General features: G+C 51.6%; 4 protein-coding genes across 8 annotated transcripts; all 4 read right to left on the bottom strand.

Moving 5' to 3' along the window:
• Positions 1-912: 912 nt before the first annotated feature.
• On the bottom strand, positions 913-48,423 carry TESC (tescalcin). Of its 2 annotated transcripts, none has more exons than XM_059676682.1 (8): positions 48,278-48,423; positions 18,414-18,483; positions 9,930-10,010; positions 7,579-7,718; positions 6,441-6,502; positions 6,239-6,346; positions 2,910-2,957; positions 913-1,158 (listed from the first exon to the last, which is right to left on the bottom strand). In XM_059676682.1, exons 1-8 carry the CDS (start codon positions 48,351-48,353, stop codon positions 1,081-1,083), a joined length of 663 nt encoding a protein of 220 aa, XP_059532665.1. In that variant the 5' UTR covers positions 48,354-48,423; the 3' UTR covers positions 913-1,080. The 2 variants fall into 2 exon arrangements, with proteins under 2 accessions (XP_059532665.1, XP_059532666.1); XM_059676683.1 differs by lacking the exon at positions 48,278-48,423 and adding an exon at positions 47,797-48,001.
• Positions 48,424-65,123: 16,700 nt separating this feature from the next.
• On the bottom strand, positions 65,124-104,343 carry FBXO21 (F-box protein 21). Of its 2 annotated transcripts, none has more exons than XM_059676565.1 (12): positions 104,071-104,343; positions 103,125-103,260; positions 101,115-101,209; positions 95,900-96,021; positions 93,267-93,413; positions 92,876-93,012; positions 91,590-91,726; positions 87,690-87,869; positions 86,502-86,634; positions 79,492-79,703; positions 77,870-78,027; positions 65,124-69,104 (listed from the first exon to the last, which is right to left on the bottom strand). In XM_059676565.1, the coding sequence occupies exons 1-12, from the start codon at positions 104,304-104,306 to the stop codon at positions 68,917-68,919; spliced, it is 1,881 nt and encodes a 626-aa protein (XP_059532548.1). In that variant the 5' UTR covers positions 104,307-104,343; the 3' UTR covers positions 65,124-68,916. The 2 variants fall into 2 exon arrangements, with proteins under 2 accessions (XP_059532548.1, XP_059532549.1); XM_059676566.1 differs by having other exon boundaries at positions 79,492-79,682.
• Positions 104,344-114,198: 9,855 nt separating this feature from the next.
• Positions 114,199-270,424, bottom strand: NOS1 (nitric oxide synthase 1). Of its 3 annotated transcripts, none has more exons than XM_059677244.1 (30): positions 270,181-270,424; positions 196,417-197,526; positions 188,215-188,341; positions 171,199-171,327; positions 170,454-170,599; positions 169,210-169,372; positions 168,422-168,513; positions 164,353-164,494; positions 162,244-162,383; positions 160,475-160,649; positions 157,222-157,323; positions 156,374-156,568; positions 155,632-155,717; positions 152,777-152,921; positions 151,726-151,830; positions 150,870-150,928; positions 149,814-149,915; positions 148,027-148,143; positions 143,551-143,725; positions 140,453-140,591; positions 139,840-139,918; positions 133,496-133,689; positions 131,716-131,885; positions 126,274-126,484; positions 125,569-125,656; positions 123,729-123,850; positions 122,416-122,564; positions 121,179-121,373; positions 120,630-120,751; positions 114,199-114,708 (listed from the first exon to the last, which is right to left on the bottom strand). In XM_059677244.1, the coding sequence occupies exons 2-30, from the start codon at positions 197,118-197,120 to the stop codon at positions 114,555-114,557; spliced, it is 4,527 nt and encodes a 1,508-aa protein (XP_059533227.1). In that variant the 5' UTR covers positions 197,121-197,526; positions 270,181-270,424; the 3' UTR covers positions 114,199-114,554. The 3 variants fall into 3 exon arrangements, with proteins under 3 accessions (XP_059533227.1, XP_059533229.1, XP_059533230.1); XM_059677247.1 differs by lacking the exons at positions 114,199-114,708; positions 270,181-270,424 and adding exons at positions 117,674-119,723; positions 218,899-219,106; XM_059677246.1 differs by lacking the exons at positions 149,814-149,915; positions 270,181-270,424 and adding an exon at positions 218,899-219,106.
• A 22,100-nt stretch (positions 270,425-292,524) lies between these two features.
• Positions 292,525-563,773, bottom strand: KSR2 (kinase suppressor of ras 2). The gene is made up of 19 exons (XM_059676311.1): positions 562,762-563,773; positions 504,700-504,840; positions 501,142-501,292; positions 460,606-461,119; positions 414,811-414,995; positions 366,222-366,291; positions 363,286-363,369; positions 352,486-352,559; positions 350,512-350,630; positions 345,423-345,591; positions 341,124-341,165; positions 340,534-340,606; positions 337,612-337,660; positions 336,788-337,155; positions 306,231-306,327; positions 305,027-305,160; positions 300,588-300,719; positions 295,431-295,560; positions 292,525-292,662 (listed from the first exon to the last, which is right to left on the bottom strand). The coding sequence occupies exons 1-19, from the start codon at positions 562,939-562,941 to the stop codon at positions 292,525-292,527; spliced, it is 2,850 nt and encodes a 949-aa protein (XP_059532294.1). The 5' UTR covers positions 562,942-563,773.
• Positions 563,774-575,588: the final 11,815 nt, after the last annotated feature.

Below are 575,588 nucleotides of genomic sequence, written 5' to 3'. Positions count from 1 at the left end.
AACTGGGAGGTCACAGTTTGATTCCAGGTCAGGGCATATACCCAGGTTGCAGGCTTTGATCCCCGATCATGCAGGAGGCAGCCCATCAATGGTTCTCTCTCATCACTGATGTTTCTATCTTTCCTCCCTTCCTCTCTGAAATCAATAAAGACATATTTTTTAAAAATTAGAGAATGCAAGTAACAGCTGTTGCCAGTTCGCAGGAGAACTTTAAGGTGGAAACGGCGCTGCCCAGCGAGTGTCAGTAAAAGAGCTGAGCGTCTCCTTAATGTGATGCCGGGAGGACACCTGGAGTGCAAACAGCTACAGCTCCCACCACCCGGTGCTGTGCCAGGGCGTCAGTACTGCTGGGCGAGGCGCAGGGCGTCTTGGCTCCCCAAGTTTGACTCACAGGCCACAGCCCCACCTGCGATGCACACCCGTGCTTCCTCACCCCCGCCCACAGCCCATCCCGATCAGGTGAGCGTTGGGAGATGCTTACCTGGGGCAGTCACATCCCCCCGCGTGCCAGGTCTACATCGCTGCCACGGACGCTGGGGACCAAGTGCTGGGCCCTGCCGCTGCCCCATCCTGCCAGGAGGGGCCACAGCACCCCAGCCTGAGCCCTGGCATCGGGGCCCAGCACCATGAGGCCAGCTCGGGCCCCTGCGGCCGCACAGGCTCCAAATGTGCGGCCACGACGCTGAGGAAGCCCACAGCCAAGTCCCCAGTCCCGGGAGCAAGGAGCTGCCTCCTGACTTAATTCCCAGCACTTCTGCAGGGAAAACAGCAGACACATTACCAAAATGAACCCAACAAGGAGAAAAATCCCCTTGACCCAGCCTTCGACCATGACTCAGCTGCTTGCGCCTCCATCTCCGCTGTGCCAGCCAATGGCTGGCCACTCGTGTGGGCAAGGGACAGACAGGAGCCTTGTTCATTAACAAACCCTGTTCCTTTTTTATTGGAGATAAAAACAGTAAAGTCCCACACACCGTGCCCTGTCCTGGGGGCGGGATGAGCTGCGGGGCGCAGGCCCCTGCCCGGCTGCTCAGGCCTCGGGGGCTGCCCGCTGCGAAGTGCGGTCTCCGCGGGGAGCGCTCAGTGGCAGAGGGCCATGGTCTCCATGTTAAGGAAGCGGACGTGCATCTTGGTCTCGATGTCGATTCCCTGCCAGATCTGAAATGCACGGAGCAGCATGAGGGCCTCACACCGACCCAGGCAAGTCCTGAACCATCCCCCCACCCCACCTCCCTCTGCGGGCATCAGAGACGTGCCCGCGGGACAGCCAGCTGAGCCACCACAGGGAGCTGCCGCTCTGCTGGGGAGCTGCCTCTGGTGTCACCGCAGGTGGTGACTGAGTCCCAAACCCACACTCCGATCCTCCGCCGCCCCAGGTTCTGAGTCCCCAGTAAAATGCCAAGACCACCCCCGTCCCCCACGGCACAGAAGACTGGGGTGTGGGGTGTCGAGTCATCAGAAGCGTTTTATAAACTTTAGGGCTCTGCAGTTGTGAGGTTTCAGTAAGCCTTCTTCATTAAAAGGTGACAACAGTCTGGTCTTTATAACCGTCCATGTTCTACACAGACAAGCTCAAAGGAAACGTCATTTCCACCCAAAGACCAGGGCCCTGGCCACAAACCTGGTGCTGGAGACGCTGTCCCAGGGCGGCCTGGCCGGGCTCTGCCAGACCCTACCCCCCCCCCCCCAAGAGTCCCACACCAGCTGGGTGCTCACCAGCTCCTCAGCCACACAGCCCCCCCCTCCCCCCGCTCCCCCAAGAGGGCCCCAAACGGAGCGAGGGCGGGAGGGATGTGGTGGGCGGTGACTTCTCATGGGCTCCCTGCTTATGTAAGAACCTCAAGCTGTCACCACAGCGTCTCCAGGGACAGCCGGGGGCTGGAAACGGGGAAGCCAAAGCCACAGGGAGGCCTTGGCGCGTTTCTGGCCACTGTCACATGCACGATGCCACGTGCTTCCCGGGCCCTGCAGCTGCCCTGTGTGGGGTGAGGACCAGAGGAAACACCTGGGCCCACGGGAGGCTCTGGCCCTCGCTGGGTGAGCAGGACGTTCCCGGGAAAGTTACCTGGGCACCCGGACGGTTCCTGCTAAAGGCAGGTGGCAGTGGGGTCACCAAGGAAGCTGTGGAGCTCAGGGTGGGGAGGCGCTAGCCGAGCAGGAAAGGCCCACCCGGCTGGAGGCATGGCGGTGGCCAGCCTTCGGGGAGGAAGCTGGCTTCTCAGGCAAAAAGGAAGGTATCCCACCTTCGCCTGCCCAGCCCCGGCCGGTGCCCTGGGCCTCCTCGCAGCCTTTGGGCCAGGCATGGGCTGGTGACGGGCCAGGTCAGGACTGCAGACGGGAGCAGGGCCGGCCCCACTCCATGCACAGTCCCCCCGACTTCCTCAACTCCCAGAAAGGCCTTGGCAACCCCGATGCTGGGGTGCTTGGGGCCAAAGAGCCAGTCAGAGGGCGGGGGCCTCATCTCCCTGCAACGGGGTATCTCCTGCCAGAGCAGCGAGGGGCCCCAGCTCCCAACTGGGAGTCCTGTGTAGCAGGAAGGATGAGCAAGGCCTGAGTGTCCGCTAGGGGGAGCGGGGAGCCGCCCCAGGCGCAGGCGGGAAAGCCAGGGCAGAACCACACTCGGGTGGGCACAGACACCCCGAGCCCTGCTTCCCGCTGCGCACTGGCACGGCTTCTGAGAAGGGCGAGGGGCACTGTGCACCCTTTGTACCCTCCAAATGTCCTGGCGACGCGGGAATATTACTTTTCCAATAGAAAGCAAGTAGAACCAGTTTAAATTGTCTGAACGCCACGCCCAGGCTCGACCCTTTCCACGGAGATGCCAGTCTCCTGACCAGCTGGCTCCCCCTCAAGTCCCACCTCGGCCACACCCAGGACTCTCCCCCCACACCCCTCCCCCAGACACGCACCTTCAGGAAGTCGTCGAAGGTGATGCCCTCATACACCTGGTCAGGCTCCTGGGGACAGAGCACAGGCAGGGTGAGTGGCTTCCACAGGAAGCTCGGGGGGCTCTGCCCTTCCCCCCTGCTTGCACACATGCACGCGCACACACACACACACACACACACACACACACACACACACAATGGTTGGGCCTGTTTAGGTCAAGTCACAAGAGGGTCATTCTGCATTATTTGTCTCCGGCTCAAGGCCAGTCACCCTGAATCCGACGGCCCCTTCACTGGCTGGAGGGTGGGAGGGTAGGCGGTTGGGGACCCTGTGGACGAGGGTGGAAAAGGAGACGGGGTGGGCACAGAGGCACGGGCCCTCCTTCCCCACCCGGCCCCCTCTGCCAGGCCCCAGCACTTCCTGGCACACACTTCCTGGTCCTGCCTCAGCGCCCCAGCATCGATAAGAACCAGTTCTAGGCGGATCTGAGCCCAGGCCACTGGGGAAAGGAGCAGGGGGGCGAAGGGCTGGCCTGTGTGCCCAGTGAGTCACCATGATAGCGCCTGGCGGCGACCTCACCTGCCCCGTCACTGGCGGTGCTGGCCTCCCGCTGTGACCCTGCTGGGGGCACAGACGCCTCCTGCCCTTCCGCTGCTGCTCTCAGCTCTGGCTCAAGGGCCCCCAGACACCCCCCAGCCCCTGAGGGACAGGACAGCCCGGCCAGCATCCCAGATGCCCAGCCACACAAACGTCACTTGTCCACGGGACTGACCACCGTGCGGCCATTAGAAAAGGGCGACCTATACCCGCCGACAGGGAAACGGCGCCAAGGCACGTACACAATGGAGCAGACCACAAGCAGGAGCAGCAGGGTGTCTGCGGACCCTCTGCCCAGCTCAGCGGCCCCCTGCTGCCACGTGGGGGCGGCACAGAGAGAAGCCGGGCAGTCAACTCCGCAGAGGGACGCAGAAAGCCGGCCAGCAGGGGGCATGGCGTGGACCTGCCTTGTTCCCTCGGCGAGCAGGACGGGCTGGAGGGAGAAGGCCAAGGAAAGAGATTCTCCCGGGACCTCCCTGGAGGCCGTCCCGTGTCTTTAAGGAAGTCTGCAACGTGCCAGGCACTGCCCGGAGCGCTCACCACGGCTGTTCCGCCAACACTGACTGTGCAGCCTCCCAGCAGCCTCCCAGGCAGGCCTGCCCGCACCCCTTAGAGGGAAGGCCCCGGGCAGGGGCCAGGCCGCTAGTCCCGCGGACAGGGCTCTCCCTCTGGTTTCTTCATGGCACTTGGTATACATTTTTTAAAATGTTATAAATGCAACCAGTTATAAATGTTATAAATGGGCCCAGCGAGAAGTGGCTGTCCTGTCCCTGCGGGCAAGCCCAGTGCCCGGGGCAGCGAGGAGAGCCAAGTACAGACAAGGCCCCCCTGGCCCGGGCCCGGGGCTGCAGGGCACCCTTGGAAGGAAGGAGAGAGAGGGGCTCGGAGAAACACCCCAGGCCGAGCCCCCAGCCAAGCAGCGCCCCTCTGGAGCCACAAGAAGCCTCTCCAGAGAGAGCGCTCCAGAACGAAGCCGTTGCCGTCAGTGACAGGCCTTGACGTCCATTAAAGGGCGCTGGATCCTCAGTGTGGGTGGCGGCATGGCCACCCTCAGAGGCCGGCGGCTCGTCTGCTTCTCCGGCCCACGCCGCCACGAAAATGTGACGAGCACACGGAGGATCCTAAGTAGACGGCGCTCGGGACACGGCCGGGAGGCCGCGGCTCCACGTGCCCGCCTCGGAGGTTGTGCGGGTTGGTGCCCGTCAGCAGCTGCGAGCCGCCACGTTTACTGCAGCCAGTGGAGAAAGCTCGCCAGCTGGGGCCGGAGGCCGGGAGCGGCTTACAGGCGGCGCGTGTGGTTACATCACATGGGAATCGGGCCGACAGCCGGTGGGCATCCCTGCGCTCCCCGCCGAGGTCACCAGCCTCTGTGGCAGTTAAGTTGCTGAGTGGGGTGGTTTCTCGGAAGCCAGCGCCTGCCCTGCGCCCAAGCAGCAGGCAGATACAGTACAGGCCAATAAATCCCCCAGCCCCACCCCCGGAGCCGGCCTGGCCTGCTGTGGCCCCTGGGCTCGGGCTTGGGGCACAAACAGCAGATCCAGCAGGAAAACAGCGCCCCCTCCACCCACCCCCCCACACACGCGCACACACACACGGGCACGCACACACGCGCACACACAGGCTGTGAACCCTCAGCCACAGGCGTGCACAGCGGAGCTGACATAAACACAGGAGCAGGGCGGGGACGGCCCAGCGGGACCCCGACACCCAGGAAACAGAGTCCATGGACACGGCCTCGCGCCTGCCATGAGGTCCCCGGGGCTTGAGCCACAGGGTCAGGCTGGCCCGCCGGCCCCAGGCCCCCCCCCCCACCCCCCCGAGTGAGCCTGCTAAGCACAGCCAAGATCATGGCCCCAAATTCCGGGAGCTCCGTGTCCCTGAGCCTCTGTCCCCACCAGTAAAAACGAGGCTAAGAATCAATACAACGGCGTATGCGAAGGGCCTCGCACAGTGGCCGCACATGCTGTGGGCGCCCTCGGAGAGGGGCCTCCACACCCAGGCAGCAGCGTGAACGCGGGCAGTGGCCGTTCCTACGGGCACATGCGGTGACAGTGTCACTGAGCATGTATCCCTGTGGCCCTCAGATCCACTGGCTCTTCCCTGGGGACGATTCCTCCCCTCTCCCCACAGCACCACTCCCCAAGGGCATTGGGCAACGTCTGGAGACATTTTGGTTGTCATAACTGGGAAGGTGCGGCTGGCACCCGAGTGCGTGGAGGCCCAGGAGACCGCCGCCCGGGCTACGTGTCAAACGCGGGGTGGGGAGCCGGCTCCAACCCGCCCAGCTCATCACAGGCTGACCTGCAGCCCTGAGAAGTGGCCCGGCCTGGCTACACCAGTGTGACCCGGCCAAGCTCAGGTGTCTCCTGCTCTGTGCTCGTGCCCGTGGGTCCTCCCCGACCCCACTCTGCCCGCCCTGCCTGAGCAATGGAGGCCTGCCCACCCCCCCCCCCGCTCCCCGCCCACCTGCAGCCGCAAGCTCTGAAGGCAGGGCCCTCTCCTACGTTTCAGGTACCCCCCCGCCCCCCCCCCAGCTCCTCAGGGCCCCAGACCAGACCAGGTGGCCCAAGAGGGCTCCCTGTGAGCCCTGCCTCAGGGCCTCAAATCCCCTCCGAGCCACGCAGGCAGACACAGTAAAGCGAGCCTGCTCCGCACCACCCCGCCCTGCCACGGTGCCAGGTGCTGCCGGTCACTCCAGAGGCTACCAGCTGGTCCGCAGGCCCCACAGCCGCAGCCCTGGCAGATCACTCACCATCTGCCCCATGCAGACGCTGGCCGCCTCCATCATGGCCCCGTCGGCGATGGAGCGGGCCGAGTCCTTCTCGATGTGCGGGTTCCCGGAGAGCAGCTCCTCCACCACCTGCCGGCGGGCAGAGACGTGACCCAGGGCCTCCGTGCCCGCTGGGCGGGAGGCGCCAGGAGCCCTGGCCGGGCGGGCGAGGAGCATACTTTACATTTCGATATTCCTCCAGGGTGATGCGGCCGTCGCTGTCCGAGTCATACATGTGGAACAGAACTGGGGCAGCAGTGGGGAGGCTCAGTCAGGGAGGCGGAGGGAGCCCGGGGCCCTGCCCCCTCATCTTCCCAGCTCCTCACCTGCCTCACACTGAGCAAAAGACCCCCACAGTGAAGCCTCAATGCCAGAGCCATAGGGGTCAAGGGCAAAGGCCAGGGGGCAAACTGGCCACTTCCTAGTGGGTGACCTTGGGCAGGTGACCCAACCTCTCTGAGCCTCAGTTTCCCCATCTATGACATGGGAATAGCAAACGTCTCCCTCATGGTGCTGCCAGGGCTCGATGAGCGACAGCAGGCGGTTAGGGCCCAGGACTGCCTGGCACACGCACGTGGGTGATGTGGCAGCATCGTTGGCATGGAGACAAAGCAGTGTTAGCTCATGGCTCTGTCCCTGGCAGGTCCCAGGCTGGGGCCCTGGCTGACGAAAGCTTCCCGCTGTGGGCATGAGGGGCGTTAGCGCCTCCTCCTGGTGACATCCACTCGTTCCTTTGCTGCCACCACTGGCGCCCACAGCCACAGAGGCAGCGGCTGAGAGGCACCTCGGCCTCAGCCCTCGGGGCTCGGCCCCAGCGAGCCCCAAGCTCAGGAGTCCTTTGCCGGCATCTGTCCAGCGCTGGCCAGGGCCCCGGTCAAACACCCTCTCCCCTCGTCCTCACGCTCCCCATGAGGCTCAGACGGGCAGCTGAAGCTCATGGAAGTTAAGGTGCTTGCCCTCGGCCACCCTGTCAGGGCCGGGGAACCAGGGGTTTGGACCCGGGTTCATCGATTTCACGGCCGTGTCATCCCATCAGCCTCCGAGCCAGCCTGGGCGCACAGATCCCCACGTGCAGGCCAAGGTCCCACGGCCGCCCGGGGGAAGGGCCAGAGGGAACCAGGTCTGTCTGAGCCCAGGGCCTTGCTTTCGCATCACCGACAACCCCTTCTATTCCCGGGACGGCCGCGGCTGAGGGTGCTCACGGGGAGGCCGCCACGGGGCCATTTCGGAGGTGGGAGAGCCACTCTGTGATGGGGTCATCCCCCCCCCATGCTTGTCACCCCCCCCCCACCCCGCCCACGCAGAACGGGGAGGGTGCGCACATCGCAGCTTCTCTTTCCGGCACAGCTGCACCTGCTCCTCGTCCATGGTGATGTCGATGGGCTGGAAGTAGGCCATGATGGTGAGGAAGTCCTCAAAGTTGATCTCGTCGGCCAGGCCACTGGGCCCCTTGCGCAGGTTCCTGCAGGGGTGGCAAGGCAGGTTGGAAAGGAGTTGAGAACTCCCCACAGCGCAGAGAACTCAGCCCTTGGGGACACGTACTTTGCCCTCCGGGGCCGTCCGAGCTTGCGTTCTGTTTCCCAACAACCTGCTCGGGGGCCCAGGGCCTGGGAGGCTCAGCACGGCCCCAGGAGGTCCTCGGAGACCTGGCGCCCGGGCCTGGGACGCAGGGCGGCCTGGCTGTGCTGCGGGCACACAGGTGGGACTCGCACTGGGGGAACCGAGGCTCCGGGCAGTGCAGCAGCTCACCCGGTCCATCTGACACTTTCCTTGGCATCGGGGGTGGCACTGCAGCCCGGGGCCGCCGTGTTTGCGCAGCTCAGGGACCCAGGAGGGTCTTCATGTTTTGAAATGGTGGAAAGAATGTTTGGGGGCAAAACCCAAAAGGATGGCATTTCATGACAAGTGAAAATTACATGAAATTCACATTTCAGTGTCCGCAAATACAGTGTTACTGGCTCACAGCCACGCCCGTTCCTTCACTGTCGCTGTGGCTGCGTTCAGGCTACCGGGGGCTGGGGAGCAGCTGGGACAGACCCGGGCCGGCCGCCGGGCCTGCAGTGCCTGTTCTTTGGCAGCGTCCCAGCAGCCCAGGCAGCGCTAGGAGCCTGTCACTCCCAGGGCAGGTCACGTGGCTCCAGGTGCTTTAGTGAATCCGGGCAGTTTGCCGTCCCTGTCTGTGTGCCCTCCTGAGGGGCAAGAAAGGGCACTGCCCGGGCGGGGCTCAGGGAGCACACAGCAGGTGTGGTCACGGCCACCAGGCGGGTCCCGGTGACAACAGCTCTGGAGAGGCCTCCGCCAGGGACCCCAGCGGCCACAGTCTGGCGGCCCCGGAGGGAGGGGCCCTCAGAATGGCAGGCGGGGGTCCCGCCCTTACTGTGCATCCCAGCAAAGGGCCACTTTCCAGCTGGCCTGGGACAACTAGCTGTCGAAGGCAGTGCTTCGAATTCACTGGGCCTTTGCACGAGCAGTTATCCTGCGTTGTCTTCTCTCCCGCGTTGCCTGGTGAACTCTCGGTCGCTCTCTCCTCAGGTCTTGCCCCATGAGCCCTGGAGGGAGGACTCCCTACTCCCCCTGTGAGCAGGCGAGGCTCCGAGGGGCTCAGCATCTTGCTCGGGCCTCGCAGCCCCCGTCCAACCAGAGCTGAGCCGTCCAGGCTCACGCTACTTGGAATGGGCCAGGGAAGTCCTGATGGCCCAATCCCTTCCTTCCTCTTTCTGCTGGTTCTTCCTGTGTCAGCGATCTCTGCGGACAGAGGGGTCAGGCCTGGAGCTCACACCCCAGGAGCCTCCATCCAGGCATGTGAGTCTTTCAACGCCAACAACACGGCATTTGGCGGAGGAGCTCTGGCCGGAGCCTCAGCTCTGGGACTCAGGCAGCCAAGTGCACCATCTCCCTGAAGCTCAGTTTTGCCGTCTGTAGTCCAGAGCAACAAGCAGGATAGCCCTTAGCGCTTTAGCGCATCATCTCTGCTCCCTCTCAGCGACCCCGCAAGGCAGAGGCTGTGATTACCTCCATTTAACAGATGAGAAAACTGAGGCAGCCTCCCGAGTGGCCCCCAAGGATCCCACGCCCCTGTTCAGTCCCTTTTCCAAGTGTGCGGTGACCTGTGCCTTGAGAGGTGGGGTTACCAAAACTGGTGGCTTCTATCGGGGTGCCTAGTCAGTCCCCCTCCTTGTCATGGGGACATCTCAGCGGGGGGAGCCAGCAGCTGCCACGTGTGAGTAGCCCTGTGGAGAGGTCCTGAGAGGCCGCCTGCCAACAGGGAGCTCAGGAACACAGCCTCCCCAGTCGAGCCTTCAGATGACTGTAGCCCCAGCGGACCCTGAACCCGAGGACTCAGCTTGTTTGCACCCAGATGCCTGATCCACACAAACGGTGAGAGCATAAATACTCATTGTTTTAAATTGCTAAGTGTTGGGGTAATTTGTTACACAGCCAAAGCTGACTGATACGGAGGCCTAGAGGGACTGAGTGAGCCACCCAACGTACCCAGCTACGACCCCAGAACGGTGTGACCCAAACCTGTGCTCACAGCTCCTACCCAAACAGCTCTCTCCTCTTCCCTGCGCCAGCTCAAGGGCTGTTCTGAGCACCGAGGGCTGTGAGACGTTAGTTACAGGGGCAAACTGCTCCCCGAGGACGCAGCCCCCCTACGCGGGACAAGGCCCACCGGTTATCGAAGAAGGCACGGATGATTTTGGATCGGATCGGGTTGAGCTCCAGGTCAGGGACGTTGTTGAAGTGCTCCTTGCTGGTTCCGGAAGGACGAGCACCAGGAAGGAGAGAAAAGAAAACAGATGTCATAACACTTCACCATGTACCAGGCTGTATTTTTTTAAAATCCTCTACTGATTCTAGAGAGAGAGGAAGAGAAACAAAACATCGATGTGAGAGAGAAACATCAACTGGTTGCTTCCCGTATGTGCCCCAACTGGGGATCGAACCCGAAATGCGTTTGATGTACGGGACGAGGCTCCAACCGACGGAGACACTGGGCCAGGGCCAGGCTGTCCCTTTCATCCTGAGAGGGGCCCATGAGAGCAGGTCAGAGCAGGACAGCGTACGGCACTGACCCAACCCTGGACTGGCAGGAACGGGGTCTGGAGGCTCAGGGAGGCTTTGGGGAATCCACTAAGTGTGCCGGACATTCCCCTCCAGAAAGTTAAAGGGAGACAAGGATGGCACCCATTCGGGGCGGTCAGAGACCACTTGGCCCGTCACATCCCCGGGTGGGGGACCCGCTCCGGCCACTGTGGCGTCGCACGGCGGGAAGCTGGCCTGGAGACGTGGCAAACAGTCCGGCCGGTCCAAAGGCGTGAGCTGTAAAGCTACCGCCTGACCCAGCGATTCGCTCGTAGGTGTGTACCCAGGAGAAATGACACATGCAGACGTGAGAAGGTGCACGGAGCGGAAACACCCTACATGTCCAAGTGATAACTGGATAAACAAAATGGGGTCTCCCCACAGGGGAATATTATTCAGCCACAAAAAATAAATGAACTCTGGATGCATCCTGCAGCACAGATGAACCTTGAACGCATGATGCTGAAGAAACCAGACCTAAAAGGCCACACAGGGTCTGATTTCATTTATGTAAAATGTCCAGCGTAGGCAAACCACAGGCACGGGAAGGAGAGGCGTGGCTTCGGGGCTGAGGGGGCTGGAGCCAGGGGCGTGATGGCTGAGGATACGGGTTTCTTCGGCGGAACAGAATGTCTAAAACATGACTGGTGCTTGCTGTGCAACAGCTCTGGGAACAGACTGAAGCCAGTGACTTGTACGTTTTACTATGTGAGCAGAAGGGTATATGGATTATATTTCAGTAAAAAAAAAAAAAAGATGCTGACGTGGGACAGAGGGTGACCATCAAAGGCAGCGGCCCCGTCGCTGGGCCCAGGCCCACTGGGCCCTCGAGGCTGTGGACTTGCGGGCACCGCGGTGAGGCTGTGGGAAGGTCCTCACCTCCCTGACCTTCCCACACAGCCCAGCCTTTGTTCTCGGAATCTGCTTCCTGCTCACCTTTCTCCCTGCTCAGCAACTGCAATGGGCAGTGGCATTGGAAGAGACCCGGGGCACAGGCGGGAATCCAGGGAACAGGGAGGCACGCCCGGCAGGAGGAAGAAACCACCTCTTCAAACAAGAAAGGCCAGGGAGCCACAGGCAGCCCACCCAGGACTGGGCCTGGAGGGCCGTGCTGGGAGGACGAACTGCCACGGACGCAGAGACTTAAACGCGGTTTCAGCTGCAAGTTTCCCTAAACACACGCTGGCCCCTCTGTGCAGAGAGAACTGGCCCCAGACCTGGACAGCCTCTGCTCGCTGCCCGTGCCCGTTCCTGTGCCCTCCTGGCGCTCCCAGCTTGGCCCTAAGAGCCCAGCCCAGACCCTGAGGCTGTAGCCAGTCCCGGAGGGCGGAGCCTAGTCCCAAAGGGCCAACCCCAGGAGCCCAGCTCGCCCCTAAGCAAGCCCCCCACAGGCCCCTGGGAGCCAGCCTCAGTGTGTCCCCGTGACTTCCACGGGCACCTCCCCCTGGAGAGTCAGCAGCCCTTTCAACCCCTGGCTCCCAGGCCAAGTGCGCTCACTGAAGGGTCCTTGCCTCTGAGGCCGTGGTTCTCAACCTTCCTAATGCCGTGACCCTTTAATACAGTTCCTCATGTTGTGGTGACCCCCAACCATAAAATTATTTTCATTGCTACTTCATAACTGTAATTTGGCTACTGTTATGAATCATAATGTAAATATCTGATATGCAGGATGTATTTAGGCGACCCCTGTGAAAGGGTCATTCGACCCCCAAAGGGGTCGTGACCCACAGGTTGAGAACCGCTGCTCTAAGGCAATTGTATGGAGACCCGGGCTTCCCCAGGACCCAGGTCAATTGGATTCTAATGGACTTAGCCCAGGATGGCCCCGCTAAGGCCTAAGAGCCCAACCTAGTCCCTCACAGCCAACGCGAGTTCACATGGAGGAGCCGCGCCTGGACTCCAACAGCTGGAGCCAGTCCCCAAGGGCGGAGCCCAGCCCTGAAGAGCCGAAATGTGCAAGCTGCAGGCTCTACGGGGCTGGGAGAAAGCCAGTGCCCACGCTGTGCACGCGGCCAGAGGGACCACCAGCAGCCCTGGTCACCATGAGATCCCATAAAGGGTCGTGGGGCCCTGGGGCTGACCAGAGAGGGAGGACAGGCAGCAGCGTCCTGGGAGGGGAGGGGAGGCGGAAGAGGAGTGAGGGAGGAACAACCCGCAGGGCCAGGCATCCCCCAGAGCCAAACTACACGTCTGGAAAAGAAAGTAACACAAGAGGCCTGCTCTCCTGACAGCAGAGGTGAGGCGGAGCCGGGATCAGCAGGGGCAGGACGATGTCTTGGAAGCCCAGCTGCCTTCGCTCCCTTCTCAGAGGTCGCTGCTGGGTCCACAGGCTGGCAGAACCTCCTCCTCCCTACAGGCACCTTCCTGACTCTTGGAGCCTCCATTTCCTCATCTGTGAATTGGGTGCAAAACTCGCACCTCCCATATCCGCGGGGGGCGGTCCAGGCTCCAGCTGGCCAGTCACCTGGTCTGGGGGGAGCCCCAGGCAGGTGTCAGAGCCCCGGATTTCTCATCTGAGAAATGGGATCGTGGGAATAACCAGGGAATATCGTGGGGCTAACGAGACGACTAAACAAGATAAAGGCACGTCAGGCGTAAAGCACACTGCCTGGCACTCAGTGAGCCCTCAACTTGAAATAATGACGATGACGACGACAGCAGCTAACCTCCTACATCCTCCCTAAGCGCCATCGTTATCCTACACGGTAGGAACTCATCTCCGTCTTAAAGGCGGGGAAACCGAGGCAGAGAGGTGAAGAAACTTCCTACCACGGCTAAGGATGGCACCGCGGACGCGGGCCGCACAGCCTGGCCGGAGCAGCCCTCTGAGAGCCCGCGGGGCTGTCTGGCTCTCGGGGACACTCCCAATTATTTGCCAACCTCTCTTTTCAACAAGTTGGACTCAGGCCTGTGCCCAGAACCTGGGAAAGGCTCACCACAGCTCCACGCCCAAAATGCTGGTTTCGGTCTTATTTCCCTCCCTCCCCACTGGCCCCCAGGTGCCCACTGGGCTGGTCGGACCGGCTGGGCTGATGGTATCTGAGCCGTGGGAACAGGCCCTGCCTCACCTGGGACAGGGCACTGCTCTGGGGCCAGAGCGTGACCAGGGTGTGTGTGTGTGGGGTGGCCCACGAGGCCTGCAGGGCACACGGCCTCCCGCCCCTCCAGGAGGGCTCCCACGGTGTCCGGCTGTGCTAAGTGCCGCCCCATTTCACAGGCAACGACAGGAGGCCCAGGCGGGGGCAGGACTGAGCCACAGCCACACGGCGGGTGGAAAGGCTGCGATGGGCTCTGACCGCCCCGTGCATTTCCTCACTCGCTACCTCCTCCGCCTGAGCGTTTTTACTTCAGAGAGAAAGAGCAGAGACCTGTATGGGGCCCTGCTCCCACCAGCCCGAGAGCCGCAACCAGGACCCAGGAAGAGGGCAAGTGTCTGGCCCACAGGGAAGGACACGATGAAACAAACCACGAGGACGGGCCGGGACCTTCCTTCCGCAGCCCGTGGTGTGGGCTGGTTTCCGGTGGCTTTGAGGCTCAGCTTAGCTCAGAGGCCAAGTTCTCTGCAGCTTTGGGTCTGGCTGCCCCCAGCCTCCCCAGACTTCCTGAGCCCCAGCTGAGGGTGCAGGAGGCCCAGATCCTCAGCCCGGACCCCCAGCCCCGCCATCAGATCCCCGCGCCCAGGGCCCCCAGCACTTTCCTCCTCCCGCCTCCCTGCACTCACTGCTCAGCCTCTGCCCTGCTCACGCTGGGCCACCAGATACTGGGGCCCCTGGGCCGTGGAGGAGGGACCGCATCTCATTAGCAAGTGTCCTCCCCCCCCCCCCCCCCCCGCCCGCCTAGGGCAGTGGCCAGCTCCTCCGAGCGCGCAGCCCGACCAGCAGAACCGCCCAGGCCCTGGAGCAGGCAGAGCCCCCGCCGGCCCAGACCCCTGCCTCACCCGCCTGTTAGCCCATCCTGGAGGGAGGGGGGGCAGCTTCTGCTTGAGGCGCTGGCCCGATGGCCCAGTGCTGGGGACCCCTGACGGCCCGGGCTCGCCCCGCCACACGCTGCGCACAGACTCGCAGACTCGCTGGCAGGGAAAGGCCACGCTCTTCCCACGCTTCCTCCTCTCCCGCCACTGCTGCGCCTGCCCCGCTGTCCCCCCAGCGCCCGGCAGAGTCTGACCTGGGAGTGACACCTGCCCCGGCACAGGCTTCCCAGGACGGACGGACAGACGGACGCAGACAGAAAGCTGTGTGCCGCAGGGAGCTGGTGGCGAGGGTGGCACCGGAGCAGAGACCCGGAGAAGGCGCGTCCTCCCGTTTGGGGGCCGCTGGCCCTGTGGCCGGCCTTCCTCACTGTCCTGGGAGGGGCGTGCTGTGGGCATGGGGGGCTGGCGGCCAGGGGCGCTGCTCAGCACCCTACAATGTGCATGACGCCCCCCCACAAGGCTGCCCAGCCCCAAGTGCTGGCGGGGGGGCCACTCCAGAAGGGGGACCGTGGCTGCTGCCCACGTGGCTGGAGCCAGAGGAGGCGGCGGAGGGGTGGGCCCATCGCACAGGGGCTGGGACAGGCAGCGGCCTGGGGGCTCGCACTTCATTTTCCCGGGAGGATGGACCGATGGGGCAGAGAAGCGCCATTTCAATAGGATCCCGCTCATTCCTGCGTGTCTGTGGGCGGGGCCGTCGGACAGAGCAGGGGTCCAGGGAGGAGGCCGCTGCCACCCCAGGAGGGCGGTGCAGGCAGCCTGACGGGGCCTGGGGGAGAGGCGCTGGCGGGGCAGGTACCTCTGAGATGGGGACGGGGTGGAGGGGCCGCTGCGGTGTCAGGGGTCCCGCGCAGGGGCAGGCGTGGGTGTGGGCGTCACCCTCGGGTGCCCAGGCTTTCACACCGGAAAGAAGCACCCACTCCCAGTCCTTGCGCCTGCCCTCCCGGCCCTGCCTCTCCGCCCACAGCCCCCTCCTCCACGCGGCTCCTCCCCAAGCTGCTCCCAGCTCCCCGCCCCCCCCAACCCCCCCCCCCACACACACACACACCGGCGGCTGTTTCCAGGGCAGCTTTACAAATGACTGCGGGGTTTTCTTTTTAAATAAATGTGCATCGTCCTAGCGCATCGTCCTAGCGCATCGTCCTAGCGCATCGTCCTAGCGCATCGTCCTAGCGCATCGTCCTAGCGGCGGCTTTAACGGGAAGGCTCGTTAACTCCTGGGATAGATCAGATCCTGACAGTGAAACAGCCGGGCGACCCAGGCCTGGCCTCACCCCGTGCGCATGGCGCTAGTTCTAAGAACCTGGTAAATGTCCAGCTACCTGACAGGTAAAAGCAGTGACTCGGTTAACCTGTGACCATGGCAGATGGAGCTCCTCACAGCCCGCTCTGCTGGGAGACCTAAGCTCGGGGCCTCCGTTTCTTAACCTGCAAAACGGGGTGATGATGTGGACTTCAGAGGGCTCCGGTGCCTGGCACAGTCAGCACTCCGCTGATGGCGCTGGGGCTCCCAGGGATGGGGTTCGCCCTGCGGGAACCTCTGACTCAGTGCAGCGGGCGGGGACGGCCACCAGGCGGGGAGGGTGCCGTGGGCTGTGCGGGGTGTGGGCCTGCTCAGTGCACACCACCCCCTGCCCCGGGCGCCTGGGCCTTTATCCCAGGAGCCACCCCCTTCGGTGGCCTCATGAGCCTAAAAGTATGCCTGTAACTCGCTCTATCTAATCGGCCTCCGGCCGCTCCGCCTGAATGCAGTACCCACTGCGGCTATTTCTGGATGTTGGGGAGCCTGCCAGGGCGCTACCAGGAAGTGAAAAGTCGCTGTTGAAGGCAGTCGCCGGTTAAAGGGCTCAAGGAAAGAGAAAAGTGCGAGAGGCCATGACTGCGTTCTCTTCGGGCCTGCGGCTACATCTCGCGGAGCGCCACTGCGGAGGGTCCTCCCAGGAGAGAGGGCGGCTCAGCAGGTGCTGCAGAAATGTCAGAGGACCCTTACTCCTCGCACCCACCAGGAGGCTCAGCACTCAGCCTTCCGCATTTAGATCTGGGGGTCCTGACGATCATTTGGGGGCCCTCTTAAGAAAAAGAATGCAACACGATGAACTTTTTAAAAATGAGGTGCTGGCTGTGTAAGGAACCGGGGGAGGGGCCCTGACATCCCAGCTCTAAAGGCCTCAGGGTCACCCCTGCCCCCCATGTCCTTACCTGACGCCCAGAGACTTATCCCACTAAACACGGGTAGGACACAAGTGGGTTAAAGTTAAAACCAATTTTGGCAGTTTTACCTTATTTGTTTTTTAAAGCTCTATTCAATTTATTAAAGTCACAAATTGCAAAGCCCGACTCTTCGTTAAACTTTTAAAAACGCAGCTTGCAGATCTTACCTGTCTGTGCACAAAGCCTGCAGGTTTGAACGGTCACCTTTAAGAGACCTTCTGCACTCGAGGTGTTCGAATATCCCCTGTGGGAGGGCACAGGGCACTGCTCCCCACACCCTCACAGACGGGGTGCCGGGGGCCACGCTCGGGGATCCCCAGCCAACGCCTTTCTCATGATCTGGAATGTCCCCACAGCCTGGCCAGCTTCCACCCAGTTTTCCAAACACTGAAGAGACGAATCCTCGCCCTGCCCCACCCCGGCACAACCCCGGGCCCCTGACAGCCTGTGGGTGTCCCAGGGACCAGAGAGGGTGAAGGCCTGGACTGAGGACACGCAGGAGACCTTGGCAGCGTGGGAACAGCTCTGGAGACCAGACCACAGCCCGCGGCTCGCTACTCGGTCCTTCTGCCCTGGGCAGACAGACGGGAAAGCCCAGGGAACCGAAAAGCTGCCCGTCTCCCCTCTCCGGACCCTGGAGGGGGGCGATCAGGAAAGGGCAGAGCAGTTCCGAGAGCCTGAGAGCCAGGGAGGGAGGAGGCCTCCTGCAGGCGGTTTGCACAAGACGCTGTGGTCAGCCCCCCTCCTTCCTGCAGGAGTGCAACCGACTCAGCGCCCAGCACAGACGGGACACGGCGCAGGGGCTGCGTGAGCTGCAGGCCCAGGACATTGAGGGTGGTGGTCCCAGAGGGCAGAGCAGGGAGGCCACTTCCTTACGCAAGATCTCAGCACTGGGTTCCAATCCCCGCTCCTCCACCCGAGGGGCCGCATGACCCAGGCCAGAGCACGGGCTCCTCGGCCGTCTGTGGTGTGTATGTGGGGGGGGGGGGGGGGCGGGGGGGTGCACACAGGACTGGCACAGGCTCCAGCTGGGCAGCACATGGACACGCTCACGTAACATCTGTGAGCAGTGCCCACGTCAGGGCCCCGGGACGTCCTTTAGCTGGGCCCACCCTCTGAGGGAAACACCATGGCCTGCTGCTGCGGCCCCTCACGGACCTCGTTCTAGGGACTCAACCACCACCCGAGTGAACGCACTCGCCCAGGGGGCGCGCCGGGCAAAGCCTGTCCATAAAAACGTCACCTGCCCGCTTCTGGAAGGGGAACTGGCCGCCACCTGCCACCTTTTTATTTTTAAAACATGTGTTTAATGATTCAGACAGAGAAAGGGAGAGGAGAGAAAGATAGAAACATCAATGATGCGAGAGAACCCTCCATCGGAATCCAACCGAGACCTCCTGGGTCATAGGTTGATGCTCAACCACTGAGCACACTGGCCGGGCCGTCACCGGCATCTTAACCAAAGTCAGCACTAACCGCCGGAGGGAGGGAGTCAGAGACGGGGCCTCTGACATCTGAGCCGTCCCGGCTGCACCCCGCAGCGGGCAGGACCGGCATTCACACATTCCACACATTTTACACGGCCTCCACGTGTGCCGTCGCCGGAGTCCGGCAGCTCGGTCCACCTGAGGAGGTCAGGTGAGGTGGGCGGCTGGCTAGCTCTGCACGCCCCCCACCACCACCGTCCGTCTTATCTTCACTCCAGTTAGAGGGTTCTCATCCGAAAGAAACAGGATGGCTCCTCCTCCCCTCAGGGAGGGCATCCCGTCCTGCAGGCGCCCGGAGAGTGAAAACAGCTGCCGCAGACAAGCACCCCTGGGGCATGGAGAGAAACTCCCTAGCTGCCGGGACCTGCCAGCGCCCCCCATCCCCGCCCCCAGCTGCCCGTCTCACCGAATGGTGGGCTGGTCTCCGCTCAGCTGCTTAAACCTCCGGCGGAGCTGCTCGATCTGGTCCGATGAGACTGCGAAGTAAGAGAAGGAAAGAAAATGAGACCGAAAGACACGGGGCTGCTGACCTCGGAGCCACCAGAGGGAGGCTGGGGCCACTGCCTCCCCCCTCCCCTCGTCCATTCATTCTCAGGCCACCTCCCCCCCTGCAAGCAGGTGAGGCAGCCAGGACAGGGCTTCCCACTCTTCCCGGTAACGCAGCTCAGGGTCCTTAGCTCTGACCCCGTAGCAATAATACAGCTGTTACTGCAGCTGCTGGGACAGGGCCCAGGCTCTCCCTCCTTCTCCCGGCCTCTGAGACCAGACCTCCGGCCGCTCTGAAGACGGCTCTTTCCCAGCTGAGAAAGGGGCTCAGTGTGGTCACATATGAAGAGAAATACATCAGACAAAGACAACTACCATTGCTTTCACTTAGATGCGGAGTCTTCAAAACAAAACACACAAACAAAACAGACTCACAGACTCATAGAGAACAGACTGAGGGTTGCCAGATAGGAGGGGAGCTGGGGGGCTGGTGAAAAAGGTGAAGGGATTAAATATAAATTTCCAGGTATAAAGACAGCCACGGGGAGGTGAGCACAGCACACGGAATATAGGCAATAATATTGTAATAACTACGTATGGTGTCAGACTTATCGAAGTGATCACTTTCTAAGTTACATTAATGTCTAACCACGATGCTGTAGACCTGAACCTAATATAATATTGAATGTCAACGGGATTAGCTATTTTTTCAATCCTTTTTTATGGCCAAGTAGTATTCCGTTGTGTACATGTACCACAGCTTTTTTATCCACTCATCTACTGGCGGGCACTTGGGCTGCTTCCAAGTCTTGGCGATTGTGAATACCTCTGCAATGAACATAAGGGTGCATATATTCTTCCAAATTAGTGTTCTGGGTTACTTCAGGTAAAATCCCAGAAGTGGAACTGCTGGGTCATTTTTAATTTATTGAGGAAACTCCATCCTGCTTTCCACAGTGGCTGCCCCCGTCTGCACTCCCACCAGCAGTGCACAAGCAGGCTCACTTGTCTCCACATCCTCGCCAGCACCTGTTTGTGGGTTTATTGATGATAGTCTGACAACTCACCCAAGTTCTTGCACATCTTGTTTGTTCGTGTTCCCTGCTGTATATTATTCCATGTTTGAAGAGAGGATGCTTTATCTATTCTGCTACTGCTGGGCGTTTGGACATTTTCCAGATTAGGGCTACTCAAATCATACAGCCACAAACATCCTGTATACATCTTCTGGTGAATGGAATTGTTCATTTCTGTTGGGTACAGACCTAGGAGCGGAATTGCTGGCCGATCAAGTATCCAAATGTTCTTTCTAACATACATGTGATATCAATGGCCACATTTACTCCAGAAAGGTGGCCGTTGCCCTCAGTGGTTACCTAACAAACCTTTCCAAGGATCAGTTTCTACATCTGTAACATGGGGATACAACCCCCTCCTAGGGTGTCCAGAGGAAGAGAGGCTAATGCGTGGAGATAGGCACCCAGAACAGAGCGGGCCCTTAGGACCAGCTGACAGTCCTAATGACTATTTTCTAGCAAACAGCAGCTCCTAGGAAGACTTGAGAATGCTGAGCTGTAGGTATTTTTTTTAATCCTCACCCGAGAAAAGTATTTTTATTGACTTTTAAAGAGAGAGGAAGGGAGAGGAGGAGAGAGAGAAGCATTGATGTGAGAGAGACACTGATTGGCTGCCTCCCATACATGCCCCCACTGGGCACTGAACACGCAACCTATGTATGTGCCCTGACTGGGAATCAAACCCACACCTTTTGGTGCACAGGATGACACTCCAACCAACTGAACCACTCAGCTAGCACGAGCTGAGCCAGGGGCCAACAAAAATGAACAGGACGTAGGGTCAGATGCCTCTTGAACAAGAGGAGAAAGGTGGTTAAGGGATGGGGAATGCTGAGCGGACGGTGGTGGGAGAGAGCCCATCTCCAGCTCACCCACTATTTGGGGAAGTTTTGCGTGTAGTCCCCAGGAACCAGACCTACAGGCTCGGAACACCTGGATATTCTGGTCAAACAGGCAATCTGTATAGCAATTAAGGGCAGGCTTTGGGTTGGGCAGACTTGGAACCAAGTCCCAGCTCCACCACTTAGCAATTGTGTACGTTTTCAAACTATAAGACAGAGGGAAAAGCAGCTTCTCGTTCACAGGGCAGCTCTCAGGCCGAAGCGAGAAGGTGCATGTACGTGTTTAATACTGTGTTTCATCACACAAGCACTCACGTGTGGCCAGAACCGTCATAAAGCCTGGAGCCTACAAGGCCGGCTTAGAGGTGGGTAAACAGGGCCCATCAGCCAAAAATGGTGATTTAAAAAAAGTAAATCTCCTGTACTGAGGTTTTCTAAATTTTAGGTTATTGGGGAAATCGAAATACATTGTCCACAGCAGCAGTTATTAAAATTTTCTTTCGTTTTCCTCCCCTTCCCTTGCCCTACCCACCATATTCCCTGTACGTTTCTCGCTACAAGTCTCCCAAGGAACTGCCAGCACCAGCCTGAATCACCTTCCCCCTCCCTAATCCTCTCTTAAAATACTAATTGAATTTATTGGGGTGACAGTGGTTAACAAAATTAGACAGGTTTCAGGTGCACAATTCTACAACACATCATCTGTACACGGTACTGTGAGTTCACCACCCCAAGTCAAGTCTCCATCCTTCACCATTTATCCCCCTGTACCTTCCTCCACGCTGCTGTCTGTGGCAGTCACCACACTGTTGTCTGTGTCCATGAGGGGTTTTTTTTTGTTTTTGCTCAATCCATCCATCCCCAGAGCTGTCAGCCTGTTCTCTATTATGAGTCTGTCACTGTTTTGCTTCTTAGTTCATTTTGTTCATTAGATTCCACATATAAACTGACTGGCTTATTTCACTTAGCATCAAGCTCTCCAGGTCATCCATGCTGTCACAAAGGGTAAGATTTCGTTCTTTCAGAGCAGGAATAAACAAAATAGAGTCTTTAAAAACCCAGTACAAAAAAATGAATGAAACCAAGAGCTGGTTCTTTGAAAAGATAAACAAGATTAAGAAACCTTTAACCAAACTCATCAAGAAAAAAAAGAGAGAGGACCCAAACAAAATCAGAAGTGAAAGAGAAATAACAACTGACACCAAAGAAATACAAAAGATTGTAAGAAAATATTACAGACAACGAGATGCTAACAAATTGGACAACGGGGACGAAATGGGTAAATTCCTAGAAACTCACAGTCTGCCAACACCAGGTCAGGAAGAATCAGAGAATCTGACCAGACAGATTACGAGTGAAACTGAAGTAATAATTCAAAAACGCCCAACAAACAAAAGTCCTGGACTGGATGGCTTCCCAGGTGGATATTACTAAACATTCAAAGAAGAACTAACACAAATTCTCCTCCAGCTATTCCAAAAACTTCAAGAGGAGGGAAGCCCCCAAGCTCATTTTATGAGGCCAGCACTATCCTAACCCCCAAATCAGATAAAGACACTGCAAAGAAAGAAAGTTATAGGCCAATATCCCTGATGAACATAAGGCACTAAAATCCTCAACAAAATATTAGGATACTAGATTCAGCAATACAATAAAAAGATCATACACCATGACCAAGTAGGATTTGTTCCGGGGATGAAAGGGCGGTACAATATCTGCAGATGAATAAACACGATACATCACACAAACAAAATGAAGGATGAAAACCACATGATCATATCAACAGATGCAGACAAAGCATTCAGCAAAATCTATCACCCATTTATGATAAAAACTCTCAGCAAAGTGGGAATAGAGGGAACATACCTCAACATAATTAAGGCCACATATGACAAACCCACAGCCAACATCATACTCAATGGGCAAAAACTAAAACCATTTCCCCTAAGAACAGGAACAAGACAGGGATGCGTGCTTTCACCACTCCTGTTCAACATAGTACTGGAAGTCCTAGTCATAGCAATCAGATAACAAGAAGAAATAAAAGCCATCCAAATTGGAAAGGCAGAAGTAAAACTGTTACAGATGACATGATACTGTCTATAGAGAATCCTAAAGAGTCCACCAAAAAAACTATTAGAGCTGATACATTAATTCAGTAAAGTAGCAGGACACAAAACAAATATCCAGAAATTAGTTGCATTTTTATATACCAACTAGAGGCCCAGTGCACAAAAATTTGTGCACTGGTTGGGGGGGGTGTCCCTCAGCCCCACTTGTGCCCTCTCACAGTCTGGGACCCCTCGGGAGATAACGACCTGCTGGCTTAGGCCCGCTCCCGGGTGGCAGAGGGCAGGCCCAATCCCTAGGTGCAGCCCCTGGTCGGGCTCAGAGCAGGGCCGATTGGGGAGTTGGGGCGCCACCCCCTGTCGTGCACAGAGCAGGGCGAATCGGGAGGTTGCAATGCCACCCCCAGTCACGCTCAGGGTAGAGCCGATTGGGGGTTGGGGCAACGGCCCCTGTCACACTCAAGGCAGGGTCGATGGGGAGGTTGTGGCGCCACCCCATCACGCACAGAGCAGGGCCGATCAGGGGGTTGGGACGCTGCCCCCTGTCACGCACAGAGCAGGGCCCATTAAGGGGGTTGGGCTCCGTACCCTGTCACGCATAGAGCAGGGCCGATCAGGGGGTTGGGGAGCTCCCCCCTCTCACGCACAGAGTAGGGCCGATAGGGGAGTTGTAGCCCCGGCCCCTGTCACACACAGAGCCGCAGGGTGATCAGGGGGTTTGGGTGCTACCCCCTGTCACACTGCTCCAGGGACCAGGAGGCCTCGTGGCTCCGCTGATCCCAGTGCTGGGAGGCCTCGCTGCTCCACTGATCCCAGTGCTGGGAGGCTCCGCTGATCCCAGGCCGGGAGGCCTTGCGGCTCGGCTGATCCCGGTGCTGGGAGGTATATTACCCTTTTACTATATAGGATAGAGGCCTGGTGCACGGGTGGGGGCCGGCTGGTTTGCCCTGAAGGGTGTCCCGGATCAGGTTGGGGGTCCTGCTTGGGTGCCTGGCCAGCCTGGATGAGGGGCTGATGGCTGTTTGCAGCTGGTCACACCCCCTTCAGGGTGGGAGTCCCCACTGGGGTGCCTGGACAGCCTGGATGAGGGGATGATGGCTGTTTGCAGCTGGTCACACCCCCTTCAGGGTGGGGGTCCCCACTGGGGCACCTGGCCAGCCTGGATGAGGGGATGATGGCTGTTTGCAGCTGGTTACACCCCCTTCAGGGTGGGGGTCCCCACTGGGGTGCCTGGCCAGTCTGGGTGAGGGGCTGAGGGCCGTTTTCAGGCTGGTGGGTGACTGAAGCTCCCAACCTCTCCTTTTTTTCTTTTTTCTTTTTTTTATTCTGGGATTTATTTACCTTCTATAGCTGTCACTGGAACTGAGAGCTGGCTTTAGCTCTGAGGCTTGGCTCCAGCTCTGAGACCTTGGCTGCTGATCTGGGTTTGTTTGGGTTCTATAATTGTAACACTGTTTCAGCTCCAGCTCTGAGATCCCGGCTGGCTGAAAGCAGGTTTCTGGGGATGGTTTAGCTTCTATAATTGCAACATTGTTTCTTAGACTGCAGCTCAGAGGCCAGCAGCGGCAGGCAGGGAACCTTGGCTTCCTCCATCACTGGAGCAAGCAAGCCTCCTGTTCACTTTAGCTGCCTGGCTGCCGGCTGCCATCTTAGTTGGCAGTTAACTTGCATATCTCGCTGATTAGCCAATGGGAAGGGTAGTGAAGTTATGGTTAATTACCATGTTTCTCTATTATTAGATAGGATAATGAACTATCAGAAAAAGAAAGTAAGAAAATAATCTCATTCACAATTGCTTCAAAAAGAATAAAATACCTAGAAATAAATTTAACCAAGGATATAAAAGATCTGTACTTGGAAAATTAAAAGACACTGAAGAAAGAAATTGAAGAAGATACAAGTGGAAGCATATACCCTATTCATGGGCAAGAAGAAGAAACATCATTAAAATGTCTATGCTACCGAAAGCAATCTGTAGATTCAATGCAATTCCTATCAAGATACCAATGACATATTGCACAGAACTAGAATAACTATTCAAAAAATATATATGGAGTGGGGTTAAAGGGACTGGGTGAAAAGGGTGAAGGGATAAAGAAGTACAAATTGGTAGTTACAAAACAGTCACAGGGATGTACAGTACAGCACAGGGAATACAGTCCATAGCAGTGCACTCGCTATTCTGGTGTCAGGTGGGTACTAGACTTATGGGGGTCACTTTGTAAATTATACATATATATATATAATCACTGTAAATTACATATTATATATATATAATCACTGTGATGTACATCTAAAACTAACAGAAAACAATATTGACCGTCAACTGCAATTGAAAAAATTTAGAAAATCAATTGTATATTTGATGTGGAAATGTGTTGCACTTACAGTGTCTAAAAACAGCTTGCTACAAAAGCAGCATGTTGGGGAAATATATAAATATTTACAAATGTACATAAGTATTGAAAGAAATCTAGGCTTGTTTCTCCAAAATAATAGCAATTATTAATACTAGGATTAAAGACTGTTTTGCTTTAATTCATCTATATTTTCCAATTTTTTTCTTATACACAATGTATATTTATTTGTTATGTAATGAATATTTTAAGCACACAACATGGCCCCATATAGGACAGCCAACAGATCTCAAAAATATTGTTACTGATGAATCATCCACTGGCTACAGACCATGTTTCGGGCACACATGGTCTTCTTTAACCCTTTCTATGAACCTATGACAGACTGTTGCATTTTACAGAAGAGCAAACTGAGGCTCAGAGGGGATGGGTAACTTGCTCAAGGTCACTAAACTTGAAAGAGGCAGACCCAGGATTTGAACTCAATTTGTGGTTTTGCTTTTATTTTTCTGTTTTTTTTATGACACCCCACACTGCTTCCTTTTGAGTGGTCAGATTAGATTCACTGATGAAAGAGTCCCCGGGTGTAACCTGAGAAATTATGATTAGAAATTACAGCAACACATGCTCCTAAACAACCGCTATTAAAGATGAATTATCTTGAACACATCACGCTAAATGAGAGGCCACACACTGCACAATTCCATTTTTATGAAATGTGCAGAGACAAATGCATAGACAAGGGAGGGAGACCAGTGGTGGCTGGGGAAGGAGAAGAGGGGGTCACTGCTAATAGTCACCCCATTTCTTTGGGGGGGTGAAAATATTTTACAATTAGATTGTGGCAATGGGAACACGATACACGTGAGCCCGAGTCACACCCCACAACGTGAAAGGTCTTCTCTTGCCCTGGAGGGTTCCTGGGAAGGAAACTTTCCAGCTTCCCTGCTCCTAGCTCAGCCCTTTCTCCAGGCCCCCATGAGGTCACAGTTGCCATGGGAACGGGTGACAGCGACACTGCTGCTCCAGTGCCTGGCATGCCAACCTCCTTATCTTGGTTTTAGATTTCACCCTGAGGAAAATGCACCCTTCCAGGTGGCTGGGGGGAGTTTAATTGGCCCAATCTTTGATATGGGGGTGTGGGGGGTGACATCGCTCTGTATCCAAAGCGTAAACAAAGAGTTATATGCCTGCACCGCCCATCAGGGAGCGACCAGCCACATGTGGCCACTAAGCCCTTGAAAGGTGGCACGTGCGAACTGAGATGTGCCCAGTGTCAACTACACACAGGCTTCCAGGCTTGATACAAATGAATGTACACTGTGTCAATGCTTCTGGTATTGATTATACGTGGAAATAATATTTTAGACAGAATGGCTTAAAATACAGGATGCAAACTCATTTCACTTTTTTATGTGGCTCCTAGACAACTTAGGATGGTGGCACCTCGCGCTGTATCTGCAGTGGGCAGTGCCAATCTGTGTGCTTCAAACAGAAACTTAACCCCTCGTAACGAGTCCCGAGGACCGAGACAGGGGAACAAAGGAAAACAGGCAAGAGGAACCCTCGCCGTCTATTTAGAACAGTAAAAAGTAAAGAAACGCTGAGCCTCAGGAAACGGGTTAAATAAACCCCGGTGCACCCTGAAGACAGAATACCACATGGTGGGGAATAAATGTTTAAATATTGTGGGACAGAGAAAATGTCCGTGGTATAGCACCATGTGGAAACTTAACAGGCTACAAGCTCTCATGTATATGAAAGTTCGTATTGATATACAAGTTCGTGCTGGTTTATAACAAAACAGTAAATTGTTTCCAGATGTTACAATTATAGGACATGTCTCCCCTCACCCCTTGTTTTTATTTATCTGCCCTTTAACTTTCTTACAATTGACAGGGGTTACTTGTGCAATCTTATTTAAATGAACATTTTTAAACCTTGATGAGTATCATAGGACATAAAATAAGTGTGGATACGGCTGTGTGGACCTGGAACCCACGTACATTGCTGGTGGGAGATGGCATGGTGCAGCCACTGGGAAACAGTTTGGTGGTTTTTCAATGCACTACACATAGATTTACCATACGATCCAGAAACCCCACTCCTAAGCATACACCCAAGAGAAACAAAAACATATGTCCACACAGAAACCTGAACAAATGTTCACAGCAGCGCTGGTCACAACAGCCAAAGGGTAGAAACAACCCTGATGTCCATGACGGATGCACAAAATGTGGGCTCTCCACACAGTGGAATATTATTTGGCCATGAAACGGAATAAAGCACTGACACATGCTACAACATGGATGAACCTTAAACACGCTGGGCCAAGGGGAAAAGAAGCCAGACACATGAGGCCAGGCAAATCGACAGATGCAGAAAGTAGACGGTGGTTGCCAGGGGCTGGGGTGGGGAGGAGGGCGGAGTGCCTGCTAATAGACACAGAGCTTCTGTCTGGCCCTGGCCTCTCACCTGTAAGGCCATGGGGGCCAGCTTGCAGCCTTCTATGCTAAGCAAGGGGTCATGGGGGTTGGGCGGGTGGAGGAGAGTTGCATAGACAGGGAGTCAGAGACCACCCTCAGGGAGGCAGTGGGAGGAGAGTGGGGGCAGAGAGCTGGGCCTGATGCCCTCAGTGGGGTCCAGCCTCTGCAGGAAGAGGAACCTGAGCATCACCCACATCCAGGACTGGAGGAGGAGGGGGTTAGGAATGCTCAAGCCCTACCCCAGGGGCCCAAGTCTGATGTAAGGGTCACAGAAAATGCCCCTTGCTCCTTCCAGAACCCATATTGGCTCACAGGGATTTGGGGGGCCTGGTGGACTCCCCTATGGCCCACTGTGTCCACTCACCCTCACCATTCATTAAGAGGCATTTACTGAGGGGAGAGGAGGGGGACAGAAAATGGCAGCCGAATAGGCAGCAGTGTCGTGCATCTCCTCCTAGGGCCAGGCCAGAAAAGCAACGAAATCGCAAAACATCCACCCTGAATTAAGGAATCAGACACAGCCGAGGAGACAATTTTCAATAAGGAAGGACAGAGGACGCCTAGAGAACGCCGCTTGCCAGCCATACCCCGCATGGAACCACCACCATGCCCTGGCAGTGAGCAGTGCAGTACCTCCCAGCAGGCTCCCAGACATCTGCAGGGAGTGCATGCTGCCAGAGTGAGCTCCCACACCAGGCCTCCTCACCAGCCTGCTGGGACCCAGTGTCATAGGATCCAGCTCCAAGACCCTACAGTGCGTGCAAGCCAGGGAAAACCCTGTGCCCCGCCCCTCCTCCCGCAGACTCCAGAACCAGGCTGCTAGCCTGACCTAGAGCCACCTGGCACCAGGTCCACCTCCAGACCTGGGACCTGCTGCTGGGGTGACCCAGAGCAACCCAGAGCATGCCCCAGTCCAGGCCACAGGGAAGCTCTGACTGTGCAAACCAGAGCAACCCACGCCCACTCCACCCTGAGCCCAGGGTTTTGCTGCCAGGGCAATTTGGAGTAACCCAGTGTGTGCCCCACTCAGGCCACAGGGAAGCTCTGACTGTGCAACCCAGAGCAACTCTCAAACACTTGCAGGGGCTACTGGAGCAATCCAGCACACAGCTCACTTGGGCCATAGGAAAGCACTGCTGGGGCGATCTGGAGAAAGCCAGTGTGCCCAGCCAGGGGCCATGGGACCACGCCACAGGTGTGCTACCAGAGGGACCTAGGGTGCCACCCTGCCACAGCAAATTGCATGCCAGAGGGCTCTGGGTCCTCACAGGGAGTTGCACAACAGAGGAACTGTGCACATGCTCCCGCCACCCCGAGCATCTGAAGCAGACAACTGAGGGACCAGATCCATGGGAGAAGGGGATACAACTCAGAGCAGAAACAATAAAGGCGTGTGACTCAAGACAGACCCAGCCTCTGGGCTAATGATTTCCGGACCATTGCCCTGATATGGTCTTTAACCCCTCAAACCCTAAGTGGGTGCCCAGGGCCAGAAAGAGACAGAAAATAGGGAGACAAAGAACCAACCCCCAAGGAATGAAAAGGAGAAATTGTCAGAAAAGGAACTAAATGAAACGGAGGCATGCAATATGTCAGAAAAAGAATTCAGAGTAAGGATCATACAATTCATAAACCAGATGGATGAGAAAATCAACCTACTAGTATGTAAGAATCAAGAGGAAATAAAAAATGATATAGCTACAATAAAAAACACAATGGAAGGTTTCAACAGTAGACTAGAAGAAGCAGAGGACCAAATTAGTGAATTAGAAGATAGGGAAGAAAAACATACTCAACCTGAACAGACAGCAATTGGAGAAAAAAAATTAAAAAGCAGGAGGAGAACCTAAGGGAGCTTTGGGACAACATGAAACGAAGTAACATACATATAATAGTGGTGCCAGAAGGGCAAGAAGAGGAGCAAGGATTAGAAAACCTATTTGAAGAAATAATGACAGAAAACTTCCCTGATTTGGGGGAGGGGGGATTCACATGAACACAGAGAGTCCCAAACAAGGTGAACAAATAGACACACACCAAGACACATTGTAATTACAATGGCAAATTTTAACGACAAAGAGAATCTTAAAGGCTGCAAGTGAGAGACACAGAGTTACCTACAAAGGATCTCCCATTAAATTATCAAATGATTTCTCAACAGAAACACGTCAGGCCAGAAGGAAATGGAATGAAGTATACAAAGTGATGCAAAGCAAGGGACTGAATCCAAGAATACTCTATCCAGCAAGGCTATCATTCAAAATTGAAGGGGAAATCGGGAGCTTTGCAGACAAAAAAATGGCTAAGGGAGTTTATTACTATAAGCCAGCAATGCAAAAAATGCTAATGGGACTGTTGTAAAGAGAAGAAAAAGAATAGAAAGAAGGAATACAGGCATAAAGAATAAAAATGGCTACAAACAAGTACCTATCTATACTAATAAAAGGGTAATATGCTAATTAGACCAGGAGACTTTCTGGGAGACCTTCCAGACATCCTTCCTGACAAAGCCATGGTGGCTGGGCTGAGGCAGAGGCAGTTAGGGGCAATCAGGCTAGGAGGGGAGGGCAGTAGGGAGTGAGCAGGCTGGTGGGGGGGGCCAGTTGGGGGCAAGCAGACTGGCGGGCGGGTGCAGTTGGGGGAGAGCATGCCAGCAGGGGGGACAGTTGGGGATGAGCAGGCTGGCAGGGAGGGGCAGTAGGGGGAGAGCAGGCCAGCAGGGGGGGGCAGTTGGGAGCGAGCATGCCAGCAGGGGAGGCAGTTGAGGACGAGCAGGCCAGCAGACAGAGTGTTTAGGGGCGAACAGGCAGGCAGGCAGGTGAGCAGTTAAGAGCCAGTGGTCCTGGATTGCGAGAGGGATGTCCGACTGCCGGTTTAGGCCCGATCCCACAGGCAGTCAGACATCCCCCGAGGGGTCCCAGATTGGAGAGGGTGCAGGCCGGGCTGAGGGACACCCCGCCTCATGCACAGATTTTGTGCACTGGGCCACTAGTCAATAATAACCTTTAACATAAATGGACTAAATGCTCCAATCAAAAGACACTGGGTGGCTGAATGGATCAGAAAACATGACACATGTATATGCTGTCTACAAGAGACCCACCTCAGAATAAGGGACTCACACAGACTGAAAGTGAAGGGATGGAAAAATACTTTTAGGCAAATGGAAATTAAAAAAAAGCTGGGGTAGCAATACTTATCTCTGACAAAATAGACCTCAAAGTGAAGTCCATAACAAGAGATAAGGAAGGCCATTTCATAATACTAAAGGGATCGATACACATAACTCTGGTAAACATATATGCAGCCAATGCAGAAGCACCCAAATACATTAAAAAAAAAAAAACTTCTGGAAGATATAAAGGGAGAGATCAACAACAATACAATCATAGTAGGGGACTTTAATACCCCACTGACATCACTGGATAAATCCTCTAGACAAAAAATCAGCAAAGAAACAGCAATCCTAAACAACTCACTAGATCAGATGAACTTAATCGACATCTTCAGAACATTTCACCCAAAGCTACAGAACATATATTCTTCTCAAGTGCACATGGGACATTTTCAAAGATAGACCACATATTGGGACACAGGCAAAGTCTCTTCAAATTCAAGAAGATTGAAATCATATCAAGCATCTTCTCAGATCACAATGGCATAATATTAGAAATAAACTACAATAAAAACAATCAAAAAAATTTAAACACTTGGAGGCTAAACAGCATGTTATTAAACAACTAGTGACCCAGTGCACAAAATTCGCATTAAAAGGGAATTAGAGAAAATATTTTAATATTGCTATTTGCCCTTTCTCTATATAGAAGTGTCAGAGATGAAAATTAGTAAAATGTATATGAAAATCTTCCTCCTGTCAGAGTCAGGGGCGTGCCACAGGAACCAGAGTCAAGTCCCCACCCACCCACATGTGCCTTGAAATCGCATGAGACCCAGACCTGGCCGGCCCCACCCCCATTGGGCTAGATCCAGACCCGGCCAGCCCCACCCCCGTCAAGCCCCGCCGGGTAGGGGGCGCGACTTCAGTTCGCCTGGCCCGGCACCGGGGCAGGGGGCGCGCCTTGAGGTCACCTGGCCTGGCGCAGGGGGCGTGCCCTGAGGTCCCCCATCAAGCTCCACCAGGCAGGGAGCACAGCCTCAGGTCCCCCGGCCCAGAGCTGCGGGCATGGCCTGAGGTCCCCAGTCAAACCCCGCCGGGCGAGGGGTGCTCCCTGAGGTCCCAGGCCTGGCACCAGGGCGGGGGGCATGGCCTGAGGTCCCCTGGCCTGGCGCTGGGCGGGGGTGTGTGGCCAGAGGTCCCCCGTCAAGCTCCGCTAGGCTGGGGACACAGCCTGAGGTTGCCCGTCAAGCCCTGCTGGGTGGGGGGCACAGCCTGAGGTCCTCCAGCCCAGTGCTGGGGCAGGGGGCATGGCCTGAGGTCCTTCTCAGACTATTCCAAAAAGTTCAAGAGGAAAGAACACTTTCAAGGTCTTTCTATGAAGCCAGCATTATCCTAATCCCCAACCAGATAAAGACACTACAATGAAAGAGAATTACAGGCCAATATCTCTGATGAACATAAATGCTAAAATCCTCAACAAAATCCTAGCAAATTCGATCCAGCATTACATTAGAAAGACCATACACCATGACCAAGTGGGATTTATTCCAGGGATGCAAGGATGGTACAAAATCCACGAATCAATAAACGTGATACATCACATAAACAAACAGAGATAAAAATCACACAACCATATCAATGGATGCAGAAAAAGAATTTGACAAAATCCATCACCCTTTCTTGATAAAAACTCTCAGTAAGGTGGGAATAGAGGAATCATACCTCAACATAATAAAAGCATTATATGACAAACCTACAGCCAACATCATACTCAATGGGCAAAAAGTAAAACCATTTCCCCTAAGAACAGGAACAAGAGAGGGATGCCCACTCTCACCACTCCTATTTGACATAGTACTGGAAGTGCTTGCCACAGTGATCAGACAAGAAGAAGAAATAAAAGGAAAAGAAGTAAAACTGTCATTATTCACAGATGATATGATATTGTATATAGAAAGCCCTAAAGACTCCATCAAAAAACTACTAGATTTAATAAATGAATTTGGCAATGTAGCAGGATACAAAATTAACACAGAGAAATCTATGGCTTTTTTGTACACCAATAATGAACTCACAGAAAGAGAAACACACAAACAAACAAAATCCCATTTACCATTGCACCAAAAAACTAAGATACCTAGGAATAAACTTAACTAAGGAGGTAAAAGGCCTATACTCAGAAAACTACAGGACACTGAAAAAAGAGATAGAGGAAGACAAACAAATGGAAGACTATACGGTGTTCATGGATTGGTAGAATCAACATCATTAAAATGTCCATACTACCCAAAGCAATCTATAGATTCAATGCACTCTCCATTAAAATACCAATGGCATATTTCACAGAGCTAGAACAAACGCTCCAAAAATTCATCTGGAATAAAAAAAGACCCCAAATAGCCACAGCAATCCTGAGAAAGAAGAACAAAGTTGGAGGGATCATAATACAGTGGGGCCTTGACTTACGAGTTTAATTCGTTCCGTTAAGGAGCTCGTTAACTCAAATTACTCTGTCAACTCAAAGCAAAAAATCGGCCAAGAGACGGCTCATATCTCGGAAAAACTCGTTAGTCGGGACACTCATAAGTCAAGGCCCCACTGTACCAGATATGAAGCTATACTACAAAGCCATTATTCTCAAAACTGCCTGGTACTGGCACAAGAACAGACATATAGACCAATGGAACAGAACAGAGAACCCAGAGATTGACCCAAGCCATTATGCTCATTTAATATTATACAAAGGAAGCAAGAGCATACAATGGAGTCAAGACAGTCTCTTCAATAAATGTTGTTGGGAAAATTGGACAGATACATGCAAAAAACAAACAAACCAAAAACCCAAAAAAAGTAGACCACTAACTTACACCATACACAAAAACAAACTCAAAATGGCTAAAGGACTTTATTGCAAGATGGGAAACCATAAAAATCTTAGAAGAATCCATAGGCAGCAAAATATTAGACATACATAATAGCAAAAATCTTTAGCGATACAGCACCTAGGGTAATGGAGACTAAGGAGAAAATATACAAATGGGACTACATCAAAATAACAAGCTTCTGCACAGCAAAAGAAACCATCAACAAAACAACAAGAAAGCCCACTGCATGGGAGAACATATTTGCCAATGTTATATCTGATAAGGCCCTAATCTCCAAAATTTATAGGAAACTCAGACATCTTAACAAGATAAACAATCCAAGCAAAAAATAGGCAAAGGATTTAAATAGACACTTTTCGGAAGTGGACATACAGAAGGCCAAAAGACATATGAAAACATGCTCAAAGTCACTAATCATCCAAGAGACGCAAATCAAAATGACAATGAGGTACCATCTCACACCTGTCAGAATGCCTATCATCAACAAATCGACAAATGATAAGTGCTGACAAGGATGTGGATAAAAAGGAACCCTCATGCACTGCTGGTGGGAATGCAGACTGGTGCAGCCACTGTGGAAAACAGTATGGAGTTTCCTAAGCAAATTAAAAATGGAACTCCCATTTGACCAAGTGATCCCACTTCTAGGACTATATCCCAAGAAATCAGAAACACTTATCAGAAAGGACATATGCACCCCTATGTTCATACCAGCACAATTTACAATAGCTAAGATCTGGAAACAGCCTAAGTGCCCATCAGCAGATGAGTGGATTAAAAAACTATGGTACATCTACACAATGGAATACTATGCTGCTATAAAAAAGAAAGAACTCTCACCATTTGCAACAGCATGGATGAACTGGAGAGCATTGTGCTAAGTGAAATAAGCCAGTCAGAGAAAGATAAATATCACATGATCTCACTCATCTGTGGAATATAATGAACAACATAAACTGATGAACAAAAATAGATCCAGAGACAGAGAAGCATCTAACAGACCGTCAAACTTCAGAGGGAAGGCAGTGGAGGGGGCAGGGGTAAGAGATCAACCAAAGGACTTGTATGCATGCATATAAGCATAACCAATGGACACAGACACTAGGGGGGTGAGGGTATGTGCTAGGGGTGGCCAAGGAGAGGTCAATGGGGGGAAAAGGAAACATGTAATACTATATGTAACTAGAGGCCTGATGCACGAAATTCATGCAAGGGTAGGCCTTTGCAGCCCCAGCTACCTCGGGGCCCCGCAGCCCCGCCCTCCACCCACTTTGTCCTTGCAGAAGGTCGCTCCACTGTCCGGTCTAATTAGCATATTAGCTCTTTATTATATAGGATACTTTAAACAATAAAGAATTTTAACAAACAAAACAACAAACTGCTTTAAATAAAAAAAAGAAAAAGAGACATTTACTGAGTGCCTCTGATCTGCCAGGCACCCGCTAGATGCTGGGGGTGCAGATGTAAAGATGCGTGTCACCTGGCCTGGACCCAGGATAACAATTGCAGAGTCAGCTGCCAGGAGCACCCAGGTTGCAATGGGGCTTCCAGTCCATGGGATAGGGGGAGACGATGCCCGATGGGGGCCAGGAGGGGAGGGCAGGGCTCACAGAGGCAGAGTGGGGAGCACTGAGGGAGCTCCAATTCTTCAGCAGAGGTGGAAGGCAGGCGGGGAGTAGGGAATGGGGGCAGGGGCACAGGTTGGGCTAAGACATTTAGATTTTGCCCTGAGTTTATGGAGGATGCTAAGGCAGGGAACAAGATCCCGTGTGTCTGGGGGCAGAATGGAGGGTGGATGCACATGATGGGGCTGGGAACTCGGGAGATGCGGGCAGGTGGAGCAGTCCAGGTGCTGGGGTGGGGGGTGGGGAGTGGGGGGATGGTGGAGTGCGGGGGCTCAAGACACAGCTGAAAGGAGCAAGGGCATGAGAGCATGCGCCTGCTCTCTCCAGGGGTGCCCAGGTCGCAGTGGCTTTCAAGGCCAAGCTCTCCTGCTGCAAGTGTCCCGACAGACTGGCCAGGACTCGGCCCAGATACAGCCAACGTCCCCGAGTCCAGAGGTGAGGCAGGCCAGACAGAGAGGCGAGCCCACCCCCTGCCCAGAGCTGCTGTTCGCTCCCCAGCCGCGTCCTACTCCGCTGTCTTCCTGGGCTGCCACCCCCTTCCCCGCAGACGCGGATAATAATAGCACCGCCTTCGCGAAGCTGCTCCCCCATGAAAAACAACCAAGAGCGCATCTCACAACGCACAATCACCAAAACGTGGAAACACCCAAATGTCCGTCAACTGGTGAAGGGTCACAGAATGTGGTCCCTCCGTGCACTGGAATGATTCCACCCCCACACACATATACTGTGATGACACATGTCACAACGTGCGTGAACCTGGAAAACATGCTAAGAGAAAGAAGCCAGTTGCCAAAGTCCACGATTCTATGCTCCACATATGTGAAATGTCCGGAATAAACAAACCCATGGAGACAGGAAGTGGTTGCCAGGTGCTACAGTTTGGGGGGTAGGACTGCCAATGGGCAAGAAGTTTCTTTTGGGGGTGATGAAGACGTTCTGGAAATCTATATAATAAAAGCCTAAGCAACCCTTACAGCAGAACGACCAGAATGACCAGTTGCTATGATGCGCACGGACCACCAGGGGGCAGACGCTCAATGCAGGAGCTGCCCCTGGTGGTCAGTGTGTTCCCACAGGGGAGCAGTGAGCTGAGCGATAAGGAGCAGCGAGCAGGCAGGTGGTACGGAGCGAGGGGTCACGGACTGTGAGAAGGCTCAGGCCGGGCTGCGGGACCCCCACCCCCCAGTGCACAATTTTTGTGCCCCGGGCCTCTAGTATTGGTAATGTTTGCATGACACTTTGAAGGCACTTCATGCCATCGCCTTAGACGCTTTAAAATGGCAAAGATGGTACATTTGATGTTACGTGAATTTTGCCCCAACTTAACAACAAACCTCTGGCACACTGGGCACTGGACCTGGCAGGAGGAGTCTGAGACACGGGAGCTGCCTCGAGGCTGGTCATTATGCCTGTAAAGCAAGAATCCCCTGGTGCCTCTGAGGTTCTTTGGTGGCTCCAGGCTCAGGAGGGAAGAGGCCACTTGCTGTGTGCCGCCTGGAGCTACAGCCAAAGCAGTGACTCACCTGGGCCTCCCAGCCAGCGGGACCCGCCCTTGCAGGCCTGGCACCCAAGATGCTTCACAGTGCTGGCTGTCTGGCTCCTCTCCTTCACCTGCCTCCCCCTGGAAGCCATGTGCCCAATGTGTCCACGTTAGAGACCACGCCTTGAGGCCAGGATTCTAAAATGAACCGAAGATGCACCTGGTGCACCTGGCCTTGAGGAGGAGGTCGTCACACCCAGTGCTGTTCCCGAGCAGAAGCAGCAACTAGAAGATGGGTTGCTGGCTTTGATCCCGCACTTCACACCCTTTTCATGCACACTCCCACCCACTCTGTAGTGCAAAAGCCCAGGGATTCCTGGTGTGAGCGGCCTGGGCCCAGGCCAGCGTGGTGTCGGCATTTATTTTAATCTCCGGCACTGCGGGTCTCGTTTCTGGATCTCTGTGGCTCTCCCTACACAGAAGGGACCCTTTGATTCTCGGGCTGGAGGGGAAGCTGGGACGGAGTGAGGAGACTTGACTTTCTTCTCACAAGCGAGGAGACGACTTGGAAAGCTGTCAGAGTGGGTGTGCATGACTCGACACCACACAGCCTGCGCTTTCCTCATCCTCGCTCAGCTCCCTACAGCTATGCTGTGTTCTTTGCCATTTGCTTTGCAAAGTAATAATAACTACCATGTGTTAGCATTTACTCAGCGGCGGGAACTAAGCCAGGTGCTGGGCAGACCTGATCATATGTGGCCTTCCGAACAGTGCCTGCCTCCGAGGGGGAGCATCCACCCATTTTACAGATAAGGAAGCGGAGTCCCAGGGGGTGAAGTCACCGACTGAAGGTCACACAGCTAGAGATGGCAGGTCTGTGACTCCGGGATTGCTTCTCATAACCATTTACTATGCTGTGTGCCCGAACCGAGAAGTGACTGGAATAATGAAGACATGACATTTATGTCACCGAAGAGACAAAGACATCTCTATTTTAATAAAAAGACTAAAGATGATAAAGGGGAGGGGAAGCAACAGAGAATCAGAGATTTAGAGAGTGGGCGTTGTTCAGCGCATCTGAGGAACTGGTTTTCACAGCCTTCCAGAACTATCTTCAGCTCCAGAATGATGCTGAGGCCACACCAAGTGGAGAAGGGCTTATGGAAGGTATGAGGGCTTCTTAGGCAAGGACAATTGGATAAAGAACTCCATTCCTGCTAACAGACTCTCCATTCCACTGCAAACACATAAATCACTGGATAAATTAAGAAAAACATGAAATAAACCATTAAGCTGAGAAGAAAGGGAAACCCCCAGGTGCCAGAAGCAAGGAGGGAACTCAGGCTCAGCAGGATTGGGGTTCCGATGCTGCCAAGGTGGTCGGAGGGGACCACGATGGTACAGGCTCTGACCCCGACTGCCTGACATAAGTGGTCTCGGCTCTGCATGAGCTAGGAGTGAGACTCCCAGCAGAAGCTGAAGCACAAAAGGCTGCTTCCCCATGTAAGGTGGGCCAGGAAAACTGTTCCCCACTGGCCCAGGGAGTCAGCAAGATGAACCTGCAGAGGAGGCGGCAGGGCGCAGCTGAGAGAGCTGGGCCTCGGTGACGAGTCAAACCAGCCTGTGCCGTGCGCGGGTGAAAACCCAAACCTCTGCGGTGCAGGAAAGGCAGCTTGAGAATTCACGTAAACAGTGTTTCCAGGCCGTGGAAGCCCCAGGTGCCGAGCACATGAATGCATCGCACTGTGTGAGGTGCTTCTGTGACCCAGGGGACACGGGAGTCTCATGGGAGTGGAACTTTCAGTCAGCTCACCTCCACTGGTTCGGCTCCAGCATAAATGTGGAGCTGAAGATAGTTCTGGAAGGATGGGGAAGCCAGAGGGAGACAGCACAGTCGAAGATGAGCTCATAATCAAAAATCAAACCACACAGGCAAATAAACCGCCCTATGGGAGAATCAGCAGACACAACTAACAAAAAGGACCAGCACCTCAAGAAGAGACTATGTCGTAAGCTTTAAGTAATTACAAAAATAAAAAGCAGTAAGTATCCTATGGTCAAAGTGGTGAATTTGAAAACCATATAGAACTTTTACAATGTTTTTAAAAAGTCACTGAGGAGAAAAAAAAGTCACTGGAATTAAAAAAACTTAATAGTTAGGTTAAAGCAGCAAAGTTGTAATAGCTAAAGAGAGAATCGGTGAACTGCAAGACAGATCTAAGGAACTAAGCCAGATAGCATCCTATATAATAAAGAGGTAATATGCAAATTAACCCTCACACCCTAACAAGATGGCTGCCTACGACCAGGCCAGAGGGGGGTTAGTGAGGGATGACCAAACGACTGAACAAGCAGGCTGCGTGGGGTGACCAGGCTGGGCGGGGGGGAGGGGGGGAGGGAAGGGGTGGATGTGAGGGGCAACCAGGCTGGCAGGTGGGGCAGTTGGGGGTGACCAGGCCAGTAGGGGGAGTGCAGTTGGGGGCGACCAGGCCAGCAGGGAGGGTAGTTGGGGGTGATTAGTCTGGCAGGGGGAGAAGTGAGGGGCGACTAGGCCGGTGGGGGGGTTAGTTGGGGGCAACCAGGCCAGCAGGGTGGCAGTTAGGGGCAACCAAGCTGGCAGGGGAGGCAATAAGGGGTGACCAGGCTGGTGGAGGGGGGCAGTTAGGAGTGACCAGGCCAGCAGGGGGTGGGGGGCAGTTGGGGGCGACCTGGCTAGCAGCAGGGGTAAGTTAGGAGCAACCAGGCCGGCAGTGGAGGCAGTTTGGGGTGACCAGGCAGGCAAGCAGGTGAGCGATTAGGAGCCAGCGGTCCAGGATTGTAAGAGGGATGTCCGACTGCCGGATTGGAGAGGGTGCAGGGTGGGTTGAGGGTACCCCCCCCATGCATGAATTTCATGCACCGGGCCTCTAGTAGAGCAATACAAAGAAAATATGAAAAAAAGGTGAAGAAGCATTCAGGACAGAATGACATGGTCCTACATATTTCTTATAAGAATGATTGAGGAAGATGATAAAGAGAAAGGAGAGAGATAATATTTTTGTGATGGAAGACATGAGTTGCCTTTAGAATAAAACAGCATAAACCATTCTCAGACAGGATAAATAAAATAAATCCACACCTAAGACACAGTATAGTTAAAAAAAAATAAAACAAGTAAAAAAAAAAAAAAAAAAAAGCAGGCTTCCACAAAGCAATATCAATTAGACAACAGAGCTGACTTCTCAAGAGACCATAAAGTGCTGAAAGAAAATATGAAACAACCCCGAATTTTATACCCAGCTAAATGATCATTTGTGTATGCTGGCAAATAACCACATTTTCAGACAAAACTGACAACACACAGAGACTCATAGAAAAAAAATCTATGAAAGGTATGTTACATAAGAAGAAAACAAAATCTATACAGAACACTTGCAATAATTAATAGAATCTGCATAAAACAATAAAACCAATAGGTTTTATAAATAAAGAAAATATGCTACATGGTGTTACAACTTAAAGCATGTTAAGGTCTCTGATCATCAGCACAAGGACAAGGTAATGACTAATTTCAGGGATGTCACAGATGGCAGACAAGTCAAGAATAGAATGACTCGCCCTGACCGGTTTGGCTCAGTGGATAGAGCGTCTGCCTGCGGAATGAAGAGTCGCGGGTTCGATTCCAGTCAAGGGCATGTACTTTAGTTGCGGGCACATCCCCAGTAGGGGTGTGCAGGAGGCAGCTGATCAATGTTTCTCTCCCATGGATGTTTCTAACTCTAGCCCTCTCCTTTCCTCTCTGTAAAAAAAGCAATAAAAATTAAAAAAAAAAAAAGAATAGAATTACTGAAGAAAGTTGACAATGGCCTTAAAAAGGAGAACTGTAGCCAGCTTCTGAAAGGCTTATAAGCAAAATGATTAGTAGCTACCAACCACCACTGACCACTTACAATGTGTCAAGAGCTTTACTTATTCGCATTTAATTCTAACAACAACTCTGTGACATTCCCATTTTACAGATGCGGAAACTGAGATTTGGAGGCAACGTTACTTGCCTAGACAGTGAATCAGGCACCGTGAATCGAACCCACGTCTGTCTGCTGGTCAAGGCCCAGGTGGTGGGAGGCCAATGTGTGACCCAAGTGGGGCTCTGGCTGAGCTCTCAGGGAAGCAGGTGATGACAAGACAAAAGAACTCCTTAGAGTCACCACCTGGGTGAGGCCTGTGCTGGGCACTCACAAGGGGTTCTTTGATCACTGGGACCCTGGCCTGGGTGCCAGGAGGAAGGAGAGGGACACCCTCTAACCTCAGCGCACAGGGGAGTCATTCACGGGAGCCACCTTCTCTTCCCATCGCTGTCTAAGACTCGTCAACAGTGCTGATGCCTCCTGCCTGGCCACCTGCCCGCTCTCCAGGAGGTGCTGCGGCCTTTAGACCTGACTGCTCCTGCTCATCTCCCAGGGAGCCGTGCCCAGAACGGAAGACCCACTGCTGACAGCCTGCCAGTCCCCAAAGGTCACACGGCTGGGAAGACAAAGGGTCTTTTTGTCCTAGTGCTGAAGGTGACCGCCACCAGCGGAAACCACCCACTCAACCTTCTGGCTTTATGAATTAGTAATACCATTAGAGCAGGAGACAGGATGGCTGGCAGGACCCGGGTGCCAGGCTCCTCCCTGTCACCTTGCTCAGTGCCACCAGCATGGGCAGGAGGAGGCCCTGCCGTATCTTCCCAGAGCACTGGGCACTTCTGAGCCAAAAACGCCTTGTTCCCTCAGCGTGAGATACGAGATACCAAAGTGCTTTGAGAAGTAAACGCATCTTATCAACGCCCGAGGCAGTCTGTCTGTGTGACGGGGCGTATGGTGCATCTCAGCGTTGATTAAATTCACGCTGCATTCTGGGGACCATTAACTCACAGACAAATGTCCTGCCAGCGTGGGGGTGGGAGCGGCAAGAAAGAGGCATAAGGGATCTAACTGCTACCAACTGTGGAGCTGAAGAGTCTTCATGTGGATTCCACGCTGAGAAAACGAACCCTCCTGAAACACGTGAGCCACAGTGAGGCACCAGAAACGGACGAGGTGGCGGATTGCAGCCTCGTCCTCCCAGGGCTCCTCACTCCGCTCACACTGCTCACCGCGGAGCCTGCCCTCCCCAGGGGTAGCCCACGATTCTAGAACTTTCCCCATCACCCAGAACCTCTCTGCCTCAAGGTCCAATTCTCCCCTTGCCAACTTGGTAAGCGAGCATGGGGGACGCTGTTAACAAGGTCCAGGGGCAGCAGTTGGACAGGCCTGCAGACCCGGGCCTCCGTCTTATCAGGAGGGGTTTGGGTCATGTGGGAGAGGCCGTTTCTCCTTGAACTTACTGAAAAGGAGGCAGCCCCTCAAAGGGGCTGGTTTGGAACCTGGGCTCCGCACTCAGCATCTGAACAACATTGAGCAGCCCCCGAGCCTCAGTGACCTCATGTGTAAACTGGCAGCCACGGTGGTCCTGCCCTCCTTGGGCTCCTGGGAGGCTCAGGAGATGATTGACATGAAGTGCCTCAGTCACATCACGGCGGCTGGTCCACCGCCCCCTTTTCCACGGGGTGGACCCGGTGGCTCAGGGAGGGCCGTGGCCCTGCCCAGGCATCTCAGCAAGACGGCCCGGGGCCAACCCGAGGAACGCCAGCTCCAGGCCGGGCTCCACAGTGCTACTGGGGCGGGGACGGCCCAGCCGAACAGAGTACAAATATCAGCATGGGCCGGAGCAGGGTGCGTTCCCAGGAGGTAAAAGCACTTGCTCCCCAGCCCTTTGGAAAGCTTCCAAACCAGCCCACCCGGTTCCACAGGCAGCGCCCAGGGAGGGGGCGGGGAGGCCTGGATACCCACCCCCCACCCCGCCCTTACCAACATGGAGCGGGCTCCAAAGGGCTGGGCCACGTGCCTCCTCCCACCGTCTGGACCACTGTGCCCTGGCTGCCAGGCCGCTAGCCTCCCGGCGACCTGCCCTGAGAGCTCAGCCTGTGGGGACTGGCCCTCCCTGACAGCGAGCCAGGCTCTTTCTAATTAACTAAGAGCTTCCATGGTTTTCCTGCTGAGGTGTGAGTTCTGCCATGGAATACATTCCACGTTTCTGAGAGCCTGAGTGCTGGGGGGCCACGTCCCTCCTCCCCGAGTCACACAACATAATCCTGCACCCTGGTTCGTGGGTTGCAGAGACTCCCCGAGGACCCCAAGTTAAATGCCACTGTCCTCTCCAGAGGACCTGGAGAGGCAGCTGGATGGGTTCTGCTGGTCTTGGCGACAGGGCAGGAGCACGTGGCACCCGGCCAGCCTGTCCCCTCCCTCCAGCCCCTGAGCATCTGGTCCCCCGGGGGACCCAGCGCCTGGAGCACAGTGGGAACATGGCAGGTGGTGGCGGGGCGAGGTCATGGTCCAGGGCCACTTGGAGACATTCTGACCTGGAAGTACGGCCAGTGGTGAGAATCCAGGGGAAAACTGCACCCCGCCGGCCGGCCAGGCCCCCGCATCTCTGGTCCCCCGCCCCAAATGTCGCGGTCTGGGGCTTGGACTCAGTAGTCCATGGCCTTGGGCAAGTCACATCATCTCCTGAGCTCGATGTCCTGGTCTCTACAGTGGGAACTGCAGTGCTGCTGGGAGGGGCCAGGGCGAATATGGAGGAGCGACCGGCTCGGGCGGCACTGGCAGATGACGGCAGTGGGAAAACATGAGCCGTTACCATGAGAGGTCTGCTCTCAAGATCTGGGAGAACGTTTTTTCTTCTTCCTCTGGCAGCTTCTTGGCATCTACACAGACGTGCCTCTGGAGCTGTTTGGGAGCCTGAAGGAAAAAACAGACCCTTCACCTTTCCCAGCAGCCTCCTCTGATTATTTCCTTCCCAAGGCCCGGAGCAGGCCCAGCCTGGGGGAACAGGAAGTGTGGGGCGACCTCCAGGCCGGCTCGAGGTGGCGAAGGGCAGGACTCGGAGCCGTGCTTCCTGTCCAGGGACCATTTCACACCTCGGGACCCACGCCCGGCTGGATCAGGAGGCAGCGCACCACCCGGCACAACCAGGACGCGTTCGCTGGAGTTTTTAACGAGTTGTAACCATCCAGCTAATCAGCTTTCTTGGCTCAGAAGTGATGGCTGGGAATGCTTGTTTATGCTTTAAATCAATCAATGAGGCTCCACCAGGAGAGGAGGTGGGCACGCAGCCCCGGCGATGCCCTGCGTGGGCGAGCGAGTGCTCGGGCCTATTTTTGGTGAAGCTGGTTCAGTGCTGGAGCCAATGGGATGCAGGGCGCAAGGAGGGAACCAGAGAGGCCGGGGGGGGGGGGTGGGGGGTGGTCAGCGTGGCCAATGCCAGCTGGTGGGTGGGGGGAGGACTAGGTTTTCCACTGGACACACGCTCCTCGGGTTATCAAGTCCTCAGAGTCATCACCCCTTTGTGCACCCTGGGGTTCTCCGTGTACAGAGCTGAGAGCGCCTTCATTCCCATCTGAGGGAGCTCCAGGTTTCCAGGGGTGACAGGCGACAACACCAGCAATGACAGCAGGCTGTCACGTGGCTGCTATGGGAGGGGACGCGGGGCTGCAGCGGCGTCCTGAGGACAGCCTTTCACCCGCACAAGGTGGACGGGGAGAAAGTAGCCAGGGGTGGCTTTCTGGACGGAACCACAGCTCAGCTGAGCCCTGAATGGTGGGGAGCAGGGGTGAGGGCCGTGTAAGGCCCTCGAAAGCATTCGGGCTGGCCCTGCCGAGGCATTGGGGTGAGTTAATTAAATGCTTGACCAAATACAGCTGGCTGATGTTTAAGTAGACAATGGTGTCTGGCCTGCGAGTGATGTTACAGATACCCACGTGGCCCGTGGTGGAAAAAGGTCCCCCCCCCCCCCCCCCGCAGAGCATGAGCTCGTGAAGAGGCCGAGTGAAGAGGACACGTGAGCAGCCTTAACCTGGGTGGTGGTCACAGAGGCATCCCCAAGGCCAATCCCGAGTCGTGCACAGTAAAACGAAAGCGTGCTCCAGGCAGAGGGCATGGCCTGTGCAAAGGCCCAGAGGTGAGGAGAATAGACGGGCAGGCGTTCCCCCTCTGAGAGGCAGCTACACACGGGGAAGCAGCGGCGCGGGGCCGTGCACTTGGGGATCCTGTGGCCCACCCCCTCCTCCGCTTACAGGCTGTGGGACTACAGGCAAGTTTACCCTCTGAGCCTCAGTTTCCCTGTCTGCACATCTGCCTTCCCTGGAGGAGGAGGATGAAGAGTCCCCCCGAGTGCACGCAGAGAGCTCAGACAGAGCCCGGTGCTCCGGGAACCATGTCTGCCAGCACCGGCCTCTGCTCGCCCTTCTCATGGTTTCCAGACGCGAGTCTGCAGAAAGGGCCCACCCTGATCCTCAGAGAGGATCCAGGATCCAGGTGGGGGTGCTGGTGCTCAGAGAGGGAACGTGACTTGCCAAAGGTCCCGGCCTGGGAAGAAGTGAGACCAAGATTTAACCCTGAGCTGTGGCTCAGTGACCAGACATGCGGCTGTGCCTAAAGCAGGGCCAACCACACTGACCACCAAGCCGCATCCCCACCAGGACCCTTACGTGAGGCGCTTGCCCAAGCTGAGCCCTGGCTGTGCTGGTCCCCACCTCACGGCGCTCGCTCACGGTCCTCAGCAGGGCCTTGCAGTTGCTGTTCCTTCCACGGATCATGTGACCGGCTCCTCCTCATTTGGGTTTCCGTTCCATTACCACCTCCCTCCTGAGAGAGGCCTCCTGTCCACCCTAAGAAGTGCGCCCCTGCCCCTCCTCTGACCCCCACGCTCCCAGAGTGCCTTGTTCACAGCGCGCGGGACTTGGGGGTTGATTTGATTGTACTGTGTGTCTCCCCTCAGGAATAGCAGCCTCTCTGGGTCACGTCTAACTCCCCCATCCCTGATCCATAAAGCCTGGCTGACCAGGTGGAAGTGCTCAGACTGTGTGGGCCCTTCAGAGGACTGGGGGCAACTTTCTATTTACTTCCAGCTCAGAGAACGGAAAGCACTCATCCTCCCCTCAGACCGCAGAACCCGTTCCGGACCCACCATCTGCCTTCCTCCCCCGGGCGGTGGAATCCCAGTTCCGGCCAGCAAGGGGGGACGCTGCTTCAGCCACGCCAGGGGAGCCGGGGAGCAGGAACACTCAGCATGTCACCCCTCCCCCACCAAGAGCATCCCCAGGAAACTGACAAGATTCCCAGCATGCTCTGCGGCTCCACCACCTGTCAAACCCACAACCAGCCGAATTCCCCCAGCTTGCCTGCCTGCCTGCCGCTGCCGGAGAGATGGGGCCACTGGTGGCCAGCCCACCCTTCTGGGAAAGCTGCTGCCACAAAGAACCCCACTTCCACCATCCAGATACAAGACAGTGAGGGGCGACGAGAGGGCACTAAAATCGGAGGAAAGCCAAGCAAGGCCAAGGGGAATCCTACCTCCTCTCCCTCGTTACCCTGGGGGTTGACCTGGACTTTATAAAACATTTTGAAGGACTGAAATATTCACACGTGGTTCAAAATGAAAATATAACTAAGTTTACAGTGAAAAGCTCACTCCCCCTTATCCTTTCCACCCAATGCCCCATAAATGTTCATTATTCTTACTGCCTATCGGTCCTTCCAAAGTCCTTGGTGCAAATTAAGCATTTACAAATATATATACTCTTATTCCCCCCTTTTTTACAAAGGGGTTCCATATTATACATCCTATATAATAAAAGGCTACCACGCAAATCGACCAACCGGCAGAACAACCAGTCGCTATGACATGCACTGACCACCAGGGGGCAGATGCTCAATACAGGAGCTGCCCCCTGGTAGTCAGAGTGCTCCCATAGGGGGAGCACCACTCAGCCAGAGCCCTGAGCCAGGCTAATGACTGGCTGTCGAGCGAGGGGGCAGCGGTGGTGGTGGTGGTGGTGGTGGTGGTGGTGGTGGTGGGAGCCTGTCCCACCTCCATGGCAGTTGGACATCCCCTGACAGCTCCCAGACTGCTAGAGGGCGCAGGCCCGGCTGAGGGACTCCCCCGCCTCCCCCCCCCCCCCCCACCGCTGCATGAATTTTATGCACTGGGCCTCTAGTATATATATATATATATATATATATATATATATATATATATATATATATATATATATATCACCACATCTTTTTTTCCTATAGATAGTTCTGTATTTGCGCACTGAAGATGTATACATATGTATGTGTATGTGGACGTGTGTGTACACACACACACACACTCCAATTGTTAAGGGGTTTCTGTCATTTCCATTCAATTATCGTGAAAGAGGTGTTCAGACTGAGGGTCAGGAGTCGTCTTTCAGCCCACACACAAACGGGTGGCTTCCTCCCATGACTGACTACGGACACGGGCTGTCCGCACCGGACGCAAAGCAGGTGCCAGGAGCCAGCTCCTTAGAACTAACACCTGCAGCTCCGGCTCCTGGAGCATCTAGAATTGGATTCTAAGCAGGTACGGGCAGACATCCCGCTCCAAAGAGCAGGAAACCGCGGCTCGGCGAGGTAAAATGACTCGCCCAAGGTCACACCGCCAGGAAGGAAGTGGTGCAGGCAGCGTTGCTCCCATCTGTCCACCTCCAAAGCCAATCTGAGGCTTACCCGGCCTCCCTGGGCTCCGGCTCACACGCCTCTTCACAGCCGGTGGCGGACCCCGGCCCCGCGAGCCCGCGGTCAAGTCTGCAGCCCGGCTGGGCTGGGGCCGGCAGACGCTTCCGCCCCGCAGGTCCCTGCGGTCACCTCGGCCGCCGGCTCCCCCTGCGCCCCGCCTCTGCGGGTCCCGGAGTCCCCGCGACTCGAGGAAGGTCGCCGGGCTCCGCCAAGTGCTCTGTGGACGCGGCCTCGCTGACACCTGCCAGCTGCCCCGGGGCGTGCGCCCACCTGAACCCACTTCCCAGCGAGGAGAACGAGGCCAGGGCCCGGGTCCCACCCAGCTGTGGCCGATTTCAAAACTTTCCGCCCCTGCGCAACGCGGCCAGAGGACTTTCTGGTACCTGCGCGCCAGCTGGGCGTAGCCGGGCGCTCGCTCTCCCCGCCCGGGCGCCCGCCCCGCGCAGGGGATCCCCGCCCTGCCCCCCGCCCCCGGCCCGCAGCCCCCAGGCCCGGGGTGACCCGCCAACTTGCGGCCAGGATGCGCGCCGCGCACTTCTCAGCATCCCCGCCGGGCTCCCCGCCGCAGCCGGCGCGTGGCGGCCGGAACCCCTCGGAAGGCAGCGGAGGCTGAGCGCAGAGAGGGCCGGCCACCAGCCCAAGGTCACACAGCAGCGGCGCGAGGCCGGCCGGCGGCGGTGGGCTGGGGTTCCCCGCGCGAACCCGCCGGCGGCCCCCGCCCGTGTCCCCGCGCCCACGCCCCGCGCGACACTCACAGCCGGTCTTGCCCATGAGCTCCCGGATCTCCTCGGACGCGGACTGGGCAGCGCCCATGGTGCCCACGGCGGGGGCTCCGGGGCGCGCGTCCCTCACAGGCCCTGGGCGGCGTCGGTGGCGCAGCGGCCGGTCCGGCCTCGGGTTCCAGGCGAGTCGGGACGCCGGGGCCGGTCTGAGCCGCGGGTTCCGCGTGGGGCGCGAGCGCGGCCTCTTATAGCGGCGGAGGGCGGTGCGCCGCGGTCCTAGCGCGCGCCGGCTACGCGCACAGCGGGGAGCGGGGAGTGGGGAGTGGGGAGCGCCCCGCCCCGGGGCCGGGAGGGCGGGGAGGGACAGCGGAGCCCACCTACCAGGTCCTTCCGTCCCCGCAGCCGCCGCCCTGCAAGTGGAGCCTCGCCCCTTCCTCGCGGCTGCGGTCTCTGGCCAGATGCAGGTGTGAGCCGGGCCGGTCAGACCCCCGGAGGCTTCCGTGCTCACTCCCACCGGGTGCTGCCACACAGCCTCCCGGTGTCGGAGCGGAAACTCGCCTAGATCGGCGAGGGAGGCCGGCAGCGTCCATTCGCTCAGTGGCAAGCAGCTACAGGTCCAACAGCAGCAGCCACCTTGAATGCACCAGGTGCCAAGCGTGGCTTGTTCCAGGAAAGCCCCTCCCCGCTCCCAGCACCTAATGAAGTGGACACGCCCGCCGGCTAGCCCGCCCACCCCAGCCACACCGCACCGCAGCTTGGCGTTGGGGGTGCCCCAAACTTTAGGAGCAGGAGATCTGCCCCCCCCCCCCCGCCGCCCCCATTCTGACTCCTGCGGGCCGCATTTCAGACAAACTGCCAGAGCTGACATGGTGTGGTTCCCAGCTCAGCGGGGGTTCTGTGTTAAGATGCTCAGAGGGGTGGGGTTCTGTGGTCAGTCTGGGCCATGCGGGCTCATCCTGCCACCTGTCTCACCAGGGATCCTTCTGAAAACGGGGATAATCTAGGTAGAGAGGCCCGTCAGAGGGGCCGCATGAGACGCAGCTCCACCAGGTCTCAGTGGAGTCCTGTCCACTTTGTAATCGAGACACTGTTTCTCAGAGAGGTGACACAGGAGAGCTGCCAATCAAAGTCCAGACTTCCAGGTTCTCAAGCTCAGGGCTCCGGGGCGCTGGGTGATGGACAGGGCCATCACTGGTGGGCATGTGTGCAGTCCTGGGTGCCAGGCTGTGCGGTGGTGCTGGGGGGGCAGGGTCCCCCAGTGCTCACAGGGATTTGGGTGGTGCTGAGGAGGGGGTGCCCTCGCTGCAGGCCACAGGCCCAAGCCAGGGGTCACAGTCCTTTCCAGGGAAAGGTGCCTTTCAGAGCCACCAGGAGCTCCTGAAACCTGCCCGAGCAGCTGCCCATTACTCTGTTGAACCTGGAATGTGCATTTTCATTTTTTGTTTTTTAATGTATTTTTATTGATTTCAGAGAAGAAGGGAGAAGGGGGAGAGAGAGATAGAAACATCAAAGATGAGAGAGATTCATTGACTGGCTGCCTCCTGCACACGCCCCCGCTGTGGATGGAGCCTGAAACCCAGGCGTGTGCCCTTGACTGGAATCCAACCCAGGACCCTTTGGTCCGCGGGCCGATGTTCTATCCACTGAGCCAAACCAGCTAAGGCTGGGACATGCATTTTTAAAACACCCGCAGGTGGTGCTGAGACCTAGCCTGGCTGGGACATGTTGGCTGTTAGACGCCAGCTGGTCTCAGTGGCCCAGGAAGCTGGCCTGGAGACTGCATGTTGGGTCAGAAGGAATCTAGAAGCCGAGACCGGCATTCAGTTAGAAAGGGGGATCCCAGGCCCCTTGGGAATGACCCACAACTGCTGGGAACTATTTTATTCTGACTTAAAACATCAGTTCCTGGAATGTTATGGTATTAAATTATTCAAGGGGTCAGTGATGAGCTTTCTGCTGGGGCATAGAAAACGCGTCCTCAGACTGCACCTCCTCCCCTTGGCAGGCTGCTCCCGGAGCTAAAGACAGTGCACGTGGCTGGGGACGAGGCCCTGCGATGGTGCTGGGGACAGGATGGCTCCGCTCTGCCCTTCAGCTGATCGGAGAGCCCCCACACCCCCGTCTATGCCGTCAGCTTCGCCTCAAGGCCCACTGGCCGCTGTCAGCTCCCAGAAAGCACTTGCCCTGGTTCCTCTGCCCGGAACTCCCTTCCCCTCCCTCTTCCTATGGCCAGGGCTTCCTCTTCAGATCTCAGGGTGATCACTTCCTCCCAGAGGCCTCCCAGGGTGCCCACCCGCTCTCCTGGGTCTGCTGCCGCACAAGCCACCTTAGCCAAGGGAAGGCTGGGTGTGAGGACCGAGGGGGACTGACTCCTGATGGCGGGGCCTCCTTGTGGCGGCGGGAAGGGAAGGTGCCAGCACCAAGGCACAGCTGTGGGCTCCTTCCTGCCTCCCCTCATTGGCTCCCTGCACATTCGTGGGGGGCCTGATGTGTGTGCTCAGGCACGGCCTGGGTCCAGGCGCCACTTCTAAGGAACTCCCGGAGGAGTGGGGACGCTGACACCCTGCAGGTGACCGCCCCGCGGGGTAAACGGGCCCCTGGAGACCTGTTAGCCCTGAAGCTGAGCTTTGGGGAGTCCATGACTGTCCCCAACTGTGGCAAACACTGGGTGGGCGGACGTCTCCATGAGTTTGGGGGGCCCTGCGGAGACACCCAGCCCTCCCTGGGCTTTGCCCCTCCTCTGGCACAGATGCACACGGGCAGCGGGCGTGGCACACCAAGCCCTTGGCACCGTGCCAGGCCGTCACGGCTCTAATTCAGTCTCACCGGTGGCTCTGCTGGCGTCACGGAGGAAGGAGGTCTGAGCGTCCCTGGGCTCTGGCTGGGCTGATTGGATCTGCTGTCTGCCGCCCCGCGTGGGGGGCACCCCGTGTGGAGGTCTTTATCCTGCGCCACAGCATGACCTTCTGAGGGCTGGGACATGCTTTGGTCACCAGGCAACTAACCGCGTCTCTTGGTCCGGAGGAGCTGATTAAAAACCGCGGCCGTGATGATGAGAACGGCTGGAGCCCGTGGGGCCACAATGGGCAGCTGAGCCAGATGGCGAGAACAGTCTGCGCTCGCTCTCTCGCCTTCCTGTCAGGGAAGGCCACTGAACCACACGCCCGCCAGTGGCTTCACCTGTTCCCCATCTGCAAAACGGCAGTAATCATGGTGGTTGTCAAGGTCAAATGTAAATTCCTGTACTAGTATGTAAAGTGCTAAAACAGTGCCTGACCGGCTAAGAGCTCCCCATGGTGTGCTGGGAAACAGGCCCTGAAGGCGGGGGAGAAGGCCGACGTGTAGCATTTACTGACTTATTTCCTGGTATAAACATGCTCACTGTGGTCAGTTTCACGCGACCAGTCATGTAACAATTTGGGCTTGCGATGCTCCTGCACGTTTAACACTTTGCTCTTACAAGCTTCTGAGACAACTGCGGGAGACTGTTGTCCTCATTCACTCATTCATTCGTTCATTCATTCATTCATTCACACACTCACTCACGACTCAGTGCTGGGAATTCAGACTGCAGTGAGCCGTCAGTCCCTGACCTCAGGGACCCCAGAGGCTGGAAGGAGAGAGACATGAACAGACCATCACTAAGGGGCACAGCAATGGGTCCCAGCTGCTGTGGGAGCCTGGAGGAGGACGACCCAGCACACACCCATGTTATGGATGGGAAGACCAAGGTGTTTCCGAATGGGCCGTAAACCAGACTCCGAGTGCAGAAGTGAAGCTGGGTAAATGGCAGTTCCTAGCATCCTCCCGGCTCACTCCCTGGTCCCTCTAATCACCAGGCTTGGGGGTGTTTCTAGGGCTGGGCAGCAAGACACCTTTAATCTTGAGGCCACTGATCCAGGGGATTTACGGGGCGCTAAGTGCTATCTTGCCCAGCCTCTGATTTAGAGAGGCCCGCACCCAAACCACTTCACACAGTGAGGATGAGTGATGCTCTCGTGAAATACACCCAGGGAGGGGAATGCCACAGGTGCCTCACCTCTGTCTCAACTCCAACACGGACAGCTTTTCTCTCACCCTCCTTCAGGCTCTGATGCTGGTCTCATATGTCCCGGTCTCTTGGTTTTAATGTGAATTCGACCAGAGAAGCAGCACCCCCAATTTGCATGTTGAATTGAAGTTATATTTTTAAGGACGCTTTCTCACCCACGGCACCTGGGGGGCAGCGTTGGCAGGAGACAGATTCTGACCTGAGTTGGATCGGCTCCGCCATTCCTGGTTGTGTCCTTGGGTCGGTCAGTTTGCCCCTCTGAGCCTTGGCATCCTCATCTGTATAATGGGTCCACAATCCCATCCCTGTAAAGAGGATTCAGCGAGGGTTCCGTGGCTGGCAGAGCACAGCCTCCACACTGTCCATCCCCTCCTCGGAGGAAAAGATCCAGGACTTCCCAGCCAGGCTCTCTCCTCTCTCTGCGAGCCCTCTCTTCCCACGATACCGGGTGGGACAGAACCCACCCTCGACCTGTCCAGCCCCTGCTGCTTAGGAAACCACTTTGTCTTAGGAGAGTGATTTCTGCCGTGAGGTTTTAGAATTGCCCCCTCCCACTGCAGCCCAGCATCTCGTCTCCGCCCAATTGCAGAGGGAGAGAGAGATCCCCAGGGAGCCGGGGGGGGGGGGGGGGAGAAAGGGGGGGGCCGGCCGCCTAAAATAGGAGACCAGGTCCCTGGGGAGTGCGGCCTGCGCGTGTTTTCCTATTATTTCTTTAATTATAAACAGGGAATTATTACGGGAACTTGCAGGGGCAGATAGAAGGGCATCTCTGAATGGGCTTCAAACTGCATGACTGTCCGGGCAGCAGACTCGCCAGGGCAGCAGGAGGAGGTGGCAGGAGCCCCAGAGCTATTTTGACTTCGCCATCGCTTTACACGGAGCGGCCGCGGCAGGCTCTGCAGAGGGCGGGGCCGTGGAAGGGGCCGTGGAAGGGGCTGGTCGTAAGCAGTGTTCGTAGGGTTTGCTGGAGCCTCTTTTCAGACCCAAATGCAACCGCCCGGGGCGGGGCGCCAGGCGGGGACACTTGATTTACTCAGCAGCTGTGATGTGGGGAGAGGCGTCCCGCACCATGGAGCAGCAGGACTACGTTTCGTCACATGGAAGACAGAGTCAAGGTTGCAAAGCAGCTGACCGTGAGGTGGGGCGGTCACCTGGGTCATCCGGTGGGCCCAGGGTCAGCCCAAGGGTCCTTCGACGTCAGAGTCAAGAGTGATGTGAGGGGACATGGGAAGTGCCCACCGGCCACGCTGGCTTTGGATGGGAGGAACGCGGGCAGCTTCTGGGAGCTGGAGAACGCCAGGGGGTGGATTCTCCCGGGAGCCTCCAGAAGGACGCGGCCTGTGCCTCCCTGACATTAGCCCAGGGAGACCCGCTTCAGGCGTCTCACCCCAAACTGTGACATCATATATTTGCTTTAAGCCACCAAGTTGTGGCCATTTGTCCAGCAGCCCTCGGGACTGATACGGGCTGGGTTTGTGCTTGTCAAACCCCAGCGCTAAGGAAAAGTTGCTGACAGACTATCTCCCTAGGGGAGGTCTGGCTCTTTATGATCTGTGTGCGTGCAAACCTCCTGGAGTTCTGACTCAATTCCGACTCCTGGGCCTGGGCAGGTTCGGACTCAGGAGGCCCAGGACTGTCTCTCCAGCTGTTTCGAATGTAGGTGGTCCTTTGGGGAGGGGGTGCATACTGAGATATAATTCACATATCATACAGCTCCCCCGTTTAGCGGGTACGACTCAGTGGCTCTCAATATCCTCACGGAGTTTGCGACCATCACTACAGTCAATTTTAGAACATGTTCATCATCACAGAAAAGAAACGTGACACCCTTTACCCGACACCCCCCCGCCCCCCCGCCCCCCTTCTATCGGGCCCCGAAAACCGCTCGTCTGCTTTCTCCCTCTGGGATCTGCCTGTTCTGGACATTTCACATAGATGGAATCACACAGTACGTGGCCTTTGGGGCTGGCTTCTTCCCTTTCGTGTGATTCCTCCAAGGATCATCCGTGCGGGAGCCGGAGCAGCGCTTCCTCACTGTTTACGCCTGAGTAATAGTCCACGGTCTGGAGGGACCACGTTTGTTCATCCAGGCACCCGGCTGGGCTGTGGGTTGTTTCTGCCCTCGGGCTGTTGTGAGTAGCGCTGCTAACGCCCTGGCGGCCGAGCCCCCGTGAAGGCCATGCCGGGGCGGAGGGCACGGGCCCCGGCGCCATCCTCCCTTCTCTACATTTTGCCTCCAAAGCAGGGGTTGGGGCGGTGAGCGAGGGAGCCCCCAGAGGGGAGGGTGTCTGTGCAACCACACGCTGTCCTGACAGCGTCTCACTGAGCCGTCACAGCCACACGGCAGCTGACGGGCAAATTAGGGCTCCCATTTCACAGATGTGGAAGCTGAGGCTCACAGGGGCTCAAGTCACATGATCAAGCTCACCGTTAAGAGGCAACAGAGCCCCAAGCCCCGAACCAGCGATGCCTCCTGTAAGCGTCTGTCTCCACAGAAGGTTACATGGCTGGCAAAGAAAGAGAGAGAGAGAGAGAGAGAGAGAGAGAGAGAGAGAGAGAGAGAGAGAGAGAGAGAGAGAGCGCAAACGGAAAATCCACTTCTTCCATCTGCTGAGCGTGTTTGCCACCATTCTGCCTGCTGCCGGGTAGTGACCTGGGTGTGAGCACTGGCTGTGTTAACGCCCCCCCCCCCCCCCCCGCGGAGTCCCAGAGCACTGTGGGTGCGCCCTTCACACCCCATTGTAAGAACAAGGAGCTGAGCGCCCAGGAATGTGCGCTGGTGACAGGGATCCAAATCGTTTCTGATGCAGGTCGCCTGAGGACCCCACACGAAGAAACGGCGCCACCCCAAAAGTCTGGGGCAGAGGAGGGGGGCTGGGTGTGCTCACATGACACCCCTTCAGCAAGTCCCCCAAACCCTCTGGTGAACGGTGCGGCGGGCTGGCGTCCAGGACTGTGCGGGGTGTTAGAGGCCCTTTGGACGGCGTCGCTGGCTTCTCATAGCCCCGGCACCTGTGGTGACGGAGTCCACACCTGGGAGAGCCCTCCCCAAGGGCCACCTCTGTGGCCACAAAGGAGCGCGGTCCCTGAGGAAGGCCAGGTTCTGGCTCATTCTCTGCTGTCACTCACTGTCCCTGGCTGCCTGGCCTGCGGGAGGCCGCCTCCAGTGTGCAGCAGGTGACTCAGGGACCCCCGGGCAGCTGCCTGGCCTGCAGGAGGCCCCCTCCGTGTGCAGCAGGTGACTCAGGGACCCCCAGGCAGTTGCCTGGCCTGCGGGAGGCCGCCTCCAGGGTGCAGCAGGTGACCTCAGGGACCCCCGGGCAGCTGCCTGGCCTGCGGGAGGCCGCCTCCAGGGTGCAGCAGGTGACCTCAGGGACCCCCGGGCAGCTGTCAGCAGGGCAGTGCCACTGGCCTGGCTCAGCTCAGCACCCCAGCCAGAGGGTGAGGATGGGGGCGGGCACAGCCATGTCCCCCTCTCCCGTCTCCCTTCACGCCTGGGACGCCTGCGGTAGGGCGAGACCCGGCCAAGTGCCTGCGAGGCAGGATAAATATATGTTGGGGTTCAGAACTGGCGCAGTCAATAATTTGGGGCTTACCTGGGAGAGGAGGCAGCAGGCACCCACCGTTTGGGCCAGCTCGGGCAGACTGCGGCGGGTGGGCGGGGCAGGCCTGGGGGCCCTGGGTAAGAGGCAGAGGTGGCAGCTGGCAGTGCTGACTCCGCAGAGCCCAGGCCCGCGCCTGCTGACGGTGCACTTCCAGCCACTCAGCGGCCTGAGCGCTCTCCTGGGGCGGCTGAGACAGGGTGGGCCGGCCAGCTCTGCCCTTCATGAAGGAAGAAGCAGGTGTGCAGGCAAAGGCAGGAGGCCGAGGGCAGAGGAAGCCCCTGCCAGCGACTCCAGGGCGGTCGGGGATGCTTTGGGGGCTTCGGGGCGACGGCATGTAGCGGCAGGTGAAAATCCAGGGCAGAGGTCACTGACGGGGGGGGGGGGCCTGCTGGGGGAGAAGCCCTCCCCCTCCCCGCATTGCATTGGGTGGGAGCCAAGGGGGGGGACTCAAGGCACAATGAAGAACCCCTCAGAACTGGCTGGCTCTACCCTCATTTTCACCCAGGAAGCAGTTCAGAGGGCAAGGGCATGCAGCAAGGACAGCCTGGCTGGGCTGAGGCGACCAGGTCCTGAGCCTCTGAGCAGGTGGGAACTGGGGGAGCGGGGGGGACTCGCCAAGGCTGACCCCCAGCCATTGATGTCGGGGTCTTTTGCGTTCTCGTATAAAAATGCAGGCTCCTGGGGCCCACAGAGGTAGACTCGCTGGGGTGCTTTTATGTCTCCGATTTGAGAACCTCTGCTGCAGAGGTTGGGGGTGAAGTTGGAGGTCTGGGTTCAGACCCTGTCTCTGGCTTTAGGCTATGACCTTCCCCCTAGAATCCTGGGTCTCCATCTGAGAAATGGGTCCATGAGGCTTCACATGAAGTGCCTACTTACACGGAGCTGGCCCACGGAGGGGGCTGTCACCAGCAACCCAGACACTGGTCACAGACCAGCTCAGGGACAGTCGCATGTTCTGGCCACGTCTTGGTGGGTGGAGGGCAGGTCCCGGCAGCAGCTGACGTGCCGGGGGGACGGTCTGCAGGGGGGGCTGTGCTCAGCTTGTCACGAGAACTGTTTGGTGCCTGTCCCTCGGCCGGCCAGAGCGTAGACGGGCCCTGAGAGCCCAGGCCTCAAGCCTTCATGAAACCTGGTCTCAAGCCCAGCCACCGATGTCACAGGGTGCAGACGGCCTGTGGTTTCTGGGGAGAGGGAGGCGGCGCAGGGAGGAGTGAACTCGGGCACGTAGGCCCCTGTGGGCTTGCGGGTCAGAGTGAACAGGAGACCACAGGCTGGGGGGCGGGGAACAGGAGCTGGGCGCCAGGAAGGAGGCATCCCTCAGGGGACCTCAGTCACCAGGTGACCGGGGCAGAGTGTGAGGGCACCGGGAGCCGCCCTGGGCTGTCCTGGAACGCCTAGGGGGACTCTGGGCTCAGATCCTGCAGTGAGCATCCTGAGTGGCCAGGATTGGGGCTGGTGACAGACGGCAGTCCCCTGTCCTGTCTACCAAGCGGCAGAAGGGGGTGCCTCCGTGCCACTCACACTGAGCTTTTATTTGCTAGTCAGGAAGGTGGGGACAGGAGACTCATTGCTTTGGGTTCAGAAAGTCGAGAGCAGAATGTTCCCTGGAGATGCATATGCAGAGTTAGAAGCAGCTCCGTGGGCTGAAGTCTCTCTAGTGCTCGGACCCCAGGCCCCACTTTAGTGGCACCAGTGTCCCCCCGCGGGGATTCCAATACACTGGCAGGTTGGAGGCCACAGCCCCGCAGCTGCGTGCGAATGAGGCCCCCGGCGCCCTCGGTGTGGACCTGGGAGGCTGGTGGGGGGAGAAGGCCCAGGTGTTTGCGGACAGGTGCCTCCTGGGTGGAGAACCAACGGTCACGGTCACGTCAGGGCGAGGGGACTCCCCTGCCACCTGGTGTCACGTGCCTGGGCCGGAGAGTGCCTGCAGCGTGACCTTGAGCTGAGCCCAGGCTCTTGGCAGCTGCACCGAAAGTCATAGCTCATTAACCCCGTGCCCGAGGCAAGGGCCACATCGGCCCTGAGGGCGCGGAGCCAGAGGGACGGCTCACAGGCGGGCACCCGAGCTGCTTCTGGGCCGCCAGGCGCCTCCCCTCCACCTCGTTGGATCACAGGGCATTTGCGGCCTCTCAGTGCAGGGACAATCCTGGTGCAGGGAACACCAGGGTCTGCAGAGATGTCGCCGTGACCCTGGGCAAGTGGTCTCTCTCCTCTGGCCTTTGTCCTTCCTTGAAGACAGTGCGTGGCCAGCACCTGGGCTCTGCAAGTCGGTTGTGATGTCTCCAAGATGACTTGTCAGGCTCCTCCTAGATGTGAGAAGGTAAAACCACGCCGCAGGAAGGGGGAAACTGAGGCCGAGGGGGCTAAGTTTCGTGGAGCCAGGGTGCAAGGTCAAAATCTCGTGCAGCCAGTTACCCTCAAGCTCCCCCCAGCGGCAGTAAAGCATGGTGCCCGCTTCATGCACACAGGACTGTGCATAAACCCGAGCAGCACAGAAACGCAAACGCCCAGGAACATGCCAGGAGCACACCCAAACTGCTCCCCGGCCGTTTCCTCCCTCCCTCCCCGGCCCCTCTGACACCGTGACTGAAGCTGCCAGCTCCTGGCAGGAACCACAGTCCAACTTCCGTTACACGCAGTCTTTATTCTCCGCCCAGAACTTACCTTCACTCAGTCAGGGGAACCCCAGTGGGTGGGGTGCAGTGGCAGAGTGGGGGCTGGTTCACACTTGTTAACGATGAGGTGACGATGAGGCAGGGCTGACCAGGACAGAGGCACCCATGTCTTCCACTGCTGGGGAAAGTGCAGTCCCTGGGCTGGCCAGGGACCTGCCCCATCCTCCCCCTGCTGACATCTGCCCTTCGTCCGGGGCCCCGCTGGCGAGGCCGGATGGCCAGCATTCGGCAAACAGTGGGTGGTAGTGAAGGGGAGACGTACAGATGAGAGACTCCAGACTGAAGATAAAGCCCGCTCACCTTGGGGGTCCCCCGGCCCGGCCCTACACCTCCATCAAGGCCCCAGGCTCAGGGCAGCCTTCCAGGGGGGCCTGGAGCCTGCAGTGACGGTTGTTGCTAAGCCGGTAAAAGCCCCTCTCCGGGCTGTGAGCGAGGGGGCGGCTGCTCTGATGTCACCAGAAAGCGGCTCCCGTCAGGCCTCAGTCAGAGAGCACCCCTCCCCTGGTAGAGTGTCTCGGCTGCAGCAGGCGTTTTGTAAATGACAGAACTGTCACCTGCCGGCAGCCGGGGGAGTCCTCGGTGGGGGCCACCCTCCCTCCCTGGTGAGCCTTGTCAACAGCCTTATGCTAACAGTAGTGCCCATAGCCCACGAACTGCCCTGCCCTGCCACCGAAACGACAGACAGCAGTGGGTGCGTCCTGTCCAGCTGCCACCGAGTCCCAGGCCATTTCGGAGGCAGTTCTGCGGCAGCTGGACGACTGGGCTCCGGTCCCGCCCGGCCGCTTACTGGCCATGGGGCCTGGGGAATGCCCGTTGCTCCTCTTGGCCTCTGGGTGGACTTCCATGAAACCAGGACGACGGCAAAAGGACCGACACCTGAGTGCTCAGAGCAGCACAGGTGGCCCCAGGCGCGGTGCTGCCCATGATGCAGTCAGAGGCGCTCTCTGAAGATGTCCTGTTCTTCCAACTCGCCCACAAGCAACGAGACCCATCTCCAGGTGGAAGGGCTCCCGTGCTCGCTCAGGAACAGAAGCAGCATTCCAGCCACCATCTGGTCCACTGAGAAGTGCACGGTCAGTTCTGGAGCTCTGCTGCCCCCTAGGGTTTGGGGCGGGAATCAGACCCAATGCAGGTCAGTGGGGCTCCCCACCTGGGAACCTGGCACCCACCTGGGAAACCAGCCTGGCACCATCCCACTGGGGAGCCAGCCTCCACCATCTGTTTCTTTCCGTGTCTTTTCCTTGAGGCCTTGGGCAAGTCGGTGCAGCCTCGCTGAGCCTCAGTTCCTGCATCTGTCAAATGGGTTACCAGGCATACCATCCACTCTGCAGAGTAGCACGAGGGTTACATGATGTGTTTTTTGTTTTGTTTGTTTGTTTTTAATATAATTTATTGATTTTTTACAGAGAGGAAGGGAGAGGGATAGAGAGTTAGAAACATTGATGAGAGAGAAACATTGATCAGCTGCCTCCTGCACACCCCCTACTAGGGATGTGCCCGCAACCAAGGTACATGCCCCTGACTGGAATCGAACCCAGGACCCTTCAGTCTGTAGGCCGATGCTCTAACCACTGAGCAAAACCAGTCAGGGCATGATGTGTTTTATTAAAGGCATCGACCCCACCACCAGGTTGGGTGCCATCTTCACCTCCTGGATGAGGCAGCCCCTCCAGGAGCAAGGACTTCCAAGGGGGCCCAGGCCAGATGTTCTGGTCTTCCTCCGGGTCTCCCCACAGACCCCCCCGAGCTTCATCTCGGCACAGGTCCTCTGGGGACTTGCCTTGGCTGATCGTGTGAAAAGGTCCCTCGGTGGATTCTGAGGCTCTGCTGATGCCCTGGCTGGGAGCAGGTACCGGGGGAACCGGGGATGCTCCCCCCTCCCCATTATGGAGTGACTCTGCACGGTGACGCACCGGCTGGGGACCTGATCCCGGCGTTTCCCATGTGTTTCTCACTGTGATGGACACCACACTCGGCGGACCTCACCGCAGGACCAGGGCCTCTTGCCGGCTCCAGGAGGGGTGACGTGACCCCTAAGGTGCAGCCTTGCCCTGTCCCCAGGCACTTGGGTGCAGGGAGGGGGGCCTGGCGCCCTCCAGTCTGATGGCTCTCAGTTAACACAGGGCTGCCCACTCCATTTCTGGCCCCATCACCTCCCTGCTGGACCCCCCTCAGGTGATGCAAGGGGAGGAGTCCCAAAACGATTCACCGAAGGGGAAGCTTGCTGGGGGCTGGGGGGCAGAGGAGACAGTGCGCAGCTAGTTTCATTGAAAGGAAGGCCTCCAATGAACGCCCCTCACACGTTTTCCCTTCTCTGCCGGCTCAGCCTCCTTTCTGCAACATCCTTCTCCGCTGTCTGGACGCCCAGCAGCCTCTCCCGTGTCTGACATGCAGTCGGGGGAGCAGGAGCAGGAGCGGGTGCAGCTCCAGCGGGGCACTGAGTGCTCTGAGCCATGCCCCAGGGAAAGCCGGGGAAGCCGTGCAGGCAGCTGAGGAGCAGGGGCCGGAGACCCCAACTGGGGCATGTTAGGCCATCCTATCGGTCATCGGACCAGGGAACCCGGGCATGGAGGCCACACCCGCCTGCAGGGAGAAGGGACCTGGAATCTTCCACCAGCAGTAGCTGTAATTAGGGTTCGGCTGAGGTCTCTGGACAAATGGGTTCAGTCTTCCTGGCCAAGGAGCAGTCTGCAGTGTTCTGCGCTTGGCCGGAGCGCGGGCCTGCCTGAGCGGTGTCTTTAGTCCCGGAGAATCGGTGTCTCGTATGCAGACGATGAATGGTAACAAAACCTCGCTGTTAGTATGGGCACCGCGGTATATCGGAAAGCAATCCATGTACGAGTACATTTCGTATGTTAGGTGTTTGAAACGTTGAAGAGAGTCCGACATCATCTAACAGGAAGACTGACGGGAGGAGACAGATGGCTCTCCCCACGGGGGCTCCTCTGGCCTCCGGTTCCCTGGAATCTACGCTTTCACCACAAAACTTCTCCTCAAGGATTCCGCATATTTGATTGGAAAGTAGACAGGGAAAGGATTCCAGACGGGCAGTCACGGCAGGAGGACATGTGCTAAGCTCTCTCTGTGCGCAGGAGCACTTATGTTTGCGATGGTAGAGTCACAGAGCATGATTTAGGTTCAGTATCTGCGCACGAAGAATGCTTGGTGTAAACATCACAGACGGCATCAGCCCTCTTATCAAGAAGTTGGAGGGGGGCGTTCCTAGGACTGGCACACAAATTCAGCCAGTGGGGGCTGCAGGCTGGCATTTCTGAAATTCTTGGGGCCTTCCCCTCATGGCTGCAGTGTGGCTGCAGCAGCACCAGACATCACATTGTCTCTTGATAATATTCACATCAGGAAGGAGGCAAAGAGAAAATGTTCTCTTCCTTCATCAGGGGCCAAATCTTACCACACTGTTTCTGCAGTGTATGGCAGACTCGTTAGCCATGCCTGCTTCAACCTCTCATAGTTAGTTTATATCCTGGAGCTAGGAACCGGCTGCCAGAACAGACTCCGGTTCTACTCGTAAGAATGAAGGCGAAAGGGCTGTTAAGCAGGCACCCCAGGTGCAAGCTGCCCTGGCGATGGGGTGAGCCCATTTCCTCGGGGAAGGAGGAGCTTCATCGGCAATCCTCATTGGCAGGCCCTCTGGAGAGGGCGGGCCCTGCTTCTCGGAGCTGCACTTTCCAAGCGCAGGGTGAGGCCACTTAACGGATTCCCTCCTAAGACCCCTCCGGTTTATTTACCCAGTGAGTCCCCCCCCTCCATGTGCCCAAAACAGCCACGGTGGGGAAATGGCAAGTCCTTCCCAACTCGGACGGTTCTAGGCCTTAAGTGAGAGACAGTGGGTCCTGGCCACGGGGGATGACAAGAGAGGAGCTGTGTCCGTTTTCTCTGAGTCACTTACAGGAACTGAGGGGTCCACGCTGATACGCATATGATTCCCAAAGACAGCGTTTTGGAAGGCGTGGCCCCCCTCGCGGGCCCTTCCCCGCCTGCTGTGTTCTTGTGGATTTGTGGCACATCCACAGGCAGCAATGCGTGACCAAAACCTCGTGCCCAAGTCTCCTGACCCCCCTCGACATCGGGCCACCAAGGGGCAGCGGCATGTTCATGTAAAACAGAATGACAACAGAGAGATGGCATTTCCAGGCAACTGCGGGCCTGGGCAGATGCCAGGCTTTGGAGATGCAAAGGGTAGCAGGTTGTGAGAACGTGGGACCAGGCAAGGGTGCGGGGCAGACAAACCTCTCCCAGCCTTTGCTCTTCTCGGCTCAGCGAGAGAAATGACAGAAGTAATAGAACAAGCTTGGAACAGGCTTTGCTCTCTTCTGAGTCACCCGGGGACGGAGGATGGAAAATTCCCACTCTCCCTCTCCCTCGTTCCCAAATGGGAACACGGGCTGCTCGGAGAGGACAGCACAGCCTGGGGTCCGCGACCAGCTGGCAGGACACCTGGGCCATCTTGTGTGGTGGCTCGGTCCCTCCGGCTCTGGGTGCTCCCTGCCCAGCACAGCCTTCTCTTGGCAGGCCGCGGAGTGCCGAAGCTAGTGAGCCTTTAAGGCTGGTGGGGGCGTCCGCTTGGGGCTGCTGTGCAATCTAGACCGCGGGGCGGCTCGTCCCAAACGAACCTGGCTGCGCTGTGCACTCAGCAGAGTCTATCACCACCAGATAAAACTGCAGAACACCGGCCCCAGGCCCATCACCCTCCCCCCTCCGGAACCATCTGTGTGTCTCTCTCACTGCGGCCAATGCTGTGCCAGGGGACTGCTGCCTCCCTCCCTCCGGGCTCACAGCTCCACAGGTCACAGACCCGCGCACCTCGGACCCGGAACCCGCCTCTGCTCAGCAGCAGCTTGTCCACCCCCAGCCCCCGGCGGAGGGCGAAGCCCAGCTCCGGTGACTAACACAGGGCAAATGGTGCTCAGATTTCGGGGAGTGATGAAGAAACAAGGGAGGTGGGAGTCCTAGCACACACGGGGGACATCTTAGCTGCTGCTAAATAACACACTCCTATCAGTACATGATTGAGAAACCAGGAAACCAACACAAACCCTCCGTCTATGTCCTCTGAACAGCTCTGCCTGGCAGCTACTGATCCCTGGAAAGGCAAAATGCCGACGTGCACACGAGGAAGTCGTGCTCTGGCCAAAGGTCACAAAGTGTGTGCCCCGAGTGCCCCTTTCTGGGGCTCACTAACTCAACCGAACCGCACTCGCTGAACCTGCCTCAGCACGATCCCTGGACACTGTCCACACCTCTGTAAGGGAGAGCTGCCGTCCGTATTCTAGACGTTTCCAGGAGGAAAGAAGCTGAACTCTGCCCAGGAAGTGGTTATCTTAATCTGCTCAGGCTGCTGCAGCCAAAGTCCCATAGGCTGCGGCTTAGACGCATGGGTGACTCACCGTCCTGGAGCCTGGGAAGCCCATGAAGGCGCTGGCAGATTTGGGGTGTGCTGAGGGCCCGCTTCCTGGCTCCTAGGCGGCAGCCTCTGCTGTCCTCACGGCGGGGGTGGGGGCCTCTGGGGCCCCTTTATAAGCGCACGAATCCCATGGGGAGGGCGCCGCCTCAGGACCTCATCACCTCCCAGAGGCCCCCCCTCCAAGAACCACCGCCTTGAGGGGAGGTTTCCATGTCTGACTTGCAGGAGGACAGGGGCACTGCGTGCCCAGCTGGAAAGAGCAGCTGGGTTTGCAGCCAGCGGAGCTGGTGGGGATCTGGGCCCTGTTCCTCAGCTGCTGTGCCATCTTGGGCAAACCACTCAGCTTCTCTGAGCTTCCGTTTCCTCGCGTGTCCAATTGGGGTCATTTCAGGTGGATCCAGGGCTGGCACAGAACAAAGGCCCGGGAGACAGTGAGCTCTGACACAGGGTGACATGTTTGTGCTTTTGGCAAGGAGTGTTTTGCTCACGGGACGGTAAATGACTTCACCTCACATTCTAGAAGCGTCTGCCCACCTCTTATGTGTCAGCCGCTGTGGACACAGATGGGAGGAAGTGTGAATGCTGACCCCCCGAGCTCACTTTCCATCCCACCGAGGTCTACAAGAAAGAAAAGCCCCCCCGCCCCCAGCTCCAAAAACAAGCACAAGGAAAGCCTGTTTCATTGAACACGATGCCAACCACTGTGGGGGATGAGCACCTGCTTGCCAGCCCCTGTGGCTGCCTCAAGTCTAACCACTCCCCACCTCCCCCCGCAACACACACACACACACACACACACACACACACACACACACACACACACACTCCAGGCTCTGCTCACTGTGTTTCCACACGATGAGGTCCAGGTCCCACAGCAGAGCGTGAGCAGACATATTCCAATGCAGAACTGTGGCCCCGCCCAGCGACCCACACCAAGCAGATCACTGGCCCGTGAGCAGAGCTGAAGTTTCCGGGGACAGTGTCAGCTAAGGCCAGGGGACCTTAGGGAGGTCCAGCACAGTCTCTCCGGCCATTAAAGACTTCCGGCTGGGCCTCCAAGTCGAATGCTTGGATGTCTCTGAAAACTGACAGCTCTCGGAGAGAGACACGGACCAGCATGTTTCTATTCTCCACAGCCCGGAAGCAGAGAGGTGCCTGACAGATGGAAGATGGGATCATGGGAGAGGGAAGAGGGGCTTGCTTACAGGAAATATAAGCAAGCTGGTATGCAACCTGGATGGACCGCGAAAGGTCAACTTTAAAGCACAGGAGGGGTAAGGCTGCCTCCCCGGGAAGCAGGGCGGGTCCCGCCCGGGAGGAGCACACCCAGGCAGGAGACGTGGGCAGCCGCTGCTAGCCACATTGCTCTTCTAGATGCCCAGCCCCTGGGGAGGGTGAGTGGAAGTGGCAAGCTCCCAGAACCCCCTCAGGCAAGTCCCCCCCCCCCCCCCGCTTGATCCCCTGCAGGCTGGATGGAGATGGGCTCAGGGGCTCCTGCAAGCACACAGGCAGTGGCTCTGTGACTGCCCCAGGGCCGCCCCACCCACCCACTCCCTTGCCCCGTTACTTCAGCAAGAAAGTTCTTTGGTGTGTGAGCCATCGAATATTTTTAGGTCTATTTATTACAGAAGTAGCATTACCCTAATACAATCATTGCTAAGTGGCCATAGTACATTTATGCTATAATTGCACATCATTTGAATCACTGCAGGAATGTCCTTTTCTCTTGATTCTAAATTTCAGAAGTGAAAGGTAAGAAGTTAAAGTTGCTGCAAGGCAAAGGATAAAAACATTGCGAGGTAGTCGGTAGTGTGGCTGTCAAATGCCAGGCTTCCCACCTACAAACAAGCAGGGTGCGCGATTCCCCGTCTGCACAGCGAGCGGAGTGCCAGGCAGGCCCACCCCTCGGCCGGGGTCAGCGGACGATGGCCCGGGGCCGCATCCGGCCTGCACCTGCTTCTGTACAGCCCTCGAGCTCAGGATGTTTGTACGTTTTTAAAGACAGAGAAGAATATGGGACTGAGACCATGTGCAGGCCGGACAAGTCGTCACCCGCCGGCCCTGCCTTACAGGGCTGCTGTGAGGGCCACCACAGTGCAGGCCAGTGCCTGGCTCAAAGGAAGCAAGCAAGACAGAGTGATGCATGCACACAGCCATTAGTATTTTCAACAATCAACTGCCACGTGACGGGTTCATTTCCTCTGTGAACAGCCTCCCCTTCCCTCCCAGAAACAACAGACAAACATCTTGATGATTATTATGGACACAAGATCTTTCAAATGAAAAGTTGCTGGCAGTTCAAGTTCATGACCGAGAGAAAGGAGTAGCTCCCTTGATAGCAAAGGGACCTGCTGGCAGCAGAACACGGAGGCGCGACTCCGTCTAACGCGTCGGGGAAGACCGCGACATTTGACGTTGTTAGACATTAAGTAGGTATGGAAAGAGAGTAAACTGACTCGGCGACAGGACTGGGCGCTGGCTGTCGCGAGGGAACACTGTTGCTGGGTAAATGCACTTGCAATGGAGATCTACGACAGGGTTCAGGCAGAGACAACAGAAGCCGGCCTTTCAGAATCCGGCTGGGTGGCTGATGCTTTCAAACATGAGCTCGGCAAAACTGGCCTCACAACGACACGGTAGAGATTAGTGTTGGGCGTGACTGGTGTCTCACACGGGACCCTGGGACACCACGGGCACGTGTGCCTGTCCAGGGGGACGTCCCAAGCTGGGACGTCAGGAAGGCAGGCGCAGCACACACTCCTGGAGTCACAACGCGCCGCAGCCCTGCAGGGCCCGCTGACCGTCTAGCCCACGAGTTTCCTCCCACATGGCGCGGTGACATCGCGCAGCACTGGCAGGGCATTCTGGTCGGGCGGCATGTCGCGCAGCTTTCGGGTCCACATTAACGACACACCGAGAACCTGGGCTTCCCTCAAAGCTTTTGAAGCTCTCGTTTTACAAACACACACTTTTAACAGAATTGAAAAGCTGCAGTCTTTCCATTATAACCAGAGACTCGCAAGATTCCTCACGAGCTTATAAAACTCAGGTTTGGCAGGAAAATCAGTTTAAAGATACCCTGTCCACTCACCAATGTCAGAGGTTTCAGCAGAGCAAATTTTTGCCTATTTTGATCAGAAGAGACGGGAGACATTCTGCGACAGGGCCTTGCAGGGCCTCTGTCCTGGGACGAACTGGGCCAGGCCATTCGTGTGGTGTCCCTGGAGGAGTTCCATTTATTAATCATTGTATAAAAAAAAAAATCTTGGCTTTCATTGGAAGAGGAAAGAAGTTACTATATCCAAATATTTAATATTTTAACATTGCAAAAGTTCTACTTTTATAACAGGGTTTTTCTTAAATGGAGAAAACTTTGGAAAAATTTTAAAAAGAAACTTATGATTTATTAGAGTACAGGTTCCAAAACCACATTTTTAGAAAAATATAAAGTGCCCAAATACCACTTACACAGGTGACAGAGGCCTCCTGGAGCCAGATGAAGCATCCGTGAAGAAACATTTAAAAACAGTCTAGATACATATTTACACGGGTCACTAAAGGGAAAACCATCTGATCTTTCTTGGCTTCGATGTTACTCCATGAGAAAAGAAGTCAAACCGGAAAACCAACAAGCATGATTCTCAGCATGCTCCGCGGTTCCTTTGTAATGCATCTGGTTAACATCTACTCCACACTGTCATTTCCACCTTTAAATGTGAGTAGTGTGAAAGCCCCCGCCTCAGGCAGGCGGGTGCTGTGAGTGGTCACAATTTCAAATGCAAGTCCTAATCGTCTGACTGGGGATTTGATGAGGACCATGGATACCGGGCTGGAAGGGGCCGGCTGGCCAAATCGCCATCTTTTTCTAATAAATGCCGTCATTTGCTAGAGTCTCGGGTAGCGTCTCCAAACCTCAGTCACCTCAGGGCTTAAGGACCAATGGAAGGCAGTCATCCAACATGGTATGAAAATCCTGCACTCAAATGAGCACAGGCAGCAAGAGCGACTGGATCCCTGCCCTCTAGAGCCTCAGGCATTGGATCAACTGGGTTCTCAAACTCAGAGAGTGATGTCCGTCATGAGGCCCTAACTCCAGACACCAGCCTCGACTGGTGAACCACAAGACTAGCTGGCAGGGGACCGGGCGGTTGTGGTGGGAGTTCCAGAGCTGCACAGAGTGGAACTGTCAGTGCTCGGTTACTAAGAACATGGCGGGGGTGGGGAGGGGGAGGGGGTTCGGGCTGAGTGAGCGGTCAGATTCCCCAGGGGACTCGAGTGCAGGCTTCCCCCGGTGCTGTCACGGCCATGGCGTCGAGAGAGCAGACGACACTCGTTTCTTTTGCCGTGGACCAGACGCTCTTAAGATGAAAGATGTGTTGCTTGCTCTACCCTGCCACACTCAGAAAGGTCTCCATGTGACTCTCAGAAATGACGGGGGCATGGGACCTCCTCTTTTCATTTTTGAGGTTCATTTTTCTTCTGGTTATAGAAGTGAAGTCTCATTTTTAGGTCTTTGAAGACCTCGAAGTATAATTTCTAAAAGCAAACATTTTAACATCAGATTGTACTTCCTACTATGAAGAGAAGCCATCACTGATTTAAGACCTACTCATGCTACTGGAGAGTATTAACATAAAAAAAGTTACTTTAAAGGGAGGAATAGTAGATGAACATGGAAAAATCCATCACCAAGGCCATTATTATGCATTTCCTCAAAGAATTCCATGTAACAAAGTGGAAAACTAATGGTTCATAGCGACAGGAGCGTAAATCCAAGAGGGAAAACTGTTATTCTTCTAATTCAAATACAGACAAAGACAAGTGCCTGAAATCGGTTTCACCCATTAGAAGAAATAAACGCAAACGATTCTGATTAGCACTACATTGCTCATCGCCAAGAGGCTGCCAAGCTCACTTAGCGTCACCTCTGAATAAGCAGCTAAATTCAGGCTGAAAAGACCAATGACCCTGACTCAGGACTGCGCCCGGGCCACAGAGAAATCAGGGAGGAATCGTTGCAAACTTATGAGCCCGTCGCCAGCAAATGAAATGTCCGAGGTAAGTGCGAGACAGACAATGAGAGGGAGCTAAGGAACGATTAGACGAGTGTCGACTGTGAGCCCTCATGAAGACAGAACGTCACAGACTGTCACCACAGACAAGCAGACAAGCCATGCCACCGAACAGGCCTTCCCAAGGATTCACTAGTGGAAGCGGAGAGCGACATTGTCTTTGCAGCTGAGGAGAGCACGGGCCACTTCACCTGGGGGGAGGCAACCAGCACTCCGGGCCAAGTGGCTGCCTGGTGGTCACGTCCAAAGGGACCCAGGGACTCCTGGAGTCCTGTTCTCCTGGAAGTAGCAGCAGCAGCAAAGGCACAATGTCCTCTACTGGCCTTTACTCTGCGTTCTCCTTCTTCGCACTGTAAATGTTCTGCACCGTTTCGTAGACAGACTCCAGATCCTCCGGGTAGCGGAGCTCCAGCTCTGCGTTCGGGATGTAGTGGGTACCAGTAAACTCTGAGAAATAGCGTCCGACATCGGGGTGCGAGATTTCTTGAGGCTCCACATTATATTCCAAGTTTTCTGTTGGTAAAGAGGCACATTCTCGTTAAAATGGATTTTCTGCGGCACCTCTTATCCAGAGTACTTCCTAGCAACCGTTTCCCAGTAGCATTTTGAGGTGGAGGGAAAGGAAAGACAGAGCTGTTTATGGAATGTACAGGAGCGAACGGGAAAAAGGCAGCGAGTGGCCATGGGGGAAGGAGGAATGGTGGCCTGGGGTCCCCACAGCGCCACACGGAAGACAGTACTTCCCCAGTCTCTGGGCAAGGCGTCTGGCTCCAGCCACGCTCCGCAGTCTCCTGGGGACGGGCAAGCAGAGACTCCCCACGTTCCTCTGACTTGATTGACACAAATGTGAGGACAAGGGAACCCTCGAAGCGTCGGGAGCCCCACATCATCTGGTGACCACTCGTGGGCCTGCGTCCATCCCGTCTACTAGTGTGAGCCCCTCCACACGCCCACAGCTCCGTCCCAGCTCCGTCCTCTCCACACCGCGTGCGCCTCTGAAGGCGAGCGCTGCACAGGGGGCAGGAGGCCGGGCGGGAGGAAGGCAGTGTGACCTTCCACAGACGGTGCGGTTATGACATCTGCATACGCTCCTGAAATCCACGCTCTCTCCACACCCTGCTCTTTATTCACTACCAGACAAAGAAATAAAAATAAGACCCCTTTAAAATGGAAGGATAACAGAACAACGATGACAATGCAGGTGAGGTTTTTGTTTTTTTAAAATATATTTTTATTGATTTCAAAGAGGAAGGGAGAGGGAGAGAGAGATAGAAACATCAATGATGAGAATCATTGATCAGCCGCCTCCCACAGGCCGCACACTGAGGATCGAGACTGCAACCCGGGCATGTGCCCTGACCGAGAATCGAACTGTGACCTCCTGGTTCACAGGTCGATGCTCAATCACTGCACCACGACGGCCGGGCCAGACGAGGTATTTTAAAGGCTGAAATCTTTTTAGGTGGTTTCTCCCCAAAACATGACTTGAAAAACAGCTCTGCATGGGCCCCCACCTGGGAGAAGCAAAGCCTCACCCCCCATGACCGGCACCAGAAAGGAGCTGGCCAGGCTGCTCTGACTGTGTTCCAGGCAGTCTCGGTTCCCTGCAGCACGCAGCCACACTTTGCACAGTTTGTCACTGGAATTAATGCAAGTTAGTCTCTGCACAGGCCTGGCCAATGGGCTCACTCACCCACAGTGCAGCACCTCACCCCAAAATGTCCTGAAATGCACTCAGGACACTTGGTCCCCCCACCCAGGACAAACACCAGGTTACCTCAGCATTACTCTTTTTTTAAAAAAAAAAAAAAATTTTTTTTGTTAATTTCAGAGAGGAAGGGAGAAGGAGAGAGAGATGGAAACATCAATGATGAGAGAGAATCATTGATCGGCTGCCTCCTGCACACCCCCTACTGGGGATCAAGCCTGCAACCCAGGCATGTGCCCTTGGCCGGAATCGAACCTGGGACCTCTCAGTCCGCAGGCTGACGCGCTATCCACTGAGCCAAGTCGGCTAGGGCTCAGCATTACTCTTGACAGCACCCACGGCAGGTCGTGTAAATACATGATGGCACATTAACTCAGCGAAACGCGGGCAGCCAGGACAATGAGCAATGTGCTGTCGAGATCCGATGGAGGAACCCGGAGTACAAACATATGCTACTTAGAAAGTGCCTGGAAGGACACACAGCTAGGCTGCCACACCACAAGGCATAGCTAAGGTGTTTTATTTTCTTATTTTTAAATGTATTTTTGATTTCAGAGAGGAAGGGAGAGAAAGAAACAACTGGTTTATTTAACTGGAGCTTAGTATTCCTTAGTTTGGATGTACCCCAATTTCCCAGGAAGTCCTTGCAAATGACACTGTTTTGCGATAAGAAGGGGCGACAGGCCCCCTGGCGAGCGTGTCCCGAGAGGAGGGACTGAGGACGGACCTGACAGGTCAGAGGAGGGTGACACTTGAGATTTTCACAATTTAAAAGAGAGCACCAAACGGCCCTTGGAAACGGCTGAAATTTTACACCCCCGTCTGATGTAGGGTCCTCACACAAGTGCCAGCGTGTGCAGACGGCCACGGACTGTGTGTGGGGTGTGGGTAGGGGAGGGTGTTGCAGACACTTTAGTTTGGAAATGCAGGACGGCTCATGGAAACAGAACTAACGCTTGTAGCGGGTGCACACGCACCAAGCACGCTGAACTAGAGGTTCACGCCCCACTTCAATTCCTGACCTTCCAATACGGGCAGTGACTGAAGTTCCGAGCACCTGGATATTCGTTTCCCACAGTTCCTGGGAAGTCCTGGTGGGGAGGGGTGGGGGAGGGAGAGGGGGCTGAGACAGTCAGCATGCCTGCCCCTAGTGGGGGAAATGATAAACATGCCAGGTGTGGTATATCCCTCCTTTAGGATTTAGGGTAACACTAACACATTGTTGGGAAAATTCCCTTGATTGTGCAAAATAAAACTATTTGAAAATATTGTGCATGCATGTGGTCTATAATCTACCCTTCAACTCTGTGGAGAACTAATAATTAGAAGAGTATTCATTAATGGATTTTACCCAGGTTACTAGGATCATGGAGAAAAAGTTTGAAAATTTAGATTAAAAAAAAAAAAGTTGTAAAACAAAATAACTTACTATAAGCCCAGCCGGTGTTGCTCAGTGGTTGAGCATCAACCTATGAACCAGGAGGTCACGGGTTTGATTCCCAGTCAGGGCACATGCCTGGGTTGCAGACTTGATCCCCAGTGGGGGGTGTGCAGGTAGCAGCCGATCAATGATTCTCTCTCATCATTGATGTTTCTCTCTCCCTCTCCCTTCCTCTCTGAAATCAATAAAAATATAATTTAAAAAGTAACTTAATGCAAATAAAAGAAATGTTAAAAACATCCTATATAATCCTCCTATATAATAAAGAGGTAATATGCAAATTAACCCTCACATCCTCACAAGATGGCTGCCTATGACCAAGCAGGGGGTTAGTGAGGGACGACCAAACGAGACTGAACAAGCAGGCTGTGTGGGGCAACCAGGTCGGCGGGGAGGCCATGAGGGGTGACCAGGCTGGCGGGGGGGGGGGGGGCAGTTAGGGGCAACCAAGCTGGCAGAGGGGGACAGTTAGGGGCAACCAGGAAAGCAGGGAGGCAGTGAGGGGTGACCAAGCTAGCAGGGAGGGAGGGGCAGTTAGGGGCGACCAGGCCAGCAGAGGGAGCAGTTGGGGGCAACCAGGCTGGCAGGGAGGGGGCAGCTGTGGGTGACCTGGCCAGCAGGGGGGGCAGTTATGGGCGATCAGGCTGGCACTCAGAGGCAGTAAGGGGCAATCAGGCCGGCAGGGGGGCACAGTTAGGGGTGACCAAGCAGCAGGCGAGTGAATTAGGAGCCAGCAGTCCAGGATTGTGAGAGGGATGTCCAACTGCTGGTTTAGACCCGATCTCTGGGATGGGGCCTAAACTGGCAGTCAGACATCCCCCAAGGGGTCCTGGATTGAAGAGGGTGCAGGCTGGGCTGAGGGTACCCCCGCCCCCCCATGCATGAATTTCGTGTACCGGGCCTCTAGTATTTAAATAAGTATTTTTAAAATTTAGCCTCTCAGGTCTCCCATTGGCTAAATATGGTATAATTTGAGCAGAAAAAGAAAACTGTTCCAAATGATTAGAACACATTGACTAAATAAAAGTCCAGGAAGCTATGAGAGGAGGGAAGTACTGGAAATGGAGGTAGAGGGAGGGTTGGGGGAAGGGAGGGAGAGAAGGGGTCGGAGGGGGAGGGGGAGAGGTGGATGGTGAGGGAGGAAAGTTCTTGTTTACAGGAGTGGAGGGAACAATAGTGGTAGGAAACCATCATTCTGCGATTCTCATATGATAACTTAGGCAGCGAGATGCAAGAGGCACTAACATAACCAGGATAAAGGTTACTGCGAAAGATGACATACACAGGATGTCACGGCAGGACTCCATGGGTTTCATGTTAATTGCAAAGGGAAAACTGTCCCTTAGAGTGAGTCACTATCTTAGTCAAGTGACCAAAATCCGCTTCACTGACAGCAGGACAGCGGACACCATGGCCCTCCGGAGGAGAGGCAACGTGACACACAGCGTTGACAGTAAATATTCCAGCCGAATATAGTAACAGCCCGATCTCATCACGCCTCAGACTTAGCTTCCAGTCCACAGACAACACACAGATGAGCAAACAGTATGACAAATCCAGAAAGTTAGACATTTTACAAGATAACTGGCCTGGACTCTTCAAAAAGTCAAAGTCTTGTGGAAAAGGATGAAAGAAAAAAAAAAAAGGAAGAATGAGGAACTGGTTTTTTCTAGAGACCCAGGAGACACCACCAAACGCAGTGCATAAATCCTGGTCAGATCGTGATTGAAAAATGAACACGCACACACGCCTACAAAGGCCATTCTGTGACCACGGGGACGTCGGAGTAGTGACTGACATGAGAGCCTATGAAACGGGTTCTCTGCGAGGTGTGATGCTGTAACTGTGCTCACGCAGTGAGGTGGCTTTCCTCTTACAGCAGGCACGGGGAGGGTTTAGGTTGTGATGTCTGCTGTGTTCTTTCAAACAGTTCAGCAGAAACTGACAACCTCCATCTGCAGGTCAAACCAATACTGTCAAAATGCTAACTGTTGACTCCAGTGGAGGGTGCAGGGGTATTCACGTCTGAAATGCTCTTCACCCAAAGTTGTTAAAAACCACACCTGTCAGCGGCTTGATCACGCACTACGCACACCATCTCCTTGTCTGCTCTTCTGTTTGCAAATGTCTTGCTCTGTGACAAGGACCCACAATCACTTAGTGGGATCTCAGTTCTAGAGGGTCAAACTGACAGCCAGAGGGTGAACTTTCTTATAAAGTCATTCCATGCTACGACTTTAAACCCTGCACTGCATGTTTACTGAGGATATGCTGAGATGAATTCCTGAGACACTGAACAATTTCAGAACACCTAAAGCCAGATGCCGTTTTACTACTCCAAAAAGCCCCTTTTTAAAGTTGACATAGATGTTTCTAGAAACTCATCCTATCGAATAATAGAGAAACATGGTAATTACCCGTACCTCCGCTACCCTTCCCATTGGCTAATCAGGGTGATATGCAAATTAGCTGCCAACCAAGATGGCGGCCGGCAGCCAGGCAGCTTGAAGCGAACAGGAGGCTTGCTTGCTTCAGTGACGGAGGAAGCTAACGTTCCCCACCTGCCTTGCCGGACTCTGAGCTTGCAGTTTAAGAAACATTGTTACAAATATAGAAGCTAAACAAAACCCCAGAAACCTGCTTCAGCCAGCAGGACCGCAACATTGTTTCAATTATAGAACAAACACAGATCCCTGCTTTCAGCCAGCTGGGATCTCAGAGCTGGAGTGAGCAGGACCGCAACAGTGTTACAATTATAGAACCCAAACAAACCAGATACCTGCTTTCAGCAGCTGAGGCCTCAGAGCTGGAGCCAAGCCTCAGAGCTAAAGCTGGCCCAGAATAAAAAAAAAAAAAGAAAAAAAGGACAGGTTGGGAGCTTCAGTCACCTGCCAGTCTGAAAACGGCCCTCAGCCCCTCACCCAGACTGGCCAGGCACCCCAGTGGGGATCCCCACCCTGAAGGGGGTGTGACCAGCTGCAAACAGCCATCATCCTCTCATCCAGGCTGGCCAGGCACCCCAGTGGGGACCCCCACCCTGATCCAGGACACCCTTCAGGGCAAACCAGCCGGCCCCCACCCGTGCACCAGGCCTCTACCCTATATAGTAAAAGGGTAATATGCCTCCCAGCACCGGGATCAGCGTGACAGGGGGCAGCGACCAAATCCCCTGATCGCCCTGCAGCTCTGTGTGTGACAGGGGGCGGGGCCACAACCTCCCTATCTGCCCTGCTCTGTTCATGACAGGGGAAGGTGCCCCAACCCCCTGATCAGCCCTGCTCTGTGCCTGATAGGGGGGAGCTCCCCAACCCCCTGATCGGCCTGCGGCTCTGTGTGTGACAGGGTGCGGCGCCCCAACCGCCCCCACGGGCCCTGCTCTGTGTGTGACGGGATAGAGCCATAACCTCCCCATCGGACCTGCTCTGAATGTGACAGTGGCGGCGCTCCAACCCCCTGATTGGCCCTGCTCTGTGGGTGATAGAGGGCGGCGCCCCAACCCCCTTATCCGCCCTGCTGTGTGTGTGACAGGGAGCGGTGCCCCAACTCCCCTATCGGCCCTACTCTGTGCGTGACAGGGGGGAGCTCCTCAACCCCCTGATCGGCCCTGCTCTGTGCATGACAGGGGGGAGCTTCCCAACCCCCTGATGGGCCCTGCTCTGTGCTTGACAGGGGGCAGCGCCCCAACCCCCTGATCGGCCCTGCTCTGTGCGTGACGGGGATGGTGCCGCAACCTCCCTATCAACCCTGCCTTGAGTGTGACAGTGGGCGGTGCCCCAACCTCCAATAGGCCCTACCCTGAGCGTGACTAGGGGTGGCATCGCAACCTCCCAATCCGCCCTGTTCTGTGCATGACGGGGCGGCACCCCAATTCCCCAATTGGCCCTGCTCTGAGCCCGACCAGGGGCTGCACCTAGGGATTGGGCCTGCCCTCTGCCACCCGGGAGCAGGCCTAAGCCAGCAGGTCATTATCTCCCGAGGGGTCCCAGACTGCGAGAGGGCACAGGCCGGGCTGAGGGACCCACCTCCCCCGCCGAGTGCACAAATTTTTGTGCACCGGGCCTCTAGTATCTACACTAATAAAAGAGAAAAATGGTAATTGGCGTATGACGCTACCCTTTTCATTGGCTAATCAGGGCTATATGCAAATTAACTGCCAACAAGATGGCGGTTAATTTGCATATGTAGGCACAATAAAGGGAGGCGAAAGGGAAAGCAGGAAGAAGCCCCCTGCCACTGACAGTGATCGGAAACCCAGGGGGGAGCTAAGAGCTGGGGGGCAGGGCAAAGGCGGCCCTGGGGCCACCTTTGCCCTGCCCCCCAGCCATGATCAGAGAATCAGGTGCCTTTGCCGCCCTGGCCAGTGATAGCAGGAAGTAGGGGTGGAGCCAGCGATGGGAGCTGGGCACGGTCAAAGCTGGCAGTCCCGGGAGCTAGGGGTCCCTTGCCTGGGCCTAAAGCGGAGCCCACGATTGCGGGGCCGCTGCATCTGCGGGTCCCCGCTGCCCGGGCCAGACGCCTCAGCCAGAGGCATCCTGCAGGGGCAGGGGCGGAGCCTGCAACTGCGGGGAGCTGGGGGTCCCCTGCCCAGGCCTGACGCCTCTGTCAGAGGCGTCCGGCCTGGGCAAGGGGCCGATCCTGCGATTGGAGGGTGATGGGGGTCAACGCCTGAGGGCTCCCAGTATGTGACAGGGGGCAGGCTGGGCTGAGGGACACTCCCCCCCCCCCCCAACCCAGTGCACGAATTTCGTGCACCGGGCCCCTAGTATCATATAATAGGCACTGAAGGCATGAGGCAAAGCCACAGGCGCTGGCCAAGTGGCGGTCACAAGACAATACCTTTATTCTCGTGACACGCTCCATGATGTACAGTGTGAAATGCTTAACAAGTGACTACTGGGGGTACAAAGAGTCCACAGATCGCTCAACAATTTTCAAATCATGTTGAGTTTTTGAAATAGAGTGATTTTTTTTGTCACAGTTTCTAAAGTTAAATAAAATCATCGTCAGCGCCTTTGGCTGACATGGGTGACATTAAACCCCACTCACAGCTCCGTCACTATACTGACAGGTTAGTCTCAAGAAACAGAATTTCTTTTGTTTCATGTTATCGTCTCAGTTTCTGATGAATTACTAACAATTAATAAGAAACCTTTTCTACTCTTTGATACTTCTGAGATTTTTATACATCCAGTATTTCTATTAAAGTGTTTACCAGAACATAATGCTGACTGAGGTCAAACATGCTTTAGGCCAGACACAAAAAGCTGTAACATGATGGTTACGGATAGGGCTTTGCCAAGCTGCCTGGGTTCAAATTCATGCTCTGTAAGTTAATATTTAAATGACTGCGTGCCTCAGTTTCATGTACAAAATGAGCATGAGGAGGATGGAAATGAGTTTCAAATGGAGTTAACAGACACTGCATTAGCATCTGTGTTCATTTTCATTAATAAAACGGACGCTGTAAATGCCGCCACAGGCAGGCCTGCAGTAACTTCGTCCCATTAAGTGGAGGAACAAAGAAAAGGGAGCCGCACAGCGAAGGCATTTTGGTCTCTAACCTGCCTCCATTTGTCTGTCCTGGAGTGCCCCGGGCTAGCACCTGCCAGTCCTGGCAGATGCCCCATTTACCCAGCCCCACGCTCTCAGAGCTGGTGCAATGGACTGCAGTTCCCACAGTGGTGTCTCCAGGGGAGCACAGGAGGCTGCCAGTCTCAGGAGGCCAGAGGGTGCTAGGGTGGCTCCCCAAAGTGTCCATTCAATAGCCTCCAGTTCAAGCAGGCAGTATTGGGCAGGGCACAAGATGACCCTCCTTACCTGGAGGGAGCCAATGGCAATGCCTAGGAAGCAGGCACTGGAGATTTGATTGGCAAAGGCAATGACCAATCAGAACAGAAGTCAGCAGCAGCACTGGAATAGTGTCCCAGCCGTGGTGATGGAGGGGGAGATTTTGTAACCTGTGGTATGACTGTACCAGGGCATACCAGCCATGTTTATTAGCTAAATATCAGCCCTAGGAGGTGAGCTATTGGAAATTCATGACTGTACCCACAGTATCTGAGTGCTCAAATGTGTGCTTAAGATATGCCCCGGTGTTATTAAAGGTGCAGACAGGAACTAGCCACTTACCTTGGGCTGCATAGCGGCAAGAACCATCCTCCACCAGAACATTGTAGAAAGGCTGGTGATGGCCATGAGGCAGGCTGTGGACGTTCATGTTTCGAATCCACTCGTGTCCCATCATGCAGGTGGGGTCCCAGCCGTAGATGACACAGTTATAGCCATACCTAAGCACAGGAGCACGGAGTCAGTGCCCTGGATCCCGGCACCTATGAGATGGTGAGCGAGGGCTTGGCTTCTCTTAACCTCCCTTTCCTACACACTGACCTGCTTTTGCTCCCCGCTGAGTCATTTTTCAGAACACTCCTGTCTCTTTTATAACCCTCTCTTATTATCAACCTAGCACTTCAGTTAGAAAATAAACTTTTTGACAAAGAGAGATGGGGCAACAACTGGTCATTAAGATGGAAAAAGGTATCAGGACCAGGCCTGCCAACAACGCACAATACTGCTTCTGGAGAACAGAGACCTAGAGGTAAAATGCAGAGCTTCCCAACTGTCTTCACGCCTCGGGATGGCGAATGATTTTCTAAACAAGGTCCTGAAAATAAACCTATAAAGGAAGAGATGGATCAATGTGCCTGCCATAAAGGACTGATTCAAACAGACGACCTACCTGCTAGGGAACTATTTCTTTTTTTCTTAATAGGACAACAGGGTGGCAAATGTATTTTTAACAAAAGAGAGAGCCCTTACCTTCCAGACACACTGAAATAGCTCCAGATGAAATGACATCTGGGATTTGCTTCCAGGGAGGAGGGAAGGGCGGGTGGAGACAGACCCTATTATGATAACCAGTGGAGCTGATACGGGACATCACCTGGTTTGTTATACGCAAATCTTTTTACTGTTAGGTATTTGAAATATCTATAATAATAATAAATTAAAAAAACAGAATGCAATAAAAGAATGAGAACACTAACCAAAACCTGGAAAAAGATATTTGGCACTTATGTGTACACAGAGACTAAATCTACAGAGAAAGAATCACTATAAATCAGAAGCACAATATTGACAAGGCACTAACGAAAGGAAACGTGAATGACCAGTAAGCCTGTGAAAAGAGCCTCAATCGGTGTGGTTATCAGGGAAATGCAAATTAAAACCACAATGAAACACCTTGTGCCACTGAGGACCTGAGTGTGATTTCAGAAGTCTGGCCATGGCGCATGCTGGTGAGGAAAGGAGCTCTCAGCTCCCGGCAGCTGGGGGGATGTACATCAGTGCCATCGCTGTGGACAGTTTCATTTTGTCCAGTAAACTGGCCATGTGTGTACCCTGCGACCCAGCAGGCCTGCCTACAACCTGAATTCAGGAGAGCGAGAGGAGAGCCCGAGGACAATACGGAAAGAAGAGAAAAACTCTGTTTACAGCAGCTGCTCCATCTTCCCACCGAGAAGGGTCAGGCCTCTGGAGGTCACTAAAAACATTAGACCTCCCAGTCAGGACCACAAATCCCTTCTTAAAAAAACAAAACAGTTAAAGACACGGTTCAGCCTGCGGGCCTTCCTGCGGTGGGACCCAGGTGGCGCTGCTGGGCGTCGGGTCCCCTTCAAGCACGTCCCTGCGGCAGCTCACGGGTCCTCGGTGTCCTCTGCGGCCACGCGTGGGCGGACGCCGTGGGCACTCACCTCTTGTGCTTCATAATGAGCCCAATGGAGTAGCAGACATCCCTGTGCTTCTCGTGGGAACGGAGCTTCACCTCCACGCCCACGTCCTCCTTCTTGCGCTCAATGTGTTCTAGCGTGTGCTGCACCAGGTAACCCACGGCCCCGTGCTGCCCGGGGTCCAGGGTCTGAATGTGCTGGAGGATGTCAAGCACCTTCAAGACAAGACAGAAAGACTGGGTGATAATATTTTTATTAAGGCCTTTTCCCTGTTACTGCACTGGATTCAGCCCTACCTAGCCTGACAAAGGACAGCAAGATGGGCCCTGAGGGCGGCCCAGGTCCCCGCGGCTGCTCGAGGCTGGCACACTCACTTCTGATCCTGGGCACTGGCCCAGGCACCAAGTGCAACCAGCGTCAATGTCAGAAATTGCTGAGAAACACGGTGGATTGGTGCCGGGAGCCGGTCCATCCTTGCTGTTTCAAGGGACCTGGCATATATGGCATACGGTTCTTAATATGTTTGCTCACCTTCTTGGTGCTGTGTTTTAACCAAGGTCACCTCTCCGAGAAAGGTTGAATCCCCAGGTAGGGATTTTCCCCTGAAGTTAGGGAGGGAATAAAACCCCTCAACTAAGTGCCAGGCGGGTAATTAATCCCTTTAACTATGAACAATCATGCTTAAACTACATAATCTTTTCTCCCTGGAATGGAGATAAGAAACGCCCTAACCTTTGGAATAGAGATTGATAGGATTGAATCAACTGGTATAAATACAGTTGTAACAAGACAGAAACACTCAGAACTTAGAACAGAATCAAGAAGACAGAACCTACACGGAGCCTAGAGACAGAAGAACTTTGCTGGAGAGAGCATGCCGGAGGATCCTGGAGAGGGACTGGCCTCGGAGCCTAGAGACAGAGCCTAGCGGGAGAACATGGCAAGGGATCCTGGACTGAACCTGACTACAGAAATACGGCAAGAGAACCTGACTAGAACCTGGTGACCGAACCTGGCTGGAGATCTCAGACAGAACCTGGCTGGAGAACCTAGCGAGGGAACATGGCTACAGAACCTGGCTGGAGATCCTAAGCAGAAGAACCTCTCTGGAGATCCAGACCAGAACTTGGCTGGAGATCCGGGCTAGAGATCCTGGCTAGGCTGCTGGTCAACTGAACGCTGTCTCCGTGTCATTCCTTCTTCGCCGACTCCGTCCACACCTTTGGGGACCTGGATCTGCTGGGGTTGGACCCCGGCAGATTGGAGTCAGCGTGGGGGAAGGAGGGTCTGCCACTGACAGGCACATCTGGGTACAGTGAGTTCTCAAAGGGTCTTACGTTCTTGGTCAATGTGGGCTTCAGTTAAAAAAAATGTTATTTCCTGGTTTTAGAGAGAGGAAAGGAGAGAGAGAAAGAAACACCGGTCCATGTTCCATCCTCATGCACTGCACATCGGCTTCACTTTGACACACAGAAAGGAAACGATTTTAAGTTGCCTGCACTCATGAACTGGTTGGAAAAACAAAGGCTACGTGCCTCAATCAAGAAAGAGGAGGTTGGACAGAACTGCCTCGGGACCACGAAGATGAAGAACCACAGAGAAGCCACCGAAGGGCTGCACATTGGTTTCGGACCTTACACCTGCAGAACGGGGTTCTGGAGTCCTACCGGGCATTGCCATGACGTTAACTCGGGACGCAATATCGTATTCAAGTGGGCAGGGAGAAACTACATCTACGTGGGGCTTATGTAACAGCTGGGAGCAGCAGAACTTAAGGTTATATTCTCTCTACTGTCCCAGTGGCTCCAAGGAAAACACAAATTCTGTTAAAGTTCCTACCCACACACGCAGGCGCACACAGACACATGCACACAATGACAAAGGACGGCAAGGTGGGCTCTGCACTGGCAGGTCTCTGACAGTTTCCCTTATGAACAGGATCTTCCCCTGGGACGGAGTCCTGGGACCCAGCAACCTGGACTCTAGTCCCTGGGCTGTCAAACTCGCAGCTTCTGATTCACAAAGGCCCTGTCTTCCTGATATATGTCATGTTGTGAAAACGAACATTTTACGTAATATAAGGTATCATTATTCCGATACCCAACCTTGCCTTCCAGACTGAGATCTTCTGGTCTCAGTATTGACTAAACACTTACTTCTTGCTGGTCACTGTGCCAACTCCATCACTTTTTTATTTCATTTAATCATCCCAACTTGCAGGTCAGCCGGAAGAGACGGCAGGCCTAGTGAAGGCAAGGAACTGGCCTGAGGTCACAGGTTATGAGACTGGAGTGAGGATGAGACCGGCTAACTCTAGATTCTAGTCTCACCACCATCACACCAAAGCAGGAGTAGGAGTATTTTAGGTAATGTTATGCTCGTTCTCAAACACATTAAAAAGGGCAGAATGGTATGACCGTGTACCCCCAACCCAGCTTCACCCACTGTCAGCTGAGAGCCCACCCCCTCCAAGAGGCCTTTAACTTGGGAGACACTGACAATCTTTATCCTCTGCAGCGGACAGCATGGGCTTTAACAGCAAGTCCTGCTTAGTGGGCTTGCGTAATGCGTTCCTCGTGCGCCCCTCTGCAGTTCCCACCAGTCCTGCGGACCAGACTTCTGCTCCATCCTGGCACAGCTCCCCTGCCCAGCAGCCCCCTCACCCAGAGCAGGGAAGCAGGCCTCACTCGGAATCTTCAGTGCACGAAGGAATTCTGACGCAGAGTCTCAGAGATGAGGCTCAGGGATGGGACGGTGCCCCCGCCCTTCCCTTGGCGTGTGGCTGACAGGGTGAGGGGAGAGGGCCTGGTGACCCGGGCCTTGTATGTCCCCAAAGGACAGTGCTGACACCTGGGTGCCGGGCTGCGTCCAACCAATGTCTAGGCCTAGCATCCGCAGTCCACAGCTTCTGGGGTAGAGATCTCGGAAGAGGGGACCTATCACGCATGACTGAGACACTTTTCATGGGAAGGGCCAGAGAGTAAGGATTTTAGGCTTCGCAGTCCATTTGGTGTCTGACTCTAGCAGTCCCCTAGGTGGCTGGATTGGCCAGAGACAAATAGCAAGTGGGCGTGGCTGTGGACGAATAAAACAGATCCATAAAAGCAGGCTGCTGCGGGCCCACAGGCTGTGGGTGCTGGCCGGCTGGTCCACTGACTGCAGCTTCCCCCGAGGCTCTCTCTGGAGCTCCTGGCTCCATCCTCTGACGGCCACTGTCCGTGAGCTCTTCTATTTTGGGGGCTTCCACTACCAGATGCTGACACGTGGCCCCGGGTCCTATCATATTCAACACGCCCCAAACTCAACCCCTTCCCATACATGAAACAGGCCTGCTCTCCAACACCCACTGTGCACGTGGCCACGAGCAGTTGGGAAATGTGGCCCTGCTCTGAGTCTCCCCCTCACGCGGAGCACATGGAGACCTGGCATTTCTTACTCATTCGGGTGAAAAATCTGAGCACCTGCCACGGGCAAACTGCTGAGAGCGAGGGGAACAGCTCCGGTGAAGGCAGCAGCTCTGGCCCCCGTCCTGACAGAACGCCTAGCGGAGCAGCACAACACACTCCAGCACTTTGTGAAAGGGCCGCGGGGCCCATGCTGAGGGCCTGCGGAGGGGTTTCGGAGGCAAAAGTGAAGCAGGTGGAGTTGAGGGGCAAGAAAGGTGCTCCAGGCAGAGGTGCAGCAAATGCAAGGCCTGACGCAAACAGGGCCGAGCGGAGGATGTGGCTGTGGCAGCGGGGTACAAAAGGGGCCAGTGGGAGAGACGAGAGCTTGGGCGGGCTGGTCAGGCCACCAAGATCCCAGTGGGCCACCCTCAAGAGAATGAGCCTGGTCTTCAAGACAGCGGGGAGCCACCCAGAGGGTCCTGAGATTTTACTGAGGTTGCTCTGGCTACAGCTTACAGACAGGTTGCAGGGTGTAAGCGCAGAGGAAGGAGAGCACGCAGGGGGCCTATGCTACCCCCTAGGGACGGAGCCGTGTACAGGCGTGGAGGGACACCTGGGTAGGCTGCTGGAGCCCAAGGTCCGGGCAGGCGGCAGGCTCGGGAGCCAGCAGCCCGCAGATGGGGCCTGGAGCAAGGAGAGCGGGTGCATCACCTGGGCAAGTGCAGAGGGAAAGGAAGCCTAGAAACTACCAGAGGGCACGGAACCGGCAGGAGCCCGAGAGCCAAGGTCGAAGGCACAGGGTGTCCTGGGCGGGGAGTGGCCCCCAGCGAACACAAAAGATAAAGGAAAACAAGTATCTGCTGGATTTGGCTACAAGAAGAACGATTTATCAGAAAGGGGTCATTGGCTTCGCTGGCAAGCGCGGTTCCCAAGGTGGAGGGTGGGAACGGATCCCCGTGTTCTGAGGAGTGTGTGGGAGGCGAGGCAGGTGGCCGGCACGGCCAGCGAGCAGGCTTCAGCCATGCAGAGGAGAGCGAGATAAGGACACAGCTGCAGGGAAATGCCAGCAGGGCTGTCATGGGAGTGCTTTTATGTTTTCTTTTTCCAAAGATGAGAGAGATCTGAGTATGTTTCATGCTGACGGCAGGTAATAGAAACAGGCAGCTGAAGGAAGACTGAGGCCTGGCTGGTGTGGCTCAGTGGCTGAGTGGTGACCTATGAACCAGGAGGTCACCAACTGATTCCCAGTCTGGGCACATGGCCAGGTTGTGGGCTCGATCCCCAGCAGGGGGCGTGCAGGAGGCAGCTGATCGATAATTCTCTCTCATCGTTCATGTTTCTGTCTCTCCTCTCTTCCTCTCTAAAATCAATAAAAATATATTTTTTTAAAAATGTATTTTTAAGAGAATATAGGAAAACTTAGTGATCCAAGAAAAGGCAGGGAAGTTGGACCCAGAGCACAGCAGGTTTCCTTAGAAAACTGGAGGGATATCTTTTCCACCGGGATAACTATGGATCAAAGTAGGGAAGCAGGTCTGGCAGCAGGGAGGACGGCGTGCCCGTCTGTCGGCTTCTCTGGACAGTAGGCTCGGGCGCCATCCATGCCTGAGCAAGAGGCTTCAGCAAGCTCCCAGCTCCTCAGTTTTATTATTTGTAAAACAGAAAAAACAGTGCAGCCATAGGGTTGGGAGATGTGTGGTAAGTGCTAGTAGCTTTAAAAGCTGGCCAGCCTACACTCTTTCCATCACAGCCACAACACCCCTGGACTACTATGACGGGGACCAGAGGACATGTATTTTGCTCTTCCTGGTTTAATCCAATTGAAATCACGCAGACCTTCTGGTCTCTCCAGCTTAGGAATGTTTGCCTTTCATCCGATAAGGTCAAGCAGATTCCAAGCCCTGCACCAACTGATAGAAGGCCCGGAAACTATTTCACAGACACACTACACGCACATGCACATGCACACGTACAGGGACCCTTGCGAAACTGACCTCTGCACACACCAAGCTCTCTACCTCCGTGCTGTGCACACACCGATCAGTGTGCACAGCAGCAACCCACTTTCCTGCCTTCTGAAATGGCTGGCCATCCTCCAACGCTTCTTCCGGAGAGGAGCACTTTCTCATCACCTCAGCATCCCCCATCCTTCCTCTTGGGGAGCCCACAGGATTGCTGGCTAGAGTGCACGTTTACAAGGGGGAGTCCTCACTCACTGGGAATGAGCCACTGTTCATTCCTGCTCTCTGAACGGGGGGACACCTTCCCCAGCAGCAAATGAAGGGTCATCAGGAGGACGAGTGCTGTCCGGGTAAGGACTCGGGAACTTGTTTCAGTGACCGTGACCCTTGCTTGGCAGGAAGGCAGTCGTGGCCTCCCGAGGACTCGAGGTGGTTCCCGGGAAGCAGCGTGCGAGCACAAAGCAGAGCCAGGTGGGTGTTGCGGGTGAAGCCAGAGCCCTGCAGACTTCCCCACAGAGGAGACGGTAACCTCACTCCTCGGAGACGGAGACAGGATTTATTTATAAAGAAGCCCTGCTGTGAAAGGATCACTGTACTTCCCAGATTATCACAAAATTCCTTAACTAATCTACAGCAAAACGTCACAGGAATTATATATATCCTACTATCAAAACTAAGTAAAATAAGCGACTGAACCCTGGCCAGCAGGATTATTTAGGCTCTGGGAAGTGGTGGGGACTTTGGCAGAGTCTAGATTTCCCGGAACTCTTCGACCAGATCAGGTGACTCTGCTCCTTGGGCCACACATGACATCTCCACTTAGGATAGAAGTCTAGGGACTTCCTTACAGATGTGTCGTTTCTTAGAAATACTTTACAACTTTGAAGTTGTGAGTAACTGAGACAACGTAAATCTAAGCAAAGTCAAATTATTTAGATGCTTTATCTCCTCAAGCAAAGGTTTGACTCTAACAGCACAGCCGACGGCCCTCTGACGACGTCTCTGTGAGAGCTCAGAGCTTAGCGCCCTCACCAGACTGCTCTAAACGAACAAATGGATCACTACATACTTCCCTGGGAGACAGGCAGGGCCTGATGCACGCGTGCAGCTACTCCTGCTCTGATGCTCGGCTGGCCTTGAGCATCGCCACCCACGGCCGTCTCAAAGTGCTTGCTGCGGGCCACAGGGGCCGTGGCAAAACTGGGAGCTCCCTGCGGAACAGTATCCAATTCAGGGCCTGAACTAGTCCAGCAGCGGGACGTGTGCACATCTGGGAAGTAACTCTGCTGTCACACAGGGCAGTTGGTGTGCACCCACTGCAGCTGCTAACAGCACGGCTGGAGGCTGAGCATCCCAGGCTGGCCTCCGGCCAAGTCAGGGTGACGTGGGGAAATCTTCCTTAGGGGCAGCAACGGGGAGTGGCAGGGCAGAGGCCTGTGGTTCTAGACATTTAAGGCGCTGACCACAAAGAGAATGGGCAACTCTGGGCAATACAACCAGTTTTTTTTTTTTCTTTTTCCAGAATGAAAGAAGAGCCCCCAAAATTTGAATGATGGGTCAAGACTGGGAGACTGAATAGATTAGTGTTTATCTCCATGTTGATATAAGGGCAAATCTGTAAGAGCCGCCTTTCAAGCTATGACTCCCTTTCTAAGGCAAGCGCAAAGCATCAAAGTCAAATAATTACCTTCTCTGGCCAGATGCCCAGGTGGAAGTAGAGCCTGGCTTGGAGGAGGAGGAGCTGCACTTGGTCGGGGTACATCGCCAGGTACAGGTCCAGTGAGTCTCGCAGGAGCTGGTACGACTGGTCGATGCCTTCCCTATGGGAGAGAAACCTTCGTCTTAGCCCGCGTGCTTCTAAGACCCTCTTTGCAAGGCTCAGGTTTTAGAAATAATTGACACAAATCCCATACATTTTCTGATTCTGATACTTCCTCTCTATTCAGCAAATAGTTACAATGGTCTTAATAAAAACACACACACAAAAGAAATATAAATTTTACACCCCACTGCGGTGATGGACACTAAACAAAAAGTCGTGTTTCATTACGTAGTTACCTCAGGAGCATTACATATAATTAAAATAGAATTCTGAAAAGGCGGAGCAGGACTTTTAGGGCAGAAGCTGTTCTGTGTGACACTATAATGGCAGACATGTCATTAAACATTTACTAAGACCCGCAGAGGGTACAATACCGAGACGGAACCTGGACGTATGACTGCAACTCTGGACTTTGGGTGATTACATGTCAATGCAGATTCATCAATCATAACACACGTACCACTCCGGTGCTGGATGCTGACCTGAGGAGGCTGTGTGTGCTGGGAGGCAGGGGTATATGGGGAGTTGCTGTACTTTCTGCTCAGTTGCACAGTGAACCTAAAACTGCTCTAAAAATAAAGCTTATTTTAAAAAAAATTCTGCCACAGCGTACAGCTTCCTACTTTCTCCACAGCACACTTTCCCCTGGACTCCGACGCAAGCTTCTGCTTGTTTCTTATCTAAGTGATAGGAAGGGTTATGTTACAAGATGACGAGGCATGTGGGCATGAGAACTCCCTGCTCCTGAAGAGCAGCTTGGCCGTCTGAGACACTCCTGTCGCTGAAGGGGCTTCCGACATTTGTAGAGAGAAGCTGCCCAAGCCCACCGAGACCTCCAGGGAAAACCACTGGGCATGCCTGAAGCCTGACAGCATGTCGTCACGGGAACCCGCTTCTCTGTGGAGTGACAGCTGTAGATATCCCAGCTGTGCCACCTCGTCCACTGCTCTGCTGTGTCCCAGGGAGGCTCGTGAAAGAAAAGTCTCCACAAGGCACCTCAGGCCCCCGGGGTCTCACCGCTGCAGCCGCACTGGAGAGCCGAGAAAACCTTACCGCTTTCCCAGGCTCAGGAGGTTCCCCACCATTCGCTGCAGCACCTTCTTCACGTTGACCACCCCATACAGCGCTGCAGTCACATGCTGGCCGATCAAGTATTCACACTCCTTCACCGTCAGCTGCCTGCCTTTCCCGAAAGCATCAATGTAGATGTAGTCGAAGATGTCCAGGTTGGCCCTGTACGAAGAGCACATGGAGTCACCACATCTCGCCTCCGAGCTGACCAAGTCAATACTTCAACCCCTAAATGTAGCTCACATCAGAGACTGAATGTTAACACAGTAGCATTTCTACTTAAAACAATAAGGCCCTGTCCAAAGCTGAGAATCTGAGCCGTTATCCGTGCTGCTGAGCTCAGGGCGCTGGTATTTAGGATGAAGAGTACTTCTGCATGCCATCTAATACAGTTCTTCAGGGAGACTAATCCCAGAACCCAGTGCCAGGAGCACCTGTCAGAAGTCTGATGGCTCCTCACACAGATCAGCATGTGAATGTCTGTGGACCCTGGGCCCTCGAGGCTACGCAGAAAGGTGTGGCCCCTGCCACCAGGAGGATCCTGCCCTCGGCTCTGCAGACATTCAGGGGGTCACAGACCTGCTGAGCCTATCAGGGCCTCAGGCTGGACGCGTGCTCCCGACTCAAGCCCATTGCCCTCCATGACCCTGCTCTGGCACGTGGTGGTGGCCACCCTGCAGAGCGCTCCACGAGGGCTCCTGAGGCACGGAGGTGGGTCTCTGTCCCAGGGACAGCTGTATTTGACCCTGAGCAACTGCTTCAGATTTCTTCCCTATGGGAGAGAGGCCATATGAACAGCCCTCCTTTGGCAAGACATCTGTCAATGTCATAGAAACAAGGAATGTTTTGCAACCCTTTTTATGAATCTAGGAGAACCGCATACACACACACACACACAAACACGAGCAAATCGAACACAGCAATGTATTTAAAAGAACCCATAGGATTACATTAGATATACCCTGAGAATGACGAGTTAACATTAAAACACCTATTTCAAGCATATATAAAGAAAAACCATATGATCTTATCAGTAGACACAAAAAGATATTTCAGAAAAGAGATCTACTGCGTAGTTATTAATACAACTCTTAGCGAAATCGGAACTTAGAAGGCAGCTTTGATAATCCTGAAGAAGACACTGTCCCCAACCATCATGCTTGAGGAGAGATTTCACAAGGATTCTATTTACAGCCAAACTCAGGCGAGGGGTTTGCTATCACTGACTGTTTCTATTCCACTTGGCTCCAGAAGACTTGGCCAGCACAATTAGATAAGCAAAAGAAACAAAAACAGATCAAGGCTAGGGAGAAAAACAAAACCATTCACAGAGAAAAGCCGAGAGCTGACAAGTGATTAGCACCCATCATTTATTCAGCAATACCAGGCCTATATCTAAATATTAACCCTATCCCTATACAATGCCAACCCTAAAAAACGTAATTTTAAAAACTTACCATTTACAATAGCAAGAAAAATTTAAAGTGCTAGGAACAAGTCTAACAAGATGTCAAAGGGCTCGAAGAAAACATTAAAATCATTTTAAGAACATTAAGGATGAGTTAGAGTACATGTATGGGAGATATGTTCACAGACAGACTCAGAGTGGAACACTGGCAATATTTCTTGTATTAATGGATGGCTGCAATTCAAGTAAGCATTGGTGCCAATCAATATGGGGGTTTTATTAGAGCAAAAGACTAAGAACAGCCAAGGCAATTGGAAGAACTTGATGGAGGTCTCACCTGCCCGTTATTAGGACTAATGAGAGGGTACAAGTACAGTGAATAAGTATGGTCTTGGTGAAGGAAGGAAGGAAGGAAGGAAGGAAGGAAGGAAGGAAGGAAGGAAGGAAGGAAGGAAGGAAGGAAGGAAGGGGAGGAAGAGCCTGCAGCCAGCTGCTGGTGAGAGACCTGGGCACTCGCCCTGCCCACTCTTCTCTGCCTTTCCCTGAGGGCCCAGCCCAGCCCTTGATGGGTCTCAATGTCTGTTTTTGGCCAGGAGACCTGGGATGCTAACAAATTATTTAATTGCTCATTTACACTGTTCATTGTAGCCTAAGAAGGCAAAATTATACTGCTACCATAACTGTACTCAGTAATGTTATTGTGGTAAGTAATATGGTAGTTGGTGTTTTAAATGCTTTATATCATGCAGAAATCGGGGTGGATTATTATACAGGCATTTAAGAATATTTTAGAGGTACTTGGGGAGATTGGTTGGGTTATTCAGGGAATGGAAATGGGCTGAAAAAAATTTTCCCCATTAATAATGGAAAATGGGTGCCTGCTATCTAAAAAAGGAACATGTTCCTAAATACATATTTAGGAACAGACCATATTTGGGAAAAAAGGAACACAGTACGTATTACTTAAGGAAAAGTACATATGTATTAAACTATTAAAATTTGCATGAAAATAATAAGTATTATTTTCTGGTGGTTATCTCTGGAGAGGAGAGGAAGAAGAAAAGGATAAGGAAGAATACCCAGGAAGCTCCAACTATACAAGTTTTCTTTCTTCACCTAAAACAGTGATGGCGAACCTATGACACGCGTGTCAGAGGTGACACGCAAACTCATTTTTTTGGTTGATTTTTCTTTGTTAAATGGCATTTAAATATATAAAATAAATATCAAAAATACAAATCTTTGTTTTACTATGGTTGCAAATATCAAAAATTTCTATATGTGACACGGCACCAGAGTTAAGTTAGGGTTTTTCAAAATGCTGACACGCCGAGCTCAAAAGGTTCGCCATCACTGACCTAGGAGGTAGAAATAGAGACCAGTTATAGTTCTTTTCTATGTATGTCAGGAACTCTGCTATGTGTGCAAAGCACTATCCTCCAAGATGCTTCATGAGAAACTATAGTCCCATTTTACAGAAGAAGACACAGGCTCAGGAAGCAAATGTTTGAACCCAGTCTGACTTCAAATCTCAGGCCCTTTCTATTATACTGCTCATCACTTTACCAAAGGATGTCACAACTAGTCATTTGAAAGTCGTTTCAAAGAACAGGATGTAATTAAATAACTTTGTTTCTTTTTCCTCTAAATGGCACATTTAATGAGAAGATATTCTACCTATTTGATGAACGATTTCTTGCAGAAAAGTCAGACAATAGCTGAAAGGAGCTTTATGCCAATAGAACACCAAGTTTAAGAGAGAACAATTCATTAACCTGGACTCCACAATGCATTTCAGTCACTAACCTTGCCCAAGAGGTCTGAGATAACACGAATATTTACTCTGCACATCAATGAAGGACTTGGCTAATCTGTTCCCTCTCCCCCTCTCTTGTGTGGGGAGGGAAGGGAGGTTTCACGGAACACTGGAACTTATGTTTCTTTAAGAGACTTTGTATCTGATCTGCTTTGGAACAAAGAGACTCTGAGAGTCACATAAGCCCCGAACCCCTAGTCCTATTCTTTAAAATGAAACTTTTGAGACAATTGTGTATTCACATGTAGCCGTCAGAACAAATACAGATAGATCCAGAGCACCTTCTCCCATCCAATTACTGAGAAATGCAGTCAAAAAAGGAGACAGGCCAAAACCGGTTTGGCTCAGTGGATAGAGCGTCGGCCTGCGGACTGAAAGGTCCCAGGTTCGATTCCGGTCAAGGGCATATACCTGGGTTGCGGGCATATCCCCAGTAGGAGATGTGCAGGGGGCAGCTGATCGATGTTCCTCTCTCATCGATGTTTCTAACTCTCTACCTTTCTCCCTTCCTCTCTGTGGAAAATCAATAAAATATATTTAAAAAAAAAAGGGGAGACAGTCCCATCACCTCCTAGCCCTCTCTTAACCTGCCTCGTTACATTCCTCTCCGCACCGTGGGAATGATGCTCAGGACCACCCACCGCGTCAGATGGCTCACCCTTCCGCGCCTTGGCACCACCTCAGTAAGAAGTGACTTGGGAAGTTGACAGGTTCCAGAGGGACCCCCAACTGCCGGGCAATGGTCATGTAGAGCAGAGACATGCTGATTGGGATCCCTGTTCTGCGGATCAGAACCTGGAGGAGAGAAAAACGCTTTAGCTCACTGGAAAGCAACGTGTTCTCATTCCTTCGATGCACATTTCTGTCCCAGGCAGGAGGCTAGGTTTTGAGGCTTAAGTGGAAGATTAGGTTATTTATTGCGACCAGAGGTTTGCAAACTGCAGTCCATGGACCAGATCTGGCCCGTCACCCGCTCCTGCATGGACTGTGTAAGAACACTTTTAATAGTTTGTAATGTTTAAAAAAAAGTCAGGAAAATACTATTTCATGACACACGAAAATGCTGACATTCAGAGTTCCACGTGTACATATAAAGTTTTATTGGAACGCAGCAGTCACTTGTTTCATGCTGCCTGTGCCCCTTTCCAGCTGTGATGGAGAACTGAGCAGGTAGGACACGAGCTCATGGCGCCAAGAGCTGCAGCAGTTCACTGTTGGCCCTTTACAGATAAAGCCCGCAGACCTGCGACTTAAGCCCTCTTCTTCCAGAAGGAACTCAAGGCCACTTTGAGGAAAGACTGCAAGACGTGAAAAAAGAAGATACAAGTAGCATGGAGAGCAACAGAGGAGATATGAAGAGGGAGCCAATAAAAAAGAAACACCCGTGACGTAGCTGGCCACAGACTTCCTCCCACCTCCCCCCAGGCCAGGACAAGAGGAAAGGCCGGGGTAGTTCCACAGTTTAGGGTTCACAAGATACACATGGAGGCACAGAGCCCATCTCGAAGGCTTTCCGACAACGGACACCTTATGGATGAAACAACCAATGTACAGTGGTTTCCTCAGAGTAAAGGCAAAACGAGTTGATAGGCGCTGAGTGAGGAAGATGGAGCACTTGCCCTCAAAAAACGTAGGAATGGCCAGAACCGGTTTGGCTCAGTGGATGGGGCGTCGGCCTGCGGACTGGAGGGTCCCTGGTTCGATTCCGGTCGGGGGCATGTGCCTGGGTTGCGGGCACATCCCCAGTGGGGGATGTGCAGGGGGCAGCTGATCGATGTTTCTCTCTCATCGATGTTTCTGACTCTCATCGATGTTTCTGACTCTATCCCTCTCCCTTCCTCTCTGTGAAAAATCAATAAAATATATTTAAAAAACAAAACAAAAAAAACACACGTAGGAATGGTCAGAGATGAGCGGAATTCTTTTTTATAGACCCACACTTACCTGGTGCATATATAAGTTGAGGGCGTTATAGTAGTCCATGCGGTTCCCCTTGAACTTCAGCTGGTCATACAGGACATAGTTCATGGCGTCCAGCACCTGGCTCTGGAGCTCTATCTCCATCACCATGGAGGACTCACCTGAAACACAGAGTCTACCCTGAGGACACAAGCACACCTGCAACCTGCAGACACTGGCCCGGCCTAACGGTATCGGTCAGGTGTTACTACTCCAGGCTGGAGAAGGGGATGGGTATTTAAATCCTTTACGTTATCCAGGTGAACACGTTGTGTCAGTGTTTTTGTGACACCAGGGGGAACACACTGCAGAATTTCCAAGGAACCAATGACTCTAGGTGTCCCTGTGCACGGAGGGGTCCAAAGCAATGCCACACCTGCCTTGAAGGCCAAACTGGGGTGGCGGCTGTTGATGCCCCGCAGGCTCTTGCGCACGAGCTCCACGATGCTGCCGATCTGGGCCTGGATGTCTCCGAGGCTGATTTCGGAGAGAGGGTTGCAGTACTGGTCGATGAACACAGCACCTGAACATGAACAAGAATTAGTGAATACATTCCTATTTGTACCCTTTTCTTATTAGTTTGTCATTTGCCACCCCAGATACCTGAGGCCACAGCACCTGACAACATCCCACCAGACAAGCAGCTTCGTATCCTGGATGTGAGGCTGGCCGCTAAGACACTGAGAGGGCCAAGGACACTCTCACCACAAAGGGGCTCACACGTCACTATGCTGCTGTTTGTAAATACACCGAACCTCTTTCAGAGGTCTGAACTCTGAGTGATACATGGCGTATTTCCATGTTCTATCATGAGAAATAAAGGCTAAAAGGAGATCTTTCAAACGACTTCTCTCTTCTTCTAATTCCCTTACAGTTTAAAACCCAACAACTCTGAACACAATGCTGTAAAACAGTCCTTTAACTTAAAAAAATAGTTGTAAGTTCTCAGCAACAGATATGCCATTTCAACAAACTGTCCCTCCCCAAGGTGAGCCAGTTAATGGACTTTGGAGATAATCTTACTTCAAAGCAGGCGACCAGCTACCCTCAAGGACCCTGCAGCGAAGCAGCTGCACCGCGTGCACTGCACACGGTCCCTGCCAGTCCCCTCTGCACTGCCCTCGGTCACTTCTTAACCAGAGCCCTATGGACTCTCGTGATCATGTGACTGTAGGACATGCTGAGTTGGGAAATCACTTTAAATTCAAGCAGCTTCAAACCAGCTGGGAATCCTGGCCCCTTACCCACACCCTAAGGAACTGAAAGCAGGTGAACGGCGTGGAGAGATCAGGTCCGTTTGCCACCAGCGGGGGTGTGGCTCCCGGGCCTCCTTGGAACTCAGCTCTCTACCTGCACGTAGAAGGAACTTCTGCCGAACTCCCAAGTCCATTCCATCCCAGCGCTGATTCCCAGACGGTGCCAGTGGCATCGGATTATCTAGTCAGTGGACGAGGACCAAATCCTGGAGCCCACTTCCATTCCCTCAACTACTTCAAACCTCCAATGGCTACCCAATGCCTACAGCACTGATTTGGATGGGTTACTTGAAAATGGTAACATTACTTTATGACTGAAAGATGAAGTACTCAGTTTCATAAGTACTAGTAAGCCATGGAAAAAAGCTTGTCAAAGTATTCGACTGTGGAATAAACAAGACAGGATGACTCGCAATGCCAGCATGCTCATCAGCAGAGAGCGGGTGGCGAGGATATTTCAATGGGCTGCAACAGACTTTTCATTTCATTCTGGATGACAGAAGACATCCATACAACCCAGCGTCTGCCCCAGGCATTGTGGCGTAGACAGTGATGGCAGCACAAAGACAAGGGACACAAGAAAACGAGTGACTACTTGGGAGAAACGACTTGTACACACACAAGACAGAGATGATGCAACAGAATTTGGTTGCCAACGCTCCTGCATTAGCTCCGAGGTGAGAAAAATCTGTATTGCAGGAGCCAGAAAAACTCGAAGGGGAACCCGAAATGAACGTTCAGAGGGTGAGTAGGATTTAAGAGGAATCGGAGGAAAAGGGATACCATGAATGAGGATGTGAAGCCAGGGGCACCTGTAGGGTGAAGTGAGGACAATGGCCTGGCTGGAGCAGATGGGACACTCTGGAGAGCCTGGGGCAGGGAAGGCCTGGATTATGGAGGCACTGGAAAGCAGGCCGAGGGGGGATGAGAAGCAGGACATCAGCTGGCCGCACTGCTGGTTCGCATGTCGTGGGGACAAGGCTGGACTGACTGGTCAGGTGGCTGGCTGGAGGGCAGAAGGGGGTGATGCTCATGAAAGAAGTGATACTTAGAAAGCTGGGCTGGGAGAGGAGAGAGCCGGCACGAGAAGGGACGGGAACGGAGATGTGACGGAGAGAAACACTGACGGGAGCAACTGGGTAAAACCCTGGGAAGAGGGAATATATGTATTTCACAACCACAGCGTCTGGGAGTGTTTGCGTAATGTGCTAGGAATTGAACATCATTTGGAAAAACAGTCACATGTTGTTCTTGTTCGAGTTGGTAGGAGCAGAAAGTTACTGCCTTTCTCGCTCCTGTCCACTCGGCTTCTCTCCCCTCATTTCTCAGGAGGGCCAGGCACACTCACTGATGCGCAAGAACATTTCGTCCTCATTAAACTCTAACCAGAGGGCAAGGGATTTGCTCCAGTCACATTGAGACAAAAGTGGACCAACTGATTTCTGATTTGGAAGTGAGGCTTCAAAGCTTAGGAAAAGAGGGAATTATTTCATGATCTGAAATATCAGCCTCTCATGCTTTGAACCGAAGGAGCATCTTGAGAGAAGACTGTCTCTTCAGCTGACAGCTAAAGGTTTTATCAAAATTTCAGCTCTCCGTTTAATAGTTCTGCCCACCTACACGACCGGACCACACACTCCAGCTCCAGAAGCCCACGGGGCTGAGCTGACTTTTCCACTGCGGGCTCTTCAGTTTCCACCCCTGCTCCAAGCACAGCTTAGCTGCCCACGGAGACGCGCTGCTAAAGTCTCACCTTCGAGATACGATTCATAGTCATCCGAATGCTGAAGAAAAGCCTTAAGATTATTTAAAATTTTCTGTTGTCGTAGGTAGTAAAGGATTTTTTTGGCGTAGTACTTCCAAGTCAAAGCTTTCCTGGAAAAAACAAACAAACTATAAGTCAATAAGGATTAAGATATTACAACTTTGAATGATTAGTTTTTTACTTCACCACACTAGTCATACCATGTAAAGAGTCTACTCAACAAGACAGCTATAACTGGTTCATGATCACATAGTACTTATTATCACAGAAGCAGACAACACAATTCAGGACTTTATTGTGCATTTGTAATATACAATTCAGGATGTGCATTTGTTATTACACTATCGTGGCTGAAATTCAAGAAAGTTATCTGTTTGGTTTCAGAGTTACTGAAAGTTACTAAGAGAAACCTGAAAAGTGAGGGGAGTGGGGTGGGCCTGGGTGGGGGGGTGTTTGTGTGTCTGGAATCCTTGGCTGGGCCCTCTGCACCTGGCAGAGGGAGCTCAGGCCTTGAGCTGCTGCTTCCCTCCTACGCTCAACGCCAAGGTGATCTCACCCAGTCTCATGGTTTCAAGTATTATCCACAAGGACAGTCCCCAACTTATTTTCCAGAACAGATTTCCTCTCTGTACTCCAGACCTATATATCCAACTGCTACTCCACTGCCCCACCTGGGGATCTGGTGAGCCCCTTAACACGTTAAGCGCCCAGTCAGTCACCAATGACTGTCACTATACTTTCCGTCCAGAAGACAAAACAGGCTGGGCACTTAACATGTTCAAGTTCTTCTGCTCCTAGAGTCATCCCCATCCTATATAATAAATCCTATATAATAAAACCAAAGCATAATATGCTAATGATATGCTAAGACCACTCAAGCGCTCGCTATGACATGCACTGACCACCAGGGGGCAGACAGTCGACTGGTCGACCAGTCGCTATGACATACATGGACCACCAGGGGGGCAGATGCTCTGACTGGTAGGTTAGCTTGCTGCTGGAGTCCGGACCATCAGGACTGAGCAAGACAGGCTGGACAAGCCCTAGAGCCCTCCTGCGTTCCTCCCCGGCCCCAACTGTGCACTGGTGGGGTCCCTCAGCCTGGCCTGTACCCTCTCACAATCCGGGCTGAGGAACCTGCCCCCTCCAAGTGCACAAATTTCGTCCACCCAGCCTCTAGTCTCAGATAAAGGCAACTCCATCACTCCAGTTAGGCCTCAAACCTTGAACCATCCTTGACTCCTGGCTTTCTCTCATTAGCCACATTCAACCCATCCACCAATGCTGTCAGTTCTGTCAGGAAAGTGAGCACTTCCCACTAACTCACCGAAGCCACTGTCACCCTTTGTCTGTATCACAGTGGCATCCTCCCTAATGAGCGTCCTGCTTCAAACCTTGGCCCTCACAGTCTCCAGGGAACGCATCAAATCACAGCACAAAAGCTCTCCGTCCCAAATTCTCCAGCGTTTCCCACCTTGCTCAAAGTAACAGCCCAACTGAACTGTGAAGGTCATTTGAAAAAAAATCCGCATATCAGCAGAACTGACCTGCAGATTTCAAACCCAAGTTGTACAAGGGTCAAATGTGATACTCATTTGCTTTACTTCGCATCTCTCTCTCTCTCTCTCACAGACTCTCCAATATTCTCATCACCTTGATGATTACTGAAAAACTGCTAAATATTTTGCTTATGTTTCCCCCCATTCTCTGCTGTTTAAACAGCGGCATTATATCCACACTGTCAAGGCTTATGACCACTACATACAATACTGACTACCCTACTGCCATTTGAATTTAATTCTATAAGTACATACATATTCTTTAAAGTAAGTACATATTTAATGTATTAATCCTTGTCAAGGCCTTTTTTCAAGTTCATTTTCTAGCATATTTCTCAGGAATGGTTCAAAAGCCCCTAAGTCCTTGCAATTTGGTAATTCTGTCTGCAGCTTTATACTTGGAAGTCAGTTTGGCTGGATATCAAAATCCTTGGCTGACACTTTTGATCCCTGAGTATCTTAAGTATGCTACTCTCTTTTCTTCTGGCACTGAACATAATATTCTGATTTTCTTTTCCTTAGAAGTGACTTTGCTTTTTTGTGGTTGTTGTTTTGTTTGTTTGCTTGGATGACCAAATGACTTATCCGTCTTTAATATCCAGTAGTTTTACTGAAATATGTCTCAATGTTGGTCATTCTAGGTCCATTTTCTCAAGTACCGTGCACCCTTTTAATATGTTGTTTCAAATCTTTATTGCAGGATATGCTCCTTTTAAAAACCACACAGAACACTATAAATGCAAATTGTTTTCAAATATCCAGAGAGTGGTGCTTTAGCATTTACAGAAACACCCTTGCTCCTTCCTATGTTTTCCATATTCAAACAACAAGCATTTGGCAGGAATAAATACAAATAGGGTCCTTCATAAAAACTGACATTCCAAAGTACTTAATAAATGTGATTATCCCTTGTTACCTAAAAACAAGTTTTTTATTATTTTTTAAATCCTCACTTGAGAATATATATATACATATATTTTTTAGTTGATTTTAGAAATAGAGGAAGGGAGAGAGAAACACCAATGTGAGAGAGAAACATCGACTGGTTGCCTCCCATGTTTGCCCTGACCAGAATCGAACCCACAACCTAAGTATGTGCCCTGACAAGGAATCATACCGAAATCTTTTGGCGTACAGGGTGATACTCCAACTAACTGAGCCACCCAGCCAGGGCTAAAAACAGTCCTGTTTTAAGATCAAAATCTATGTCAGATCAAGGGGTAACAAATCTATGTTATTTATTTCTAAAAAGACTATAATAATGTATGTTTTTACTGGTTGTGCATATTCAGTCTTTCCCCCAATCTGATAAGTAAAAAAAAAAGCAATATTTCACAATTCTTTGACATGTCTTTGAAAAGTGAATTTAAAGGTCTTTGTACTTAATTGCCAGCCACCTGGATTTGCTCTTCTGTAAATGTCATCCTCCTATCCATTTTTCAATTTCTTCTTGGAAATTTAAAGAATTATATTGACTTTACGGTTTCTTTGGTCATACAGAAGTTTATTTTTTTTTTGGTTAAGGAGGTCTCCATGGATTATACATAAAATCTCCCATTTCCTTGAAGGTTTTTCACTGTGATAAAATGTAAGTTGTTTAATTTTAGAATTTTGTTTTTATATATGATGCAAGTTTTACTTCCAGATGGATAATCAGTTATGCCTAAAAGCATTCATTAAATAGTCCAACTTTTTTCCTCTGAGTTTAAATTTATCATCTTTCATGCTGGGACATGTTTCTGAATTACCCTTTGCCACAGACGTGACTATTGATTTTTACTTAAACACTGTATTATTTTCATTACAGGTAGCTTTATAATGTGCTCTAATATCTGTGATGCAAGTTTCCCATTATGAGTATTTAAAAATTGGGAGTTTTTTGGTTCTTCTTATGAATTTATTCTTTTTTGACAATATTATCCAATTAAAACACAAAAACACTCCCCAAACTTTCCTTGGTTCCTAATTAAAATGGCAATAGTTTTATGTATTAATTTTGGAAGAACTGACTTTTTTTGTGATGGTAAGTCTTCCTATTCAAGGGCATGCTCTTATTTTGTGTTTTGCAATAACTTTCTATAGTCTGACCTAGGAAATCCGGTCCCAGGAATCTTTCACTGAGAAGTAAAACCACCAAAACATCACCCTCCACAGTCACATAAAAATGGAGAAGTGGTTACCCATCAATAGGGGAATGGTTAAACACGTAAATTATAGTGTACACTACAAAACAGTAGGCAGCCATTAAAAAAAAGTGAGTTAGTGCCCTACCTGGTTTGGCTCAGTGGATAGAGCATCGACCTATGGACTGAAGGGTCCCAGGTTAGATTCTGGCCAAGGGCACATGCCTGGGTTGCAGGCTCGATCCCCAGTAGGGGGCATGCAGGAGGCAGCCAATCAATGATTCTCTCTCATCACTGATGTTTCTATCTCTCTCTCCCTCTCCCTTCCTCTCTAAAATCAATAAAATATATTTTTTTTAAAAAAAAAGTGAATTAGATTTTTTACCAGTTGATTAGAATCCATTTCAGTAAGGTAATATTGAATGAGAAAAAAGATACAGAAAAGTACCTATTTTATATATATGGTTCCCATATATATAGGTGCATATCAGCATGGAAGAATGCAACCTAGTGTGTCATCATGAATTACAGGATGGGGACAGGGAAGGCCATACAAATGGGGTCAGGAGGGAGAGAGAACCAGCATAAATAAGAAAAAAACAAAGTCTGCACTAAAGATCATATCAAAGCGAAATAAACTCAGTATATATGATCTTACATGTATGTGTGTAAAAGTATATGTATATAAATGTAAAAAGGACAAGTCAGCTTTTATTTTTAAGGCTGCACAATACTGGCTATCAGATCATACTTCAATTCATTTATAGAAAAACCAAAATAGAAATGGAAAAATGACCTCTGGATCTGAACTCATCCAAGGCCTAGAATAGTGACACATCTTACCTCTCCCCTACAGTTGCTCCACTAACAGATATTTATCTCTCTTACACCACCTTAAAAACAGCAAGGAAAACATCTTAATGCCTTGTTTGTGAGGTATTGCACAATGATCTCTCTTAAGGAATATGCTAAACTAACATTCTTATCTCCCATCACCAATAAAGTTTCCAGAACTCATAGGTAAGTTAGGCTGGAAGCCAAGTCACCTTTCAGGCAAGCTGGTAATTAACCCTCACAGTGGAAAATATGAATCATAAAAATTTTTAAGCAACAACCAAGAGATAATGGATTCTTCTTGATCAGGGGAGATAAAAGAAGGGTCCAACCAAATATCCATAATGTTTAAGACCAAAGTAAGATTATTTCTTACCCGAATGACATGATAGATACAAGTGCCCAAAGCAGTGTTTGACCTGTAATAGGACTAAACATGTATCAATTCTCTTTTCTTTCCAAAAGGATTGTTTGCATTTTTTTTTTTTAGTATCAATTGTCTTGGTATACTTACCTTACTTACACAGGATTTTTCAAAAATGTTAACTGTAGCAACATATAAGATATTTGAAAATACATGTCCATGGTTCAGCCACACACCAACTACAGCAACTAATTCTGGGGTTATTATGAAAACAAACAAACAAACAAACAAACAGAAACATCCCTGCTATAACTATGGCTTACCTTCCTTCCATATTTAGGATACACACCAGTTCATCCTCAAAAAATATCTCTGGTCCCTCGAGATTCTCAATGTCACTAAAACCGTTACAAGGGACCTATGAAGAAGACATATACAAACAGGCCTCAGTAACGAGTACTAAAGTCCTTGTCACTCTCATACACAAATCTGAGTTGCAAAGAAAGATGGTCATTTTTCTCTAAGTGGTAACACCTATCCCATACTATCCTGTACCACCTGCCATGGGTGGAAAGTAATAATACTTTGTTCTGATCTTGTTGTTAGTTGCAAATTAATTATATTTTCATATAATTTCATGAAATTTCTGAAGCTGATAACTCGAGAATTCTAATGTGAAGAAAAACAGCTCTGTAACAAGAAGTGGAAATGCAAAATCGAATTCACAATCACAATCTCATGCATTCTGTGTTGCATTTAACTAGGAGGAAAGGGCCAGAGAGAGATGTCCAGTGCTTCGGGCTACTCAACCCCCTGGGCATGCTTTCTCCTCTGCAAACTGAGGCAATGGTCCCAGTGAGCTTTAAGAATCCCTCAGTTTAAAATTCCATTACTTCTCCCACTTTTTTTGAAGGTAACCAGGAAACTTCATGTCGACCTGTGTGCATGCGGAGAACACAGGAATACAAGGGTCCCGAGCCACAGTCATCACCCACCCACAGACCAATCTTAACGATACTCCTGCCATGTTCAAAGTCCTCGACGTGATTCTAATTAAGCAGCAGTACAGGGAAAGAGGGAGCTAAAGAAAAAACACAACAGTTCATCCTTGTTAGACAAAGGCACAGGCTGTTAAAAATGCACACAAAATCAGCTAGGCTAGCAGCAGAGGTCGCAAATTAGCTGCCCATGACCAAGCGCATGAAATACATGTGTGTGCAAACACTTCTTTTAAACAAGCACCTAAAATCTGTGATTCTAAATCCGTTTAGCCAGGGCATGCCTTATCCAAAATGGAACATGAATTATGTCCATTCTAAAATTAATAATCATTTATTTATAGAAATGAATGACATTAGGGAATATCCAGTTGTATTCCCCATAGGAGAATAAGTTCAAAATTTGAACTTTCCTTTTCAAAACCTAAAGAGCCTTGAAAACATTTCAAATGTATGAACTCCATTAAGTAGCAGTAGTTAAAATTAGAAAATAGGAATTCATCTGCAGGAAACCAGGATAGTAAAACAAATCAGATTGGCTGTATCTCTAGCCCTCCCACCCCCATCCCACCAGCAGTACATGTAAAGGATTAGTGCGGACTATTTCCCAGAGTGACAAAAAGTTAAGAATCAGGACCTGATACAGAAACTTCTAGGAATGCTTTATGGAAGGAAAAACAAAAGCAACAACAACAAAAAATGCATTTCAGCAAGATATAAGAGAAAACTTTTCAGAGATAATGATGCAAGACAATTTACTTGAGGGAGTAGTCATTCTGATTTACAGATAGCTTTTAATCCTGTTGGCTTAAAAAAACAATCAGTTCACTATTGGTTAGAACCTGCAAAGCCAGAGAGAAGAACCGTATTCATTTCGCCCACCCTTTTGGACAAACAATTGGGTAAAATTTGTAGTGCTCAATTTTTGATGATTCCCCCAAGTCAGGTAGACGTTGCAAAAACAACAACAACAAACAAAAACAACTCCCCCTGTCTCACCCCCGCCCCCCCCACACACACACACAAAACATGGTTAACCCACTGGTAGAGAACTAAGGCTGATCTGCATTCCCTCATTGTGCTGCTTGCCGGTCCCTCCCTCCTCTCTCTGGCTATGGAAAAGTAAAGGGGCAGGACAAATGGCTGCATGCTGCTGGACGGGAGGCAGAGGACACAATGCCCCTTGCAGCCTTCTCAGAGAGCAAGGGACAGCGAGAGCACTGGAAAGGGAGATAGCAGGAAGGCGGGATGAGCTAATGCCTGCAGAGCCACACACACACACAACCCTCACCCCCCACCCCCAGGCGGAAGCTCTCGGCGTCCCCAGATCCTTACGTGCTCGGAAAAGAACCTCTTGGAGAAGGAGGCCACAATCTTCCGGGCCTCTAACCCGGCTTTTTGCCGAACTTTATACTCTTCCAACCAATTGACGTAGTCGGTGGGGCTGTAGTGTTTCATAAGGGAAGGCCACCTACAGACAAGGAGACAAACACCCGCTCAGCGTGCCCGAGGCTCAGAGGCAGGAATGAAAGGCAGCCTTGGAACACAGGGGGCGCGGGTGGTTCAGTGGTCAGAGGAGTGGGGGGGACGGACGGACCTCGATCAAACCCCCGAGCGGCAGGCGTGACCTTGGCCCCCCAGGATGAATGCTGCCCCCCGCTCCCCATCTATAAAGTGGGGGCGGTGGTAGCGGGAGGAGCAGCGGTGACAGTTAACGGGGATGGGGCGCCTCGGAAGAGCAGGGCCCTTGCGTATTGGACATGTCGTCTCCGTTACTAACCACCGTCAAAGGCGGGTCTAACGAGCACCGCAGCCGATGAATGAGGCTCAAAACCCCTCGGGACGTCTACCCCAAGGTCATCCGGCGAGTGCGCCGGGGCCGGATCGGATCCCGATCGGATCCCGGGTCCCCCCCGCCATCCGCGCGCTCGGCACCCGCCCGGCGCTGCTCGGATGACAGCATCCCGGACCCACGTCAACGTTTCCGCGGAGCCGGGCACAAAAGCCGCTGCGCTGCGGCCGCCGCCCTCCACGGCGAGGGCCCCGCCGCTGGGCGCTCCCGGATGCGCCATCGGGGCACCCGAGGGTCCGCGCGGCGTGGCCCCGCCGGGCCGGCGGCCTGGCGGCCTTTGTCTGTCGGTCCATGGGAATGGCTCAGGGGGTGGCATCCGGGGTGGGGTCCGCGCGCGCGTGCGAGGACGGAGGCGGCGGCGCAGGCCGGCCGGGCCGGGGGCCCCGGGGGCGCAGCACGGGCGCGGGCGGCGGCGGGCTGCGGGCTCACCTCACCCGGAACTGCTCCTTCCACACCTTCCCGCTACTCTGGCAGAGTTCGCGCAGCCGCCGGCAGGTGCTGGCGACGCGGCTGACGTCCGTGGCCGTCAGCGAGCCGCAGCACAGGATGTACTCCAGCACTTCGCCCGGCAGGTTGACCAGGCAGCTGAGGCCCGCCGCCTCGGGCGCGGCCTCCTCCGGCAGCGCCTGCACCACCTCCATCGGGCTGTCGACCGCCGCCGCCATCTTGTCCGAGGACCTGGGGCCACTGTGCGCTCGCGCGTGCGCTCTGGGGAAACCCCATGTCGCCCCGCCCACCTGCCTGCCTCCGGGGGCGGGGCAAGGGCTCGCCCCGCCCACGCCTGTAGCCACACCCCCTGTGCCCGTGCCTCTGGGGGGTGATGCGGCCCCTCAAAAGGGAAAGAAACGCGTTTTTGGAAAATAACTGGGCTGTGGGCCTTGGCGCCGCGAACCAGCGAATCACAATGCCCATCTTTCCTATACGTGCGTCCTCGAATGTTTCCTGTGAATTATTTCCCCCAAGTTTCAGCTGGGGAAACAGGTTCAGGGAGATAAAGAAGGGTCCCTTGTCCTCCCTAGATTCTAATCCGGATCTGCTGGACTTCGGCTTGACCGTGCTCTAAATGAGTGTGCTGTAATCATATCAAACTTGATATTCCTGCGTGGATCCTGTGCCAGGCACTTTACTTATGGTTTTCTCACCTATAAAAGGAGGATAACAATAGCTCTCCCTATTACATTAAATAGGATAGATATTACTATTACTGCATTTTTTTCAACCCCCACACACAGGTCCCGCAGGGCCTGGAAGACGGCTGGGATTTTATCTTACATGTGCTCAGAGGCATTATCCAAGTTCAAGTGCCCAACAGAGGTTAAGTTCTCTGGGCTTCAGTTCGGGGAACAGAGAAGCGCTTTTCTTTTCTAAAAGATCACTCCTAATATTTCTCAGATCTGGCTCCTTCTCTCTGTCTCCTCGGCCACCGTCCCAGTCCACGTCTGCCGGGTGGCTCCTAACTGTTCTCCGAGCTCCGCCCTGGCCCTGAGAATGTGAACATCAGCTCCCATGACACTCAGACCTTGACGGACAGTTTCCCACATGTTAGGTGGAAGGCAGACCCCACAGCTGCACAGAGGATTGGTGCCGTTCTTATGAATGACTATTGCTTTCTTATCAATGACATCCCAGGCCTTCTGTTTTTCTTTCTCCTGATCAAAGATGATTAAGATGTTGTGTGTGTGTGTGTGGGGGGGGGGGGGTGGGTCAGAATTAAAAGCTCCTGCCAACCCAGTAAGTCCTCACCACAACTCTACCAAAGAAGAACATTTTTATTATGAACAAGCATTAAACTAGACTGTGGTGTACATCACAGGCGATCTGCTAGCGAGATGACAAAGGCAGAGAGAAATCCTACCCTTTTTAACACAGCCAAGCATTGCATTACACACATGCTCTAGAGATTCATGATAACTTGCCTAGCTCAGCCTACGCTGACTTGGTAGTTGGGATACCCACTGTGCTATGTAATTGCTCTTGTCTCGAGGGATAATATAGCTTCTCATTTTTATGACAAGCAGGTGATTACAGTTCGGAACAGGGCACTCGGGCTGCACTCCCACATACAGGGACATAGAGACACTACCTGCCTAGAAATTTCATTTCAAGGAGCTGGATCCCAGGACCTTAAAAAAAAAAAAAAATTCCTGCCCAGCCTGCATGGCTCAGTGGTTGAATGTCAACCTGTGAACCAGGAGGTCACAGCTTGACTCCCAGTCAGGGCACATGCCCGGGTTGCAGGCTCAATCCCCAGTGTGGGGTGTGCAGGAGGCAGCTGATCAATGATTCTCCCTCATCATTTTTTTTTCTTTTTTTTTTTTTTATTGCTTAAAGTATTACAAAGGGTATTACATATGTATCCATTTTATCCCCCCGCCCTAGACAGTCCCCTAGCCTCCCCTATCACCCAGTGTCTTATGTCCATTGGTTATGCTTATATGCATGCATACAAGTCCTTTAGTTGATCTCTTACCCCCCTACCTCCTGAACCCCAACCCTCCCCGGCCTTCCCGCTGCAGTTTGACAATCTGTTTGAGGCAGCTCTGCCTCTGTATCTATTATTGTTCAAAAGTTTATAATGGTCTCTATTGTCCATGAATGAGTGAGATCATGTGGTATTTTTCCTTTATTGACTGGCTTATTTCACTTAGCATAATGCTCTCCAGTTTCTCCCTCATCATTGATGTTTCTCTCTCTCTCTCTCTCTCTCTCTCTCTCTCTCTCTCTCTCTCTGATCAATAAAAATATATTTCAAAAAGAAACTTCCTGGGTTGTCACTCTGGCAAGAGGCTTAATCATTTATTTATTTATTTATTTAAGATTTGTAAATTGTAGTATATTCATACAATGGGATATTATTCAGCCATAAAAAGGAATGGAGCACTGATATAGGCTACAATGTAGCTGAACCTTGAAAACATGATGCTGAGTGAAAGGAGCCAAACAGGAAAGGATAAATATTGCATGATTCCATTTTCATGAAATATCTAGAATAGGAAATAGAGACAGTGTAGATTCTAGGTTGTCAGAGGCTGGGGGGGGGGGGCGGTAAGAATGGGGAGTTATTGCTTAATAGGGACACAGTTCCTGTTTAGGAAGGTGGAGAAGGTCTGGAGAGAGATTGCTAGTCAACGCTGTGAATGTCCTTAATGCCGTTCCATTGTATTCTTTTGTGGTTAGTCCTCAACCCAGGCTATCTTTCCATTGATTTTTAGAGAGAGTGGAAGGGATGGGGAGAGACACAGAGAGAGAAACATCGATTGGTCGCCTCCTGCATGAGCCCCGGCCAGGGCCTGAGATTGAGCCTGCAACGGAGGTGTCTGCAACAGAGGCACCTGCCCCCAGCCGGAATCGAACCCGGGACCTTTCAGTCCGCAGGCCTGAGCCAAACTGACCGGGGCTTCAATTGTATTCCTAAAAATAGTCAAGTAGAAAATGTTCTGTTATATCTGTTTTACCAACATTTAAAATAACAGCACACACAAAATAGGTTTGCACACCCATCAAAGACAGGAATGACTCTCACACAATTTCTCCAGGAGGTGCTCTAAGAACGAGAGGAGGGATGGCCGTCTTTCCCCTGTGGCCACAGGGAAAGTTCTGTTTTAAAATTTACCCCACAGTACCCTCTTGCTGAACAGCCAGCTGTATTCAGCTGTTCACTACCCTAGCACTTGCTGAAATCAGCTAACCCAGCCAGAACCCTAGAGCAGGGGCCGGCAAACGGCGGCTCGGCAAACCGGGGCTCGCGAGCCACATGCGGCTCTTTGGCCCCTTCAGTGTGGCTCTTCCACAATATACCGATTTCTGTGCATGGGCCACGAAGTTTCAATTGCACCGTACATGCGGGCCCACACATGGTATTTTGTGGAAGAGCCACACTGAAGGGGCCAAAGAGCCGCATGTGGCTCGTGAGCCGCGGTTTGCCGACCATGGCCCTCCACAGTGTCGCCCGCGGCGGCAAGCCCAGAAACCTACCCTCGAGGATGGTGGCGTGTCTCCGATGATCTTTGACTGGAGTTTAAACATTCGTGCCCCATAAGGTCTCCACAATCCAGCCAGAGAGACCATTCAACTCCCTCAGGATCCTCCCTAGCTTTCCTTAGTTTCCAAATAAACAAAAACATCCTCTCTCCTCTGGTCCATCTTCCCAGGCTCTTCCTCCACCCCACCCCGAGGGACTTTGGGGGTCCATGGCGTTCCCCTGGAGGCTGGCTTCCCAGCTCCTTTAGGGCTCAGCTCACACCCCTGCCTGCAGAAACACACGTCCGCTGACCACAGGCCCTGCCCCGCGCCCTCCCAGGACCCCTTCCTTTCATCCAGTCCACACGCCCAAGTTGCCGTAATATGCGTTCACCCACCAGCACGGCCAGGCCTAGGTGCTGAGGGTCCTAAGTCAACGGGAGAGCGTTTGTGCAGGATGAGAACAGAGGGCGCCTGGGGTGGGGTCTTGCAAGGGAGGGGCCTGAAGTTTAGCCTCCTTAGCTGCAGGGTCCGTGGGTCTCTGTCTATAAAATGCTAACCCCGTGAAAGCGGGGCCTCTGTCCGATTTTGCTCAGATACGGTATTTATTGCATGTCCTGGCCATGTGAGAGGGTCTCCTATGGAGACAGTCTGCAGCCCAACCAAGCCCCCGCCAGCGCCTTCAGGGACGCGGCTTGCGGCTCGCTCCCACCTTCCCCAAGTCTCCCGAGAGTCACCTCATTAATGAGGCCTTCCCTGACCACCCTCCTTACTCTGTCACTCTGCCCTGCTTTGTTTTCTCCAAAAATACTCATCACCATCTAACATCCTCCTTAAAAAAAAAAAAAAAAACAACCAGCTGATGGTTTCTCTCCTTCCAGGAGAGTGCGAAGGAATCCTGGCTGATCTCCAGTGCCCACAAAAGGGCCTCCTTACATTTCCATTGAATGTGTGAATTAATCCTCTAAATGCAGATCAATTGAGCCAAAGTGCCTTGCATGTGAGTTGTGGACAAGAATCTCAGAGGGCCAGAGGGCAGGCGAAGAGTGCCTGAATAATGGCCCCTAAGCATGTTCATATTCTAATCCCTAAAACCTGTGAATCGAACCCGGAACCGGGGTGGGCAAAAGAAGGTTTACAGTTGTGAGTACTCAAAACAGAAGACTTTATTCTTCTACTGTTACTAGACTAGAGGCCCCATGCACGAAATTCGTGCATGGGGGGGGGGAAGGGGCCCCCTCAGCCCAGCCTGTGCCCTCTTGCAGTCCGGAAGCCCTCGGGGGATGTCCAACTGCCTGCTTAGTCAGATATCCTTAGCGCTGCCACAGAGGTGGGAGAGGCCGTGAGCCCAACTCCAGGGTTCTGGCTAAGCAGTGCTCCCCCTGTGGGATTGCTGACCAGTCTGCCCCCTGGTGGTCAGTGTGTGTCATAGTGACCAGTTGTTCTGTTCAGTCAATTTGCATATTAGCCTTTCATTATATAGGATTTATAGGATTATTTATTACTGGTTGTATTATTTATTTGTATTACAGCTTAAACCTATTTTTTTTTAAAAAAATATGTTTTTATTGATTTCAGAGGGAGGAAGGGAGAGGGAGAGATAGAAACATCAATGATGAGAGAGAGTCATTGATCAGCTGCCTCCTGCATGGGCTCCCACTGGAGATTAAGCTGGCAACGTGGGCATGTGCCCTGACCGGATTGCACCGTGACCTCCTGGTTCATAGGTCAATGCCACACTAGCTGAGCAACTGTAAACATACTTTTGTCTGGTGTTACTATTATGTGGGGGGTTTTCCTGACACCACCAAGCAATTCTTTGACACTGCCTAGGTGTCCTGCAACTCAACCCCATTCTGACACGGTCCACCTGACACTATGACCTGGAGACAGGCCCCAGAGGTTAAGGGATCAGTCCTACAGGACTGCCCACCCCCTTCAGTAGCCAATAGCAAGTCCTCGTTGTCCCCTGTGCTTCCAATGGACCAGCTACGGGTTGGAGGCACCCACAATCTCTTCCTCCTGTTCAGCTAATTTGCGGGAGCGACTCACAGAACTCAGAGAAACATCTGACTTACCAGATTATGGGTTTATAATAAGAGGACATATTTCAGGAAGAGCCGGATGGAAGAGATGCACAGGGCGGGGCCTGGGGAACGGGCCCAGAGCTTCCACGCCCTCTCCAGGGGCCCTACTCTCTCCGTCCCTTCCCACCGCCACCAACTCGGATGCTCTCTGAACACTCTTCCTTCTTTCATGGAGGCCTCGTGATAAAGGCATGAGTGATGAATCACCGGCCACTGAGGATGCAACCTCCAGCCCCTCTGCCGGCCCCAAGGTCAAGGGGCAGGACCAAAGAGTTCAACCCTCTAATCACCTGGTCGGTTCCCTGGCAACTCACCCCCATGGCCAGGTGCTGTCCATAAGTCACTCATTAAAATAAACTCAGGAGTGCCTGAAAGGGTTTGTTAAGAATAACAAGGCACCTTTATTGCTCTGGTCACTTAGGGAATTAGGAGCTCTTTACCAGAAGTGGGGGGAAGACCAAATAGATACTCCTTCTTATAGATCACAATATCATGGTAGCCCCTTATAGCAAAAGTAACGGCGGATGTGATGAAGTTAAGAATCTTGGGTGGGCCCAGCGCGATCACCAGAGTTCTTACAAGCACGGGACAGACAGGTCAGCGGTCAGAGAGGGGAGCTGTGACGTTGGAAACAGGCTGCAATGGTGCTGAGCCATAAACCAGGACACGCTGCAGCTTCTATGTTGGGCAACATAAGGAAATGGATTCTTCCCTGGAACATGGCAATCAGAAGCGAATACAGGTTTTAGTTTCCTGTTGTTGCTTGCAGGAATCACCCCAACCTAATGGCTTACGATCACACACCTTTAGTACCTAGCTGCTGTGGATGTCAGAAGTCACAAGAGGGTCTTGCGTGGCTGAAATAAAGGTGTCGGCAGAGCTGTGCTCCGTCCGGAGGCTCCAGGCTGCCTACATTCCTTGGCTCACAGCCGCATGACTCCAACCTGCGCCGCATGACGCCCTAAGCCAGGGAGATGGCTCGATTGCTGCTCACCATTATTGTGGCCAATAGGTAATGGCCCCAGAGGCAGGTCACAGGGCACACGCACATCACTGCTGCATAGCAAGACTTCGAGGTGCCCGGCGACTGGTGCAGACAGAAAGTATCGTTGGAGAGAGCCCCGAAAGACAGGGTTTGGGTCAGAACGTCACCATAGACATGGGCTCGGCTGAGGCGAGGGAGGAGGTGGGCCTTGCAGGGAGGGGGAGCGGCGGGAGCAAAGGCCAGGCCGGCGGAGGATGAAAGCCGTGATTAGAACTAGCTACTGGGGCAAATCTGGAGCAGGGTGGTTTGTGTGACACGCGGAAGGAGAGAAATAGAGAAGCTGCTGGTGGCCAGAGCCGGCACTGAATCTTGGCTGGGGGCAGGGGGAGGGGGCGGGGAGTTGGTCCTCCTCTTCTGACCCCGTGACACCGGCTGCCTTCGAGCAAAGGCATGACCGGATGAGAGAGATGTTTCTGGAAGGGCAACGGGAGGGCAGTGTGTGTTTTTCAAGGAAGGCGATGGGTGGCCTCTTGGAGGGAAGAGAAGCAGGTGTCTCTCTCCCCGCAGACTTTGCCGGCAGCTCTTCTGCGAATAACTGCACTTCCATGAGCGACTCTTTAAAGCCCTAACGCAACCGATTCAATTTCTCAGTGCCGAGGCTTAACTAAGGCCACAGACACAACAGCTTGAGTTCACAGGCTGTCTCCGAGGCTCTCTTGCGTTGGTTTCTTTACTGGTCACGGCCCTCCCAGACCAGGAAGGGAGCGGAGTGGAGAGCAGAATGCATCACCCTGGAAGATCTCAAAATTCTTGGAGACAGTCAAGGAGGGAGCAACTGGGTCAGGCTTCAGACAGCGGCCCCCACACTCACCTGAGTTCCAGCGGAGAAAAGGGTTACAGAGAAGCCAGGAAACCACCCACCCATCCCTCCCCAGCCCCCAGGTCTAGTGTAAAGATTTAAGATTTTTTAAAAATCACCTTATTCATTCCTCTGGCTTCTGTTACTTGGCTACCAATCTTATTTTCCTCCAGAGGCCCTTGTCAAAGTCATTTCCTTTTGGGGTGTGGGTTAGGCTCTGTCTATAGCCACACACCTGACTGTAAACACGTCCCCTGATTTTGCCAAGAGCACAAAGAAAAAAAAAAAGTCCGTTTTTACTACGTAACTGACTGTGAAGCTGAGTATATTCTCTACTGATCCTTTGTCCCTCCATGTTGTCACAAATGGCAGTTTCCTTTTTTCTATGGCTGAGCAGTATTCCATGTGTATGTATCGTATCTCCTTTATCCAATCATCTACGGAAGGACACTTTGGTTGTTTGGACCTTGAGAACAGGATGCTAAGTGAAAAAAGTCAGACAGGGAAGTCTGAGGACCATCTAATTCAGCGGTTCTCAACCTGTGGGTCGCGACCCCTTTGGCGGTCGAACGACCCTTTCACAGGGGTCACCTAAGACCACCCTGCATATCAGATATTCACATTACGGTTCATAACAGTAGCAACATGACAGTTATGAAGTAGCAACGAAATAATTTTATGGTTGGGTCACAACATGAGGAACTGTATTTGAAGGGCCAGAAGGTTGAGAACCACTGATCTAATTCCATCCACGTGGTATATAAAACTGAAACTCACCGACACGGACAACCGTGTGGTGGTTACAGAAGGAAGGAGGGTAGTACAGGGAACCAAATACATGGTGGTGGAAGCTGATCTGACTGTGGGTGGTGGGGACACAATGCTATATACAGATCACGTATCATGGAACTCTACCAATGTCACCCCAATAAGTTAAATTTAAAAATCCTTTGTTTACCGCCCAACTCCCCCCCCCCCCTTGTTTCCCACCCCCTTCTCTTTTGGATTGGTGGTTGGGAAGGTTCTGTTTTGGTGTAAACTTGGATTTTTCACATGGTTGCCAGGCAACAGACGCCACCCCAGGCAGGATGCATGTCAATGTTAAATTGTCCCCAGCCACCTCTGCGATGAATCACACAGGGGAGATGGCTAAAAATGTAAGCAGGTGTGAGACCTTATTCCCAGCGAAAGCTAATGGGTAGGTGGGCCAGGTGGCTCCTCTGGGGGCAGGTGGGCTGAGGAGGCCCGAGAAACCCAGCGCCCAAGTATCAAATGGCGAAAGACATCAAGATGGGGCTGCTTGGGGTTCAATAAGAGACAAGGGCTGAGGAAGCTGGGAGGAACCAGACACGATCTTAGTTTATTTACTTGTGTGTATGAAACCAAGGCTCCTTAAGACTTTGACTACACTTAGCTTTAAATCCTAGCTCTGGGTACCATCTCTCTCTCTGTGTGTCTCTCCATTGGAGACCTAGCCTTTCCCCTGGATGACCAGCAGCCCCCAGGCAGCAGGAGCCCTGAGCCCGGCCCTGACGGAAGATCACAAGGCCCCAGCCTCCCGCAGGCTCCAGATAACATCTTGACCTGAGGTATCTTTCAGCTTCTGAGCCCCAAGGTGGAACAACCCCCTGGCTACTTTCTGATGAAACCAGACAGAGGGACGCCAGAGCAGACCTCAGAGCTGTGCCCCGGACTGAAGAAATGATTTACTACCCTCCCACCTCCGACCCATCAGCTCCCAACACAGCCCTCACCCCCTCACTCACAGTGTCTTGAGGTGTTGCCCTGTAGCCTCCATGCCAGGGGGGAGTTCGGGCTCTTGAGTACTTGCTTCCCATTTGTAGTAAAATAGCCAATCTTCCTGTGTTTAGTGTTTGGCTCTGCTAGCCCCAATGGGTGAACTCCTTTTGTTCTGTAACATATGGCTGTTCTGTTCTGTTCCATTCCATCCCAGGTTGTGCTGCATATATTACCGCATTTAATCTTATCTCAATGCAGTGAATTTGGAACAGTCATCTTTATTTTACAGTAAAGAAATGAAGGTGCAGAGAGGTTGTTAACTTATCCAAAGTCACACAGCTAGGAAGCGGGGGAGCTGGGATTTGCACCTGGATAGTCTGGGTCTCTGAGCAGCAAAATGGTGGTTAAGAATGCGGATTCTAGCATGGAACAGTCTGGGTTCTAACTCCGCCTGTGACATTTACTGTCTATGCTGACCTTGCTCAAGCTGGCCGACCCCCTTCTGCCTCAGTTTCCCAAGTTTTAAACTGGGGAGAGCAACGATAACATGTCTGAGTGTCGTGGTGAAGGGTAGGACTTAATAACTGTTGGCCATTATTTTAATCAACGAAGCACTCTGCAGGGGCCAGGCGTGCCTCTTGCTCCACCTCCGACCTGCGTCTCACCCTGAAGGTCACCTTCAGAGTTCCCTGCCGGGCTGGCAGAAGTTTTGGTTGAGGCAATGCCGCACCCCCCACTTTTCCTCTAACTTGTTGGTCTGTGTCGCCCCCTCCGCACCCCTCTTTTCCCTTCGCCAAGACCGTTCCCCAATCAGCCTCCCGACTCCTCTGTCTCAGGGTGGGCTTCCGGGGGACCCCGGTCTGTGACAGTGAGCGAAGGCATGAGAAATTCCAGGCAAACCACACAAAAGACAGCAGTCAGCCAAGTCAGGGCCACTTTTTAATGTTTTAACCATAATGCAAACAGGCGTAAGTAGATTTTTGCTTGAATTCCATCCAATTAGAAGATGAGAACTATACAGAGGAAGAGCATGCGGTGAACACAGCCTGGACGGCCTTGCAAAGAGCGGGAGGCGGGCGTCGGTCCTCTGAGGAAGGTGCCGGAGCGCACGGGACACGTGGCGGAGATAGCAGCATCGAGAGCTCAGAGGTAGGGGGAGTCCGCGTTCCTGATGGGGTGTGTGGTCAGATGAGACACCGCTCTGCCCACCCGCCCAGTTCCCAACCCCGGAATGGAATCCCACGGGGACAGACCGACCGACCGACCGACCGACCGCTCTCGCTCAGCCTTCCGGGAAATCACTGCCGAACCCAGAGTGGGTCTTACAATCACAAGGACAACACAGCAACATGGAGAACAGGGTGGAGGCAGGATGCCGGGCACGGAGGGCACTGGGCCTCTGAGTGTCTTCATCGGCACGATGCCCAGCACACAGCCTGTTATGGAAACGGAACTGTCATCCTTCTGACTTGGGAGGGAGTTTGTGAAACCCTATCTTTTCATTCCCCCTCCACATCCTTCCAGTCTCGGTGGGGCAGCAGGCAATAGAAACAAACCACCGGCCGAGGAACGCTCTGCTGGCCCTGGGACATCGGGTAATGTCCGAAGACGTCTGCGCTCGTCACGGTGAGGGCGCGGCTACTGGCTCAACATCCTCCAATGCCCAGGACAGCCCCCCACGAAGAACCCTCCAGCCCCAAAGGCCCACAGGGCCGAGGCTGACAGACCCCGCGTCTCCCAGAGCCCAGGAGCCCCACCTGGGCACTCTGGTGCCCTGGAGTCTTTTTCTAGAAAACTATGCAGGGCAGCACCTCCGGGCAGATTTGCTGCTGCCTGACGGGGCCACCTGGTGGAGAGTGGGCTCGTCCTGGACCAGACAGGCCCGGCCTCCCCATTCAGAGCCGCCCCGCGATTCCAGGACAAAACAGACCCACGAACACGAACACACGGAGGACCGTGTGCTCCCGACCCCTCCCCAGCCCGCGCTCTGCCCGGAGCAGACACCAGGACGCATCGCTTCCCAGGCGTGGGCGCTCACTAGGTCCTCACACCTGAGACGCAACAGTGCGTGGGGAGGGGCAGCCTTTCCTCCTGGGCCACGTTGCCACCAGCGGGGACTGGAGAGCCGGGCAGGGGTCAGCTGCCAAGTTCGTCGGAACCGTCTGGGCTGCGTCCTTGGGAGGCAGGGCCCCTCCCTCAGACGGTCAGAGCGCGGTTTCCGCCATCCCTGCTGCTGGCCTGTCATTCTTGAGCCCAACAGGGCATTTGGATGGAGGAACCGTGGCAGGGGCTGGGGAGAAGGCAGGAGTCTGGACAGGTCAGGTCGTATGGGACGCTCAGGTTAGTGCTTCTTTCTTCTGGTCCCCTGCAGGCGTCTCATTAACGGGCGGATTCAGACAGAGGCTTTGTGGACAAGGTGGCACCATGACATGCTGGAGACAGAGGCAGTGGGGGTGACATGCTGGAGACAGGCAGTGGGGGTGGAAATATACAAGTAAACACGACCGTCTGAAAACGGCGGAGCTGCAGGGTGAAGGGGCCAGACGTCTGGGTTGCCCGTTCTGGCAGGACCCGTGTGCCCCATGATCTTGGTCAGAAAATCTCACAGTTTTGGACTAAGGGCAAATCTGACCTCTTTTTTGGAGCCCCAAGCAGATGGCCGCTGAGAGCGTGTCTGGCAGGAAAGCTCTCTGTTCGGAGGCCATGGTCTCCTGGCTGGGGGTGGGGGCAGCTCTCTCCGTGCGGCCGAGCCCGGCTGACCCTGGGGAGGAGTGACCCTGTGGACTCAGGGAGAAGCTGGCTGTCACGTCCGCATCGCGAACTCATCTTTCTCCGGGGCCTGTGTTATCTCCCGAGCCCGTCTCAGCCGAGAGGCCAGAATCTCGGCTTTCTTGTTTTCATCTTTCAGGACAGACGGGTATCCAGTCCTGTTGATTCAGCCCCTGGGACCTCTTGTATCGCCATATCTGTTTCTTTCCTCGTTCCAGCCTTTGTTCCTGCAATCACCTGCCCAGAGGTCAACCGGCCGGCCCTCCGTGCTGCAGCCAGAACATTCTTTTCCAGGCTTAACTCCAATCACCACCTTATTCTTCCCTTTGAAAAACAATCTTAAGGACTCCCCGTCGCCTACCAAATAAAGTCAAAATTCCTTAACATGCCACTCACCCCTCCCCACCGCCTGGTCCCTGCCCATCTTCCCAGCGTCTCTCTTGCCATTCCGACCCTCTGCAGCCTTCCAAAGCTGGGTACCTCTGACACCATCCCCCACGCACCCTCCATGCCCCACCCCGGTCCTTGGCTTTGCTCTCACCCTTCCTACTCTGTGGCACCGTGTCTCCCAGACCTGCTGGTGGAATCCACGCACTTCTGGAACCCCAGATTCTACCCGCCTATCAAAGGGGAACTGTGCTTTGCTCTGTATACCATACCATGCCTTCTGCATTCTGGAGAAGCAAGAATGCTATAGATTAAGTGAAAAAATAAAAGGTGATCGCTCCCAGTGGGTCAGGTACTGTAACTGGGCATCTCAGGGGCAGTATCTCATGTAATCCACCTTGTCCTACAGGTGACGATGCAGCCTCAGAAAGGTGAGGAATCCGCCAGCCCACAGCCGTCTGCAGGAGCAGGGGCTCATGTGGCGATGAAATCTACAAGTAAACACTGCCAGCTAAAAACAAGAGGCCAAGCTCTACCTGGCCGCATGAACTCGGGCCAGCTTCCAAAACTCCATGTTGGTGGGTCTGAAGCCTTCTCCCCCAAAAGAAAGCTACTTGGGGTCTCACTCCATAGAAACCAAGGTGCAGGAATTGGATTCTGAGTCATGACTCAGAGCATGACTGTGCAGGGATGACCCATCCCTACCGCCAAACTCACTTCTGTTTAGAGCTTTTGTTTAAATGGGGTTGCAGTGGCTGCAGGCCAACTCAATGGGGAGAGGGAAATCAAAGGTCCGTAAACTGGGTGACCCCCAAGTGCCCAGCCGACCCTACTTTGGCTCACCTCTTGCTAAACCAAATATTTGATTACTGGGACCAAGCTAAAACCCGCCACAAGAGGGCAGGACTTACACACCCTGGATCAGAGCTAAACCCTCTAGGACTCCCTCTCCATCCCCTGAAAGGCTCATTACAGCCAGGCTTTTGGCGTCAGGGATTCTGACAAAGGAGAGAAACACATCAGTCTAGTCTCCCGTCTGCGAGCCAGGAGCTGGGAAGCAGCTGTGTTGCGGCGGAAAGGCGTTTACTTAAAAAGGAAAAAATCCTTCCGGGAAGAAAGATGAATCCTGGCTATGTAATCCTTTCTTTGGCCTCCCTGATAAAACGAGAGGACGTTTCCCTCTGCCTGCCTGCTTCTCCACGGACGCGGCGCGGACAGAGAGAGGAGGAAGGAAGGCGCCTGGCACAGAGGGCTCACAGGTCTTTATTCGGCGACGGAAAAGCATTCGTGCATAAAGCTTGATGTGACGGAGGTTGGACACATTCCCCGGGGGGCTAGTGACATCGCAGGCGGTGCCTCCAAAAAGCTCAAGGGGTTGGAAAGAAAGCTGCTAGGAGACAGGATCATGTTTGCAGGAGAGCCGGGCTTTACGAGGGGCTCCCCTCCAGGTTCGAGAGGGTCGGGGAGCATGCTGAGCGTTTGGTCTCTATGCCCTGGGCAGTCTGAGCAGGAGCAAACAGGACTCAGGGAAGGCGGGGAGGTCACAGCTCTGTCCCAGGGGACGGGGCACCAGGGGGAGCTCCCAGGGAGGGTGGACAAAGACGAGATATAATTTGCCCTTTGACTTATAGAGTCTTGGAGGGTGTCCTCCCCAACACCTCTTTGGCACCCCCATCCTAAGGCCTTTCCAAAGAGGCCAGGGCACTTTCTCTTTGGTACCCCCACCCTCCCCCAACACACACGGAGCATCGAGAAAGAAATGCCCATTGGGCTGTCTTTCTGTGACCAAACCCAACAGAAGGATGGGCCTGGCCGAATGCTTCCCTCCCGTCCCTGGGGGCCCAGCCCAGAGCAGGCCCGGAGCCAGGCCCTGGGGGGTGAGCACTGGGACTTTCCGGCTCTCTGGTGGGTGCTGCCTGCGTTGATCTGTAGCGCTTCCCTGCCTCCCATGCCGTTGACTGTGAGAGGGTCAACGCCGCGGCTTGCCTGCCAGGGAGAACTTGTTCCAGCTCTGATTCCTGCTAACGTCTCTGCTGCCCATTTAAAGAGAAATCTGTCAGGACAATTTATTTGTCGCCGTTATTTTAGCAGGTTAAACACGTGGGGGATGCCTTGTAGAAGGCCTACAGCTTGGAGGCCAGGCCCTTCCCACCCTGGGCTGTGGGCCTGCAGAGGAAGCTCTGCCCAATCTGATCCGACCCGACTGGCTTCCGGGATTTTCCCGCCGAGGGTGCAGCAGCAGCCCTATTTGGGGGAATAAACGAAAAACGATGACACTGTTCCTTAATATTGTTTCCAGTCTTCACAACTTCAAAGTTGCATCCGTTCATACTTCTTAGCTTTATAACATTACGACGAGGGGAACCCAAGGACCAGAGACTTGTCCAAAGTCAGGGGTGGCCGAGATGAGAAGATTCCTATTTGCAGCCGTTCCTTTGGACAGCATCACTTCTGGCCTCGTGGGTGGGGTTGCTCTGGGAGGGTCTCGAGTGGGCGGGCTGGGGGAGGGTTGCCCATTCCAATAGATGGGTGGGTTTCCCAGCCAGGGCTCCTGCCTGGTGCAAGAACCTAAATGCATCTCGTTCTCTGACTCCCCTTTCCTTGGAGATTTCCCCCTAAATCCTCACATGTCCTCTCCGTGCCCAGACCCTTTATTTCCGGGACCATTAGGGTGCTCCCAAGTGTTACAGGGACCTGGGCGCAGTCCCTCAGTGCAGGACGCGTGAGCAGCCAACGCAGGCTGGGCCGTGGTTCTTGGGCCCCGGGGTCTGCAGGCAACGCGCTCACATAGGCAAGAGGCCTGACGGAGACCCATGCCCATCACACGCACGACCAGACATCATCCTGTACAAGGTAATAAGGTGGGGCTTCGGCGCTGGGAGACTGGCTCAGAAGACTCTTCCGTGTGATCCCTGTGCCTCTCCCAGGGGAACCCCCGAAAACAAGCCCGCTGCGAGCACCCCACGTCCCAGGGCCTCCACGAGCGTGGACTCGTCCTTGTCAGGAGAGGGGGCAGTGCTGTCAGAACCGCTGAGGAGCATAAAGGCATCGCATCGCAGCAGGAAGACTCAGGAGGAAACCCCAGGAGGCCAAGGACGCACGGAGAGGCGAGGACCCGGGAGAGGAAAGCCAGGACAGGCGGCGACAGGACGAGGCAGAGCGGGGCCGCACGGGTCCCGTGGGAAAGGTTCATTGGTGTCCACGCTTAGGGAGCCTGCCACCACCCCTGCCGCAGCGCATGGGCGGACCCCTGCCGTCCGTCGGGGCAAGAGCATCCGGTTAGGAGCTAAAGACCCTGTGGGAGAAGAAGTGAGGAGGAGTTAGCGCCGCCGCGCCAGGCTGCTGTGAGCTTAGGGACACGGGGACGGCCACCTACACTCTGATGGGCCTTCCTTGCTCTCTCTGCCTGCACCTGGCACCCAGCTGGGACCTGCAAGGGATGACCGAACGAACGAATGGGTGAGCGCTGGCTCCCAACACACCGGCCAGGAGGAGGGGCATTTAAGGGGCCCAGGGACAGCCCAAGGAGGGCGATGGTCACAGCAGTAACGTGAGCCTCCTGGACACACGAGTGTGTTTTCGAGACGGCCGGGTGGTCAGGGGAAGTCCGCGAGGGTATGTGAGACCGGAGCGTGTGCCCTCTGCCACTCTAAACGCGACGGCTCCACTGCCACCGAAGTCCCAGGGCCCGGGGTGGGGAAGGGGGGCGTGAGGTTACACTCAGGCTGGCGTGTCCTGGCACTGCGGTCAGCCGCAAACAGTGAGGCTCAATCCCGGCCTCGTGGTGCCCAGACTGTTCCCAGCCATTTCTAAGGGAGGTTGAAGCTGTCAACATAATGCCACTTGTAATCTGCATCAATGAGAGTGTTCCCAGCCATTCTGGGGGGTGAGAGATGTGGTGGGAACCCCAAGACAACGTTGCAGAGCCCTGAGCCGTCGTTCCACTAGGGGGCGCCCCAGGAGGAAGCTGGGGTTCCCACACTTGAGGGCACAGAGTCTCCCAGAGGGACCACTGCACCCCGAGGCCTAGGCTCTGCAGGCCTGGGCCTGGAGGGTGCGTTTCTAACTGCTCCCCGGCGCCGCTGCCGCGTCTCAGGGACCCCTTGGGGGGAAGGCCCCGTTGCTGAGGTCAGACGCCCCTGCCCACCAGGGCCAGAGGGAGGGCGCTGCCACCCCTCGCCCGCGGGACGGGCCAGCTTACTCGTCGGTGTCCTTTTTGCTCTCCTCAATGAAGGCGATCGAGGATTCGGACCTAAGGCGGTTGGTCACTTCATACGTTCGCAGCGTGACCCCGAAGATGTCCTCATGGTAGCGGTTGTCATCCTGGGGACGGAAACAGTCAGGGAACGGCCCTCAGAGCCAGCCCCGGGCACGGAGAGGGCAGGCACGCGGACAGTGCCCTTGGTCTCCCCGGCCCGGACGACAGTGAGCTCCCTGGGTCCGTCCAGGAACAGGCTGCTGCCCTGTGGATCCCGAGGACAGGACGGGGGGTCAAACGGGAGCCTGGGCACCCCCTGCCCTCTCCCGGCGACCTGCCCGCTGCCGCCGCCACACCACAGCCCCAGCCACACTCCACCCGCTCCCCTGCACGCCGCCCTACTTCCTCCTCTCTCCGCGGGGGGCTGGGACACCCCCATCCTCTACCCTAGCCAGGGAGGGCCAAGCGGGAGCAGGGATGTCGTGATGGCTCCCCAGGCATCGAGACGGCCCGGATGCCGGGAAAGGGAAGCGGAGGCCAGCCGCCACTCACCCTCAGCCGGCTGATGAACACGCCCGCGTCCTCCACCGAGAGCTTCCCCTGCTGCGCCATGATGCGCTGGATGGCCTTGAGGACGTCGGCGGCCATGGTGACGTCCCCGCACACATAGATGTGGCCCCCCTGCTCCTTCAGGGCCTGGTACAGGGGTTCCGCCAGCTTCTCCTGCAGGATGTCCTGCACGTACTTCTGTGGGGAGCAGGGGCCGCGTGAGCCCCGGGGAGCAGAGCCGAGGTGGGGGTTGCGGGCAGGGGGTGATCTCTGGGGTCTCGGGAGTGAAGCGGGGAGGAGGACAGCCCCCCCGAGGCTGTGGGAAGGAGCGGCTCCCCACTTTGCACTTCGCTCTGCGGAGGCCCCCAGAACTCCTCCTGGAGCGGCATTCAAGGGGAGCACTGTCTACCTGCTCCTCTCTCCAACCATCAGGGGTCCCCCATGAGGTGTGGACGCCATATACTTGCCCGAGCAGGTTTTTTTTTAAAAAAAGTATATATATATATTGTTTATTGATTTTAGAGAGGAAGGCAGAGAGATAGAAACATCAATGATGAGAGAATCATTGATCGGCTGGCTGCCTCCTGCATGCCCCCTACTGGGGATCGAGCCCGCAACCCGGGCATGTGCCCTGACTGGGAATTGAACCGTGACCTCCTGGTTCACAGGTCGATGCTCAACCACTGAGCCACACTGGCCTGGCAGGAGTGGGGTTCTTACAGGTGTCCTATGCTGACGTGGCAGAGCAGCCCCAGGCAGACAGCAAGAGGCGGGGATAGGTGAGGGCGGCCAGGCCGCACCTGTGCAAAGCCAGCTGCTGTAGCCGGAGCAGGAAGTGGGCTAAGGGAATTGCGGGTGGGGGGTGGGGGGTGGAGGGTGGGGGGCGGGGGTTTGCTGCAGGCTGTTCCGATGCCTCTGGCCCAGGAAACTCCCCTCGGCCGAGGCTGACATCCAGCTGTTCCCCTGGCTTGGCTGTCCTGATGTTGATGCACTTCTGCAGCAGCTGTCAAGTGGCCACGCCCAGACTCTCTGAGTTTCCCCCTCACCCCAGCTGTCCTGGCCTCCTTCCCGGGACCCCTCGCCCCCAGGCCTACCCCAGACCCTGCAGGGGCATGCTCCAGGCCTGTGGCCCTTTCCATTTGGACTGGTAGGGTCTCTTATGGGCCATCAAATATTTTTTTTAAATTCACATCAAAACGTTTTTCCCGGCCGGGGTGGGGCCGGGACGGAGCAGGGTCACCTTTGGTCTGTCGGGCTCCCGGGAGTAGGCCGTGTACAGTTCTCTGAAGACCCCCGCGTTCCGGGCCTGCAGGGTCTCCTCCCTGTAGATGTGGTCCACCTTGGACTGCCGGCACCCGAAGACCAGGATCATGGGGCAGGGACTCATTCCTGGGATCAGAAGACCTCATGTCACCCACCGCCCTGGTGCCTGGTTGTGGGGGGGTGGCTGGTGGTGCTGGGAGTGGGTACTGGGAACCCCAGCGGGTGCCATGGAGCTAGAGCAGTGGTTCTCAACCTTCCCAATGCTGCGGCCCATTAATACAGTTCCTCATGTTGTGGTGACCCCCACTTTCATTGTTACACATCGAACATAATGAAAGCATAGTGATGAATCACAAAACAATATGTAATTATATATGTGTTTTCTGATGGTCTTAGGCGACCCCTGTGAATGGGTCGTTCGACCCCCAAAGAGGTCGCGACCCACAGGTTGAGAACCGCTGAGCTAGAGGGACATGAACACAGAGGCAGGACACACACACACACACACACACACACACACACACACACACACGGAGGTAGGTGAAGTGTGCTCAGACTTTGGCAAGCCTCCCTTCTCTGAGTCTCGATCTTCCCTCCTGACCCCGTGGGAGGAGCTAAGACCCCAGACTTTGGAGCGACACAGCCTGGGTTTGAACCCCAGCTCTGACAACAAGCAACTTGCTTCGCTTTCTCTGTCTCCATTCCCCCAGGCACAGAACAGGAACAGCAGCTGCCTGATAGGGTTATTGTTAGAAATGAATGTCAGACCCCAGAACGGTGCCTGGTGGAAAGCGAATACAGTACAAACGTTAGCTCTTCTACCTGAGCGACAGTTCCACAGGCGCGGGTGTTTTTTCTAGGTTGCTTCTGTCTTGGTCACTGGTATGCCTCCAGCGCCCACCGCAGTGCTTGGCACTTACTAGATGCTCATTAAATCCCTGTCTGACGCCAACACTGTGGCTCTCTCCTCCCAAAGCCGCTCTGAGGGTATCCCACACAGCACAGCCTGCCCTTGAATACGAGCCTCTGAGGAATCCCGTCAACACGCCACTTGAGAAGGCTTCACCTTTACCCTCCAGGGCTGAACTGTAAGGAGGGTCCAATCTTCACCGCCCAAGAGATGGGGCTTTCGGGCCCAAGCATAAGCCCAGGGGAAGATTCGTTCGGGCAGGTCCTGGGAATGGCACCAGGGGTCGGGTCGGAGCGATGCTCCCCAGCCCTCCCCCCGACCCCCGGCGGTGAGGCTCTGGAGAGATAACGGTCACGCCGTGGCTACTGGGCAGGACCCACCTTTGTGTTGGATATCAAACTGCCGCTGCTGCCAGAAGCTTCGGAAAGGGGCGATGCCGGTGCCCGGGCCGATCAGGATGCAGGGCACTTGGGGGTTTTGGGGCAGGTGGAAGCCCGGCGCTCTGGACAAGGAAGTGGAGGTCAGAAGGCTTGCTGGGTCAACTGTGACTAAGAATAGCTGGGTCACCCTGGCCAGTGTGCTCAGTGGTTAGAGCGCCGGCACGCACACCGAAGGATCATGGGTTCAAGTCCTGGTCAAGTACCTGGGTTGCAGGTTTGGTCCCTGACCCTGGTCGTGGCGAGTGTGGGAGGCAGCCAATCAGTGTGTGTGTGTGTGTGTGTGTGTGTGTGTGTGTGTGTGTGTGTCTCTCCCCTCTCCCTTTCACTCTCTTAAAAATCGATGGAAAAAAATATCCTTGGGCGAGGATTAGCAACACAGAACAGCTGGGTTTTAGGGAGACCAGGGCCGTCTTGGGTAGAATACAGCAGGACCTGCAGCTCTTCAGCCTGGCCAGGTGCCCCCGTCAGGGTGGGAGGTCCCACAGATTGGGGGAGTCCCCCGTCTGCCTATCCCTCCACTTCCCAATGAGCCCCGTGCTGAGCCACAGAGGGCAGTGGGGTTTCCTACCTCTGCTCTACTGACATTCGGGGGTGCATACTTCCCTGCGGTGGGGCCCGTCCTGTACAGGGTGGGCTATTGAGCAGCTCCCTGGCCGCCACCTCTAAATTCCAGGAACACCCCCCAGCAGTGACAACCGAAGACACCTCCAGAATCGCCAAATATAACGCCCCCCCCCCCCCACACTGAGAACCGCTGATTTCACCTCCCATGAGAGCTCCTACTACCAGGGAGCCACCCACTCCAGGGGACAAAAGCTTCACCTGGGGGTGTTAAAGGGGGTGCAGGTTTCTGAGGGGTCAGTCAGTCTGGGCTAGGATTCTATTCCTCTCTCTCTCTCTCTCTCACCTGAGGATATTTTCCCATTGATTTTTAGAGGGAGTGTAAGCAAGTGGTGGAGGCGGGGAGAGACAGAAACACATCGATTGGTTGCCTCCTGCATAGGCCCGACCAGGGCCAGGGATGGAATCTGCGAACGAGGTTCGTGCCCTTGACTGGAATCGAGTCCGCAGGCCGACGCTCCATCCACTGAGCCAAACCGGCCAGGGCTGGGACTCTATTTCTGAAGCACCCTGAAGGTCCGGGGACCATCCCATCAACAGTCCAGCAAAGTGGCGGGCCAGGGCCACTGTTCAGGGAGAGACGTTGTTGACTGAAAAAGCAGACACTTACAGTGGACCTAAGCTCAGGCATGGCCTTTGTTTGTAATTTTTTAAGTAATATTTTTAATTTGGTTGACTGATTGTGATAAGGACACTTAACATGAAATCTACCCTCTTAACAGATTTTTAAGTGCACACAGCGGTACAGGAATCACAGGCAGGAATGTCCTTTACAAGGGAGTTGGGAGAAGGCTCTGATGGATGGTGGTGAGATGCTTGGATCTCCCGTTTCTAAGAAACTGGGGACAGCGGGGTGTCCTCTAGAATTTGGACAGAGCCCCCCCGGTCTGCAAACGCCGTGGAGGCCGAGCCTGCGTCACGGCTCTCCGGCAGCCGCCGCAGTGAGCTGAGGACATGCACTGGGCACACGGCCCTGGCTGACTTGCCCTCGGCGAGAGGGCTTTCTCAGCTTCTGCGGGTCCTGTCTCATGATCCCGCTGCCTTAACACCTGGGAGGGACGCGGAATGCCGAACCCTTTGGGCTGGTCCACCCACCCCAGCTCGGGAGAGCAGTGTGCAGACTGGGGGTGGCTGCTCACTGCTCTTCCTTCGCACTCACCCTCTCACGAAACAGGGGACCACTTCGTCGGACTGTATCTGGTTGAGCCAGGAGGAGCACACGCCATGGTGAACTGGTCCTTCTCCATCTAGCAGAACAAACAAGGCGGCTGGCTCACCTCCTGTCCCCGAGCTTCCGGTCATTGGTACCCCCTCCCTTCAGTCCAGAAGGCCCCCGCCCCAATGCCGAGCGTCTGCCTTGCAGCCCTGGTCTGGATCCCTTCCTCTGACGGGGAAGAGGAAGTGGTACAGCTGGGGCAGCCTGTGAGCTGTGAAAGTGCCAGGGTGCTGCTGGGGAGGGGTGAGTCGGATTCAAATCCTGCCACTGAAAGGGCTTTGGTCAGTGTGTGGGCTGTGCCGGGATCCCAGCCTCAGAAAACTCTCCAGCACTGTGCATTCTGATTGCTTGATCAAGGAGGGAAAGTACGGGAGAAAAATGTCCAGTTATCTTACCTGACTGACCTAGGACCAGCGGGGACACCTGCAGCAGGGAACGCCCCCCCCCCCCATGCATCGCCCCCCTCTTCCCAGCTCTGAGGAAAGGCATTGTTCTAGCTGCCGCATGGAGCTGGCTCTGCCGAAGGGGACAGTGTGCCTGCTCTGCCATGGGCACGGGCCTCCAGCCAGGGACTTGGGGTTTGGCAGAGCCGCCGGGCCCCTGGGGGGAGAACGCAGACCCGGAGGCTCCCCCAGCACCTCTGCCCACCTCCAGTGCGGTAGGAGACGATGGCCACGGTGAGGTGCACCTCCTCGGGGTACATGTCCGGGGAGGAGCTGATGGAGTAGTAACGAGGCTGCAGGAGGGACAGCTGGGTCAGGAGCAGGGTGGCGGGCATCTGGATGGACTGGAACTCCTCCAGCACCTCCACGATGGTGGGGTTCTTGCTCCATTTCCATTCCTCATACTCCTGCAAGCCCTGCGCCAAGGAGAGGGGCAGAGGAGAACTCGCACTCAGCTCCAGGTACAGACTTCCACGGGGGCTCCAGGGGCCAGGGAGAAAGGCAAATAAAAATAATAATAGCTAACACTTCACGTTTCAATACTCTGTGTCAGGTTTTCACTCTCGCTCGGACCTGATGAAATAGGTATGATTGTTAAACCCATTTTACAGATGAGGAAACTAAGGGACATAGAGGTGCCATGGCTGACGAGGTGGTGATTCTGGGTTTTGAATCTAGGTCGGGGGTGGCAAACTTCAGCCTGCGAACCAAATCTGGCTAATCCCTTGTTTTGTCTGTTTAAATGGTTTGAGGGAAACATCTGTTATGACCTAAGAATCCTATCTAATAAAAGAGAAACATGGTAATTGGTGTACGACCGCTACCCTTCCCATTGGCTAATCAGGGCGATATGCAAATTAACTGCCAGCCAAGATGGCGGCCAGCAGTTAGGCAGCTTGAAACTAACATGAGGCTTGCTTGCTTCAGTGATGGAGGAAGCCAACGTTCCCCGCCTGCCTTGCCAGCCTCTGAGCTTGCAGTTTAAGAAACATTGTAACAAATATAGAAGCTAAACAAAACCCCAGAAACCTGCTTTCAGCGAGCCAGGATCTCAGAGCTGGAGTTATACATTGTTTCGATTATAGAACCCAAACAAACCAGATACCTTCTTTCAGCAGCAGAGGCCTCAGAGCTGGAGCCAGAGCTAAAGCTGGCCCAGAATAAAAAATGAAAAGAAAAAAAGGAGCAGTTGGGAGCTTCAGCCCTCATCCCCTCACTCAGACTGGCCAGGCACCCCAGTGGGGACCCCCACCCTGAAGGGTGTGTGACCAGCTGCAAACAGCCATCATCCCCTCACCCAGGCTGGCCAGGCACCCCAGTGGGGACCCCCACCCTGATCCAGGACACCCTTCAGGGCAAACCAGCCAGCCCCACCCATGCACCAGGCCTCTATCCTATATAGTAAAATGGTAGTATGCCTCCCAGCACTGGGATCAGCATGACAGGGGGCAGCGCCCAAACCCCCTGATCGGTCCTGCTCTATGTGTGACAGGGTGTGGCGCCCCAACCCCCCCCCCCCCACGGGCCCTGCTCTGTGTGTTACGGGGTAGAGCCATAACCTCCCCATCGGCCCTGCCCTGAGTGTGAGAGTGGCGGCGCCTCAACCCCTGATCGGCCCTGCTCTGTGGGTGATAGAGGGCAGCGCCCCAACCCCCTGATCCGCCTTGCTCAGTGCCTGATAGGGGGGAGCTCCACAACCCCCTGATCGTCCTGTGGCTCTGTATGTGACAGGGTGCGGCACCTCAACCCCTGATTGGCCCTGCTCTGTGTGTGACAGGGTGTGGCGCCCCAACACCCCCCCTCCCCACGGGCCCTGCTCTGTGTGTGACGGGGTAGAGCCATAACCTCCCCATCAGCCCTGCCCTGAGTGTGACAGTGGCGGCACCCCAACCACCTGATCGGCCCTGCTCTGTGGGTGATAGAGGGTGGTGCCCCAACCCCCCACCCCCCCACGGGCCCTGCTCTGTGTGTGATGGGGTAGAGCTATAACCTCCCCATCGGCCCTGCCCTGAGTGTGACAGTGGCGGCCCCCCAACCCCCTGATCAGCCCTGCTCTGTGGGTGATAGAGGGCAGCGCCCCAACCCCCTGATCCACCCTGCCCTGAGTGTGACAGGGGGCGGTGCCCCAACTCCCCTATCGGCCCTACTCTGTGAGTGACAGGGGGGAGCTCCCCAACCCCCTGATCGGCCCTGCTCTGTGCATGACAGGGGGGAGATCCCCAACCCCCTGATTGACCCTGCTCTGTGCGTGACAGGGTACGGAGCCCCAACCCCCGTGATGGGCCCTGCTCTGTGTGTGACAGGGGGCAGCGCCCCAAGCCCCTGATTGGCTCTGCTCTGTGCATGACAGGGTATGGAGCCCCAACCCCTCCTGATGGGCCTGCTCTGTGCGTGACAGGGGGTGGCACCACAACCTCCCCATAGACCCTGCCTTGAGTGTGACAGGGGGTGGTGCCCCAACCCTCCCAATCGGCCCTACCCTGAGCGTGACTGAGGGTGGCATCACAACCTCCCAATCTGCCCTGCTCTGTGCATGACAGGGGAAGGCGCCCCAACTCTCCAATCGGCCCTGCTCTGAGCCCGACCAGGGGCTGCACCTAGGAATTGGGCCTGCCCTCTGCCACCCGGGAGCAGGCCTAAGCCAGCAGGTCGTTATTTCCCGAGGGGTGCCAGACTGCGAGAGGGCACAGGCCGGGCTGAGGGACACCCCCTCCCCCCTGAGTGCACAAATTTTTGTTCACCGGGCCTCTAGTCCTATGTAATAAAAAACTAATATGCAAATCAACCAAATGGCAGAAGGACTGGTCGCTATGACACACACTCACCACCAGGGGGCAGACGCTCAATGCAGGAGCTGCCCCTTGGTGGCCAGTGAGCTCCCACAGGGGGAGTGCTGCTCAGCCAGAAGCCAGCCTCACGGCTGGCGAGCACAGTGGCAGTGGCGGGCGCCCCTGTGGCAGCGCTAAGGATGTCCGACTGACAGCTTAGACCCGCTCCCCCAAGGGCTCCCGGACTGCCAGAGGGCCAGGCTGGGTTGAGGGATCTCCCTCCCCAAGTGCACGAATCTCATGCACCGGGCCTCAAGTGTGATATAATATTCAAAATAGAATACTATTTTATGACCTAAAATATGATATAAAAATCAAATTTCAAGTTCAAAATCCATTAATAAAGTGAGATTGGAACCCAGTCACACCCACTCACTGACGTATTATCTAGGCCCGTGGTCGGCAAACTGCGGCTCACGAGCCACATGCGGCTCTTTGGCCCCTTGAGTGTGGCTCTTCCACAAAATACCACGTGCGGGCGCGCACGTACAGTGCGATTGAAGCTTCGTGGCCCACGCGCAGAAGTCGGTATTTTGTGGAAGAGCCACACTCAGTTTGCCGACCACGGGTCTAGGCTGTTGTACTACAATAGCAGAGCCGAGTGGTTGCCAGAGACGGAAAGGACCGGGAGCCTCAATCATTTACTACCTGGCCCCCTTTCCGGAGAAAATGCGGGGAGCCGTACCCGAGGCAGCCCGGCCCCAGAATCTGGGCTCCTGACCTTCACACTGGCCTGCAGTATGTGAAGGTCAAAAGAGCGGCACCGTGGAGGGAGTCATGACTCCCAGGTACAGAATGCCAACGTGCAATCTGTGGGTTTGCAAGGGTGCAGGTGCCTCTGCAGAGAGCGTGCTCAGACGGTAAATGACAGTCCCCAAAGGACAGGTCAGGGGGCGGGGGGCCGTGCTCGGGGCATGTTGACAGTAAAGCCCAGGTGTGACTAGGGAACCGAGGGGTCTCCTGGGGCTCCGGAGAGATTCTTCCTACATCTCAGAAGCTGCCCCGGGCAGTCCTTTTTGGGTTTGGGAGGCTCAGGTTTGAGGAGGGGAAAGGCCATGACAGTGCATTGGACAAGAACACCTTTTCCCAAGTCTCTAGAGACGACCCTTGGGTTAGTGACAGGGTGCGGCATCGCTGAGGATGTGCCTCCCAGACCTTCAGTGACCTTCAGCTGCAGGAGCCCAACTGGCCGAGAGCCCCAGCAGCTGCTCTCTGAGTGACATCCACCCGACACCAACACGATCACCTGTGCTGGCCTTGCCTGAGAATGCCTGTGCGACCCGGGACCCGTCCGTTCCACCTCCTCCCCTCCCCTTCACTTGGGGTCAGACTTGTTTTGACGTCTCATGGTTCTCCCCGACTTATCTGACTCCCTTCCCATTTTCTCTCACCTAGGTCTTTCCCCTAATAAAAATCCTTGTTCACTCAATCTTGTAGTTTATGCTCTTTGGAAAGAAATAAAAATACAGTTACATCCAATTCTACTTTAAATAATCCTATTGCCTGGCCGGCGTGGCTAGGGGTTGAACATCAACCTATGAACCAGGAGGTCACAGTTCGATTCCCAGGTTTTGGGCTCGATCCCCAGGGTGGGGCGTGCAGGAGGCAGCCGATCAATGATTCTCTCTCACCATTGATGTTTCTCTCTTTCTCTCTCCCTCCCCCTTCTGCTCTGAAATTAATAAAAATATATTTAAAAAAATATTTTTTAAATCCCGTGGAAGCAGAGCAAGTTCTGGTTCCTCTTACTAGTCACACTTCCCATTAACTTAAAAATTTTAATCAAACTTATACACGGACAGTTTAAAAAGTTAAATAATTCTGCAAACGTATGAGGAAAAGGATGCCCTTCTGTTCCACCTCTCCCATCGGTTTCCACTCCCCCAGAGGCGTTTCTTCTCGGTTTACACATCTGTCTCTAAGTCACATGCACGCCTTGCATGGCCCCTGCCTTGCGGACCACCATCCAATCCCCTCTCTGGCAGCAGAAGAAAGCTAAACCACCTTTGCTGGTGGCTTGCGTGCCAGGGAAGAGCCCCACTGGGTGAGATTCCTACTGCGCAAGGCTCGGCAGCAGCTGGAGCAGACGGGCCCTCGGTTTCTAAGCAAGAGCGGGAGCAGCTGTGTTCGCTGGCTTCACCTTTCCACCAGAGCCCTCCTTTACCTTGAACCTTTACGGACAGCTGCTCTGCACCGGCAGAGGCTTCGCTGTGAGACAGGGCACTGTGAGGTTCCCCATTTCTTTTTCTTCTAAGCACCGGCTAAGAAGTTTCCACTGTGGTCCAAGAACTTTGAGATTCAATGAGGTCACTCGTGTCCTATCAGGGCTCAGAGCCAGGCGAGATGGTCTGGACCAGCGGTTCTCAACCTTCCTAATGCCACGACCCTTTAATACAGCTCCTCATGTTGTGGGGACCCCCAACCATGAAATTATTTTCATTGCTACTTCCTAACTGTAATGTCGCTACTGTTATGAATCGTCATGTAAATATCTGATATGCAGGATGTATTTTCATTGTTAGAAATTGAACATAATGAAAGCATCGTGATGAATCACAAAACAATATGTAATTATATATGTGTTTTCCGATGGTCTTAGGCGACCCCTGTGAAAGGGTCGTTCGACCCCCAAAGGGGTCGCGACCCACAGGTTGAGAACCACTGGTCTGGACTCACCCTGATGGACTTTCTGGGAACTAGAAAACGGCAATGTCTGCTCAAGACTGCCATCTGCTGGACGTGTGCTGTAATACCAGACAACTCGGCCAGGCCGAGCAGGTGGAAGGCGAGCCCTGGGGTTGCAGGGCGCCAGGACCCACCTTGCTGAGGACCAGCAGCTGCTGCTTCTCTTTCTCGCTGGTGGCCAGGGAGGCGAACTGCTGCAGCTGCAGGGGCGTGGGCGGCGTGGTGATGTCCAGGTAGTACTTGAAGGCCTGGAAGATGGTGCAGGGCGGGAGGCGGCGCTCATCCGTCCAGTTGCGGATGACTCCTGTGGAGGCAGTGGTGGTCGGGGCGGGTGGGCAGGAGAGCGGGAGCTCTGAGGGCTTGGGTCCCCCCGTCAGGATGGGGCTGGCTGAGCCCAGCAACCCCTCGCCTCTCCACCTTCCGTATCCCACCTCTACACCCCATGTGCGAGGAGCGTATCCCAAATCCATTGTAGGCAAACTAGTCCAAAAATTAAAAAGCAAGTGTTCAAGTAGCATGAGACAGTCCCCAGGCATTCCACGCGGCGAGCCACCAACTGAGCGCGAGTCATGCCTGCCCCCTGGCGGGATCGGCCTCTCCCTCCTCTGAGCGGGAACCAGTGTTTACAATGGCGAACGTGCTTAACACTGACCTAGTATATTCTATGTGGCAAGTCCTGGGCTCAGCACTTTATATGAACTCCCAGAATCCTTCTCATCTCCCAGACTCACCACCATCCTAGGCGGCACGTGCTATTATTCTCTCCCTTTTGCAGCTGAGATCAATGGGAGCCCAGAGAGGTTAAGGAATTTGCCCAGGGTCACACAGCTCGTAAGTGTGAAGTCAGCGGTCTGTCTTGTAACTATCACACTGTATTGCTTCTGTGTACGTTTCATTCACTATAACCCCCAAACACAAGCCTCTCCTTCAGCAGGGACTCAGCCCAAGAGAAACAGGCGCAGTTCCAACACTAACACCGGCTGCCTGGGACTGATTCCGAGGTGTGTCTCTCCACGTGGTGCCCTCCCAGGGCCGCGGTCGGCAAACTGCGGCTCGAGAGCCACATGTGGCTCTTTGGCCCCTTGAGTGTGGCTCTTCCTAAGCCTTAGGAGTCCCCTAATTAAGTTAATAACAATGTACCTACCTAGATAGTTTACGTTGAAAGAATTTAGCTCTCAAAAGAAATTTCAATCGTCGTCCTGTTGACATTTGGCTCTGTGGACTAATGAGTTTGCCGGCCACTGTCCTAGGGGATCTGCAACAGGGCTGTGCCTACATGCTGTGCTCACGTGCTGCCCTGACCGTACCCCGAGCTCCTCTGTAGGGGCGATACGCCACTGTATTACCGGCGGCCTGGCCCGCAAGGCCACTGCTGCGCCTCGTCCTGAGCCCTGCGCTCACCTGCACCTACTGAGGTGACGCACTGACTCCTCTGCCTTTGCAAGCTCTTCCGTGGGAGCAACGTCAAGAATGGCTGAGGAAGCAGGTGGGGGCGTGAACAATGAGGTCTGATACGCGGCCTCATGCCTAGTGGGCGTGGGGCTGCATACAGCGCCTTTGGACCCTCAGAGGAGGCAGGGTCAGATTCCAGCTGCCGTTTACTCTGTGGGCACGGGGGCGGTGGTGACACAAAAGGAAGCAGGGGGTGCCCAGCTCCAACCAGTCTCCCCATCGGTGTCCTGGCATCACAGACAATAGAGCAGCCAGCGGGGCCAAGGCTGTTCAGCCAAGAGAAATGGGGAGTGAGCGTTCCGTCTCATAAGCTGGAGGCAACAGAGACCCACCCTCCTACGTGGGTTGGTGATGGGGGCCAAGAGGGGGTCTTCTCTTCCCCGGACGCCCACTGCCTCTGGGACTCCCTGAGAAGGGGAGGGCCTAGGAGTGGGGGGGGGGTGCCCGCGTGGCCGTCCTTACCCAGAGCCGTGCTCCGCTCTTCCAGCAGCTCCACTTTCACCAGCTGGTTGATAGGGGGCGCGTCCTCCAGCCGCTCGATCAGGGCATTCACCAGGTCCTCCTGGTTGCCAGGGAAGACGCCCAGGTGGTCCCCAGGCTGGTACTGCAGCTCCTGATGCCCATTGGTGTGGAGACGCACGAAGATGGTTGACCGGCTGGAGGGAAGGACCGGGGACAATGAGCTAAGGCATCACCAGCCACTGCCCCCTTTCTTTGCTCCTTTGGGGGTCCCGTGGCTGCAGTTTCCCTCCTTCCATGCTCCTCGGGGTCCAGGCCAGCCAGACTCCTGTCCCCCTCGTTTCCACACTCCAGCGTTAAGCAGGGTCACCTGGGAGCTCGCGAATCCAACAGCCAGTTCTAGTGCCCATGCTGGTCAGGGCACAGCACAGGGCACAGCCCCTCTGTCTTCCTTCTCGCGGGTCCTGGCCCCCCCTCTGGCTGCCCTCGCTCAGTCTCCTTGGCTGGTTCCTTCTCATCTCCCCAAACTCGGGACCTTGGCGCTCCCAGGGCTCAGATCGCTTTGTTTTACCATCTCCTGCCCCAGCTTTTCTCTTCTCCATCGCAGTGGCCATCCCCTTACCCACAGTAGCATTTACTTGGTTATCCAGTCTGTGGTCTGTCCCCCTGCCCATCCTCTGGCCCCCACAGCACCGTAAACTCTAGAGGACAGGGGTTGGTGTGTCTGTTTTGTTCAGGGCTCTATTCCTGGCACCGAGGACAGTGCATGGCACACAGTAGGTGCTCAAGAAATATTTTGTTGGTTGAAGGGCCCTCAGTCTCCCAGCTGCCAGGACAAGTTTTGGCTCAGTCGCAATGGAGGTCCTCTCGACACCTGGAGCGAAGGCAGTGGTGTCCCCCCAGAATCCTAAACTTCACACCTTTTGCAACTGCACGTCCTCACATTGTCATGGAAAAGTGAAAAGGACATGGCCTGAAGCTTGGGTTGTTGTTAACATATACCCACCCGATGCTATAAAAATGGAGAGATCTAAGGAGAAGCCCAGAGAGAACCTTGTTCCCACCTGCTGGGCACCCCTTCTCGTGGATTCTTGTAGGTGCAGGGAGGCCTGTATCAGGGGGATGGGGGCCTCAGGAAAGACTTCTCAGACTTTGGTTATTCTGGTTGGTGTCAAGTTTTAGCACAGACACTACGTTTTCCACAATATTTGAAAGCCTGGGGATTGATCACACGCTGGTCCATCAAATCCCTCGTACACCTCGGGTTATGGTCGCATTTCCGCTCTGCTCCCTCTTCTTTGACAACTGGTTTTCAGTTGATAGAGAACTTGGCATTCAACAGGAAGTTTCCCTTCTCCCTTGAATAATCATCACTTGAGTAAACCAATGGGGCTTGCTATTTAAAGGAGCTTTTGGCAGAACCAGAGCCCTTTTGTGCTGCAAATAGCCACCATTATTAAAAATAGCTGTGCTGGCACACTTGCTTTTTGGGGTGTCAAGTATTTTTTTGAAGAGGGGACCTTGGCGACTGAAATTGTGAATGGCGGTGTGAGGGTCTGGGTCCCTTTCCCCACCCCTGGGCAGATTTTGCCTTCTCTGGGGCACTGATTTTACGCACAATTGATTCTGCTTTGAGCTCACACCCATCTTGGTTCCCAGAGCCAGGACATTACCCACTGCTAGCTCCAGGGAGGGACTTAGCAGAGGCTGACGGCCAGCAGGTGGCGCTGTGGGGCTGCTAATTTGGGAGCCTCCTGAGACCCACAGGAACCCTTGGAAAGGCCTGAGAATCAATTCCACGTTCTCCCAGATCATCACGATTTCTTTCAGAAGTGTATTTGCCTCTGTTCCTTTGGCTGGGACAAAATACAAATGCAGAGGACACGAACTTGCTGAGCTGGCTCACGTTCACAGCCACTGGCCCCAAGTCCTCTTGAACGTAGCAGAAGGTGGCCAGGCAGATAAGGGGCAGGATGGGGGTGGAGCTGGCAGGGGAGCTAGGAGGCCGGCCAGCCGGCCAAGGCTCTGACCGGGCTGGGCTTGCTGACAACCCCAGCACAGAGTGTCCGCATGGTCCCAGGGCACCTTGATGGGCTGGGCCTTGAAGCTTCGCAGGAAGCTGACCCTGGTGGGCAACACTAGCCTGGAGACCGAATGTCTTCAATCTCAGTCCGGTTGGAGGTTTCTAAGTGTAGTATTTTCTAGGCCTTCTTAAACACACACACACACACACACACACACACACACACACACACACACACACGTTGGGGCACCTATGGACCATTGAAAAGTATTAGGGGAGAAAGAAGGGAAGTACTGGGGAGGTAGCAGCCATTTGGGCCTTCACCTCCTCCCCCAGAGTAGCCCCTGCCTGTGCTGTATTTATATCCACGTACAGAAGCATAACACACACGCACAGACACACACACACACCCGCGTTCATGTGCTTGGCAGTGGTTCAATGCCAGGTTCCCAGATAAAACAATAGTCTGCTAATGCCCAGCATTAAATGAGAAAAAACAAAACAAAAACTACTGTTCAATTTTTCAAGAAAAGGGTAAACACTGTCTGTCAAGAGCAGTTTGAGTTAAAATAGGTTCATTCCACAAGTTTATACTGAGTGTCAGGCACTGTACTAGGCACTGGGGAGACAGTGGCAGACACGGCTAATTCCCTCCCTGGAGCTAGCACAAAGTACCCTGACTTCATTGGGAGGTGACTTAAAAAGATCTCAGATGGAGTTGCTGATGTGGATGGTGGGTGGTGATGGGTTGGGGGCAGTGGGCTGAGGCCACCAGATAAAAGTGGTCAGGGAGGCCTCTCTGGAAATTTGACATCTGAGCAGAGACCTGAACAATGAGAAGGGGTAGACACGCAAAGATGTAGGGGGAGAGTGTTTCTGAGAGGAGGAGCAGCACGTGCCAAGGCCCTGAGATAGGAAATAGTGTGGTGTGGCCGAGGAAGGGAAAGGAGGCTGGAGCATTTGGAGAGTGATGGAGACAGGCTGCGTGGAGGAGGAGGTCAGGGAGCTGGGCGGAGGTCACGACCTGCTACCACCAATAGACCAGAGGTTTTGTACGTTCAGTGGGTGTGCAGCTGTGGAGGGGTAGGTGTCAATGTGCATTTGGAAAAGATTCCTCTGGCTGCCGTTTGGAGATTGGATCTTTGAGGGAAAAGCCAAGAAACAAAGAGACAGGGTAGGTGCCTACTGCAGCCACTCAGACCTTGAGCCATGGCTTGGCTCAAGGTGGCACCTGGGACCCGGATGTGCAGTGTGAGAGGAGGTGAGGAGACTGGAGTTTTGGCTTCAGCCAAATGTTGATGTTTTCTGTTGCTATGGTGAAGGCTGGAGAGAGGCAATGTATCCGAGGGGACATGGAAATCAAGAGCCCAGCCATCTGAGCGTTGACCCTTGAACCAAGAGGTCACTGGTTCGATTCCTGGTCAGGGCACATGCCGGGGGTTGTGGGCTCGATCCTCAGCAGGGGGTGTGCAGGAGGCAGCCAATCAATGTATCTTTCCCATCGATGTTTCTACTTCTCTATCCCTCTCCCTTCCTCTCTCTCTAAAATCAATAAAAACACATTTTAAAAAAGCAGTTATAGGAAAAATAAAATTTCAACCATCAAGACCTCTCCTTTGTATGGTCCCGCCAGTCTCTAAGGCCACCGAGTGCTCAGGCCCTTGTGTACCTCAGTTCTCTTCTGCCAGGTCCCTCCGCCGCTCTTGCCGGCCTGGCTCAGCCCGGCCTGCGTTTCCCTCCTCCTCCTGCTCCAGGACTCCAGGCACACCCCACCCCTTAGTGCTCCCGTATACACTCTCCTGCACTCTTTGCTAATGGGTGCTCAGACATTAGAAAATGTATGTTCTGGCCAGGCAGTAACTGCGATCACTTTTCTCTTTAGATTTGCAAGGACCACCCTTGAAAGGCTGTTTACTTCCTCTTAAGCACTTTGCTTGCAATTAAGGGTCTCCAGTGGGGTCGCTGCTGATAGCTTGCTTATGGTCTCCTGGGTCCAACTGCCCGACTTGGGCCGTGGGCAGGGAAAAGCAGGAGAGAGTCATGCTTTTTCACTCAATTAACCCTTCAAAAACCTTATAAAGCTGGAACTCGTAGTAAGCCCCCAAACAGGTAGTGACACAGAACATGCTTTTAAAGAGAGAAACCCTGGACACAATCTGATCCTTGGTGCGAATCCACGCTGCCGCCCCGCTCCCGACCTTGTCGAAGTGCTCCTGGAGCAGCCCCTCGGCACGGAGTCAGCTGCCCTTGGCAGAGGTGGGAGGGGGGCTGTTCTGGGACTTCGGTCCAACTTCGCATCAGAACATTTGCCAATTACCTTGCTTGTTGGGTGCTATGGTATAGGGAGTGATTTTTATGATCTGGTCTTTTCTAGTAGGTTCTTAAGTCTCTTCTCTTATAATGCTGCTTAAGTCACACCTTTGCACAGGACAGAAAGGGGAAGTAAGATGTGCAGTATTTCAAATGCAGGGTCCTCCTCTAGATCAGAGGTTGTGACGTTGTGCATATTGCATTTAACTAGCTATTCAGAAGGACCAATTTCCCAATCTATTTCTTTAATGTCTGAAGATCTGAGAGGCCTGAGATTCCATCCTGTTGGTCAAAGTCTTAAAGACCACGTAAGAAAGCAGGCGTACTAACTCTGCAGGTGCATGAGGCTGGGATGGATGCCGACTAGCCATGGGAAAGGAGGATATAACGGTTGCTCTGCGTACGTGTCTATAATACAGCAGCCTTGCAATGCGGTGGAGGCCATACGGATAGGCATTCAGTGTCTTGACCTTGGAGTTAGGGAAACCAAGTCTGTGTGACCTTGAAAAAGTCACTTGCATTTCTAATGGTCATTTCTCCTATTTAAAATGTGGATGACGATGGTATCTCCTTCCTGAGCTGGTCAGAATTATGGGAGATCCTGCAGAGAACGGATCAGAATGGTGCGTGGAGCACAAAGTGCTAGATAAATGTCAGCTATCCTTGTCGTCCTCACTGTCATCTGAGATAAGGGGACAGGGGCTCCGAGGACCCGAAGGCCTTGCCCAAGGTCACACAGCTGCTGCATGGCAGAGCTGGGGTCACCACCCGGGGCTGTCCAGCTCAGGAGGCCACTCTTTGTCCTACGCCACGCACGCAAAGAATCGAGGTTTAAAAAGATCTTCATGTGCTATAACTGCAAAGTGAAAAGGATGCCAGCCGATGGGGATCAATGCAAAGATATTCACGGGTGCTAAGAAGTTTACTTACGGGAGTGGAGGGATGGACAGACCTGGACGGATCATTCTGAAAAGATCGGAAAGCTAAGTCGCCCTGGCCAGGTGGCTCCGTTGGTTGGAGCATAGGCCTGTACACCAAAAGGTTGTGGGTTTGATTCCCGGTCAAGGCAACTGATTGATGTTTGTCTCTCGCATTGATGTTTTTCTCCCCCCCACCCCCTAAAAATCAATAAAAACATACCCCCGGGTGAGGATTAAAAGGTGAAGACCTGATAGCTAAGAGCAGCAAATCCCTAAGCTTATGCGGGAGCTCAGCATGGCTGCTAGAACGGGGCCTGCAACCTCGGGGCCTCGGGTGTCCTGTTCCCATCAGGGATGGTAACAATAGCCTCGGCGCACTTGGCAGCGGTCACAGGACCTGCACTGCACTGTGACCAGGTCTGCAATGACACTTCCAGCAGGACAGAGCGTGTCCTTCTACTAAAGCGAAAGGCGTGGGAAACCAGGTCTTAGGAAGAGCAATTGGAAGGAATCAGGGCCCAGGAGAGATTGGCCAAGGTCTTGACTCCTTGCAGGTGTTTCATCTGGAAGAAGCAAACATTTTCGTAGGTGTCCCCGGAGGGTGTCACTGGGATCAACATGAAGTGCTAGGGAGAGATGCTTTGTCCTAAGCTACAGTCAGGTGATTCCTAACACTCAGGACTTCAAACAGACAGTGGCTGTTTTGTGCAGTAATGAGCCCCCCGTCATTCTAACAGCCTGTAAGCAGGACTCTAGAGAAGCCTTACCCTCCAGGGGACGATGCCTGGACTAAGTGATTTTGACTGAGGTGCTATGGCACAATTAGCAGTTCTGCAAGGGAGAGGTCTACATGGCAAACTTTTCATAGAGCTGTTCTCTTTCCACAGTGATCACCACCACCTCCTTCTCCTGTCCCTCCAGGTGGGAGCTTGGAAAGGAAAAGCAGGAAACCAACATGCTACAAAGCAGCAACGGGGTCTCCATGGCACTCGGGATGGTGACGGGAAACCGGTGTGTGGAGTCAGCGGGGACTCCCGCCTCCCTGCGGGGGCTTCTGGAGCAGCGGGTGGTACCTGGGTGAATAAGGTTCCCACCTGGATTTAGGGCTCTGAAGGTTCTGACGGCTGAGAAGACGAGCGGCTGAGACCCGCTTCTTGTGCACGTTGGATAGACCTGCGGGGAGAAAATCAAAGTCCTCCTGAAATGGGTTAAACAGGTGTCAGTAGAACATCTTCAGCTTCTACTGACCCTCTACTCACACTCCCACTGTCCTCTGGAGCAGCGGTCGCTAAACCTTCGGACCTCACGGACCACCAGTGGTTGGCGGGCCATCAGTGGCCGACCGCTGCTCGGGAGTGAAGCGAAGGGAAAAGGAGGAAGAGGTCAGGCGGCTGTGGGTGGGGTGGGTGGGGTGGTTGCGGAAATGCAGGACACAGAGCAAGTCTGGTTGGACTGATTGAAAAGAGGAGGGTTCGGGGTAACACCCCATCCTCCGGGAGAGAGCGATGTCCATGTGCATGTTCCACTGAGCGCGGGGCAGCAGCCGTGTCTGCATTGGGAGGACTGAACGGAAGGGCCTAAGCGAGGACGCCCACTTCCTCTCAGCACCTCTCCCATGTGACAGCTCCAGACTCTCCTTTGCCCCACCGACCTGAGCGCCCCCCCCCCCCCCCCCCCCCCCCGGCCACGGAGCCTGGCAAGAGGTACCTTGTGTGAGCTCTGGAGCTTCGGCCACATAGGTGAGGCGGAACTTGTTCCTCTTCCAGCTGCGGTCATTGCTGATGAGGGAGTTGTTCGCCTTCTCAATGTTGACATCATCTCCCACGCAGAACACGTCACAGGCTGTCTGTGGCACACACAGGGCTTTCAGTGGCCTCCGTCAGCCAGGAAGAACTCCTCTCCAAGAGCTCTGAGTCATGGCATGTATCCCACCATCCAACCATCCATCCATCTACCCACCTACCCACCCATCCCTCAACCCCTCCATCTATCAACCCCTCCAACTTCCACCCATCCACACAGGCACCCATCCACCCACCAGTCTGTTGGTCCATCCATCCATCTACTAATCCATCTATATTTTTTGAGTGCCTTTGATGTGCTGGACATATCACATTTACTATTGTCTTTAGGACCTCACATCTATCTTGTATGTAACTCTATGTACTTATTTATAAAACCAACATGTGTAGAGGTCTATTATTAAACAATAAAGGAAACACGTTAGAATTTCCTATCCATCTTCCTCTACAGATTTTAAAAAGTTACATTAAAGGCAGAATATATTGAATGTCTGTATACCTGCACATACATTTATTTTTCATTTGCTAAGTTTATAAGTTCTCTAACTCTAGTGATCCTAAGAATTACTGTTCAGAATTATTTTTAGAGATAAAAGCCACGGATAACTCCAAAGGTTCTCAAGGATAGCTTTTCACCAATTTTTGGGCTCGTGTTGATTTTTAGATGATTCCAATGCCCATCAACTGATGAATGGATAAACGAAATACGGTATATCCATAGAATGGAATATTTGGCCATGAAAAGGAATGTGCCTTCATCGAGTGATCATGGTTAACATCTCTAAAATAAGTCATGTTGACCCCAGGGATCCTGGCATGAGGTGATGAGGACACCTCTCTTCTGGGATATTCTTCCCCAAACCTATCACCCCACTCTAATCTTGAAAAAAAGATGAGACAAGGTCAAATTGAGGGACACGCTACAAAATGCCTCACCAGTACTCTTAGAGACTCTTAAGATCATGAAAGGGAAGACTGAGAAACACAGCTGGAGAGATGAAGAGATGTTTTGACAATGCGATATGGTAGCCTGGATTTGATCTTGAAACAGAAAAAGGGCATCGGTGGGAAAACGGGTGAAACCTGAAGAAAGCCTATATCACCGTATCACTGTTCCTAGTTTTGACACGTGTACCATGAGTATGTTAACAGTGAGGCACGGTGGGTGAAGGGAACTCTTTGTACATCCTTGTTACTTTTCTGTAATCTCAATGTATTATCAAATAAAAAATGTTAAAAAAGAAAGGAATGAAGTACTGACACATGCTACAACATGGATGAACCTCGAGAATATTATGCTAAAGTGAAGGAAGCCAGGCATGAAAGACCACATTCGTATGAAATGTGCAGCATAGGCACATCCCTAGAGACAGAAAGCAGATTAGTGGTTGCCAGGGCTGGGGTTGGAGTGTGAGGATAGGGGGGTAACAGCTCAAGGACAGAGTGGCTTGTAACAGACCCTGCTTCTGGGATGCTCAAAGTTGGCCGATTGAAGTCAACAACCACACAGTTATCTTGAGGTGTGAGAAAAGCCAAGTTATCTCCACTCTCCCCATCCAGGAAGAAAGCAGGAACAGGCTATTGACAGCCTCCCACACAGGTTTCTTTATAGCTCAGAGGCCTCAGTTTCCCACTTGCTCTACACCTGCATTTGCTTTCAGAATGAAAAGTATCAACTGGATGACAGAAGGTTGTGTAGCCCCTTTTCTCCAGGGGCTGCTGGTAAGAAGGTTCTCCAGGGCTGAGGAAAGAGCAGGTAAAGGTGGGTCTATAGTTATTGCTTTTTCGTTCTCCCCTAGGGGCAACTAAATCATGCCCCACACGCAGATAGGAGGCCAGTAGTCCTTTATCCTCCTGTGGCCTCATGTCTAGAGTAGGATGTCCTAGCAGGATGGAATGGCTCTGTGCTGTCTGACAGGGTGACCACCAGCCACTTGTGGTTTTTGAGCACACGAAACATGGCTGGTGCTACCGAGAAATGGATGTTTTAATCCAATGTAATGTATACATAGAAAATTAATATAGAATAACCTATTAATATAGAATGAATATATATAGAATGAGATAAATGAACTATATATAAATGAACTATATTTTATATAGTTACATATTCTCATAAAGAGTGAGAAGGGATAATTCATATCATATAAAATTCACCATTTAAAAATGTACAAGTCAGTGGTTTTTAGTATATTTACAAGGATGTGCCGCTGCCACTACCACCATTCACTTTCAGAACATTTTTGTGACCCCAAAGACACTCTGAACCATCATTAACAGTAACTTCCATTTCTGCTTTTTTCAAAATCTTGGCAACCACTAATCTACTTTCTGTCTCTACAGATTTGCCTATTCCAGACATTTCACATCAATGGAATCATATAATACGTGGCCTTTCGTGTCTGGCTTCTTTCACTGAGATCATGTTTTCAAGGTTCATCCATGTTGTAGCATGTGTCAGGACTTAATTCCTTTTTATGGCTGAAGAGTATTCTTTTGCATAAGCATACTGAATTTTATTTATCCGCTCATCATATTTAGATTTAAACAGCCACATGTGGCTAGTGGCTCCCACAGTGGCCAGTGGATATTTAGCATAAGAGGAATATGCTTCTTGAAGTAGACAAGTTGGTGAGACCTGAGTTCCAGGTCAAGGCATGGCCCTTGGTTTAGTTAATCAATTCTATGTGTTTTGTCTACTTGTCGACCAAATGTGAGTGAGGGCTGGATTCCTCCCTGAAATTCCAAGACTCTGCAATTTCTTTGTAGACCAACTCCTTAGCCACATGCAGGAGTTTGGGTTCAGGGTGGAGAATGTGTGTTGTAAGGTCACCCAAGCTCATCCGAGTTGTTTAAAGCTGCCTCCTGGGTGGATACCTGGGGGAAGTTCCCGGGGTCCTCCCAAGTTTCTTCTCTTTCTGATGGTTTAGGCAGTCTGTCTTTGGGGGCCAAGGGGAGCATGACCTTTCCCCCTGGGTCTCTGAGATCTGGGGGGATGGTTACCTTGAAGACCTTCTTGGCCCAGGTCCTGAACGCCTCCTCCTGCCCACAGAGCTCATCCCCTTCCTTCATCTTCAGGATCCTCTCTCCTCCCAGCTCTTCCAGGAGGGTGTCCACAGCGTGGCCAAAGGCGCAGAAGTGCGGGTACGCCCTCGAGCCAAGGCCAAACACTGAGAACCTGCCAACGAGATAAGAGAAAGCTCATGTGAGGTTGGGCTGCGGGGGTGCCTGGTGCTATGAATAGAACCATGCCTCCTCAAATTCATATGTGGAAGCCCTACCCCCAGTGTAACTACTTGTATTCAGAGATGGTGCCTCCAAGGTGGTGACTGAGATGAAATGAGGTCATCACGTGAGGGCCCTAATCTAATGGAACTGGTGTCCTCATTAGAAGAGGACGGGACACCTGAGTCCCCCTCTCTCTGCTTGCGCACAGTGGGAAGGCCAGGTGAGGACACACAAGCAGGTGGCTGTCTGCAAGCCAGGAAGAGAGGCCTCACCAGAAACCAGTCCTACTAGCACCTTGATCTTGTACTTCCAGCCTCCACAACTGTGAGAAAATAAACTTCAAGTGTTGGAGCTACTTGGTCCGTGGTGTTTTGTTAAGGCCACCCAAGCAGGCCAAGACACCTGCTTGTTTTTTCTCTCCCAGAAGGACTGTGGTTAGCCATGATGGTCAGGCAAGCCCAAGCCTATTGGAGAAGGCTAGCATTCAAATAGCCCTTAGGGGGCTTCTCCCTTCCTCTGGAATCTACTAGGCCAGTGGTTCTCAACCTTATGACCCTTTTTTTTTTTTTAAATATATTTTATTGATTTTCCACAGAGAGGAAGGGAGAGAGACAGAGAGTCAGAAACATCGATGAGAGAGAAACATCGATCAGCCGCCTCCTGCACACCCCCCAACGGGGATGTGCCCGCAACCCAGGTACATGCCCTTGACCGGAATCGAACCTGGGACCCTTCAGTCCGCAGGCCGACGCTCTATCCATTGAGCCAAACCGGTCTCGGCCCTTCTGGCCCTTTAAATACAGAACCTCATGTTGTGACCCAGCCATAAAATTATTTCCGTTGCTACTTCATAACTGTCATGTTGCTACTGTTATGAATCATAATGTAAATATCTGATATGCAAGATGGTCTTAGGCGACCCCTGTGAAAGGGTCGTTCAACCCCCAAAGGGGTTGCGACTCACAGGTTGAGAACCGCTGTACTAGGCAATCCTGTCCTCAGGAGAAAATTCCCCATTTGTCCTAAGGACGATGAGTCGGGGGTAGTGATCATCCAGAATCATTGGCTGTTCCCTGTGTGTCCCTTTCTAAGTTGTACTAATTGGGAATATTTGTCTACATTAATGGGAAGCTTAAATTCTACAAGTTTTGTAATTCTACAAACCAGAGCAGTTTTAAGTACAAAGACAATGGGAATTATAACACAGAGGTCCTCAGGGGCCTGTATCAATGAGGAGACCAAGAGGACTTGTCGCTGACACGTCACATGTGGGTGTGGACAGGCCCTTCTGAAAGGGGAGGAGGGGTCTGTGAATGTGCTGGCTCCGCCCCTTGCAATGTCTATGAAATTAATTGGTCTCACAGACCCTCCTTGCATAGCCACCACCAAGATGCTGCTCTCTGAATAGATGGGAGTCAAGTTAGTGAGATTTCGGTCGAAGTGGAGATGGGGGCTGGCTGCTTTCCGGTATGGGAAGTGGGGGGCTGGGCCTCAGGTGGCCCCTCTTCCTAGCTTGGTGTGTCCTACAGACACTTGATGTCACACTTCCAGGGCTTGGTCCCGGCTGTAGGTCTTGACCTCTTTGGGACTGGAGTGACAGGTTCCCAGCGGGACAAGCATGCCCCATCCCACTTCTTCCCCAGGTCGGAGTGTTCTGCTGCAGACCGTCATGGCAGACACACCAAGGAGTGGAGCTGTCTGAACTACTCCATCCAGGGTCTGGTGCTGTCCCCAAATGTCATTTTTAGGACAAGGGGTCCAGGATGGTGAGATGGGGGGTCAGGGGCGGAGGCAGGAGACGCTGGGAAGCAATTCCATCATGGAGAATGAACTTGAGATAGGTCCAGGTGTCTCACAGGTCAAATGAAAGTTATCCCCTCCTTTCTCATCTCATTCTCCTCCTCTTTCCTGCCCTCCATTCCTCCTGGTTCCAGAGCCTTTCCACGGAAAGTGGATGAGAGTAGGCGGTGCTTTCCCCCATCCCTACGATCTTCCTGGACCTGGATTCCTCCCCCTTTCCTCGCAGGGCAGCAGCCTGCTGGGTAGAGAGCTGGTGACCAGGAGTGGACTGGTTGGAGGGCCGCCCTCAGCCTGAGCAGATCTGGGACCCCCAGCACCAGCCTGCCGTGTGGTTAAGGGGTTGCTCCACAAATCTGCAATCTGAATGTTGGTGACATCCACCACACTTGACTGTCACCAACGCTGCTCCTCATTAGCGCTGTTGAACCTGCATTTTGTTTGTGCTGACTAGCTCCTCCAGCCCACGTGTTCACAGCAGATGGTCCAAGGGGTGAGTTCCTGAATACGCTTCCCGATGCACCTGAAGACCTGCATCAGCGTCACTTCCCAGACTCACGTTTCCATCACCGTCTTCACCTCCTGGCTTCAGAGTTCCTATTTTAAGCCTCTACACCAGGAGTTGGCCAGCTTATTGTACAGGGGGCCAGAGAGTAAATATTTTTAGGCGAAGAAACAAAATGGAAATGATTATATAGCTACTTATATTAACAAGAAAGAACAAATCCCCACACATTTTTTTTTACGACGAAGTTAAAAATGTGCTACTAATAATGATAATAATTATAGCTCAGTATAATTTTTTAGTAACATATGTACTCATGAGAACGTAATTCTTTTTCATGGGAGATAGCATTTTGCTTAATTGGGGCTCAAAGGTAGTGTTTTTTTTTTAAAAAAATCATTAAATGAATTGCAAGTGTTCAGGTGTGAAAACCACTCTGAGCTCATGGGTTGTACACAGACAGACAGTGGCCAGGCTGTATCTGGACCACGGCTGTCACTTGCCATCACCCGCTGTAAGCCATGGTGGATTTAATAAGGGAAAAATGGGTCTGACTGTCAAACTATGCAGCTGACATTACATTGTCAAACTAAAAAAAAGGTACAGATTTCAAAACCTATACAGAATGGACAGCACCAAGGGGGAGCCCTACTGTAAACCACGGACTTGGTGAGTTCATGACGTGTCAATGCAGGTTCATCAGCTGTACGAATGTACCCTCTGGTGGGAATGCTGATGGCGGAGGAGGCTGTGTATGGATGCGTCGTGGGGCAGAAAGTATATGGGGAGTCTCTGTACATCCCCCTGAATTTTTCTATGAACCTACGACGGCTTTAAAAACGAAGTCTATTGCAGAGTGGACGGATGGCCACAATGCTTCACTATCGAGGAGCCCTGTGAGCTGAGTCATCTGCTCTGAGCATCTGTGAAGAAGCTTCAGTTAGCGGCCAGCTTTAGTTAGAGGTTCCCGGCCAGGCCTGGACACTGTGCTTGTATCAGCCTCGTCTTGACCGATGATCTGTGAAACCAAGGGTCTGGCATGACATCCAGTTTTCTTTCTTTCCAAATACCCATTAAACTGAAGACACAACTATTGAAGTACAAAATATATGTCCGTGTACTACCTAAAGTTACCTCCTGGCATGTGACGATGCTTTTGAAAATAAAGGAGTTAGGCCAGTATCTTTTGAATCTGACTACACATTGGAGTCCATTGGGGAAATATTTTCTCAGTTTTTAAACATTTGTTGATTGATTTGAGAGAGAGAGAGCGATTTGTTGTTCCACTTATTGATGTATTCGTTGGTTAATTCTTGTATGTGTCCTGACTGGGGATTGAACCCACAACCCTGGTGTATTGGATGACACTAAACAACAGACATACCCGGCCGGGGGAGGGGAGAAGTAGGCTTTTTTTTTTTTTTTTGAAAAGCAATGCTTGGTCCCAATCGTAGGCCGATTACACCAGAATCTCTGGAGGTGGGCGTGGTTATGGGTGCATTGTAAACACCTCCAGGTGCTTTTAATGCACGACTAGCTTTGAGAACCACTGGGTTATGGCAGTTTGTCTCCAGAAGCTTCTATCATATCACTTGGGAAGGACAGGTCATTGAGTAATTTCTAGGGGTCAACGTTCTCCATCACCAGTGACGTGCTGATGAGGGGGTGAAATGTGTGAGATGGGGTGAAAGGTGGGTGATGGGGTAAAGGTGTGAGGTGGGGTGAAAGGTGGGTGACGGGGTAAAGGTGTGTGTGTGGAAAAACGGGATTGAGGGGAAATGAGGCTGTGCATTTACGAAGAGGAGTCAGGTGCAGCCAGGGTGCAACTGGTTGTTCCAGGGATGAAGAGGCGTGGAAGGAAGACACCCCACAGCAAAGAGCCCACCTTGCAGCTGAGTCCAGTTCCCCAAGAGCCATTGCCATCCCTGATGCCCGAGCCCCTTGCTCACCTCACATTTGCCAGGGGGCCGGTGCTCTCAAAGTTGTCTCTGTGGTTCGGCCCATTGCCTGATGATTTGTGGAAGTCGGAATAGGAGGAAACACTATTGAACCTGACCTTGTAGCTCCTGCCAAAAGGAGAGAGAGCCATGAGCTCTGGCTTGAGCCCTCGCCTGAGGTCACCACCCCGGATCTTCAAAGGACCAGTCCTGGTTCTAGGACCCTCTCGGGTGTGATGAGTGAGACCACAGCACCCTCAGGCCTCCTCCACAATGGATCAACTCACCCTCGCCCACCACCGTGCCAGCCAGCCATCTGTCCTTGATGCCGTGTGTATTAAAGGGTTTCTTTCTGACCACACTCAGCTCAGGAAATTGAAAGCCAAACACTCAAAATGATTGACTAGGCAAGAAGGCAGGAAGGAGTGGAACAGACCACCCCTAACCATCAGACCATGCTTCCTTGCTACCCAAATTGTAACGTGTGTAAGGATCAGCCTGGGACTGTGTTAGGCAGATCCTGATTCTGAAGTCTTGGGGCTGGGCCTGAGAGTCTGCATTTCTAATAAACTCCCAGGAGATGCCGCTGCCGCTGCCGCGGGTCCCCAGACCTCACTTTGCGTAGCCGGACCTGGACTTGTACCGTCCACTGTGGTGGCCATTGGCTACCTGTGGCTATTTGAATGTAAAGCCAAATTCATTCACACCAAATACAATGAAAAATTCCGTTTCTCACTTGCACTAGCCACACGTCAGTTGCTCACTCAACAACCACGTGCGGCAGAAATACAGACCACGTTCGTCACCCTAGGAAGTTCGACTGGACGTGGCTCTTTCTGTCCAGTTGTGGTCCTTAGACACTTCCGGGGTCTGTCACATCCCGCCTTCCACGTCAGCATGGAAAGCGCTCAGCCCTGACTCGTGGCAGGAGAGGAGGCTGGCGTTCTCATTAAAGTGTTGGAAGGGGAAGGGAGATGTCACTGGGACTCAGACCTCAGCACTAGGGGCTCAGGAGCCTGAAGCCTCAAGAAAACACAGCTGGTTTTCCAGTTTTTCTCTAACAGTAAGTTTTGACCTCAGACAGGGCAGAAACAAAACGTAAAACAAAACAAAACAAAAAATGTCTCCAGGACAACCCCCCCAAAACCAAACCAAACCAAGAAATCCAAGCCTCCAAACAGAAGAAACAAAGCAAAGCGAAACACAAAAACTCAAGACATCAATCTGAGCGCAAAAGACAGAAAAAGAAACTGCGCCTTCTGGCAGCAGGGGTCCTAGGCGGGATCCTCAGTTCTTGCTCCAGGATCGGGAAAGGTCTAAATGCACGTAAGCGTAGTTTCTGCCCTAAAATAGTCACACATGGAGTCACTTCCCCAAATAAGGCATGCGACACACCAGGGGGTGGCCGTGGTGTTAGTGGGAGGGATGGGGGGTGGTTGTGGGGTGAGAATAGCAGCGCGTGTTTTTGTATGAGGGTCACGGTTTCCCGAATGCTTTCCTCTCTGTTGTTATCCTTTGGCCCGCACAACAGCCAGCTCCCAGGCGAAGTCAGGACAGAGAGAGCTTCTCCCCATTTGGTGGACGAGAAAGACTGAGGCCCAGAGAGGTCAAGGGACTGGCTCCAGGTCGCTTAATGAGTTAGTGGCACAGCCTGGGTTAGAACCTCAGGTTTCCTTGGCACCTGGATGTGGCCTTGGAGGTTCGAGCATTGGGCATGCATGCGCACGCGTGCAGACACACATCTCCCTGCACACATGCATGCACACAGGTGCATGTATGCACACGCACACCCGCTCTACCTGTGCTGGCTGTCACGGGCTGCAGCCAGACCATGGACTTCTGTGTCACCTCGGGGGAGGGGAGGCCCTTTACGGGAAAAGAAACGCAAGGGTTCCGGGTACCTAGAGGGGAGAATGGATGGTGCCCTATCTCTCCCTGAAGGAGGGGACCCGCTGGAGACCACCCAGGCTGGCATGGGCCGGAGAGGGGCGGGGACAGTGAGTGCTGGAGCTGGGCACAGAACGAGGGCTGAGTGCAAGGGACTCAGCCACCCCCTGGACATGGAAGGCATGCGAGTTTGGCCACACGTGCTCGGCTACAAGAAAACCAAGAGGGATTTTCTGCGAACCACGGCCAGCGGCGGCATTTGGTGCCCAACTGCAGACACGGGTCTGCTCTGAGCTGGAGGCGGCGCTGTGCCGGCCTCGCTGACAGGCAGCTCCGTCTGCACCTGCCACACGCTCTCCACTTGGTGGGCGATTTAAGGGCTTTTCAAGGGTAACGTTGATTCCAGGTGTTTCTCAGATCACGGAATCTCTTCAGAACCCAGCCCCACGTTGGATGCGCTTTCACGTGAACATCGTTTGACCGCAGGCCACTCTCTGCCTTCTTTCGAATGCAACCCCCACCCAAGCTGCAACGCCGCCCTGAGCATCAGGTGGCACAGCGCCAGGGCAAGCAGTGCATTTCACTGGTTCCGCACGCCGGGTCCCGGTGGCGGGAGAGAACTGGCGTCTGCACAGGGCCCCCAGTTTCTCACAGGACACACACCTCTAGTTCCTAATTCACGTCTTACAAATGGGAGCGCTCAGGCAGGTGCAATAAACACCATTTGATAGGAAAAGAAACCGAGGTGCAGGGCCCCGAGGTGACCAACCCAGGACCCTATAATTAGAGACCAGAGCATCAGCGCTGGTGGGGCGGGCGCACGCACCCAGCGGCTGAAATCGGCCACAGCTGGACTGTCGGTCACAACCGCCATCCACCCAGACCTCAAGCGTGAACCCCAGGTGCCAAAAGACAATTTCCAGTCCCCCCCAGGGGGGTCATGCGGCCGTGGAGGGCCGTCCACTTACTTCCTTTCCTCCTGCACAGAGTTGGGGTGCCTCATTTCCATCAAAGCACAGCCGAATTTCTGCAGACCAAAAGAGGTGAGTGACATGTCAAGAGTGTATTGTTAAAGCTGGAATATGCTCAGGCGCCGAGGGGCCGGGGTCCTGGCTGGAAAAGGAGGAGTCTGATGCCAGGGGGCCCGGATGTCCGAGATGGTGAGATGGCGAGGGGCTCAGCAGGGCAGCAATGCTTGCGCTGCAGACGCACACGGGAGGGTCAGCTGCTTAAAGAACTGCAGAAGTGGACTCCCGACCCCAGCACACCAAGCCCCTTGTGGAGGCTTTCTCTCTATAAAAATATTGTCCCTGCCGAAACCGGTTTGGCTCAGTGGATAGAGCGTCGGCCTGCGGACTGAAAGGTCCCAGGTTCGATCCCGGTCAAGGGCATGTACCTGGGTTGCGGGCACATCCCCAGTAGGCGGTGTGCAGGAGGCAGCTGATCGATGTTTCTCTCATCATCGATGTTTCTAACTCTCTATCTCTCTTCCTTCCTCTCTATAAAAAATCAATAAAATATATTTAAAAAAAAATATTGTCCCCACTTTTCTCACGTGGAGCATCAAGCTCCAGGGGACACCCAGCTCTTGGTTTGAGCATCCATTCCAAAGAAGCAGCCATTTCACTAGGAACCAGCCAGGCCCTGGGTGCCAATAGACAGAGGACTTGGAATTGTCCACTCTTGGCCGAGCTTAGATCCACATTGAAACCACTGTCTTTGAGGCCCTGGGAGGATGTGCTACTGGACAGCGGGTGCAACGGTAGCCCCTCTTTCTTCCTGCTGATGGAAACACGTGCTAGAACAGGCGAACACTCATCTTACCTCCCCATTTTCAGGGGGGTCTCCATTGCCAAAGGTGCTGGTGACCACCAGGACCAGCGTTTCATGTTCCAGGTGCACAATGTCATAGTCTTCCATGGATATCACCTAGGTGGGAGAGCGGGGCGGGGGGGGGACGCGGCAAAGAGGGGGGAAGGAGGAGGAGGAGGAGAAGCAGAAGATGAGTCATCTTGAGCCCTCTCCTTTGGAAGAACCAAATGTGTGGGGAGTCGCTATTTCATGGGTAGACCTGCAAGCCTCTGGCAGGGTGGGACCTCCTATGGTCCCTGTGGCCTGGAGGCCGTAGGGAATCTGGGGAAATGGTGGAAGGGGGTGACTGCCGGTAGAGACAGGTCCTAATGGAGACCCTTCAGCTTTTTAAAACCAACTGATCTTGGAATCTCCTTGACCACATCTAGGCTGGGAGTGACCTGGCTGACTGGATCTGACCACCGGCTGCTCAGCCCCCTTTCTAGCCTCCCTCCAGCAGGGTGGATGGCCTGGGCCAAACAAGTCTGAGAGACCTGTTTTGGGGAAAGAGTGTTGCCCTGTCTCCTCGTGTCACTCGAGAAAGATTTTTCAACGGCAGTTCTAGGGAAGCCCAATCTCTGGAGGTGTTTCCCAAAACAAGTGAGCCGCAAACAGACATGCCTGGGGAGCATTCACATTCTCTGCCCTCCCCTTTTGGAGGTGACAACACAGACTTGCAGACTAAAGGCTCTGACAAGTCCTGCAGCAAAGAAACCCACTGAACTGCATTTAACGCAGAGCTTCTTCAACGGACTCCAGAACGGATTTTCATAAAACCCTCTCACAGTTTCCTCTAGATCTGGGGGTTTCATTTTGTGATTCCTGGACTCCTGGGGGGAGGTTCGCAGAGAGAGGGACATCACCGTCCCCTGAAACTTATGAAAATGTGAGCGTGTATGCTGACGGGCAACTTGGGATGTGCTTTCATCCATTCTCAAAGGGTTCTACTCTGCGGACGTCCCCCTCTCCCCTCCCCACTTTAATCACCACGAGGGGCTGGAGAGCTGGCAGTGCCGCTACCCACCTTGGCATCGAAGGCGTGCTTGAAGATCTCACACAGTGTTTTGGCATAGGCCTGCGATTTCCCCGTCTCTGTGCCATACAGGATGGTCGCCTTGACCCTCTTGGCCATTGCCTGCCCCATCAGCTTGGCCGAGAACTTGACGGCTCTGGGAGGAAGGGGAGGGAGAGGACCGTGGGAAATGCCAGGCTGGGACTATTGGGCGGAAGCGTGATCCATGACATTAACCCGAGAGAACGTACTCTCCTGATCTTTGATGGCCTCCGGGAACTCAAAGCCTGAGTTTAGGCACCATTTGACCCCTTTAAGTCCCTCCAGAGCAACGAGTCATGAGCTGAAATGGTTGGTTAACTGTGTTGGGTTGTTCATGGATCAACCCCAGTCTTGAGGACCTTGCTGTGTCAAGCACTGTCCCCAAAAGATGATCATTCATTCATGCACTCATTTGTTCATCCATCAAATGTGTGTTAACCACTTACGTGCCAGGAATTGTGATAGAAGCTGAAGAACATAGAGAATGTAGCTGTGGACAAGCAGCTGTGATGGGGCTTACATTAGTGTGTGTGTGTGTATGTGTGTGTGTGTATGTGTGTGTGTGTATGTGTGTGTGTGTATGTGTGTGTATGTGTGTGTGTGTGTGTGTGTGTGTGTGTGTGTGAGAGAGAGAGAGAGAGAGAGAGAGAGAGAGAGAGAGAGAGAGAGAGAGAAATCACTAACAAATCACTAGGTATTGAGCTCAAAGGGATTTCAGAAGTGAAGGAACAGGTCTGGTTTAGTCAGCTATGCATGCATATCCGGGGTCTTGCACAGCTGATGCCTAATAGGCACTAAATACATCTCTAGCAAAGCAATGAATTTTAAAGGTGCTGCTACCACTGAAGACGTGGGGAGTTCAAATGTCAAGTCTAGGCCCTTTGTAGTTAAATGGAGGATTCAGAACCACTGTTCTTCCTTCCCGTCCATGAGGGCCTGGGCGAGGCAGCCAGGCCAGAGGCCCAGGAATGCCTGGGCTCCCCTCGGAGCGAGCATCCCTGCTCTAACTAGGCATCTCTGAGCAGACAACTTGCTAATTCCTCCTACTGGGGGATTATTGGTGGTAAATTCATCATTTTTTAGAATCAGGGAAACCACCCACGCTGCAGGAGCACTTGGGCTAAGGGGGAGAAACAGAGAGAAATAAAAGGTGCCTGGAGGGTTCCCTTTGAATGATGGGAGCATAAAAAAGCAGCTATAATTAACTTCCATTGTTTCTAGCTCCATCTTAATAGTGCAGTTAATGTTTTAGATTCCCCTCTTCCTCCCCCGCTAGACAGCTGAACTGAAGGGAAGCCAGGGGCTGCCTTCCCTGAGAATATTTGTGATCGCTCATTAGCGAAAGAATGGCTGCTGAGGTGCCCTTGCTTGGCTGGAAGACGGGGTTAGGTGGAAGGAGAGAGGAGGGGAGAAAGGGAGAGAGATGCCATGGACCATATTAACAGAGCCAGCGCCCAGGGTTGAGTCCCTGCAAGACCCACCAGTGTCTCGCTTCTGGGGTCTGTGGCATGGATGGCACCAATTGTTTTACTTTTATTTTTTGCAACTACCCCCCATGCAGAGAGTTCTGGACCCGAGGGCGCTCAGGAAAGAGAGTGAGGAGCTCAGTGCATACTAGCTCCTCTGCCAAAAAGTAAGTTAGTTCTGAACAGGGGTGTCTCCGAGAGAGCCGGCGGAACTCTTTCTTAGGAGAAGCCTGGCATCCCCATTAGAGCATCTCAGGTGGCTCCACCCCACTTGTCAGCTGCCCCCTTGGCTGGCTACATGCTCTTTTTTCTTTTTTAAAATGTTTTTATTGATTTTTAGAGAGAGGGAGAGGGGTAGAAAGACAGAAACATCGAAAAGAGAGAAACAGCATTGATCAGCTGCCTCCTGTGCACCCTCTACTGGGGATCAAGCCTACAATTCAGGCATGTGCCCTGCCTGGGAATTGAACTGGTGACCTCTTGGTTCATGGGCTGACACTCAACCACTGAGCCAGCTGCAGCAGCTGGGCTGGCTATACGTCAGGACAGTTATTCTTTGGTGGCCTTGGTCCATAACCCCCTTCCCGCCCTTCTGTGCTCAGTTAGGACTTATTCATCTTATTCTTCAGCTCCATTGTCACCTCCTGAAGGAAGCCCTCTTTGACCTCCTAAACTCGGTTAAGTCTGTTCTTTGGCACCATGGATCACTCCTCGAGGGCACTCGAAGTGCTGACTGTATTTGTGTGGTTCTCTGACAGATGAATGGCTGTGAGCTTCAAGAGGGCAGGGGCCACATTTGCCTGGCTCATGATGGCTTCCCGAGAGCCTAGTACAGTGCCTGGCAGGGAACAGGCTCTCAGTATCCATTTGTGGGCCAAATGAATGAATGAATGAATGAATGAAATTAGAGTTCAGCCCTGGACAAGAGCACTGTTGGCAGTGCTGTTCTGGACCCAGCTCATCCCAGCTCCTCTCTACGACGGGCTCAGTGACTTCCTGTTGGTAGCTTAAAACTGGCCGTAATGGGAGTATTTACACAATGGCAATTGGCCAACATTACAAATCTACTATTATTTTTACTTTTAATATTATTATCAGGAAAGCTGCTTAGCAACATACCACTGCCTCTGGGAAAAGAATTTAGGAAACTGGGTGAGGAAAGTAAAGTCGGGAGGGAGAAGAACTGTGGTGACATTTACATCCCAGACTCTGAGGCAAAGAAGGCACGAGGGGGCGAATGCAAGTAGAGAAATCTCATCGCACTAGAGGTCAGAGGCATGACTAGCTGCCTGGCTTCCTTTTGGGGGGCTCTCCAGGTTTCGGGGCACATCCACCCCCCACCTACTGCAGGAGACTTACTCTGCCAGCTTCTTGAAGCCGATGGCTCGCCGCTTGGTGGGGGTCCCGTTGGTGCCTTTCCAGAGGTGGGTGTTCCAAGGGTCCGGCTGGGAAGAAAGGACTGGGGTTACTATGGTTACTGGGGTGGGGGAGCCTGGCTCCCCTGGGAGATGCTCAGGATCCTGGGGGCTGTGGCTGCCCAGCCATGCCCAACCTGCAGCCTTGAAGGGAGTGATTCTGAGAGTGATGACCACAGGGGTCCTGGCACAGAGCGGCTGGCCCAGCCGTTCTGCACTGTCCTGCTAGACCAGCGGTTCTCAACCTGTGGGTCGTGACCCCTTTCGCGGTTGAGCAACCCTTTCACAGGGGTCGCCTAAGACCATCCTGCATATCAGATATTTACATGACGATTCATAACAGTGGCAACATGACAGTCATGAAGTAGCCACGAAAATAATTTTATGGTTGGGTCACACCATGAGGAAGTGTATTTAAAGGGCCAGAAGGTTGAGAACCACTGTGCTAGACCTTCCCACTCAGCCCTCAGTCCCTCCCAAGGACTTTCCTTGAGACCCCAGACGACTCATTTAGTCTCCAGGCATCTTTCTGCTAGAGCTGCCTTGTCCAATATGGTAGCCACTAACCAAGCATGGCTACTGAGCACCTGAGCGTCCAAAGTGCTCATCTGAACTGAGCCGTGCTCTCAGCACCACACACACAGGCTACCGAAGACTCGGCACGAAGAGGCAGGGAGGGGCAGGACCTGGTATTCGAAGGAGGGGGTGAGCCGGTAGTTGAGCATCTCCTGGTGGAAGACAGGGGTGATGCTGCCAGACATGGGGGGCACGATCCACACCCAGTCTGCCGGGCAGCCCCCCCGGCAGCGGTATTCATTCTCCATGTGCTTAATGAAGGACTCGGTGGCCGAGTGGTGGTCGACGATGGTCACTTTGTCACTCTGTGGGTGAGAGGGGACGGGGGTCAGGTGGTAAGAGCTGGGGCGTTTCAGGATTCTCCCCCAGAGTGGCGCTTCCCGAAGGACAGGTCCTGGAGATGGTTTGGTGCCCAGTACTGGTCTGCATCTCTCCTTCTGACTGTACCTGGGAGGAAGTCTCCGTTTGCTGCTAACAGGCCTCTCTAGCGAGTCTTCCTCTCTCCTCCCTCGCCCTTTTTCAAACGAACCTCTTACGTAGCTAGAATGGAACAACTCCGTTTTGTTAGTCCTTGTATTTGTTTACTTATTTAAACTAGCAATTCTCTTCCATTTAAGGCAACTGATCTTGGCTCTCCATTTATGGTGGTGATACAAAATCCTGTCTGTCAGCTGATGGTCTGCGTCCCTACGCAAGACAGGGACGATACCTGACATCTCAATTCTGAAAAATCACAGGTGACAAGTCACAACCCCCCCTACTGGTCATCTCTTCCTCAAAAGTCCACCCTCAAGATCAACACGGAGAGGCAGGCATGCCCGATGGGCGGTAGACCTAGCTGGTGGACAGATCTCCCCAAAGGTGGCTCCTGGCAGCGAGGGCTCTTGGACTTTTGGCTCCAAGGCTCTGAAAGGTGCAGTTCCTCCCTGAGGCTTGACGGCCGGGACCCCAGCACTACCTGGAAGCTGTAGAGAACTGCAATGTTGATCTCCACCAGCGCCTGGTCCTTCCACAGGGAGGATGTCTTTCTCGTGTCCAAGTTCATCTTCTTGGCCACTTCCTGCAAGAAGAAGGGAACACAGATTCTCAGGCTGGGACGCTTCAGACCAAGGAGGGGCATGAACGTCCGTGAATGAACGTCTGAACTATCAGTCAGCTCACTGGCAGAGCGAGTCGCTCCCTCTGAAGGTATCTTACCGAGGACCTACCGGTGGTGGGAAACTAGAGACGTGGCTGGCCACTTATTACTGAGCGGAACTTGTAGTGGGAGAGAGCAGTTTATACTGTGACCAGTGCTAATTCCTACGGAGAAAATAAGACGAGGCTATGGGATGAGGAGGGATATGGGGCAGGGTTCCCTGAACCACGATAGTCAGGAAAGGCCCACGTGGAGGGGGCACACCCGGTGAGACCCAAACGGGGAGGAAAAGCGAGGCATGTGCAGACGGAGGGAGGCGAGCGTCTCGGCAGAGAGACAGCACGTGCAGAGCCCCCGAGGAGGGTTCAGACTCGCAGCATCTGAGATACAGAAAGAAGGGCAGCGCACGCCGAGGGTGGGGAGCCAGCGGGAGTTAGTGAGAAGGGCAGGATCGTGAAGGATGTGCCACGGAGCCGGGATTTTTATTCCAAATGTAACGAGGGGGGTCTTCGCAGGGTTTTAATCAGAGATGTGGGCCTGGGAGTGGCATCGCCTACTTCCTAGTGGGAAAAGCTCTCCACCCAACCGGCTCCACCCCTGGAGTGGCCGCTACTTGTAACCTAGACCATGGACGTTTTGAGCTTGACTGACTCCATCTGACAGATGAGGAAACTGAGGCTCAGAGAGGTGCCTGGATTTGCTCGACTTCAGTAGAGCCAGTTGGCCTCAGAGCTGGGGCCCAGGGAGATGCGTACTGCCCAGAACCTGGGAGCTGCTCCCCAACCAGCCGGCGTCTCTGGCAAAAACAACCCCTGATGTTTGTTACAGCTGAAGCAGGAGCTGATGTCAAAGGTGAGGAAGACCCAGTAGCAAATGCACTAATTAGAGCCTCGCTTTTCTCTTACTCTGTCAATTCTAGTCACTCGTGGGAACCCGGGTCTCATTATGGGGCTAGAATGCGACAATTTCTCAGCTTTGGGTAAATTGCTTCCCAGCCTCAGCTGTCAACATTTGTACAGAGTGGCAGCTGGAACTGGAGGCAGGGGTGGGAGGGAGTCTCATTTAAGTTACCCAGTGACTCCTCGATGCAGTCGAAATGCAAGCAAGATCATGGAGGCGGACTTATTGATTCACTCTTTGGGGCTGAAGCGTTAGGTTCTGCTTGGGGCCTTTGGGCAGCGACACAAATGCAGGAAGTAACGAATTTGCTGCTTTACATAAGTACATATAAAGCTCGAGTTATTATATAAAAGAGGAGCGGTGTCTAGCCAGTCATGCTGCTACTGTTACTTCTACAGCATTATTTTGGTTAACAAAAGAGAAATTAGTTGCAGGAAAAAAACACACCTATACAACTTAAAAAAAAATCCCCAAATGTGACTCAAGGCATCTCTATGAACATTAACTAAACTGTCTTTTCCTTTCTTGCCAGAAGTCTGTACAGATCGGTGGCTGCCCCAGTAGAATCTTCTAGGGCAGTGGTCGGCAAACTGTGGCTCACGAGCCACATGCGGCTCTTTGGCCCCTTGAGTGTGGCTCTTCCACAAAATACCACGTTCGGGCGTGCACATACAGTGCGATTGAAACTTTGTGGCCCATGCGCAGAAGTCGGTATTTTGTGGAAGAGCCACACTCAAGGGGCCAAAGAGCCGCATGTGGCTCGCGAGCCGCAGTCTGCCGACCACTGTTCTAGGGAGATGTGAAAAATGCTGATGCCCACCTCCCCCTGTAGAGCAATTCCATCCAAATCCTGGGGGGTGGTCTCAGGCATCGCTGTGCTACCCTGGTAGTTGCAGTGGATGGCAAGGCTGAGGACTTGGTTTCTGTCTTCCAGGCTAACAACCATGGAGTTTGTTTTTAAAAGTGAGATAGAACTGACACATGGTGTTGTGAACATTCAAGGTGTACAAAGTTCAAGGTGTTGGTTGAGTACAGTTATATATTGCAATATGATTACCACTGTAGCATTAGTTAACATCTGTAGGTAATTATTGTGGTGAGAACAATTAAGATCTAGTCTCTTAGAAACTTTGAAGTTTATACTAGAGTGTTGTTGATTATAATCTCGATGCTGTGCTTTAGATTTCCAGAAATTATTTACCTGTACGACGAAAACATCTCCCCGATTCCCATGCATCCCACCCCCACAGCCACCATTCTAACTCTCTGATTTCACCAGAGAGCAGAATCCACATTAAGCAAGATCACACCGGCTTTGTCGTTGTCTGTCTGCCTGAGCTCACGTGGCCTAATGCCCTCAAGGGCCATCCATGTGAACACCTATGGGTGTCAGCCACAGACACCCAATGCTTGGTTCTGAAGTCTAATCCTGACTCCACCTTAGTTACTGTGTGACACAGGCCAGCGCTTCAGCTCTCTGCTTCTCAGGGGCCGATTTTGAAACAAGGCCAGCGACAGCAGACAGTTGTCAGGAACAACGTTTGCTGACAAAACCACGGCAATCCTGAGCTCTCACCAGAGCTGGGCCCCAGGAAGCTCTCTGCCCGGCACGTTTCGGCAGATGAGGGTGACTCAGCCAGGGAGGAAATCAGACATCCACCGAGAAATGTGTTTAGTGGAAAACCACGGACTCTCCTCCAGCCTGGTTTTCCAGAAAAGAGACAAAAAAATGTCCCAAGTTCATCGGTCATTCTCCAACCCTTCTGACAGAGTTTGACACCGAGAGGCAGTGTAGCAGCGTGGTGATGAACTTGGACCACAAAACCCGACTGGGGTTGCATCCCAGCTCTGCCACTTCCTGGTGGCACAACCTTGAGCTCGTCATTTCATCCCTGCAAAGGCCTTGGTTTTCTCATCGGTGAGAGGGGGTTTTCCTTTAACCTGGAGGTTGTGGTGAGGATTAAATGAGCATGTTATACATGCAATGCGCTTTGAACACCCATCCCATGGATGGGCCTAGCACCCAGTCCATACAGGGTTAGTGCCACGGATGCCGCACTGGGATTGCAGGTTCTGTTGTCACCCGTTTCCAGTTTCTCAGCCCCAAAGCCTGGCTGTGGGGAAGCACTGCTGAGCCCCCCGCTTCTGCCTGGTGACTAAGGAGGGCCCTCACCTCCAGGATGTTGTACCGAGAGTTGTCACAGTAGTCGCGGACGCCGATCTCCGTGCCCATGTACCAGCCGCTGAAGGGACAGGCGCTGAACTCCAGGCCGCCAATCTCCAGCAGCATGTTGGACACAGCGGGGAGGCCGTACCACTTCAGCCCCAGGTCCTTGAACCACTCAAACCTGCGGAGAAGGACACAGCCCAGCTCACCAGGGGGCGGGAGTCTCGGGCAGACAGAGGGTGGGACAGCCCGAGTCTGGGGATGCTGCAATGCCAGCGACTGACGGGGGCCATGTCAGAACCAGATTCCTGGGCTCTGGGCTCTGCTTCCGAGCTGGAGAATCACAGGCTCCAGAGCAGGGGCCCGAGGATATGCATCTTACCATGTTTCCCAGTGATGTGCAGGGATATCCAGGCCTGGAAACCACTGCTCGGGCTGCTGTTTATCTGCTAAGCCCAGTCTGCAAGTCAGTCCTGGAGGAAGCGAGTTCCCTCCTACCCAGGGCCTTTGCACGGCCCTCTTTCCTCCTGGGATCTCTCCTCCTCTGTGTCTGTCCAGCTCTTGTTTGCACTTTAATTCTCAGCTAAAATGTTGTTTACTCTTTTAGGAAGTCTTCCCTGATGCCCAATCTGGGTAGGGTGAGGTGATTTCATGCCTCTAGGTGCCATACAATTTCTACTGCAGCAAGTTATTGGAATGAAGTTATTTGGGTAAGATCAAAACTTTAAATAAAGACAGGATTCCAGCCCTAGCTGTTTTGGCTCAGTAGATAGACTGTCGGCTTGTGGACTGAAAGGTCCCGGGTTCGATTCTGGTCAAGGGTTGCAGAAATGTTATATATATCTATATATATCTATATCTATCTATCTATATCTATCTATCTATCTATCTATCTATCTATCTATCTATCTATCTATATAGAGAGAGACAGGATTCCACGCTGCACTCACATGACTCACCTGGTTTGCCTCCCTCTAGTCTTAGCCCTGAACTGGATCCTGTATTTATTTAAAATGCTGACACACTGTACAGCACAGAATTTTTTTAAATTATTTTTTAGTTTTCTTTCTTTTTAAAAATATATTTATTTAATATATTTATTGATTTCAGAGAGGAAGGGAGAGGGAGAGAGAGATAGAAACATCAATGATGAGAATCACTGATCTGCTTCATCTTGCATGCCCCACACTGGGGATCGGGCCTGCAACCCAGGCATGTGCCCTGACCGGGAATCGAACCAGTTCATAGTTCATAGGTTGACGCTCAACCACTGAGCCATGCCAGCCGGGCTATTTTTGATTTTTAAGAAATACTGCATTAAAATACTATTTATCTTGATTATTGAGTCTTTTGGTGCCGCCTCCATTCTGCCCCCAAGGCCCCTGTGGATTTCCTTCGCTCCAAATTCCTTTCGGACATGACTCCCCTCAAGTCACAGGGTTTAAACAGCTCCCTCTGTCTAACATCTGAGCCCCCAACAGGAGAGCAGGTGCTCCTGCTTTCTGATCCTCCGGGCTGGGAAAGGGCAGGTCCGGGTCGGTAGCTTAGGAGTGCAGTAAGAAGGGAGATCATGATTCAGAAAAGGTGGCAGTTCCCCGGCTGGTCAAGGAGGAATTACTGATTCTGAGCCCAGGTCCCAGGGAGAGGAGTGAAATCAAGAGCCCCTTTCAGCCTGTGTCTGGGCTGGAGAGGGCGAGCCAGGGGGTCCAGGAATGGGCAGAGGGGCACTGGGGAAACCCACCCGCCCTCACCCACTCCATGCCCGGCCCTCTTACTTGGGGTGCCTGATGGGCACTTCCAGCACCAGCTCTGGGGGGATCTGGAAGAGCTCGGGGTCATTGCCGTTGGCCTGGAGCAGGAGTGGCAGGACGTCGAAGCGGCCTCTCGGGGGCTTCCAGCCCTGCAGGATGCAGATCTGCAAGCAGACCAGCCGGTCAGGCCCCAGCTCAGGCCCCAGACCCTCCCAACATTGGGGAGGGGCAGAGCCCAGGCGCTACCCCCCAGCAGCCCGTTCCTCCGGGGGGACTGGGCCATTCCCCTCCTTTGCCAAGGTCTCCCCGACATCACCACGTAACCGGCACCGCTTCTCGTGGGCCCACAGACAGAGGGTAAAACTGTGCCCAGCACCAGGCTTTGAGCACTCGAAATGTGGAGGGTTCGAACCGAGACCCTAAGTGCCATAAGTGTAAACTACCAGGCCACAGAGGCAGAAACCATGTTTTATGTTTTCCGGGTCTTTCCTGCCCACTGGGGAGGGAGTCTATAACATGTAGTATATAACATGTAATCAAACGTATTAGATATAATTTATTTGTTAACTAGAGGCCTGATGCATGAGATTCGTGCAAGGGGCTTGGCCCTCGCAGCCCTGGCTTCGTCTGGAAGGTCGTCCGGAAGGTCGTTTGGCTGTCCGGTCTAATTAGCATATTACGCTTTTATTATTATAGATAATAAATTTTAAATAAATTATTAACATTTAAAGCTATTTAACACAATTATATATATTAACTCAATAAGTATATTACTTTATTAATAAGTATAATAAATAGGTTAGCCCGATATTACCCACTATAACGTTTTCAATACATAATCGAGATAAGAACTTATTAATAAGATATTCTCCACTCTCCCTCTTTGGTTTCTGTCTTGGTGATCTGCTGTGTATGCAGACTATGTGCTCACGAGCCATTGTGACCAGCAGCTGCTGTATTGGACAGCTCAGGGCGAGAGGGTTTCAAAAGATACAGCTCCGTGGTTATGTTTGGGTGATTCTTTCTGCCCTGTTAGTACCAAGAAGGAGCGTGAAATTATGCACTTAAAAGAACATGTCCTGTCAGCGAGGATTCTGGAAACAGAAGAAGAGGAAGAGGCCCTGGCGTCTGTGTTCTGGCGGCCACGGGGACAAGGTCAGCCAACTCCACACTCAGCTCGCAGCCAAGTGGAGCAGAGAGTCTGGCTGGGTCTACATCGGCACAGGTGCCTCTCCTGGTCGCCCTGGTTACTGCCCCTTCCTTAGGAGAGTAGCGTTTCATCAGGAAAGCCGGACGCAAAGGCCGTCAGCAAGCAACTGAGGGAGTTCAGTGGCCCTGCCTGGCCAGCTCCTCCTGGGGGAGGTACTGGGTGGAGTTTGAGGGGGGTTTGAGGAAAGGACAAGATGACTGGGTGATTAAGAAAAGGGGGTACCAGGCCTGTGGGCCTGAGGTCACGGCAGGCATGGCATCTGCCTGTGGTGTCTGCTATGGGCACAGACGCTGTAAGCCTCCGTGCCTCAGCTGTGCTGTCTGCATCACCTGGAGGGAGCCTTGGATGGTGGTGTTTGTGTTTCTGGTGGCTTTTATGAGTTGACTTGGCTGTCAGCAATAGTGTCTGTGCTGGTACCATGGAGAGTCCAGCCCATCCAACGAGGGTTGTGTGGGTTGAATAGTTGTCAAATGAATGAATGAAGGAATGATATGAATTTGACTTATTACCCAACTCAGAAAAGGTAGATGCAGGCATGGTTTCCATATGTCAGCTCCTCTCCTCCAGGTGGGAGGGAGGAGACTTGGACTGTATTTCTAGCTTTCTCTCTGTTCACTTATTGCCTTGGATAGTTCATTTGGCCTTGGTGAGACTCAGTCTACCCACCTGTGAAATGGGACTATGGTTACCACCATGAGAGTCAGGCAAGGTAATGGCATGGAAATGACCAACTGACTACCTGTAAGAGAACCAGCTGGTTCTCTCTGGGGGCAGCCACAGAGAGAAGGAGGTTTGGGAAAGAATAAGTGGCAGTTCATTTGCTGCTCTCCATATGAGGATCACATCAAAATCAGAAAAGTCTGTCGATAGAAACAGTCTGGGGAGATGAGAGCCCAGGTGAGCATGGACTGGGGGGCACGCACCTCTGTAAACTCCACATTGGCTGGGTCCCCCAGGATGGAGCCATCAGGCTGCTTGTAGCCAGCATAGCGGATAAGCTGGGAGTTCCAGACTCGGAAATCGTGCTTGCTGTCGATCCTCTGGGGAAATATGGTGATGGCGGACCTGTGGGCGACAGAGGGGGACACCTGGTGTCAGGGTGGGGCTTGCACTTTGGGGACACCCTGGAAAAGGTGTCACCCAGGTCGATGAGTGCATGAGGCTCAGGGTGGATTCCATCTGTGCCCAGGTCCCCAGGCCCATGGAGAGCTGCCGGGAGGAAGGGGCCTTGCCCTGTCCCTCCCGTGTCTGAGGAAGTGTGGAACGGAGGCCCCGTGCCGGCTTGCTGAAGGAAAAGGAATGCTTCTCAAATGGCACTTTCAAACCATCTTGAAGTGGGCCAGTTTCCCAGGGAGCCCTTTAGCAGCAGGTAATCTCCAGGGAAAGAGCATCAGGCCCCATTTCCCCTTAAGAATGCACAATCAGCTCTGGCTGGTTTGGCTCAGGGGATAGAGTGTTGGCCTGTGGACTGAAGGGTCCCAGGTTCAGTTCCAGTCAGGGGCACATGCCCGGGTTGAGGGCTCAATCCCCAGTAGGGGGCATGCAGGAGGCAGCCGATCAATGATTTTCTCTCATCGTTGATGTTTCTATCTCTCTCTCCCTCTCCCTTCCTCTCTGAAATAAATAAAAATATATTAACCTTACCTAATAATAGACAAACATGTAAACTGACCGTACCTTCGCTATGCTAACCAGCCAATCAGGGGAGTATGCAAATTAACCCAACAAAGATGGTGTTTAATTTGCATATGTAGGCTCCAAGTGGCAGAGCCAAGCCGGACAGCCCCAGGGCCGGAGCAGCGAAGCCGGATGGCCCCGGGGCCAGCTCCGCCTGGAGCCCGGCCAGAGCGAAGGCCTGGGTCCCGGGTGCCAGAGGCAAACCGGTGCCAGCAGCCAAGGGAAGGGAAGGCCTATTGCATGAATCTCTTTGTGCAACAGGCCTCTAGTAATAATAATAAAAAGAATGAACCATCGCCCGGCCGGCGTGGCTCAGTGGTTGAGCTTCTATCTATGAACCAGAAGGTCAAGGTTCGATTCCCAGTCAGGGCACATGCCTGGGTGTGGGCTTAATCCCTGGTGTGGGGTGTGCAGAGGGCAGCCTGTCAGTGATTCTTTCTCATCATTGATGTTTCTATCTCTCTCTCCCTCTCCCTCTCTAAAATAAATAAAAAATATATATTAAAAAAAGAACACAATCTTAAAAAAAAATGCATTATCAATGTCTACTTCTAGTCTTTCTCCTACCGTAATTAATGCCATGGTTAATTCTCGCCCAACCCATTCCAGGCCAAAGTCTGCAGACTTATGACTAAAAAAGATTCCAACTTCCATTTGTGTTCCATGTATTTACTCCGAAACGATAGATTGCCACTGGCCTCGCCTACCTAGCTAGCCAACGATGAGACTGTATGGTTACTGAGTGTAGTTGTTGCCTGCTGAAGCACCCAGCTGGAGCCCCGCTCTTTGTTAAAAGCGGTGTTAGAGGGGCATTAACGATGGGTTAGCACAAAACTGAGACTTTCCCCTTAGCAGCAGCAGAGGGATTCATAAACATCAAAAGGAGATTAACTTTTCACGATGTGGTTCAATGTTGTCTCACGCCAGTTCCTGCCACCTGGATCCATTGGTCCCATCACTGGACGGATCCCAAGCGATGGCTTGTGCTGGCATGGGAGTCGCACAGTGGGTCCAACCCATCGCTCATAGCCCTTCTCCCATCCACATCCTGCTCCTGGAACTCCGCCCCCTCGGCTGGAACCCCTCTCTGCTGTCATGCTTCCAAATCCAAACCCTGACTCAAATCCGCCCCATCTGGCTCCCAAGGCCTCTACCTGAGCCAATGTAGGTCTGACTGTCCGCACAGGACAACACTACCTTTAACCCTGCAGCGATGGTGCAATGCACCTGGCGGTGAGTCCAGGTTGGGGGGGGGGGGCAGCTGAAAGTGAAAGTCACAGAGAACCACAGGCACTCTTAAAAATCCCTTAGCAAAGGCGCCATACTGGGGAATCAACACAGGATAAGTCAGTCCACCCGTTGGCCCTCCAGCAGTAACACACACTGCCGTTCCTTTGGTTGAGCACGTTACAGGGTGTTTGTGTAATTTATATATTTAAACAGTGTGTTTAGAGATAGCAGAGTCACACACAGTGGGAGGAGACCCTGTGTGCAGGCACCGAGACCAACAGCGGAAATAGAACACATTTCTCTCTCTCAGACCCCACCTCTTCTAAGTCTAATCGTAATCAGTGGCAGGTCGAAAACCCCTCGCTGTGTAAGTTACCCCTCTCTCTCCTCCCTCCTGTTACCTCGCTTGCCTTTCTTTCCTACCTTTAGGTGATTTCTATACACAGCATACATGCTCTTAGGTATGTGCTCAGATGTGTGGTTTTAAAACGTATTAAAAAAAGAATCAGCTGAATATTTTCTTTAATAGAAGATGTCATAAAGACTGCCCAAAGTGCAGGTGCGCTGCCTGGTCTGTGACACCCCCACCCCCACCCCCTGCCCCATAGTCACGGCATCATTTGAAAACTACCAGAACAGCCCACAAGCTCCGTGAGGCTGAGATCTCAACCAAGCCCTCCTTCAACGCTCAGGATGTGCCGGATTTTCTCTGAAGGGGGAGGTCTTTTAGTCAAAAGATACACAGTTGACCCTTGAACAATGCAGGGTTCAGGGACAGTGAGCCCCCAATAGAGCTGAAAATCCACAGCTAACTTCTGACATCCCCCCAAAACTAGCCTACCGTTACTGGAAGCCTTACCGTTAACATAAATAGCCAGTTAACACATTTTTGTTGGTTACATGTATGATATACTGTATTTTTTAAAAATATATTTTTATTCATTTCAGAGAGGAAGGGAGAGGGAGAGAGAGATAGAAACATTAATGATGAGAGAGAATCATTGATCGGCTGCCTCCTGCACGCCCCCTACTGGGGATGGAGCCAACCACCCAGGCATGTGTCCTGAGTGGGAATCGAACCATGACCTCCTGGTTCATAGATGAGCATTCAACCCCTGAGCCACACTGGCTGGGCTACATACTGTATTCTTACAGTTAGCTAGAGAAGAGCAAATGTGATTAAGGAAATTAAAAGAGAAAATACATTTACTGCATTTCTTGAAAAAAATCTGCATCTAAGTGGGCCTGTGCAGTGAAACCCGTACTGGTTCAACGGTCAACTGTACTACCTCCTACCTCCCCATGCAGGACCGCGTACAGGCCTTCCCCGACGGTAGGCTCAGCTGGCAAGCACTTTCCTTCTCAAGGAAGGGACACATGCAAGGAAACCCATGCTTCATGCCAACAGGCCACTTTGGGGATGAGCTCAGTGCCACCCAGATGCTTAAGGGAATATCCCTGCAGCAGCTTTGAGATGGGCTGGTCCTCAGGAGCTGGGAACAGATGCCAGGGAAGGACTGAGTGGGCAGGACGAACAAGTATAGCCGCCCATCTGCGGGGCCCCAGCTGCTCCCTTCCAGCTGCTCCTTCCCAGCTGCAACCTGCCAGCCCACACAGGTGCTGCTGGTGGCTTTGTTCCTCATACAGGGCAAGAGGAGCTGGCTTAGTGGAACCTGACGGAGTCGTCCCCACAGCAGTGGGAAGACACATTAGTTGCCTTTCCAACCAAAGGGGGATTCTCAGGGTGCCCCAGACAAAAGCAGGAGCCGGCAGAAGCAGTCACCACAAACAATGGGATTTTCCTATTCCTGGGAAAGAGAAACATCCCTTCCTGCCCCCGCCATGGTGACACGGAACGGTGGGTTGAAAGTGATTTTGGCTGCTGTAGCTTTGGAAACCACTTGGAATTCTATTTTTCCCAGAAGGGAAGGGACATGGCGGTGGAACAAGGATGCCAGGCCACCGCTCCCAGCCTGGTGCATCTCCCCGAGAGGTGGCGGGGAGGATTTCCCTGGCAGGTGAGCCAACGCCAGACCCAGGGGTCAGCGCTGGGGGGACTCCCCTTCCCCAGGCTGGTCAGCTCACCTGAGGTTCCCTTTGTTGGTGGCGTACTTGATGTGGTTGCAAATGTAGTTGAACATCCCATGAGCCGTGGTGCAGTCGCGGGCATCAAACACCTGGAAGAGGTGCATTGTGGGACGGATGGCCTCTTCCTTTCCTCCTCAGCTCCCCCAGGGCAGCCTTCCCATTGGAGGAGAGCCCAGAGCCCACTCCAGCGGCTACCCCATTGGAGTAGTGAGCACCTCACCACCCATCAAACCAGAAAAATCCCCTAAAAGGAGGCATGGAGTGTAAGTGATGTGGGAAAGGGATGGTGAGGAGAGGAGAGACTTTTAGTTGGCTGGTTATATTTCCTGTTAGGTTATTAGGGATCAAAAACAAAACAAAACAAACAAACAAACAAAACAAAGAAGAAACCCCTGAGCTCGAAAACTAATCTCCTTCCAACTTGAAACTATTCCCCAGAGAAAAGTCATACCAAGGGACACGGAATCTGATGTTTTTGGTGAGCAGGCAGATAACATCAATAAGCAAAGAGAGGAGGTGCAAGACAAAAGGGAGCGGAGGGGTCTGCGGTCAACTGGAGTGCATAAGCCTTAACAAGAGATACGCAAATTCATTTTAAACACTGCGATGGCTACCGTCATGAGACATGGCTAGATCTGGCCATGATCTGAGGATCTGGGACCCCATGACGACCATCTGGTGGTACATCACCTTGGCCTCCAGCTGAGCCATTGTAAAGCTCACCCCTGCACCTGCCACCCTCTCCACCAAAGGGCTCCTCAAGGTAGCGAAGCCTCACCACCTACCTGCAGCTTGGACCACTGGATCCTGCCGACGCAGCGGGAGGCATTCCTCCAGGCGTGCTTGGCCCCATAGATGAGCTCTGTGTCTTTGAGCTGGTAGGTGCTGGTGGTTTCAATCTCCTTGTTCACCTCGTCCAGCCTCTCCATGTGGGCTTTGGAGCCAAATCTGAGTAAGGAGGGGAGGGAGGGAGGAGCGTCACCTTCTCGCCAACATCAGAGGTTGGTGAAAGGAGGGAGCTGTGACAGGAGGCCAGAAGCCACAGAAAGTCAGAGTTGTTTTCTGGACACAATAGTTCAAGCACAAAGTAGAGGCTGCAAACGAAAGTGCCCACAAAGGTCTAGCAGTGACTGAACTGGCTGAGGGGGGCCCATGCCTGGCCCGAAGGGGACAGCTACTGCCCTGCTCCAGCCAGCTGTCATCCTGAGAGCGGGGGGGGGGGGGGGGCGCGGGGGGGCGGGCACGGCTGCAGATCTTTCGAAGAAACTGGAGATCTGAGTTTTAAAGAAAACTCTTCTCATTTTAAATGATGGCAGTGAATGAAATTTTAGAAAGTACAAAAAATTTATTATGAAAATTGCCAGACTTATGAAAAGGTATAGAGAATACTACAATGAACACCCACACCCCAAGCCTAAGAATTAATAAATAAATAAGGACTAATATCATCGATCCTTGGGGACTACTTCCCCATAATGGCCCACCTTCTTCCCAGAAGTGACTGCTATTTTGCATCTACCTTCTCATGCTTTTGCTTATACTTCTGTCTACGTATACAGAGAGCCCCTGAATCATGTGCAGTATTGTTCTGCGAGTTTAAAATGTTTATATAAACGGTGATGACCTGAATGTACCCTTTTACACCTGTCCTTTCCTTCTTTCACTCCAAGTTGCTCATTCCCATGAGCAAACAGAGTGCTAACCCATTCATTTTTTCCGCCGTGTAGTATTTCATTATGGAAAACAGCGCCTTTTATTTATAGATTCTCCTGTCAATGGTGTTGAGGTGGTTTCCAGTTGGTTCTTTAATTTTAATTTTTTCTCTATTCGAACAGTGTTTCGGTAAACATTTTTATGGATGCCTTCTGTGCAAAAGTGTGAGAGCTCCTTTAGGCTACATATCCAGCCAGGGAATTGCTTGGAATGTTTCAAGTGTAAGCAGCACTTTGCAGGCCAAATAAAAACATTTCTGGGGGCTAGATTTGGCTCTTGGGCCACCAAATCCCGACCTCTGTGTAGGTGAACTTGCCTTTTAATGGACGAGTAGTACTGATCAATGAACTCCTTGGCGAGAGGGAAGAGCTGCTCTTTAGTGCGGACGTCTTCAGGCCTCCGTATCTGCTGAGAAGGCTGCATGACGGAGCCCATACAGATGCGCTCGCTGCATCCCGTTTCCTGGATGGAAAAGAGAGATTGGGGCTATCACTCGGTTCTGCCCAGGGGTGGCAGGTACTGGGCTGCAGACCCGCATGGGATACTCATGGTGGTGTTGACCTGGCCTTTAATTTCCCAGGGGGGTGTCTCGAGCACCAGCTTGAGATCACTGTTGGATGTGGTCATCAGCCAAGGCAAGGGATGGTAAGCAGCATTTTAAGGTTCTGAAAATGTCCGCTCAACTCAACAAGGATAAGAGGAGCTTTGTGACTGGCCTTCCCTTGGTACTGACTCCCAAGCAGCCACTGTGGCTTATTTGAACACGTGTATGGTGTGTTGATTGCAGGAAATGGCCCGGACAGTTCCCCTCCCTATAGTCACACCCCTTGCAATAGGCCTTTATGGCCACGCCCCATGAGGAGGGGGAGCCTCTTCCATCACCTCGTGAGTGGCCTGCAATACACCAGATGCCGGCAGCCTCTGAGGCTGTGACAACCAAAAGTGTCTTCGGATATTGCCAGGTACACAGGGCAGTCCCCGCCACAGAGAAGTATCCGGTCCCAGATGTGGCCAGTGCCGAGGTGGATCGATCCCGGACCACACCCTCCTGCGCTACTCACCAACGTGCTCTTAAGGTGGAGGGTGTCCGTGAGAACCACGTCGGTCTCCCAGTTCTTGACCTTGAGGAAGCGGGGGCACTTGGAGGGGCTGCCGTTCTTTGGGGGGGACTGTCTTCCCGAGGCAGGGGCCTGAGGAGAGAGTGAAGATGGGACGTCAGGCAGGAGGGCGCTGGAACATGGTCTCTGCTGGGACGGAGCGGCGCTGCTCCTCCCGGAACCTGCTCCGGGTTACCAACTGTCTGCACAGAGAAGGGGTTCGACTCCCCCTGGCTGACACGTGAGAGGTGGCTGGGAACCTGGCGCCTCCACCTTTGCAGAAGGAGGTGCCTCAGACGAGCCTTTCGGGTTCTGCTCTGGGGAGGAGAGACAGGAACCCAAAGGTGGGCAGGAGCCCCCTGGTGCCTAGCACAGGGTTTGGCTTTGAGCAGGGCCTCCCTGAAAGTTTGCTGAAAGGACACCATCAGTTTCTCCGAAGGATAAAGCCCTCAGGGCTGAGGAGTGAAATCGGAGGCTGGGTCACGTTACTTTTCCGGGCCTTCCTGCTACAGCCCGGACTCACCATTTCCAGCAGGTACTGGGGAAACAGAAGGTTTAAATTAGAAAGGTTTGCAGCATAGGACGTTTCCCCCAAATTTCAGGTTCCTGCCTCTCGAAGATAGATGCCCAGCATGTCCCTGTCCCGGGGCCTTTGCACTTCCCGTTCCCCATCTTGAACACCTTCAGTTCTCCATTTGTCTTCACCTCTGCAGTAAAACTGCCCAGTAGGTGAGGACGGGTAAGTCCTGGGCCGACCAATGTTGGCCCCTCCATTTCAGACCCACGTACAAGGATCACATTCTGTCTCGGGCGTTTCTGAGCAGTTGTCTACCTGCCGGGAGAGGTGTGCCCGTGCATCGACAAGCATCGGGCACTCGCAAGTGTCAGGGAGAGGCAACAGGCACGCCCTGATGCGACAGCTGAGCAGGGGAGGGGAGGAGAAGAGGCGGCGTTCAGTGATGTTCATGCCAAAGAGTAGAGCAATGGGCCGTGACCTTGAGGCAGGGCCCCGTCGATGTGCTAGGTGCTGCCCTGGGACACCTTGCTCAAAGAGTCAGACAGGTTCCTTGACCTGGAGCACTGTTGTGGGAGAATGGAGATAGTAAGTAAGTGAGTACACACATAGTATAATTTCAGGTGGTGTTAAGAGTATAAAATAGAAGGAGGTGATGACGACTAAGTGGAGGGGAGAAAGGCAAGTGCAAAGGTCCTGAGGTAGGGATGAGTACGCTAAATTCCAAGGACCAGCAAAGAGGCCAGTGTGCCTGGAGCATGTGCGTCATGTCGAGGACGAGGATACGAAGTCAGAAAGAAGGCAGGGTGCACGTTACATCAGCTTGGAGGACCCGAGTTGGGCGAAGGAGCTATGAATTACCATTAAACAGGCTAGGTCCAGGACAGAGATCGCAGAGAACTCTGAACGACTATTACTGAAAACTACCATTCAATGAGCACTTAATATGTGCCAAGCAATAACCTTATCATCCCCATTTCACAGATGAGAAAAGTGAGGCAAAGAGTGGTTAACCAAGTTGTCCAAGGTCACAGAGCTAGTAAGCGGGGGCCAGGAGTCAAATCCAGGTAGTATGACTCTCAAACCTTGCTCCTGTTTGACAATCCTGCTTCTTGGCCATTATGCATAATTCATTCATGAATTCATTCATCATTCATTCATTCAACACACAGTTATTGAGTGAGTATCTCCTATGTGCCAGGCAAGGCAGCAAGGGCCAGGGCTACTGTGACAAACTAGACAGATGTGATCTCTGCCCCCATGGAGTTCACAGCCAGTGGGAGGGGCATCACAACTGAAGGAGCCACTATAATTGAGAGCAATGGGTACAGTAACGTGGGGCAGTGAGAGTATCCAGGGGTCTGTGCAAGCACATAGAAGAGGCATCCCACCCAGAGCATTTGGCTTCTAAGTAAGACCTGATGGACAAATAGGTGTTAACCAGACAAAGAAGGGGGAGAAGCAGGGCCTTGCAGGCAGAGAGAACAGCTGTGCAAAGGTGGTGAGGCGAGTGGCCTATCATGGCCACCTTTCTGGCCACTGGCCACTGGCCACCTCTGTGCTAAAGCATCCATGCTGTCATGTTAGAGTGCGAAACAGGAGGCAGGTGAACCGATAGCTCCAGAACAGAGCAGGGGACGGTAGCAGAGAAGCAACAGAAGCTGCCGTGACTCATGAGCTCCCACTCCTCCCTGCCCTGGCCAGATCTGGTCATCCCCAGTGGTTCCCATCTCAGCGCCGGACACCACCATCCATCCATCCATCCATCCATCCATCCATCCATCCATCTGCGCCAGCCACAGCGGGGAGCTGTCCTGGGCATCATCCTCTTTATCTCCCATACTTACCTCACCTCCCACTCTCGCCCGCTGTCGTTTTCTAAGTAGCTCTAGAGTCCATCCGCTCCTCTGTCCAACCACCATCATCTCTCACTTGCATGACGGCGCTCACCTCCTAAGTGTTAGCCATTACCTACTACCATCGGCGTTGTTATTCTGCTAACACAGTGCAACGTCTGGCATGACGACTGTAACTACACCACTGCCCGGCTAGGGGCAGGAGAGGGATCTGGATGACTTCTTCCCTCGTTCCCCTTTGGCACTTTCCATCCTGCCAAACTTTAAGTCCTTTTACCTGCGTCCCCTTGTGAAGCTACATACAAACAACCGCCCGGAAAGACATGCTCACACCCCTCTAGGACTGTCTCCACTGCTCCCTTCCAGCAGACGAACAGGTGGTGGAAGTCACACCTGGGCGAGCCTTTGTCGCGACAAAATCCTCTGATGGTGCCGACAACCGGTGCCCGTGAGAAGGAGCGGTCCTCCCCTGCCCCGTGCGGGAGGCACCGGACATCCTCCCTAGATGCCAGGCGTCATTAGGCCAGTTTAGAAACTCCCTGGACCATCACAGTAATGCCCCGGAGGCTGAGGAGCAGCTGGAATCCGGGGGGAGGAGGGAAAACAGAGGTGGTGCTGGTGTGGGGGTGGGACCCAGGACCCGGGGAGAGGGGGGGAGGGCAGAGGGTGGGAGCCCAGGAAGGCAGGAGGAAGAGGTGTGGCAGGAGCAGAGCTAACGGGACGAATAGAAGAGGCCATCTGTGGAGGTGCCAGATGTGTGAGGGGTGGTCATCAGGAGCCGAGTAATTGGGGCCCGAGCGCCAGGCGTGCCGAGTACACACTTGAAACCCAGCATTAGGAGGCCTCTGGCAGGGCTGCCGTATCGGGGCTTTGATGTTTTAATTAGCCAGCAGTCATATTAGATGACTCAAGAGGGGACAAGTGGGAGATTACTAGAGCAGTCAGGGGCCCTGCGTGGGGGATGCAAATGACTTTTCTGAGTGGGGACCCAGGTTCAGGTTAGAAATGCAATTAGTGGGCCTGTGAGTCATCATGCTGGAACAGGGCATGAGTGGGCTTTGGGCGGCGGCTCTGTGCGTCCTTTTCCGAGTTGGTGTCTGCGGTGGGTAACGGAGTGTTCCAGGTGGCGGGGGACACAGATTTGATCGAGTGGGTCCTGGGGGCTGCCTGCTCCCAGCTTTGGAAAGAAGGCTCTGAGCTCCGGGGCATTTCAGAGGCTGGGTCCGCACCTCTTAGCAGAGGCCCTGAGGAAGTGGAGGGAAAGGGCCTTGCAGCCCAAGGGGAGACAGCTAGGCAAGGTCACTGCCAGCCTGGGGCTCCAAGCCAGGAATTCATGCTTGTAGGACTTCTGACACCCTGATTGCTTCTCCTGTCCTTCCCTCTTTTCCTTCTCTCCTTCAACAAGTACATACAGAGCACCTACTGTGTGCCAGGCCTGGTGTTCTAGGCTCACAGTGGTCACCACTGTCATCCCACAACTGGGAGAAGCACCTTCCGGCTGCATGTCCTAAAGTCGGGGTGGGGAAACTGGGGCCCGCGAGCCAAATCTGCTTTGCTCCCTGTTTTGGCACAGCCTATAAGCTAAGAATGGCGTTTCCATTTTTAGTGTGTTAAGTGAAAAAAATCCAAAGACTAATATTTCATGATGCATGTGAGTTACATGATGTTCAGATTTCAGGGTCCACCAATAAAGTTTTATTGGTACACAGCTACACGCACTCGTTTCCGTATTGTCTATGGCTGCTTTTGCAATACAATGATAGAGTAGCTGTGATGAAGACCAAGACTGTAGGGCCCACGAAGCCAAAACTCTTCCCCTCCTTGTTCTTTTATAGGAAAAGTTTGCAGACTCTGGAGCAAAAGCATTGGATTCCACTGGCTGAACTGTAAGCAATTCTACTGTCTCCATCTGCTTAAATGTCACTACATTAGAGATCTTTTCCGATCATTTGTTAAAACAACGCTTTACTTGTCACTCCGTGCTGCCTCCCACCCTTACTATGCTTTATTTTCCTTCACAGCACTTCCCCCTGCTTGCAATTCTTGTGGGAGTGCATGTATTTGCACGTGCACATAAATATTTGTATCTTACACATTTATGTATGTGTCTCTAGATACAGTTTTTGGCCTACCCACTGTTCACTTTGTTCTATCTCTAGCCCCGTGACCAGTGCCCAGCATGTAGAACATGTTCAGCCAGTATTTGAGGTCGGCTATAAACTGAATTGTGACCTCCGGGATTCATACATTGAAGCCATAACCCCCAGTGTGACTGCATTTGGAGATGGGGTAGTTAGGAGGTACTTAAGGTTAAATGAGGTCATGAGGGTGGGACCCTCATCTGATAGGATTGATGCCCTTACAGGAAGAGGAAGACACACCTCTACTTCCATGCACACACGCAGAAAGGCTATGTAAGGGCACAGCAGAGGGGCTGTCTGCAAGCCGGGAGGCGAGCCCTCACCAAATGTGACCACGCTGGCCCCTTGGCCTTGGACATCTGCCTCCAGAACTGTGAGAAGTAACTTTGTGTTGTGTAAGCCGCCCAGTCTGTGGAATTCTGTTACGGCAGCTCGAGCTGACTCATATAAGATCAAACGCATGTCAAAACTGAGAGTCTGCTCGACCGGCATGACTCAGTGGTTGAGCATCAACCTGTGAACCAGGAGGTCCTGCTCAATCAGGTCAGGGCACATGCCTGGGTTCCGGGCTTGACCCCAGTAGGGGATGTGCAGGAGGCAGATGATCAATGTTTCTCTCTCATCATTGATGTTTCTCTCTCTCTCTCCCTCTCCCTCCTTCTCTGAAGTCAATAAAATATATATATATATATATATATATTTAAATTTCGAAGTCCCTTAAATGCTTAGCCAGAGACTAAAGAACCCCTGAAGCTACCTGACTGAGGGGGTGACCTTATCAAAGCCGAGTGTTGAAAAACATGTGACTGCAGGGCCTGCAGGCCAGGAAGGGAAGAGATGGAGACTGGGGTGCCAGGAGAGAGCCCTGAGGTGTGAGAGGGCGGGAAGGAAAAGGACCAAGTCAACACTGACTCAGAAGCTTCCGGCCTGAGTGGGTGGGAGCCAGTGAGCCTTAGAGCAGGAGTTCGGGGTGATGAGAAGGTGGAGGGAGGGAGGGAGGGTTTTCAGGCAGGAAGGTAGACACCAGGCACAGGAATCTGGAAGATCTCGAAACAGAAGCCAGGCCCCTGCCCTTCCCCAGTTATATAGGAGCCTCTCAGTGACACAGGGACAGGAGCATGACAGCGGGCCCCTGGGAGACACAGAGCACCTCAGGAACTGCCATGAGTTGAACCGTCCCTCCCAAATTCATATGGTAACGCTCTACCCCCAGGAGCTCAGAATAGGACCTCATGTGGAGTTGCTAATGAAGGGATTCTGTTACAATGAGGTCATCCCGGCAGTCCTAATCCAACAGGACTGATGTCTCATAAAAGGGAAATTTGCCCTAGCTGGTGTGGCTCAGTGGATGGAGGGTCGGCCCCTGGACTGAAGGGTCCTGTGTTCGATTCCAGTCAAGGGCATGTACCTCAGTTGTAGGCTCGATCCCCAGCCCCAGTTGGGGCATATGTGGGAGGCAACCAATTGATGTGTCTCTCTCACATCAATGTTTCTCTCTCTGTCTCTCCCTCTCCCTCCCACTCTCTTTAAGAATGAGTGGAAAAATACCCTCAGGTGAGGATTAACACACACACAAAAATAATAAATAAAAAGGGGACATTTGGAGACAGACAAGCGCCCAGGGAGAATGCCACGCAACCTGCCCGCTTTGCTTCTGCGCAAATGAGGGCAGACACTGGGCTGAGCTGGACAGCAGGCCATCCCCACCAGGGGCCAGACGCCCCGCACCGTGCCCTTCGCTGCAGCGCCCCGCAGCACGCTCCACCCTGCGGGCACCACCTCCCCCAGGCAGCCAGTGTTACCCGGTTACGAGCTGTGGCAGCTCAGGGCTCAGGACCACAGACCTGCAAACCAGCAAGTACCCACCCATCCGTGCAATTAAAAAATTGCTACTTAACAAACTTAACCAACTGTGTTTAATGCCTCGGAGTATAATTTCCTCGTAGTGTATTCAAAGCATTATTTCGCAAGTGATTCATTCTTTATAATAACTCTGTGGAAGCTTGACATCGCTGCTTCTTCTCCCCCTACTTTGATTTAACAGTCCATGGTCTATACTCTGGAGGGGGGTGGAAAAGGAGGTGCCTGGGAGGCAGTCCCATCACAGGGGGGTCCACGGATGAGGGCCTCTGGCGATAAGGGGTCTTTAAGTCAGACTGTGGATACTTTATCCAAGTGGGTTTATGCTAATCGTTGCAATGAAATCACAAGATAACCAGATAGACAATTTGCAACTTGGTCCCATTACCACACGAGAATGTACATGTGCGTTATGAATTAATTTTATTTATTTTTATTTTATTTTTCTAATCCCTAAGTGCTGACACTAGCTCCAAACAGCTGAAGCCAGTCCGGAAGGGCAGAACCTCGCTCCAAAGCCTCGCCCTAAGCAAGCCCCCCTCTCCCACAGGCCCCCGGGAGCCAGCCTCAGTGTGTCCCCGTGACTTCCACAGGCACCTCCCCCTGGAGAGTCAGCAGCCCTTTCCACCTCGGGCTCCCAGGCCAGTGTGCTCACTGAAGGGTCCTGTCCTCTAGGGCCGTCTTGTGGGGACCGGGGCTCCCCCAGGGCCCGGCTCAACCTGATTGTAATGGACTTAGCCCGGGATGGCCCAGCCAAGGTGCTGACACTCATTCCAAAGAGCCAAGCCTAGGCCCTAAGACCCCAACCTAGTCCCAAACAGCTGTAGCCAGTCCCTAAGGGCAGAGCCCAGCCCTAAAGAGGGGAGCCCAGACCAGGTCAGCTGAACCCAGTCCTGAAGGGCGGAGCCTAGCCCCGGAGAGCAGAACCCATACCGGAACAGTGGAACCCAGTCCCAAATGGCGGAATCTAGTCCTGAAAGGTCGAGCTTAGGCCCGAATAGCCCAGCCAAGGCCTAAGAGCCGAATCCAGTCCCTAAGTGCGGACACTAGTATTGAAGAGTCGCGCCTCCACCCGAAGAGGCAGCCTACCCCCAAGAGCTGAACCTTGTCCTCAATAGTTGAGCCCAGTCCCCAAGGGCGGAGCCTAGCCCTGAGGAGCCGAACCTATTCCCCTATGAATTAATTTAAAAGAAATCCTGTAATTGTCTTGCGGCCTGCCTCCCTTATATTACATTGGACTGTGTGTGTGTGTTTACTAAAGAATTAAATTGCCAAATGTATATAGTTAGAGTGCACACGCTTTGTGATTATGTTTCTACCTTTTAAGATAACCTGGGACCCTCAGAAAATGGACGTGGGTTGGGTCTCTACTGGCCTCTGAGAATCTCTGCTTGGGTTTTGGCCACTGATACTGATTTGCAAAGAGAGGAAGCAAAAATGACTTTGACCCGACGTGGCCTCTCTGGGTAGAACCGGAGTGTGGCTGGGGTTGGAGGGGATGAATGAATGTGCAGAGCTGTGCCGCTGGTCCCGAACCAGAACGTCATTGTCCCACTCGGACAACATCCAGCATTGAATATACTCACTATTAAAATAAATAGTTAGCAAAATAAGTGGAAATTCCAGCAGGGCTGAACCCAAACACCCGACAATTCAGGCCCCACTTCCTGGCTCCATCCTGGCTCTGACCGCCCAGGGAGGCTGGTCTCATGGCTGAGTGACCTACAGAGATCCTGGGGTCACCGAGTAGGTGACGACTCAGGTGAAGGGCAGCGAAAGGTCAGCAAGGTTTGGGTTCGGGCCCTGGCTGGGTGTCGGCCTGGGGACTGAAGGGTCCCAGTTCTATTCCGGTCAAGGGCATGTACCTGGGTTGCAGGCACATCCCCAGTGGGGGGTGTGTGGGAGGCAGGTGATTGATGTTTCTCTCTCATTGATGTTTCTAACTCTCTATTCCTCTCCCTTCCTCTCTGTAAAAATCAATAAAATATATTAAAAAAAAAAAAGATTTGGGTTCGGCTCCCACCAAGGCCTGAGGGCATCCATATAAATTCCTGGAACGCATCTTTGCTGAGGGTCCTTGTCCTGTGTTTGAGGGCACCTGGGTAACCTGGGAAAGGGCGGGGACTGAAGATGCTGTTGGGAAAATCCAGGCTGGTGTCTAACTCTGGTCATGAGCCAGAGCAAGAGAAGGGAGAGCCAGCCTGATGGAGCTGGGGGCAAAAATGAGTTGCATAACCACTCGTAACTAGGGAGTTGGGGCACCCTCCCACAGAGAGAAATGAATCTCAAAACACAGGAGGTTCCTCAAGCTTCTAAGAGGCTTAGGGAAGGGAGTCATCAACCGGAACCCTGAGATGTCAACCTGATTGGGGCCCAAAGAGTCTGCTGAAGGCAGCCAGGTGGGGAATACCTGGGCACGATCCTACAAAACCCCAACCATCACAGTGACTGCTGTGTGTGTGTCTATGTCTGTAGCTTGTCTTGGATGTGGAAGTTTCTGGAGGTTGAGGCCACTATTTGATGAAAAGCTGACACTTTGGTTGTGAACTCCGCCAGAGCAGCGATCAAGGTCACGTTTTGTAAATGCCTGTTTTGCGCCCAACTTGGGTGAGGCCATTGCACATTTGCTGGTTCATTGCATCTTCATGGAAACCCATTTTTTCAGACGTGAAAACAGAAGTTCTGAGAGGTCAGGGGACGATCGCAAATTAACAACCAACAGGCAACCGGGCAGGGCATGGGATCAGGGCTTCGGAGCTCCTAGCTGTCCACTCCAGGCCTCACTGCGTTCCCCTCTGCGCATTCCCAGAGCCTGGCCCCAGGAGGCATGAATGACATATGCTACAGTGACTTTAATGATCGACAAGGATGATGATGTGGTCGTGATGGGACAGAGGTGCAGCCCTGTCACCAAGACTCCCTTTCCCTTTCTGGGCCACAAGGGTGCCATCTGTAAAATGGGAATAGTGCTTCTTGCCCTGTCTGCCTCTCATTAGCAAAATAAGAATCAGTAATATATCTTTACCTCAGTTAGTGACATAATAATTAGCCTCATTATAATGACAATAACAATACACATTTTTTTGAGCACTTACTCTATGCCAGGCTCTATAGAGTTAAGAGTGGACTGTGGCTCCATGGCCTGGGTTCAAGTCACATCTCCCCCAGTCACTAGTCATGTGACCTTTATCAAGCTACTAAACACTTTCTTTGTGCCTCAGTTTTCTCATCTATAAAGTGGGAACAATAATAATACATCATTGGGTTGGGCTGGAGATGAAGTGAGACTGCAGACCTCAAGGGCTTAGCACAGTGCCTGACCTGGCTCAAGAAACATTAGTTATGCCCTGGCCGGTGTGGCTCAGTTGGGTGGTGCATTGTCCAATTCACCAAAAAAGTCGAAGATTCAATTCCTGCTTAGGACACATACCCAGGTTGCAGGCTCGACCCCCTGTCGGGGCATGTGCCGGAGGCAACTCATTAATGTTTATCTCTCATATTGATATTTCTCTCTCTCTCTCTCCCCCTCTCCTTTCCTCTCTCTCTAAAATCAAAGAAACATTTTTTTAAAGAAACTTAGCTATTATCCTATCTACACTAATAAAAGAGAAACATGGTAATTGGCATATGACTGCTACCCTTTTCATTGGCTAATCAGGGCGATATGCAAATTAACTGCCAACTAAGATGGCGGTTAACCGCCAACAAAGATGGCGGTTAATTTGCATATGTAGGCACAATGCAGGGAGGTGAAAGGGAAAGCAGGAAGAAGCCCCCTGCCACTGACAGTAATCGGAAACCCAGGGGGGAGGTAAGAGCCGGGGGGCAGGGCAAAGGCGGCTTGGGGGGCTGCCTTTGCCCTGCCCCCCAGCCATGATCAGAGAATCGGGTGCCTTTGCCACCCTGGCCAGTGATAGCAGGAAGTAGGGGTGGAGCCAGCGATGGGAGCTGGGCACGGTCAAAGCTGGCAGTCCCGGGAGCTAGGGGTCCCTTGCCTGGGCCTAAAGCGGAGCCCGTGATCGTGGCGCCGCTGCCGCTGCGGGGTCCCGCTGCCCGGGCCAGACGCCTCAGCCAGAGGCGTTAGGCCTGGGCAGGGGCAGAGCCTGCAACCGCGGGGAGCTGGGGGTCCCCTGCCCAGGCCTAATGCCTCGGCCAGAGGCGTTAGGCCTGGGCAGGGGCAGAGCGGGAGATCGCAGGGAGCTGGTGATCCCCGCTGCCCAGGCCTAATGCCTTGGCCAGAGACGTTAGGCCTGGGCAGGGGCGGAACCTACAACCGCGGGGAGCTGGGGGTGCCCTGCCCAGGCCTAATGCCTTGGCCAGAGGTGTTAGGCCTGGGCAGGGGCGGAGCCTGCAACCGCAGGGAGCTGGGGGTCCCCTGCCCAGGCCTGACACCTCTGCCGGAGGCCTCAGGCCTGGGCAAGGGGCCCATCCGGTGATCGGTGATCGGAGGGTGGTGAAGGTCAACTCCTCTGGCCGAGGCATCAGGCCTGGGTGGGGGGCGGAGCCAGCAATCGGAGGGGCTGGGGGCAGAACCAGTGATGGGGGGAAATGAGGGTCCCTTGCCCAGGCCTGACGCCTCTGGCAGAGGCATCAGGCCTGGGCAAGGGGCCGATCCTGCGATTGGAGGGTGATGGGGGTCAACGCCTGAGGGCTCCCCGTATGTGAGAGGGGGCAGGCTGGGCTGAGGGACACTCCCACCCCACCCAGTGCACGAATTTCGTGCACCGGGCCCCTAGTCCTATATAATAAAAGGCTAATATGCAAATCAATGGCACGTTGGAACGACCAGTTGCTATGATGCATACTGACCACCAGGGGGCAGAGGCTCAACACAGAAGCTGCCCCCTGGTGGTCAGTGCGCTCCCACAGGGTGAGCGTTGCTCGGCCAGAAGCCAGGCTCACGGCTGGCGAACACAGCGGTGGTGGCAGGAGCCTCTCCCGCCTCTGCAGCAGTGCTAAGGATGTCTGAATGCCAGGGAGCAGGCCTAAACCATCAGTCGGACATCCCCCGAGGGCTTCCAGACTGCAAGAGAGTGTAGGCCGGGCTGAGGGCCCCCGCCCCCGCCAGTGCACGAATTTTGCGCACCAGGCCTCTAGTATACGTATAAAAGGCGAATATGTTAAGTGTCCCTCCTTCTGACTGGTCACTATGATGTGCACTGACCACCAGGGGGCAGACGCTCAACACAGGAGCCAAGCTGCAGTGATGTGGCAGCAGCGGTTCTCGGGTGACACACCCTGAAACCAGAGAGGAGGGAGCCCGATTCCTCACGGGGCCGCGCGATTCCACCTTCGGCCGTGGGTTATGTTGTTGCTGGGGCACTGTTGGCCCTGAACCTGGTTTACTGCACACTTGCTTTTGTGTTCCACACCCTGTATGACAGTTACTTTGCAGAGTGCCCTCTTGCACTCTGGGACCCCTTGGGGGATGTTGTAGAGCTGTTTTCGGCTGATCCCCACAGGCCAGGCTGAGGGACCCCACCTACCAGAGGGACCCCGCTCACTCCACAGATGCCTTTTGAGCCATGGGCCACCCCAGGTGCAGCCAGCTAGGGAGGGACGGAGGAAGGTTGGCTCCAGGGTGTGTCTGGCCTGTCTCACCCAGTCCTGCCCCTTTCAATTGATTTCCTTTCAATGTGCAAGAATCCGTGCACCAGGTCACTAGTTATTATAGGTAATGCTATCATCCCACACAGGACCTCATTTCATCCTCCCCACAACCCCATGAGCCGATCAGACCCACTGAGAAATGAAGGCTCAGTGCAGATGCTCGCTGTCTGCCCAAGGTCACCATCAGGAAGAGGCTGACTCTGGGCTGACCCCCGTGCTGTGTGCCTGGCCCAGGGCTGTGGGTAAAGGAGTAGGAGGGTGGGGATGGCCACACGCCCACAAGGTGGTATTGCTATCAGTATTATTGTTATTTTTATCCCAACATCATTAATGCGCAGTGAGTCAGAGCTGACTTAGAAGGTTTCAGGGCTGTCACTGAGAGCAGAGTGTTCGCTGGTTTGTCTTCATTTGCACACAATTGAGCTGGCTCCAGCTGCCCCCTTTTTGGTTTTCAGCAAAGCCAGCACTCGCTAGCCAGTTGGGGTGCAAAAAAGGACCCTCACGAGGCCTGGTCTTTTGAAGATTGGGGACCCACAAGCACTCCCCAATTGCCTCATCATTCAGAGCTCTCCAGAGTGGGGTGATGCTGACACTTACTTGGAAGCAGAGAATAGCTTCTCAACAGATTTTGACATTTGGAAAACATCCAGAAACCCCATGTCCCCAGGGGTGAGGGAGTGCCAGGCTCCTGATGAGGTGGAGGAAGTGGAGAGGGGGTTTCAATAGAAGCCATCTCTCTGACCACCTCACTGCCTCTGTCAGCCAGAGGCTGGGGAGAGGAGCAGCCGGCTGAATAAGAGGGGAGAGCGCCAAATGGAAATCTCATTTCCCTCGGTCCTGAGACCCCCTTTGCACCCACTAAGGACTGGACTGATGCTTAATTAGTATGTGAAAATAGACGTTCTGCCTTCAAGCAGGGCACGGTGCCACCCCTTGCCCCTTAGGAGAGCAAATCAGGTAGGCAAGGGACTAGGTGCTTAATCAGAAGGGAAAGCAAGAGGGCTTGATTCCATGCTAAGGATTTGCAGGGAGAATGGACAAACAAGCAGTTTCTCCTTGCCATCTGATCTTGCACTTCCCAGCTTCCAGGACAGTGAGAAAGAAAGTTCTGTTGTTTATGAGCCACCCAGGCCATGGTATTCTCTTCTGGCAGCCTGGATGGACTGAGGCACTGATCATTTCACCATGATATCCTGCAAAGGCGGCCAGTGGTGCTAGTCATCATGCCTGCTCTGTTCCCAGCACTGAGCCCCACCCCCCAGGCTTTAAGTTCAGGGCTATGTTCAGGGTTAACACTGTCTAACTGAGGTTGACGGCATGAAAGGAAATGGCCAGAGTCCTGCTGCTCAGATTTCAGTAGGACCTTAAGGGTCCTTCTGGTGGGGGCAAGGCCTCCTCTGCTTCTTCCCTGTACCCCAAATCTCACCGAGAGAGACACAATAGGGAGTGGTGGCAAACCAGAGAGCCCTGTCTAGACAGGGCAGCTGCTACTCAGTCCAGGAGATTATCCATATCTATCTATATCTATATCTATATCTATATCTACATCTACATCTATATCTATATCTATATCTATCTATCTATCTATCTCAGGCTAATATGCAAAGTGTCCCTGTGGGAGTTCGACCAGGAGTTCTATCACTCGCTATGATGTGCGCTGACCACCAGGGGGCTCTGTGGAATGAAGGGAGGCCCCGGCCAGCAGCTGGCAGCCAGGGAAGGGAGGCCCTGGCCAGCAGCTGGAAGGCCCTGATTGGCCCTGATCACTGGCCAGGCCTGGGGGCTCTACCTGTGCATGAATTTCGTGCACTGGGCCTTTAGTTTCATCATAAGAATAGAGATCAATGTGGTCAGGTTGTCCACATTTTTAAGAGAAGTTGTAAATATATTTACATAAAATTTTGAAATATTGGCAATAAATTCAAAGTTCAAATAGAGCCCTAGCTCGTTTGGCTTACTGGATAGCGTGTCGGCCTGCGGACTGAAGGGTCCTGGGTTTGATTATGGTCAAGGGCACATGCCCAGGTTGTGGGCTCGATCCCCAGTAGGGGGCATGCAGGAGGCAGCCAATCAATGATTCCCTCTCATCATTGATGTTTCTATCTTTCTCCCCTCTCCCTTCCTCTCTGAAATTAATAAAAAATATATTTTTTACAAAAGTTCAAATAGAAATTGTCTCTTAGGACAGCGGTCACCAACCTTTTGGACCTCATGGACCACTGGTTGGTGACCGCTGTCTTAGGATAAGACAGTGTAGCTCCAACAAAACATGTCTATAGTCCAAATCTTGCCCGAAGCTGCTTCTTTCTGTCCTTAGACTTAGGAAGGTTTTCATTATGGCAACACTTCTTTATTTCAATTAAGAAAGAAAATATAACTCGGCCGGCATGGTTCAGTGGTTGAATGTTGACCTATGAACCAGGAGATCACGGTTGGATACCGGGTCAGGGCACATGCCCAAGCTGCACACTTGATCCCCAGTAGGGGGCATGCAGGAGGCAGCCAATCAATGATTCTCTCTCATTATTTATTTACTAGAGGCCGGGTGCACAAATTCATGCACTGGTGGGGTCCAGCTGGCCCGCCCCTGATGGAGATCATCGGGGGCAGGCTGGCTGGGGTGGGGGCCAATTAGGGTTGGGGCTGGCTGGGGCGAGGGGCCACAGGCATTCTAGTCGTTCTGCCATTCGGTCTATTTGCATATTACCCTTTTATTATATAGGATTTATTTTAAAAATATATTCTTATTGATTTCAGAGAGGAAGGGAGAGGGTGAGAGAGATAGAAACATCAATGAGAGAGAATCATTGATCGGCTGCCTCCTGTATGTCCCACACTGGGGACTGAGCCCACAACCTGGACATATATCCTGACTGGGAATCAAACCGTGACCTCCTGGTCCATAGGTCAATGCTCAACCACTGAGCCATGCCAGCTGGGCCTCTCTCATTGATGTTTTTTTTCTCTCTCTCTCTCTCTCTCTCTCTCTCTCTCTCTCTCTCCATCTCTGAAATCAAAAATGCATTTTTTTAAAAGAAAGAAAATATATAGACTATTCTAACTTTATCTGCTCATTTCTGCATTAATGGATAATAGTCTCCTCACGCTCACAATGTGACCTTGATTTTTCCACTCACTTATGCATTCATAGGTTGCTTCTTGCATGTGCCCTGCCTAGAAATCAAACCCACAACCTTGGCATATACAGACAACACTCCAACCAACTGAGCTACCCGGCCAGGGCACGACCTTGATTTCTGAGGCAGCATAAGAAGCTACAATTGTGCTTGTCCTCCGAACATTCCCAGAAGTCACTGCGAGAGGTAGAGGGAGTGGCCAGTGGGACCCTGGGTCTGACCTACCGCAGAATCCCTCCTGTTCCTATCTTCCTGGCTAAGGACGCAGTCCCCACGGAGGCTCTGCGGCGTCCCATCCTCCCGTGAAGCTATGCAGAGAGGCTCTGAGTCCTTGCTCAGATGAGCTGGTGGAGAAAGTGCCATAGAAGCTGCACCAGAAGAAAGAGCTTGGCAACCCGGCGCCCGGGGCTTGGGGCAGGTGTTGGGCCAGAAGAAGGTGACTCGCTGAGTGACCTGGACCATGTCCACCTAGACGTCGCTGCAGGCAGAGCTGGGGCGGCAGCTTCACATGCCTCCCTCGGGCTGCTGGCCCGTTAGCTGCCTGGGCCGGGGAGGAAGAGCTGCGGCTGTTCTCTAGCCAAATCGAGCGGCTCTCAGGAACCGTATCTGCCCAGCGGCCGAACTACCTCTGGGCAAATTGGCAAAGAGGCAGCTGGTGAGGCTGCGGGGAAACAACCCGCCCCTACTCAGCCCGTTGGGTTGGCACGACCTTCATGATGAGCAATTGCTCAATTTCTGCTGAATAACAAGTGAATATGACCTTTGACCCAATAATTCCACTTCTAGGAATTTATTTTATTGAAAAGCCTGCCCGTATGCCAAATAAGGTGTTTATACGATATCATTCTTTACAGCAATGTCATCGCAAAATATTGGCAATGACCCAAGAGCGTTCATTTTGGAGGATGGGCTCAATGAATATGGCAGAGGCATGCAATGGAAAATTATGCAGCTGTCACAAAGAATGAGGACTCTCTTTATCTACTAGTTGCTGGTGGTACTAATTTCTAGTTATGCTGGTAAGTGAAAAAGCAGGGTGCAAAACTGTATAATGCACTCTTGTTTGTGTAAAAAATGTGTGCCTACTTGTCCCTCTATGCTAAAAGGACCACAAAAAATTATAACTATTCCTTACGGTAGGGAGGGAAACTTTGTGGCTGGGATTAGGGGAGGGAGAAACACTTTCCATCATGCATATTTTATAGCTTTTTAAAAAATATATTTTTATTGATTCCAGAGAGGAAGGGAGAGGGAGAGAGAGATAGAAACATCAATGATGAGAGATAATCATTGATCAACTGCCTCCTGCATGCCCCACACTGGGGACCGAGCCTGCAACCTGGGCCTGTGCCCTGACTGGGAATCAAACCATGACCTCCTGGTTCATAGGTCAATGCTCAACCACTGAGCCATGCCGGCCTGACATATTTTTATATATATATTTTAAATCCTCATCCAAGGATATTTTTTCCATTGATTTTTTAGAGTGAAAAGGAGAGAGGAGCAGGGGGGAGAGAAAGAAACATCGATGTGAGAAAGACACAGCGACTGGCTACTTCCTAGATGTGCCCCAACTGGGTGCAGGGTGCGAACACGCAACGGAGGTACTTGCCCTTGACCAGGAATCGAACCCACTATTTGGTCTGCAGGCTGATGCTCTAACCACTGTGAAAAACTGGCCAGGGCTCTATTTTATCTTTTAAATCCTGAACCATGTGAGTGCCGTTAATGTAGAAACAGAATGAACATGTGAAAAATGGTAAGCTCACAAAGAAAAAAACACACCAAAGCAAAACCCATATCCCAGCATCGGTGCTCCTGGCCTCAGCCCCAGCACCCTCCCGGCGGGCACCGCCCCTTACCTGCTCCTTCTCTGAATACGGGTTGTTGAGGACCACAGGCACGTTGCCCTTCCCCCACAGGTCATTGAAGACACGGTCATTCTCCACGCCGAGGGGCAGAGGTCTGTGTGACTTGGCATCCAGGTCTCTGGAAGGCAAGGGGGTGGCGTGAGGAAAGCAGGACGTGAGGGGTGGCCAGCGAGCTGGTGGCCCTGGGCTGAGATTCCCGAGTCAGTCCAGAGCCTCCACGGTCCACCCACATGACTACGTGGAGCCAGAGAGCACTGGGTGCCCAGCCTGCTGCCTCGTAGGATTGACAGCGCCCCACTGTCAAACACAAAGGTGAGCTCACCCAAGTTGGCACCCATGGCTGGCATCCATCCGTCTTCATGGACATCATTTCCGGATGGCCATGACACGGACTGTGCTCCTTACCCCCTCCCTCATTTCTAAGATCTACAAACAGAGGAAGCCCACCTCCTAGCAGAACCCCAGGCAGAATCCCTGGACACAGTGATGCCCATCGGCCTTAATTATGTAGGAAGTAGGAGGCAGGAGGGATAGGGAAGGAAACCAGTCCCGTGGGCCAGGGTGGTAGGTCATGCCAACGCTAGGCACTGACAGCAAGGCTAATGACACCAGCCCAGGGTAAACAGGAATGATCTGAAGGAAGGGGAACAGAGCAGGCAAAAATAATACTATTAAAATGATGCCTGGTGTTTGTTGTGCACTTTACATACGTCTTGGTTAATTTAATCTTTGTGACAACCTTCTTAGATAGGAATATCCACCATTTTACAGAAGGTGGAGGTGAGACAAGAGCTAAATTGCTGAAGGTCACAGGATCCCAGCCTACTCTCCACATCCTTCTGACGTGGAGGCTCTCATTATCATTTTTCATCATCATCACCGCCATCACACTACCATCACCACCACCATCGCCTCCACCATCTCAGGATCATCACCGCCATCACACTGCCATCACCACCACCATCGCCTCCACCATCTCAGGATCATCACCATCATCACTATCACAATCAACACCACCAACTTCTCTTCATCAGCCTAACTATCATCATCACCATCATCGCCAGTGTTAGCACTGTCCATATCACCATCACCACTGCCATAATCACTCTCATCATTACCATCACCACCATCCCCATCCTCCTTCATCATGACCTTCACCACCACTATTATCAGCCTCACAGTCATGATCAGATGAGGAAACAGGCTCAGAGAGGTTAAGTCACTAGCCTCAGGAACACAGCTAGTGATGGTGGAGTTGGGATTCAAACCCAGGCTTGTTCCTGACTCTCTAGAGCTTGACCTCTGAACCAGAGCTCTCCTCGCTCCCAGGCTCTGACCTTGAGTAGGTTCAGGAGGAGGCTCTTGGCAGGTTCCACAGCTGGCCATCCTCTGAGACGGAGGGAAAGCATGGCTGGGGTGGAACTGAGACTGCGTTAAAATCCAGACCTGCTCTTCCTCCCTCCGAATGCTGCCCTCTGCTTCCTGACAACCTGTTCTTTTCAACCCTCACCCCAGGGTTACCCTGACTAGGGCATATGTCTGCTCCCCAACCTTGGGCCTCTAGGCTGGCCCTTGTCTAGCCTTCTGTTCTATGTTTCCAGCTTTGAGCACTCTGGTCTTGGCTCCAGAATTTCCCCTGATCCCCCATCTGGTGCTGACAGCTGTTTGGGATGGATCAGAAGCGTGGCCCTGGGCAGCCAGCTGCTCCAGCTGCTACTGGGGTCCAGCCAGACCCCCTCTGCGCTGTGTTTTGCAGAGTTCTGGTGGCCCTCATCAAAGCCACTTCTGCTCTTTTGCTTGGAGAGCTCTGCAACTGTCAGAGGGAACATACTGTTTTACCCTCTTTACTAGTAAAATGTCACCAAAACACACCGGGAGTCGTTCTTGATTACAGAACCCAAGGCAATAGTTTACCTACGTGGTGAAAAACAGAGGAAGCGTCTGTTGAGAGGGCTCCTCTAAATGTCACTCAGCTCCCTCTCAGCTCCTGACTCTGTGAGATCACACGACCATAAACCCGGATTCAGCAGAGAAGGGAGGAGGCTAATACTGTTTGAGCATCTGTAATGTACCAGGTCCTTGCACAGAAATGATTTCATTTAATTGCAACAGATATTAAAAGCCCAATTTTACAGATGCGAAAACTGAGCACCAAGAGGTTAGGTTAGTTTCCCAAGGTTCCACAGTAAGCACACAGCACGGCTGGGATTTGAAACTAGGTCTGACAGATGCTCGGCCCAGATCCTTCCTTTAAAAAATAAACAAACGGAAAAACAAAAACAAAAACCAGAGACAGAAAAAAACTAGTCAGGATGCTCATGCTAAGCCAGAGGCTAAAGAGCAAGCAACCCAACATCGCTCTCAGAAGGAGGCCCGTTTACAAAAATTACAGGGTCCAATTACCTAGGCAACTCTGAAATGGCTCCCGGGGCTCGTCTGTGTGAATCGACAGGGAGCGAGCCACTTTCACCATCATCCTTTTTAAAAAGCCTTTAACAACTTTGTTTAAATAATGCTTGTGAAGTGTTCTGTCAACATGCACTTCTTTACGAGTCCCGTGTGATTAGTAGGAGAAGAATACTTTGAATATGGCACCAGGGAGAACAAGCAAGTTGAGTTATTTGGCTCCCATTCCCCCAGGGGCCAGATTAGAAGTAGATTTAGGTAGATGCCCACCTCCCAGTCTGTCAGTGGTAAGCGGGTCTGCGGGAAACGATCAGGCTTATTGCTGCAAATGCACTCGCCCTGGGACCTAGCTGCCTGATGGGCATGTAAGGGCAGTGCAGCCTGTGTAAGGACACGGGCTATGGAATGGGTTCAACGCTTAGCGTTGATGTGTCTAAGCCAGGGGTGGACAAACTTTTTGACTCGAGGGCCACAGTGGGTTCTTAAACTGGACCGGAGGGCCGGAACAAAAGCATGGATGGAGTGTTTGTGTGAACTAATATAAATTCAAAGAAAACATCATTACATAAAAGGGTACGGTCTTTTTTTTTTTTTTTTAGTTTTATTCATTTCAAATGGGCCGGATCCGGCCCGCGGGCCGTAGTTTGCCCACAGCTGGTCTAAGCTGTGCAACTTGGGGTATTCAGGACACTTGTCTTTCCTAATTCTCCGTTTGTTCATCTCTAAAATAGGGTTGATCATACTACCGCCTCATTGCAATGGTTAAATGAGGTCACGCTCACAGCCCTTACACCTACCATCACCGCTCTTACTACTCATTTGCTTATGGGTCGATCAGACGGAAGCAGAGAAAGGAAAGTGTACTTCTGTGTAAGACAGTCCAGATTCCTCCAAGCCGGCGTGGGCTAGCGGGACCTGCCACGACGGACACACTCTACCTCTGTGCTGTCCAGGAGTAGGGCCACTAGCACATGAGGCAACCGAGCACTTGAAACACGGCTACTGTCAGTGAGGAACTGAATGTTTCACGTTTCTCCCCTGAGGATATTTTCCCACTGATTTTTAGAGAGAGTGGAAGGGAGGAGGAGAGACAGAGAGAGAAACATAGATGTGAGAGAGACACAAGGATTGGTTGCCTCCCGCATGCGTTGACCAGGGCTGGGGATTGAACCTGCAACCGAGGTATGTGCCCTTGACAGGAATCCAACCCAGGACCCTTTGGTCCACCTGTGGGCCGACACTCTATCTACTGAGCCAAACCAGCCAGGGCCTGAATGTGTAATTCTAACTGTAACTGGGTGTAGACAGCTACTAGTATATGTGGCTAGTGGCTATAGCATTGGACAGTGGTGCTGAAAATCGTAACGTCTCTGAAGACTGGGAAATGAAGGCATCCATGGGTCCTACCTGGGACGGGGGTGCCTTCCCTGGGGGTCGGGGGACAGAGGCAGGGATGTCGCCCTCAGACCCTTTTTTGGACCATCACATCTTGTTCTCGGAGCCCAGGAATTTGGGAATTCTCTGCTTCCCTTCCAGACTCCCCCCTCCCACCATGCTCAGCCCTCACATTCACTCTGTCTCCCACCTGGAGCATTTTTCTGTGCTTTCTGGCAATGTCTAAACCAAAGCCATTTTTCTTCCACTTTGCTAGCTGGGTGATCAGACCTGAGCCAAGAGCCGGTCTAGCATCTCTACACCTTCTGGGAACCTTTGCCAGATCCTTCCAACCGAGGCTCCCTGCGAGCCAGGATGCTCTTACTGCGCACACAGTGGGGATGGGGATGTGTGGGGGGTCTGGGCCTGACTCCACAGAGAGTTCTTGCAAGTGTTGATCAGCCCAGTGCTGACCGCTAACCAACCCCGAGGACCCAGGAGGGGGAACAGGTGGGCCAGGCCTGTGTGCAGGGCACAGCCTGCAGGTGGGGGCTGCCAGCTCTGGCCCAGCCAGGCTAGGGGCCGCTGAGGAGCAGCTGGTCCTGGCAGGAAGCCCTGCTGGCATCTCTCAGCAGACAACCCCCCCTCTCTGACCCCCCTTCTCGCCCACCCCACGCCAATAGCCTTGGGTTTCTGCCTCCACCTGGTTGTGGGTTCTGGAGGCTGAATTCTAGCAGGAAGATGTGGGGACTGTGGAAACCAGGCCTGTGGTATGGGCAAAGCTTTTCTCCAAGATTTCAGCATGCTAGAAAGGAAAACGGTCTCCATAAAGAGAAAAGTATGCCCGTGAGAGTCAGAATTCTACGGCAAATGCTGTAGCTGAGAATGGGGTGAGGGCCTCTGGGTTCGGGACTCGTCATGACTGTAACACCTCATATCCCAAACGCTGGGCAGGATTCTCGTGTCTCCAGGGCCCAGGCTGGGCGGATTGGGCTGAGTTTGGATCCTGGGAAACTGGAGAGCCCGCAACAGCCCCTCCCCGCCGCCCCCCGAGGCATCTCAGGGCCTCAGTTTCCCTTTTAGACTCTGAGAAAATATTCTGACGACCTCTGAAACTTGGTCAAGTGATCTGTGGCCAACACTGCAATCTACAGAGTCAGCTGTGTGACTTGGGACAAGTAACAGGAAAACAGGGTGCTCTGAGGAGCAAACGGAGTCCTCGGTGTAGAGACCTTCGCACGGGGCCAGGCCCTCCCGCAGTGCTCGGTAGCGGCTGAACATAACGATAATAACGCCCAGGCCATTTGTGATGATGTAGATGGACCTGGAGGGCATTCTGCAAAGTGAAATAAGTCAGAGGAAGAAAGACAACTACGGCATGATTTCACGTGAAATATAAAAACCAAACAAAAGCAAACTCATGGGTCCAGAGAACAGGTTGGTGGTTACCGGAGGTAATGGGGTTTGGAGGAAGGGGATCAATTCTATGGTGAAGGATGGTAACTAGATTTACGATAGTGAACACTATGTAGTGTATACAGATATTATAATGTTATTCGCCTCAAATATATATAACCTTGTATACCAATTTTACCACAATAAAAAGAACCTGCCAAAAAAAACCCCAAACCGAAACTCATGCTTGTCACAGAAGGCTCCCCTGCCCCAGAGTTAAGCTAATACTCTAGGGTCAAAATTGACGTCTGTTCCTCCAGCCACATTCTATTGCCTGGTTTCTCTTTAACTCTGGGCACTCCCTGTGAGATTTCTAGGTAGAACCAGGACAGTGCTGTGTGTCCCCGGGCAAGTTGCTTAACCTCTCTGAGCTTCAGTTCTATAAAAGGGGGCTAAAACCACATGTCCTACTTAGGGAGCCTAACTCCTGCAGGGAGGTAATCTGTAAGTAACCCCAAGTGGCAAAGAAGTTATCAGAGCCCAGGGCGAGGCTGACCACCTGGTCCAGATGGAGGCTGGACTGGGGACCTTGGCCTCTTTAGAACCCTCCTTCAGGGCAGCAAGCTGACAACCTGGATTTCCTCTGCTAGGCAGCATTTTAAAGTGATCGCTCCCAAGTGCAGGAGGACTTGGAAGCCCCGAGTTTCTCTTCCTTGCAACCCCTCACACACTGCCACCAGCTGCCAGGGCCACCCGCCAGCCTGGGATGAAGGGATGAGGCTGTGTCTAGACTAAGCATCACTTCTACCCCCAGGTAAGGGCCAGCACCCCCAAACAACAGGGCCAGGGATGCCCCAGGAGGGAGAGGGACTAGATGGAGCAGAATAAGTCTGTCCAAAGGAAAGAGGGATGGAAGGAAGGGAATGAGGCCGAGAGAGCAGGAGGTCAGGGGCACCGCTGAGAACCAGCCTCTGCTCAGGCCCAGAAGTCACAGACCAGTAAACAAACCTGGGTGTGGGGCTCAGGGCCTGGCGGGCTGCCCGCCTCATGGTCACCTGTTCATGCAGCATCTGGGGTGCCAGTTCCGATCCTACCCCCACATGCAGCTTGGGTGGAGAGGCTCCTGGGAGGGTGCATCATTCCAGGCAGCCACATGCTCCAGGGGCCTGGACTGTGCCCGGCCTGCCAGCCCCGAGAGTGACCCCAAAGACACTGTCCCTGCGTTTCCCTTTCCTGACCGGGGACACGGATTCTTAGTGAGGCTCTTATTTCAGCGGCTAGGAGGCCGTTTGGCAATTTGTGGGGGCACCGGTGGTTGTCACAGTGGGAGGGAGGTGGCTTCTGGGGTCGCGGACATCCTGCAACGCCAGGAACACTCCCCACACGAGCACCAAGGGTCCTGACTGCCACACCACCTTGGGACATTCACACAGATTTTTAAAAAATGCCTAAGTTGCTGAGCCATGATCCCAATTTGTTATTATGTATATATAGGCTTTAAAATAGACTGAATTTCCCAGGCATGCCACTGTTGCAACTAAGTCAGAGGAATGGCATCGTTTTATTGGGAGCCGTTCACCATTTCAGGAAATCACGTCACCAAGGCGACGACACTGCTGGTGGCATTCGAGGTACCGAAACGACACACGTGTGTCGATCTGCATCTGACTCCGCTGTGTTGGCGGCAATTCTATGTTTAGGTGCAAACAGCTGACCATTCCAGTGGAGTCGGGCCTGAGCACTAACATGTGAACTTGTAGGTTCTTTTATCATCAATTACTTTTTTGCTCTGTCTCCTTTATTTTGTAGTTAGGGCATTAAATCGATTTTAAAAATGTCAAGTGTGGGTAGGTTATATGATCCATGAATTAGCTGCTGGTTAGTAAAGGGACATTTAAAAAGATCTGTTAAGCCCAGCCAGTGTGGGTCAGTGGTTGAGTGTCAACCCATGAACCAGGCGATCATGGTTCGATTCCTGGTCAGGGCACGTACTGGGTTGCAGGCTCAATCCTCAGGTAGGGGGCGTGTGGGAGGCAGCCGATCGAGGTTTCTCTCCCATCATTGATGTTTTGATCTCTCTCTCCCTCTCCCTTCCTCTATGAAATCAATACAAAAATATTTAAATAAAAGGTTTGTTAAAGGGGGGGGGTTGCTTTGAGTCCAGCACGGGTATAAACCATTGAGCTTGGGGCACACGTGCTATTATTAAATATCCCTCATCCTTACCATTTATGTTAGTGGTTTCATGGAGCCCTGGACTTGCCCTGCAGTGCTTTCTCCCAAATCTTACCTCCTGCAAAACAAGTTTTTTTTCTGCTGCTTTCAGTCAAACAATTGCACGACGTGCAAGGTTGGCCGGCTGCTGCTTCCTCCCCAGAGAAGGAGCTGGAAGAACCCACTGGGTTGCCAGCTTTCCTCACCACAGAATCAGAAAACGCCGGCCTGGGTCACACAGAGGGGCTGGCACCCACGTCTTCAAGTTCTAGCCTCGGCTCCCACCTAATCCGAGCAGGAGCCCTGTTTTGGGGAGTTGGGGCCAATTCTCTACCTTGATTCCTCCCCCTCTGTTAGAGCCTTTGTTGCCCTTGACAGGCTGCCCAAGGAGAGAACCGGCTGAGCCTGAGGTTTCCCAGCGCTCAGCTCTCTCCTCTCTTCCCAAGGCCTTGACACCCACCTCACCTCCTGGGTGGCCTCGGGAAAGCCCCTCCTCTCTGAGCCTCAATCTTCTCACCCGGGACATGTGGGCTGCAAACATACCCATCGCCGGGGGTGGCTGGAGGGTTACATGGGATCAAGATCAGAAAACATGACAGCGGCTACCATGACTGACAGCTCTGGGCTTCCTGGCAAGGGATACATCCTAGCTGCTACGCCCATTCTGCTCTTGCAATTTTAAAGGGAAGAGGCAAGGGTGAGAGAGAGGCCGTGCCCAGCAGATGTCGGGGGCAGCTCAGGCTGGCTCCCGGGCTGAGAGGCTGAGCTGCAGCACATGCGCGCATGCACAGCTGTGGGGCTTACCTGTCCACCTGAACTTCTGCATCTTTTGTCTCCGCCTTGGCAGGTCCCCCTCCGTTGATCCCTCTGTCAGCCGAGGTGAGAAGGTTCAGCACAGGCTTGATCTCTTTGAGCAACTCATTGTGCTCCTCACTGCACTGACGGGCGGCCCCGGCATTTTTCTTGGCAGGGTCCAGGCCGTTGGTGTGGGACAGCGAGCCAGCTTCTGGCCCGTTGTCCTGGGCGTGCTGGGGCCCGTTGCTGGGGCCCGTGGCCCCGTCCACCGCCAGCGGCTGCTCTTTGCAGGCTGACGACTGGTGTGACAGATCGACAGCCGTGGTGGGGGGGCCCAGGGGCCGTGTCACCCGGATGGTCTTGGGGGTCCCGTCCCCAGTAAAGGTGGTCTCCAGGTGCGTGGTGAAGCCCTCCGGGCCCCTCAGAATGAGGACCACGTGGGTCTCGGAGGCGATGCCCCTGAGCACCTCCAGGGCGCTGGCGTAGCTCATGTCCACCAACGGCTGGCCGTTGACCGCGAGGATGATGTCTCCGGCCTGGATGAGGCCGCTCTGCTCGGCGGCACCCCCTCGAATCAGGTCGGAGACGATCACGGGGGGCTTGCTCACCCGCTCCTTCACCAGGAACCCCAAGCCCCCCACTCTGCGCTTGAAGAGGCGGACAGAAATCACGTTGGGTTGGATTTGCTGGACACTGAACATGTGATTCTCCATGGTGTCCAGGGTCCGAGGGTCGGAAGACCACAGACTGGGTCGGGCCGAGGTGGCTTCGCCAGGAGGAGCCCCGCTCAGGCTGTGCGGAGGAGGGAGGAGCCGGGGCTGCGGAGAGTCTCTTGGGCTTGTCTGACTTTGACGTCAACTCGGTATCACCCACTCATTGCTGCTCGGCGGTCGGTGGCATGATTTCGCGCGCCTGCCTCCCTCCTTGTTCTCTGAGGGAGTGATGGCTGACCGGGCAGACGTCAGGAGAAGCGGTGGGACGCGTCCCTAAGCAACAGGTCGGGCGGACTGTGAGGGGAAGGATCTGGTGGGTGTGTCTAGAGGCCACGCAGGCTCTTGGGGGCTATTCCCTGGGCATCGCCAGCCCGTGGGACGCAGACGAGATCCAGAGCTTCCTGAGCTGAAGAGAAGGAGCAAGGGACAGAATGGAGAGAGTTTAAAAAGAGGTCGAGGTGGGAGCGCCCAGCACCACCTTCAACACGAAGCCGGCACACGGAGACGTCAGCCACCAGACGCTCCGGAGGGACCAACCCAGAAACAAAATCCCTTTTCTTCGAGGAGGGTTCTTTCCCAGTTGGCTGCAAACTGCCTGGGTTCATCTCCATGACCAAAGCCCTGGGTAACACTCACAGTCCTCTCAGCCCCAGGAAGCAGAAGGCAAGGCTCAGAGGACCTCTCTTATTTTTTTTTTTCCTACCGCCAGAAGCCACCCCTCCCACTTGTCACACCCGTGGCCTTTGTCTCTCTGATTCACATGTTCCATCCCCGGGCCAGGAGCTCAGCCAGCACGGAGCTGTGGGCTCTCCGATCCGGCTGCTCCCAAAGCCCCCGCCACGACCCCCGGAAGGGGACACTGCCTTCCGCGGAGCCACCGGTTACAGATGTCAATTGGCTTTTATGACCGTTTTTATAATTATTGACTCGTTCCAGATTCAAAAGGGCAGACTTGGCCACCATCACAACCCCAATTGGGTATAAGTACCAGACGCAGGTCCCTATAACGCGTTGGGGGACACAGTACTTCACAGGCCACCTGAAACCCCAACGGAGAAACCCCAGGAGAGTGGACTGAGCACGCCCAGGTGAACAGAAGCACCGAGCAGGTGCTCAGCGAGTGCTCGTTGAACAAAGGAGAAAAATCCCCAAAGACTAAACAGAGCGGACAGTTACTGAGCACAGACACTCTTAACAGGAAGTTTCTTCTTTGATTCGCACAGTAACCCTTCCATAGACAAGAAGACCAAAGCTTGGGAAGGGTCAGTGACCTGTCCAAGGCCAAGCAGAGAATGATGGCGGAGGGAAGATTTGAACTCCGACTGGTCCCACTCTTGAGCCTAAGCTTTAAACTTACAGTCTAGGTTTAAAACATTTATATTCTAGTTACTTTTACAACTCCCACCAGCTCCTCCAGGCTCAGGGGAGCCGAGTGGTGAGCTTGGAGAACTGAAGGCCAATAGGCCGCCGTGGATCAGGTGAGGAGTGGGCGCCTGTGGCATGTACACAGCGGGCAGGGATGCCGGTGTGTCTCATGTGTCCGGGCTGGGGCTGGTGGGTTGGGGACAGGTGGGGGGCAGTGGAGAACCTGTACAGCCCTTTCCTTACCCCCAGATCCATCTCCACCCCTCTGTGGGCATTCACCATGCCTTAGTGCAGGGACGGAGCTCCCATCTGCCACTGCTAACAACTCCCTCCCTCCTTTCCCTTCTAGCAGCTTCCCGGGGTCAGCCCGGGGCTGGGCTGAGGCAGATGACAGGCTCCTGCTACCTCTGAGAGCAGGACGTGGATGCAGACACCCCCATGAGCAGGAGGTACCCCCTCCTGGGTCCCCTACGGGGCTGGTTAGGAAGTTAAGGCCCCCCCACCCCCATTTTACAGCTTGCTTTACGTAACTCCGCCAGTCCCTCCGTGTGGGTGAGGGAATAATGACTAGCCGGCCCAGCCCAGGCTGTGTTCTCCATCTGGTGTTGCTGTGTGTGTGTCTCTCTGTGTATTCATGCATCGCCTTGCGCGGTGTCATTTCTCTGCTGTGTGAGTGTGCATGTGTGGCCCGTGGAGACGGGCTGAGTGTCTTCCAGCATCCTGCTGCTGGGGTTCTGGAACCACCGTGCTCTCCTCGCCTGGGAGAGGATCGGTCTGCCCTGCCCGCTGCTTCCTTAGCTCTCCGTGAGCCCACTTCTCCCCGGTACCAAACCCAGCATGTTCACTGGGTTTGTACACGGCGGATGGAGCCAGAAGCAGAGCCAGCGGGGACCTCCCGACCGCTCTTGAGTGGGCACTCGGCTGAGGTCTTTAATTAAAGAAGAGACTTGAAGGGGAGCTCCTGGTGGGCGAGGCCCCCATGCTCGCTTCCTCCACACGCTGGCCTGGGCCAGACCTGCGCAAAGGACATAGGCTGGGCTTGGCTCAAGAAAAAGCAATAAAGCGACCCACAACGTCCCCCACCCCCCAACAGCCCCGCCTCTCTCTTTCTTAGCTGTTTTCAAATCAGACAGGGCTGTTGGCAGGTGCTTGGGAAAGTGGGGTGCTGTTTCTCAGACTTTGGCTCTAGAAAGGCAACTTGAAATTTGGAAGGAATTGGAAAGGGGCTGGGCTCGAGCGGCAGGAAGAAGTCTGAGTCCGAGAGACAGAATGAGAGTGAGCGGCAGAGAACACAGCCCTGGGACCAGGTGAGTGGATTCTGAGTCCTCACTGTGGCCAATCCTCACCCTAAAAGCACCCCCACAATATGAGGTGTCTCTCTTTTTCCTTCCCAAAGCACACCCTCCTCTGCTGTCATATTTTTTATTCTCACCCGGACCAGTGGCAGGGTTGACTCTGCCCATTTTACCGATGAATAAATTAAGCAACTACAGGGAGAGCCCCTTGTCCCAGCTTGCAAATGCCTGGTGTCCAGTGGGCTCCTCAGTCCTGGGCCAAGCTGGAGCGCTGGCCACCCTTCTGCTCCAGGGAAGATGTTAAAGGCCCCTTCCGGCCCTATCTGTGTGTTTCTGGGTGAGTTCTTTATTTTCTTGGAGCCTCAGTTTTCTCATCTGTAAAATGGGGTCATCATGTAATGACCACCTCCCTGGGGAACTGGGAGGATTCAATGGACCAGTGAGGGCAGGGTGCTCCGCAAGGTCACAGGGCGAAGGCTCAGGAAGACACGGCGTCCTGTCATTGTTGCACAGTGTCACCCCTCAGGCTCTCTGGCTGACCACTGAGCTCACTTTCTCCTCTACTGCAGTCTCGCCAACGGTGCATCGCGTGCCACCTAGAAGGAGGCCCTTGGTTTGAAATCACACCGAGGACTCTCACGTCAGTCACGGTGCGGCGCACTGACTACAACCGGCCTCTGCCCTGTGGAGCCGCGACTTTACACGAACCCTGTGTGCGTGCCCGCCCCAGCAAGTGCCAGGGAAACGCTTCTTGGACCGGGCCTCTTCAAGTAGCTCAGTGGTCTCGGTGTATTTGTCTCCGTTCTCTGGCTGCGTGGAAACGGGCGGCTGGCTTTCAGGATGACTGCCTGCCAGAGAGGAGCAGGGAGCCAAAACGGGCCAGCGTCTGCCGCCACCCCGTCTCGCTGCTGTGTGACCTTGGGAAAACGGCTCCCCACCCTGGGCCGCGTTTCTGCGATCGGAGGAATGGTGACAGTCACAGTCCCGAGTGACTGAGTTTACTGTGTGCCAAGCAGGGTGCTGCTGACAAGGTGCTCGAGGCTGAGAGAGGTGACGGGGAGGCAGCCCTGGGTCTAAGGGAGTGGACCCTGAGGCCTCGCCAAGGTGAATCCCAATCCTAACAATAATCCCACAAAATCAGGCCTCCCTCCTTTTCCTCCCGAAGCACATCCTCCTCTGCAGCGACCTGACCAAGGTCACGTCCGACCGTCCCCATTTCACAGATGCAGAGATTCAGCTGAGCAGGGAGACCGGCCTGCCTTGGCTGCCGTGGCTTTCTGATTCTGCACTGAGGTCGGAGGATTCAGGAATCAGCGACAGCTGAGGGGCCAAGAGCTGTGCCTCCGATACAGCAGCCACTGGCCACAGGTGGCCACGGAACTCCTGAGCCGTGGCTGGTTCCGCTGAGATAAGCTGTATGAGTAAAATGAACACTGGATTTCAAAGACCAGCAGGACATAAAGAACATAAAATATTTCTGATTTTCCAGTATCTATCACTCACGTCGAGCTGATAATGTCTTGGATACATCGGGTCAAGCACAATGATTAGAAAATGTATCACCTGTGGCTTTTGACTCTTGAGAATGAGACCACTACACAGTTCAAGATCACGCCTGTGGCTCACACTGCATTGCCGCTGGGCAGCGCGGTCTGGAGTCTGGTTCTAGCGTCTGGCTCCTGGACCAGAGCTCTTCCTTGTGTCCCCCAGTCCCGTATGTCCCCTCAGGCATCTACTTAGCCAGGCAGTAGATACTTCCGTCTAAAGATACCGGAAAATTGACACAGAAGGTTAGCAAACATCTCACCGCTGCGAATGAGGCTGACGGGGTTAGAACGGGGAAGGAGAAAACCCAGGGCGAACCCTGCAGAGAGCCAGGTGACAGGAGGGTGTCCCCTGGGGTAAAGGCCCAGTACTCAGCATCCTGCCACCCAAACGGCCTTTAAAATCTCACCTGAGGATCCAATAAATGTCTCACTGAAGAGAATAAAGCAGTTCCCCATTTGCAGGTAGAAAATGAGCTCCAAGATCTACCATTAGGTAAAAGAAAGAAAGAAAAGGAAAGGAAAGAAACCAGGGCATACGTGCAGAGACCATTCTGGAAGGGAGCAGCACCCCTGGCTGCATCCGACAAGGAGTGCTGGAATGCAGAAGTAGGAGGAAGCACTGAATCGCCTTCTTCTGCCAATCTGAATATCATTTAAATTATTTTTATCACGTGTGTGACCTTTAAATGAGCAATATTAAAGAACAGAACAGCCGCCTGTCAACGCCTCGGTGTTTTCAGTGCGCGCACCCACAAAATCGCTAATGGATCACAGCCCTGCATCCCGTCTCCCTCCAATCTCATGTAAAAACAAACTCAAGTCCTCCACGTCTTAAAGCGAAACAAAAGCTGCTGCCTCCAACACAAACAAAAGACCCAAAATGTAACCCAACTGCGCTCTCAAAAAACCCTTAAGAAAGCCACCAACGTCCTCCCATCGCTCAAGCAGCTCATTTGCAGCCTTTCCCCAGAGAGCACACCCCGGGAAGGAAGCTGGCGAGCCTCCTCCCACGCCGAGTCACCCACAAACCCGCCAAGCCCTGCAAATCGGGGGATGAGTTGTTGTTCCATGTTTTGGGGAGGCCACAGACAGACACCCTGGTCCCATGGGATCATCCCAGACACCTCCTTCCCCCAGATTCCCGGCTACGGTTGGCCTGTGATGACTCTGATACCCCCTGCCAAATGGCCACACCTCAGAGGCGGGAATGAGCGTGGTTTAGAGTCAGGAGGAGGAGGATGGACAGTTATTTAAAGCCTGACAGTACACCTTGCACCTGAGGGTTTGGGAAATCCACTCTCCCATACATCGTGGCTTCGTACGGTCTCTCTGTGTGGTGGTGTGACAATATCTACTCCCTCGTTGAAAACACACAGATCTTTGACCTGGCTGACAATTTTTTGACCTGGTGATTCAATTTTTAAAACTTGCCCCTGCAGCCCTAGCTGGTTTGGCTCAGTGGATAGAGCATCGGCCTGCAGACTGAAGGGTCCCAGGTTCGATTCTGGTCAAGGGCATGTACCTTGGTTGCAGGCACATCCCCAGTGAGGAGTGTGCAGGAGGCGGCTGAATCAATGTTTCTCTCTCATCGATGTTTCTAACTCTCTATCCCTCTCCCTTCCTCTCTGTAAAAAATCAATAAAATATTTAAAAAAACAAAACAAACTTGCCCCTGCAGATGAAACACACACACATTTCTCTCTCTCTCTCTCTCTCTCTCTCTCTCTCTCTCTCTCTCTCTCTCTCTCTCTCTCTCTCTTCTCCCCCCCCCCCTTGCAGGGTTGTTCAGAATATCAAGATATTGGGAAAATCTGAATACCCACCGTGTGGGTGGCACATCCCACAATGGAATCCTGCGCAGGCACGAACCACAGGGGAATAAGATCTAAAAGGGTCAGCGGGGGATGATCTTGAGGATACATTACTGAACTTAAAGAGCGAGTCAGAGAACATGGCATAGGAATGTATTTCTACATGCACCCTATGTAGTTATCCATTCTCCCATAGAAGCTCGAAGGTGCACTGAAAATCGCTGGGGAAAAACACCCAAGATATTAGTAACAGAGGCTGCTCCGGGGAAAGGGGGCAGGGAAAGGGGGTCGGTGGGAGGAAAGCCTGCTTCTTGTTGTAAACTGTTTTGCTTACTGTCTGTTGGGAATGCCCCGAGAGGAGGATCTGGTGTGTGGGGACATGGAACTCATGTGAGGACATGGAACTCAGGAGAGGCAGCCGCAAGCGCAGGCCCTGGACCTTGGTGTTGAGTCACTCCCACTGGGTGGGCCGGGGCGCTACTGGTCGCTGGTCCAGACATCACAGGAGAGAGCTGCAGGGCGGGCGTCTCCGTGTTGGAACAGACCCAGGGGATTATGGAGCCTTCATTTCATCTTCATTTTGCAAAGCTCGTTTTTATGAGCTAGTTCAGCGGCTGTAGAGCACAATATCCATCAGACAGACAAAAAATTCCAAGGCGTAAGGCTGAGATTCTTTTTTTTTTTAATCCGCACCTGAGGATATGTTTCCATTGATTTTTTTTTTTTTTTAAGAGAGAGAGTGGAAGAGAGAGGGTAAGACAGAGAGAAACATCGATGTGAGAGAAACACATCAATTGGTTGCCTCCTGCACGAGCCCAACCAGAGCCTGGGCCGGGGAGGAGTGTCGGGACGGAGCCCGCAACCACGGTACATGCCCTTGGCCGGAACCGAACCCGGGACCCTTCAGTCTGCAGGCGGAGGCTCTATCCACGGAGCCAAGCCGGCCAGGGCAGGACTGAGATTCTTAAATTGCTTGCATCCAGGGACCCCTCCACGGCACCCAAATCCCCAGAGACGTCTCTCTCCTCGCCTCCGCCAGACCTCACGGCTGGCAGTGTCACGTGTGGTCCAAGGCCTGGGCCGTGGGGCCTGGAAGACAAGGGTTCGGGACTCCCCCGTACCCCCTCTTAGGTTCAGATCCCTAATCTGTAATATGGAAACAAATCACATGGGACAATTAAACGGGAAAGCATTTGGTGGAATGATACCCATAATGTACATGGCACTGTTAACTACTCTTTTTTGAGTCAATTTAGATCACACCTCAAGGAAAATGAACTATTTCAGCTAGATATGCAAACATAACCACACCCAGAGGATGGCCTTGTTACTATTCAAAGGAAACATATTACCAGTGGTCTCTGAGACGTCCCTTAAGAACCATTAAAAACAGATGGCACATTTTCTACCTCCAATAAACCTCACCCTCTTCTACTTTCTTTTTCTTCCTCTCCTTCCCTTACTCTCTCTCTCTTCCTTTTCTTTCATCCAAGCCATCCCCTCATTAACTAACTCTTACATTCCCCCCACCTGGGTCAGTGAGGATCTTGGCACTGGGGATGTAAGGATGGGCAGGACAGACAGCATCCCTGCCCTCAGAGGAGGCAGAGGTGGGTGCAGAGAGACTTAGCAACAAGTATAGTGACTGGAACAAAATAGAAATGCAGTGTGCTAACAGGGCATGGACAGGATAGCTAACCGTCTTGGGGGTGGTCAGGGAAGGCTTCCTGGAGGAAGAGTCACGCTACAGAGTTGGCCAGATGAAGGAGTGGGTGTTGGGAGTGAGGAGAGACTGTATTGAGGTGGGAGGGGAGCAGGCATTGGAGGCACCAGATAGAGTCCACTGTGGCCGGAGAATAACATCAATGTCTTCTGAAGCTGGAGAGGTCTTTAGGAGCTGGAGCACGCAGGTCTTCTAGAACCACGTTAAAGGTTTTGGACTGTATTCTTAGGGTGATGGCAAGCCGGGGAGGGTTTTGAGAAGAGAAGTTCTGGGGTCAGATTTGGATTTTGTAAACATCACTCTGGCTGCTGGATGGAGACTGGGTGGGAAGACAAGGCTGGCTACAGGGAGTCCGTTAGGAGGCGGCTGCAGGCCAGGAACGAGAGAGGAGGCTGGTCAGGATTAGGGTGGCGAGGGGAGGAAGTGGGTGGATTAAGGAGATATTTAGGAGGTTGTGCCAACAAGGTTTGGTGACTGACTGGATGGAAGGGGTAAGAGAGGAGGCGGTGTCCGAGGTGACATTCCAGTCTGGCTTCCCCGACAGACAGAACGTGAGGGTGAGTAAAATCGGGGTGAAAGAAAAGATAAGAATAATCCTTCCATAGAATTAGTCTTCCCGAGGAGTGATAACTAATTCAACGGTGGTCCAGCATCTTGCAAGAGTCAACGTCTCCTTATTCTTTACCCAATTCTGAAAATGAAGGGAGGATTACAGAAAAATACACTTGACTTGGCTCACTCCCCAGCTGTGCCCTTGACTGGCCATTGGATGCCGGGCAAGTCCTCTATCTAACTTTTTGAATCTCCAGTTCCTTCTGGGAAGCTGAAAAAGTAGAAATAATGACCCCCCAGGTTTTTGTGAAGATTACGTAAAGTCAGCTCTGTAAGGAGCCCTTTGCAAACTGTCAATGTCTGTAGTGGCCCTTGTCTGAGGTAGGACATCAAGAACTGTATCTTCCAAATCACAGCTCGGTGTTGAGGTTCAACCAAGTCGCTTGTCAAGGTAAATTTTTAAAAGAACAATCTCATGAGAGTAAAAAGCTGATTATCGGTATTTAGGGTTTATTGAGAGAGCCATAAATAACAACTCCTTCATTTTTCAGCCTTTATGGAGTAACTACTTTGTTCTAAAAACAGATCATCCTAGTCAACTAGGAGACTATACGCTCCTGAAGGACAAAGATCAGGGTTTCCTGGTTTCCTGGGATACCCTCAGCGCACAGCAAAGTGCTTGGCACATAGCAGTTGCTCAATAAACCAGAGTCTCAATCTCCAAGGCTACAGCCATTGGATGAAGTAGCCCAGGTGGGAGGCAAGAGGGAGTGGTGGAGACTACAGACAACTGGAGAGCCCATGTCATGTCTAGAGCACCGTTCCAGATGGTGGTTGCTATGCAGGAAGGCAGCCCTGGTATCCGTTCACTTCCTGCCAAGCAGCTGCACGGAGGTGGTCACATGGCCCATGACAAAAGGAAGAATGAATTAATGAGTCTTCACATACTTGGGTGACAACACTGGATTCAGAAAAGAGAGAGCTCAAGAGGAGGGTCTTGATGAAGTTCGTACAGTGACCGGTGATGAACGTGGTCGAATGCCCTGTGGGCATCACCTGAGAGCTGTTTAAAATGCCGTCTCAGGGGCCACCGCAGACCTAGTCACCAGACTCTGCATTTTAAGAAGACCCCGGGGATGGGTGTGCATACTGTAGTTTGAGAAACCAGCTGGCCTCTAAATGCCTGTTACTTTTTTGCTGTCCCGCAATGCTTCAAGCAGAACACGTCAGCCTGGGCGGTTCTCAACCTGTGGGTCGCGAACAATGAAAATACATCCTGCATATCAGATATTTACATGACGATTCATAACAGTAGCAAAATTAGTTATGAAGTAGCCACGAAAATAATGTTATGGTTGGGGGTCACCACAACATGAGGAGCTGTGTTAGAGGGTCGCGGCCTCAGGAAGGTTGAGAACCACTGGGAGTGTGATGGATGATTTTAGGTTGAACCTTGTAAAACTGCAGAGAGACAAGTCTTTTGTGACCGACAAAAACGGCAATTTCGAATGAGATTTCAATTTCGACCCAAACTGTAAACTGTTCTGCACAAAAGTGCTGCAGACCCGGGTGATCGCGCGCCTGGGTCTACAAACCCCCACAGGCACACAGATGAGTTCCTTTTGGTTGACACAGTTAAAAACTGGGAGTTTCACAGGAAATGTAAATTTCTGGTTTTCTTAGAACATTGCAAGGTGTGCCACACTGCCTCCGCCTGCCTGAATGTCAACAAACGGCTGGAGTGTGGGGGGGTGCCCCTTTGACAGGGCATGAGCTCCCCCGTTCCTCTCAGCCCCAGGTGACCCCCTCGCTCACTCGTTTCTTGCCAGGACCCTGCAAGGTATTTGACGGTGGGACCCCTGTTGGATGGTGAGGTTTAAAGGGAAGCAAGACAGGTCAGAAGCTGCTCAATGAAGGGGCAGGTGTGCTTGGTGATTTGGGTCCTGTCATGGGTGCCCCTATCCACACGGTGGCATTTCATTCAGCCATAAAAAGGAATGAAGCGCTGACACCTGCTACCGGTGATCCAGGCCCCCACCCTCCCGAGAGCTCTCTGCATCTGTCCCAGCTTGTGCCCCGTGGCTGCCGCCCAGCTGACCTTTTGCCCTGGGCTAAAGCTACTGAGGGCGGTACAGCCTTTCACATACTCGTCATCCTAAGTCCACAGTCTGCTGCTTCTCTCCCCTTGGGGTGGTCACAAAGATCCTTCTTGGAGTGACACCTTCCTCTGGAAATAGAGCTTTTGCTTTTTTTAAAAAAATATATATTTTATTGACTTTTTACAGAGAGGAAGGGAGAGAGATAGAGTTAGAAACATTGATCAGCTGCCTCCTGCACGCCCCCTACTGGGGATGTGCCTGCAACCAAGGTACATGCCCTTGACCAGAATCGAACCTGGGACCCTCCAGTCTGCAGGCCGATGCTCTATCCACTGGGCCAAACTGGTTAGGGCTAGAGCTTTTGCTTTTGATGTCAAACCAGCCCATGCCTACTCATTCCACAAGAGCTGAAGGGGAGCCAGCCTCCTTCCTCCATCCACAGGGAGCACAAAGGCCCAGGCCCCAGACATTGTCCTGAGTGTGTGCCTTGGGGTTACCTGAATGGGCCGGGTGTTTACCTCCCGTTGCACCCGGTCAGCCCCTAGAAGACAGCCCTTCCTCTGCACTGAGAGACACATTCCCACCTGATTCAGCCTCACCCGGCAAAACTCTGCAAATTTCCCCCGAAATAAAAACCACGGAAAAAAGAGAATGACGTCACTTTGGAAAGAGAGTGATGTCAGTATCTAAGCTGACATCGCAGGTGGGAAGGAAGGCTTATGGGGAATCTATAGTAATAAAAGCGTAATATGCTAATTAGATGTCCTTCCGGATGAGGCCGCAGCAGCGGGGTTGAGGCAGAGACAGCCATGGTGGCAGTGGGGGCCAAGCCCCTTGCATGAATTTCGTGCATTGGGCCTCTAGTGCAGTGGATAAGATGGCATAGGTCCTGGGTTCCAATCCCGACTCTGCCATTTACTGACTACATAGCTTTGGGCCAACATTGATCTCTGTGCCTGTTTCCTCGGCTGCAAAATGGTGAATAATAACGGGATCCACTTTGTAGGGCTCCTGTGAGGGCTTCATGAAATAATGCCGTATATCCCTACGCCACTTATGACTTGCCTATGACTCATTTACCATCTTTCCTTTGTTGGCTCACTTTTTACATTTAATATTTACTATAACTGTGTCATAAGGAATAATATCCATGAATCATGGCACGAAGTTGCTAGCTACCTTTTTTTTTTATTATCTATCCAAAGGAATCCTGAGTAAATTTAAAAAACAGATACCCCCTCGCTCCAATCAGGAGAAGACACTGAACCACCTCGAACTGGGGGTCATTCTACAGAACGACCGACAAGTGCTCTCTGAAAGCGTCAAACCCACCGGAGGCGAGGAACAACAGACAGACTGTCACGGATCCGAGGAGACGGAGAGAAATAAGCACTATAAATGGTGTGGCCTCCTGGATCCGGTCCTGGAACAGAAGGAGGCCATTCGTGGAAAAAGTGGTGAAATTCAAATAAGGCCTGTAGCCTGGTTAATAATATGATATCACCGTCAGTTTCCTGTTCTCGATCACTAACTATGGCTGGGAATGGTGTTTACATTAGAGGATGCTGGAGAAGGAGTGTAAAGAATCTCACTGCACTGTTTTGCAACTTTTCTGCAAGTCTAAAATTACTTCACAATAAAAAGTTCTTAAAAAATGGGTGCAAGGCAAACAGTCCTTTACTTCTGCCCCACCCCGTCTTCAGCACCTGCAGAGTTAGTTGCCCGTGAGTCCCTACTCCTTCACTTCACAGAACAGAACATTGGGGCTGAGTGAGTGCAAGGGGCGCGGCCCCCACCAGCTGGCTAACTAAACAGGTCTCTCCTTCTTGCATTCCTTTTTAAAAAATGTTTTTATATGTTTTTATCGATTTCAGGGAAAGGAAGGGAGCGGGAGAGAGAGAAACACCAGTGATGAAAGAGAATCATCAATCAGTTATCATCACTAAACACGGCCATGCCAAGATCCACGCCCACTGTATCCTGTTCCCTCTACTTTTATTGGGGGCTTAGGGGGACTTTCCGCTGGCAGATCGTTTCGTCTCAATGGATCTGCCTGTTCCGGCGGTTTCCCTGGAAGCCCACAGCGCGCGGCTCTTGTGTCTGGTCTTTTCAAGGATCCTCGGTGCTGGAGCACAGAGCAGCACGCCCTCCTCTTCACGGCTGAGTAACATTCCCGGGTGTGGGCAGACCATTCATCCGTCGATGGACATCGGGTTGTTTCCGCCTTTGGACTGTTGTGAATAACGCAGCTAAGAACACGCATGTACACGTTTTTGTTTAAACGCTTGTTTTCATTTCTTCCTGGGTAGGGGTTTTCCCATTGGGAGGATGGCAATGTTCTGGAACTAGGTAGATGCGATGGTTGTAACACATCATGGATGTACTAAATGCCACTAACGCATCCTTCAAATTTTATGTTATGTGAGTTTGATCTCAACACAAAACAGGGGTACCACCCGTGGAGTATCCACCACATTTTGGAAAACCTGTGCTGATGTGAGCCCAGCACTTACCGCAGCGCCAGCCCCTGGGCGAGTGTGCCGAGAACACTGGCCAGTGTCATTATCGTTGCCAAAGCCACGCCAGACTCCCAGCTCCCACTCCAAGGCTCTTTCCACAATGCCACGCTGCTTTCACCGTGAAAGTTCCTCCGATTTAATCTCCTTGAAGGTCGGCAATAAAATCCCAGGGCCGCTGGGGAACCGCCACAAGAATGCTTTGCTTTGTCACCCAAGAGCTGCTTTCACAAGACGCACACCTGGCTGGCACGACACAGCTGGCATCGCCCCCGATGTGCGCTCGGAACAACACAGAGTGAACAGTCGACAGACACCACGCTGGTTACTTGTTGACAGAACACAAAACCTATTTCAGCAGCTTATTCAACAATCCTTGCCTCCTGGACAGAGTGCATGCCTTATTTCCCCTGAACTCTACCCTACAGTTTGCTGGTTAAGTCGCGATGCCCTGGCCCCGTTCAATGGAGTTTAGAATGCCCACTCCCCGGTACCTGGAGACATGTTTTGGCATTTGGAATGGAAGGAAATGCCTGGTTTGTTGCCAGGATCCCATGAGGACCCTGCAGAACACTGGGCACATCCCAGCACCCCCCAGCGCGGGGAAGCACCCTTCTGCTGGGCTCTGGTGAGGTGAGGGTAGTTTATCGCCAATGATCAGGGACCTCTTCCTCTTCCCTCTGCCTCCAGATCTGTTCTCCACCTTCTCAAAACGTACCTGGGCCCCAGGAAGAGGCTGGCCTTTATGGCTTTTGATTGGGTTTGGCCGATGGGAGGCACAAGGGAGATGAGAGGGAGGCAGGGAGGAGAGAGAGGTCACCCTCGCTTCCCCTGCTCACTCCTGTCTGAGGGCTGTGGTCTGGAGAACTTTGCCTTCCTCTCTGAGCACAGCTGCCCTATTCCTGGGCCCAAAGGGTTTTGGTCATACTGGTCCCTACCCTGCTCATCAGGCTGGGTGGTCACCGCCCCTGTTGCTAGCCCCGGGCACTTCGCCCTCCCTTGTCAGCACTTTAAACTGTGTCCTTAAATGATTCTTCCATTACATCATCTTGGAAATCCCAGCTGCAGGTCTTCTGTATCCTAGTTTGACCCTGACTGACAAATCTACATATCTACCTACCTACCTACCTACCTACCTGCCTTTAACATAGAACCATTTGAAAATAAGATACTTCAGCCCCAAATTCTTCAATCCCCATTGCACCTCGGGTCTAGAGATGAGGACTATCAGAAGCAACCCTAATGGTCAAGGCATGTCTAAGTGGAATTACCCAAATGGCCATCCTCACCCCTCACCCTTACTAATAACCTGACAGAGCACCCAATATGTGCCAACAATTTTTTAACTTAAAACATATATACATATACATATACATATTTATTTATTTATTTCAGAGAGGAAGGAAGAGGGAGAGATAGAAACATCAATGATGAGAGAGAATCATGGATCAGCTGCTTTCTGCACGCCCCACACTGGGGATCGAGCCCACATGTGCCCTGACTAGGAATCTAACCATGACCTCCTGGTTCTTAGGTTGACACTCAACCACTGAGCTACACTGGCTGGGCTGTACCAACCATTTAATGGCCCCACTAACCCAGTGAGGTGGAGTTACCCTCCTGTTTACAGAAGAGAAAAAGGTTTAGAGAGAGACTGAGTAACCTGCCCAAGATTACAGGGTGAGTAAGTGGCAGGGGGGGGACTCAAATCCAGCCCGGATGGGCTCCAGCATCCTGCCCCCCTCCCCGCCCCTCCCATCCAGAGCCCACGTCACGGCAAGCCAGACCCCTGTGCCCGGGAGAAAAGCTTGCTGACCCCGAGAGGATGTCTAAGCTGCAGTTCTGAATCACCCTTCAGAATTCATATGCGTTCGGGCACGCCAAGGCTAGGAAGCCGGCGGTGGAAGAGGCAACCTGAGACGGTATTGCAGGGACGAACCTCAAGCTCATCCCTGAATTCCTCAAGAGCCTGGGAGCCTGCTCTGCCTCTGACAGAGGGAACTGTCGCCTGCTCAGTGCCCGAGATGCAATGCACCGCGGAAGAGGGCTCGATTGGGATGCTAAACAGCCGTAAATGACATTGTCACCAGCCTTCATAAAGCACAGTGACTCACAGCCCTAATTAAAATGCAGAGGGGAAAACGTAAAAAAGCTGCCACGGAGAACAGTGGCCTTCTGCAAAATGCAGGCTGATTTCTTCCAGGAAAAGAGGTGCCCATGAGTGTGTTTGCGTGTGCAGGTGTGTCTGTGTGTGTGTGTGTGTGGGGGGCCTAGAGTTGGGAGGGTGAATATTATTCTCCTAAGAAATGTGGGGAAATTTAACACAGAGGAAAGTCTCACTAAAGCTATTCTGGCTGCCCAACTTTTATTATGAAATATTTCGACGCAGAAAACTAAAGAGCACAGCACTTACAAACTTCCAACCAGATTCAATGACTATTAGCATTTGCTGTATTTGCCCTGTCTGTCTGCCATATCTATCAACCGACTGATTGATCCATCCTTCTATCAATCCATCCATCATTTATCTATCGATCTATCATCTATCTCCCTGCCTCCCTCCATTCCCCACTTTCTTCCTACCTACCCTCCTTCCTGCCTGCCTACCTACCCATCTACCTGCCTACCTACCTATCTTTTACAATGAACCATTTGAAAATAGGATGCTTCAGCCCTAAATTCTAAAGCAAACATAGTCTAAGAATAACTACAATCTCCCATAAAATTCATAGTTCCATTATTACGCCCAAGAAAGTTAACTATACTGGGAAAATCGTACCACATCCCCAGCTAAGGTTTTTGACACGATGGTAACCTGAGTAGTGAATCTGGCCCCGCCGCTTTGGAGAGAAGCTCATCTACCGCCAGCGCCAGCAGTGGGCTGCTGAGGGCGCTGGGGGCGGCGGCGGGGGTGTCGGGGGGTGGGGGTGGGGGGTGGGGGGGCAGCTCTTTGGCCTCCTTGGAGCTGGCTCTGGCCGTCAGTCTCAAGATGGAGTGTCCAGGGTTCACGGCTTGACCTGGACACCAGTTTGGGACCAGACAAGATATCCTGTTTGGTTACACCAAGTGGTTTTAAAAAGAGCCCCCCTGCCCCTCAAAACTAAATCTCATCCAAGACTATCACCCGTTTTAACCGCAAGACATGGCTCCTGATGACTTCTTGCCGTTTCTGAAATATAAACTGATAAGGCCTCGCCACTCAAAAAGAAATATCTTCATGTCTGAGGGCAAGTCTTGAAGAAGGTTCCCCCCCCGCCTCCCCCACCCCCCCTACCCCCCCGCCAAGAAATCCTGGGCAGGGAAGGCCGCAGTGAAGGAAGCCACATATATCTACACGTAGGGGTTCATGCATGTTTGTTAAAAAATAATAAAAAACAACAAAAATATCAAGCCGAAAACATCCATCCAGCCTCATCATTTTATATCATGCCTTGCAACAAACAAAGTTATTTCATTTCGGTGACTATCATACAGGGTGAAACGACAACGGAGGTCTTTCCAGCTAAGACTGATCTTAATAAACTAACACCCAGGTGTTATTGACTCCTTTCATTACCTGAATTCTGGTACATGAACATTACTAACTGGCTTTCATTTTCCTTACTGAGTGTTTTAGAAATAAGAGACTGCTTCAAAAATTAAAGAGAAAAACATGCCAAAGCTTGTCAGTTGCTATCCAGTATGACGCTGATTTAACCCGGTAGGTTACACTGTTCTGCTTAAAATTCTTGGGATGAAATACCGCACCAATGTGATCCGCATGGCCCTTTAAATGACCAGAGAGGATGGACGGACCACACTGTTTGTCTCCTTGCGTCCTAGTTACTGGCAAGTTGACCCCTGCCTCGGGCACTGGGAGCACTTGAGGGTCTTCCACTCCCCCGGCCTCAGCCTCTCGCATGGGGCCTGGCACGGGCTGGGGGTCAGAGCTTGCTTGTTCGACGCAGAAGCGGCTTCCCTGACTTGCTGAGAAACACGGGGTGCTCAGCAGTGTTATCTGATGCCGGAGCAAGCTCCTTTCTTCATTTCTACCTGGAGACAGGTTCCAGAGAGGCCCGCCTTTTCCGTCCCCGCGGCAGCCACTTAGCTGCAGGTTTTGCATAAGGAGATTCCCGGGTGTTAGCTAATGCTGGTGGGCAAAGGTCCCCGCAGAAGCTGGGACACTCTGCAGGACACCCCTGAAAATCTGTGGGATTTCTCTCAGGTGCCTTTAGACCAAAGCTCCCAAAGCATCCTGGATCGCCCCAAACAAGGCCTCTGTTTTCTGGGCAAACCCCAACTGAGAAGTGGTGATCTTATAATGAGAGGTGACGGTGTTCAGAAGTCAGAGGTGGGGAGAGAAAACGCCGCCCAGGCTGGAAATGGGACCTGGCCCCGTGCTCCCGTCCCAGCAGGGCGGTCTTCCTCTTAGGACCTGTCAGCAGAAATCACGGAGGCAACGGATGGATGAGGACCGGGCAAACGTTTGTCTCGGGCAAGACACAGAACGTTATGATAAACATGTCTGAGGGAAGCTCGTCTCAGGGCTGTAAACTGAAATGTCTTGAAGGGCCAGGCAAGACATAAACAATATTTAATGTTGCGGCCTGTGACTCAAAGGCAACAACAACAAAAAAGACAAAACCAAACCAAACCAACCAAAATGCGAACTCAAACACACCTGCACAGTTAGTTGCCCGTGAGTCCCTGCTCCTTCATTTCACAGAGCAGAACATTGGGGCTGAGTGAGCGCAAGGGGCGCGGCCCCCATCAGCTGCCTAACTAAACGGGTCTCTCCTTCTTGCATTCCTTTTCAAAAAATATTTTCATATGTTTTTATCGATTTCAGGGAAAGGAAGGGAGAGGGAGAGAGAGAAACACCAATGATGAAAGAAAATCATCGATCGGTTTATCATCACTAAACACGGCCATGCCCACTGTATCCTGTTGCCTCTACTTTTATTGGGGACTTAGGGGCATTTTCTGTTGACAGATCATTTTCCTTAAATAAGGTCAAGTGGACTCAGTTTCCCAGACTTACAGGATGCTGCTCACGATTCTTCCTAGAACAGGTGTGTGACCAACATCAGCCTGAGCAGGACTTGCAAAGGTTCCGTGTGTATTTGCGGGAGAGGGGGAGGGAGACTCAGCTGTCCAAATAAGCTCAAACCAGTGGCTTTGCTGAAACCAGTGGTAATTAGACAGGGTTTATTAGCTCCTGTGTTACTTGGTTCATAAAGGTCACTTTTAAAAAATATATATATTTATTGATTTTAGAGAGGAAGGGAGAGGGAGAAAGAGAGGGAAACATCAATGATGAGAGAGAATCCCTGACTGGCTGCCTTCTGCATGCCCCACACTGAGGATCGAGCCCGCAACCCAGGCGTGTGCCTTGACCGGAACCGAACCGTGACCTCCTGGTTCAGAGGTCGATGCTCAACCACTGAGCCACTTTAAAAAGAAATTTCCTCTTTGAAAGGGCAGATGCGTCAACCGATGGGGCTAAATGTGATGTTATCACAAGTAAGCACTTTACAAAGAGTTAAGACACTGAGGTTCTATCCTGGCTTTGTCAATACTGTGCTGTGTGACCTTCAGCCAGTAACATACCTTTTCCGGGCCTCAGTTTCTCCACCTGTAAAATGGGGCTGATGGACAAGAGCTGAGGGCATTACAGTGTCCTGGAGAAGTCTCATTAACAGCATGGAAACTTCAATTTCCCCTGCGGACGCTGAGTCGTTAGATGGGGGTGGGGTCTCTCTTCTTCTAACCAGGACCTTGTGGAGTCTGATGCTGAGGGTCCCCTGGCTGTTGTAGCGCTTGTGCTAGATCAGATGACGACTCGATGCTATCATATATTAGAATGAGAAGAATGGCCACATCTACCATCACCGCAGCCTTCGTATTGTTAACCACACAAACCCAACTGACCCTCAGTGGCAAGCATGCCCCTTGGTTCACAATGAAAACTGGCCCTGGAACACCAAACTCAAAATTCTAACAGGAAAAAGCGCCAGTTCTAAAGAGTACAGATGGTGGCCTGTGGCTCTCAACTGCGATCAGACCCACAGAAACTGAGTGAAGGCAGCACACGGAGTTTTGTCCTAAGACACCCCAAGACATACCCTCCAAAAGGCAGCACAGCCACACCTATGCGTGCTCATAACACCCAGGTGAATCAACACTCAATCTTCCTGCATCCTTGAACATCAGAATCTGCAAGGAAATTTTTTGACAGCTGTCTGGGTGGTACCTTGGACAGCGCCTCTCAGTTCAGCTCCAGAGACCCTCCGAAAGCAGCCTACCCCACCCGTCCACTCCTAGCCTCTTACCTTTCCCAGGGGTGGTCCTTCCCTAATGAAAAATTCAAACTGGGGGGGTGGGGGGTTGCTTTGGCCATGTGGGGAAAATGAAGAAGAGGCAGGAAGAGCCAAGGGCAGGCTAGTCTGGAAACCATATCCACACTATTGGTTGCTACAGAAGGCTTCTTCTGGGATTCCCTATTTTGTACAACCACCAATCTTGGCATAAAGCTATTGTTTCCAGAACAACTTATCACAAAATCTTCAACACAACCCCTGGTGGGCGTTATTGTTCCCATTTTGCAGATAATGGAACTGAGGCTCAGAGAGGTTAAGTAACCAGCCGAGGCCACACAGCCATGCAGTGAACTAAGGCTGGTTTCAAGTAGAGATCCTTACCGGATCCTTTACTGTGCTGCTTGCTCTTTCTCTACAAGGTCTGGGACTCTGAGGGAATCACAATTTCTGGAGACAAAGTCCGCCCCTGATTTTGGGGTAGCCTCTGGCTGAACAGATGTATCAGGAAATGAGGCTGTGGTTGCTATGGGAGGAGCACACATAAACATCTTACATGCTCAGGGAGGTGTAAAAAATTCCCCAAATAGGAAGCCCGAAACCAGGACGGAGGTCTCCAGCTGTGCCACTTACCAGGAAGGTGACTGTGGGCAGGCTGCTTGGCTTGCCCAGCCTCAGTTTTCATATCTGCAAAATGGGATTCAGAACACTGTGAACCTGGGGGGAGTATTCCTGAGGATGTTCCAGGAACGCCTTGCATGTGGCAGGGCCTTGGAGGTGGCACAAAGCTGTTCATCCTTTGGGCTTCTGAAACTGGGCTGGTAGAAAGGACGGGGGTGGGGGTGGCAGACAAGGAGGGTCAGAACGTCTCCCTTCAGAGACCTGCCAAGGCTTCTCAAATCTGTCTGCTGAGGCGCCTGAGGGCAGAGGAGAATGGATGCCGCTCCCATAGGCTGGGCAGGAGGCTTCTACCCTGTTGTATCCAAGTTCTAAGTAACGATGGGGAGAGTCAACGCTACTCTGCTTTGTGAACCCCTAGTGCTTGCCAACCCCTATTGGAGTCTTTCCTTCCTTTCCCGCCCTCCTGGGCCATCGAGGAGGCCAGACAACGTGCCTGCGCCCACTGGCCAGCCCTGCACCTCTGCCTGGGGATGCCCTAGGGCCTGGCTTCTGTGGTTCCTGCTTGTGCATTCTTCAGGGGCCTGAGCGGGGCTGTAAGGGTTTCATCTGCGGGAAAGAAACTATGCTCATCCCCCGGGCCGCCTGGGCACCACGGCGCGTACAACCTGCTGTAGCCTGGGCGACGGTCCCCCCGTTTCTTTGGGCAGGAAACCACTGACCATCAGATCCCCTGGATCTGGATTGTAAAATAATAAAATACCAGCAGTTTCCTGTGAATGGAGCACTCACTAGGCTTCACTTTCACATCCATGAGCGCAATGAGGATGCTCCCAACAGCGCCGCGATCAAGGTTTGCACTGTTGCCCCATTTCACAGGCAGAGTGCTGGCTGGGGAGGCGAAGGGACTCGCCTAAGACCACACAAGCACAGGGTACCTCTAGGGTCAGACTCAGGGGCAGCCGGCGGAAGCTTCCTGCCCTAGCTCTCCTGCCTTCCCCTGGAGCTCGCCTCCGCACGCTGGGTGCCCCCCCCCCCCCCCACACACACACACCCGGACCGCACGGAGAACCTCCGAGCACCCGTCACCGTGCCCTGGGGGCCAGGGCAAAGGTTTGCAGTCTCTAGGGGGCTCGGTCTGGGGAGCCTCCTGCGACCCTCAGACCCAAGGCCCCCACCCGTTCCTGGAATTTGGATCCCGCAGGGACCCTGCTCCAACCCTTGGCCACCGGGAAGCGAACACATCGCGCGCAGTGCACCCTGTCCGGCTTCTAATCCCGGAGGAGCGCAACCCTCGCCCGTCAGGGAGGCGCACGGGGAGCCCAGAGCCTCTTTCCAGCCGGAAGCACAACTTTCCCGGGTCCTGGGAAGCCGCGCTCCGACACCCCAGTCCCGCCCGGACAGAAGGAAGGGGTGCGGGCGGCCCTGCCATCACTGCGGCGCGCACGGAGGATCCTCTCAAAGTTGGAAGCTAGGCAGGAGCGACGTTCCCAGGAGCAGAGCCCGCCCAGCCTCGGCCCCCCACCGAGGGCGGCTGGCGATGCTAACGAGGCCGCCATTACCGGGCTCGCAGGTGCCGTGCCTCCGAGGAGCCGGGCGTGAAGGAGAGCTGAAAGTTCAGGCTGGGCAGGTGCCCAGGCGCCAGGGCTGGCGTCCCCGGCCCCGGCTGCCCGCTGTGGGGAGCCAGCGGTGCCAAGGTTCCGCCATTAACGTCGGCGCACGGCTCCGAGCCGAGCGCGCGGTTGGAGGGAGACGGGGACCCCGCAAAGTTGGAGCAGGGGGGGCGTGAGGACCCCCGGACCAGAGCCCCCGGCCCGGGGGCGCCCGCGGGGAGGGAACGAGGCTGCCCGAGCCAAGTTGGGACGCGGCAGACCCCGCGCCTCTCGCGCGCACCGGGGGCTCCCGGGGAGCAGGTGCCAGAGGGACCGGGAGGGGGGAGCCGGGCCGAGGACTCACCTGCCGCCGGGCCGGGCAGCACGGAGGCCGCCTCTTCGGGCTGCGCACCCGCCTGCCCGCGGGTCGGCGCGCCAGCCGCCGCTCCTCCTTCCCCTCCGGCTGCTCTGCCTCCGGGTCCGAAGCCTCGTCCCCCGCCCTGCGCGGCCGGAGGACGCCAGTCGCACCCACTCGCGCCCGGTAGGAGCTGCGCGCGTCCTTCCCCCGTCTGCTCCGCTTTGTTTCTCCGATCCCTCCCCACCCCCTCTGGCCTAGCCCCCACCCCTCCCCTCCCCTCCGCTCCCCTCCCCTCCCTCCGCCTCAGCGATCCCAAGTTCGGGACGGAGGCTGCGGGTCCCCCTCGCAGTGACGGGCGCCCTGTGCGCGCCCCTGGCTCACCCGGTCCGGACGCCCGGCCGCCCCTCGGAGGAGCCGCGGCTTGGAGATGCCACACAGCTAAGTAGCTCCTAGCCCGGCGGCTGGCAGCGTGGCAGAGACATGTAGGGACTGAGCCACGCGCTCAGTGAGGGTCCTGAGGGGGAATTTATTTCTTAATGTCCCTCCTTTATCCTATCATCGCTGAAACGAATTAGCGGTGACGTCCAACCCGGCTGGTTTATGGGTGTGGGGAGGGAGACGTCGCAACCCTCATTAAAAGAGCCGCTCTGGGCTCCAAAGCATACATCTTTTATATAACCTAATTTCCATTTTTTTTTCTATCAGGAAACACACACACACACACACACACACACACACACACACACACACACACACACGCCAGGGCAATTTCTGGGAGCCTGGAGGGGGCTGAATGTAGTAGCCACAAGGGCAGTTCTCTGAGGCAGAGAGGACCAGACTGGAGGCAGGGAGGGTTATTTCTGTTTCTACATCAGCCTTAGGATAACATTCCTTAATGGGACAGTGGGGTGCACAGCCTCCCGGGCTGGGTAGGGCTGGGGGCCCCCAGGAGCCCCCAGGAGATTGCTGCCGGAGTTCTGGCCCTGGCTCCTGGTGGGCAGGCAGGAAGACTGGCAGCCAGGACTGGTCTTCCCGGGAGCAGGACGTAGGCCGGGCAGCTGGGGAGGCGGCAGGGCAGGGACAGGCTCACCTGTGGCCTGGTGCACCTGCAGGTGGGTTAAGGCGGAGGGCTGGGCTGGGGGAGGGGAAGACGCCGAGAACCCAGCTCTCCTTCCTTTCTTAGGGACCCTAACATATGGGTAACCATATAAACCCTTCTCAAAGCTGTCTTTTCCTGGGCAGATTGCACAGAATTTTGCATTTCACTGTTGCGGCTGCTCACACACTCTTGGGGAAGTGGGGGAAATCCAGCAAAGGGGAGAATGCAGACACACACACTCACCATGTGGCTCGGGGTGGCTGGACCCTGCCCCCTCCCCAGCCCCAGCCAGCGGAGCCAGCCCACTCAGGCTGGGAGCTGTGCAGAGAGGGAAAGAGGAAACACCAGCCCCCTTTGTCACTAATAAATGCTTTTCACGCTGTCTTGCACATCGAGCCTGGGAGAAGGGGTGTGACTTTGGGGGCAGGAGGAGGGTGTGGGGGATGAACAGGGGAGGAGGGAATAAAGAGTAAGCTGGCAGCGGTGCGTGGAGGTCTGTGTTGGCTTCAGCACGCTGGGAGGAAGACATGAGACATTCCCTCTTGGCCTCGGGGCCATGCCACTTCCTGACTGTGGCAAGTTCCGGAGCCTCAGTGTCCCCAGCGGTGAAATGGGCCTGGGTTCGTGGTGAAGATGCACGCAGTGAGATGGCAGTGGTGAAGCGCTTGGCAGAGTGCCGGGCGTATAGTAAATGCTCAGTAAACAGGAGCCAAGAATAACAGTAACAACGATGAGAATAAGAACAGTGACATCAAGGCTGGATGGGGCATCCCAGGGAAGCCGGGCTGAAGCCGAGTCCTTCCCGCCGGAGCCCCACTTCCCCTGCCGGCGTCATTTCAAAGTTGAGTGCTGGGCTTCAGTGGTGTCAGACTCAGAACACTGCTCCCCTTAATTACCATGGCAACTGGGGAAAATCAGGAAGCCAGGGGGAAGGGAAGCTGCTCTTCCACTGGGCTGGTGGTTCACCTGCTCAGAACGGGGACCATGCCTGCAGGGGTTCAGGTGGGGCCAGCAGGGGCCCGAGCTGGGGACATCTCCTGTTTTGAAACTGGGGAGAAGGGTGGTTGGGGCACAATGGGCAGCTACGAGATGGTGGAGTCAGGGCCAAGGCTGGGCTGGGCCTGAAAAAGACAGAGTTGGCCTGGATTCAGGGAGTTGGGGGGGGGCAGACACCCCATTCCCTGAATTCTGTCCTCACTGTCAGGGGTCCTGGTGCAATTGAGAGCAAAGCACCAGTAGATCATTCAGCTCTTGAGGCAGATTTGGAAAGACAGGCTTCCCAGCTAAGGTGGGAGCTGGTCATCGCAAGGGTGTGTGTGTGTAGGGGGCGGGGGAGAGAGAGAGGGGGGAAGACTCCCTCACTCTGGTTATTTCTGTGGGGTTAGGGGACTTGTAACAAAACCAGCTTAGCAGTAGAAGAAACAATGGTGAGCCTGTGTGAGCACTTAGTATTTCACTAGCCTGGAACCAAGCATTTTATAGGAACATCTCATTGACTCATCATAAACATCGCAAGTGATGATTCCTTTTCTTGTTCCCATTTTACAGAGGGGAAAGCGGAGGCTCTGAGAAGTGGTGACTTGCTCCAGGTCACCCAGTGAATTGGTGGTAAAGGAGCTATTAGGGCTCTGGTCCTACTGACCCCAAATCGGGCCTCCTCCCCCCCCCCCGCACCACCACCGTGTGAAGGCGGGGGGAGTGGCGATTCAGAGCTGTCTTTGGGGTGGCAGGGGAGTGTCTGGCTTTTGGGCCATGACCCTCGAGGGCTTCAACAACTGGTGCTGAAAGACCAGGGACTCGCAGCCGTATGGTGGCCCTTGGACCAGGCAGAGTGACAGTGTCCCCAAAGCTCCTGGGCGTGGGGGCCCTTTAAGTCTTTCCCCTGGGCATTCACTCCAACCTGACTCCACCAGGACCCCCTTGGTCTTCAGAGGAAGATGTTGATAATATCACCCTCTCCCAGGTTCAGGAAGCGGAGACACAGCCAGAGCTCAGCTCCGAGCAAGCTCTCCCTGAACGGTCACCATGATAACAATGATTCTTGGATCTCCTCTCGGGCTCGTGGCCTCCGTCCGCGTGGATGGCAGGTGGATAAAAGGCCTCTCGCAACTGAAGAAAGGCTCCCCCTCCCCCCACTCCTTGCCACCTAGACCCTAACCGGTCCCCACCCAGCAGCACAGAGGTGGCCCCTGTGTGGGGGGGGGGGGGCAAGGGGAGGAGGGGGTAGAAGGTTTGTCAGTGCGGCTGCCACTGAGGGGGTAATACATTATCCAGGGCTAATGAAAACATAATTATCTTCTTTTGGCTGCAGAGAAGGGCTAATTTAATAGGCTGCGATCGAAAAGCATCTGCTGAATTCACCCAGCAGTGAAAACACTTGAAGGCCTTGAGCGGCAGGGGCAGCGGGCACACTGGCTGGCCGTGCCCTGAAGCTGTATCAAGCTGGCAGCTGCCCCCGGGGAGGGGGCGGTGGGGGTGCAGGGCAGAAGCGGCAGAGGGGGGTGCGGCAGCTGACAGGTGTCCTATGAGCAGACAGACTGGACTACTTTCCTGCTATGTGATCTCGGTCCACTTCTTTGCTTCTCTGAGCCTCAGCTATCTCATCTGTAAAATGGGATGGATCCTCCCTCCCTCCCATTGTCTGGGAAGAACAGATGAGAAATGTGAGCGGTGTTCTGGGACTTTCTTAGTATTTAGCAAAGCCCTCCCCTCTGTCGCATTGTGGGCCAGTTCTACTGGGAGGTCTTAGCGTAGACATCCCCTCTTTGGAGAGGCCCCCATTCTGAGCCCCCGCAGCGCCTTTCATAACACATCACACTCTAGAATACGCACTTCTTTAGTGCTGGGCCACGAAGAGCTCCACAAAGGCGGGGGGCGGGGGGGGGGGGACGGTCTGTCCCATGTCTCCCTCCAAGCCAGTGTTTCCCAAAGCATGTTCCCTGGAAATGCCAGTTCTTCAGACGGATGGCTGCCAGAGGGGAGGGGGACGGGGACAGGGGGAGAAGGTGAAGGGATGGAGAAGTACGGACTGGTAGTTACAAGACAGTCATGTGCAGCCTGGGGAACAGAGTCCATCATATTGTTAGGACTACGTGTGGTACCAGGTGGGGACGGGAGATACCAGGGGGATCACTTTGTACAGCATACGATTGTCTAGCCACTATGTTGTGCCCCTGAAACGAATACAAACTAATCTTGAGTGAAAGAGAAGGGAATGCCCGCTCTTGGGCCCCGCCCAGACCTGCTGAACCACACGCACACCGGGGCCCAGCGACCTGTTTTACACAAGCTCTCCGGAAATCCCAGCCCTGTTCAGGTCTGAGAACCGCTGCTCCAACCCAAAACCGCATTGGTGTTTGTTGAACAAATGAGGGATCCAGCTATGTGACAAGAGCTCTCTCTTTTTAGCCATCGGCGTTATGCCAAACCCAGTGTGCGATGTCAGCCAGCCTCTTAGGCATCCCGCACCGTCCTGCACACTCTTCCGGCCTCTGACCTGAGCTGAAGGCCCACTGCGCGCCCTGAAAGACCCAGCGGGTGCCTACTGTGTCCCCTGCTCCCAGGGCACATAGATCCCCTCCCTTAAGTAGAACCGCCCTTCCCCACCCACCCAGGCCCCCTGATTCTGGAAAAGAATCCAGCGTTCGACCCTGTCACTAGGCACCTGGCTAGGGAAGTGGCTCAGACGTGCTTATGCGGGATATGTCTGCGGTCAGTCCAGCAGTTCGGGAGGGAGGGGCAGCACCACGGAAGGGCCCTTGGAGACGGCTGTCCCCGCCTCGGGCATTTTATATGTGGGGCGGCCAAGGTCCGGGGAGGTTCGGTGATTTCTCCGAGGGCAACAGCCTGTCGGTGCCCATCAGATCCCTGTCCTGGCTTCCAGCTCAGGATGCTGATTCTGGGGTCCCTAGGCCAGGGGTCTCCACGGCGCCCTGGGGTCCCTAGGCCAGGGGTCTCCACGGCGCCCTGGGGTCCTCGGGGAAGGCAGGCCAGCAGGGCCAGGGAGCGGGCTTGTCTGAGAATCTAGAAATGTCAGGATGGGTGCAGGCGACACAGTAGCTGCTGCTGGTCAACGTCTCCCCCAACTACCCCAGAATATTTGCAAAACTCTGACAAGGAAGAAAGAGAGAGGAGCCCCTTTAAGACTTAAAGAGGCAGCCTGGGTATACGAAAGACATTCTATTTGAAGCTGGGACCTCCGGCCTCCAGACCCGGCTCTGCCACCCATGGGCTGTGGGAAAACCCCTTGGCATCTCCGGCTTAACGGGAGGAGCCTGAACTCCCTGGAATTATACGCAAAATCAAGTACCCGTGTGCTTTTCTGTGGCCGAGGGCTCACAGTGCTCAGTGGCTCATGGGAGGGTCTGAGATCTTGAAGAGGGTCAGGGCGTCTGAACCAGACAGTCTCTCAAGGTGCTTTAATGGGCAAAATGCAGGCAACTTCCGGCCCGAGAAACCCCCGCTGGCTAGTTTGCGGGAGGTGCCCTCTGCTCCACGCAGCCCAGCCAGGCAGAGAGGCAGTTCCCCGAGTGCCCGACAGATGGCGCTGAACCTTCACTGTAGCCTCTCTGTTTCCCAACACCTGCCACGTACGTCCGACCTTCTGTTCACTCAGCTCTGGAGACCTCCCAACTGGGTCTCCACAGCTGAGCGGACCCGAGTAGGATGTGAGCGCTGGGCACCCCTGGGACGGCCTGTATCTTCCGATTGCCACCCCGTCTGGTTGCATCTGTCCGCAGAGGAGGCAGGTGAGGGTGGGGGCATTCGGATGTGGGTGAGAGGAGGGGTGGGGGCCTGGGGCACCCCAGGGGACCAACTGAAAATAGGATGGAGCCCTACGCCTGCTGTTCACACCCCGAAATCAGTCCTTTTGTCCTCTCCTACACTCCCTACCTGTGCTTCCCACCTCAATTCAAGGCACCGTATCTCCGAATCCCTAAACCTGGAGTGACGGATGGCCCGTCTCACTGGGGTGCGAAGGGTCACAGGATTTGCATTGTGAAGCCCATGGCAGGGAGAAGCAGCCAGTGCTTCCAGGGAACACAGGAATGGGCTGGGTCTGAGACATTAGGGAGCAGTGAGGCCTGCGGCTAACTGGAGGGCATGCCCCTCTAAAGGCATTCGCATTCAAATGTTTTCAGAGCAACGTCTACCAAACTAGACCGCTTTGGCTGCCGGCGTGAGAAGTCAGACCGAGGTCTTAATCAGAACACAAAGTGGTGGTCCTTACACTGGCAGGTGCATACGCACCGCCTGAGAAAGAGAACGCCAGCTCCTGGAGGCTGCTCCCAAAGACGCTGAGTCCGTGGGTCTCAAGTGGGACCCGAGAGGTGGAACTTTTAGCGAGCTTCTTAGGGGAAACTGAGGCAGGAGGCCTTCTGGCTCCGAGTCAGCTACCCTGTGCTAGTAGAGCACCCCAGGGAGCTGGCTGGGTCCTCCTCCTCAGCTTGCAGAGACGCAGCATCAGCAACACCAACATCCCTCACCCCCGTCCAAGCAGAGACCGCTTACACCACTGGCCCTCCCTGTCACACCACAGGCCTGCAGAGAAAAGATGGCACACCTGGGCTTATTTCTGAGAATCAGGGAAACCCCGAGACCAGGCCCTGGAAGAGGGTAATGGGGAGGTGGGAGAGAGGGGGGCAGGTAAAATTCCATCTCGGTGTTCTGGAAAGCCACCAAAGCTGGGGCCAAGGTGTTCGACTTCTTATCCTCCATCTACCCTGGGTCTCTGCTTCCCCGTCCACAAAATTGAGGGGGTTGGATGGAGCATAACCTCCTCCTCTGTCCTAGCACCCCCTTGGGCTCGGCGGCAGTATCTTGGGGGGTAAGGCTGGGGGTCTAGGGGACTCCTCCCCTAGTCTCTCCCTCCATTCGGAGCGGACCTGTTTTTACCTACGTATCTGCTTCCTCATTCAGCTTCCACTTGAAAATCCAACTTGAGAGCAACTGGTCTGGGAGCTCTCCGTGGCATCTCCCACTGTCCATCTAATCATTCCGCTTTGGTGGGCCACGTGCCTGACACCGTGCCAGGGGTGGGGGACCTGCGACCCACAGGCAGGATCTCTGCCTCCCGGAGCCCTCAGTCTAATAGGGGAGCCAGGCGAGCTCTCGGTCATGAGCCGTGACAACCCAGCCTGCTGGTGTGCTGACACTTTGGAGCGGATACTGCCCCAAACCCTGAAAGGGATCCTGCTGGCCTCACCATGGCTTGTAAACATTAATGACAGAACCCCCTTCCCTCTCCCCAGCGGACAGCCCAGAGCTCTGTGAGCTTCATACGTCTTGGCATTTGATTTATTCAAACTGACACTCGAGCAAACTGTCTCACACTCTTCTCTAATTGTGTGGAAGAGGGGAGTGTGCAAGTATACGGTGTGATTCAAAAGCTTTGGAGTCAGCCCTGGGTTTTGCCACTTCTAGCGGTGTGACCTTAGGCAGGATAATTACCGTTTCTGAGCGTTCTCATCTGTCAAAATTGGGGATGATGACCTCCCTGCCTGATAGGATTGTGATGATTCACAGAGGTAATGTATGTGGAGCCCTCGGCACAATCTGGCACATAATACATGCTCAACAAATCCAGGCTCTGCCTCTTGCTTGCTGTGTGACCTTGGGCAAGTTACTTAACCTTTCTGAGCAGTATCTACCTGCCTTTCAAAAGCTTTGAAAATCGTATTAACAAACAGCTCTAAAGCACCTGGTATTAGTAGGCATTCGACCAAGGTCCATTCATTCATTGATTCATTCAATAAATATTTACTGTAGCACCTCCTGGCAGGGGCCCACTTACATCCCCTGGCACCTACCATTCCCAGACATGCGGCTCCAACTTCCAGCTGGCAGCACCCACAACTCTTTCGCAGACGAGCTGTCAGGGAATTAGCATAGCCCCCTACAAGTCCCTCAACCAAGGCTGACAGGCACTGAGCTGTGTGGTCTACACTGGCTCCCAGGACTGCCCTGCAGGATTCTACTCCCACTATCCACAGTGGTAACTTGCCAGCTAACACACCCTTTCTTGGCTCCTTCCTTTCCCTGTCCTTCCCCCCACCCCCACCCCCTTTCCTTCTGGTGTTTTCTGGAATCACCTCCCAAAGAAATTCCTTGCACACCAACCCTTGTCTGAATCCATCTGCTTCTGGGAGACAGAAACAAAAATTAAACTAAGACATTGACTGAACTCCTACTATGTGCCACACACCGGACTCCATCCTGGGCCTAGATTAATGATTAACTGGACAGACAAGGTCCCGGTCCCGCCATCAGAGGAAACAGACAGAAAACAAAAAAGTCCATAAAAATTCATTGCAGTTGGTAGAGGCCCCTTCTTCTCCCCTTGCCCTCAGAGACTTTCCTTAGCACACACCCAATTCTTTCCAGAATTGTAATAATTTTTCCTTAACCATCCAACGCATAAGCATTGGCTAGAATCCACTTCTTACCAATCATGTATTTTTCCCCCTACAAATGCCTGGCCCAGTGCTTTGCACTCGTTCCCCTGATCAATATTCAGTGAACATCCAGTGTATGTTCTAGGCTGTGGGGACACAGCAGTGCGCAAATCAGACCTAGTCCTGGCCCTCGTGGAGCTGAAAGTCTGGTCGGGGAGGCTGACCATAAAGATAATAAAGACATCCATAACAAAAATAATCTACAAGTAAACAAACAATATGATGTCCAATTGTGGTAAATACTATGACAAAAATAGCAAAGTAATGGAGCAGAGAAGGGGACTGGGCTGGGGGTGATGTTAGATAATGTGGCAGAGAGGGCCGGTTGGAGGATGTACATACAGTCGGTGCTCAATAAAGGAATTTTCAATACAGGAAGGAAAATCTTTAGGTATCCAGCCAATGAATAATAGCACGGATGAGGACAGCACCTTCAATATGAAAAAAAATAGGGATTTCCTAGCACTTCAAGGAACCCTGCCCCCTCTCTGAGTTGATGCCACAGGAAAGGTATCAATGATTCCATTCAGAGATCGGTTGGGTATTGGTTGATATACCGTTCTTTAGCTAAACACCCCCGAGAGGAAGCGGCCTTGGTGTTCAATTAATACCAGTAGGAGAGCTGCCAGGATCAATGAGGGACCTTCTGAGGTCTCGGGAAGTCACGTGGCACTGGAAAAACAAGGGCTGTAGCGGATTCTGCAGGAAGTTTCATGACCGAGAAGTGGCCACGGCCCGTAGCTGCTAAGACCTACCGCCTGCCTCTGCTCTGGCCAGATGCTCGGTGCATCGCAAGGACCACACTGCCTAAGGCTCCCAAAGCCCCTGCGGCTACGGCTATGACTCCATTTTCTAGGGGAGGAAACTGAGGCTCAGGGAAGGCTCGGGATCTTGCTCAAGTTCATGCAAGGACAGTGCAGTGTGTTGAGGGCGGGATGAGAGGAGGAGGTGGTGGGAGCCCAGAGGAGGTAATGCCTCCCCAGCTGGCGCCAAGGAAACTCCTTCCCCAGGGGCGTCCGACCTCCAGGCTGAGGTCTGGAGGAGACTGGAGCTTGCCCAGCGAAGGTGGGCAGGGAGGAGGGGGAGAAGCTCATTCCAGAAATATACAAGGACCAGGAAGTGATGGCAAATCCAGAAACCCTGGGAGGCTGCATTTGCCAACAGGGAGAGTCACCCCTTGCTTAATTCTGTGTGGCTCAAGGTTTATCTAGCTGAATGCATTTCTGGAGCCGTGGTTAAATTCTAGGCTGCCCACTACTCCCCAGAAATGCGGGGTGGAGGCTGTGGGCGTCTCTGGATGGTTCTGGGCCATCAACAGCTGTGATGGGTTCCGGGTGATCGCAGCTTCTGACAAGTTTGCCCGCACCCGCTGCTGCTGCTGGCACCCAGAGCACCTCGTCCCCTTGCCCCCACCCAGGCCCAGCGATGGAGCTCTAAGCTTTTGAGCAGTTTGATCAAGTGTCTCTGACGGTGCCTTCAACTCCCAAATGGATTGACGTAACCCAGTCTTTCCTTCTCTACGACCACCTCGCTGTCTGCACCGCCATCTTCCTGGGTCACGCCATCAGCCTGCACCCTGCAATCCTGCCTCCCTCCCAACGGAGAGACACCTTTCCAAAATGCAAATCTGACCTCATCACCTCCCGGGCGTGGAGCCCTTCAACGCCTCCTGCGTCCTCTGGACGAAGCCCAGATTCCTTCGCCTTCCGTGGTTCATTTACTCTTCCAACCACAACAGTCAACTGAGCACCAATGGATGGTCCTTCTGAGGGTTGATGAGGCATTCGCTTCTCAGCGGACTTGGATTTATTTCCGTTTGGTAGGAGTGGGTCCTGTGAGGACACCTCTTGTTTTTGTGGGCTCAGCATCCACATCCCTACTCGGGCCAGAGCACCTCACTTTCCTATGGGAGCCCCCCTCCCTCTTCACATGCAGTCCCGGGGCTCTGGTTCCTGCCCCTTAGTTGTCCAGCTTTTCCTTGAAATCATACAGCTACCCTGAATCCCTTCAACACATTCCTCACTTTGCTGGAGTTTTGTTCGTCAGCTCACAGCTCTTGAAACCTCTCACCTTGCAGCCTGAACGGCTAGGGCAGGGGTGGGCAAACTTTTTGACTCGAGGGCCACAATGGGTTCTTAAACTGGACCGGAGGCCGGAACAAAAGCATGGATGGAGTGTTTGTGTGAACTAATATAAATTCAAAGTAAACATCATTACATAAAAGGATACGGTCTTTTTTTTTTTAGTTTTATTCATTTCAAACGGGCTGTAGTTTGCCCACGGCTGGGCTATGGGCTGGCTGTCATCTGTTTGCATCCTCCCCCAGGTCCACTTGCCCCCCTTCTGTTCCCTGCTTGGTGCCCTCGGAGGCTGACTCAGCCAGCAGAGTCCCGTGCCTCTGGCTTACGGTTGGATGCAGCCAATGGAAAGCATCAGCACAGCAACGGAGGCCAGAGGACAGTGAGGTTGGGTTTACTTCCCCAAGGTCCGCCCTGTGGGCTGGAGAAGCAGGGATGTTCCTCTTTTAACGGTCGTCCTTTGGACACAGCTGATCCCCGGCTTCTGCTAGCTCTCCCTCCTCTTGCTCTTTGAGGCATCCCATGGTTCTGGGCTCTGCACTACCCCTTGTGGTTCCCCTTGACCCTGGCCACACGTTTACAAACAGACCCTTCGTTAGTCTCTCCACCATCACACAGTCTGAGTGGGCCTCCCTTGTCGTCGGGGCTCTGAGACAGGGGAGGTGTCGACCAGGATCTGTGCCTGCTTAGGATCAAGATGAGATGGGAAGCAGTGGTGAGTCTCCCAGGGTCCTGGGAGATGGGAGGGGGACAGAAGATCTGGGGAAAGACGAAGAGACATCTCCCCAGGTATGCATCCCCAAATAGGAGTGCTGAGACGAGACCCAGCTAGAAAGAGCTCTGAGCTGCAGGTCCACTACTTCCTTGCTGTGTGACCTTGGGAAACACTATTTCCTGTCTCTGAGCCTCATCTTCTGGTCTGTAAAATGGGAATAATAGGACCTCCCACATCAGGTTGTTCTGGGGTGTCAATGACATCACTCATTCACTCAACAAGTAAGTACTGAGCCCCTACTGTGTGAGGCTTTTCCTGCCTTCTCTTTTCCTGTCCACTGGTTGGAAGCAGAGGCTCTAGCGCAGCGGTTCTCAACCTGTGGGTCGCGACCCCTTTGGCGGTCGAACGACCCTTTCACAGGGGTCGCCTAAGACCATCCTGCATATCAGATATTTACATGACGATTCATAACAGTAGCAACATGACAGTGAGGAAGTAGCAACGAAAATAATTTTATGGTTGGGGGTCACACCATGAGGAGCTGTATTTCAAGGGCCGGAAGGTTGAGAACCGCTGCCCTAGGGGATAGTGGAGTCATGAGAGCTCTCTGGGTCCCTGGATCACCACTCCATTAGCCGTTATTTGACCTAAGTATACATGTTTATTCCTCTGAGCCACTGAGATTGTAAGGTCTCTCTGTTACAGCAGCTGCTGCTCTCTTAACTCACCATTGGGACAAGTAATTAGGAGAAAGAACCAGCAGGACTTGGTGATGGAGTGGCTGTTGTGAATGAGTGAGAAGGGGTCAAAAAGGACTTCTAAGCTTTATCTTGAACAACTGTGGAGATGAAGTTGATGTTTCCTGAGCTGGAGAATATGTGAGAGTTATTTTTTTTTCCTGTGGGAGTAAAGAGTTGAGTTTAGAACAGGATGTCTGGGAGACATTTGAATGGAGGTATCGAGTAGAAAGTCAGAGAGGACTCAGAAGAGGTCTGAGCTAGGACAGTTCAGGAGCTTGTTGCCTTGTAGGTGGAGTCTGAAGTGCACAGTAGGCACTCACCGTTCTCTGAGTCAGGATGTGAATCCTGTCTTCCTCACTTCCCCTCAGCGTTTGGAAGTTGGTGGGCACAAATCGTCCAAACGCGATTCAAGAGCCTCCCCCACTCAAACCCGACAGCCGAAGAACCATCCATTCCTTGCGACGCTCTTGTATACCCATTGCAGAAGCTCTTGGAGCTCAGAGAAGCCTGGAAATGAAGCTATTCAAAGGCTGAATGAAGGTAATTCTGATGGCGCTTAATACCGCCTTCCTGCCGTGTTGGGTAAAACACTCACTCATCTTTGATGCAATGAAAACCACTTGAATCTCTGCCTTTTATTCCTTCAAGCAGCTTCACCTAACAGGCAGGGGCGTGAAAGCGGAGTGTGGAAAAGGCAAGGCCCTGCTCCACCTGTCTCTCCCCCGGGCTACAATCTTTTATTCCAGGGGGTGGGAGGGGGCTTCCTGGGCAGGCTGAGGAGGCAGCTTGGCCAGGAAGAGATCCTTGGCAATGCTGAGACTTTCACCCAATGGCCTCTAATCCCAGGGTAGAAAACTCAATGGCCTGCAGGAGTCAGCCAGTTAATGACACAGGGAAATGAGCCGCATGAGGGACCTTGGAGAACTGGAGAGCACCGGTCCTGTTAGGGCAGCGGTTCTCAACCTTCCGGCCCTTGAAATACAGTTCCTCATTTGTGACCCAACCATAAAATTATTTTCGTTGCTACCTCATAACTGTCATGTTGCTACTGTTATGAATTGTCATGTAAATATCTGATATGCAGGATGGTCTTAGGCGACCCCTGTGAAAGGGTCGTTCGACCGCCAAAGGGGTCGCGACCCACATGTTGAGAACCGCTGTGTTAGGGGGTAGACCTAGGACCTAGGTGACTCCAGCTGACTGCTGCCATGGGGAACGAAAGTCCAGGATTACTAGGTCCTTTGGCTTCTCAAGAAAAGCTTCAAATTCAGATTTCCTATGAAACCTTCTGAGTTTTAACTGATGGCAACTAATTAAATTTAAACAGCGCGCTGTGGGCCAACAAGGAACGGGTGCATGGTGCATGTGATACCTACACTCAAACCCAGCGTGAACCCTCGGGGAGTTATGGCACGGACATGTGTCTCCTTCCTAAGAAACGGCCCAAGGGGAAATATGTAATCATTCTGGAATTGTTAATGAACCCACACAAGTTCACTGACTCAGCTACATAAATTGTAAACCATAATTTACGATTCTTTTTCTCCCTCCTTTGGTGAGATAAACATTTTAAGTTTTTCAACAGTTGAGGGAAAAAATGTAAAGATAGATTGTGACTGAGAGCGAGCTGGGCTCTGAGTGAGGGCTGTGTGGGTCTTGTTCACGGATGAATCCTCAGGCCTGAGTAGATACAAAAATATATTTTTTAATAAAGTAATGAATCAAAGGGAATGGGCAAACGAACAACCATAGAACCAAGTCTGCATGCTTCAGGGTCCAGTGGTTCCCCACGCCCATGTTTTAGTTCTGCTACCTTTAAATTATTCTCTAAAGGGGACACCCTTAGGATGGTGGTGCAATATGTGATGGTCCCCACGGAGGCATTGACACGGTCTGTGTAGCTGGTCTGGGATTCTCTTTTTACCTCTTCTCTCACCACTAGAATCTTTTAAGCCCTTACGCTGCAGCTGGATCCTTCTCTACAAACAAAGCTGTCAGTGACCTATAGACAATAGCACCAACATTCCCATTTAATGAGCAGCTACTACAAGCCTGTATAGCATGTTACTGCACTGAATACTGTAGCCCACTGTACCACAATGGGTAAGTATTTGGGTGTCTGAACATATCCACATATAGAAAACACACAGTAAAAACACAGTGTAAGTTGCAGGTTTGATCCCTGGCCCTGGTGGGGCATGTGTGGGAGGAACCAGTCGATGTGTCTCTCTCACATCAATGCTTCTCATTCTCTTTCTCTCTCCCCACTCCCTCCCACATCCTCGGGTAAGGCTTAACAAAAATGAAGTAAAAAGAAGACACAGTCTCATGTCCACACTAGCTTCACCCCCCCATCCAATGCATTCTCCTCACAGGAGCGAGCGATATTCTAAAATACACGTACAATCCTGTCGCCCCCTTGCTTCACGCTCATCAGTGGCCTTCTGTTGGCCTGGGGATGGAATGAGTTTCACACCCCCATCGGATTGGTCTCCGTCCGCCTCCCAGCCTGCCTCCCCCTTCCTTCATGCCATGACCTAGACCAGGGGTCCTCAAGCTTTTTAAACAGGGGGCCAGTTCACTGTCCCTCAGACCGTTGGAGGGCCGGACTATAGTTTAAAAAAAAACTATGAACAAATTCCTATGCACACTGCACATATCTTATTTTGAAGTAAAAAAACAAAACGGGAACAAATACAATATTTGTATTTGCATGTGGCCCGCGGGCCGTAGTTTGAGGACCCCTGACCTACACTTCAGCCCAAAACTGCAACTCACAGGTGAGCCCTTGTCTGCCGCCGCGCGCCTGCTGGAATACCTTTCCACCCCTCTTTACCTGGTTACGTCCAACCTACCCTTCAGGTCTCAGGGGAGCGCTGCGCTCCCCCAGGAGGAAGCCTCTCCTACCTCCTGAGACGGGCCCAGTGCCCCCTCTGTTCCTGAGTCCTGGGGCACCTCCAACCTGGCAGGGTTCCCTGCTCTTGGCTGCCTGGCAGCTTGTCTGTCTCTGTGTCCTGGTCATGACTGGCTGGCTCTCCAGTGCCTTACAGAGTCGCAATAAAAAGTTTTGCATGAATTATGATCGCTCCTTTCACCTCTGCCTCCTGTCCCCTGCTGGGATCCCTTCGGGCTCTGTGAATTATAAAGAGTCACCGGTTCTCCACAAGGTAGGGCTGGGGGCGTCTGGGAGGGGCCCCTGGCTGCCTTAATTCTGACACACCACGGAGCCCGAAATGCCACCATTAGCAAGTCAGTATTAAGGGAAGCACTGCCCCGCTCTGGGGGTCCTCAGGGGGAGACCCCACAATAAGCACGCTACCCTTCCCTGTGGATGCGTCCCATGCTATGGTATGGCCAATAGCAACGCCACCAGGGGCCAGAGAAGAGGCGGTTTCTGTGAGGCGTGTGGCACAATGGTTACCGTCTCTGCCTGGGTTGGAATCCTGCCTCTGCCGTTTCCCAGCGGGGTGCTTATCTTTGCCTCAGTTTCCCCCTCTGTAAAAGGGTCTGGATAAGAAAGGCACTCAGTTTTGGGGTCGGAATAGGCATGCAGTGCTATGAAGCTAGTGATGTGTTCAGTACAGGACTGGGGTGTAGTAGGAGTTTGAGAAACCTAAGTTATTATATCACTAGTGGCCTGGTGCACGAAATTCGTGCGGGGGCGGGGGGGGGGGGAGGTTCCCTCAGCCCAGCCTGCACCCTCTCCAATTGGGGACCCATTGGGGTATGTGCAACTGCCGGCTTAGGCTCGATCCCACAACCTGCAGTCGGACATCCCTCTCGTAATCTGAGACCACTGGCTCCTAACCTCTCACCTGCCTACCTGCCTGATCACCCTAACTGCCTCTGCCTGCCTGCCTGATTGCCCCTAATCCCTCTGCCTTGCCTGCATGATCGCCCCTAACTGCTCTCCCCTGCCAACCTGATTTCACTCCCAACTGCTCTCCCCTGTCAGCCTGGTTGCCCCCAACCGCCTCTGCCTCGACCCCCTCCACCATGGCTTTGTCCAGAAGGAAGTCAGACATCTGGAAGATGGCAAGTTGACCTGGTCTAAGTAGCACATTACCCTTTTATTAGTATAGACCAGCCGTGGGCAAACTACGGCCCGCGGGCCGGATCCGGCCCGTTTGAAATGAATAAAACTAAAAAAAAAAAAGACCGTACCCTTTTATGTAATGATGTTTTCTTTGAATTTATATTAGTTCACACAAACATCCATCCATGCTTTTGTTCTGGCCCTCCGGTCCAGTTTAAAAACCCATTGTGGCCCTCGAGTCAAAAAGTTTGCCCACCCCTGGTATAGACTGTTCTCCGTTAAACTGGAACTGAAATTATGTTGCTCTCCAGAAGACCCGGCCGTAGGTCCCAGCCTGCTGCTGACTCTCTGGGTGGCCCTGAGTAAGTCCCTTTCCTTCTCTGGGACTCCCCAGCTGTTCTCCCTTCTCCCGCCTGGGTAGGCGGGCTCTGCCCAGCAGCTGGGAAACAGCTGTCGGATCCCCAGCCGCAACCTGGCCCTCGGAGGAGGGGTTGGAAGGCTGGCTGAGTGGGAAGCGGGTCTGGGTCACCCCAGGGCTGATCTGCCTCCAGGAGCCCTGGATGGCATGGCTGAGGGCTGGCAAACTGTTCTTTTTCTGTTGCCGCTACCGTTCCTATTGCTGTCACCGCAGGTACGGTGACCGCCTGTGATGGTTTTCCTAGGACCATCTGGTGTTAGCCTGGAACGGCCCATGTCCTGTCGTGGGCAGCCGGGACCATCTAACACCGCCAACGTGCCCTGAGCAGCATCCTACCATTTCCGGGGACAACAAGGTTGATAACGGGACAGATGTGGCTACTGGCGGCTCCGAGGGGCTGCCCCAGCCGCCTGGCATAGCTGGCCTTGGGCAGGGGAGGAGGAGGAGGGGCTGCTGCTGTGCCCTCTCTGCACCCTTCCCACAGAATATCGGCTGCCCGATGAAGTGGAAGCCGAGTCCTTTCCAGCTGTGGGGCCTTGTGCCCTGCCTGGACCTCCCTCCCTCCCTCCCTTCCTTTCCTTAAAAGAAATTCCATCACTGACTCAAGATCCAGTTCCAACATCAGCCCCACCTCCTGACGCTGGGGCAGCAGACGCCCTCCCCTCAGCTACTGCCAGTGCCCACAGCACGTTCCCACCCCCCACCCCCACCTCCCAGTCTGCACAGCAGGGGTGATCAGAGAGGCCATCTCTCAGGGCGAGCAGGACGGTCACATGAGATAAGATGCTTCAAGTTCTTAGACTGATGCCTGGGGCAGAGTAAATGGTCAATAACTGTCAGTGACCGGGAAAGGGGTGGCCGCAGCGACAGGAAAAGAACGAGTGATGGCGATGATAGTGGCTGTGTTTCGGCGTCCCCCTCTCTCCCCTGGTCCCTTTCCCTCACCTACTCAAGAACCGGCCCACATCTGTGTCCACCCCGGACTGGCCTACACATACTCTCCACACATGTCTGATGGACAATGTGAGGTTCTAGGTTTCAAAAGCTCCTTTTAAAGGTCCTTCGGCAAGACGACGAGGACAAGAACAGCTGGCCTCTGTCAGCAGTGGCCCCGTGCCCAGCAGTGTGCTAAGGGCCCGGTGGCCCTGTGGCCGCTTTGAACTCAGTGAAGGCTGCTGGCCTGCTGTGGCCTCTATCAAGTGTTCCCCGCGTGCCGGGCACACCACCATACCCTCCACACTGGTGGTTCTCAGCGGGGGTGGGGTGGGGGGGGTACTGACCCCCAGGGGACACGTGGCCATGTCTGGAGACGTTTTGGTTGTCACAGCTGGGGGTGGGGTGCTCCTGGTATCTAGAGGGCGGAGGTCAAGGATGGTGCTGAACATCCCACAAAGCGCAGGGCAGCCCCTCACCACAGAGAGTACGCAGACCAGCACATCAGCAGTGCCGGGTGAGAGACGCTGCCGTGTGTGATCTCCTATTTCATCCCCCGAGGCCTGGGGCGTGAGGATCAGAGAGGAGGAAGCCGAAGCTCAGCAAGGTCCGGGCGATGTCACGTGGAGCCGGGACACGATCCGGTGGGTCTGATGCCAGAACCTCTGCTCTTTCCGCCTCTGCTCTGGGTGCGGACTTGGACTCTGTGCAGAGCCCAGCCAGCCACCCCGGCGGGAGGGGGACCCTGCGGGTTAGCTGAGCAGGGCCCCGTCTGAGGGTCACCGGAGGGTCGTGCCAGGCCAGAATGGCTTTTCCAGAGCCCACGGCGGGCCCACGGGAATTCTCCCGGCCAGCCAGAGCACCACCAGATGGGAGACCGGGTAGAATTTAATATCTGAGCATCTGCAGCCGGCAGCCCCCGGGCTCGGCAGGCCGCCCTCCGGCAGATGAGGAGGCTCTTCTGGCAACACTGCCACCCTGCGTGCTCGATTCGCGGCTGGGCCTGGAAGACCTCACTGCTGAAGACAGTGTCTCACGTACCATAGACCCATGCACACATGGGTGCACATGCACATGCACGCACACACACATGGCCGCTGTCCCCGGGTGCCAGGCGCTCTGATGGGCCCTGACACCATCCCTCTCTGCCACAGGCCTGCTCCTCTCCCAATGAAACTGGTGGCTACTGAGCTACCATGGAGGGGATCTGTTCTCTACACCAAGATTCTGTGAGGGGCGGCAAGATACTTCCAGGAGGACATTTAGCCCACCCTGCGCCTTTAGAGTCCCGGTGGCCTCTCCCTCAGGCCCCCTGCCACCTCCAATCTGCTCCCAGAGAAATACAACCAGCTTCACCCCTTGGGAGTCAAGGGGGTGTGTAGGAGCTGAGAATCATTCTAAAGAAGTGCCTCTCTCGAGAGCTGTGGGAACCCCAGGAGTTGAGGATTTATATCCGGCACCAGGCACTGTGATGCATGTGTCACCCTCAGATCCTTATGACAGCTCTGTAGGTGCTGATAGAAACCCCACTTTTGGAGCCCAGAGAGGTGAAGTTTTTCTCCCAAGGTCACAGAGCAAGTGCACTACTTCAGGGTTTTCTAGGACGCCGAGCATTGCCAGAGGTCATGCAGAAGGTCAGCATAGGGCTGGCACATGGCCGGCGGCCCAGACCAATCCTTGTCCCCGTGGGGTCTTAGGGAGCCCTCGCCAATCAGAGACAAGCGCTGCGCCTACCCAGTCTCGCATGTGGCTACCTCTCAGGTGTGTGTGTGTGTGTGTGTGTGTGTGTGTGTGTGTGTGTGTGTGAGGGGGTGGCACTCTGTTCTTTTGAGGTGGTTGAAACACACCTGGTCGCCAGGCAGGGAGTTAATATCACTGACTCGTTCGGCCAAAGCTTCCTTTGGAAATAAGGCCATGGCCCATTTCACATCGACTCCTTGTCTGACAATGGTTCCAACTCCTGAATTTGCATCTCCTGAGCCTCCACCTGGTTTGGAAGCTGCAGTCTTCCTTAATTAATTGATTAGCCCAATGTGGCTACGGGGCACGTGTGTGCCAGGCACGAGGAAGACAGCATGGCGCTGGCATAGCTCTGCCTGGCGTGTCCGGCACAGAGAACAGCCACTGTTTGCTCAGCTCCGACTCTGCACGGGGCGCTCTGCGGGCCCGACACTGCCTCCTATTCAAGGCTGGACTATCATCACTTTTTGGGGGCTTAGAGGCGCCTGAGCTTGCTCAGGGTCCTAAGATTGGATGGTGGCAGAGGCAGGACAAGGAGCCAGGCCTGACTAGGGCTAAGTCCCCATCCCTTCTGGGTAGCAGCTCTGCCCACACCTGGAAGGCTGCCTTGCCCCGGGCTTGTGGGGGCTATGAGAGACAGACAGACCCATTCCATTTGCTTCCGGGTTATACCACCGCACTCTGCCCCCGGAGGGGTCCAAGGCAATGATCCACAGAGCAGCTCTGCTCCCCTGACTTCGACCTGAGCGGACAGTGCCACTGGCTCTCTCCCCGAGGCGCTGGCTCCCGCTGGCCCGGAACACCCGGTCAGCCCCGGGAAGGAGACCGCATTACCCAATTACGGTTCGATTGCAAGGCTCCCCTGGCCGGCCAGGAGGCTGGCTTCCTGACCCCATTCATCAGACATTCAAATCCCCACGTCAGGGCAGCCCGGGCCGTCTGTGGCTGGATCCCAACGGACAGCGGCCTGACCTCAGCGGAACGAGGTGCCAAGGACCAACACGGCGCCCATTCCAGCAGCTCCTCCTGCTCCCGTGACCCCACTCCTCGGAGCCTCAGCTCTCGCCTGGAAATTAGGGGCAGGAGCCGCATTCGGAAGACTTCTGTATCCGTGTTCCTTGCCTACCAGCACCCCTATTTCTAAGGAGGCACTTTACTCTTCTCTGTTGGATTCTATTTGTTCTGCTCGTGCCTAGCCGGAGGGGGGTGGGGGGGGCTGGCACTGGGCCCCAGGGTCGCAGTGGGGATTCAACAGGGTGAAGCCAGCAAAGCGCTCAACCCTCCCGACACCGGGAGGACCCAAGCTGTCCCTCTCCAGGGGGCCCTGCTGACCCCTGCTGACCCTGCCTCCAGGGAGCCGCACCTGCGCCCTCTGAAACCTCCCCTTTTAGTGGGGCTGGGACCTGGTGGCACTTCTAATGCAGAGAAAACAGCCAACATGACAGGCCGTCACCTCTGAGATGAGGTTCCAAGACACACAGGCGCCTGTCGTCTGGCCGCCCCTGGCCCTTGCCCGGGCGAGGATTAACTACCATGATGCCCGGGGTGAACCCTGTGCCCGCGGTCTGAGCCCTCCCCGGGGAGCTGCCCAGTGCAGAGGCCGCTGGAGGGATTCGTGGTCCGAGCACCAGCCTGCGAGGCCGGGGAGGGACCAGGGAGTGGGTCCCCCCCAGGGGTGCCTTGAGGTGACGGGTCTGCCCCCCAGGCCTTTAGGGTTGTCCAGGGGGCTGAAGTGTCGGTGCCCTGTAAGCTCTGAGGCCTCGAAAGAACCACCGTCACCCTTATCCACCGGGGGCACCTTCTGAGACCCCAGGGGCTGCCTGGAGCCGCCATAGGCCCGAACCTGTGGGTGCGATGTCCCCCCACACTCAGTGTCATGTGCACCAGGCACAGAAGGAGGCTCACAATGTCCCCCCACACTCAGTGTCATGTGCACCAGGCACAGGAGGAGACTCACAATGTCCCCCCACACTCAGTGTCATGTGCACCGGGCACAGGGGGAGACTCGATGTCCCCCCCAGCCTCAGTGTCATGTGCACCGGGCACAGGGGGAGACTCACAATGTCTCCCCAACACTCAGTGTCATGTGCACCGGGCACAGGGGGAGACTCACAATGTCCCCCACACTCAGTGTCATGTGCACCAGGCACAGGGGGAGACTCACAATGTCCCCCACACTCAGTGTCATGTGCACCGGGCACAGGGGGAGACTCACAATGTCCCCCACACTCAGTGTCATGTGCACCGGGCACAGGGGGAGACTCACAATGTCCCCCCACACTCAGTGTCGTGTGCACCGGGCACAGGGGAGACTCGCAGGTCCACTGAGACCCAGGCCATGAGGAAAGCGAACGACGCGGCCTCTCACGGGCTCACCTTCTGCAAAGGCGGCTTCCGCTTCTCCTGGGCGGGTCCGACCGCCCGCGACGTGACTGTGGGGCCCGGAAGGGGCTAAACAAGGGCGACGTGGGCCCGGCTGGGCCCGGACTGGACCGGAGCCGCCGACCGACCGAGCTGGCGACCGGGCGTCTCACGGCAGCGGACACGCAGGCTCGGGGCAGAGCCACGCCCGGGCGGGGCGCAAACAACGCGAGATTTCATCACTGCTCGGCGCCACCTGTCAAAACTTAGGAGTAATTTCTGGAATTTTTTGAAATTAACTTTTATTTATTAACTTTAGAAAGAGGAAGAGGCGGAGAGAGAGACATTGCTTGGCATGGCTTTGCTGTCCCACTCGCTATTGACATATTATTGGTTGATTCCTGCCCGTGTCCTGACCGGGATCGAACCTTGGACGATGCTTCAATCAAACAAACGCGGCCAGGGCTGGCGTTTCCTATCTAATATGTCTGGACGGCGGTGGTTGGCAGGTGACTAAGTATGGAGGCTACACCGGGGCTAAGAGGACTGCTCCCGCCTGGCCTGGGAGCTCAGTGGGTAGAGCACTGTCCCGTAGCCAAGCTGCAGGTTTGATTCCTGGTCAGGGCACTTACAAGAAGCAACCAGTGAATGAAACAAGTGGAACAATAAATCAATGTTTCTCTCTCTCTTTCTCTCTCTCTTCCCCTTTCTTTGTCTCTCTAAAAATCAATTAAAGATGCCTAGCGCCCTAACCGGTTTGGCTCAGTGGATAGAGCGTCGGCCTGCGGACTGAAGGGCCCCAGGTTCAATTCCAGTCAAGGGCATGTACCTTGGTTGCGGGCACATCCCCAGTAGGGGGTGTGCAGGAGGCAGCTGATCGATGTTTCTCTCTCATCGATGTTTCTAACTCTCTATCCCTCTCCCTTCCTCCCTGTAAAAAAGCAATATATATATATATATATATATATATATATATATATATATATATATATGATGCCTAGCATTTTTTAAAAAAAAGAAGGTAAAAGAAGGGACTACTGCATTTGGTATTTTTCTGTTAACTATTATTACTCTGGCAACTGCCAACAGATCCCTCCCCCACCCCTGATCAAGTTCTTTCTCTGTGCGAGGCACTTTATTAAACCTATTTATCTACTTGCTTAAAAAATACCCATTTCATAGGTGTGAAAACTGAGGCTCAGAGAGGTTAAGAGACCTACACATGGTCACACAGCCAGTAAGTGGCCAACCTGGGATTCAAACCAGGGTCAGACTGGCCACTAAGCATGTGCTTCTCGACAGATTTCGGTGGGGCCTTCTGAGACAGCCTCCTCGGAGCCCTTTGCTCGCTCCAGGAAGCACCCCAGCCTGTGCTGGGGTCAGTGAATGGCATCACTCAAAGCTGAGACTGGTCCCCGGAGACCCAGAGATTAGTGGGTGTGTGGCATCTTCCCCTCAGTCAAGAGGAGTTTTGGGGCGGCCTGCATGGACAAGGGGGCCCAGGTGGCCTATCTGAGCGCCAGACAACCGGGTTCCTCCCACACCCTCTTGGATCTGAGCGCAGAGGCCCTGGTCTCGGGCTCTGGCTGTGGGTCCCTGGAGGCCCCTGGTGGAGTGTGGCCCCACTGGTGTAACTGCAGGGTAAGGACCCCCTGTCGGCCCTCCCTCCCTGGAGAATCTCATCTGACCCAGTGGTTCCAGTTGCCGTGACCTCACCCCAGCCCCCCATAATGTGTGCTCACGTCCGCGTTAGTTGACGTTGCAGAGGCCATGAGCTGGGCTAATTGTTTGCAGATAGCGAATTGTGAGGCTTCTTGGCTGATTACGGGCCATTAGCGTGGGAAGCAGCAAGGTTCTGCTGTGTGATGGTCACTAATGAAGGACCCCGGGGATGCCATCTGCCCGGATGGCATTCAGGGGCCTCCGCGTGGCCTGGCCACCCAGCGGCCTCAGACGGCCTGCAGCCCGAGACCACAGAAGGGCATGGCCCCGGCACAGAGCAGAAGGAATTCCCCTCGGTGGAGAGCCCGTAGACATCCCCCATTTTCATGTGGTGATGATGTTACCGAAAGGAAGGGCCTCATGGTGGACTTTCTGGCCACAGAGGGAGCAGGCTATGGTAACAGGAGCTGTTATCACTACTATCATTACAGCGCTCTGGGCCAGGGCCGGCACCCGTGGTTTCCATAGATCTCCTTCAATTAATGCATCAGCCGTGTGAGGAGGGCACTCTCGCCACTCCCATTTTACAGATGAGAAAACTGAGACAGACATGGAGTGGTGACCTCACTCAGCCAGCAGGAGACAGAGCTGGGCTTTCACCCCACGTGGCCTGGCTCTAAAACGCATGCCTGTAACCAGCACTCCCAAGGAGGGAGGGGGCCAACAGAACGAGGAGATCCGGGGAGGGGTTTGAGAAGTTCTCTATGTGCGGGCCCGCACGGCTCACTCTGATAAGGATCTTGTAGCTGGTCCAGTGACGGTCTGGTGTGCATCACCCTGGTCTTCGTCATCCAGCTTCTATGATTGAAGGTCAGCAGGCCTCCTGGAGCTGGGATGACGGACGGACATCACAAGAAGTGGGCCGATTTGAGATCAGAGGTCTGGCTGGGTTTACCGAGGCCTTCTCCTGGCACCGGCTCTTTAGAATCATTCCCGTGGCTCTGCTAGGGGGGCCCCAACCCCCAGTCCGGCCTGAGACAGTCATTTCCAGTCACGGCCTTCCAGGATCCTTCCCTCACCGGCTTCTCTCTCTGTTTGTGAAGCTCTTCATCCTTCCTAATTGTCCTGATTTCAGTTCTTTCTTGTTCTTGTCAAACACCAATTTAAAAAATGAGTCATCATTAACTTCACGCCACTCTTCTATTATAATTAGGCCTATTCCCCCTGCCCCCCCCCCCTTCTTCCACTTCGAAACACCAGAGGAGAAAAATATTATCCTTTTCTGACATTTAAAAAAAAACCTCTTGCTCGCACAAGTGTTCTTGGCTGCTCAGTTGGGTCCCCGGTCGTTCCCAAGCAGCCCGTGCTTCTGGCTGGTTTAAATGCCACGTGAGGACCACAGCTGGGGACAGTGAGCGGCTCCGGGTGCCTCAGAGAGGCGGTGTGGCTGCCAGGAGCTTTGATAGCTCCCGGGGGCATTGATCCCTGAGCCCAGCCTCCAGGTCTCATGGCTCAGCCTCCCAAACCGGCCAGCTCAGGCGTGAGTCAAAGCTGAGGCTGCACCACTGGGGACATGAGCCTCCCGGGAGGTTCACCCCACAGGCAAGGCTGGCCTGGCTTTGGGTCAGCCCCCGGCGATAGTCCCAGGTGCCCCCAATGGAGCACCTCCAAGGACCAGCGAGACGGCTGCTTGGAGGGGTTCCGTTCATTCAGTCACCAAACCTGGGCGGCATGTCTACCAGGTCTCAAGGCTCCATTGGGAGGGAGGGAGGCAGGACTGCCCAGTGGTTAAGGGCAGGCTCTGGATTCAGAGTGCCTGAGGCTGCTTCTTACAGGCTGTGGGACTTGGGGCAAACATCTTAACCTCTCTGAACCTCAGTTTTCTCATCTGTGAGATGGCAGGAATACGAGCCCCATCCTTACAAGGCTGTTTCAAGACTTGAAACGGATGATGCAAAAACTCCGGACTGGCCGAGGGCAGTCAGAGGACTTAAGGAAAACACACCTCCCACAGAGGGGGAGGTGCAGGGACCAGCAGTGCCGATGGATCCAGCCACTCGGACTTTCTGGACTGAGTGTTTGGAGTCAGAAGTAAAAAATAAACTTGGCCAACCAACTATGAAGAGGGGCCGATGGCACACAGAGAACAGCACCGTCTGAAGTTGAAGAGGACGGCGGCTGATGTCCCCTCCAGGGGCAGCTATTGATTAGGGGGCACGTGAGGGAGATTGCAAGATGCCCTGGAAATTTTGTTCTTATTGATCTCAGGAAGGGAGAGGGAGAGAGAGATAGAAACATCAATGATGAGAGAGAATCACTGATCAGCTGCCTCCTGCACGCCCCACACTGGGGATTGAGCCCACAACCCCGGCATCTGCCTGCCTGGGAACCGAACTGGGACCTCCTGGTTCATAGGTTGACGCTCAACCACTGAGTCATGCTGGCCGGGCTGGGAAATTTTGTTCTTCATCTCAATCCAGATGGTGATATATTCGTGTTAAATTCCACCTTGCATGTACCTTTAAGATAAATGTACTTTATTGAGGGTGTGTTATAAATCAACTCAAAAAGAGAGCAATACATAAAGGAGGGTTTGGGAGAATTTGCAGAAAGGGCCGGGCGAGGGGAAAAGGAAGAACAGAAGCTCAGCGGCCAGGCGGACACCGCGAACCAGCCAGCGAATGCTCCGTCCTCTGAAGGCCACCTCTGACGTGTGGCTCCGAGTGTGGTCCCTGGACCAGCTGCTTGGGCGTCAAGTGGGAACTTGTTAGAAATGCAAATTCCTGGGCCCCACCCTAGACGGGACTCGGGGATGGGGGGGGAGGGAGGAAGATGGGGACACGTGGCTTTAGAGGTGCCTTGTAGACAGTCCAAATGGAGAGGTCGCTGAAGATGTGTTCTAGGAACGAGTGATGGAGAGGGGATCGGTGTTTGCTAAGACAAGGAAGGGGGAGGGGCTTGTATTCCAGGTGGGAGGAACAGCATGTGCAAAGGCACGGAGGAATGAAGCAGCAATTCAAGTTCTAGGACCTGCCCACCGGCCTGGTCTGCGTATGAGAATGTGTGGAGGTCTTTGGGTTTTGAGTTGGTTGCAGGCTGTGTCTGGGGCGTCCTGGGTGGGAGCCAGTGGCCCTTGTGCTGAGGAAGGGAGGGAACTGTCTCAGAGGCAGGGGCAGCCCATTCATAGGGCTCCCCTCTTTCATAAGCCACGGGGACTTCAGAAGGCCTCTTCCCCCTTCTCCACCCCTGCAGGCGCCTCGGTCTGGCAGTGACACAGGCCCCGGGCCGTGATGAAACAGCCCGAGTGCACTTGGTTACATGTCCCATTTAGATTTAATCAGAGGGCTCCGGGACTGCGTAATAAAGTTCAAGGAGCGTGTTATCAGGTGAGGCCTGGTCGGGATTTAATTAGACGCCAGCATCACAGGGCTTTGGGGAGCGGCCACGGGACATGCGGGCCGGATGAGGACCTGGCAGCGGGCCTGTCCACGTTGCTCTCCGGGACTGAGCAGCCGCTGAAAGCACCGTGGGAACCAGGAAGTGGGCATCCGCATCGTCCCAAACACAGTGCACATGGGGTTGGAGGGGAGGGAGATCCGAACAGACCCATGGAGTCCCGTGCGAAGGAACAGATCCCTGTCAGGTGAGTGGGAGATCCCCCCTGAGGAGCAGGCCATTGTCAGGAACGGGGAGGGACAAACTGGTTCATTCAAATCCAGCTGACGCCTCAGGGAAGGGGGTCGTGTGGGCCGCCATGTTGTGGGGAACCCCAAGCAGAAGCTGGTTGTCTGGGGTCATGCCCATGGCGGCTGCCACCGAGGGAAGCCAGGCTTGGCAAGGCGTGAAGGGCATCGCCTAGCTGGTCCCCTGATTTTCCACAAATTCCGAGAAAAGACACGACTTGACCCAAAGCCCAGCTCCCTGAAGAGCTTGCCCGGCGTTGATACAAGCCTCCACCCTGCTCCCCAGGGGCTGGCATCCCAAATCAGAAATGTCCCCTGGAGCAACCTCAGCTTCTCCTTCCCCCAGCACTGGGCCCACGGGACCAGCGGGATGCAGAGTCCTAGAAAACCCAACTCCATCCCCTCCACTGACCCAGCAGAGAGCTCCCTGGGGAAGAGTGAGCAAACAGAGCAAAACTATTAAACAGAAGAACAGATGATACGTTCGAGAGAAGGGGCACTGCTGCCTTATGGGACGGAGGGATTAAAAGAAATCAGAGAAAACTTTGCCAAATTCCCAATCCCTGTTTTTGATACAATCCTAAGGGACGCTACATCTAAGAAGCTACGGGAGGCATCCACGGAACAGGCGGATCTGGGATTAGGGGCGGCTGTGAGATGAAAACATAATCACTCAATTAAAAACGACACTGGAAGCAGGGACACAAGACGAAGCATTGCAGAAAAGTAAGCCAGAGAAGAAGGAAAAAGCTGGAGGAATTCACTCCGAACTCAGAAGGAAAGTTAAGGAGATTGTCGACGTAAGAAACGTCCAGACCGGTTGAGAATTTTTTAGTTTATTTGAGCCAAACTGACGGCAATTGCCGGGAAGCAAAATCTCTGCGGACTGAGAAAACGCTCCGGCAAATGGCAGTTTTGCAGCTTATCCTATACAATCAGAGGAGGAGACGTAAGGAGGAAGGGGCGGGGGCGTCCACGGGTAGTTGAATAGGGAGGTGGGAGAAAGAAAAGTGGGGAAACATTTTCTGAAAACCTCTTAACACCTCTGGCCTCAGTTTCCCCAGGCTGCTGGGGTGCTGGCTGGCTGGCCTCTGGGGGCCCTGGAAGGAGGGCCCCTGTGCACTGAGCCAGCCTGGCCCCTCCGGAAGGACACAGCTCTTTCCCGTCTCAGAACCGGTGGCCTGTGGGACACCTCAGGGCACGGAGGCTGTGTCTATTGCATGAAGCCACATCTTTGCCAGTGAAGGGGGTTAATTGAGACCAGCTCAGGCCAAGGAATCTCAGAGATTGCTTTTAGAGCAAATTAAAAAATCATAGAAGGGGCTCTTGGCCAATGCTTAGTGTTTGAACTTGAGTGAGAAAGGTCCTGAGAGTTTTGGGCGAAACCACTGGGGCTTTCCCCGGGAAAGCAGACGGGGGGGGGGGGGGTGATGCAGCGTCCCCGGGCTTGCCAGGCTCTGGCTTCTGATGAATGACAGCGACTTCGGCTCCAGGGGAGGGAGGCACGTGCCCAGTGTGAGCAGCCGGCCTCCTGCTTCAAGGACAAGTGGTAGAATAATAGCCCCTTCTCCCTCCACTATCTTATTTGAGCTTCGTGCCAGCCTGTGAGGCGGGCGGGCTGGGTCTATGCTGCCTTTACTATCACGGAGGAAATGAGGCCCAGAGATGTGAAGCAACTGGCCAAGGCCACAGAGCTAAGCCTCCGACGGCAGCTCAGAGGCAGGAGAAGGGCTGGTGCCACCAACCATGGAGACGCTACGTGAATTGCTGACCTCGACCTGCATGTAAACTGTCCTTGCGGTTGATTGCAAGAATGGCAAGGATACTAGGGGTGGACTCGATTTCCCCACCCCCTGGATCTGGGCTGAGCATGTAACTTGCTTTGACGAACAGAATGCAACAGAAGTGACATTTCCCAGACCCCAGTGTAGGCTCCCAGAGGACTTGTAGCTACTCTCAGGCACGTAGAGCTCTGCCATCGTCACCTAGGTGAGCTCGGATGAGCCTGTTGGAGGATGAGACACCAGGTGGAGCAGAGGCAGTCATCCCAGGTAAAGGCTTTTAGATCAGCCAGCCTGGTAGCTGAACGCAGATCCAAACTGCCAACTTGCAGAATTATGAAGTAGTGACTTAGAATAACAAGCATTTACATTTTGGGGTGGATTGTTACTCGGCAAAAGCTGACTGATACATCACAAGGAGAGAGAGTTTCAAAAGCCATCACTGACCTGGCCTCAGTAAGACTTGGAGCTTCCATAGAAAGAGGACCTTAGCCCCTCATGAGGCCAGAGCCGCAGTCTGTGCTGTCTCGGGGTCAGTCCTCTTGGGGACCCACCCAACCTGCTTCCAAAGTCGGGACCACAGATGCTTCTTGCACCGTGAACAGATGCACCTGCATCCTTCTGAAGGGACCATTTTATAGGCCATTGGTGGGTTCACTAAGCCCAGCACAGTGTTTAAGAGCCTGACAGACAGACAAATCCAGGCCAACTGTAACACTCAACAGTCATTCTACCCTTCCAGGCCTCAGTTTCTTCATCTGCAAAATGGGGAGTATTAAGAGTCCCCACCTTCTCGGATTGCTGTGAGGCAGAAATCACCTAATAACACAAACGGCAGGTACAGGTGTAGCACAGAGTAAACATCACCGTGTGTTAGGCATTATCACTCTGGGCTGCTCTGTGGCGGCAAACTCCAAACTTCAGGCCACATCGCGTTCTGATGGCTCTTGTATTTCCCAGAGGATGCGACATCCTCACACTGTAATAAAAAACTAAAAGACGCGGAGAAACACACAGCCCAGGGTTCTCGACCTCCGCACTCCTGACATTTGGAACCAGGTCGTTCTTTGTGTGGTCGGTGAGGGGGCCTGTCCTGCGCATAGTAGGATGTTTAGCAGCATCCCCGGTCTCCACCCGCTAGATGCCATCATCAATTTCCTCCCCAGGGTGACAGCCAAAAATGTCCCCAGCATGCCCAATGTCCCCTGGGGGACAACGTTGTCTCCAGTTCAAAACCACTGACATGGCCACCCTCAGATGCCCCAGAAACAGGGCGGGACTTCCTCCAGCTCTGAGGACAGCAAACGGCGGAGAGGCAGCTAAAAATAACGGCTACCAATCGAGGGTCATACATCACCGCCAAGGCAGCTCTCTCAGCCAGGTGATGCCATCTGCTTCCCAGGTAGGGAGGGGAGGCGGGGCAGGGGGGAGAGACGGCGAGAGCGAGAGCGAGGAAGAAACGGGACCGTGTGGGAAGGAGGGGGTCCGGAAGGCTGAGGTGAAGAGAAGACGCTGTCTTTGTCTGGGTTCCCGGAAGCAGACCCTGCGGTGAGGATTGGTGTGGTGGTGACTTATGGGGAAATGTCTCCAGGAAAAATGGTGGGGAGCCAGGAAAGGGAAGGTGACCCATGAGGGGTGAGCATCAAGTCCCCTGAGGCCCAGTCCTACGGAGCAGGACTGTCTGCACCCAGGCAGCACCCCAGGGCGGTCCCCTTTAGGACACGAGGGAGCTGCACCCCCCAGTCTCTGGTGGGGGGTCACCCCCAGGAAGAAGCACATCCCAGGTCCTCGGGTTCTGGCTGATGGGCCCACGCGTGGGGAGGAACCTTTTTTCTTTTTTCTTTTTATTGATTTCAGAGAGGAAGGGAGAGAGAGAAATAGAAACATCAATGATGAGAGAGAATCACTGGTTGGCTGCCTCCTGCACACCCCCCACTGGGGAATGGAGATGGGCCCTGACTGGGAATCGGAACGTGACCTCCAGGTTCATGGGTCAATGCTCAACCACCGAGCAACACCAGCTGGTCAGGAAGAGTATTAATATGCACAGAACCTGGGTATGCACAGGGCACTGACCGTGTCCACCACACACACCAGATTGAAGAAACAAACCCCCCCCAAGTGCCAGGCACGGTGCCCACAGCTTCACGTGTCTGACCCCCCTCATCCCCACAGTAAGCCCGGGATGTGGGTGTCGTTGTTCTCATTAAAGGGGAAACAACTGTCCAAGTCACACTCCTGTGAGTGTCAGAGCAGAATCTGAACTCAGCTCTTCCTGGCACCAAGTTCTGAGCCGTGACTACTAGACTGTGGGAAAGTAGGAGAGAGATAGAAATAAGGGGACCCCATTCTCTTTCCCTTGCTTCCCCCTGTCTGGCCAAGTCAGAGCTTCCTTGACCCCGATTCACCAGTCTTGCCCCTGGAGGGCAGCCCGGGTCAGCCCCTCTGGGTGTGGGGGCTGGAAGGGTTGCTCAGGGGTTAGAGCCCTCCGGATGACCACTGTTGATGCCCCGTTACCCAGGGGATGCTGGACAAGCTTCGGGGTGGCAGGAAATGGGGTGTAGAGTCCCGACGTGGAGGGTCCCAAGGCAGGGCCTCAGCTCCATTGCCTCCCCGGGCCAGGCTGGGTGTGTATAAAAGAGGAAGCGGGCTGGGGCGGGGGCTGGAGTGGCCTGAGGAGCCCTTGCCCCACCCCCTGGAGCCCCTGTCTGGACCCTCAGCGGGGCAGACTGTCGCGGGGGCAGGTGGAGACAGGCTCCAGTGTGGCCGGGTTATCTGATCTTTGACAAGAAGCTGGAAATCTGGAGTATTTTTTTAATGTAAAATCTCCCGAATTTTAAATTTGGCAACGAACCTCAAAAAGCAAGCGAACCCAATTAAGATACGACACCGCAGTCTAAACAGGACGTGCCCCCCTGAGTGCCCGTGAGTGATGATTGTACGTAATGCAAGAGACATAAAGCCTCCGTAGACACAGTCCTCCTGAGCCTGACCCCCAGCCACCTGGCTCAGCCGTTCTTTAAGATTTGGGGTGGGAAGGACACGCCACAGGCTGCCCCTGTATTTCCCACTCCCGGGCATTGCTGCACTCCTGGTGACAAAGACCCCTGATCAGTTTGCTTTTCTGCATTTTCCCATTTGCCTACAAAGAACATAGATGTATGCAATTTTTAAAAACCACCTTGGCAGTATCTCTAAGTAAAGCAAGTCTGGCTGAGCTGACTTCACGGATTCCAGTTCCAGCTCCCAGATACACCCGAGTGGCCTTGCGTCTCCGCATCTGCCTACCCACCTCGCCATCCTCAGTTCGCATACCACAGGCTCCAGTCTTCTCTGGCTCGTGCCTGCTATTCCTTCCTCCTGAGACGCCCTTCTTTTTAACATTAAAATTTAGGGTGGGGAGACCTCACCTCGCTCATGCTTATTCATCCTTCAGGTCCCAGGTTAGAGCTGCCTCCTCCAGGAAGCCCCCCGGGTTTCCCCAGGTTAAATGAGATGCTTCCACCAAGCTCACTGCCTCATCCAGCTACATGTCCCAGGTTCCCTCACCAGCAGGCTCCCCTAATGACCTGCCCATGGGTCTTGCTTGCTCTGCAGGGAGCAGGAGCCCCAAACCCAGACACCTGACGTTATCTCTGAATACGGTCATTCACATGGACACCAAGATACAGCGATCGGCCCTCAGGCAGATGACCCTCATCAAACGCTTAACTTCTGCCCCCAGCCCCGGCCATGAGCCTGTGGTGCACTCTGAGTCAACAGTTAAAACAGGTCCTGTCGCTTCCTCATGACACATACTCGCAGGCCCCGTCGTGGGTGGGTGTTAAACGCAGCCTCACTCGTTCATTGCCAGCATGAAAAACACAGCAGTGAGTTTTGTAAACTCTGAGTGTCCTTCCCATGAGCCTCAGGGAATGAGGGTCTGGATCTCTCCTGGCACAGGGGCCCCAGTGCCCAGGACCGCCTTTCCAACCCTCTCTGCCCATTCAAACCTGCCCTGCCCCCCCCCCCAACCCTCCGGGGCTCACAATGGTGATTCCCTTAATGAACCAGACTCTGCCCAGGACTGTCAGGGTGGGTGGTACCAGGGCGGGGCCTCACCTGCACAGTCTTGGCAGAAGGACCTTCCTGCCGGGCAGAATGGCTGGGCTCCTGCCAGCCCAGGCCTCCTACCTGCGGAGGCTGCTGAGACCCTTCAAGGCTCCTCCTCCTCCTGGGAAGCCCAGGGAATCCAGGGCACCTCTCCCCGCCGGCTCCTGGAAGCCTGGCACCGAGCTGGTCTGACCCCGGCCTCAGTGAGCCCGCCCCCAGGGCCCTGGGCCGTGAGAAACAGCCCAGGTGTGTCCGGGGCCCTGACACCCAGGCCCAGCTGTGCCCGTGATCCCGGGGCTGCACATGAGGCTTCAGGGCTGCAGCTGAGGGTGGGGGAGAAGGTGGAGCTGAGACACGGCTCCCTCACCCCTGGGCAGCCCCTGCTGCTTGTCTGCCCAGATGGGGAGCCTGTTAGACACGCAGGTTCCATGAGGACCTCCAGGAGGGTTCTAGAAATCTGCCGTGTGTTTTTGTAACAGGTGCACCAGTCATTCTCACAGTTGGGCAAGTGGAGGATATTTCTGGGAAGGAGCCTCTGGTGGAACGGGAGCCTGGGGGCTGGTCCAGGCAGGTAGCAGAACGGACCGGGAAGTGCAAGGAGAAGCAGGAAGACTAGCAGACGGTGGTCAGCCAGACGGACAGACGAGCAGCAAGCCTGGTTGTCTCCCCCCGAGTCTTCACCCACCTTGTGATTACACATTTGCCTATTTGTCCGTTTGTTGTTGCTGTGTAGCCCACTGGAAGGTCAGCCTCAGGAGGGCAGCGACTGTGTCTGTCCTGCTCCCAGCAATGTCCCAGGCCTAACACAGTACCTGGCACACAGCAGGTGCTCAATAAATATTCGTGGAATAAATGGATGAATGAAATAGATGCATGAGAGGAGGGCTAGACAGACCAGCAAATAGATGAATATATGGATGAGTGGGATAGATAAACGGATGGATGGATGGGTGGGTGTGTGGGTGGGTGGGTGGATGGGTGAATGGGTCAGTGGATGGATGGATGGATGGATGGATGGATGGATGGATGGATGAGTGGGTGGATGTGTGGATGGATGGATGGGTGGGTGGGTGGATGGATGGGTGAATGGGTCAGTGGATGGATGGATGGATAGATGGATGGATGGATGGATGGATGGATGGATGGATGGATGAGTGGGTAGATGGGTGGATAAATGGATGGGTGGGTGGGTGGATGAGTGGATGGGTGGGTGGGTGGATGGATGGGTGAATGGGTCAGTGGATGGATGGCTGGCTGGCTGGCTGGCTGGATGGATGGATGGATGAGTGGGTGGGTAGATGAATAGGTGGATGTGTGGGTGGGTGGGTGGATGGATGGATGGATGGGTGGATGGATGGATGGATGGATGGATGGATGAGTGGGTGGGTAGATGAATAGGTGGATGTGTGGGTGGGTGGGTGGATGGATGGATGGATGGGTGGATGGATGATGGATGGGTGGATGGATGGATGGATGGGTGGGTGGATGAGTGGATGGGTGGGTGGGTAGATGAATAGGTGGATGTGTGGGTGGGTGGGTGGATGGGTCAGTGGATGGATAGATGGGTGGGTGGGTGGATGGATGGGTAGATGGATGGATAAATGGATGGGTGGATGGATGGGTGGGTGGATGGATGCATGGATGGGTGGATGGATGAATGGGTGGTGGATAGACAACAGGCAGAGGAATAGAGAGGTGGATGGACAGGTAGGTGAACAGGCACTAGGGTTGGCATTCCAGGAGCCTCCTGTGCAATCTCCTGACCTATCATTCCATCCCAAGAGACTCAGCTCCCCACGACTGTTTTGAAAATTCAAAAGTGCATAATGGCCTAGAATTGTTCAAAGTCACTTTGGCTCAGTGTGTGTCTCCAGCCTCTGGTTTAATACACGCTCTAATGTTTAAATAGTAGATTCAAAATAAACAGGAGTATAGACACGAAGAAACGGCACTTTTGTTACTTCTCTCCTTTGCCTCCACGTGGAGTGGCATTTCCAATGTATTTATATTTAAAAGCGTGAAACAGGGTGTAAACGGCTAGGAAAATATTTTGTTTTTTGTTAAGCACAAATTTTTAGTTCATTTCTTATCTATTTTACTGAATTTGAAGACGGCTTTAAAACTGAAATTTATCCTTTTAAAATGATTGGTTTAAAATCAAAGAATCAACCATGAAAATAATACTTCTATGACGGCCTTGTTACTGAAAATAATTCTGTCATATAGGGGAGGGGAGGGGAGTGTTAAAATAAAAAAGACCAAATATCCTCGAATCTTACTGCTTCCCAAAGGCACTCTCCACTGAATTCTTTTCAATCTTGCTTTATATTGACCCATCCTATCTAATAAAGAGGGAATATGCTAATTGACTGCCCCGCCCTCAAAGATGGCAGCACCCACAGTCACAAGATGGCTGGCAGGGGAGGGCAGTTGTGGGCCATCAGGCCAGCAGGGGAGGGCAGTTGGGGTGATTGGGCTGGCAGGGGAGCAGTTAGGCGTTGATCAGGCTGGCAGGGGAGTGGTTAGGGGGTGATCAGGCTGGCAGATAGAAGCAGTTAGGGGCAATCAGGCAGGCAGGCGAGCAGTTGGGAGCCAGCAGTCCCGGATTGTGAGAGGGGTGTCTGACTTGTCCATCCTGATCAGGCCTAAACTGGCAGTCGGACATCCCCCAAGGGGTCCCAGATTGGAGAGGGTGCAGGCAGGCTGAGGGACATGAATTCCGTGCACCAGGCCTCTACTATAAGTATCGACGGAGTAAATAGAGCACTACTTTGCATATGTACAAATGTTAAATACCTATTAATATTACCTTTTACACCTCGTTCTGTAACTTTCTCACCCTACAGGATGTGCTTAGACCTCATCATCTGAATGCATGTAGGCTAGAGCTGTGTCTGAAGCAGCGATGGCCATTGAAGAGGCTGCGTTTTGCTTATTTGCTCCTGTCCTGAGAGGCTGCCTCCAGCTTCTGCTATATAAATACTGTGCCCTGAGCAGGCGCTCCTCTGGCCGTGGCAAGGTCGGGGCAGGCGGAGCTCTCAGTCGAAAGGTCCATCATGTGCCTCCTGAAGGCCGCTCGCCTGCAGCTCCTGACGGGCCAGGGCTATTTTCACCCCTGCCCTTTAGCGACGGCCCCGGGCCAGGCCAGGCCCCGTGTACCTCTCTCATCTCAGCTGGCACCTCCCACATGATCCCATGACCCTGTGGCCATCCCAAACCCAGCACCACAAGCCTTGTGATCTGGGCTATTTAGGCAAGCTCCCCAACCCCATACACACACACACACACACACACGCACGCACGCACGCACGCACGCACACACACACGCACATGCACACGCGCGCTCACAGCCCTTGGTCTCTCCATGCCAAGGAGAGATTTCCAGGCCTGATCATGTTACTCGGCTCCGTGTTTCTGGCTGGCAGGTGGGGCCGGGGATCCCCGGCGGTTCTCATCGTCCACACCGTAGCTTTTCCATCTCCCCACAAACATTCCCCTGGCCACTGTCCATGCCTGTGAGGGACACCAGGCACACCCCAGTTCAAATCCTGGCCAGGAGGAACTTGCTGTGTGACCTTGGGCAACACGCTTAAGCTCTCCCTTTATATACCCATCTGCCTCCCCAGCTCGCCTGTGACACCCTGAGGGTAGGGACAGCATCTTGCTCACTGGGTCCCCAGGACATGGCATGAAGTAGGTGCTGGGTCATTGAAGAATTAACAGTTGATAATGAAATAATTACAGCTACTCTTTGTTGAGTCCTTACTCTGTTGGGCACCATTCTTTTTTCTTCTTTTTTTAGAAAAAATATATTTGTATTGATTTGAGAGAGGAAGGGAGAGGGAGAGATAGAAACATCACTGATGAGAGAATCATGGATCAGCTGCCTCCTGCATGCCCCACACTGGGGATTGAGCCCACAACCTGGGCATGTGCCCTGACCAGGAATCAAACCATGACCTCCTGGTTCATAGGTCACCGCTCAACCACTGAGCCACACTGGCCGGGCTGGGCACCATTCTTTATGTGCATTTTCTCACTTAATCCTGCAGGCTCTCCTTGACCCAGACCTGCCTTCGTCTCCAGGCTCTTCTCTCTTTACCATCCCTGCCTCCCAGCCTCCAGTCCCTGGTGGGTCAGATTTATGCTGAAACCTAAGATCCACAGCTCTAGGGAACCTAGGGGTGTGTGTGTGTGTGTGTGTGTGTGTGTGTGTGTGTGAGAGAGAGAGAGAGAGAGAGAGAGAGAGAGAGAGAGAGAGAGAAGGAAAGCAGTAAGTGAATACTCTGATTTTAAAAGGTGTGGCTCAGTCGACTGAGTGTCATCCCTACACCAAAAGGTGCAGGTTCGCTCCCCAGTGAGGGCACATTCCCAGGACGTGGGTTTTTACCCCTGGTCAGGGCATTTGTGGGAGGCAACCAACTGATGTTTCTCTTTCTCTCTCCCTTCCTCTCTCTCTATAAAAATAAAATAAAATAGCAAAATACATTGAACACGGTTTTCTAAACTCCCAACAGCTTCCCTTGCCCACTGGGTCCTGCTACTCAACTCCCTTGTCTGTAGGGATGCATTCTTTCATATAAAGGAATCATCTTCAAAATGCCCAAGTACCTCACTGTTCACTTATTTGAAGGAGACGGGGAAGGTGGGGGAGGAAGAGGAGGAGAGAGATGAGGGGGGAAAGAGAGGAGAAGAGAAAACAGAGGAGGAGGAGGAGATGAAGAGGGAGAGGAGAGGAGAAAGAGGGATGAGGAGGAAGAGGGGGAGGAGGGGGAAGAATCAGACTGTCCTGTACACTCTGGTCCCAACCACTCACTTGTAGCCACCTTCTCTCTCCCTCTCCTCTCACCGTCCTTCTTTTTGTCTCTGTCCGTTGACCCCTTATAGAAGGGGTCATACTTGCACGTTTCTAAGTTGCTACGAAGTCCCCTTCTTACTACGGGTTGACTTGGGCTCCCCCTGCCCCACCTCCAATCCCTATATCGAAGTCCTCACCCCAGGACCCGGGAATGCGACTTTATTTGGAAGTAGGGCTGTAGCAGATGTAATTAGCTAAGATGAGGTCATGCCGGAGTGGGAGAGGGAATCTGATAGGACTCGTGTCCTTATAAAGAGAACACCACGTGAAGAGAGACAGACAGGCAGAGAGGGAGGACAGTGTGAGGACAGGGAGAAGGCCACTGAGAAGTCCAGGAGGGCTCAGGCCCAGAGTGAGAGGCAGGGAGCAGCTTCTCGCCCCCAGCCCTCAGAGGAACCGCCCCAGCCGACTCCGTGATCTTGGGCTTCCAGCCTCCAGGCTGTGAGATGATGCATTTCCATTGCCCAAGCCGCCCAGGGCACGGGGTGCGTGTGGCAGCCCCAGCAAGCTGGCATGCCTCTTGTTCAAGATGGTGAATACCCACAGCCCAGCCACAAAGAGGATTGCCACGGCCTGTCACACTTCACACGTGGGGCCATGGCGCCCAGAGGGGTCACTAGTGCGCCTGGTCCCCAGCACTTCCGGGGCTGAGCAAGGGGCGGCCTTGGCACAGCTGCAGGCTGCTCTCCCCTCCTTTCTGCTTGAATGCATCTCTGACATCCTGTGGGTGTGATGACGCGGGAAACAGTGTCCATGGTAAGGGCGCTAATTGGCATGAGCTGGTCACTCAGGCGAAGCCCCGTGGATGGCAGCCAGAGGGCGGGGACTGAAGCTGCCCACTTCAGTGGGTCTTGCGGCCTGGGTGTGGGAGGACGTTGCCACTGGCCGTCAGGCTGCTGTTTCCCTGCCCATCAAAGTCGGGGGGCGGCGGTGGGGGGGACATTCCTTCCAGGAGACAGAGCCGCTGTCTCGGGGCCCACTGGCTTCTCCTGTCATTAGATAGTCTCAGAATTCTAGGAACGAGACCCCCCATCCAATTAAAGAGCGCCCCGAACTGTCGTTAGCAGTGTTGTCCCGCCTGCTCTGCCACTGCGAGCACAGCCCACATGCAGCCGGCCAGGGGGGTCCTGCCCCGGAAACCTGGGGGGCTTTGGGAGTGAGGGGCTCAGGGAGGCTCCGCCCAGCACGCAGCCCACACAGTGCACCCCAAGGCGGGGAGCAGAGGACACCTGGTCAGGGTCATTCGGGCCAGCCACCCCACTGCGTCCCCTCTGCCACTGGCCTAGCCCCGTGAGCTCTGGTTCAACAAAGACACCATCCCGCGCACTTCTCTGTGGGTGTGAGCAACAGCTGGCCCTGGTCACAGGGATGCTCTCGCATGAGGACAACGGCTGTTAGAATGGATGCCCCAGGTTGACATCCTGGCTCTGCCACTTCCTGAATGCCTTCGTGTGAGTGACGTCACCTCTCTGAGCCTCAGTGTCTTCATCTGCAGAATGGGGTTTATGGGCGGGATTGCTTTGTTCGTTCAAGAATGCTAATGTAGCCGTGGCCGGTTTGGCTCAGTGGATGGAGCTTCGGCCTGGGGACTGGAGGGTCCCGGGTTCGATTCCGGTCAGGGGCATGTGCCTTGGTTGCGGGCACGTCTCCAGTGGGGGGTGTGCAGGAGGCAGCTGGTCGATGTTTCTCTCTCATCAATGTTTCTGGCTGTCTCTTTCCCTTCCTCTCTGTAGGGAATCAATAGAATGTGTTTTGAAAAAAAAAATGCTAATGTAGCCCTAGCTGGTTTGGGACAGTGGATAGAGCATCAGCCTGCGGACTGAAAGGTCCCGGGTTCGATTCCGGTCAAGGGGACACACTTGGTTTGAGGGCTCGTTCCCCAGTAGGGGACGTGCAGGAGGCAGCCGATCAATGATTTTCTCTCATCATTGATGTTTCTCTCTCTCTCCCTCTCCCTTCCTCTCTGAAATCAATAAAAATAAAATTAAAAATTGCTAATGTATGTAAGAGGCTTCGTGCAAGGCTTAGGACGAGGGAGATCTCTGAGCCGTGGTGAGGGTTGCCTTGATCAACTCCCAAATGCTTGAGAGCCCGTCCTTGTCCACACAGACTTGGAAACCTGGCCATCTGTGGTCACGTGGGTTTCCAACGTCCAAGGTCACTGAAATGCCGATGTGGGTAACTGCCCGGCTTTCACCTTGGAGGGCGGAGCCCGAGCCCGCAGTGGGGTGCCCCCTCCTGAGGGGCTCCCCAGCTTAGGGTGTGTGTGCATTTCTCTTTAGGAACATGCAGCCCACCTTCAAGGAATTCGCATTCCACTGGGGGAAACAAGTCAGTGAACAGGTCATCTCGACTCAGGGATGACAAGAGCTACGATGGCGGTGAGTACGGAGGCTGTGGGAGGGTGCAAGACCTCGGAGGGTCAGGCGCACTTCTGGGCGAAGCGGGAGGACCGGTAGGGGATGCTGTGAGGGGAGAAGAGCCGTCCAGGGGGAAGGAATGGCACGTGCAAAGGCACACAGGACCTTAAAGAGGAAGAGCCCTGAGCTGGGGACCAGCTGTGCTGCCGTAACGCGGGAAGGAATGAGCATTGGCTAGAACCCGGGGCTCTGGGTGGAGCTGAGTTTGGGCTCTGTCCCAGGAGAGTGGGGAGCCTCGGATGGCTGCTCAGGAGACCTGAGTGAAGAGAGACAGCTCTAGAAAGATCTTTCTTGCAGGAGAGCTCTCTCCCAGAAAACGGGTTCATTTTCTGAACAGGAACGGCACGTGGCCGCACCTGGGAATGGCATGAAGAGCCTTCTGACATCCTGTGCCGTCTCCTCGCCCCGAACCATCTCCTGCCGGCTGAAAGCTGGCGATGCTGCCCGGAGGGAAGCTGACCACGCAGGCGGTCACTAGTCCCTGGAGCGCTGGGGGCTCTCAGCCCCAGGCCAGGAGAGACCGATGTGCACAATCATGGGCCCCGGAGCCCCTCGGCCGGGTGGTAGGAATGGACTGCACTGGACCCTCCACTCCCTCCCCTGGTGCTGGTGGGGGCTGGAGGCTCCTTGCCCAGGAGGCAGCCAGGTGAGGGGGTACATGTGACAGCCCCCGGGAGACAAGAGAAAACTCCACCAGACCCCTGCTTTCCAGAGCTTATCATTGTCGTAGGGACTCAGGGCCTCACATACAAGAGCGAGTTATCAACATGGAAAATGCAGGGAAGGCGGAGAGGAAAGGAAGGTGGAGGACCAGCATCTCATCTGAAATCGCGAGGAGTCAAAATATAGCGCCCATAGTGGATGGAATAAGAAATAAAGGAGCAAAGGCAGGTCGTAAAGTTGCCACGGTAACCGGAGTGGATCTAAAAATAGTGGTGGACCTCCACTGGGAGGACAGGGCAGGCATGTCAACAGATAAGGTCTAAGGTGGGAACATCGACAAATACCAATGATGAGCACGGGCCTGAGAGGTTTGGAGACAACCACAGGCAAACAGAAGACAGCGGACAGGAAGCCCTGGGAAGCGGCCTAGAGGAGGGGGGGCGGGGCGGGGACGGCTGACAGATACAAGGCTTTCTCTCCGATTTGATTATTTCTTTAACCATGTGTATGGTCTGAAGGATCCTGCGCATTCACATAGAGATACCCCAGAGCTAACAGAGTCAGGGCGAAAGGCCAACACACGGCAATTAACACTGTCGACTTTGGAGCCAGGGGCCTGTGGATACAACTGGGAGGGGCCGCGAACCTGGACCGGAAAAATAATTCCCTCTTCACTTTCCCATCCTCTCCCTGAAGTGCAGCCTCGGCCTTCCTTACGAACACAGGCAAAAGCCACGTGGGTGTTACCGGACCTGTGGCTTCGTCACGGGTAGAGATCATAGGCATGTGCATGTCACCGTGCAGCTGTTGCAAATATCTCAAACATTTGTGCTCCTCACCACCTGGAAAGCACAGCTTTTGTTTCGACGGACTCCAAGCTACTCTGGTTCGTTAGTCCATTCACAGAGAACACACATGTTCCCGTATCATGCTTGCTTCTTTAACATACATGTTTGCCACGACATTTCAATATAATCGGCTCCCTTGCAGCCCCGTGTGTAATTTTTTACGCATTGAAAACATACTTCTGAGGAGGGGTGTGGAGGCTGCGTGAGACGCCAAGGGGTCTCGGAACGAGGCTGAGAGCCGGCTGTGGGGAAGAGAGTGGCTGGGGGGGGGGGGTGCTCAGGTGGTTGGTGAAGGCTTCACAGGGAGCAGGAGCCACAGGTTGAGGCAGCTGGGACCCAGGTGGATGGGGAGGGACACAGAGATGGATGTGCAGGTGCTGAGGAAGGGGTGCAGCTGGTGGGCCAGTCACATAGCAACAGGGGCAGAGCTACAGGCTGCTGGGCTCACAAGTTCCAGACGCTGGCCCCAGCCCTTTGCAGACACAACTGCATTCGACCTTGACAATAACCGTAGGAAGGTCCGAACGCTATTTCTCCTTCACAGCCTAGGAAACACAGCCCCAGCTGGTAAGTCAGAGAGCTGGAATTCAGACGGGTCTGCCCGACGCCCGGTCCACACTGCCAAGTATGGCGGGAGGGCTTATTCTCACGGAACCGACAAAGAAACCCAGGGGAGACGCAGCGAGGGAAGCCAGGCCCAGGGCGCCGGCGCCTGGGAAAACCCAGCCGAGGCCTGTCCCTGCCCAGCGGCCCCCACAGCACCTGGGGCTGGGGAAGTTCAAGGAGCCCCATGCCAGCGGTCTGGGCATCACCACCCAGGCTCAGATCCCGCCTGGCCTCCCGCCAGAACCTCATCCAGATCTTCCTCCCCACCTGAGCCCTGGGAGCCCTCCTGGCATCCACTGGTAATGCCACCATAACCTCCCAACGGGCTCCCCAACTTTAGCGCCTGCTCCCGCTATTACTGGATGCACGTGAAATTAGGTTCCTGATATTGGGCTCCCTGTGGGACAGGGGGGCTCATAAAATGCTGGGGTGGTATTGCAAGCGATATCATTGTGTATTTACCTATAGGACATTACCATCGGATTCGCTGGTATCTATCCTATCACTAAGAATGGCCACACGGCCCAACCAGCCTGGCTCAGTGGTTGAGCCTCGACCAAGAGGTCACGGTTGGATTCCCGGTCAGGGCACATGCCCCGGTTGCGGGTTCGATCCCCAGTGTGGGGCGTGCAGGTGGCAGCCGGTCAATGATTCTCTCTCATCATTGATGTTTCTCTCTCTCCCTCTCCCTTCCTCCCTGAAATCAATACAAATATATGTATATATATTTTTAAAAAGAATGGCGACACATTTCCAGGGACTGTTCTGTGATGAAGGGGACTGGGCCGAGCTGTCCTGCTTTAATTGCAGCTGGATAATGAGAACAGGCCGGGGCCCCAACACGGAATGAGCCGCTGCGGCTGGGGAAGGCCAAGTCCGGGGCACCACGAGCACGGACGGAATTCCAGCCGTGTGAGGAGGGGAGACAGTGAAGCCATCACAGGACCCTGGGGGCCGAGGCCAGCGGACACCCAGGGAGCGGGCCCCGCGCCCGCGCTGCGAGCACGCCCACTCTGCCCACCGCAGACATGCTTTGAATCCAACCTTGATGTGTTTTGCAGTTGTGATTGCATTTAATTTGTGGGTTTGTTTGGGCTTTATATATTGTAAGGGGATCATATTGCCTCAGTCCACATTTAAGCAGCAGCAACATAAAAGTATTTCCTGGCGACGCGGGGAGGGAGGTGCCTGTGAAAATATGTGCCCTTTAAAAGCAGCTCGTGTTTGAAAGACGCTGAGCCACGTGCCATTTTGCAGGCCACGCTCACAGCTCAAAGACCGTTGCCCATTTGGAGTTAATGTTCTAAATGCGTAGCTTCTCTCCTGCCTGTCTATGGATAGGCCCTCCACTCCGGCCGGCCAGTCAATGTTATGTCCTTAAATGTGTCTGCGCCTATTTCCAGCAATGGTTCATAAGGATGGGGTGTGCCCACCCCTTAAATTAGCACCTAAAATACTCACTAGCCCTGGCTGGTGTGGCTCAGTTGGTTGGACATCGTCCCATGCATTGAAAGATTACTGGTTCGACTCCCGGTCAGGGCACATGCCCGGGTTGCGGACTCGATCCCTGCTGGGGGTTGTGCAGGAAGCAGCTGATCAATGTTTCTCTCTGTCTCTCCCTCTCCATTCCTCTCTCTCTAAAAATTAATTTAAAAAATACATAAACACTGACTAGTACCTGCTAAGTGGTAACCGCTACTAACACTGCTATCTTGTGGGGCTGAGGGAAGAGACGCCCAATGGTACAAAAACACCCACTCCTGATGTTCCTGTCTCCGTAGCTCACAGCCCAGTCAAGAGAACACAAGGGAATCTGAGGCCAAGAGTGGAGAAACGCCTGGGAAGGAGGCAGGGAGCCTCCATGCCGTCGTGGGAAAGAACCCTCTGGACTGGAAAACAGTCTTGGGGGGTAAGGCCCGGCTCTGTGTGATCTCGGAGAAGCCACTTGACCTCTCGGAGCCCCTGGCTCCTGGAATGTTAGATGAGATCACCCCAGCCTTGCCCAGGTTACAGAGGGGATGGGGCCGTCCATGAGGTCAGGGATGGGGAAGGTGTGACAGCAGTATTACCGCTAGAGTGGCAGTGAGGAGGCAGGCAGAGATGCTCAGAGAGCGGTGAGGGAGGGAGAGGCAGAGACCGAGAGACGGAGAAGGGGCGTACCTTCCTGCTTTACTTTCTGTCCCTGTCCCAGAGCAACACAGGCACAGTCCCCAGGACGTTTCCCTCCCAGCTCCTCCCTGGTCCAAGCTGGGATGCTGGAGGGGGGTCGTGGCTGGAAGAGGGGCGAGGCCCTGGGCTGGAGGGGATGCCCAAGGCTGGGTGTGCAAAGCTCAGACCCCGCCGGCCTCCATGGGGGCCTGTATCCCCGCATTGACCCTCCGTCCTGCAGGACGTCTTGGTCAGCCCTTCTCAAATATTCAGCGGGCGCGGAGGCCCAGAGTGTGTGCCCGGACGAAGAGGAAGGTCGGGGGGCACAGCTCAGTGTGCAGGGCCAAGTGGCCAGAACGCACTTCCTCCCCCAAACCGCTGGGAACCAGGCCAACAGCCCTGCCGCTTCCTAAGACAGAACTTGTTTTCTCTGCTTTGGGCTTTGACCTGAAAATATTTGGTTTTTATTTGAGGTCGTTGGTTTTCCTCTGTGAGCACTAAACGCCTCTTTATAACGCATTGTTCCGAGGGAGGCACGGCGAGCATTGCGAAAGGGTTTCCCCCAGCCGTGTTTTCTTGAATAATGAACTCTACTCTGGTGTAAACATTTGTATAAGAATCTCCCTCTGAATTCAAAAGTGATTTTTAAAATGCGTCTGGCAGAGGGGGCTGAGGGATGTGTTCAAGCTATAGCCTCATTTATTCCTAATGAAGCGGAACGGAAGTGGAACCAGGGGAGAAATAGAAGAAAGAAAGAAATAGAATCAAAGGACAAAAGAATTAATACAATGAACTGTGTGGGCTTTGAAGAGGCACCTTGTGCTGTGCATAAGCCGTTGAGTTAGAAGAGCTATGGGAATAAGGAGTCGGAGCCCATTTCTGGCCAGAGACCAATTCCTGCGACTGGGGCACGGCCACTGTCTCCCTCCGGGCCCGTGGGCCTCAGTGCCCACATCTGCCCAATGGGAGGAAGCACTGAGGGGCTGTAGAGGCTGTGACGGCTGTAGAGGCTGTGACGGCTGTAGAGGCTGTGACGGCTGTAGAGGCTGTGATGGCTGTAGAGGCTGTGACGGCTGTAGAGGCTGTGATGGCTGTAGAGGCTGTGATGACTGTAGAGGCTGTGACGACTGTAGAGGCTGTGACGACTGTAGAGGGCTGTGCATATGTGAGGTGGGGTTGTTATTCAGGCAAGTGGGGGAGGGAGAGGGAGGAATGAGCTTCTCATGCTAAGGATCTGGAATTTGAGAAAAAATACAGGACATACATACTCACAGGTATACATGTTCACAGATGCAGACATGGACACATATACACCTGTTCACACTCTCACACAGACACACATGCGCCTCATGCAATCCTTCATACACTGTCTCACACGCTCATTCTCACAATGCTCACATATAGATAGCACACGTGTGCAAGCTCATTCGTACACACCCTTCCACACCATGTATACACCATTCGGTACACAGTCTCACACATAGACTCCCCACAACTCCACATACACGCACCCCCTCACAGATGCTGCTTCCCAGACCTACATGCTTATACACACTCAACACTCTCACATACATGCCCTCAAATACATCCCTGCACGCATACAAACCATCACACACGCCCCTCACACACATGCTGTGTCCTTCCAATTAGCCATTCCTGCTGGGGCCCACGCCGCCGCCCCTCCCAGCAGGACTCTGGGGAAAGCAGAGCGGACGCTCTGTCCACTGCCCAGCTCACGCCCTCATAGCCCCGCCTCCAGGCCTCCGTCCCCGCGCCCAGGAACTGCTCCAAGCTCCCGTCCACCTGACCCCTTGGCGATGTCCCTCTTTTTGTCCCCTGTCCTTGGTGTCTGATGGCCACAGCAGGAACTTGGAGCTCCATGAGTAGAGGGGTCCCTTCTGTCTCATTCACACATGCATCCTCTGAGCCAGGCATAGCTGGTGTTCCAGGGTCGTTTGTTGAATGAGTGAGTGAGTGAGTGAGTGAGTGAATGAGTGAGTGAGTGACTGAGTGAGTGAGTGAATGAGTGACTGAGTGAGTGAATGAGTGAGTGAGTGACTGAGTGAGTGAGTGACTGAGTGACTGAGTGAGTGAGTGAATGAGTGAGTGAGTGAGTGAGTGACTGAGTGAGTGAGTGACTGAGTGAGTGAGTGAGTGAGTGAGTGAGTGAGTGACTGAGTGAGTGAGTGAATGAATGAGTGAGTGACTGAGTGAGTGAGTGAATGAGTGACTGAGTGAGTGAATGAGTGAGTGAGTGACTGAGTGAGTGAGTGACTGAGTGACTGAGTGAGTGAGTGAATGAGTGACTGAGTGAGTGAATGAGTGAGTGACTGAGTGAGTGAGTGACTGAGTGAGTGAGTGAGTAAGTAAGTGAGTGAATGAGTGAGTGAGTGAGTGAGTGAGTGAATGAGTGAGTGAATGAGTGAGTGACTGAGTGAGTGAGTGAGTGAATGGATGAGTGAGTGACTGAGTGAGTGAATGAGTGACTGAGTGAGTGAATGAGTGAGTGAGTGACTGAGTGAGTGAGTGAGTGAATGGATGAGTGAGTGACTGAGTGAGTGAATGAGTGACTGAGTGAGTGAATGAGTGAGTGAGTGACTGAGTGAGTGAGTGAGTGAATGGATGAGTGAGTGACTGAGTGAGTGAATGAGTGACTGAGTGAGTGAATGAGTGAGTGAGTGACTGAGTGAGTGAGTGAGTGAGTGAGTGAGTGAGTAAGTAAGTGAGTGAATGAGTGAGTGAGTGAATGAGTGAGTGAGTGAGTGAATGAGTGAGTGAATGAGTGAGTGACTGAGTGAGTGAATGGATGAATGAATGAGGATGTGAGAAATGGAGGAGGAGAGGGTCTGCTCAGACCAGGCCTCTGGGCTTTGAGACTGAGGTGTGGGAGAGGATGGGGGGCTGGCCCCACTCCAGCTCTCAGCCCTTCCTGAGCCAACTCTGCCCAGCTCCCCCCACCCCCCCACCCACCGTTTCCCCCTCCTGCAGGGCCCGCAGGACTGCTCCTCTCCGGGACCTGCCACTGCAGCCACCGCCGGCGCACCCCCTGGAGCCTCTGGAGTTTGCAGGAAAGGGCGGCTTGCCGCAGGGACACAGGCTTTAGTCTGACCAGCCTCCACACCAAGTTCTCAACCTTCTGGCCCTTTAAATACAGTTCCTCATGTTGTGACACAACCATAAAATTATTTCATTGCTACTTCATAACTGTCATGTTGCTACTGTTATGAATCGTCATGTAAATATCTGATATGCAGGATTGTCCTTAGGCGACCCCTGTGAAAGGGTCGTTGGACCGCCAAAGGGGTCGCGACCCACAGGTTGAGAACCGCTGCTCCATACCAACACTGCCATCGGCACCATCGCAGTAGCAACCGCGTGCCAGGAACTAGGCTGCGCGATTAACACCAAATCCTACCGACTGTTCTAGAAGGGAGACCCAAGTAACATCTCCGTCCTAGAACTGAGCAGAGGCTCCGGGAGAGAAGTGATTGGCCGGAGGGGGCGGGGAGGGGATGAAGGGGGCAGCATCTGGCAGCTGGCGGAGCTAGGATTTGAACCCAGGACCCAAACTCTCAACCCCTCGTTTCCCCGACTTCCCACATTCGGTGTGGCACCCCTCAGCCCTGTGCTTCTCCCCTGGGGCAGCTCGCCCTCTCTCTTGTCCTCACCTGCCCGCCCTCTCTCCCGGCTGGACCAGCCGCTACTCCGCAGCAGCAGGGGAGACGACGCTGGTCCCTTGCCCAGGGTGTGCCAGGCCAATACCCCATTCACCAGCTGCTGACCTATTTTTTTCTGGAGAATTGCCTTACGATGTAAGGACATTGGCTTACCGAGAAAATCATCACAGCCTCACCCCACTGAGGACAGCCTGCCACAGCACGGAGGCCGCCCGCCGTGGCAGGTGGGATCCACGCTGCAATGCGGCTCCTGCTCCCCAGGCCCCCACGCAATCGGCCCGGCACCTCCAGTGTGGCCCAGCCTCGCTCAGCCCCTCGGCTGCCGTTCTACAAAGCACCGCGTCCAGACACACGCGCAGCACGTCACATCTCAGGCTCCGCGTCCAGGGAACCCGGCCTGCCCTGCCTGCTGTGTGACCCAGGCCAGCGGCCAGTGGGCGCTTCACGTGCACGTACTGGATGACAAGCCCTTTCTCTGCCCCACTCCGCGGGCCTCCTGGGTCGGGCCGTGCAGGGACCCGGGTCCGGCCAGGGCAGGAGCGTGCTTTTCCGTAGTCACCACAGTACCCTGGTGCCTGGACCAGTGCCTGACACACAGGAGGCGCTCAGTGAATACTTATCGAATGCGTGAACGAGTGAGTGAATGAATGAATGAATGAATGAATGAATGAATGAGTGGTTCATCCTCCCCCTACCCAGGTGTCTGCCGTCTCAATTCCTATCCAGCTCCCTCTGAACCTCCAAGGCCACCTCAGCCATCACCTGCTGGGGGCCCTCCCCTGTCCCGTTCACCCTGGCTGGTGTTGACTCCACACCAAAGTGCTTTGTCAGCTGCCCGCACACCCCAGGGGTTCACCGAGGGACCTCAGAGGCCCTCAAGAGCAGGGGATCAGAGGGCCCTGGGCTGTTCAGGACCCCTCCCTAGGGTCACCCAGAACTCTTAATCCATTTCCAGGAGGTTTATTTGAACAAAAGTCTCCGTGGCCAGTAAGACTAAACATCCCTCTGCTGTCTTGCAACTTTTATCCCCCCACCCCCACCCCCTGGATGCTGCCCATCCAAATTTTGTGTGTAGATGTCCTGCTTAAGTCTCCATCTAACTGGCAACTCCTTGAAGGTTCTAGCCTAGAGGTTAAAAGCATGGGCTTTGGCATCAGAAAGGTCTTGGCCACATGATGAGCCCCTCTTAGCCTCAGTTTCTGCAGCTGTAAAATGGGCAAGTAACAGAGGTTCCATCTGAGAGTTCAGTAAAGTGAATCTATAAAGTGCTAAGCACAGAGCCTGGCTCCTAGCACATAATAAACGGTACCTTCTAGTATTTATTGATCACCCCGCAAGTGCTTTGGACACAATTGATAATTAATCATCAAAGTTATCACACTGTCCTTTGCAAAGGGAAGTTACACATGGATGTGAGTGCAGCTCACCTTATTCTGCTGTGGGTGTGTCCCAGGGACCTCGGGTCATGACCCCTGGCTCTAGTGGGAGCCTCTAATTCCGGGTGGACAGGCAGCTGCGGGGCCAAAGAGGGCCCCATCCCTTGCTGCAAAGGGACCGGGGAGGGACCCCGATGTCCCTCTGCTTCTGCAAGCACCTGGCTCTCTCCCAAGTCCAGGCTGGCGGTCACAGACAGCAGGGAAAGTTGGAAGAGAGAGTTGGTTCTCATTTCTCAGGTTCGCGGGCGTATCTGCAGCCGACAGAGCTGGGGGCACAGTGAGAGCTTGACAAACACGGTGGAGGGGACGCAGGAATACAGGACGGAGCGGATTTAAGGTCCACCGTGGAACTGCTGCCCCGGGAGAGGCAGCCCTCCACCAGTGCTCTTGAGTGACGGAAGGAATTTCAGCTTTGCTATCACATTCCCAGTTCCAGGCCCAAGTCCTAGCCCACAGGAGGCCTGGGAGGAATGTTTATGACGAAAATGAGCTACACACACCATTTCCCAGAAAGCAGCTGGGCCTCAGCTGGGCAAGCGTTTGCCCGCCGCCTTGCACTGGCCCCGGAGTCACGGGCACGGGTTCCAGGCACCAAGCCCTCGAGGTCAACCAGCAGCCTGGCTAGGCTCAGCCATGTGGGGGGGACGGGGTCTGGGAAACAGAGCCAGGGCCCCGAGGGCAGCACTGAAGACCCTTGGCTGGCCTGCGGGCAGCTCCTGGGTGCTGCCCTGGGCCAACACTCACCCAGATGGACTGAGCTCGCAGGAGCAGACCGCAGTGACCAGGGACGGCCAGGGAGCCTCGTCCGCACGGCGCTGGCAGCAGTACAACCTCACACAGACGGGGCACGTGGCTGCGCTTCCTCCTGGGCAAGCTCTGCCGGGACCCGGCTCCTCCCCAGTCGGCACCTGGGGGTCCTGCTCATCTCCCAGAGGCGCCCCATGTGGCACAGACATGTGGCCACGCACCCAGCTTCGCTCCGCGTCCCTGGCCCTGTATCCCTCCCCAGCACCCCTGGCCTCTGTGCCGAGCAGATGGCACCACGGACCACCTGGTGTGCCCCCAAGAGATGAGACACAGGGACCCCTTTCCTGAACGGTGGAACCTCTATCAGCCCGGAGCTGAGGCTGAGTCCACAGCGCAAGCCCCGACACAAGCCACGGCGCCTCCCTGCTCGGGGGTGCGGAGCTGTCCCTCCTTCTCTGACACCCCCCCGCCCACCCTCCGTGCTGTGAGCAGGCAGGGGCCCCCTCCTTTGCCACTGGGGGACTGACCCCCCTGGGAACCAGGAGGTGCTCAGACCCTGCAGCGCTGCCCCGCCTGCAGGCTGGACCAGTGGCCCAGAGCATCCGTGCTCCTGGGCAGCCCTCCGTGGCCTGGCCACGCGCCGGGACGTGGCCTCCTCCTGAGCCTCCGGCGCAGGCAGCAGCCGCCCAGGCCGTGTCCGGCCCAGCCCCCTAAACGGCCACCCCTGGGCGCAGCGGGCGGGTGGGAGGAATGGGGCCGGGGATGCTTAGACAGGCGGCGCAAGGCCCAGCTCCACTGGGGCGACGAGGAGAGAGTCGGGGCCCTGAAGCCTTCCTTCACCCATCAGGCCCCCTTTGGCACGGCCTGGGGGTGGCCCTGCTGCCGTCCGACCCTGGGAGAAGGACACTGGCCTGGCGTGTGGTCCCCGTGGGTTCCCTTCAAGTCAGGCCGAGGCGAAGGGGGTCGCAGATGCTGGGAGGCCCCTCACGCCCCCGGAGAGCAAACTGCACACAGGAGACACCCCCTCCCCGGACGCCCAGGCTGGGCGCGCCAGGCCCCGCCGCTGGGGAGCAGGGCCCCCGCCCGTACTCACTGGGTCCTGGGCCTGCGTGGCGTGGTGGCAGCCGCCCCCTCAGGCAGCGCTCCCATCTGGAGAAGCCGGCGGCACTAATCAGCCGCCTGGTACGGGGCGGCCTGGTGGCTGGGCTTTAATTGACACCAGGTGGCCCCTCCCCAGGGGCAGGCTGGGAGGCGGCTCTGCTGGCTGGGAGGCCAAGCCCTGAGCGCCCAGGCCTGGCCGGTTCAGGCTCCTGGGGAGGAGCGAGGGCAGGCAGGTAGCGGCCGACCCTCCTCCCCGCCTGCCACCACCGCCATTGCACACCCAGCCCTGCTTCCCCCGGCTCTGACCTTTCTTTCATTTCAGAGGCAGCAGTAGTGCGAGCTTCCACCCGGGAGCGTGGCTCAGGTTTCCCCGGGCTGGCTGGGGACAGCCTGGAGCGTGCGTGCTGGGTCTGCAGTGGCCCGGCTGGCCTCGCTGGATCTGGAGGGGCCAGTCTCCTTCTGTGGACCTCGGCACATTGAAGGACCCCCAGACCATCTTTTATCGAACACCTACTATAACCCAGGCCCTGCACGATGCCCACGCGTCTCCCGTTAAACTCTCGTGCCCGGAGAGGTGGGTATTTTTTAACCCCGTTTTGCAGATGAAGAAACGTAGGCTCAGAGAAGTGAAGCTTCTTCCCTCAGATCACACAGCAGGAGGGATGCCAAGTCAGGGATCTTAGCTGCCGCCTGCGCAGTAGGCCATGGTTTTTCAGGTAAGAAATCGAGTCTCAGAGAGAGAAAGCCATTCTCCGGGCCACACAGTGAAGTGAGGAGTTTGGATTTGCCCAGCTGTGTCGGGCCTGGCTGCCAGGAAGAGAAGTCCACTCCTGAAACCACAGCGTCTCTCCTGGCCCTGCTTCTGTTCGGGCTCCACGTGTGAATCACAGCTGGGGTTTAGGGGAAAAGCATTGGATGTGGAGTCAGAAGACCTCTGCCGAATTTGCTGTGTGACCTTAAGCCAGTTACTCTACCTCTCTGGGCTTCACTGCAGTGACCACCAAACGGGACGCCATGTTGAAAGGGTGTGACTGGGACTCACCAGGCGGGATTGGGGCGTGCCTAAGTGGTCCTTCTTCAGGCCCAGTAGCCCTTCTGAGGGACCCCACCCCTGCCTTCTCCACTCTCAAGAGCACAGCCAGACTCTGCAGGAACAGACCTGAGTGTGAATCCTGCCTCTGCGCCTCACCAATGCCCTGAGGGTCAGAGGTCACGTCACTTCCCCAGGTCTCAATTTCTCATCTCCCCAACCTGCTCGAGGGCACTGCCTCCCTGCCTGGGCCGTGAGGACAAAGGAGAAATGGCCCAGCGGCCGCCTTTTTACTCAACAACAGCGACTGAGCACCTGCCCTGTGAGAGCCACCGTGCTGGGGTTTCCGGTGGACACAATCATCAGTCAATGAACGGACAGACAATAAATGGAAAGACACACAAATAAAAACGTCATTCCACAGATGAACTCCTTGACACATCGAAGTGACTATCGCTGTTTCTGTACTTGGTCGACAACAGAACTGGAGCACTGCTATGCGCCTGGGACTTACAGCGCTGGGCACGCAGCCGTGAGCAGTGCGGACGGCCAGGTCCCTGTGCACAGGTGACCGGCATTTTCTAACGATTAGCCACGATCATGTGCAGCCATAATCACTCAATGGCCGTTCTCCGGCAGGACAGCCCGCGCCTGCTGCATGCTTGGTTCCCTCACCGGTCGAATTAACATGCCTGCCTGCTGGGTCTGCCCCTCGGAGAGCTCCAAGGTGGAATGAGGGATTCCAGAATGTTCTCAGGTCTAATCCTCAGTGAGGCTCATGGTCTCCTTTTGGCCTGACGGACGGGCAGCCTGGCAGGCAGCTCATCCCCCTGGCGCAGACCCAGGCCCCACGTGGGCTGGGAGAGCCGAGCCCGTGACTCAGCCGGCCGGGCGTGTCAAGCCGAGAAGGGAGCGGGCAGCTGGCTGGGCCATCAGCCATGGGGCCTCCTCAGCCAGACGCGGGGCAGGTGACTGGGCACAGATTGGAGCTTCGGGCTGACAAGGGAAGGGCCTGAGGTCAGCTGACTGCAGGCTGGCTCCTGGCAGGGAGTAAATGTCACTAGGAAAGAAGATATTCTTGGAAGAAGCAGGGAGAAGTCAGAGTGGGCTGCCTTGTGAGGTAATGAGCTCCCCGTCAGTCAAAGGACCCCTCTGGATGCTGGAGAGGGGTCTCCAGAAACTGGGAGAGAGTTCTAGAAAAGCCAGTTGGTTTCTATCCCTCCTCCTGGCATCATTATGAACATCACCTTTTCCTGGGAGCTTCTTCTGAGTCCATCTCCCACCCCAGGCAGGTGGCTCCCCTGAGCTCCCCGGGCCCCAGGCTGACCCCGGCCCAGGACTGACCTCAGGGCACCAGATTTGCCTGATTGTCCAACGTGCCCCCAAGACTGAGCTCCACCTTCTGTCTCATTCACACCACTGCCCTCACCCCCAGTGCCTGCGCACGGAAACCGTCTCACAGTAACGGTGTTAATCAATGCGCAGGTCGGGAGATGACCTTTGACCATCGGAGGCTTCGACAGCTGGCAGCCCTGCCAATTCACTCACGCGTTTGAAATATAAGAACCATTCTCCTGCATGCGGAACACAACTAGGCTCCGATCGTGGGGGCCGGGGCTGTCGTGTATGTAGCGGAGCAGCCACAAACCGGGCGCAGGGAGTGGTGTGGTCCAGCCGCCTCCTGCCCAGCCCAGCCCAGCATCCAGGACATCGCTCAGCTGCAGGTCACGCCTGCCTCCTGGGCAACTTCTTCTATAATTTCCCGCTGTTGCTCTTTAAGTGGGATCTGATATCCCCCTCCATCCTTTTATGTATTTATTTTAAGACAATCCCATTGGGATTGGAAAATGCCACGTAGGAAAAGAATCAGGATGGTGCGAGAACGCAGTGGAAACGCTGTCCGCCAGCACACTCCCAGACCTACCCCACAGGCCGGCTGCGGTATGGAACCGGATGTCGAATAAATCATAAGGAGTCAGCGCTGGCGGGGACCCAGTGCAGGCAGGGGTGGGGCGGGGGGAGGCTGGGTCCACGGAGCCGGGCGAGGCCGTCACAGGTGCGGTGACTCCACAGCCAGCCTTTCTGGTAGGAAACCCGGCTCTCGGGTTTGTGAGCCAGAGAGAGCTGCCCCGAAGCCGCCACGTCGGCTCCAATCACAACCCGATAAGGATGGCAAACCAGCCTTCCCTGAATGATGAGTGAGGGAGGCTCCACACCAAATGGCTCTCGTCCGTCTTCTCCTGACGACTTCTCCTCCAGCTAAGATGGTGGGTGTGGGGATTATCCTACCTGAGGCCTGAGGACATGGAGGCTGAGAGATTTGCTTAAGGCCACAGACTCTGAGAGGAGGAGCCACAGGCAAGCCCTTTATTAGGGAAGCGACCCCAGGAGAGATGGGTAAGGGTGGGGAGTAGGGGGGAGGCAGGCGAGGAGCAGTTTCAGCCTGACCCTGCTGAGGGCTCTGGGGTGTGAGGTCCACCTTGGAGGTCACAGCAGTCACTGCTAAGGGCTGCCCTGGGGGCTTCTGGAAAACAGTCACTCTTTCTAAGGGATCCCAGCAGCAGCTGTCAGAAGCCAAAGCACACAGAGGAGGGGGAGGGGCTCTGACCAGGAATCGAACCGGCAACCTTTCTGATGCATGAGACGATGCCCAACCAACTGAGCCACACTGGCCAGGGTTAGCTTGCCTTTCGTTTATAAAATAATGGTGACAGTGAGTTGGAGAAATCTTGTCTGGGTTTTGCTTTGTTTTTTGATGTCTTTACTTTGCAAAATAAAAAGCTGAGCCTATATATGTTTCCCCTAAGGTTCCCCCCACCCTTTCATTTAATGGTTCAGAAAACAGATTATCAGGCTACATGGTCTGTAAAGGACCCAAAGATGTACTCTGAGTTGTTCCCATGGCTGACAGCCGTGTTTCTCAAAGAACTACATGGAACACACATCCTCCGAGATAGTGACAAAGGGGCCAAAGAGTTGGGAAAACCACCCTCTCTAGGCCTCTCCGGGAGGCTTACAGGCACATGAGCACACTAAAGGCTCTGACAAGTCCTGCAGCAAAGAGACACACTTAGCTGCACCCAGGCCCTTGGACCACACTCACTAGTTTGCCGTGAACGTATTTCAGGGAAACGCTGGCGCTGGCTGAAGCCACTGTTCTCAGCGCCCAAGAGTGTGTTTTCCCTTATTTGCCTTGTTGGTGGCGAGAGGTTATTTCACATGCGGGTAACCCCCGGGAGCTCCCTGAGCTGCAAACGGTGCAGGGGCAACAATGGCCCAATCGTCAAATGCGGTGGCCACTGAGAGCCCTTGGGAGGGCAGGGCCTGGCATGGATGTGCCTGGGCGGAGCGGGAGTCCCCCGCTTGTCCACGGGCGGCCCCCGAAACAATGACCCACCCAGGAGCAATAATCCTGGATTATTCAAACAGTGATTGCAGGGCATGTTTTGGAAACACAAATGCAAATGTCATGTAAGGCCTCAGGGACCCAGCCCAACCCGCAGGAAGGGGTGGGGTGGGCGAGTGTGGGACCAGGGTGTGTGTGGAGCGGGAGGGGGCCGGTGGGGAGCCGTGGGAACTGAGTATTTTGAAAATGGGCAGGCGTGGGTGCGTGTGGGTGGATGTGGCGGGGTGAGCACGCAGAAGTCCGCTCCTGGAAGGTCGGGGTGGGGCCACCTCTGGAACCTGGAGGCCTGAGAGAAGAGGGTCTGAGCCAGGAGCCAGGACCCGCCTTGTCCGGCCCCACTCCTTCCTGGAGCTCAAGCCGCCTTCCCAGGCCACACCTGCTCCCTCCAGCGCGGCCGGCCTGGGCCTCCCGGGGCCTCTGGGGAAGTAGGAGAAACACATCTAAGTGTCGTGTGGGGACCCCATGTCTGCCCACTTCTCATCAACTGACTGGTGACCCCCGGACTCCCACTGCCTGTCAGGCCGAGCCCCCTGGCATTCAACGCTCTCGACAAACGTCCCCATTCCAGTCCTAACCCTGTTCCCCAGGTGCCCCAGTCTGAACACGAAGCATTTTCCGCCATGTCGCTGAGTGTTCATCACACAGGAACGAGGTACTATTACCATCGTTACAGGTGAGCAGTCGAAGGTCGGAGACACAGAGCGACTTACCCAGGTCGCAGAGCTGCCCAGTGGTTTGCAGCCAAGCCTCGGGCCGGCTCAGGGGCCCCCTGCCTGCCCATGCACACAGACGCTCTCTGCTGAGGCAGACCGGGTCAGGGGAAGGAGAGACCCCTGAGGCTAGTGTCTTGCATTTGTTCTTCTCTAAGTGCGCAGACCCAGGTGCAAGGTCAGCGGCGCCCTTTCTAGCTGCAACTTGGAGCGTGCATCACCTCAGTGAGCGTCTGTGGCTCCCACACGGGATGGCCATCCCCACCCCCCGGGGCTGGGCTGTAAGCCAGGCGATGCATAAATGGGCGCCTGTTGGATGCAGGAAGGGTGGCATCGCGGGCGCCCTGCCAGCCCCCTAGGTGTTTAGTAATTCTTACAGAGTTGGAGTCTGTCCCTTTGAAACTCACATGATTTCTCGCTGCATTTGCACAGTGAAGGTGGACGAATCACTTTCTTCTTCTGGGAGAGCTTTTCTAATTGCTCCCCCTGCAAACCTGCCAGCACCCCCTCCCTGCCCTGTACTTAGCTACTTTCCAACAGGGGCTCTGACCTTTGGGCTGGACAATTCTTTGTGGTGGGGGTCTGCCCTGTGCGTTGTGGGGGCAGCATCGCGCCTGGTTGAGAACCGTCGAGGCACTGCGACCTCTTGAATTCATTGCCATCTGCCTTTGGGGGAGGCCGCCCAGAACTGCAGCTCAGAGCACGGGCCCCAGATTCTAATTGTCTGGGTTTGGGTCCTGGCTCCACACTGTGTAACTCTGGGCAAGTCACTGACCCTTTCTGAGCCTCAGTTGCTCCATCTGTACAATGGAGACTTTGCATCCACGGGACTCTAGCGAGGATTAAATGACACACGTAATGTGCTCAGCACTGTACAGCCCTGGAAGAGGCTGATGAGAGGCGGGGGGCGAGGGTGGGCTCTGCAGGGTCTCGACCTGGGCAACGGTGAAGAGGAGCCCAGGGACCAGAAGGGTCTGAGGCCATGTCCCTGCCACCCTGGCAGCCGGGGGCCCTCATCCACGCCTTGTTTCTGGCTCCCAGGCACTTCCCCTGCAGCCTGTGCATGGAGGTTAATGAGCTGTTCAGTTTCCGTGACTTGCAAGGCCTGCCTCCTTCCCTCCCTTCCCCCCTCCATCCCCCCCTCCCTCCCTCCCTCAGCTCAACACCTTCTGTGCCTGATGGATGGTGGCCCTGGGGCCACAGAGGACCACAAGCCAGAACCAGGTCGATGTATCAGCTCCAGGCCCGGGGAAGACTGCCCCCTTCTCTTCTGCTGGCAATATGAGATGAGGATGGAAGGTTCTGGTCTCGTCTCACCCTCCTCCCATCCACTGTCTGAGCTAAATGCAGATCTGAGCTTGAAATACCTCACGTTTATTGGTTGTATGTGCCAGGAACGGTGCTAAGTTTTTACCTGCTCCTCATTCTGACCGTAGTTCTCTAAGTGAGAGTCATTATCATCATCTCAATTTCACGGGCAGAGGGACTGAGGCTCAGAGGACGTCACTGCCCAGCCCGGTCACACCGCTGGTCTAAGGGGGACAGCCCAGGACTGAAACGCAGAAGCTTCAGGAGACTGTGACTCCTTGGACTCTCCGTTTCCCCATCGGCAAAATGGGGCAACTCCTATTAGAGGGCGAGATACCAGCTCTGAGAGAGACACTGGGGTGAGCCTGCGCCTGGTCAACGCTCAGTGGAGAAGGAGCATTCTTGGGAGCAGAAACTGGGGGTGAAGTCTGCTCTGTAGTCACTGAGGCTGGCCCTGCACCACAGCCACCCTAGTGATACATAGTGACTCTGCAGCAACTGGCATCTGTAGAGAGCTTCCTAGGGGCCAGCACCGCCCCACGTCCTGGTGTTAATTCAACACCGGGAGGCCGGTGCTCCAGGTACAATAACCACCCATCTTCCAGAGGAGGAGACCGAGGCTCAGAGAGCTCAGCGGCCCACTGAGGCCACACAGCGTGCAGGTGGTAGAGCTGGAGTTTGACTCGGGGTCTGTCGATGGGCTCTTAGTCCTGACACGTGTGCAGGGAAGAACTTACTGCTCTGCCTGCAGCTCGGGCTCCAGGGAGGCACTGGGAGTTGCACTCGGCTGTCCTGTCGCTCTCCGCTCCTCTGCTTTGAGTGAGCCCCACAGCCCCCGTCTCCCTGGCTGGCTTCCCGGAGCAGAAGAGGTCTGCTTGCAGGAGAGCGCGCTGTGACCCTGAGGAATTCAAGGGACTTATGAGCCCGTCATGCTGTGTTTGGACCCAAAAGAGCATGAGGTTTGGGGCCTCGCCTTGGGTTGGGCCAGTTACTTCAGCCTCTGCACCAGCTTCATCTGTCAGATGGAACTGGGTGGTTCTGGGGGTTAAGGAGACGATGCTGAGTACTTCATGGGCTGGGTGTACAGCAGGAACTCACTAGGTAGAGTCCTAGCTGTGTGTGTGCATGTGTGTGCATGTGCACATACGTGTGTGTATCTATGCATTGCTACCATATTCATCCCTACAGAGAAACCCATCTGTGGCTAGCCAGATGGAAGAATACTAGGCCAGGCTATGATAATATGCATTGCTGTTCAGCAAAAACTCACTTCCCTCCTCCCATACTAGGTGGAGTCTACAGCCCTTCATCGTTGACAGTCTGAGTCATGTGACTTACTTTGGCCACTGGGATATTAGTGGGTGTGGTTAGAGAAGATGCCTTGAACTTGACCTAAAGTCTAATGAGGAGCCTTAGTTAAGCCCAACCCAGACCTACAGACCCAGGAGCATGAGAATAAATGCTAGTTGTGTTAAGACCCGGCTTTGGGGGAGGTTTGTTACACAGCATGATTGTGGCAACAGCTGACTGATATACTGGCCAGTGTCACCTCTCAAGATTCCTTCTGTGCAATAGACAACAACAGAATTCAGAGCTGTTTTGGCGGCAGTGCAATGCAGTAATTCTCAAATTCTTTATTGGCATAAATAATTCAGACACCTAAACTTTGCACTAAACATTGCACTAAACACAAGAAACAACAAGCTTGTCGGCACAGAGGCGCACTACCTGTCCGACAGCCCACGTTAGAAAGACTTTTTTTTTGAGAAGTGTAGAAAACTTTATAAATGATCTGTACAAATATACACTGCGGACCCTCCATCTATCTGGCCTTCCTTTCTCGGATGGCATCTGAATCGATTGTTCTTTCCCAGCAACGAGACGTTGGCAATGAGTGAGAGACAGAGACAGAGGCAGACACAGAAAGGGAAAGGAAAGAAGTGGCCTCAAGAATGCAAACCACCTTCTTACATGAACGCGTTCTGCGACGGTCAGCACAACCACGGAGAAGACAATATGGGCCATTGGTCCATGTTGGTCTGTACAAGAAATAGTCTTTATGTATATAATATATATGTATACTATTTATAGGTATATATACTTTGTGTATAGAAAAGGTAACAGCATAGTTTACATACAGAGAAAGCCTTTTTACAATGACAACTTTTCCTAAGGTCAGTAACTTTGAGAGGAATCAACCACTCAACCATGCGGTAAGTGTGCGGTAAGTGCGGAGCCCAGTGCAAAACCACAGCTCAGCGAGAGAGAAATGAGAGGCGTGGGGGGCACGTGACCGCCCACGTTTGAGATATTCTCGGCCTGGCCCAGCCATGGGCAAGGACACTCCCCTGGTGTGACCAGCCCACCTGGCCCCCGGGAATCCCCTTGGCTCCCTGAGATTGAGCCTGTCCTATGGATGCTGACCCACATCACCTGGGAGGTGTCCATGAGACTTGGGCATCCCTCCCCCTGTCCACCCGGACACAAATATCTAAGAAACACACAACCCACCACCTCCCAATTCCAGTCTTCTGTTTTCTCAGGAATGTCCCCGGGAGGTGGAATTCCTGGAGACATTTCAGTTGAGCTATTGGTAAGAGAAACCACATTTACTGAGCACCTACTGTGTGACAGGAATTTGGGGATGCTACTGACATTCATTATTTCATTCACTCCACAACCTCGACGGATAGGGATGTACTAAGTGCAGCATGAAGCCAAGAAAATCCAAGGGCTGCTTTGGAGGACCTGTGGCACTGAGAAATCGATGGTGAGGTCATTGTCCAGAGAGAGAGCGAGCTGCTGAGTGGAACCAGGTAAGCAAGTCCTGCTAATTCACAGCGACCACACACACCAGGGGCAGCCAAAGATAGCAGGTTTCCTATCTTTCAGGCCCTGCTATCTATTTATAGGGACAGGACACACCATCCCACCAAGATGGTTGATACGTTCTTTCCCACTCTATAGTCCGTATGGCAGACTTGGCTTGCAGTCCACTATGACCCCTAGGTCTTCTTCAGCCACTCTGTAACAAACCAGGATTGTGCCATCACACCTGTAATATTTAGCTGGAGACCTTTAGCATAAGGTCTTTCCACCAATAAATGTCCATGGGTATGCATGTCCTTGACCTTGATGGCCTATACACAGAGTAACAGAGACTGTCAGGAAAGAGGCCTGGGCGAGACAGCTGAGGGAGGTTTTCCGGTGTGGCAGGGCAGATCTGCGGGCCTCAGAGAGATCAGAGACACGGGCCATGGCAGGAGGCCGAGGGAAAATGAAGCAGAAGCAAAGATAGGGAAGAAATGCTTTAGAGAGAGGGCTGCTGGCCAATCCATTGATAGCAGAGATGCCCATGGACTGAAGACCCTGATAGAGGAGGACGAGAAACAGGGACCTTGGGACAAGGCGGGCAGGGATAGAGTGGGAGGCCCACAGGCCGGAAGGAGATGCAGCGAGAACCTGAGGCCTGACTCCACCCCCGGACACCTTCCCAGAATACCAAGGCCAACAGCAGGGACCAGGGCGTGGAGGGGGGAGAAGTCAAGGCCTCCACTATCCCGTCTCCCCCACTGGACTCGGGTTCCCGTAAGGAGGGGTCACGTTTCTCCCCTTTCCCCCCAGAAGTGCAGGGGGCACTTTCTAAGTGTGCAGTGAGTATAGGAAGTCAGTCTTGGGGAACGAAGGGGGAAGGCTATTGATGCTGGGCTCAGCTGAGGGTGTGGCAAGCATGGTTGGGGACACAAACTTATAAAATATGAAAACATTTGTAAAGAATTCTTCAGCTGCTTAATTGGAGGCATTTTATAGCCACGAATGGGTCAAAAAGTAGGAGCTCTGGTGGTACTGGGGACCAGGGCGCCTTGTGAAATGTGGGCGCCATCCAGAAGCTCATGGGCGGGGAGGGGGGCAAAGGCTCTGGCTGCTTGGAAGTCAGGGTCGGAGAAGCCGGGCGAGGCGATGCCTGAAGTCACCAAGGAGCTCCAAGCCTTTCATTCCTGGCAGCAGGGCCGGGATGTATGTGTGTGTGTGTGGGGGGGGGGGGTGTTGGAATAACAATCCACAGCATTCCTGGGGGGGGGGGGGGCGGGTAGAGGGGCCGGTTCCTGACGGTGCTCAGGCCTGGCCAAAGGCAACTCATGCTCCCCTAACGCCCAGTCCTGCCAGGCACTGCCCAGCTGGCTGCCCGGGCTTGGCAGGGGCTGCACAGAGCCCCCAGGAGGCGGGCCGGGAGGGCAGGCGGGCCGGCTGGGGCCTGGGTGTGGCAGGAAAGTCCCTCAGGTAGCCTGTGTCTACACTGTAGCTACCGAGCAGTTACTTGAACTTACATGAGTTCATAGGTACCCGTTTGAAAAGTACTCGTATTATTACGATGGTTGTTACTCGAGTGGTATGAGCAACACAGATAGAAAATGAGCAGAGGAAGATGCTACACTCGGGAGGACCAATGCATGGCATTAATTGTCCAGGATGCACTTAACGTTGCCACTGCCCCAACCCGGACGGGGTGGGGGGAGGTCGGCCCACCGGGGAACGGGGCCCAGTCGACTCAGCATCCTTCTTAGAAGGTGCCTGGCTGTGTCCCCACTTCCCAGAGCAACTGCCCCAGCCCCAGTCCTGGGACAGCGGGAACCTGGGATGTGAAACCCCGCCATCTCCACCCCCAATCAGCCGCCTGGGACGGGCGGAACTGCCTGCCACCTCTTGTCCAGACTGCCTGCTTTACTGCTTCATCTCCACCAGAGTCGCTACCACTCTCTTCACCAGAATCAACTAGGGCCCGGAGGGGGCCCTCCTGCCCCAGGAAGCCAGAGGGGATGCCCTCAATAGCCCCCAGGGCAGCACTGGGGCTGCCTGAGGCCAGTCTTGAGGTTTCAGCCCAATCAGGGGACTTGCTTCCCAGAAGGGCCGGGGTGATGGAGCGGGAGACTGGAGGGAACAGGGGAGAACTGGCAGAAGAGCCGGCCTGGGTGGCTGACCTGCAGTCACTGCCTGCCCCGGAGTCGAGGCCGCATACCCTGTCTAGTCCTGTGGGTAATAAAGGACCTGTCCACATCCTCCTCGCCTAGGTCCCTCCCAGCCAGGAAGATGCCAAGTGTCGCTTTAGCACCCATCTGCTTGCCCAGCTACTCCCTGCGCTTTCCCGGTTCCCTCCGTCCGCCTGCCCTTTCCTCCCAGGAGAGGCTGCAGCGGCAGGAGCTGGGTTTAGATCCCGGTGATGTGGCCGGAGACAGCGCCCTCAAGACCTTAGGCCTCGGCTCCACCCAGTGAAAGCAGACGGGACACCTGTCCTTAACCCTCCCAGGGCTTCCCACTGCGAAACCTTGCCCTGCAGGGAAGCCTCCCTCCCCGGCTGGACGCGCCTCACCCCCACCCCAGCCCCCAGCCCAGCTCATCCACGGTCCCCCCTCACCCACCCGGCGCTGTGCCCCGTGCTCTGTCCCTCATGCTGCTTCCTCTGCCTAGAATGGAGGTTCTCAACTGGGGGCGCTCCCTCCACGTAATCCCCCGTCTCAGGTGACTGGTCCCCCCCCCCCCCTGCTTTTCCTTCCACAGGCCTCCATGGTTGTAATGTACACACTGCTGTTGGCTCGCTTCCGGTCTATCTCCCCCACCGAGCTCTAACCTTCAGTTTCATTCGTCCCTGGATGCCGGGGTCTCAGGTAGAGTAGACAGATGCTCAATAAATGGCCAGTTGTCTACATGCTGATGAAGACATGAGCCAGACTGTAAACCCACCGGACATGGCTTCCTGTGAGGACACCAGACCCCGCCCACCGTGGCAGCCCTCACTCACCTGCGGGAAGGCTTCTCTGCCCAGCGCCTGCCCGTTTCCTCCTGCAGACCCGGCACCAGTCTTTTCAAAATTCTCACTCTAGCACTGGAGGTCAGGGGACTTTTAAACTAAAAGAACTAGGCAAGCTGGTATTTTTTTAAGTGGTGCAAGAGAAAAATTGATTTGTTTTTAATCATTAGACTTTCAAATCTAAGAAGGCATGATGCAAATAGCATGTTGGCACAAACAATTGCTGCCCGCTCAATGGAGGGAGGGAGCCGTTCTTCTGAGCTAATTTAAGCTACATACATGGCAGCTATTTTTCATCCCCACTATTGTGTAACTTTCTCCTCAGCTCTGGGTCCAGGGGGAGATGTTATCTGGCAGGAGATGGGGGTGGTGAAGGATAAGGGGAGGAAGGAAATGCAGAGGCAGTGGAGCCACCACGCTAGTTATGAGAGGCGAGTCTAGAGCTGGTGGTCCACTAGGACCCCCGGGACTTTCATCTGGGTGAAAACTAGATTTTGAGCCTTCCATGCTAGGAAGAAACCAAAAAGCAACTGGAGTCAGGGTCCTTTTCCTCCCATCCTATATATGCAATGTTCCTTAACCTCACAGATGTCTACATTGAACTACAGAAACTTGTACAAACCACCTCAAGTAAAGAATGGCTTTCCCACTCCCCCCGCACTGCCACATGCACACACACACACACACACACACACACACACACACACACACACCATCTTCCCTTAAGGCCCCGGGCCTGCCAGCCAGCTGTCCCATGTCTGGGGGGCACCCAGGCCTTGAGGGAGCTGTTCCCTGGAAGATAAACGCTCTCTCTCCAAGCATCAGATGACCACAGGCTCACACGGAGGGTCTTAGGACAGTCTTTCTGCATTTTCCAAGTGCCCTATTGAAGAAAAGCTCCGCAGGGCCCTCAGAGACTGTAGACCAGCTACAGCCAAGACTTCAAATGATTGGATTCCTGGAAGTTTCCAAGACCTTAGTACTAACCCCACCTCTGGCTCTCAGAAGGGACTGAATGTGGGAGAGGTTGCCTTCCCGCTCTGGGCCCAGGTTCCTTCTTCTGAGGAAGGAGGGGAGGCATGAGATGAATGATGGTCATTCGTCTGCCCTGAGGCTGCATGGGTGGTCCGCAGGAGGGCGTGCTGGGATTAATGGCTGCCAAGAGCACAGGAGGGGTAGTGGTGGAGAAACGTCATATATTTGCCCTCCTTAGATTAGAGCATCCTTCTAGATGGAGATCATGCTAGATCCTCATTCCAACAACTTGGCTGATGATATAAATTCAGGTAAACACCTCAGTGACCCCTCAGGACATCCTCTACTATTTCCACACCGGTCTCCAAGCCGTGGTTTGGTGGGGAAGCCACCCCACTACAAATCTGACCCCTTCACTGGAAGACACGATGAGCCAGAATTTTCTTCTGTGGTGTCCTTGAGCAGGGAACGCTGTTCATGTGCGTGAAGCTGGGGTCTACACATGGGGCCTGTGTGGGGACGGGGCCAATCTAGCTTTCCCAGCGCCGAGCACGCAGCCTGTCAATGCTGGTGGTCAGCCGTCCTTTTCTGTGGGTCAGTCCTTTGGTCTTTGCCCTCCGAGTACCATGCAAGACACCAAGTGGACTCACAGAGGTCGATCTCATTGGCGATTGAGAAACCAGCCCGGGAGAGCTTGGGCAGAACAGCCTGCTGTTGGCCTTTTAGAGATTTAACCACACAGGAGTGTCTTAAAAGCTCTAGTAAGTCCTGCAATCAAGAAGTAAGTGTAATCTTGTTTTGCCTAAGCATTTCCAGTGCATATTTGTCCCAGAATCCCTCCAGTAAGTCAACATGCTGTGGTCTGCGTGGAATTAAAGGTCTACGAAACACGTTTGGCAAACTGGGTCTAACCGCCATCTCGCACGCTTCAGACAAAGCCCCTCTCCTCCAGCTCCACGCTCAATAGAGAGACAGCGGCACCGCACCCTGCGGGGGTGACTCCTTCATATTCTTGGGGTGAAGGAAAGGGGCTGAGTGAGCGGGAAGGAGGGGCCCCTTCCCAGCCCCTGGAGGAGGAGCACCCACTGGTGAGCCTCTTGGGACAGAGGACCAGCTAGACGGCCAGTGGGAGGGGGTGAGGTCGGCTGCTGGAGCAGGTGCTGGAGGAACCCAGACGCAGCTCTGCCGACCTGCACTCACGTTTCCTAGAAACCGGCGGCCGCTGGCAGCCCGTCAGTCTGGGCATGTAAGTGAGACCTTCCCCACAAACTCCCACAAGGGTCCCCATCCTCCCTGCACTTCATTCAGTGATTTCCTGTGTTTCCCTCTCCTGGTCATGAGCTGCAGGTGACCCTGGGGCTATCCCATCCTGATGGGCTGCCGGACAGGAGCCACTCGAAATGGTAGTGGGCTCCTGGGAATGGACGCGTCCAAGGACTCATATTTACAACGTTGGCTCTACCACTTAACCGGCTGGTTTGCACCTATTGCCCATACTTTCCTGGCCTGTGAAGTGGGGATAATGGTACCTCGTGGGGATTCAGGTGGCCTGGCACATAGTAAGTGCTCAGTGAACAGAGGCTGCGAGAGATGGATCATTCCTCTGCCTCCTAGGGCCCCGATGCCTGGGGTCACCTGACCAATGGGCCTCTTTATGAATCATATCCACTAAACCTGGCAAATTCACTTGGGGTGATGTGGAAACCACAACACAGGGCCTGGCTGTGGGAACCCCATTACTGCCCAGCCTGACCAGTGGAGCCCCTCTGGCTGCAGGGAAGGGTGTCTGACTCCCCCTGGGTCACCACCTCGCTCTTACCCAGCAACCCTCCCTCTCGGCGCCCGGTAAACGTTTACTGAGCATCTACTATGTCCCAGGCACTGTGCTAGATGCTAACACCTGATCAGCCAGGGACGGAAGCTCTCCCACCAACTCCCTGCCCCAGCTGGTTAGAGGATGGGCATGAATTGTAGGGCTTTGAGACAGGAGTCGGGCATCTGGGTTAAGAATCAGGAGCAAGGCCCACTGTGGGTGGCATGACGTGGGTGAGTAGAAAGAACGGGAGCCTTCAAGACACTGGGTTCCCTTGTTCCGGGGCCCAGACTGATTCTCCCCTTACAGGTGTGTGCAGGTGAGGGCTGCGGTGGGGTGAGGCGAGGCGTGAGGTGAGGCTGGGGCCGGGGAGAGTGCCCACCTCAGCCTGTGTGGGCACTTCCTCACTTTACAGGCAAAACTGAAAAAGGACACAGCGAGCGCACAGCTCACCAAGGCCCATTCCCTCCCACTGAGCAAGAGCATGAATGGAAACAGACGTGGTGTCACCAACCACATCAGAGCGGGAGGAAGCACAGTCATTCGATGGTCACGTGATGGTCGCACTGCAGACAGGCCGCCCAGCTCACCCACGAAGCCCAGGGCTGTCGGTCCCCAGGGATGGAGGCGTCAGCTAGGGGCAGGGTTGAGAAGAGGGAGGGCAATGTCCCGACCCTCATGGCTAAGGGGTTCTGCGGACTATTCTCCAAGGGGGCCTGCTGTGAGACCCAGATGATGCATCAAGGCACAGAGAAACCTCCTGAGAGGGTGAGAGGGTGAATTCTGTCCCTCCCAGAAAAGATGCTGAAGTTCTAATCCCCAGGACTAAGAATGTGACCGTATTTGGAAACAGGGCACTGCAGATGCAATTAGTTGACATGAAATCAAGCTTGAGTAGGGTGGGCCCTTGATCCATTTGACTGGTGTCCTTAGACAGACAGACAGAGAGAGAGAGAGAGAGAGAGAGAGAGAGAGAGAGAGAGAGAGAGAGAAGGGATGTATGTGCACCTGGGACCATACAGCCAACTGTCTGAAACCAAGGAAAAGGGCCTTGGGAGAAACCAACCCTGCCAACACCTTGATCCTGGACTTCCAGCCTCCAGAATGGGGAGAAATGAATGTCTGTTGTTGAAGCTGCCCCGTCTGTGATATCCTGAGAGCCTAATCCAGCCTTCAAGTCCAGCTCATCCTCCCACCCTCCAAGGCCTGGACTCCCTCCACGTCCTGCAGGCCAAGTGGTCTCGGGGTCTGCTCACACTTAAGGACGGGGGCCTTCTACCTCCGGAGACAGCCCCATGCACCTCAGGCAAGTGTAGGAGGCTCTTCTCTTGCTGGAGCACGTCCTCTGCCCTCTGCCCCGCCCTGGCTCTGTTCCTCCCCTGGTTTCTTCTTCAGTTGCACACATCTCTAGCTCAGAGGTTGGCAAACGTTTTCTATAAAAAGCAAGGCTGTAAGATTTTCAGCTTTCTGAGCCACACTGCCTCTGCCCCTGCAGCATAAAGAGAGCACGGTCCATGTGTAAATAAGGGTGTGGTCATGTGTCAATAAAACTGACATCGACACTGGAATTTCATAGAGCTTTCACGTACGGAAACCTCTGCTTAGGCCCCCTCCACCCCCAATTAGAGAATGTAAAAACGATCGGTGCACTGGCTACGGTCCACGGGCCATGATGTTTGCCAACCCCAGCTCTAGATTTCTTAAGACAGCGACTGGGCCTGAGCTAAGGGTATGCCACTCCCTCCACGATCCTTAGATGATGAAGCGCAGGAGGGACAAGGTGAGGGAGTCGGGTTTGTGTGTGTGTGTGGGGGGGGGGGCAGGGTGTGTGTGCGTGGGATGGGAGGTGGGGAAGAGGCAGAACCAGGTTTCCTGAATACAGGAGTCTAGTCCCCAGAGACCCAGCCAGGGCTTCTACTGACAAGAGAATCCAAGATACAAATGGAGGGCAAGACGAGATGGTTCCCTTTGACCAGTGAAAGGAAAATCAGGACAAAACAGCATTAAATGGATGAAGATTTCGTGTCTCCCCTTCTGTCTGGGGATGGTGACATATGGGGACGTCCCTACATAAGGCCAAGGGGTGTTCCCCCTGCAAAGGAGTCCCTGTGTTGTGGGTGAAATTCAGTGTGCAAATCCACAACCTTCAGAGGAGGCAAGGTCAAGGTCTCCTGGGGAGTCTGCACTCTGTGGACTGGTCCACGGGGGAAGCCGGTGTACATCCGGGTTTGCGAAAGCCAGGCACAGACAGGAACACCTTGCGGTTGGGCGTTGGGCACCTGCACCCAACTGTGATGGGACAAATACACACACACACACACACACACACGCACATACACACACACACTCCATCTTCGTTGTGTGGGCTCTATAGCAGGATCACAGGCAATCATGATATAAAAATATAAACACCCCCCTTTTTGTTTTCCTTGCAAAGGATTAATGAATAGGCCCTCCTCCCAACACTTCCCCAGTGAATACAGGTTGAGGTCAGCAGGGAAAGCATGGCTGGGTTTTTCCTGGATGGAAATGTCTGAGCCTGAGCCTCTGAACAATTCAGGGTGGTGTAGCCAGGAGGGGGGAGGGGCAGGACGCCTGGTGCAGGCTGGCTGCTCGGAGACTGAGGCCAGGAAGCTGGGACAAAGGAAGGAAGTGGGCGAAGAGGGAAACGTCAAGAGCAGGGGATGGGCCCCAGGAAACACGGTCGGCAAAGCAGAGAAGTTCAAGGGTGCAGAGAAGGCTGGGGTGCCTCCCTGGGTCCCTCAGGCCCTGTTCTTAATCTTAAGCTAGTGCTGTGACCGGCTGGGAAATCTGGGTAGCCGAGCGGGTTAGTTAGCTCTGCCACAAGAGAGAAGGAGCAGGCTGCGGCTTGGGCGGGCACTTCTGCTGCAGGGTAGCCGGACCCTGCCTGCTTCTCCCTTTCTCGTTTCTTTTCCCAGCGAGAGGCCCACGACAAGGACTGCTGTCCCTGGGCCCAAGAAGCTCTGGTTGGATTTCAGGCCCTCGGGAGGCCAGCGGGCAGAGCCGGATCTCAGGCCTGGGGTCAGGGCGCTGGGTGACACAGTGGCAGCTGCTGCTAAGAGCTGCCCCCAGCAACACTGGAGAGGCAGGGGCTTGTGCAAATGTGTGTAAAATGCCCCCAAGACACACACGTGTTGAGCTAAGCCACAGAAGTCCTCGGAAAAGGAACTGCCACTTAGAAGAGCCCACAGGGCCTTCGCCTCTGGGCCCTGCAGGTGCCAGTGCTGGGCAGGCACGCGGGAAGGTTCCCGGGAGGCACAGGGGCTCCCTCGCCTGGGCCTTGGGAAACAGGTCTAGTCCCATCACTTTCCCAGTTTGGAAGCGGGCGTGGCCCCCAGAGCTCGAGCAGGTCTGAGGGTCGCCCAAGGTGGGAAGACCCTCCCCCTGGTTGGAGGCTGAGTCTAGCTCAGGTGGGGTTTTGAAGTCGGGCTCCCTCTCTGGAGGGAGATGTCTGGGGAAGGTAGTGACCAGAAGGAAAGCAAGCTGGGCAGTGCCCGGGGCGTTCAGTGAGGCCGCGCCCCACCCCTGGGCATGCTGCCTGCTGCTGCCCCGCTGGGGACAGAGCTCCCTTTAATGCCAGAGCAGATGCGTGGGGTCCAGAGCTTTGGGAACGTAAGCCCTACCCTTACAAGGTATGGAATGTAAGGAACATAAGACATCTCATTGATGTTTCTCTCTCGCTGACATTTCTCTCTCTCTCCCCTTCCCTCTCTCTCTCTCTAAAAAAAAAAGACACCAGAAAAATAAAGAAAGAAGAAGGAACATAAGACAGAGGCTCCCACCACTTTGTGAGCATGACCTGCTCCCTGCAGGTCACCGGCCAGGCAGGCATGAAGGTGAGAGACAATGCAGGGCCCTGAGCAAACAGAACCCCCTGTAACGGGGACGCCACTGGGGCTCAGCACGGGCTGGAGTTGAGAACGCAGAACTGCTGGAAACAGCCTCCCTCCTCGCCTCCCAATGGCACTTTTTAGGGGTGAAGGGGAGGGGAAATCCTTTGCAAGCAGGATGCTGTGTGCACCCCCTAAAACCCCCCACACACGCGTCCCAGGAACCCGCATCTGTCCTTGTGGTCGACAGCCTTAGCTGGTGTAAGTGCCGAAGCAGAGGGAGGGGACCATGTTCTAGAAGCCCCTCCCCCGGGCCCCCGTTCTCAGGGCCTGGGCTTCGGGGTGTCATGGATGAAGGTGAGCTGAGAGGAAGGAGCCCCCAGAAGTCATCCTTGCTAGGGAGCCACTGTGCTTTCCGAAGAACAGGGGCAGGGTGGGGCAACAGGGCGGTGCTCGCAGAACAGGAGTGGGAGGTCTGGGACCGACCCAGCGAGACCCAGAACCCGGGCGGCATGCGAGACTGTCTGGCTGCACTTGGGAGCTGTGTGGGGAGCAGCCACAAACCAGACAGGCTTGGGTTGGGGCCTCTGAGACCAGATGTTGACAAAGAAACAGCTTGTCCCTCTGCCCAGGTCGGCCCGTAGCCCCCGCTAAGCTGGCTCAGCCCTGCACGTCTGCCCCGTGTTCCCTGAGAGCTTAGCCGGGACCCACTGCGCAGAGCCCAGGACAGCCCAGGACACACTGGGATGCGGAGCCGCCTGGCTCTGGCTCGTCAAGGGGAATCGAGCACAGATAGCATCGCGCACACATGTCCACACATGTCCACGCACAGGGGTCCCGCGAGCCTGCTCCCTGGGCCTCCTGCCCTGGTCTCCACGGCCCGGGGACTCCATGCTCAGTTGGCATCCCTCCTCCCTCACCTGCCCCGCACCTTGCGCATCAATTCTGTGTCTCCCTGGCTGGTCCTGTTGAGTCCCAGCTCAGGGGTCCCCAACTCTTCCCGAGCGACAGGACACAGGTCTGGGGTACAGGGAAGCCACCGAGCTGGGTTGTGCAGTGCTCCCAGGCCGGCCGGCGGTCCCCTCTGACGGCGAGCCTCTGGCCTCCTAGGCTGGCAGAGGACAGAGCGGGGGAGGAGAGGTGGCTCGGGAGCTGAGGCCGCTGAGCTCCATCCCTTTGTCCAAAGGTCACAGCCTAGAGAAGGGAGAGAGTGGTAAAATGTCACGGATTTGACCATGCTGTCTTTTGTGACCGAGCACCCTCTCTGAGGCCAGGTAGTTTGAGATGAGCTGTTCCCGTCCTCTGCAAGAAAAGGTGGAAGGGACTTCTCCTTATTGAGGTCCTACTATGTGCCAGACCCTGCCAAGTGCCACAATACTCGATCTCATTTAAATCTGAGACTAGCCTGTAAGATAGGTACATCATACCCTTTTAACAGATGAGAAAACTGAGGTTCAGAGAGGTTAAGTGTTTTGCCCAAGGGTGCACAGCGAGGAAGCAGCAGGGTCAGGATTTTAATCCAGAACTCTTCCCACTGGAGCACATAGCCTCTGGACTAAGTAAGGATGGCCGCCCAGCGTGTGGGCTCGGGGGAGGCCCTGTGGGCTGGAGTACCAGCCTGCATGCATCTGGAGCTGCCGAGAATGGTCGGTAAGGGCTGGAGCTACGGGAAGACTCCTGCAATGGGGAGAGGCTTTGCTGACCACTGCTGAGACAGAATCTAGGCCATCACGGGTAGAAGTATGTACCCAATCTCCCAGGATGGTTCTGGAAAGAGACCCAGAAGGTGCACAGGTAATCTTTGCCTAGAAGCTGGCAGAGTGGAGGGGTCAACATCATGGATTTAGGGTCTAAACCTAAAGGTACTGTGCTGGTGGTTGTGATGATGATCCAGACTAGTGCCATGCAATGGACAAACAGTGCAACCCAAAAGAAATGGAAGCAGGAACACCGACAAATCCTTACACACCAACCCACTGAGCTGTACGTTTGAAATGGGAGAATTATATGCTATGTGAACTATATCTCAGCAAGCTGTTTAAAATGAAGTCATCTATGTCATTGTAAATTTTCTAATCATATTTTTAAAATTAAAATGTAAAATTAATCTTAATGATATATTTTACTTAATTTAAGTAGCTCCAAAACATTGTAATTTCAACATGTAGCCAATACTGTCCATGTAATGTAACAAATTATCCTGCAGTCTCTTCTTTCTCTTACTTCACACCTAGAGTCCATCTCCATTCTACTCCCCACTCCAAGTGCTCAGTGGCCACTCAGAGGGTGACCCATGGACCAGCCGCCCAGCATCACCTCAGAGCTTGTTGGAAATACAAGATCTTGGGCCCCACCCAGACCTGCAGAATAAGAATTCCCTAGGACCTCCGTGGTTGGCAAACCGCGGCTCGTGAGCCACATGCGGCTCTTTGGCCCCTTCAGTGTGGCTCTTCCACAAAATACCACGTGCAGGCACGCACGTACTGTGAGACTGAAACTTCGTGGCCCATGCACAGAAGTCGGTATTTTGTGGAAGAGTCACACTGAAGGGGCCAAAGAGCCGGGTGTGGCTCGCGAGCCGCGGTTTGCTGAGCTGCAGTTTGCCTACCACTGCCCTAGGTGATCTGAACGCACATTAAATGTGAGGTGCACGTCTCTGGAACACGGGCTTGCCTTCCTCCAACCCACCATGTGCTGAGACATATGAGAGTCTAGAAACCACCAGAGGGGCGAACTGAGACCCGAGAGGTGAGTTTTGAGTTAGCCGTGACGCCCTTGGAACACGCCAGCTGCAGCTAAGACCTCTTGGTGGGTCCCCTTTGCAGATTACAAACCCCAGCTGCTTAGGGAAGGAGTCTAGCACTGACCACTCCACTGAGGGAGGTCCCCAGAGAGAGACACACGTATTGTCTCAGAGCCACTGGGCTCCAGCCAGGAATAAGGGGGAGGGGAGCGGCCTGGCACCTCCTAGTGAGGAAGGCAGAGACGCTTGTGGCAGGGAGGAGGGAGAACCTTCCCTACCTGTCTTTGTGCAACAGAGAATGCTGGGAGCTCAGCGTTGCCTTGATGGGGACAGGCTGCTGGTTTGAGGGAAGATTTCCTGAAAGCTAGACCTTGTGGAGGGGTCCGTGGAATACCTGACACGTGGGGCTTGGTGGGTTCAGGGTACCACCTTCCACGGGATGCCCCACCCACTGGGCATCAGCCTTCATCGGGGAGAATTAGACCATGAGGTGGCATGGTAGCCACACGGCAGTGCTAGGGCCCAAATCCCAGAGCAGACTTCCCTGAACAGAAACCTGGTAGGGACGAATGGTGGCTGGGGGAGGGAGGTGGTGCATGGGAAGCAGAAGGTTGGCAGAGGAGTTGGGGAAGGGAGCAACAGGTGACCAAGGCCAGAGGACACGGGCAGCGGGGAGAGGGCTGAGGGAGAACACCTACTCTGCCGACTTCCAGAAATGCCCGGGGTGAGACAGGCGGCGGTTTCGTTTTGGCAGTTTCTCCAGCATGTCCATGAGCTTGGTGAAGGTGGGTCTCTCCTCCTGTTCAAAGGCCCAGCAGAAGAGAAGGATGTCCTAAAAGAAACCAATATGTGATGATTTAACAAAAATGATGTCTATATTACTCTTTGGAACCTCACTGGGTCTGTCCATTTGTATATCCATTTATCCCACTTCCATATTCTTCAATCATCATCCACCCATCATCCATCTGTCCACCCATCCATCCATCCACCATACATGTACCCATCTAAATTCATGAATTTATAATCCATCCATCCATCCATCCACCCATCCATCCATCCATCCATCATCCATCAATCCACCCACCTATCCATCATCCACCCATCCATCCATCCATCCATCCATCCACCCACCCATCCATCCATCCATCCATCCATCCATCCATCCATCCACCCATCCATCCATCCATCCATCCACCCATCCATCCATCCATCCATCCATCCATCCATCCACCCATCATCCATCCATCCACCCACCCATCCATCATCCATCCATCCATCCACCCATCCATCCATCCATCATCCATCCAGCCACCCACCCATCCATCATCCACCCATCCATCCATCCATCCATCCACCCACCCATCCATCATCCACCCATCCATCCATCCATCCATCCACCCACCCATCCATCATCCACCCATCCATCCACCCATCCATCCATCCATCCATCATCCATCCATCCACCCACCCACCCACCCATTCATCCATCCATCCTTCCATCCATGATCCATCCATCCATCCATCTACCCACCCATCCATCCATCATCCATCCAGCCACCCACCCATCCATCATCCACCCATCCATCCATCCATCCATCCACCCACCCATCCATCATCCACCCATCCATCCATCCATCCATCCACCCACCCATCCATCATCCACCCATCCATCCACCCATCCATCCATCCATCCATCCATCATCCATCCATCCACCCACCCACCCACCCATTCATCCATCCATCCTTCCATCCATGATCCATCCATCCATCCATCTACCCACCCATCCATCCATCATCCATCCAGCCACCCACCCATCCATCATCCACCCATCCATCCATCCATCCATCCACCCACCCATCCATCATCCACCCATCCATCCATCCATCCATCCACCCACCCATCCATCATCCACCCATCCATCCACCCATCCATCCATCCATCCATCATCCATCCATCCACCCACCCACCCACCCATTCATCCATCCATCCTTCCATCCATGATCCATCCATCCATCCATCTACCCATCCATCATCTATCCATCCATCCATCCATCCATCCACCCACCAACCCATTCATCCATCCACCCATCCACCTATCCTTCTACTCACCTACTTTCTAGGCCATATGGCAGGCTAGGTTAGCCCTATTCTAGAAGGCCTGGAATACACTAAGATCAATAAAATACTTCTCAATGAGTTTGTGAACATTTTTCTTAGTGGGGAGGGAGAAAAGGAATCCACATCCCAATACTATAGTGCCCTTCAAAGTCATTGAGGGGAAAATTACTTATAGTAATATTCTCACCTGAGAAAGGAAACTTAAGAGGCAGGCAGTCCTTAAAAGCATTCCAGATAATGACCCCCTCCCTGACTCATCTGTCTCTTATCAAAAGAAGGGAATTCGCCCTAGCTGGTCTGGCTCAGTGAATAGAGTGTTGGCCTGCAGACTGAAGGGTCCTGGGTTCGATTTTAGTTGAGGGCACATACCTCGATTGCAGGCTCCCGGCCCTGGTCGGGGGCATGTGGGCGGCAACCACATCAGTCTCTCTCTCTCTCTCTCTCTCTCTCTCTCTCTGCTCCCCCCCCCCTTCCACTCTCTTTAAATCAATAGAAAAAATATTCTCGGGTGAAGATTAAAAAAAAAAAAAGAGAATTCTTTGTGCTATGTTTTAGAGGACGACTACTAATATACTAGTGACCCAGTACACGGATTCATGAACATTGAAAGGAAATTTATTAGAAGGTGGCTGGTGGGGCAGGACTGGGCAAGATGGGCCGGACACGCCCTAGAGCCAACCTCCCTCTGTCCCTCCCTGGCGTCTGCAGAGTGAGTGGGGTCCCTCGGCCTGGCCTGACATCCCCCGAGGGGTCCCAGAGTGCGAGAGGGCATTCTGCAAAGCTGCTGTCATACAGGGTGTGAAATGCAAATGCAAGTGTGCAGTAAACCAGATTCGGGGCGACAGTGCCGCAGCAACAACATAACCCACGTCCGAAGGTGGAATCACGAGGCCCTGCAGGGAATCGGGTTCCCTCCTCTCTGGTTTTCGGGTGCGTCACCCGAGAACTGCCGCTGCCAAGTCACTGCAGCCTGGCAGCTCCTGTGTTGAGCGTCTGCCCCCTGGTGGTCAGTGTGCATCATAGCAACTGGTTGGACAGTCGGAGACTTAGCATATTTGCCTTTTATATATATAGATACTCAGGCTTCTCTGTTTCTTTATATCTTGTTCTGAGTTGGACAATGCCTTAAATTTTTTAATGTAGATGCAATTAAAATTAGATTACCAGTGATATTTTAATGAATGTCTTTTTTAAATTGACAGAAAAAGAAGGATTCCCTGGTTCTACTTAACTCAGCAGTCCACTGCTAGGAAAACCTGGCCAAGTGGTACTGCGTCCCTGATGGTAGGAACCTGAATTGCAGGCACGGTTCAGAGAGTTTTCCTTCTAAGCTCCAAATTATTACAGGACAAGGCTGTGGGCATGCTTTTTGGTTACCCTTTGGGAAAGCACTTGCAACCTTCACACACAAGAAAAAGAAAGCCGGAATGGTGTCTGCTGCTCCCCTTGTCCCCAGGACCTGGCACCATCCGACTCACCGAGATCTCTTTTCCCACGCCGATCTGGCTGAGGTTGGGTTTCATGCCTGTGCCCATTTGCCAGATGATTGCCTCTGCTGGCTGGGTCTTGAAAGGCCACTCCCTGGCGTGAAGTTCATACCAGATTGTTCTGTTGGCAGACGTTGTTAAAGGGGTGTTGGTGTGACATGTTACTCGTATCCCCCCACTAACACCCACCCACCCGCCAGCCTGCTGGCTGGTCACTCTGTCCCCTACTTTCTGCCTCCCAGGGTGGCTGTTTCTCTCCCTGGCTGTGCTGAAGGCTCTCTTGGTGTCTTAGAGTCATGCTTATCCCAGGATACCGCCTCTGGTGCCTTGATTAACATGAATCAAAACCTAGAACCCGTAATAGAGTGTGGCTGTGACCTCTGGCCTGGAATGCTAGAGCAGGGGTCCTCAAACTTTTTAAACAGGGGGACAGTTCACTGTCCCTCAGACCATTGGAGGGCCGGACTATAGTTTAAAAAAAAACTATGAACAAATTCCTATGCACACTGCACATATCTTATTTTGAAGTAAAAAAACAAAATGGGAACAAATACAATATTTGTATTTGCATGTAGCCTGCGGGCCGTAGTGTGAGGACCCCTGTTCTAGAGAGCCACTGTAGGGCAATAATTAAGGATACAAGAGTCATTCACAAGGATGTTCTCTGCAACATGATGCGTAACATTGAAGAAAGCAGGAATGATGCAAGTGTTCAGCAGAGGGAACAGGCTGCATGTATCATGGTAAATCATCAAATGACATAGAATCCTACGTTATTAACGCATTTCAAGAAAACTTTGCCGACGGGACAAAAATGCTCAATATATCACTTTAAATGAAAAAAGAAAACTATGTCTAAGATATAATGTTACTCTTTTTTTAAAAAGCATTATATATGTATCAACAGGAGAATAAAGAGGAACACTGGAAAGTGTTAACAGTGGCTATCTCTGTGATAGGAAGGAATAGGTAGGAATTTTCCCTTTTGTACTTGTGTTTTTCTAAGTGTGAATCATCCTGTAGAATAACTGAAAGAAGAGAAACGGTCTGAGAGTCGGACTGCCTTGCGTTCAAGTTCTGGTTCTACTCTGCACTGGCTGCATGAAGCTGGGAAGGTCAGGTCACTTCCCTGAGCCTGGATGCCCTACCCTGCCATGTTGGAGACCGGAGGCTGTTTATCTGGGATGCTGAGTGGAGGGCAAGTCGATGCCAGGTTGATTCTAGAAGGACTGATTTTGTCATCACGTGTTTCATAGACAATGACAGTGTAATGACTGAAGAACGTCTGCTCCGGTGAGCAGCACGTGGGAATGGACAGGGCCCGGGCTGGCAGCATAAATGATGCTGGGAGGTGCGGGGGGCAGTGAGGACCATGTGGGTGCTCCTGGGATGTGGGTGTTGGTGCTATTCCCTGTGGATAGGTCTCAGCTGGAAAGGGGCAGAAATAGAATGATGGGAAACCAGCTAGTATTGTAAGAACTATTAATCCGGCTCTGTGGTTGTTTTATTCTGATTAAAGAAGGCACATTCCACCCTGGCAGGAGCTGCCTATTATCATGAAAAGATTAACAAAGATTTGTTACAGAAACCAGAATTGCCAGCCCTTTGAAGATCCCCAGCCCTTTTTGCATACCTGCAGGCCTTTGCAAACTTCCAGTCTGCTTACCTGTTAATTCTGGCACTCCCTTCGGCTATTTCCCCATGTAACCCCAGCTCTTGCATGTCACTAAGCCCTTTGAAGACCCCTAGCCTTTTGCATATCTGTAAACTGCCCTTTTGCCTACTTTCCTTTGTACTTATGCCTATATAAGCAGCTGGCTTATGGTGGGCTGCAGAGCAGATTTTTGTGGCTAACCTGCTGCTCTCCCATACTGCCGGCAATACTGGAATAAACGCTCACATATGAGTCAACCCTGTCTCTGCTTAATTGGCTCAAGTAGTGACAGGCAGCACGGACAAGCTCATTGAGAACAAGGCTCCACAACTCAGGGACTCTCTGAAACCATCCTCAGAGCTGATCTTTCCTCCGATCTAGGCTAATTTGTGTAAATTTGCCTTAAAGAACACCAGCACCCCGTTATCCTTTTGAATCAGAGGACTGTGTCAATCGGGCTATTTCTAGGGTCCCACTTCCCCTTAGCATCGCTTCTCCCTGCCAACCTCATCCTTCCCGGGCGGGGAGGGGTGCTGCCGCTCAGGTGCTGGGATGTTGCTTTAGATCAGTGGTTCTCAACCTTCCTAATGCCATGACCCTTTAATACAGTTCCTTATGTTGTGGTGACCCCCAACCATAAAATTATTTTCGTTGCTACTTCTTAACTGTAATTTTGCTACTGTTATGAATCGTAATGTAAATATCTGATATGCAGGATGTATTTTCATTGTTACAAATTGAACATAATTAAAGCATAGTGATTAATCACAAAAATAATATGTAATTATATATGTGTTTTCCGATGGTCTTAGACGACCTCTGTGAATGGGTCGTTTGACCCCCAAAGGGGTCGCGACCCACAGGTTGAGAACCGCTGCTTTAGATGCTCAGGAAGTTCTCAAGTTAAGGTGCTCTGTGGTTTTATCCTAACAATAAACAATAACACTGATTGAGTGTTTACTTCTCAGTACATATGCCCTGTCCTGGGAACTGTAACAAAGTATCCTTTCAATGGCAGTCATTGCCCTAATCCAGTGGTCTGCAAACTGCGGCTCAGCAAACCGCGGCTGGCGAGCCACATGCGGCTCTTTGGCCCCTTGAGGGTGGCTCTTCCACAAAATACCAGCTCTTCTACAAAATACCGACTTCTATGCATGGGCCACAAAGTTTTAATCGCACTGTATGTGCACACCCACATGTGGTATTTTGTAGAAGAGCCACACTCAAGGGGCCAAAGAGCCGCATGTGGCTCGCGAGCCGCGGTTTGCCGACCACAGCTAATCTATTGGCCTCATCATATCTGAATAATAATGAAAGCTCCATTTTAAACAGGAGGCAGGCTCATTATCCCCATTTTACAGATGAGAAAACCGAGGCCCAGAAAGGTTATGTTATCTTACTTGAAGTCACATAGCAAATAGGTGGTTGTATCCAGTTCTCCGGACTACAGAATTGCATCACTGGCCATTGTGCTAGACTGGCAACCCTGTGCCCCATCATGCAATCGGGGCAGAGAATTCTCTGGGAGGACAACCCCTGTAGTTGATGGGTGAGGGCTGGTGAGGAGCACAGACAGACTGCAGGCTCAGGGGCTGCTCATGTGAAAGGAGAAAGGGAGGCTGTTGGGAGAGCCGGAGTGGGGGTGCGGGGCTGGGTGCCCTATGCGTGTTTGCTCACTTACTCCTTACAACACCTCAGTGGGTTTTATGATCTTTAATTAGGGCTTTGAGTGGTGAAATGACTCCCGTGGTTCAAAGCACCAAATCTGGAGCGAGGCTGTCCCCCGTTTGACTCGCAGCTCCTGCCTGCCATCGGGAGAGTCACTGAGCCCTCGGAGCAGTTTCCTCACCTGTCAGTTGGGAACGGGCATGACACCTGTTCGTAAGAGCCCTAACGCAGTGCTCACCACGCTTCTGAAAGTCCCCTTGCCCTAAGTTATGCGTGAGCATGGCGCTCCCAAGCACCTAGGGGCGTCTAATGGGCAGGAAACCAGAATGCAAGTGTCAGGAATGAAGAAGGCCGCCTTAAAACTCGTTCGCACCCAACTTGCAAGAGAACTCACTTAAAGGAAAATAACAGTTGCCGAAGATGAAAACACCAGTGGAAAAGTAATTACTTACTTCGGTACATTTTGTTAATTACATTCTTCTTTCTTCTGCTAAATTTATATGAAAATATACCAACTTAATTACTGCAATTTGGTTTCAGATAACAGTTTCTAACTAGATAAAGATTGGGGCATAAACGAACCAGGGAAAATGACAGCCACTAAGGGGTCCAAGTGATGGTCTTGAGCATCCTAACGTGCCAGGACCCGCTCCCAGGTTTCACAGAGGGCGCGGTGGGCCCTTTCCCGGGGAAGGTGGCCTAACGTCTCTCCGGGTCTCAGTGTATCTACACGCATCTGCAGGCCTGCGGCTTTCCCGGCAGCTTCCCCAGCGTTCTCTCCCCAGCCCTCCACCACCCGGAAGGCTCAGGTGAGGTTAGCGGGGCCACTGGAGGGAGGGGAGCGTGAAGCCTTCCCAGCTGCACCTTCTCAGAGCGCTCGGCCCGCATCTCGGGGCTGTGTGTCCTGGATCCTCACCCCCCTCTCCACTTCCAAAGACATCTCACTCAGCCGGTCCGTGAGCCTCAGTGCTTGAGCGTCGACCTATGAACCAGGACGTCACGGTTCGATTCCCGTTCAGGGCACATGCCCAGCTTGCAGGCTCGATCCCCAGTGTCGGGCGTGCAGGAGGCAGCCCATCGATGGTTCTCTCTCATCACTGATGTGTCTATCCCTCTCTCCCTCTCCCTTCCTCTCTGAAATCAGTTAAAAAAACAAAAACAACAGACATCGGTTCTCTCCCAGGACGGCGGTCACCCTTTCCTTCCGACAATCCTCAACTCGTCTTTCCCAGCTCGAGATGCAGATTCTGCACCTTCTGGTTGGCTCCGGGGCCAGCTCCCTGGCAGCTCAAACTCACTGGGTACGACTCGGCCCTCTTTGCCTTCCTGCCCCTCCTCCAGGCTCTCTCTACCTTGGTGAGGTGGTAACTCCCTCTGCCCAGGTGCTTAAGGTAGAAATCTGGGCGCCACCCACATCAAACCCCGTCGCTCCCCTTTCTGAATGCGTCTCCATTCCCCGTTTCCACACCCGCTGGCCCTGACTCAGCGGACACACCAGCATCTCCGCCTGGCCTGGTCGCCAGCCTCAATCCTGTCCGTCTCTTTTCCACTCCGCACACAGTACTGTGGCTGGGCTGAAACTGGACATACTGTTGTGAATGAGCCAGGTAGCCTGCCATGGTCCATAACCAGTTAGAAACCAGGCACGAAGATGTGCTGGGGCCCCCCTTTTCCTGCATCCCAGTCAGATCCCCCAACTTCACTCAGAAACCCAGCCACTTTGCCCCACAGACAGGCGCCCCGTCCCTCCCAAAAGCACCGAAGGAAACCGGGGAGGCGGGCCTCTGCCGGGGCCGAGGCTCTCAAAGGCCGGGGCGGGCGCCTACCCGAGGGCGAAGACGTCCGAGTGCTTGGAGAAGGGCAGCTTGTCCTCCTCCGTGTCGGGGGACAGCTGGCGGATGATCTCGGGCGCCAGGTGGCACAGCCAGCCGTTCTGGATGCGCAGCTTGTCCTCCCGCCTGGAAAGCACAGCACAGAGTGAGTCCTGTGTCACGGCCCCGGGAGGTCAGGCCCCCAGCGCTGGCCCCAGCCCCTGTGCCATCTCTGCTGGCTTTCTTGTGTCTCCCTGTTGGGGCACTGCCTGACCTTGTACTTGAGGCTAAGACCCAGTGGGAGTGGTACAGGGAAGGCTGGTCTAGAGAGACAGGCAACACCCAAACCATCTGGGTCCCTTTGCCTCTGAGGCGCCCCTCCCCCCTGCATTCCATGAATACAGCCGATTCTCATCCTTGTGGAGTCATGTTCTGTAGTCTCCACAAACATGTGCCGGCGAATACGAAATTGGTGCTCCTGGGAAGTACGGACGGATACCCGCATGCGCGTGCACACACACCTCTCACATACATCATCTCAAATCCCCCAAACCACCCGTCCCGGTCCATTCTGCTTTCTTTATTTTGCACAGGGGAAGCTGAGGCTCCGAATGTGGATGCCTGTCCGGAGCTGCCCCTCTGCCCAGTGCCAGCTGGCCCCAGGGCTGGGGCTTCTTGCGCTGCATGGCAGGCACCCCCCCTCCACTCCCTGGTCATCTCCCCATGGCCGCTGGAGCAACAGGGAAGAGTGGCCCTTTGTTCAGCCTCAGTGGGGAACAGGCCTGTCATGTGACTCCAATCCTTCCCCACCCTGCATGCTCCTGAATGACTGTGCATGGGCCGTGAATGCGGACTTGGGGTTACCAATACATCTGAGTAGGTGAGTTGCAAATACGGAGTCTGTGACTGAGGAGGATCAGCTGTATTTATGGAGCATGCACTATGACACCAGGCTCTGTCTCGCACCAGGAGCCCAGCGGAGAACAGGACCAATGGGGCCCGCCCTGCTGGAGCCCGAACTTTGGTAGGGAGAGGCGATGACAAGTGAATTAAATACACAGGAAAGACACAGAAGGTGGTAAGCATTGCACAAAAGGTTAAAAAGGGGAAGTGTGGAAGATAAGAGGAAGCTGGCTTTAGGTAAAATGTGAGCTAAGATGGGCACGACCCAAAGGATCCAGCCCTCTGCACAGGAGAACTGCAGGCAGGGGGGAAAGTGAGACCAAGGTCCCAGGCAGGGCCTGTGTTCTAGAAACCTAGAAACACCAGTGTGAGTGGCACACGTGACGCCATCCTGTGTATCCACTGAATGTTTACATCCAACCCGGGGGCGGGCCCTGGGTGGCTCCCCTCCCAGCACCATGAACAATGCTGCGTGGGCGTCTTTGGGCAGCACCTATGAGCATTCCGCGAGATCCATCCTTGGAGGAGACGGGAAGCTGGCTGGCTCCCTTCTTCACTGTACACCTTTAGCAAGTGCAGAACTCTCCATCTGAGACTGAAATCCGACCTCCTGCGAGTTTCCCCTCTCTCCTAGGAAAGGGCCAGCTGATACAGGAAGAGTGGGCAGGTGTGGGAGAAGGGGATGGGTACCTCCAACCATCAGGAGTGAGGCTGTGCCCTGGCTGATGCTGCTCAGTGGTTAGAGCGCTGGCTGCACACTGAAGGGCCATGGGTTTGATTCCCAGTCAAGGGCACATATCTCAGTTGCAGGTTTGATCCCTGGTGATCCCCGTTCCCAGACGGGCATGTGTAGGAGGCAAGCAATCAATGTGTGTCTCTCACACTGATGCTTCTCTCTTTCTCTCTCTCTCTCTCTCTCTCTCTCTCTCTCTCTCTCTCTCTCTCTCTCTGTCCTCCCCCCCCCCCTTCCATTCTTACCTTCCTCTCTCTCTGAAAATCAATGGGGAAAAATGCCCTCAGATAAGGATTAACAAACAAACACACAAACACACAAACAAAAAGGAGTGAGGCTGGGAGGCGCCAGAGCCCCCAGCAGTGGGGCCTCCGGGGCGCCTGCTGGGAACCCAGGCTGGCTGGGCTGGCGGCTTCCTCCAGGGCAGGCTGCTGAGCTCCCCAAGGCGTGAGGCATTGCCTCCTGAACTCATTCGTTCACATCCCACAGCGGGGAGTCCTGCCCCAGCTCAACACCTTCGAGATCAGCTATTCTCACCCTCTGCTTCCATCCTGGCTACTGAGCAACTGACATCCAGCCGATGCAACTGAAGAAATGAGCTTTTTACTTATTTGAATTAAAGTTAAAACAGCCACCTGTGGCTAGTGGCTACCACCTTGGACAGTGCTATGCTAGAATATTATTTACAACAAATGGATTTTTTCACTCCTGTATATTTTAATAGATTACCTTTTAACGTGACCTTAAGTAGAAACTAGCACTTCTTAAGTACACATTAAAATTAATATGGAAAATGTTTGTTCATATCCTCCCTGAAGTCGTCTTGCAGACCTTGCTTGGGGGCGGGAGAAGCCTGGCGAGAGGCTGCAGGAGTCTGAGTTCTGGTCTGGGCTGGATAGTCCTTTGGGTGGGGCTGCTCTGCGCACTGGAGGATGGTGAGCAGCATTCCGGCCTGTACCCACTCGACACCAGTAGCACCTCCTCTCCCGTTGTGACAACTAAAAATGTCTGCAGACATCACAAATGTCCCGGGGAAGGGCGGGGAGAGCACAGCTGAGAATCACTGTTCAAATTTCTACGTAAAATGAGGAAATGGTCCAAATTTCAGTCTTTCCCCATCAGTGACACATGACTTGCTCCTGTGCCCTACACAGCGGACGGGATAAAACACATCGCCCGCTAGCAAATACAGGACTCGAATCCATTAGCAAGCGCTTGGGGTGGCAGGCCAGTGAGTTCTTACTTGTGGAATTGAGACACTGGCAGGGATTTAAGGACCCATCTGTTGCTTACTAGCTCTGTGACCTTGAGCAGACCCGAGTCTCTATTTTACCACCTACAAAATGGGCACATACTTCCACATGGCCGGTGCAGGGACTAAAGGGAGACAATGCCTGGTACAGGGCTGTGGCAGCTGCCAGGGCCGCACAATCAGTGCGCTTGGGTATTACCTATGGATACGTTTTTTATCTTGGGGACTCAGAAATGAGGTTGAGAGTAGAACCCAAAGTAAGAATGCCATCCAAGAAAGAGGGGCAGTGGCGATGGCAACAGGGGGAGTGTGCTGGTCCCCCTGCAGCAAACCTCGAAGTAAGTGCTGTCGGGGAGGCAGAGGGAAGGAGCCCGCAGGAGCCAGCCTGCCTGGCTTCTGGGTTCTGACTCGAGGCCTCTCTCCACCTCGCTCCGTGCTGATGTATTTGATCATTTTCTGCCTATTTTCTTATCTGAGATGCTCTATGTAGATGGTTTTGAAGACTGCGAGAATTTGGGGGGGGGGGGTGGAGTAAAATCTAAAAATGAAATTTAAGCTTTTGTTGGTTTCCGCATCACACAGAAAGAGCCAGATCACGTCTCACCCGACTCCGGACGGTGGGACTTAGACTCCAGGTATTACGGAGCGTGAACCAAGTTCACTTGGGAGAGGCCTGGGAGCAGCGCGGACACCGGTTATTCTCAAAGGGAAGAAGCTGAAGAGGAGGAGAAACTGTGAGGCTGCCTCTGAGGAGGAAGCCGTTCGGTAAACGTGGGGCTCCGCTAGAGAAAACACGCTGGGTCTGGAGTGTGTGTGTGTGTGTGTGTGTGTGTGCGCACACTTTCCAAATTAAAAGCCACACAGGCGGCCCTTCTGAATTATGGGTTGTTTACTTGGGATCAAGCTGTTTTTCACACGGTCACCTCGCTCTAGGGGTGAGAGGCGCCTGAGAGTTAATTACTTAACTGGTGGTTAATGATTCTCCTGTGTGATATTGAGGAGGTCTATGCAAATTAGTACTAATTACAACTCAGCAGCAGCTACTATTTGTAGTGTCCTGTGCCCCAGGCACTGCGCTGGACTGGATGTGGTATCTGATTTTATCCACACAAGGAGCCGGAGGCAAGCACTACCCCATCCATCATTTTCCTTGCAGACAGGAAACTGAAGTTCAGAAAACATCCATGACTTGACTGAAGTCAGTTAGTAAGTAAGTGGCCAAGCCACAGTGGGCCCAGGCGTGTCTGACTTTAAATCCCTCACTCTTAACTGAGTCCTGCTCCACTAAAATGAATGGAAACTTGGAGGGAGGCTCTTGGGTGATTCCCACTTCCGGGTGAGTACTTGGGATGCGGGAAGAGTCCTCCAGTGAAACGCAAGGCCAGGGCTTTGCAGGATTTGGAGATGCTCGGTGCCCACCTGGGAGTCAGCCCTGCACCATCACAGGGCGGCCTGGCTGCTCAGCTAGGTGACCTCAGGCTACACCACGTCTAGGTCACTAAAGCCATTTGGGATGACTCCCCGTCCCTGTCGAGAACCCCTCTGAGCCCTCCCACCACTTCTCACCTGCCAGCCTGCAGCACCCCGGAAATGCTGAAGAGCCCGAAGTCTGTGATCACCACTTTGCCATTGTCGTAGAAGACGTTCTTGGACTTGAGGTCCTTGTGCAGGATTCCCTTGGCGTGGAGGTAGCCCATGCCCTGCCGGGAACAAGGCGACAGGGTTGTCAGAGGAAACCTGAGTGCCCGCTGCCACCGCGGCCTGGGTTCTTGGTTCACACTCCCTGCTCTGCCCAAGGGACCGCACGATAGCAGTAGAACCAGGGCCCACATTAAAGGCATACAGGCGGCTGGGAGAAGGCCTGGCAGGTGGGAACAGGCAGGGCCCCCAAGACACAGATCTGCCACCACCCTCAGACCACTGCACGACTGTCGTCTAGCTCTTCTGCTTCCTGAATTAGAAACAAAGGAAGATCTCTCCAAAAGAAAGAGGGTGGGAACAGATCTGAGATGAGGGCCCCGAGAAAGGAATTTCATTAGCTGTCTCTACACACACATACCACCCCCCCCGCCTCCCCCCCGCCTCCCAAGCCCTATTCCTCTTTGACAAATAACTCGCTGCAGGAGACCTGCTCCTTAGTCTACTTAACCCCGCCCCTGCCCCTGCGGAACACACTGCATTCCTCCAGAGACATAACAGGATTCGATCATCAAAAACATGGAGAAGAACCTGTTGAAGGTGCAGCTCAAGGGTGGGTGTCTAGAGTTTTGTCTGCCTTTATGAGAAGTTACATTTTTATTGCTTCTCACCCCTTAGTCCTGACACTTCCACTGGAAATAAAAGACCGGATACAACTGACTAATGAGGCATCTGCCAGAAAACACAGGATGTTCCTGCTTGTTTTAATTCCAAACAACATCCAATAATTGGATGTTTCCCCAGCAGCTAGAGAGAGATGGCTAACACACCTGGGAATTCAAGGACTCGAGGAGTAAAGGATTCTAACAAGGCGAATGTTCCCCTCCTGGTCCCTGTACATGTCCAATTATCATGATGACAAGGCACTAGATGGGAACCAAACACCGAGAGTCCATCCCTAATGGTTGTATCTTGGGGCAAAATTCTTACATACACTTGGCATAACATTTGTCAAGTCAAGTCTGATTTCTTTTAAGCCCAGACTATTGGTCTGAAGCCACACTATGAGTCCCAAGAGGGGGCACGGTCTTTCTGAGGTTCAGGGAGGGTGGGGGCCCAGACCCTATGGTACCTTCACAATTTCTTGGGCAATCTGCCTGGTTTTATTGACATCCAAGACGATCTTGGCGTCCCGCACCACCGAATAGAGGGTCCGTCCTTTACAGAGGCTGGAAAGGACGAGAGAAATGGTTGGTAGCTGTTGAGATGAGGGTGACTTTTCCCGGCCGGTGTGGCTCAGTGGTTGAACATCAACCTATGAACCAGGAGGTTACGGTCAGGGCGCATGCCCGGGTTGCGGGCTCGATCCCCAGTAGAGAATTGCAGGAGGCAGCTGATTGATGATTCTCTCTCATCAAGGATGTTTCTTCTCTCTCTCACCTCCTTTCCTCTGTGAAATCAATAAAAACGTGTTTTTAAGAAGGGATGACCCACACAGTTATGAGAAGTGACACATAGCAGGGTGGACTTGTGGACATGCCCCTGGTAACCCCCCGGGATAGTAAGCCTGGGGCGGGAACTCGGACTGGTTCTGGGAGGCGGGTCTGGGAGCAAGTTCTTCTGGGCTCTCCAGGATCTTCACCAGCACCCACCCCCACCCCCGCCTCCAAGGACACCTGCGGAGTCTAGCCGAGTTCCCTCTCTCCCAGGGTGTCAGGAGGGAAAGCTGGGCACACCCCAACGATGGACGGGTCCTCAGACCCCACTCAGACAGCACTCTGCCGGCCACGCATCCCAGCTGCTCCTGCTCGCCCAGAGTCGCGGTTTGTGGGGACAGTGATAAAAGACCAGCAAAGTGGCCGCTGATGCATACTAATTACCATCAGCAAATGATGCATTAGAGTCTTCAGACAGAAGTGTGTAAACACCAATAATACTTCCCCCAAACCAGATGCCTGTCTAGATAGAGGGTTTTTCAAACTATTTTCAGCCTCATTGAGTTCATTTCCAGGACCAGTGGTTTAAGATGAATGACAAGATGGAAAGGGACATTATGCAGTGACATTCACACCTTCTCACTTAGTTGCTGGCATGCACATCTGTCCTTCCCCTGCAAAGTGAGCCCGGCCAGGCACTCACAGACCAGGCCCTCCGTAAACAGTCACTGAATGAACAAGTGAGTGAGTGAGGGAGGGGATGAATGAATGAATGAATGAATGGAGTTCCAGATTCACCGGAGCATCCCTAGCCCCTAGCACCATGTCTTGCTCACAGGGTCCAATGTTGGCTGAAAGAAGCCGGAATGACATTAGGAAAGTTCATTTTCCATCTACGTCAACATAAGAGCTTGCATTTTTCTTTGGTCTATGACTTTATTGCTAAAATGCCACAGGCATTCTATTCATTCCCTTAGTATTCACAGAGCCCTTGCTGTGTGCTAGACTTGGTTGAGATAGTGTGGGTGAGGTCAGAGCTCTGGTATTAGATGGTTTCAGTCTGAATCCCAGCTCTCTTCCTTGCTGACTGTGTGTCTTCGTGTGGGTTACTTAACCTCTCTGGCCCTCCGTTTCCTCATCTGTTAAAGGGAACTAATGATTCCTACCTTGCATAGTGAGAATGAGAAATGGAGCTCCATACCATGCTTGGCACTTGGTGGGAAGCGTAAAGAGTGGTTAGGAGAACAGAGGCCTAGAGCTAGATGCCATGGGTTAAAATCCTGGCTTGTCAGCTACTGGCTGTGTGACCCTCGGCAGGTGAGTTAACCCTCTGAGCCTCTGGTTCACTGTTAGTAAAATGCAGTCAATAGTTCCTGCTTTCTAGGGTTCGTAAGAGAATCATATGAAATCAGATGTGTAGACATGTAGGCATCTGTCCATGCCTAACACATGGTAAGTACTCAGGTAATGCTGGCCACTAAGGGAGGTAGCAGATGGTCAACACACACTTGTGCAAGCCTACATAAGTTTACACACACACACACACACACACACACACACACACACACACAATCTATTATCTCTCTATCCATCCATTCACTCACCCAAAATGCTAGCCCATGATCTCTAAGATTCACCTCCTCACCTGCTTAAGGTGAGATTCCCAGGGTAGCTGACTCACAGGGAGTCTGATTCACCTGCCTGGGTCGCTGACTCAAGGCTGTCCCCCATGGCCGGTGAGGCCGGTGAGGCAGGCAGTGTGTTTGCTGAGGCTGTGGGGGTGGGGGGGTGGGGGGATGGGGGGGTGGGGGGGGCTGCGCAGCCAATTAACCACATTGACATTTAAATATTCCCAAGGTGGGACTGTGGGTGGATTCCCTCCCTTGGATACTCCGTCCTGAACAGACACCTACACTCATTACAGGGCAGAGCCAAGAAAATAACATCTCGCGGCAGATGGCACAGCAAACAACTGCAACAGGCTCCCGACTCTCCGACTCCCCTGCTCAGGAAAACCAAGACAGGTCGCAGGCTTCAAATGTCCAACCCGTCTTCTTCCCGCGCACACCCTCCTCTCCAGCAGCAACTGCTAACGTCTGCTCCTCTACTACCCCATGGCGTCGGGAGCCACGGGATAAGCTAACGCTGACTGGCGGGATATAAATGGTACGCCCACAGCTTGGGGCATCTGCTATGTGAAATATACAAATAACCCACGACCAGCAATTTCTCCCCTAACGAAGCAGGTACCCAGCAGGCATGCATACTCGTATTCACCCACACACGTACTAGAATGTACTAGAATGTTCCAGAATGTTAATAGCAACCTATCCTAATAGCCCCAAGCTGGAACTAACACAAATGTTTATCAACTGAAAAATGGATAAATTGTCGTTTATCTATATAACTAAAAAGAACTATATTCATACTGTACTGCATAATAAACAAACCATTGCTAACTGCAAAAGAAGTGAATGAAGTTCATTAAAATGTTAAGCAAAAGAAGCCAGACACAGAAGACTCACACTCACACTGAATTTATACAAGTGAAAAAGACGGGCAAAGCTGATCCACGTGCGAGTCAGCACAGAGGTGACCGGTGGGGCTGCGGGGGCCGTGAAGGACAGGCGGTGATGTCCTGGCCTTGGTCTGGGTGCCTGTTCTATGGAGATGCATTTAGTGAAAATCCATCAGGCTGTGCTCTTAGGATCCAGACACTCTGACAGGTGTTATCCTTCCCCAAAAAAAGTTTACTTAAAAAAACCAGTAAGAAAAGGATGAACAATTACTACATGGCATGGGAATTTAAAAGGAAATTGAAGCCAAGACTGACACCCTAAGGTGTCCCTTTCTAACGTCCTCCCTGTCCCCAGGGCAGTGTCTGCAGAGGAGGTAGGAGCTCCCGAGGCTGGCTGTGCCCACCCAGGTGTCTTTTGGGGGCTGAGTTGGGGAGCAGGTGCAGGGCAAGGGCTGGGCTCTCAGCAGGACGAGGCCTGAGGCAGGTGTCCTGTGTGCTGAGGCCTGGGTTGTGCAGCCAAGTCAGTCTAAGTGTCCAGGGCAAGTGCTCTGCGCTTGGGATTTCTGTGGCTAACGGGGTGCCCTAGAGCTGCTTGCAGGTGGGCAGTGGGGAAGGGAGGGGAGGAGAGGAGGGAGACTTACTGAGCACATGCATGAGGCCTAGCCCAGCCCTCAGTGTTATGTGGAGACTCAGAGCAGTGGAGGACTGGCTCACAGACATGCAGCCATGACCAGCCTGCTCCTGATCTTCCTCATCTCGTCCTCCATGTGCAGGTACCCAGTTACTGGACGTGATTTTCAGGCCATTAAAGAGACACACAGCCAAGTGAGCCCACATCACGCTTCTACTGTTTACTACTTGCTGGGTGATACTGGGAAGTAACTTTGACCTCAGTTTCCTCATCTGCAAAATGGGGGTGATAGTGACAAAAGAGCCCCACTAGGTGAGTGTTCACACTGTACTTAATTGATTCCATCTTCTCTGAAATGAGACAGCATTCACTGACAGGTCAGTTTCACGGACACTGTGTTTCTTTGTAGCACATGAAGTAAATGCTGTGTCATCTAACAGATGACATCGTAGACTGAATGAAGTCTGGGATGGGCCCGTTTTACAGATAAAGAAACCTAGGCTCAGAGCGGTGAGAAGAGCTGGTGTTTGAGCCCAAGCAGCTGACTCCAGAGCTCATGCTCGTAACCCCCATCACTGCGTCTTCACTGTCTCTGAGGCTCGGGCATATCATAGGCCCTCGGAGAGTGGAAACTGTGATGTAGCTACAAATGGAGATTAATGAGGCCTGCTGCCCTCCATACAGTGTCAGTCTGGGGGTCAGGAGAAGGTGTTCTAGTGGCTCGAGGAGAGATTTAGTAGCCCTCTAACTTCTGGAGCAGTAGCCCTAGGCATGCATACACACACACACACACACACACACACACACACACACACACACTCCCTCTCAGTATCTCTCTCCTCAACAACATCATTTTTCCAAGAAGAGGAGCCAAGATTGAAAATTTATCTCGTCCACAGGCCACCATCTCTCCCAGCCCTGGCTCCAAGCAGCTCATATAAGGTCGGCTTTCCACCCCGCATCCTGGGTGACACAGGGAGCCTTTTGGCCAAGATGACACAGCAAGTGTGAGACATTCGTTGTAAAGCAGCCTTACCGAGGCTGCCAGAAACAATGACATAAAACCATGTGGATTTATCTCAAGGGCCTCCGTCCAAGCTGACTCATTCTGCCCAAACAGTGGCTGGGACAGAAATCTGGCAGCTCGTGACGGCCACTTCCTGTCCCTCCCCCCAAACTCCTCACCACCAGGCCCAGAACCCAGGCTGGGGTGGATGGTGGGGAGTGTGCGGGGGGCAGCCACCTCTGGGGACAGACCGGTTATCAGCCCAGCGCTGCCACCTCTGTGCCCACGCGGCCTTGGGGACTCACGTGAGGATGCCCACAGGACCCACGTTTGTAACCACGGGAACGTGTCCACATCCCGATCCTCAGAACCGGTGCCGATGTGGCCTTACACGGCAAAGGCCCTGGCTGCTCCGAGGCAGCTGGTTTCAGTCAGATGTGGTGTTAAAAACACTGGCTCTGTCAGCAGGGGCCCTCCTCCGCCCTCTGTCTTCTAAGCACCTTTACAAACTCAAAACCCCCATTTAATGGCCCTCCACTCCTTCCCCCTCCCTTGAGCAAATAAATCCCATTCCCAGCAACAGGTTGCACGCTCCATCAAATTCCAGCCGGAGGCCCAAGCTTCCAGGTCGTTCATGAATCCAACTCGGAAGATATTAAACCTTGTTGGGCCTCTGGGGCCTTCTCATCAAAAGTGCCAGGTGAGCTTCCTAGACAAATGGAAAGTGCCAGAAAGCAAGTGAGAAATGCCAGCTGTTTGCCACCTGCTTAACTCCACGTGCGCCCGGGAATGAAGAGTTACGGCGTTCCATTAAGCAAGGCGCTGGCTGGAGGCTCCTGTCCCAGGTGGAGAGAGACGCCAGTGGCCTGCCAGGCCAAGAAATGTGCAAAGCGGGAGCCTGGCTGCCTGGAGAGCAGGCTGAGATTTTGCTGAGGTTCTTTCCCTCCCACCCCCTCTGGCCTTTGATGTTGCAGCAAAGCCCTGAGAAGGGGGAGGGGGAAGGAGGCTTAGACTCAGTGTTACCGGGTTCTTCTCTCTGGGCACTGTAAGGACTGGGGTGGGGGTTCTTCCCATGAGGGGCGCTCCTGCCGCTGTGACCCCCGCATCTGGTGACATCCTGCCCTCCCCGGTGTGGGCTTCACAAAGGAGGGAGTGTCCCAAGGGCGCAAGCAGCCAGCTGGGGAGGTACGGGCTTCCAGGCCACATCCACCGCAGCCTGGCTGGTCCTCTGCCTCTTGTTGCACTGCATGGTCTGGCCTCCATCCAACACTTGCTCTTCTTGACCTGGTCCAGACACACCCCGGGGCAGGCTGCTCCCCAACTCTGCAGCACATTCCCTCGCATCTCCTAAGGGTCAGACGATGCATCTCCTTCGGGATCCCTCGCATTGCAACCAATCATTCCAGAACCACGGTGAGATTTTTGCCAGACCAGCCAACTCGTATTATCTGTCACCTGCTACTAGGTTCCCTTATCAGTGGTTCTCAACCTTCTGGCCCTTTAAATACAGTTCCTCATGTTGTGACCCAACCATAACATTATTTCCGCTGCTACTTCATAACTGTCATGTTGCTACTGTTATGAATCATACTGTAAATATCTGATATGCAGGATGGTCTTAGGCGACCCCTGTGAAAGGGTCGTTGGACCGCCAAAGGGGTCGGGGCCCACAGGTTGAGAACCACTGCCTGAGATGCACTGCCTTTGGAAAGTAAGTGGGCTTTTATAATACTTTCTACCATTACCTTCTAGCATGACCAGGGTGAAAGCAAGGATCTCCAGCCCCAAAGAAATGTAAAAATAAGCACCATGAAAACGAACACATCAGAAAGCAGAAGTAAATCCAGCTCGGCACTGTGGCCTGCCCCAGGACCTGAGCTTGAGGCCGCCACGTTCTGTTTTTAAAAGGAAGTTTAGCAAATGAGGGAGAGGGAGGTGGTAAACACAGGACTGAACGGGGACTCCTCCTGCGTCCACGGGGCTCTCCCCACAGGCACTCCGCCAGCCTTCCTCGAGGGACACCGTGGGCACAGGAGGAAATTCAGGGGCAGGAAGCTTAGGTGACCTACCCAGGGCCCAGGCAGCAGGCGACAGGGTCAGGATTTGAGTCCAGATCTCGAATCCTCACATCTTTCCAGGATTTCATAAGATCCCTTGGGAAGAGATGATTTAGCCCAGGAGAAACTGATGGCCGGACCTCCACAAACCCGTTTGTCCATGGAGCTTCGCTGAGGACCCCTCCCTCCAGTTCTAGGCTTTTCCTTCCACCCTCCAAATTCGGGGCCAGCCCATGGTCCACGCGGGCCTCATTGTCCGTTTGCTGCTTCTGTGTGGGAATGCCCAGCTGTCCCCCAGAGAAGCAGGGCAGGCTGAAGAGGCTCGGTCATCTGAGAGAGTCTGCCAGTCCAGCGGGCAGCACACAGCTGGCCACGCCCGGGGGTGCTCGGGAAACGTTCCCGGGATGAGTGAATGGAGGAGTGCAGGAATGAATGACTCCCGCCACCTTCCTTCCCCCCACCGTCCACTGAGCTGGAAGGGCAGTGCTTATGACAAGGCCCGTCTCACCGACTGGCTTAGCGCACGGAACTGGCCACGAGACCAACCAGATGACGGTGGCGAGGAAGCCTCCAGATGCTGCCCTGCTTGGGGCGCCCCGTGGCATCAAAACGCCAAGCAGACCACTGGCCCTGCCCCCAGGGCTGCGTACCAAAACATATCAATTCTGGTTCTCTGACCGCCACCACATTTAAAAAGAAAAAGCTCAACAGTAGACTGAATATTCTGTCTTTAAAAAGTATATACATTCCACCTAATTTATATGCATTAAAAACCCACAGAGGATTGACTCTGAGGGTGTTAGCAGAACTATTTCCTGGTAGTGGGATTAGGAGCGTTTCACGTTTTATTTTTTCTTGCTGCTTATCTCTCTTTTCTAATTTCTCTCTCATAAACACGTGTTACTTTTGTAAAATGAGAAAAAAGCGAGGAAAAAAACACCTCTGAATCAGACTGAAATGAAACCAGACACACGTGTTTATGCTACAGACAGTTTGGAAAATATTGAACTGGCGACAGACTGAGATGAAAAAGTACAGTCTGAGCTGAATCCATACTCCAGGCAGCTGACTTGCTTAGAGCTTCTCTGTCTGCGGCTCTGAGGGGGGAGGCAGTTTCTGCTCGTCTTTGGCACAGGGTTCAGCATGTTCTGGGCAGACTAGTGCTGCCCGAAAGCCCGACAGCAACCCTCTCCCTGGAAAGGTCCAATCCTCATTGAGGAAGACAGTTTACGATGGAGTTTTTAAAGTAACCGCGTGGCTAAGAGGGGAAGGGGCAGATCGGTGATGCTTGTAACCCCAAATGGCTGTGTCCTTTCCGCCTGGGTGACCAGGGGCCCAAGAGAATGACTGGAGATGGCAGGTGAGGAGGGGAAGGGCAGGAGGGGACAGACCCTGGGAGGGAAAGGAACTTGAACTAGCATGTCATCACCCCCCGAGGAATGGAGAAAGTCTAGCGACAGAGGAACGTGCTGGAGGAATGGTTCCTTTCAGAAGCAGAAGCAGAAAAAGCGCTGAGGAAACGGGGCTCCTGGGGAGCACAGCGCTGGGGTCCAGAGCGGCCCTGGTCCTCTTGCCTTTGGGCAAGTTGCTCAAAACAAAAGCAGGTGGACCAAGCAGGGCCTACCTCACAGGTGTGGGGGATGAAATTAGAAAGGCTTGCAAGAAAGAGACAAATTCTGCTCCACAGCGCCCCCTCCCAGGCCCATGGGGTACTTCACTTCCCTGTCTCTAGTTATGCAGCACCACTTGACAGGTGGTGGCCAATGAAAGTGACCTCAACGGACAAAAACTAACACCATTTGCCCTAAGAACAGGAACAAGACAGGGATGCCCCCTCTCACCACTCCTGTTCAACATAGTACTGGAAGTGTTAGCCATTGCAATTCGGCAAGAAGAAGAAATAAAAGGCATCCAAATTGGAAAAGGGGAAGTAAAACTGTCCTTATTTGCAGACGACATGATATTATACATACAAAACCCTAGAGAATCCATCAAAAAGCTACTAGACTTAATACATGAATTTGGCAATGTAGCAGGATACAAAATTAACCCCCAAGAAATCTGAGGCATTTCTATACACCAATAGTGAACTTTCAGAAAGAGAGATTATAAAAACAATCCCGTTTACCATTGCACCAAAAAAATTAAGCTACCTAGGAATAAACTTAACTAAAGAGGTAAAAGACCTCTACTCAGAAAACTACAGGACGTTGAAAAAAGATATAGAGGAAGACATAAACAGATGGAAGAACATACCGTGTTCATGGATTGGTAGAATCAACATCATTAAAATGTCCATACTACCCAAAGCAATCTATAAATCCAACGCACTTCCCATTAAAATACCAACGGCATACTTCAGAGATCTAGAACAAACTTTCCAAAAATTCATCTGGAATAAAAAAAGACCCCGAATAGCTGCAGCAATCCTGAAAAAGAACAAAGTAGGTGGGATCTCAATACCAGATATCAAGTTGTATTACAAAGCCACTGTTCTCAAAACTGCCTGGTACTGGCACAAGAATAGGCATATAGATCAATGGAATAGAATAGAGAGCCCAGAAATCGGCCCGAACCAATATGCTCAATTAATATTTGACAAAAGGAGGCAAGAACATACAATGGAGCCAAGATAGTCTCTTCAATAAATGGTGTTGGGAAAATTGGACAGATATATGCAAGAAAATGAAACTAGACCACCAACTTACACCATACACAAAAATAAACTCAAAATGGATAAAGGACTTAAATGTACGACAGGAAACCATAAAAATTCTAGAAGAATCCAAAGGCCACAAAATCTCAGACATATGCCGAAGCAATTTCTTCACTGATACAACTCCTAGGGCACTTGAAACTAAAGAAAAAATGAACAAATGGGACTACATCAAAATAAAAAGCTTCTGCACAGCAAAAGAAACCATCAACAAAACAACGAGAAAACCCACTGTGTGGGAAAACATATTTGCCAATGTCATATCTGATAAGGGCCTAATCTCCAAAATTTATAGGGAACTCATACAACTTAACAAAAGGAAGATAAACAATCCAATCAAAAAATGGGCAAAGGACCTAAATAGACACATTTCAAAAGGGGACATTCAGAAAGCCAAGAGACATATGAAAACATGCTCAAAGTCACTAATCATCCGAGAGATGCAAATCAAAACAGCAATGAGGTACCATCTCACACCTGTCAGACTGGCTATCATCAACAAATCAACAAACGACAAGTGCTGGAGAGGATGTGGAGAAAAAGGAACACTTGTGCACTGCTGGTGGGAATGCAGACTGGTGCAGCCACTATGGAAGACAGTATGGAGTTTCCTTAAAAAACTGAAAATGGAACTCCCATTTGACCCTGTGATCCCACTTCTAGGAATATATCCCAAGAAACCAGAAACACCAATCAGAAAGGATATATGCACCCCTATGTTCATAGCAGCACAATTCACCATAGCTAAGATCTGGAAACAGCCTAAGTGCCCATCAGTAGATGAATGGATTAGAAAACTGTGGTACATCTACACAATGGAATACTATGCTGCTCTAAAAAGGAAGGAACTCTTACCATTTGCAACGTCATGGATGGAACTGGAGAGCATTATGCTAAGTGAAATAAGCCAGTCAATAAAGGAAAAATACCACATGATCTCACTCATTCATGGACAATAGAGACCATTATAAACTTTTGAACAATAATAGATACAGAGGCAGAGCTGCCTCAAACAGATTGTCAAACTGCAGCGGGAAGGCCGGGGAGGGTTGGGGGGCAGGAGGTAGGGGGGTAAGAGATCAACTAAAGGACTTGTATGCATGCATATAAGCATAACCAATGGACATAAGACACTGGGGGGTAGGGGAGGCTAGGGGACTGTCTAGGGCGGGGGGATAAAATGGATACATATGTAATACCCTTTGTAATACTTTAAGCAATAAAAAAAAAAAAGAAAAGAAAGTGACCTGCCACTTCCTGTTGGGGGCTGAGAAGCCCTTTGCGAATCTTCGTCTCACTCGTTTTGTGCCTCTCTGACCATGGAGGCCACGTGATGATAAGACAGGGCGAGGAGACTGGGAAATCCTGGATCCCTGAGTAACTGCATGGAAGGCACTGCCCCGCCTATGGCAAACTTCATGTAAGAAAGCAGCTCTGAGTGAGCCACAGGGATTGTAGCATTGTCTGTCACTGCGGCATAAGCCTATCCCATCCTGACTAATAGAACAGGTAATAGGGTTAGTGCCAACAACATAGAAAGTGCTCGATAATATTGGCTGTTACGGCTAATTGGTGGACCTCAAAGTACGAAATCATTGCGGTCATAAGAAGAGAATGGACAGAAAAAGGGACAAGAGCAAAATAAACAAAAATCAGATATTCCTGCTGGGGTCAAACTTTTACGGGGAGCATCGCCAGGGAAACGGAAACCTCTGAGACGGCCGGCAGCTGTTTTCCTCGGCACTGAAGCCAGCCCGGTCCCGAATGCCCACAGGCACCTCCATTTGCATGTTAACTGGGCAGCACAGTGGTTTTAAAGAACCAGAGGTGGACGGGAGATTCAATTTTGTGTTTTGTTAATAGCTTTCTCCTGCTCCTTGCAGATAGAAAGCAGGTCACCCCAGGGATTGACCTCACCTCTCAATCATTTAAAAACAGAAAATGAATGTCCAGAGAGGTTAAAATCACAGATTCTGTGCCTCAAAAGGTTGTCACGTGACAATGTTGCATCTTCATGGGAAAGATGAAAACGCGATGTAATCCTATTACGAATATTTCTGTTAGTTTCCAAGCCTTACTTTGGTAATCTGTTACAATTCAAAGTCCCGTCATTCCCCAAATCCAATTTAGAAGATGCAGGAACAACATGCAAGTATGTGAAGATTTCTCAGAGATGAATGAAAATCATCACTTGAGTTCATTTGGGGTTCTTTCTTTCCCCTAAGCTCTTAACTCCCAGGCACCAAGAGAATTCCCTCTTCATGTTTTTCTGATAAATCTTGCCCTCACAGGCCTCCTTAAATCCCACCGACACTCTAGCTTCTACCTTCAAAGCTTCGAGGGCAAGGATGCAGAGATCTTAGGCTGGAACGTTGGTGGGAGGGGTGCCCAGGCCTGGGGCTGGGATGTATAGAAGAGAAGTTAGGACCAGCCAGACCATTCCTTCTACACAGCTCAGAGCCAGAGGCCCGACCTCATGCCAGTTCCTACACTGTCCGCTCCGCCAGGGTGGAAGCTGACACATCATTTCAGCTGCACTGTGGGCGGGTACAGGCGGCCTCATTGTACACGAGGAAAGGGAGCTTCAGGGTTTAACCCAAACCCTGGAGCCAGCACGTGGCTGCCCCTCCGGCCAAGGCAGGACCCCAGGCCTCTGTTTGTGTGTGTGTGTGTGTGTGTGTGTGTGTTTGTGTGTGTGCGTGTGTGTGGTTTTCACCGAGCAGCCCAGCCGCTTGCTAAACCTGAGCTGCTCACACTCAGGGAACCCCGGACAAGTAACCAAACTCCTTGGAGCTTACAGGAGATGGAATGTGTGTGTCCCCCAAAATTCCTATGTTGAAACCTAATCCCAATATGATGGCACTGAGGTCGTGAGGGTGGAGTGAAATTGGGTTGTGATGGGATTAGTGCCCTTATGAGAGGGACACCAGGGAGCTCCCTTGCCTCTTCCATCGCGTGAGGTGACACTGACAAGACAGCGTCTACGGATGGCGAAGGGGGTTCCCACCAGACACTGACTCTGTCCACACCATGGTCTTGGACTTCCCAGCCTCCGGAACTCTGAGAAATAAATGGCTGCTGTTTATAGGACACCGGGCCAGGGTATTTTGTTATAAGCAAAAGACAGAGCCGGGTCTGCAAACTGGGGACAAACAACTCGATTCACCTCAGGGTGGCTGTGAACTTTGGTAACATGCTCATTACAGTGCCTGGCACACAGGAGGACTCAGTCACTACCCACCCCTATTATTACGAGTGCTCATCTCTGAGGGTCAAGGGCTTCTCCCTTTGGTGCCCCGTACACTCCCAGTTGGCACCACTTCTTCCAAGCCAACTGAACCACTGGTGCTTTTCCAAATGCGGCATCTCCTTTCTCCTACCTCCTTCCCTCCGCCCCCTCCATCAGAAGCGCTCTTTCTCCACTCCCCGTTTCTCCCAAAATGTCTTCTTCTTCAGGAAATAGCCCATCTCACTTCTCTCCAAGTTCCCGTCACACCCTTCGCACACCCCCCTTCAGACGACCCTTTCCCATGTGGTGCAACGATGGCGGCGCTCCTGTCTGTGCTGGCTGAGTAGGAGAGAAAATGAATTATTAACAAGGCCATTTTTGAAATTTTCGATTATGGACACAGGTCTTGAGCAGCTAGGGCCTGGAACAAACCTTCCAAGTTGATACACACGCCACCGTATCGGGCCAAGGAAACATCATCTCTGTTAAAATTAGAAGCGAAATGTCAAGGTTCTCAGAGGCAATTTCATAAATAATTCCACCTAGGCAGCCCAGCAGACGCAGGTGATGGATTTCGTTGGCTCTCTGTGTTCTATGTTAGCACACTTGCTGGCAGCCTGAAAGTGACATTTCTCTCCCCGGCCAGGTTCACCTCTTTTCCCACTGGGCAAACACGGATGTACTTTTTTGCAGTTGTCAATTTCAGGTTGCGATTTCTATCCCTGTTCAGTCCAAGTCCATGGGCAGGAGGGTCTGTTCGCTTCAGAGATTCAGAATCACCATCTTCTTGGTGCCCAAACAGCCCTGCGTTGCCTGCAAGCCTGTATGTTGCCTCCCAGTACGGCTTCAGAAACCACACGGGAGATGGGAAAAGGGAGCTGGGTCCAGAGGCTTTTAGGAGAAAAGTGGAGAAAAAGACCTTGGATTTTTCCCTGCAAGGGTAGAAGCTGGATAGAGAACAAGGAGAGCGATCAGGGGCTTCACAGTAAAACACAGGCTCAGGCCTGACCGGCGTGGCTTAGTGGTTGAGCATCAACCTATGAACCAGGCCGTTATGGTTCAATTCCCCATCAGGGCACATGCCCAGGTTGAGGGCTCAAACCCCAGTGGGGGGCATGCAGGAGGCAGCCAATCATTCTCTCTCATTATTGATGTTTCCATCTTTCTTCCTCTCAGAAGTCAATAAAAATATTTTTTAAAAAACCCCACACAGGCTTGGGCACTTCCTAGCTGAATAACCCAGGCACATTATTTAACGACTCTGTGCCTCCCTTTCCTTATCTGCAAAGTAAGGGGGCTCATTCTACCCTCGTGAGGAGTCCAAGAAATGCTGAGATGTGAGTCCTGCCTCCACCACCACAGGCTGCTTTATCTTTCTGGGCCTCCGCTTTTCACCTGGAAATGGACTAATCCATCCAAAGTGGCTCCCGGAGAGCTACAGAAAATGCAGCTCCTCATTCTGGGGATCACAACAGTGATAGCACACGCATTTAAATAACCACCACAGGCATGAATTCATACGACAGGTGGGTGACTGTCTCCTGGGTCCCAGGCTGTGTGCTAGGCTCCAGGGGTCACGCAGTTCAACTAGACAGCCTGGGACCTCCTGGAGCTTGTGGTCCAATGAAGGTGGCGGATGTCTGCGCACCCACATCCCATCAGGCCACACGTGTGAGGAGGGGCACGGAGGAGCGCCCAGAGCTGCCACCTGGGGGAAGGGGCTGCTGTGGGGAAGGGTTTCCAGCAGAGATGCCGAAAGGCAAAGGGAAAGCATCAGCCAGGGGCTCAGGGAGACATCCCAATGTCACAGGGCCATTGGGGGTTCAAGGAAGACCACGCACTGCTGGCAGGAAGGTGGGGGCTCTTGTTTCTGGTGAACCCCAATGCCTCTTAGTGGCCTTGGATTTCTCAGCTTCCCTCCCTCCAGCCTGCTCGCCACACAGCAGGGGAATGAACTTTGTGACTTCTCCAATGAATCACTACCCACCCACACCACCCCCATAAAGATGACTAAAACCATTCAAATAACGGTTTTAGCAGGGGCCCTGGTACCTAGTAAGTGGGGGCAAACATAGGTTTACAGTTGTGAGTACATGAAACACAGAGTTTATTCTTGTATTATTTATTAATTATTGTATCAGTTTCCATACAAACAACTGTACATCTGCTTCTGTCTCCCCCTGTGTTAACTATCTTTAGGAGGATGACTCCCACTCTTCCAGTAAGAACTATTCTTATCATCACGGCTTCAGCATCCGCTTTTCTTTGGAAACTTAATTTTGTCCGAGGAAACCTCAATACCCACTTGCACCCAAGATACCTAACAGGTAACAACGGTGATGTTAGCTACCAATGGTTGGGTCCAGGCTTTATCTTAGGCATCAAAGAAATGTGCCCTACCTTTGTTACCACAATTTCTCTCCTCAATAATCCTGAGAATGAAGACATGGTCTCCCCTTGCAGAGAATGACTAAAGCTGCCGGAAGTCCTAGAGGCGGGCTGCGCCTGAGTCTGTCAGATACTGGGGCCCTTGTCACCATGTGCTTTTTAAGATTTTACCTTTTATTTATTGATTTTAGAGGGGAGAGAGAGAGAGAGAGAGAGAGAGAGAGAGAGAGAGAGAAGGAAACGTTGATTTTTTGTTCCACTTATCTATGCATTCATTATTTGATTCTTGAACGTGCCTTGAGGGACTCAAACCTGCAACCTTGATGTATGGGAACAATGCTCTAACCAGCTGAACTACCCAGCCAGGGCTCACCATCTCTTTGATTCTGAGAGGAGAAAGAGGTTTGACGTGGATCATTTTGGGAACTATTCAGCAGTTCCTAATCCTGGTTTCCTGACAGAATTATCTAGAAAGCTTAAACAAAGTGACATCCAGGCCCACCCCAGATCAACTGAATCCAGGTCTTTTCGGGGTGACGGGTGGAGTCCAGGCATCACTCATGATTAAAAACCCCTCCAGGTAATCTGAATAGTAAGCCAAGGTACAAAACTACTGGAAAAGCTGCAACCACTCATTTTAACTCAATAAAGGGGGAAAAATTCATTTTTATTGAAATCCATCTAAAAAACATCTGCTCCCTCATATTTGTTTTGATATTTTTTTTTGTTGTTTACAAAACACCTTCTGGTTTAATCTACTATTTGAAACGATTCTGTGGCATAAGGATCAGTGTGCCCATTCTACAGATGAGGAAGCTGAGGCCCACAGAGCCCAGAGACATGCCTGAGGCCATCCAGCACCAGGATGGAAACCAGGTCTCCCAACTCCAAGTCCCAGGGGCCTTCCTCAAACAAAAGGACCAGAGATCTTCAGGACATTTACAGAAAGCCAGGGCCATTCATCTCACACAGGGAGGGAGTTCAAGGGACCTGGTTTTGACACCTGACCTCAAAAAGTGCGCTTACTAGGGTTGGCTTTTATTGTGATAATGAAATGGCAACATAGAGCCAATTGTCCAATTCTGTGGGAGGGGATGGGGCAGGAGGGGTGGCCTGCTTCTTGGAGAGAAGCCATTTTAAGATAAAGGGAAGGTTTCTGGCTGCGGGGCAGGAACCATGAAGGCTGGAGGGTGTCCGCCTGTCACCCGCCGTCCCATCTGCCTGGGCTCTGACACTGGTTGGTTTTCTTGAGTGGGTTAAACACAGCCCCTGATCTTGCCTGAACTATGATTTGCTTAGCAAACACTTTCCCTATAAATAATGAGTGCGTACACCCCAGCCTGCTGCTGATAAATTATTATGAGTTGGGACTTAATGGGGTGTAAACTAGGCAGTGAACAGCGCTGCCTTTTGGTCTGCGGCCCCCACCCCACTGCCAACCTCTCCACAGTGTGCTAAGCTACCTCAGAGCCTACTAGATTGCCCCCCGCCCCCCAAGATCACCCTCTGAGCACCCTCTCCTCCTTTTGTTACCACGCTCAGCAGCACAGAGGGCCATAAAAATCAGAACCAAGGCAAGGAGACGTGAAAGCCAAGATGATTCGGATTCTTTTAGCCTTGTTGCCTGGGTTTTCAGTTGGGTGGTCTGTTCTCTTTTCATTTCTGGGCATGTGACCCACAGCTCATTTCCACAGGTGTGCAGCCTGCTGAAGCTCCCATCTGAGGATGCTTCTGTAGCTGTGGGCTCTCACCGGTGATACCAGCCGATGCCGACCACTCGACCCTCCGGTCTTGCCTTGCTTCTAGGAGTCGGCTTTAATTATGACCCGCTGTCTGCCTCCACTATGTCCCAGAAGAGAAGCCCAAAGTACTCATTCCCAGCAACTGGCAGTACCTGAGAGAGAGCAGGCTCTCAGCTACCATTCCCGGAACAGCTAAATGGCTGGATACTCATGAGTGGGTGGATGGGTACGTGAAGGGATGGACTGAAGGACTGGAGGATGAACTGATGAATGGATGGAGGAGTGCTGAGTAGGAGATGTTGAATAGATGGATGATGGAAAGAACAGAGGGGTGGATGGGAGAGTGGACAGATGAATGGATAGAACAGTGGTTCTCAACCTTGGCTGCACATTAGAATCATCTGGGAATCTTTAAAAACCTGATTTCTGGGCCTCATCCTCCGGAAATTCTGTTTCTTTGTTACTAATATTGTGGCCCCACCCCATAACAAAGAAACAGAATTTCCTGAGGATGAGGCCCAGAAATTAGGATTTTAAAAAGATTCCCAGGTGATTCTAATGCGCAGCCAAGGTTGAGAACCACTGGGATAGAAGGATGCGTGGAGGATTGGTAGGTGGAGAAGAATGGGTGGGTAGAGAGCTGGGTGGGTATATGGGTCTGTGAAGGGAGATGGGTGAATGAAATGATGAGAAGTTGGAGGGATGGATGAAAGTATGGCTGGGTGGCTGGATGAGTAATCACCTACTCCTAAAGGTTTAGCTTGGGTCACCCAACCCCAGGCAAGGAGGTAAACGAGCCAGCTAAAGATCAAGTATGTTATAATCATTTCACAAACAAGAAAACTGCGAGCTAGACAGGTTGAAGGCTTGTCTAAGACCACACAGCAGAAGAAATTGAACTCTTGGCTCCTCCCTCCCTCCCTGCTTTTCCCCGCTGTATTCAGCGCCGGGTGGAGGCCCATCCCTCTGGAAGCCGTGTAAACAGAGCCCGTTTTTCATCTCTGACTCTGTAGCTGGTGATAAAATAAGCCCCAGGGATGTGCCAGCATCAGACTGAGAGCAGGCAGGACGGAGAGGCCAGAGAGAGCAGAGTGCCTGCGGGCTGATTAGCAGGAGAATAATGACGCACTGGGCTGAAACGAGTCTTGAGAAACTGTCAAAGGCAGCCCTTCTTGCTTGGAGAGGATCAATGCAGGTGACTGAGATGCTCAGACAGTCCCTGATGGTCTACAGACTCCGCCAAGCAAGCCCGCTGGGAATCCTTTTCTGCGCCTCACAGCCCCGAAGGACTGTGCTAACGGCCGCCTCCAGGGACGGGCCTCAGCTGGGGGAGTCTGCAGCGGTTGTGAGCCTTCTTTGCCTTTGAAGATCTCTGATCGACTCCCCACCTGGCACTCCTTCAGGTCTTTTGAGCACCTGGAGGAAAGCGAATCCTCTGAATCCTCTTTTGAAGAGGACTCAGAGAGGAATCTTTTGATGAAAAGCAAGAGCAGCGTATCAACCGCAAGGCTTGTTCCTGCCAAAGTGAGAAGATGACAAGAGGGCGGGGAGAGGGGGCCCTGCTGCTCCCGTCATTCACGGGATGAGGACAGTCACTGCCGCAGAGACCACTGCGGGCCTGAGCCTCAGGAAGGGGGCTCAGTGCGGGTCCCCTCAGTTGCAGTCCCAACTCTAAGATGACACAGTACGGCTCACACCAGCTGTATGTCTTTGATGAGCCACCTCATCTCCCTAAGTCCCAGGCTCCTCTATAAACGGGACAGCAATTCAATGAAGCAAAATCTATAAAGCCCTTAGCACAGAACTCAGCGCGTAGTAAACGCTCAGCAGGTATGTTCCCTTAACCAACATCCAGAGTGCCATTCCATAACAAAGCCCTCTTTCACGTTAGAAGTGATGAACCAAGCAGCCGACTGCCCTTCCTTATTGTTACAGGACAGTGACGAATGGACATCAATCACTGGTTTTGAAAACAATACTGCGCAGTGCCCAGGGAGAACACCTCCCGGGAGTAGATGCATTGCCAGCCTCAGCGCCTCCACGCCGCCATTCTGATGAATTTCAGCGCTTCCTACTGGGAACTGTTCCTGGGAATGGATCTTCCAGCTGTGCCTCAGACCCCTCCGATGACTGTCACTAGCATCGTCCTTGTGGTTGGAAGGGTGGATAGTTCCAGTCCCACCCGGACCTTAGCCCGAACCTGGAAATGCTCAGGTAGCCCCTGGAGCACAGGTGGGGCTGACCAACGTCACTGGGCAGGTAAGGAGGGAGCCTGCAAACAGGTGCAACCACAGGCCGGCCGACTGTGAGGGCTGCCAGCTCCGAGGGACCCTCTTCCACTTGCGTCTCGCCTGTCCTTTCTGCACCGGCTTCTGAAGCCCCTTCGCTGCAACGCTGCCTGCCCGGGCTTCCATGACAACCGTCTCTCGGGCCCCTTCTCATCAGCCTTCCCTGCAGGAGCACTCTGTCCTCTTCTCACTTTGATTTTTTGCTCCAGGGCCACTGGTTCTCTGTGTGGGCTTCCCACACCTGCAGCAGCATCACCGGGGAATGTGTGGAGAATGCAGCTTCTCAGGCCCCCAGCCGGGAGCCAGGGAATCAGAGACTTTGGGGTGTGGGTGGGACTCAGCACTGTGTGCACAGCCCTCCGGGATCTGAGGATGGGCAGGCTGGAGCAGCACTGCCCAGGCAGCTGCATGCCTATGGCTCCTAGGAGCTCACAGCACAGACGGCTCCTGGTTCTAGACCTCGTCTCTGAACTAGGATGTATCTAAATGCCTACTTAACACAGCCCTTGAAAGACTCGGTGGCACCCCTCACACTCAAAATACCAACCAAACTCAGGTTTACTTCCTGAATCTGATGCAGTTTCCAATCTCTTCCTCAGTGAAGGTGGCCAGCGCCTCAGCAGCCAGGCCTCCCCTGCTCTGCCCTCCCCTCCCCTCCCCCACCCACCATCCTATCCAATCCTCCCCTCCTCTCTTTCCTTCTCCCGAAGGCCAGACAATGCAATCCATGGGCAGAGGGGATTTCTGGGCACTCAGACATCCAGAGAACAGAACAGGCAAACACTAAATTCAGGCTCTTTTTAAAGCAAACCCCTCCTTGGATTTCCGCAGCTCATCAAAAACCGATGAGCACCTACAGGGTGGGTGGAAGGAGAGTGATAGTCTCTGTCCGTCTTTCCTGCCTCTCTTGCTCCCCTCTGCTTCCAAAACAAACTCTTATTTCACATTCAAAGATATATGCTCCCAATGCACACAGCAACGCACCTATTGATTTTCTTGTTGCCAGTCATTATCAAGATTTATTAATCGCCCCCGCTCCCCATTGATCGAAGAAAGCAGTATTCCCAGTGGCCAATCAATCCTGATAGACTCTATGACAAAGAGTCAATATCTATTTATTATGTGATGTATGGGCTTCATTACCTTAAACACCATCAGCTGGGACCCGCAGAAGTTGAGCAGTGCCCAGGCAGCTGGAATCAGGCTGGGAATGCATCACCCCGAACCCCAAAGCTAGCAAGCTCCCAGAGCAGCGAAAACACGCTGATCCCACGCTCTCCCCCTCCCTCCCTGCCCACTCTCGGACCCTGGAGTCCGAGGACAGCAAGGGAAAGGGTCAAGTGCCTGGGGTTCAAGTGGCACCTGCTGCCAACTCAACAAGCACGTTTGAGGTTCGGACAATGAGACTGACTGGGAGGTAGGCCAGCCTGTGTCCTCCCGCGGGGAGGGGACCAGCCGTGGAGGGTTCTAAGGCATAACAAGGCGATGACTTGGGTCAGTGATGGCGAATCTATGACACGCGTGTCAGAGGTGACACGCGAACTCATTTTTTTGGTTGATTTTTCTTTGTTAAATGGCATTTAAATACATAAAATAAATATCAAAAATATAAGTCTTTGTTTTACTATGGTTGCAAATATAAAAAAATTTCTATATGTGACACGGCACCAGAGTTAAGTTAGGGTTTTTCAAAATGCTGACACGCTGAGCTCAAAAGGTTCGCCATCACTGACTTAGGTACTGCTGAACGGGAAAGAGAAGAAGAGGATGGTTTGGTTCGGACTTTGGTCTGGATGGGTCTTGGGTTCAAACCCGCACCCTTTGGCATGTGCTTTGTCGTTTGGTTTCCTTGTCCAGACGCGGAGCTGACTGGCACCCACTTCAGAGGCTGCTACAATTCACCATGAGGAGCCCCAGGAGTTCCACACGGGCTGCTCGGCTTGCAGGGACCGGCTTCAGCGACACCGTGGCCTCTCTCCGCAAGTCACCGTATGCCCGGGCGTCTCTGTGTGCCCACCGGCCAGCGACGCTGAGGCAGCCGGCTCTCCGGTGCCGGGACCGTGAGGGACCTAGTGTGGCCCACACTGGCCTTCTAACAGGACAGGCCGCTGGCTAAACAGCGAAAGCTGTTGGAAATGTCTTCCCTTCCAATGCACGGCCAGCTCGCTGCCGCTCCCCGCTTGGGTGAGATGCCAAATGTCTCTTAGAAGCTGGGCATTCGGACCTGCGGGGCTCCCAATGATGTCCCACTAGGACCAACTCCAACCGCCCAGGCCATTCCTGGAGGAGGGACATACAGCAGCACCCCGCTCGCTGCAAGCTCTCCTGAGAAAAGGGGTTGCCCCAACATGGGCTTTCTAACGTGCAAACCAGACTGGGTCCCTCCTCTGGTGAAATCGCCGGCGGCTCCCCCACTGCCTCCAGGAGAAAAGTTTGGATCCCTTAGCACAGCGGTTCTCAACCTGTGGGTTGCGACCCCTTTGGGGGTCCAACGACCCTTTCACAAGGGTCGCCTAAGACCATTGGAAAACACATATATAATTACATATTGTTTTTGTGATTAATCACTATGCTTTAATTATGTTCGATGTGTAACAATGAAAATACATCCTGCATATCAGGTATTTACATTACGATTCACAACAGTAGCAACATTACAGTTATGAAGTAGCAACGAAAATAATTTTATGGTTGGGGTCACCCCAACATGAGGACCTGTATTACAGGGTCGCGGCATCAGGAAGGTTGAGAACCACTGCCTTAGCACGTCCGCACGGGGTCCAGCTTCTCAGCTCTCGCTGTTCCTGTGCGGGTCCTCTGTACCAGCTCTCGACTGCCCCACAGCCCCAAGTCCTGATCCCCCCACCTCCAGCCCTTTGCAGATGCCGTTGCTTTCATTAGGGATGCCAACACCGTCATGCCCCTCGGGCCAATTTGAATAAGGAGCGGGTTCTGGTCCCCACAGCCCCCTATGATCCTGTTGCAGAGATTATGACTCCGTTTGCCAATCACCCAGTGCCTGGTCTCTCTGTGAGCTCCATGGGGGTGGAGGCCATCACACGGAGGCCACACACACGATGAACACTGGGGCAAATATCCCCAAGCCACACAGCCTCTTTATTGCTATCACTGTTCTCACTTACGTCTTATAACGGACACCGTTTTTGTTTTCATCACCGTTCGCTCTCCCACATCCCAGCCAGCCACCCTCCACCCGGCTTGTCCTACATTTCCCTGGGCGCCGCTCATTTCCCAGGGAGTCTAGGTAACCAGCGCCATTCACTGTGGGCTGCTACGCTTGCCTAGAGGCGCGGGGTGGGATAATGCGTGTGAATATATTTTTGGAAACGGGTATTTATGTATTCAACCACTATTCATGTATTCAGCCTAATATTTGAGGGGCTGGGATATAGAGGTGAGTCCATAGCTGAGGTCCTAGCTGAGGTCCGGCTTTCCTGAGGCTTATGTTCTGAGTGGGGGAGGGGAAGGAGGGAAGAGAGACAAGAAGCAAACAAACAAATCAAGGAACAAAAGAACTGTCACCTCTGGTGAGAGGTGCCCCAATGAAAATAAACACGGGGAGGGGAGGGGAGGAGAGGGGAGGAGAGGGGCTGGGGCAGCAGGAGCCACTGGGGGTTTGCTTCCTCAGTCCCTCTCTTCCGGTAGCCTCTACCGCCTGCTTCTTCTCAGGCCCCTGTGCGGGTGACCCTTCCCCACCAGGGCCCTCAGTGCTGGTGTTCTAGGCTCCGTCTTGGGTCCTCGGGTGACCCCTCCGTCTTCCCTGGTTAAACCCCAGCTTCCACTGAAGCCCACAGCTCCAGTCGCCACTTCTCTGCCAATGACTCATGCGAGGGCTATTTCCAGCCCCAACCTTCCATCTGAGCTGGAGACCAGCATATCCAGCTCCTTACTCAACACCTCCTCCTGGGTGACTTGAAGTTTAAAGAGGTTAAGTAATTTGGCCAAGATACAAGCCAGGCACTGGGACATAAATCAGAGCAGTCAAACCACAGCCATCCCCTCTATCATCCGATATTCTAATAAATTCTATCTGTAGTGCCAAAGGCACCCGAGAGGAAATACACTGCTTCTAATTGCTGCTATCATGATCATTATTGTTAGAATATTATCACTATTACTCCAGCAGCGAGGAGATACAAAGTACTGAGTGCCTCCAGTTACAGGAGGTATTAAGCTATAGCCTTTCTATATAAGCTCTTCAATTCTTATCACTACCTTGCAAGAGAGAGCAATGTTACCCCATTTACAGATGAGGAAACTGAGGCAAACAGGAGTGAAGAAATGTGCAAAAGACTCACATTTTTAAAAAGGAAGTGTTCATACCTACAGTGTTCAGTGAAGTAGCCAGTCACAAAATGGGGCTGCTGGATGGGTCTGTCCTCAGCAGCACCGAAGATCTATCCCTCAGTGTTTGTATGTCACAGAGCTGCGGGTGCTTCACCAAAACCCGCATCGTTTCCCTCCCAGGAATACAGTGAGCGATTTCTCAGCCTCCCTTGTGGTCAAGTGTGGTCAAGGTACCATGCCAGCCCAGAAGGCAGGCATGGAATGATGTCCACCACCTTTAAGCATGGCTCACAGAAACCTCCCACACGTCTTTCCATGCTCTTCCCCTTAGAAGCAGCGAACTGGAGCCCTCAGGTGACTCCAAAATATGGGCGTGGTCTTGGGTCCCTCCACGCATGAAGAAAAGCCACATACAATCCAGAAACACCCATCCTGGACTATTATGTGAGCCAGAAATGGGCTTCTATTGGGTTAGGCCACTTAATGTTTTTAGGCTTATTTATTACAGCAGCTACCATCAACCTGACGCATACAAACTGTGAGTGTGCACATACAATATGCCCCCACTTAATGTTGTCCACAGGTTCTGCAACTTTAAGGTAACGACAAAACCACTTTTCCTATAGGTTAACTGACATAGACAAGAGTTGAGTTCCTAGGGCACCTCATCAACGCTTTAATGAAACAACCTAGAATGAAACAGTTATCTGAGGACCTGCTGTATATTAAGAAAACTTCCTGGAAGGATACACACCAAAATATGAATGTGATTCTCTCTGGCTGGAAACATTACGGGTGAATTTCACTTTCTCCTTTTTGCTGATCTGCGTTTTCAGTAACAAATGAGTTATCACTTGTGTTGTTCAGTTATTTTTTTTAAGTGGTAACAGATGTCCCACATGCTAATTCGGAGTCTCTGAGAGTGGAGGAAAGGGGTGGCCAGTGGCAAAGTCTTCCTCACCCGTGCGAATGGTCATGTGACCATTCACCAACAGGCATAGGCAATGTACATGAGATGATGCTAATAATAATAATGATAATGATGCAGCCCATTTATAGCGCTTCCTTCACAAAAGTCCCGGACGCTTTACATTCCGGCACAATTAAAGGCAGCCACAGACAAAAACCTTTCAGCTGCGCTTTATAAAGAGAAAGCAACTCAGCTCTTTGAACATAAAAGGAAGCCGATTCTACTAGATGATGAGGGGCGCAATTTTCATGCGCTCGGACCCCCCAACTCTTGTACGTTATATTTAGGACAATCAAACTGGCCTGAAGGGGAAATAATCACAAAGCCCAGAAGTACAGAGTTACAGAAAAAGCGAGTCGAGATCTCAATGGGGCAACCAGTTACTGTCTTAGCCGAAGGCGGGGCCTCCATTTGTCTGTCTGTAAATAGAGCAGCTAGGCGCTATTCTATTTGAAAGCCTGAAAAATAGGACTGATGTGGAGTTGGAAATCCATAATCTATTAAAGAGCTCCTGGTATTTACCAGATTTAAATGCTGTGCTAAGGAGGCCCAATGGGACTTCATCACTACCGGGTCCCTGGGAGACAGGTGGGGGGTCGGGTGTCGCACGCACGGGGGCAACACAGTCAACCCCTTGTAACAGGGAAATTGCTTTCACACTCAGGCACCGGCAAAGGGGCTGGTGACATTCGCCAAATGAAACATTTTAAAATTTCTTCCGAGAACGCGGGGAAGTCCTCGGCTTGTGCGCAGATGGGCCCGGCCTTCTCTTGTTACCAAGTGCCCAGGTACTTCTGATCTGGTCACAGGTAGGAAAATCCCGCGATAAGCTATTGCTCATGGGTGGAGCCGGGCCACCATGACAAAGAAGGCACGTACTCGATGCATAGTCACATGTACATTTGCTCAAGTCCAGGTTCTGCCAGTTATTTGCTCTACGACCTCAGGTTTTCCCACCTGTAAAGTGGGCACAGTGATAAAACGAGACCATCCCTGAGCCCGCCTGTGAAGCCAAGCACGTGCTGAAGGCTGGTAGAATCTGTTGTTTTTCAGGCTCATTTGGAGGAGCTCTGCACTGATAAATGCGGATAAGGGTGAATTAAACAAATGCCCCTCAACCAGGGAAATGGTTTCCGCGATGGGGACCAGCTGTGCCTGCTCAGCTGCAAGTAAAGGGACTTCTGAGGGAGCCACAGTCTCTCCGGAGCCCGAAGCTCTCCGTGACTTCCTTTCCTGAGCGAGGGCCAGAGCAGAAGCTAAGGACGGAAGGCATCAGGATGTGGTGATAAACCTTTCTGGGAAGAAGGAGGCAGGCAGCTTCTCCCTCCCCACACCCTAAAAATTAAAAAAAAAAGAGAATCTCGCTGACTTTCATCATCTGTTTTCTAGGGATAGACGCATGGGAGTGAGAATATGCAGATTCCTGGAAACCTGTAATTGGAGCTGTTTTGGATAAAAACAGAAGTGTGTCCCCATAGGAAAGGTTAAATGATGTTTAACCTTAAAAGGGAATTGGTGACTAGAAGGGTCCGCATGTCAGAAAGGGTAGAAATTTTCCCTAGCAGGGTTGCTCAGTGGCTAGAGCATTGGCCCGCAGACTGAAAGGTCTCAGGTTCGATTCCTAGTCAAGGGCATGTATCTTGGTTGCAGGTTCCATCCCCAGCCCTGGCTGGGCACATGGGGGAAGCAACCAATCGATATGTCTCTCTCACATCAATGTTTCTCTCTCTCCCCCCACTTCCCTCCCTTTCCCTCTTTCTAACCTCAGATGAGGATTAAAGGAAGGAAGGAAGGAAGGAAGGAAGGAAGGAAGGAAGGAAGGAAGGAAGGAAGGAAGGAAGGAAGGAAGGAAGGAAGGAAGAAAGAAAAGAAAAAAGAAAAGAAAGGAAGAGAGAGTAGACATTTGAAGTAGAAAATGAGGAAAGAGGCTAAAAAGTAGAAAGTAAGTCGAAGCTGTATTCTGTATTTCAGGCTGTTAGAGAAACTGAAGTGGGACTGAAGGTCAACCAGTGAGAAACCCTTCGAAGGCCCATTCACGGAGGGTGGACAAACAAACGGCAGTGGATTCACACCGCGGACTGCTATGTGGCCACAGAACTGACTGCTGATGCACACAACACCGGGTGAATCTCAACAGCATGATGAGTAACAAAAAGCCAGACACAAAAGAAATCGCAGCAGGATTCCATTTACATAAAGTTCAAGAACAGGCACGAATAACTGGCGTGCTGTAATTCAGAACAGAGGGAATGGGGGCGTATGAATTGGCTGGAAGAGGCACAGAGGCTTTCTGGGGTAACTTGGGTAAGAGCAACATGGGTAGCAATTTTTTTAAATGCCCCCTGGGCCTGTACCATTTCTTTAGATCTTTGCCCTCAAAAGCACCAGGTCCTGCCCCTGCAACAACCCTCCAATGGCTGCCTGCTGCCCTCAGCATCAAGCCCAGACCTCTCCCCAGGCTCCTAGGCCCTACAACAGGTCTCAGAAGACAAAATCACATGGAGGAGGTTTTGTACTGAGGTCTGAGCCCCATGCAGATAATGAAAGCAGACTCTAGGGCAGTGATGGCGAACCTTTTGAGCTCGGCGTGTCAGCATTTTGAAAAACCCTAACTTAACTCTGGTGCCGTGTCACATATAGAAATTTTTTGATATTTGCAACCATAGTAAAACAAAGATTTATATGTTTGATATTTATTTTATATATTTAAATGCCATGTAACAAAGAAAAATCAACCAAAAAAATGAGTTTGCGTGTCACCTCTGACACGCGTGTCATAGGTTCGCCATCACTGCTCTAGGGCAATTTTCTTAGAGTGGGGTGACTTTGCACCAGGGGGGATTTGGCAATATCTGAAGACACTTTCTGTTATCACAACTAGCGACTCGGTACTACTGGTATCCAGTGGGGGGGGGGGGGGGGGGGAGGCTGCTGCTAAGCATCCTACAATGCCCAGGACAGGTCCCTAAAAACGAATGATCTGGCCCCAAATGTCACAGTGCCGCAACTGGGGTTGAGAGACCGCTGTAGGCATATTATTTTAAAAGTCCCCAACCTGCACCAGACTTGAGAGTCCCTCCCCCACAAAACTGGCTCTTGCCATTTCTTTACCCTCATCTCCTACCCTCTGCCCTCAGGTTCTGCTACCACCGTCTTCTTTCTGGTCCTCCCCCAGAACCGTAAGAGAATAAACGTGTGTCATTTCAAGCTGCCAGGTTTATGCTAATTGGTTACCACAGCCCTAGGAAACTGAGGGGCACCCAGGAATCCGCATGTTAACGACCACCCCCCTCTGCCGGCTCTGACACAGGAGATCGGGTGGACCACACTGTGGGCAGCAGTACCGGCTGCTTCTCAAACACAGCCCAGTCTCAGGGATCCAGAGAATTCTGTTGGAGTTGGAAGGACCCCACAGCAAACATCCACTTCTACCTGCTCTTTTTAGAGATGGGGAAACTGAGGCCCGGGAAACTCCGCAGCAAGGTGGAAGGATGAGAGATGCTTTCATTCAACTCTGTCTTTACAGGCTTTCAGATTCCATTTGGAGGTTTCCAAATGAGTTATTGTGCAGACTGTCGATAGCTTTGCTATCTCATAATGACCCAATCGTGGAACGATTTAGCAATCCTGCTAATTGCATTTGGGGATATAGCAGTTGGGTAACTAGTTGGTGATTACTCATTCCCAAGAGCCCTACACATTGCATTACAAGGAAGCTAATCTTAGAAATACTTGTTAACGTCGATGATAATTACTAAGTAATTGGCTAGAACACGCCATTGTGAATTTATCCAGGATCTGCCAGGTAATTATCTGGTCTTGTGTTCCCTGTAAAATAAATCCAGAGTCCAAAAATGGTTCCAGTTGGTTGGCTATCATCCAACCACCGACCTCTGCCAGCCAACTGTGCGAATGCAGGCGATTAATCAAATTACTCAAATATTTGCTTTTGAACTGAATGTTAAGAAACCTGGATGGCCAACAAGTGGACGGTGCTAAATGGGAAAGAGGGGTGCACAGAGGCCCCCCCAAGATAAATATATAATCACCCAGTAATATGGGATAAATGCCACTTCTTTGGGGGCTCATCTGGCTTCTTCACACAAAATACCAAAACACTTCAGAGACCAATTATTTGTCCCAAAGCTGCAGCGCCTTTATCACGGTGCCAGGAAGAGGCTGTGCTATTTGTGAAATTTGCAGGCAGTTATGATGCTCGGGAGGGGGCTCAGAAGAGGCCGCAAACACAGCTGGCTTGTAGGATGGAGACACATTTTCATAAGGACCACTTATTTTTCAAGCATGGCTGCTAACCGAGCCGTCTATTTCCAATTAGCCAGCCCTTGGCAAAGGGGTGTGAGAGGCTTGGGTTCCACTGATAACCCTGGAAAAGTCGGAGGGTGGAGGCAGGAGGTCGTTAGAAAGGCCAGGCAAAAGAGAAAAGACAGTGGATTTCAAATTTCTAGTTTGGGGAAGTAAAAACGGGGATTAGAAAGCCAGAAGGTGAGAGAGAGCTCGGGAGCAGACTGGGGGGAGTGGTGGGCAGAAGGGCAGTGCTGGGGAACAGACCACCTTCCAACCAGACCTGTGCGCCCAAGGAGAGGCTGCTGCCTGCCTGCTCGTGGAGAAGACACGTGCTGGGAGGAAAGGGGCTGAGGGCCTTGTGTTGGCAGGTGGTAAAATGGCCACAGACCGTCCCGTTCTCTGCATCCATGCCCTTGCAATGTGACACTGCAAATCCTCCCATCCAGAGACGGAGTCTGTTTCCCCATGCCTTAAGCGGAGGTTGACCACGTGACTTGCTTTGGCCAGTGGACATTAGTCAATGGGACAGACAGACATGTGAAAGGCACTTGTCCATTGGGGCTTGACCTCTTGCTGTTCTTGGAGCCCTGGGAGCACGATGGGAGTGAGCCCGAGCTGCCCTGTTGGGGGTGAGAGGCCACGTGGAGGAGAACCAAAGCACCCCAGTGGACAGTCTGCTAATCCAAAGGGCATCCAATACCGACCAGCCCCCATCTGACCTGTCAGCTGACCACAGACACATCCAAGAGCCCAGCTACTGAGCCTGGCTCAGTGCAGAACTATCCACAGAATAGAGAGAAACTATGAAGTATGGGGGTAGTTTGTCACTCAGCAAAAGCTTACTGATACACTCACCTAATCAGAACCCCTCAGCTCCTGAATATTATCTGGGCTGATTCTTTGAGAGCCACGGCTGTCCTCTGCAGAGTGGACAACCACCGCTTTCACCCCGTTTAAGGAGAGTTGAAGGACTATTCCCGACTCCCCAATCCTTTGCAAACAAACACTTACCATTTGACACATGGGTTCCAGTCAACCCACCATCTGCATCATCAATGGTGACAGACAATCACACTCCTTCTACCCATCACCCAGGTCTTACAAATGGACTCAAGGAGGCTTTAATCACAAGGGAACAAATCAAAGCACACCAGGTCTTCCCTGAGTCCACAGCTCCCGCTACGGACCTGCCGAGATGTGAGGCTTGTGTATTCGGGATATGACTGCTGGAGCTGAGTCTGGGAGACGGGGCTCCTAATTCACCTCTGGCATCACAGGCTGCCCCACAACACCGCTGCTGTGGCCATCCTCATGCAACACGGGAGCCGATGCCAGTTTAAACACACACCGAAGGATTGCTCCACGCCGTTCAACTAAAACTGAAGCTATTTTTTTTCAATGTTCACGTCACTGGGCCAGGTTAGAAAAAGCAAATGCAAGAAAGTTCCTATCACCTGACATTTTCCTAACGTCAGTTCTCTACTGATGACCCCTTCTGTGTCAGGACAGACCGCGGGTCCTGGATGTTTCAAACCACAATGGTAAAGGCCTGCACACATGCTCTGATGCTTTGAGGAAAGCCAGAGTAACAGCCATCGGAACCTTACTCCAGGGCTTAGCAAACTAGGTCCGTGGGCCACCTCCAGCCCATTGCCTGGTTCTGCAAATAAAGTTTTATCGGTACACAACCATGTACCTCCATTTGTGTCGTGTCTGTGGCTGCCTTCACACTACAGTGGCTGAGAAGTTCCTATAGCAACTGTATGGCTGCAAAGCTGAAAATATTTACTCCTGGGAAAAGTCTGCAGACCCCGGTTTAGTCTGATCCAGTTAATTCCCACATGGGAAAAGTGAGTCTCAGAGATGAGGTTTCACAAATTCGTACTTGAAGCACAGGGGGATCTAGAACCGATTTCCTGACTCCCCGGGCAGGGCTCTGCCGAGGGATTTTAGCATTCAGAGTGCTTTCTGGAAGGGCAAACCTTCAACCACACACCCCGTGAATGGCAGAGTAACCCGAATCCCCACTTCGGAACTCCCCCGGAGGCAGAGCTTTGGGACTAAGGCCAGGGGCGGGGAGCCGGGCGGGACTGACCTGGTGATGATGGCCAGGTGGGGCGGGCTCATGCAGGCGCCCATGAACAGCACCACGTTCTCGTGCCGCGTCTGCCTGTAGGCCATCACCTCCCGCTTGAAGGCCTTGAGCTGCTCCTCGTTGTCCCTCTCGATGTCGATGAGCCGGACGGCCACCTCCCCGTGCCAGCGGCCGTGGTACACCTGCCCGAAGCGGCCCTTCCCGATGAGCTCGCCGATCTCCAGCTGCTCGAAGGGGATGTCCCACTCCTGCAGGAAGATGCTGGTCTGGCTGGCCTTGCGCGGGAAGCTCCGGGCCGAGAGCAGGGACAGGTTCATCTCCTCGAAGTCGTCCTCCGACTCCTCGGCCTCGTCGTGGCGCTCTTCGTTCTGTGGCCGAGGGGGAGAGAGAGCTGTCCCTGCACTGCCGGGGGCAGGGTGTCCTGCTGGGTCCGCTCTGCGCGGGTGCAGGCCTGGGCCTGGCTCTCGGGATTCTTAACACCCCGAGAAGCCCAGTGTCCCTGAGACACCCCCCACCCTCCCGTGTATTCAGTGGGGCACAACCCCCCAGGGGATTTATCCGGCCCTGAGCTGTGTTTTCAAGAATGCAAATGGCTTGCCAACTTCTGCACAAGTAGCTTTCCCGTGATGCACACCATGTAATGGCCATTAGGCTGGTGCCGGGAGGGGTCACCGCTTGGTAGTTGTCCCGGAGTTAGAACAGCCATCACTCAGGACCCCGCACCCCGACCTGCCCCAAGCCCTCTGCATCAGCCAGGACGTCACTCGGCTTTGCCGAGTTCCGGGAAGCCCCGGAAAGCTGGCTTCGCCATCCCCAGTTCTCACCTCTGAGGTCGGCTCCACTTCAATTTGAAGTAATGGATTTCCTTCCAAGCTTTAAAGAAAGAAAAATAAATGTGAGCCTCGGGTGCAAAGGTGGGCCCCTGTAATGACCTTATCCTGGTACGAGACCCAAAGTGAGAAGTCCTCACCGCAAGCCTTCATCTCGAATTCACTTCAGTGCTGCTGTCAGAAATAGCCCATAGCCTCGCCGTAAAAAGCCGCACATGAGGACTTTGTTTTCAATACTTTTTCTGGGCTGCTCAGGGCTCATTTTTCATGACTGCATTGGTTTCCACTAATCTAGCAGCTTCCTATACACTGCCCTAAATGCCGTGGGTGGAAGAGTCCTCGGAGCCCTAGGTGTTCCCTAGAGAGAATTAATCAGGTCTCCAAGCTTCACTGGGATTTGGTAATCTTCTGAAAGGATCCTAGTGTTCATGTGTTTGTTTGTTCGTTCATTCATTCAATTACAATTATGTGCCAGGAACAGTGCTAAGCCCTTAGAAGGAAAAGAGTTGAAACTGGCCTGGCTCCTGACTTTAAGAAACATTACATTACCACTGAAGGAACTACAGTGAGTATGCAGATATTGTGCAGAAAGGCTAAACACGGGCGCAGAGTCAGGTAGGCATTGAGTGAATGGAGTGAGATGGAAATTCCCAGGAGAGGACTCCTGGATGGATTTAGGAGTCCATCGTGTTTAGTTGGACCTTGCAGGTCACAGTGAATCGAGATGTGTGGAATGAGAATGAAGAGGAGGAAACAAGACTGTATTGGACTGGAGGACGCAGGTGTGTGTGTGTGTGTGTGTGTGTGTGTGTGTGTGTGTGTGTGTGTACTGAGTATATATATATGTTGAAGGTATTGTGTGGGTATTATGGGATGTGCTCTGTGCAGGTGTCCCGGGCCTGTGAGTCTGGTGTCACTGGGTATGTACTGAAGATATGAGGGGATTGGAGTACACGGGATGGGAGGGGATGGGATACAGGCACAGTGTGTGTTGAAGGGTTTCTGGGGGTGATTTAGAGTAGAGATGTGTATGTGTTTATAGGGTGAGCTGCAACAGGTGGGAGGAAAGAATCAAATCAATGGATACCATGCCCCTTCCTATTTCCCAGCTCAGCAGATTCCCCTTCCCACCTCATCTGGGGGCCTCCCCTATCCTGACCCTCAGACGCCAGGAAGCTGCTGACCCTGCCGACAGAGTCCATCTGCTCACTGGAGGGGGTCCCGGTGAGAGGGAGTCTGAAAGACGTAAGAACTAGCAGGAGGAAGGAGGGGGTCACAAAGTGGCATCTGCCATCATATTAACCAAATACGTATAGTTATTCCGACGGGAGGCGGAGTGACACCGCACAATGATAGCTAATATGCTGGGAGCCCGACGCTCTGGGGGAGGCTCAGGTGGGACAGTGCCGCTGGGATCCCTCCTCATACCCTACGACTGGGCCTTTCTCTGTTCCATCCATCGAGGCTGCAGCAGCCGGGCTGTTAAATCATTTCCCCTCTGTGAGGAGGTAGTGCACATCCCTCCACCTTAATCGGTGCCTGCACGTTTAAGCAGACCGCAGGCACTGATTAACTGTTTTCTCACTGGCGCTCCCTGGCTGTCAGTTCATAACCTGGAGCCCCTCTTGCACAAGTTGTGGAATTGGTTTGTGCGCGGCAGAGAAATGATCCAGGGCTACATGTCAGCACAATATCCCCCGGCAAACTGCTGCTCCTTTGATTTCAGAGATGTACCACTTGAGTCTTTAACAAAGTCTGTAACACGGGCAGGAAAAAACGGAGCAGCTAGCAGAGATGGGAGAAAAACCGAGTAGGCAAAAATGTGAGTTGAGAAACCAGTCAAATCGAAACTAGGTGCCTAACAAGTCCCAGACCTTGGTCATAATCGAAGAAGCTACGGAAGACGATGTCACTTCAGCTGCCCCAGCCACTGACCTCCCCGAGGCTAAAGATGCCCACACAGAGATGTGCCCTGCCGTACTGTGTACAACAGTGAGGTGTGGGGAGATGTAAGATCCTGCAATCAGGAAATGGGTGAGGAAATTATCCCACATTGACACAACATTCTACAGCCGTTAAAAACAACGTGTGCGAAGGGTCTGGAATAATATGAAAAATGCGACGTTATAGCATTCTCGGATGAAAAAGTAGGATAGAGACTGTGTAGATCATGGATCACACAGAGATCAACTGTGCATAGAAAGAGCACATATCTAATGGGCACATATTTACAGAATAGTCCATCATATTAGTTATTCTGTACAATGTATTCTGTACATATTAGTTGTTTGTACAATGGCATAAGCCTGAGGTCAGCAAACTTGTTCTATAAAGGACCAGATGGTAAATATTTTAGACTTTGCGGGCTATACAGTCTCTGTCGCAATGGTTCCACTCGGCGGTTGGAGTCTGAAAGCCACCAGAGAGTGTGTTGCAAACAAATGGGTGTGGCCGTATTCCAATAAAACTTTATTTATAAAAACATGCGGCACATTGGATTTGTCCACCATAAGCCGTAATTTTCTAACCCCTGGTATACACCTAAATTATACTTTTGAAAGGGGGACAATGACATAGAAGAACGGCCCTTCCATTGAGCACTGGCTCTGGCCTGCACGTTGTCTTTCTGATCCTAGGAGGGTCGGGGGGAACAAGTCCAGCCCCTAGCAATCACACGTGATCGGCAGGGCCAGGAACACAGGACAGAGCTGACTTGTGGGGGCCTCTCTCCGCCTGGGCTGCCACACTCTCCCTCTCTTTGCTTGACTCATCCCATGTCTCTCCCCCTTCCCCCCTCCCCCGCTATGTCTCCCTCCCCCCGCTGCCTCCCAGCACGTCAATTCCAGGAAGAGGAAGGCAGAGGAGTCCTGAGTGGACTGCAGGCCGGGGGGAGGCAGAGGCCTCTGGGCTACTTACATGGGATTCGAGGTCACTGGATGCAGGACGACCTGGGGCGCCCGGGTCGGCGTCTCCAGCACTGGCACCACATCTGACAGCAGAGACCAGATAGTCAGGACCCGGGCGTGGAGCACACCCACCAACACCTGACTTCTGGAAGCTGGTAGCTGCTCCCCAGCTCGTGGGTCCCCTCCCCTTCCTGGACCACCTGCTTAGACGCAGCAGTGGTCCAGATGGCATCTTGACCAAAATTCCCTACCGTTACCTAGGGGGCTGCCAGAAACCCCAAGCCTCTGGTCATCTCCAAATCCTCCCCACTCCTGCTTCCCTTTGGAATGACAAGGTCACATGGTTTGACCACCTCTCCCCTTCCATGTGCTCTGGACCTCCCCTGCTCTTGCCCGTCCTTCTACTGTGGACCACTTTCCCAGATGACCTCCTTGGTGCCATTGCGCCCTTGGGACCCCCCACACTATCCTTTTCCACTTCCACGTCTAGCCATTGTCCTGGGGCCAGGTGATCCCACCACCACCCTCACTGAGCTTGTCCGCCCCGACATTCACCTCCATCCATCCCACTCAGAAGGGGCTGAGCTCACAGGGACTCACCTGGGAAGATGAACTGCTGCTTGTATTGGTAGTAGTGGGACGCTAGCAAGAGAACAAAATCACCAAAGTGAGTGCTGCCCTAGAGCAGGCCCTTCGGGTACCCAATGGGGCTCCCACAGCCACAGTGTGGGTTCTCTGCCCGCCCTTGAGGGTTTCCAGACTCCTGCAGACACCCCGAATTCCAAGGGACTGAGACGTGTAAAGACACCAGAGCACTAAACATCCAAGCCAACCCTCTCGTTAAAAACTCTCTGAATACAGAGCACCGCAAGTCAGAGAGTCATTCGGAGCACAACCCCATTTCTGGCAGATACGTAAGAACGCACACAGAGAAAAGTCTGTGGAACCACAATCTAAAATGTTAAATTTTCCCCTTTGGGTAGCGTGACTGCAGTGACTTAAAAAACAACAACAAGGAGTTTCCTGTGATTTCCAAATTCTCTGCACTGAGCATTGTATTCATCTTCTTATTGCTGCTGTAACAAATTATCACAAACTTTGTGGCTAAACACAAAACAAATTTATTGTCTTACAGGTCTTTGGAGGCTAAGTCTGAAATAAGTCCTAAGGGGCTAAAAGCAAGGAGTTGCCAGAACTGGTTCCTTCTGCAGTTTCTTGCCTCCTCCGGCCCTTGGGGCTGCCTGCACTGCTTGGCTCACAGCCCAATCTCGGCTCCGTCTGACACTGCCTTCCACCGTCTTTGACCTTCTTGCCCTCCTTGGGATGACATTTAGAGGCCCCAGAAAATCCAGGATAATCTTTCCATTTCAAGACCCTTAACAAAGTCACAGCTGCCAAGTACCTTCTGCCATATAAGGTAACATAATCACAGACCCCGCGACTAGAACGTGGTCATCTTTGGGGGACCATTAGCCTGCCTACCACAGTATGAATTAATTTCCACGTGTAGGAAAACTGATGTAAAAGAAATATCCTCAGCGTCACTGCTGATTCTCCTACAATTCATTTTACTTCCAGTTCAGCCCTCTCAGAGGCCAGTTCTTCCAGACAATTCCCAGGGCTCTAACTTACGGCGGGGGCAGGGGGGTGGGGGGTGATGGGCCTGGAGCAGAGCAGCCATGGAGTGTCAGGGAATGGTCAGATCACACAGAGCTTTCTAATCTCAAATAAAGGAAGCGAGAAGGGTGGGCTCAGATACAGTCTCAATCGGTGGAGATAACTTCCAAAAACAATGTTATTCATTCAGGGACAAGCTACAGCTGGGAGCTGGCTCACAGAGGATTAGCACAGAGGATTAGTGGTTCCAAGCCGAGGTCTGAAGGCTGATCCTGGAGGCAGGGTTGAATCCTGGCTCCTCTGTTGGCTGTTTGTAAAAGCTTGGGCAACTCTCTCCGAGTCTGTCTCCATGTGTATACCGTAGGGATGATAAGAGTCTCCCCTTATAGGGCTGAGCTCATCCTTATATGAAACAGGAGTGCATAGTAGGTATGGAGTAAGTATTGGCTGCTATGAATGAGCCAGTATCTTTCGATGCTGTCTTAACTAACAGGTAAGAATGATTTTTAATTAAGAGGCAATCAGATAGCTTCAGAGAGCTAAACCATTAGCTGCCCTTGAGGTTGGAATTGATGGATAATCCCCACCCCCAACCCTACCCCAGGATGGAGAGCAAGCCCTGGCATCTCAGGATCCCAAGCGCCTGGTCTGGCACCTGGACCCATGGATACACAACTCATGTTTGTTGAACTAACTCCCTTTCTTTTAGTGCAGCAAGTGCCCAAATTCCAGGTAGCTGGAATCCAAACAGATGCATTTTTTATTCTGGAAAATGAGTTGCCCGGCATGGGAAGCACAGCAATTCAAGGTCACAGAGCAAAGCTTTAAAAGAAAACCAACCTCCATGATTTCTGGGACCTTCTTCTGCTGGTAACCTAGGTTTTTTGTTTGTTTGCTTGCTTTTAATTGCATGCAGGCATTTTGCTGTCAACAAGGGGCTAAAATTAAAGAAAGAAAAGTACCCGCGGTTCTCGATAGGCTTAGCTGATCTCTTCCCTCCAGTGGGAATGGGGAATTCAGTGGCCGCAGAAAGGTTAGCTGGCAGGGACAGCCTTCTCAGGAGGAGGGGCCGGGCAACAGGAGGAGCCCTGCTCTGAGGAGGGACAGGTGCTGGGCAATAGGACACCCCGCAAATGCCTGCACGTACAGAGTCAGCCCCTCCTCGACTCTTCTGTGCAGGAGCACAGCTGTGCCTGGCGACTAAAGGGAGGGAGTGGCCGGAAAAGGGGAAGGCGTCACTGTGAGCCCTGTGCTCGCCGATGAGGGACACCAGCGAGAAGCGGCTCCAAGGGACAGCTGGTGAACCCGAGTGGCCTGCTCGGGGCACCTAGTGGCTCCTGGGCCGCTGGCATCACAGGGTCATGAAGACTGAGAGGCTTAGATGAGCAGACGTCAGAGGACAGGAGGCCACCGTGAAAGTGCGTCCACTCTGGAGTCCCCACCGCTTCCTCCCTAGGGCCTCCCCAGTCAGCAGCCTGAGTGGTCTTCTGAATGGAAGGATCTGTAAGGAAGAAGGATCCCTTGCCTCAACCTTTCAGTGGCCTCTTACTGTGTCTTCAATAAAATCTAAATCCCTGCTCGGCCCGTGTGGCTCAGTTGGTTGAGCGTCCTCCCATGCACTAAGAGGTCACTGGTCCATTTCGATGAGGACACATGCCTGGGTTTCAGGCTTGATCCCCAACAGGGGGTGTGCAGGAGGAAACCGATCATCGGTGCTTCTAGCTATCTCTCCCTCTCACTTCCTCTCTCTCTCTCAAAATCAATAAAAACATGTTTTTTAAAAACCTAAATTCCCGCCAAGCCCTGCAAGGCCCCGCCAGGCCTAAGCCTGCAGCTCTGTCTCACTTGGCGCCCTCCTCCTTGTTTGTGGCACTCAGGCCATTGGACAACTTTTCAGCTCTTTCCTGTGGCAGGGCCTTTGCACGTGCTCTCCTCTCTCCGCTGGAACTACTCGCTCCATCTTCAGGACTCACCTGCTTCTGACATTTCAACTTGAACTTGTTTTCTTCTTGAATTTGCTCCCAGCACTGTTCTTCCTCTCATTTTCATGTGTGTTTGTTTGGTTCACACCTGTCTCTCCCACTAAGCTACCAACTCCAGGAGAACAGACTGTGAGAGGCAGAACAATCCTACCCTCCCCTGTCCTGATCCCTGGAAACTGTGACCACATTACTTCACATGGCGAAAGGGACTCTGCAGTTGTGACCATGTTGAGGATCTTGAGATGGCTCCCCTATGCTGGGTTCTCTGGGTGCATCCTAAATGCAATCACAAGGGTCCTCATGAGAGGGAGGCCGGAGGATCTGAGTAGAGTCAGAAAAGGAGCTGTGAGAATGGAAGCAGAGGCTGGAGTAGTGCGGGGCCACCAGCCAAGGAATGCTGGCGGCTACTAGGAGCTGTCAGGCAAGGAGATGGATTTTCCCCCTAGAACCTTGCAAAGAAAACACCCTGCTGACACCTTGGTTTTCAGCCCAGAGACACAAAATGTGGACTTGTGACCTCCATCACTGTGAGGTAACAGATGTGTCCTGTTCTAAGGCATGACGCTTGTGGCAGTGTTACAGCAGCAACAGGAAACTCACACTGGGCATGTCTGCTCTGTGCATGTCCCTCTGTACATAGTGCCTTGGACAGTACCTGGTACATCGGAGATGCTCAATAAATGCGTGTTCAGGAAATAAATACATGGATGTGGTTGGAAGGCCAGAAGACGACTTGAGAGGGAGAAAAACTGCGGCCCTGGGCAGTGCATGAACTCAAGTGGGAATGTGTGAGGCAGAAGAATCCTTGGGGTCCTGTCACCCACCTACGTCCTTTCAGAGGTGAGCAAGCTGAAGCCGGAGGTCACATGGCAGGAGTGTGATAGAGGATAGTGAATCCAGAACTCCAGCTCATGCAGAGCCCTCTCCTGACGTGGGGGTAAGACTCAGAATGCAGCCCGCTCCACTCAGGCGTGGGGGCCCTGAGAGCCTGGGCCCAGGGTCCCCTGCCAGTTTCAATGATTTAGCCCATAAGACAACTGCCAGCTGCCCCTGTGACTTAGATGTGGGGGGAGACGCCGGCTTGCTGCTGACCAACAGACATAGTCTTTCCTTCTCAGAGCCGCCGTTTCCTCGCCTGTTAAACGGAGCTGATAATACCCCGTGGCTACTCTAAAGATCCAGTGAGTCATGTGTGGCAAGAGTCCTGCATGTAAGACTCGCTCCACATGCCTTCAAGCGTGCCCCCAAGTGACCCTGGCAAGAACCCAACACCTCCTCGCCTCCCCGAGCCCTGGGGTACCTGGCAGGTTGAAGGCCTTCTGCTGCCTGGTGCACTGCGGGGAAGGGTGGAGGGGAGACGGCGGCGTGGCGCTGGGAGGGAGCGGGGGTGCTGGCGAGGAGGGCGTGGAGGACGTCGTGGAGGAGGGGTTGCTGCTGGAGTCTGGCTGGTAAGGGACAGGGATGTGGTCCTGCAGAAGGAAAACAGGGCGGGGCAGCAGTGAGAGTGAGCTGAGCAGGAAGAGACCCACACCAGCATCCTCACCCCCGGATCCTTCCAACGTCCCCACCAGGTGGCATCCAGCTGTGGAAGGAACAGTTTCTGTAATCAAGTTCCTGTCCACTGTCCGGACCTCCGAGTGAAAGGTGACCACGGAATGCAAGCACGTAGGTGACAGCCACACTCCCGTTCTCTCTGATTCGGGAGAGAGCCACGCGGAGGTGCCCAGTGTGCTCTTCCCATCCCGACACCTCTCCTCCCGGGTGTTTATTAAAGAATCAGCAGCCTGACAGCTCAGGGGAGAGCGGGAGAGGAGCCTCCGCACCGCCCTCGCACCTGCACTGGAACCAGCGCGGCCTCTCCTGGCCCCCGAACCTGCTCTAAAGCAAAGATGAAGGTGAATCCAGTGTGCACCCTCACACTGGCCCTGGCGGGTGAGGGCAGGGGCTGTCGAGTGGGCTGAACAGTGTTCCACCTGGAACCGCAGAGGGGGACCTGACTTTACAAAAGGACTCCACGCGCCCTGAATGTAAGGATCTTGAGATGAGATCTTCCTGGGTTGGGGTGGGCCTAACTCCAATGTCAAGTGTCCTTATATTATAAGAAACAGAAAAGGAGGAACACACAGAGGGAAAGGCCATGCCACATGGCGGGAGAGGTTGGACTGCTGCTGCTGCTACAAGCCAAGGAACGGCAAGGATTGCGGAGCCGCCGGAGGCTAGGGGCGAGCATGGAGGGGATTCTCGGGGTCTCCAGAAGGAACCAGCCCTGCTGGCACCTCCATTTCAGACCTCTGGCCTCCAGAATAAGCGACTGTTGTTTTAGCTTCCAAGGCTGTGCTCCTTTGTTACGGCAGCTCCGGGAAGCAAATGTAAGCAGGACCTGCAGTAGCCAGGTGCCAGGCACAGTGTGGTCCGTCAATAAATGTGTGCTAGACAAAGGAAAACAGGAAAGAAAGAAAGAACAGGAAGAAGGAGAGTGGAGAGGTGGAGAGGAGAGAGGGAGGGAGAAGATCGATCTCTTCCTACTAGACTATGTCGTATTCATCTTGGAATCTGCAGAACTTAGTACAGAAACAAAAACTAAGAGGTTGCTCATAAATGAATGAATGAATGAATGCCAGCTGCCCCTGTGACTTAGACGTGGGTGGAGACGTCTAGAAATAAAAATAAATTTTTATATTTATTTTTGAATATAAAAAAGGAAAGATAGAAGGAGAGGTGGAGGGAAGGAGAGGAGGAGGAACTGTCTTTATGGAGAAAGAAATTATCTCTACATCCTTGAGGATAGGAACCATGTCATTCTCTTCCGTGTAGCAAAGCTCAGGGCTGATGTGAACAAACTGAATGAGAGAGAGAGAGAGAGAGAGAGAGAGAGAGAGAGAGAGAGAGAGATGGTGCCCACTTTCCCTGGCAGAATCACTCCCATAGGAGGGGACTCAGATCTGAGTCCCAATAGGACCAGCAGCAGGAGGCTGTGCTCCACCAGAGGGAAACCCAAGCTCACACCTCATGCAGGGAAGGGAAACATCCTTTAGGACCACCCAGTCCAAGCCCTTCACTCTACAGAGGGGGCACTGAAACTCAAAGGGGGGGTGAATTGTTGGAAGCATACAGAGAGTTAATGGCTCTGGCCTAGAAGCAGAAACACAAGGTTGTGCCATCTCCACACTTCTCCTCCTCCATCCTCCTCCATCTCCACTTCCTCCTCCATCTCCCCATCCTCCTCCTCCTCCTCCATCTCCTTCTCCTCTGCTTTTTTCTTCTTTTTCCTCTTTCCCCCTCCTTCCTATTCCTCCTTCTTCTTCCTATTCAACCTTCTGCTCTTCCACTCCACCTCCTTCTCCCTCTTCCTCCTCCATCCTCTTTCTTCCTCCTAATCCTCCTTCTGTTCCTCTTCCTCATTCTCTGTCTTCTTCTTTACCCATTTCCATGCCCTGAGTATCCAGTGCTGGACTAAATTCTTTACACATATCACTGTATCCAATCCTCTCCACAATCCCAATAGTAGTGTCTGCTATGATACTTCTCATTTTACGGAGGGAAAAATCAAGGCAGAGAGATCTTGCTCTGATCACATAGCAAGTGAAGAAACCGAGTTCCAAGCCTTCTGACTAAAAAATGCAGACTCTAACCATTCTGCTGAATGAAAGGGCTTCTGCGAACCTGGATTGACTGAGCTAGACCGGAGAGGAGACAGACAGCAATGAAAAGGAAATCTTCAGACCAAATTGGCTTAGAAATCTATTGCACTAACTACATCACTGCCTGACAAAAAGAATCTGTGTGAAGCCAGTGAGAAGAGAAAGAGGGGAAAAAATAACCCAGCTCTATGATAGATTCTGTCCACCTTCATGTCAAAGCCACTTTCTTAATAGAGGTTAATTTATTTCTCTTATCAAATTCTCCTGCTGGCAGACAAGCAGAACAATGTCACAGTAATTGATCTATCTGACCCTTGTTTCTGTCCCATCTGACACCAAGAGGCTCATTGTGCCTAGAAATCGAGAGAGAGAGGGGGGTTTTGTGATGGCTCTGAGCTCCTTGTCCCCAAGATGTCACAAAGGAAAGCTGGGTTACAGGCATGCAGTTACTTTCCAGGGGCCTCATTGTGCAAGCCCCCTCACCCCTTCCAGAGATGGGGATCCCCTCTCCTAGAGACCCATCTTTTTCAAATAATAAAGAAAAATGGAATTTTGACCGGAAACCCAAGATTTAAGCTGATGATAATAGCTAGAATTTCCTGGACACTTACCATGTGCCAAGGAATTGCACTAAGTTCTTTTAATGTTGATTATTTTATTCTTCCCCACAATAACTCTCTGAGGCTGGTGCTTTTATTACCCACCATTGACATTTTAAAACATGGCCACAAATTCCTTGCACTCTTCCCATCAACAGGATGGGGTCTACATCTCCTCCCCTTGAATCTGAGTAGGCTGTGACTGTTTCTATCAGCAGAATGCAACAGAATGGTCACTGCCAACCCCTGGCTAATGCAAGCCAAGACCATCACTGCATGGACTCATATCGCCAGGTTATAAAAGCCCACGTATCTTCCACCCTGTTTGCTGGAACAGCTGCCCTTCAAACCCTGAGCTGCCATGCGAGAAGCCTAACTATGTGAGGCAGCCATATTGGAAGGAAGCCCAAGCCACAAGGCAGGCCCACAGGGAGGGGCTTCTGTGGAGCGTCTACAGAGCCCAGGCTTTGACTCCTCCCAACCTGGCACCAGACCTGTGGGTGAAGGAGCCTCTAGATCGGGGACTGGCAAACTTTTTCAGGTAACAAATCTATTGCGCTTTGTGAGCCATGTGGTCTCTGTTGGAACTACTCAATTCTGCCATTGTAGCATGAAAACAGCCATAAACAACAAGAGTGTGGCTTGTTCCAATCCAACTTTATTCACACACACAGGTGGTAAACTGAATTTGGCCTGTAAGCCTTAGTTTCCAAACCCTGTTCTAGATTATTCCAGCTCCCCACTGTGTGAGTTTTCCCAGTTGAGTCCCTGGACATTATGAAACAGAGACAATCCCCCCTGTGCTGCTTCTTAATAGCTGCCCCACAGACTCCAGGAGCATAATTAAAGGGCTGTTGTTGTATACCACTGTTCGTTTGAGCAGTAGTGCGTAACTGGAATGTACCCATTTTACAGACAAGAAAACTGAGGCTCTGAGAGATTCCATTACTTGCCTAGAGTCTCACAGCTGGTAAATGGAGGAAGCCAAGGCTGGCTGCTAGGTTTGCCTGATTTTAGAGGCCAAGTTCTCAACTGCTGAGATGATGCCGCACAGAATCAGATGGTGAATGACTGAAATCTACTAGTGAAAATGGTGGGTGATAGCAGGAGAGTAAAAGGACATGGGCTGTGGTGGGGAGGCATGGAGAAGGAGGTCAGGGACGGAGAGAGGGACCACATTATGCACTGCCTTACAGGGTGCAGTATTTGATTTGTTTTCTAAATGCACTAGAAAATGACCAGATGCTTTTTAAGCAGAGGTGACACAATTTAAATGATATTCATTAAGAAGCACTCTGATTGCCATGTGGAGAACAGACTGGGGAGGGGGCCATGTCCTCGGCAGCCTCGTGCAGAGAAGTGAGACTGTGCCTCACAGGTGAGAAGTCCCAGTGCTCTTCTGGGTCCTGAACACACTCAGGCTGATCCCCACTTTACCACCTTCAATACCATGCACGGAGGCGTCTGGGGCTTGAGAAACCACCTGCTGGCAAGTACAACTTGTGCCTCCTCCTGTGGGGCTGGAAGCAGCCTGGGTAACTTCGGTGGAGTCCAACCAGCAGACCAAACAAAGGACGTGGAAATCATACTGAACATTTGCAGGTCTCACTGGAAAGAAAGATGCCTAGACAGGCCCACGTCTGAGGATCAGCAGGGAGTCCAGCAAAGTGGCTGTGGCTCCGAGCTCAGGGCCCCGCACACACCCGTCCACCCGTCTCCGGCAGGAGCTCAGAAATAGATCCCTGTCCCCCGGTGGTTTGACTCAACAGATGTGTCAGAAAGCGCAGAACCATCTGCAACGCTAATCCCGCCAGATGGCGAAACATCTCACAGAGCAAAGAGTGCGGGGTCTGGACCACTATGGAACCCGTCTCAAACTCTCCTGCTAATCCCTGCTGACCATCCTCCACACACTCATTCATCCTCATCTCCGTGTGCCGGCTCCCTCAGTCAGACAGGTTCCTGGCGCTCACTCTCCATGGATGGCTGGATGCCCCCCAAGCTTGACTCAACACCAACCACACAGAACTAGCAGTGCCAGGTGCTGGGAGGCGAGGCAGTGCTCCCGGAAGCCCACCGAATCCTCCTCTGGACCCCTCCTCCCTCCTGCAGCGGCAGCCCAGCCGGCCCAATAGAACCCCAGCCTCACCTTGTTGATTTTGTTGGTTTTGGGGAGCGTCTGACTGATGTGCAGGTCCGAATACCGGGGTGGCTTTCGCAGAGGGTTGTTGATGTCACACGGGACCGACTCTGTCCGGACTAGCCTTGCTGGATCCGTAGGGATAAAAGCAGCGATTTGGGAGTTTAAGTATTACTTGGGCTTCCATTCCAGGACAGCAGAGGCCCACCCCCCGGCTGGAAGGGAGTCACTAAAAATGACAGTTGTCATGTCAGGGTAGTGGCATCAGGAGCTCTCCGTGGCCGTTGTTTTCACTGTCAATATGTGACTTGACCATGACAAATTATAATAATAAAACGGAAGCTATCTGTTTGTTTTCAGTTCCGTAATTGTTTCACATTGGTGCTCATTTCAGAGCTGAGCTCCTTTGAAATACAAGAGGTTCCTGATTTCTCAGGGTCTGTGATCAGTGGACAAGCTCTTTATGGCCACCCATCCCTGCCCCGTCCGACCTTCATGTCAGGATCACCTTTCATTACTTGTCGGATTTCTCAGGCTTGAGCAGCCTGTCCCATGTCGAAACACATTTGTCCTAATCAAGGCCACTGGGGTCCCTGGAGGAAAGGCTTGGCTTTCCCAGCGTCCCTCTCTGCATCATTCTGAAGCTACACAGAGATCCGGGCACACGGCTGATGCTAAATCAATACTTACTGCGCCAAACCACATCACCCACGCCCTTTCCCTGTTACCCCTCTGTTATTTGTACTACGTACAGGGACCACGGGGTGGGACAAAAATGAGAAATTCAAATTGGATGCTAGTAAGTGTTACTAATTAGCTTTTATTTTTATTGTGGGGGCGGAAGGGGGGTGTTAGTGGAAAAGTTTAAAGCTTTGGACTGACCCAGGGATTTAATTTCTCTGCTTAGCCTGAGCAGTCATTACCATAGAAACTGCCACTATTTCCAACTTCCTACTAACGATGGGGTGGGGGCAGCAAAAATCTGGTGGACTTCTGGAAAGCTGTTTGCTTCGCATGTACAAAGGGGGTTGCATGACTGTGAAGGTGGGTGGGAGGGAGCCCTTCTTCAGATGCCAGCCCCTGAGAGCGGGTCTCCCTCCAGCAGGCTGGTCTGGTCTCCTCATGGGAGGCGAGCACCAGAGGAACCAGCTACGGATGAGAATTTGGTGGGAGGCAATTTCCCCAACAAAGCTGACCCAGGACAGTTCAAGAACAAGAGAATTCAGGTTTAAAACAGCCTTACTGATGGCTCCTAACTGGGGATGTGGGTGGGGAGGGGCTGGGGGGCAGGAGGGGCAGGGGAACAGAGCACAAAAAGAGAGATCAGACTTTCCCTTCACTTGCAATTTCCAAAGCAGAGATCATCGAAAACCAACGGCCCGCTGGCTTTGGGACATGTCTCAGCACTTTCTGCAGCCGTCTGCTGCCTTCTTTCACTTTCCCTTGGGTTTGTTCCAGCAGATTCCCCTGAGCAGGCACTGACCAGGCGAGAGGACTAGGAGGAGGAACTCAGTGCCCCTTAGCAAGGCTCTACCCCCAGCTGGAGCCTTAGCTTCATCCATTCATGGGGGGTGGCAGGGAGGAGGCCAGCAAGAATTTTTAAACTTTGAGTAAGTTGCTGACGTTTTCAATAAGCACTGGGCACATAAAACGAGCTGGGCTTTTCTTTGAAAGGCGGGAAATGCTGCAGCAGAGGCTCACGGAGCGGCCGGGTGGCTGTTCTCCCTAGAGAGCGCCGGGGCGCTCTCTCCACCGTGCACGGCCCCCTCTGGCCAGCTTCTCTTTCATATGGCACTTGCTTGGCCCTGGAAGGCATCTGAGTTTGTAACTCCTGCTCCAGAGCAGCACTTCTCAACCTCAAAGTGCACAGGACTCAGCTGCAGATCCTGCTGAAATGCGGATTCTGATTCCATGGGTCAGCAAGGGAGGCTCCAAGCTCCCTGCTGATTCTGCATGGCTCGTCCTTGGCAGCGAGTGTTAAACACTTACCTCCTCGGTGGATGATGAGGAGATGGCAGGGCGGGGCTTCTTTGGTGCATTTGTTGTGGCACTTTAACCTGAGAGAAAGACAGAGAAGGGCGGATGGATGATGGATGGATGGATAGATACATGGATAAACAGAGCGATGGGTGCATGCACGGATGCATAGATGGATGGATAATGAATGGATGGATAGATGGTTGGGTGGATGCACAAATGCATGGACAGATGAACAGACAGATGAATGAATGCATGGGTGGATGGGTATATAGAGCAAAAGCAGAGTGGACTTTTTGAACACCTTTTACAAACCAATATGGAGTCACTGTCGGCTGTGATAGTCATGTCAAGCACTATGTCAAGACTGAGGTATGGAGTATAACAGGAACACCCAAAACCACAAGTCTGGACATTTGGGTAAAGGCTTCATCAGGACTCCGATATGAGTGGGATCTCCACCCCTCGGGGGCTATAAGAACTCAGAGCTTTGACCATTCAACATTCAAGCTTGGCTGTAGCACGGGTCACGCTCAGAGCACGGAGGTAATTCCACGCCACAGGCTGTTGGCCGCCACTGCAGTCACCTGGCTTGAGACGACTGTGCACGCTGCCAGTGACCAGGCCTTTCCCCTGGATGCTCACTCTGCTCACTTCTACCATAAGCTCCCCCTCTCTGTGTGTAACCAGCATGGGACTCTATTGGCTTACTGGGGAGTTCTCCCCTAATAAACCTTTCAGGGATGCTCCCTTGCAACAACAGTGTGTGGGTAGATGGCTAGATGGATTGAGGGGTGGTTAGAATAATCGATGAGTGTGTGGATGGATGGGTAGATGGGTCAATGGGTGGATAGATGGGTGGATGGACAGGTAGATGGATCAGTGGGTGGGAGAATGGGTGGGTGGATGGATGGAATGCCCCAGTGGTTCAGAAAGCTCTGAGTACTGTGGATACCAAATTATAAGATGAGATGGGGCAGCTACTGAAAAGACATTATCCTTGGCAGCCAGGAAATTAACTCTGGAGAGAGACTACTGCCATACCACTCTCACAGGTCAGCCCTGGGTGGCCCAAGAGTGGGTAGACACTTCAACATGTCCACTTCATGCTATGAAAGACATTCCCCCCATCAGTCTCTATTTATCTTCGTCATCATCATCTACCATTTGCTTGAAGACTCATTTGACAGCCATGGTACTACACATTTTATAGACACTATGCCACTGGATCTTCAGAACAACCTTATGAAGTAGGTATTACTATCACTCCCATCTTACAGATGGAAAAACAGAGGACCTGACTGGCCCTGGCAGAATACCTGGGTCAGTGGTAGCCTCTGATTTTACTTAAAGGCTCTAGCTGTCGGAGACAGCCACCCAAGGCAGTGATGGGAGGTCTCCTTCCCTGCTGGGAGGGTGGGACATTCAGGTTACACACAGAGAGGGCGGCGCTGATGTGGTAGAAGTGAGCAGAGTGAGCATCCAGGGGAAAGTCCTGGTCACTGGCAGCGTGCACAGTCGTCTCAAGCCAGGTGACTGCAGTGGCAGCCAACAGCCTGTGGCGTGGAAGTCCCTCCGCCTCAGAGGGCAGAGCGAGGCGTGGGAGCACAACCGCGGTTCATGCAGAACGCCCCAAAGAACCGGCTCCGACACTCAGGCTCTTCGCTTCACGTGGAGTCCAGATGTCAGAAGCAGTGCCCACACATCCAGGACTGCTCATCCAGTCCGCAGGACTAGCTAAGTGCCGAAACCACACAGACCCTGGAGGGCGGGTCACAGGGACTGAGGCCAAACTGTTGCACAATGCAGACCCTATGTCCTGCTTACCAAGAATCTTTTTTCCAGCGTATGCATGATTCCACCCAAGTCAGCTCCCCAAGGTTTGCCCTCTGAGGTTCTGATTCAGTAGCTGAATGTGAATTTCCAGCAAGTGTATTCCAGAGTTTAAGAACCACCATGTAAGAGGGGCACAATCTCCTTCCCAGGTGAGAGATGTCTGGGAACTTGACTCTTACAGAATAAACCATCCCTCACCCCGACCCCCAAAAGGGGGAAATGAGGTCAGGATAGTATACAGAATAAATCTGGCTTCAAATCCCTACACCCCTACTTCCTGGCTGTGACAACTTGGGCACGTGGCTGACCGGCTCTGAGCCTCAGTTTCCTTACCTGTGAAGTGGGGACAATCATAGCACCTGCCTCACGCGGCTGCATGAGGACTAATAATATGACACGAATCAGGTGCTTGGACAGATACTTGCAGCAGCAGGTGCTGTCCTTCTTACTGTGGTGGTTATTGTCATTATTGCTAATTGGTACAGCCAGCCCCTAAGACCCTCCGCAGACAACCTTCTCTGGCTGGAAAGGTGGGCTGGCTGAAACGCAGGAAGCCTGAAACAGCACGATGGGGAGCTGGGTGACGAATCTCTCAGTCTCCTCTCTCTTCGGTAGGACAGCTCAGGGGTGTGTCAAGGTGGGGCTGGACCAAGTTGCCCATAACTGCCCTTTGAGGCAGCTGTGCTGGTTGCTTTGCCTTCCCTGTCTCTCCCCGACTCCCCTGCTGGTGTGGGCTGGGACCTTCTCTCCAATAAACCAACCATCTGCCCTGGAGTCCTTGCCTCAAAGTCTGTGGAAACATGGGAGGCCAAGCAAGACACGATGCTTATTACAAGAAGCAGAAATCAGAACACCAGGGAGGTCAGTCCCAGAGCCCTCACACCAGAACCAAGCCCTCTGGCCACACTCCCGTGTGTCTCTTTAGCCCATAGTCCTTGATGGTGAATTTCCTTCTCAGGTGCTCTGTCCCACAAGGAGGGAAAAGGGGGCTGGGGAGCACACAGCTGATGACCAGGGACAAACGTGTACACCAGGCCTGGCCCAGGGGAGCACCGGGATTCAGGAGGGCGGCTCTGGGCCACTGCCAGGCATGGGAACGGCTGTATGTGGTTCCAGACCTAAGCCTGACCTGAGGTTCCACCCTTCCCAGACCAAGGGGACATCCGTCTGCTTCGCTGGGGTCCAGGGTCCTCATGCAAACTGTGACGAGGGTCCCATGAGAAAATGCCCAGGTCAGTACCCACTCAGGCAGCCAATAGGCAGTGTTTCTGCTTTCAGGGCTGAAGCACACCGAGTGCCCACAGGATGCCCACATCCAGCTGGGAAACTTGATTTTAAACTTTCATTGAAAATGATTCCTTTTTTTTTTTTTTTTAACTTTCAAGGCTAATAGGATAAGCTTCAGTTGTCCAGAAAAGTTGCCTACGCGGACATCTCATTCCCCAAAGGAGCGGCAGGCTAAATGAGATGTCCGCTCCGTCTGGAAATTAAACACGTGAATTTATCTGGAGGGCAGCACTGGGTCTTCCTCATCTTGCAGCTCCCTTTCCCACTGCCCCTCGGTGCCTGGTCTGGTGGCTGGCGCATAACACACTGGATCAGCATCAGAGAGATGGAGAGAGACAGGGAAGAACGAGGAAGGATCGACAGATGGAAAACGGGTCCAACGCTACCGACGTGGGAGCACTGACAGTCTCTATCAAAATTTGTTTTTGAAAAATGGTATCTGTTCCTTATACATCGTTTCCCTTGAAGTTGGTGAAATGCAAAAAAATCCCTCTCTGCATTCCCTTCCCGCCCTCTCTCCTCCCCCACCTGGCAGCTTCCTTCCTTGCTTTTCCCTGCAGGGATGATCTGAGCTCTCCTTCCCCTCTGGGCATGAAGAGGGAGGCAAGGGGAGGGAGGAAGGAGAGGCGAGCAAGGGATGGGGCAGGAGAGTGGGTCATTATTCTGAGAGCAAGGGGAACCACGGAAGGATTTTAAGCAGGGAGGTGGAGGCTGGGTAAGCATTTTGGAAAGGCAGTACATTTACCATCAAAGGGCACCAGGGTCCCCTCCCCGCCTCTCCCACCCCCTTTTCCTAGTCCCTGGCTCAGTGCTCCTTCGCACTTCCTGCGGAATCAGGAAACCCAATCAGGACTCCCTTCGCCTGGGGCTTTGTTTCATTGAATCGCCTGACCCAGCAGTTGTCTCAGTCTGGCTCCCCTATGGTGTCTTCTTTGAGCCAAATGCTTCCAGAAACATCTCCGTATGTCCTCAGTGGAGGAAATCAAAACACCCCTTCCCTCACTGCTGACAACGCAGTGGGCTGAACTCTCTGGCCTACAACTCATACAAAGAAACCGCCCATGACAGAATGAGAAAGGTGCTGGGGACTGTGACATATAAATCAGACCACAGGCCCCAGGGCTGAATGAAAAATTCTCAGGAAACCCCAGCACTGTTCTCTCCCTAGGAGGATATGTACTGAAACTGCAGGTTTAATTAGCTGCCGGGGATGCCTCCAACCCTCCTCACCCCCCAGCTTCCCCGAGAGAGGAGCCCGTGGCCACAGGGTCGTCACAGCTCCCAGGACCTGGAGGCGTTTCTCAGAACACGAAGACCCATTTGTCATCTTTCAATTCAAGAAAGGCTGATGGGAGAGAGCGGCAGGAGGAATGAGAAAAAGACAAATAGCTCTGGTCCAGGGTCAGGTCGAGATCAGTCTCACATTCCGTTTTATTTTGTTCAAGGAGGGGCAGAGTGGGGGAGCATTTGTGGCCGCCCTTCTGTGTGGCCAGCCCTTAGCTCATGTGAGTGGTTAGGAGTCCAGGTTCTTGATTCAGAAGTATTGCATGTAAGTGTGAAGAGCAGATCCACCCACCATGAGAATTTGGGTCAGTTATTTAATCCTAAAGGTCTCTGTTTCCTCATCTGTAAAATGGGGATAACAACAGACCTTATCTTCCATGGCTGTTGCAAGGATTAAATGAAATAATGTATGTTTTTAGCAAAATGTCTGGCACTTAATAAATCTTCAATATATAATATTATCATCACCATCACCACCACCACCACTATCACCATCATCATCACGACCATCATCACCGCCACCACGACCACCATCTTCACTACCACCATCACCATCATCACCATCACCATCACCATCACCATCACCACCATCACCACTACCATCATCACTATCATCACCACCACCATCACCATCACCACCACCACCACCGCCACCACGACCACCATCTTCACTACCACCATCACCATCATCACCATCACCACCACCATCACCATCACCACCATCACCACTACCATCATCACTATCATCACCACCACCATCACCATCATCACCACCACCACCGCCACCACGACCACCATCTTCACCACCACCATCACCATCATCACCATCACCACCACCACTACTACCATCATCATCACATTCAACCCCCACCTCAGCCCCCAGTAAAGTTATAATCATCCCTCACACAACTGTAATTAGACCCACATTTTTGCTTATAATAGGTAAAAATGCATATAAGGGACCATTAATTCCCACTCTGATTATGGCAAAAACTGAAGTGTTCTATTAATGGAAAAGTAAGTTCAGGCTTCAAGCTGGTGATCTCTGAAACACACGCTCATAATTATATCCTGCCAATGTCCTGCCTGTTGTACAAGTACCTGAAGCTTCCAGGAAATTCGCAGCAGCTGCAACATCGGTGCTCATCATCGCCCCAGCTTTCCAACAGCTGAGAAAATTAGTGCACCCAATGGCTCTAACCAACCATGGCCTACTTCACACTTCTATCTCATCACAGACAAAACACTGTATTTGAAGAAAGAACACAGGCTAAGGGGGTATACAGGGCACGAAGGGAACCAACAAACACATGAAATCCAAGGGAAAAGGTCCATTAACAGAGCAAAACTGGATAAAGGACTACATGGCTGATTTAAACAAAAATCAGTAAAAGTGACAGCTTGCAGGGAGAGAAATGAGAGCGTGTCCAGCCAGGCTACTGCAGGCAGGAGAAGAGGGGGGCTGTGGAAAAGGCATTAAAACCCCACTGGGACAAATGGAAAATCCAGCGCTGGTTAACTCGGGCTCCAAATGCCACTCCCTACCTTGCTAGGGAGATGCTTATGAAGTGGGCAGTGACCTTGGTGGGAACATGAGATCTTTTCATTAGCATGGACCTGCCTCCAGCCAACCTGGGACATGGGACTTGCAGGGGTCAACCCAGACAAACCAGGATGTTTGATCGCTGTATAACCTGTTGATTATTTTAGAAACAGCACTGTAGCCTGGCCAGTGTTGCTCCCTGGTTGAGTGTCGACGTATAAACCAGGAGGTCACAGTTTGATTCCTGGTCAGCGCACATGCCCGGGTTGCGGGCTTGATCCCCAGTGGGGGCGTGCAGGAGGCAGCTGATCAATGATTCTCTCTCATCATTGATATTTCTCTCTCTCTTTATCTCTCCCTTCCTCTCTGAAATCTATAAAGATATATATGTGTTTAAAAAGCACAAGATCTTTAAAAAAAAGAAAATAAAAAGAAAGAAATAGCACTATAATGCTAGCACTCGGAAATGGAACAATGCATACCACAGTCCCAGGGTCAGGAATGAGTGATTTACTGTATAAGCAGTGCTTGCCCACCAAGGGCAATTTTGCTGCCTTCCTCCCCCACCCCAGGAACATTAGCAATGTCTGGAGACGTTTCTGGTTGTCACAACTGAGGGTAGAGTTGGGGGCCACTGGCATCTAGTGGGTAAAGGCCAGCAATTCTTGGAAACATCCACAAGAGATCCCTAGACAAAGAATTACCTGGCCCCAAATGGCAACGGTGCCCAATTGAGAAACACGGATATAAACCCTTCCATTTGTCTCCTACGGTGGCTGGTTCAGAAAATCCCCAAAGAAAAACAGAGAACGAGAACTATGGAGAAGTAGGAAATAAGCTAGATTTTCCAGACCACTGACCTTGCTTCAACCCACAGAGGTGATAATGGTTCTTGTTGTTTATACTTTACGTTAATAGAAAAATCCATTTCTGCAATGAAGAAAACGCTGAACAACTTATTTAAAGATTCTGATTGAAGGAATTCCCAAGTCATTAATGTGACTTGGTTTCTACCCAGGTTTCTACCAGTACATGTCTTATCACCTTGAATGAATGTATGCATGAGCCTCGTTTTCCATCAGAGAGGTTTAGAAACTTTTCCAGAGTCGCCCAGCTGGGAGGCGGCAGAGCCAGAACCTGAACCCAGCTCTCTCTGGCTGCCGACTCTGGACTCTGGTGCTGTCTTACCGAGTTAGGCTCCCCTAGAGGCAGAGCCTGAGAAGGGTATTCCTACAAGTGAGTCATGGAGGTTTTAGGAGACACTCCCTCCCTCCCACACCCCAGCACATGCAGAAAAAAAAGCACCTTGTTCCAACTCTTGCTTTCTAGAGTGCAGCCACCCAAATGCCACCCTGAGATGCAGATGGGGGAGAGGTCCCAGGCCTAGCTGCGCACAGAGGAAAGAGGCAGATAACATGACCGAGGGCTGGGACGCCATCAGCACCTTCTTGCAAAGGCAAACTCCAGCCAGTGAACCCACAGTTATCAGACAATACTCGAATTGTGCTGACATCCGACCACTTAGAATGGAGCTCCACTCCGCGCTCATGAACCTATTTGATGAAAACGCCGCGATTTAGATAACTGCAAATTGCTTTCTGAGCATAATTTCCTATTAGTTCATTAATCTCTCTATTCAGAACGCCAACAAGACAGCTGATGATAATTCCGGAGGAAGTGGGCGTGACGCAGGAGCAGGAGGGAAGGGGGTGAGCCCCCCCCCCCCGTGTCTCTTGGCTTCCTGGGTGGAGGGGTACCCCAAACTAATGTATTCACTTTTGTTTATTAAGGTCTTATCATGGGCCAAGTACTAGGCTGAGCATGTTACCTTATTATTTCAGATTTAAAAAATTATAAAAATCGCATGAGTAAATGAACAAATGGTTCTGCCCTTTTTTTCTAAGAAGCTGTCCCCGCCCCCTCCCAAGTCTTGATGCCACCTGTCTGAAATTCCCAGTCACTGTCTTTATCGTGCACGTCTGTTTCACTGAAATTCATTTCTCAACAGCTGTCTCCCCTAAACTCCTGGACAGTGGGGTCTGTGTGCTACCTGTCTCTGTCCCTCATCCAACCCTTCTACCTTGCCCATAAGTGTGACCAAAATGTCGCTACCTTTGAAAACAAATACCAATGACCGTCCATCCTCGCTGTTCTTAATGCAAAAGCGGAGGGTTTTATTCACAGAAGAATACATGCAAATTTAACTGGCGAGACTGTGGTGCGGGCTCACTGCTCCAACCTGGAGGCGCGCTCACCCTGCTGCAGTTACGCAGGGACATGTCGGAATTCCCGAGCGTGCCGGCCCCGCAGCAGCGACATGTCTGCTTCCCACTGTGGCAGGTTTTCTAAGGGCTCAGCAAACTGGTGCCCATGGCACAGCGGAGCACGGCGTGGCTTGAATTCTGCCGTGTTCACACCAGGAGTCACTTTTGCACAAGGTGAGTGAGGAGAAAGTTCTGTAATAGAACCTTGTAACTTGGGGGCAAGGGCATGTCACTGACTCCTCCCACCAGTCCTGTGGTGGGTGCTCCTGGTGCGCCCACTTTACAGATAAGGAAACTAAGCTCCCAGACGGCAAGTGTCTTGCTCAGGCTCATACAGGGAGTTGGGCGATGGAGCTGGGACTCAAACTCGGTCCTGGCTGCTTCCAAAGTCTGTGCTTCTAGCAGCCAGCCCTCCCCCAGATCCTCATACTTCCTCCAGCCCCCCTCACCCCAATCCTTGGCAGGCTCCAAGCCTTTGCTCATTACTTCCAGAACAGAGGACAGAAGCACAGGACGCCTCTGAGTTCTGCATCCAGTGCCGAAAATTAAACGGCTCAGGAAGCCTCAGCCTGGCCGACTCCTGGCTGTGTCCCTGTCACCTAATTACCTGCCTTCAAAGCCTCCATGCCGCAGCTGTGAGGCTGTGAAAGCTGCCTTGTCCCCCACAGAACACGGTGTGACTGCGCACAGCGCGGGAGCAGCTGGTGTTCGGGGGAAATCAGACAGCTTTCCGGTTGGACCCCAGGCCTGGCCTTGTGCCTCTTGGGAAAGACCAGGGGCCGCCATCTTCGGGGCTCACCCGAGAGCCTGGGTCTGTGGAGGACCGAGGTGGGCAGGGGCCTCCCAACACAAATGCTTGGTAATTACTGTCCTGTCTGCCTTCCCCGTGTCCATGGAGCTGCAGGCTCCTTAGGGGCTGGAGCTACCTAATCCTTCCCACAGGGGAAGGGAGCCTTCCCTTCATCACTTGGGTGAGACCTGCAGGCTGGCGGGAAGAGGGAGCCCTGGTCCCTGTGCTGGCCCACCTCCAACACTGGCAGGGCTGGGGTGGGGCCTGCAGGGGCCCCAATGAGAGTGTGGGACACACAAGGCTACAGAGGAAGAAGGGTTCCTGCCATCTTTTTTTAAATTTTCTTTTAATTTAAATACACACACACACACACACACACACACACAGTCTTTCTGATTTCAGAGAGGAAGGGAGAGGGAGAGAGATAGAAACATCAATGATGAGAGAGAATCACTGATCGGCTGCCTCCTGCACGCCCCCTACTGGGGATGGAGCCTGCAACCCGGGCATGTGCCCTGACAGGGAATTGAACCATGACCTCCTTATTCATAGGTCCACACTCAACCACTGAGCGATGCCAGTCAGGCAGTCTCCTGCCATCTTTTAATCTAAGTGGCTCCAGGCAGCAGTCAGACATACATTCATCTGTAACTCTTTGCTATAGCTGAACATTATTGACTATTTTACAGTCATTGGACCAGAGTGGGTACTTGATACACGTTTACAGAAGGAGAGAGGGAGGCCAGGCAGAGAGGCATGTGTGACCTGTGACGGAGGACAGGAGTCTGAGCTGCCCCCGCACCTGGCTGTGGCGTTAGTGCTGATTTCTTGAATGCTCATTGCCACAGCAGGCAGGTATGATGATTACTCCTGTCATGTAGATGAGAACACTAGGAACAGAAATGTGAGGTGACTTGCCCAAGATTACATCGCTAGAAAGTAAGAGCCGGAATGTAAGCCCATCTTAGTCTGACTCAAGAGCCCACATTGGCCACCATAGTTTTCCTACAGCCTCCCCACCTTTGGCCAGCCATGACCTGGAACGTATGTGTGGATGTGGGGTGGGGGGAGAACTTGGGACCAACATGATGCCACGAAAAAGTTAGGGGCCAGGGTTTAAGTCCTGACTGCCACTTCCTGGCTGTGTGACTTCAAGCAGGAGATTTATTCTTGCCAAGACTCAGTTTTCACATCTACAAAATGGGGAGAATCATCACCACACACCACGACCCCCCCCCACCCCCCAGCTCAGAGGAGAAACAATAAAGAAGAAAAAGATTTCACAAAGTCTAACTTGGGGATTGGCAAACTACAGCCAAGGGGGCACAGGCCAGCTGGCAGAATATTTATGCAAATAAGGTTCTATGGAAATATATAAATGTGTCATGCTCATTTGGGTATTGTCTCTGGCTGCCTTTGAGCTACATGGCAGAGCCAAATAGTTGAAACAGAGACTATGGCCTAGACGCAAAGCCTAGAATATTTACTATCTGATCAGCTCTGGAAATAGTTTGCCAACCCTTATCTTGGATGCTATGAAGACGCAAGGTGCCCGTGCCTCAGCAGACAGCACTACGTGTTCATTTCTAGCACCGCCCATCAGCTTGGGCTCTCTTTCAGAACTGCTCCCCTTGAGCTCTTCCCAAATATACAGGATCATTTAACATCGATTTCCGAAAAACGGAACAAGCAACTCAACTGAAAGTCAAGAAACCAAACTCCCACCAGCCATTTCAGGGCCCGATGAAGCGCTAGCTGACACCAGGCACTGTGAGAAGACGCTTCCAGGCACAGCTACTTACTTGCAATTTTTACACTTGAGGCCAAAAAGCATCCCTTTCCCACAAACTGTGCACGTCTGAGACATCCAGTACTTGGTGGAAAACCTGTGGAAAAGAGACAGAAAATGGTCAAGGTTAGGGTGATGGCGACTGACCTGTCTCTATCAGGATGCACCCCTTAAAGGTAAGACCTCCAGGCTGGCATCTGATTCCAGTCCTGCTTCTTCCAAGACGTGACTTAATCAACTTGCTTAGACCCCTGGAGCCTCAGTTTCCTCATCTGTAAAGTGGGATAATAACAGTCCCTACCTCATAGGTCATCGGGAGGATTAAACACAGTCATGAAATGTGTCAGGGCTTTCACACAGCTCCTGACAGATAGTGAGCCCTCAATTAATTGGGTTGTGACTGTATTACCTGATCATTCCTAAACAGTCAATCAGTCATTCAACAAATATTGCCTGATGTCCTACTCTGTATGTGCCAGTTCAGTTCTAGGGCAGAGTTATGGAAGGGGCTGGAACTGTCCTTGGAGCCTCCAAAGCAAGACAAGGCCTCCGGAAAGTCCAGCTAAGCCATTCCCCATCACTGCTCGCCATGTCACCTGGGAAGCTTCCAGAGGGGACCACGCCCCAACAAGCTGAGACCACAAACTGTAGGAGAGTCCCCTAAAAAGAAAGCCTTTCAGAACATCAGCTCCTCTCCCTCCCCAACCACCACCACTTGCTGCAACCAAGGCAGCTTGGAGGCCTCTGACATACAGCGACGAACCAGCAGGAATGGAGGTGCATTCCTCCATTTCCAGCCCATGGGCCGGGTACTTTCTTCTCCAAGAGACAGCAGGCGCTGAGCCAGGGAGTGGAACAGAGCCAAGAACATGGCCAATCCAGGGGGAGAACCGAGTCAGGGGTGTTGCTTAGCCAGGGGTGAGGCCAATCCAGGGGGGAGAACTGAGTCAGGGGGTGTTGCTTAGCCAGGGGTGAGGTCAATCCAGGGGGAGAACCAAGTTAGGGGGTGTTCCTTAGCCAGGGGTGAGTTCAATCCAGGGGGAGAACCAAGTTAGGGGGTGTTCCTTAGCCAGGGGTGAGTTCAATCCAGGGGCAAGAACTGAGTCAGGGGTGTTGCTTAGCCAGGGGTGAGGTCAATCCAGGGGGAGAACCAAGTTAGGGGGTGTTCCTTAGCCAGGGGTGAGTTCAATCCAGGGGCAAGAACTGAGTCAGGGGTGTTGCTTAGCCAGGGGTGAGGTCAATCCAGGGGGGAGAACTGGGTCAGGTGGTGTTCCTTAGCCAGGGGTGAGGTCAATCCAGGGGGAGAACCAAGTTAGGGGGTGTTCCTTAGCCAGGGATGAGGTCAATCCAGGGGCAAGAACTGAGTCAGGGGTGTTGCTTAGCCGGGGGTGAGGCCAGTCCAGGGGTGGAGCTGAGCCGGGACAGTGCAGAGGAAAGAAACAAAAAGCAGGCCCCTTTGATGCCTCTCTCTCTGCACCTCGCTACCTGACCATTGATGTGTTTATCACATGTTTCGCACTCCTTCCTCCACCACTTTCTCATTTGAGACTTCACAAGTGTCCTGTCAACATATTTCCTTCAAGAACTGTTGATGAGATGCCTTTCCAGGACAGCGTACTGCCCTCCACACCCATAGCCCTAATCTCTCCCTACTGTCCTGGTCTGTTTGCTGTCTAACCCTCCACTAGACCATGAGATCCTTAAGGACGCGGGTCTACATCTCTCTCAGTGCTGCAGCCAAGGCACAGAAATTCTCTACAAATACGAGTGGAAAGAATCCATGAATGAGTGAACCAGTCCCTCAGCCCATTCATGGAGTCCTTGGTGCAAAGAAACCTCTCAGCAGCATGTTCAAAGAACACAAAGTGCTGAGGTCAGCTGGCTTGTAGATCCATCACTGAATCGTCCAGGGCCTCAGCTTTCCAATCTGTCAAATGGACATGACCACACTTTTGCCATTTACCCCACAGTGTTTGTGAGGAGACTGTGAGGATAATGAGCTAAACTGTGGAAAGTAAAGAACTTCTTATAAGGGATGACTAGTAGTTACAAATCTCCCTCCTGAAAGGGCAGGTGTGTCCCTGGAGAGGTGGCCCCATGTACCCAGCGTGGCTGCAGCTCTGCACTGACTGACACCTCACAAGAAGTGGCCATCCATTCCTGAGTCTTCTGACCCAAAACTAGGATGTAAAGCATTCGTTTTGACAAGGATACCAGTAATTAAGTGGTTATTATATGCCAGGGCCTTTGCTTAGCACTTTAATATAGTATCTCATTTAATCCTCATGACCACCCTGTGGGTAGACAGAATTATCTGATGAGAAAATTGTGCCTCAGAGAGGTTAAATAACTTCCTCAAGGCTGAAAAGCTTTACTACAGTGGTTCTCAACCTTCCTAATGCCGCGACCCTTTAATACAGTTCCTCATGTTGTGGTGACCCCCAACCATAAAATTATTTTCGTTGCTACTTTATAACCGTAATTTTGCTACTGTTATGAATCGTAATGTAAATATCTGATATGCAGGATGTATTTTCATTGTTACACATTGAACATAATTAAAGCATAGTGATTAATCACAAAAACAATATGTAATTATATATGTGTTTTCCGATGGTCTTAGGCGACCCCTGTGAAAGGGTTGTTCGACCCCCAAAGGGGTCGTGACCCACAGGTTGAGAACTGCTGCTATACTATCTGGGATTGGAACACAGGTCACTCAAACTCCAAAGCCCTGGCTTTAACCATTATGTGCTAATTTCACAAGGGCCAGGTTAATAAGACGCAGATATCTCAGTCCCTGGCTGTCACGCTGAGGTTTAGCCTGGCCCATGCGAGAGCAGCAGGGTGACATGGCAGCTGGAGTGACACATCTGCCCAGCCTCTCCCCCCCAACAGGGGTCACAGTGCCCAGCCCTCACCATGCCAGGAGGTAGGAATCCAGCCTACCTGTGCTTGATGGAGTTGCTAAGGTCTCTGCGAGAGATCTGCGGGGACCAGCGCGGTACTGACAGTGTGTCTGCGGGGAGAGAAGAGAGGAGGACAGCCGGTTACATAGAGGCCAGAGCCTGGCGTGGGCCCATTACACAGAGGATTAGAGGCTGGTGTGGGCTCCAGCCAAACCCAGTAAGAGGGAGGCTCATCGCCCTCAGGAAGGACAATGACCACATCACTTGTCAAACCAAAGCGGAGCAGAACGCTGGTTTAGCCTGTTTATCTTAACCCATGCAAGGTCCCCGGGCAGGGCAGCCAGAGAGTGCCCTGAAGGAAGCCAGTGTGCAAACAATAAGATTAAGCATCACTTCCGTTTACAGAGTGCTTAGTGTGTGCTGGGTGTGTGGCCACACGTGCCTCAGTTCAGTACGTCGTGAGACAACCCCAAAAACAGGGATTGTTAGCATCCCCACCTTGACGGTGAGGCAGCTGCGGCCTGGAGAGAGGAAGACAGTTGCTCAAGGTCATACACCTCGGAAGCAGCACAGTCACTGGGAAGCCAGGCTTGAGGGCTCTAGGCATGTGCCCTTGCAGGCAAAGTTCTAAAGCGGTAGATTCCAAATGCCAGTCACGCAAGTACCACCCTCCTAATTTTGGTCACGACCCTGTATAACCCATAGAATTATTTGTTTCCTATTTTAAGTTGACTCTTTTTGTTTGTTTAAATACATTTATCTTAAAATCAAAGTCTATATGGAAAACTAGTATCACTTTCTATATATTGTAGGTAACTATTTAAAATATGTCCAACCATGAACCATCTAAACTCATTCTAGAATAAAGGGATGGACTGGTTGATGAACAGGTGGATGGATGGCTTAGATAGATAGGTCGATGGACTGGTTGGTGGGTGTGTGGATGGATGGATGGGATGGATGGATAGATGGATGGATGGATGGATGGATGGATGGATGGATGGATGGATGGACGGACGGATGAACATGTGGGTAGGTGAATGGTTGAATAGGTGGATGGATGAACAGATGAGTGGATAGACAGATGGGTAGATGGTAAAATGCTAGGTGGGTGAGTGGGTATGTGGATGGGTGGATAGGTAGATGGACTGGTAGGTGGGTGGGTGGATGAATGGACAGATAGATGGATGAATGGTTGGAGAGGTGGGTGGCTGGACAGATGATAGGCAAGATGGGTAGATGGGTAGGTAGGTGGATTAAGTGCTAGGTGAGTGAGTGGATGGGTGGATGGATGGATAGGTAAATGAAGTGGTAGGTAGGTAAGTGAGTGAATGGGTGGGTGGGTAGGTGGGTGGGTGGGTGGATGGATGGATGGATGGATGTTTGGACAGGTGGGTGGATGAATGGTTGGATAGGTAGGTAGATAGACAGATGACTGGATAGATGGACAAATGGGTAGATGGGTGAATGAATTGCTAGGTGGGTGGATGGATGGGTGGGAATGAGGGGGAAACAATACATCACACAGACTTCAGACTGGATTCCTGTCCCCATCTGGTCTTTTCTTTTTTATCTTAGACTAAATCCCAGTGACCTCCACTGACTGAGTTCTGGGACTTTTTCTGCAGACTGAGCCCCAGCCCCCACCTTCCCTCCACTTCCCCGCTTCTCACAGACCTTGAAGGCGCTGAGAGGTGTGAAACAACAGCAGAAATGAACTAGTGCTGCCTGTGAAAGCTCCACCAGCCAAGGCGAGGAGAAGCCAGAGGCTGACCCACACGCCAGCTCTCATTTCTCAGGCCGGATGGATGGGGCCAGCTCCCTGTTTTCCGAGCTGCAAATGCACGCCTCATTTTTCACAGCAATTGTAATGGAGTTGTGTGCTCACGGGGGAGCCGGGCTTGTCTGAACCGATCAGGGAGCATTTAACCCCCAGCCCATTCAAACCCTCTCTTCGGTCTCATGACACTGGCGGCAGCCATCTGAAAGCTGTTTCCAGAAACCCCAGTTCTGCCCTGGGACCCTTTCTCAGAGAGCTAATGATTCTCCAAGCCCCAAAGGGCAGAGGAAACACAAGAGGGACGCAGCTGATAGATCACTCTCAGAATCACTGCCAGTGGAATCCCTCTAGTTTAACTAAAAACTAAATGTCACCCCTCTTATAAGCCCATTACTGCTTGTTTAGTTTCTGAGAAACGAACAAGCAAACAAAAAAGACAAAAAAGAAAAACACTTGAGATAGACAGAGAGAGAGAGAGAGAGAGAGAGAGAGAGAGAGAGAGAGAGAGAGAGAGAGAGAACACGCACACGTGCTTTCTTCCCATTGCCATCTCCTTTGGGGACTGAAGTGAGATTTGAGAGGAAGGATTCTACCTGCTAATTCCTTAAAGTGTCTTCTCCGGGGCCAGGGGTGGGCGAAGGGGTGAAGCTGTGCTGGAGAGGAGGGTCAGCTCAGATACACCGCCCAACGCCGCCTAATGGGGAATCCACAGAACGGGAGAGCCGCAGGGGAGCTCCATCTCCCGGAGCATCCGCCGGGCTGTGGGAAAGGTGTGTGGAGGGATTCGGAGGCTCGCTAGGAAAGACCTGGGAGATTGACTAGCAATGCCGGCAGGGCGAAGCATAGGTCGTACCCACAAGTCTGCATATGTTTGCCTCCCCAGCAAGCACAGACCACATCTTTGTCTCTGCCTCACTGCCTCAGAGCATAGGGCCGCGGGGTCAAAATAAGTGCTTCAAACATGTTTGCTGAATCTAAGATTATTATCATATAAACCCTGAGTTTATTGATCACTCAGGACGTGTTACCCGTTGGAGTTTCTACCTGGAAGCTGTGCCTTGTTGCCCTCAGGGTTCTCTTTATTCCCGCTGTACAAAGGAAGACACAGGAGCTCAGAGAGGTGCAGGGACTTGCTGACGGTCACACAGCCAGGCACTAGCAGATCCTCAAGCTGTAACTGCAATTGTTCACAAGTCCTCCGAAAGCCCTACACCAGTGTTCTCAGCCAGGGGCACTGATGGCCCCCAGGAACATGGGGCAATGAATGGAGGCATGTTTGGTTGTCAGGCTAGGGTGGGGAGGATGCTACTGGTATCTAACAGGTAGAGGCCAGGGATGCTGCTCAGCATCCTACAGTGCATAGGACAGCCCCCCACAGCACAGAGCTAACCACCCCCAAAGTCAATGGCGCCAAGGGTGAGAATCCCAGATCCAGATGTTTTTGCTTCTCCAGGCATCTCTCTAACCCTCAGCCCCCAAATGACCCGGATGGTGTTCCTGAGGCTCCAGTCAGCAGACAGCAAGTCCTCTTGTATTATAAGCACATCTCACTGTTCCACTCAGAGCCTAATTATCCTGTTATTCTCAATTACAGCGCCGTCTCGAAAAAGCAGAAGTAATTAAGTTTAGTCGTTTGGTTTCATTCTCCCAATATCTGGTTGAAGGGTGAACTCTGTCCATTACATTACGAGCTGCAGCAGCGTTCTTCTCAGGCTATAATAACCTGCTCACGGCATCACACAGGGTGTGAAGAGCTGAACTCTGAGACCCTCCCTTCACTTTCTGCGTTTCGATTTCATCACACTTGCCAATGCAAGCCTTAAAGCAAAGGGAAACCGTTTAAAGGGAAAGGGGGGGGGGGTGGAAATCTATGAAAATGAGGCCTTATCATAACAGAGAAGGCAAACAGCATTTACAGCAATTAAACTGATACAGAAACTTCTGCTTAACAATCAAAGCGCCTATTAAGATGTCTCCACAGCTGAACAAAAGATTCTTTTTCTAGTCTAATTTTCTGATAACAAGTCGTGCAGACACGGAGGCAGAACTGCTGCCTTCGGTCCCAGGGGGAGAACACCAGACATGTCTTCTTAGACATTTTCATTCCCGCTGCCTGGAGAGGGAACGTGCTGAAGGGGAGGTGGGGTCTTCTCCCTCCTGCAGGCCCCTGGCAATGCCCTCCACAAGTGCCTCCGCACAGAAGGGGGTAAACCAGGAGCCTGGTCTTTGAAACCACCCTGGTAGCCAGACAGACAAACAGAAGCCTCGACAGAAGACACCGACATTAATAAAGCATCCATGTAATGTAGAGCTTTGATATGAAAAACTCAGAGTCAGACGCGGGAAAAGCATCGAAAAACATTTAACACGGGGACACCAGGTAAAAACGGTGACAATAAAGAGGACGAGGAAGGAAAAGAAATAAGAATAACAATCAGCCCAGCAGTGAGGCTCAGCGGTTGAGTGACCCTGAACCAAGAGGTCAATGGTTTGATTCCCCATTCCCCGTCAGGGTATTTGATTGCCAGCTGATTGATGATGTTTCTCTCTCACCGATGTTTCTATCTCTCTATCCCTCTCCCTTCCTCTCTCTTTAAAAATCAATAAAAACATGTTTATTAAAAAAATAACAATCAGAAGAAAATAAAAAATAATAGATATGCTTTTTGTGGAGTGTTACCCTGTACAGGCACTATTGCCAAATAAGGCCTATCCTATCTAATAAAAGAGAAACATGGTAATTAGCCATACCTCCACTACCCTTCCCATTGGCTAATCAGGGCGATATGCAAATTAACTGCCAGCCAAGATGGCGGCCGGCAGCCAGGCAGCTTGAAGCGAACATGAGGCTTGCTTGCTTCAGTGACGGAGGACTCCAACGTTCCCCGCCTGCAGCTGCCGGCCACTGAGCTTGCAGTTTAAGAAACATTGTAACAAATATAGAAGCTAAATAAAACCCCAGAAACCTGCTTTCAGCGAGCCGGGATCTCAGAGCTGGAATTGATACAGTGTCTCGATTATAGAACCTAAACAAACCAGATACCTGTTTTTAGCAGCAGAGGCCTCAGAGCTGGAGCCAGAGCTAAAGCTGCCCCAGAATAAAAAATAAAAGAAAAAAAGGAGCAGTTGGGAGCTTCAGTCACTCACCAGCCTGAAAACAGCCCTCAGCCCCTCACCCAGACTGGCCAGGCACCCCAGTGGGGACCCCGACCCTGAAGGGTGTGTGACCAGCTGCAAACAGCCATCATCCCCTCACCCAGGCTGACCAGGCACCCAAGTGGGACCCCCACCCTGATCCAGGACATCCTTCAGGGCAAACCAGCCGGCCCACACCCATGCACCAGGCCAATATCCTATATAGTAAAAGGGTAATATGCCTCCCAGCACCGGGATCAGCGGAGCGGCGAGGTCTCCTGGCACCGGGATCAGTGTGACAGGGGGCAGCGCTCAAACCCCCTGATCGCCCTGTGGCTCTGTGTGTGACAGGGAGCAGGGCCACAACCTCCCTATCCACCCTGCTCTGTTCGTGACAGGGGAAGGCACCCCAACCCCCTGATCAGCCCGGCTCTGTGCCTGATAGGGGAGAGCTCCCCAACCCCCTGATCGCCCTGCGGCTCTGTGTGTGACAGGGTGCGGCGCCCCAACCCCCCGCCCCCACGGGCCCTGCTCTGTGTGTGACGGGGTAGAGCCATAACCTCCCCATCGGCCCTGCCCTGAGTGTGACAGTGGCGGCGCCCCAACCCCCTGATCGGCCCTGCTCTGTGGGTGATAGAGGGTGGCGCCCCAACCCCCTGATCCGCCCTGCTCTGTGTGTGACAGGGGGCGGTGGCCCAACTCCCCTATTGGCCCTACTCTGTGAGTGACAGGGGGGAGCTCCCCAACCCCCTGACAGGCCCTGCTCTGTGCGTGACAGGGGGTGGCGCCACAACCTCCCCATAGACCCTGCCTTGAGTGTGACAGGGGGCGGTGCCCCAACCCCCCAATCAGCTCTACTCTGAGTGTGACTGAGGGTGGCATCGCAACCTCCCGATCCGCCCTGCTCTGTGCATGACAGGGGGCAGTGCCCCAACTCCCCAATCGGCCCTGCTCTGAGCCCAACCAGGGGCTGCACCTAGGGATTGGGCCTGCCCTCTGCCACCCGGGAGCGGGCCTAAGCCAGCAGGTCGTTATCTCCCGAGGGGTCCCAGACTGCGAGAGGGCACAGGCCAGGCTGAGGGACCCCCCCCCTTCCCCCCGAGTGCACAAATTTTTGTGCACCGGGCCTCTAGTATATATATATATATATACTATCTCATTTAACCCATACCTGACAGTGCATGCATTCTGGTAACCTATCAGCTGTTATCATTAGCCCCATTTCACCTCTAAGGATATCAAGTAGTGATGCCATTTGCCCAGGGTCACACAGCAAGCAAAGGCCAGGACTGGAGTTTTTAATTTAGGTCACATAGCCGGGGCCCAGTAAATGACAGTCCATTTCATCTCCATTCATAGACGGGAACACTGAGGCTTAGAAGCAATAAATGACTCAATAGCTAATAAGTGACTGAGTGGAGATTTGAACCACAGACAGGAACAAACTGCACTGCATGCTTCCAGTCCAGACTGCCCTCCGGATCCAGGGAGTTCCACCCACCTCTGCTGTCCATGCCTCCTCCCTGTGTCTCAGGGAAGGCAGAGGACATGAGGGGCACCCAGCCTGTTTAAGCTCAGGGAAGGGCCACCGAGCCCTGGTGATGATGTTGGTAACATAACATTCAAACCTGTAGAGAATTTTGTGAGTTTATTTGAGCCAAACTGTCGACAATTGCCGGGAAGCAGAACCTCAATGGATTGAGATAATGCTCCAGAGAATGGCGGGCTACATCTGTATTTATACATTGCAATCAAAGGAAGAGACCTGGTGGGGTACATGAAATCCCCTGGTGATAGACTAGAGAGGCGGGAGAAAGCAAAGCGGGGGAAACCCCTGGGATTAGATAAAAAGTAAAATGATGGACACATACTTAGGGGGGTGCGGGAACGATGAACATGGTAACAATGAAGGAATCTGTGGTCCTGGCATACAGGCACATTATGTTGTGCCCCAAGGAGTCCAGAAAAAGGGAAGTTACCAGTTACCCAGATATTTCAAGGGTATATTGTTCTAGATGCAAAAAGACAGATAGAGTCAGTTAAGGTAAAGGTTGACCTTGTCAGTGAAGATACTGGCCTAGGAGGTGACTGCCACCATCACTGCTTTTAGTTAAAGTTTAATTTCAGACCATCCTTTGTGGTGACTTTAGGTCTCTGAGTTTGCAAGACCGCCACGCAGGCCTCCCCTGAGCTTGTCAGGTTCGCATGTGGCCCCTTTCGTCCACAATGGAATAGCCTGTTCATTCCTTCTGTTGTTCATGCAGTTAGCCAGTAAATACTTTGTTGAGCAGAATGCCTTCTGCCCCTAACTGTTCACATCCTCATCCCTGGAACCTGTAAGTCTGTTACCTGACAGACAAAAAGACATTTTGCAGATGTGATTACAGATCTTGAGATGGAGCAATCACCCCAGGTTATCCAGGTGGGCCCCGTGTAATGATAAGTGAAATAGGGAGGCTGAAGGGTCAGCGTTAGAGAAAGAGATGGGACGATTGCTGGCCTGGAGGATGGCAAGGAGGAAAGAGCCAAAAAATGCTGCCGCCTTCAGAAACTAGAAAAGGCAAGAAAACAGGCTCTTTCCCAGAGCTTCCAGGAGGAGCCGGCTCTCCTGCAACCTTGATTCTGGACTTCTGGGCTCCAGGACTGTACGATAATAAATCTGGGTTGTGTTGAGCCACTGAGTTTTGGTAATTTCTCTACAGCAGCTGTAGGAGACACATACAGTACCTATTTTGTGCCAGGTAGCGTTTTAGGAACTGGGGAGTATAGTGAACAGGATGTTTTCTGAGCTTAGAGTCTACAGGAGGAGTATGAAAGTGACATATTCCATGAAGGAAATAAAACAGTACGACCCTGAGATTTGCTGTAAGTCAATGGGAACCTTGAAGTTCATTAGAACAGAGTTAGGATGCAAGGATGCTGGGGGTGGGGAGGGGAGTCAGTTCACAATTTTAAGAGCGCACTCTGGCGGTGGAGGGGAGAATCGCCTGCCAGGCTGTGACAAAAACAGGAGTGCCCCACCCCCATCCTCCAAGGCTCCACCCCCAGCATCAGGCCAGGGGTCTCCCAGCCCAGCCCTTTCCCACTTGAGCTGCCAAGATTCCACCTGCTGCTCCCAATTAAACAAACAAAAAACAAACAGAAAAACCCCACACCTTAGGACAGGAGCGGTGATCAGCCTTACTGTACGTACCCCAAGTGGGAATACACCTCTTAGAGCCATTTCTTCATTCAGTACAACAACCCTATGAGGTTGTATCCCTAGTTTACAGATAAGGAAACTGATGATAACTTAAAGCCCATCCCTAGGACTTAGTGGACCTTAAACTTGAACCCAGTTTCCTATAGAGCTAAACCTTGCTACTCTCTCCCCACCACATACACTGTTCGCTTCCCACAATATGTCTACTTCTGCGACATGTGCACCATTTATTGTTTAAAACATGCAGCCGTATGGAGGGATTGAGCGAGAAAGAGGGAGAAAGAGAGAGAGAGAAAGAGAACTCATGGACAACAGTGTGATGGAGAGGGGGTGGAAGAGGGTATAAAGAGGAAAAATGGTGATAGAAAAAATAAAGAAAAAACCACACAAACATGCGGTCCTAGAGCACAGGAAACTGTTGATTGACGTCTCTGAGCCTTTAAGCAGTTTTGGATAACAGAGGAGCTACCCTATCCTTAAATGTGTCCCTGGAGATAAAGACCTCGGACACATAATACTATCTATAATAATAAAAGCATAATATGCTAATTAGACCAGACAGCCGAATGACCTTCTGGACGTCGTTCCTGATGTCCTTCCAGACAAAGCTGCAGCGGCGGCGGGGGCTGAGGCAGAGGCGGTTAGGGGCGATCAGGCAGGCAGGCGAGTGGTTAGGGGTGATCAGGCAGGCAGGCGAGTGGTTAGGGGTGATCAGGCAGGCGAGTGGTTAGGGGTGATCAGGCAGGCAGGTGAGTGGTTAGGGGTGATCAGGCAGGCGAGTGGTTAGGGGTGATCAGGCAGGCAGGTGAGTGGTTAGGGGTGATCAGGCAGGCAGGCGAGTGGTTAGGGGTGATCAGGCAGGCGAGTGGTTAGGGGTGATCAGGCAGGCAGGTGAGTGGTTAGGGGTGATCAGGCAGGCAGGCGAGTGGTTAGGGGTGATGAGGCAGGCAGGCGAGTGGTTAGGGGTGATGAGGCAGGCAGGCGAGTGGTTAGGGGTGATGAGGCAGGCAGGCGAGTGGTTAGGGGTGATCAGGCAGGCGAGTGGTTAGGGGTGATCAGGCAGGCAGGTGAGTGGTTAGGGGTGATCAGGCAGGCGAGTGGTTAGGGGTGATCAGGCAGGCAGGTGAGTGGTTAGGGGTGATCAGGCAGGCAGGCGAGTGGTTAGGGGTGATCAGGCAGGCGAGTGGTTAGGGGTGATCAGGCAGGCAGGTGAGTGGTTAGGGGTGATCAGGCAGGCAGGCGAGTGGTTAGGGGTGATGAGGCAGGCAGGCGAGTGGTTAGGGGTGATGAGGCAGGCAGGCGAGTGGTTAGGGGTGATGAGGCAGGCAGGCGAGTGGTTAGGGGTGATCAGGCAGGCAGGCAAGTGGTTAGGGGTGATCAGGCAGGCAGGCGAGTGGTTAGGGGTGATGAGGCAGGCAGGCGAGTGGTTAGGGGTGATCAGGCAGGCAGGCAAGTGGTTAGGGGTGATCAGGCAGGCAGGCGAGTGGTTAGGGGTGATCAGGCAGGCAGGCGAGTGGTTAGGGGTGATCAGGCAGGCAGGCGAGTGGTTAGGGGTGATCAGGCAGGCAGGCGAGTGGTTAGGGGTGATCAGGCAGGCAGGCGAGTGGTTAGGGGTGATCAGGCAGGCAGGCGAGTGGTTAGGGGTGATGAGGTAGGCAGGCGAGTAGTTAGAGGAGATCAGGCAGGCAGGCAAGTGGTTAGGGGTGATCAAGCAGGCAGGCAAGCAGTTAGGGGTGATGAGGCAGGCAGGCGAGTGGTTAGGGGTGATCAGGCAGGCAGGCGAGTGGTTAGGGGTGATGAGGTAGGCAGGCGAGTAGTTAGAGGAGATCAGGCAGGCAGGCAAGTGGTTAGGGGTGATCAGGCAGGCAGGCAAGCAGTTAGGGGTGATGAGGCAGGCAGGCGAGTGGTTAGGGGTGATGAGGCAGGCAGGCAAGCAGTTAGGGGTGATGAGGCAGGCAGGCGAGTGGTGAGGGGTGATCAGGTAGGCAGGCGAGTGGTTAGGGGTGATCAGGTAGGCAGGCGAGTAGTTAGAGGAGATCAGGCAGGCAGGCAAGTGGTTAGGGGTGATCAGGCAGGCAGGCAAGTGGTTAGGGGTGATGAGGCAGGCAGGCGAGTGGTTAGGGGTGATGAGGCAGGCAGGCGAGTGGTTAGGGGTGATCAGGCAGGCAGGCAAGTGGTTAGGGGTGATGAGGTAGGCAGGCGAGTAGTTAGAGGAGATCAGGCAGGCAGGCAAGTGGTTAGGGGTGATCAGGCAGGCAGGCGAGTGGTTAGGGGTGATCAGGTAGGCAGGCGAGTGGTTAGGGGTGATCAGGCAGGCAGGCGAGTGGTTAGGGGTGATCAGGCAGGCAGGCGAGTGGTTAAGGGCGATCAGGCAGGCAGGCAGGTGAGCGGTTAGGAGCCAGTGGTCCTGAATTGTGAGAGGGTGCAGGCCAGGCTGAGGGACCCCCCCCCCCGCCTCCATGCACAAATTTTGTGCACCAGGCCTCTAGTTAATAATAACAGCTAACATTTGGTGAGCACCTACTGCATGGCAGGACTAAGATTAAGTGCTTCAGATGTGTTATTTAATTGGATCTCTGAAACTTCATTTCAGGCGGTAGAGCTGGGGCTTGAGCTCAGACATCAAGCCGCAGAGCTCATCCTCAGAAACACCACAAATGAAGAGGAAGTTCCACGCTGCCCCCAAGCTTCCAGCTCAGCCTGAGTGAGAACCTAACATGCTGCTGCTTTCAAATCCACAGGAAGATTCTCTTGGGCCCCAAAATACCTGAAAAAATAGAAACTTAGACTATTCAAAGTTTCCTTGGGGGCCACAGGCCCAGCGCCAGCTAAAGCCCCACTGACTTAGCCAAGGTGCCAACCAGTCCTGATGAAAGCTGCTCATATTATGCACATAGCAGGGAAGAGCTCTATTTGCTTTAATATCAATTCAAGTAGATCAGATCTAAAAGCATTTCAATGACGTGTGCCTCTAAAGGTTATAGCTCCATGATTCTGTAAGGCCAAACTGAGTTTCTGGGTGAATATGGGAGACAATGATAACCCACTGCCCAAGCTCCTATTTCTTCATCCGAAGGCTGAGGTGTCTATGCCGTTGTCCGGGGAACCACTGGCACCGGCGAGTGTGTAGACGAGGTGGGCCCAGGTGCCAGACAGGAATGAGATGCTAGGGATTAACAGGATTGTGCTGCTCACTCTCTTTTTCCTCCCATTGACTTTAGAGAAAGTAGAAGGGAGGGGTGGAGGGGGAGAGGGAGAGAGAGAAACACTGTGGGAGAGACACACAGATTGATTGCTTCCCACATGCACCAGAGACGGAACCTGCAACCCAGGTATGTGAGCCATTACCTGGAATCAAACTCATCCGTGCGGGGGCTGACGCCCTAGACCAGTGATGGCGAACCTTTTGAGCTCTGCGTGTCAGCATTTTGAAAAACCCTAACTTAACTCTGGTGCCGTGTCACATATAGAAATTTTTTGATATTTGCAACCATAGTAAAACAGACTTATATTTTTGATATTTATTTTATACTAGGGGCCCGGTGCACGAAATTCGTGCACTGGGTGTATGTGGGGGGAGTGTCCCTCAGCCCAGCCTGCCCCCTCTCACATACTGGGAGCCCTCAGGCGTTGACCCCCATCACCCTCCAATCGCAGGATCGGCCCCTTGCCCAGGCCTGACGCCTCTGGCCTAGGCGTCCGGCCCGGGCAGTGGGGAGCGCCGCGATTGCGCAGGCTCCGCCCCTGCACCTGTAGGATGCCTCTGGCTGAGGCATCCAGCCCGGGCAGCGGGGACCCACAGCTGCAGCGGCCCCGCGATCGTGGGCTTCGCTTTAGGCCCAGGCAAGGGGCCCCTAGCTCCTGGGACTGCCAGCTTCGACCGTGCCCAGCTCCCATCGCTGGTTCCATCCCTACTTCCTGCTATCACTGGCCAGGGAGGAAAAGGCACCTGATTCTCCGATCATGGCTGGGGGGCAGGGCAAAGGCGGCCCCAGGGCCGCCTTTGCCCTGCCCCCCAGCTCTTAGCTCCCCCCTGGGTTTCCGATCACTGTTTTCCCTTTCACCTCTCTGCATTGTGCCTACGTATGCAAATTAACCGCCATCTTGTTGACAGTTAACTGCCAATCTTAGTTGGCAGTTAATTTGCATATAGCCCTGATTAGCCAATGAAAAGGGTATCGTCGTACGCCAATTACCATTTTCCTCTTTTACTAGTGTTGATATTTAAGTGCCATTTAACAAAGAAAAAATCAACCAAAAAAATGAGTTCGCATGTCATAGGTTCACCATCACTGCCCTAGACACTGAACAACACAGCCCAGGGCCTGTGCTGCTTCCTCTTGATGGAAGGGACTAGTCCCAGGAGAGACCAATTCAGGATCCCCTGGCATTGAGCCAAAACAGAGCTACCACCTAGAAGCAGGACCCTGGCAGGAATGGAGATACTGTGGTCACCCCAATCTGCACGGGTCAGGGGTTTAAACTAGAAGCAAGACCTTGAGCGCGGGCCTCCTTTGGAGTCAGAGCCAAATCCTTCTTTCTGAACAAGAAGGGCCTCCAGGTCACCCAGTTGCCCACTGGAGTGTGGGAGAGAGTGAGCGGGACTGGCAGCAGACCTACGTCCCAACATCGGCTCTGCCACTTACTAGCTAGGACACCTGGGGCACGTTCACCTCTGAGACTCTGTCGCCTATAGAAAGAGGGTCATAATCTCTCCCTCATAGGAAAGTCGGGAGGATGAAGGGGGTAATATAATTGGAACAGCGCTCCGCTGAGTGCCTGACATACTGTTATTACTGCCTTTGTCACTGTCATCATCACTCTGCCTCTAGAATGAACACACCAGTTAGAACATGACAAAGCTCTCCAGGACTCTGATTTGGAGCAGCGGTTGGCAAACTGTGACCCTCAGGCCACATCCAGCCCATCACCTGCTTTTGTAAATAAGATGTGATTGGCACACAGCCACACCCACTCGTTTACATATTGTCTGTGACTGCTTCTGCGACAGAGACAAGAGGGCCCCCACCGCCAAAATTAATTATTACCTGGCCCTTCAGAGAAAAAGTGTGTCAACCGCTGATTTAGAGCTGAGGAACTCATTTCCTTGGCTGATTAGCAGAGATTTTTTTTCTTTTTCTTTCCCCCCTCAGCTTTATTGAGGTATATAATTGGCAAATAAAGTGGTAAGATATTTAAAGTATATCATGTGATGATTTGCTATACATCTACATAATGAAAACATTTTTTTCTTTGCAGCCAGAAGACCTGGGTGAAGACTCACTTCTGAGACTCACACAGTGGGAGCCCTTGGACAAATGGCCTGTCTTCTCCAAGCCCAAATGTGCAGGACCCCTTGGCGTCACCCCCCGGCTCACCTAGTCCCAGCACCCTGTGGGGTGGGGGTGCTGCTTCAATGCCATGTTACAGAAGAGAGGGGCTGGGTGTCCAGCCAGTCTCGCCCTGACCCCGGGTTCTTCTAGCGCTCACTGTCTCCTGCAAGGTCTCCGGTGACATGCCACTGCTGAGTCCATGTCAGCCGTGAAGACAAGGGAAAGAAAAATTAACTCTCTCTTCTCACTGCTTCTGTCTGGGCTAATTAATACGATTATCTACTTGTCACTTGATCAAGGCAGAGAGAAGACCCTGAGGATGTGTATGTTGCAACGGGAGGGGTGGTGGAGATGGTCATGGCCGAGGGGGTAGACAGAGAAAGGGCCCCTTGGGAGTGTCTCCAGGTGGGAGCCTGCCTGGGTGAGACAGGTGAGCAGTGAGGGCGCGGGTAAATGGTAGCCCAGCAGACAGAGGGCTGATGTGCAGGGCAGAAGGCAAGAAAGTGCAGACACTGTGAGGGGAAGACATCACAGACTCACAATTCAAGTCTCTTCGGTCACCCCTTCCTCCTGGCCCCAGGCCTGGCTAAAAAAATTTTTTAATGGTGAAACCAGTGCCCTGGATGGTGTTGTTCAATGGTTAGAGTGTCATCCATGCACTGAAGGGTCTCAGGTTCAATTCCTGGTCAAGAGCACGGACCTGGGTTGCAGGTTTGATGCTCAGCACTGGTCAGGATGCATGCCAGAGGCAACCAAACAATGTGTCTCTCTCACACTGATGTTTTTCTCTCCCTCACCCTCCCTCTCTCCCACTCTCTCTAAAAATCAATGAAAAAAAATATCCTCAGGTGAAGATTAACAAAAAAATAATAAGCAAATAAATTAATTTTTAAAATGGTGAAACCAACTTGGAAGCACCTTCAAGATCTAGTGGGGAAACTAGAATATATTTAACACACCCTCCCCAAATCATTCTCCCCTTTCTAATAGGCCATCACCATCTCCTTACTGCCGAACTGGGGTCCCCGTTCCCCATAAATCAAACGTGTGGACAGGGACGGCACCACCCGCCGCGGGAGTCCCCACTGAGGTTTATGAGCCGCTCCGAGGGCCTCGATTACTCCCCACTGCTGCTGGCAGAGCGAGAGACAGCAGAGGCACTTCGTTACATTTCATCATGTGCTCACTGCCGGACGTACTGGAGCGGATCGGGGATTTTTAACCTCGTAACCCAATAATGGGAGACCTGGGTGCCACACGAGTAATTATCTTCCTTGTGGGGAAAGAAGGAGAATCCAACATGTTAACTGTAGGCCAGGTATGCATGTCCGATGACGGGGCCGGGGGGACGGCATAACAAGAAAAGTAAGGCAATGAGCTCTAATTCCATGAGACACACCCACAGATTGGAGGGGGAGTGGCACTGTCAATCACTCCTGATTCTAAACCATGAGACATATCAGGAAATCTCTCTTTCCTCCTCTCCCCGTAGCCTCTCCTCCACCCCCCCCCCGGGCCCCTGGAATTCCCCTCGATATAATTTTACTGCTAGGGTCTGGAAAGAGGAGGGGTCATCTTAAAATGTCAGAATCCGTTTATGAAACAAGGTAATAAAATTAAAATGAAAAAGAGGAAATAAAATCTTAACATCTAGAAAAATGTAGAAGAATCTCATTGTGGCCACGGATCCACCTTGGTTTGGTTCAGATGTGCTTGGGAGATAAATGATCAATGAGGAAATATGTGTGGTGCTACTAATATGACCCTGAGGGCGGGCGTGCTGTATTATTCAATATCACTGTCTCAAGGACTCCGTTATAGCATCCTATCGACTCAAGTGACTAAGAAAGGTCATATGGGAGGAAGAACATGCCGATCCCAGGCCAAAGAGGAAGAAAGGCCCCGTGTATCTGAGAAAGTGACAGGACAGCACTAAGAGCCAGTCCTGGGCTTAAAATCGCTCATGGCCATTGCTGTCCCTGGCCCTGCCCGGTCCTCCCTGAGTCCCACTTTCAAAGAAGCTGTTCTCTCTATCTAAAAACTCTTCTGCACCCCTCTCCCTACTTCTCTTAGCCCAACTCATGCCAACATCTTTTCCAAGATCCAGCTTAGACATGGCTCCTCCAGGAAGCCCTCCGTGAATGCACAAGGCAGACACCCTGCCATGTCCCTCCTATAGCATCCTGCGCTTACCTCTCCAGGCTACATCCTCATTATACAGAGTCTCTGCTTACACGCCTGTTCTCCCCACCACCCTTGACTGTGAGCTCCTGGAAAAGAGATGCTACCAATTACTCATCTTTATGTGTTCAGTGTCTCAAGCAGCGTTTGGCTTAGCACTGAGAGGTGAAGGGTTTTTCCTGCTTACTCCAGCAAAAACAAGCCGGCAGCCCAATGCTCTGAACGGCGGCTTCACTTCCCCATGTCCGGCGAGACCTGGGACAGTCAGGCATCCCAGGAACCCAGGGGTCCCACTCTGCCCTGACCCACACCTCCAGCCCCAGCTCCCAGGGTGGGACCTCGGCTGGGACAGCTGACTAGATGAAGCCCTTCTGTGCAGACAGAGCCCACGACTTTCTTTCCCATCGTTCCCCCCGCTTGCCTGTCTGTCCAGGGCCCCGCAGTTACCCTAGCACCGGCAACACCCTCTATTCCTCCTGACTCTCGTCTGTAATGGGTCCCTCCTGAGGACAAGCTTGCAGTTTAGGTCAATTTTCACATTCAGTCCTCTCAGCCACTCTGTCAGGGAGGTGTAGTATCGCTCCCATTTCACAGATAGAGAAACTGAGGCCCCGAGAGCTTAAAACAAAGAAGCAGGGTGATCAAAAGAATGGGGTTTGGAGTTAGGAAGACCAGGGTTTTTGCCCTGCGTTTGACACTAACTGGACAAGTTCCTTAACTTCCCTGAGCTGCTGCCGAGTAATAATGAAAACAGCAAACACGGGCCGTGTCAGTGTTCCCAGAACTGTCTGCTCCCAGAGCAGGGGTGGGCAAACTTTTTGACTCGAGGGCCACAATGGGTTCTTAAACTGGACCGGAGGGCCGGAACAAAAGCATGGATGGAGTGTTTGTGTGAACTAATATAAATTCAAAGTAAACATCATTACATAAAAGGGTACGGTCTTTTTTTTTTTTAGTTTTATTCATTTCAAACGGGCCGGATCCGGCCCGCGGGCCGTAGTTTGCCCACGGCTGCTCTAGAGTCATCTGATGCCTGTGCCCCTCTCTTGCACTGTGATTTAATTCAGGGGTCAGCAAACTATAACCATGGAGCAAATATGGCCCACAGCCAGTTTTTATAAATAAAACTTTATTGTCTCACAGCCACGCCCACTGCCTATGGCTGTTTTTGCACTATACAGGCAGAGTTGAGTAGCCACGCAGGGACCGTGGGGCCCGGAAAGGCTGAAACATATACTGACTGGATCCTTAATAAAAAGTGTGTGGACCCTTGACTAGTTTGTACTGCGGTATGGCCTGGGGTTGAAAGTTTGAAAGGTCTCCAGGTCATACCCATCTGCAGACAACTCTGGGGTCTGCTCGCTGGGGGGTTACTTGCCTGAGCTCATTGACTCTGTAACAACCATGACTATTTCGCTCCCGTGTCCTCAGCAACTAGCACAGTGATGGGCATGGGCTGGCACCTCCACAAAGACTAAATGAAGGAATATTTAAATAAATGAAAGGGTGAGGGACTGAGTGAAAAATCCACCCGTGAGGAGGACACTGATGCCCCCATTCTGCAAACGGGAAAACTGAGACTCAGAGGCCGGCGAAGGATTTGAGCCTCGTTCTCCCTGAGGGGGAGGCCCCATTTCTGATATTCAGGAAGGAGGAGAGACCACCAGCAAGGCTCTCGAGGGGGGTCCTTTTGTGTTACCCCCTGGGAGAGAAGCCCTGAGCGTGAGGAGAGGCAGCCTGGAGACCCAGAGAAGCTGGGGCCCGCTTCAATGCAGAGCCCTCTCAGACCACACAGACACGGGCCTGTCTCTTCCACCCGGAGAAAACGCTAATTGGAAGAGGCTGGCTTACTGCGCCCTGGCCCAGGCTTAAGTGAGGACAGAACAAGAGTTGACAGACAGAGGCCCCACACTGCCATCGCCACAATGTCCCTGTGAAGGGAGAGAAACGGCCAGCCCTGTGCTCCATTGATTTCGATTGTAAATGGTCTCACGTTGAAAGAGACCCACAGAAACAGCAGTCAGTGACGGCGTCGGATGAGTGATGCGCAGACCACAGGTGGGGGCTGCCGGGTCAAAGGGCTGCTGAGAAGGCCCCCCCACACACAGAGTCATTCCGTGGAATCTGCAAGTGGGGCTTGGCATCTGGACCCAGAAACAGGCGAAAGGAGGTGTTCATGGACTTTGTGATGCACGATCTGGGCATCCCAGGAGCCCAGACCCCCTCTTTGGTCTAAGAAGCAGGGGGTTGACACATGAAGCAAGAGCCTCGCACGTAGTAGGTGTGCATTAAAAGACAGCTTTCCCCTTGAGCGACCCAGGTTCTTGTTGGCAGCTTTCTTCCTTAGTGCTGCTTCTCTCTGGCCGGAGAAGACAAAACCTGGGCAAGAGGCTCTTTGGGGAAGGAGGCCACGCGTCAAGGGCGAAGCCGCGCTGAGTTATGGGGAGGGCAGGGCTGTCTAGGTCCCTGCGGCCATTTATTTGTCTCTATCACCGTGTTCTCAGAGCGCATCCATAGCCCTGGCTTGCCCCGATGTGATGGATGGGTCTTAAGTTCCTCGCACACTACATCATCAATTACTTTCATATTTATTGCCTTGAACTGAGTTTATGGATCTTAAATCAGAGCCGCTCAGAGTTGCCTGAGCTGAAATTCTCCCCCAATGGAAATGTGGCATTTTTTAAAATTATGCAGCCACCCTGTAGTTAATGTTCAGTGGATGCTAATTGTCCGTGGAACAAAGGGCTGCTGAGAAGTTCCCCACACAGAGTCATTCTGTGAAATTTACTGCCTGAGTGGGCTCAGCGGGGACAGACCAGGCAAGCGCATTGCGAGAGACCCTGGTTCACCTTTAAGAAACCCCAGACGCCAGGCACCCTCACGTCTGAACTTCAGGAAATAGACTGCCTCCCTCGCTCAGCTCCCCAAGACTCAAAGTGCCACCCAAAGAGATGTCACACTGTCTGTAGTTTGCAGACACGGTGGAGACAGCCTTGTGATGGGTCACATTCCAAGGTCGAGATGGGGTGTCTATATTCCAAAGCACCCCAAGTGGGGCTGAGCTGACAGAGATGTGACCGGTCCCAGTCCTGGTGTGGCAACCTGGTCCTAGTGTGCGGGGACCTTGCTGTCACGGGACCGTGGTTCTTCAGTGAGAAGTGCTGTCAGTGTCTGGGGCACAGAGGGGCCTCGCCCCCAAGGACTTGGAGATAAGGAAGTGACCCTCCAAGAGTGAAAGTAGCCCATGTCTAGTGGCTCAGAGACCAGAGAAACAACATTGAGCTAACACAGAGGCTCCTGCAGTGGGGGGTGGGGCTCCCAGGGGACATCTGGCACTATCCAGAAGCATTCTGCAGGGTAACGGCGGGGGTGGGTAGAGGGGTCGTACTACTGGCTTCTAGTGGGTGGAGGCCAGGGATATTGTTAAACAGCCGCCCGCACTAAGAGTTACCCAGTCCAAACGACAACAGTTTTATAGTTCAGAATCCCTGCCCAAGGAGCCAGGGAGAGATCTGGATCCAGAGCCGGTGGCAATCAGATTAAATGGACAGACAGACGGAAAGGAGGGCTCAGTCAACCACGAAGGGAGAGACAAGGAGAGTCACGGGGTGGATGCTGGCTTGACCCTCTCAGCCATCCAGAAGACAGGCATCTGAGGCGCCGGACACCACTCCCCGTCTAGTAACAGCAGCCTGGTTTTCCACTGGGAAATTACCCTCCGACGTCTCAGTCCTAGAGGTCAGAGCAGGCTGAACCTCCCCTCTAGTCCTGACCCAGGCATGGCACCTTTTTTCCTTAAAGATATCCTCTAGCCCAGTGGTTCTCAACCTTCCTAATGCCGCGACCCTTTAATACAGTTCCTCATGTTGTGGTGACCCCTAATTTCATTGTTACATATTGAACATAATTAAAGCATAGTGATTAATCACAAAAACAATATGTAATTATATATGTGTTTTCCGATGGTCTTAGGTGACCCCTGTGAAAGGGTCGTTCAACCCCCTAAGGGGTCGCGACTCACAGGTTGAGAACTGCTGCTCTAGCCCCTAGAGTAGCTAAGCTGGTGGGCTGCACCTGAGCGCCCAGGGGCTACCTGGGAGAAGGACCTGGCCTGAGATGAGCCGCACACTAGAAAAGCAGAAGCGAACGATACAGAGAAATCAAGGGTTGATATATCATTTAAGCCCTGGAGCATCGCGTTATGATTACCAGGTGTACCGGTTACTAATGCGGATTTTGTAATCAAAGAAAACACGATAATTTCAAGAGAAACATCAAAAGTGCTTTATTCAAAGTCATGTCCATCACTAGCTACACATTTCCCCATCTTTCAGGTAATTTGTGGATACCTTCCGAATAGAACTTTTCTTGTTTTGAGGCAAATCATTCAGAGACACAATTTTCCACTTCTTCGTATGTTTCAAAGTGCTGCTCAGAAAGTGTGTATGCCATCGATCAGAACAAGTGGTCATCTGAAGGAGCAAGGTCTGTTTTTGAAGTGTGTAATGGTGCGTCATCATGAAGCAAAATTACTTTGCCGTGTCTTCTGGAACATTCTGATCGTTTTACCATCAAAGCATGGTTCAAATTGATTATTTGCTGTCGGTAGCGATCAGTATTAACGGTTTCACCTGGTTTTGGAAGCTCATAACACACCACACCTTCCCGATCCCACCAAACGCAGAGCATTGTCTTCTTTCCGAAGCGATTTGGCCTTGCAGTCGATGTTGATGGGTGACCTGGATCAACCCATGATTTTGTGCATTTGGGATTCTCAAAATAAGTCCACCTTTCATCACGTCACAATTCGATGCAAAAAAGACTTTCTTTCGTGCCTTTGAAGCAACATTCTCCTGATGACTTTTCGGTTTTCCATTTGTCTTTCGTTCAGTTGATGTGGCACCCACTTTCCTTCCTTTAAAATCGTTCCCATTGCTTATAAATGATCAGAAATTGTTTGCTGAGCAACATTTAATCTTTCTGAAAGTCGTTTTTGAGTTTGACACATATCTTCATCCAATAATGCTTGTAATTGGTGGTCTTCAAACTTTTTCAGTTGACCTGGACGTTCTTTATCTTTCACATCAAAATCATCACTTTTAAAGTGTTTAAACCAGTATCTTGAGATGGAACATGTTCACCATAAGCTTCCCAAAGTATACGATAACTTTCATCAGCACTTTTCTTCAAAATAAAGTAATGAATTAAAACTTCCTGCAAATGCTTTTTTGGCACGAAATTCGACATTTTTAAGCGTAAAAATATCTATGATGTTAACACCTTCAGAAAATTTGACATATGAAGTTTGAAGCTTGCTGTCAATACAACAAAATAGCATACATATCAAATCGCCTATATATCAACATATATGTAACTCCATCTATTGAAAAAAATTTGCATTATTAACTGGTACACCTGGTAAATTCTTATTTAAATATATATTTAAATAATATATATATTTTATATATTGTATATAAGATTATATTATATATAAATATTTTACATATTTATATATAATAATATATATAAAAGAATACATATGTAAAATATGTAAAATAATATATATATTTTATTGACTTCAGAGAGGAAGGGAGAGAGAGAGAAACAATGATGAGAGAGGATCACTGGCTGCCTCCTGCACACTCCTACTGAGGATGGAGCTGCAACCCTGGCATGTTCCCTGACCGGGAATCAAATCGTGACCCCTTGGTTCATAGGTCGATGCTCAACCATGAAGCCACACCAGCTGGGCTCTTCACTTTTATAACGATGACTGCTCTAGGTCAGTGGGTCTCAAACTTCATGCATCACAGTCCCCTGGAGGGCTTGGTAAAATACTGATTTCTGGACCTTTGAGTTGTCAATTCACCAAGTCAGGGGAGGCGGCCTCGATCCTAACAGGATGGTGCACTGGAAGGTACTGAGGAGCGTCCCTGGCCTCTGTCCGCTGGAGACCAGCAGCACCCTGCTCCCCAAACCATGACAATAACGTCTCCAAATGTTGCCAGTGTCCCCCAGGGAACGGGGCAACACTGTCCCGGGCTGAGAATCACTGCTCTCGATCAAAGACACCCCAAAAATACACATGAAGAAAGGAACCACCAACTGCAATCCCTAAACTTCCTGGGGCTCGTGACCATGGTCCCAACTATTTACCAAGGATTGGGGGTGAGTGTGGGAGTTAAGACAGGGTGCCTAAACCTGTCACTCCTATGGACATCTGAGAGCTGTGAGGCCAAAGAGCCTCACATCCTACAGCCAAATGGCTGTCTTCTCAGTTTCCCCAAGTTCTCAGAGAAGTCTCCCCCTCCCCCCAGGTGCAGTGACTCAGCCCATCACGAAAGACAGAACGGCCAACCCTAGCTAATCACTGAAGAATGAGTCCGAGCCGGCGACAGCCAATGCTCAAAGACCGTCTGATTGCAAATATCACAGAGGAAACATAAATTCAGAGCGGCCCCAGGTTCCCAATTCTCAAGCTCGGCAAACCAAATTCGAAGGTGCAATCTTCGGAGGATTTTTTAAAAGCCAGGTGATGGGTAGTCGGTGGGGAGAGGAAGAGGTGCCGAATCCGGGCCTGATGGATGGGTGTGGGTGCAATCAGACTCGTCTTCAGAGCTCTTGGCTCAGACACCTGCCCCCTTTGTCCCTGGAGTTTGGCTCTGAATGTGCCCCTGGACCACACTCTCCCTCTCCTCTACCTGGTGCTCCTATTCTTGTAGAAAGGCACACAACCTAATGATGAATTTGTTCAGGGCAATCATTCTCGCTTACGTGCAAAACAAAGGCAGGATTGATGAACAGCAGAAGCACATTCACCGGCCTGATCTATGCCTTTCTCCTTGGAGCAGCGGCAAGGCCTCCAGACGCATGTCAACATCTCTGCATCTGTCAATAGGACCTTGATTCTCTAAAGACTGAAAGGGGTTGTCAGGGCTGAATGTGTAGAGCCAGCTCAGGGTTTTCGGAGCCCCAGTCAAAGCCTCCAGGTGACTCTCTTTGCATCTGCTAGCGTCTTTCATCCAGAAATATTACCCTTGAGTGAGGGCTGAGTGGGGATGTTAAAGGCACAGGGGAGGGGGTTTCAGGGAGGGGCGCTCCTGTGCTGGGAACAGCTCGGTCCTGCTTCCTGAGCCCACATCTCAGCGCTGCCTCTGGCTGAGTCTTTCACCCTCTCTGACATCGGTTCCTTCCTTACCTGCATATGAGACTCCAACCCTGCAAGGTGGCTGTCGGATTCAACAAGCCTCTCAAATCATGCTGCCGGCTTGGCTCTGCCACTTGTCACCGGTAAAACTCTGGGCTAGTTCTTGCTTAATCTCTCTGTGCCTCACTGGTAACCAAGCACTTAGAATGGTGCCTAACTTTTAGGAGGTGCTTAATTCATATTTAACAAATATCCCTCTCCAACTCTACCCATTAAAAAGGGTGAAAAGCCTGGCTAGTGTGGCTCAGTGGTTGAGCGTTGACCCATGAACCTGGAGATCACAGTTCGATTCCCGGTCAGGGCACTTGCCCGAGTTGCAGCCTCGATCACCAGCAGGAGGCTGCCGATCAATGATTCTCTCTCATCATTGATGTTTCCATCTCTTTCCCCCGCTTCCTTCCTCTCTGAAATCAATAGAAATATTTTTAGAAAAAGAAGAACAAGGGATGCACTGGTTCATCTCAGCCTCCCCCGTGCTGGCCCAGGGCCCGTGTGGCTCAGAGTGGTCGCTACTAAAAGTCTAGCTGCATTAAATTGAGGCAGGGCTAGGACAGTGTGCACACAGGAAATTGCTCTCACTCACGTTAATGACAATAACTGAGATGCATTCACTATGCTAAGAGCTTGGGATGTGTGGCTTATTCCGTCTTCCCAATGACTGTGGGGAAAGAGGCAAATATCTCCCCTTTCACTAGGAAACAGCCCAGAGAGATGCACAGCTGGTGGGTGGAAGCCAGCACTGCACTTGGGGTGGGCGCCTCAGCAAGCCCCAAACAATAAGGTCTGCAACATCCTCGAGGGACTTGTGTCCCCTTCTGGCCTCAGCTCACCTCCCTGAGCTCCTGTTCCCTCCACAAATGCGGGGATCGTATCTCCACAGGGGAGTCGGGCAAAGCTCAGAGCCTGCCTGGGCTCGTGCACGGCAGCTCTCCCGGGAGAGGAACAGGGAGCAGGCTTGATTAGCAGGGGGCGACAGAGCCAGGCGTCTGGCTGACAGGAGATTAACCGGGGGCTCTGCAGATATGAGGCCCACAGACAGGTGTGACAGGAGGGGTCAGGGTTTCTAACACCACTGGTGCCCTACTGGGGAGAGCGGGGCAGAATGTGGGCACAGTGGCACCACGTATGAGACTGGACTGTCCCCAAGGCTACTGAGTGTGACGGTTCCTTAGCACTGATGCCTGGCCTGCGGGAACCACTGACACACGACCAACTCGACTGCAAGGGAGGCGCCTCCTCAATGTTTCCTTAACGGCTGAGAAGGCAGGAAGGAGTTGGAGTGAAACAGTCAGGGTTTGAATCCCTGGTCCACTCTGAGTCTCAGTTTTTTCATCTGTACATTGAAGCTGAAAACAGTGCTCACTTCTTGGGCTTGTGAATGACAGACTGCCTATCAAGTGCCTAAGACTCGTCTAACACTTGCCTGTGTTTTACGAAAAGCTCTCCTCAACCACGTGTTTCGCAGAGACATGAAGGTGCCCAGAGAACTATGAGCTTATAGTAGCTGCTCAATTAAGAAAAAATATCGCCAAATGCAGGTATGAGCAAACAAATGAACAAAACCATGGATCATTTGATCATCGCCTCCTGATTTAGATTTATAAAATGTCATTATTACTTTTAAAACAAGGAGATCTTAGTCCAGAGAATAAAGAAACTTGCTCAAGGACAAGTTGTGACTTGGCAGCTGCGACTTGGCAGCTGTGACTCGATCCCAGAACTGTGGGGACCAGGCCCAGAACTGCTACCATGCTCGGCACAGGAAGGACAGTGCCAGGGACCCAAGATTCTTACGGGGGCCCATGAAAATGCTTTCACATTCATTTCTTTTTAAATTGGAAGAAAAAAATGAATGTACAAATATTCCTATATAATAAAAGGCTAATATGCAAATCGACTGAGTGAGGGAACGACCGGTCGCTATGACACGCACTGACCACCAGGGGGCAGACGCGCAATGCAGGAGCTGCCCCCTAGTAGTCAGTGCGCTCCCACAGGGGGAGCGCTGCTCAACCAGAAGCCAGGCTCACAGCTGGTGAGCGCAGCGGAAGTGGCAGGAGCCTCTCCTGTCTCCTCGGCAGTGCTAAGGATGTCCGACTGCCAGTTTAGGCCCCAGGGAACGGGCCTAAGTGGTCAGTCAGACATCCCCCAAGGGCTCCTGGACTGCAAGAGGGCATAGGCTGAGGGCCCCCCCCACAAGTGCATGAATTTCGTGCACCGGGCCTCTAATCTATATATAGATATAGATAGAGATAGAGATAGATATAGACATAGATATAGATATAGATATAGATATATGGCTAATATGCTAAGTGTCCGACTGTCCAACCGGTCGCTATGACACTCACTGACCACCAGGGGGCAGATGCTCAATGCAGGAGCTGCCATGACACGCACCGACCATTTACAGAGAAACGGCACCGCGGACCTGGCACCCACAAAGTAACACTCAGCTTCTCCCTAGTGCAGCGGTTCTCAACCTGTGGGTCGTGACCCCTTTGGGGGTCGAACGACCCTTTCACAGGGGTCACCTAAGACCATCGGAAAACACATATATAATTACATATTGTTTTTGTGATTAATCACTATGCTTTAATTATGTTCAATTTGTAACAAGAAATTGGGGGTCACCACAACATGAGGAACTGTATTAAAGGACTGCGGCATTAGGAAGGTTGAGAACCACTGCCCTAGTGGGATATAGGCTCCGCCACCAGCCCGGAGCAACATCCCACCAAATCACAGCCAATGCTGCCAAGACCCCATGGCGCAAAATGCGGCCCACACCCCAGCCCAGTCCAACCTGGAAATGGTTGCTGTGGGCTCTGGGTAATGACGTCACATAGCAATGCCCGGCTTCCTCTCCCTAGCGACTAGCCTCCTTAGAATTTCTCCAGCCCAGGAACACGACTTGCTTTATTGCCAGGTGGAAACATTTTAGACTTTACCAAATGTCTGTGAAGCGTTTTCCCGTGCCTCATCTCACTTCATCCTCACAGAAGTCCTAGAGTATGTAGATAGGAGACTCGGTGGAATCCTATTTTCTTTCCATTAGCCGGAAAACGGAGATTTAGAAAGCTTAGAAACTTGACCCAACTGAAAAGAAGAAAGAAATGGCGGACCTTGAAAATGACTTCAGGTTTTCTCACTGCGCAGAATACAGTCAAACACTGCTGCAGTTAAATATTGTACCCTTTGTTCTCCCTGAGTGATCTACAATAATAATCTGCTTCGTGTTGATATTTACTGCTGTGTTGCTGACAATTACCTGAAAGAGAAGTTGGGGTGCTTCACTGGGCTGGAGAAGTTTAGCTAAATCAGAAAGCAGGTCTAATTAAGCAAGTTTATTCTACATCTATAAAAGGCTAAGTTGACTCACGCATGCACCATACATATAAAGCTCTTGGTGGCACCAATCCCACACGTGTGTTTTGATCTGTCATTGTCGATCATGAATTTGGTTGACACTTGTATTATAGAGAAAGAGCAAATAGCAATATTAAAATATTTCTTCTAATTAATTTTCTTTAAATGTGCATAAATTCATGCACCAGGCCACTAGTATATAATAATAACTCTAACATGGATGGCGGTTATCTTGATGACAACATAGTCACAAAACAGAATTTTTATTTTTTTTTAATGGAGAGAAGGGCTTGTGAAGGCTGAAGTGGCTCACTGGGCCCTGCTGGACGAGCACGGAGCTCAGGGGGGACACACCCACGGGAAGAAGCAAGGAGCTCTGAGCCAAGGCTAATGGATGGAGCTAAGCACTGAGGCCTGCGATGAACACATTTCGAGAGAACTTGCTCAAATTGGGGGTGAACAGGGAATCTGAGGAGCCCAGCCACAGTCGGGGAGCCCCCTCCCTGCCTCATGTCAACAGGAAGCTACATTGTCTCCCAGCCTTCTTCACATGTGTCATGTCCCCATCACTCCTTACGCCCTACTCTTTTTTAAAAAATTGATTTCAGAGGGAGGAAAGGAGAGGGAGAGAAGGCCAGAAACATCAACAGTGAGAGAGAATCATCAATCAGCTGCCTCCCACACCTCCTACTGGGGATCGAGCCTGCAATCCGGGCATGTGTTCTGACAGGGAATTGAACCATGACCTCCTAGCTCATAGGTCAATGCTCAACCACTGAGCCACACTGGCCAGGCGCTACACCCTACTTTTTGTCCCTCTCTTTATCTCCACTCTGCACCTCAGTCCCAACCTCAGACAGACACCTAGAGACTTGAGGAAAAACCTTGTAATTTTGGAGCCAGGTGGCCTATTGATTTCATATACTGGGTTCAAACCCCAGCTCCGCCACTTTGTAACGAAGAGACACATGACCTCACCTCTCTTGGCCTCAAGTTCCTCATCTTTAAAATGGGGTAAGACCTCCCACAGGGTTGGTATGAGAGTAAACAAGACAACAGCCCACATACTTTACCCGGCATATAATAACTACTCAATGTTGCCACCATCAGAAGAATCTCCCTCTAGTAGAGTTCAACTATCCCAGAGGCCAGCAAAGTGGCCAGAAGGCCAAGCCCAGCTCACCATCTGTTTCTGTGTGGCCTCACTCTAAGAATGATCTTTTTTAATGATTGAAATTTTTTTTTAATTTTAAAAAACGTTTAATGAAAAAAACTTAGAGCATTTTATGACATGTGACAATGATATGAAATTCAAATTTCAGTGTCCGTAAATAAAGTTTTCTTGGGACACAGTCACACCTATTCACTCCGGTGTTGTCGGTGGCTGTTTCTGGGCTATAGTGACAGAGTTGAGCAGTGACAGAGACCGTATGGCAGCGTTTCTCAACGGTGGCACCACTGCCATTTGGGGCCAGGTGATTCTTCCTAGTGAGGCTGTTCTGTGCCTTGTGGGGTGTGGGGCAGCATCCCTGGTCTCCACCCACTAGACAAGTGCCCATGGGCCTCCCTCCCGAGCTGTGACAACCAAAGATGCCTCCAGGGTAGGAAGGTTTTTTAGCTTTTAGGGAGTATAAATCAGTACAATTTCATAGGGTAATCTGGCAACATAATTCAGTAGCTTTATAAATAAATACACACACTCCATGACACAGATATTCTTCTTCTAAAATTGCCACCTAAGGAAATAATCATGGATGCACACAAGCGCGGTCGTTATGGAGACTGTTTTGCACTTGTAGAAGTTTTTAGAATGCCCCCGGAGTACAGAACAACCCCAATACGGGCACAGGGGGGGAAGATACTAGGCAGCCAATGAAACTGGTTCCAATAAAAAAAAAAATACACTCACATACTCCAAGTTTTATATATAAGAATATAAATAGAGAGCTACTTAACTTCAAAATATTAATAAGAACTCTAAGTAGTGATGTAATTTATGCAATAGACTGTTAGTATTGTGTGAAAAATAAGTTATTGTTAATTTAATTTTTTAAAGAACTTGAAACCCCCCTCCCCTCTTCCCTCCCTCCCGCATCCTCAGCACCGAGGGCATGGGGCGAATCCTTGGTGGGGATGGGGTGGTCGGAAAGGAAAAGCTTGAGCAACTCTGACTTGGCTCTGATGCACAAGGAAGCTTGGGAAATCCCACAGCGTGTGGCAAGGCCAGGGTGAGCATATGGGTTCTCTCTGTTCTCTCTCTCTCTCTCTCTCTCTCTCTCTCTCTCTCTCTCTCTCTCTCTCTCTCCTCATGCTCTAACCACTGATCAAACCGGCCAGGGCTCAATTTGTACTTCTTTATTATTGTGATTAATACCATAAACATATATGCACTCATCTGAAAAGATGTCCTTAACATATAGTTAGGTGGAAATGTGCAAGGTATAGAAAAACACAAATTTCATGAAATTTAAAAGTAGGACAGGACTAGATGGATAGAAAAATACTGAGGAAGGATACATACCTTCAGGCTGGATTAACTGGACATACTCCAGTAGAGGGACCTGCCCTTTTTACTTGGTACACTGCTTTGTTTAATGTATTGCAATAAGCATAAACTTCTCTTTGACTAAAAACTGAAGTCGTAAAAATTCTAGAGGAAATTTTTTCAAAGGTAAGATGCACAGAATTAAGTGCACAAATGGAGAACTGAGAATTGACTAGACCTGTTTGACTAGATTAAAAATAACACTAAATGCTCTGAAATCTCTGGAACACCTCTGGGGGGCGGGGCTGCTCAGAGCTGGAGCTCCTTATACAATAACATTAATTTAGTATCACTATTAGGAGTAAATGATTGATCCTGTTGAAAAAAGGAGCCTCACAGAGATAAAAGGAAAGGCTACTGACATAGTCATGTGGAGAAAGAAGGGTCTCTTAATATCTCCCTCCTGTACTTCAGTGTGTTCAACTATGGCAACTTGGGGAGGAGAAAATGAATCAACACTAAAGGGCTGACTTTTAATTTACACCGTGAAATAATTCAGACGTCATTCAGAAGTGTTCAAACAGTGTGTATTCTGGAAATGTCACCACTGCCCCTGAAATTTACTTTGATATTCTCTGAGTATTATCTATTTTTTAAAAAATTTTATTTCAGAGATAGGAAGGAAGAGATAGAAACATCAATGATGGGACTCATGGATCAGCTGCTTCCTGCATGCTCCTTATTGGGGATGGAGCCCGTAGCCAGGCATATGCCCTGACTGGGAATCAAACTGTGACCTCCTGGTTCATGGGTCAATGCTCTCCATTTAACAGGTGAGTGTGGAAAGACCGGTTCTCTGACTCCTGTCCTGACATAGGCTAAGACTTGGCCTGAATTTTATACTAGTGGTTGCTGTTAAGATAAATTCACCCTGAAAGAAAACCTACTTTGCTCTCTTCTGCTCCCACCCCAACATACACACTGGAGGTCCCTGCGGTACCCTGGGCCACTGGGGTGCTCCCCACTCCATCTACCTGCTGTGGGAGGAGAACCTTGGGGTAAGAGCAGAGGTGACCACCACCCCCTCTCCTCCTGGTGAGACGCACCCACAGCGCTGAAAAAGCACGTCCCCTTCTCTGCAGTTACTCACACCTACACGGGCACCATGTGGTTTTTATCTAGACATTGGAGTAGCTCGGGCTCAGGGGTTAAATCCCTCCCGGTGACCCCAGACCTGGAGAAAGGGTGGTGTCTGCCAGCCAGAGTTAAATGCTTTGCTGTTCCTCCCCACTCCTCGCCATTACCTGCCCACTCCCAAATCTGTGGTTTCAGTAAAACTTAAGGACCATAACTTGGTCCACCGTGGGACGTGGCAGACTGGACTGACCCGTGCAGCTACAAAACATCGCAGTGGCCGTTACACAGGCGTAGACACCTGTCAAAACCCATCCGACAGGAAGTGCAAATGGGTGCAATTTATTGTACCTCAATAATTGGATGTAAAATATCTAAATCAGACCTATGCCAGTTGGGGAGACAGCTCCTAATTCTGGAACATCACAAAGCCTATGAATTAAGAAATTAAACCATGGGGTAGGGGGCGGCAATGGGCTAGAAGGGGTCAATGGGGAAAAAAGGGGTCAAATGTAATACTTTCAACAATAAACATTTTTTAAAAAGAAATTAAATCATGATGAAAATAAAAGATGAAGTTCATGTTTCCTAACTCCATATCTGGATCTCCTCTGGGTCTGTCTGCGTCTTCTGGTTTGGAGTCGTGTCTTCTGCCTCCTAACATGCCTGGCAGCTATTTTATTGAATTCCTAAAATCGTACATGAAAATTGAGATAATTCGTGTTTCTGGTTGATGTTATCTTTCTCCAGAGAGGATTGAAATTTTGCTTGTGGCAGGCAGTTAAGAGAGGGGCCAATCACATTAACTCAATCAGGGGTTGAGCAGATTTGAGGCTCGGCCTCGGCTTTGGAAGCGCTGCTCTATTTCTAGTTGACCCTTCCTCCTACGGTGGAGGCCCTCGGGCCCCTGCTGGACACGCTGGTATTTACCGGGGTCCCCCTCCTTGTCCCGAGCTCCCACATGAAGCGCAGACATTCTCAGCTTCTCGGGCTCTTGGATTTAGCCAATACCTTGCGGGGAAAACAGCATTTAACTCTGCGCTCACTCCACGCTATCTCCTTTCTTTCTTGGACCCTCACTCCCCGAGTGGCTCGCTGATACCTTTAAACACGGTTTAAAAACATCTTGACCGGCATTTATAGTTATTCTTGGCAGGAGGGCTGGGCCACAACCTTGGAAGCAGGAATTCCTGCAGTTCCATGGGGGGACACAGAGCCAGCCCCACCTCTCAGAAACTTAAAATTTTCAATTTTCATTGAATTACTACAGAGGCATCGGCTGCACTGGTTGGGCTACCAAGCGGGTGCAAGCGCTTCCCAGCAATGTTTCCTGCGTGCAGTGGGCCTGAGAACAATTCCAATTTTGAACATTCTAATGAAAATGCACACGTGTGCGGCACGTCAGTCGTCCGAAGCGATGCCAAGTCATCATCTCACTTGAGCCTCGCAATTGATTTTTTTAAAACAGCATTATTGAGTTGTAATTTACATATTGTGAAATTCACTCGTTTTGAGGGTCCAGTTCAGTGACTTTCAGTAAATTTAGAGTTTTGATCATCATCACAATCCAGTTTTAGAACACCACTCATTTACTCTCTGCCTCTACATAATTGCCAAGCCCAGGAAAACGGCATTGGTATGATGCTGCTAAGAAGTTCTGTGTTATTTACATGCACATATATGTGGATGCAATAACTGAGTTCTGGCTCTGTACCAACCTGTTGACATGCTGCTATCATTAAACCCCTTTGAGGTAGATAGTACCATTCTCCCCATTTTAGAGATGGGACAACTGAGGCACAGAGAGGTTAAATAACCGCCTAAGTGCATGCAGCTCATAAGTGGTGGAGTTGTGATACAATCCTGGATTCTGACTCCAGAGGCTGTGCTGTTCACCTCTTTTTTTATTCTGCCTCCCACTCAGTAATAAGATTCCTTAACAAGGGGACTTAGATTGGATACCCTCTTAATCTTCCCATGGTGAGTTACAGATGGTAGGGGCTGGCCGCATATTTAGGTCTTGGTTTGGATACGTAATTCAGGCCTATGGGGTATGCCCAGACCGGACCTTTTTCTCTCCCTGCCTTCCTAGAACTTACTGGTAAGTCTAACTCATAAGAACTACTTTTTGCTGCCCATGCTAGAGCCAGGGGGATGACCCCCTCTATACAACTGATCTTCAGTTAATAATCTTTTACCCGGTATTAACCCATTCACCTATCTAGGCATATGTTTGCCACTAGCTTGTTTTCTGCGGGTATACCAGGAAGCTATTTTGCTGCTCAAGAATAAATGATTTATGAGGGCTTTCATTATTTCTTTTTTTAAAACTTTGAAATTTTGTTTAACAAATGATAAAAGCAGCTCACATTTTTACAGTGCTTTTGGGCTTAAAAGTACTTTTTATGTATTATATCATTTGATAAATAATGGCAATTATCCCCATTCTACCCTCAAGTAACTTCATTCATCTTATTTGTGAATACATCAAAAACATTGAGGTTTTGTTGGGTTCCGGGTCTTAATTACCACTTAGTATGCTTAGGAAAGGAACCGACGAAAGATTATCTGGATTTATTATCATAATATTTAGCATATTGGAATATAAATGAAGAAAGATAATTAGGCATGAAAAATATAGATAAAAGTCAAGATTTTTTTCTTATGAAGACGACCTAGATTAATGAAAATCATAAAGAAGAATCACGTGGTGTTTTTAATCATAGAAGAAGAGTCTAAAATGTTTTAAAAACAGGGAAGTAGTTACACAGGGTCAGGCCTTGTGGTTTTAAAATGGCATCTCCCTGGCAGCTCCTGACTCAGATATTGATTCATTCTTTCAGCAAACATTTATTGGGATTCTTATTCTACCATCTCTCACTTCTCATGGAGCCCATCGCCTGGGGTGCAAATCCCCAGGTCTAGGGGTTCAATACCAACAGGAAATAGTACCATTGTCCTTGTCAGCAGGGTTCCTGCTTTTTTGCAGAAGCCTTGGTTCCCACGGCCACTTTCTCCAGCTGCCAATAATGACTATCCTGAACCCATGCAAGTAAGGACCACAACTTCCACAACACCTTACGTCTCCCATTGCTTCTGCCCATCTGCATTCCCACTGCTGGGTCAGACACCACCAGGGCCACAGCCTCCTAACTCCTTCTCTCCCTTTGCCTTTTTCCATTCATTCCCCAATTAATTGCCCCAACAGGCAAATCTGATGCATGACCTCTGCTTATAACCCTTCCATGACTCCCACTGCTCTTCAGTCAAAGCCCAAACTCCTCGGTGTGGCCCCAGGCTCTGTGTGCTCTGCCCCTGCCTCACCCCACCAACTCCAACCGCTTGCTCGCTCTCTCTCTCTCTCTCTCTCTCTCTCTCTCTCTCTCTCGCTCTCGCTCTCTCTCTCTCCCATTTTCCCCTTTTCTAGCCATACTAGTTTCTTTCAGGCCCTCATACCACCACATCCTCTCCTACCCCAGGACCTTTGCACATGCTGTTCTCAAAGCCTGGAATACAACTGAGTCACTCCTCAGTCTGCAGTGGACTAGCATTTCCTAGAAGGACGCTGGGAGATGTCACTCCTGAGTATACATGTGGCCTGGGGAACAGCACTTCCTTAGAACTTTAGCATCTCCTTGCTTCTTCCTCTAAGTGTGGGAGGAACCCAACACTACTGAGAGGGCTCTCCTTGGCCTGTCCAGGGGCACTCCCATGACCCACCTCTGTGTATGCCCAGTGGGATGAACAAGGCAAATGGTGGTGCACATAGTGAAATTTGGAGGGGTCCAACTGGTAGAAGACTCACTGATATTTCTTCTTTTGCAAACGCGAGGTGAAGGCAGTAGTTTCTGGAGGATGTATGCAGTTCTCCTTGAAGTGCAAAGCCTGGACTCCCTTCAAAACTGCTTTTATTGACCTACATTTTGGTGCTTATGTGTCCTCATCATCGAGTGACATTTTAGGCTAGTCCCAAGAGGGATTTGTTGAGGATGTTGATTGCTATAGGGATCAGTGCCTGTCAAGGACTTCTGAGGGAATTTGTTTATGATATCAGGAACAGAAAGAGTTGTGATTCTAATACGCTCTTGTTTTGTTTTTTACATTATGGAACCAGTGACTGAGGCAGGTGATTGATTGTGTTTTCCTCTTTGCTCTGGCCGCCAGGAAGTTCAAAAACAAATCTTTGGCCAGCTTCTCACAACTGGCAGCATAGGTGTTATGTCTCTTCTTCTTCCTTCTTGCCCAGCTGTTTTTAAAGTAGTTCATTCAAAAAGCTTTTTTCTTCTATAATGTATGAATGTAAATAGCTTTCAATATTTTCTGGGATAAAGGAAAGCATAGATAAATAAATGTGCCAACGTGCCCAGCTGGCATGGCTCAGTGGTTGAGCATCAACCTATGAACCAGGAGGTCACAGTTTGATTCCCAGTCAGTGCACATGCCTGGGTTACAGGTTCAATCCCAGTGTGGGGTGTGCAGGAGGCAGCTGATCCATGATTCTCTCTCATCACTGATGTTTCTATCTCTCCCTTTCCCTTTCTATCTGAAATCAATAAAAATATTTAAATAAATAAATAAATGTGCAAACGTGAGGTGTCATTAATAACTCCTCCAATGTTCACCCCTGAGAGTGAGCGGGCATCCACCACATGCCCGGCCCTGGGCTACATCATCCAATTTGCATTATGACATTTAAAGAAATGGAAAGCGAGGCTTGCAGAGGTTGGGTAGCTTGCCCAGAGTCGCAGACCAGCAACTGGCAGACTCAAGTTTTAATGTCAGCTCTGTTTTTCAAAGCCTGTGCTTTGAACTACTACCTTCACCTCCTCCATTGGAGCCCTTGCTGACTCAGTTATTCGGCTCGTCTTCCTCTCACACACAGGTATTCTAGGAGTGCTCATGGCTTGTGCGTGTTTCCTGGCATGCGGCACCGTGTTTGGGATATGGAAGAAGTCCAATAAATATTTGTTGAGTGGGCATGAGCTTGGGCTGGGTGTGGGGAGAATTTTCTTTCTAAAAGTGGAATAAATAACATTTCTAAACAATTCAAGCATTTGAAAATTCTATTTAATTGAATCTTTTTAGTATATAATGAACCTGGACGGTTTTGCAGATGAGAGAGAAACTTTCCAACCATCTGAGTTAGACATTGTTACCTTTAAGGCAGTGGGAGGTATCAATGTGTTTAATCCCGTTCGACCCTGTCTGCTGGGACAGGGAAAGGAATCTTGGTAACTACAGTTCACAACACTACAACAGCACAAATAGATGCTTGAAAAGCAGACACTAGTTGAATACAGCAACTTCTGTTTAACCAAAGAGGCTTTGCAAGACAATCTTTCTTTTGCTTTGCAGGGTTTTTTTGTTTGTTTGTTTTGTTTTTTAGTTTTATTTAAGGCGGGTTTGGGGTACGAGGTCTGTGAAGACTGACTGTAACCTCAGCAGTGTTGACTCTCTGAGCTCTTGTATTGCACATGTAAAATAATACGCAAGAAATGATTTAACCTTGAGCAAATCACACACCAAATCCTGGATTCCCAGAGGACTGGGTACTTTTTCCTCAGCCATGACACTTGCACAGGCCAACCACCAATGCAGGCAGCTGCCAGGCCAAGATTGAAAGGAGAGAAGTCACACTTAGCATGTAGAGTGAGGAGGGATTTCCATTTCAGGTCTGTTCCCATTTCTATGAGAACCCACCACCAGGGAGGCTGGGGCTCAGGCGGGAGCATTCTGAGCACCCCCATAGGGACCTGTTTGTCCTGAGACACCGGGAATCATCTAGGTTACCTCCGAGCCCGACACTGGACTCTGGATGTCCAAGGTGACGCCGTGTACATGTCCAAGGTGCTATGGACGCTGCTGCCCCAGCAAATCAAGCATTCCAGGGGCACACAGACAACTCAGCCCTCAGAGGGCCGGCCCACAGCCGGTCTCCCAGGGTGCAAGCCCTCAGGACAGGCCAGAATCTGCTGCTAAAACTCTCGGGGCAGGGGAATCAGGCCTCCCATCCCCTGTTCTGGGCGAGCGCTGGCTCCTTCTTGCTCCCATGGCCAGCTTTCCTGCTGTTACAAACACGACCGAACCTGAGAAGGCGTATTCAGAAAGACGCACAGGAACCAAGCATCATGCATTTTACATCATGAACGGAGAGCAGATGATTAGGAAGAGATTAAAGCTGAGCGAAAAATAAAGGAGATAAATGACCTGAGGGTTAAAAATGAGTTAGAATTCCAATAAATAGAAGACATTGAGAATTTTTACCTTAAACAGTGAGACAAAAGAAAGGAGATTTAAAACGAAAAAGACTGCCAGTCAATGACGCGCAAAGGAGATGAGAGAGTAAGATAAATGGTTTAAAACTAAGAGATGATAAATGAACAATGGAAGAGTAAGCGATGGGCTTTAAGGATTAAGAGAAGGAGTTAACAGAAAAGATAAAAAATAAATTTAAGAAGTGAGGGAAAACTTTTTTAATCAACATTTTATTCTGGAATACCTTTTGATCTACAGAAAAGCTGAAAAGAGATTACCAACAATTCCTATATACCATTCACCCAGCTGCCCCTCATGTTAACATCTTATATAAACTAAGTCTGCCCGGCCCATGTGGCTCAGCCGGCTGAGCGTCATCCATGCACCAAAGGGTCACCCGGTTCGATTCCCCACCAGAGCACATGCCCAGGTTTCGGGCTTGATCCCCAATAGGGGGCATGTAGGGGGCATCCCATGATGCTTTTCTCTCTCTCTTCCTCTCTCTCTCTCTCTAAAATCAATAAAAACTTTATTTTTTTAAGAAACCAATGTTGGGACATCGTTAAGTAAACACCGGACTTTATTTGCAGTTCACTAGTTCTTTCACTAATGTCCTTTTTCTGTTCCAGGATTCCACACTGCATGTAAGAGAGAATGATTTTTAAAGAAAAGAATAGAAAAAAATTTAAAATTACCCAGATAGACATAAAAAAGAAAAACGGAAGGATAGAATCAAGATGACAACCAGTGGAAAAGGACAGCAAACACAGAACAGTCCTGGGTGAATTTAGACACCTGATAAATGACACGCTGGCATGGCCGATCCATGGGGGAAGAAAGGTTATTTGATAAATGGTGCTGGGGAGTTGGTTATCCGTTTGATAGGGTAGGGGAAACAGAACTCTGCCTTATACCATACACCAAAATCAATTCCAGATGAATTAAAAATTTTAGAAGAATATATAGGGCAATATGTTTACAACCCCAGGGCAGAAAGAATTTATTAAATAAGATTTTTTAAAGCCAAAACCATAAAGGAAAGAAATGATGCATTTGACAACATTAATGGTAAAATCTTCTATTCATCAAAAGAGCCAATAAATGAGAAGACATACCACAAATCAGCAGGAGATATTGTTGCCACACATTTATAAAAATAATTAGAACCTAGACTGGGGTTTTTTTTTTCAGTTCCTAAAAGTCAGTAAGAAAAAGAGACAACTCAATAGAAAAATAAAATGAGCAAAAGACATTTCACAGACGATGAAACACAAGAGGCCCCTTGAGAAAAGACCCTCAACCTTGTCAGCAGTCAGGGCAAAGCAAGCTGAAAATGGGCTGAGACACCATTTTATTCTACCAGGTTGGCAAATCAGTTCAACAGTCTGGCCACACGGAGGTTGGCAAGAGGATGGAGCAATAGGAACACCTCTGCATTGCTGGTGAACACATAAATCAAGGCAACCATTCAGGCAACCAATTAAACATCACCTCGTCCAGTGGTTCTCAACCAATCAGGGGTGATTATGCCCCCAGAGGATATTTGGCCACATCCAGAAGCATACGGTTTCCTTTTTATTTTTTTCTTAAGGCTTTATTATTGTTTTTTTTTTTTTTTTTCTTATAAGACAAAAGGAGAGAGAGAGGGAGGGAGAGAGAAACACTGATATGAGAACAAGACAGTAATCAGCTGCCTCCTGCATGCCCCCTACCATGGACTGAGCCTGCAACCTAGGCATATGCCCTGGCCAGGAATTGAACCCACAACCTGGGCACGTGTCCTGACTGGGAAGCAAACCAGCAACCTTTTGGTGTACAGGACGATGCCCAACCACCTGAAACATCCCAGCCAGGGTAACATACTGGTTTCTTAAATGTGCCTGTTGGTTGGGAGAGGTGCTACTGGCATCTTACAGGTGGGGCCAAGGATGCTGCTAAACTTCCTACAAGGCACAGGACAGTTTCCACCACGAAGAATGATTCATGCCCAACGCCCACTGTGCTAAAGTTGAAATAATTTGATCTCATCGGGCTGACGACTCTCAGACCCAGCAGGTCTACTCTCAGGAACAGTTCCTTGATTGACATTAACCATGTCCATGCTGTCCTGATAAAAGTGAAGGAGTGCGTTTATATCTAGGACTAAATCCCAGACTTCCCCCTGGACAGGCTGATTCAACATGCTCCGGATGAGACCCAGCAATCGAGGTTTTTAAACAAATGCTCCGGTGACTGGTACCACCCGAAAGCTTGGGAAACTGTCCTGGATGCTCACGTGCACCGGAGAACATCCATGAGTGCTTCAAAGTGGAAAACGGGGAAAGAACCCAACTGTCCCTCGACGGAGGAGTGCGCGCGATAATGTGGTCTATTCGTACAACAGAATGTCACCACATTTCACTGACTTTTAAGATGCCACTGAGTGTCAGGTCATTGATTTATGAACCACTAAGAGAGAAAGAGGCTGCCAATTAGCCTATGACACAGGGCTTTCTCACACTTAACATGTTAAATTTAGTGTTATTTTAAAATCTCTTAGATTTATTTAGACATTTTATTGCGTCATGCTGCTCTGTTCTCACGCCTTTCCATACAGACCTCAGGCATTGAGAGTTACTCTGCTTCAAGGCCACATTGCAGCGTAATGCTTTTGAAGACCTTTTAAACTCCCATTAAACCCAATTCACATGAGATGGACAATGCACACAGCCCCGGGAGTGATGCCACCTGATGAGCATGTCCATGGGCACTGGACGCGAGCAATGACGACTGCAGCCCACCCTGCCAGGCAGACAGCCACAGGCGGCACAGAACAGCCCAATGTCAGAGGCGCTAATCTGTGGGCAGACGTGAGCACCTTAGAGTCGGGGAAACCAGTATGTGACAGCATGAGATGAATGAATCTCCAAACCAGAATATTTCATTTTAAAAGCAACAGCACACATGAAGTAGGATCCCATTGTATGAAGTTCAAAAACGTGCAAAACTAAACTATGTATTGTTTAGGGCCATGTACTCATGAGGTGTTCTGCAAAGATGAGCAAGTCAAAGAAAAACAAATTCAGGATGATGCCATGGGGAGGGGGGATGCAATCAGGAGATGCACATAAAAGAATTCCAGGAGCTCATGATGTCCAGTCTCTCAAGTTCAAGTTCAGTTTCTGAGTATTTTTACCGGGCCCAGGACTAGGGAAATTGAGGCATGGGCCTCTGGCACAAAATTTAAGGGGGTGGAAAAAAACACTCAAGGAGCAAGATAATAATATCTTACTGTTACATTTTTTAATGGGGTGCAAACAAATCCATGAGGAGCCAACTATCAAACTTCTATACGAGGACAGGAATTGACCCTGCACTTCCATGACCTTGCCTCCCCTGTCACTCTCTAATCCCAGCCTGGGTTCGAATTAAACTTTATTAATAAAAAAAGGCAGCCAGTCCACAGGCAATATCTTGCCCACCTGATTTTTTAAAATAGTGCACTAAAGTTTACTAGTATTCTTTAAAGTGTATGTAGATCATAAACATACACACATCAGCACATACACACATATGTATATATGTAAAAACACTATTTTTAAAACAATATTTGACAGAAACGGAAAACCAGTGAGAAGAACACACATCACAACACTGGGCTGGGAGGTCACGGCAGCAGCCACGACCCTGCTGGAAGGAACATGCTGCTCAGCCTTATCGGTCGTTACAGTAGATCAAGGGATGCGTCCGACTGCAAACTCGGAACAGAGGGGTGGGGCTCCCCCAAGCCCCTGCAGCCTAGCCTAAGGTCCTTCTCCATCAGCCTCCACCGTGAGCAGGACTCTGCATTTTAGAAGCCTCTTCGCCATCCACACCTGAGTTCAACCTTTATCATACTGCTGTGGGTCAAGTAAAGAATCCCCACTCTCCAGATGGAGAAACTGAGTCCCAGAGAGGTTGACTAACCCGCCCAACATGGCAGTGAAACCACTAGTTTATGTTGGTTTCAAATCCATCCAGCACCCATTCCATCCTATGCAACTGACTGGTGGCCTTGGGAATGAAGACGTGTCTTACTTGGTTTACTATTAAATCAGAAAGTGGGGTGGCGACAGTAAGCAAAGGGGTCCCAATGAATCTCTTTTGGCTGGGAGCACGGTTTCATCTAAGAGCCTGTTCCCACAGTGTTGCAGGCAGTATAGTCCCGTCCGTGCATCAGAGGGTGGGCGGCAACAGCTGTGTCTAATTGGCTCCCACCCCTCCTCCACCAAGAGCCCCCATGGGCTGCGGCCAGATTCTCTTCCCTGGCAAACAGCCGTCCAGGGAGCCAGGAGCCTTTTTGGGAAGCAGCGCTTAACTCTTTATGGTCACTGGGAGGCCATCTGCAAGGCGATCACTCGAGCTCACTGATGGATGAGCAATTTCACAGCTGAGAAGAGCGTGTGTCATTTTCCCGAAAAGCACCCAGTTTGCTCCCAGACTGATCATGCAGACACGGGAGGCTGGCTCCTCGGCATGGCCTCGAGTACCTCAGGGCTGGAGAGGGCCCTGCAGAGACACTTGTCAGTGTCCTAGGGCGACTCTGACCCCAAACTGGGGGGCTTAGAACAGCTCAAGTGGGTTCTCTTGCATTTTGGAAGCCAGAATTCAGGGTATCAGCAGGGCCAGGCTCCCTCGGAGACTTGACGGAATGTGTCCTGGCTCCTTCTAGCTTCTGGAGATCCTGGCTCACACCTGCACCCCTCAATCTCTGCCTCCATCGTCACATGACACTCTCCTGCTGTATTTGTCTGTGTCTGAAACCCTCTTCTTAGAAAGACAGCAGCCATATTGGATGAAGGTCCCACCCTCCTCCAGTATGATGGCATCTTAACACGACTGCTTGCATTTGCAGCAGCCCCATTTCCACACAAGGTCGTGTCCTGGGGGCTAGAACTTCGACATATCCTTTTGGGGAACCCTATTCAACCCACAGCAGACCCACCTGTCCGAGAGGAGAAGCTGCCACTGAAGGGAAGTGTGGACAGCACAGGTGAGCCTGAACCCCAGGTGCTGAACTAAACCCTGGATCTGGCTCCCGCTCACCTCTGCAGCCTCACCTCCATCTCTCCCTGCTCCACCCACAGGTGCATGTGCTCCTTCTGCCTCAAATGCACATCCATCCCACTTGTCACCCACTACTCCACTTCGCTATCCAGTCTCTGTGTAAACCGCACTAGCTCACGGAAGCCTTCCCTGGCCCCCTGGCTAGCTCAGGTGCCCTGCTCCCTGCCCCACAATCATTGCTCCCCAGTTCTAGTTTGCACAGCATCCTGGACACCCGCTTTGCAGCTCTCATCACTGGCATGATTGGCTGTTCTGTCGGTCTCCCCAGCAGCCTGGAGGTTCCGTGAGGATGGAGGTCTTGAATGTCTATTCATCCCTGTATCCCTGATACCCACGCAGGGAGTAGGCACTCAAAAATATTTTTGGTGAATATTGGCCATTTCTCAACTCAAAGGTTATGCTGTCGGAAAAGCCATAGTTCCCCCAAGGCCGGAGCTGGCTTTGTAGCAAAAGGAAAAGTGGAGAAGCGCCCAGGAGCCCAAGGCAAACCAAGCCCTGGCCCCTTAGTCAGGAAGAGGTGTAGGAAAATGGTTTAATCCGAAGACCCTGTTCCCACAGTGAGACCCTGCGGGAGCCGGTAATTCCTCCCTGGACTTCATTCTCCTCTTTTGCACTGTGAGAAAATAGACCCAGCCGCCTCCCAGAGCTGTTACAATGAAGACCCCACCCTCTGAACGCCCCAGGTGCTAACTCCATGCTGGGGTTGGGGAGGGCGGGGTCCCTTTAACACGCAATGACGCATCAGCCTTGGGATGACTGAACCCAACTAGGTAGCAGAAAGTTGGGGAAATACTCTCCCTCCTAGGGCTCGGTTTCCCATTCATAACATTGAAAGACATTTCTAGGACAGCAGTTTCCTGAGTTTCAAAGGAGAGTCTTAAGGGCCACACTGTGGAGGACAGGAGGGGAGGCTGCCCATAACCCAGGCGGCTCCGCTTCTACCTGCTGGCACCCACGCTGGGGGTTTAGGTAAGATTTCTTCCCGAAGAAAGATTTTTACTCAATAGTATTAATGATCAGCCTTTAAAACTCCTAACTAGAAAAGAGGTTCCCGAATTGAGTTTTATGGGCCAGAAAATTTACTAAATAGGGGAACTGCCTAGAGTTGGCAATGTTTTTTCCAAGCAAGGACACTACATGAAATGCAATCGTCATCTATAGTCACCCATCATTTCACTTTACAAAGGAAGTTTAACACCAAAAGACTGGAAGGGTATTATTGCAAACTAAAGGGTTGTTCAGGTTCACTAACATACTTCACGGAAACAGTATTGTGTTTCTTGCTGTTGTTCTTTTTTATTTTTAATCTGGCTGGAAGCTGGTTAAAAACATGGCCATGTCACAACGCTGGTCTGGGAGCTAGGTCTCTGTGTCATAATTCCACGGGAGCCTGTTCAATACCTGGATTCTGGGCCTAGCCATTACCTGTGCATCGGGAATCCCGGCTTCAAACCCCAGCTCTGTACCCCTGAGCAAGTCCCTTCCACTCTCTGGCCTCAGTTTCCCCATCTGAAAAATGAGGGGTTGGACTCAATGATATGAGGCTCCTACCAATCTGATCTCTATGATTCTAGAGCAGAGCTTGAGAATTGGGAGCCCCGAAACCCAATATGACCCACACACGTTTGGGATTAATACCACCTCACACAACGTTAGATTTGTGGTTAGGTGCTGGCATTTATAACTCGGAGGGGTTTCTAATAAAAGTCACGGTCTTCAACTTCTTTTGAAAAATTCAAAGGTCTAGCAGCCCTGGTCCCTCCAAGGAGGGATGCCCTCAAGGAGAAGGACACAGCTCCACTGCAGGGTTCCTGCCCACACAGCACAGCCTGGGTGTAACCACGAGGAAACATCAGACAAACCCAAATGAGGGATATCCGGTAACGTAGCTGGTCCCTACTCATCAAAGATGTCCGAGTCACAACCAGCCAGGCTGAGGGACCGTTCAAGCTGGACACACCGCTACATGTAATATGTGACCTTGGGGATGCAATGCCAAAAAAATGTTGCTATCCAGGGCCCTATTGGAACACTTGCTGATTAAAGTCTTGATTCGAGGTCAAGTTTACTGAACCTGGCAACTCTGCGTGGTTACATAAGAAAGTATGCACCTAGTCTCAAACGGCTCATAAAAATAAGAGCGAACTCGAGGTGGGGGATTAGAGAGAGAAAGCGAATGTGTGGCAATGTTCAAAACAGACGGGTCTGCGTGAAGGGGGGACAGGAGTCCTTTGTGTTTTCTTGCAACTTTTCTGTAAATTTGAAATATTGCAAACTAAAAACTAAAACTAAAACTCATCATAGAACTGAGTGATTCTCCAACGTTCGCCTCAGAATCCCCTGCAGGGCTGGTGACCCTCGGGCGCTGGACCGCGCCCCCCCCCCCCCCCCCCAGCTCCCGACGCAGCAGGTCTGGAAGGAAGAAGGCAGGTATGCGAGTCTCTAGCAAAGGCGACGCTGTCGCTGGTGGTCCAACCGGTGTGAACCGCGGAAGCGGCACCAGCAGAACTAGACACAGAGCGCGCTGTAAAAGCAGGCGGGGAGCGGGATGGTGGAGGGACCGTGGTGCTCGTTAGGCACCGTGCTGAGTCGTTCTGTTTGCTTCTGGGTGTATACACTGATGCCTACAGAGCATCTAGGTCAGCACCTGCCTGGCCAGTAGCAGACGGTCAGTACACGTCAGGGACCTGCTGGGACCTGGGTTTCTAAAACACAGCACCAATGACAGGCAATACAGATGCTTTCTGTGTTTGCTGGGGGTGGAGGGGGAGTGGAAAGGTGGGGAGCAGCATTCTTGGGGAGAAAAGCTCTCTGGGTTGCTCCAACGATATATATATATATATGTTTTCCCTTGGAATTGCCGCCACTGAGTCAGGTGAGACACAATCTTCTCGACCTCTCTCCGGATTCTAAGGTGAGAACGTGGTTTTCAGGCAGCAAACTTCAGTCAAGACAGGCTCCTCCTCCCCCTCTTCCAGCGGGTAATGAACCTTACCCTCAAGGCTCATTAAACCCCATTATATAATCACCCCCATACCGAGTCTCTTTATAACCCTTCCAGTGGCTGGTTTCTTGGGAGTAGGCAGTTCGGCTTCATCGGTCTTTACTGCTACCTGCTGCTGCCTCCTTCCCCAAATCAGGCGCCCACCTCAGCCCCAGGCACGCCAGGCCAGGCCCTCAGCAGAGGGACAGCTGTCTGTTGCCTGGTCCCCAGGACAAAGAACAGGAGCTGCTTGGAGAAGAGCAGGGGAGAGGGCAGAGTAAGATGGGGGAGGGGAGGGCATGCCGCCTTCTAAGACACCTCCTGAAGTATTTCATGAGACAGGGGCCTCGGACAGAACGCCAGCTGGTGTCATTAGGACCAAGATGGGGACGTCCAGGGACCATCAGTCACTTGTTCCCTCCAGTGGCTGCTGCCCTGAGTGCTGGACCCCCACAGGCAGCTCATAAAGAAGCACACAGAAAACTGCAGGGGGGAAAGTACCCTGTCATTCCTCATCCCCAGGACGGATGAGGTGCAGAAGCTGGAGCTGCATTCTTGCAGCTGCCGGTCCCCCACCCCCACCCTCAGGAATGGCCACCACCTGGGACCATGGATGCTCTGAATATGGATTGACACTGAGTCCTGGGCGGTACCGACTGGTGAGCCAGTACGGGCACTGCTCTCTTGAAGGCAGCCTCGAGGCCAGGCTGTTCTCCCAGCTGGGCAAGTGCGACAACCTGAACAAGGTCCCTACTTGAAGAGCAAGCAGGCTTCCTTGAGGGCGGCTTTGCGATCTCATTCCGCAGGGGATGGTAGGGTGGCGGGTTCCGAATGAGTGCAAACTCCACCTCCTCCCCGACTTGGTGACCTTGGGTCAGTTCCGTAAACTCGGCCCCAGTTGCCTTGTCTATGAAATGGGGTACTACCTTATGGAGGAGTGGGAAGCTTACGTGAAATAACAGGTGGAAGCTGCTTTAGCCAACCTGGTGGTGCCTGGCGCCTTGTCAACACACAATAAATGCCAGTGGCTATTACTGTCACCGTTTCCATCACCGTCACACACTATCCCAGCGCACAGCACACAGCAATCGCTCCCAACGCCACCCTTTACTGGAACCTGGTGCTCGAAGCCCCGCCCTGTGCTAGGACAGTCACATGCAGTCCTCATGCTGTCCTCACTGTCCGTCCCTGCAGGCAGAGCCGGCTCCGGGCTCCGTGACTGGCCCAGTGACACCTCAGCAACCACTTAGTTGCTGTCAAGCCGAAATCGCTTCCACCAGCTGGTAACGAGTGAAATGATTCCCTCCATCTAGCAGGCATTTTCTCATTCTGAAGAAGCCTCTTTACAGGGGTCACAGAGGCTGCCTGACCTAAGGCAGCTGGGCTCAGAGAGACCCTTCAAGGAGTCACTGGCAAACAGCTTGTTGGACCAGAAGCGTGGAGGGCATCCGATCAGATGGTCCTAGGGCAGCGTGGCGGGCGAGAAGGCAACGCCGAGGAAATGCAGGGGGACGGGAGCCACGCCCACTGCCCTCTGCTTCTCTGGGGAGCCGTTCCCCGAGTCAGCACCTTCCACGGAGCACAGTGGAAGCCGGTCCTCGTGCTCTGTCATGGCTAGCCGTGGAGACAGATCCCTCCAAACTCGGGGCTCCTGCCCCCCTCCTCCCTCCCGGCTGGTCACCCCCAGACCAGAGAAGTAGGACGGGCCCTGAGGAGGTGAAGTCCCCACAGCCCGTCCCAGGTGGCTCGCACCCTGAGGGCCCGAGGCTCGGCTCCGCTCGGCCCTCCTCGGCCTAATGCTGTCTCCCGGCACTACCGTCGGGGTAGTAAGATGGCATGTCACCTCCCCTCACACTGAGGCCACAGCCAGAGCTGACAGTGACAAACGGGCAGGCAGACTCGGCCTGGCGGGCTCCCTTGGCTGGCACAGTGGGGGGGTGGGGGGATAGGGAGGGGACTAGAGGCAGGAAGTTCTCTTCTGAAACTCAGAGTGGTGGGAGAATGGGACGATTACAAGCAGGGGGAACCAGCGCCCGGCAGCCATGTTCTCGCAACAGCCCGGCCCGGAGTCTCCACAGCAGCTTTCTCAGTGAGTCAGGAGGTGCCCAGGGGAAGCTCACTGGGTGAGCCTTAGGATCACCGAGTTTCTAAGCTCTGAAACAGACCCTCGTGGAGTCTCTAATTGTCCAGTTGGGGAAGCTGAGACCCCGGGAGATAGAGACAGGAACTCACTGCAGGAAAGAGATGGAATCTGAGCAGGCTAGAGTTGGGCCTGGGTTCAAAACCTACCACCCAGGCAACATCATTCACACCTTCTGAGCCTCGGTTTCCTTATCTGTAAAATAGGAATAACAATGCCTGCCTCAAAGAGTGTGGTCAGTCTTGACGGTGGCAAGGCAGGGACAATGTCACACAGGCAACTGGTGGCAGCACAGAGACTCGGAGAGAGAGCTTCCCGCGGCCCGATGTGGAGCCCGTGCCACCAGGCTGCCTCGTTCTGTCATTTGTTAGGGTCAGCGCAAACGGGGCTGGTCATTCTCCCAGTGAGGCTCCATGCGCTCGTCCTCCTTTCAGAGAGATCCAGGGACCTCCCTGTCCATAAGGACCAGCGCTGTCCCAAGAGGCACCTGTGCTCCCAGGGCCTCTTAGCCAGGAGCTGCTCCCGCCACAGGCACAGGGAGAAGCCGCGCCTCTCAGATGGAGACCAGCGCAGGTGCCCATGTTGGGAGCCACGGTGAACTCAGCCCGGCTTCCTCGTCTGTAACTCCCTTTGGCAGGAGGCGAGATCTGAATGTGCCAGTCCATGTTTGGTTTGGTTTTTAAACAAATTATAGGTGTTTCTGCGCTGGCCAGAACGAAAGAACAGAGCTGTGGCCAGCCCCTCGAGGAGGGGCTAGAGAAAAGAGGCCGATACATATCCTAGCAGCTGCCAGTGATGAAGCACTTCCTGTGCAGACAGCTCGACACACACGAGCTTATCTAATCCTCACAAACACCTATGAGATGCCTCTATTGTGATCCCCATTTTTCAGATGAGGAGACGGACTCTCAATGAGGCTCTTCAACTTGCTAAGGTCAGGCACAGGGCTCAAAAGCAACCACGGTGGGACTGGAACCCGGGCACTTCCCCCAGGGCTAGGACGTCCTGCCTCCCCCCACTGTCTCACTCACCTGCTACGTCATCACATCTTTTCCTCACCCGGGCTCACTGAGCCACCCTCCGACGGGCACGTGCCTGCCACGCAGGCCACTGTCACGGAGCAGGTCTGGCCCCTGCAGTGATCCCTCCTGACTAACTGGTAACTGGCTTTCTGGTGCTGCCGTGGGCCGTGAGCGCTATTTTGGTCTGCTTCGTTCAGGGCCTGCACCCCTGGGCCTGAACAAGCCAGGCTCTGGAACTTTCCCTAATTTCCCCTAGGTCCACATGGGCCTCCTGCTCCCGCGTGGATGCAGGCTCCACATCAGTAGACTGCAACCTGAGCTCGGCCCGGCTCCTCCTGAGCTCCCAGGAAATAAAAGATCTTCTCTTGGCCCTGGATGGTGTGCTCAGTGGTTAGAATGCCGGCCTGCACACCAGAGGGTCACCTGTTCAATTCCAGTCAAGAACATGTACCTGAGTTGCAGGTTCGCACCCCGGCCACAGTTGGGGCGCATGTGGGAGGCAACCAGTCAATGTGTCTCTCACATCAGTATCTCTCTCTCTCCCCCTCTCCCTCTCCCTCTCCCTCGCTCTCTCCACCACCTTCCCCCCTCCCCTCCACTCTCTCTGAAAAGTGCTGGGGAAAATAGCCTCAGGTGAGGGTTAGCAACAACAACAGAGAGATCTTGTCTTGGCCAGAGGACTAGCTGGGCTTTCCTCAGGGGCTCCCCTCTGAAAACGGCTGTGCCTGTTCTGCAAAACGGGCCTCTGGGAGGAGAAGATTAAGTGCCTTCTAAGACCTCAGCCCTTGATCGCCAGAAAGTTCCATTTCCGCTCTGAGTACTAACAACTTTATCTGCAGCAGAATCCACGGGAGCAGAATGTAAACCACCCCGGGCCATGCTCAGCCCAGTGTGAACCCAAGTGCATGTAGGAGATGTAAAGGTTACACTGTGCTGACCTGAGTCGGGGAGGGTGAAATAACAAAACACAATCACAGGAGCCTCATCCACAACAGAAAGAGGAAAAGGCCGGCACCGGCAGCTCAGAAACAGGAGAGGAAAAAGCTGACATTCCCATCCTTGAATCCCCTGCACACTGGCTTCCCTCTGTTATCCCTACACACCTGCCGGGCCAATGACAACAGCCAGTCGACCTGGAGCGCCGATGACACCCCTTCCCTTGAATCCATTCAAAGAGGCGTGTGTGGTGCAGGTGGGAGGTGGCAGGCAGACGCGGATGAGGCGCATTCGGCGAACGTTTCAAGAGCATTTTCACCAAAGAAAAGGAACAGAGAGAGAGCGTGCACCTGGCAGAGAGCGCCGCCCTGGCGCAGTGACTTACTTGAGGAGAAGCTGGCCTCGCTGTGGACCGGAGGGGTGGAGGGCAGGAAGGGCCCTTGTCCCACGAAGAAGGAGCGGAGGGAGCGCTCGCACAGGAGCGGGGAGCGCTGCTGAGCTGGGATGTTCTCGCAGCTGCCCACGCTGCTGTGGATCTTGAGGTTCAAGGGCTTGCTTTTCTTCTTGGCTCTGGAAGGGGGACAGAGAGAGGGAAGTGTATGCGTACACACACACAATGAGAGCAGGGAGAGCCAATCTCCTTAGCGCGGCGCCCAACACCCACTCCCACCTTGACCGGGCCTGTGGCCCTCGCCATGCCCGTTTCTCCCCTCCCACCCTTTGCTTATGCTGTCCCCAGTGCCAGGAATAACATCCCCTTCTTTGCCTGGTTAATCCCCATCTGTCTTCTTTTAAATTTTTGTTTACTAAATTGATTGGGGTGACATTGGTCAACATGAACATACAGGTTTCATGTGTGGGTTTCTATGTTACACGATCTGTATATTGCACCGTGTGCCCGCCACCCAAAGTCAAATCTTCTCCTGTCACCTTGTATTAGGATCCCCTTCCCCCCTCCCACCTTCCCTCTGGCTATCACCACACTGCTGTTTGTGTTCTTAAGGTTCAGATTTATATCCCACATGATAAAATCATATGGTTCTTAGCTTTTTCTGACTTATTTCACTTAGCATAACGCTCTCAAGGGCCATCCATGTTGTGCAAATGGCACTATTTCATCCTTTCTTACGGCTGAGTAGCATTCCACTGTGTACATGGATAAAGAAGACGTGGCCCCTATGACTACTGGTCCTTTATGACTTGTCTCTGGGGTCCTCCCCTCCAGGAAGCCTTCCCTGACACCAATGCCCCCAGCAGGGCTGTGTTCTTCCTCTAAGAAGCCCTGGCTTGGGTTGGCTGTTCCTCCTCAATTCTCCTACAATAGTCTGTATACATTTCTGTGGCTCTGCTTTCCTATTTTTCCAAATTCGCTCTTTCAGTTTTTATCATCCAAGTGGACTGAGTCTTTGAGGGCAATGATTCTGTACTGTTCATTTCTCTGTCCTTGGCACGTATAGCACAAAACCTGCACACAGTAGGTGCTCACTGAATGCTGATTCAGGGCCTGATCTGGATTAAGACTCTGGCACTTATCACATTGCATTCTAATACCCTGTCTTCCACACTCGACTGCGGGCTCCTTGAGGGCAGGAACCTGTGGTTTCCGTTGTTGGCGCTCTCAGATCCTTGCTTGGCACCCGCTGAATAGAATGAACCTCCCCAGCTGGTTTGGAAACATGCCCCCACTTCTGAAGAGCTTAGGTGATCAGGTTATGAGAGTTTGCTTTAAAATGGCATCCAAAGCTAAGCTCACTGTTCTCCCCACCTCCCCACAGCACCCCATTCAGGTCTGGCCAGGAGTTGGGCGCCCTCTTGTGACCAAAGTGAACCCTCCTTGCAAATGCCCAAGTTCTGGAAGGAGCGCCCAGGAAGGTGTGTTCATGTAAGACTGGAGGGCTCCCATGTGAGCAGCCCTGCCCAGGCGCCTGCTGCTGCTCTGCTGTAAGGAGCCCAGGGGTGACCACGGAGCCGCCCCTCCCAGGCCCGCCGTCAGCCCTGCGTGTCACCTCCCCAGGGACCTGTGGCCAGGCCCAGGACGTGCCTCCCGCTGCAGCAGCCCCTGGTGGTGGCTCTCCCTGGCCATGGCGGAGAAGAGCAGGAAGCAGGGAACCGGTGGCATTCATTCCACACGAGTGCCCGGTGGTGCAAATCCAAAGAGACAGTGTCACTTAGGAGTGAAACTCCCCGGCCCTGGGGTCAGGGAGACCAGGCTCGGGTCCTGACAGTGACCTCAGAAGAGTGCTCTCACCTCTGGGCCTCAGTTTCCTCAACTGGACAGTGAGAAAAATAACAGCGCCTACCTACGGGGGATGTCATGACAATTCTACGAGATCATGTGCCTGGCACAGGGCCTAGCACAGAAGGAGGGTTCAGGTCACCCATTGTTAACGTCACTATGATCAGGTTAAATTCGGTGTCTGTGTAGCATGGGAAGAACCTCAAAGAAGCCAGGCTGTGTTTTTATCTGAAACATCCACCAACTCTCAACTCACTCCCCCCGACAAATGAAAAGGATGCAGTCAAGCCCTTTAGCCAGAGATACTGTTGTCATCTCCAAACCACAGACAGGAACCGTGAGGGCCCCCAAGTGACGAGGCCAGGTCCTTGCACAACAAGCATGTCAAACTCAAAGGCTAGCATGGGCCAAATAAACGCCACATGTGGGCTGAGGGCCACAAGTTTGACATGTTTTTTGTACAAGGAGAACCAAGTCTAATCCAGCACAAGTTTAACAGTAGCTTAATGAGAGTCCAATTGCCTTAAACAGATGGGGCAGAGAAGGGGTGTATCTAAACAAATGATAGTTGGACAGATGGATGGAATAAAAAGATGAATAAATGGATGAGTAGATGGATGAACAGAAGGATGGATGGAGGTAAGAATGGATAGATGGGTGGATGGATGGAAGGAAGGGAGGGAAGGAAGGAAGGTGAGAGGGAGGGAGGGAACATGGAAGAAAGGATGAAAGCAGAAAGATGGAATGAATAAAGGACGGAGAGGATGGCAGGAAGGCAGGAAGGCAGGAAGGAAGCGTAGGATCCCTGAGGACAGACACAGCTTACTTTTCTTTCTCTAGTCCCTGGCCACCCCCTGCCTAGGTCTCTAGCTGGCTCTGCACACAGAACGCTCTAGCTCAGCACACATTAGCCAGCCGCCTCTCAGCGCCCTCCCCACAAAGAACACCGAGGGGCCTCCCCATCTGGCGTTCCGTCTCTGCCCCATTTCCTGCTCCAAGGGTCTGCTGGGCTTTGGGTTACGCAGAGCCACCAGCTCACATGGCCTCTTCACCCTCAGCTTCCTTGAGTGTGGGGTTGTGTCCTCTTGAACTCCAGAACCATCACCCGGCCAAATCCCTCAGCGTCTCATTAGCAGTGTCTGGAGCGTCTGGCCCGGCCAGTTGGGAGGAAATGACAGGGCTTGGAACAGACAAGGTCCTTGCAGTCATGGTGGGAGGACAGGCGTGAGCTCACATTCTCCCACACCACCCTACGCAGCACTACGTGCTAACCCGTTTACTGGGACACAGCCATTTCCCAAAACTGGAACAAATGCCCGCTGGTCTTCCACGTGGCTCAGTGAGCTGGCCAACCTCTCCATCAGGCCCTTTAAGTCCTTAGCAGTTGGCCTGGTCTGATGACCTACTAGGAGGCCTCCAGGAGAGGCCCTCTTCGAAACCAAATAGCACCAGTTCTTGGGTGAGCAGGGAGGGGCAGGGGTACCTACAGACCCTCAATTCAGGTGCTCAGATTCCAGGCATGGGGGGGGGGGGGCTTGAAAAAACAGGGGCCTGCCGGGCCCGTGGGGCTCACTGGTTGAGCACCGACCTATGAACCAGGAGGTCCTGGATCCATTCTCGGTCAGGGCACATGCCCAGGTTGTGGGCTTGATCCCCACTGGGGGGCGTACAGAGGCAGCCAATCACTGATTCCCTCTCATCACTGGCGTGTCTATCTCTCCCTCTCCCTTCCTCTCTGAAATCAATAAAAATGTATTTAAAGAAAGAAAAACCAAGGGCCTGGTAGGGCTCACACTGGGAGGATAGTTCGTGAGAGGCCACTCCGCTCCTTGGCTGCAGTGTCGGTGGCCACACTCATTTCCGGCTTGAGCACACCCCGAGCGGGGCATTGATAAACCAGGCTCTGGCGAGAGAGGAGCACGAGGACGCCTTCAAATGCAGGAGCGGGAGCTCGGGCGGGAGCTGCCTGTCCGCAGGTGTGCAGGGGCATGCCATGCTTTTAGATGACCCATGAATGGTATTTTTGTATTTTAATAGTTAAAATTGGAAAAATAAGCTTTCACACCACACCAAATTATTTCCTGGCATACAGCTTTATGTAAAATACACTAAGAAGAAGAAAAAGAGGAAGAGAACGAAGGACAACCCCTCCTGGGTCTTGTCACAGCACCTCTATGTTTCAAGCTCCGGCCAGTTCTGGAGGACACACACGTTTTCCTGATTATTGATGACCGTGGGCCTTGCCCACCTGTCTAGAAGTGGATCTCCAGGGCCCAGAACAGACCCTGGCATTTCCGTACTGAGAGCTCCCTTAACCCCCTCGTGCTTCCAGTGCACATCCCATGAAAGCTGGTGGGCTCCTCGTGGAGGTGAGTCGGAGGGGCAGCCCTCCAGTGGGTCCACTTTGCCTGGATGCTATGAACAGGCCAGGCTGGCCCCCCACCCTGACTATCCATTTCTAATAGGAAGTGTTTGCTGCAGAGAGTGCCTGGGGAGGGAGGAGGGTGGTAATGAACCTACAGGGAGGGTAAGGGCCTGCACAAGCCCACCTCCAGCACGCAGGACTGCGGACGTCAGCACTGAGGTCCGGCGGGCTGAGTGGGCAGGAGTCAGGCCCTGTGCTGGGGACATGCTATCTCATTTGGGAGAGGAACAATTATGGCCTCCACTTCATAATTAGGGTGACTGGGGTTTTCAACAGTTAATATCCCAGATCACAACTCCATAAAGGCTTGGAGTGTGGTCACAGATTTCACTGACTTCAAAGCCTGCTATATATTCATTACATATACATATTCATATATATATGTATTCATTATATATATATATACATATATATATGAATATATATAATTGGTTTCAGAGAGGAAGGGAGAGGAGGGGGGAGGGAAAGATAGAAACATCAATGATGAGAGAGAATCTGACTGGCTGCCTCCTGCACACCCCCTACTGAGGATTGAGCCTGCAACGAGCATGTGTCCTGACTGGTTCAACCACTGAGCCACTCCGGCCAGACTCAAAGCCTGTCCTTAATCGTTCTATTAATCCTGCTGTAGGAGCTCCTCATGTACACGCCCATTTTGCAGGTGTGCTTGCAGAAACCCAGAAGTGTCCAGTGGTCGGCAAACTCATTAGTCAACAGAGCCAAATATCAACAGTACAACGACTGAAATTTCTTTTGAGAGCCAAACTTTTTAAACTTAAACTATATAGGTAGGTACATTGTTATTAACTTTATTAGGGTACTCTTAAGGTCTAGGAAGAGCCACACTCAAGGGGCCAAAGAGCCGCAGTTTGCCGACCATGGGTAGGCCATCGGTTTCAGGATTAGCGGGGGGAAACCAATCTTTCACTCACAGCCTGGGCATCTTGCCAGAAGGCTGGTCTTGGCCAGTTCTTGACCTGGACATGGACAATGCTGCCTCTGCCCCACGGAATACTCCAGAATCCACGGCCTCCTCTCCAGGCAAACACCATCGGCCGGCCCAGCCTCCCCCACCCCTCTGAGCTCACCCAGCCAGCCAGCCTCGGCTCTGCCTCCCAGGCCTGCTCTGTGCGGGCGTCCAGGCGCGCTGATTTTCCTGCCTCCCTGTGATTAGCGACTAATCTTATTTTTTTGTTCCCCGACCCATAAATCAGTTACAGACCAAATATTTACACAGGCCATCATTTCCGACTGAACCAGGGCTCGTGACAGCCCTGGTTATTAAAAAGGATGACTGATTTGGGGCCGAGATTTCACGGGCATGTGGCTGGATGTTTTCTTTTAGGTTTCCTTCCCCGTCCCCTTGCCCGAAGAAAAAACCGATTTCCAAGAAAAACTGGCTCAGAGATCTGCTCTCGCTGTCTCCAGGGGGCCAGTGGGACATGGTCAGCCCCCAAAGTGCTGGCCTGTGCTGGCTTCTCCCCCTTCTCTGGAAGCCCTTCTCTGGCCTCCCCCTGAGCAGGGAACCATTGGACCCTCAAACCTCCCCTAACTCAGGAACCCTAGAGAAGAGAGGGGGAGGGGCCAGGAAGGGGGAGCTGGACAGCATCATTACTCTCAGCCCAGGACACCCGAGGTGACCGAGGGAAGCCATGTGTTGAGTTGGTAAGATCACCCGGTGGGGCAGCAGGAGGCTGTCATTTCCTAGCAAGTCACCTTGGCTACGAGGCTGGTTTTTCCTCCGGTCAAGTGCAGGGATTTGCTGGGTGGTCTCTGTCCCTTCCTGCCCCCTGTGTCTTGGTTCTAATTATGAGAGCTGCCATTCACTGAGCCCTCACTAGGTGTCCAGCCTTGGGCTAAGCATTCTACAGGCATTAACTCATTCTGTTCTTTGTTGTTGTTAATCCTCACCTGAGGATATTTTTCCATTATTTTTTAGAGAAAGTGGAAGGGAGGGGGAGAAACAGCGACATGAGAGACACACACCCGATGGGTTGCCTCCTCCATGTGCCCCGACCAGGGCCAGGAATTGAGTCTGCAACCGAGATACATGCCCTTGACTGGAATCAAACCTTCAGTCCACAGGCCTACACTCTATCCACTGAGCCAAACCGGCCAGGGCTCATTCTGTTAAGATGGGGTTTGTCACCTCCAGATGAAGGAACAGAGGGTCAGTGACTTACCAGGACCGCACAGCGTGTAAGGGGCGGGGTGAGGATTTGAACGTGGCTGTCTGAGCCCAACGCTCTTCGAGTTAAAAGACCCTGCAGCCGCCCTAGGCCCTAGTTCGGCTGCTCGGCCCACTTCAGCAGGGAAGCACCCTCCCGCGTGGACTCCCATCACCCGACACGCCACATGAACACGTCCAGGTAAGCATCCTAAGCCAGTGGTTCTCAACCTTGGCTGCACATTAGAATCACCTGGGAATCTTTTTAAAATCCTGATTTCTGGGCCTCATCCTCCGGAAATTCTGTTTCTTTGTTACTAATGTGGCCCCACCCCATAACAAAGAAACAGAATTTCTGGAGGATGAGGCCCAGAAATCAGGATTTTAAAAAGATTCCCAGGTGACTCTAATGTGCAGCCAAGGTTGAGAATCACTGTCCTAAGCGAAGGCAGGATTGAGGGGATCTGCTCAGGTGGGAGCCAGCAAAGGCTTTCCCTCTGCAGGCAGGGCAGCCGGAAATATTTTTTCAGGCAAACGGTGAGATTTTGCCACTATTGAATATTTCACCAGAGATGCTTGATGCTAGGAAAAGTGAATTGGGAGTGAATCCTTACGGACATGCCTCAAGAAGCAGTATTTCAATGGAGCAATTCTATGAGAAACACACTGAAATGCGCACATCACAGCCTGAGAGACAGACAAGAGCATCTACCGGCTGTAAGGGCTTGGGAAGGACTCAGACTTAAGTTCCGGAGCCCGGCTGGGCGCCCGCCAGCTGCTGACCTCAGCTGCTCTCAGTTTTCTTTCTTGTAAAATCTCACCCTTAGAAGCTCCTCCGTCCTCACAGTGATGTCCCTCCCCTTGCTGCAGACCTATGGAGTGGCCTCGGGCAGGGCCAACTCTGCCTGGCTTTGAGTCCTCCTGTTTAGACAATGGGATCACCCCTCCAGACCTTCCATCCGCCCTGGCTTCTGTGGGGGCAAATGCGTCAGCACTGGCTGAGCAGAGGGCACAGTAAAACTTCAGCTGGTGTGGTCCCAGCAGCGCGGCATTTCCACTAAGTCACTCGTGACTGTCTGACGGTGTCTCTGGGAAGAAAGTCTGGAACTCTTATTTCCATACGAGTGTGAAGAACTGTTGCCTGAAATCTGTGTTGTTGCTTTTTCCAGCCAAGGCCTTCGACCTGCTTTCAGCTTTTGCTGATGTGGGAAGAAAACTCACTGCCAATCAACACATATAGTGTGATTTTATCTATACAAATATTCTATCTAATAAAGAGGGAATATGCTAATTGACCATCACAACCTCACAAGATGGCAGCGCCCACAGCCACAAGATGGTGGCACCCAGTCCCCTCAGCCCCGCCTCATCCAGCCAGAGTCCCCCATTCCTCTCAGCCCCACAGGGGAAGGCAGTTGGGGGCAATCGGGCCAGCAGGGGAGGGCAGTTGGGGATGATCATGCTGGCAGGGGAGCAGTCAGATGTCAATCAGGCTGGCAGGGGAGTGGTTAGGGGTGATCAGGCTGGCAGCAGAGTGGTTAGGGACAATCAGGCAGGCAGGCAGGCAAGTGGTTAGAAGCCAGAAGTCCCAGATTGTGAGAGGGATGTCCGACTGTCGGTTTAGTCCCAATCCTAGCCTAAACTGGCAGTCAGACATCCCCTGTGGGGTCCTAGATTGGAGAGGGTGCAGGCTGGGCTGAGGGACACACCCCCCCCGGGATGAATTTTATGCACCAGTGTGTGTGTGTGTGTATACTGGTATATGAATGTAATTATGTATAAACACACCTATACATTTGAATATATTTACTATATATTCCTGTGATATATTTAAGGTCACAGAAAAAGAACCGGAAAGGTTTCCACTGAGAAAGACAGCGGAAGTAAGGGGGTTGAGGGAACCTCCATATTTGTCTATGTGTGTGAATCTCTTGCAGTGACAATGCCTACCACGTCTGCAATGCATGTGTAATTTGTAAGGAAGGCAAAAGCAAGGAGGGCAGGGGGAAAGAAAAGGAGGCTGTATATCAATAAAACTCTAATTTAAAAAACAGGCAGTGGGCTACCTTTGGCCCACGGGTCATGATTTTCTGACCATTAGTCTAAAATATCAATTCCAATTGGAATGATGGTTACCAGAGGGGAGGCGGGGAGGGATTGAGACGTGCAGACTGGCAGTTACAAAACAGCCCCAGGGACGGAAAGCCCAGCACAGGGAGTACAGTCCAGAGCGTGTGATAACTGTGTCGGGCGCCAGGTGGGTGCCTGGAACACCAGGGGACACTGTGGAAAGTATCTGATTGTCTAACTGCGATGCTGTATGCCCGAAGCTAGTACAAAATAATACTCAATGTCAACTGTAACTGGAAAACAAAGCATCAGCTCCAGGAGGGAGGGTCATGGCAGTTTCGGTAACTACTATACCCCGGATGCCCAGGACACACCTGGCACACAGTAGCAGCTCAAGAAACGGTTATTGAAAGAATGAATAAAACCCGGCCTCTGTCTATTCACCTGGAAAACTAACAATTCAACTGCTATCCTGAGCCCTTGAGGGGGATGCGGCTGTTACTCGTTTAAGTGTCTTGAACTAATTGTTGCCAGCACGCAGGTTAATGAAACTGACTGATCTTAAAAAAACAAACCAAAAACATAAAAACCCCTGAAATAAGCCAATCAGAGAAAGATAGATAAGTATCACATGATCTCACTCATATGGGATATAATGATCAACATAAACTGATGAACAAAAATAGATCCAGAGACAAATGGCAGGGGAGGGGGGCGGGGGTTAGAGATCAATCAAAGGACTTGTATGCATGCCTATTGGCATGACCAATGGACACAGACACTGGGGCGGTGGGGGCTTGCCCTCGGGGGTGGGAGTGGCGGGGGGGGGTGGTCAATCAGGGAAAACTGAGATGTATGTAATACTTTGAACAATAAAATAAATAAAAATAAAACAAACCAAAAAATAAAACTGCCTGGCTGGTGTGGCTCAGTGGTTGAGCATCAACCCATGAACCAAGAGGTCATTGGTTTGATTCCCAGTCAACACACATGCCCGGGTTGTGGGCTCGATCCCCAACAGGAGTCGTGCATGCAGGAGGCAGCTGGTCAATGTTTCTATCTCTCTATCCCTCTCACTTCCTCGCTCTAAAAAATCAACAAAAACATGTTTTTAAAAAATCAGTTCTCATTCTCACATCAAAAGGGTCCCGCTCTGGGGCACTTTGCTGGCTTAGGAAACGGAGAAACAGGGCTGATGGCTTCTGCTCAGCACTGACAGAGGTTTCTCAGCCCCCGCCAGGCACAAAAGCTGGTCCCGCGGTCCTGTGGGTTCCCAGATCTGCGGGCAGAGGCTCCCATCTCCAAGGAAACTGCATCTATAAATGCCACGTGGTATTTTCCAACCACAGGCAAACAGATTCTGATTCAGAGGAAAATCTACAAACTTTTGCTCCAAAATAGGGACATGGCTTCAGGGGAAACCTGACATGGTGGGGGCAAGGCAGCAAAGGGGACTTTCAAAAGAATCAGGGATATATATATTTTTAATATATTTTTACTGATTTCAGAGAGGAAGGGAGAGGGAGAGATAGAAACATCAGTGATGAGAGAGAATCATTGATTGGCTGCCTCCTGCATGCTCCCCACTGGGGATTGAGGCTGCAACCCAGGCATGTGCCTTGAAGGGGAATTGAACCATGACCTCCTGGTTCATAGATCGACGCTCTATCACTGAGCCACGACAGCCAGGCCTGCAGGTGAATTTTAAAGTAGGGGAAACTGCTGCACTTTTGGACGCTTTGTTCCATGGTGCCCTGGACTCAGGGCAACTGGCATTTCAACAGGCAGACCAGGGAGTGTTGCCAATACAAACCGGTAAGCCTTGGAGTCTGACTGTTGCAGAGAAAGACTTCAGCAGTGGGCACTGAGTCCCGGCCCTCCCCTTGCTCCACGCTCCTGGGAAACTGGGTAAGAGGCTCCCTCCCTCCTCCGCCTGAATATGCAAACGCACCTGCCCTTCAGCAAAGGATGAATTATGCATCAGGTTGGGCAGGTTGACAGAGACAGGCAGCTGCCCACCAAAGGCCACTCGGGGTACAAACAGAGCCGTCACATCAAGATGTTGCAAAAGGCCCCTCCACCCCCATTCGCCTTGACACAAATCTCTGGGCTGTGTGGCTGTCTCCATCCCTGTCCACCGTGTCCATCCCAGCTCGCTTGTGGATGCAAATGCATCTAGGGAGGCAGTGTATGTCATGGACCAAGCCGTGAGCTGCAAATTAAATCAAGGAGTGAAGTAAAAATCACACTAATAGGAAGTTTCCCCATCTCTCAGGGACCTCCCATGCTGGGCACTGGGATATACGTTTCCCTAACATTACCTCCAATCTTCAGCGCCAATGTGGGAGTAGAGGATCGTGTCCCCATTGTACAGAAGGGGAAACTGAGGCAGGGAGCGTGGCAGCTGCTGGCCCCCAAGGCCCACAGGGGTGGCTGGTTTAAGGTGTGTGCTCCTTCACCTTGCAGGTTGTCACTGATACAATCAGGCTGGCTGGGGCTCCACAGAAGGAGAGGTGACGAATGTGGAGGGTATGGAACAACAAGACAACCAACCCAATGAGAAAATGGACAAAAGACTTAAATTGACATTTCTCCAAAGAAGATATACAAGTGGCAGCCAACAGGCACATGGAAAGATGCTCAACATCATTCGTCGTTAGCAAAATGAAAAGTAAAAGCACACTGAGATACTACTGCACACCCACTAGGGTAGCTATGATTTAAAAAATGGAAAATAAGTGTTGATGAGGATGTGGAGAAATAGGAATCCTCACACACTGCTGATGGGAACGAAAAGTCATGCAGTTGCTATGGAAAGAACGGATGCCTCTTTAGAAAGTTAAACAATTACCATGTGATACAGCCACACTCCTCCTAGATACCTATCTAACAGAATCAAACTCTCCAACGATTACACACGCATGCATGTTCAGGCAGTGTTATTCCCAATAGTTACAAGGTGGACACAGCCCAAGCGTCCATTCATGGGTGGATGGAGAATTTGTGGCAAATCCATACAATGGGATATTGTTCAACCTTAAAAGGAAGGAAACTTTGACACAGGCTGCAGCATGGATGAACCTGAAGAATTATGTTGAGTGGAAGAAGAAAGCCACATAAGGACAACTCTTCTATGACTCCACTTGCAGGAAGCACTTAGAATAGCCAGTCGCAGAGAAGGGAGGTAGAATGGCGGTTTCCAGGCTGGGGGAGGGGAGGATGGGGACCGAGCTTCAGATTAGAAAGATGGAAACAGTTCCAGAGACGGACAGCAGTGACGGCCGCAGAACGTTAACATGCTCAGGCACGGACGGCATACCTGAAAATGGTTAAAATAACAACCAAGATGAGATGGGGGAGGAGGGCCCTGGGGGGGAAACGGGGGAAGAGAGAGGGAGCGACTTGGAGAGGTAACTGCTTTTCTTTAAGACGAAAGGGAAGGTGGTTTCCTGGGGAAAGGAGACTGAGCTGGGGGGAGGGAGCTGGCAGCCACTCAGTGAGAGAAGCCACCAGCTGGCTGGGTCTATTTCGCGTCCACCTTCTCCACAGCTGTCACACATCTTGTCTAGCTGTGTGCTCGCCGCCTGCTCAGACCCAATTTAATTGGAGGTTCAGGGCTCCCCAAGTGCCAAAAGCAAATGCCAAGCTGGTGACCAGCAGCGAAGGAGCTGAGAACCCAGGTTGGCTGAAGTGCAGCAAAGAACCACCTGCCCCCTGGGGAGGCTGCCGCGGCCTGGGGTCCTGGGTCCCGCTCCACACGGTCACCACAGCGCCTGCGCTGTAAGAAAACCAGGGGCGGGGGACCCCGAATGAGAGCGGACGCTCAGAGGCACAGCGAGTACCAGCTTTCAGAAACAATCAGGCCCTGGTCATCTTGGAATACCCTGGGCGGTGCCTTCAGCAGGGTTTTGCAGCGGACACCAGGGAAAACGCAGACTGGAGTCAGACAACCCGGAATGGGCTGCTCTGCGCCTTGGATTTCTGGGTAACTGTTTCCTCTGTGGCAGTTACCCAGTTGCACATACCGTTCCCTTGACCTCTTTCCTAGGGTGGCTGGAGGCAGTATCTGGAGTTCATTTGGGGTGTGGGCTCGGAATAGCAATGAAATCAGGAACCCAGCGCTGCAGCGACCAGCAGCTCCTTTTCAGCGAGGTTGCCTAATCTCTTCAGTCAAGGGGCGGACTGAGGTAGACAGTGCCATTCCCTCAGGGACTCTCCTCGCTCCGGTCCTCCCTGGGACTAGCTAGTACGCCCACTAATGAGGGACAGCCGTCACCCAAAGACAGCCGTGGCCTCCCCTTGCCACGTCCAGGTGACACCAAGAAACCCCTATGACACTGGAGCCAGGAAGTCACCTCGCAGAGCCTCAGCCGCCACACCTGCAAATGGGACTAACTGCAATGCCCGCCTCCCTGGTTGCTGGGAGGGTTTCCTGAGAGAACACATGTCACCTCATGGCACACACAGAGCCGACACAACACATGGGCCAGGACAGACAGATGAGGGGGCTCAGCTGCCCCAGGCACCCAGGGGACTAAGCCGACTTCAATGCACCTTTAACCATTTTGCAGGACACGGCGGGGGGGCGAGGTAGGTCCACTCAAAAGCTCCCAGCACAGGCAGCAAGACACCGCTCTCCTTGTCCCTGGTGCAAGGAGCTATGTGAGTTCTTGCTCCTCAGACACCCACAGGCTCGGACTCTTTATGGTTCAAGTTCAATTTGGTTTTTTTGTAAAAGAGCATCCACACAGTTTTAAAGTGTTACTACCGCCCCCGGAAGGTCCATAATGACAAATAAAAGGCCCCTCAGGAGGGCTTCCGGGAGCTGGGAATGTTCGGATTCTTCACCGGGCGCTGGTTACACGGGTATGTGTCTCTGATAAAAAATCAAGGAGCTGTCTACACTTACTAAGGCGCGTTTTGTGGACATGTGTTAGGCGTCAATAAAAAGAGTGTTAAGTCCCTTGTTATGGGTTGAACTGTGCCCCCCCCCCCCGAAAGACATGTTAAAATCCTGACCCCCAGACCTAAGACTGTGACTTTATTTGGAAATAGGGTCATTGAAGATGTAATTGGTTAAGTTTAGATGAGGTCATATTGGAGTAGATATGATTTGTGTCCGTATAAAAAAAGAAACTTTGGGCACAGAAGTGCATATAGGGCAGATGATGTGAGAGACACGGGGGCACCACGTGAAGATAAAAGCAGAGGCGGGGCGCTGCTTCTACCAACCAAGGAGCCAAGACGGCCAGCAAACCACCAGGAGCTAAAGGAGAGGCTGGAACTAGCTCGCTCAGCAGGAGCCAGCCCCCCCAGCACTTGGTTCTGGACCTGGAGCCTCCAGCACCGGGAGATCGTGTCTGTGGGCCAAGCACCCAGTGTGCAGCACTTTGCTATGGCGATGGCATCTCTGGGAACCAACAGCCCCTTTGTCCTCCCTCTGATTCCCAGTGAGGCTCCAGCGAGGCCCCCACTGTTAATGGGGGTTTTTTTGGTGTTGTTTTTTTTTTTTTTTTTTTGGTTAATCCTCATCTGAAGATATTTTTCCATTGATTTTTAGAGAGAGTGGAAGGGAAGGGGAGAGACACATCAATGTGAGAGACACATTGATTGGTTGCTTCCCACACGTGCCCCAACCAGGGCTGGGGATCGAGCCTGCAACTAAGGTCTGTGCCCTTGACGGAATCGAACCCCGGACCCTTCAGTCCTCGGGCCAACACTATCCACTGAGCCAAATTGATCAGGGCTATTAACGGTTTCTTGTGTGTCCTCCCAGAGAATTTGTTTTAATCATTACATCTGGCATCCCTTCCTAGCTTTGTCCACGGCTCTGCTGTGGGTGGTCACATACCTGGGCTCTGAGCTCCAGGCCCACTTCTCAGAGTGAAGCCTGGTGGGACCTCTGGGAGGTCCCTCCACAGCTCGGAGCAGCCCCACACCCACCCCTCTGAGATCACAATCACTTCAATATGGGGGAGCAAAAAGGATGCTCAGAGCAGCTCCCACGCACGAGCTCCAAAACATACACTGCCCTGGCATCGAGATCCTCAGAGAGACCTTTCCTGAATGCATCCCCCCAAAAGCCTCCAGAAATCTCGTATGTCATGTTCTGTCCCCTCACCCACCTTGGTTTTCTCTAAGCACCACCTGACATGGTGTTATGTTATGTTTATGAATCTCCTGCCTGGGCCATCAGTCTTACCGGCTGCCTCAGGACCTTTGCACATACTGTTCCCTTGACCTGAAATACTCTATCTACAGAAACCCATCCAGCTTGATCCATCATTTCATCCAGTTCTGTGCACCAATGTGCCTTCGTAAGAGCAGCCATCGAACCACTTCATCTGAAAGGGCAGGTCTCCCCCCAGCTCTAACTCTTTCCCTTGGCTCTCATTTCCTCTGTGGCAGTTATCATCATGGGAAGGGCCTTTGTATGTTCTGTTCTGCCTTAGGCTCAGCACCTAAGATGGGGTACAGCATGTGCTAGACATTCAACAATGTGAGCAAACCCATGTCACAGGATGTACTAGTAAAATGCCAGTGAGGCCCTGGTCAGTTTGGTTCAGTGGATAGAGCATCAGCCTGTGGACTGACGGGTCCTGGGTTTGATTCTGGTCAAGGGCATGAACCTTGATTGCAGGCTCAATCCCCAGTCCTGGTTGGGGCTCATACTGGAAGCAACTGATTCATGTGTCTCTCTCACATTGATGTTTCTGTCTGTCTTCCTCTCTCTTTCTCTTTCTCTTCCCCTCCTCCTTCCCTTCCACTATCTCTAAAAAAAAAAAATCAAAGGAAAAAATATCCTCAAATGAGGATAAAAAATAAAATAAAAACAAAATTCCAGTGATAATTATCACTACCCCGTTACTGAGTATTGCCTGTGCATTCTCTCCCTTAATTCTCCCATCAGCCCAGTAAAGCAGGGATTCTAACTCTCTCATTTTACAGATGGGGTACAGAGTGACCCACAAAAAGCCATACAGCTCCAGGGTGGCGGCGGTAAGATTTGACCACAGCTGTGTTAGATCCCAGAGCCTGTGGGCTTGAACCCCTCCACTCGCCGCCTCCACGTTCTATGTGACCGTGACCGTCATGGTCCACTTTGCCTCCCCAGCCAGGGTCTGACCTCAGCATCATCGTAGAGTGAGGTCCTTAATGAAATGCAAAGTAAAGGCAGCCAACTGTAAGCACCAAATTGCCTTTCTTATTTATTCTCCCTGCACAGGACTGGCCTGCTTGTTATAAATAATAATAATAAGTCAGTGAAAAATGACGGTGCCCGGTGCCAGGGAGATACATGGAGACAGAATAAGCCTGCCCAGGCTTTAATGGGCTTCCTGCCACGGGGTGTACTTAACTAGGTGAGGACACTATTCACTGCACCGATGGAAACATTTATTCACAAGAAAGCCACAGAATGAGGGGCACGTCCGTGTGGGAGCACATGTCGGTGCTGCTCCAATGGCTGGAACGTCCTCTTACCGGGCTTTGTGCAACTCTCAGCGCCGGTGCCATCATGCAGGGCAACACTGAATACATGGTTCTGGATGGTAAAAAGGGTCTTCCGGTTAACCTCCACTCGCTTTTCAGCGTCCCTCCCTCCACCACGCCAGGACAAGCCCCCGTCATCTCTCGCCAGGTGATTGAGAAAAAACCTCTCAGCGCTCCTGAAGGCTCACCAGTCCTCTCTCCGCGCTATAGAAAACTTTTTAAAAGTTTAAAAAGTCACACCACATCTTTGCTTAAAACCCTTTTGCAGCGGTTCTCAACCTGTGGGTCACGAACAATGAAAATATATCCTGCATTTCAGATATTTACATTATGATTCATAACAGTAGCAAAATTACAGTTATAAAGTAGCAACGAAAATAATGTTATGGTTGGGGGTCACCACAACAGGAGGAACTGTATTAAAGGGTCACGGCATTAGGAAGGTTGAGAACCACTGAGAGTTTAGAAGCTTCCCAGGGCTCATAAAATAAATATCAAATTCTTTAACATCACTTCTGAATGATGCCTCTTCCCAAAGGATCGATCCAATGGGACTTATGAAGGTTGCCTTATTTGGAAAAAATAAAAATAAAAAAAAGGTCCTGGTAGGTTTCATTCAGTTAGGAATCTTGAGCTGAAATAATCCTAGATTGTCCAGCTGGGCCCTAAATCCAATGACAAGTGTCCTTATAAGAGAAAGGCAGAGGGAAATGTCATAGAAGAGAAGACACAGAGGGGAAGGCCAGGTGAAGGTGGAAGTAGAGATTGGAGGGATGCGATCACAAGCAAAGGAACACCTGGAGCCACCAGAAGCTGGCAAGAAGCAGAACACCTTGGAGGGGGCACAGCCCCTGCTGACACCTTACTCGGATGTATGGCCTCCAGAACTGAGAGAATAAATTTCTGTTGCTGCAAGCCACCCATCTGGAGTAATCTGTTACACAGCCCCAGGAAATGAATGTGATTGGACCCCTCTCACTATCTCTTCCATCAGGCTGCTCTTCCTCATTCACTCAAATGCAACATGCTTCCCTGCCCACCCCAGGGCCTTTGCACATGCTGTTGCCTCTGTCTGCCCCCTAGTTAACTTCTTCTACACTTTCAGATAGCAATTCCATCATAACTCTCCTAAAGAAGGCTTTCTACCCTGGCCAGTTTGGCTCAGTGGATAGAGCGTCAGCCTGCGGACTGAAGGGTCCCAGATTCGATTCTGGTCAAAGGCATGTGCTTTGGTTGCGGGCACATCCCCAGTGGGGGGTGTGCAGGAGGCAGCTGATCAATGATTCTCTCTCATCGATGTTTATAACTCTCTGTCCCTTTCCCTTCCTCTCTGTAAAAAAAATCAATAAAATATATTTTTTTTTAAAGAAGGCTTTCCTGGTATCAATGGCCAAATGTGATTCTCCATTACAGCCCTCCCAGCACCAGGCACCTCTCCTTGCTAGACCATCAGTTACCATCCCAAAGGTGAGGGATTCAATCATCTCCCGCATCAAAATCTGTCTTCTTCTATCCCCAGGCACTCTTCTTCTGCCTGATATATAATAGACATCCAAATATTTGAGTGAATGTTGAAGGGAGGAGTAATTTAGAGAATCTCAAAAACAGGTTCTATAACCAAACCTCAAACAGACCCATCAAACTAAAAGGGGGGAGTGTCTGTGGGTGAGCAGACAGTTCAGCCTGACTCATTTTCCCAAAACCACATCAGAGTCTCCAGAAGCCACTTCCAAAGCCGGTGGATGGTGTCAAACCAGGACGTCTTGTCCTCCAGACTCCCCGTGTGGGCAGAACTAATTTCCTCATTAAGGATCCTCTTTATCCTCGCCCCCACCCAACTGGAATATTCCCAGAGACCAAGTCAGAGGCTCAGGTCACTTGCAAACAGAGGTTCTGGGCAGCTCCTGGAGCTGGTGGCCAGCATACCGTGGCCCTTGCAGAAGCTCCCTTCTGGTGACGGGATGTTGAGCTGGGGAGATCTCCCAGAGCCACCATATGACACAGGAAGGGCCATTTTTCTCGATGTGCAGTGGGACCACTTGGGGGAGGGGGAGCCAGGCAGCTCTCCCCCCAATGCAGGTGGAGAACAGAACGGGTGAGGAAGGACCAGTTTCCAGCAACAGACTGTTTCCTTCTCACGCTCTCCAAACTCCAGGTCATCCCCCTCCCTCCCCTACCCCCCACCCCCCAAAAAGGCAGCCCAGGAATGAAGGGGGACAGAAGGAGGCCAGGACCAGACTAGGGTCAGGGGGAGAGAGAGCGAGATGGCTCTAGGCTTGAGTCACAATATCAGGATCCACCACGTGCCAAACCTTGGGCAAGTTATTTAACCTCTCTCAGCCTCACGTTCTTGCCTGTAGAGCAGGAATTAATTTGTCCCTTCGGCAAATACTTATGGAGCACCCACAGGATGCTGGGGGGGCGGCGGGACTAGGATGAGATGAGCGAGATGCCAGGGGCACAGGATTTAAGGCAGCACTGACTTTGAGACACTCGCCCAACCCCAAGAGGGAACGGCTCCTGAAACGCTGCTCTGCACGCCCCTCTCTAGCCTCTGGCCCCGGTGCCGGGTGCGGGGTCCTGAACCCCATCGAGCCATTCCACGGCCGTGAACTCTAGGAGCCGAGGGGGGAGAAAACCAGCTTTCACTTCCTGACACTGATCCCCGGGCCACGATGAAAACAGCAAAGAAATTGCACCTTGAAGCTCTTAAAAGGCAATTCCATCTCCCGCTGAAAAACCACTTGTATGTCCCAGGCTAGACTGAACTTATCAAACACACACAGCTACCCAGCAATCTTCCCAGAGAGCAGGATTAGAGGCCAAAGGAAATTAATGCCAACAGACCCCGTAAATATCTGTCTCTTCCAGACCCGCTCTGCTGGGGGCCCACCGGCTCCTGACCTGAAGGCTGTGCGCTCCAGCCGCCTGGAGACTGCAGGCACTGAATTTACCCCGCTCCACGAGGAGTCAGGAAAACAGGGAAGTCAGCACTCTGCACTTTGCAAAGAAACTGTGGAGGAAGAAAGGGCAAAACAGCACATCCCTGCCACCAGGATGTAACACACACAGAAGGCATTTGGGGCAATTTCTGGGTAAAAGCTGCATCTCATTTCGGGGCAGTATATGACGCCTGCACTGCTTCCCATGGGGTTCCAACAAGACCTATAACCTTCGGGATTATCTGAATTCAAGGAGGCCGTTTGGCATTCACGGAGGGAGGGAATTCATATTCACGCCTTCGCTGCAAATGCTGCTGAGCCGCAAGTGCCCCTGAAAGATCTTTCATATCAATTGTGTTCAGCGAGGGAAACAGCTCTTCAAATAGGCGCAGCCACGAGGCCGCCTGCCACCCACCGCCATCCCCAGCCTCGTGGGCAAGTTGAGAATCACGTGCCCAGCATGGAAGGGAAAGGGGTGCTGGGTAAAGGGAAAAGAGTCCCATTGCCGCTGGTCTCAGAGCACCTGCCTCCTGGGGCCACCGTGCAGATGCCAGGAGATGAGACACGACAAGCCTGGGCTCGGAGGGCGCTGCACAGGCCAGCTGCTGATGTTCCCAGCAAGGAGCGTGTCTGACCACCTGCACCGGCTTCCCGGGGCTGCTGGAACCAGCCCCCACAGACTGGGTGCTAAAAACTACAGCCGTTTCATTTTCCCACAACGCTAGAGGCTGACCGTCTTCTAAAATCAAGGTGCTGGCAGGCCCACACTCCCTCCCAAGGCTCTAGCGAGGGATTCTTTCTGTCTCCTCCAGCTCCGGCGCTCCGTGGTACTTCTTGGCTTGTCACTGCTCACTGATGTCTGTCTCTGTTGTCACATGGTCCTCTCTGTGTGTCTCTGAGTGCCCTCTCCTCTTCTTAGAAGGACAGCAGGTTCTGGGTTTAGGGCCCACCATAACCCAGGATGGCATCATCTCAATTGGATTACATCTGCAAGGACTCTTCTTCCAAATGAGGTCACATTCTGAGGTTCTCAGTGGACATGACTTTGGGGGGGGACACTATTCACTCCACGTGTTGCTCATGCTGGGATTGTTTTATTAGAAGCTACTGCCTCTAAGTTTGAAGAATAGGATAAGGTCAGAAGGAATCATGTGTCTGGCCTTTTCTTTAGTTACTTGTCCTGCAGACATTCCTTAAGGGCCTACTGGGGACGTGACTGTGAACCAGGGGCTGGGAGTTCGGTCTGTAAAGGGCGGCTTAATGACTGACGGAAAGTCCTACAGAGGGGCGGTCCTGGAGGTCCGAGAGCGGGTGAGACGCTCGTGGACACATAGTCTGGAGAGGTTCCCAGAGGAAGCCGGGACCAGATGGGGGAGCAGACTGGTCAGGCAAAGGACATTCCCAGAGAGGAGATGCACCTGCCGATTCGCAACCTACGATCCCATTTCACAGATGGGGAAACTAAGGCTGAAGAGTATCAGCCTTGTCCAGTCACCCCAACCTTCTCCCAGCTATACAATAGGCCCACGTATGTACTGAGGAACTATTAGGTGTTTGGAATCAGGGACACAGTACAATGTGGGTCAGGGACCCCCTTTCCTAACTCTCTATGCACAGTGGCAAGTGATCTGATGGGGCCCCAGGGGTCACCAAGCAGAGGTCCCTAACCCAGTCCTTACCCTGCTGCTAACGTCAGGACCCAAGCTTGGTGGAAAACAGCTGCCTGTTGCTGCTGAGTGACAGTTTCCATCTGCTTCATTACCATCATTACCCAGAAACCTCATTTGCAGCTAAGTGCTCTCATCCCTAATCGGTTCCTGATATATTGGGCTGTGACAGAGCACTTAGAACCACCAGGCCAGGCTGGGACCAGGGGCTGTCCTCCTTTTTGGAAATTTGGGCAGCTGATGAGGTGGGAGGGCGCAGGCTCTGGAATCCAGCAATCTGGAATTCGTTCCCAGCACCTCCACCACTACTCTGAGCCTCAGTGTATTCATCTGTAAAGTGGGGCTGATGATACCTGCCTCACAGAACTGTTAGGACAAAGGGAGGTGGTGACTGCAGTGTCTAAACTTCACTGAGTCCTGGCTGTGTGAAGAACATTAAGCTGAATGTTTAAATGTATTCACTAGTTGCAACTTCCCATCCTGTAAACCACCTGCAGTGATCAACCCCATTTCAAAGGTGGGGAAACTGAGGCTGACAGAGGTGAGATCACTTGCCCAAGCCACAGGCAGTATTACCTCTTCTCTTTCAGTACTGGTCATTCTGCATGGAAAACAGACTTAAAGGGGCCCAGTCACATGGGTAGAGAGAAAGAAAGCAGGTTGGTGGTCGCATGGAGTGGGGATAGAAGCGGGGATTAACAAGGCACAAGGGATCTTTTGGGGTGATGGACATATCCTAAAACTAAGGTGTGATGAAAGTTACTCAATTCTATAAAATTAATAAAGTGCACCGAACTGTACTTACAATGAGTGAATTTTATGGTATGTAAGTTAAAAAATATGATTTTGCTTCAAAAAAGTGATTTGGTCAGTGGCATGGCTAAAAATATGAACTATATACATGGTAATAAATAGGAGAGATAAAGCAGATATGAAAACAATATGTCCACATTGCCCAACCTGTGTGGCTCAATGGTTGAGCATCGAATTATGAACCAGGAGGTCACGGTTTGATTCCCGGTCAGGGCACATGCTGGGGTTGCGGGCTGGATCATGCAGGAGGCAGCTGATCAATGATCCTCTCTCATCATTGATGTTTCCATATCTCTCTCCTTCTCCCTTCCTCTCTGAAATCAATAATAAAAATAAAAAAGAAAACATATGTCCACAAAAACTTGTATGTGAATGTCCATGCCAGCATTATCTCCATCACCAGGTCCTTAACTTATCACACCTGCAAAGTCACCCTAAATCCAATGACTAGTTTGTTTGTTTTTTTTAGAGAAGGGAAAGGGTGATTGGAGAAGGCTGTGTGACTGATGTGCTCATACGCCAATGAGCAGCAAGGACTGCTGGCCACCTCCAGGAGCTCAGAGAGAGGCCTAGAATGGGTTCGCATTCAGAGCCTGCAAGAGGAACCGACCCTGAGGGCACCTTGATTTTGAACTTCTGGCCTCCTGAGCTACAGACAATAAATGTCTGTTATTCAAGCCACAGATGAGGTCATTTGTTATAGCAGCCCTGGGAGACAAATACAACTTCCAACCCCTGAAACGGCAGCTCTTCATCTCGATGTGATTCTTTCCCTGAGAAAACATTTTTGGGAGCTGGTGGTCGGCAGGAATTGGAAACGGGTTGGGAAGTGGCAGGTTACAATATAGGCAGGACACGTGGGAGGGAGGAGCTACACCTATCGATAACTTGATGGATTTCACACAGTAATGAGCCTTGTCATTGGGGGAGCAGAGGGTGTGATGGGTTTATAGGAGGAACACCAGCCTGAGGGAGTTGAGAAGGCTTGCTGGAGGAGGTGCCACCTGAGCTGAGTGCTCAAGAATAAATGGGGAGGGAGACAGGGGAAGGAGGAGGCAGGGAAGGGCAACGGGAAAGGAACAGGACAGGAATACACATGGTTGCGGGTTCCTGGAGAGGAACGTGGAAGGACAGGAGATGCAGATGGAGAAGCAGATGGGAGCCATCCCCAAACTCCCCGCACAGAGAAGCCAGATGAGAGCATTCATTCAACCAACAGCTACTGCGTCACCACCGAGTGCCGGGCATCAGGCTGGTGGCCCCGCAGTGGATGGGACAGCGTCCCACGGGAACCACAGGGTTTCTCAGCCTCGGCACCCTTGACATTTAGGTCAGACATTTGTTGCGAGGGGCTGGTCTCTGCATTGTAGGCTATTAAGCAGCATCTCTGGTCTCTACCCAACAGATGCCAATAGCAACCCCCCCGCCCCCACCCCGCCTCTTTCCCAATTGTGACAACCAAACCCGACTCCAGGAATGGCCTAATGTCTCCTGGGGAGCAAAGTCACCCAGATTAAGAGCCACTGGCCTTTGGGGGAGACAGATACTAAATGTGCTTGACTCTGGATCCACACCCAGTTCTCATCCTAAGAAAAAGGCCACAGAGTAGGTTTGCTTCTTCCTCTCAAGGGGGTGGATTGGGAGAGGGCCTTGGCATTTGAGAGGCATTTGAAAAATCGTTGCAATACTGAATCCAAGCCCTGTATCTAGGGAGAGACACGGGTGAATAAAACATAGTGAAGCCCGACAGGTAATGACACCATTTGAATATGGCCTCTTGCTCCGAACCATCAAACCGTCGCTTTTGTTTTGTTCAAAGAAAAAAAAAAAAATGACCAAGAGAAAAATTGGCAGGTGACATTGAAGGCCTTGAGGGCATCTGGATTTGATTATCTGCTTCTCATCTTTTATTTAACAAGGAAATGGGAAAGTTTCAGAGCATTCTGGGGGGAAGGAAATAATGGCTCATTCAAATGCATGACAAAGTATGAATTAGGGCTGAGCAGAAAGCTGGGTTGGGGGGTGGACTGTGGTGGAGCCTGAGGTGCTTGCACCTCCCCACGCCCCAGGTGGCCTTGGATGCTGGGGAAAAGCACCTGATGCTGGAACGCAATGCAGACAGGGCAGGTGTTCTGTGGTGGTGAAAGCTCTGGAGTCCTGGGTTCAAATCCGAGTCTGCCCTGCAGGCTGTGGGGTGGGGCTCTGGGCATGTCTCGTAGCCTTTGGGAGACTCAGATTCATCTAAACCCTGAGAAGAATCAGACCCGTGGTTGTAAGAATTCAGAGAACTGTGTGAAGCATTTAGCTCAGGGCCTACAAACAGGAGCATGGAGAAGGTGGTAACATTATGCTGGTGATTTTTAACAAATGCAAACTCTGACCCCTGCCTTCCTGCCTGGCACCATGTCACAGCTGCTCACTCACCACGCTTTGTCCATGCCAACGTTTTTTCCATGAGCACACTAAAACTGTTCCCGCTTCAGGACCTTTGCACATGCTGTTCGCTCTGGGTAAGACAGTCTTTACTCCATTCTCCACTTGGCTAATGTCTGCATACCCGTTAGAGCCTGTCTTAAATGTCGCTTCATCAGAGACACTTTCTCTAACTGTCCAGTCTAAATCACTTCCTCCTCACCTCATCCCTCACTGTGCCCTTTATTTGCCTTCCTATCCCTTATCCCAGTTTTATATAATTAATTGAGTAGTTATCTGTTTAAAGAACATTGCTGCCTCTAAGTTCCAAGAGGGCCGGGACATGAGTTGGCTGACAGGCTTGCATTCAAATAAAGCCATTCCAGTATCCCGAGTGCTAGGACAGAAACGCACATCCTGCTGATGTTTGTCCATGCCAAGCACATCTGGCTGAGACAGGGGATGGCAGGGTGGTCAGGAAGGCCTCTCTGAGCAGCTGAAGCTCAGACTGGAAGGATTAGAGGAGTCGGCCATGCAGAGAGGGGGAGTGGAGATGAGGAAGGTATTCCAGGGAGACAGCAGGCTTTGCAAAGGCCCTGAGGCAGTAAGTGGCTGCATGCTCCAGGCACTCACTGAAGACCAGTGTGGCTGGAGCTCTCTGGAGAAGGGCTTGGAGAAGGGCATCATGGTTGAGAGGCCAATGGCCAATGGAGATCCAGTGGGAACAGTCACATCAAGGGTGGATGGAGCCAAGCTAGATTTTGGAGGTGGGATTGACACACCTTGCGGATTAGAGAAGTCTGGGCGTGAGAGATCCATGGATCACACAGATCAGAAACTGGAGACTTTGGCTAGACCTCTTCCTTAATTTTTCTTGGCAGGATCTTTCTGAAATTCTCCACGGTTCCCTCTATCCATCATCACCTTAAGCTCTGGCGGAAATGCCCTTTGCTACTTCCCATGATATTCAAAACCGTGGGCAATCCTGCGGTGAGGAAGAGGGCCTGAGGACCGCCTGGGGCTGGCTGTGTCACCACGAGGATTCAGCCTGGTGATGTGGGATCAGAGACACAAGTGACCACCCCCTTCTCTGTTCCCCCACAGCCTGGAGGAGCTGAGCTGAGCTCAGGGCCAGGATGGATCTCCATGAGCTACAGGTGAGCCAGCCAGGGCGGGAGGCACTCAGAGCCAGGCCCAGAAACAGGCTGCGGGTGGGCTCGTGCCTGTCTCATCCCCATGTGGGCAGTGACCAGGCCTCTCCAGCTTGTGCTCTTTAGCAGGAGGTAAGGTAGAAGCCCAAGGCACCTTCAGTATTTGTTCAGCAGCAAAAATCTCATCTCCACTGAAAAGACGCCCTTGTGCTCTTCTCCAGGAGCCTCCGCCTTGAGAGGTGATGGCCACTCTTCCCAAGAAAAGGTGCCGCCTGGGGGCGGAGTCTCAGGGCGCAGCTGGGAGGCGGGAGAGAGCGGGAGCCATGAAGACCACAAGAACCTCAGAAATACCACTGGCTGCAGGCAGATGCAGGGGCTGCTCCTCCCTGCCCCACAGCATGGACGCTCTCAACAGCTCCCTCCCAGCCTCACCCCTCCACCTGAAATGGAGCCGTGAGCTTGATCTCTGTCTGCTAGAGCGCTCATAGGAGCTGGTGATAAACTGCTATCTGTTAAAGGCATTAACACAGCGCCCAGCATGTGGAGAGGAATTCTGTCTCCAGGCTGCCTCTCGACTCAAGATGGCAACATCAACTCCAGAATGCCCAGCCTGCTGGCCCGCCAGGAAGGTTCTGGACTTGCCAGCCCCACAGTCGCATGAGGCAATTCCTTAAAATAGAGATAGTTACAGCTACAGATATAGATACAGGAGATAGAGAGATAAAGGTGATATTGATCTAGATATAAATGATATATACATGACATAGATGAGATATAGACATAGATAATAGATGATATAGTATAGCTACAAATGACATAGAAATGAGAGAGAGAGAGAGATTCGACAGAGACAGAGATATAGAAAGAGATAGAGATAGAGATGAGATAGAGATAGACAGACAAACATACACACACACACACACACACACACACACACACAGCCTGCTGGTCGCTTCTCTGGGAACCCTTGGGCATGTTAGCTATTACTCTCCAAAAAAATATTTCCTAGCCAAGGAAGGGTTTAGCCTTTGGGACTAAAATTGGAGCAGGAGGGAATGGAGCCTTTCATTGTCTCACTGTATTTTGTATCGCACCAGCACCAATTACCTTTATCATTTAAGATAGGGACAGGTGAGGACAGGAAGAGGACAAGGGACTCCACAATCACAGCCTTTGCCTCCCTCCCTCCCTTCTGTGAGCCCTGAGGAGCAGGTACTAGCCTGAGGGGTGAGATGGGGCTGCAACCTGGACGGAGGACAGGGGCTGGGTCACGGGCACAAACAACTTACTCCGGGGGCTGACTCAACTTCAGCTGGGCTCCCTGGATGCCAGCAACCACTGCTTCTAAGTCGGAATTAAATGAGTTCAGCACCGAATTACTTGTGCTGTTTGGGGCTGAGAGGGCAAATTATTCCCCAATGCTTTATTCCTTCTGCATTCATTGAAGAGGTCAGGATGATTTGGAGGCAGGATGGGGAAAGCAGCAGCTCTTCATTAGCAAAACCAGCTCTTTAAGTCTGCCGCCAAATGCCTGTTACTGATGCAGAGGGAGGATCTGATCTAAGGTTCCAGTCTCACTGATCTATTATTCCTTTTGGAGCTGCAGGTGGAGCTCTCTCATGAAGCTGCAAATTCTAACACCACACCGTTCTCTGAAGGGAACTTTAACTAATTAAGTGGAACTTTTCCTTTACCCCAACGTGTGCCCTGCCTGCTGAGTCCCACGAGGAGAGGCGAGAGAAAAAGCGAAGGAAGCCTGGGGCAGCCTGCACCCATCTGCCCCTAGGGATTAGCTAAGGGGGGACAGATTCTCAGAGCCTGCGGAGGAGAGGGGGGAGGAGAAGGAGGGAGGGTGGAGAAAAGGAGGAGGAAGAGGAGAGAAGGAGGGAGAGGAGGGGAGCGGGCAGCAGGGAAAGAAACACAGAGAATCTACCTTGTGCCTGCACTTCATTGACACCATTCCAGTTCATGTCTACAGCAGCCTTTGAAGCAGCTATTACGCTCAGAGAGGCTAAGTGACTTGCCCAAGGTCACAGAGCTGCAGGGATCTGAATCCGGTCAGTCTGACCTCTAAGTTCTGTGTCCTGCAGCAGCTGCCTCCGGACTCACACGGGCATCAGCGTCCGAGGGGCCCCGCTATTACCAGTGCTTCCCAACTGGACACAGTTTTGCCCTCCAGGGGATGCTGGGCAATGTCAGGAGACATTTTCTTGTTATCACAACTTGGGGATGGGGTTGCTACTGGTACCGAGAGGCTAGAGGTAAGAGAAGCTGTTAAAGACCCCCCAGTGTACAGGGAAGCCCCCCACCACAGAGAATTCCGTAACCCCAAATGTCAACAATGTGGCAGTGGAGAAACTCTACACTATGGGGAGAGCACTCGAATCACCCCCATGCACCCTGCCTCTGGCATTCCCCTTGGGAATCTAGAAGTTCCAGCCAGCACTCATTTTTTTGCCCAACACCCAGGATTAAAACTCACCTAGTAGTAAGCAAGTATTTGAGGAATTCTTGCCTCTCCGCGTTGCCCCTGGATACATAAATTCTCATCTAAATTCACAGTCACATTCACAATTTCACAGCGCAAGAGAGACATAACTTTCTCATTAAGGGGCGCGTTCTTAAGTTTCTCTCCACTGAGATCAGTAAGAATCTGGACTCCCTTGAGATGATGTGCGGCTGTAATTAACATTAATAAAACACTAAGTCGCCCCATGCCAGCTCAGGAGAATCACTGTTGGAGGGTCTATGAGCTACAGACCACGCCAACATCCCCCAGCCCCCATGCAAATACAATCAGGAGGACCCTAGAAGGGAACACAGTCACATTTCCGTGGCCAGGGAACACGGAAGAGCCACAGGAGCACTGGACATGGAGCTCCAAGGAGCTGGAGAAGTAACAGCTACAATAACCTACATTTTGTGGGAGGAGCCAGTTTGAGATTTAGTCACTTGTAAACAAAGAATCCTGTCTAATACAACAGGAAATCAAGTACAGCACCTTTTAAAAGAAATGTACTTTTATAACTTTTAATGCAGTAATTTCTTCTGGGTTAAGAGTATTGTCTAGAGGTGCTGCTGCAAGAATCTTTAATAACTAGGTTATAAAACGGAATAGACACAGGTTCTTCTCAAGTCACTGGGAATGCACAGAGGTTCATGAGAAGGGCACTTTTTCTAGGACCATTTTGGTGAAATCCGATTGTTTGGGGTCCGTGGAAGTAAAGCCACTGCTCAGCAAACTTCAGACAAGTCACTCCCATTGACATAATTCAGAACTGGACTGATGGGACATCAAATTAATGTGGCCTTCAGGGCTGTGTTCTTGTTCCTGTCCGACTGCCACCCAGGATGCCTCCACCTGTACCCTCCAGTACTGGCCTATGAGGCTGGTGGGTGGTGGCTCTTGGTCAGATGGGGAAACTGAGTCACGCATGCCTAGCCAGAATTAAGTGTGTGAACGTCAACCCTCCAAGCCAGGCTTCCTGCCATGAAGATTAATGAGGTGACAACTGTCAATGGCCAGGCGGGGGGTTAAAACAAAACAGCCACCCAAACACCTGAGGCTGTGTTCAGCCTCTTGAATGCGCAGGCCAACAGCAGCCCTGGCAAAGCACCACACGTGTGACCACCTCCCTGAGAGAGGCCCTGCGTGGGCCCCGTGGGCTTTCTATTTTGGTGGACGTCAAGGAAAACATTGATTGAATGATGTGCAGGGTTTTACATTTAGAATGCAAAGGGGTGGCCTGTGGCCTAACATCTGGACGGCAGACACGTTTTATCGGGCTCCTATGAGGCTTAAATGTGGATTCACTGGCAACATTTTTTAAAAATAGAGAAATTTCACACTAAAAATTCCATACTTCTGGCTGCTCTTGATAAACTATAAGTCTGATAGCATCCCCTCTTGAAGGCAAGTTTCTGGCTTCCCCGCAGTCCTCTCGGCTGGCACGCCCTTCCCCTCCCCTCCCCTCCCCTCCCCTCTCCCCCCTCCCCTCCCTTCCCTCCCCTTCCTTCCCTCCCCGGGTAGACTCTCCCCTCTGCAGGGTCAGCCCAGGGGCACCTCCCATGGAAAGCCTCCCCAGGCGCTCTGAGGATCGATCTTCAACAATTGCCCATGTCCAAACCAACAAAAATGATTATACGAGTATGTGAGACCCAGCTGTCTTTAAATCCTGCGCTTTCTATTTCCATTTTCTCTTTAAAACACAACGTGTTTCGGGGATAGGATTTAGTGTATATCTTTTGTTCCTAATTTTTTAAAAATGTTTTTCAATTGTAGGTTACATTACAAAGTGTTCCCCTGCTATTCCCAGCCCCCACCTGGCACCGTACAGTTACTACAATACCATTGATCATCTTCCCTGTGCTGGACTTTCCATCCCCGGACTATTCTGTAACTACCAACCTGCACTTCTCAATCCCTTCACCTTTTCCACACAGTCCCCCAACCCCTCTCCCCTCTGGCAGCCCTCAGTCTATTGTCTGTGTTTATGAGTCTGTTTCTGTTTTGCTTGTTCTTTCATATTGTTCTTTAGGTTCCACATATAAATGAAATTAGAATGTAAGTCTTTTAAGCTCTTCCTGGAAATAAGCAGCAATGCCCCCACGGGTGCCGAGGACTCAGTACAGGTGCGACCTACCATTTGCAAATACGAATGGGGCTTCTCCTACAGAGCGATGCAACAGGCAACGTAACCTTTCCCTTGGGCCCTGGAGAGTCACGAGAGCCTAGGTGGCTTTGCTGCTGGCAGCTACACGACCAGCATCATCTCTTTGGGTCATCAGCAAAAAATAGTCTTGCCCCCACCCCGCCATGCAGTTCTGGGCTGCTGGGTGCTCCATGATCTACGTCAAACAGGCGGGGGGTCTGAAGCACAGGACACGGCCAGCGGCGTCGGAGGCACAAGAACATGCCAGGAATAAATGGGAAAATCAGCAGAGACAAGAAACATTTTCAATCCCTTGTAGGGATGGCTGTTTGCAAGTGTTCAGCCCTAGCTCTGATGAGTCACTCGTTAGAAAAGAAAAAGCATGACCTTTTGTGACTGATTTCAGGAAGACTTGGGGGTGGGTAGTGGGTGGGGGTTTCAGAGTCAACAGAGTCAAAGACACGGGGAGGAATAAGGCCTGGCTGTTTAGACAGGATGTCCTCAGGGCAAGTGAGAACTATGCTGGGTGAGAAGAACACGAATGAACAAAAAGAAACAATTAGCTTACTTTTTCTCTCCCAATTGCCCTCAGCCAGAGCCCAATGAAAGAGGGGGAGGTGAGAGAGGGGAAAAAACAGAATAGATGGAGGAGAAGGGGCCAAGGAGCCAATGAGAGTCAAGGCAGTGTGGCACTGGCATAAAAAACAGAACAGAATGCAGTTGTGAAATAGGCCCACATGGTCACGGCTGATTTATATTCGACAAAGATTCCTCATAAGTCAATGGAGAATAGGTGGTCTCTTCAACAAATGGTGCTGGAACAACTGGATACTCATGTGGAAAATAATGAGGTTTGACCCTTACCTCACACCATATGCAAAAATTAATGTGAAGCGGATAATAAACCTATCATAAAAGCTAAAACTGTAATACTTCTAGAAGAAACAGGAGACTATCTTGAAACTTCCAAAGATTTCTTAGACAGGATATAAAAAGCCATAAACACAAAAGAAAAAAAAGTGATTAACAGGACTCCATTAACACTGAGACTGTCAGCTCTTTGAAAGACAACCATACGCAAGTGATAAGGGAAGCTACGATTGAAAGAAACTATCCACAAGACATAAGCTGATAAAGGGCCTACCACACAGTTAATAAGAAGATAAGCAATCCAATTAAAATTAGGCAAAAGACTTGAACAGATAATTTAGAGAGAGAGAGAGAGAGAGAGAGAGAGAGAGAGAGAAATGGCCAGTAAATCCACAAAAGGATGTTCAACATCTTTAGTCCTCAGGGAAATGCAGTGATTAATTAAATAATGCAAATTAATATACAACACGATACCACTTCTTACCTACTAGAATAAATAACGTTAGAAGCCTGACAATATCAAGCGATGACAAGGATGCAGAGCAGGGTTCCTCAACCCTGGCACTCCTCATATTTTGGGCTGGATAACTCCTTCCTGGAGGTGGGAGGGGGCTGCTGCATATACTGTAGAATGTTTTATCGGCATTCTTGGTCTCTACCCTGGTGATAGATGCTAGCGGCACTCTCCTGTACCCCCTACCCCCAAATTATGACAACCAAAAACATGTCTCCGGACATTGTCAAATGTCCCCTGGGGACAAAACAGCTCCATGCCGACAACCACTGACTTCTCACACATTGCTGGTGGGGATGTGACATGTACTACCACCCCGGAAAACAGTGTAATGATTGCTTATAAAGGTAAACAAATAGCCTGGCCGGTATGGCTCAGTGATTGAGTGTCCACCTATGAACCAGGAGGTCATGGTTTGATTCCAGTCAAGGCACATGTCAGGGTTGCGGACTCGATCCCCAGTGTGGGGAGTGCAGGAGGTAGCCAATCAATGATTCTCTCATCATCGATGTTTCTATGTCTCTCTCCCTCTCTCTTTCTCTCTAAAATCAATAAAAATATATTTTTTAAAAATAATAAAGTTAAACTAATATGCTAAGACTTAGGAATTCTACTGCTAGGTATTTACCCAAGAGAAAGGAAAACATTTGTAGATAAAAAATAAGTACATAAAGCCCTGTATGGAATGTTCATAGCAGATTTCATCCCAAGAGCCCCAAACTGGAAACACTCTAAAATGCCCATCAATGGAAGTGTAGTGAGCCCTAACCCTCGTACCTGTGGATGTGGCCTTACTTAGAAACAGGGTCTTTGCAGATGTGATCAAGTTAAGCTAAGGTCATCATGGATGAGAGGGGGCTCTAACTCTAGTGGCTGGTGTCCTCACAAGAAGAGGAGAGGACATGCAGAGGGAAGAGGCCCAGTGCAGACAGAGGCAGGGACTGGAATGATGCGGCTACGAGCCCAGAACACCAAGGGCTGCCCGAGTCCCCAGAAGCTAGAAAAGGCAAGAAAGAATTCTCCTCTATCCTGAGAAAGCAAGGCCCACTCAACACCTTGACTTTGGGCTTCCAGCCTCCAGAACATGAGAAAATACATTTCTATGGTTTTAAGCTACCACGTTTGTGGTACTTTGTTGTAGCAGTCCTAAGAAATGACTACAGTAAGGAAGGAATAAACAAACTACTGTGTAGTCACACAATGCAATATCAGTAACACATAGTAACAAAGTAATACAAAAGAATGAACCACTAATCCACACAACAACATGGATTAATCTCAAAAACATCCTGTTAAGTGAAATAAGCCAATCACAAGTGTGTATAATGCATGATTCCATATACAGGATGTTCTATAAGAGGCCTAAGCTATGGGATAAAGATCAGAATTGTGGTTGCCTTCAAGGAGGTGAATATGATTGGAAAGGAGGCATGAGGGAATTTTCCAGAGTGAATGAGAAATGTTCTACAGTGGGGCCTTGACTTACAAGTGTCCCGACTAACGAGTTTTTCGAGATACGAGCCGTCTCTCAGCCGATTTTTTGCTTTGAGTTGTGAGCTAAAATTCGGGTTACGAGCCAGCTTCAGATACCCCACAGCTAGTTGGTGCAGCAAACATCACAGTGAATGCCACAACATCAGCCCAGCATCACATGTCTCACTCGTTCACTTTTGATTTGACATACGAGTAATTTGAGTTATGAGCTCCGTCACGGAACGAATTAAACTCGTAAGTCAAGGCCCCACTGTATACCTTTTTTTTCTTTTCTTTGTTAATTCTTGCCTAAGGATATTTTTTTCCATTGATTTTTTTTTTTTTTTGAGTGGAAAAGAGAAAGAGGAGGGGGAAAGAGAGAGAGAAACACTGATGTGAGAGACACACATCGATTGGCTGCCTCCAGCAGGTGCCCCAACCAGGCCGGTTGAACCTACAACCCTTTGGTGGGTGGGCCAACACTCTAACCACTGATCCATACCAGCCAGAACGATGTTTTATATCTTGACTGGGGTTGTGGGTACCTAGGCATATATGTTTATCAAAATTCAATGAATTTAAAGCTTATGTTTTTTATTGTATTAAATTAATACTGGCTTTTAAAAACTGCCAATAAAGAGGCTAAAGCAGCTGTGGGCAAACTACGGCCCGCGGGCCGGATCCGGCCCGTTTGAAATGAATAAAACTAAAAAAAAAAAAAAAAAAAAAAAAAAAGACCGTACCCTTTTATGTAACGACTAGGGGCCCGGTGCACGAAATTCGTGCAATGGGTGTGGGGGGGGTGGGGAGTGTCCCTCAGCCCAGCCTGCCCCTCTCACATACTGGGAGCCCTCAGGCGTTGACCCCCATCACCCTCCAATCGCAGGATCGGCCCCTTGCCCAGGCCTGACGCCTCTGACAGAGGTGTCAGGCCTGGGCAGGGGACCCTCATTTCCCCCCATCACTGGTTCTGCCCCCAGCCCAGGCCTGATGCCTCTGGCCCAGTAATCATGCCTGGGCAGGGGACCCCCATCTCCCTCTGATCGCTTGCTCCACCCCCAGCCCAAGCCTGACGCCTCTGACCCAGGCTTCAGGCCTGGGCAGGGGACCCCCAGACCCCTCCGATTGCTGGCTCTGCCCCTTGCCCAGGCCTGATGCCTCAGCCAGAGGCATAGACCCCCATCACCCTCTGATCACCTGATTGGCCCCTTGCCCAGGCCTGACGCCTCCACCAGAGGTGTCAGGCTTGGACAGGGGACCCCCATCTCCCCCCGATCACTGGCTCTGGCCCCCGCCCAGGCCTGAGGCCTCTGGCCCAGGAATCATGCCTGGGCAGGGGACCCCCATCTCCCTCTGATCGCTTGCTCCACCCCCCGCCCAAGCCTGACGCCTCTGACCCAGGCTTCAGGCCTGGGCAAGGGGACCATCATATCCCCCCCAATCCCCAGCTCAGCCCCCCGCCCAGGCCTGATGCCTCGGCCAGAGGAGTTGACCCTCATCACCCTCCGATCACCAATCACCGGATCGGCCCCTTGACCAGGCCTGAGGCCTCCGGCAGAGGTGTCAGGCCTGGGCAGGGGACCCCCAGCTCCCCGCGGTTGCAGGCTCCGCCTCTGCCCAGGCCTAACGCCTCTGGCTGAGGCGTCCGGCTCGGGCAGCAGGGACCCGCAGCTGCAGCGGCCCCGCGATCGTGGGCTCCGCTTTAGGCCCAGGCAAGGGACCCCTAGGTCCCAGGACTGCCAGCTTCGACCGTGCCCAGCTCCCATCGCTGGCTCCACCCCTACTTCCTGCTATCACTGGCCAGGGCGGCAAAGGTGCCTGATTCTCCGATTCTCCTGATTCTCCAGCTCTTAGCTCCCCCCTGGGTTTCCGATCACTGTCAGTGGCAGGGGGCTTCTTCCTGCTTTCCCTTTCGCCTTCCTGCATTGTGCCTACATATGCAAATTAACCGCCATCTTGTTGGCAGTTAACTGCCAATCTTAGTTGGCAGTTAATTTGCATATAGCCCTGATTAGCCAATGAAAAGGGTATCGTCATATGCCAATTACCATTTTTCTCTTTTATTAGTGTAGATGTTTACTCTGAATTTATATTAGTTCACACAAACACTCCATCCATGCTTTTGTTCCGGCCCTCCGGTCCAGGTTAAGAACCCATTGTGGCCCTCGAGTCAAAAAGTTTGTCCACCCCTGGGCTAAAGGGAAGAGAGAGGACAGTTGGGAAGCATGTGACCTGCTCACAATGACAAGAGGCAGATGAGGAAAAAGGAGGGAGCAGGCAAAGGGGTCATGTGAGCAGAAGACCCACTCTGTCCCACCTGCAGCAGCTCTGTCATTTCTTACACCTGCACTCACCATGGTTAAGTAAACTCACTAATTCGTCACTGCAGGCCAAGTGCAGAGCTGCTCGCAGCAAATTGGCCCAGGCAGACATCCCAGCTGCTGTCCATTATAAGCCGGGACGGAACATTAACTTCTGAGAGGTCCTCTGGCTGCCTGCGAGCCCCTCGCCTCCCACACTTCGGGAATATTCTTGAAAACCTAAATGAATAACTGAGAAGAACTCAGAACGCAGTGCCTGGTGAGCAACCCAAGGCCTCCCAGGGGCGCGAGACACTCGGAGTGTGGATAACGGCCCGGAGGTCCAGACAGCACCGAGCTCTCAGCTCATGCGATGCTGGGTCCCTGGCCCAGCCAGCTGCAGACACACGAGGTCTCAGGTAGGAAGGAGGGGCCTGAGGCTAAGTCATCTACTGCCCTCCCCCACAGCCGAACCAGGACAAAGGGGTCACAGCAAATGCCGGGAGGGGCCAAAATCATTAGCTTTGGCACCAGGCCATCCAGAGTTCAGAGGTCAAGACTGCTTCCTTCATTTCCAACTGGTGCTGAGATGCAGGTATGCAAGGAACTGGTGCTCAATAAATGCTGGCTTCCTTTTGTGAAATGCAGGCAACACCTTGACGTTGAGTTGGAAACTTTACATTTCACATGAGTTACATTCCTTGCTCACAAAGAAGTTCCCTACTGGAGACATCGTCTTTGCGACAGCCCTTGAGAAGGGTGGTGCCACTCTGCTGGTTCCTGGGACTCAGCTGAGCAAGTGGAAGAGCCCCCCTCGCCTGCAGACCCCTTGCAGCAGCTCCAGGAAGGAGCCCCACACATTCACATTCAGGGCTGTGCCTGCCAGGGGTCAACACTGCTTGCATACGGTGTGTGTTGTGATGTTCACAATCTGAATTCTGAGAGAGGACAATTCTAAGAGATTTGTCCAAAAGCACAATAAGGAACGCTTCCCCTGGCACCAGCCAGGTGCTTCCACATGACCCTGCCCAGCAGGTCTTCAGCAGGGACACTGTCTCTTGTCACCATTTCTGCTCTACACGAGTGTACCTGGACATGGGCCCTCCCTGTGTAGCTTCTTTCATGTTCACTCTGTAATAGAGAGAGAACTAGACTGATAGCCTGGCGGGGGGGGGGGGGGGGGGGAGCGGGGAGAGAAGGTGGTTTCTAATGCTGAGGTGGAGAATCATTCATTCATTCATTCATTCACTCACTCACTCATTCCTTCAGCAAACATTCACTGAGCCTTCAACTATGTACCCAGAGCTGTTAAGCACACAAGGGACAGAGGAGAAAAAGACAGCATTCCTACCCTCAAAGAACTCACAACCCAGAAACACAGTAGGGACTCAAAACCTGCTGATGCACAAGTGACAGGCACAACCACCACAGAGACAGCCCGGGGTACATAGTCATAAGTCCCACCACTGGGTCAGATCTGTATCACATTTGCCACCGATCAGCTAAGGACAGGATTCCTCAGGCATTTTCTGAAAGGGCCAGGTAGTGAATCCTTTAATCCTTTAGGCTCTACCAAGCATAGTCTCGGTTGCAAGGACAGCAATAGACAGTCAGTCTATGAGTGAGTGTCTCTGTTCCAATAAAACTTTATTTACAAAAACAGGTGGTGGGCCGGATTTGGGAAGATGTAATCCTACTTGGTTTCTTCACTACAACAGAGAGATGGTGATACCAGCTACTTCGTGAGGTTGTAGAAGTTGATACTACATGTAAAGTGTTTGGTACCATGCCCATAGCATGGTAAGGACTCGATAAATGTTGGCTGTTTCTACCATTGTTATTCATTGCATCACAGTATGGTAACAGAAATATGAAGGCAGAGTTGGAAAGGAGTGGAGGGTCAGTTTGGTGTGAGGAAAACCATAGCCAATGTAACTGAGAGCCTCTTTCAATTTAGCCATCAGAACAAGGACAAGGACAAAGCCCTCTTAGCTGCCCCCCAGGGCTGAGTTGCTGTCCAAAAAGCTCTCCTTCCAAAGATGGGGAAATTCTCAAGTCCTCACAGTACAGTCCTCAAATTCTCAAGTTCTACAAAACAGAGGGTGTAAGGAAAGGAGCCTGTACCTTCCCTGGGCAAAGAACGCGTTTCTTAGATAGTCCCCGTCATATTCACTGAAAACACAATGTTAAGTCTCAACATCTTGGGAAGTGAAACCCAAGCTGGTGCCAACCTCAGGTGGCATCCCGACACAGGTCCCATCCACCCGGCTGCTTGCCGCCCGCTCAGTGGTTAAAGCCCAGGTTGGTGCGCAGGCCTCTTCTCCCCCTGGGCCTGGGGCAGCAGCCCGCCCTGAAAGGTCATCTCTCCAATGTACAAAGTGTGACCCTGAGACCCGAGCAGGGCTGGAAGATAGGCCCGCCCGCCCAGTGACTACTTCCTGAAAACCATAAGGCACCTAGAAGATTCATCTCACCTGCTCCCCTCACCTCTCCTGGGAGCCTGGCCACGGTGGAAGGGCCTGGAGAGCGGTTACTAGTTTTATTCTTCCTCTATTCGTTCAGGTTGATAAATGCCTCCAGCCTGAGGGAAGCAGGAGGGGGAGGGAGGTGAGCTGGAGAGCTCTCAGCAGCCACCAGACAGCCCCGGGCCACACTCAAGTTAAATTGCCGAGTCCCCACAGGCCCTCCCCCACCAGCTGTAGGTCAGGAGGCCATGGGAGGTGACGCAGGCAGGGGAAGGAGCAGCCATGGAAGGTGCCATCCTTCCCGCCAGCAGCAGACTGCAGAGCCCCCACTGACTTCTGCTTGCTGGGTCGCCAGAGCCACACTCTCCTGCGTCCTGGGAGACAGCATTGCATACTTGGAAGAATTAATTAATAGAAAACAGGAACAAAAAGGCTCAGAGCAACTGGACTGAGGCCTTGAGGCCAAAATGCATCGCATCTAAAATGGCACGTGACAGGTCACGCCCCTCCAGGAGAGAGCCCTTCCTGAGGCCCCCTGCCAACCGACCTCAGGATAAACTCCAAACTGCCCAGCAGCTCCTCCTCTGCACCCCTCACCACTCCACAAGCGCGCTCAGGCTCCGAGTGGAGCCCACGGCCACGTTCAGCGCCCAGCCTGCTGTTCTCCTGCCGCCTGCTCTTCCCTCTCTCTTCACCCGCCAACCCCACCCACTCTGCAGGTCCCTTCTTAGGTCCAGTGCTGGCAAACTACAGCGGCCCAAAGGCCGAATCAGCCCTCTTGTTTTTATAAATAAACATTTCCAGGAGGAGCCTGGCCAGTGTGGCACAGTTGGTTGGGCACTGTCGTATGCACCGAGAGGTTTCTGGTTCGATTCCAGGTCAGGGCACATGCCAGGGTTCAGGGCTTGATCTCTGGTAGGGGTGTGTAGGAGGCAGCCAATCCATCAATGTTTCTCTCTCTCTCCTTCTCCCTTCCTTTCTCTCTAAAAATCAATAAAAATATTTTTTAAACATATTTTTATTGATTTTTTACAGAGAGGAAGTGAGAGAGACAGAGAGTCAGAAACATCGATGAGAGAGAGAAACATCGATCAGCCGCCTCCCGCGCATCCCCCACCGATGATGCGCCCGCAACCCAGGCACATGCCCCTGACCGGAACCGAACCTGGGACCCTTCAGTCCGCAGGCCGACGCTCCATCCACTGAGCCAAACAGGTTTCGGCAATAAAAATATTTTTAAAGGCTGTATTGGAAGACCACTGTGCCATTCACTTGCATATCCCTTATGGCTGGTTTCACTTACAACCTCAGGGTTGGGTGGATGCAAGAGCGGCGGCAGGATGGCCGACCCCAGTGCTATTTACTCCCTGGTTTCTTACAGGACACTTTTCTGACCCGTCTTAGAGGACAGGTCCTCCAGGAAGCTGTCCCCGGCTCCCTGGGATGTTTTACGTGATCCTCATCGGGCTCCTGCAGCTCTAGCCTTACTTTCTCTGCTCCAGGCCTTTCCGCACTGAGTTATACGAGTTAACTGATGTTTTCAGCCTGACTCCTCTAAACCCTGAACTCCAGGCCCCTCACACAGACCCTGCTCATCAAAGCACAAAAAGCAAGTTTGCAGAATGAATGAACAAGTCAGTGAGTATTTTTTTGCTGCTGGACTGCAGAGCCTAATAAAACCACTAAACAGAGCACAACTCCTTCAGGCAGCTGACACCTCACGGGGGAGTCTGCACAGCAGCATTGTGTCTCTGGGACAGACAGAGAGCAGGGAAGGCCCAAAAATGAGCCTGCCCAGCGAACAAAGGAGCTTCAAGTATGTACTGGAGGAATAACTGCTCCCAGACCAAACGCAGGGGAGAAGAGAGGAGAGTTTCACTAACAGGTGGGGCTCAGACTCTCCCAAATTGGGACTCAGACTCGAACTCGAAATCTTATTGATGCTTCCAAGGTAGACCCCTCCTTGTCCTGCTCCGCACACCTTACTGTTCTAGTCTCCTGACTGAGCATTCTTTCCTTCTCCGCTGTAAACTCCTGGGAAGCCGGTCATTTGCCCACCAGAGAATCCCTGTAGGACTTGGTAAAAATGTATGATGAATGAATGAATGAATGAGAGAGACTCAACCATCAAATCCTTCCATCGGGTATAACGTGGTACAGAGAGCCAGGTGGGGCCCGGTTTCACTCTGAGGTGGGCCCAGGACCCGCCCCTGCCCCAGTAGCAACCCTAGAGGTGCCCTATTTAACAACAATCAATCGTGACTGTTTGGTGGCTACTATCTTGTGGCATCTTACGCCTGGCATGCAGAGGCCACACACTTGGCTTTGAATAGTTTCCTCATCTCGGCCTCCAGTTTCTGGAGGTATTTCTGGGGTCTCAGCTGTCCCCAACCTTGTTCCTGTCCTCTGTCTTGGCTTTCAAAGGCCTCACGTACTGCCCGTCTCCGTGTGACTGCTCCACCCCACGCTGATATCATGCCCTCATCCCGGTCCCCATTATCTTAAATCAAAGTGCTGGGCAGCTGCCCCCGATGACTCAAGCCACCGTCAGGAGCCAATGCACAGTGGAGAGGTTGGCTCTGGGAGGAATGTTTCTATCTCCCCATTTATCACACTAAGAAGTTGGTTTCAAATTCTATCAAATAAGTCAAAAATCAAGACAGAGAACAGTGCCTTCTCTTTGTCTTTTCCAGAAGTGGCACCACCCTCTATAGCGAATAGATTTCAGGCATTTAATCTGGCAACCAAGTGACAGTGACTCCCAGAAGGCTGGCGCCTGCCAGTGGCAAGGCAAAGAGGGGGTGGGGGGAGGTAAGAAATATGCCTCTGATTTATCCTCATAGAAAAGAACCAGCATGTGGCCAGGTGGCTGCTGGATTTCCCGAGAGCAAACAGGATGTGGGGGTGGGGAGAGAGGATGAGGGCTGTGCACCTGGCTGATAGCACATGTCCTAGGAAGATTCCCCCAGCCCCGTGGTTGGCAAACTGTGGCTCACGAGCCACATGCGGCTCTTTGGCCACTTGAGTGTGGCTTTTCCACAAAATACCACGTGCGGGCGCACCTACAGTGCGACTGAAACTTCGTGGCCCATGCGCAGAAGTCGGTTTTCGGCCTGGGCGAGTCTATTTTGAAGAAGTACTGTTGATATTTGGCTCTGTTGACTAATGAGTTTGCTGACCACTGGTCTAGACCAGTGGTTCTCAACCTTCTGGCCCTTTAAATACAGTTCCTCATGTTGTGACCCCCAACCATAAAATTATTTTCGTTGCTACTTCATAACTGTAATGTTGCTACTGTTACGAATCGTAATGTAAATATCTGATATGCAGGATGGTCTTAGGCGACCCCTGTGAAAGGGTCGTTCGACCGCCAAAGGGGTTGCGACCCACAGGTTAAGAACCGCTGCCCTAGACAAAGGGAGATGGAGGTGACTACAGAAAGCCCCAGCCCATTTTTAAAATAACCTAATGAGGAACTGGAGGAGGGTCTAAGTAAATCGGCTGTGTTCCTCGCCCCACGTGTGATCCTGTAAAATGGGCGTCCGCTCTCTAGAGCAGTGGTTCTCAACCTGTGGGCCGCGACCCCTTTGGCAATCGAATGACCCTTTCACAGGGATCACCTAAGACCATCCTGCATATCAGATATTTACATGACGATTCATCACAGTAGCAACATTACAGTTATGAAGTAGCAACGAAAATAATTTTATGGTTGGGTCACAACATGAGGAACTGTATTTAAAGGGCCAGAAGGTTGAGAACCACTGCTCTAGAGTGTTATTAAAAGTCTCATTTAAGCCATGCTTCTGTTTCCTAGTCCGTCATTTGAAATTTGGACAGGTGAGCCATTTCTCACAGAGGGGAGGGAGCCACAACTCAACATGATTCAACATGATTACCACCGGAGCGAAAAAGGGACCATCAGTTCCACTCCACGAATGAAGTCCCTCAGGAAACCCCGCAGCTTCCTGGACAGCAGACGTGCTTTTATTCCCAGGTACCGCAACCCTAAGTGTGACTCTAATGCCTTCCCTCTAGGGTGGCGATAACAGTAACTACGACGATGTCTTTGAGACTCCGGTGTCACACCAAACCCATCATCCCACCTGTGGTTAAGCAGCGTGGTTTGCATGAACATGGACCTGTAGGATGACACTTCCATCTATAAGATAATCACAGCACCAACAAACCACAGGTGTCCTACAACAGCAGCCAGGAAATCTGTTTACCAGCGCAAGGATGATACACTCTTCCCCTGCTTTTTCTCACCTTCCTTTGTTTCATATTCTCAGTCACAACCCCAACAAGAGAAGAATCCCAGGCTCTAATCAATAGAATGAAGGGCTTTGGGAAGGGATAGAAATGCGGTGACCGAACGTTCCAGTTTTGACCGACTGGCAGTGACTTGCCAAGAGCCTTGTGCTGAGAAGGATTCTGATGGCACACCGGAGCCCGTGAGAAATGCCTGCCTTTGGAACAGGAGGAATGGCCGGCCTTAGACGTGCCAGACGTGCCAAGCCTGCCTTCGGTCATTTGAATCGGGTCAGACTGGGTACTGGAGTTTCTCCCCCTCCTCTCTGCCCAGCCTACTCAAACGCATCCACGAGATCCCATTACAATGTCACCCAATGTCACTTACTTCTCTCCTTGACACCTTTCCCTCTGCTCAGGGGAAAAGAAACCCTTGACTGTTCCCAAATGTGATCAAATGTGTGAACTTGACATCTTTCTTTACACTGGTGCCTTTCACACTGACCAGGGGATTTGCCTCCACACTCCTTTCTGTATCCCAGTGCCTGGTCCACGGTAGGGAAACACCGATCGGTTGCCTCCTGTATGTGCCCCAACCAGGGACAGAACCCAAAACCTAGGTATGAGCCCTGACTTGGAATCAAACCCACCACCTTTTTTGGTGGACGCTCCAACCAATTGAGCAACCCAGCTGGGGCTCTACTAACAAATCTTTTAATTTATTAAAAATGTGTGCACACAGCTATGTATAGAGCTGAACGCAATCATATTAATGATTACCTTTATTCCTATCTTTGTTTGGGTTCCTCCAAAACCAGACCCTGGGAGAGGTTTTGGGGTACAAGTTGTATATTTGGGAGGTGGTCCTGGGAAGCATGACAACGTGGAGAGGTCAGGCAAAGAAGGAAGCAAAGCCCATAACGGAGGCGTCATGGAAGGTCTTGCAGCCACAGGCAATGCATCCCAATAGGACCCAGGCGAGGCGAGGCCATTTCCTTTTTGGAGTGCTGGTCACAGCCATCCATGAGTGAGCATGACGCAGATTTAAAAGCACGAATGTCTTCCAACCCCTTTGGTTCACAGATGAGAAAGCTAAGCCGTGGAGAGGTTAAGTCAAAGGTCACAAGGCTACTTCCTGGCAGAACCAGGATGTAAATGCTGGCTGTTGTTATCAGTCTACTTATTAGAACTCAACTCAACTAATGTCTCTCTATAAGCCCTTCATTCATCTCCCTGGTTAGAATCCCTCTCCAGCCCTACTCCCCCGGCCCACACAGGCCAGGCACCACTGACTCTATCTTGCATCTTTTTTAACATCTAACGTTCAGGTGCCCTCGTGTCCCTGTGGATATGGTGGCGTGCTCCCAGGCCAAGTAGTCACATGGCATCGTCCACACCACCAAACTGACCACTCCCCCGCTCTCCTCTGCTGGTTCCTTGCCACGAAGCTCAGCAGCCCTGGGAGGTGTGCCCGGGGAGGGCCTTCCTTGAGGAAGTGTAGAGCTTGCTAAACTGAACAGAAGAACTCTGATGGGCAAAGCTGAACTTAACTTGAATCTTGATACAAAATATCAAGAAACACTGAAGGTCGCTCCAATCGATTTTGGCAGACCAGGAGGAAGTGGGCAATTCAGCCCAATAAATCCCACAGGGGTCCAAAGAAAGGCTGATGTTTAAAGTGTGGTCCTGGCATGAAGACAGACACACAGACCAATGGAAGAGAATCAAGAACCCAGAAATGAACCCACATATGTGTCTGGTCAACTAACATTTTGACAAGGAAGCTGAGCAGGTCAGGACGTGCATCTTAGTTACAACACGAAGCATGTCACTTGCACAGGGTGGGCCTAGGGCTGACCTGGACAATAGCCCCTCACCCGTGTAGCCATTCCACACTTGAAAGGAGGGCAATCCAAATCGAGGTCAGCAGTAAGCGTAAAATGTACACTGGATTTCAAACATATGGCGGGGAAAAAGACAGCAAAATGCCTCCAGACTCCACACTACAGTGACAACATCCTATCTAATAAAAGAGAAACATGGTAATTAGCCGTACATCTGCTACCCTTCCCATTGGCTAATCAGGGTGATATGCAAATTAACTGCCAGCCAAGATGGCGGCCGGCAGCCAGGCAGCTTGAAGCTAACATGAGGCTTGCTTGCTTCAGTGACGGAGGACTTCAACGTTCCCCGCCTGCCACTGCTGGCCTCTGAGCTTGCAGTTTGAAACATTGTAACAAATATAAAAGCTAAACAAAACCCCAGAAACCTGCTTTAAGCCCGCCGGGATCTCAGAGCTGGAGTTGATACAGTGTTTCGACTATAGAACCCAAACAAACCAGATACCTGCTTTCAGCAGCAGAGGCCTCAGAGCTGGAGCCAGAGCTAAAGCTGGCCCAGAAAAAAAAGAAAAAAAGAAAAAAAGGAGCAGTTGGGAGCTTTAGTCACCCGCCAGCCTGAAAACAGCCCTCAGCCCCTCACCCAGACTGGCCAGGCACCCCAGTGGGGACCCCCACCCTGAAGGGTGTGTGACCAGCTGCAAACAGCCATCATCCCCTCACCCAGGCTGGCCAGGCACCCCAGTGGGGACCCCCACCCTGATCCAGGACACCCTTCAGGGCAAACCAGCTGGCCCCCACCCATGCACCAGGCCTCTATCCTATATAGTAAAAGGGTAATATGCCTCCCAGCACCAGGATCAGCGGAGCCGCAAGGCCTCCCAGCACCGGGATCTGCGGAGCCGAGAGGCCTCCTGGCACCGGGATCAGCGTGACAGGGGGCAGCGCCCAACCCCCCGCCCCGATCGCCCTGCGGCTCTGTGTGTGACAGGGGGCGGGGCCACAGCCTCCCTATCGGACCTGCTCTGTTTGTGACAGGGGAAGGCGCCCCAACCCCCTGATCAGCCCTGCTCTGTGCCTGATAGGGGGGAGCTCCCCAACCCCCTGATCGCCCTGCGGGTCTGTGTGTGACAGGGTGCGGAACCCCAACCCCCTGATCGGCCCTGCTCTGTGTGTGACAGGGTGCGGCGCCCCAACCCTCCCCCACGGGCCCTGCTCTGTGTGTGACGGGGTAGAGCCATAACCTCCCCATCGGCCCTGCTCTGAGTGTGACAGGGTGCGGCGCCACAACCCCCTGATCCGCCCTGCTCTGTGTGTGACAGGGGGCGGTGCCCCAACTCCCCTATCGGCCCTACTCTGTGAGTGACAGGGGGGAGCTCCTCAATCCCCTGATCAGCCCTGCTCTGTGTGTGACAGGGGGAGCTCCCCAACCCCCTGATCAACCCTGCGCTGTGCGTGACAGGGTATGGAGCCCCAACCCCCCTGACGGGCCCTGCTCTGTACGTGACAGGGGGCAGCACCCCAACCCCCTGATTGGCCCTGCTCTGTGCGTGACAGGGGGTGGCGCCGAAACCTCCCCATCGACCCTGCCTTGAGTGTGACAGGGGCGGTGCCCCAACCCCCCAATCAGCCCTACTCTGAGCGTGACTGAGGGTGGCATCGCAACCTCCCGATCCATCCTGCTCTGTGCATGACAGGGGGCGGCGCCCCAACTCCCCAATCGGCCCTGCTCTGAGCCCGACCAGGGGCTGCACCTAGGGATTGGGCCTGCCCTCTGCCACCAGGGAGCAGGCCTAAGCCAGCAGGTCGTTATCTCCCAAGGGGTCCCAGATTGTGAGATGGCACAGGCCGGGCTTAGGGACCCCCCCTCCCCCCCTGAGTGCACAATTTTTTGTGCACCAGGCCTCTAGTTTTGATATAATGGGCTACATAACACATATTATGGAAATGCCTAGCCCTTGTTTATTTTCATTCTTTTGAATGTGGCCACTAGAAAACCTTATATTGCCTGTGACATTCACATCCAATTTCTAGGGGTAACACTAAGGTAGACCCCCCAGAAGTGGGCAAACTTCCCCGGCAAAGGCCCCGTGGTCAGTATCTATGGCTTTGCGGGCCATACTCTACGCCGCCATCACAGGGGGAGAGCAGCCAGGGACAATACATATGAACTTGACTTTGTGGCCAGAGATTCATATTTGACCCCCAAACTACAGTTTGCAGACCCCTACTTTAGGACAGTAATAGTATTCAGAAGGGTCATTTCTGGAAAATTCCACTCTATTTTCTCATGGATCTTTCATTCAACTGGAGAAGGGAAACATAAGTCTATTCAGGCTTCCCTGAGTTGGCCAGGTCCTGGGCCTCAAGGTGGGCAGCCCCCCACCACCCCCCTCCCACAGCCCCGGGCTCAGCTGCCCCAGGGCACCCACCAGGCACTCACTTGGGCGTGTGGGCCTCGTCCACGCGGTGGCCCAGCTGGAATTCGTGGGACTTGCTCCGATGCAGGGCCGTGAACCCCGGGAGCAAGTGAATCAGCTTCCGGGAGGAGGGCGGCGGGGTCCCTGGGGGCTTCAGCTTGTTCTTCCTCCTCATGGGTGGCGTGCCTGGCGGGGTCACGGTGGTGACGATATTGGGGGTGCGTGGCGGGGTGCGGACTGCATGCCGCTGCCGGGGTGACGGGGGCAGGGAACGGTGGCCTGATTCCAGGGGCGGTGGCGGGCACAGGCCCGGGTAGGTGTCCACGGTGAGCCTGTCCACTTGGGTATACCCAGGGGCCCCAGGGGTGGGGCTGGCGTGACAGTACAGCTGGGCGCACTTGGACTGCACCCTGGGGCTCTGGGAGAGGTGGGTGCGGATCCATGGCGTCGGCTCCGGGGCACACACTGGACTGTTCTCCTTCCCTGTCTCTGTGGTGGGCCACTGGATGGTCCAGTCTTGTTTGGAAAGGTTGCCGCCTGAGTTGCCACAAAGAAGCAGAGAACAAAACAGGTGTGTTACACTCTCTGTACTTATGCCTATGTGCACATTACACTGTATACACACTACACACGTGACAGCGTATGCACACTACACTGTATTTGCTCAAGGAATACAAGCTTATTGTCCAATTAACATACGTAAAACCTGTTTAAGAAAGTAAAAATATTTTTTAAGTTATCTTCATAATACACTGCATTCCAAGGCCACAAAGAAGCAACTAGGACATTGTCACTAACTATAGCTCTTGCCTTCCCTGGGTGAAATGCAAAGAATGTGTGATAGGGACTCAGAGAGATCTGGCTTAGAACTCTGGCTCCAACAGTGACAGTTCTGTGGCTTTGGGCAAGTTACTTGACCTCTCTGAGCCTCAGTTTGAGGTCTGTAAAATGAGAATGATCATGGCTCCTTTGGAGGGTGCAACGAGGGTCAAATGTATCCACTCACTCATCCAAGTGTTTCATAGACATGTGAACACCTCTCAGGTACCAGGCATTATTCTAGGAACCAGGACAGAGCAATGAACGAAAAAGACCCAAGTCGCTGTCCTTGCAGAGCTTGCATACTTTGTGGAGTAACAGGGGAGAAAAGGGGATAAACAAATAAATGACACAGATAAAATCTATATATATAAAAGCCTAATATGCGAAGTGTCCCCTCGGGAGTTTGAACGACCAGGAGTTCGATTGCTCGCTATGACGTGCGCTGACCACCAGGGGGCGGCATGGAATAAAGGAAGGCCCTGGCCAGCAGCTGGCAGCCACTAGGGACCCTACCCATGCATGAATTTCGTGCACCGGGCCTCTAGTGTTATCTATAAGCTGCCATGTACAATACATTATCTGTGATTGTCAGTGATAATAAGTGCAATTATGGGAAAGAAAGCAGGGCTTGGCACACACACACCAAACAATGCTGGGGAGTCCCTTCAGTCAGCAGAGAATGAGGAAGTGACAGTGGGCATCTGAGCAAATATCAGAGTGAAGTAAGGAGCACACGATGAGATAAAGTGAGTGAAGCCGTCAGCTCAGAGCCTGGGCCAGCACGATGATACAGGCAAGTAGGCAGGTGACTGAGGTCGCTAGAGACATCTATTCTGGGTGCCTGGGACTCATCCAATTTGCTCCCCAGCCATTCACTGTGCTTACCTTACCTGCCCTGTAAAGTAGGTGCTATTGATTCATTTTATAAATGAGTGTGAATGAGTGATAGGACTTGGCTAAAACCTCCTCCAGGATAGCCACCTATAGGTAAGCTGGGCCCACTGCCACCCTTCACCTGCAGTTGTTCTCACACACACACACACACACACACACACACACACACACACCTCCACTAGATTCAAGGAAGCACCGAGTTGCCCCCAAGTATCCCCGTCCTGAAGTTGTTTCAAATTAACTTGCCCCGATGAACAGAGAGGAAGAAAGCCTTACCCCGCCCAGGTCCCATCACCATCAAATCCTCGCCTCTCCATGCCTCCATTTCAAAATGAGAAGCTTGGGGATGAAGAGGCAAAGAGCCTCATCATCGTCCCGCTGCCAACTGCTCCACTGGGGGGGCCTCCACTCCTCCCTTCGAAGGCTGCTGCGGAAGGACTGCATTATATCAACTCTTCCCTGCTGCTTTTGATCCCCTTTTTAATAGAGTCTCGGGGAAAAGGGTAATTTTTCATTTTAAATAGGGGAGGTGTGTACCAAGGTGTTTGGAGGGTTATTCATCGCAACCCTTGCTATCCTGTCATCCATTTCTGCAAAACCATTTCAAGTCTTGAGCTGGGCGGGGAGAAGGGAATAGATTTTAAGGTGTGAAAGGTCTGGGGATTGATGAAAGACATTTCAAGATGCAGGGGGTTCTCTTTTGATATTCTCTAGGAAGGGACTAAGAAATAAAAGACATTTTCAAGGGAGGAAATGATTTCAAAAAGTCTAGGCAAATGTCTAACTTCTTCATCCCTTCCCATTAAAATGCTATAAACAGGACAATGCATGACTCAGAATTCATCAGACTTTCAGAGCCAGCCTTGGATGCACATGCGCTTTAGCCCTTCAAAGGCAGGACTGGCAAAGAGACTACTGTTCAGAATCTTCACTGCTTGCAACTTCTGTGAATATTTCAAAGCCCTTGTTAGTTTAATCCTCCAAGATTTCCAGAGAGAATTAGATGTTGGTTGAATATACTAGACTGAAGTTACTGATGAAACAAAAAAAGTAAGTTTTTACTTTAATCCTCATAATTTTGTAGCAAGAAATGGAACTTTTAGATGCTGTTTGAAAATGTTTAAATACTAGTAGAGTCACTGGTTATGCAAAAAAATCATAGTAAGAACAATTATTATTCACACAAATAATAGTTACTGTTTATTGAGCATTTGCTATGTACCAGATAGTCTTCTAAGTATTTTATATGCATCACTTTACATTATCCTCCTGAGACCCTAATGAAGAAAATTCTGCTATTGTCTCCATTTTACAGTGGAGGAAACAAAGGATTACCTAAGACACTGAACTGCCCAAGATCACACAGCAGGTAAGAGTGCGGCTTCCAATCCAGGCGTGCACCGCTCACCACCACAGCTCTCTCGGGAGCCCCCATCTCCCTCGAAAGCCCTGGAAAGTCTGAACACTTTCCCACAGGCCTTCAGATCACCACCAGAAACAACGCTCTGGCCCTCGAAAAGTCAAATAGGACACTGGTTTCAGCCATAATCCTTGCAAGGGTAAGATCTGAAATCCAGGAAGAACTTTCAAGTTTCTAGTGTGTATGATTGCAAAAAGAAGTAAGTATGGACAGATGAAAAACACACAGTTGTCAAAGCAATTCAACAGTGTCCAGAATCTTAACCTAAGACCTCATGAATGAGCTTGGCATCCAGCCAAACCCTGGGTCCCTCTGGGCACTGTCCCTCCCTCAGAATGTCCCCAAGTCGAACTAAACAAGTGTACTGACCCCAGCCTTTGCAGGTCAGTCACCTGGGAGATGGGATTGGGCAGAGACCATGGGTTCTGACCTGGTAATCCTTCCAGGTCCTGCTCTACAAGGCATTTGCGATTTTACTCCCCACCATGAGATCTGGCCCAATTAACCTTTAGTCACTAACTTTAGGGTAGGTAGCTTTTCTGTTTTAACAAAGCTCTTTTTTTTTCTAATTTATTTATTATTGAGATGAAATCCACGTTAACCATTTTAAAGTGTTGAATTCAGTGGCATTTAGTACATTTACAATGCTGTCTCTATCAATTTCAAAATATATTCATCAATCCCCAAAGACCACACCTACCAAGCAGTCATTCCCCATTCCCTCTTTCTCCCAGCAACCACTAACCTGTTGCCCGTCTCTATGGATTCACCTACTCTGAATAGTTCATACAAGTGGAATCACACAATGTGTGGTCTTTCGTGATGGCTTCTTTAAAAAAATATATGTTTTTACTTATTTTAGAGAGAGAGGGAGGGAGAAGGATAGATAGAAACATCTATGAGAGACATCCATCAGCTGCCTCCCACATGCCCCCCACTGGGGATTGAGCCCTCAATCCAGGCACGTGCCCTGACTGGAATTTGAACAGGGACCTCGTGGTTCATGGATTGATGTTCAACCACTGAGCCACGCCGGCTGGCTGGCTGGCTTCTGTCGCCTTGCAAAGTGTTTTCAAGGTTCACCCATGTTACATCCTGGGTCAGAACCTCGCCCCTTGGCTGAGTAATATTCCATGGTGTGGTTAGATCACGTGTTGTGTATCCACTCATCAGCTCGTGGACATTTAGGCTGTCCCCACCTTTTGGCTATTAAGAACATTTGCACACAAGTATTTGTTTGAACAACCGTTTTTCGGTTCTTTGGGGTATATACCTAGAAGGAGACTTGCTGGACCACATATTCATTCCTGTTTAACCTTCTGAGAAACCACCAAACTGTTTCCCACTGTGGCTGAGCCATTCTACATTCCCACCAGCACTGCACTCCATCCAGGCACCAAGGGTCCCAAGAGAAAACCCACCCATTGCTTAGGGATGAGGCCAATGTTATGTGGACCATGTGAGGGGAATCCACGGGTTTTTTTCTGTCCTTTCTCTCACCACTTCACCCCAAGGACAGGATCAGTCATTCAGACTGTGCAGTGGGACAGAAAGCTAAACTCCAATTGAAACCACCCCCCCATCTTTTGGGCCGGAAGAACAGAAGAGGGGACCAGAGAATGGGGAAAATACCCCCTAAAGCAAAGAGCTGGTGAAGGGGGTCCCTAATTCTGTGTGTGCCATGATACACTGGCTTTGAACAAACCCAAAGAAGCACACAGAAAATTGTGAAAAATGATCTGGTCCAGGACCGCCTCCCACAGAAGGCAAGACGGATGTGCAGTCTGACCTAACCAGACTGGTGGCTTCAAAAATCCAAACGAACAAGCAAAAATCAATATTCTCCAATGGAGACCCAGAATCCCGCAACAAATATTCCAAACGCCCAGGAGATACTCCCAAACCACCGTCATGCTTTAGGACACCCATAATGTAAAGCAGTGGTTCTCAACCTTCCTAATGCCGCGACCCTTTAATACAGTTCCTCATGTTGTGGTGACCCCCAACCATAAAATTATTTTCGGTGCTACTTCATAACTGTCATGTTGCTACTGTTATGAATCGTAATGTAAATATCTGATATGCAGGATGGTCTTAGGCAACCCCTGTGAAAGGGTCTTTCGACCCCCAAAGGGGTCATGACCCACAGGTTGAGAACAGCTAAAAAGGAAGAAGAGTGAAATGCAGACCAAAGTAGGCTCTTAATGAACGATAGCATTACCTTTGCTCCACTTGCTCTGAGATTTAACAAGGAAACAATGTCTGGTGGATTGCTTTTCCCCAGGGAGAGAAGTGTTCCAACCACATGAGACGCGCAGTCTTCCTGAACACCAACCACAATGCCCACGTCTTCATACGGAGCTCAGTGTGGAAACCCAGCTCTCCCCACCCCCCCCCCCCGAGTCTCTATACTACGGCTGACTGTAATGATATAAAATAGCAAATAAAATTAGGAAACTAAAATAAATGGGCTTTCATTATGTACATCAGCTCTGGGCTCGATCATCCAGCATCCTTCCCTAACCGGCCTACCTGGGTTGGTCCTCACTGTTTGTTATTCTCCGTCACTGCCTTCCCATGGAGCACAAGTTAAGATGTGTATGCACCTGGTTTTCTCCATTTACTGTTGCTCTCCTCCCCTCCCTATCGACTGCAAGGTCTGTGTGGATCACATTGGTCTTGTCCAGCCTGGGCTCTGGAGCACACGTAGATAGATGCCTGGCACGCACTGGGCACCCAAAGATGTTGGAACGAACGAAGAAATGAATGAATGAGAGAACAGAAGCCAGGCGATCAGTTCAGTGAAGTGCAAAGATCGATTAGGAAGGGAAGGGAACGCAAACCACACGGGCAGGCACAGCCGGAGCTTTCCGGTGAGCAGAACTACTAGACGTCGCCAGAGCAGACTAGTGAGGAAGAGTGCGACCCCCCAGATCCTCATGGAAAGGTTTGGACAGCTACCTGCCGAGACGTGTGCAATGAGGAGAAGTGATGGCAGAAGATTCTGAAACCTCTGTCAGCTTTGTAGTCACCTCTGTGAAAGGAGCCATTTTAAAGAACAATGTTCCAGTAGTTCACCAACTTCACAAGTCAGACCCTCTCTATAGGATGAAACTGGGAAAGAGAAGTCTTGGGAAGAGACTGAGAACAGACAGCGATCTTTCTGCTGGAAGCTCTAGACCAAGGGATCTCAGAGTTGAGCACGTCCCTACATTCCCCCACCCCCGGCCCTCAAACGAACAAACAAATAAATAAATGGTCAGACCCCCACCGCAGTCTGTCCCACTACACCTCCCAGATGCCTGTACTGTGATGCAACGTTGTGTCTCCCTAATAAACTGTTCCCTGTTTCTCTATGGACCAGAATCGCCTTTTCCAGATCTCTCTCAACGCTTCTCTCCAACCCCAAACAATAGGTTGCACAACTCGGTGTCGCAGTAAGTGGCCCCTGTATAGATGCGTGGAGCTTATTAAAGGGGCAGGACCTGATGCTTCCTCGCTAAGACACAGGAGGAGAAGAGGCCCTGCACAGAGCCAGTGACGCCCCGTGCAGCACCTTGCCAGGCGCCTACCGTCCGTGCCCCATATGCACAGAACACTGCACAGCGGACCGTGGAAGCACCCATCTCAGAGATCCTTGCAGGGCAAACGGGGCCCTGCGTGGAGAGTGCTCAGCACTGGGCCCGGCTCAGCACAGCCTCCACCAAGGCTGCTGTTATTAGGAATCTCGGCCACTTTAATCAGATGAGCAGCCTGTCCCAGCCCCTTGGCCCCAGGTCCTGGGGCTTTGTCCCCCTGTCTGACTCACTCTGCTCCCTTTGCTTGTCTTTTGATGCTGTTTGGCCACTACTTCTCCAGAGCTGGAATATGTCAGAATGTGACTGATGCACCCAATTGTAAAAATAACCAGTTATTTTTATGTTGAGCGCATCATCCCTAAAAATAACCGGGTGTCTTAGAAGTGAAGGCGCCACAGCAAATGTTGGGTTGCATCAGGTGCGTGCACATTCACAACACTCACAACACCACACGCACGCACACCATGGTCACTTCAGACAGGATGGAAAGCCCTGGCCAGTGTGCTCAATGGTCAGAGCATCGGTCCGTGCACTGAAGGGTCTCTCTGGTTCCACTCCTGGTCAAAGGCACATACCTGGGTTGCGGGTTCCCTCCTCGCCCCTGGTTAGGGAGCATGCAGGAGGCAGCTGGTAGCAACCAATCAATGTGTCTCTCTCACATTGATGTCTCACTCTCTCTCGCTCTTGCTCTCTCTCTTTCTGTCTCTCCCCCTCACTCTCTCTGAAAAGAAATGGAAAAAATATCCTCAGGTGAGGATTAACAAAAATAAATAAGGTGGGATAGGAAGGGCTTCAATCAGGGAGGGGGGTGGGGGTTGACAGCTCCTCCTTCATTCTCACTGCCAGAGGGTGATGGTGGCATTGAATGGAGGGTTCTTGTCAGGAAGCAGCTCCTCGGGGACAGGGAAGGAAGGGGCCACTCCCACAGCCTCAGAGCCCTGCGGGCTAACAGGTATCCCCGCATCCCCCATTCCAAGCAGGTGTCATGCTTCCTTCTGTTAGCAGAGAGATGGCCCCAGACATGTCGTCCTGATTTGCATCACCAAGGGACACCCATTCATCATGCCTCAGCCGCAGGAGACTCTGTCCCTTGCCTTTGAAAGCACCCGGGAAGCTTGTTTCTACCCCTTACACTCCCGGGACTACAGGCATAAGGTTCAAAAACCTCTCTCTTTTTCGGAAATCAGCACTGTCATCCTTCTAGAGCCATCACCCCACCCTGCCTCCTCGAGACAGCCACTCTGGAAAACGATGTCCCCTTTCACAGGAAGATCCCCTGCCAAAAGGAACAGGCTAGCACACCAGGAGAACACGACGAGGTTTCGACTGTCCCTACATGCGATGCTCTGGGAGCAATTCAGACTCTTCACAGATGCCTCTGGTGCCCAGAGAATGGCATCTGCCCCCAGGTGCAGGAAGGAGGCTGCGCCAGCTTGCCCGCAGGAGAATGTGGGGTCAGCATGCCTGGAGGCTGGGGCCGGAAGCCTGCGTTTCAGCACCAGTTCTGCCTCTTACTAGTTGGGCATTTGTGAGCAAGGGACTATGAGCCTCAACTTACCTGTCTGTAAATTGGGGAGAATCATATCTGCCAGGTAACATGGTGGCTCAGGACTAAATGAGACAGTGTAATGAAATCGCTTGGCACCGTGTCAGGCATATCCTGGTAGTAAGGACCAAGTCACTGTCCTCAGCACCATCACCATCAGGTTTATCACTTTGGACGAAATGGAAGGGATGTAAGCCGCCCGGTACACTTCGTGGCTGTGTTACATTCCTGAGTGTCCTTTCTACCCATGAGAATACCTCTGTGTTGGGCGAAGAGCATGGTCTTTGGAGTCAAACAGACCTGGATTCAAACCCCAGCCCTGCCACCTACGAGGCACGTGCCCTTCACTCCCCCCAGCCTCGGTTTCCTAGGCCGGAAGTGGAGCCGACAGGACCTAGTGCCAGCACAGGGGCGGGATGAAGTTTCTCACCATGTGCCAGGAACATGGTGTGAGAGCTCCCACGGAGTCGCGGCCCTGCTGTGAAGCCTCCGCAGTCCCCGGGGTTCACCCGGAGCAGGGAGATCAGCCTGAAGTCCCTCGATTCACTGCTCACTCATTCGACCAGGATTTCCTAAGTGCCTACTGTGTGTCAGGTTCAGAATCACACGCTGGGGACACTACAGAGAGCACAGCCACAGCAGCCCTGCTCCCCAGCGCATCCTGGGAGACAGTGAAAGAAATCATGACACCAAGACTGGATGACAGCTCCACGGAAAGTTAAACACAGAATCAGCTCACGACTCCGCAGTTTCACTCCTACAGATGCTCGCCAAAAACCGAAAATGGGCTCAAGCATCTCCTGGCATAGGTGCTCACAGCAGCAGTGTTTGCAATAGCCATTTAGTGCCTCAGAGTCCTGGACAGCAGAGTCTTCCTGGGCTAAAATCACGCATCACCACAGTGGTGGCCCTAGGGGACAGTCTGTTTCCTTGCTTTTCCAGCTGCTCAAGGCCACTCACATTCCTTGTGGCTCCCAGCTCCTTCCTGCATCTCCAGGTCCAGCCGAGGAGCACCTTCTAATCCCTCTCTCTCACTCTGACCCTGTGCCTTCCTCTTCCTCTTATGAGAGACTTTGTGATGATATCAGGCCCCCTGGACAATTCAGGATCATGTCCCCCTCTCCAGACCTTTCACTGAGTCACATCTGCAAAATCCCTGTTGCCATATAAGGTGACATAGTCACAGGTACCAAGGATTAGGATGTGGACATGGAGGGTGGGAAGAGGGGTATTATTTTGCCTACCCTTCTCTCTGAGCTTCAAGTTTCTCATCTATAAAATGGACATAGTGAGTTTCCTCAAAAAATTAAAAATGGAACTTGGGTTTGATCCTAAACTTCTGGGAATATATCCTACAAACCCCAAAACACCAATCAGAAAGAATATATGTGCCCCTGTGTTCATAGCAGTATTATTTACAATAGCTAAGATTTGGAAACAGCCCAAGTGCCCATTAGTAGATGAATGGATAAAAAAGCTGTGGAACACTTACACTATGGAATGTTATGCAGCTGTAAAAAAAGAGGGATCTCTTACCCTGTGGGACAGCATGGATGGACCTGGGAAATATTATGCTAATGAAATAAGCTAATCTGAGAAGGCAAATATCTATGATCTCACTTATTTGTGGAATCTAATGAACAAATGAACTGACCAACAAAATAAGATCCAAAGCACAGAAGCATGAACAGACTGACATACCTCAATGTGGGGCTGGGGGGATGAGAAGAGATAAACCAAAGAGCTTATATATTTATATGCATGGCCCATGGACATGGCAATCGGGTAGTGAAGACTTGGGGGAGGTAGGAGAGGGGCTAAGAAGAGAGGAGTAAAGGGGGTAGGGAAATGAGAGAGAGCTGTAATACTATCAACAATAAAAAATGTATTAAAATAGATAGACAGATAAAATGGACATAAAGTAATAATAATAGAACCGATGCCCTGAGTTTGTGTGAGGGTGACTGAAGGAGTAGAATGATCTCTTAGCATGGCACCCAGGACAGAGCCGGTGTGGGGAGGGGCCAATCATGGTCCATCCCCTTCTGTTTCCTACCCCAACTCTTTCCCAGAAACACCCAGAAGCCCACTGCATCTTTGGAACCAGGATCTGCCAAACTCCTCATCCAAGTTTCAGGCTCACAAGAAAGCTCTATCTTGACTTCCAGCCCCAACTGTGACAAGAGGGTGTCATCTATATATATAAAACCCTAAGTGACCATTGGACCATTTGACTGGTCGCTATGACGTGCACTGACCACCAGGGCGCATACGCTCAACTCAGGAGCTGCCCCCTGGTGGTCAGTGTGCTCCCACAGCAGGAGCACTGCTCAGCTGACCGCCAAAGGCACTCTCCTGCCTCCGCGGCAGTGCTACTGAGCAGTGGCAGCAACAGGCACAGTGGGGCTGGCATGACCAGGAGCGGTGCCCGGCCCGGGCTTGGGCTCCTCCCTGGCCACCTGCTGCTTGGCACACTTCTACATGCCTCGAAGGATCGGGCCGAAACCAGCAGTCTGACATCCCCCGAGGGGTTCTGGATTGTGAGAGGGCACAGGCCAGGCTGACGGACCCCACTGGTGCACAAATCTGTGCACCAGGCCTCTAGCTCTTCATATAAAAGTGAAAAATGAGTCCTCACCCCCCCCCCCCAACCTGGACCTGAGAAAAATGGGACTCCTCAGGCAGGCTTCATTACTGGGACTCAGTGCCATCTCAATAATAATTGCATTCTGAAGCCGGAATTGATAAATGTCCCGGGCATTGTCGCTACTGGATATTTACCTGATCTATTTGATGAATATTAATTCATAAAAAAAACATTTCCATTCCTGAAGCAATTCCGGACAAAACAATGCCCCGCCCCTGCCCCTCTACCAGCAGCTGCCAAAACAATGTGCAGAGTTAAGTAACAACAAGCCCTGTCAGAGTGATTTATGGGGCTTGAAACAAAGAGGGAGAATGGCATCAGCCGCTCCCTCGTTCGGGAACACCTGGGGGAGGAACACTGCGTTCCTTCCAGGGCCGGGACAGTGAGCTTGCAGGCCACTGACAAGAGGGTTTGGACAACATACATCACTTTTATGCCAGTGTCTGAAAGAGGGACCAGGATGCCTCATGCACCCTCGCCCCATGCTGGGGAGCCTGTAGAAAGGAGTTAACATTTACTGCAGGGGCTCCAGACATGCATTTAATCCTCACTACACACCGGTGAGATGGGCACATCCTTGTCCCCATGGTACAAATGAGCACACTGGGACTCTGAGAGGTCAAGGTGACACATGCTGAAGGTGACACATGCTGAAGGTCACTGCTAGAAAGTGGCAGAGCTGGGTCTGGAACCCAAGTGTGACTCCCAAAGACCATTCTCTTACATCAGGGGTCAGCGAAGCACAGCCCACCTATTTCTGTAAATATGATTGACCTGGAAAGCAGCCATGCTCATTCGCTTACAGACTGTTGTCCAGCTGATGACACCCTAGAAAGGCTGAGTTGAGTAGTTATAACAGAAACCATATGGTCTTCAGAAGCCTGAAATATTTACTGTCTGGACCTTTAAGAAAAAGTTGGCTGGGCCTGCTTGCTACCATGCCATTTGTCAGCATGTTTACGGTCCATTTGGAGACTCTGGATATGTGCTCCGTAAATGGCAGCCAAAGTCATCATCACAGTCATCTTCGCTGCTGCGGTTTCTGTAGTACTGTTATTGTGCTGCTTTTACTATCGTCACCTCCTCGAAACAGAGAAAGAAAGCTCTCCAACCAGCACATTAAGGAACCAGCCTTCAAGATAATGTGTTTCCTGCAGTAAATCATGAGCTCCCTCAACTATTTAAAAATATTTTAAGTCTTTCCATGTTTCCGGGTCCTTAATGAGGACTGAAATCAAAACTGCATCCTTCCACGAGCTCTTGTGAAAATGCTAAGCTTCTCAGCACAGAACAGTCCCGGGGTGTCCCCAGGCACACTGCTGAAAAGGGCACGGTTACTGACCAAGACACGCCGCCGGTGGGAACAGCCACAGGAGGGGCATCGCCAGACATCGGGCCCACTGGCCACCACCAACCTGTGGGCCTCGGAAGTCGTGAAGGAACTGGACTCGGGTAGGTAGGGGCCAATGAACCCCATCTGCCAAGGGCCAGGGCGTCTCCAGGGACCTGGGACTTTCTTTGCTAAAACTAGGAAAGCCCCAGGCACACCAGGAGTTGGCCATCTTCATCCCAATCACTGTGCTGTCAGCCCGTCAGAAGCAGACGGGAAGGCCCCCTGACGTCACCCCCAGAGCTCTTCATGTGGGGGACCTGCTTATGACATTCCAATACCCAGACACGCCTTGTCAGAGAGCAGCTCAGCTCTGCTGAATTCGGACTCTATCACCTGGGACATCTCCAAACCATCTTGGCCAGGACACAGAGACCGAAAGTGAGACACACTTCTCGGGCGGTGAAGGGTGGCGGGTGAGGATATTGACTCCAGCCCTCCTGCCTCTGAGTCTCAGTTTCCTCGTCTGTAAAACAGGCACAATCGAAACACCTGCTTCACAGAACTGGTGTCAGATTAAATGACCGCAGATGACCAGAGGGCATGAGCCTGAATAACTGCCTGTGCTAGATGCTCTTTTAAAAGCCTCCGGACCTGAATGTTAACCGTGTTGATTTAGTTGCATTTCAGACCTGGCTGAGAGTGGTCCCTGGCATAGCAGCGTTAGCCTCCTCCTGGATCTGGTCAGAAAGGCCGATTCTCACACCCCTCTCAGGACCTGCTGAACCCCAATCTTCAGTGTAACATGCTCCCCGCTGATGCATGTGCACACTGAAGTGTGGGAGGCACCATCTGAATGTCCAGCCTCTCCTGTCGGTCAAGACTTGGGAGGGACATGGTATGAAGACAACCCAGGATGGAAGAGTGGGGTTCAGGGGATGCTTGCTCTGGCTCTGGCTGCTCACCTGCCACAGTTTCCAACCCCCCTTCCCACTGCCCGGACCCCACCCCAGAACCACGAGATCGGCTCTGCACATGGAGCCCAGGCAGCCAGGGGTTTACAAGCTCCCAGCGACTCCAACTGCAGCCTGTGTGAGACTCCCTGTTCCAGTCTGGACCAAAACTCCTCCAGGGATCTGTTTAGTTAACAGTCAGGCTAAGGATCTCTTTTTTAAAAAGTGAGATGAAATTCACATATCACAAAATAAACCATTTTAACGTGTACACTTCAGTGGTATCTGCATTCACAATGTTGTGCAACCATGAACCTCCTGGTTCAGGGGTAGACACTCAACCACTGAGCCACACTGGCCGGGCAGAACTTCCTTCATTTTAAGTTTGGCTCAATCTAGGGCCAAACATTAACATCACCCCCAGAAGAGACCCTGTACCCAGGAGTCAGTCACTCCCCATTACCTCCTCCCCCAACCCCCAGCATCCGCCAATCTGCTGACTCTATAGGTTTATCAGTTCCAGGCAGTTCAGAGAACTGGGGTCATGCAGTGTGTTGCCTTTTGTGTCTGGCTTCTTTTGAGGTTCACCCATGTTGTAGCATGTATCAGAACCTCATTCCTTTTTTTAAAAAATATATGTTCTTATTGATTTCAGAGAGGGGTAGAAACATCAATGATGAGAGAGAATCATTGATCAGCTGCCTCCTGCATGCCCCCCACTGGGAACCGAGCCCACAACCCAGGCATGTGCCCTGACTGGAAATCGAACTGTGACCTCCTGGTTCATAGGTCAACGCTCAACCACTGAGCCACGCCAGTGGGGCAGAACTTCATTCCTTTCAAATCACATTCAGACTCAAGTGCTCTGTGAATCAAAACTCAAATTAATCCCTGTAGAGGCTTAAAGACTGGCTGGACCTCCGGAACAGGCCTTTCGCTTCCTAGAGGGGGCCGTCCCTCCTACACCAGTCACCCGCCTCTCCCAGTTCCCCCTCCTGTCAGGATCCGTGACAGAGGGACGTGGGTAAAGAGGGCATGTCACGCCAACCTGTTCCACTCAGCCCCAGCGGCTGTGACACTTCCTTTTCATGGTGGGGGATCGGTGGTGCCCCAGGGAAGCTGCCAGGTCCTGATGAGACCTGACAGGGAGGGGAGCTGATGGGGGTGACAATGGCACTCTCACCCGACTCCCCGCTCCAGAAACAAAGCGAGGAGGAAAGAAAGCAGAGGATTCCTGGGCCCCTCGGGAAACTGAGGCTGCACTGTATTTTAGAAACCTACAGCGGGGCCTTGACTTAAGAGTGTCCCCACTAACGAGTTTTTTGAGATACCAGCTGTCTCTCAGACGATTTTTTGCATTGAGTTGACAGAGTAATTTGAGTTAACGAGCTCCTTAACGAGCTCGGTCGCCGAACGAATTAAACTCGTAAGTCAACACCCCGCTGTACTTCTAAATCCTACCTGACCACCAGGGTGTCCCCCCGTCACCTAAAAACCTGAGAGGCATATAAGAAATGGAAAGAGGAATAGAAGGTGCACACACAAAACACCATTACTTTAGAATATTCCACAAACTGGGCTCCATCAAGTAACACAGCTCCACATGCATGAAGAGGTGCTGCGGGAAAGAGGGACCTCGTGCTCTAATAAATTTGGATTAGCTCCCTCTTTTAGAGATTCTCCAAGCCAGTTTTCAAGTTAAAGGCTCTGACAAGTCCTGCAAGAAAGAAAACTGTACTCACTGAATTTAATATGTCTGATCAAGGAATAATTTCTCTGTGTGTAGGGACCCTAACCTATTAAATGCATTTGAAAAATCCCTATGTATATTGAATTCTTTATTCAACATATGTTCACTGAGAACCTACTCTGTGCCAGGCACAACCTGAGGGACTGAGGGTGTGGCAGTGGACAGTTATGATCTCTGCACCCAAAGAGCTTCCACTTTTGTAGGTAGAAACCGGTAATCAATAAGGAGATAAACAAAAACAACAATGCCTGAAATCCACTCTTTTAGTATCTGCCCCACAGGTGTCTTTATTAAACCTTCATGGCCCCCTCCAATCAGGGGTGACATCTCCCGCTCTGAGCTCCTACAATATTTATGGTCTGTCCCATTCGGGAGGTGATTAACTGTGCTCTGCCTGCAAGAGCTCCCAGATAATGGCGAACATTTATAATCTCTTGTTACCTATATTCACACAATGCCGGGAGCTCTCCCTTCCCCCCGCTGTGACAACCAAAAATGCCAGACATCTCTGGGGAAGGGTGGAAACACTGCGACCTTCTCAGAAAGCACATCCCTGGCCACCTAACCTAAAATTATCCCCTCACCTGAATATCATCACTCACTCTTCCTCCGTCCTGCTTGCTGGCTGCTCATAAAACTTACCGCTGGCCTGGACTTAAGCTCCTCAGGCACAGGGACCCTCCCAGCTACTCTCTACTTCATCTCTCACACCGAGCCCAGCTAACAGGGGCTCAAAAAACATTTGCTGAATGAATGGGAGGTGAATGGGGTGCCAGCGATGGGGAACAGACGGGGATGGGAGGACTAGGTCTCTGGAGGAGGATAGCATGGTTTGACCCTAATCAACTCAGTGATTCAGAAAGCGTAAGCAGTGATGGAGAACCTTTTGAGCTCCGCGTGTCAGCATTTTGAAAACCCCTAACTTAACACTTGTGCCGTGTCACATATAGAAATTTTTTGATATTTGCAACCATAGTAAAACAAAGACTTACATTTTTTATATTTATTTTATGTATTTAAATGCCATTTAACAAAGAAAAATCAACCAAAAAAATGAGTTCGTGTGTCATAGGTTCACCATCACTGGCGTAAGGTGATTCAAGTGACAGGGAAGAAAGAGGGAAATTCAAGGTTGGAGGCTGTGGGGCGCTTCTGAGGTTCAATTACTGTAGCTCTCTCGACACAGCTCCCAACTGGGAGGAAGGAGAGTCCAGTCTGAGTCTTGGCCAAGGCCACTACCCCTCAAGGTCTGACCACCAGGGAGCTGCTGGCGGTGGAATCTTGCAAACCGGTCTGGGTTTCTGCCTAACTGCGGTTGGTCAAGTAACCAGTCCATGCAATTCACCTGCTATGACTCTATGACTCCTGTCGCTGCAGTATCTCCATCAAATGCTGGTTTAATATTAAGTGAGTCCTCTGTCAGTTTTAAAGATGATAGTGACTGGCAATTTGAACCAGGACGTTTTAACCCTCACTTCACACTCCCAGATACTATGCAGAGGAAATGAGAGGCAGCTCATGCAATATGGAGATGGTTAAACTGCGTAACCAGACCTGCGGCTAGTCTTTGCCTTTTGTTTATTTGTTTTGGGGAGTACTATTTTTGGATGCTTTTAGAAAAGGGAAAATAGAAATTTAAAAAAAAAAGAGTAAAGTTAATGAGCTTATAAATTGCAAAGCTAAACAAATGAATAAATGAAAATAATGTTGTGAAACAAAACAAAATTAAAATGTGCTGTGATGTGTTTTAAGAGAATATCAAACTTGGTAAATCGATGGGTCTTCATGGAACCCACAAGTAAAGAGAGATTTTTCTCCTGCTTGCCCACCAAAGTCAGGGCCCAGCTCACACCTTCTCAGTGACAGGTACTTCAGAAATCCATTACATGGAGGGCAGACCTGGCTAACAGGAAGTTCTTTTATGGAGCCCAAATCTGGTCAGGGTGACTTCTGCCCTGCTGGCCCTGCTGTGCCCTGTACAGCACAAAGAACAGCCCATTCTGCCCCGGGACAACCCTGATTTCAAACTATATTACAAAGGCATAGTAATCAAAAACAGTATGGCACTAGCATAAAAACAGACACATAAACCAATGGAACAGAATTGAGAGCTCAGGAATAAACCCACACATATACAGCCAGCTAATATTTGACAAGGAAGCCAGGATTGTCAATGAGGAAAGGATAGCTCTTCAATAAATGTTGCTGCAAAGTGGACGTCCACATGCAAAAAAATGACATTGGATTCCTATCCTATACCACTCACAAAAACTAACTCAAAATAAATTAAGGTTTTAAACATAAGACCTAAAGCCATAAAACTACTAGAAGAAAACATAGGAAATGGCTCCAATAAATACTATGAAAAGGCAACCTACAGAATGGGAAAAAAATAGTAGCAAACCATATATTTGATAAGGAGTTAATATCCAAAATATCTATGTCAGAATAAATATTATTTTTTAAAAAAAGGACAAGAGATAACAAACGCTGGCAAGACTGGAGAAAAGGGAACTCTGGTGCCCTGTTGGTGGGACTGTAAACTGGTGCAGCCATCATAGATAACAGTATGGAGGTTCCACACAAAAATTAAAACTAGAACTACCATGTGATCCAGTGATCCCGCTTCTGGGTCTATGTCCAAAGGAGAAGAAATCACCAGGCCAAAGGAATGCCTGCACCCCCACGTTCACTGCAGCCTATTCACAATCGGGAGACAAGGATATGACTACATGGCCATCAGTGGGTGAATGGGTACAGAAGTCGGGATGTATATATGTAATATATACAACAGAATATTCTTCAGCCACAGAAAAGAAGGAAATCCTGCCTTTTGTAACATGGATGGGCCTTGAGGGCATTATGCCAAATGAAATAACTGAGACAAAGGCAAATACTGTATGATCTCATGTACATGTGGCATCTAAAAAACACTGAACTCGTAGAAACAGAAAGTAGAATGGTGGTTGCCAGGTCACGGTACAAACTTGCGGTTGGAAGATGAATGTTACAACCTGGGGACTACAGGAAATAACACTGTACTATGTACAAGTTACCATGAGAGTAGAGCTGCAATGTTCTCAGCGTAACAACAACAAAATGGTAATTATGGGCCGAAACCGGTTTGGCTCGGTGGATAGAGCGTCGGCCTGTGGACTGAAAGGTCCCAGGTTCGATTCCGGTCAAGGGCATGTACCTGGGCTGCGGGCACATCCCCAGTGGGAGATGTGCAGGAGGCAGCTGATCGATGTTTCTCTCTCATCGATGTTTCTAACTCTCTATCTCTCTCCCTTCCTCTCTGTAAAAAACCAATAAAATATATTTTTTTTAAAAATGGTAATTATGGGAGGTGAAGGGTGTGTTTACTACCTTATTGTGGTCATCGTTTCACATCACTTACACACATTGCACACCTTACACTTACACGATGTTCCACGTCAATTATAACGCAATAAAGCTGGAAAAATTAATGTCCCCCGTGTCTTGTTTCTTTCTTAATGTGGCTACTAGAAAATTGAAGTGTGGCAGCCCCGGCAGCCACACGGCAAGGCCACGTGTGGGAGTTCTGCTGAGGACCTGCCTGAGGTTTCAGTCAGTCACTGGCCTCAACCTCCAGAGCTAGGAGGTCAGGTCAGCTTTTAGATGGTTCCAATTCCCAGCCAGCATGGAGCTGAGACAAGCCATCCCACAGTCCCCTGTCCCAGTTCCAGGCCCTGAGAATTCACTGGCACAGTAAGATGGTGTAACACCAAATTTGGAGTAATTTGTCATAGCTGGAACAACAGCCTTTACAAGTGTCTGTGAACTGGCTTTGCTGTGGTCATCATGGGACCTTTGGAAGGTTGTGTGACTGGGTTCACATGCCTGCAGTCTGTGTGCTCCTTCGGAGTAAGGTCACTACCGGTCCATAGCACAGGCACCCTTGTATCCTCAACGCCTGCTCAGAAACCGGCCAATGGAACAGCTGCCTTCACTGGGGCCAGGCACTGAGCTGAGGGCTCTAGATGCACCGTTGCAGTTAATTCGCACAACCACCCTATGACAAAGAGATGCCCGCCCATTGTGCACATAAAGCAACAAGGCTGAGAGAGAAGTGGTGAGTCTGCCTGTGGGTCATCAGCCCGTAGGTGGCAGAGCAGGAATTCTAACCCAGAGCTGTGGAGGTGGCTTCCACACCCCGCACTCTGCACCCCGAACCATTACACAACCCGGCACAAAGCGGCCTCAGGGAAAATGAATGGCCCGGTGGGTCATTTTCTGTCTGCGATGCCAGGAATCCAGAACTGGGCTTTCAACCAAGGGCAACTCTTCTTCGTGAAAGTTTTGGGAAGCCATTCAAGGACTTTCAGAGCCTCTCTGTGAGAAAGTTTGCTGAGAGAGACGTCCCTTAAGACCTACTGTCTGTTTGCATCTGAATTTCAAAACCATTCTAGTAAGCGTTGTTAGACCCTGAGTGTGGCCTAAGAGAGAATGACCTGATGTCGTCCTCCCCCAGTCACCCTCCCCGAAACACCATGGGATATTAGATGGATCTAATTAATGATTCAAAAAAGAGAGAAAGGGCTGGCATGATGCTTATTCCAGATCATCGCTATACATTTGGATGGCAACGAGTTAACCCTCCCACAGCAGGCTCACTGCTCGTTAAACGAGGAGCACCCCACTCCAGATCTGAGCTCCGGTCTCATTACTGATGGCCCTTGCCCAGCCCCTCCGTATTTATGGGCCAGCACTGATGTCACCCACAAGACCTGGGGTAGACCCCAGAGGACTGTGACAATGGATAAAGACAGACTTCTGGAGACACAGCAATGGGGCCAAATCCCAATGTCACCATTTGACCTTGGGGAGGTGGCCTGCCCTGCCAAGCCTTCATTTCCTCACCTGGAACGGGAGGCTCAGCAGAGGCAGTATCATGTTTGGCTGCTCCCACCACTGCCTCAGAGTCTGATCTAGCTCTGTGGCCTGGGACAAGCTGCTTAACCTCTCTGTGCCTCAACTTCCTCATCTGTAAAGTGGGAGTAACAGAACACCTACCTCGTAAGGTTGCTATGGGAATTAAGTAAGCTGAGGTGCACACACCACTCAGGACAGAGCCTTTACAGAAGTCCCTGCTCTAATGAGTGGGCTCCTATGGGCGAGCTTATATTGTCGCTGGGAGAAATGGGTGAATGAGTGCCCAGGAAGTACTTAGCACAGCGCCTGCCACCCAAGAAGCATCTGATAAATGCTCGTGGGTGCTGTTGTTTATTGTGGTTATTGTCACTTCTGAGCCAGCCTTTGATCCTGCTGAAAACTTCCTGTGGCTGGAGGAGGAAAGTGAATGCTGTCCTTGGCTGCGTGATTAGGCAAATACCGTCCTCAGAGACAGGCTTTCTGTGTTCTCCGGTCACAGCACCAGGGGACTGGGCCTTCCGGAAGGCCTGCCCAGTGAGAACCAGACAAAGGAAACTGAAAAAGTTCGGTCCAGAGAAGACAAAACTGAAAAGAAGCATAAGATGGTATCTTCCAATAATCAAAAGCTACATTAAATGTCACAGTCCATGGAGGTTTTCCCTGACCATGGCACCCCCCCAAAGAAGGTCAGCTCCCCATTATTAGCTCTCATAGCTCCTACACCCCCTCCCCTCCAGAGCATCACACTGGAGTAAATCATTATTTATGAATGTCTACCCCCTCCCACCAAACCGCGAGCTCAGTGGGGCCAGGGACTGGGTGTGTCCCACGCACCACTGTGGTCAGCATACTGAGCATCAATCCCAGTAAGACGATGAATGGGAAAGGACCAGCGGTCAGGAAGAAGGGGGAAAGGATGCACCCCAAGAAGTCGGGAGGGCAGAATTAAGGACAGAGAGAGAGACGTGCTAGGAAGCCAGTATGAGATTGTTCAAGGGTGAAACACGCAGAACAAGCCAGCCTGGAAGGGTGCTGACTTACTTGGGAGTGAGCTGAGGGCAGCCATGGCAAACAGCCACTAAGGCAGTGGTTCTCAACCTTCTGGCCCTTTAAATACAGTTCCTCATGTTGTGACCCAACCATAAAATTATTTTCGTTGCTACTTCATAACTGTAATGTTGCTACTGTTATGAATCATAATGTAAATATCTAATATGCAGGATGGTCTTAGGCGACCCCTGTGAAAGGGTCGTTCGACCGCCAGAGGGGTCGCAACCCACAGGTTGAGAACCGCTGCACTAAGGCATCTTCTTTGTGCAGGGCGTTTCCTAGGGTGTGTCCCAGGCCTCCCAGGGGCTCCAGAGTTGCAGAGAGCATCCCTGACCACGTGAGGCCATCTTAAAGTGCAGTGAGAAAAAGGCACTCGAGGGCAGTTTGGGGGTAAAAGACATGTCCCCTGTCTCGATTCACGGTGATGGTTTCCTGTGTGTACACATGTCAAATCTCACCAAATTATGTACCTTTTGAAATGTATTATATGTTCATTATATCTCAATGAAGTTGTTAAAAAATATACCACCTTTAAAAGAAGTGGAATGAAAGTAAATGATCCAAAGACCAGATGATACAAAGATGCTCAAAGATGTGTGGAGTGGTCATGTGAATAAACAGGAACACAACATAACCCAAGCCCAGTGGTTACACAAATTCACCACATCCACAAGAAGAAATGAGGTATAGCTAATAAATGTGATGCTTTCAAAAGCTAATCAATGACATGGCCAAAAAAAACTGAGTGAAGGAAAAAGGATGTAAGAGAATCTACATAATTTGATATTGTTTCTATTTTGTTAAAAATGCATGGGGGAGAAAAAGCCTGGGAATTATCACAATTAAAATGTAATGCTGAGTTACACAGGTAATTTTGAAAGCATTTTTAAATATTGAAAAAGCCCAGTACGAACTATAAATATGGGCTTGGTCATGGGTGATTCGGTTTTTCTGTTTTTATACATTTTTTTATTTTCCAGGATTTTTGCAAATAAAAATGATTTTAGAATCAAAAAGGAATAAATATTACTTTAAAACAATAAAGGGTATGTAAGGTCTTCCCCCACACCAGTTCTGTGGAGAGAATTCAGAGGAGCATTAAATTTGAGGTAACCTTGACCCCCTAAAGACCACCCCCATGACCCCTCCTAACCTCCCGAGGAAGGTTGGGGAGCACAGAGGCTGTGGGCAGTCAGGGGGGGTTGCTGGCTGATGCAGCTGCCGATTGGATTAGTGCCTGGGTCTGTTTTCCTCTAAGTGGATTAGGCATTTCTTGAACCTGCTCCAGTGGGTCCCGGAAATTCAGCCCAGGACAGTCCTGCGGTTCGTTTTCAGAGCTCGCTGGAATATGTTTAAGCATGTAATAAATACATTTAAGCCTAATCGGATAAATCACTAAATCAGATCGTTATCTTGCAATTTGAAAACCAGGCTCCAGCTCCAGATCCCGGGGGAAGGAGGAATAGGAAGAAATAGAAAGGCTTTGGGCAGATGGCCAGGTCACATTCCTACCCAAGACCATCCAACACCAAAGGCAAAGAAGGGCACCCCCCACCCTCCCAAACCCAGATGCTCATCTGCTGCTGACAGGCTTCAAATTTGCAACAAAACTTTGCAATTGTCAAAGTGTGAAGAAGCTTCTAGGTGCTCCCTGCAATGCAGGACCTTTCAAGGCGCACCAGTGCTGGATGGAGTCCCAGGTGTGGTTCATCTGGTCTGTCTCCTGCCTCAAAGTGAAAGACCTGTCAAGTTCTCCACCAAGACCACCGGAAAAGCCAGAATCACCCTTTTTCAAGTCTGAAAATATGTTATTGAGCTTTTGTTACGACAAAGCCCAGTGGAGTTGACAGTAAGGGGCAAGAACTTGAGAATCTGGCAGGTCTACATCCAGACCCCAGTGCTCTCATTAAGTGTGTGTGAGACCCTGGACAAGTGTCTTAGCCTCTCTGTGCCTCAATCTCTTCCTCTGTAAATTCGGGACAGTGATAGCACCTATCACATGGTGCTGTTGAAAGGGTTAAATGAGATAATACATACAAAGCACTTACTTCAACGCCTGGCACAGTGTAACCAATCCATGTTAGATACTTTTATGGTCTGAATTATTTTTTCTAGGACTTCCTACTCAGTATTTTCTTTATGTGGGCATACATTATCCCTATAAGATAAAAGCTCCCAGAGAACATTTTTATTTTATTCCAATAAATATTAACTGATACCCAGGCTCTGGGAGATGTGGTAGGAACAAAACAGAGAGGGTCCTTGGCCTCGAGGAGCCTCCAGTGTTATGAGGCAGGTGTTAATAAATAAGCATAGAAATAAACATATAGTTCAAGACCGGGACTCATGCTACAAAAAGGAAGAACAGGGTATCTTAACAGAAAACAGAGGGGTGCTATTTTGAGTTGGGGGACAGAAAGGAAAAAACTTTTAAGCCAGAAAGTAAATGTTCAGTAGGAGTCAGCTAGGGGTGAAGAAGGGAAAGAATGCTTCAGACAGAGGGTACAGCATATGCAAAGGTCCTGAGGTGAGAAAAGCATTCAAGGAACTTGGCGGGGGAGGTCAATGTGACTGGAGACACTGAGTAAGAGAGAAATAGAATGAGATGAGGCCATTAAGATAGGCAGGATGGACCATGCCTTGTAGATGATGGGTTTTAAGCAGGGGAGTTGTGTGATTTAATTTGAGATTTTAAGAGAGTAACCTGGCTCCTAGTGGAGAAAGCTTTGGAGGGGAGCAAGTATAAAAGCAAGGAGACCAGATAGGATGCCGCTGCAGTCATCCAGGATAGACTAGGGTACTAGTGGTGAGAAGCGGGCAGATTGGACATACATTTGGAGACAGAATTCACATGGCCTGGGGACATACCGCAAGCAAGGAGTGAGGATAGGTCTGGAATCAGAATGACTCCTAGATTTCCAGCTTAAATAACTAGAGAGATAGTGCTATCATTTACTAAGAAGAAAAAATCTAGTGGAAGAGCAATTTGGGGGAAAGATTTGTATATTCTGTTTTAGGCATATAGGGACCAGAGAGAGAGGAGGAATACCAGGAAGTACACTTTCCTGATAGCCAAGATAAGTGGATGTTTCCTAAAGGAGGAAGTGGTCAGTGGTTGTATGAGAGATCAAGTGACAGAAGACAGATGTGTCTGTCATATTGTAGGTTGTCAATGAATGTCTGTTGGGTGCATAGATGGAGAGATGGGTACATGGATGTGTACATGGGTGCCTAGATGGATATGCACAATAATAATAGAAGGGTGTGTGGATGGATACATGTGTGGATGGGTGAATGGGTATATGGATGAATGTTTGGGTGCATGGATTGTGCATTGATGCATGGATGGATATGTGCATATGTAAATGGATGGGTGCATGGATATATGCATAGGTGCATAGATGTGTGTGCAGGGGCAAGATGGATGTGCACAAGGATGCTGGATGAGTACACAGATGGATAGATACACGGTTGTATGCATAGATGCATGGAAATAGTGGCTCCAGCCACACAGAATTGTAGTCAGTTCCTCAAGCAGTAACTACTTCTCTCCTTCACAGAACCAACCATTCCCTGTATCTAGAGGACTCCTTATGTCACATCCACTCCCCTTGACATTCTTCAAATCTTAAGTCATATGTCACTTCCTGAGAGAGACCTCACTGAGTACTCCAGCTAACATGGCTCTCTCACTACCTTCTTCACAGCATTGATGAAATTCTCAAATCACCATTTCTTTGTTTAATGGTCTGTCTCCTAATTAGATGGTTCAGTCAACAGGGCAGGGGCCTTGTTTATCACTTCTGACTCTTCAGAACTCAGCAGAGTGCCTGGTGCATAGAAGGGACTTGGTGCCTATAAAATAGATGGATAGGTGGGTAGGTGTGTGGGTGGGTGGATAAGTGGATGGATGGATGGATGGATGGATGGATGGATGGATGGATGGGTGGGTGGATGGGTGGGTGGATGGGTGGGTGGTTGGATGGATAGGTGGGTGAGTAGATGGATAAAATGGATAGTTATATGGATGGATGGATGGATAGATGGTGGATAGGTGGATGGATAAGTGGGTGGGCTGGTGGGTGGGTGGATAGGTGGTGGATGGGTGGATGGATGGATGGATGGATGGATGGATGGATGGATGGATGGAGGTTTGGATGGATAGGTGGGTGGGTTGGTGGATGAGTGGATGGGTAAGTGGGTGGGTGGATGAATGAGTGGATGGATGGACACATGGACTGATGGATGAATTGATGAATGGAGCAAAGGGAAGGAGAGAAGGGGAAGAGTTGGAGGGAGGAAAAAGGAAGGGATGAAGGGTGGGTGGGTGGATGGATGGATGGATGGATGGATGGACAGATGGACAGATGGACAGAAGAACCTCACTCCCTTCTAACCTCAGGACAACTGACCTAACCTCGCTCAGCCTCTGCCTAGCCACGAGCTGACCAAGCCCAGAATGGTCACAGAGAAGATGCCCAACACTCCCAAGTGCTAAGGAACTTAAATTCTCTTTAACATGGCAATTCTGCTGTGCAGCCTCAGCCAGAGCTGTGGTGACACCCACTAGCTTGTTCCTGTTTTACTATCTTAGATAAACAAGGCAGGGTCAAGCTACCAGGCACCAGGAAGGAGGGAAAGGGAGATTTTAAAAGACAAGGAGGGGGAAAAGTCACTCTAGTAGGCTAACAAACAACAAAGAAACACTTTTAAAATGCACTGCTTCTTAGGGTGGGCGTCAAGTGCCCCACTCAAAATATTCAGAAGAAGACAAGCGAGAGACACATCAAGTCTGAGGGGTGACCTCCACGAAGCACTGCCTGACATTAGCAGAGGCAGGTATTAGCATTTGGTTGAGATCTTTTAAAAAATACACACACGTACACAGAACTGATTAAAGCATTAGGGCTCCTACTTTCCTACACCTTTTATTTAACCCTTGTGGAAAGTAGCTTTCTCTTTTATAGCTCTGTTCTCAGGAGCCTTCCACAGTTCAGTTTTATCAACCCCTGGCTAAGCCAGTATCTCATATTATCCTTCCAACCACTCGGTGAGATAAAACTCAGCAGGGATTCATATTGTTCCCATTTTATAGATTGTAACACTGAGAGAGACCTCACTGAGTACTCCAGCTAACATGGCTCTCTCACTACCTTCTTCACAGCAATGATGAAATTCTCAAATCACCATTTCTTTGTTTAATGGTCTGTCTCCTAATTAGATGGATGGATGGATGGATGGATGGATGGATGGATGGATGGATGGATGGTTGTTTGGATGGATAGGTGGGTGAGTAGGTGGATAAACGGATAGTTATATGGATGGATGGATGAGGCGCAAAGCAGCTCAGGACTCTCACGTTAACTCTGAAGCTATCACTAAAGTCCATGAGGCCAAGACTGTGTGTTTCCTGTCCACTCTTGTGTCCCCAGAGTTTAGTACAGTGCCTGACACAGAGGAAGTCCTTGGCAGGTACCACCCCAATACCAACTCTGTCCTTAAACAGCATTTCCCAAAGCCTGCTTCATAAGACACCGCCTCAACACCTACTCAGTGAAAACAAAAACCACAGCCAAATTCAGGTGGAATCACGACATTATAAGTAAAATTAAAAAAATAAGTAAAATTAATGCATAGCAACTTATTAACTACACCAAGAAGCTCTACAGGCAAGAAACGTGTTTGATTTTTTTTTTTTTAAGAAAAATCCCTCAACATCCTTTACAAAATGCTGCCCTGGATAATAATCTAATTACTAAGCCATTTCATGGAGTGCTTGCTGTGCAGCATGCACTAGCTTTATATATTATTAATTCATTAAATTCTTAAAATAGTCCTAAGAAGTGACTGTGACAATTATCCCCATTTCACAGATGGGGAGGCACAGATCTCTAAACCTCTTTATCAAAACAAATGGAAAAAAAAAACCTGGACCTACCCTTGTGGCCAAGCTGCCCTGAGGTACAGAGGCAGCCCAATGTCCAAGGTCAACCGGTCCAAATCCTGCCAACTCTGGGAGCTCTCAGCCTTGACCTCAGGCCCTCAAAGGGCTACTAGTACCCAGACCACATGGCTGTCCTTCTGGGATTTTCTCTCTATGAAATGCACCAGACAGCAGGTCCTTCTCCCCTGGCCAATCTCCCAACTGCCATCTGTACTCCACCATGAACACAGGACTGTGCCTTAGATATTTCTAGTGCTAACACTCCCATTGGCCTCAGAAGGCAGGGAATAAATTCCAAAAGGACAAGTAGTTCCCAAGGGCCTGGGAGACACTTGAGATGGGTATAAAAATGAAAAGCCAATCTGGATCCAGATCGGCCAGCTCCAAAGCTTCCCACAGATAGGGTGACCTTGGGGCGCCTCCCCAGTCTGATGAATCCAGTCAACCACACTCTGACCCTAGGCTGTGGCTTGGAGCTAATCATCGTGGAATGAAAACAGAGAAGTGGCCATTCCTGTCTCAGAGTGCTCCCACGTGTCCCCTCAACTATTTCACTAGCCTCATCTCCTAAACCCTCCTCCAGGTTAACTTACAACTCCCTGAGCTGGTCATGATTTACCCCACAATGACCTGCCTCACTACAGGCTCTTCCCATACCTGGAGGGTCATGGTCCCTCGGCCTTTTGGAAACTTCCCATATTACACCCACCTCAAATCTCTCCTCCTCCATGAAGGAAGGCTTCCCTAGCATTCACCTGCACTCCTCCTCCAAAACACTGGCTATTTCCTCCTCCGTGTTAACACAGCAACAGACCCAGTCCTCTGCACCTTAGTGCAGCGCAGTAATTCCTTATAGACAAGAAACACCTAACGGGGGCTTGTCGCCAAGAAAGCGTTTCCTCAACGCCCGATAAGTAAGTGAATCAATCGACCTGTTCACAAGCCGACACAGGGGAACACGGCCAAGGACGAGAACAGAGGCTGCAAACTTTCTCTGTGAAGGACAAGACTGTAAATATTTCAACCATGAGCCATATGGCCTCTGTTGTAACTACTCAACTCTGCCATTATGGCACAAGCAGCCAGAGATGGAACATGACTGAGTAGGTGTAACTGTGCGCCAAAACCATTTTATTTTAAAAAGCAGGCAGCTGGACAGATTTGGCCTGTGGGCCACACACAGTTTGCTGACCCCCTCGACTAGATTACTAATACATCTCAAAACGGCATAAAGGAGACAAGCTCGTTCTGAGCAAGTCATCCTCTATTTCGCCCTAAAGACAGCCGGCCAGTCCAAAACAGAGGGAGGGAGGGGAGGACGGAGGGGAGAAGGGAGGGGGGATGGAAGGAATGCCATCTCCTAAGAAAGCCTGAATAGTTTCTGGATGATTACAAAGATTTTCTTAAAACTCTCTCAGACCTCAGGCTTCAAACCCTCAGCACAGACATGAGAGCAAAACCTAAGTGAGCTACAAGTTAGTGATGGTTCCTACAGACAGATGCGACTTTAGCCACAAACTTGAGATACAGATCTGTGGTGCTGTTTGGTTTGTTTTGTTGTTGTTGTTGTTGTTTTACCATTTTTACTAATATTGTCATTAGTAATACTATTATATTTACCAATACTGACATTTCTATTGATACATTCTTCTCTAACTGAATGTCATGGAAAAGAAAGACAAATAGAAAATTTGTTCAAGGTAAAAAACCAAACCCCAAGGACATTTAATTAAAGCAATAGATTTCTTGAGTATAAAAGAAGAGAGATGTGACATGTCCCAAAATCCAGCTTCCTCCCATGCCCATCTCCCGGGGCATGAACAATCCAAATACTTCCCCCAGAAATGTCCTGATGCTGTTCCCAACACGCCCTGAACGCATCACATCCCGTCCATCTGTGAAGAACGTATTTCATGCTGCTCTTTCTTCCCCCTCCCTAATAAATGCATCTGAAAAGACGTCTGGGTTATTTGTTAGCTCTTTCTTCTTCGTCCTAGTTGTTGGCTAATGCTCTCTCTCCAGCAGCGTCCGGCCAGTTCTTGCCTCGGGTGAGAGGTTTCATGCCAGCATCCCGGCCCATCTCATAGAGGCAGGGAAGGGGCATCCCAGGATCCCTCTTCCATGCCTGAGAGCTGGACCACGTGGCTTAGGTGCCTGGCCTTCTTTCTTCATCTATAAATTGGGGCACCCCCTTCCCACTGAAGATAGTGTGGGGAAAGGAAGTATAATTGAAAGAGAAGTGAAATCATCCTGCAGGAAAGCCGGAGACATACAATGAGATCAGACAGGTGAGGAAACTTCCCAGTAATTCTGACGGCAAGGCACCCATTACCAGGCCCCCATGGCAACTGCATGCATATTCTATCTCATTTCATCCTCACCATGAGCCAAGAAGTAGGGACAATTATGGTCCAAATGTTTAGGCCAGGAAATTATGGCTCACAGAGATGCAAGGGTTCAACCAGGGCCATGAAGCCGGTACCTCACACCCAAAGCCAGGAGTACAGTTGGTATTTAACAAATGCTGGTTAAAGCTGAACGCACAAGTAAACTACATAGTAAAATATCATCGTCTCTTAACTCCCACGACCTCTGTGGACAGCTAACCGGGCTCTGTTTTCAAAAGTAAGGGGGAGGGAGAGGAGAGGTGACCCCAGGTGGGTAATGAAACAAAATCATCAACCCAGGAAGAAAGCAAAGAAGCCCAAACACATCCTGAAACTCAGCGTGGCTGTTCTTCCTCTAGAAAGCATCCCCTGGATGCTCTTGGCTGCACTGGGACCCCTGCCACCGTGCTCCAGTCTGTGAAGATAACAACGGAGGTGATAGCCACACTCACACTGTGTGTGAGCCCTTCCTACGGTGCATCTGAGCCACGGCCAGGACAGGAGGAGCCAGCCCACGAAAGAGTGTTACCTGCAGGAGGACCATCAAGTGCAAAGATGACACTAATTCCTTACGTTCAAAGAATCCACAAAAGGGGGTCACTGGGTTAATATGGAGATGCACACAATAACAACTACTGGACGCCAGGTATGAACTGTACAGTCATCCATGAGAGTGGGGACGCGATGACTGGGTCGAGCTCACTCACCCAGCATGAAAGGTCAACCCTGAAACATAGAATCCTGAGGGAAGGGTTTATGGACCGTCCTTTCTGTCCTCAGGCATTTGACAGGCCCAGACACCAGGCTCCGCCGGGCCATGTGGCTCATTGGCTCTCACAGCTGGAAGAGACAGGAGAGGAGAGACCTGACCATCTGGCCTCCAGCCCTGAGCTCTCTCCACTACTGTCCCTTCTATGAGCAGTTCCTCAAGGAAGAGTGTGATCGGAGCTGTTGACCGGCAAAATGGAAATTTTAACGAAGTCCCTAGTAAGAGTGGGAGAGTTTATGCATGTGAGCATGAGAGACTCGTAAGCGTGCGCGCGCGCGCGCGCGCGTGTGTGTGTGTGTGTGTGTGTGTGTGTGTGTGTGTGTGTTGGAGGGAGGATGTCACAGCAAGGCCCCTAGCTTTCATCTGGTTCCTGTAAACATGACGAAGGACCCCTGGGAAAATCATGCTCTGGGCCTGAGAAGCCAGAGTCCAACTCAATTACAGTTTTCTGTGCTTTAACAGAGCCTCCGTCTTCACAAAATGCCCTGGCTTTCATCTAGCCTCAGCATTACTTACGTTGTCATCATCATTGACATCATTATCCTCCTCATCCTCCCAGCCTCAGCACCGTCCGTCAGCGCAGCCTGGCACACAGCAGATAAGCCAAGGCCACCGTTCTCAGCCGGGAGCACTGGGCATGGGGTGGGGGGGATGTTACTGACACCTGGCGGGTAGAGGCCAGGGAAGCTGCTGAACACCTGCCAGCGCAGAGAGAGCGCCCTACAAGTGAGTGGCCTGGCCCCGGATGTCACAGGCCCGAGGCTGGGAAGCTCCGAGCTGGCCCTTAGGTGCCATCACTGGAGCCTCCAAGATCATCTCCTACGTGAGGCCCGAGAGCTGGTGAGCTGACGTCTGATGGCATTCACAGACGCTGCTCACTGCTCCTCAGCACAGCTCTCCGGGCCCCATGTCTGCAGTGAGGAAGGGCCGCACTGTGAACCTACATGTCCCCTGCCTGGAAGCCCCTCTAGACCCTTACTTACTTTGGGGGCATCAATATCGTCCTCTGATTTTATAAAAGACGATGGGGACTTCTCCAACCTCTCGAATAGGTCAAAGGAAGACTGTGATTGATTGCTACCTTTTTTCTGCTCCAAGATGCTGAAAGGGTGGCACTGGCCACGTCACCCCCATCCACGGGGCATCAGCTCTGTCAAATTCAGGGGCTTGAAGAATGTCCTGGCAAAACCCTCAGCTGCCCACACACATCCGGATCCTGGTGACCCCCTGCTCCTGAGGGCTCTGCCTCCTGGAGCAGGCTGGCGGCAGAACAGGGAGCAGGGAGAGAAACCTTTGCTTCAGCCCATTCATTAGGGCCTGAGTTCCAATTCCGTCCAGCCATGAACCCAAGTCAGGTCCTGCTCCAATCGGGGAGGCAGCCCCACACAGGCGAGAGCACACCTCATTTCACTTATTCCTAAATGGTGACGCCTGTTTCAAAGCCGAGGACACTGATGGGGAAGGGGCTGGACCAAGTGCATTCCAGCCCCATGGTCCAGCCGGGACTCACTTGCCAGGCGCAGAATTCACATGACTTCCTGACTGGGCCACGAACGGGCCAGGCCAGAGGGATGAAGACCCAGGAGCCCAGCCCCTGACCCTGGGGCCCGCGTCTTTTATTATCTGTGTGTCCCAGCGCTGGGCACGTTGCAAAGGCAAAACATTGATTTCCACTGAAACAAATCCTGCTGCTTCTCTTTTCAGCCTTTCTGTTAACAGGCTTTGGGGGGAGGGGGTCCTACACAGCGTGAGTCACCCCGAAGTCTGGCCCCAAGCTCTTTCCCGATGCCTCCCAAGGCAAGGAAGCCGCTGCCTCTTCGCAGCTCTCTGCAACACCACGCATTATTATTTGGAGCCTGCTTTGCAGGTTCCTTCTTGGCAGCTCGTTTTCTTCTCTTAATTGGTCTTCAGTGTGGGCTTCTGTGACATGAGCGCTGCAGGGCCATGAGGGGCAGCAAGACCCCCTCTGCACAGACTGGAGGCAGGCAGGAGCTCCGAGCTTGCTCCGTGCTGTGAGCTCACTCAAAGCTGGTCAGGAAAAGAGGCTAAGCTGCTCCCACCCCTCCCACCCCCTAGGGTTTCCGCCTGCCCAGGAAGCCGTGTCTGTAACACAGAGCAAGCCCCTGCTTGTCCCTGCCACAGCTGGGTCATGCCTTTCTCCTCTCGGGGTCTCAGTTTGTCCTTATATGAAAGTTGAGATGATCAGACTGAGGTTCCTTCCAGTTTGCACGCCCCCTGTAGCTTTTTCCCGCGGCACTCGAGCACATTCTTTGGCTTCTCAGCTGAAGGAAGATTATCAGGCAGCGCCTCCTGGTGACCGTCAAGAGAAGAGGCCCCAGTTGGATGGTGTCCAAGGCAATCCATACTGGGAGGAAAAGGCATCGAAGTGTCTGCAGCCAACCAGCTATGTGACCCTAACACTAGCAAGCAAGGAGACTAGGGCTTAAAGCAAAATTACAGTCCTGCCACACACACAGGCCCTCCGCCAGCCGTGACAATGAAGGCAGAAGGTCTTCAGAAGGTAGAGCTTGGAAAACAAGCCAGGCCCGGTCACCCAGGGTGTCCCGGTACCTGTTTACAAAGCCTGTCCACCTCATCTCTCCTCCACAAAGTACCAGCCGGAGAAGGGCAAGATGAAAGTGCTAAAGAAAGAAATGGATCAGATGATGAAGCTAAACTGAGCCTGTTCCCAAGGGCAGGGCTGAAGGAGGGCCGGGAGCACCAACAGGTCTCCGTGTGCCTGCAGCGGGGAGGCCGTTCCCAAGTGAGGATCGAGGTCAGCAGGAGATCCGGGCTGAGGCACCCACCTTCAGAGCCCCACGGGGATGGCCATGAGATATATTCACCCGAAGAGAAGAACCACAGGCCCCTCAAATGGTCGTGAGCCTCCAGGGCCACTACCCAGACGTCACTCCAGAGACAATGAGATATGGTCCTCACCCCCAAAGAGCTCACAGCCTGGTAGGGAACAGACAAGGGAAGTGGGCGTGGAGGACACTGCGAGTTCAAGCACGTGCTTTGGGTGAGACTGACGTGAGTGCGAGCACAGGCTCTAGTACTGCCTGTGTGACTCTTGGCAAGTGACTTAACCTCTCTGGGCATGTCCATCCTTCCAGCCCTGGCCACTTGGTACAGTATGTCATCACCAGCAGCTCCATGTAAGTGCTGTACCACTTTAAGGGAGACTCTCCTTGGTGATCTGAACGGGCCTGGCTCAACCCATTGAAAGGCGTTAAGAGCAGAACTGAGGCTTCTCTGAAGAAAAAGGAATTCTGCTCCCACACAGCCAGTTCCAGACAGCCTGTCCAGTGGATCTCAGACTTGCCCAGCCAGCCTCCACGGTCACAATAAACTCCAGGCACTAAATCTCAATTTATTGATCCCGCCCTGGCCAGGTGGCTCAGTTGGTTGGAGCATCATCCCATATACCAAAAGGTTGTGAGTTCAATTCCCAGTCTGGGCACACACCTAGGTTGCAGGGTTGATCCCTGGTCAGGGCTCATACTAGAAGCAACCAATCAATGTTTGTTTTCTCTCTACCCGCCTTCCTCTCTAAAGTCAATAAAAAACATGTCCTCAGATAAGGATTTTTTAAAAAAGAATGTTTAAAAAAAAATCTCACTCTATCTACCCCACTGGCCCTGATGCTCTGACACATGGCTGTGACCACCCCGTCAGAGCTGACCTCCTGGTCACCATCACGTCACTCCATTTTAATTCTCAGCATCAGACTCCGCCGCAGGGCACATTTCCTGCCTTCCTGTCACTGTGCTCGGAGCAGTGCTGCCAGGGGAACGCTCTGACGACAGGAACGCCCTGGAACTGCGCTGTGCCGACAGCGTGGCCGCCAGCTACAGGGGCTGTGGGTCACGTGAAGTGGGGCCAGTGCCTGCGAGGTAAATTTTTAATTCCATTTCCTTTTCATGAATAGAAGGTTAACTTCCACATGAGTCTAGAGGCCACCCCATTGGACAGCTTGGGTCTAGAACACAAGGACCATGAGAGCGGGAAGCGGGTTAGCCTTAACCATCACCATCACGTCCCCAGTCCCCCAGTGACTGAAACAGAGGACATGCTATCGATATTTACAATGAATGAATGAGCCACGTGTGGGTGAGCGTGGCTGCCTCGGGCCTCTGTCCCTTGCACTGGAGAATGCTAACGCCGTCCTACATCCATGTAAGGGATTCCTGAAAACCCACGGTACAGGGCAGCGGGGGATGTACAGGGAAGGGAGACGAGGGACAAAGATGCTGCAACTCACCAGACACTGGGGCTCTCTGGGAGGGGGCTCTTCCCCAGCGCCAGCCCTCCCAGAGTTGGAAGCAAGTGGAACAATAGGGCAATCAAGGCGCCTCTTCCTCTTGGTTCTAGGCACAGGAAGGGGGTTCTGGTGGGCTTCCTTCAACACCAACTGCAAGGACCAGGGGAGCATCTGGGCCGCTGTCCTGTTTTGGAGCCACTTTACACCCAGTTTGCACCTGGCTGTCAGTTCCTCCCTGGAACCTCAGGAGAAGGAGCCCGAGGGGGCCCAACAAAGCAAGCTCCAGGGAGGTTGCCAGGGTGCGGGCAGGGGGTTGGGGGCCTGTCTGGCAGGGGCACCCTGGCCTTCTCTCTCTCCCCTTGCCTGGCTGGCTGAGCCTCTTCTTAGACGGACCAGCATCTCACTCTAAGCCGTCCTCCTACTCTGCAGCTGGTGTTTGTTTGAAAACTGGATGAGTGAGCCAGGCATCCTCTGCTCAAAGCCCTACAATGCAAGCTCTGTGCCATGATTTTCCGTGGGGGCTGGCCCTGCCCACTTATCTGACCCCAGTTCCCACCGCTCTCCCGCATCCCCAGTGGGCCGGCCACAGTGGTCTCCCTGGCACAGGCTCCCTCCGGCCACTAGGCACTTTGCATGTCCCCGCATCCCCTTTGTCATCAGAACTCCCCCTTCTTCTTTAGGTCTCAGCTCTACCCCGAAGCCCCGCCCCGAGAAAGTCCCCAAGCCCTGGAACCCACCCAGCACAGTGCCAGATGCATAGTGGGTGCTAGAAGAATATGTAGGGGAGGGAGGGAGGGTAGAAAAGGAAGGGGGAAAGCAAAGTCTTCCATTATCTGGAACCTGGGTTTTTCCTTGGGAAAGTGAAGATGCAAATGAGCATACGTTATTAAAGCGATCACAGGAACACGCTCTGCAGCAGCCATGTCAGTGTCACCCGGGGACCTCAGCTCTGTAATGACTTGGGGGGGGGTGCAGAAATGGGGCTGTGTGCCCCGGGAAACTGCTTGGGGTTCTGCTTTTATTCTGGCCAGGGAAAGGCAGGCTACCCCTAGAGAACAATCAAGCCAAGCACAGGGGAGATGGGCCCTAAAGAAGCGGCAATGCTGAGAGAGACAGTGGCTCAGAGGGAAGAGAAGTCAAAGACAAACAGGGAGCAGAATTAGAAAAGCTGAAACCTGGGGATCCATTGGAGACAAAAGAAAAAGAGAGGGGCCCTGACCGGTTTGGCTCAGTGGATAGAGCGTCAGCCTGCGGACTCAAGGGTCCCAGGTTCGATTCCGGCCAAGGGCGTGTACCTTGGTTGCGGGCACATCCCCAGTAGGGGGTGTACAGGAGGCAGCTGATCGATGTTTCTCTCTCATCTATGTTTCTAACTCTCTATCCTTCTCCCTCCTCTCTGTAAAAAAATCAATAAAATATATTTTTTTAAAAAAAGAAAAGAAAAAGAGAGGGACAGGAAGAAGATGGAGGAAAACGAGACGGGGCAGGGAAAGGCTAGAGGACCCTGGTGAAGATGTTGATGGTGATGTTGGTGATGGTAATGATGGTAATGAAGGTGGTGATGGTGATGGTGATGAAGGTGGTGATGGTGATGGTGATGAAGGTGGTGATGGTGATGGTGATGGTCATGGTGCTGATGGTGATCTTGGTGATGGTGATAAAGGTGGTGATAGTGATAAGGTGCCTAACATATAGGAGGCATTCAATACATTTTGATGAATGAGGGAATGTTGTTGTTTTTATTTCAGGCCACAGCTGATATGATAAGGAAAATGAGGAGACCCTGGCTTTGGGTCCCTTGGGCTTGCTAATGGAATAATTAAGTATTCTTTGGTGTGAGGCTAAAGCTTATCCAACAAGCTAAGAAACAAAAGGTTAAACTTCCCTACCTTTGGGGCATCTTGGACACTGGGAAATAAAGATAACCCCAAAATCCAAGGAGAAAACTAAGTTAGATTCACAACTATAAAATAAAGTCTCCCCTATCCTGGGACAGGGACAGGGACAGGGGAAGAGGGAGGGAGAGGGAGAGGGAGAGGGAGAGGGGGAGGGGAGGGGGAGGGGGAGGGGGAGGGGGAGGGAGAAAGAAAGAGAGAAGGGGGAGGGAGGGAGAGGGAGGGGGAGGAGGAGGGAGAGGGAGGGGGAGGAGGAGAGGAAGAGGGGGAGAGGAAGGAAGAAAAGAAAGAAAGGAAGGGAGAGAGGGAGAGAAGAGGGAGAGAAGGAGAGGGAGAGGGACAGGGACGGGGAGGGACAGGGACAGGGGGAGGGAGAGGGGGGGAGGGAGAGGGGGAGGGGGAGGGAGAGGGGGAGGGGGAGGGGGAGGGGGAGGGGGAGGGAGAAAGAAAGAGAGAAGGGGGAGGGAGGGAGAGGGAGGGGGAGGAGGAGGGAGAGGGAGGAAGAGGGGGAGAGGAAGGAAGAAAAGAAAGGAAGGGAGAGAGGGAGAGAAGAGGGAGAGAAGAGGGAGAGAAGGAGAGGGAGAGGGACAGGGACAGGGACAGGGACAGGGAGGTGGAGAGAGGGCGAGAGAGAGAAATTACACATATTCTTGGTCAGGGGCAAAGCTTTTTGTCTCCATGAGTTTCTCCATACAACCTGTATCCCTTCAGTCATTTAACAAACATGCACTGAGTCCCCACTACACACTAAAATTTAAAGTACCTAATTTCATCACTGTAGGAAACCGCAGCTGAGAGCTGGGGAGGCCGAGATGAAAAAAATATAGTAAGAAGCAAGAGTCAAGAACTAGCTGATTCCCTAGTTTGGGATAAAATATTGGACACGGTGAAAGGCAGGAAATAATGGGACCATTTAGAAGCTTCAAGGAACCAAGGATAATTGTTGAGGGAAGAAGAGCATTTAAGACAAGAAGGATCAGCAGAGAATGGCTCGCTGCTCCCCCTGGTGGAAAAGAGTAGCAAACACATCGTACAGCTTTCCCGCACTTTCTTCAACAAGTAGAACCTGGAGGAGGTGCTAGGAACAGAGGGATGAATAGCAGCATACTGCACCTGTCCCTGGGGAGGTCACAAGCAGATGAAGGAGTAAGAGCACAAAAGTGACAATCCGTCTAAGGCAGGAGCAGTTGGTAACGGAAGCATTCATTCATTCATTCATTCATTCATCCAACAAACTGCAGAGGCCTTGAGTCAGGGGCTTGAGAAAAAGCAGGATTCATGGGGAGGACACAGATGGGAGGAAATTCTAGGCAGTGGGTTGAGTACCAAGGAGTGAAATCATGCGTGATCTAGGAAATTCCAAGTAATTAGTGGATTTGTACGACATTGAGGTTGGGGGTGGGGGGGGGAATGTGAACAGCAGGGTTCTAATTAGAAGCCAAATCCCAAGGTGCTTTGCAACCCATGGGAAAGACTATGTGTGTGAAGCCACTGGTGAGTTTCACACACATCGTGAGTGCGCAGGAGGCAGCCAATCAATGTTTCTCTCTCTCTCTCTCTCTCTCTCTCTCTCCCCGCCCCCCTTCCTCTCTCTAGAATCAATTAAAATGTTTTTTAAAGAGAAATATGTATTGAGTCCGTACAACGTGCCAGATACTGAGCTGGGGGTGTCTGGCTGCAAATAAAATGGCGAGCAGAAACGGGAAATCCCTGCCCTCCTGCAGCCTACACCCTACCGGGGGGAGAGGCATCCGTTAAAAGGAGTCACTCCGCCCAAAGGCTAAAATGAACATGTGGAGAGTGATACGGACACATACAGAGGCAGAGCGTGACGCCAGGACACTGAGAGCTGTGTGCTGAGCTGCGCTTCCCTGCCAGCTGCCCTTGTTGCCCAGCGCAACACCTGGCCCTGCTCTCAAGGATCCAGTGGCTTGAAGGCTGGCATCGGAGGCAGGACACGGTCGACGGAAGCTCAGCTGCCTGGGAAGAGCTGATCTAGAGGCAGGGGGATCAAGGAGATTGGCATTTCTCAACCCATAGTGAGGGGTGAGATAAAAGTGGCAGGTCCTTTGCAGCATTTGGTAAATGATATAGAATAAAATAGAAAAGAATGTAAAATAGTGTGCATAGTAAGAATTGGCACTGTTTCACGAAACTCATTTCAGTTGTGTATGTGTATATTCATGTGTTTGTGTATAATGTGTGTGTACAAGGTTGCAATATAAATCATTTGTTACTGTGTGTCTTTTTTCTATTTTTATTGATAAAAAAGGGAGGGAGAGGGATAGAAACATCAATGATGACAGAGAATCATTGACTGGCTGCCTCCTGCTCACCCCCTAATGGGGATCAAGCCCACAACCCAGGCATGTGCCCTGACCGGGAATCGAAACATCAACCCCTGGTTCATAGGTCAACACTCAACCACTGAGCCACACCAGCCGGGCAATGTTTTGATTACTGTGTCTTGGTCAAAAAAGTTTGAAAACCACCAGGTCAGATGCCCTCTCACGGTGTCACCCAGCCCAGGATGTCACAGGGGTGGCTGCGCAGCCCACAGAGGGCTGACAGAAAGGCCTGTCTCAGGCAGAACTGGAGTCCAGCTCCACTATGAGGACTCTGTCACACTCAGTAGTCCAATTCTGATGAGAAGCTATGAACTCTGAAAAGCAATGAAGAACCTAACCTCACATGCTCACTCTCATGCACTGTGGGGGGCAGGGGGAGGGGGAGGAAGAGGTATAAATTGGTACAAACTTTTTGGAATGCAAACATGGCAATGTCCACCAGAAGTCTTAAAATATGGAAATTTTTTGCTGCAGGAACCACACTCCTATGCAGTCTCACTAAAGGAGTAGCCCAAAGGTAACACTTAGAGTTAAATGTCTAATGACAGCAGTGGTTGGATAAATGGTAACAGTATTCAGGCCTTAAAATGTATTGACAAAGATGTGTATGATACAGCCTTGTAATTAGGCACCATTTCTTAATGGCGCACTAACTACGAGCTGCTTCTCACTGTAGGTAGAGAGAAGTCACCCTGAAGCGGGTCTTGTCTGTATTGCATGATTGACAGGCCACTCTTAGCCATGCAAATGTTAGGTGAGTCAACAGCATTGTGCTAGAGTAAGGAATAACATGACCTTTATCGCTGTTTAACCAGGGGTGATTCTACCGCAACACCTCCCTCCCCTGAGAACATTTGCAAATACCCAGACATTTCTGTTTGTCATGAATGGGAGAAGGATGTTGCTGGTATCTAGTGGGTAGAGACCAGGGTGCTAACAAGCACGCTTCAAGGACAAGTCATTCTCCAATTCATGGTCTCTGTTGATGCTGATCACAGCCCTGATCAGGATCTGCTAGCAAAAAAGAATATAAAAGGGCATGCAGGGCTGGAGAGGAGAGAATCTGGGCCAATGACCTGTTTCAGATAAGCTCTGTTTTGCTCACTGATGTATCCTCAGCCCAACTGCACAAAGTAGTCACTCAATAAATATTTGTTGAAGATTGCCTGTTGAATCCAGCAAGGGCATCTGTGATTATAACTTTCTGCCTGACTGTGCCCAACTCATGTACAACAGTGACACCTTGTGGTGGGAACTGAAACAACCACACAGATGGACCAATAACACTTTTTGGCGGGTGTTTGCAGAGCTGATCCCATAACGCGGAAAAGACCACAGAGTTTGTGGAAAAATCACAAAGCTAGAGAGAAGCAGGAGGCCTTAAGAGGATGGAATCTGCTGTCCTGCTAAAAAAAAAAAAAAAAAAGGAGGCAGATGGGAGTTTGAATAATTTATAGGAAAGATCAAAAAAATAGGACAATATATGTGGATCCCAAACTGATATGTCACAGAGGTTATTTTGTTAGATTTTAAAGAAAACACAACAGGTTTCAAAATAATACGGATACATAGTCCTAATTCTATTGCTTAAAGGCAGTATACACATACCTATTGGTCTGGAAGAAGTATACCAAAAGTTATACTAAAATGACAACAGTAGGTCCCTAGAGAGTGATGCTTAGGGTAGTTATTATTATTTTTATGTTTTCTGAGTTATTTTATAAAGAATGTATAATGTTTATGTAAAAAAATAAGAAGGTAGATGTTGACCCAAATTACGACGACACTTCAGAATGTCTAAGGTGAAACGATTCTGGTCTCCTAGGCACATCTCGTACTTCCAGTACCTGGACCCTAATTTTCCAGAACCAAATGTCCCACAACCTCTGAAGGTCTCCTTGGAGCCAAGTTCCCAGAAGCTGCGCTAACCACTTTCGAGTCCCAGGCCCCTCTCTCCTCTGCTCGCCTGCGGCATTTACCACCCAGAGCTGATTGTGTCTCGTCCAGGCCTGCGGCCGCGAGCACAGGAACCTGGAGGCCCTGTGGCAGACGTCCAGCCTGCTCACCTGACAAGTGCACGTTCCGGAGGCAGGAGAGGGAGGCATTGAGGCGGGCACATTCCTCCTGGTTGGCTCCATATTTCTCCACGGTTTCACACACCTGCTCATCCGTCATCTCCAAGAGGTCCTCCAGGCTCAGCTGGCCCGGGGCGATTTCCTAGGGAGGGAAGAGTATGCGGACGTCAAGTGCCGAGAGTGGAGGAATGAGGTCTGAGCCTCCACACTGCCCTCTAGTGGTACCTAGCTGAACACCCCGCACTGTGTGAATGGTTCCTTGGTGTAGCTGGGTCTCTGATTTGGGCATCAGACAGGCTTGGGTTTTCTCTCAGCTATGCCACTCATTAGCTAGATGACCATTTAACCCATCTAAGCCTCACTTTACTCACCCAAAATGGGAATCTTAAGTGCACATACTGTGTAGGGAAGCACGTGCGCTTAGCACATGGCGCCATAAACGGTGTAGTTTATTACTTGTCTGTGTCCCCATGCAGCTTCTAAATTCCTTATGATCGAGACTCTAACTGATTTATCTTTGGAGGCCCTCCATGCCTCCTGCTCAGCTCCTACAGCAGTGACTTGTCCCAAATTCAGGGTGAACCCAGAGCAGACAGCCCAAGTCTCCTGATGGCTGTCCTCCACTCTCTGATAGTCCAAGCAGGTGACCCTTGACCGCCACCAGTAACCATCCCTCTTTCCAGAAAGGCTGTGTCCCTAGACACTATCATATGGATACAGCTTTAAATTTGTCAAGCTTCCATATTTACGCATCTATAAAAAAAAGTCTTCATTTTATAGCACTTAATGGTATCCAATGTTTTTACATTTATTTTCGTTGTCATTTTTATTGATTAAGGCATTACATGTGTCCTCATCCCCCCATTCCCCCCCCCGCCCCCATTCATGCCCTCATCCCCCTGGTGTCTGTGTCCATTGGTTATTTGTTGTTGTTATTTAAATAAGAGTTTCAGATAATTGAGGATGGAGATTCTAGGTCAATACACAGCATACGCGTGCCCTCTTGTGGCCAGATCTGTGTGTTACAACAAAATCAGACATTTTCCCCCTACACACACACACACACACACACACACACACACACACACACACTAAACTAGCAACCAAGAAGAGGAAAAGTGTATAGCACTAAAATTCTATCCAAAAAAGATGCATGCAAAAGCCATGAAACCCAACTGGTGCCTATCAAACTCGCCAGGGCAGGGGACAGCGAGAGCAATAACTGAGTGGCTTAGAGGCTTTCTCAAACAGGAACATCTTGCAGGTAAGCCCCACTTTAAGAAAGGTGATCGACCAGAATCTGAAAGTACAAAATGACTCATATTTAGAAGGGATATTTCCCAACATAAAAGAATTATCCTCTTTGCTGCAGGATACACTTTTGTAACTTACCTCCCAAAATATTCAATTTACACTGAGGTTTAAGGACACACACACACACATCACAGGAGTAATGATACTAAAAATGGAGAAAGCCTTGACAAACCTGGGCCAAAAGAGCAGATGGACTTCTGTTGGATAAAATAATTAATAATAATAATAATAATAATAACAACAACAACAACAGAAATGAATGTAGCACTATTTTAAGTGCTTTTCATGGATTTTCTTTTAAAAAGGCAGACCACATAAGGTAGGTACTTTCATCATCATCATTAGTCTATAACTAGGACACTAAAATTCAGAGAGGTTGGAACACCAGCCCAAAGTCACACAGTAAGTTTGAACCCAGACAGTCTGTCCTAGTAGCTTTCTCTGTACTTCTAGCTCCTCCAGAGAAAGGGGCCCTTTGGGGTACACACATGTGAGCTACAGACAGAGAGCTGGGACCCAGCTGTCCTCACCCCCTGGCTGGTGGCCTTGGGCTCATGATTCTCACTGATTAAGGTAAGAACCAGAACTTGGGTACCTGCAGGCAAGGGGAATCAAAATGAGCAAAGCTGTGAAACTTGGTAGCCTGCAGGACCCAAATGGGCAGCAGAATTCAGTTCACTGCCACTCGACAGGAGTTCATTTCAGTGTGGTAAGCAACTCCAATTTTTCAAGAGAAGGCAGAGATCTGGGGTTTTATGCAAACGCTTTCAACTTTTAAATACTGGCTCAAAAAAAATTTGAAGACATCAGCCAAGCAAAAAAAGTCTGTGCAGCAGATACCGCTTCAGGCCATCATTTTCAACCCTTGGTCAAGATCTGTCCCTACCTAATTTGTCCTGTTTGATAAATAAATGGTCCCAAAAGCTTCTGAAAAGTGCACTGGGCCATGCAAATAGAATGCACTGTTTGTACTTATACGGGGCTGTTCCCATTAAGGATATTCACACAAAACTGCCAGCCTGGGGATGAATTAAAGAAACCGCGACTCATACCCCGTCTGGTGTGCATGTGTGAGATGGGGGTGGAGGAAGGTGGGGGGTGGGTGCGTCTGGCCCAGGATTATTGGATCTGGTGGGTTCAGGCAAGATCACATCTAGGCAAGGTCTGAAAAAGACAAAAGGTGGAAGAGGATCTTCCAGGCCGCTTCAAGGAGGAAGCAGGGAGCCCCTTACAAAATGGTACATGCCCTGCAGGTAGGGAGGCGCCCCTTTCCTCCCCAGGTCAGGGAGGCCCTGGCAACCAGAGAATGGGGGAAGACAGTGCTTTCCATCTCCGCCAACCCCACCCACTCACTAGTGAAATGAGTCCCTTCCTCTCTGAGCCTCGGTTTACTGCTCCGCACAATGGGGTGATAGTTGTAACTACGTCAAAAGACTGTTGCAAGGATTTGAACAATCTCGACACTTGAGATGCTGCATGGAAAGCCCTCCGCACAATGCCAGGCACCAAAGATTCGAGGTGAGCTGGTTTCATCCAGAAAGGCTCGGCCCAGATGCTGTTAACAGCGATGACCCAGGATCCAAGAAGGCAAGGAAACCCCACCATCCTAGGGACCTTAAGCATGCGCTCCACTCCCTGAGGGCGGACACAGACAGCACGAGCTGGCTCTGTTTTGCCATCGGAGAACCTGCTGCTTCCAAAGTTTGCAACAACAATAACAATACTGAGCTGCCCTCGACCGAGTGCTGGTCGGCGCCTAAGTACGAGCTGAACACTTTATCAGGATCATCGTATTTTACACGCCAGCCCCTTCAGAAGAGGAGACAGTCATCACCCCATTTAACAGGTGAGAAGACAACACCCTGAGACTGTGGTGCCCAAGACGCTGGTCCCTGGCCACATGGATTAACATTAAATATGACTGGAAGCCCAGCTCCTCAGCCACACGCACTAGCCACAATTCAAGTCCTCGAGAGCTACGCGTGGCTGGTGGCCGCTGCATGGGACTTAGCACAGACATTAAATACGTCCATCCCAGCAGGAAGCTCTGAGGTAAAGTGACTGAGTTCATGAGTGGTAGAGCTGCAACGGCCCATTCAGAGAGGGTCTCTGATGCCTTCATCCAATCCATATTTACTGAGGGCCTACTGTGTGTCAGGCACAGCCAAAACCCCGTTACCCAAGGGGCTGGCTGCTGGCCAGGAAGGAGCAGAGGGCAGGGGCCGCCGCGGTCACCTCCAGGACTTCCTTGCGCACGTCGACGATGCGGAACCAGTGGCGGAGCTGGGGGAAGCCGTCCAGCTCGGTGCTGCGTTCCTGCAGGGCCACCTTCTTCTTGCAGGACAGCTGCCGGCTGAAGTACTTCACCAGCTTGCTCTGCAAAGACACAGGAGGCGCGTCTCAGAGGCACTGCCGCCAGGAAGACAGGAGAATCCCCCAAGGTCCCCCCGCCCCCGCCTGAGCCCCATCCAACTCCATACGCTAAAGGAGGGGGACACGCACTGGGGCCACTTCCTGGGGGCCTTTGGGCTGCATGCATGTACACCTCCACTGCTCGTGTCCTTGGACCCAACAAGTCCACTTCCAGGACTCACCCTACAGACACCACGTCCTGTGCATAAGGACTGTGTGGGGCAGTGATTTTCCATCCTTTTCCCCTTAGGGCAGTGGTCGGCAAACTCATTCGTCAACAGAGCCAAATATCAACAGTACGACTGAAATTTCTTTGGAGAGCCAAATTTTTAAAACTTAAACTATATAGGTAGGTACATTGTTATTAACTTAATTAGGGTACTCCTAAGGCTTAGGGAGAGCCACACTCAAGGGGCCAAAGAGCCGCATGTGGCTCGAGAGCCGCAGTTTGCCAACCACAGCCTTAGGGCACATAAACTAATTACTGAAATTCTTCAGCACACCAAAAATATATAATTTTGCCAATCTGACAACAAGAAGAGTATAATTTTGATTCATTCACACCGAATGGCTATTGTGTTGGCTGTTGTCACTTTTTTATTCAACAATCTCAGGGAAAAGAGGTCAGTGCCCTGACTAAAGAGCCAGGTGTTGCATGTTTTAAAAACTGTGGTGGCGCACGGGGTGAAACAGCTGGTGAACGGTGAGGGAACATTTCTTACTGTTCAGTGTGCAATGGCAAGGACTGCAAACACTCTGAGGGTCCATCAGTAGGAGACCCATACATGGGGGTCCACACCCCCCCCCCCGAAACCCTATGCAGGTAGAGCATGAGATGAGGAAGCGTGCTGTGCACCAATACAGAACCGTCTCCAAGACATGTTGATAAATAAGCATAAATACTCTCCCATTCACGTGGGAAATGTTAACATGTATATATTTCCGCAATGTAGACACTTTCTGGAAGGATTCCCAACACCCTGGGGAAGGGAAGAGGGAGGGCCAAGAACAGAGGTGGGAGAAAGACTTTACTCCAGAGAGGTGAGGAAGGAGCCCACTGAGGTCAGTCCACCCCGCCAGCCTTTTCTGTGCACGCTCATACCCACATGTAGAAACCGCAGGCTGGCTTGTCTGGGGTTGGGTGGCTTTCTCATATAAACTGGATCACGCACTATGCCTCTTCCTGCAGCTCACTCTTCCACTCAGTAGTGAGCCTCAAGGGCCTTGCCCGTTAGTTCCCAGATCTGCCTCTCTCTTTTGAATCTTCTGCATGAGGGAGCCCTTTGATCCCAGGGTCAAAGGCTCACGATGCATGCAATTCTGTGATGTCTGCTGGGGCATCTTTGTCAGCTACGATAAAGCATCTTCACGAACAGCAGCCACGCTAGCAGGCACCGTTTACTAGATGCGTGCAGTGTGCCTGGCGCTGTGGGATAAATGCTCTGAATGTGTTTGTTCATTTTTCAATCCACACAATGATGTCAGCTGAGGCTGGGAGTCTGAGCCTACAAGTCATGTGCCCAGATCCACAGAACTAGCAAAGTCAGGGAGCCAGGGCAGGACCCCAAGGTTCCCTCTCTTTATCAGGCTGCTGTACTTACGAGTTGTTCAGGGGTCCTCCCCGCTGAACTGGAAATCCAAATGTTGGGCATCGGCCCCTCAAGGGCAGAGGGTCTCGCTCATTTTGGGATGCTTTCCGTGTATTGTGGGAGAGGTAAGTATCTGAATTCCAGTTCTGAGGCTTCGGGGAGTCACATCAGCTCCCTGAGCCTCCGTTTTCGCATCTGTAAAATGGGCCTGCGGAGGCATCATATGCGATAATGTCTGGCAGAAGACAAGCTGAGTCCTCCCCACATACACACAAACACCATTCTAACCAGTTGTTGAAAGGGGTGCTTGGATCCTGGAGAGGAGTTTCCAAGGTCATGCAGAGTCTGGACCTACCGTCCCAGGAACAAGAATCAAGGGGCATCCACACTGCGATGCATTAGCAATGGGGGAGAGAGGGAGGGGTTAAGGGCACAGGTGGGTGGGGAAGACCGGTGGGGAGGGCAGCCACAGGTCCAGGTCTTAAACTAAGGGAACCAAGAATCACCTTTCAGGAAATGAGCACAGCTAGTCTGAGCTGTGAAAAACCCAGAAAACTGCCCAGAGCGTGAAACTGGATGGGGCAGAGAATGAGAAGCACTTCCCAAATGGGGATCCCTGGACTCAGCAGCCTCCCCACCAGGTGCCCAAGACGGGCGGCTATCGGCTGATAGGGGTTCTCTCTGAGCCAATGCTATGACATGCACTTTTTATGAATTATCTAGTTAATCTGCATAGCAACTCAGTGATATAAGACCATTATTGCCCCATTTTACAAGTGGGAAAATCAAGGCCCAGAAAGGTTAAATAACTTGCCCAAGGTCATTGATCAACTAAATGAATGAATATTTAAACCCAAGTCAACAAACTCTTATTGACACACAAAAAATGTCATGATCTATTGTCAAGTGAGGAAATACAGCAGCCAAAACAACAGGTACAGTATGATCCTACTTTCTGAATATAAAATAAACATATGTGTATATACATATATAAAATCCTATCTAATAAAAGAGAAACATGGTAATTAGCGTACGTCCGCTACCCTTCCCATTGGCTAATCAGGGTGATATGCAAATTAACTGCCAGCCAAGATGGCGGCCGGCAGCTTGAAACTAACATGAGGCTTGCTTGCTTCAGTGACGGAGGACTCCAACGTTCCCCGCCTGCCGCTGCGGGCCTCTGAGCTTGCAGTTTGAAACATAGTTACAAATATAGAAGCTAATCAAAACCCCAGAAACCTGCTTTCAGCGAGCCAGGATCTCAGAGCTGGAGTTGATACAGTGTTTCGATTATAGAACCCAAACAAACCAGATACCTGCTTTCAGCAGCAGAGGCCTCAGAGCTGGAGTCAGAGCTAAAGCTGGCCCAGAATAAAAAAATTTAAAAAAAGAAAAAAAGGGGCAGTTGGGAGCTTCAGTCACCCGCCAGCCTGAAAACAGCCCTCATCCCCTCACCCAGGCTGGCCAGGCACCCCAGTGGGGACCCCCACCTTGAAGGGGGTATGACCAGTTGCAAACAGCCATCATCCCCTCATCCAGGCTGGCCAGGCACCCCAGTGGGGACCCCCACCCTGATCCAGGACACCCTTCAGGGCAAACCAGCTGGCTCCCACCCATGCACCAGGACTCTATCCTATATAGTAAAAGGGTAATATGCCTCCCAGCACCAGGATCAGTGGAGCCGTGAGTCCTCCTGGCACCGGGATCAGAGTGACAGGGGGCAGCGCCCAAACCCCCTGATCGCCCTGCGGCTCTGTGTGTGACGGGGGCGGGGCCATAACCTACCTATCTGCCCTGCTCTGTTCATGACAGGGGAAGGCGCCCCAACCCACTGATCAGCCCTGCTCTGTGCCTAATAGGGGGTAGCTCCCCAACCCCCTGATCGGCCCTGCTGTGTGTGTGACAGGGTGCGGCGCCCCAACACCCCCCCCACAGGCCCTGCTCTGTGTATGATGGGGTAGAGCCATAACCTCCCCATCGGCCCTGCCCTGAGTGTGACAGTGGCGGCGCCCCAACCCCCTGATCGGCCCTGCTCTGCCGGTGATAGAGGGCGGCGCCCCAACCCCCTGATCCGCCCTGCTCTGTGTGTGACAGGGGGCAGTGCCGCAACTCCCCTATCGGCACTACTCTGTGAGTGACGGGGGGAGCTCCCCAACCCCCCTGATCAGCCCTGCTCTGTGCGTGACAGGGTACGGAGCCCCAACCCCCCTGATGGGCCCTGCTCTGTGCATGACAGGGGGCAGCGCCCCAACCCCCTGATCCGCCCTGCTCTGTGCGTGACAGGAGGTGGCGCCGCAACCTCCCCATCGACCCTGCCTTGAGTGTGACAGGGGGCGGTGCCCCAACCCCCGAATCGGCCCTACCCTGAGCGTGACTGAGGGTGGCATCACAACCTCCCGATCCGCCCTGCTCTGTGCATGACAGGGGGCAGTGCCTCAACTCCCCGATCAGCCCTGCTCTGAGCCCAACCAGGGGCTGCACCTCGGGATTGGGCCTGCCCTCTGCCACCCAGGAGCAGGCCTAAGCCAGCAGGTCGTTATCTCCCGAGGGGTCCCAGACTGCGAGAGGGCACAGGTCGGGCTGAGGGACCCTCCCTCCCCCCCAATAGCACAAATTTTTGTGCACCAGGCCTCTAGTAATATTTATAATATATTAAATATGTAGTGTACTATATATGTGTAATATATACAGTTTATACATACATATATACACATATAATACAATGTTTAATATATATTACATACACATATGCACGTATACATATATAACATATACTTAATATTTAATGTACAATTGTATATTAAGTACATTACAATGGGTATATAAAATAATATATAACATATGTAATATATATGTACTATGCATACACAGAGACTATAAAAAAATGCTCCAAAATGTTAGCAGCTGCACTGCTGGGTTATTATAGGTGAAAATGATTTTCTCATTTCTGTGCACCTGTATCTTACAATTTTTCTATAAGTTTGAACTACCTATATGATAATTAGTTACAAATCTCATGAAAATCAGATACTTGCCAACAATAAAGACAGTGGGACATACACAGTGTCAACCATTTCATCGAATGCGTTCTGAATATATATAATCTGTGAATGATATATAGTGTATATGCCAGGTATTCTGCTAAGCACTTCCTACACACTCTTTCATCTAATCTTCATGACAATCGCAATAATATCCACATGTGATAGATGAGGACCTTGGGAGCCGAGGAGGAAGCAGCGCTCCCAAGTTACTAGATACCATTCCCTGTAAGTTCCCTCTTTCCCCAATTTCCTGACGATTAGAATTATCGGGCGATGTCTGTTTAAATATCAACTTTTCAGGCCCATCCCCTATAAATTCTGACACAGTAAATCAAGAAAAGCCCAGGAATCTGTAAAAACACAAGCACCCCCAAAATACTGAGAATCAGGCAAGTGTGAGCATCATCCCTCTACTCTCTGAATTGTGTGAGGAAAGCAGTTTATTTCTCAGACAAGCTTAAGCGTCCAGATCCTTGGGCAACAGAGTCAGGGCAGAAACCCGTTCTGGAAGCCAGGGTGCGGCCCCCGCCCGTGCGTGCACAGTGGACATTTACCAAGCCGCTCCCAGGGCAGAGACCTCGTCCAGGCCCCGCAGATTCAGAGAGCAGTCTGCCCGATCCAGGCCCGAAGGAGCTCCCAGTGGGGCCCACGAGACAGATGTGCAAACACGAATCACGAGGCTGAAGGACAGGAGCCAGAACAGAAGGGCAGCCAGGGTTCAGCATGGGCACCACGGGTGCAAATGAAGAAAACAGCCTCACGCGGAGCCGTGTCCCTTGACCACAGGATGACAGTGATGTGAGTTCTATGTTTATGCCAAGACAGGCTCTCATTTATTCATTTAAAGTCCCTTTAGGTGCTTTCCAAATGCAAAGAACTAGGGATACAATATGAATTGTGCCCCCTCTGCCCTGAGACAGGGCTATTCCAGGTGTGGCCTGAAGGCCAGGCCTCTTGGGTCAGGTACAGAAAACTGAGAGCATTTAGACATTTGGATAGCTAACTGACAGGCTAACCATATCTGTTGAATCTAATATTTTCAAAGTAAGGCTTGTATTTCACTTGAGTTTTTTTTGGTGCCTTCCATTTTTCTAGTAAATCATTTTATTCCAATTAATACAAGTACTGACTACAATGCACCAGGAAATAAAAAGCTGATTCTTCCCCACAGAAGGTGGGAGAGGCACTGACGTCTGAACTTGGGGAATTGGGGGCATTGAGCTTAATCTCCTACATCACTAAATAATTTTCCAAATGGCTCCAAAGGACCTGCTTTCGTCATGACAACACTGAAGTGTGTGTCAGATTGTTATTGACATATGGGGAAACTGAGGTTCAGAGGCACTGGAATGGTGCCTGAGTTCATACAACTAAAGAGGCACCAGGGTCAGGGTTTGAACTCAGGATCTGATTCCCAGTCCTGTGCTCTCTGGTGAAGCAGAGGGTCCAAACAGCCTAGAGGTCACAACTGAGAAGCACAATTAGAAAAGGGCCTTAGTGGTGCCTCGCCCTGCCAGGTGTCCTAATTTATTTTTAGGTCACCCTCAATTCAAGTCCATGCAGAGCTCAACTGTAAAGAGTCCAAAGGTTCCATCTCCAAGTGAAAACAACACAGGGCTTCTGGAAATAGCATACCCACACAGAACACCCCCCCCCCCCCCCCCCCCCCGGCGCTTGGACTGCCTGGGTGCAAAGTAAGCTCTCCTGGGCCTCGGGTCAGAAGGAACCCAGACTCTGAGAGAGCAGGAGCTCAGTGATGCAGTGCTCTGTCTCCACACCAGGGGGCAGCCTGGCACCTTCCAGGCAGATGGAACAATGTCCAGACCCTCCCCCCGAGCATCCTCAAGGCCTTAGTCCTGTCCTCTGCATTCTCGGGTGGTACATTTAGCAGCATAAACAAAACAAAATAAAATAAAAAAACTTTAGGGTCAAGACATGTGACCGAACTATAAATAATCATGTCCAAAGTCTCTGCTGTGAAACCAGGAACTTTTCGCTCAGAATCAGGTAAATCTAGAGACCCTGGGGCAAGCCCCTGGGGTTAGGTTTGCTGGAGCCCAAAACCATCACGGCTTAGGTGCTATTACAAAAGCACACACAAGATCAGAGGTCGGGAAAGCTGGGAGTGAGGACCTTCTGGTGGTCTTCCCTGTAAACCTCATGGCATTCATTGCCAACGGGAGGTTCGCATCTCCCATGCATTTCACACATGAGGAAACAGAGGCTCAAGTTGTAACATAATTGGCCTTATAATCACAGGGATGAAGAGGCAGGCAGGCTCCAGAACCTTCTGTAGCCCTCAGGGCTACCTGGCAGCAAGCACCTCATCATTGCTGCCTTCTCTTTAGCAGCCACAGGCTAGCAGCTGAGTTCAAAGCCATGAACCCACAGGGTCCTGCTGCCCAGAGCTCTCTCCCTCCCGGTTTTGGTATAAATGGCACTTTCCTATCCGCCCTGTGACATCCCTTCTCAATGTCACCATCACAGCACCCTGATTTTTTTCCTCGGTAGCACTCATCCCTATCCCACAAACGATCCTGTTTATTGGTTTCCATGGTTACGCTCCCCCATCGCTACTATCACACACCCCCATCAGAATGTCAGCTCAAAGGAGCTTGGGCTTTGCCTGTCCCCCCACCCCCACCCCTGTGCATTCAGAGCAGTGCTTTGCGTATAGTAGGTGCTCAAGACATTTTCCTTGGTCGTTCAATAACCAATATCGGGGGCGGGGGCAGCCTTCTATCCATAAACACAATTCCTTTTCCAGCAGGCTCTTCACAGTCAGAACCCGGGCCCTGGCTCTGTGGCCAAGGCTCTGGGGTTCTCAGTGCCAGCAGGCGAGGGTAAGGAAATCGCCACAGCAGCCACAGCCAGCAGCCCCACGCCTTCCCGCGGTTGCCAGGGCGACCATTGTCATAACATCCCCTGTGCAATGAGGGCCAGCTGACAGGGGAGAGAATTATTTGACTCGCCAACGTCTCAAGTAACCTGACGATTTGCATCCCTGAGCAAAGTCCCTGCTGAGGGCTGGAGGCCTGGGAGACCGCCCTTCTTCTCTCCTTGCCCCATCCCAGTTAGAGCTCGATCCCTCTGACCAAGGCAGGCAGGACCCACCGGTCCAGCGCTGGCCCCAGGATGCTGGAATGAAAGCCTGAAGCCACCCCGTGCCCACTGCTTCGAGTGAAGCCCTCACTGCTGCTGGTGGCTTTTCCCTCTCTTTACAGTACGACTGCTACTGAACATTACAAACAGGAGAAACAGTTCCTGGTGTCATGAGCTCCTACTAGATGCCAGGCCCACTGGTAGCGTCCTCACATACTTATTATTATAACGTTAATATTTATGCTATAACAATACATTATGCTATAACATATAGTCTTCCTATATACTGTATATTCATCGATATATTTATAGACATAGGTAAGAATTCATAGACATAATACATAATATAATTTGAAATGATTTTATATTATATAGCATTGTTATATATTTATAGTAAAATTGACATTCCTTAATATTTTTATTTGCCAGCCCTGTGCCTACTGCTTGAGGTTTGTTAATAATGGTGCCATTCTCAACAAACTACTACACGATAATACTGAGTTTTTTAACTAAGCACTAACTATGTGCCCGGCCCTGTGCTAAGAGCTCTGTTAATATTACTTGTCATGTGCATCCTAAGGGCTAAAAACCCTGATTCCCATTTTGGAGATGAGAAAATGGAGGCACAGAGTGACGAGGTAACTCGCCTCTGGTCACGAGGGTAACAAGCAGGGGCTGCAGTGCCCCAAGCCTGTCCCCGTCCTTATTTCCACACCACACCTCAGACTCTGAAGCTGAGCTTGCAGCGGAGACCCGAGGGGAGCTTGTTAAGACCACACACGCTGAGCCCCTGCATCCCCCAAACCCACACACGCTGAGCCCCTGTATCCCCCAAACCCACACACGCTGAGCCCCTGCATCCCCCAAACCCACACACGCTGAGCCCCTGCATCCCCCAAACCCACACATGCAAACCAGTGACCCTTGGGGACAGGGGCGTCTCTGCTCGCTTATTTTAAACAAGGTCCCCAGATAGTCTATCAAAGGCAAAAGCCCAGAACCATCGCCTTAGGTTTTTTTCATCTACCGTAATGACAATTACGCGATCTGATTAAATGAATGGGTCTAGAAGGGCTGAAAGTCCCAGAGAGGGCAGAGTGGCATATTAGGACCCTTACTCCTGAAAAGGAAGAGAAAAGGGCGGGGAGAGGGGGAAGAGTAAAACTGCAGGGTCACCTCAGGCAAACTCAGCTGTGCCCTCAGCTGTAACCACTCCCAACCTTTTTGGATCAAGGTGGGGCCTGCAAAAAAGATTAATAAATAATGACACACTTTTGTCCACAGCTGGTTTTAGGGGAGCTAAGGTCTAAATCACCTCCCACTGTCCACCTCACTATCCACCTTCCTGCCCCCGCTTAATCCTTCACCAGGGATAAGCTGTACAGAGAAATGTAAGCTTGTAAGGCTTTGCCCCTATACGCATTTTTAACCCTGATACCTCCTGGGAAGTGGCACAGAGTTGTAAAAGAAGAAACTGCTGTAAGCCTGTGGGCGGGCTCTGACGTGGAGGAGGTGTGGCTGGGGCGGAGTCATGCAGATGTTCTGGGAGGCCATGCCAGTGGTCCCAGGGCAACTGGGGGGATTGAGAGCCAAATCCAAGCAGCAGCTAAAACATCTGTGGAGGGTCTGCCCTAAGCAATGTGTTGCCTTTTAGTCCACTGCCTGAACTAGAGGGAAAATAGAACTAAGATTCCAAAAGTCAAGGAAGGTCAGATGAATCAAGGAAAAGACACATAAGCACAGAGAGCACCATGCCGTTTGGGCAATACTTTATTCTGACTATGGAAGCCTGTCCCCGCTACAGCTGCCCCGCCCAACAGAGCCAGAGCACCCACTCAGGACAAGTAGCCATGTGCAGGTAAATTTAAATTAATTAAAATTGCATAAATAATCAATAGAGTGAGTGAACAGGGTTAGTGTCATGTGTACCACTAAGAATCCAGAAAATGTCCCTACTGGTCATGATGTGATCTCGGGCCATCAAAGAATTGAATCCCCAAAACACTTGGTTAGAATTTAAGCTTAGAATTGTATGAGATAAACGATTTTCTTTAATGAGTTAGCATCTTTAAGTTCTGGGAAAATCTGGGATGAATAATAGTCATATTTAAGATAATTAAAATCCATAATGTTAACATCTGAATGAAAGAGTTTGTACATTTGGAGTATTTAATTTATATTGTCTGTTTTATATAATTTGGCCACTTAGAGTAAGACTTCACCTTTTTAAATCTAATTTGAAATGTGTAACTGAATAACTGATTTAGACATACATTTTAGGTTGAAATTGAATTCAACTTATGTACAATTTAAGAAGTAGCTTAAGGCTCGGCACATTTGTAAGTTTAATTTTTTAGATTTCTATGTGCTGTATAAGTAGTTGGGAAGGCTGGTGTGTTAACAAGTAGAGCACTTTAAAAAGTCCTGTATATCATCTTGGCTTGGTGTGCTAAGTGGTTAGAGCACTGGCCCATGCACCAAAGGGTTGTGGGTTCAATTCCTTGTCAAGGGCATGTACCTGGGTTGCAGGTTCGATTTCTGCATGTAGGAAGCAACCAATCGATGTCTCTCTCTCACACTGATGTTTCTCTCTCTCCCTCCCCGCTTCCACTTTCTCTAAAAAAATCAATGGGGAAAGTATCTTCGGGTAAGGATTAACAAAAATAAAAAGTCCTGCATATCTAATTTATAGGTACAGTTTAATTGTTTAAAGATGTTTAATCCACTAAGGTTGTCAGTGGAAGCAAACATTATGCAAAATGCCCTTATGTGTGACTGCAAAACTTTACTAGCCGCACACAAACGGAGCCACAATGTATGTGAGCTGAAACAGAAGCACCCAGAGAAGAAGGGTGTTGATATTTCTTTGCTGTAATAAACTACATAGTAATTTCTAAATGCAAAAAATAACTCCATCAAAGTGAAAATTCCGATCTCCAGCCACACAAACCACATTTCAAGTGCTCTAAAGCCACATGTGGGCAGTGGCTGCTGAACTGGACAATGTAGACATGAAATATGTCCATCATCTCAAGGGATGTGTCCAACTCTTAGCAGATTTCTTAGGAAACAAACAGCCCAGAACACTTTTCTCCAAATAAACAATATGACTCTTTCCAAGGCCCTGAAGGAAATGAGGCACCTGTCCATACAGAGACTGGGGAGGAGGGAGAACAGTGCCAGAAGCACTGGCTGTGAAATTTACCAAGAATGAGGAGAAGCCATAAAAATCTGCAGGACAAAGCACAGAGGCTATAAATACATCCGCAAACCCCTCTCCAATTTATTTCTGATGGATTTTTTTTGCCAAATTCTTGATATTACTGTCACTCTGACCCTTGCTCAATACTGAGTGGCTTTGGATGGGAAATCAGGGAGTGGTTTCATCGATTCTGATTTTTTTCCCATTTGGTAAATTGCACACACAAGCTAAAGGATTCTGACCCAAAAATACAGTTGGAAAAGTTCAATTTAGCCAGAAAATGGTCCGGCTAAGATGAGCCATACAATATCACCATGCCCTTTAAATGCATGGGTGAAGGAAGACTACAATGAAGTCAGGAGCCCAGCATTCAACGCCCCTCTCTGCAATGAAGGAACCGTGAGGCTGGGGGCCGCGGGCAGGCCACATAACCTTGTGCAGACTCCATTTCCTATCGAGAGGTGAGAGGTTAGAAAAACAGAGACCTTCCTGAGCGACACCAAGTTCAACAATTCCATAATTATTCCTAGAGGTGAGCCCGATGGGGAAAGGCAAAAGCATCCTACATAAGTTACACACACATCTTGGCTTTGCTGGGCGAGGAGAACCATTTTTTGTGTTTCCTTGTGCTCCATCTGGGATCTTGGCAACAGGGTCAGTGTTCCGAAGAGAATGCAAGCCAGGTCCATGTGCAAGGGAGTGGTGTGAGCCTCCTGGTTTTGCGGGCCAGCAAGCAAAGCCAGAGCAGGGAGACGCTCTGCCGCCATCAATGAGGTTCAGGCTGAGAGTCGTTAGGGAAACCAGGTTCCTATCTGACTCTCTCCCAAACGAGCTTGGACAGAGTAGATGTAACCCATTCTCCATGATGTTTCTTCTCCCCATTTCCCTCCCCCTCAGCAAAAAAGCCATACTTGCTGCTCCGTACCTCCCGGGTACGTCTGGGGGTTGAACAAGGGGATTATTACAAGGGCTGAGGGTTTTCTGCCAGACGGTCCCTTCAGAGGTGAGGGTGGTACTGTCCAGCAAGCTTGGGGCAGTCTCCCACTCAGATCTTGCTGTGGCCATGGACAGAGGGCCGAGGTCCTGAGACTGTCCACCTTCTTTTCCTGTGGCCTCAACTCTCCACTTCTCCCTCAGACATGCATTTGCTAGATTCCCAAGGCATGCAGAGTACCATCCAAATTCTTCCCATCCTAACCCCACACCCTATTTTTCTAACGCCAACTCCACAAGAAGGTTCTTCCACTCGTCAAATGAGCCAAGCATGCTCTTATCCAGGGCCTTTGCATATGCTGCCTCGTACCAAGAACCACACACACACACACACACACACACACACACACACACATCTCGCCAGCTGTTCTCATCCTGCAGAGCTCCATTCACAAGTCACGTCCATTACAAACAAGACAAATGAGGCCCCACCCATTATTCTCTCCCATGTCACCGCATTCTTTTCTTTCATAGCATTTTTCATGGCTTTCGGTCATATTTCCCTGGTGTCTATTTGCTTAACATCCTTCTTCCCTGGCACAACCTTGAGTACCACGAGGGCGAGCACCAGTCTCTTTTGCCACCCTCTGAATCTCCAGGCCCTAGCCCCAGGCCAGACACGTAGTAAGTGCTTAATAAATATTCATCAGATGACAAAGTGAGTAATCCTTTACCCTTTCCTCCTCTCCCTTTTGCCTTCACCAGGGGATCTCAAAGTGGGATCCCACACCAGGCCAGCAGCATCAGCTGGGAACTTGTTAGACATACACGTTCTCAGGGCCCAGACTCATGGTAGGAAATCCCCGGCGTGAGGGTGCAGTGTTTTCACTGGGTGATTCTGATGCGTGTTTCCGTTTGAGAGCGTCTGCTCTAAATCCTTCTGTGCTACTGAAATGACCTCCCTGCCCTTTGACCTCTTGCTCATCCTTCAAGTTCTGGCTCAAATGTTTACTCTCCCTGGAAGCCTTCTTTCTTCCTCACCCAGGAGAACAATCCACCACCTTCAACTCCAAACCCATAGTGTTTGTGCTTGACATCTACGATGTGTTCCCTTGTTGGTTATATTCACATCTTAATTCCCCCACCAGATTGTAAGGATCTTATGGGCAGAGAGTCTTGTCTTTGTCATCATTGCTTTCTCACAACCCTGAACCCAGTGATTTCCCCCCAGGAAGTAATTAAAACTATAGAATGAATTTACAAATGAATGAATGATGTGCAGAAAAGAAATGAAAGGTGTTCTCCATGCATAAAACCCACAACTGCCTACACAGTCCTGGGTCCCAGGACTGGACTCCAAATTGCTTTTGTTTTGTTTGTTTTGATTTGTGTTGGGGTGTGGAGGGGGTTTGGTGAGTAAAAGATACAAACACAACAGACTGGCAGCTCCAACCATCTGCTGCTAACCTAGGTATGAGGCTGACATCAGAGAGACGTGGAAAGCTTTTCTTTCCAAAGAGAAAGAGAGGAAAGAGATTCTTTCACTCACATGACCCTCTTTAGTGTGGTAACTACCCCACCACTGCTGTCCTGTGGCCCCTGCTCTGTCATTTCTGACAACCATCTCAGCAGCTAATACATCCCAACAGCAATCTCCATCGTTCATGCTCTTCATGTGTATTTCCTCAAATCCTTACTGCAAACCTGAAAGGTCGGCCTCATTATCCTCATTTTACCAGTGAAAACAGGAGGTCCATTGACTTGCTTGGTGTAAGTCTAGCTGGGTGTTGGCACACCTGGCCCAGGGTTGTCTGGCTCCAAAGCTGCACGCCTTCCACAAGCTGTGGTGGCCAACTGAGTTGATGAGATGGAGCCAGAGGCCAAGGTTGTGGATTTAAATCCAGCAGAGCCAATTAGTGACTATATATCCTAGAACTAATATCACTCAACGTCATGAGAAGAACAGGAGACTGATTAGCTTAGGGCCTCCCACCCCCAGTACCACAATCCTATTCAGGGGCCCCTTAGAGGATGTGTCCTGGACACATTTATAGAGGACATTTCCCCAAAATCCCAGAGGCAGCTACAGGCCTCAGCAGGGAAACACCATGCAGCTATAAAAGGCCAAACAACCTCAAGAGGAAAGCACCTCACTGCTCAACAAGGCCCCACTCATCATTTCCTGTGTTCCAAATCACCATTCAACTGTCCCCTACACACCCACATCAGCTTCCTCTTGAGCAGAAGGGAGTCACCTGTGATAAGGGGTTCAACCCTAGAACCCTATGGTTGGAGAGATCTGGAGCCTAATCATTCTTCTCTCTATCCATCTACCCACCATCTAGCCATCCATCCATGCAGCCTAATCATTCCTTTCTCTATCCATCTACCCACCATCTATCCATCCATCCATGCAATCAAATCATCCATCTACCTATACGCCCACCCATCCATCCACCTGTCCATCTATCCATCCATGCAACCATCCATCCATCCATCCATCATGCAAGCATTTCACTCATGGTACCTTCCCGGTACTACATAATGAAAACATGGGAAAGCCAGGATAGATTCCCATCTTGAAGGCCAATGACATCGAATTGGGCTTAGCCAGCTGTAGGTACCTGTTACATCCAAGTGATGTAGATAATAAAACTAGTTTATAACCAACAACATCGTAGAATAAGATAAGATCATGTTTTACAAGTGCCTGGCATAGAGTAGACAGTGAATAAATAGTTAATTTCCTACAAGTGGAAACCACTGTGCTAAACCTTGAGATAAAATGGTGACCTTGGCAGATTTGACCCCTGTCTTCATGGAACTTCTATTTTTGTGGAAAAGAGAGACAACAAGTAAGCAATAAATAAGGTACCCACTGGTTGTGATAAACGCTGTGGTTGCAACAAAGAACTTAAAGCACATACAGGAAAGGATAGTGTGTTACCTGGACCAGCCAAAGGAAATCTCCCTGCACCAGGGGCCAGGCAGCCACACACAGCATGTGCAAAGGCCCTGAGGTGGGAAAGTACTTACTGGCATGTTTCAGGAACTGAGAGTTGAAATATCATAGGCAAAGAGAAGAGGAGATTAGGTCAAAGATGCAAGCAGAGTGGCCACAGCTGACAGGGAATTATTGTTTACTGGGTACAGAGTTTATTTGGAATGATGAAGAACTGGAGATGAACCGTGCTGATGGCTGCACAATGGTGTGAAAGTACCTAATGCCCTTGAAATAAACACTCCAAATTGCTGAAAAAGTCAATTCTATTATAAGTACTTTAAGAAAAATTGTGGTAAAATATGTTCCTACAAAAGCAGATTCCATTTTCCAGACGTAGAAACAAGTGCAATGGGGCCCTCGAATGATTTGCCCCAGCAACTCCTGTGCAAGTTAGTGGCACAGGCAGGATTAGAACCCACGTCATCCAACTCCACGGCACCGGACAGGGATGTTGCCCCCCTTCCCAGCTTCAGATCACATGCAGGAAGGAAAGCCAGGCACCAGACACAGTTCATGGGCAAAGGAAAACTGATCTCTTCTGGTTATTATTAGCAGAGTGAGGCAGCTGGGTGTGGAGGGCACCAGCTGTGTGGCGCCCACAGGAGAGGAACCCAAGGTGAAATGGAGGAGCCGCGTATCCGCGCATCTGGGCAGCGAACACACACACGCACACACACACACACACGCATGGTAGCCTGAAACTTTCCACCGAAATCCCCACATGCAGCTACGTAGCTCTTGGGGGAGAATTAGCACGGGTCCCCAGGGCTGAGATTTTCCATGTTTAGCTTCAACCCAAAGGAAAATTTTGTTAGAAAGTTTAAAGGGCGTGACTATTTTTAAATAATGAGACACTGGGTTACAATGTCAGCACATCAAAGTGAGAAAGGCTTGTACCTTGCTACCTCTTTGGTCCTATTACAATTCAAATGGCTCAAATGTAGAGAAAGTAAAGGAAGTTAATCATTAAAAGCCTACCATAGGCCAGGAGCTTGTTTGACCCTAAACTAGTGGTTCTCAACTAGAGGCGATTTTGGCACCCAGGCGATGTTTGGCAATGTCTGGAGACATTTTTTGGTTGTCACAATTTGGGGGAGAGGGGTTGTACTGGTATCTAGTGGGTAGAGGCCAGGGATGCTGCTCAGCTCAACATCCTACCGTAGACATCCCAATGCACCGCCGCCCCCACCGTCATCCAAGCCCAAATATGCATAGTGCCAAGGTTGAGAAACCTTCTCGTAAGCTAATGGTTCTCAGACTTGATCCCCTGGAGGACTTGTTAAGTACAGATTGCTGGGCTCCACCCCCAGAGCTGGGGTCTGGAGAGGGGCCCACCTGTGCATTCCTGCCAAGTTCCCAAGTGATGCTGATGCTGTCAGTCCAGGAATGACAGTATGACAAGCACTGCCTTGGTCACCCTCACAGCAGTCTTGAGGCATCTGCCTGTTCTCCCAATCTTATGGGTGCAAGACCTCAAGCTCTGAAGGAGATGAGCACTATCCAACGTCACTTAAGCTATTAAAGTGACAGAACCAGTCTTCAAGCCCAGATCCATATAATCGCCAGCCTCTATGGACCCTATCAGGCTTTCGTGCTCAGCCAAGTGTCCTAGGAGCCCAGGATGGTACCTTTGGCGTGCGTCTTCTTCAACCACAGCCATCCTGCCAATGAGGCTTGTAAATTTCAGATTCAGGGGCCAGGCCCAGAACTCCACAACAGTGTTCTTCTGGAAGCACTGCTGATAAACCTAGCAATTTTCAGTAAGATCACTGTTTAGAGGTCCTCTCTGTGTTAAAGTCTTTTGCAGGTTCTAGAAACTTTTTATTGATTCCAACATATTTTCTTAATGATTTCATGCCCGATTTACTTTATGGGGGCCCCTTCTTCATACTTCATTCAGACCCATTTTATTGCACTTGAAGATGTTTACATAACCATAAACCATGGTTTTTTCTTCTTCCCACTTGGACCCACCCTGGGACATCTTTCTACCCAACTTTGCATTACATGTGAATGGTGTAATGGAAATAACGTTGGACTGGGAGCCAAGAGACTTGGGTTCCAGCAGATGGGAAAAGGAAGGTCTCCAAGTGGAATATTGCAACCTCCCACCTTCTACCTCGAAGGGGTACTGGATTCCCTTGTTGACGGGGAATTACCAGTGGGCCACCTTGCCTCATGGTTAAACATCACCACCCCTCACTTCAGGAAAATTAAATCATTCAATGGTCACACGAGGAGTGTGCAGACCACATACTGTATGATTCCATTACTATGAAATGTCCAGAATAAGCAAATAGAGAGAGACAGAAAGTAGACTAGTGGCTGCCAGGGACTGGGGAGAAGAGGATTTGGGGAGTGATGGCTAATGAGTGTAAGTTTCTTTGGGGATGATGAAAATGTTCTGGCAATGGACAGTGGTGATGGTTGCACAACCTTGTAAATATACTAAAAGTGACTGAATATACATTTTTAAAGGGGGAAATTTTACGGTAGGTGAAGTCTAACTCAATTTTAAAAACAAAACAAAAAGCTTCCTGTGTGATTCTAACACGCAGCCAAGGAACTCAGTCTCCATCTCTATAAAATGGGTGTGCCGGCATCGCCCCCATCTCAGCCAGGTCAAGGCTCCCCGAATGTTCAGATGGGGAGAGCTTGACCGGGCAGGTGCTGTGTCAGGCAGGGCTGTGTCACTTCCTCCACTAACCAGGAGGTGTTAGAGGGAAGTGGGTTTTCCCCCTCTGCCCTGTTCCTCTTTGCCCAAATCAGTGGGGACTGGTACTCAGCCTGCGGGTTGGACAGTATAATCCTGATAATTCGTTATCAGAAATTATTGCCTCATGAGCACCCATCTCCCAAGCTGTGACAGATGCCAGTTTTAAGCCACAATATGCACAGCAAAAATTATCTGGAAGGGGGAAAATACCCAGGCACGGGCGCAAGGAAATACACGCAAACTAAGAACAGCCATGGCACTCGGTGTGGCGTGCAGACAGGTGAGAAGGTTGCTTTCCCTGACCTGGCAAGTCTGAGATCTCGCTTCTTTTTAGAGAAAAAGAGAACTCGCAGTCTGCCCGGCAGCCTCCATTATCAGGCAGCATGAAAGGCTGACTAGGAAACCACCACAGCTTGGCAGTGTCCAAAAATACACTCCGAGCTTAGCCGGCGTCTCCTGTGATTCCCATGCAAGGGGCCCATTCCGGCTTCCTGTCTTCATGCTGTCCCCACTACCTGGCTGGACAGACATGCCTCTGAGGTAGCAGCAGCCTTCAAACGGATGGAAAATCCTCCCCCCGGGGGAATCCCCTTTGGTACAGAAATAAGCATGAGTTGGTAATTTTCCTTTTTTTTTTTTTAATGTGAGCGAGGTGCTAGCTTTCTGCAGTGCAAAGAAACCTGGTGATGCCAGATCATGAACACGGCAGAAACCACCGAGCAGATGCCCTACAAATAGATTGGGCTCAAATCCCCAAATGGTTGGGAAGAGTGTTTGATTTTCAAGTCTCCTATGAAAACACCCCCGCAGAAGTTTCGGTTGGCTTGAGAATACAGCCACCCACACCCATGGGCTGGCAGTTTATTGTGTACACTATGTGAGTATGTGTGTGTGCGTGTGTGCGTGCGTGCGTGCACACTCTTGCATGCAAACAGCCATACAGATACATTCCACCCAGCAACCTGGCACGTCCGCCAGGTGGCTTCCTTCGGACTCCTGCCTTCTGCACATCAACCTCCTGCAAACTAGTTCCCAGTCTGGAGGGTTAGGAGACACAAACACACTTCAGAGGGTGATGGAATTGGGAACACACACACACTGACAGTCAGACTCCCCCTCTCAGCAACTGTCTTAGTGCGAAGCCAAGCGCTATCACACTGGTAAAGTCCTCCAGCTTGAGAAGAGGCTAGTGAAGCTTTCTCTTCCCACTTTCTTTGAGAAAACAGGAGGAGGTTTCTTGGGGCTCTCGGGGCTCCTGGCTGGTTTCTGTTGGGGTGGGGTAAGGGCCTGTCTAAAGTAAATCCCTGCCTGGAGGTAGGAAGCAGGGTCGGTGAGCTCAGGCGGCTCTTCCTTAGGTGTGTGTTATTAAAGGCCCCTCCCTTTCTCAGGGCCTTCACACTACAGATCCCAGCATCTTGTAAGCACAGATTATCTCCACACATGGTATATGAATTTGATTGATATATCATGGATCCTTAGGGTGTGACAAAAACATAAAAATCTCCACTGATCCCAAGGCCACACATCCCGTAACTCCCGCACCTCACCCCACCCGCTTTGGGGCACCACAATACACTGCAGAGAAAGACCTGTGAGCAGCTGAACAGTGTGCAGAGGGACATACACTAGCATCTAAGCGTCTTTTTCTCCAGGGAGGCTGCAGGAGACAGAATTCTAAGACGGCCCCACACTTGTGAGCCCTGGTACAACCCTCACCCTTGAGTGTGGGCAGAACACGAGATTTGCTTCTGGCCAAAAGAATATGGCAAAGATGATGGGATGTCAATCCCAGAACTAGGACTCATTATGTCAATCAATGGAAAAGAATAGAGAGCCCAGAAGTAAGCCCGCGTTTTTATGGTCAATTAATATTTGACGAAGGAGGAAAGAACATACAATGGCGTAAAGACAGTCTATTCAATAAATGGTGCTGGAAAAAATGGACGGATACGTGCAAAAAAATGAAATTATATCATCTTCTTACACCATACACAAGAATAAACTCAAAATGGATTAAAGACTTAAATGTAAGACTTGAAACCATAAAACTCCTAGAAGAAAATACAGGCAGTAAATTCTCAGAAATTTCTCATAACAATATTTTTCCTGACATATCTCCTCAGACAAGGGAAATGAAAGAAAAAAATTAAACAAATGGGACTATATCAAACTAAAAAGGTTTTGCACAGCAAAAGAAACCATCAACAAAATAAAAAGACAAACCACTGAATGGGAGAACGTATTCACCGATACATCACAAACACTGCACAAGGCAGAGAGGTCAGTAACAGTCTCTGGAATTAGACTGCTCCGATTCAAATCTTGGCTGTATTACCTACCAACTGTACGACCTCGGGCAAGCTCCTAATCTCTCTGAGCTGAAAAAATAGCGGCTACACATTCTGTGCCCAAATACTGCATGGGCCATACGCAGGTTGAAAAATTATTCATTGTTGGTCTGAAATTCAAATTTCACTGTGCATCCTGTACTTGACCTGCAACCTTAACTTGGGGCAACCAGTTCACATATCCCAATCTAAAGCCTACAATGCCACTGCAGAAAAACGTGTGCAACCCATACTGCTGATGATGACCAGGACAAGCAAAGGTCACCTTTTGCTTAGTCTTTTCTATTTAAGAAGGCAAAAATAGTTGTTGAAGTGTGTACATTAAAATAAAAACTTTGAAATGCTTTGTCAGAAACGGTTCACCTGCTAGGCTTTGAAGGAGGTGTCACGTGTCAGGGAAAATCACTTACAAGGAATAACAGTGTCCCTGAGGCTACACAAAGAAGGGAGAGGTGTGACCATCAGGAGGGTTACTGATGTAGCCAAGGTCACAGGGCTGGTAAATGGTGGGTCGCAAACGCAAGCCCAGCTGTGTTTAACCCCGAAGATGATGTTCTCGGCCCACGGGCCAGCGTTTCCTAACTACCTCCCTTGCATACCACCTTTCTGATTTTTTGCCACAAGCACTGCTATTTAAAATCACAACTCTGACTTCTTTAAAATTTGTATTCACGTTAATGCAGACCTACTTTCACTATTCATTTCAGCCTGCCCTACAGAGTATCTGTAAGCCACACCTTTGAGATGCTAGTTATGTATTTCCTAATACAAACAAAATGAAACATGCAATGAGTAAAATGTTTGGCCCACATGCCAGACCCCAGCCCCAGATCACCACAGGTACCCTGGGTGGTCAATGTGCCCTACTCTGAGATGCTCGGAACTCTAGAACTGGCAGAAGCAATGAAGGGAGGCGGGCACTCAGAGGAGGAAAGAGAAAAGCGAATGTACTGTGTAGGCCACACATTACAGTTATGGTATGAAAATGATGCCTGCCGAAACCGGTTTGGCTCAGTGGATAGAGCCTCAGCCTGCGGACTGAAAGGTTCCAGGTTCGATTCCAGTCAAGGGCATGTACCTGGGTTGCAGGCACATCCCCAGTGGGAGATGTGCAGGAGGAAGCTGATCGATGTTTCTCTCTCATCGATGTTTCTAACTATCTCTCTCCCCTCCTCCCTGTAAAAAATCAATAAAATATATTTAAAAAAAAAAAAAAAGAAAATGATGCAGGACAACCCTGGCTGGTCTGGCTCAGTGGCTAGAGCATCAGCCTGCGGACTGAAGAGTCCCAAGTTCCATTTGTGTGGGAGGCAACCAATCAATGTGTCTCTCTAACATTGATATTTCTGTCTTTCCCCCTTCCACGCTCTCTAAAAATCAATGGAAAAAATACCCTCAGGTGAGGATTAACAAAAAGATTTTAAAAAAAGAAATTTATACAGGACCAAGTACAGTGGGGCCTTGACTTACGAGTGTCCCAACGAACGAGTTTTTTGAGATACCAGCTGTCTCTCTGCCGATTTTTTACATTAAGTTGATAGAGTAATTTGAGTTAACGAGCTCCTTAACGAGCTCTGTCTCGGAACGAATTAAACTCCTAAGTCAAGGCCCCACTGTACTGCTGTGAATGTAGTCTCTTCCCCATCAGGACAGCAACTGCAGCAAAAAAACATTTCGCTGAGAGGCAGGTGATGAGGGTTGGAATCACAGCTCTGCCTCACACCTGGGAACAAGACATGAATCCGCAATAACAGGAAAATAATAAATAAAATTACTACAAGATAGGAGCCATATATCCTTGTCTTTCTGAAAAGATTTGGACTAAATTACACCAAGTTCCCTTTTTTCTGATCTGATACCATGAGCCAAAAAATAGGAAGCTTGCCCTGTCTGGGTTAAAGCATCGTCCCGATATGCCAAGGTGTGTTTTTTTGTTGTTGGCGGTGGTGGGTTTTTTCCAAAATGTATTTTTTATTGATTTTTTTACAGAGAGGAAAGGAGAGGGATAGAGAGTCAGAAACATCAATGAGAGAGAAACATCGATCAGCTGCCTCCTGCACACCCCCTACTGGGGATGTGCCCACAACCATGGTACATGCCCTTAACTGGAATCGAACCTGGGACCCTTCAGTCCGCAGGCCTACGCTCTATCCACTGAACCAAACAAGTCAGGGCTGATATGCCAAGGTTTTGGGTTCAATTCCCAGTCAGGGAAGCAACCAGTAAATAAGTGAAACCACAAAATCAGTATTTCTCTTTCTCTCTCTCTTTCTCTCTGTCTCTCTCTCCCTTCCTCTCTCTAAAAATCAATCAATAAATAATTTTAAAAGTAGGAAGATAGTATGTAATAATTAGTAAGAAAATGATAATTGGGTGATCATGAGAAAAGTTAACATCCATTCATTCCACAAATATTTATTGAGTAGCTACTATGTGCCAGGCACTGTTCCAGGTGTTGGGGACACATGGATGATATACCTTTTAAAAAGTTACTTGTCCTCACACAGCTTTTTTTCTTGTGAGGTGTAAGCTTTTGATGTGTCCAGGATTCTCTCACTAACTCCTCCCAGCAGCAGTTCTCATCAAATCCCCTGGAGGACTTGTTAAAACACAGATCCCTGGAGCCCACTCTCAGAGTTACTGATTTGGTAGGTCTGCAGTGGGATCTGAAAATCTGTAGTCCCAACAAGTGCCCAGGTGATGCTAATTCAAAGGGACCCCACTATGAGAAACACTACCTTTCAACAATTCTATAAAGTAGATACTTTTCTTTTCCTCGTTGGATAGGGAAACTGAGGCTCAGAGAGGTTCAATTTTTCACTCAGATTAACACAGTAGTCAGTAACACCAAGATTCACACCTGGCTGTTTCTAAATACAAGGCCTATGAGATCAGCCACTGCGATACACTGCCTTTGTTCAGGATGGGGAGTCCTCCACGCTGATTCAGCAGAGATTGAGCAGGTGCATTTCCAACAAGGATTTATAAAACGTAGGGACATGACTCCTCAGCTTGTGAATCAGGATGTGCCAGGTCTGTGGCTCAAGATGACACTCAGCAGATATCTCAGGTGAGATCTGGTCTCCAGGTGAGGGCACCAGCTGCACCCCTCTCCCAACACCCTCTGCTAACTAATCTGCAGGGCTGGATTGACGTCAGCCACAATGGAAACTGCTTTCCTGCCCTGACCTGTTTAGAGATTAGGAGAGCACAGAACAGAGAGAGAGAGAGAGAGAGAGAGAGAGAGAGAGAGAGAGAGAATATCAGAAAAAAAAGTGAATGGAAAAATCTGCACACGAACCAACCACCTGTAAGAGTACAAGGTGAAAGCAAGTGAGCCTCACACTGTTTAGTCATGAAATGCAAATGAAGAGAAATTAATGTGTTAGCTTTCCAGAAATATCTGGAGAGGAAATATTAAAGCTACATCTGTAATAGTTTTAATTTTTTCCTTTTCTTCCTCCTACAAAGCCATGTAAGAATATAACTGGCGTCATACTAACCCTTTCACTGCCCTTTCTTGGGAGCTGCCAATTTACTGAAAAGGTACTCACTATCATCACACTGCTTGTCTTCTAGAAAGAAAAAAATCAAGTGGAAGCTCCTAGTGAGAGCTGGAAGACCCTGGAAGATTCCAGTTGGATAAAGGTAAAGCGATAATTAGTTCCCAAGAAAGAAGCACGCAATAAGAAAAAGAAACATTTGGTGGGTATTTGCTAGAGAGAGTGGTTGAAAGCAATCCATTTACAGTGTGGCATCGATATCTTCTATTTGTATTTCGTGTTGAAATGAAAGTGATTCACATATGGAAAAGCAAAACATAGACTATATTTAAATGAACCTATCATGTATCCATTTACATGCATTCCCAAGTAAACATCAGGGAAAACAATAACCAGAAAACTCATTATCTTTGACTTTGTTTATGTTTGTTTGTTTTTTGTTTTGTTTTTTGCAAAACTAATTATTTACTGAGTTTGGCTTTCTTCTGGATTACATTTTAGAATCTACTGGCATGTTTATTGAGCAAGGCTGCCTTGTGAGAAAAACAGTGCTTCTGAAATCCGAACAAATGTGGAAATGCACACCCACCTTCACCTTTAAGGGCCTTCATCACGGCAAAATATTCCTAAGCAACAGCCTTAGGGAGAGAACAGTAAACTGCAACACAGTCCATGAAAGCTGCCCTACTACCTGGAGGATGTCTACAGTTTAGCAATTTAAGTTTCTCTATGATGCAAATACATCAAGACAATATTCAGTCTTTGGGATATGAATGGAAAATCCTCAGGGTCAAAGGTCAAAAAGATGTGTGTGTTATTCAGCATCTCTGAGGTCAGAGAGACTTTGCCATGCTGTGACTCTTACAAGGATGGGGGTGCACAGCATCTGGAGTCATACACCCCTGCATACAAACATTTTAACATACTACAGAGAAAAGCTATGTACTAGTATTTTGAGTAAGTCACACTTGAGTTTCCAAAGCAAGTTATAGGATATTAGAGGCCCAGTGCATGAAATTCATGCACTCAGGGGGAAGTCCCTCAGCCTGGTCTATGCCCTCGCGCAGTCCGGAAGCCCTCAGGGGATGTCTGACTGCCAGCTTAGTGGGCCTAAGCTGGCAGTCGGACATCCTTAGCACTGTCACGGAGGCACCACTGTCGCTGCACTCGCCAGCTGTGAGCCCGGCTTCTGGCTGAGCAGAGCTGCCCCTATGGGAGTGCACTGACCACCAGGAGGCAGCTTCTGCATTGAGCGTCTGCCCCCCGGTGGTCAGTGCGCATCATAGCGACCAGTCGTTCCGTGTTTTGGTCGGTTTGCATATTAGCCTTTTATTATATAGGATTCTTTGGAATTGTTAAGGCAATAAGGCCATTGAGCAATGAAATGTCCCATTCATTACAGTATTTATATTGCTAGGTGAGGAAAGTATGACATGAACATGCAACACCAAGAAGCAAGTCAGTCATAGCACCAAGATTCCAACTGGGTTCTGACTCCCGAGATGAAGATGCATGGCCTTCTACCATTGGTTCTCAAACTGGGTTTCATGAAACCCTCATGGGTTCCATGCTTGAACTTGGCAGGCAGGAGTCCAATGCCACCAACTGCTTTGGCCTAGTAACCTCACTTTCACCTACTTTTTATATTGGCATTGTGGTAAGATTTCACTGGGAAAAGGCGGTTCCAAATTCTGAACAAAATTTGGACACCACCTTACTGTCCCCACTGGTGTCGCCTTTAAAACAAATTCACTCTGAAGCTGATTTCCACCCTACCAGGTCTAAGCCATCTGTCATTATTTACCAAAAGGACAGTGGTGAGGTGGGAGACGATGCCTCTGTGTCTCTCCAGTTCTCTTTCCACTTCCTTCCACCCCAGCTCCTATGTTCTTCAACTGGCTTTACCCTCCAGCCCAAAGACCTAAGATACAACTTACCAAAATGTGGTGTCCGTATGCCTATTAATATCAGGAATAACCCATCCGGTGTGGCTCAGTGGTTAAGCTTCGACTTATGAACCAGGAGGTCACGGTTCAATCCCTGGCCAGGGCACACGCCCAGGTTGTGGGCTCGATCCCCTGTAGGAGGCATGCAGGAGGCAGCCTATCAATGAATCTCTCTTGTCATTGAGTTTCTATCTCTCTCTTCCACTCCCTTCCTCTCTGAAATCAATAAAAATATATATATTTTTTAATCAGGGAATATTTTAATTGATACCTGCACATGGCATTACCCTGAATCACATGGTATAAGAGTTATTCCCTTTTTCCAATTCTTCTGCAGTTACGTCAAGATTATACCCAGAAGTCTCAGTTTGCTAATCTCCTTCTTCTAACCAACAAAGAGTCTCTATTTCCTCGTGTAATAAGAATACTTGCCTCGTAGGATGGCAGTGAGGTTCAAATTAGACACTGAGTGAAAAGGGTCCCGCACAGCGCCTAGCATAAAAAAAAAGAGTGCATGCTGGCTAATGGGATCTTGCTTTGTGCTTGTTCCTGTACGAGACTAAGAAAAGCAGGGTTGGATAATAGCCCTGCCCCCAGAAGCATTGTATTTTATATTTTATCACAATTTAAACTTACTTTTCTTTTTAAAAGCTTCAAGATTCACAAGAGCCCTGGAGACAACTGGAGAAATGCACTGAGCAGCACAGGCAGGGCCGGAGCCTTGCCTGCGCTCCCTCACTGTGGTGCAATGTTACTGTAAACAGCACGGCAGGATGCCTGAAAAGGGGTTCTGGAGGGTGCTGCTTTGGGAACTCTTTGTTGAAAGTCCAGTTTAGAAGGCAGGTATGAGTCGAGCATGAAGCGTGGCCCTAAGAAAAGGGCATCTGTGTGTGCTCACCTATGCTCCCTTGTCACTAACAAAGGGAAACATATCATTCACAAAGACTAGAGGGCTGGTCATGTTGGAAATTCACTACCAAACGCTCCTGCCCTATAGGCCACAGAGAACCTGCTAAAGCAACTGGTCATAGTACTCACTTTGCCTTTAAGATACCAGGTGCTTCAAAGCCTCCATCAGTTATGCCTGATGAACTTCTATGCATCCTTCAAAACCCAAATGAAATTTATCTCCTGTTAAATATTCTCTATGGCAGACTATTATTAACCTACTAGAGGTCCAGTGCACGAAATTCATGCAGGGGGGAGGGAGGTCCCTCAGCCCAGCCTGCACCCTCTCGCAATCCAGGACCCCTCGGGGGATGTCCGATTGCCAGTTTAGGCCCGATCCCTGGGGATCGGGCCTAAACTGGCAGTCCAACATACCTCTTGCAATCTGGGACTGCTGTCTCCTACCTGCCTGACTGATCACCCCTAACCCCTCTGCCTGCCTGCCTGATCGCCCCTACCCACTCGCTTTTCTGCCTGATAGCCCCTAACTGACTTTGCCTGCCTGCCTGATCGCCCCTAACCCTGCCTGCCTGCCTGATCGCTCCTAACCCTGCCTGCCTGCCTGATCGCCCCTAACCACCCACCTGCCTGATCGTCCCTAACCACTCTGAATGCCTGCCTGATCGTCCCTAACCACCCACCTGCCTGATCGTCCCTAACCACTCTGAATGCCTGCCTGATCGCCCCTAACCAGTCGCCTGCTTGCCTGATCGCCCCTAAAGCCTCTGCCTCGGCCCCCGTCGCCATGGCTTCGTCCAGAAGGACAACCGGAATGACATCCAGAAGGTCGTTCGGCTGTCTGGTCTAATTAGCATATTATGCTTTTATTATTAGAGATAAATGTTTGTTCTCTCCATTTCTCTCTCACAAACACACACAAGCAAGGAGAATAATCCTGCCCACCCCAATAATGGTGGGCCTGGTCAGGTGACTTGCTTTGGCCAATGGAATGTGAGTTGACAAGATGTTGTCGTGAGACAAGGGTGTCCAGGCAGCTTCGTTTCTATAGCCTGGGTTCCAGAATGAGAGACCCATGGAGCAGACTTGAACCTAAGCCATAGCCTATAGCAGAGCTGCTACAGTGACTCACAGACTAATGAGCAAGAAACAGTTGTTTATTGCTGTAAATCACCGAAGTTAGCCATTATTTGTTACTGCAGCAAAAGCTAATACATTCTCCAAACAAAATCTCCCTCCTCTGCTATGGATGTACTTAAACATGTCTCTATCTGAGGACTTCTTATCATACTTTAAATATTTTTCTTTACAAGTCCATGTCCTCATGAGATGGTTCCTGAAGCAGGAACCATCTCTCTCCCTGTTACTTATAGTGGCAGACATTCAATACACTTGCTGGATACATTATAGCACTGACTAGACAAATGCCCCAATGCGTGATGATCACAAACTCTCAACCTCTGCAGGCATCAGCAGCAAACACAGGGATTATATGAAACACTCCAGCACACTGCTTGGCAAGAGGCCAGAGCCTATGCTTCTTGGGCCAGTAGAGCACTTGTCCTGAGCCTCATCCAGAAAGGGCTTTGAATTCAGACATCGACTGCCACTCAAAAGGCCGTGAATCATTATATCACGTGTATTACACATGTCGATTTCCTACATGGAATCATTTAAAATATCACCAACTTACATCATTCTGCCTTGGCCTTTATGTTTCCTCATTTCTAATATTCTAGAACACTAAAAAAAAAATGGATGTGGGTTAGATCTCTCTCAACCTCTGAGAGGTATTGCAATAAATAAGAGTCTTAGATTTTCAATGCCATTATGTACTAAATATAAAAACTAATTTTTATTTATCAAAATTAAACAGCCAAGTTGAGTGGGGAAAGCTTTCTCACTGGTATTTAGCGGTTCATATTGAACCCTGCTTAATGCTGTACCTTGACTTTCTTGTTAAAATATACATGGGAGATTAATATTATTCAAATGATAGTATGTTATATTCTTCTGGGAAACACAAAAAAAATATACCGTCACCTTAAGACCAACTGGAACCCTGGAAACTTAGAGCAAAACCTTGCCAATATAGGACATTTCTATCATAATATATGCCCTTATGAAAGATGGCAGTTCTGTTTGGCCACAGGGATTTAAAGTTATCTGTGAGTTCTGAATGGACAGAGAAAGGCTAACAACATAAGTTAAGCAAGAAAAGTGAGACACGGAGCCTTATATGCAGATGACCTCAATATGTAAAGGGAAAAAATACCAAAAATGTGTCAGTGAGTGCTTTTGGATGGTGGGATTATGGAGCTGTTTTATGCTTCTTCACATGGCTGCATACTGTCAAATGTCTGACAAGGAACCAGATTTAAAAATATAAAGTAGAGGGCAAACACATTAAAAGGAAGAGGCACCTGAGTTTAACACTTTAGAGGACAGCATTTTTCTCTGACCAAGGCTCCTCAGATGTTATATTTCAGGAAGACAGCAAGCAGGGACCTTTAAGATAGTGAAATGCCAGCTAGGGAGGCTTACCTAGTTAAAAAAAACAATTCATTGGTAGTCAGTCCCCTCAGGGCAGACACTGTTTCCAGCAGTTCTGAAGCCAGTCTGTTCCAAATTAACCTTTTGGTGCGAGTCTCCAGCAGGCCCAGAGGTGAGAGGCCCTACCCCGGGCGGGGGTGGGGACTGGAGATAGGGTGACTGTGGCATCTAGAAAAGGAATGATATATCCTGTCCCCTCCCCAGGTTGGCTTCAGAAGCAGAGTGCTTGTCCCCAGGTGGCCCAAAAGGAGAAACACCCTGGGATTTGTACAGTGAGTTTCTAGACCAGGACACGAGGACCTGGTTTCTTTCAGCTGTGAGCTGCTCCCATGACAGACGGTTGGGGGAGTTTGAAAGTCCACCCTCCCAAGGAAGCAAGTGCCATGGAGCAGAAACGATACCCAGCCTTGTCTGCCCCCTCCCCTCCCAAGCCTCTTGCTCTTCCCCTGTAAACCTGCCCTTCCTACTGCAGTGAATTGAACAGTATCTCTCCAAAACTCACGTCTCCCTGGAACCTCAGAATGAGATTTATTTGGAAATAGGGTCTTCGGAGATTTAATTGAGGTAAGAATTGAAAGAAGATCATATTAAATTAGGTTGGGCCCTAAATCCAATGAGAGTGTCCTTATAAGAGACAGACACACAGAGAGAAGCAGAGAGGAGAAGCCCATGTGAAAACAGAGGCAGAGACTGGAGGGATGCAGCCACAAGCCAAGGGAACCTGGAGCCACTAGAACAGTGGTTCTCAACCTTCTGGCCCTTTAAATACAGCTCCTCATGTTGTGACCCAACCATAAAATTATTTTCGTTGCTGCTTCATAACTGTAATGTTGCTACTGTTATGAATCGTCATGTAAATCTCTGATATGCAGGATGGTCTTAGGCGACCCCTGTGAAAGGGTCGTTCGACCGCCAAAGGGGTTGCGACCCACAGGTTGAGAACCGCTGCACTAGAAGCTGCAGAGAAAAGGAAAGGTTCTCCCTCTACAACTTTCATAAGGAGCCTGGCCCTGCTAACACCTCGACTTTGGAATTCTGGCCTTGAGAACTATGAGAGAATAAATGTCTATTGTATTTGTGGAATTCTGTCTCAGCAGTCCCAGGACACTACATTCTCCCAAGTTCTCCACCCTGACCTCTTGAATCTGGCTCCTACACACCACCCTCTCCCGTGACTTTTCATCTCTGTCCCTCTCATAACTCTAATTAGGGCAACTGGCTCCAAATGAGCTCTAAGGGGGTCCTGCCACTTACTGGCGATATAATACTGTCTATATATTACATCACACTCTTGGTTCATCAGATTTCCTATTTGAAAAGTAGGAAGAATAATATTCTGGGTATACACTGTTATTAGCAATCATGCAAAGATGTAATCACGCAAAGCATTTCAGCATAGCACCTAACCCATAGAAAACACTCAACTGACTTTACCTGTCATCTTCAGCAGTGCTTTTACTCAGTTATTCGGGTTCCTTTCTGTGGCATTCCCCCTAAGTTGATCTTCACAGCCTTGGATGAAAGTGTAGCTAAGAGAACAGTGAAGGGTTCTGAGGTTCCTGGAACTATGCAGAAAAATGAGTGGTTGCTAAATAATAAATTCCAAAAATGTTATACCCCTTTATAGTTTTCAAATTGTTTCCACTTTTGTGGTTTGTTCTCACCATAACTTTGCAAAGCAGATACTATTATCCTTGATGCATAGATAACAAAACAGAAACTTGGGCACAGACTTCCCATTTCTTAACAATCAGATTTGTCAGATTACAAAGAGATTATAAGATCTCTGATTTCCTTCGCTGTATATCTTGCATCTGCCTCAGTGTCTGGTGATAGCAACAAGTGTTTGACAATACTTTAATGAAAGTAGCAAGTGATCAACTTTCATATGCATTAGCTAAATACAATGGGAATTTGAGGATTTCACACTGTAGAGGGCTGGGGGTCAGCAGAACATCTCAGAAAGATGAAGCCAATCACGAACACATTCGAGTACCCAGGATTCCAGCTGTGCAGTGAAGATCAGTGACACCAAACAGTTGGGCTACGAGGTCACCAAAGCCATTACCTTAGCAGCAATAGTCTGTGTCTGCAGTGACTTTTTCCTACCCAAAAATCAAGATGCAAGGTCACTTGCATCAAGTGCACTTAGAAAGACGGTAGGACAGAGAACTTTCAGCTGAGATGAGCATGCATCCCCTCTTTTAACCAATATTCAACTGCACACCTGCACATACCAGGCAGTGGGGAAGTGGTGAGCAACACTGGTGTGGCCTCTGCCACCCAACTGATCACAGGCTAAACATATCCCGGGAAAATATTCAAATGTGTGTCTTTCACGGATCCTGGCACACTTGGAAGCTTTGGCTTGAGATATATCCTAAAATGTTTGCCCTGGCCGGTGGCTCAGTTGGTTTAAGCATCGTCCCCATATGCCCAAGGTTGCAGGTTTGACCCCCTAGTCAGGGCACATACAAGAAACCACCAGTGAACACATGGATGACTTGAACAACAAATTGATCAAATTAATGTTTCCCCCCCTTCTCTTCCTCCCTCCCTCCCTCATCAATAAATATATTTTAAGTTTTCCTCTGTTTTTTCAAGACCTGATTCAAATATCTCCTCGTCCTCGAAGCTTTCTCTAAGACTTGAAGAAGATTCACGGTCTCTTGCCTGCACACTCAGAACACCCTCCCACCATCTCCCCGACACCCAGAATTACCAAAGCCTTTTCTACCGTTAAGCAGACGTTGGGGAAATGGCCAATTTATCGTTTTGCCAACTGAAAGATTAGCAAATAATTCCACTTCTGTCTCTTGCACTTCCCCCAGTCCATCACATTCTACATTCTGACAGCCTCCACATGAGAGCTCCTCCAGGTAGACACAGGAAACCTCCAGGGTTTCAAATGGTGCCTTGTGGGGGAGGGGTGTCTGTAAGTTCCATACAAGAATTTTACAATTTGAGTTTTCACTTCAAAGGTAATCTTTGTAAACGGCACAGGGAATATACGCCAGCTGGATCACCTGGACGTCCACCTGTAAACCAGTCCTGCCCAGCCATGTCAGTGACTATAGGTGAGCTTCAATTATCACAGGCTAATGAGACTAGAACTGAGGCGGATTTAATACACAAGACAGTGGGCCACCCCAGTAAAAGCCCAATGCAGTCACCCCTGCCTTTCTTCCTTCCTCACGCTACTGGAAAGCTAAGCCACCAAAGGCACACATCTGAGGTTCACCAAAGACAAAACAACCTGAACGCAAGCCGGTGGAGTCCCATGCAGGCAACATCCAGCCCATAGGCCACATCCAGCCCACAAAAGTTTCTTTTCAATTGTGCATTCGTTGACAGCCTTTGAAAATTAGGAGAAATTACATAAAAGCTGAATGTCTGGCTTCTCTTGAAAAACAGAGGCTCCAGCAATTTTGAACACACGTCCCTGCGTGGGAAACTCAGCTGGAATGCAGCCGTGACTGTCCCCACCTTCAAGTTTGCTCCATCCCCTCCCCGCCTCCTCACTCCTTATTATCTTACACCCGGTCAATGGCAACTCCATTAGGGATGGCTTTCTGACTGAAAGGGGAGGCTGACAACTGGCCTGAGCAGCCCTGACCTAGCAAGCAGGCAGTTGTTATCGAGACTGTGTGTTTATTTCGGGAGACACGGTCTCAGCCACTATGATGGCCTCTGTGGGACCTCTATGCATTTGAGTTTGCAAACCTTAGCCTTACATGGTGCTGGTGCAGCATCCTAAGCACACCTCTGATCATGCCGCTCTCCTGCTCATGAACTTTCACTGGCTCCCACTGCCCATCGAAGTCCATATCCAAAGCTCCTGATGCCATTACCTCAGTCTCGATGGCACCTTCCACACACTGCAGCTACAGATCCTGCGCTTCCTTGCCTCGTCACCTATTTATTCGCCCTGTGACTTCTCCCTATGGCCTCCTAATGACCCTTCAATATCCATCTCAAAGATGGTCTCTTACACGTCTATAAGGAAACGCAATGCTCAGGATGGGGAAGGCGGGTGCCCAGGGTGGTGGCCACATCACAGAACAGGGTGCAGGGGAGGAAGTACTACAAGACAAAGAAGCAGAGTTTCTAAATTGGGGGCCCACCAGGCTTCAAGATGGGCCTGCAGCCAACTGATGACAAACTTCTTGAGAGGCAAACTTATGAAACTGTGGACTCACTGTAGGTGGAAACACAACACCCCTCCTCATTCAAAATCACAGCTATTGTGTCCTGTTCTGACTCTCATACCCGTGTTTGATCCCTGTTCTGACTCTCATACCCGTGTTTGATCTCTGAGAGGCAGGAACAGTTTAGTGATCGGGCTCAGGGACAATCCTGGCTCTGCTGTTTACTCACTGTCTGACTTTTGACTTACTTAACATTTCTGAGTCTCCGTTTCCTCATCTCTAAAATAAGGTTAAAAATAGGACCTCCCTGCCCTAACCGGTTTTGCTCAGTGGATAGAGCGTTGGCCTGCAGACTGAAGGGTCCCAGATTCAATTCCGGTCAAGGGCATGTACCTTGGTTGCTGGCACATCCCCAGTAGGGGGTGTGCAGGAGGCAACTCATCAATGTTTCTAACTCTCTATCCCTCTCCCTTCCTCTCTGTAAAAAAATCAATAAAAATATATTTTTAAAAAAGAGTAAGACCTCCCTTCAATGGTTATTATAATTATTACATGAGCCAATATATGTAAAATCCTCAGAACAGTGTTGGACACATTAAATACCATAAAGTGCTGGCTGCTGCTATTACTTTTAATTCCACAAATGCCGACTGTGACATCTGGCATATGATAGATGTTCAGTAAATATTAAGCAAGTCGAACAGGCTGGCTTTTAGAGACACTTCTAAACAAGGTGGTTAACACAGTCTTTGGAGTCAGACCAACCTAGACTCTGCTACTAAAAGGCTGTGTGGCGCTGGGTAGGTTGCTTCACCCCTCTGAGCCTCAGCTTCCTCATCTGTAAAATGGGTGCTGATACCATCTCCTCAGAACTGCTGTAAGAACTAACCACAGTCAGTATAAAGATCTTCTACCATGCCTAGCACATATGAATGCCCCTTAGGTGACAGAAGTCATGATCACTACAAAGTCATTGCATAGGGTCCACTTACTCCTACTCCTTTTCCAACACAAATCTATAATAATAAAAGCATAATATACTAATTAGACCGGATATCCTTCCAGACGACCTTCTGAACGAAGCCAGGACTGCCAGGGAAGCCCGGGTCCCAGGTGCCAGAGGGAAGCAGGTGCCGACAGCCAGGGGAAGGAAGGCCTACTCTTGCACGAATTTCATGCATCGGGCCTCTAGTAATGTTATAATGGATGCATAGCTAGGAAAGTGGTTTGAACCTTTCAAAATAAAAAGAGGTAATCAGGACATCGTAGATGCTCTTCTTATGTATATAAATAAAAATCCCTATAGAGCTTAGCAAATGTATGTTTCTGTGACAGCTCTTTATGGAGACTGAATACTTTTATTTGCCTAGAATTTGATGCGCTAAATGTAAACAACGTACGATGAAGAGAGCTGGTCCCCAGACAGAAGCCAGGGCTCCTTCCCAAGCTCTCTGGAAGCTTAGCTCCTCGGCAAGCATGTTGATGCGGTATATTTAGGCTGCTAATCACACCCAGGAACGTTCCCACCTATCTGAAGACAGGGCAAACCCAAGTGAGTCTCAAATTAGCAACATCCTACAAAATCTCACCAGGCAATCTAATGCAAATGCTTTCACTTCTCAGAGACAGTCTGTGAGAAATTCTCCCTAACAGCCTAAAGTTCATGGCTCAAGATCAGCTCTCAGGACAATGTAATGAGCCTCTTAGTGCAATTCTATGTGGCTGAAAAAGTCCACATCAATCGACTTGGGGTAAATGAAAGCACAATTTGCATAGACAGGATGGGGCAAAAGCAGTTTTATAGTTGTGAGTACTCAAAACAGTTTATTCTTGTATTATTATTAATTTGTATTCTTTTCCATACGAACAACTATAAACCTAGCTATGCCCCACCAAGAGTTCCCTAAAGAAAATCCAGATAGCGCTGGCCAGTGTTATTCAGTGGTTAGAGCGTCGGTACACACACCAAAGGGTCATGGGTTCGAGTCCCAGTCAAGAGCAAGTACCTGGGTTGCAAGTTCGCTCCCCGACCCCCATCAGGGCACTTGTGGGAGGCAACCAGTCCATGTGTGTCTCTCACATTGATGTTTCTCTCTCTCTCCCTCTCTCTCTCTCTCTCTCTCTCTCTCTCTCTCTCTCTCTCTCTCTCTCTCTCCCTCTCTCCCTCCCTTCTAGTGACTCTAAAAAGCAATGGAAAAAAATATCCTCTGGTGAGAGTTAACAAAATAAATAAAAAATAAAGAAAATCCGGGTAGCTCATATGGTAGGGTTAACAACTATCACAAATAAACTCATGGGAAATTTTACATGAGCTTGACTTCATGTAAGAAGATATTTCTGAAGACCCAGAACCAAAAGATTTGATAGATTTGATGACTGACATGCCAGACCAGTGACCTATAGACAAAGAACAAGTACGTCAGGCGAATGGAAACACATCTACACCAAATAAAACACAAATGTTTAGAGCTATCAGATCCCAAATAGAAAATAATCCATTCTCACTTGGGTACTCATTCATCCATCAATATTAAGCTTCTAACACGTATAAAACATGTACAAGCATGGTCTCTCCCCTCATGGAACTTACAACTTAGTGGAGAGTTGTAACGAGAAAGAAAATAAAGGTAAATAAAATGCAATCTGTCCTCATTATTCACAGATTTGCCTACTTGCTAAAATGTGGTGATAACTCTAAAATCAATACTCGTCGTGTTTTCAGTCATTTGGGAACAGATGCAGAACAGGGAGAACTTTGAGTTGTCCCCTGTACCCTTCCAGAGGAGGTTGAACCAAGGGACATTCTGGTGTCTTATTTTAACTTTCATTCTATAAACAAGTGTCTTTTCCATGGTCTCTTTAGAGCCACATCTTCATGCCCCCCCCCCTTTTTTTTTTGGTGATTTCACCCCAGCCTCGTGCTAAAGTGCTGTCCTGTGTTTCCGAGAGCAAGAAGGCCGGGATGTGCCTTATGGAGAGTATACAAGTACGTGTGTGTTAGATACACTTCGTTCAGGCATGAGCTCTAGTAGTTGGCCATGAGTTCAATGTTACCGTACGCTAAGTCAGATGTCTTTAAACAGGAACACACAGAACACAAGGTCGTGTGTTGATAAGTTAGCACAAACACAACCAGAGGCTTGCAGGAACCTAGCCTTGTGTCTCCCCTAGAGCAATGGCTCAGTCTTTGTTAATTCAGTGAGGACTTTATAGAACTACTGTGAATAATAACAACTGACTGTAACTCAAATCTATATACACATTGAAGCAAACGACCATGCTGAAACAGAACAGGGGTGCCCTTTAGGTCAGTGACTACACTAGTATAGTGTATATAGTATTCTACCTTTTGTGTAAGAAAGGGAGTAGTAGTAATTAATATATTTGTTAATATATATTGGCTTTATATATATGTATATACATATATTTGCTTTTTTATATATTTGCTTTTTAATGGAGGTTAAAACTAAAATAAAAATTTTCAATGAAACAAATGAACCTATCCATACATCAAGTTGGTGACATAACTATACAGAGGAAAATTTTTATGTGCGATGTCAAGATATTATGTGCTTGGTTATAAAATACACAGCATATACTTTATGAAGTATTCCTGCAGAAGAAAATAAACAAACTGAATCTGACCAAACATCTATCATCTGACAGGAATCATGGTGACAGAGGAACAAGTTAAACCAAACCCCCAAGGAAGGTGAAAATTCTACAGGACAATGACTCGATTTCTTGAACAAGGAAGCAATATTTTAAAAATTAAAGGAACTATGAAGATAAAGAAGTTAAGAGACATAAAAATCAAATGTAATGTGAGATTCCTGAATGAACACTGATTCATTTACAGGTAAACATCTCCAATCTTTGGGATTGGCTTTAAAACACCAAGCACAAGTGGAATGGAGACAAATGAAACAAGACTGCAAAATGCTGATTACTGTTAAATCTGGGCGACAAGTTCATGGAAGTTCACTATACTAATTTCTTTATGTTAAAAGCCCCATTGAGAAAACTTTTTAAAACAACAAATTGGCTCCTATTGACTTTACTCCTTAAAGGAGAAGATAGTTAACAATGATAATTTTAATACCTGGTGGTATTTTACATAATAATTACATAATAAAGATAGCAGCTGTAGCTGTTAATATTATTACTTCCTGCGTGCCTGATAAAACGCTAAGCATTTTACACATATTATCTCCTTAAATCCTAATACTGAGAAGCAGGTCCTATTATTATCTGTACTAGGTATTTTACAGGTGGAAAAACTGAGACACAGCTCAAAGATGCACAGAGTATGCCCAAAGACCTACAGCTGATTCAATAGCAATCTGCGACTTGAACCCAGGACTGATTCCAAAGCCCGTGTGCTTATCTATTACAGGACCCTGCTCAACGTGCCTTTTCAGAAACAAAGCAATGCCTGCCTGTTGATCTTTCTCATGTAACTCTGGAATCAAACAAAAAAGAAAGCCTGCTTAAAACACGCCAATGAACTTGATTTCATATGTCAACAATTTTTATACTGGTCTAAGATCTGCGACTGATCTGGTCTCATTTTGCTGCTCTGCCTGGCTCCTCAGCCCTCCACTCCAGTTACACAATATGCTGGCTGTTCCTCTGAGACCTCAAGGCCTTTGCATAAGCCGTGGCTCCCTCCTGTAAGTGCTCTTCCCCTGCCCTGGTACCCCCATAGATCCCTCCCTCACTTCCTCCTAGTCCTGCTCAAATGTCATCTTTTCCATGAAGCCTACTCTCCTTTCTTTTTTCATAATACCACCCTCTATCATGCTTTTAGTTTACTTATTCTTTATTTGCTTATTGTCTGTCTGCCCTGACTAGAATGTGAGCGGTCCTAAAGCAGGGCTCTTTGCCTGTTTTACTCACAGATGTATCCCCAGCACCTTTAGCAGTGCATTGTAGGTGCTCAAAACTGAGAAACTGTGAGTTGGGATGAAACAGACCCTGGAAGAAGAAAACGGGACTGGAAATACAAGGGCAAAGTCAGGGAGACTAGATAAAAGCTGGAACACAGGAGGGTGTCCAGGGACTCCTCCCCCATGGGACCCCAGTTTCAAGGTGACATCTGGCTCCGCCCACCCTCTGCAGTCCTGGTTCTACCTTTGCAAAGACTCTAGTTCCCATCTTAGCAGACAACTGAGGCGACTGGCTGTGAGGAAATGTGATTATACATGTATGACTGAATAGTGGTGGGGAAGAGTCCTCCTCTTAATCTGAGTTAATAGAAGACTGCTCTCATTATCGTTAATCTGATCAAAGAATGGCCAGCTCTCAGACCTGTAGCATGCTCGGAATGAATTTTTCATAACTCTGCAGAGACATTTTCTGCACTGCTGTTAATAATAAACCACAAAGCACAAGGCCTAAAATGTATTTCCATTCCACCACCTCTTCTCTCCTGGCTTTATTTTCCCTCCCTCCACCCTGCCTTCTTGAGGTCTTGCCCATCTATTATTATTATGGGATGGCTCATGTGTGTTGTGGTGTTAAAGAACCTGCCTCCAGCTTAGGGAACCAATAAATTCATGTTATGCTTTTGAACAGTATTTAAGAAGTGGAGTTCATAGGTTAGAGAGTTTTATTCAATTTGATGAGACAGCCTAGTTTTTCTATAAGGAGGGGAGATGAGAAAGGGAAAGATGCAGAGGAAGCCAGTTTAGAGAAAGGAGCAAGTGCTGTCCCACCCCCTTGCCTTCAAATGGGCCTGAAACCCTCTGCATCCCAGCCACACTGGACTCCATCTGCTTCCTCAAATGCCCCAGGCTATGTCCTACCTCCAGGCTTTGGCACGTACTGTCCCTCTGCCTGGGCAAGCCTTTCCTCATCTCTAGTTAACTCCATCATCCTTTCACGTCTTAGTTTTAAAATCACATCACTAGATCTATGAGCAGTATATTCACGTCCCAGGAACCTACTAGCACAGTGCCTGATATGCAATATCTGTGTACATCATAAGTACTATATGGGCAAGACTTTGTTCCAGTCTAATGCATTTATTATGTTAGGACACAAAACAAGTCTCTACAAGTTCAAGAAGATTAAAATCATATCAAACATCTTCTCAGATCACAATGGAATGAGATTAGAAACCAACTATAGTAAAACACTCAAAAATATTCAAACACCTGGAGGCTAAGTAGCATGTTATTAAACAATGAATGGGTTACCAATGAGATCAAGACATAAATTTAAAAAAACTTCCTGGAAACAAATGAAACACACAACAACCCAAAATCTATGGGGCACAGCGAAAGCAGTCCTGAGATGGAAGTTCATAGCATTACAGGCCTACTTCAAAAACAAACAAATTAATAATAAACTATTTAATCCTACAACTTAAAGAATTAGAAAGAGAACAACAAGGAAAGCCCAATTCTAATAAAGATTAGAGCAGAAATAAATCACATAGAGGCTAAAAAACAATACAAAAAAATCAATGAAACCAAGAGCTGGTTCTTTGAAAGATAAGTAAGACTGATAAACCATTAGCCAGACTCATTAAGAAACAGAGAGGACCCAAATAAATAAAATCAGAAACAAAAGCTGTGAAGTAACAACTGACAGAAATACAAAGGAGTGTAAGAAAATACTATGAACTATATGCCAACAAGCTGGACAATGTGGATGAAGTGAACAAATTCCTAAAAAATACAATCTTCCAAAACTAAATCAGGAAGAATCAGAAAACCTGAATAGGCCAATAACAACTGATGAAATAGAAACAGTAATCAAAAAACTCCCAGCAAACAAAAGCCCTAGTCAAGACGGCTTCACTGGGGAGTTTTAGCAACCTTCAAAGAACAACACCCCTCCTCCTCAAACTATTCCAAAAAATCCAAGAGGAAGGAACACTTCCAAACTCTTTTTATGCAGCCTGTGTTATCCAAATTCTAAAATCAGGTAAGACACTTCAAAGAAAGAGAACTACAGGCTAATATCCCTATGATGAACATAGATGCTAAAATCCTCAACAAAATACTAGCAAAATGGATCCAGCAATATATTAAAAAGATCATATACCATGATCAAGTGGGATTTATTCCAGGGATGCAAGGTTGGTACAATATTCACAAATCAATAAACGTGATACATCACTTGAACAAACTGAAAGACAAAAATCTCATGATCATATCAATAGATAACAGAAAAAGCATTCGACAAAATCCAACACCCATTTTTGATTAAAAACTCTCAGCCCAGTGTGAACAATTCATAGCCTGGAATATAGAATCAGCATAGCCAACGAGGCAACTGCACGAGCGCCAGGGAACTGTCACCTAGACCCTCATGTACAACCACAAAAGGTACGGAAGGAATTTTTGATTCTCAAGTTCCTATCTGTGTACCAGCCTGCACATGGGGACATTTCTTTAGTTTTTGGCAGAGGAAAGACTATTTCCTCCCAAAGGGTCCTCATCCTCCCAGCAAACACTTGTTCGCAGATGCACTGTTCACAATAGCCACAGGTGGAAACAACCCAAACATCCACAGATGGATGGATAAACAAAATGGGTCTATCCATATAATGGTATGTTATTCAGCCATAAAAGAGGATGGAGTACTGACACATGCTACAACATGGGTGGGCCTTGAAGACGTTACGCTAAGTGAAGAGGGCCAGACATGAAAGGCTATGTATCATATGATTTCATTTGTATGAAATAGCCATAAAAGCTAAAACCATAGCAACAGAAAATAGATTAGTGGTTGCCAGGGGATAGAGGGCAGGGAAATGGGAATGACCACTAACATATATAAGGGGTGTGTGTGTGTGTGTGTGTGTGTGTATGTTTTGATATTCTAGAATTAGATAGGGGCAATGGTTGCACAACAGTGAGCATATATTAAAAACAATTTTATTGTATACTTAAAAATAGTTAAAATGGTTAATTTTATGTTATGTGAATTTTATCTCAATTTTGTTAAAGCCTGGAAAAAGAGAAGCTGGGTGACTATACTAATAGCAGAGAAAGTAGTTTTCAGAGCAAAGACAATTACCAGGGATAAACAGTAACTTTACATAATGATAAAGGGTCAATTCGCTAAGAAAACAACCATCTCAAATGTGTCTACACTTAACAGAACAGCTCAAAATAAATAAAACAAAAACTGATAGAAGTGCAAGGAGAAATAGACAAATTCTCAATGACGGTAGTATACCAACACTCCCTTCTGTGTAATCAATAAAACAAAACACCTAAGAGGAAATCAGCAAGGAAATAGGGGATTCTCAACAAGACCATCAACCAATTGTATTTAATCAACATATATACAACACTGTACTCCTCAACAGTAGAATATACATTATTCTCAAGTGCACACGTTACATTCACCAGGAGAGAAGATATTCTGGGTCATAAAAATAAACCTTAAATATTTTAAGAGAATTGAAACCATATAAAATGTGTTCATTGACTATAATTGAATTAAATGAGAAGTCAATCACAGAAAGATAACAGAAAATATCCCCAACCCTTGGAAATTAGACAACAGATTTCTAAAGAATATATGCATTGAAAGGGCAGCCTCTAAAGAAATTAGAAAATATTGCGAACTAAAGAGAACTGAAAATATGACATATCAAAATGTGTGGGGTGCAGTGAAAGTAGTCCTTCAAGGGAAATTTATGGCAATAAATACTTATATTAGAAAAGAACAGTCTCTAATCAACAATCTAAACATCCAACCTCAAGAAAATAGGAAAACAAGAGCAAAATGAACCCAGACATGCAGAAGACAGAAAATGTTAAGAACAAAAATCGGTAAATTTTAAAACAGAAAAACAATACAAAATAATAATAAAGCCAAAAACTGGTTCTTTCCAAAGATGAATGAAATTTATAAACCTCTAGCCAGACTGACAAACAATAACAAGGAAAAAACACACATTATCAACATCAGGAATGAAAGAAAAGACCTCACTATAGATCCCACAGACACTAAAAGGATAATAAGGAATACAATAAGCAACTCCAATCATGTAAATTCAACAACTTATATCAAGTGTTCCAATTCCTTGAAAGCCACAAACTACCAAAATTTACCCAGGAATAAATTAGAGAAGTTGCATTTGTAGTTTAAAATATCCTGGGGGGGAAAGAGATCGCTAGGTTCAAAGAGTTTCACTGGTGAATTCTACCAGTATTTAAAGATGAAATAACACCAAATCTACATCATCTAAGGAAACATTTCCAAACTCATTTTGAGGCCAGGTTTACCCTGATTCTGAAACTAAACAAAGGCAGTACAATAAAAAAATAAAAAATAAAAAAAATAAAAAAAAAAAACAGATCAACATCCCTCATGAATACAGACACCAAAATCCCCAACAAATAGTAATCAATCAAAACCAGCAACATATTAAAGGAATAATGTTTCTTTTGGGATTTATCACAAAGCACTATTTCTCCAGAGAAATACAAAAAGTGACATCTAGACTTGCTCTGCTTTCTTTTTTTTTTTTTTTTTTTTTTTTTTTTTTTTTTTCTATTTGCATATTAGCCTTTTATTATATAGGATAGAATAAACCTGCTTAATTAGAACTGCTTTCTGATGTAGCTAAACTTTTCCCAGCCCAGTGAAGTACCCCAACTTCTCTTTCAGGTAATTGTCAGCAACACAGCAGTAAATATCAACACGAAGCAGATTATTACTGTAGATCATGCAGGGAGAACAACGGGTAAAATATTTAACTGCAGCAGTGTTTGACTATATTCAGAAAACCTTAAGTCATTTTCAAGGTCCACCATTTCTTACTTCTTTTCAGTCGGTCAAGTTTCTAAACTTTCTAAATCTCCATTTTCCGGCTAATGAAAAGAAAACAGGATTCTACCAAGTCTCCTATCTACCTACTCCAGGACTTCTGAGGATCAAATGAGATGAGGCATGGGAAAATGCTTCACAGACATTTGGTTAAAGTGTAAAATGTTTGCACCTGGCTATAAAGCAAGTCGTGTTCCCGGGTGGAAGAAACTCCAAGGAGGCTAGTCGTCGCTAGGGAGAGGAAGCCAGATGTTGCTACGTGATGTCATTACCTGGCGCCCACAGCCACCGTTTTGGGCTGGGCTGAGCTGTGGGCCACATTTTGTGCCATGGGGTCTTGGCAGCGTCGGCTGCGATTTGGTGGGCTGTCACTCCAGGGTGGTGTTGGGGCCTGTGTCCCACTTGGGGGAAGCCAAGTGTTGCTTTGTCGGCACCAGGTCCACGGTGCTGTTTCTTTGTAAATGGCCAGTGCACGTCATAGCGCCTGCCCCCCTGGTGGTCAGTGCATGTCATAGCAACCAGTCAGTCTCGGAGGGACACTTAGCATATTAGCCTTTTATATAGAGAGATACACATGAAAATCCAAAGGGAGCTCTGAGACTAGTTACAGCAGAAAGAAGCCAAGGTGAGAACGCTCACTTTTATCTTTCCGGCTCCTGTGAAATCCAAGCTGAGAATCTTTGTTGAGGCCCATACCCCAAACTTTCGTAACATCCTTGGTTTTCGAGGACAGCAATGTGAATCCATAGCCACAAGCAGCTGATGAAATCTTTTGATCCAGCTCCAGGCGGTAGGGCACGGGCTGGATCCTGCGGCGCGGCCGCAAGCCGGCGCGGGGCTTGGGCTCGGAGCCGGGCAGCACGAAGGTGGGCACGCCCAGCGCCCCCGAGAAGCTGAAACCCCACACGAAGATGCGGTCGACGCGAGCCGCGCGCTCGCCCACGTACTGGAACACGGGCGCGTCCGCCTCAGCCTCCGCCGCCTCGCGCCGGCTCCTCGAGCGCCAGGCCGCCGTCCAGTGCCCTCGCCCCGGCCCCAGCCCACGCAGCCCACGCCCCGATCGAGATGCCGCCGCCAGCGCCGCCAGCGCCATCCTCCGCTTCTCGCCTCAGCGGCTCCTGGGCGCCGCCATCTTGCGTGACCTTGCTCTGCTTTCTAACTAATAAATACAGAGCCCCTGCCTGGCCCCTTGATGGGTTTTTCTTTTTTATATATCTGCCTATTTATATGTCTATTTGCCTCATTGCTGGAGTCCAGGCTACCCAACACTGCCCAGACACCATCCCAGTGCCCTTGTGGATGGGCATACAGAGAACCATTCACGACCACTTCTGACTGGCCTAACACTCTGTGTCGGGTAGGTGCACAGGCAAAGGGAATGTCACCATTGCCAACAACCCCAGAATCCAGGGTTCTATCAGAATGGAACTCACACAGGAGAGAGCAAGGAGAAGGCGGCTGCAGTTTGGGTGAGAGATCTGTCATGAGCCCGTGGGCATGGCTACCTCTCGTCTCTAGCTGGCAGGTTCCAAATCTAGATGCAAACTCCTCTTGAGAATGTTTCCTCCGCCAAGAAGAAGGACCTGCCTCATTCCCTCTTCTCCAGAGAGCAGAACCAAAGGATGCAGGTCATCCAGGCGCAGATCCAACTCAACAGGTGAGATCCAGCAAGTCTAACCGTTATAACGCACCCAAACCAAGGCTGCCTCGTGAAAGGACTCGAACACACACCTCTCCAAAGAAGATACACAAATGGCCAATAAGCACGTGAAAAAAAAAAATGCTTAACACAATTAGTCATTAAGGAAATACAATCAAAGCCACAGGGTGGCTATAACAAAAAAAAACCAAACCTAAAATAGCAGGTGTTGGCAAAGACGTGGAGACAACGGAGCCCTGGTGCATGGCTGGTAGAATGTAAAGTGGTCCAGCTGCTGTGGGAAACAGTATGGCGGCTTCTCAAAAATTAAAACCAGAACTACCATGTTACCCAGCAATTCCACTCCTGGTTATATACTCAGAACTGAAAGTAGGGACACAGATATTTGCACATCCATGTTCACAGCTGCATTATTCACAGCAGCCAAACGACAGAAACCACACACATGTCCACCAACAGATGGGTGGATGCATAGAAGGTGGTCTGTCCACAGAATGGAACACTGTTCACCCATAAAAGGGAATGAGGGGCTGCTACATGCTCCAACACGGATGAGCGTGAGGAACATGATGCTAAGTGAAATAAGCCAGGCACACACGGAGACGCGATTCCATTTCTATGGAATAAACTCATGGAGGCAAAAAAACAGAATGGGGGCCACCAGGCAGCTGGGGGAGGGGGCAGGGCGTCACTGTTTAGCGGGCACATAATTTCTGTTTGAGACGATGAGCAAGTTCTGGAGCAGGACAGTGGCAATGGTTGCACAATATCGCGCTCGATGCCACTGGAATGTACATGTGAAAATGGCTAAAGTGGAAAAATGAAAATGGTTAAAATGGTAAACTTTATGTTATGTATATTTTACCCCAAGAAAAATTAGGGCCCTAACCGGTTTGGCTCAGTGGATGGAGCGTCGGCCTGCGGACTGAAGGGTCCCGGGTTCGATTCCGGTCAAGGGCATGTACCTCGGTTGCGGGTACATCCCCAGTGGGGAGTGTGCAGGAGGCAGCTGATCGATGTTTCTAACTCTCTATCCCTCTCCCTTCCCCTCTGTAAAAAAAAAAATCAATAAAATATATATAAAAAATAAAAAACCTGGTTGTTTTCAAAGGCCGCCTTGTGAGATGGGGCTCATCCCAAACCACCCAGCCCACGCTGGCCGCGGGGCAGGCGGTGGTCGAGACAAGCCCTTCCGGGTCTCCCTACCTGAGAGGACACGTGACATCGCCGCCCGACTCTCCCTCCACCACATACACTTCGGACACGTTCGCGCTGTGAGGCCCAACTCCACATCCGGTGCAGCCACTTGCCACAAAATGACGTTTCTGTCCATGACGATGGACTGCAAATATGGCGGCGGCCCCGAGACTCTAACGCAGCTGCGCAATTCCTCCTGCCGAGTGACGTGGCAGCGGAGTGACGTGGCAGCCGAGTGACGTGCAGCCGAGTGACGTGCAGCCGAGTGACGTTAGCCATGGAAGTGTCGTAAAGCAACGCGTGACTCACGTGCCTGTGGCGTTGCCGGTGTGAACCAACCTGCGGAGCTGCCGGGCCTGGAACAGCGGAGCGCAGGCCACCGTGCGCAGTCCGTAATGCTTGAGAATGAGCGTAGGTACGACGTGACTAGTGTATGTGTTTACATGCTATGCTTTGTAGCATTTTTTTATTTATTTTATTTATTGCTTTGCGAGAGGAGGGGAGAAGGCAGAGAGAGAGACATCAGTTTGTTCCACTTACTGATACTTGCATTGGTTGATTCTTGTAAGGGCCCTGACTGGGGACTGAACCTGCAACCTTGGTGTATCGGGGCAGTGCTCGTCTAACCAACTGTGACCCGGCCAGGGCTAGCATTACTTTAGAGTGTACTGTTCCTACTTGTAAAATACAGTTTTTAAAGGTTTGCTGTGAAACTGCCACGTTACACAACAGCAGCCTCACACATCTCGTGTGCGCTGCGTCTCTTGACTGCATTTCCTCGTGTTTGATGTAATCTCTTGTTGTTTTGTAAATTTCACGAAGCCTACGTGTACATTGTTTATAAAGTTCGCAGTAGCGGACGGTAATGACCTAGGTGTGTACATACACTCGCCACTCTCTCACTCACCCAGGACAACGCCAGTCCCGCAAACTCCATTTATGTAATTACCCTATTCAGGTGTACCATTTTTCATCCTTTAGGCTGTATTTTCACCGGACCCTTTCTATTGTAGATGTTAGGTACACAGATAACATTGTGTCACAATGGTCTGGTATTCCGTCCAGTAACAGGCTGTACTGGTTTGCAGCCAAAGAGCTGCATGTGGCTCGAGAGCCGCAGTTTGCTGACCACTGGCTATACCATAGAGCCTAGATGTGTAGTAGGCTATACCAGCGATTTTCAACCAGTGTGCCGCAAGAATTTTTAAAACATGCAATATTTTTTAAATGGGGCACTGACCCCTTTTCCCTTAGAATTCAGGGGTAGGGAGCCTTTTTCCTGCCAATGGCCACTGGGATATTTATAACATCACTCATGGGCCATACAACATTATCAACTTAAAAATTAGCCTGCTATATTTGGCCAAACATTTAATTAACTCACCCCTAATGCCTTGGCAGCGCCAGACCAAATGATTTCTCAGGCCTTATATGGCCTGTGGGCCAGATGTTCCTCACCCCTGCTTTAGATTGTCAAATAAAAAAATAACAACAGCCAACAATAGCTGTCTGGTGTGAAGGAATCAAAATTATACCTATTTTTTTGTCAAGTGGCATAAATATATTTTTTTGATGTGCCACAAAATTTTAGTAATTAGCTTATGTGTGCCATGAGTTGAAGAAGGTTGGAAACCACTGGGCCATATCATTTAGGTTTGTGTACGTGCACTCTGTGATGTCCACACAACAATGAAATCGCTTAGGCCAGCGGTTGCCAACCGCTGAGGCCCAAAAGGTTGGCGACCGCTGGCCTAGATGACACATTTCTTAGATGGTATCCCTGACGTTAAGTGGCACATGACTGTACTGTTGTTACCCAACTTAGAGTTGTGATGAGCACATGGTTTAAAGACTAAAGCCTGCCAGGCACTGATGAGAAGTGAGTCAACTGTGGGCGAATTCAAAGATTCAGATCTGGTATCAGAATCTTGTTTGCTTATGTCACCTGCAGCCCACCAGGTGTGCCATTATCCCGTAGAAGACTTCCATGGGTTTCTTCTCATGCCTGGGTGTGTTAGCCCCCTGCCTCTCAAACATTGGGGGCTCAGTTAACACTCATTGAATAAATGAATGATAGATTTAAGAATGACACCTCCCGGAATGGCTAAAATATACTAACCACCACCAGGGGCTAAAATGCCCTCCCCTCCCCATACCAACCTATAGTGAAGATAATAATCAAAAGAACTAAAGGTAAGCCCTAGCTGGTCTGGCTCAGTGGATAGAGGCCTGCGGACTGAAGGGTCCTGGGTTCAATTGCAGTCAAGGGCATATGTCTGGGTTGTGAGCTCGATCCCCAGTAGGGGGCATGCAGGAGGCAGCCGATCAATTGATGTTTCTATCTCTCTCTCCCTCTCCCTTCCTCTCTGAAATCAATAGATATATATAACAATTAACGAGCATTCGCCATGTTCCAGGCACTCTGCTCAGCCCTTTACTGTGCAATCCATTTGATCAGCATAACAATCCTATGAAAAATGATCCTGATCTTATAAGCAAGGAAATTGAGGCTCAGAAAGGAGAGTGTATTTGCCCAGGTCAGTAAATCCTGAACTCAGACTAGCACCCAAGCAGTCCCTCTGCAGAGCCCAAGACCTCCTAAGTACTTGGCTGTGCTGCTTCAAGCACCCACCGAAATTTCCAGGGACTCAATTAAGTTATTTTTTCTGAGCCTTCATCTCACTTTTCTATTGGTCCAGGGAAATCAAAGGGACCTGTCTTTGGAATCCATCCACTGCCTGAGTCAATGGCTGGCTACCGAGCAACCCCAGGGGGCCATATTTTCAGTCTTTATCAAGATTTCCACTCTAGCAAAACAGAGAAATCACCGCAATGCTCAAAAGCAGCGCTGTCCCATCGAAATATACAGTGAGCCATTTACAGAATTTAACATTTTCTAGTAGCCTCGAAAAATAAAATAATAAGGTATGGGTGAAATCAACTTTAACATAGTTTATTTAACCCAATATATCTAAAGCAATGTGCTTTCAATATGAACAAATAATTAATGGGATACATTAGTTTACATTCTTTTCTTCATACTACAAGTTTGGAAGCTAATGTGTGTTCTACATTAATCACACATTTCAATTAGAATTCCCCACATTTCTACTGGCCAGTAGCTAATGTGGTAAGTGGCCACCATACTGGACTTCTCCAGTCTGAAATGTTTGCCTCTCTTTTTCTCATCTTTCCTCATCTCAGTGGATGCTCTACTTTGTCTCTATCAGTCCTATATTTCTTTTCAATAGCTGTCATCTATAATAGTCACCAATGAAAGAAAGCATTTGAGCGACGGAGTATGCCATCATCATGACTCCCATTAATCCTATAGCTATCACCTCTAATCACATCACCATTGTCACCTCACTTCCCCTTGGTCCTCTGTTTGCTCTCATCTTCCTTTCTCCCCTCCCAGGCCATTACCCCTTCGGGAAATCCACGGTGGAGCAGTAAACCTCTTCCTCTATCTGTGGCCGCCTGAATTCGCAGTTCGGGTTAAATCACTGACTCTAAACCTCAGTAAACTCACTTGTAAAACAGGAACAACCACACTTGTGGCCACTACCCACTTGCGAGGTGTTCCAAAGGTCACAGATACCCTGCGATTTGACTTTCTCCTCCCATTTTTGTCCCTCTTACCCTCCCATTCCTCAGCACCTCCGTCCTCCTTCCCAATGCCACGTGTCCCTCATCTTCCTCAGCTGGACACCTCCCCATCCCCCAAATCCAGAGCATCACCATGGGAACGAGGAGGAAGACCAGGTCTTAGCAACTGGGAGCAGATGAGTGGGAGCCCAGAAAATAACCAATTCTCTGGGGTAAAAAGACCCCCCCGTTTTCTGCCCATTAGAAGAAGGATAACGGATAACAAGCACCCCAGTAAAACCCACTCCAAAAACCCACAGGGTAGTAAAGTCCTTCAGAAATAACTTCTGGCCCTTACCGGTTTGGTTCAGTGGATGGAGGATTGGCCTGCAGACTCAAGGGTCCCAGGTTCGATTCCGGTCGAGGGCAGGTACCTTGGTTGCGGGCTCATCCCCAGTGGGAGATGTGCAGGAGGCAGCTGATCGATGTTTCTCTCTCATCGATGTTTCTAACTCTCTATCCCTCTCCCTTCCTCTCTGTAAAAAATCAACAAAAAATATTTTTTAAAAAAGAAGTAACTTCTGCCACCGGCTCAGAAATGTGAGACCACCTCCTACCCATATCTTTATGAGAACAAGGCAGAAGGAAGATGCTGGCTCTTCGCAGGCTGGCCACTTTGTGTGGAAAAACAAGTCCTCCTCCTGTCCTCACAGGTTCCCAGATCCTTCCCAACTAAAACAGGAATGGTGAGATTCCAACCTGACGCAACTGTCTCCTTAACCCTGAGCCCTCGGCCATCAAAACACAGGCAATCACAAAATAAAGTGAGCCATAGCCGGTTTGGCTCAGTGGATAGAGTGTCGGCCTGCGGACCAAAGGGTCCCAGGTTTGATTCCAGTCAAGGGCTCATGCCTGGGGTTGCAGGCTTGATCCCCAGTAGGGGGCATGCAGGAGGCAGCCAATCAATGATTCTCTCTCATCACTAATGTTTCTATCTCTCTCTTCCTCTCTGAAATCAATAAAAATATTTTTAAAAATATATAAAGTGAAACACAATCCCATGCTGAGGATGTGGTGAGATGGGCCCTTTCCCACCCTGCTGGCCGAGGGCAATTTGGCAAAACCTATCAAAAGTCCTGAAACTTGGCATATCCACTTCCAGGAATTGAAGGCAGGGATTACTACAAGCCACAAGGATGTCTACTACAGTGTTATTTATAATAATGGAAAAGTATAAACAAACATCTGACAATATAATTTTGGTTAAGTAAATTATGGTACACCCATGTAATCCTATGCAGGTATTAAGAATAATACCTATATATATAAAAGCCTAATATGCAAATTGTCCCCTCAGGAGTTCAATCGCTCACTATGATGTGTGCTGACCACCATGGGGCAGCGCGGAGTGAAGAAAGGCCCTGGCCGGCAGCCGGAAGGAAGGCCCCAACCAGCAGCCAGAAGGCCCCAATTGGCCCTGATCACCGGCCAGGCCTAGGGACCCTACCCATGCATGAATTTCGTGCACCGGGCCTCTAGTTTTATCATCCTATATAATAAAACCCTAATAAGCAAATCGACCGAACAATGATACGACCAGTCACTATGACATGCACTGACCAGCAGGGGACAGATGCTCAGCGCAGGAGCTGCCCCTGGTGGTCAGTGTGCTCCCACAGGGGGAGTGCCACTCAACCAGAAGTCGGGCTCACGGCTGGCAAGCGCAGCAGCAAGTGGACATCCCCCAAGAGGTCCTGGACTGCGAGAGGGCGCAGGCCAGGCTGAGGGACACACACACCCCCCCCCCCAGTGCACGAATGTCGTGCACCAGGCCTCTAGTATGAAAAAATGTTCTGGACGTATTAAGAGAACTTCATATCTCCAGCTTTCCTCAGAGTTGCAGGCTCATCTACCCAACTGTCTATTTGAAAAATGCAACATGTCCAAACAGGACTTGATTGTCAAGTTCAACCTAGTCCACCCTCAGTCTTCACATTTCAGATTATGGCACCACCATTTGCTCAGTTCTTAGACACAACACCTAGGAATAACCCCCAATTCTCTTCTTTCACCCCCTCCCCATATCAAATTCATGAGCACCTCCCATGCACTGGACCTTCTGAATCCAGCCACTTACCCCAGCCCCCCACCATCATAATAACTCAAAGCACAGTCAATTTTTGTTTTGACTTCCACACTAACCCCCCAACTTTTCTCCCGGCTCCTATTCTCACCCTCAACAGTCTCTTTTCATTCAGCAATCCAAAGGCTCTTTTAAAAACATAAACCAGTCTCCACCCTCCCCCCTGTTCACAGAACAAAATCCACAGATCTTAGGTAAGCCCTCTATGACCAGGTTCCTGCTTCTGTCTCCCACTGCATCCCTCATCTCTTCCCCACACCCACTCACTCCTCTCCAACCACAGTGGCCTCCTGACTGGTTCAGTAACATGCTGAGCACATTCCCACCGAAGAAATTTGTATCTGCTGCTCCCTCTGCCTAGTATACCCCCCATATATTTCATGGTTGGCTTCCTCCAGGCAGCAAAACGTCCTCAGGAGATCCTTGCTGATTCTCCCATGCCTCTCCCTCTCTTCCCAGGTTTTATTTTGTTCCGGTTTCTTCAGAGCTATGGTACATTGTTAATACTAGATTGCTCGTTGGCCCCCAGTGAACATGCCAGCTGGAATCAGTACCCTTGCATAGTCGCTTCCAAGCTGACTCTGGGCTTATCCACGTAACTGGCTTTGGCCAATGGGACATGAGCAAAGGTTATGGAAGCAGAGGCTTAAGAGGGGCTGTGTGCTGGGGTTTGGCGCCATGGAACACCTCTGCCGCCACCATGTAGGAAATCTGGGCTGTCCTGCTGGAGAAACCACGCGGATGAAAACTGAAGTGCCCCAGCCAACCACCAGCCATGTGAACAAAGCCATCTTGGACCATCCGGCCCCAGTCAAGCCACCAGATGACCACAACCCAGGCAAGAGCAGCAGAACTGGCCAGCGGGGTCCAGCCCAATGGCAGACCCCTGAACCATAATGACTGGTTTTAAGCCACGACCTTTGGGGTGGCTAGTTGTGGAGCCATAGATAACGGTTCCAGTGGCTTATCTGTCACCGGCCATGGCAGAGGCTCCTAGATAGTCAGCAAACTGTTTGTCTCTTCTTCCTGGACCCACCTCCCCATCTTCTTTGCAGTGACTGAATTCTAGCCAGTGAAATGCAAGCAGGGCCGATTAGGGCAACTTTAGGGATGAGGCTTTCAAGGGGCTTTGTCTTCTCCACATCTTCTCCCCTTCCTGGATGAAAACAATGACAATATTGCAAAATGGAAGGGGCCTGGAGTATGAAAGAATGGCCCACCAACCAAGAACGTTCATCTTGAATGTTTTGTGAGCAATATAAGATTTCTAGTAGATGCCCGGCTGGCGTGGCTCAGTGGTTAAGCATTGACCCATGAACCAGGAGGTCACAGTTCAATTCCCGGTCAGGGCACATTCCCAGATTGTGGGCTCCACCCCCAGTGTGGGGTTGAGAATCAATTGATTCTCTCTCATCATTGATGTTTCTGTCTTTCTCTCCCTATCTGTTCTGCTTTAAAATCAATTGAAAAAATACTTTAAAAACAAAAGACTTCTACTAGAGCCATTACACATGTAGGGACCTATTTGTTAGACCCTATGCTAATTAATACACTGATCAACATTCTCAGTCCACTTGCTTATTGTCTGTCTGGCTCTACCCTACCTTGACGGTCATACATGAATGAAAGCACCATGAGAGGAGGGGCCTCGCCTGTCTTGTTCGATTTCCAGAGCCTAAAACAGAGTTGGGCTCACTACATAATTACACCTGTTGTAAATTAAATATGGCCACAAATGCTCTGTAACTCCTCCCACCAAGAGGAGGAGTCTATTTCACCGTCATCGAAATCCAGACTAGCCGCGTGACAGTCACCGATCAGAAAACACAATGGAAGTGACACTGTGCGACTTCCAAATCTTAAGATACCTTGCAACTTTCGCTCTTGCCCTCCTGGAACATTGGGGACATGTAAGAAACACAGGCTATCCCACTGGAGACACCGCATGGAGAGAGAGGCTCAGCTGTCTCAGCCACCAGCCAATCCGCCAGGTGATGTGGTCACATGAGGGAGCCGGGGCAAGAACAGCAGAAGTACCGCCCACCCAATCCCAGTGCCCAGAATCATGGGAAATAACAACTTGTTGTCTGAAGTCCAAAGTTTTCTAAACATGATTAAGTCTAAGGATGGTTTGTGACACCACAATCAATCATAGAGACTGAACATATGAAGACCAAATAATTGATATGTGTATGGCTACATTGTCCTTGCTATGTGAGGAGATTCTGTATGTATCCACCCCCACCCCAATCCCTGGTGTTTGCCTCCCCTTCTAATCTAACCAAAGTAGAACCCAGGTCACAGCCACCTGCACTTGGCCAGCGCCCGCCATCCCTAGCGTCACCTGCCTGCCTTTCAGATGGTCTGTGTGCCTCTAGGGTCTTTTCTGTCCCATTCACCTAGCAGACCATGGATCTGCAAGCTAACTTGTGGGTTAGGGGTATGGTTATGGTTAGAAAAAAATACCAGTAAGAAAACAATACTTTGTAACGTGAAAATTATATCAAATTTGAATTTCAGGGTCTACGAATAGTTTTATTGGAAAACGTTCACTTATGTATTGTCCATGGCTGCTGTGTGCTGCAAAAGCAGAGCTGAGTGGTTGTGATGGAAACCACATGGCCCACAAAGCCTTAACTATTCACTACCTGACGGCCCCTGCTACAGGCTGCCATCAGGCTAACCTTTAATCATCTTTTTTACTGTATTCAGTCCCAAACTTTTGAAGACTTCTGTCTCCTCCCTCAAGGGGATGAAACTTGGTGCGATGTCAGATCCCAGGAGTTAGCAACCTAAATTCGTTTCCAGTGACACTCTCTCAGGTAATTATCCATTCTGTGTCTTCCCTGGGTTTGTTCTTCTTGACCAGCAAGCCACCTATTGCGATCTAAACCCTCCCCATTCCTCACTGCACTCAGGGTCCCCAGGTCCCCAACCAGGATAGCTTCCCTGCTTTGCCAAATGTTTCCCCAGGTGAATTCTATGGAACATCAGTCCCGAGAGATGGCTCTGGAAAAAGGAAACTACAGGCTCTATCCCTTTGAGTCACAATATACGTATCTGGCATGTTAAAGGCTCTGAGAAGTCTTGCAGTAAAGACACCTGTTTCCCTTTGCTTAACTCAACCGTTCCCAAACATATGAACCATAGGAAACGTTTTGTCTACAGAACACTGGTTGACTACCAGCATCTAGTACAGTGCCTGGGTTTCAGCATTGGTTGAAAGAATGGAAAACAACAACATTCCACAGAACTAGGAATCCACAGAACATTCTTTAGAAATGCTGCTCAAGCTCTTGCTTCTCTCTCTTCCATCTGAGGTGTTCCCATCCATGTCTTCTGTTCCACACAGGTAATGCTAATCACAATAGCTATCATCCACTTAGCACCTGCAAACACTGTGCTAGAGACCGCATGAGACCCTTGAAAAAGTCATCTCTTTTAATCCTCATGACCACCCCTGAGGTAGGTGTGTTATTCTATCACTGCCATTTTGCCAAACATTAAACCATGGGTCAGAAAATTTAAAATCACTGGCCCAAGATAAAGCAAGTAGAAAAGCTAGAATTCGAAACTACGTCAGTCTAACTCCAAACCTCATGATCTTTCTCCTCCGCCCAAGTCTGTCCCTAGGACACACTGTGACTGGCGTGCTGGCTATCCACCTGATATCCCTCCCTGCCTTCCTCCATGCTAGCCGAACCCTGGTTTCTATGAAGAGGCAACAGGTCAACCAAGGCAATGGATCGTGACCCACCAAGCCAATCACAGTGGTGTTGCAACCAGGACAAGCATTTGACCCAGTTCTGGACAAGAAGACATAATTATACATCATCTATTGGGGTAGGGAGGAGGAGCTGTCCTGGGAGAGCCGAACAAAGATACAGACCAGTTATGCCTTGACCCTCCCCCAGTTCCCCTCCTTCCTGCCTTGAACTTGGTGTAATGGCTGAAGCTTCAGGGGCCATCTTGCCACCATGAGTAGTTGCAAAGACATCAGCTCTGATATTAACTTACTGAGCCAAGGACATACCTCCAGACTTCTTGTTACATAAGAAAAAGGAGCCATTATTTGATTCACCGCTGTGGCTGGATTTTCCATTCCACGCAGCTGAACCCATTCCTAATGGACCCATATGCCTTTCCCCATATTACTTACTGTTTGGACTTAATCATTATTTCACATGTAGATCATTAGCCTTGCCTCCCTAGCCACAAAGTACACTTCCTGAAGGCTAAACCCTTGCTGTACATTTCTGTTTCTATAGGGGTACAGGTGTGTTAGTAAATTTTGCTAATTATCAAGGTTTTCGGGGATAATCAGTTCGATTTAATACTTTAGTGTTTGGGAGCAGGGAGCTGTCGCCATCCCATAGCTGAGAGATGTGTATCTATCTCCTGTTTGTTAAATGCAGGTTCCTGGGCCACCTCCAATCCCAACTGAATTAGACTCTCTGGGGTTAGAGGATGGGAATTGCATTTGTAACAAGCTCCCTGGGTGGTCTGGATATACAAAATTTGAGAACTGTTGGGATATAAAAACCCTGTGGGTTCCAAGCGTGCCTGGGGTTTGGCAGAACTTGGCTAGACCCCGAGTCACCAGCCCCTCACCAGGGGCCCCACCCCAGCCCTAAAGATCTGGGAACTTGAGACCCTTCCACGGACAATATGGAGAAAGCGATTGGCACGCCCTGAGGCATATAGGGACCAGGAAACGAACGAACAGATGCGATCTCAATCACTGTAACATCCCACCACGCCAGTGTCTCATCCCCCAATGTAAAAAGAAAACCACACGGCAGAAAAGCAGCAACAGAGCCCAGGGCCGACTGCGACCACCGCCACTGTCCGGGGAGTTAGGGGAGGATAGAGCACGCGAACAGAGGAAGAGACGGCTGGAGAAACTTACTCAAACTAGCGTGGGGTTCGGGCTCAGAGCAGCAGAAGAGACGGCAGGTGGCCCTGTGGTTTATTTGTTATTTACTGCATGCAGCTCTGAAGAGAATCATACCTGGGCACTGCTCAGCCCGAGCTGGGTCAGGGCATCCCACACCTTTTCTTCCAGCAGCAGAACCCCAGCCCAGACTGTTCTCCCAAAGCTCCCCACAGAATTTCCACTCCTCTGATCCCCCCTGACATGCATCTTACTTCATTTCTGAGGATCATTTTCCCCGATGACAGGTGCACAGAGCCATGTATTTCCAGGGTAGCAAACAGGATATTCAGCGCGCGCACGCACACACACACACACAAACACTCACTTTCAAAATGATGACCTTTCTGCCTGCTGACATCCAGCCAAATTCAAACCCACGGAGGAAAAAGAAAGACCTGAAAGTGAATCCGAGAGAGGTGGTCATCCAGACCACACCGGGGTCAGGGGAGGTCCAGGCTACCGAAGGGCTAAAAGATTCAATTAAGGGCTGAAGAGTTCGGGCCTTGGAAACTCAGGGACTGCCAGCTGCTGGGAGTCCCCAAATCTAATCAAGCCATGTGGCCAGCGGGGCCAGTCTGAGGAAGGGCAGTGAGCCCAGCCCTTCGGACATCTCACACGACCTGGATGCCCAGGGATTCTGTGGACACCAGGCACAGCCTACGGCTCCTGAAACCTTCCTCCTTTGACCCAGTGGCCTTCGGAAGAAATAACTGCTGCCATCTTCTTTCCGAGCAACTTTGCATCCACCCTACCCCGCCCCCCACCAAGTGCTTCGAACTCCCCCTCAAGTTCGGTTGGAGAGAATGTTACAACAGCCAAAGGTAACGCCTCCATCTCCACCTTTCCTCAGGGTCCCACCGCGATTCAAGAGTATTTCCCCACACCACTTGTGTGCTGATCCGGGCATATTTTTCAAGATCTTTTTTTACACATTTTAGGCCTGCAGCAGCTCCCTGCATCAAAGTAATTGGATTGAAAATGGGTAGCTCAATGGGGATATTTTTTAATGCATCTTGCCTCCTGACATGTACCTCACTGAAAAACAAAACAAACAAAAAAATCCAAGGAGCAAAAGGGGGGCTGGGACAGAGGCGGAGAGAAGAAGAGGTCCCTATTCCTAGGCAACCCCATTCTGCGAGCAAAAGCCACCTTTTGACCACCTGCAGAATGCGCAGGATCACGTGGGTTCTCTGCAGCGCCTTAATGTCTTACCCAGCACACAAGCCCCCGTGGCATATAAACAAATCCACAAGCGGAAAAGACAGAGAACTCACTCCTCGGAGGGGAAGCGAGTGATAATAACGGCCGCAAAAATAATAATAAAGAAAGAATAACAATTACTACTACTACTACCACCACCCAGCCAGCGTAGACGACAGCGGTACAGTAAAGGGACATCCTTTGCAGGCTTTGCAAGAAGATAAATCACGGAAAACCACATCGTGCCCCGCTCGCTACCCTCCCGCCCCCACCCCGCAACAAACAGAATCAAAGGAAAGGGGGTGGTGGGGAGAGAGAGGAGGGGAGAAAGGATTGCAACCCCCCGCCCGCCCCCCCGTGAGCAACACCTACCTCCAGGGTCCGGATTTCTTTTTGTGTGAGGTCGTTGGAGGTAGCACATTTGGTCCTAAGCCCTTCCAGGTTGGAGATACTCAGGTCTATCATGTTTTGGACCAACTCGCACTGCTGTAAGGCTTTTTGCAAACTCAGAGGCGGCTGCTCCTCGCTTTTCGTCATGTTTTCCTCATCCATCGCTTGCTCTGCAAGCCCCCTTCCCCTCCTCCTCCTCCTCCCAGAGAGAAAAAAGGGGGGCGAGGGGGTGTAGAGGTAGCCTACCCCCTACGCCTTTCCAACCACTGCGACTCCTCAATGTCTCATGAAGAAGAAACCTAACATCTCACACAGGGTTGAGGGGGTGGGGTGGGAGGAGGGGACAAGAGCCAAAATTTATTATTTTATTTTGGGGTATCAAGCCGACTCCATTAGAATGTCTCCTCTCTCTCTCTCTCTGAGTCTCTGGTCCCTGAAAAGGAGAGATGCCGTTTCTCAGAAGCAAACCAGGTGATGTGATGCTGTCTGTACACTTAGGGAGGAGGAGGAGGAGGAAAACGAGGAGGGGGAGGAGAGGAGGCGGAGGGAGAGGCGGAGAAGAAGGGAAATAGCGCTCACTCTTTACACACTGGCTCCGTGGAGGGCAAAATTATGTATTTTTGGCTGGCTGGCTTTTATGTAAAAAAAAGAAGAAGAAATCTGGTTTGCCCCCCTCCCAGTTGCAGTGACACGGCATCGTCCACCGTTTGGGGTGCTTTAGCGCGTTCTCAGGGAGCTGCCTGCATTGCTCCCGCGGCTGCGGCGGCGACTGCGGCTGGCGGCTGTCTCCTCCTCGCGCTGCTGCTGCTGCTGCGGCGGCCGCCGCCGGGCTCCGGGGGTGACGGCTGCTGCATTCGCTCCTGCCTCGCTCCACACCGACATCTTGCCTGTCAATCAAAGGGCGGGGGGAGCGAGGGATGGAGCGCGAGCGAGGGACCTGCAGGGGAGCGGGTTGGTGGAGAGGCGCCGTGCGCGCTGCCGCCCCAGCCGGTGCCGGCCCGGCGCACCAGGGCCCGCCGGAGGCGGCGGCGGAGGAGCGCGCAGGCTCGCGCACCTGGCCGGGGCCGGGGCCGGGGCCGGGGTCGGGGCCGCTCCCGGCGGGGGAGGGAGGGCGCGGGGCGGGATTTCTAGGGGATGCGGAGCTCGCGTGGCCAAGTGCAATTACTACTGGGCGTGCGTGCGAGCGGGCGGCGGGCGGGGAGCCGGGAGGCGCGCGCTGCGGCCGAGGCTACTCCCTGGGGCGGTGGAGGTGGCAGGAGTGAGCGCGGAGCGCGGAGGCTGGGCGAGGGGCGGGGAGAGGGGACTTCGTGCGGATGGGGCGGGATGGGGGGGGGGGCACTACTACAGCCCCGCTCTCGCGAGACGAGGCCAGAGTGCTGCTCAGCAGGTGCGCTCTGCCCGGGAGCAGGTGTGCGCCCAACTTTAAAACCCGAAGTGCGTGCGGGAGGCGCGTCAGCGTGAACCTGGGCACGTCTTCTCTGGCTCTCTGGCTGTGCGCGCCTGCCTTTTTGTTCATGTGTCCTTTCTTGTTACTGGGGGGAAAGAAAACAAACCTGATGTCTTCCATGAGCTGGAGGAAGCTGCCTCCCAGAATTGGTGCCCAGGCCTGCAGGGACCCTGATGGTGGCTTTCCATTTGGAAGGGGATCTGCTTTCATCTGATGGTTACCAACTCCTGCATGATGTGTTCCTAGCCTAACTGACCTTATACCTGCGAACTGCGGCTCCAGAATGGCTTTCACATTTTAAAATGGTTGGAGGGAGGGGAAATCAAGAGAATACTTTGTGACGTGAAAATGATAAGAAACTCTAATTTCAGTGTCCGTAAATAAAGCTTTATTAGAACACCACTCACTTGTGTACTGCGTTTACTTTTGCATTAATTATAACAGCAGAATTGAGTCGTTGCAACAGACACTGTTATGACTTGCAACACCTAAAATATTCACATATCTGGGCCTTTACAGAAAAGTTAGATGACCCTGGCTGAGTAAATCACCGAACATATTCTCACCTCCGAGCTCTTTGCACTCTGTGTCCCCTCCGCCCAGGCCACATTTCCCCTCTAACCCTCTCCTGTTGCCTCCTTGTCACTCGGTGTCAACGCAAGTGTCGTGTCAGAGGCTTCATCTTCCTGACCATCTTACAATAATACTCCCAACACAGATCGGCCAAACAATGTATTTAGGATAATTAGCAAAAAAAGCACCTCTTTCTCCAGGTGAACACAGCTCTAGGCCAAGGAACCAGGCTCGTGGGCAGAGAAGAAGGAAACCACTTGAGAAACAGAATGACGGCCAGTGTTGGCAAACTTCTCTCGGACTGTAGGTCACAGGGTTTTCTAGTTCACACAGAGCTGAGTCGGCATTTTCAAAATCCCTCTGCTGAGGAGAGGCTACGGTTCCCAGTCTTTTGGACTATGACGTTTATGGATTCCTGTTCTCTGGTGAAATGATCTTTTCATCTATTTTGTCCCATTATTTGTTTTTCTTGAACATATTAATCAACGTTCATATAAAGACCTTGTTTAAGTCTAATACCTTGGTCACCTGTGAGGTCTGTTTCTATGGACTGTTTTTCTCTGTTTTTGGTAATTTAGCCCTGTCTCTTGGCAGGCCTTGTAATTTTCATTGAATGCACAATTGGTGCATGAAAGAAAAAAAATGAAGAGAGTCTCCAGGTGATGTTATCTAACTCTAGAGAGGGCTCACCCTTTCCCTAGAATATTAGCCTCTCAAATTTTATCTCAACCCTATGAGACTGCCAAAAGTTCTGCTTGTTTCTCTGTCCCCCAACAGGAGGAAAAAGTGACTCAGACTGTCAACTTGCCTCAATACAATTCCTCTCGCTCCAGAATCTTGGCCCCTCTAGTCTTGGTTGCTTCAAAGCTCTCTGAATGCCTTTAATGGTGGTGGTGGTGGTGGTGGTGGTGGTGATTGGATCTGGCCTTTCCAGCTATTTCCAGACCAAGTGGAGACTTAAGCAATGAAAGTAGCCCACAGCTCAGAAGTCATCAGCTGGACTATAACACACAAATGCATTGTTTGACCAGCTCCCTATTTTTTGCAACTGATTGCTTTAGTGGGTATTTGTTATGCTTTATATCCACCCGACCTCCTTTGAATACCCTTCCTGTTTGGAAAATGCCCCACGTTATGAGTCTCATGACTCCCTAAGAGAAACCAAAGCACCTTTCCAGAAACTTCCTTGCAGCCAGGTTTCATGTGATCGAGGCTCTGTCGTAAAACACATCGCATGAGATTTCTATGGGAGTGAGCCACACAGAGGCGGAGTCCCTCTGACAGGGAGGACGGCTGCTTCCAGGTGGCCTGACCTGTGGAGGCTTGGTGTCCCTGCTGTGGTCTGGGCCTCCTTCCTGGCTGACAGTCCAAGCCCGGTTCTCCTCTCCTCCCCTCTCCTCCCCTCCCCTCCCCTCCCCTCCCCTCCCCTCCCCTCCCCTCCCCTCCCCTCCCCTCGGGATTCTATAGGCTTTCTAGCCGCCTGTCTTAGTCTGTTCAGGCTGCCATAGCAAAATGCCACGGACTGGGAAGCTTAAACAACAGAAATTGTTCTCACGGCTGTGAAGGCTGGAAATCTGAGGTCAGGGTCCCAGCACGGTCAGGTTCTGGTGAGAGCTCTCCTCCCGAGTCGTTCGCAGGACCTTCTCGCTGTCCTCACATGGCAGACAGGCGCACATGGCTTCCCCTTCTCCCAAGGCCCCAGCCCCCTGGGGCTTCACCCTTTTGACTTCATCTTTTCCTCTGAAAGACCTTAAATATACACTGGGGGTAGGACTTCAATGTATGGATTTGGAGGGGGTACAGTTCAGTCCATAGTACTGCCCTGTGAAGGCCCTTCTGCTCAAACTACCTGGAGTAGATTGTGTCATTTGCAATAAAGAACTCTAGTATTCTTGACAATAACTCAAAAACAGGAGATGCAACCAAAAAAAAAAAAATGGGGCTTTCTGGCCTTTCTGGGGAAATGGGATGAACTGGCCATACTGGGGAGCAAGTGGCTGAATGTGAGAGGCCGCTGTCCATTTCAGATGGGACACAGGTTCCGGTTCACTAGCGTCCCCACGCAGCCCCCTTCATTCTTATTTCCATTTCCTGCCTGGCCCCTGCAGGCAGTTGCATATGCTGCTCCTCATATAGCTTAAGGTGGTTTGAACCTCGGAGCAATATGAACCTCACCAATTCCCAGCTTGGAGAGCTGGAGCTAACGGATGAGAATTGTGTTGTTGTTGTTTTTCATCCCGGATACTGCATACTACCCCTGAATGACACATGTCTCATGGCTTCATTGTTACCGGGCTATTAGGCTGAACTTGGTAATATCTCATTAGATCCTATCTTTTTTTGTTTCAACTGTAAGAACCATCTGGTAGCAGAAGTCCAGTCTAGTCCAATCAAAACTTTCCTCTCATCCAGTTTAATGCCTTCTTTACTGCCCTGGTCTGGCCCACAGATGCCTCAGGGATCTGCAGTGGGGGCTGGGCAGGTGCGTCCTTTCCCGCCTCCTCTCCAGCTCACCTCCCTGAAGCACAGGGGCCCAGAAATGACTGGGAAAGGGCCCCTCAGCTGAGAACAGGTGAGCACAGGTGTAATTCTCTCTTGAGTGTCAGGTGCCCTCCCCCCATCCCGGGCTCTTTAACTGGCAGATCTTTGGAGACCTCCATGGGGACCCAATGCACATTCTAAGTAACCTCTTGCGCACCCCTTTTCCATTCATACCCCAGGAAGGACCACGAATTCTATTTCTGAGGTCCCCTTGCCAGGCGGGCTGCCCTCCTGGGTGCGACTTTTCAGGCTGACTCAAGCCTCAGAATGCACCTTTGCCCTGCTGCTCTCGCTCCTCACCCACCGTTGTGGGCAGCCCCAGGCACCCTTCAACCAGCAATGAGATGCCGGAAACACCACCACCGGCCCTTTGGTGTTCCCAGTCTCGAGAGTGACTCTTTGAACCGTCCTCTCTTGGCTTGGGGGTTGGAAGGGAAGACGCAGCCTGCTCCCCACTCGGCCCCCCTTGCAAAGGCCTGTCGGAGAAACCTCCTCTGGATAAAATCTTGACCTTGTCTTATGTAGGCTGGAGGTTGGTGGTTATTGATGGTCAAAGGACCAGTCTGGCCACCTCTTAACAGAAGGAGGAAGTATTGTTACCCACTGCCCTCACCTTTGAAGCTTTACCTGAAGTTCTGGGTCAACAGGAAAAGTCTCATTCCACATCCTGTTACATTAGCGGTGAGCTGGCTCAGTGTCTTCTAAGTTGCATTGTGAACAGGAACACAAATTGGGAAACGGTAGGTTAGGCGGTAGAGGGGTGGCCAATACACCTGGACTCAAACTACACTGACATTGACTTCTTGAAGGGCTCAACATACTGCTTTCCCAGGACACTTCTTTTCTCTGTTTCTCCTCGTTCCTACTGATTCTTCGAGGGGGAGGAAAATCTCTGAATACTAGTACTCAGGATACTACCAAATCTTCCATAGCTGCAAGAGGATGGTTACTGTTCTGTTCTAACTCATGGATCCCCAAAACATAAATGGCTTTTTAAAAATACCTTTGGTCGCCCTGGCTGGTGTTACTCGGTGGTTAGAGTGTCAGTCTGCACACCAATGCGTCTCAGGTTTGATTCCTGGTCAAGGGCAGGTACCTGGGTTGCAGGTTCAATCCCCAGCCCTGGTTGGGAGGCAATCAGTCAATGTGTCTCTCTCACATAAATGTTTCTCTCCCTCTCTCTCTCTCTTTCTCTCTCTCTTTCCCTCTCCCCCCCCCCTTCCACTCTCTCTAAAAATCAATGGAAAAATATCCTAGGGTGAGGATTAACAACAATAACAAAATCAGTTGATGCGTGCAGATAGAATGTTCCTGTCTTTAACCCTGTGCATTTTTTCCAAGATCAGAAAACTAACTTTTTTTTTTTTTTTTTTTTTTTTTTAGTTCTCCTTTTGGCCTTTTGCCTCTTGGGCTCTTAATTTTCCAGTGCGAGCAAAACAACCAGATCATGCTCATGATGGCGAGATAATTTGAGCTCACAGTAATGGACAGTTTAGTCCTGTGATTTACGCACTCAACGCTGCACTGTGAATTCTCAGAGACAGCACCCTCAGGATGGGAGAGGATGCGTACGTACTGTGACGCTCTCCAAGTACTCAGAGACACAGCCAAGGAGCTGAAAATTGCAGTAACGTGAAGCCATCAACCAAGCTTGCTTACTTCTTTCTCACGCTATCTTTTTTTTTAAATATATTTTTATTGATTTCAGAGAGGAAGGGAAAGGGAGAGAGACAGATAGAAACATCAGTGATGAGAGAGAATCATTAACTGGCTGCCTCCTGCATGCCCCACACTGAGGATGGAGCCCACAACCCCGGGCATGTGCCCTGACCGGGAATCGAACCGTGACCTCCTGGTTCATAGGTCGACGCTCAACCACTAAACCACCCCAGCCGGGCCTCACGCCATCTCGTCTATGAAGTTCTGCATCTGCCCCAATGGTGTCTTTGACTGAACTGGGAAAAGGCATCTGCTCTTCAGAGGCAGCCAGGGTCCCCACTTGGGGGGCAGAGTGTAATCGGGATCTCAGGCTTGCCCCCCAACCCGGGCACCTTTGGGAGGAAGCCTAGCATCGTAGGCAGCAGCCCCTGTGAATTATTGACTCTTTTGTTTTGTTTTTATTTTTTTGTTAATCCTCATCTGAGGATATTTTTTCCATTGGTTATTAGAGAGAGTGGAAAGGAGGGAGGGAGGGAGGGAGGGAGGGAATCCAAAGGCAGCCCACGGGGCCAAATTGGACCTGCAGTTGGGTTTCATTGGGCTGCACGGGATTTTAAAAGAATTGGAATTGGTGGTTAACAATTCTAAAGTGGAATATTTCACATAAAAAGTTCTGATGGCCAATTTCTTTAGAAAAATTCAAACCCCTGGCCCCACTTGAGCTGCAGTTGCCCCAGCAAAGTCCAGAGGCGCACAAAGAAGTGGCAGCTGCCTGAGGGCTGAGGCTCCCCTTGCCCCGCCTTCACCTGGGATCCCCCCTCATCGCAGTACCTGCCGGGTCCCCATCCACACCAGTACCCACAGAACAGTCAGCAGACATGCGTCAGGAAGCCCAGCAAACTACATGCTGACTTCATTTCCATTCCTTTGCCATGAGCCATCAGTAAGCTACCATTTCTCCCAAAATCCTATGTGACCTTCAAAAGGTAATGACATTTCCCCTTAAAGTAGTGGTTTGTAACCTCAGCGGCCCAAGGGGATCACCGGGGAAGTTTTGTGTGTGTGATGCCGGGGCCTTAGCCAGCAGAGGTTCTGATTTAGCTGGCGTGGGGGGTGACCTGGCCAACGGGATTTTGAAAAACTCCTCAGGTGGTTCTAACGTGCACCCGGAGCTGAGAACGGCTGCTCTACGGCTGCCTTGGGGAGAACTGCCCCTTTTTGGCCTCAGATGTCACAGGTCAAACGACATACAAGTTGAGAATCTTTATAGTTTTTACTAAAATGTCTGTTGTTTTCTTTATCTACCCTGATACGCACACACTACCTCTGGCTGCCCAGCAGTTCAACTTGACAGATACAAGAAACATATGACTAAATCATCTCTTGTTTTTTTTGGGGGGGGAGTCCATTGCTTCATTATCAAAAACAGCTTCTAAGGCACCTCGTAGCATCGAACAGTGACCCCCGGGCTGGTTTCACTGGCGTGACGGGCTCTAGTCTACAGTGTATCAGAGTTCAAGGAGACGATCTGATAAAGGACACGTGCTGTTTACCTGGGCTGGAGTCTTAATGGTTTGACACGTGAGCGCGTGTGCATTGTTCAAAGTGATCACCCCTTTCCAAAGTGCAACTGTGACGCAATTGCTGACATCCCGGCCACGCGTTTTCCATGTGCTCCTGCTCGTGAGCTCTCTTCGGCAGCGCAGAAAGGCATCTGCTGGCAGGAAAACAAAGTCTGTTCCGTAGTCTGGACATATTCAAGGCGAGCTACCTACCCTGGTACAGACCTTTCCCGCAGGCGGCTGCGCCCGGGTCAGAGAGGAAGCCCACACCTGCCTCCCAGCTCACACGTGGGCCATCTGTCCGGGCAGGAGCCCAGAACGCCCTCCGCAGCTGTCTGCAGCTCGCCCTGCGGCGCTGTGTTGGTTCAGCTTCCAGCACCCATCTGCGACTTGGGAGGGGAAGGAAAACAAAGAGAAAAAGAAACGCATGTAGTGAGTGAATGGGATTGCCCACCTCGATCCTGGCTGAGCCTCAAGTCATCCACAGCCTTCGAAATGCAGAGACCCTGAGTTTATTGAGCTTCTTTTTGTATTTGAGTCTGAAAAAATGGACCTGAAGGCCCTTTACAAGGCTCTTCTGCAATGTTTGGACTTTCCTTTCCTTTGATGCAATGGGGGGGGGAGGGGGGATCGGGAAGGCTGGGTGGGACAGGCCATAGGGTTTCCCCTGTCTTGTGCTTTTGTGCACAGAATCAGATAAATCACTTTGGTTTTCTTGGTAAATGTAAAACACTTGTTTTCGCCATTGGAAGTACAAACGTTGGCTTTTTTAAAGACAGACCTAGTCATTGATTCATTCGATTCCAATATCACTTCCTTTCCAATTACAAATAGTCTGGTTTCCTAGCAGAACGACAACAACATGGAGCACTGGCGGCATGCTGACCCTTCATCACCACAGAATGGAAGGAGAGGCAGGTGACCACGGCCAGGAAGAATGCTGGTGCGGAGCCAGGTGGCCAGGTTCAAATCCCAGCTCTGCCACCTCCTGGCCCTGGAGGGAGTGATTTCGTCTCTCGGTGTCCAGGCTTCCCGCCCTGTGTGTAAAAGGAGGGCAATAATGGTGCTTGCCTCCTGGGGTTGCCCTGAGGATTAAATGAGTCCACATGCGCAGAGTGCTTAAGGTGCTGCCTGGAAATCAGATGGAACTGCTGCTGCCTCTGGAAACAGGGCCCACTGTGGTGACACAAAGGCAAGGGCACCCCGGGCATGATGGACTGACATCATGCAGCCCCCGTACGGGTCTGTTTTTTTAAGTCCACACTAGGTGAAAATGGGGAGACCCAGTTCAGAATTTCCGTAAGTGCCACATGCTGTCCAGTTGCATCAGAACCACCTGGGTTGCTTATCAAAATTGCCAAGTCCCAGCCCTGGCCGGGGTGGCTCAGTTGGTTGAGCGTTGTTCCATGCGCCCGAAGGTAGTCAGTTCCATTCCCTGCCAGGGCACAGGCCCGAGTTTTGGGCTTGATCCCCAGTAGGGAGCATGCAGGAGGCAGCTGATCGATATTTCTATATCCCTCTCCCTTCCTCTCTCTCTAAAATCCATAAAAACATATTTTTTAAAAAGACATCATTTTAAAAAAATGATAAATCCCAGATCCCACCACAGACCTACCGGGGCTCTCTGGGGTTAAGGCCCTCGTCATCTGCATTTTAACCAGCATCTCACATGATTGTGATATGCCCTCACGTTAGAAAGTAGGAAGGGTTAAGAGCTAGTGACGCCTGTGTAGCCCAGATACTGCTCTCACGAATCCAGTAAAGCCGTGTCTCCAAAATGTCCTTCAAGTGGTCCCTTTAGTCACAGTTTTGTCCCATTACAGTATTTCACAGCCTGTAACAGCGGACGCTTATAATTTTCTGTGAAATGACTGACGATTTTTACAAAAGTAAATTTATCTTAAAAGGGGAAATTTATTTCATTAGTGCCAAAGAAAAATAGATTAGCTTGCCATAATTAGATGATAACTGTAAACGTAAGTATAATATTTTAAAATAATGTGATTAAATTCTACCTACACACTGTCACCTGCTGAAGCCCTGAATCTGCAGCAGCATCTCTGTTCAGACGGAAGGATGGCCAGTGGTAGGAGGTACAGGCTTCCCAGCGCACGTGGAGACGCTCCTGGGTGCAGCGACTGGAAGGGGGCGCCGGGGGAGCCGCCTCACGGGGTGATTCAGTGCCCGCGAACGTTGTGTGTAAGCAGCACCTGAAGTCATTTCCTGCTGAATCATGGCGTACACGTTGTGCCGAACTGCCATAAAGTCTCTGAAGGTTGATGGACTCTGGATTCGCGAAAAGCAAGAACAAGAACAGCAGCAAAAGCCTCGGGAAACGTGAGGCGCTGGTAGGCATGGTCCATGCTGCCTCCAGGACCTGCCTCCAACGTCACCTTTGGAGGGCGAGGGTGTCAGGCAGATCTGGACTGGACTCCAGCGACCCAGTGTCCTCCTGTGCTTGGTGACTTGGGCAGGTCTCCGGAAGCCTTCCTTTCTACAGTGTAAAATGAGATGATACCTGTTCGAGCCGAGAGGCAGTCACGTCAGATGATGTATAGAAAGCCTTAACCGAGTGGCAGCTTTTAGAAATGACCAAGACTTCGTATTCTTAACCACTCTTGATAGAACGCTCTGTAAAAACACTCTTCTACTTCCTAAATACAGTGCAACTACTTGATGACTCAGGGTTATCATTTTTTAATGTCTCTACAGTCATTTTATTGTCATTGGACGCATTTCAAACAGCTTCCCATATTCACCCTCCTGTTGGGTCATCTCATATACGCAGCGGGCTGATAACCAGGCTAAACATCCAACAATAGAGAACTGATTACATCATAGCAGAAGTACATGGACAGCCAATAAAAAATGCAAAGAGATGCTCCCACAGTAACCAGAAAAATACAAATATACTCAATGAGATCTTTTTCGCCCATCAGCATAGCAAATTTAAAAGGGGCCATATTACCTAAGGTTGGTGAGGACATGGCCAGCAAGCACTTCCATATACTCAAGGCAAGAGTGTACAACCCTCCAGGAGGATTTGACCCAGCAATTTCGTTTCTAAAACAACTACGCAACATAATCTCTTCCACATGAGCACAAGACTGTGCAAAACCACAAGTGTTGGTAAGAATGTGGAGAAGTTGGGGGGAAGGTAACCAGTACAGCCGCTGTGGGAACCAGTATGGTGGTGCCTCAAGAAATTAAACAGAGCATTGCCATATGACCCAGCAATTCCACGTTAGGGTATCTACCCAAAAGAATTGAGAGCAAGGAATTGACCTGAATGGTACACTTATAAGTGGTTAAAATGGTAAATTTTATGTTAAGTATATTTTACCACATTTTTTTTTTTAAAAAAGAATACAGTGCTAAGCCAAAAAGTGCCAAAGTTGAACAGAATGTTGCTGCACTTGGGACTTTTTTCTTCTTATTTCACAGTGAAGACTCTTTGCAATAGTACAGAGGATATTGCAAACATGATCTCAAAATAGGCAGCATGCTACTGAGTTTGTCTTTTTTCATTCTGTTTCATCTTCATTCCCATAAAAAGTACTAACAAAAATTTGCCAATGTTTATCAAACAGTTAATAATTAAACAATTAGCCCTAGCTGGTTTGGCGCAGTGGATAGAGCGCCAGCCTGTGGATTGAGGGGTTCCGGGTTCAATTCCAGTCAAGGGCATATGCCTGGGTTGCGGGCTCGATCCCTAGTGTGGGGCACACGCAGGGGGCAGTCAATCAATGATTCTCTCTCATCATAATGTTCCTCTCTCCCTCTCTCTCTCTCTCTCTCTCTCTCTCTCTCTCTCTCTCTCTCTCTGTTCCTTAGTTATTATTTTTATTTCATTTAATTTTCAAATCATTCCTCTGACATAGGTATTATTGATCATTGGTGCTTCTCTCTCTCTCTCTCTCTCTCTCTCTCTCTCTCTCTCTCTCTCTCTCTCTTCTCTCAGTTCCTTAGTTGTTACTTTTATTTCATTTAATTTTCAAATCATTTCTCTGACATAGGTATTATTGATATCTCCATTCTATTGGCAAGAAAAACCAAGATTTAGAAAAGTTAGGTGATTTGTCTTAGGTCACACGCACATGGCAGAATTGAGGCTAAAAAGCTCCAAAAAGTTAAACTCCAAAGTCTGTGAGTTTGGCCACTGTGCTGAGAATATGTTGTCAAGTCTTTAATTTCATGAAAAGATTCTAACTATTCCTAAAAGTGCAAAAAAGCAAACTTCAATTAATTTTTAAATTTCAAAATATAATTTACTTCGTTATTACTATAGTCAAATATGTTATAGTACTAGAGGCCCAATGCATGAAATCTGTGCAAGGGACTCGGCCCTTGCAGCCCCAGCCGGCCCTCGCAGCCCCAGCTTCGTCCGGCAGGTTGTCCAGATGGTTCCGGACGATGTTCTGCTATTCAGTCTAATTAGCATATTAGCTCTTTATTATATAGGATTACTCTCTTCAAATCATTAAATGAGGTATTCAAAACGATAGAGTTGAAAAGCACATAATTTTAAAGACCCCTGTTTCCTACCCTTCCCTATCATGCCTTTCTTGTTCTATTCCATAGAGGCAACCACCCTCAAACCTTATACCTTTTTTCTGGTACTCACCACCATCCTTCTAAATAAGAAACATAGACTGCAATTTCTTGGTTTATCAATTTTAGGGTGGCTATCAGCTCATTTCTCTCACACTAACACACTCCTTACTGATCTCCTCCTATCTCTCCAACATCCTTACACAGCAATTTGGAGTGGGAAATGTTTATATTATGACCATATAAATACTGCTTACCACCAAACCAAGTAGATGCCCTCCTTTCTTGTACAGCCCTTTGATTTCCCTAGAGTTAATAATACACTTTTTTTCCTCCTGGATTTCTAAGTATTATTTCTAAGTACTTTTCCAACTGCTCTAACATCTCTGCTATAGGCCTATCAATATTTTTTCAATAGTTAAAGAATCAATTTCATGTTCTTTCTGGAGACTTGCTGCCAGAGTCTCCATTTTCTT

The sequence above is a fragment of the Myotis daubentonii genome, chromosome 19 (genome assembly GCF_963259705.1).
Source record: "Myotis daubentonii chromosome 19, mMyoDau2.1, whole genome shotgun sequence".
Classification (NCBI taxonomy): Eukaryota; Metazoa; Chordata; class Mammalia; order Chiroptera; family Vespertilionidae; genus Myotis; species Myotis daubentonii.
The sequence above is the reverse complement of the archived record's forward strand: the minus strand, read 5'-3'. Positions and strand labels throughout refer to the sequence as shown.

Coding starts and splice junctions, on each gene's coding strand:
- TESC (XM_059676682.1), bottom strand. CDS start 48,353: ATGGACGCTGCCGGCCTCCCTCGCCGATCTAGGCGAGTTTCCGCTCCG. Junction 18,484..48,277: donor AGGCTGTGTGGCAGCACCCG/GTGGGAGTGAGC, acceptor CTTACTTCGCAG/TCTCATCGGACCAGATCGAG. Junction 6,503..7,578: donor CCGGAAAGAGAAGCTGCGAT/GTGCGCACCCTC, acceptor CTGCTGCCCCAG/TTCTGTTCCACATGTATGAC.
- FBXO21 (XM_059676565.1), bottom strand. CDS start 104,306: ATGGCGGCGGCGGTCGACAGCCCGATGGAGGTGGTGCAGGCGCTGCCG. Junction 93,414..95,899: donor CTATGAATCGTATCTCGAAG/GTGAGACTTTAG, acceptor GTTCATGTTCAG/GTGCTGTGTTCATCGACCAG. Junction 69,105..77,869: donor TTGCCGCTATGCAGCCCAAG/GTAAGTGGCTAG, acceptor CTTTACCAACAG/AAAACTTGGAATATAATGTG.
- NOS1 (XM_059677244.1), bottom strand. CDS start 197,120: ATGGAGAATCACATGTTCAGTGTCCAGCAAATCCAACCCAACGTGATT. Junction 169,373..170,453: donor TACTACTCGTCCATTAAAAG/GCAAGTTCACCT, acceptor CTCCTTACTCAG/ATTTGGCTCCAAAGCCCACA. Junction 151,831..152,776: donor AGCACGCCTTCGATGCCAAG/GTGGGTAGCGGC, acceptor TCTCCCACCTAG/GTGATATCCATGGAAGACTA.
- KSR2 (XM_059676311.1), bottom strand. CDS start 562,941: ATGGATGAGGAAAACATGACGAAAAGCGAGGAGCAGCCGCCTCTGAGT. Junction 350,631..352,485: donor CATCCACCGAGGAGGTAAGT/GTTTAACACTCG, acceptor CTACGGATCCAG/CAAGGCTAGTCCGGACAGAG. Junction 340,607..341,123: donor GCAGCAGTTCATCTTCCCAG/GTGAGTCCCTGT, acceptor CTCTGCTGTCAG/ATGTGGTGCCAGTGCTGGAG.